General features: G+C 39.6%; 2 protein-coding genes across 4 annotated transcripts; both read right to left on the reverse strand.

Moving 5' to 3' along the window:
- Positions 1 to 52,269: 52,269 nt before the first annotated feature.
- On the reverse strand, positions 52,270 to 474,445 carry LOC149200392 (uncharacterized). The gene is made up of 5 exons (XM_089402712.1): positions 474,237 to 474,445; positions 414,241 to 414,554; positions 170,669 to 170,882; positions 53,108 to 53,337; positions 52,270 to 52,763 (listed from the first exon to the last, which is right to left on the reverse strand). The coding sequence occupies exons 2-5, from the start codon at positions 414,517 to 414,519 to the stop codon at positions 52,515 to 52,517; spliced, it is 972 nt and encodes a 323-aa protein (XP_089258838.1). The 5' UTR covers positions 414,520 to 414,554; positions 474,237 to 474,445; the 3' UTR covers positions 52,270 to 52,514.
- Positions 246,370 to 247,367, reverse strand: LOC149200393 (kinesin-like protein KIN-14U). Of its 3 annotated transcripts, none has more exons than XR_016253354.1 (2): positions 247,235 to 247,367; positions 246,370 to 246,991 (listed from the first exon to the last, which is right to left on the reverse strand). XR_016253354.1 is itself a non-coding variant. In XM_089399567.1 (2 exons), the coding sequence occupies exons 1-2, from the start codon at positions 247,363 to 247,365 to the stop codon at positions 246,683 to 246,685; spliced, it is 390 nt and encodes a 129-aa protein (XP_089255693.1). In that variant the 5' UTR covers positions 247,366 to 247,367; the 3' UTR covers positions 246,370 to 246,682. The 3 variants fall into 3 exon arrangements, 1 of the variants encoding a protein (XP_089255693.1); XR_016253353.1 differs by having other exon boundaries at positions 246,370 to 246,941; positions 247,079 to 247,367; XM_089399567.1 differs by having other exon boundaries at positions 246,370 to 246,941.
- Positions 474,446 to 576,716: the final 102,271 nt, after the last annotated feature.

The following is a 576,716-nucleotide window of genomic DNA, read 5'->3' on the forward strand; positions in this document are numbered from 1 at the left end:
ATTTTGCTTTCCATTTTTCTTGCTAACCTGAATGCCTTCTCTAATGAATCAGGTTCCCAAAGACGCACATCATGTTGGATATTATCCTTTAAAGACCCTATGAACACATCAATCCTATGCTCCTCTGGAATACCTTTTACCCTTATGTTCAATTTTTGGAACTCCTTAATGTGCTCCATTATTGAACCCTTTTGTTTGAGACTTCTCAATTGGCTAAAAAAAGTGTTGCTTTTTGTATCCTCATAATGTGCTATCAATTCTTCCGTAAAAATTGCCCAAGTGATAAATTGTTTACGAGAACAAAGCCATTGATACCATACAAACTGATTTGGTTCCAAATATAAAGTTGCCATATGTACCTTTTGTGTGTTTTGCACATTATTGAGATCGAAGAATTGCTCCATCTGTAATATCCATGTGGCGGGATCCTTGCCATCAAACTTCCTCATATCGATTTTTGGAATGTGGTGATTCTTCGATCCAACATTAGCGTCTACGGAATCATGATTAACATTTTTTTTGTTCTCATCATGAGTTTCCTTTACTACCTTTTCACCATTAGTAAGTATTTCTTGTAGAAAATTAGTCAAATCTGTCTTCAAATCTGCCATGCCTGTCTTCAAATTTGTGTTCAAATCTATCTTCAAATTGTCCATCTTAGCTTCCATGCCATTCATTTTAGCTTCCACGCCATTTATCTTAGCATCTGTTAACTTTTGTGAGCGTGACATTTGTTGCACTTGTTCTTGTAATTTTGATATATCATGTAGCATTTCTTCCTCTTCTTCATGAGTCATGCTAGAGCTTTCAGGTTCCTTACTAGGTGTTTGCATTTTCTTTCCTCGGAGCATCAGTTACCGATAATAATGCTCTACTATGCCCTTTGAATTCCTTCAAAATAAATTTTCAAACCAAGCTTAAGCAAAAATTTAAAAAAATCTACACACCTTTTTTCACTTTGTAGGAGCTCGATATTGCCTCTGATGTATCTCTGTACTTTCCAGTCATCTAGTTCTAAACTTGTGACCTGTAGTAGCTCTCTGTGTCCTCTTTCCAATGCCACAAGTCTGACCCAAATTGGATTCTCCAAGGAAGAGTTATTCGAAATATCCCACAGTGACTTGATTATAGACTAGTTTAGTAGAGCTAACTTGTACGATGTGCCGCGAGTCACTGTTTCGACCTTTGGATCTAAAAAACACCCACAAGAAACTACATTCCGTCCTCTTTCTATACCTTTTTACGAAATTTCAATCCGATCCTCAGAGAGAAAGTTATGACGATTTTCCCCAGGTCACCTGTTTTGAATGTAATTCAAGAGTCTGCAAAAAGACCAACTTCCTCAGATCATATCTCCGAAAATATCACGCGAAAAGCTCTGAAATTCAGACCCAAGGTTCAGCGTCAATTCTTATCAAATGGATTTTTTTTGCGACTTCTGAAATGTCACAGAAAAAACGTTATAGCGAAAATGCCACGATGACCTGTTTGGAGCAGCGAAACCCTAGAATCCAAAGCTCTGATACCAAATGTTATGAAACCAGCTCAAGAAAAGATAGAAAAGATAGATCAATGCCTTAGAATTCAGCCTCTTCGAGGGGGCAACCTCCTTTACATTACATAAATGAACAATTCTTGGATGATACAAATGAAAGGACCTCCTTTCTATATATAGGAGTCTAAGGGGTTATAACATAATCAGAGCCGACATAACAATAATAATGTAAGGGCACAATAATAACAATAGTGGGCTTCTATGGGGCAGAATAGTAACAATATGGGCACTACATGGGTACATCAATATAATAAGTGGGTTATACTAATAACAATAAGGGGTTACACTAGTAGTATAGGGGCCTAACATGCCCCTCTCCTTCAAAAAGCGTTGTCCTCAACGCTTGAGTAGTTCTTGATGCTTCTGTATAAAATTCTTGTCCTCCCATGTGGAATATTCAGCGGGTAAGTTCTTCCACTTGATGAGATACTCTGAAATTGATCGATTTCGTAGCTGTCGGCTTCTTTTTTCTGTGATTGCTCCAGGTTCCAATATGATTTTTCCTTCCTCTTCAATTTCTGGCAATATTGTTTGAATTGGGATCTTTTGTAACTTTTGAATAAGTGACCATACTTCTTCGTCCTTCTTCCATTCATCCCTTGCTTCTTTTATCCAATCTGGTTGGATAATATAAATAGTACAAAACAACGCTTCCACATCCTCATCCTTGAAGAGTCTTCCCATTCGGTAAGGTCGCCATTTTTTAAGTGCATGTAGTATTGCGAACATTTCCTTCTCATAAATAGCTTGCTTGAGATGTAGCAGTAAAAATACCCAATCACCTACATCAAAACATTTTTCACTATGATGTTGATCTACCTGTTGTTTCATTTGATTTTGCACCGAAGTGGCATTATCCTTTAAAAGTTGGAGAACTTGTTGTTGATGCTCGATGTGATCTTTCACTGCTTGAACCTTTTTCTTCTTGATATGTCCTTCTATCTCTAGAGTTTGAGGAGTGGTAATTTCTTCCAATCCTTTACAAGATATGGTCGGATTCATTTCTTGATGCTCGATGTGATCTTTCACTTCTTGAACATTTTTCTTCTTGATACGTCCATCTATCTTGATAGTTTGAGGAGTGGTAATTTCGAACAATGAATTACAAGATATGGTTGGATTCATTTCTTCTTTCCCGATGTGATCTTTCACTTCTTGCACCTTTTTCTTCTTGATATGTCCTTCTATCTTGAGAGTTTGAGGAGTGGTAATTCTTGCCAATGCTTTACAAGATATGGTCTGATTCATTTCTTCTTTCTCTGGGGTGGTGTCCTGGCGTATATCCTCTTCTTTTAATGTTTCTTGATCCTTTTCTTCCTCCTCTTCATATTCTATGTAAAATAATTTCTTCTCAGCACACCTATGACCTTTTGTGTATTTGCTATCACAATTGTAACAAAGCCCTTTTGCTCTTTTTTCTTCCAATTGTTGTGATGTCAACCTTGTAGGTTGTGGAAGACTATGGGCAACAACACTTCCGTATTTATAGTTGTGAATGGTATGCTTCCTAGTTGCCGTAATTTTGCTTTCCATTTTTCTTGCTAACCTGAATGCCTTCTCTAATGAATCAGGTTCCCAAAGGCGCACATCATGTTGGATATTATCCTTTAAAGACCCTATGAAAACATCAATCCTATGCTCCTCTGGAATATCTTTTACCCTTATGTTCAATTTTTGGAACTCCTCAATGTGCTCCATTATTGAACCCTTTTGTTTGAGACTTATCAATTGGCTAAAAAAAGTGTTGCTTTTTGTATCCTCATAATGTTCTATCAATTCTCCCGTAAAAATTGCCCAAGTGATAAATTGTTTACGAGAACAAAGCCATTGATACCATACAAATTGATTTGGTTCCAAATATAAAGTTGCCATATGTACCTTTTGTGTGTTTTGCACATTATTGAGATCGAAGAATTGCTCCATCTGTAATATCCATGTGTCGGGATCCTTGCCATCAAACTTCTTCATATCGATTTTTGAAATGTGGTGATTCTTCGATCCAACATTAGCGTCTATGGAATCATGATTAACATTTCTTTTGTTCTCATCATGAGTTTCCTTTACTACCTTTTCACCATTAGTAAGTATTTCTTGTAGAAAATTAGTCAAATCTGTCTTCAAATCTGCCATGCCTGTCTTCAAATTTGTGTTCAAATCTATCTTCAAATTTTCCATCTTAGCTTCCATGCCATTCATCTTAGCTTCCATGCCATTTATCTTAGCATCTGTTAACTTTTGTGAGCGTGACATTTGTTGCACTTGTTCTTGTAATTTTGATATATCATGTAGCATTTCTTCCTCTTCTTCATGAGTCATGCTAGAGCTTTCAGGTTCCTTACTAGGTGTTTGCATTTTCTTTCCTCGGGGCATCAGTTACCGATAATAATGCTCTACTATTCCCTTTGAATTCCTTCAAAATAAATTTTCAAACCAAGCTTAAACAAAAATTTAAAAAAATCTACACACCTTGTTTCACTTTGTAGGAGCTCGATATTGCCTCTGATGTATCTCTGTACTTTCCAGTCATCTAGTTCTGAACTTGTGACCTGTAGTAGCTCTCTGTGTCCTCTTTCCAATGCCACAAGTCTGACCCAAATTGGATTCTCCAAGGAAGAGTTATACGAAATATCCCACAGTGACTTGATTATAGACTAGTTCAGTAGAGCTAACTTGTACGACGTGCCGTGAGTCATTGTTTCGACCTTTGAATCTAAAAAACACCCACAAGAAACTACAGTCCGTCCTATTTCTGTACCTTTTTACAAAATTTCAATCCGATCCTCAGAGAGAAAGTTATGATGATTTTCCCCAGGTCACCTGTTTTGAATGTAATTCAGGAGTCTGCCAAAAGACCAACTTCCACAGATCATATCTCCGAAAATATCGCGCGAAAAGCTCTGAAATTCGAACCCAAGGTTTAGCATCAATTCTTCTCAAATGGGTTTTTTTTGTGACTTCTGAAACGTCACAGAAAAAAAGTTATAGCGAAAATGCCACGATGACCTGTTTGGAGCAGCGAAACCCTAGAATCCAAAGCTCTGATACCAAATGTTATGAAACCAGCTCAAGAAAAGATAGAAAAGATAGATCAATGCCTTAGAATTCAGCCTCTTCGAGGGGGAAACCTCCTTTACATTACATAAATGAAAAATTCTTGGATGATACAAATGAAAAGACCTCCTTTCTATATATAGGAGTCTAAGGGGTTATAACATAATCAGAGCCGACATAACAATAATAATGTAAGGGCACAATAATAACAATAGTGGGCTTCTATGGGGCACAATAGTAACAATATGGGCACTGCATGGGTACATCAATATAATAAGTGGGTTATACTAATAACAATAATGGGTTACACTAGTAGTATAGGGGCCTAACAGTTTCCTTTACTACCCTTTCACCATTAGTGACCATTTCTTGTGGCAACTTATTCAAATTTATCTTCAATTCTTCCATCTTATCGTCCATGCCATTCATCTTAGTTTTCATCTTAGTGTCCATGCCATCCATCTTAGCTTCCATCCCATTGATCTTAGTTTCCACACCATTCATCTTAGCTTCCACGCCTTTTATTTTAGATTCCATGCCATTTATCTTAGCTTTTGTTAGCTTTTGTGAGAGTGACATTTGTTGCACTTGGTCTCGTAATTTTGATATATTGTGTAGCATTTCTTTCTCTTCTTCATGAGTCATGCTAGAGCTTTCAAGTTGTTTACTAGGTGTTTCCATTTTCTTTCTTCGGCGCATCAATTACTAATAATAATGCTTCACTATTCCCTTTGAATTCCTTCAAACTATTTTTCAAACCAATCTTATGCAAATATTTTAAAAAATACACACATTTTTTCACTTTGTAGGCACTCGATATTGAATCTGATGTATCTCTATAATTTCGGATCTTCTAGTTCTGAAATTATGCCCTACAGTAGCCCTCTGTGTCCTCTTTCCAATGCCACCAATCTGATTGAATTTAGATTCTCCAAGAAAGAGTTATGCACAATCTCTCAAGATAACCTGATTATATACCTTTTCAAAAGAGCGAACGTCTATGAAGTGCCATGTGTCACTGTTTTGACCTTCGAGTCTTAAAAATATACACAGGAAACTACAGTCCATCCTCTTTCCGTAACTTCTTACGAAATTACAATCTGATGCTCAAAACAAAATTTATGACGATTTTCCCAAGGTCACCTGTTTGGAATGTAATTCAGGAGTATGGAAAAAGACCAACTTCCTCAAATCATATCTCCTCAAATATAGCGCAAAAATCTTTGAAATTTGGACCTGAGGTTCGGCACAATTTTCTCTCAAATGGGTTTTTTGTTTGCTTCTGAAACATCGCAAAAAAAATGGTTATAGAGAAAATACCACGATGACCTATTTGGAGCAGCGAAACCCTAGAATCCAAAGCTTTGATACAAATGTTATGAAACCAACTCACAAAAGATAGAAAAGATAGATCAACACCTTAGAATTCAACCTCTTCGAGGGGGCAACCTCCTTTACATTATATAAATGAACAATTCTTGAATGATTCAAATGACAAAACCTCCTTTCTATATATAGGAGTCTAAGGGGTCACAATATAACCAAATGACTTAACAATAATAATATAAAGGCACAAAAATAACAATAGAGGGATTCTATGGGGCATAGTAATGACAATATGGGGACAATAGGGGCACAACAATATTAATAAGGGATACAAATACAATAGTAATGAGGGAATCATTAGTATTATAGGCACCTAACAGATATGAGAAGGAATCATGGAGAAAGTACTAGTGGTAAGGGAGGAGATTATAATAACATAAAACCCTTCAAACCTTTCTACTAGAAGAAAATAGAAGGTGGTCATGGTCAGCTTGCATTTCCTGCTCCACCTAATGAAGGGGCTTTAAACACAGAAGAATTAGTTCTGATTGGATTGCGACTCAACAAAGAAGAACCTATACTAGAGCTCGAACCAGAATAAGAAGATAAGGAGGAATACCAAGTAGAAGAACCCTTAGATGAGGAAACCCAAATTAATGTGCTATGGGATTTCCATAGTGATGAGAATGACGACGAGGGAGATAACACTACAAAAATCAACGCTAATGAAATCCACATGCATATTAAAGGGCTGCTTCCAGGTGCGACAAAGCCCTTAGACCGAACAAAGCAAGATGTTCGCCTTGTGAAAGCATCCACTCCCAGAGTTCCTATCGAGAGGAGTAGGCCTGGTGGTCAATCCAAGAATACCCCTGTTGCAAGTCACCCAGAGAAAGAAAATGCATCTCCCACTGCAACAAAAGACACTCAACATGGTAAACTCCCACTTAAAAATGACAAAACAGGTATGTTTACTCTGCCCTATCCTATTTATAACATTGATTATAATATTGTGGATGATATCAAGAAGTCTAGGGCCAATATCACAGATTTTGACTTGTTAAAATTAACGCAACAAAGAGATTTGCTGCTAAAATATATGAATGAGTGGAACTGCAAAACCCCACCACTTCAAGCACTCAAACCAAGAAGCCAATGTCCAAACCTATTAGTACCACTAGCGCAGCCCAAATACCATTAGCTGTGGAGGCCACGTTATCTAAAATGAATCGAAAACCCCAAGATGTCAGCGCAACCATGATAGGGAGGAAATCGAAATATATGACTCCACTGTTCCTCATTACATTTGAAATTTTCAACATGAATGTCCACAATTGCTTGGTAGATTCCAGTGCCTCATCCACTGTCATGCCTTATGATATTGCTAAAAGACTTAAGGCCATACCTGAAAAAATTGGAACTCGAATCATGCAATTAGATAGGACAAATGTGACAGTAATTGGAGAATTAAAATATATGTTGATTCGGATGGCTACTAAACCACAGTACACACAGGTCATTGATATAGTGGTAGTCGATATACTTGAGGCCTATGGAGTGCTGCTTAGTAGGGACTGGTTAGCAAAATTGAACGGATACTTCTCGACTGATTGGTCCCATCTCTTGTCGCCCAAGAAGGGAAAGGGTGATATGATGAGAGTCGATAGGGAAAGATACATGAAGTATGTGGTAACGGAAATAAATGGTCCCAATGAACCTGTAATGTTTACCAACTCCATCCTTGGGAATTATAGTTTCAATGTTTATACTAGTGAACCCTGTTTTGGAGAGTTTCATGCAGAAAACGTTGAAGAAACTTCGATACACACACAGTTGGAAATTCCCTCCCATAATCCAACTGATGAGCCACCCTGTATTATAGTAGATGATAGGACCAATTTCTTAGGTATTAGTTCAATTGATGTAACATTAGATGTAATATTATGGACCCTCTATTTTGATGGTTCTAACAGCCTTGAAGGTGCAGGTGCTAGAAGTGTTCTCATTGACCCGCAAGGGAACCAACATCTAATGGCCAGCCAGTTGGAGTTCGCATGCACCAACAACACAAAGGAATATGAAGGCCTGCTGCAAGGGCTGAAGAAACCCATTGGTATGAATGTGAAAAATCTTAAAGTTTTGGTGACTCACAGATAATCCTAGATCAGGTAAGGAAAAGGATACATTGTAATTCTCCACACCCAGTGAGGTACCAGCATGAGGTATGGGATTTAATTGACAGTTTTGATTCCTTTAATATTACATACATACCTCAAGGCCAAAACCAAGATGCTGATATGATGGCTAATATGGTTGCTAAACTTTTGCCTGATTTTAGATTGAAGAAAAATAAATGTTCTGTGGAATTGATTTTTAGACCATCCGTGCTTGATAACATCTCGAATTGGCAGGTTTTCGAAGATGATGAGCAAATCCTTGAGTTCCTACACTGCGAGAAGACATTCAAGAATGCAATCATTGATGAAAAGGAGCATGACAAGCTTACGAGCGAAAGGGAACATGAGGAAAAGGATCAGCCCAATGTGATTCCAAAATCAATGGTTAGGATGGAGCACTTGTATGACTTGCATGATAAATTCAAGAAACCTACTAACTGCAAAACACACAGCTCATCCATGAAGTATGAAACGGTCAACCTTGGGACTGAAAAAGACCCAAAAAATGTCAATCTGGGCCTGGGGTGCTCTCCGCAAGAAAAGGCTGCATTTGTCAAACTATTTAAAGAATACAAGGATGTCTTTGCTTGGACATATGAAGACCTAAAGACCTTTGATACCAGTATTATGTAGCATGTGATCCCTTTGGAAAAGGAGGCCAAGCCCTATCAAAAAAAGCCACGTAAGATGCATCCGAGTGTAGAACCATTGATGAAGAAAGAACTAAACAAGATGCTAGATGCTAAAATCATATTCCCGATCAGACACACCCACTGGGTAGCCAATCTCGTGCCAGTGAGAAAGAAAAATGGAGTCATCAGGCTGTGTATTGATTTCAGAAACCTGAAGAGAGCATCTCAAAAGGATAACTATCCTGCCCCTTCTATGGGACACATCCTTTAGTGTGTTTCTGGGTCTGAAATGTTGTCCCTATTAGATGGGTTTTTAGGATATAATCAGGTACTGGTATCTCATGGGGATTAGCTCAACACGGCCTTCAACACCAAATGGGGAACTACGCATATTGTAAAATTCCTTTTAGGTTCATTAACGTGAGTGCCACATTCCAGAGAGCTATGGACATAGCCTTCCGAGGGATGATGAACATATCAGTAGTGGTGTACATGGATGACATCACTGTGTATTCATATCGTAGGAGGGATCACATTTATCACTTGAGGCAGATTTTCGAAAGATGCCAAAGGTATGGAATTTCTTTGAGTCCCAAGAAGAGCATCTTTGCAGCCACAGAGGGGAAACTCCTAGGTCATATCCTTTCTAAATACGGGATTGTGATTGATCCTGAAAGAATACAAGCCATCATGAGAATACAGCCCCCTGCCAATAAAAGGGCCATGTAATCTTTCTTCGAGAGGATTAATTTCGTTAGAAAATTCGTCTCAGGCTTCACAAAAATAGTGCGCCCCTTGCAGCTGATGATGAAGAAAGATGTTGTGTATAAATGGAACGATGAAGCCAAGGAAGCATTCCGGTGAATTAAGGAAGCCATTGCTGAATCTCCTGTGCTGGTCAACCCTAATTTCAGCAAAGGATTCTTCTTATACACCTTTGCTTTTGACCTTTCATATGCTGCAATTCTCACTCAAAAAAATGATGATGGCAATGAAGTCCCCATTTCCTGCATGAGTTCAAATCTCCAAGGATCGGAACTAGATTACCCAGACGTGGAGAAACAGGGTTATGCAGTTTTCAAGGCTGTTAAACATTTCTACCCTTACTTACTAAAGGCCAAGACCAAAGTCATCATGCCCCAACCTATTGTAAGATCCCTCTTCATGCAAAAAGAAATGGGCGAATGAAGAGGGAACTGGATAGCCGCCCTTCAAGAGTTCAACCTGGAGATAAATCCGGCACAGATAGTTCGAGGGAAGGGACTTTGTAGGCTAGCGGCAGAAGCCTTAGCGGATCAAAAGGAGGCATCCGAAGAATCAGGAATGTTGAGTGTGAAATATGCACAATGGGAACTTAGGAAGGAGCTCTTATGGAGTAACAAAGCACTAATGTATGAGTGAGAAGCATCAGAAACCTTTTTGGACCCTGAGTCATGGTACCACGACATACACTTCTATCTAGTGTGGGGTTCGTGTCCTGAACACATGGATGCATCACAGAGGAGAGCACTCAGATTGAAATCCAATCGGTATCATTTGGCCGACAACACCTTATACAGAAAAAATCATGATGGAATATGGCTGAGGTGTTTAGAGAAAGATGATGCCAACCATGTATTGAAAGAAATGCATGACGACCCAGCAGGTGGTCACTATGGCGGAGAGACCACTACTCACAAAATATTGAGAGCCGAATATTATTGGCCCACAATGTTCAGAGACTCGAATTCCTATGCTCGTAAATGCAAGGGGTTCCAAACTGCCGCAGGACGAGAAAAAAAGCCTGCTATTCCCCTCAGGCCCGTCATGATTTACTGACCGTTCTAGCAATGGGGCCTAGATGTCATAGGCAAGATCACTCCAAACTCCTCACAACAGCACAAGTATATACTCACAGTGACTGATTACTTCACCAGATGGAATGAATCCATCCCGCTCCGGAAGGTGAATGAAGATGAGGTAATATCATTCATTTAGAAATTCATTATCAACAGGTATGGCATCCTTGACACTCTCATCTTTGATAACGCTTCTTACTTTTCATCTCTAAGATTGACTGAGTTTGCCATTAATAAGTCAATCCACATAAAATATGCAAAAAACTATTATCCCCAGGGAAACGGAGTTGCAGAGTCTTCCAATAAGAACCTTATCTGCATAATCCGCAAGACAGTCGCTGATAACCAGAGGAATTGGCACAACGCCTTGACAAATTCCCTTTGGGCCGATAGGGTCACCCCTAAAGTGGCCTTGGGAAACTCTCCATACTTCCTATTCTATGGACAGGAAGCCATCTTGCCCCCAAACATTTCCCTTCCATCCTTACATCTCTCCCAAGCTTCAAGAGGAACCCCTTCAGCCTCGCTTCAAGAAAGGATCGACCAACTGATGAAGCTGGAGGAATTAAGGGATAGAGCCAGAATTAAATTCAAAAATCACCAAATGATTGTAAAAAGATGGTTTGATCATCATCTGGCAGGAGATAAAGATTTCCAAGTGGGGGAACTAGTTCTGAAATGGGACAAGCTAAGTGAGCCAAAGGGTAAACACACAAAATTCCAACACCTATGGTTGGGCCCATTCCAAGTTGTTGAAAAGATTGGTCAAGGGACTTACAGGTTGAAAACATTACAGGGGGAGACTGAAATGCTCCCTGTTAATGGCCAGCATTTGAAGAGATACTTCCAGTAGCCACCGCATTTGTGGTTGCCTCCTGAGGGTTAGAGTTCATTTCATTTTTTCTATTAGTTTAGTTGTATTTCTATCCTTTCCTTTGTTTTCTGCCAAGTCCGTTCTCTTGCTGTTTAGAATTACATTCCTTTTCAACCAGCTAACTTTAGTCCTCCGGTCTCGTTCTACCTTTCATATTTGCCCTCATTCGCTACTCTCGTCCTTTCCCTGCTGTTAGCACTTGAAATTTCACCTCAGGCTGAGAAAGGTAAACCTCAAGGCTACATCAAACCATTTAGCCTCGTAGCTAGCCCTACGGGGCAGGAGAAGGCTCTCTTCGGTCAATCTCGGTAGATCTTCAATGGGATGAGATGACCAACAAGATAACACTAATATTAGGCTAGTAAACTGATTTAGAAAGGTTGATTTGGGGTTTTTTGGGTTTTTTGGTGGCAAATTGAGGAATTGCAATTTTGGGTGCGGGGATTTGACACAGTTTCTGCAGGGGGTTCTTTGGGGCGAGGTAAGAGACCGTATTGATGCCTTTGATTGAGATGGATGATCAGGAATGAAAGATGAGGAGCTAAAGAGAGCAAACAATGACTTTGAATTCCCTTTAGACAGTAGAAAACATTGAAATTAAACAAATTTAAAAGCAGAGCATGGCTAGGATGAATTCATACTTTAACACTTCATTTGTTTAATGTGCAGCAGTAAAGAAAGGAAATGAATCACATAACAAAGCTTACAAGAACATTGAGAAAACACACCATCAACACATGAGTCCACAAGAATCCCAAAGATGACTGCAAAACCCTGGTCTTCCTTGCCAAAAATTGCAGAGATACAGTGAAATATACAATGATAGCTGCTCCCTCAAGAGTCCAACCCTCCAACCCCTGAAAATGATTAAGAAAATACATAATATAAGCAAGCCAACCTCTTCCCTTGCCTCTAGGGGTCGAGATCATCCTTCTAGGAGCTGTTTCAACTAATTCTAAACTGAGCACTAAAATCTAGGCAGTCAAAACAACTTGCCTCTATAATCTAGGAAACCAATCCATTCATTAAATATTTACCCTTGACATGAATGAATCTTCTAGAAGTGTTAAACAAGAGTAAAAGTGTCTTAGAGTTACAATAATTACATCAAAGATAATCATCTTCAACCCCAAAAAGTCAAACTAAGTCAAATCTGCGTTTTATGGGCTGTACAATGCAATCTGGCAAAGTCTGCTCAACGGGTCGCGCCCCTTTTCTCAACGGGTCGCGCACTTTGGAGCTCTGTTTGGGGCACTTCCAGGTGTCAGAATTGGGTGCAGGATAGCTCGTTGGAAAGGTCTGCGAGTCTACTTTCCAACCCAACTAGAATTTTTGAATTTGGAGTTCATTTGACCTGTCAAAAATCAATTCTCCCAAGACAGCTTTCTGTAGTTCAAAAAAGTGGCAGAAAGTCAAATTTTTCATGTATTTTGACCTTCTGGAGGCCCAAAACCCCATAAAAACTCAAGTCCATCCATAGGCATATGTAACTTTGCATAAAAAATCTATAAATGCTGAGTTTTTGCAAAAAGGAGCTGTCATGACAAAGGGTCTCACCGGGGGTGAGACCCGTTGAGGAGCCAAAACCTGTAAATTTCCAAAAATCGCCAAAATTACCCAAAATTCTCAAAAAATTTTGGGATTTGATCTGTGGCTAGGCTATTGAGTGCCATGATATTTAAGTGAAGCCTCATCCAAGATATGGAGGGGATTGGGCCTCTTTCTCCTTTTTTGTGCCTTGGCCAACCGCCTTGGATCCGACAATTGTAATTTTGACATTTCTCTAAAACGATGACACCTGTGCAAAAAGTGAATGAGGTTTTTCTTCTTTGGCATATTGTGGACAAAAACCTCTCTCAGTTTTCCAAAATGCATCTTTTATTGCTCTGGAACATCATTTGAGTGCGACTTGTCCCGATGTGTGAAACAAGGAATTTTGTCGAAATGGAGCGAAATGAAGGGGATAGGGGGCTTCTAAATTCTTGGGGAAATTTTTGGAAGTAGGGAGGGATGTTAGGAAGCAGGGGAAAGTGGAATCTCAGAGATTGAGTGAGGGGAAGGGGTCCAAAAGGGCAAAACACAGGCCCAACCTAGAAAATTGCCAGGTTGTAACTAGAAACTAGGGTTTGTGCAAAAATGAGGAATTTGGCGGATCTAAGGGATGGGAAGTGTTTGATAAGGTACTTTAAGGATAGGGGAAGGTGTATGAACATCAGGAAACAAGTTTTTCCGATGATTTGACCGTCCAAGAGAAATTGGCTTTCAAAACCCTAGGAGAGGGAAATGACCTTGCCAAGGCACAACTGAAGCATGAACAAGATGTAAAATGACTCATTAGACATTGACATGACAATGAAAGCCCTATGAATGATGATAGACTCAGCTGAATGGTGACATGGACCAACATTTTGACAACTTTAGAAGGAGTTAAGGCAAACCCTAGACCTAATGCCTAGTGACCAAATTTTGCTTGAAAACTCTTTGGAATGACAAAATTTGACTTGGAAACTCTGAGACCACTTTGTAAGAGCATATTTGATCACTGGAGGAAGGCTGGGAAGACTGACACTAACACCTGCCTCATTAGCTTGTTGATGATTCTGCTATTCCCGAATCCATCATTTCCCCACAAATCAAACAAACCTTCTACCAGCCGATGAGAACTTGAGAATCAGTAGTGGAATGAAAACCGAAACCCCTCATTAGCATCTGTTGGGAAATGTGTGAGATATGTTGATAACTTGAACATCTGGAGCATGTAGGGGCACCTTTATAAAACAAAAAATGTGTAACTACAGCTGGACTAGCATGGAGGAACGCTGCATTTAAATAAATCCCACTCAAACCTAGCCTATACTTGCTTGTAAGGTTTACAGTCATTCTCCATTGGTCCCATCCACCACATTAAATGGTACAATACTTGTTACTCACAAGTAAACCTCCTTTCATGGGCTAAGCTCACTGTCTCATATCCTGTGGCAAATCTAATTGTGCTTTAGTCCTTGTGCCTGAAACTGGAAGGACTTATCTAAAAAGAAATGAAATGTCAAGTCCTTGTGCCAATCTGGAAGGACAGGTTGTTTGGGAAGCCGGTTAGAGTAAGGATTGTTGCTGGGCTCAGAGTACCGGTTGACATAGCAAGCCCAACCTTGCTTAAGCGGTTTAAAAATATGGCATGATCCATGACTGTGCCCCATTCAATCAATAAATATAGCACTGGAATTCTCATATAAAGTGCAAGAAAATCATGCATACATCAAGCTTGATGAGTAATAAAGAGCTGAGGTACACACCTAAATAGGTATGGACAGACCACTAACGACCCCAAAGGGATCTTTGAAAGTGGGAAACTGGTAGAGGAAGGTCAATAAACCTCATAATACTGCCATTGGAGAATGCCTGTCAAAATCATATCAGCAAGTAGAAGCTTTTTGTCTCTATCCCCTCTGAAGCAGTAATGTTTAAGTGGAACCCATGCTTGTCCATCTATATAGTTTTCATTTTAAGTTTATTTTAACACCCTGATGTTCTATTGATCTGAAGGTTATTTGGAAACAGAGATAATTGGTTCGCCCAACGGTTCACCATTTGTTGTAGCCACAACTACCACCCTATTGAAACATGCTCTTACAACGGGTTTTCAATGGGTCCCCTAGAAGTTTGATTTTTCATCTTTCAGAATGATTTGTTTTATCTCATGAATGTTAACTCCTTTCCGAGTCAAATTTTCAAAGTCCGATGGTCCTCTGCTACATGAATCATTCATGACATAGCCTGTCCATTTATTCTTTCCCTTCATCGAGATCTCTCAATCTTCACAAACATGCATGCTACATTGGTGCCCACACAAACCATCACCCATACCCTTATTATAATCATTTGTTGGTTTAACTCGCAAAACCCTATCACGTCATTATTCCCATTACAACGCCTTATAGCGGAAATCCTTCACAAAGCATGCCTAAATCCTGTTCGGGCCTATCGCAATAACACTAGGCATTCATGGCTTCCGAACCTAATGGGTTTTACTAACTCAAATGTATACATTTTGGGTCTGGAGCCCCATCATAGATCGTTATTGGCCCAACCCCAAAGCTATATAGAAAGGGCGCATAAATATCTTGGACCCGCCGATGATTATAAAACCGGGCATATTAATTTTCAAATCCACCCCAACGGCCATACGCGGGTTTTTCCATATATCCATGTGTTTGTGATGAAACATTAAAGTGGGGGTTTTCCAAAGGGAATGGTAACATTGTGGACCCGAAGGGATTTATGAACCTTAACATATATGTGTTTTTGGGTCTACCTCCCGTATCGCATACTGCAATCGGTGGGGTCCCGGGGCTTATATATATGTGGCGCTCCCCTATACTCCAGACCCGATGGTTTACTAACCGCGGTATATACATGTTTCGGGTCCGGGATCTATCGCTTATTGTTATCAACAGGATTCGGTATATACATATATAGAGCACCATAACCTCCTAGACCTGCTGATGATTACAAAGCCGAGCATATAAATTTTCAAGTCCGCAATTTGGATTCGGCTGTGTGTTTTGCGACAGTTTTCAGTGTAAACTGAGTTTGGCTTGCTAGGCTTAATCTATGCATAAAGCTAAAAACCAGGGGCCGATTCTTTCGTGTTTGATGTGATAAATGTTCAATAGAGGCAATACTCATGTTTTAAAGCATTTTTGTTGTATTTTTATAAGCGTGACTAGTGTCTCTTATTTCTGCAGGCCAAGAGTAATGAATGCACAAGCGGATCCAGAAAACCCTTATATGCAGAGGTGTTCTGTCGAAAGAGCCGACCTTTGACATTTTCAGTTGGTTTCCAAGCATTTCTTGCGTGTTCCGAAAACAAAACCGCACCAGATTGCATCATGAACAGGACACACAGTCATCCTCTCTAAACAATAACCATTTGGTGCCCAAGAAATGAAGCGCCCTAATGACAAGAAACGCCCTTTAAGTGTCAATAGTGACACTGACTATTTTTACCTGTTTCTTCTGATCCGCATAATGAAGGAAGGAGAGGAAAGGTGAAGAGGCAAGAAAGATTGAGAGTGAGAGGCTTTTAGCATAAATATTACCTCTAAAGAGGAGAGGGGGCTTTTGATTTTTGAGAAGAGCAGTGTCATTTATTGTGAATGAGGAGGACTATTTTTTAGGGAATAAGGAGACTTTAGTTTCAGACTCATTGTATTGTTTTGGATCAGAGTGTTGTTAATGGCATGAATGTAAATGTGATTTATATTTATGCATATTGATGACTTACAGTTCACTATTAGTCTTGTTAAATTGAATGTGATTCAGTTTCATGGTTAACTTGTGAATGGAATTTGATTTGAAACTAAATTAAACATCAGTTGCAATTTTAATTCCATAGAAGAATGTGGATTCCTATATGAGTGATTGGATTGCAATTTAGCTGTAATACAATCTTTGTCCAGTAATTCAGTGATTGATTCATTTGGACTTGAATCTATGCATGGTGTTTAACCTTATTTATCATGCTCCTGTTGAACATATATATGATGTTTAAACCTCTGTATCATGCTCTTGCAGGATAGATTAGAGCAGTTAGAAGTAGTATAGATAGGATTTTAATACATAGAGGTTAGCTGTTTCATTTTGTTGATTTAATTGAAGTCTTCCTCCCGGAAGCAATCTTTTGACATGTTCAATGAGTTTACGGGGTCCCTTAAAACCCGTCGGAGCTAGCCAATCCAAACGAAAGAAGTTCTAATTGGGGCTTGCAATCAGGTTAGTTCTCCTTGTTGGCATAGTGCACATTAGCCATGTCAACACTTCCCAAAAAAAATCAAGAAAAGTTCTTGAAAATTAAAGGTTATCATCCCCAAATATTATAACCATTAGACACCTAGTACAACATCAACACCACCCATTGGAATGGAAATCAATGGACTATTTAATACATATTCGCCCATGGTTAGCTTGATATTATGGCACTTTCTAGGGAAACTTATAGTTCCTCCATTTGCAACCATCACTTGACACTCTGGTGTTGGATATAGGAAGCAATTCAATTCCTTGGCTATCTTACAATGAATAAAATTATGGGTACTACCCGAATCAATCATCACTATTACCCTTTTATTCCTGATATATCTTTCTATCTTGAGAGTTTGAGGAGTGTTAATTCCTTCCAATTCATTACAAGATATGGTCAGATTCATTTCTTCTTTCTCTGGGGCTGGTTCTTGGTGTATATCCTCCTCCTTTTATGTTTCTTGTTCATTTCTTCCTCCTCTTCACAATCTATGTAAAATAATTTATTCTCAGCACACTTATGACCTTTAGTGTATTTTCTATCACAACTATAACAAAGCCCTTTTTCTCTTTTTTCCTCCAATTTTTCTAGTATCAACCTTGTAGGTTATGGAAGGTTAGTAGCAACAACACTTCCAACATTATAGTTGTGAGTGGTAGACTTCCTTGTTGCCATAATTTTTCTTTCAACATTTCATGCCACCTTGAATCCCTCATCCAATGAATCAGGTTCCCAAAAGTGAACCTCATGTTGGATGCTATCTTTTAAAGTCCATATGAAGACATAAATCATATGCTCCTCTAGAATATCATTTACCTTGATATTCAATCTTTGAAAGTCGTTAAGGTTCTCTGCCATTGAACCCTTTTGTTTGAGATTTATCAATTGGCTAAAGAAGGTATTGCGCTTTTTATCCTCATAATGTGCTACCAATTATTCCGCAGAAATTGTCCAAGTGAAAATTGATTTATGAGAATAAATTCATCGATCACACAAACTGATTTTGCTCTAAATATAAATATTCAATGCATACCTTTTGTGTGTTTGGCACATCATGTAGATCAAAGAATTGTTCCATCTGTAGTATCCATGTTACATGATCCTTTCCATCAAACTTCATCATATCGGTCTTTGGAATGTGGTTAGTCTTCACTACGAGAGTCTCTAAAATCATAGTTCATATTCCTTTTATCTTCATCATGATTTTCGTGGAGTACCTTGTCAACACTATGAAGCATTTCTTGTACCAATTTTGTCAAACCTTTGAGGTCCTTTTTCATTTATGTTTTCAAACCATCCTTCAAAACTTCCATATTGACATTCATCATTACTTCCATGTCAAATTTCAAACCATCCATCTTAGCTTCCAATACATTTTTTGTTACTCGTTGTGAGAGTCAAATTTGTTGCACTTGCTCTCATAATTTTGATATATCATCTTGCATTTCTTCCCCTTCTTCACGCGTCATAGTAGAGTTTTTGGTTGCTTAATAGGTGTGTCTATTTTTTCGTTTCGAGGGATTTTGGAATCAAACAAAAATATATATGCTACACTAAGCCCTTTGAATCACTGCAAACAGATTTTTCAATCAAATGTTATGCAAAATTTAAAAAGTACGCACCTTTTAATTGCTTTGTCAGAAGCTCGATATTGGAACTATTATATCTCTATAATTTAGGCTCTACAATGTCTGAAATTTCATCTTGTGGTAGTACTCTTAGTCTTCTTTTGAACCCCACAAGTCAAACCAATATTGGATTCTTCAAGAAAGCGTTATTCCCAATCTCCCATGATGACATGATTATATACTGGTTCAGTAGAGAAAACTTGTACACAATTCCATGTCACTATTTCGACTTTCAACCTTGTTGTGGTACTCAACAACCCCCACATTATCTTTAGACTTAGGAGAAAGAATAATGGGGACCCTTTCAAATTTTTACGATAGAATCCTTCTTTGTTTAAATAAAATACGATAAGTTTTATATTTACTCTTTGATTTTTGAATAAAAAAGAAAGTTTATGAAAAGGGCATAAAACCTTTTAGGAATCCTTTCTAATTTTGTAGAATTCTAATGAATCTAGATATCATAACAAATAAATGAAAAAACCATAAAAGAATTGGTCTTAATAAAACCTACATGTGGTATTGGCATTTCAAAGAATAGAAAAATGTGAAAAGGCGAAATGTGAAATGGCAAAATGCCGATTGCAAAAAGTTGATAATCGAAATAGCAAAAAGCTAAAAAGAGAAATGTCGAAAAGCCGAAATGTGAAATAATAAAGACCAATATCACAATCTGTCAAGCACCGATATCGCATTCTGGTAAATTTCTAGTATTTCACCTATATACTTTTCGGAAATCGTAGATCATTAAGTTATACTAATATCACCCAATATCAAACGCAGATAAAATATTTTTCAATATAATGACAAGTGACACTATCCCATTGTTGATGGTGATGGACCCGCCAACATGTCACAAGATCTCCCCAGTAAGAAGTCCCAATTTGACCTCAGACCATTTGGTGTAGGAGTCCCAGCAGTGGGTCATATGGTGATGCCTTGACCACTATTTCTCACGAGGAAAGTAAGATAACTCTGTTCATAGCAAGGGTGTGACAGCTACAACAAGCCAAGGAAGGTGCATGAGAGGCTCTAACACACGGGGGTTGAGATGAGTGCGTCCCTTTGGAAACCTGTGATAGCACGCAGTTAAGAAGGGAACACACAAGCAAAGATACATGACAACATGGAAGGCAAGTTAGCAAGCAATCCAAAGTGATGGTTAAACCAACAACACATTTAAGAAAGATTCATACATACATGCACATATAGTTATACATGCACGCATAAGTAAACATATACATATATCATTTAGAGTAAACCAGATAGCATAGAATACAATACAACATATGCATGAAACATGCTGGCTCTTTTTATATTAAGAAGTGTAAGTTCCAGTCATATAATACATCCATGTCCAACCACTAGTTCTGATAGCGGAATGTTACAGCCACAACCCCCTTCTCCTCCAAAGAGATGTACTAGCTCTACCGAATGGAGAAGCCAAGGCTCGTTACAATATTGTCCAAGCTCTCTCCAAGATAGTCTTAACGGAAGCTTGGCTGACCAAAATCCCTTACAATGAGTTATGAGGGACTATTTATAGCAAAGGGTGGGGTGACCCTTGACATTCCCCTTTGTGATAGTTCAACTACCCTTGTGACTCTTCACCTACTCTATGTCTGTTACATCCAACTATCGACACTTGACTTACACTTGACAAGACATTACATTACGATGCACATGTACCCATGTGAGAGAAATGGCTTGAGAAAGCCATGCTAGACATCACTATGACTTAGACAACCATGAATGTCCAATTCCTCAACATCCTCACGTTGATCAATAGTAACATACTGATGCCAAGATCGATAGTCTACGATGGTGTCTGTGTGCTCCAAGGTGACATATTTCTAGAACCTAACTCTTGCCTCCATAGCATCCGGGTACGCTACTTGGGCTCCTCTATCCAACTCGTCTGTGAGCATGCACATCATTGTCTTCAATATGGCTGGACCAACAACATACTTGTGCATGATGTCTGCACTAATGGGCAAGTCTGGGTTAATAGCGATGTGCATTAACTCGTCAAAGTATGAATCAAGCTCTAGTCGGACCTGTGCCTTCGTCTTCACCTGGGTGAGAGTCCCAATAGATGGGATTGCATGTGCGTGCACCACAACATCCATACTCTTGAACACACGTGCATGGGAAGCCTGTATACTAGTAATGAGCTGCGAGAGATCTTCATAGTTCCGGATCTGACTCCGGATACGTACCTTCAGCTCGACCGCACTAGCCTTCATCATCTTAGACAAGTGAAGTGGGGCTCCCTTGTATCTCATCATCCATATTTGCATTTAATCAACAACAACATGCAAGTTTGTCAAGGTACGCGCTCTTCTAACACATCATTGCTGCCATCCATTGAGATGGACAACTGCCTTATGCATGGTGCCAAATTGGAGTACAATGCTTGCATAACTGTGTCAAGGGACAATATTTCAACTAGTATTGCCTTCTTCAGTTCAACTCAGGTGGACGTTGTCACCAACTCTCCTCCTTGCTTGGCCGTCTGTAGTTCCTTATCCATTCGCTTATTCTCAGCTATCAGAAAGAGAACACTTGAGCTAGTGGCTTCGACATACACTCTAGTTGCATCGGCCAAGGCTGCTGGATGTTTGCGCACGTCAGACATGATCACTCGTTCCTCAACTTGCGCAAGATACGTATGGTGATCTGGAGTTGACACTCTATGACACTGTACAACTCTATGTTGAGACTCGTTAAATGAGATGTTGTGCATCTCTCCTTCCAGCTGACCTCTGAGGATCTCAGTGCCTCCTCAGTCGCTTGAGACTTGCTCATCATCTAGATATGATGAAGCAAGTAAGCCGACCTCTTGGTGGTGAGGCATAAGATCAATGTCATATTCCAATTCCTGTTGCTCCATATCTGTATCCAGCTGTTGAAGTGCTTGCTCTATCTCACGAGAGAAGTCCTACTCTTGCAATGATTCACTCTGTCTACTTGATGCCAATTGTTCTGATGAGTCCACTACCAATACAGGCATTGTTTCATCTATTCTCACATGTTGCACCCCCTGTTGTACCTATTGATGTTGATCTTCCTTCTCCTATTTGTGTAGCTCTTGTTCCTTCCGGAATTGATCCTTCAACTCATATAACTCCTTCTCTGTTTCTTCCATTCTTCTCTTCTTCCTTCTCCTTTACACGATTCGCTTGTCGTGCTGTTGCCTCTCTGCCTCTATTTCCAAAGCTGCTTTCTCTACAAGTGGATTTGCTTGGAACTTGCAGCTTTTCTCTTCCTCCATGTGATCAATAATCTTCCTCTTTCCCTTGTTGTGCACTGGTATGCTTGCCTCTATTGCTACTACTACTGGTGCTGGTGCTCTCTGGGATGCTTCTTCATGTTGCTTCGCTAACCACTCCACGACAAAGCCAACTTGTTAATTGGGTCTGGATAAACTGTAGCAATATCTTCATGGGTCCTCCTCGACCCAATGAAATGCCCCATGGATCCAGTTAAACTGTACTGTCATGTAGTGATATTTCACAATATAACGTGGGTCATATGAATTGTAACTTCGGAGGTCGAATGGATACTTCCTCATATGTTCTTCTTTGACATCCGCTTGCTTGATACTCCAGATATCATATAACCCAATCTGAAACGGAAGAGCGGGCCAAGATGCCTTCTCCTTCCGGTGCAGTCTAAATGTCAATCCTACCGAGATGTGATATGCTACTTCCTGCATGATGAGTATGTCCAAGGAAAACTTCAGTAGAACATGTGGAGGCTTCTTGGCTCTGAAAATTTGTATGAAGGTGTCAGATGGTGAGGCATACCAATCAACAATGTCTATCAGTGCATCCATTGCTGCCCTCGACATGTAGGATGGATCCTATTTGAATATCATCTTGTAAACAGGGGTGACAGAATGATCAAACAGTCATGTGATAACTCCTCTGAAGCTGCATTCAGAAAACAACTTACAATAAGCATTCACAGTAGTCTCCACCAATGACCATGCCCACTCGAAGCTCGGGAACTCCTGTCGGGCACAGATTGCATCAAAGATGTAGGCAGACATGTAGATCTCTGCTTCCATACCTCCGGGTGACTTTCGAGCTTTCGTTACCTATTCCTTCAGCTGATGAGCCAACATGCCAGACCAGCTATATGGATTTCCCTCTCTGGCTAGTTGGTCCAGCGCAATCACCCAACTCTGTTGGAAGGTTTCCGTTCTTTCTTGACCATACAATTGACATGAAAATATGACCAAGTATTGATATGCCTTCCACAATATATTCGTCTCGTAGATCTAGTTGGGTGTCATTCTGAATCTATTCGACTCCTTTACCCAATTCTTAAGAATGTCTCTGGAGTTGGAACTATTGTTGGGTAAGCTGAAGGGAGTTTCCATGATAGTCACGGGCTCCCACATTTGATACATCTCATCATAATCATGTGCCCAAAAGATTGCAATATTCATCCTGCTAACACTGCTCAAAGTCATCGTCTCGGGATTAGTGTGCGAGATGATCTAGTGTATCATATCTGCGCATGGGAATGCGGGGTATCTACATGCAATCCGGTACAATCTAGACTTGTGAATGTTCACATGCACCCGGAGGTCTTCGAGGTCTTCCATGAAAGTGCCTGCAAATGCTTCATTGACCTCTTGCCATTTTAGATTGATGTCCTTGTCCAGAAACAACTTGGTATCTTCATATATTGGTAGACATGCGGACACTAATATGATACACAATTCGTCCATAAATTCATAAGAAGAGTCCATAAATCGTCCATAAATTCATTAGAGAGAGTCTGAACCCTGTGGACCTCATTAGAGAATGGAGAAGGTACCCGAATAAACACAAGCAAGAGGACAAGGGTATGTATTCATTATCCTCTATTGTTGGCCCTTTCTCTCATATTGCTGCTATGTTATGTCGCCTCTATGGCATCCAAATACGCAAAATTTCTCTAAATAATGGGTGTCATTGATAGAAGCCTTTGTTGATGGCTATATCATGGATTGGGAACCTATATTATCCAACAATTTGACCACCCAAATCTGAAAATACAGACAAAAGCACAATGTTCTTGAAAGAACGACTCATTTCTTTATGAGTGCCTATGTCATGGCCGCAATTTGTTTTCCTTATGATTTTCCATCTCTAGGATGGAAATGAACAGACCAAATTCCAAGTCCTATATATGTTTATCTCTATATCCTTTGGGAAACCAAATACCATGCTCACTTCTACAAAAAATTTCATGAGGTCATGTTCCCTATCCACCAAGAGGTCTTTGGTAGAAAATCCCCTAGACTTACTACAGAAGCCAATAAATACCTAAAGCTATAGGAAAGTGGTTTGGGGAAGATTCATTTACTTACATTCGAGTTTTTGGTAGCCTTTCCCATCCTCATGTTTTTCCCTTTTTTGTCCCAGATAAATTATTGAACAAGGAAGTCGCCTGTCAAACAGTTGGTAAGGGCTTAACTAAAGTCCTTAAAGATGCCAAGAAATTCGCCCAACCATGTTTTCCCATCTCTTGTGGTACTTGTGCCTTAAAGAATTTCAAGCATTCCTTAATTGAAATTGAACAATTAAAAGCCTTTGGTTTTCCAAACATACTAAATAGACCATATGACCCTCATGGCATAACAAAATATGTTACAACACAGGCTAAGCTCAAACCATTTTCAATATAGCCTCACAAGTTCGATGATTTCTTTGAAATGGTTCTGAAGTATTATATGGTAGATAAATTAGCAACAAACCGTCTAAGTCATAATGAATTGATTGAATTCAATCAATATTGTAAGCGAAGAATAGCCCATTTTCCAGAATCCCCGTTAAAACAATTTCGATGGAACTTAGAAGTTTCAAATGCATCAACTTCTTCTTCAAAAGCTCCAATTATTTCCCAAGTCTCTGTAACAGCCATTATAACTGTTGAGAAAGCGAGTGAAATTAAAGAGAACAAATTGGATGAAGTATGGGAGGAGTTCAACCATGTTTTGACAATAGAAGAAACTCAGGTTATAAGTATCTCGACTGATATATAAGTAGAGTAGGTTACAATCGGCAAAGAGATATAATAGGTTCCAGGAACTACAAGGACAACCTTGTTTACTATTGAGGTTTCCCAAGGGAATACTATTCCTAAAACTCCCTAGAATAACATTAATGTTAAGATTGTCAATCAATCAATTGTTTTCGATGATATGGAAATAATTCCTGCATTTCCTACTGCCGAGATAATCCTCAAGATTGAATAAATCCCACCTTTGGGCATATGTTATAGTCCAAAGCATAAACAAGTAATAAGCAAGTCAAGGAAGAGAAGAAAGTTAGAGAAATCTCAAGCACTAGTTACAAATGAGACTCCTTTTCAAGTTCTTTGGAAAGGAACTCAAATAGCCCTTGACGAGGAATTGAATAGATTATCTTAGTTCGCAGGAGCTTACGCTAGTGCTACCATTGATAAAGTTGTAGAAATACAACTGCTAATGAAAGAAAAGGATCAAAGGATTGTTCAATTAGAACAAACTTTCTAGATTGAAAAGCAAGCGATTGAGCAACAATGGCAAGAAAATCTTACCGAGTTGTAGAAAATATTTAATGATTTAAAGCTACAATTTGAATTTGAAGTGAAGGACAAAGATGAACAAATACTACAATTACAACAAAGGATAAACTAGCTGAGGGAAAATACAGATATAAATGAAGTCCACAAGGAAGCATCAGAACTGGACATACTCCTAACAAAGCAACAGGCTATCTTCTATCACAAATTGGATTTAATTCATGACTTGTCAAAGACCAACGATTCTTTAGTAAACCAATTGTCCTATTTGAGGACATTTTATGAAGATATCGATGAGAAATTTTTTGTGTATATAGATTAGAAAGACAGTGCTCAGGGAAAATCATTTGATCTTCCTCAGATTTAAGAATCACAAAAGGATATTGTTTTTGGTGACTGGGACATCAAAATGAAACCACCAGAAATGGCTACTATCAGAGCCAGAAATCTTGACTCAAATTTCATCGAATACAGTACAGATACCTTATTACAAGGCAATCTAATTTAGGAATGCCCGAAAGACACCTTGCCAGATGTCAAATATTTGAAACAATCTTGGCAGGAAACATCTAAAAAGAAGGTTCAATACATTCAGAGTTTATCACAAGTGAACCTTGAAAGTTATTGGCATTTTCCAGTGAAGCCTCATAGTCAATGGCTCATGCTGAGGTGTGTCTAGAATGCAACAATATAGTTTCTCCTAGTTCTTAGTGATGTAATTTTTACGGGAAAAATGTGCATGCAACCGGTACATCCCCCCCAAATGAAGTTGCTCATGGACATATACAATCTCAGAGAGCAGATGAAGAATCAATCTAGAGCACAGTCATGAGTTCTTGTTACAACAGATCACTAATTTAGCTATCCTTTATCTTAGCTTAGTTTGTTGAAGATTTTTTGAAGACTTTTATTTTAAGTTTACTATTTTTGTAATATTAATAGGTTATTTAAACCCCTTTCATGCATTTAGAAAGGGGTCTAGAATTTTGAGAAGACAACTTTGAACTTGCACTATTGTTTGATCCAAAGTTATCTAATTGAGAAGCTGAGCCTGAAAGCTATATTTTTCATAAGAAGAGTGCTAATGCATCGGGTACTATTATCTTTGTGATATCTTTATGTATTATTGAATTATATAGTAAATCTTTTATGCGTTATTTCATTATATAAATGCTTTGAAAACAATCATTCATTATCACTATTGATGTGTAGGATTGAATGATTTGTGATTATGTATGAGATAGTGAGATATTTTACGTGATTGATATTTAACTAACTAAATTCATTAACTATTTAATTAATTTATTTCATCATATATGATATCTTTTCATCAAAGTATTGAATGATCTATGTTGTTATGTAATTTGTGAAATCTTTTTTTGAATCACATACAAAGATGTACTATCCCGGGAAATAAGTAGAATAAGTTTATTTAGTAACTTTATCATTAGGTATAAAATCATTTCATCCATTTTCATTCTGTTACTCTAGTAAATCTCTTTAAAATGAGAAAATGGTCCCTTTATACCCAGTGAGACCCGCCAATTCAACGGAAATTGAGTTGCTTTAAGCTCCTGACCGGATGGTGTTCCTTGATGTTCAGGCAGTCAAGTTCTAGCCCTCAAGATTTTTGGCACTAGAAGGAGGACCCCCAACTATGAATGGAAATAAAGTCTAATACCAAATGAAAAGTTCATCTGAAGAGTCATTCGCCCTCAAAATCTCCCCCGACTTCCAGATCTCATTCGAAATCTCTAACCCCTAGACCAGAAGTTGTAACAAAATATCCTAGTACACGCCCTAAGACAACCAATCAACCTCCTTTACAGGAGTTACCTAAAGTTCATACTTTAATTTAGAAATTAGAAGGAATCTCTATTTACCAAGAAAATACTCAACATTTTGAGTTATCTAAAGGTAGCGTACCCACATCTTTTCCCATTTCACATAATTTTGACTCATTTTCAAAGGGAGAAATTTGGGATAACTCCCTTCGAGTTTCCCTTACCTTCCCATCAAAGAAATTGGACCCAAAAGTCTGAAGTTCAATCATCCACTAGTGATATTTTGTCTTCATCTCCACCAAAAACACCTTTATTTCATTTTGCCTCATTAGCTTCTTCTCATCCAACTGATCCATTCATCCCTATCATCCAATCCTAATCAACAGGTGCTAGTTCAAGTAGTAATAGCGCAGGGGCTACTTATTCCACACAGTCAGCCTCTTCTACCACTACAACTTCTTCTATTAAAATTTCCATAATGATAGGTAGGAAACAAAACCCATCAGCAGCCAAACCATGGACTAGTCCTAGAGCTTTTCAGATGACAACACTTGTCCATCCTTTACTTAAGCATCCTGAAATATGGTTACCAGATTTTAATCCTGACGATGGAATTCCTACTGAAGAACATCTCCATAATTTCATCTCGCCATTAATCTTAATGGAGTAGTGGAAGAAGACTGTGTAGTGAGATTATTCCCATATACCCTTGAAGGATCTACATGTTCGTGGTACTTCTCATTACCACCAACATCTATCACTAGTTGGGATATATTTGAAGAACATTTTTTTACTAAGTTTGGTGATGATCGCACAACTGCTACTCTAATCGATGATCTATCCAATCTTAAAGGCAACCCCAATGAGGAAATCAAAGATTTCAATTCTAGGTTTAATAAATTGTTAAATAAAATTCCATATACCTCTAAACCTAGTGTTGATGTTCAAATTGAATGGTATATTTCTTCTCTTCCTTCTAATATCGCAATTTTTGTAGACATGGCTAATAAATCCACTTTAGTTAATAATACGAAAGAGTCAATAGCTATAGAAAAAATGATTATTGCTTTAGAAAAGAAAACCACTCAAGAAAAAAGAAAATATAAGAAAGTGACTTTCAAAGAGGAACCAAAGAAGAAAACTCCTAAAGATCCTTTTTGATCTTGAAGAATTACAAAAAGTTCTTGAATCTATGTCAAATGACATGGTAGATATCAAAAAACAGGTAGCTGAGTCTTCTAAAAAACCTTTCCAATCTTTTAGGAGATCCAAAACAGCAAACCCTCAACCTCCTAATGTCATATCAAATGTTGAATATGATCAAGAGAATGAAGAGGAAGAAATAATGTTATCTACCGATGAATTCCAAGAAGAAGAAGAGCTAGTCGAAGCACATGGATTATGGGATTTCATCCTCACTACATCAAAAAATGAGGAAGAAGAAGAAGCCTTACCTGTATTGACTAGAAGTAAATAATCCATTGATTCACCTTCTAGAAATGAAAAACAAAGACCAGTTACTCCCGTCAATAAGGATAAAAGCACAACGAATAAATATCCTCTCAAATCTATTGAATCCATCCCATCCTTTTCTAATTCTCCTTCTACATCAAAAACTATTATTGTTTTTGATAAAGATATAGAGTATAATATTGTGGAAGATATGAAGAAAGTAAAAGCTAATATTTCCATGTATGAGGTAAGTAAACTTAAGCAACAACAAAATTTTTTTCTTAAAGAATTAAATGTTGTCCTTACATCTCCTTTTCCAACCGCAAAAGCCTCATTAAGAAAAGGAAAGCCTCCAGATGATACTCCTAACAAGATTGATGCCTCAAATGAAATTCTAATTGGAGATCGGTCCAATTCTCATACCCCTCCTTCCTTATCGGCCTTTTAGATTTTCAACAAAAATGTTCACAATTGCCCTATAGAATAAGGTGCTTCTTCAAATATAATGCCATATTCAGTTTGTCTCAAACTGAACATAACACTTGAAAAATCTGTTGTGCAAATTGTGCAATTAGATAGAACCAAAGTCAAGGTCTTAGGAGAATTAAATTCTGTTTTAATAAGATTATCCTCAAATTCAAGGGTTTGTCAAATTATTGATATATTGATTGCTGATATTCTTGAATTCTACAGTCTTATCTTAAGTAGGGATTGGTCTAAAAAATTACATGGTTATTTTTCCATAGATTGGTCGCATATCTAGCTTCCTTACAATGACAAACCAAATCAGATTTGGGTAGACAGAGAAAATAATATGAAACACTCGGTTACTGATTTGGATGAAGAGAATGAGCCTATAGTTTTTACAAATAACATCCTTGGCAATTATTCTTCAGAATCTTTCTTTGGAAGTTTTACAGCTCAAGAATCTCCTTTTTTAGAAAACTTTGTTTCTTCTCAAATTAAAAATTATTCGCAAACAAATTTGACTCAATGTATTAATGTTGTAGATATTGTTGTAAATAAACATGAATCTTTATTTTGGATGCTTTATTTTGATGGTTCTAAATCTAGTGAAGGTGCAAGAGCTGGATGTATATTAATAATCCCTACTAGTGAAAAAACTATGCTAGCATGTAGGCTAGAATTTGAATGTACTAATAATATTGCAGAATATGAAGCATTAGTACAAGGATTGTATAAAGTGATAAATCTTGGTGTTGAATATCTTCAAATCTTTGGTGATTCTAAAATCGTTATAAAACAAGTCAGAAACAATATCCATTGTGTTTCAAATCACCTTAGGCATTATCAATCCTTAATTCAAAATCTTACTTCACATTTTGTAGCATTCAATATTTCTCCAATACCAAGAATATAGAACGCCAATCCTAATATTTTGGCCAACGTTGCATCTAAATTAATCCCATCTGAAGATTTTAGTCCATAAAGTTTTTTTATAGAGTTGGTTTTTCACCCATCCATTCCTGATAATATTACCAATTGGCGAGTATTCAATGATGATAGAGATATCCTAGACTTTTTAACATCAAAAGAATCCTATCTTGACCAAGTAATTGATGAGGATGAACATGATTCTCAATTGAATAAATCAAAAGAAAAAAATGTTTTGCCAAAACCTGTAGTCAATCTTGAGGATCTTTAGGATCTTAAAGACAAATTTAAAAAGGTCAACAACTGCAAAATTCAAACTTCAACTTTGAGATTTGAATTAGTTAACCTAGGATCTGATATAAAAACCCAAAATATTAACCTAGGTCTTGGTCTCTCATGTAAAGAAAGAAATGCATTTATTCATCTGTTAAAGAAATATAAAGATATCTTTGCTTGGAATTATCATAATTTGAAAACTTATGATTGCTCCATCATTCAACACATTATCCCAATGGTACCAAAGGTTAAACCCATTCAACGAAAACTTAAGAAGGTACACCTGAATTTGGAAACTCAGATTAAAAGCGAATTGAATAAACTTTTAAAAGTGAGAATCATATTTCTAGTGATACATTCCAAATGGGTTTTCAATCTTGTACTGGTTAGAAAGAAGAATGGTGATATTCACATTTGTATTGATTTCAGGAATTTAAATAAGGCATGTCAAAAAGACAATTTATTCCTCCCATCAATGGAACAAGTTCTGCAATCAATTGTTGGTTTTGAATTAATATTTTTTTAGATGGATTTTCAGCATACAATTAGATCCTGGTTCATCCAGAAGACCGATTGAAAACCACATTCAGAACAAAGTGGGGAATGTATGCATATCAGAAAATGTCTCTTGGATTAATGGATGCAGGAGTTACGTTCCAGAGAGCGATGGACATTGCTTTTAAAGGGTTGTTTAATAAAACTCTTGTGGTGTATCTTGATGATATTACCATATATTCAAAGAAGATAAATATTCATTTGCATGATTTAAAGAAGACCTTTGAAAACTGCAGAAGGTATGGAATTTCTCTAAACCCCAAGAAATCATTTTTTGCTCTTAGTGATGGTAAACTTGGGTTTATTGTATCCAAACATGGAATTTTTATTAATCCAGAAAGAATTAAAACAATTTTAGAAATTCCATTACCACATACCAAAAAATCAATGCAATCATTTCTTGGCCAAATCAATTTTGTTAAGAGATTTGTCCCCGAGTTTTCTCAAATTGTCCCACCATTACAAACAATGATAAAAAAGATTCACTTTTTAAATGGGGTGACCATGAAAGAGACACATTTAAAGAAATCAAACAAGCTATAATTGATGCCCCTTCTCTATCAACCCCCATTTTTTTGATCAATTTATTTTATATACTTTTTCCTCTAAGTTATCATATGCAACGGTCTTAACACAACCAAATGAACAGAAAGTCAAAGCTCCTATTTCTTTTTTCAGCTCAAATTTTCAAGGAGCTGAATTAAATTATTCAGGAGTAGAAAAGCAAGCCTTTGCAGTTTACAAAGCTATCAAATATTTTAGACCTTTTCTTCTAAAACTCATGTTAAATTTATTGTTCCTTTCTCAGAAGTTAGGCAATTTATTATTCAAAATGAGTTAGGAGAAAAAAGAGCTAACTGGGTTACTGCATTACAAGAATATGATCTAGAAATCAAACCCGCTAAAATTGTAAAAGGTCAAGGTTTTTGCAGGTTAGTTACATGAATGAATGATACATCAATAGATGAAGTAACATGTAATATTGAACAAATTGTATAGGTAATCCTGTTAGTACTCAGTCTCAATATGCTAACTTAATATTTTATTTGAAAAATGTTTATGCTCCACTTGAACTAGATGTTAAGAAAAACAGAGCCTTGAGATTGAAAGTAAATCAATATCAACTCATCAATGATGTGTTATTTAGGAAAAATTGTGATTCTGTTTTATTAAGATGTTTGGAAAAATTGAAGTAGAAAAGGTCTTATAGGAACTGCATGATGGAACATTAGGTGGGCATTATAGTGGAGATATTATAGCTCACAAAATTTTGGATGCTGGATATTACTAGCCAACTTTATTCAAAGATACCCACATGTATGTAAGAAGATGCAAAATTTGTCAAACCGCTTCAAGAAGATAGAGGAAACCTTCCATGCCCTTGCAACCAATCAACATCGAACAACCTTTTGAGCAATGGGGACTAGACATAATAGGTGAGATCGTTCCTCATTCTTCCAAACAACATAGGTACATTTTGACTGCAACATATTATTTTACGAAATGGGTAGAGGCAATACCTCTGAAGCTAGCCAATTCTAAGAGCATCATTGAATTCATTGATCAATTTATTATTACCAGGTTTGGTATCCCTCATGCTCTTATTTTTGACAATGCTTCTTATTTTTCTAGAAATGCAATGACTGAATTTGCTTTAAAGAGAGGATTTAAACTTAAGTATTCTGCAAATTATTACCCTTAGGGAAATGGCTTAGTGGAATCTAGTAATAAAATTTTTATAAGGATCATCAAACGAACTATCGACCAAAATCAAAAGAACTGGCACAAAGATTTAATATTTGATTTATATGTTGATAGAATAATTGAGAAAACCTCAGTAGGTACTTATCCTTTTCATTTGGTATACGAGAAAGAAGCTATCCTACCTCCAAATATAGCTCTCCCCTCGTCAGCCCTAGTTCAATTTATTGAAGAACAACCTTCTTCTTCTTTACAATTACGGATGTCTCAAATCCTTAAGCGACAAGAAGAAATAAATAAAGCTAAGTTAGTCCATGCTCACCATCAACAATTGGTCAAAGCTTCATTTGATGTCAATTCAATCAAAGATAAAAAAAAATTGAAATCAGAGATTTAGTTTTGAAATGGGATAAAGTGCATGAAGACAGAGGAAAACATACAAAATTTTAAAAAAAACTGGCTTGGTCCCTTTCATATTTTTTAAAAGATAGGTCCATCAACTTTCATATTGCATGATTTACAAGGGAAGAAGGAAATTCTTCTTGTTAATGGACTTATACTAAAAAAAAACAATTTCTTGAAAGAACAAGAGTTCTTTTGTACAAATATGTAAATATTTTTTATATATCATTTCCTTTTGTTACTAAAAGTACTATGCTTTTGAAAAACACATTGGAAGTTTCTCTTTATTTTTTGAATTGTTAAACTTATTTAGGTAATAATTTAGGAAGAAAAACTTTAAATTGGAATCTAAGTATTGAATCTATTTTAAAGCTTTGAAATAAGATAATCATTTAGTTTTGAAATCTTTTGGTTTGAAACTCTTTAAAAAATCTATTTGTTGCAAATTAGTTTTGAAAAAAAATATTTATAAAAGCAGAAATTACTATGAAGTCTTTAATATATTTTACTTAAAGAGGTCATCCAAGACTCATAAAGAGTAAATGAAACCTCCCCATCCATTTATTTAAAAAAAAATCAGAGTGTAATTCAAAAAAATAAAAGACTTAAAAGTTAAGAGATCTCATCTGCTTACCATGATCATAGGAAACTAATAAAATTGACATTATCATTATTGGCAACCAAACCAAGATAGTGGCTCTTAGTCACCAGACTTTGAGACAAGAAATCTCATCAGGAGTCAGCTTGTTCAATTTTATTACAACTTGTGAATGACGTTATAATTTTCTGGCTACCAAACTAGGATAATGACTTTAAAGTAAAAAAAATAAATAATATAAAAAAGAAAAAGAAAAAATAAAATTCATTACCTCTAAATAAAGTTATTATAATATGGATGGGACACTGATTCATTTGGTTAAATGGTAACCCTGTCGAGGTTATGAATGCTTGCTAGCAACAGTGGCTCTACCAATGACTAATAAGTTTATTCAATACACTAGGCTTCTAATAGTTTTTACTTTATCCTTTCAACCTATTAGCGACTGATTTACACAAAAAAAGATTTTCATATATCACAAACCTTGAGAAACTTTACGATAAAACGAATTATTTCATTTCAAGGTTATCTATATCAATCTATATTTCAATCATTTTTTAACTTTCTAAAGAAATTTCTTGATAAAGATTGACATCTTATAGAGATTAATTGTTTCGTCCAGTGTGTTGCCAATTGTTGCAATACTCAACAACCCCCCAATTATCTTTAGACTTAGGAGAAACAATAATGGGGACCCTTTAAAATTTTTAGGATAGAATACTTCTTTGTTTAAATAAAATAGGATAAGTTTTATATTTACTCTTTGGTTTTTGAATAAAATAAGAAATTTTATGAAAATGGCATAAATCCTTTTAGGAATCCTTTTGTAATTTTTTACCTGTCTAACAAATCCCAAAATCATAACAAATAAAAGAAAAAAACCATAAAATAATTGGTCTTATTAAAACCTACATGTGGTATTGGAGGTTTGAAATAATAGTGAAATGCGAAATGAGAAACAACAAAAAGCCGAAAAGAGAAATGTCGAAAAGCCAAAATGTGAAATGCCGAAAACCAATATTGCAATCTGTCAAGGGCCGATATCACATTCCGTCAATTGATAGATGCCAACTACATTCTGTCAAATTTCCAGTATTTCGCTAATATAGAACCCGCGCCTATATACTTTTCAAAAATCACAAATCACTAAGTTAAGTTAATATCACCCAATACCAAATGCCAATAAAAGATTTTCCGATATAATGACAAGAGTCACTATCACGTGAACAAACTGTTGGAAATTAAATTACCACTATGTGTAGTTCTAATTTCGAGGTTTTTTTTATGATTTGTAAAAATTTCGAGTTAATGTGAAAAGATTTTACATAAAAATCGCATTGAATTAATATGACTCTTTGCATTCTTCGAAGGTCTTGCTGCTTATCTTGGTTTATTTCTTTACAGGTAACTTCTAATAAAGAGAAGATTAAGGACATGTCAAGAATAATCAAGGCGAGGAGGAAGTTTGTAATACATCAAGAACCAACCTTGCCCCTTGAAGAAGTGTCTAAGATGTATCCATTGTTTACAGATACTACATGCACTCTGGATGCAGGTTCCGCCTCTTGGGAGGTGATATACAAAGTATTCGAGAATGAAAATCCAATAATAATTGTGAAACGGACTGTTATTGCTGATGATTCTCCTCCAAGTAACAGCGTTGCATGGAATGATGTGGCCAATTCATTTCTTCAGAGAATTGCTGCCCACCCCAAAATTCTACCATATACAGATATGGTGATATGGGTTTTCGACCATCTAGAAATTATAGAAAGAATGTTTATAACTCTGAAGAAGACAGTTATTGGGTCTTTTAAAGCCGAGGATTTAAGGAAAATGTATCATCTTCCTCAACCTCAGAAGAAATGTGATACACAATTCGTCCATAAATTCATGCAAGAGAATCCAAACCCTGCGGACTTGATCAGAGAATGGAGAAGGGACCTGAATAAACACAAGAGAGAGGACAAGGGTATGTATTCATTAGCCTCTATTGTTGGCCCTTTATCTCATATTGCTGCTACGTTATGTCGCCTCTATGGTTATCCAAATACGTAGAAATTCTCTGAAGAATGGGTGTCATTGATAGAAGCCTCTACCGATGGTTATATTATGGATTGGGTGACTATATTATCCAAAAAATTTAACCACCCAAATCCGCAATTACAGACAAAATTGCAATGGTATTGAAAGAACGACTCCTCCTTTTTTTATGAGTGCCTATGTCATCGACACAATTTGTTTTTCTTATGATTTTCCATCTCTAGGATGGAAATGGACAAACCATTTTCCTAGTCTTATATTTGTTTATCTCGATATCCTTTGGGAAACCAAATACCATGCTCACTTCTACAAAAAATTTCATGAGGTCATGCTCGCTATCTACCAAGAGGTCTTTGGCAGAAAAGCCCCTAGACTTACTGTAGAAGCCAATAAAGACCTAAATCCTATAGGAAAATGGTTTAGGGAAGAGTCATTTACTTACACTCGGCTTTTTGGTAGCCTTTCCCATCCTCACGTTTTCCCCCTTTTTGTCCCAGATAAATTGCTGGCTAAGGAAGTTGCTTATCAAACAGTTGGTAAGGGCTTAACTAAAGTACTTAAAGATGCCAAGAAATTCGCCTGGCCATGTTTTCCCATCTCCTATGGTACCTATGCCTTAGAGAATTTCAAGCATTCCTTAATTGAAATTGAACAATTAAAAGCCTTTAGTTTTCCAACCATACTAAACAGGCCATATGACCCTCATGGTGTAGCAAAAGATGTTACAACACAGGCTAAGCTCAAACTGTTTTCAAACGAGCCTGAAAAGTTCGATGATTTGTTTGAAATGGTTCCAAAGTATTATATGGTAGAGAAATGAGTAGAAAACCATCTAAGTCTTGACGAATTGATTAGATTCAATCAATATCATTTGCGAAGAACAACTAATTTGCCAAAATCCTTGTTAAAAAAATTTCGACAATACTTAGAAGTTTTAGATGCATCAACTTCCTCTTCAAAAGCTCCAATTATTTCCCAAGTCTCCAAAACAACTACTATAGTTGTTGAGCAAATAAGCAAAATTAAAGAGGAGAACAAATTGGATGAAGTATGGGAGGAGTTCAACCGTGTTTTGACAACAGACGAAACTCGGGTTACAGGTATCTCGGCCAATATACAGGCAGAGCAGGTTAAAGTAAGCAGAGAGACAAAACAAGTTCGAGAAACTACAAGGGCAACCTCGTTTACTCTTGAGGCTTCCCAAGGGAATACTATTCCTAAAAATCCCTAGAATAACATTAATGTTGAGATTTTCAATCAATCCACTGTTGCTGATGATATGGAAATAATTCATGCATTTCCTACTGTCGAGATAGTCCTCAAGATTGAAGAAATACCACCTTTGGACATATTTTACAGTCCAAAGCATAAAACAGTAATGAGTAGGTCAAGGAAGAAAAGAAAGTTAGAGAAATCGCAAGCACTAGTTACAAATGAGACTCCTTTTCAAGTTCTTTGGAAAGGAACTCAAACAACCCCTGACGAGGAATTGAACAGATTATCTCAGTTCGCAGGAGCTTACGCTAGTGCTACCATTGATAATGCTACAAAACTACAACTACAAATGAAAGAAAAGGATCAAAGGATTGTTCAATTAGAACAAACTTTCCAGATTGAAAGGTAAGCGATTGAGAAACAATGGAAAACAAATCTTACTGATTGAGAAACAATGGAAAACAAGGTAAAGCTACAATTTGAGTCTGAAGTGAAGGACAAAGATGAACAGATACTGCAATTACAACAAAGGATAAACCAATTGAGGGAAAATATAGATATAAATGAAGTCCGCAAGGAAGCATCCGAACTGGACATACTTCTAACAAAGCAGCAGGCTATCTTCTGTCACAAATTGGATTTAATTCATGACTTGTTGAAGATCAACGATTCTTTAGTAAATCAGTTGTCCAATTTGAAGACATTTTATGAAGATATCGACGAGAACAATTTTGAGTATATAGATTGGCAAGACAGTGCTCAGGGAAGATCATCTGATCTTCCTCAGATTGAAGAATCACAGAAGGATATCGTTCTTCATGATTGGGACATCAAAATGAAACAGGCAGAAATGGCTATTATCAAAGCCAAAAATCTTGCCTCAAATTTCACCGAATACTTTACAAATACCTTATTACAAGCCAATCTAATTCAAGAATTCCCAAAGGACATATTTCTAGATGTCAAAGCTTTGAAACAATCTTAGCACGAAACATCTAAAAAGAAGGTTCAAGACATTTAGAGTTTATCACAAGTGAACCTTGAAAGTTATTGGAATTTTCTAGTGAAGCCTCATAGTCAGTGGCTAGTGTTGAGGTGTCTTGAGAATGCAACAATACAATTTATCTCAGCGCTTAGTGATGCAGTTTTTACGAGACAAATGTTCATGCAACTAGTACATCCCCCCCAACTGAAGCTGCTCACTGACATATACAATCTCAGAGAGCAGATGAAGAATCAATCTGGAGCACAGTCATGAGTTCTTGTTACAACAGATCACTAATTTAGTTGTCCTTTATCTTAGCTTAGTTTTTTGAAGCTTTTTTGAAGAATTTTATTTTAAGTTCACAATTTTTATAATATTAGAGAGTTATTTAAACCCATTTCATGCATTTAGAAAGGGGTCCAGAATTTTGAGAAGACGACTTTGAACTTGCACTATTGTTTGATCCAAAGTTATCTAATTGAGAAGTTGAGCCTAAAAGCTATATTTTTCATAAGCATAGTGCTAATGCATTGGGTACTATTATCTGTGTGACATCGTTATGTATTATTGAATTAGATAGTGAATCTCTTATGCTTCATTTTGTTATATAAATGCTTTGAAAACAACCAGTCATTATCACTATTGATGTGTAGGATTGAATGATTTGTGATTATGTATTAGACAATGAGATCTTTTATGTGATTGAGATTTAGCTAACTAAATTAATTAGTTATTTAATTAATTTAGTTTATCATATATGCTTTCTTTTCATCAAAGTATTGAATGATCTATATTGTTATATACTTTGTGAAATCTTTCTTTGAATCACATACAAAGATGTACTATCTCGGGAAATAAGTAGAATAATTTTATTTAGTAACTTTATCATTAGCTATAAAATAATTTCATCAGTTTTCATTATGTTACTATATTAAATCTCTTTAAAACGGGAAATTGGTCCCTTTATACCCAGTCAGACCCGCCAATTTCAATGGAAACAAAGTTGTTTTAAGCTCCTAACCGGGTGGTGTTCCCTGACGTTAAGGTAGTCAAGTTTCAGCTATCAACAGGCCCTGAAAATGATACAAAAAAAACTACAGTCTGTTTTATTACAACCATGTTTTATGAGGGTCAAATCCGATTCTCGGAGAGAAAGTTATGGTGATTTTCCCTAGGTCACTTCTTTGAGATTGAATTCTAGAGCCTTCACAAACCCTAACTTATTAGGACCATATCTCAGAAAATATAGCGAACCAAGATTTGAAATCTCTATATGAATTTATCCATGATTGCGACTCCATGTGGTCAAAATTTCAGCTTCTAAAGCCTCGTAGAAAAAACGTTATAGATAAAATTCCAAGATGAATTGTTTGAAGCAGTGAAACCCTAGAATCCAAAGCTCTGATACCAAATGTTATGCAACCGGCTCACAAAACAAAAGAAAAGATAGATCAATGACTTAAAAATTATCCTCTTTGAGGGGAAAATTTTAGGGGCTAATATTCGCAAATGGGCTAATTTAATTAATCGCCAATTTTCATTTTTTCTAAAAATGATTTGCCCAAATTTTACAATATAAAATTATTAGATATTAAAAATTGCCAACATTAGATATAGGCTATATATAAAATCATTATAAATTTGAATAATTCTACAAATATATCAAAAAACATTTTATAGTTTGCATATTAGGGACTAGTGAGATTCGCTAATGTTTCCAAACTTCAAGATAGTTTTCCATCCTTAAAATTTTCCTTGATAAGACCTCCTTGGTATATATAGGAGTTTAAGGGATCACAATATAATCAAAGCCTACATAACACTAATAATGTAAAGGCACAACAATAACAATATTGGACTTCTATGGGGCCCAACAATAACAATATGGGGGATATATGGGCATAACAATAAAAATAGGGGCTACACTAACAATAACAATAAGGGAGATACACTAGTATTATAGAGACCTAACGAAGTGTTATAAAAGTTACTATATAATGAGGCATAACCTCGAGTATAAATATATGTCTAATGGGCCACTTTGTGAATAGTCATGACATTTAAATCACACATTTATTATTGCATTTATTATTTTTTATTAATCTTTATATATATATATATATATATATATATATATATATATATATATAATGGTCACCCTCTTTTGAAGCATTGTCATTTGTCCTAACCATCACACTTATTGTTTCAAGAGGCATAGACCAAGTGAAGACTTTTCTACCGTACATAATATGAACTAGTAGAACCTCACTTCCATAAATTTATTCTCGTAACACACTTTCTTATTATCATCCATTTTTAAAAAGGGAATCATATCTATTCAATTTGTTGGTGAAAGTAGGGTTGAATTCAAAAAGGTTAGTGATAGCTATAGCTTTAATATAATGTCCCTTATACATATAAGTGAATATATCGTTATTGCAATATCTTCATTTGACCATTTAAATTGAGATTTAATGTCTTTACAACTAAACATTTTTCAAACATTGAAAAACAACAAGATGGTTCATAGTTAGTTAATAATCTACTAACTTCAAGCTTGTCAATGATATTATAGTTTTCGAATTAGTCACCGGAGATTCCACAGTAAGAACATTTTCCTGCCAACGTTTCGAATCCCAACCGGGATCCATCATCAGGACAACAAGAATGCTTTGACAACCGGGATATTATAGTTACCTTCAAATACACGATCTTGTGGTATGTGAATTCCATCCATTTTATGTGCATTATTGGAAACTAATTTTAATCCTTTAGTGGGTTATACACTCTTCAAAAATATTTACAATTAATTCCAAGCCCTTTGGTGTTTTACAAAATAATCAATGCATTCACAAAAGGTCCTCTTTCATGTTTTCCCTCAGATATGGCACCTTGAATTCTCATTTTCCACAAAATTTCTATAATGTGTCTCCTCGACCTCCTATAGAAATAACAATTCCACAAACACCACAAACAAACTCGTGTTATGTTGTCACTTTATCATATGCACCATTCCATTAAACATCTTAGCATTATAATCCATACAAAGACCTAGTCTCTCTTATTGCACAAGAACTTATTGAATGCTGTCATGTCCACTTTCCATGGTTTCAAACATATTATCATGTACAATCCATCCTAAGAAATCTCAAAATCACTAAAACACTAATCTACATTTGTGATCAAGCGATAATTGGAAGATTCACTAATTGATTGAATATCTATTTCAATCTTGCCTTAACATAGGACGAGTCATGATTCCTTTTTGGGACTTAATATAACATAAACTAAATCCAAGGAAAAGAGTGGATTACATAACTACATGCTCTTTTTTGTGTTTCTTCTTTTTATGTTTGTGGTACTTGAGGCACTCCCCAGTTGGCTTTCCAAGTGAGGACATCCTACCCTTGCTTCACACCCCTAAGTTTGTAGCAACACCATGTCATAAGTATAAGGTAGTCATTATCACAAGTACTTGCTAATGTTATCACAATCAATGGTAATGGGAAGTTGGGTCTGGATTCTAGGCCCTTGCATCACCTACCTTTCATTTACGTACAAGCATGTTAATCAAATGCTCAAATACTTCTCTATACCCAATACATAGGGATCCTTAGAAGAATCACTAGCCAATTGTGAAATGTTATCATTTTCATCCACATCTATTTCATTATCTCCTTCCTTGTTATCCACATAATAACTTTAATCATCTACATCTTCTTCGTCATCTTAGTGATGGTAATCATCATTGTTATCTTATTTTTCTTCAAGAGGGATTATTTATCATCAACACTTTTAGGAGCATGTTCTAACACTTCTTTAAGCTCCTTTTGTTCAATGTGTTGTTTATCCTCGACAAATTCATGTTTTCCCAACATTTGTATCATTGACTCGTGGTTATTATCAATTTGATCAATGAGTTCAATTAAAGCTTTGTTCACACATTTATTTATTTTTCCAGAAAATGGTGGTTGTATCCATGTGAAATGTACCCATGATACTGTTAATTTGGCAGCTCAGGGACAAATTCCCTCCTTTGGAAAACCTTCCTTATTAAGAAATATCCCTACTAGCCCTTCAAAGAATTTAATTTGGTCAAGGGAAAATGTAATTTTTAAAGTGAAACCCACAAGTACACACAAGTACAAGTTGGCCTAAACAAGCTAATTCAACCACCTAAGATGCATATAAATAAACGATTTGTCACATCACTTTGGATCATCTCATCAACACATCTCTTCTTCTCTTGGAGGTTCGACTACTTCTAAAATTGCAGTTTCTTTTCACATGTGCGAAGATGAGAGGGAGATGTTTTTTATTGGCCGAATTCCTTTTCTGTTTTGGGACTTTGACTAGCCTTTGACCAATGTTGACTTGGCTCATTTTGACTTCTTTTGAATGAATTTGGATCTATTTTGGAAGGTTGAGGTCAAATGTAGTTTGACAAAACTTTTCAGGATTGTTTGGCCAGCATTGATTGCAGACCTACAACTAGGATTTCCGTAGATCAAAGTTTAACTTTGACCAAGTTTGTGAGGGCAAAATTTTGTTTATTTTGACTTGGGTTAACCGATTTTTAAATGTCAAATTTGATGCTGCTTTGACCGAATATTTTGGAGGCTCTTTGACCACTAATCGTTGACTAATCAGGCTTGTTTATGTTATTATTGAATTTGATCAGATTTTCAAATTTGACTTGTTAACCAGATTTGACATTGAGGCTCATCTTTTGGATATTGGCTAGTTGGTTGTTGGATAAGTCAAAGATTTGGTTTGACTCTTTATTGTTGAATTGGAACATTGTATCTCATTGCTAAACATTTTATGACAATCTAATAGAAGAATTTGAAAGGGTTTTCCTGCTTATGGGGTTTTTCCCTGGTCTTTGACCAAATCTTATGTCTTTTGTTATTGCTCTTGGTTGTCTTCTATTATGCATTGAATTCACTGTTTTATCTACAATTGCTTATTGTCACTGGAAGATTGAATTATTGGATAAATGGATTGCTAATTGAAGAAGAATTGGAATAAGTGATCGTGTTAAGCATAGAACACTAGAAAATTAACATGGTATTAGAGCTGGGGTGAAGAAAATCCCAAGCAGACAAGAGATTAAAGCAATCACCTTTGAAGGAATCTATTTGGGAGAAGCTACTTGGTCAAGATGTCTACCTCATACTTCAAATATGTAGAGAAGTTGGGTGACTCATCAAATTTTGTTGCTTGGAAGATCAAGTTAGAATTGACATTGGATGAAAATGATGTTTTGAAATATTTAAGCCACCAAAAAATGCTCTTGTTGCTGCCAAGGCCAAGTATAAGAAAGGTGAGATCAAAGCCAAGAAAATTCTTATTGATTCTTTGAAAGATCATTTGATTACTTACATTGATATCTATGACAAGTTGGTTGGGATGTATGAGGTCAACAATTTGAATCATGTTCTCTCTTTGAAAAATCAACTCAAGGATATTAAGATGAACAAGGGGGGGAATTTTGCAATCATATTTCATGAGGATATCCCAACTAAGGGATCAATTGTAGAATGTTGGAGAATTTATGTTTGATAGAGAGTTAGTGCTCATTGCTCTTCAAGGCCTTCCTCCTATTTGGGAAATCTTCATTACGACTACAACCATGACAAGTTCTCATCATTTGATGAGCTCGTTGGCAAGTGCACTCAAGAAGAAACCACGATGATATCTAGAGGAAGGATTCTAAAGCATGAAGAAGGAGATCCCTTTGCATTTTCAGCTCAAGACAAGAAGAAGAAAGGAAGAGGAAGACCCTATAATGCTAGAAAGTCTTCTCTCGAATCCAAGGAATCCAAGAGAAGGTATAGAAAAGACAGAACTCAGGTTGAATGCTTCAATTGTCACAAGAATGTTCATTATGCCTAATACTTTCTTGAAAAGAGAGATGCTCCAAGGTCCAACTACAACAACAATCGTGCCTTCAACAACAAGAAGTTTAATGATAGAAGAAGAAGAGATGCTCCTAATGATTGTGAAGAAGGCCATCATCCTCAAAAGAAACCAAGAAACACAAGGTATGGAAATAATGTTGCTACTACTCAATCTGAATATGTTTTTATTTATGCTCTTTCTAGTTCTTCCCCCCAAATTCGTATGATGGTCGGTAGATAGTGGGGCCTCTTAACATTTCTCAAGGTATCATGAAGTCCTCTCAAACCTGGTTGAGAGGGAGACTAATCTAAAATTCATTCTTGGGGACAACTCTACTTATCTTGTAAAGGGTTTTGGTTTTGTTAAATTTCATTTGGATTATGGGGAAATCATACTTTTTCATGATGGGATTGAAGAAGAACCTTGTATCTATATATGCCTTGGAAGACAAAGGGATGAGAGTTGCCTTTATAAGAGGAAACGTCCTCACCTGGCCCATGGAATATCTCATGAGAGATGCATTCACCTTGGGATCAAGAATTGAAGGAATTTATAGAGTCAATGGAAGAACGTTGCAAGTAATGGTACATGATAGCAATCATCAAAGTGAGTTATGACACCAAAAATTTTCTCATCTTCATTATGGAGCCCTACCCAAAGTAAGGAGAATGGTTTTTGGAATGCCTGAATTTCAAACTAAGCATGATGGGGTATGTCCAAGATGTGCCAGTGGAAATAAGTCAAGAGGACCATTCCGTTCTAGCAAAAAAAGAACCAGTGATATTCTACATCTCATTCATTCTAATCTACGTGGACAGATGTCGGTAAAATCTCTGGGTGGCTATCTATCTCATATAATCTTTGTGGATGACTTCTCTTGTAAGACATGGATATTCTACTTGAAGCAAAAGGAGCAAACATTTGATATGTTCCAGGATTTCAAGGCTCTGATAGAGAATCAAACAAGGAAGAGGATCAAATTCTTCAAGTTTGATAATGGTGGAGAATATACTTCTAATGAGTTTGTTGACTTTTGTAAGAAGTTTGGAATAAAAATGGACACCATTGTACCTTATAATCACGAATAGAATGTTTTCGTTGAAAGAAAGAACAGGACCATCATGGAAGCTTCCCAAGCCATGTAGCATGATCAAAATTTGTCAAAGTTTCTTTGGGGAGACGCCACTAATACAACGGTCTATGTTCAAAACAGGGCTCCTCATCAAGCCCTGGGTGACAAAACACCCAAAGAAGTGTTCACAGGTGCGAAGCTCGATTTTGGTCATCTAAGAATATTTGGTTGCCCCATGTACTTTCATGTGCTAAAGGACAATAGGAACAAGCTAAGGGGCACTGGAAATAAAGGTATGTTTGTTGGATATTGTAATAATTCTAAAGCTTTTAGAATATATGTGCCTAGTTGGAGGAATATCAAGTTTAGTAGGGATGTGACTTTTGATGAAGATGCTACCCTTAGACAAGCAAGGGATATTCCTCCTATTGAGAAGGATGATAACTGGACATACTAGAAGGTCATTTTGTGCTCGAGCCAGAAAAGGATATTGTTGATGATACTATGGAGCCTATGGACCCCTTGGATCCTCCTCCATGTGATCCCCTTGCCAGGAAGAGATAGCTTTGGCTTTGTCATACTTTACAGGATGTTGAAAGACATGTCGTTGCTAGAGGAACCTTGAGAGAAATTAAGAAGCCATGTCGTTACCAGAGTTATGTTGTGGCTATGAGTAACATCATACAAGTTGAACCACACACCTTTGAAGAAGCAATGAAAGAGCAAGTTTGGAAGGATGTTATGGCTGAAGAGTATGGGTCTATTATGAAGAATGATGTGTGGGAAATGGTTCTGAGACCTAAAGGAAAGTTTATCGTGACTTCAAAATGGCCATACAATATCAAACATGGAGTTGATGGTAGTATTAAGAAATACAAAGCGATGTTCGTGGCTAGAGGTTTCTCCTAGAAATTTCACATGTCGCCCACTACACTACTATTCGATCGATTGTTTCCCTTGTTGATAGTCAAGGATGGACCGTTCATCAGATGGGTGTGAAGACCACATTTCTTCATGGCATACTACAAGAAGAAGTATATGTTGAGCAACTATAGGGTTTTGAAGTACATGACAAGGAGACTTATATTTGCAAATTGAAAAAGGAACTATATGGATTGAAGCAGGCCCCTAGAGTCTGGTATGCATGTATTGATAGTTCCCTAATGAAGCTTGGATTCACGAGAAGCAATGTCGACCCCAACCTCTACTTCAAAGTGGTCCAAGATATGCCTTTGATTTTGGTTTTATATGTTGATGATCTATTCTTCACAGGGAGTGAGTCTCTGATGCTCGAGTGCAAGAGGGAGCTGGCATCTAAGTTTGAGATGAAGGACCTTGGACTGATGCACTACTTCCTGGGCTTAGAGGTGTGGCAAAGGCCTGACAAGATTTTCCTTTCACAAGGAAAATATGTGGTGAAACTATTGGAAAGATTTGAAATGGTAGAATGCAAGTCTATGGCCTCATCGATAAAGATGAACTTCAAGAAGTTGTGTGGAGATGACGTAGGACCTGACTTGGTGAATCCATTTAAGTATCAACAGTCGATTAGGGCATTGATGTCCCTTGTGAACACTTGTCCAGACATATGTTTTGCAGCTAACACTTTGAGGCAATTCATTGCTGAACCGCTTCATGCACATTGGGTTGTTGCTAAGCATGTGCTGAGATATTTGCATGGGATGATTAATATTGTTCTGAGATATACTGTCGGAGATGTGAGACTTCATGGGTACACTGATGCTGACAAGAAGAGCACATCAGGGTGCTTATTTAGTTTGGGTTTTGCCATGATATCTTGGATGAGCTGAAAGAAAAAGTATGTGTCCCTTAGTACTGTCAAGGCTGAGTATATTGCTCCCATCATGGCGAGTTGTGAGGTTGTATGGTTGAGGAAGCTCTTTGGAGAGTTGTTTGAGCAGGTACTAGATACAAAATTTATATATTGCGACAACAAGAGTGGGATTCGTTTGGAAGAGAATCTTGTATTTCACGACAAGTCCAAGCACATTGAGATCAGGTGTCACTTCATTCGAGACATGGTGCAGAGAGGAGCAGTGAGACTTCATAACATTTCGACAGATGAGTAGATAGCAAACATTCTTACCAAGGATTTGACAAAAGGGAAGTTCTTGGTCTTCAGAAAGAAACTTGCACTAATGGATGTGACACTCCCAGGCAAGGGTCCCGATTGATTGAGGACACTGAGATATGTTCTTCCCCCTTGTTTGAGCTCCCAGGGAGAGGAATTGAGCTGTAGAGCTCCTATAGTTGAGGGAACTTGTGGGAAGTTGGTGTGTCTGATCCTTACCTCATGGTAAGAGTGTATCTCCCTTATTGTCATTGTAGGGTTGTGTTTGATCCTTACCTCATGGTAAGTGTATATCTCCCCCTACCAAGTATACCCTAGTATGCATCCCAACCAAAAGTTGGGCTTGTCAGGATTGCCACCCATCTAGCCTATAGCTGTGGAGACTTGGGCGTGTCTGATCCTTATCTCTCATGGTAAGTATGTATCTCTCCCAAGTGTCTTGCTTGTGCCTAATCCTTACCTTGCATGGTAAGTGTGTATCTCCCCTAAGGTAGCAGATTCAAGTGTTCTACCACTTGACTCTTGAGGGTCAAGGTGGGAAGATCATCGAACAATAGGATAACTTTATCTCACGATAAATAGTATCCTACCTATTTTCCTCGGATATATGGTGTTAGCTTGAACTCCCCAATGATGATGACGATTCTTCTTTAGATTCGAGAATGTTCAATAGACGAGCATAGATGAATATAGATGAGATATGACTTGGTTCAGTGATGAAGATGATGATATTTTTGAAATGAGATTCATGTTGCAGTACAAAATTTCTCCCTAGCTTAAAGGGAGTGTTAATTTGGCAGCTCAGGTCCCTCCTTTGGACATCCTTCCTCATTAAGAAAGACCCCTACTAGCCCTTGGAATAATATAATTTGGTCAAGGGAAAATGTAATTTTTAAAGTGAAACCCACAAGAACACAAAAATACAAGTCGAATCGGACAAGCTAATTTGACCACCTAAGATGCATATAAATAGACCATTTGTCACATCACTTTGGATCATCACATCAACACATCTCTACTTCTCTTGGAGGTCCGACTACTTATGAAATTGCAGGTTCTTTTCACATGTGCGAAGAGGAGAGGGAGTCTTTTTTGATTGGCCGAACTATTTTTCTATTTTAGGACTTTGACTATCCTTTAACTAGTGTTGGCTCATTTTGACTTGGTTTGATTGAATTTGAATATGTTTTGGAAGGCCGACGTCAAAGGCAATTTGACTAAACCTTTCTAAGTTGTTTGACTAATGTTGACCGCAAACCTGCAACAAGGGTTTTTGAAAGTCAAAGTTTGAATTTGACCAAATTCGTGAGGGAATAAATTTCACTGAGATTTTCATTGTTTTGACTAAGGTTGACCAATTTTTGAAGGTCAAATTTGAAGCTACTTTGATCGAATCTTATGGAGGAACTTTGACCATTGACTGTTGACTAATCAAGGTTGTTGCTACTTCTGTTGACTTTGACCAAATTTGCATATTTGAGTTGTTGACCAAATTTGACTTTGAGTCTCATCTTTTGGATATTGGTTGGTTGTTGGATAAGTCAAAGATTTGGCTTTGACTCTTTATCATTGAATTGGAACATTGTATCTATCTACTGAACATTTGATGACAATGTAATAGAGGAAGAATTTGAAAGGGTTTTCCACCTTGTGGGGTTTTTCTCTAGTCTTTGACCAAATATTGTGTCTTTTGTTATTGCTCTTGGTTGTCATCTATTGTGCATTGAATTTACTGTTTATCTACAATTGATTATTGTCAATGGAAGATTGAATTGTTAGATAAATTGATTGCTAATTGAAGAATTGGAGAAAGTGATTATGTTAAGCATAGAACACTAGAAAATTAACAAATACATCCACAAAATGGTTGTTTGATTCTTAATCTAACCCCATTGTTTTTTTCTTTTTTTCCCTATGTGGTTCACAGATATCGGAGATCGACAACCGTGACATCCAATGAATATTTGTGCCAAACAGATCCACCCGAAGGGATCACTTCCAACTAGCTCAACCACAGAGCTTGACCCCAAAAGTGTCGAGAGAATTGGACTTGTGATCTCTCAATAGCAAATGTGCTTTAACGATGGGGACTCAACCAATTGAGATAACCCTTGGGGCTAATCTAACCCCATTGTTATAAATGTTAAGTTTATAATTAAATATTCCAATTGGTTATATATATATATATATATATATATATATATGGCCGTATCAAGTATAAATATAACTCTAAGGGATGCTTTATGAATTGTCATATGCATTTATTATTGCATTTATATTCTTTAATATTTAGTGATTTATTGTGTTTCACCCTCAAATGTTTCAATGCAAAGACAATTTATGTCAGGAAGAATCTTACAAATAATGTATTTTCTTAGTTCAAGATTTCTTTTAAAAATATATGGAAAGCCCAACCTTTATAAACCCCAAAAGTTTTTCGAATCAATTGAACATATTGGCAGTAGCTCTAAAAAAATTTTTCCAAAGGAAAAATCGTAATTTTATTAATGAAAACAAAAGTACATTTTGCAGATGCTGAAGCACATTACATCATACAATCGAAAGACTGTTGATCAGAGGTTCATGTATAACAAACTAATGTACAAATATGAAGACTAATGTACATGAAGGGGAGAGTCATGTTTTTCTCCCCTTCTTTTCAACCTTGAGTCGACATCGAAGATACAAGTGCAAGTGAGTTGAATGCATTAGGTTGGGGATTGTCCTTATCCGAATCTGAATGTCTAGTGTATGCAGTCGTTTTGCTCCACTAGAGTCCTTTGCTTCAGGCATCTTTTTCAGCTGTGATTCCATAGGATCTTGTGGATTTTTCTTGTGTGCTTCTGGTTCTTTGTCTGCTTGGTTATTCTGATTGGGTATGGGGTCTTCCACAGCGACTTCCTCATCCTCATCAGAGTCATGGGGGGGAAATTTCCAACCCTTGGGTTGTTTCCATGTTTTCTTTTTTCATGTCTCTTTTTTGGCTTCCGGGCATGTGTTTTGTAGATGTCATGTTTGCCTACAAATTCTGCATCTAAACATTGTGTTTTCATAGTTCAGTATCTGTGTCCAGCTCCGTTGTTGGTGTTTTAGTAGCATGTGATCCGGTAGTCCTTTGCTGAGATCTACTTCCACACAAATACGAGCGAAAGTGTATACTCTTTCCTCCAGTGTTTGCTTGTCCATTTTGATATATCTCCCAATGCAGTTGCCAATACCAGCTAAGACCTGTTGGTCCGAAAAATGTAATGGTAGATTATGCAGCTAAACCCAAACTAGCATACTTGAAACAACCATAGTATTAGCATCAAAATCCGGAAACCAAGGTGTGATGAAGAGGCTCGTGGATCCCCAGAACCATGGTCCTTCCTATAGTATAATGTCCCCTGCCTCAGCTGAATGGAAGTTGACAATGAAAAACCCTTTTGAGCATAGGTGTATTTCACAGTGTACAGTCCAATTTGTGAAAATCCAATGGAAAAGCTCAGTAGGTTTTGGCCAAAAACAGTTGAATCGACAGATTATGGCTTGTGATTCAAAAGTATTACAATGGATATTTGTTTCTAGTATATCTATGTTTAATTCTGTAATGTCATTTAGTTGTTCGAAAATATAGGAACTGGGTTCAGTTCCAACTTGATATGCTTTGCTATAGGTGTGTTTTTTCCTTGTAGGATATTCTTGAAAGAAAGTCCTCCATTTTTGTGCTTCTGTTGTGTTTCGTTGATTTTTGTTGTACTACTTCCAATTCCTCCTCCTGAATGTTTTGTTTTACTAGAGGCAATAACTCCACCTCGCAGCGTCAGATTGAGTATTATGGTGGACACTGACATAATGTTGTAGTCCTTTAGGAGTCGAGAGTCCTATAGTGCTCTGCCCCCAAATATCAAAAGTTGATATCCGGTAGGATATCCAATATGTTTGGAGATGAGACACTTCAGATGCAATACATTATCAGTTGGGAGTACCCAAAGCAGAGAAGACGACGTTGGAGGGGTTTTAATAATAACTTGAAATCGATGAATATTTACCAAATGTGGGGAAACAATGTTCGCCTCAGATTTGCATTGTTGTGTTGCTCCAAGTATTCTATTTTGCAGAACTTTGTGTGGATGCAAGACAGGAGAAAACCCCATGATCGCTAGATTTGTCGGTGCTCTGTATTAGTCAATGGAGATCGTGTGTATGTGTCATGATCCAGAGGCAGTAGTAGTTTGACTATTACCTCAGTATCCAGCAGGCCCAGTGCCGTAGAAAGTAAACTCCCATTTGTAGCAGTAGGTAGGCTTGCTTGCATAGAAACCCTTTCCACCATTCCACAGTCGGCAGGCCGATGATACAGAGGGTCTGGGCAGATAGGAGGGTATCTGATCGCATCCATTCCAACCATTGTAGATCCACTGTGGCCGAGCAGTAGCAAACAGTAAAGGAGTGATAGATCCGCAGATGCCCACTTTGTCGCTGCCATCCCACATTGCTCAGGACCATTCTTCCGGAACCACAACTCATTTGCCTTGTTGGCTCTTATCAGAGTGTCCACCTCGGATTCCTATACAACTGCCTCAGGTTGTATCCGGTATTCTGCTGTCCAGAGTATTTGCTGTTGACCCATCGTGGACAGTAGTGCGTATGCCCATCCGGTGGGAAAATACTTCCGGGGTTTAGTCTCGGCATACCTGTGACCCTCACTCCTTTTGGCCTTGTGCTTGTTCCTTTCCTCCACTCCCGCACTGGAGCCTGCGTGTGAAACCCTAGCACTCTTGCTCGCCATCACACCCTTGGCCTCTTGATGTGTGAAGTTGATGCAGCGTTGTTCGTGCGGTAGCTCTAAAATTTATTTTAGTGATGCCTGCTATTTTCTTTTTCTTTTTTTCTGAAAGAGAAAAGATGTTTATGGCATGATATAGTGCAAAATTCTTACTGCAATATTTAATTTGTTCAAGTGTGCGTGAAACTGTTTTGATAGAACTCAAGAGACTAAATTTAATCTTTAAGAACAAAAGGATGTGAAACTATATAACTAGTAAATGTACGATAATTTGATAGCAGGAACTTCTTAGAAATAAATTTATTAATGGTGCAACTTATGTCTCTAAATTCTTGAGAGGCTGTGAGAATTGTTTCCTCGTGTATGTTGCCAAAAGAGGGAAATATTCATAGACATCCAGAAAATGATTTTGCCATTTGCTGATGAATGATTTTAATTAATGAACTCTGGCAGTGATAGTTTGCATACAAATTGCATGTAAACTTATAAGGAAATTGAAACATTGATAAACAATTTAAACGCAGCATTTCCTCATCTTCCTTTTCCATCTGAATTCATTCAACACTTGCCATTGTGCCTAAGATATTTGCACGAGAAACATAATGTAATCCGTTGGTTTGAAACGTCAAATCATTTACAACATAATTTATGCAAAGAAAATGATGTGTACCCTTTATGATGTTCAGGCTTATGAAAAATAGCATCAATTTGTTGATGTGCTTCAATTACAGAGTGAAGGATTCACCACTTTGCTTGAATGTTATTTTGCAAACAAATAAATGACACTTTAGAGTAATTGCCGACTGTTTTTACCAGATCTGAAAATCAAATTATTCTGGATAAACCATTTTCTTTGTCACCCCACCATCTACTACAAACTCTTGCCCCGTGATGAAACCAGAACGTTTCTCATCAGCCAAGAAAAGACACATTTCAGCAATGTCTTGGGGTGTGCCTACTCTACCAACTGGATGCCACTTATGATCTTCATCCCTCAACGCTGCTTCACCTGCAGGGTCAGTGTTTATCCAACCGGGCAACACAGCATTCACACGCACCCTTCCTGCCAATGTTATTGCCTGCAACACATTTTGAAGCAATGTGACTTGATCCCTGACAATAACTAAAAATGTTTTGCTACCTCTTCCTTAAAAACAAGAATAATTTCCGTTTTTTGTATGGAATTGCAGATGATTCCTCCGCTAATGTACTGACTGAATTGATCTCTCTACCATGGTGCAGCAAAAGTTAAATATTATTCGAAGAGTTGTGTCAGAGTACTTTCTGCTTCCTCTTTATTAAACCAAAATATAATTACTATAGAGAGAAACCCACTATTTTCAATTGAGTTTGATGTTCAGCACATTTAATGACAGATTTGGAAATTGAACTAAGCTTTTAAAGGACAACCAAGAACCCTAACCTGTGAATGTGTAAGTCCACACAAGCCTGCTTTGGAAGCACTATAAGCTGCAGTGTTCGGTTCACTTTGCAATGCACGTGTGCTTGAGATGTTAATTATACTAGAGAGCCCTGGTGGCATGCATGGTAATACAGCTTCTGACAGGTAATAAGCTCCATTCAAATTGGCAGCAATGGTTTCCGCAAATGCCTTAATTGGATCTTCGTCATCCATAATGGTCTTTGTTCTTCCTGGCAAATAACAACATTTGAAAATTAGGAGAATATAATTAGTAAAAGCAACTAGCAAACATATAGTTTTTATTGTCACTTACTCTAAAATTTACAATTTTACAATGAACATAGATCATGAATTCTAAGCAAATACGTAGATTTGCCTGCCTTTCCATTTTATATGCTTGTTGATGTTGGAAAAGTAACTAGGTTTGGTTTTCATAATTATTTTTGTACTTGTATCAATTTGTATTTTATGTAAAAGAAGAAAAATAATTTTATTTAAGCATCGGTTTCATGCTCAAGTCTAGGTCAAGCATGTTTTTCATGCTTCTAGGTTTTGTTGAAGTCAAAGAAATGAATTTCAGTCAAAGTCCATTTGGACTCTTTGTAAGATTTTTTGTTTTTTTTGTTTAAAAGGCTCAAAAAGTCCTCCATAAGACCAAGTCGGCCCACTAGATGGTCAGGTCGGCTTGCTGAATAGACGTGACCCTTCATAGTGATGAACAACTATATATTGGCCCCTGTTCTCATTCATTTCAGCAAGAAAAAATCATGGATCTTCTTTGATAGTCTCTGTGGCAGAACAAACGACTTGTTTGTGGTATAAGATGTGAGTTTCCCAAGGCTGAAGACCCAAAGAGAATACAAAGTTTTCTGAGATTAGAAGTCTTGAAAAGATGTGAATCCTTAAAGAGATATGTGAGCTACTAGAACTGTTTTCTGTGATGACATGCAACCTGATGAAGGGCTGTAATACGAGCTGATAAAGAACCTTAATAGTTGTGATTGGCAGGTTGAAGGACTATGGAGTGAACAAAGTTCATTCTTCAGTTTAAATACTCCAGAAGACTTGGAATATAAAAATATCCATGAGGATACAAATATTATATATTAAAATGTATGAAGAATGATGATACAATGAGAGTGAGAGGTCTGCTTATATACTATGCAGGTGCCTCTTCATGGAGAGTCACGTCTCATTTAGACATGGCTCTTCAGCATAATTACTAATTAACTAATCATTATTAATTACTTTCATTTACAATATTTCCTATATATTTATTCATAACATTGTCTTCCTCCTCAAAAAGCTTTGTCCTCAAAGCTTGTCGATGAAAAAGGCTTGATCTCCTTTTCGGTTTCAAATGTCTTCTCGTCTCGGAACAATCATCTTCGTCGATACAAGTTGATATGATCTTCTAAGTGACAAACAAAACTATCACATTGTGAAGGGATCAAACCATCCTAGATTAATCTTCTGTAGAATATTCTGATCACTGGAATTTTGTAACGAATTGACATCATATGGCTGGATTGAGGTTACATCAATATTCTTTGGAACATCGGTGAGTTGTTTCTGTTTTGGATAGTCTTGATACGTAGCTTGTTTGAGTTGTCTACTCTCATGATTCGGATGTCGATACATAACTTTTTTTGTTTGAATTTCCCTTATTAAGTGTGGAATTTTTCTGATTACTGCCTGTGACGATGTTGTCGAGTTGGTTACAGAACCTTCACTTGGGATGTTTATCATCTGAACTGCAACATCTAAGTGTGTCGTTTCTTCAACTGACTTGTCTTCTTGAGTTGTCATTTTCACTGGATCGATGTTCGTTTTTTCTTCAACTTGAATTTCTACATTTTGAAAATTTCGACGCTTCCTTTTCAACAAGTTGTTGCCCCTTGTTTTCCAGCAACTTCTTATCCTTCTTAAGCTTCTTAATTTGCGTTAGTAATTTTTCACTATGGTCTCTAAGTCGAGAGACTTCCTCATTCTTGTCAGCGGTGATTTTGTCAACACCTTTTGCATATTTTGTATCGTCTTCTTACTTTCTTGAAAAATTATTTTTGAGATTTCTGATATGTTTTTTGGCGTCACTGAATTTGGTTTCAAAGTAACATCTTGTAGCATTTTTTTTTTGTGGGAAAATGTCAAAAACATTTTTTTTTATTTAGAATAAAGGACCATAGAGTTTCCATCCAAGGTGAGCCCAAAACAATGTCATCTAGATCATTCCATAGAGATTGAACAGAGAATTGTGATATAAAAGTATAATCGTCAATGTTTAATTCTAATTCGATTATGTCATATTGGTTAGCAAGTTTAGAGTTTATATAATTTTTCCCTTCAGTGCAAGAGATAGAAATAATAACATCTTTCCCTGCAAGAGTCCCTTTAATTCCGAATAGCACTGGAGCAAAGCAATGTGAGGTTCTTAGAAATCTTCCTTCCTTTATTTTCGAACTAGATTCCATTTTGCGTTTTTCGAGGTGGGATTAGGGTTTTCAAAGTAACTTTTTTTTTTGGTTAATAAACTCGTAAAACTTTATTAATCTTTTCACCTTTTGTAATAAATTTTTAACACTTTCTCTTAATGATATAAAGATATTCTCTCTTCTTTTTTTAAATACCTTCCACTTTTTAGTTATGAACCTTTTTGACTTAAACTTATTTTATTTGACTTTATAAATATTTAGTTTCCCTTTTTCATGCTGCTGGCTTTGAATACCCTTTCGCACTATATATATATATATATATATATATATATGAGGCTTGATTTTATTTTTAATTTATCTAAACTAACGGATATCACCACTCAGAAAAGTCACAACCTATTTTTCTTTTTCCTTGGTATTAACAATAACAACGAATAAAAAGCATGCGGTGGACTACCAATTCAATGAGGCCAATACAATTTTGTATGGCAATGAATCTCTGGATTTGTAACCCGTGGGAACATTAGTGACCGTGGATCTCTAGACTTGTGGTTGATATCAGAACAATTGACTTGTGTAAGGGATGGGCGACAACTGTGGCTGTTGCAGACAACGTGGTGGCTGCTACAAACTCCACAGTGGTCGGCGGTGGGAAGAATCGACTTGGGTGTGAATGGATGGTGGCTGTGTCCACTCAAGCGATGGCGAAACGGGTTATGTCTGGCAGGGGAAGTGCAAAAGATAATGTTGGGGGAGCAGATAATTAACTGTAGTTAGCAAAAGGCACAGGCAGAACTATGGCGAAGACTGGTGGATGGAACGATAAACAACACAGTGGTAAGGCCGGTTGTTGTGTGTTGGTCAACGACGGCGGTCAGCGGTCGCGGAACGTGGTCTGTTGACCGGCATATAGCCTTCAGTTTTTGAAGCTGAGGCCACAGAATTTGGGAAGCGACAATAGTGAGTGCCTGTTTGTGGGCGTCGATAATGTGGCTACCTATGGAAAGAATGAAAGGGTTGCGTCTTTGAATGGGTAGCTGGTGGAAAGTGGCAAGGAATTTGTGGCAACAGAGGTGGATCAATAGTTGATGAGGGTATTTGGCCAACAATGTGGATGAGTGTTAAGTCGAGAGAGAGACTATGGCAGCGACAATCGTTGGCGTCGAATGTTGGTAGTAGTAGAAATGTAGGCGGGTTGCAGTGATACGTCAGGGGACCGGTCAAACAGGGCGATCGGAGGCTATCGGACGTCAGGGAACCGATTAGGTTGCTATTTTGATTTTTTTTTAATATGGTTTTGATTTTGAATATATATATATATATATATATATATATATATATATATATATATATACTCTAGGTTTCTTTTAATGAATTTTTTGATAAACTTTTTTTGTTTTTTGAATTTAATATTTTTCTTTTATGGCCAAGGGCCTATTGGCAACGATGGAGAAACTCCAATTTGTGTAGCGAATGCTCAGTCACGATGACAACAAGGTTGACGAATTTGATAGTCAAAGACCTGGATCGGAGAACGAGTCCCAACTCAGCCTCAAAATATCAACAAAAAATATAATAATGTATCTCATACCATGAGTCATAATGCCATATACAATGAAATAAACCAAATAACTAAAGTCTAATACTATTGATTTCCTCTGCCCCTCTTGCGAGAAAATGCAATAGATTTCCCTTTCCCTCTAGATGTAGATGCCAGTGGAGTTGGTAGTGAACTCTGTTGTGCTCTAGAAGCTGAAGAACTAGGAGCTACAAGAGGTAGACCACATCCTCTACTAGTGACAGGGGTAACCTGGGTAGGTTGTGTCACCTCCTCCTCCTTATCAAAAAATCGGAAACAAGAACAAAATAAAAAAATCTTGAATTTTTTGTTCAAGATTTTTTCCCAAAAAATCGTGATTTTCTGATAGTATCGCGATTTTCCCAACACTAGTTTAAATACTATAGAAAAATTTGGAATATAAAGATATCCATGAAAATACAAGTATTATATGAAGAATGATTATACAATGAGAGTGAGAGGTCTGCTTATATACTATGCAGGTGACTCTTCATGGAGAGTCATATCTCATTTAGACATGACTCTTCAACCTAATTACTAATTAACTAATTGTTGACCACTACGTGTCAACTATCCATAGCAACACACCCCCTTTTTTTGCAAAAGGAATAGTGTTTAATCGACATGTCCATGCCATTCGACAGTCATCGTCGACCTAATCATGTTATGTTGTAAACCCAGTCTGCATCTGTAAATTGTAAATAATCTTAGCAGATCTGAGTCATGTATGTAAATTGCCTAGGTAGACCTAAATTTCTAGTGATAATCTACGTTCCGGAATGTTTTTTGTCTCACCGATCCATGATCGGCAAAGTTTTCCTTCAGCCTAACCCCAAAGTCGAAATGAATTTTGTCATTAGAATCTTAGGGGAATCCTAGTGTATTGATCTGCTAGATTATAGTTGTGTCGCAGAACTGGGTGGTCTATGAGGGTCTATGTCAAATGGGTTTTCCCCTTTGAGATGTAAAATTGTAAAAGTCATGATGTAAAGTGTCTTGAGGGTTAGAAAATGTTTTAATCCCCTCATAAGTCCTAAGTCCTAGGTCCTAGGTAATTTTTCCAAAGGCTAAGTTCGAAGATCCAAAAAATAAAAATTAAAGAAATTAAAAAATAAATAATAATAATAATAAAATAATAATAAAATTTAAAAAAAATTAAAAATAAATTGAAAATAAATAAATAAAATAATAATAAATAATAAAATAATAATAAGTCAAATTTTTGAATAAATAAATGTAGAATTTTAATTTTTGAATATATTAAAATGAATTTAAAAATTCGACGAATGAGATTAAAAGAAATCTTGATCCTCATCGACGGTCAAGATCATTTTGACATGGATCACTCGAACTAGCCTTTGGAAATTTTTCCTTTAAATAGGGTGTTAGGGGTCATTTGAGATCAGATTGGATTTTAGAGTCTGGTGCTAAAGAAAGCTCTCTTGTAGTCATTTTTTGTGCAATAAAGAAAGACTTTGGAGTTAAAAATCTTGCTGGTGTTACTCTTCTGGAAATGTTGTAAGATCTTTTATTTTTATGCATAATTTTATTTTCAATCATCAATAATAGCTTGATGAAGATTGATTCAGGCGCAGGTATCTTGTCTGATGTCTGGGGTTTGAATGATAGTTTAGATTCTGAAATATAATGGCAGGTATCTCCATTTGATCTGGATTTCACTATTGTTTTCTCCCTCTATGTTAATGGTTGATTTTAAGCTGTGCAGGAAATATTAGTTTTGAGTTTACTGGGCGTTAGGGGAAGTTCTCGGCTGAACCAGCCAACTCCCGGATTGTGTTTTTTGAAAGAGCTCAGCCAGTTCTTGATCCCGGGCTTATCATTCGAAATTTTTTATGAATGCATGAAGGGTTTTTTGAAGTATCTCACATTAAAATTAAGTCCTGATAATACTATTGTGATTATTGACAAATCTGGCTACTTAAGAGTCAAAAATCTGTAAATACTGTGATTATTTAGTTGATTTAGGGTTTTCAGTTTTGTTTCCTGCACATATTATTTTTGGGTGTTCTGTTTTTTGCCATTGCAGGTTGTAGGTACAGGCTTTGAGAATTTTTCAGGGTTTCCATCAAGCAATCTGGAGCAAGAAAGATTTAAAATTTTGATCAAGTTTCTGGATTACAGAACCTGCAAACAAGCTGCTGACATCCATCTCCTCCACGCAGTCACTGCCATTCACTTTTGCTGCCATTGTGAATCCATCTCTCCATCGCTGCTTCTTCTCAACCCGCAATTCCTTCTGGCATTCTCAACCACCACACATTCCATTGCCTGTGCAGTCCCTTGCTTTCTCAACATATTTCTCACGCTGGTTTTAAAACACCTCCTCGCTTCTCCATTTCATTCCTCCTACCTCACGCTGTCTCCGTCAAAGTTTTCCGTTCTCTCCTTGCTGCATACCCATACTGCACGCATCTCTCACGCAGTCATATTCTGCTCCTCACGCAAACGCAGCGATCTCCCATCACAGCTTTCCCCTGCCACGTGCGTCCATTGCTGCCATCTAGCCGCGTGTTTTGCTACCCTTCACGCGTTTTTCCCTTCATCCATCTGCTTTCTGTTTTGAGCCTTTCCTTCTCCTTCTCCCCGCGTTTCTTCTCCAGTGTGCAGGCCAGCAAAATCCTTCATGCCATTCCACCAACCTGCAACGAAAATCGTTTTTTTTTTCTTTTTGCTGTCGCAGCTTCATTCCAGTGTGGCCCTAGCTCCATCCACCTCCACGCAGTAAATTAACTAGCATTCCTGCGTTCATTACATCGATGTTGCTCAACCTGCAACCTTCTCCGCGTCCTCAATGTTGCCTTCACTCTCGTCTCCTTCCTTGCCATCCAACCTTCCCTTGCCGCCGTCGAAATCCTTTCTGTGTACCTGCTAACAAATGAAACGCATTTCGATTTTTGTGTTGCGTATATACGGGCTAGGGTTATGCGTAGTTTTCATTTCTTTTAGTTAAGACTTAGTGTTAGCATAGTAGTTTAGATTTTATTTAAAATTTGCTTTAGATTAATTTAATTTCAGGTTAGCCTTTTTTTTGTGTTAAAAATTTGAGATAAAAAAAAAATCGATTACAGGTAGTGTTTTAGATTTTAGTTTTATTTTAAATTTTGATCTTTATATATATATAACAAAAAGAAAATTCAATTTTCATAAATTAGATTAGACTTTGATTTTAGTTTTAGATTTAGTTTTAAATTTTTGTTTTAGTTTGATACGTTTCACTTTTAGTCATGTTTCAAAAAATAAAAACTTTAAATTTTTGTTTCATATAAAGGTTTGAGTTTTACATTTTAATTTAAGTTTGACTTTATTTTTTCCTATAGTTTAGAATTAAAAAAAAAAAAAAAAGGAAAGAAAGAAAGAAGGAAATCATAATAAGTTTTTAATGGGTTGATATTTTGATTTTAGGATTTAATTTTAGAAATTTTAAAGTTTCATTTAGTTTATTTAGAATTTAGTTTTGTTTTATTTTTTTTAATAAATAAAAAATCATAAAATATAAAAATTAAAAAAGCCATAAAAAGTTTTATTTTTTAGAATTTAGATTTTCCCCTCTTTATGTATATATAATAAAGTGTTAGTTTTAAATTTAGATTTAGATTTTATTTAGATTTCAATCTTGTTTTATTTTAAACTTAATATATATATATATATATATATATATATATATATATTTTGAAAAGCTTAAATAAAAAATTCGAAAATTCATTTTTTGGAGTTTCTTGTGGTATTTATGTTCCATTTCTCTATAGCTAAATGCATTTAAATGTTTATTTACAAGTTGGCTATATGAAAGTGGTAGCTGATCAGCATTTAAATTTTGTGGTTGCTTAAAGCGTTTAATCTTTTAAAATTTAATTGTTGGATCATTATTAAAGCGTGGAGTTTATTGAATAGCTTGTATCGCTTGGGATATTCGATGATGAATGATTGTTTTACAAGGTTCATATTTATGCAATATTTAAGAAATAATCATTTAATCATTAACTCCATAAGGCACTGGTACATTAACTCCTAAAATCAATCGAGTACTGGTATTGCCTTGCTGTGTCTCCCGACCCAACGGATCCACGGTTGGTCATCTTTTATCCCATAGGGTTTACCCCCTTTAGCCTCGGGAGACGGCTTAAACGGAGAGATCGGGGATCAAAGTGACAGCCCCTGGTCTGAGCGTTGTCATGACAATCTGTGCAACAACATTTTTGGCGCCGTTGCCGGGGACATTTTATTCTCCGCGTTTCAGCGACATTTATCTTCTCATTTCTCATCATTCTTTCATCTTTCTCATCTCTCATTTGAGTTGGCAGATTCAACATTTTTTGGCATCATTTGGATCTTTTCATCACCTTATCTTTCGTCATATCAGTACCTACTCTTTAGTTCGTTTCTTGTTTGGGTGGTGACTCCATTTCTTTTCATTTATTTTTCCCAAACAAGAAGCCTCTTTCATATCAGCTTGTTTGTTGCTTTTTGGATCCTAGAATTAGATTCATTGTTCAAGTGGCGACTCCACTTATTTCATCTCTTGATTTTCTTGAGCAGAGATCTCTTTCTATCATCCATTTGGTCCCTCGTTATTCATCATGGATTATTCGTTTAAACCATGTCATTTTACTGTTGATCTCCATGATACTCTGGAAATGGCCATTTCTAAATTACCTTTGTTCTCAAGTGGTGATTCAGTCGCTGTTAAAAGACATCTAGGCTTGTTTACTCGTATAATGATCATATATTGTAGACCCCCTCAGTATAATCATGAAGATGTCAAAATGCGTCTTTTTGTCCTTTCTTTAGAGGGTGATGCTTTGAATTGGTTTAATAATTGTCCTACGAATTCTTTCACTTCTTTACAAGACATTGTCAATGCTTTTAAAGATAGATATGGTAATCTAGATAGCTCGCCTTGTGCCCCTAAAATTGTGCAACAGAATGAAAGTAATCTTATGAAAGGTTCAGCTGTTGGTGAAAGATTCCAAGACAATTCTTCATATCAGAATGTGCCATCCACCTGTACCATTGCAGATCAAATCCATGATAGTGGAAAAGCAGGGACAAATGACAACGAAAAGGAAGATCAAAAGCAAATTATACAAGAACTAACGCTAACGGTAAAAAATATGGAGATTAATCAAACTAATTATGCCAATGATGTGAGAACTTTATGCACCCACCTGGAAAAACGTAATAGGGAGATGGAGATCATGCAAAATCAGCATGCTAAGGAAATTGAGGCCATGAAGACACAAAAATTAGTTTTATGCAAAGCAAGTTATTAGGCTTAGAGGAAAATATGATGACCATGAAAGCTAATCACGATAGGCAAATTAATTCTATGCAAGACAAGTTGTTAACTATGGATGAAGAAATGACTATCATGACATTCGATCATAATTATCAGTTCGCTACCATGCAAGCAAATCATAAGGAAGAGATAAACTCTATGCAACATTTCTTGATGACCATAAAGGAAAAAGACGATAAAGTAATAAAAGATATGGAAGCTAATCAGATATGTCTTCAGAAAAAGTTATTGACCATGGAAGAAGACCATGCCAGGGAAATCAATGCTATAAAGGTTGAACACTCTAATCAGATAGATGCCATTAAAATATAGGTTCAAAAATTTCAACAATGGTCAGAGGATGAAGGAAACCAGGGAACGTCACTAGATCAGGAGCCTCCTTATCTGTTGCAACAAGCTCCATCTTATTATGAGGTCCTTTGTTCCATTGAAAAGTGGATAATTGAAGGTGACCTGGATAAAAAGGAAATTAATAATAAGGTTAATGCTCACACAGTTAATCCACCAGTCATAGAAGATCAAGTTATAAATCATGGCACCTGTGAGATTGGTCCATCATCCTTGACAGGGCAGATGCAGGATGAAGAAAGACATGTCACACACATCTTACATACTTCATCTGAGAGCTTTGAAGCAGAAAGTTCCACGTCATCAGTGATACAACCTGCCACAAAGAAAAAACGCAAAAGAAAGAGAACGAGAAGAAGATTTGATGCATCAGACGGCTGCGAGCAGCTTGATTTTTGGATAGGGAAAAGTCCTACCGTATGCAGAATTGGACATGGCACATCCGACAAGCAGTGGACAGATTTTCCTGAAAGCAGGGGAATGCTTAGTATACACTATATTGAACACATCTGATGCCATGGAGCATCCTCTGTATTTCTAACCCTACTCCTTGTTTTTTCAGCATTTTCATTTTTGTTTTAGGATTAGATTTACTTTTCTAGATAGTTAATAAATGAAGAGCTTATATCTTTCCTGTGCTTAATGTTATATGATGATTTTTGGATGGACGCTACTTATGTTTTGTTGTGTGTTGCATGGACGCAGATTCTGCATTCTCACATTCCTACAATGCAGCAGCGTGTTCCCAAGTAGAGACAGATGTTGACCACTACGTGTCAACTACCCATAGCAGTATACCCCCTTTTTTCGCAAAAGGGATAGCGCTTAATTGACATGTTTGTGCCATTCGACAGTCATCGTCGACCTGATCATGTTATGTTGTAAACCCAGTCTGCATGTGTAAATTGTAAATAATATTAGCAGATCTGAGTCATGTATGTAAATTGCCTAAGTGGACCTAATTTTTTAGTGATAATCTACATTCCGAAAGGTTTTTTGTCTCACCGATCCATGATCGGCAGAGTTTTCCTTCAACCTAACCCCAAAGTCGGAATGAATTTTGTCATTAGAATCTTAGGGGAATCCTAGTGTGTTGATCTGCTAGATTATAGTTGTGTCGCAGAACTGAGTGGTCTGTGAGGGTTTATGTCAAATGGGTTTTCCCCCTTGAGATGTAAAATTGTAAAAGTCATGATGTAAAGTGTCTTGAGGGTTCGAAAATGTTTTAATCCCCTCATAAGTCCTAATTCCTAGATCCTAGGTAATTTTTGCAAAGGCTAAGTTTGAGGATCCAAAAAATAGAAATTAAAGAAATAAAAAAAATTAAAAAATAAATAAAAATAATAATAAAATAAATAAAAATAATTAAAAATAAATAAAAATAATAATAAAATTAAAAAAAAATAATTAAAAAAAATAAATAATAAGTCAATTTTTTGAGTAAATAAATGCAGAATTTTAATTTTTTAATATATTAAAATGAATTTAAAAATTCGACGGATGAGATTAAAAGAAATCTTGATCCTCACTGACGGTCGAAATCATTTTGACATGGATCACTCAAACTATCCGTTGGGAATTTTTTCTTTAAATAGGGTGTTAGGGGTCATTTGAGATCAAATTGGAGTTTAGAGTCTAGTGCTAAAAAAAGCTTTCTAGTAGTCATTTTTTGTGCAATAAAGAAAGACTTTGGAGTTAAAAATCTTGCTGGTGTTACTCTTCTGAAAATGCTATAAGATCTTTTATTTTTCTGCTTAATTTTATTTTCAGTAATCAATAATAGCTTGATGAAGATTGATTCAAGCACAGGTATCTTGTTTGATCTCTGGGGTTTGAATGATAGCTTAGATTCTGAAATATAATGGTAGATACTCCATTTGATCTGGGTTTCACTATTGTTTTCTCCCTCTATGTTAATGGTTGATTTTACTCTGTGCAGGAAATCTTAGTTTTGAGTTTACCGGGCGTTAGGGGAAGTTCTCGGCTGAAGCAGCCAACTCCCGGATTGTGTTTTCTGAAAGAGCCCACTCAGTTCTTGATCCCAGGCTTATCATTCGAAAATTTTTATGAACGCGTGAAGGGTTTTCTTAAGTATCTCACATTAAAATTAAATCCTGATAATATTACTGTGATTATTGACAAATATGGTTGCTTAAGAGTTGAAAATCTATAAATATTGTGATTATTTAACTGATTTAGGGTTTTCAGTTTTGTTTCCTACACATTATTTTTGGGTGTTTTGTTTTTTGCCATTGCAGGTTGCATGTACAGGGTTTGAGAATTTTTCAGGGTTTCCATCAAGCAATCTGGAGCAGGAAAGATTTAAAATTTTGATCAAGTTTCTGGATTACAGAACCTGCAAACAAGCTGCTGCTGTCCATCTCCTCCACGCAGTCACTGCCATTCACTTCTGCTGCCATTGTGAATCCATCCCTCTCCATCGCTGCGTCTTCTCAACCCGCAATTCCTTCTGGCATTTTCAGCCACCACACATTCCATCGCCTGTGTCGTCCTTTGCTTTCTCAGCATATTTCTCACGCTGGTTTTAAAACCCCTCATCGCTTCTCCATTTCATTCCTCCTGGCTCATGCTATCTCCGTCAAAGTTTTCCGCTCTCTCCTTGCTGCATACCCATACTGCACGCATCTCTCACGCAGTGATATTCTGCTCCTCACGCAAACGCAACAATCTCCCATCGCAGCTTTCCCCTGCCACGTGCGTCCATTGCTGCCATCCAGCCACGTGTTTTGCTACCCTTCACGCATTTTTCCCTTCATCCATCTGCTTTCTGTTCTGAGCCTTTCCTTCTCCTTCTCCACGCATTTCTTCTCCAGCGTCCAGCCCTACAAAATCCTTCATGCCATTCCACCAACCTGCAGCGAAAATCGATTTTTTTATTTTTATTTTTGCAGCCGCAACTTCATTCCAGTGCGGCCCTAGCTCCATCCACCTCCAAGCAGTGAGTTAACCAACATTCCTGCGTTCATTTCATCGATGCTGCTCAACCTGCAACCTTCTCCGTGTCCTCAACGCTGCCTTCACTCTCGTCTCCTTCCTCGCCATCCAGCCTTCCCTTGTCGTCGTCGAAATCCTTTCCGTCTACCTACTAACAAATGAAACACATTTCGATTTTTGTGTTGTGTATATACTGGCTAGGGTTATGCGTAGTTTTCATTTTTTTAGTTAGGACTTAGTGTTAGCATAGTAGTTTAAATTTTATGTATAATTCGCTTTAGATTAATTTAGTTTCAGGTTAGCCTTTTTTTGTGTTAAAAATTGAGATAAAAAAAAAAAAAAAATGAATAAATAAATCGATTGCAGGTAGTGTTTTAGATTTTAGTTTTATTTTAAATTTTGATCTTTATATTTAAAAAAAAAATCAATTTTCATAAATTAGATTAGACTTTTATTTTAGTTTTAGATTTAGTTTTAAATTTTTGTTTTAGTTTAGATACGTTTTACTTTTAGTCATGTTTCAAAAAATAAAAATATTAAATTTTTGTTTCATATAAAGGTTGGAGTTTTATATTTTAATTTAAGTTTGATTTTATTTTTTCCTATAGTTTAGAAATTAAAAGAAAAGAAAGAAAGAAGGAAATCATAAAAAGTTTTTAATGGGTTGATATTTTGATTTTAGGATTTAATTTTAGAAATTTTAAAGTTTCATTTAGTTTATTTAGAATTTAGTTTTGTTTTATTTATTTTTAATAAATCAAAAATCATAAAATATAAAAATTTAAAAATAAAAAAGCCATAAAAAGTTTTATTTTTTAGAATTTAGATTTCCGCTCTTTATGTATATATAATAAAGTGTTAGTTTTAGATTTAGATTTAGATTTTATTTAGATTTCAATCTTGTTTTTATTTTAAGCTTAAAATTTTATAAATATATATATATATATATATATATATACATATAAAATTTGAAAAGTTTAACTAAAAAATTCGAAAATTCATTTTTTGGAGTTTCTTGTGGAATTTATGTTCCATTTTTCTATAGCTAAATGCATTTAAATGTCTATTTACAAGTTGGCTATATGAAAGTGGTTGTTGGTCAGCGTTTAAATTTTGTGGTCGCTTAAAGCATGTAATCTTTTAAATTTAATTGCTGGATCATTATTAAAGCGTGAAGTTTATTGAATAGCTTGTATCGCTTGGGCTTTTTGATGATGAATGATTGTTTTACAAGGTTCATATTTCTGCAATATTTAATAAATAATCATTTAATCATTAACTCCATAAGGCACTAGTACATTAACTCCTAAAATCAATCGAGCGCTGGTATTGCTTTGTTGTGTTTTCCAACCCAACTGGTTCACAGTTGGTCATCTTTTATCCCATAGGGTCTACCGCCCTTAGCCTCAGGAGACGGCTTAAACGGAGAGATCGGGGATCAGAGTGACAACCCCCGGTCTGAGCGTTGTCGTGACAATCTGTGTGACAACATTAATTATTATTAATTATTATCATTTACATTATTTCCTATATATTTATGCATAACAAACTACAAGGTCTATAAAATACAAGCTACAGTAAAAACAAAGACAAGGCATCTAGTCACATATTAACTATCCTATTGAAGATGAATCATGGCAGAGCGTGGAGCGCTGACTTGGGGATTTTATGGAGGTTGTTGTCTTGGTCTTGATATTTCATTTGATCTGATTCTGTAAGAAAAAGATTGTTCGTGTTTTCCCCAAGGTGTGGGGTTTTGCCATGGCGAGGAGCCTATATCTTGTGTTCTTTGTGATTTGTGATCTTCATGTTTTGATAATTTCTTGATGAAGAAGTCAAACAAATAATAAATTGCCGACAAATATCACAAGTAATTATCAAGCAAGGAAAATCATATTTACTTTGATTTTCCAACAGTTGAGATATGTTTAGGTTTCCATAGTTTTCAAAAAGAGGACATATCAAGTGTATTATGTATATTCTAGAAAATTCTAACATGAGATTCATAGAAGACTAAACAAAAATCCAACCTAACATTTTCACACCATTTCCCTTGCACATAATGAAAGATTGTGAAAAGATATACATTATGGTAAAAAGTATGCTTTATAGGCATTTGCAGGTTTTGACTTTTAGGCAAACTTACAAGTCCTAACGAATGCCTCAAGTTCCATCATCACAAGTTTTAAGGGGAAAAATTATTACAATTAAATGAAGAGATGTTAGCAACACGTTTCTAAAAATTCTCTAGATTCACAACCAAGTTTGCTAACAACAAATATTAATTCAAAATATTTTTCACTTTTCAGATTTAACAAAACTGAACACAAAAAGACTAGAAGTTGCAATTAAAAATTCAATTATGCAATAGTCACATGCAGTCCAAGTGGAAATCCATAAAACGTTAAAACATTATTCAGAAACTTACGAAAAGAGGAATATGGAATGCAGTTACAAAAACAGTCACTCAACTCAAAATTTTATTTACAAGCTTTACTAGATTTGCAGAGAACAAAATTGGCCAACAACAGTCTTAGAGGTGACCCCTGCTGCCATTATTTTCATCAAGTATTTTTATTATTAAACTTCCCTAGGAGTTTTTTCAAAAAAATGTATAGTAAAAACACATAGATAACCTAAATAATTACGACAAGTGAAAAATCATAAATCATGATATGCTGAGGTGAAGTGCTTAAAGCATTCACAATCTAAGTTCATTACTAACACTTTCCTCTGTTTACACCACTTCAGTGATTTATACAAAAGATGTCACAAATTAGCATTAACCACCATTTAAAAGCTCAACAGTATGGAGAAGACACTAAATTAATCATGGAGGACCAAAGTCAACCTTTAGATTGACCATAATGGAGAAAAACATGCTACATAGGAATGTGAAATTTCCATGATTGCAATAAACGAGAGTTTAATCTTCTATCTACTGGAGATTATTTGTCCTCTGTAATTTACTTTACAGCAAATAACAATTAATCAATCTTCACAAATAAAATACGATGTGGAAGATAAAATATGGAACTCAGAAAATATGGACGCACACATAAAAGTATGACACCGTTATTTTTGAACAAATGTTCCTGTTACCCACCATTTTGTGGGTGATATCCCTAGAAGAAAAAAATTCTCCAAGATGGTCCTTAACCAGCAGCTAGCGACCCTTTGCAGCCACCAACTAGCTCGTCGTGACACTTCTTCGGAACTTGATCCAGCGATGTGGTCCTTCACCCATCTGCCATGATTGTATGTTTGAAGGTGGGGCTCCCAAACCTAAAGGTATGCCTTCTCATTTGGTAATTGAGTATTGTAGTTTGCTTATCATGGACACTTCTAGGCATGGATCAATGGGAGGATTCGGTGGAAAGAGAGGGCTAGGTCTGTGCTCTTGTCCCCTAGACCTTTTTTTGGATGTTAACCTCGGACCCTAGTCTCATGGGATCTCTTTTACTGACCCTTGGGCTTTAGAGATGGTACTACATGAAAAACCCTAATTTTGGTTGCATGGTCGCACTCCCTCATACATATATATTACTCCTCTTCCACTCATTATAACCCCATTCATCATTCTCCCACTTGGTCCACAATCCTTCACTGGGTCCACATAGGGTTATCCTTCACCTTCCCCTTGCCCACACCTTGGGTCAGGCCTGGAATGATGCCCAAAGGTAGATGCAGCTGAAAAGAAAAGTAAAAGGATAATTGTCCACATCAAATAGGAAAATGTACCACTAAATGCAAAAGATGGCCGAGACAAACACATTTAACACATGGGCAAAAGCCAATACATGATCTCTACCCCATCATCGTGGCTATCGCCCTGGTTCCTACAAGCCTTAGATGAACCTCCTTTATCATTTAGGGACCCATAATTATTCCAACCCCTGGTGGGCAATGAACAATCTTACCTTAAAGGGGGCATCCATTGCTATATCTCACACATTATGCTCTTACCCCTTGAGCCCCGAAGCAGTTAATTAAAGAAAAATCATAAAAGGAAAAAGGCATATAAAGAAAGGTGGAAAAATCAAGGTCGGGGCACCTCATGTACCATGATTACTCCCTCTTATACATTATATACCAAAGTGTGGGTTTCCCTTCTATTAGTTACCCTTGTACCCCAGCATGTGACCCAGGGCTGCCCCTTTCAGTACCTACTCCATTCATCTCTCCATCACATGCCACCACCCTTTTAAAGAATGTACCTTGGACATACTATCAACTTTAGAAGTAGAAACCACCTATAATAGGATACCAGTATTCCAGGGGTCTCGTCCCCCCACCTGGGGGTCGAGTTTCCTAGCTCCCTCGTGCTCTAGGGACTTGGGGACGAGACAGGGTCATTTCCCCACGCTCCCAAAAAACAGGGTACGTGAGGAAACTTGAAAGGGGTCGTTTCCTAGGCGAAAGGGGTCTTAAGGGGTCTTGAGGGGTCGTTTCCCTAGAAAAAAATTGCAAATTCTTTTTATGAAAAAAAAAAAAATGTAATTTTTAATATTTGTTGATCGACCAAGAAGGGTTACGTTATGTTCATTTCACATTTCATTTTTTGTTTGCTCCTTTGTTGAACTAAACACTGCTGCCATCGCCAAGCAGCCTTTTGTCTGCTCCTTTGTTACACAGAACGCTGCCACCATCGCCAAGCAACCTTCTGTATACTCCTTCATTGAATGGATTACCTTGATCAATTATGCTCATTTATCTTTTTATATGTTCTTAGGTTATTTTGACTCTATCAAATTAAAATTTTTGACTTTTGATGTATCAGACTTTTATAATTTTATTTCAATATTCTATATTCAATGTTCATAGTTGGAAGTGGAACATCAATATGGTTTAAAATTTAAATATTTATAATTTTATAATTTATTTTCATTGTGCATTGTTAGTATGTTAGTAGACTAGTAGTTACACTGTACAGTTACAAACTTACATGTATGATGTATGATTATAATATATATGATAATGATATCAATGATCATGCTTTTCGTTTTAAATTTGTTTCAATTATATGATTTATCGATTTATATTTTATATTTATAAGTTTTTAAGACCCCCAATGTCCCCCCACATTTCCTAAAAATTGGTGGGGAGTTTTTGCATAGGCTGCTCCTGCGTATCCCTGCTCCCTCGCCTCCTCGTCCTAGAAACTTGGTGGAACATTGTAGGATACTTGGTTAACCCCACTTGGAGCTTGGAAACATTAGCACATGCCAAAGCCCATTATGGAAGGGCATGCCATTATGAAGTCCCCACTTGTTGTCCATGGTTTGTAAGCTCCTTTAGTCAATTTCCTTGATGACTAGTTGTACTGGAAGGCTAGGGGACGCATTGGATCTTATGCAAGATTGCAGTGTTGATTTGTGGTAGCATCGGATGTGCTCTAGCCATGAAAATTGGTGGAGAGGCCAAAGCACATGAGATTTCCAAAACCCAGAAATCGTTTGGAGAAATTCTACCCGGATGACGAGATATTAAAATAATTAATATTTTCAATGGGGTCCTAAGTATAAACTTAAGAAAATTAAAATATTAACGTGTATTAGTATAATTTTGGTTTAGAAGGTTCCAAGAGACGATGATCAAGCCAAATCTAATCTTAGTCGTTGATTAGGGACTTAATCTTGGTTGTTGAAGACTCAACAGGAAAAGTATAAGAGGAGGCTTGAGGGTCAGTTGGAGATACACCAAGTTGATCAGTCAGTTCGATTTTCGAGAGAGGTGTTTGCTAAGAGAATCAAACCAATGATCTATTGCAGCGAGAGGCATTTCGCCATGAGGGTGAGAATACATAGCAGAGAGGTAGAGATAGTGCCAGAGAGACAACGCATATACAACCAGAGTTGACTTAAGAGCTTGGAGGGCCAGCGTTGAGGACGCAGTGCTGACGCATAGCCTAGCAGAGCTAATGCAAAGGCTAGCAGAGTTGACACAGAGGGCTGAGGAGCTACACTGGGTGATTTTTGTGGGGCAGATTAAGTGCTGGTGAGCTGACGCAAAGCCGTAGAAGGGTGACACAGTCTCTACTGGGTGATGCAGTTCCAGAGGGAAGCTTGGAGCAGCGTTCATTGTCCGGCTAAGGAATAGTCACTATGGGGCTCATCATCCGGTTGTTGATTAGTTGGAATATCTGTCTCCGAAGAGAGGTACTACTGTCGAGGGAATTCTTTGTTGGGTGAGCCATTTTTGGCACCCTAGTTGTATTTAGAAATTGCATAATAATAAAACCCTCATATATGTTGCACCAATTTTTCTGCATTGGGTTTTTCTGGGGACGATTGTCCAAAAATAACGGTATCCCTTGTCTGATTGTCTCGATTATTTTAGTTGTTGATCTGTATATGTGTTGAGGCTGCATTTTTGTTTATTCCAGTATTTATATTTATAAATAACTTGTTAATGGAAAGAACAAGTAGGAGATAATAAACCAGATAATGCAGTAGGTCTCCATCTTGGGTTTGGTCTACCTATACAGGGTCTAACCCTCCAGAGGGCTACATTGGCACATGTAGGGTGTGTCTTGAGAGCCATGGGCCTCTACAGCAGTAGGCAACACTCCATGAATCCTTAGATATGTTCAGAGATTTCTCAAGATTCACTTATTCGACGAGCAAGATACACCTAGTTCACCTTTGCCCAAACAACCCCACAGTTGTACCATGCACTTGGCGGATGACCCAGGACTTGTATGTTGACGTGGCATCACTTACACCATCATCTGAGCTCTTACAGATGATCTACAGGCATCTTCGACTTACTATAAAACCCATGAGGTCACTTGTGTGCCCTCACACCCATTGGAAACACCACAGGTTTATTATGTGGAGAACAAGGGGCCAACCCCTTTTCCATTACTTTTGGAAGTCCTATTCATCATTACGGCACTTATGGACTTTATCAGGGTTCTTAGAGAACCCAACTGTTGAAATTTCTAAGTTTGACACATTAGAAATCCCTACTGCATTATCTGGTTTATTATCTCCTACTTGTTCTTTCCATTAACAAGTTATTTATAAATATAAATACTGAAATAAACACAAATGTAGCCTTAACACATATACAAATCAACAACTGAAATAACTGAGACAATCACACAAGGGACATCGTTAGTTTTGGACAAACGTCCCCAGAAAAACCCAATGCGGGAAAACTGGTGCAGCAGATATGAGGGTTTTATTATTATGCAGGTTCTGAATACTACTAGGGTGCCAGAAATGGCTCATCCTTCAGCGAATTTCCTTGGAAGAAGTATCTCTCCTCGAAGATAGATATTCCGGCTGATCAGCAACCGGATGATTGATCCCACAACAACTTCGACAATTCCTTAGTTGGATAGCGAAAGCTGCTCCAAGCTTCTTTCTAGAACTGCGTCACCCTCCAGGGGCTGCGTCACCCTCCTCTGCTCTGTGTCTGCCTCTCAGCTCCTAGTCTGCCCCATGAAAGTTCCTCAACGCTACCTCTTCAACCCAACGTCAACCCTGTGCTACCTCTGCGTCAGCCTCTTCGCCCTCTACGTCACCTGCGTTGGCCTCCTCAGCCTCTGCGTCAGTCTTGGCTTCCTCTGTGTCAGCCTCTCAAGGCTCTACGTTGTCTCTCCGACACTTTCTCTGCCTCTCTAATATGTATTCTCGGCCTTCCGTCGAACTGCCCCTCACTGCAACATATCACTAATTCGATTTCTCAGCAAACCCTACCCCAGAAAATTGAATTCTTAATCAACTTGGTGTGTCTCCAACTGACCCTCAAGCCTCCTCTTATACTTTTCGTGTTGACGATTCAATGGCCAAGATTAAGTCCTTAATCAACGACTAAGATTAGATTTGACTTGATCCTCATCATCTAGAACTTTCTCACCAATTTTGTATTAATACACATTAATATTTTAATTTTCCTAAGTTTATGCTTAGGAACCCCATTAAAAATATTAATTATTTTAATATCTCTCCATCCGGGTGGAATTTCTCCAAACGATTTCTGGGTCTTGGAGGTCTCATGTGCCTTGGCCTCTCCACCAATTTTCATGGCTAGAGCACATCCGATGCTACCACAAATCAACACCAACGATATGTATTGTTGATCACTCTACCTCTTGATAGGCTTGTTATTTTGTTTATGAGCCAGTTTGGTGGACTTGTCACCAAAAGTTAGTTATTTGCACATTATTTCTATTTTAGGAGCTAATGTAGGCTCAAGTAGCTAAATTGAACTTCTTAGAGGTGTATAAATACAAATGATGAGAGTTCATTTCTCATCATCACTTGGTTTGGAATTGGATCTCTCTTGAGATTTTCAATATTCCTTCTTGCTGGACGAAATTTTGGAGCATGGATGAATTTTGATGTATGGATTGTCTTTTCTTATCTTGGAGCTTCTTGATTGGAAAGTTTATTGGTGGTTGGATATATTCTCTTACATGTAAGTACAAATTTAATGCTATTTATTCTTTTACTTTGTCACATACATTGATAATGATATTTTTGCTATACTAGGTCTAGTTGTTGCATGCATTTTACTGTGAATTTGTGGAATTATGTTTCTATATAGCATATCTCTATGTCCATGTATGTTGAACAAATTTTCCTAGGGATAATTCTATGGTTTAATTTATCTTGATAAGCCACTTCATCTTGCAAAATGAAGTATAAAATATTTAAGGTCACTCTCCTTTGCCCTAATGACAATCGAAGTTGATCTTAGAGCCTCCTTGACCTAGAAATTAAGTCTATCTTCATATTCTTCCTGACTCCAATCTCCCCAAAGGATTAGGCATTGGTCTACCATAAGGTGATCACTTAGAGAAACATTTTTCTTCACCTCTCCTTCTTTATTCTAGGTCTAGCCACATTAGGGTTCTTAGGGCATCATTTTCCCAACAAACCATCCATAGAAAAACTTTGATCTCTTAGTCTCAACTACGCTAGTGTCTCTCCTAGGCCTCCTCCAAATTTGAGGAAATTCTTACAGTGGGGTTGTGAGATATCCCAAGCCCTAGCCTCGAGGTTTATTTTTGCCCTAAGTTTCCCTAGGCTATTTCCTCATAGGGATCATTTTGCACCTTCAACAGAAAATCAATTCTTTGATCACATTCTCTTCCTTGTTTAGGTCAAGTTTATCATTCGTTGCTAAACTCCTTCCTCTTGACCTAACCTGGGTCCACTTGGCCACGTGTGGTCCCATACCTTTGAAAAGTCAACTCTTCAAACACCACTTGGGAAACCAAGTCCAACAAGGATTTTGGGGTTTTGGAAGCTCCTTTACAATTCACACTCCCCAAACCTAGCCCTTAAATCCTCATTCCATTCTCCTAGAAAGGCTTGTACCTTGCTTAAGAAGCAAGAAAGTCCCATAATTCAGCCTCCCCTAGGAAAGGGTCCTCAAGATCACTTCACATCCATCTTAGTTGATCTTGTTGATTTTGGGTAGCATCGGATGTGCTCTAGCCTTGAAATTTGGTGGAGAGGCTAAGGCACATGAGATCTCCAAGACCCAGAAATCGTTTAGAGAAATTCCACCCAGATGAAGAGATATTAAAATAATTAATATTTTTAATGAGTTCCTAAGTCTAAACTTAGGAAAATAAAAATATTGATGTGTATTAATATAATATAGGTGAGAAAGTTCTGAGTGACGAGGATCAAGTTAGTTCTAATCTTAGTCGTTGATTAGGGAATTAATCTCGGTTGTTGAATCGTCAACAGGAAAAGTATAAGAGGAGGCTTGAGGGTCAGTTAGAGAGACACGAAGAGAGATCAAGAATTCGATTTTCTAGGGCAAGGTTTGCTGAGGAAATCAAGTTAGTGATTAGTTGCAGTGAGGGGCAGTTTAGAAAGGGATTTCCATCCAAGGCTAAAGAATACATAGCAGGGAGGTAGTGAAGTGCGGGAGAGACAACACAGGCCCCAGAAGGGCTGACGCAGAGGCTGTAGGAGCTGACACAGAGGATGTAGAGGGTCATAGAAGCTAACGCAGAAGCCGTAGAGGTTGACACAAAAGTTGTAGAGGGCTTTAGAAGCAGCGCTAGGAGATTCTGTGGGTAGACTGGGAGCAAATCAGCAAATTCTGAGCCGGGATAGGGTGACGTAGCTCCTAGAGGAGTGATGCAGTTCCTGAGCAATGCTTGGGGCAGCTTTTGTTGTCCAGCGTAGGGAACAACCAGAGTCGTTGTGGGGTTTAATCATCCAGTTGATGATTTGCCGGAATATCTGTCTTCGGATAGAGGTACTTCTGCTAAGTAAATTCTCTGTTGGGTGAGCCATTTTTGGCACCCTCGTTGTATTCACGAAACTATAATAATACATACCCTCAATATGCTACACCGGTTTTCCCGAATTGGGTTTTTCCAGGGACAATTGTCCAAAAATAACGATGTTCCTTGTGTTATTGTTTCTATTTACTTCAGTGCATGATCTGTATATATGTGAAGACTGCAATAGTGTTTACTTCAATGTTTATGCAATTAAATAACTTGTTAATGTAAATAACAAGTAGGAGATTGTAAACCAGTAATTGCAGTAGGGGTTTCTGATGTGTTAGATTCAAGAATTTTCACATGGTATTAGAGCGATTGTAGATCAGAGGCAACTGAACACACCAGCCGAGAAAATCTGAGATATTGTCGCAGAGAAGCAGTTGTCCCAAGAGACAACGTTGTTCCAAAGTTGAAGAGGCGAGAGGAGTGACATAGTGAAAAGTGTGACGCAGAGGCTCACGTAGTGCTTGCATTAGCATTCTGAGTCGAGAGAGGAAGACGCAGTAGCTACGTCAGCCATCAAGGCTAGCACAGAGGCAGAGGAGGGCAGATCAGGCTCACAAAGAGCCACATCATCTTTCTGAGCCAAGAAGGATTGACGCAGTTGGCTGGGAGGAGCAGATTGAGACCATGCAGAGATTGCGCAGAGCCTGAAGGGCTCAAATTCTTCGAGTTGCCGGGGCTAAGGGAACTGTGCAGATTTTGATTTGTGGAGCTGGTGGGATGTTGTATCTCTCAGTGCAGAATAGTGTATAACGAGACTGAACCAAGGTAGAGGGAAGCACTACCTCGACAGATTTCTAGCTAAGAAATCTAGATCTAGGTTGCAGCTGCAAAGGAGGATTGGAGAGGAGTGATTCTACAATGGTCGGAGGATTTCCGAGAGGGAAATCAGGACTCAGAGGGAGTCTAGAGAAGAGGAGCAAAGATGGTAGTGAACGGATTGAGGGATCAAGACAGATTGGACGAGGCTTCCAATTTTGTCATCTAGAAGGCCAGAATCCTGGCAATCCTGGATAAACATCGCATCAAAGACTATGCCTTCAAAACAATAGTTGTCCCAATTGACCCTAATGCAAATGAAAAGTATGAGGGAGCCGAGGTGAAGGCGAAATGCATGATCCTAGACGAGGTCAAGGATCATGTCATACCACATATTGCTGAGAAGAACACAACAAGGGAGATGCGGCAGACGTTTACCACCTTATACCAGGGCTCTTCCATGCAGCAGAAGATGTTATTGGAGAATCAACTAAGGTCATATCAAATGCAGAAAGGAGAGGAGATAGATCTGTTCCTTCTCAGGTTGCAAGGAATTTGCGACTAGCTTACTTCCATGGGGTGTGCACTGGATCCAGAGTTCATGGTCAGAACTGCCCTGAATGCAGTCTTCGAGGAGTGGGAGACATTTGTCCAAAGCATTTTGGGCAGATCGATTCTCCCCAGTTAGGAGGAGATGTGGGCAACTCTTCGACAGGAAGAGCTCAGGAGATTGACCAAGACGGGGAGTAGCGGTAAGGGAGTTCGAATCAAGAAAGAGGAGGAGGAGGATCCAGCTCTCGCATCAATGGGGCAACAGGAAGAACAGAAGAGGAAGAAGAAAGACATCTCCAAGGTCAAGTGCTTCAACTGTGGGGTGCTGGGACATTATGCCTCTCAATGCCCCAGGAAGAAAGGCAAGAGAGAAGCTTATGACTCAAAGGATGCTCTAGCAAAGGCGGAGAAGGATGTTGAGATTGATGACGATTGTGCAATGAGCGCTCATGCGCCTCTAGAGAAGAGGTGGGGAGACATAGAGATGTGGTCGAGAGGACTACAGAAGGGGGGCAGGATCCTTGAGGTGCCCAAAATCTTTGGATCACATCCGGCTACTGGAGCCCTTAAAGACAGTAGCATGATGAAAGGTGTCGGGTGGAGCAAGGTGTGATGAAGCAACAAGGCAATGCTAGAGTGCAGAAGTCTGTAGCAACGCAGTGGAGGTTGCAGCAATGTGAGAGGCACAAAAGAGGTTGTAGCAGCGCAGTGGCAACAAAGAGAGCACAGGATAGTAGCAGAGGTAGCTTCAGCATCACGAGGCTTCCAGACTGACCAAGATGTCAGTGTTTGGGTGAAGTCAGTTACTTCTCGGAAATTGAGTTGCAGTGCAACAATTAGCAGTGGCAATGCTATGGGCAACATTTTGAGAGGGAGCTGCAGTACAGATGTAGCAGTGGCAGTGGCATTGTCATGGGCAACAGTACAGGAAGTAACAATGTAGTGGATGTGGGGCAGCAGGCCAAGCATCAACACAGAGGACCGATGCAAAGGATCAATGTGATGCTTCTATAGTGAAGCATTACTAGAGCATATTCCTCGCTAAGAGGGAGTGTTGATTTTGGGTAGCATTGGATGTTCTCTAGCCTTGAAATTTGGTGGAGAGGCTAAGGCACATGAGATCTCAGAGACCCAGAAAATCGCTTGGAGAAATTCCACCCGGATGAAGAGATATTAAAATAATTAATATTTTTAATGAGTTTCTAAGCCTAAATTTAGGAAAATAAAAATATTAATGTGTATTAATATAATATGGGTGAGAAAGTTCTAAGTGACGAGGATTAAGCTAGTTCTAATCTTAGTCGTTGATTAGGGACTTAATCTTGGTTGTTGAATCGTCAACAAGAAAAGTATAAGAGGAGGCTTGAGGGTCAGTTGGAGATACATGAAGAGAGATCAAGAATTCGAATTTTTGGGGCGAGGTTTGCTGAGGAAATCGAGTTAGTGATCAGTTGCAGTGAGGGGCAGTTCAGCAAGGTATTTCCATCCAAGGCTAAAGAATACGTAGCAGATAGGCAGTGAAGTGTCGGGAGAGACAACGCAAGCCCTAGAAGGGCTGATGCAGAGGTCATAGGAGCTGACGCAGAGGATGCAAAGGGTCGTAGAAGCTGACATAGAAGCCGTAGAGGGCTTAAGAGATAATGCTGAGAGATTTTTTGGGGCAGACTAGGAGCAAATCAACAGATTCTAAGTCGGGATAGGGTGACGCAACTCCTGGAGGAGTGACACAGTTCCTAAGCAGTGCTTGGAGCACCTTTCGTTGTCCAGCATAGGGAACAGTCGGAGTCACTGTGGGGTTTGATCATTCAGTTGCTGATTTGTCAGAATATCTGTCCCTAGATAGAGGTACTACTGCCAAGGAAATTATCTGTTGGGTGAGCCATTTCTGGCACCCTAGTTGTATTCACGAAATCTGCTTAATAATACAAACCCTCTATATGCTGCAATGGTTTTCCCGAATTAGGTTTTTATGGGAACGATTGTCCAAAAATAACGGTGTCCCTTGTGTTATTGTTCTGTTTACTTCAGTGCGTGATTTGTCTATCTGTGAAGGCTGCATAGTGTTTAATTCAATGTTTATGCAATTAAATAACTTGTTAATGTAAAGAACAAGTAGGATATTGTAAACCAGTAATTGCAGTAGGGGTTTCTGATGTGTTAGATTCAAGAATTTTCACAGCTCAATCCTTCATAAGTGATTCTCTATATATCAAGTCTCCTCCCATCGATGAAAGTCTGTAAAGAGTAGTAACCTTTAGTTGTGGTGACAGTGGGCTTTAGCTTCATTGTTGCTCTTGACCTAGCAAGTGCCCCTCTATTCCCCTTGCTAATTTGAGCAATAACATTTTGGCGTCGTTGTCAGGGACACGAAATGTGTGTTTTGTTCCTTGTACGACATGTTGACATAACATTATTGACGACTCCATTGGAAGAACGAAGCCCTAGTTCTTCATTGAACTTTAAGGTCAATGCTTGTAGGGTGAAGCAAGCATTTTTCTAGGCATCTTTAAATTCACCCTAGTGACTCCTACATATTTTTCATGTATATCTCAAATAGGATGTCTTTCTTTCATAAATTTCCTGCTTTGGACATTGCTACCATCCCTGGGCACCCTAATCATGTCATGGGAAGGATGGTACGTGGGGTGCCCATGTTTGATGGTGATCCACTCTCCGCAATTGATCATGTAGAAGATTTAATGCACATGCTTCAAGAGAGGGGGTTGTTCACCAAGATGTCCTCATGTTATTGTTCATGGGATCTCTCGATGGTCATAACTCATGGTCGCATGATCATGAACCTAGGAGCATCTCATCTATTGAAGAATTCATTGATGGCTTTCTGAGACACTTTCAAGTACACCCTCCATTAAGCATCCTAGAGGAAGCCTTCATCGAGCATCATCAAGACATTGAGAATCTAAGTAATGAGCAAGAAGACGAGTCCTCCTTGGGTCCACATGATGAAAAGGATGATTTTGAGGACACGTGTTGGGAAGAATGAGTCTATGGAAAGTGAAGTTGAGACTAACCTTACCTTTCTCAAGGATAGTACTCTCGATGATTCTCCTTTTGAGAACCTTGAGGAAGGTGATCCCATTAGCCCCTTAGAAGATGACATTGGAGATTATTTCCATATTGAAAAAGAGAAATGGGAAGTTGTTGGCCCTCAATTTGACTGTGCTCCCATTTATGACACTGACAAGGAGGATGAGGTTGAGAGTGGTCCTCCCTTTCTCCCGAGCATTATTTATGAGGACATATCCATCGATACCCTTGGGAAGGAGAATTATCACTTTCCCTTGCATGAAAAGGAGCAATTGGAGATGATTGATTCTCCTTTTTGGGAAGACCCTATCTTTGATACCAACAATGATAGGATTGATAAGGCCCTTGCTCATACCTACCTTCCTTATGATTCCGAGAGTATATTCAAATCACTTGAGTCTTTAGAGTTGGATTTTCAGGAAAAGGGTACCATTGACACTTCACCTTCCCCTTTTCCCTTTTCTATTGTTCATCATCTTGAGTCTTCATCAAGTGATTCCCTCACCCCTTGTCATATGATCTCAAGTGACCGTGAGCCCTTTCCCCCTTCCGAGTATAGTGTTGAGGAAGAGCCCCTCATTGATTATACTTTAGCTCCTTGGAAACACCCTCAGGGTTTTGATCACTACATGACCTCCCCTCAACAATGTAACCATCACCTTGAGCAACCTATTTATTGCACCCCTTCCTTCCCTCGCCCTTCGTTCCCCTCTCATCACGACCTTGTGGCATCTACAAAGCATGATATTATAAACAATGATTGTGATAAGGAGTTGTTGAGAGTGATCTTTCATTCCACCATTGTGTACTTAGAGGGAAAGCCCTGCACTTCTAGATTGGCTTATTCTCCTCCTAGGGCTTCCTTTTACCTCGAATGGAGATCATATTTTCCCACCTCCCACCCGCTTCATCCTCCATACAAATGTATCCGCATCCGCTTCGGGATTTGCTACATGAGTAGTCATACTGGCAGGCATATGTATATTGATATGATGATATGTTGGTTGCACTGGCTTTATGATTACACTTAGCATTAGCATTATTATATGCATGTTAGGGTAGGATGCATTGCATGCTGATTTTTGCATTAGAACTAATGACATATGATATTTCTCATGATAGATTAGCTGCATTTAGATTTTAAAAAACTACATTTTACTTCTATGAGTCGATTTTTATGGGCCTAATCCAAGCATGTGCGATCATGAGACACCGTGAAAGCATGCTGCCTTGTGTTTTTCATATATTATATGTGCAGGTAACAAATCTGCGGTAACCAAGAGATTGTTGGAGTTCTCGTTAACTCTTGTTTCAGTAGCTTCGTCCACTTCCAGAGATCACGTCCCAGATGGAGTTAGATGTTACTGACTATTTTGTGGGTGATATCCCTAGGAGAAAAAATTTCTCCAAGATGGTCCTCAACCGACAACCAACAACCACCAATTAAATTGTTGTGCCACTTCTCTACTACATGAGCCAGCCATGTGGTCCCTCACCCATTTGCCACGATTGTATGTTTGAAGGTGGGCCTCCCGAACCTAAAGGTATGCCTTGTCATTTGGTAATTGAGTATTGTAGTTTGCTTATCATGGACACTTTTGGGCATGGATTAATGGGGGGATTCGGTGGAAAGAGTGGGCTAGGTTTGTGCTCTTGTCCCCTAGACCTCTTTTGGATGTTAACCTTGGACCCTAGTCCCGTGGGATCTCTTTTACTGACCCTTGGGCTTTAGGGATGGTACTACATGGGAAACCCTGATTTTGGTTGCGTGGTCCTGCTCCCTCATACATATATATTACTCCCCTTCCACTCATTATAACCCCATTCATCATTTCTCCCACTTGGGTCCACATTCCTCCACTGGGTCCACATAGGGTTAACCTTCCCCTTCCCCTTGCCCACAGAGGTAGATGTTGCTGAAAAGAAAAGTAAAAGTATAATTGGCCACATCCAATAGGAAAATGTACCACAAAATGCAAAAGATGGTCGGGAAAAACACATTTAGCACATGAGAAAAATCCAATACATGGGCTCTACCCCATCATCATGGCCATCACTCTGGTTCCTATAGGCCCTAGATGAGTCTCCTTTAGCATTTAGGAACCCATGATTATCCCAACCCCTGGTGGGCAATGAACCATCCTACCTTAAAGGGGGTATCCACTGCTATATCCCACACATCATGCTCTTACCCCTTAAGCTCCGAACAATTAATTAAAGAAAAATCATAAAAGGCAAAAGGCATATAAATAAGGGTGGAAAAATCAAGGTCGGGCAACCTCATATTTGATATTTGTCATAGCACATAAATTGTTAAATAAATTAACAATTAGGAAAATAATTTCCAGTTGTTGTGATAGTTGAAATTTTCACACCTTTGGTCGAGCCTGGAACGATGCCCCGAAGGTTGATGCAGCTAAAAAGAAAGATAAAAGCATAATTTGGCCACTTACAATGGGAAATGTACCACAAAATGCCAAAGATGGTCGGGACATAAAAATTTAGCACGTGGGCAAAAGCCATGCATAAGCTTTACGCCTATCACTATGGCCATCACCCTGGTTCTTAGGGTCCCTATGAGTGACCCCTACATCATTAAGGAACCCATGATTGTCCCAAACCCTAGAGGGTGATGAACTGCCCAACTTTAAGGGGGTAATCTTTGCTTCATCATACACATCATGCTCTCATCTCCTGGAGCCTCGAGCAGTAAATTGAAGAAAAACCAATAAAAGGCAAAAGGTATATGAAGAAGGGTGGAAAAAAAAGGTCAAGGTAACTCATGTACCACGATTTCTCCTTCCTACATTCATATACCCATGGTGTGGGCTTCCCACATTATAGATTGCTCTGTAACATGGCATGTGGCTTGGAGCCTCCATTATTGCCCCACTATGTTCCATCATCACTTCACATGACACTTGCCATTTGATGGATGTACCATGGACCTGTCGCTCCCTTAGAGGTTAAAACCACCTAATAGTGTTCTTTATTAACCTTTCTTGTTGAGCAAGGTAACTCTTGTACTTTCTAAAACCCATTTGGAAGGTCATGCCAATATGAAGTGTCCACTTTTTCCCCTAATTAGCAAGATTATTTACTCAATTGCACTAATGATTAATTGTACTAGAAGGTGAGGGGACGCATTGGATTTTATACAGGATTGCAAGTGGGTCTTCATCTTCGACTTGGTCTCCCTATATGGAATCCAAGCCCTCCAAAGGCTCATAATGGCACTTGTAGGGACAACATTAAGAGCCATTGGCTTCCACCATAGCAGAGCATTGATTGCCACACCATGGGCTTCTTAAGCACCACTAGTTGCTCGTTCATGCCCTAGCTATCCAGAGATGATGATGCACTTGGACCATGCTACCCCAGACCTTTGGCAGGTGATCCAGGACCCAGACGAGGATATGTCTTGTCCAGGAAGACATGAGAGGGCATGTGTCATAATTCTAGCCCTTATTGTGAAAATTCCTACACTCTGAAGGAACCCCTACTGCAACAAATCAGAATCTACTTCACCTACTTGATTTTTAAATTACATTCATCAAGTCATTCTTCTGAATCCTAAAGCAAAATACTTCTGCAGCCTACACTAATTAAATATTTGATCTCACGAAAGAGAAAACAGAGCAAAGAACAAGACACACAAGACAAACTTATTTTTGGACACAATAGTCCCTGGAAAAACCCAATACGAGAAAACCGGTGCAACAATTTTGAGGGTTTATTACTATGCATGATAAATATCGGAATACATATCTAGGATGCTCATCTAGCAACCCTTTACAAAGAAAATACGGGCTGAAAATCTAAGTGAGTTTTACCTCACTTGACCTGGCAGAATTCTGGCTGATCCAGCACAAGACTGGCTAACCCCGACTATTTATGTGTTGGCTCTGCGTAAACCCTGCGTCACCTTCTCTACCCTCTACGTTAGCTCTCCCAGATGTTCCGAAAGTTTTGGATTCTGCATGACAGGCAACTTTTTTGCATCAGCTCTCCCAATTACTGTGCTGCCTCTGTGTCAACTCTCCTGGCTGTTCCGGCAGTTCTGGACTCTGCATGACAGGTAGCTTTTCTACGTCAACTCTCCCAGCTACTGCATTGCCTCTCTGCAAGCTCTCTCTACCTCTCTACAGTATTCTATGGAAAGTCCTCCTGAATTCTCATTGCGCCTCTGCTGCAAGATCTCCCCAATCGATTTTCCTCCTGAGAATTTCTCACCTCAGAAAATTGATTTCCTCAATCTCTCTGTGTGTTTCCAAATGAGCCCCAAGCCTCCATTTTATACTTTTCTTGTTGAATTTTCAATGACCAAGATTAAGTCTCTAATCAACGGCTAAGATTAAAACATGAATTGATCCACCTTCTAGATCATTCTCACCCATATTTTGATTAATACCCATTAATATTTTAATTTCCTTAAGTTTAGACTTACGAACTCCATTAAAAATATTAATTATTTTAATAAAATACAATCCGGGTGGAATTTCACCAAACGGTTTCTGGGTTCTTTAAAACTCGTGTACCTTAGCCTCTCCACCAATTTTCAAGGCTAGAGCACTTCCGATGCTACCAAAAACTAACACTTATTGATGGAGCATCAACATGTTTGATCTAGTTGGAGACCCATGAGACCATTATTGGTGCCCAACAGCCACCTTCAAGCACCATTTCATGTTTTGCTTGAAGATCAAGGGGCCACCCTCTTGACCATTGTTTATGGAGCCTCATCACTCATCATGACGCTTGAAGAGTCTATTAGGCTTTCCATGGCCATATCTCAACATTATTGTACAATTTTGGCGTAATTTGGATGGCTTGGTTAGCACATTTGAGCTATTTGGTGGGCTTGTCACCAAAAGTAATGTTATTAAGCACATTAAACTAATCTTACGAGTGTTTTAGTCCATTTTATTAATTCAAATGACATGTATAAATAGATGAGACCTTGTCTCATCCAAACCATCATCATTTGGATTTCAACTTCTCTTCTTGAGTATTTGGACCTGAAATTTTGGACGAGCTTTTGGAGTTTAGATGCACTTTGACATTTGAATTATTTTGCATTATTTTCTTGGAGCTTCTATTGGCATGTTGTGGATGGATGGATATATTCTCATTGCCTTGTAAGTACATTGATGTTATATTTTTCTTTTGATAAGTGTCTAATGTATGGAATGTCATTTCTTAATCTTCAATGTGCTCTAATTCAATGTTGCACGAAGCGCCCCCCCCCCCCCCCGGGCTCCAAGCCTAGAAGCGCGTCCCGTGCTAAAGCGCCTAGGAAGCTTCGCCGGAAGCGCGCTTCCGATTTTTTTTTGCCGCTTCTTGGACTTTTCGGAAGCGTGGCTCGGAAGCGCGCTTCCAAACCTCTGAAGTGCGCTTCGTATGGCGCTTCGGGCGTACGAAGCATGGCGCTTCGGAGGAGGAAGCATATGCTTCCCATACGCTTTCGTAAAAGGCCGCGCGCAAGGTAAAATTCATTTTTTATTTTTTTTTATTTTTGTTGACTTGGCATAAAGGGGGTGGGTTAGGGTGAGGTTAAGGTGAGGAATGAAGAGAATAAAGCCCCCATTCATTCCTCATTTTCTCACTTTGAGTTTATGAGAGTTGGAGAAGAGAAGAGAGGAGAGGAGATGAGAAGAGAGGAAAGTAGAGGAGAAGAGAAGAGAGCTTGGAGGAGTGAAGGAGGAGGAGCTAGGAGAAGGAGGAGCAACTTGGAGAAGGAGGAGCAACTTGGAGAAAAAGCTTGGAGGACTTCATCTACAAGAGCTAAAGAGGTAAGTTCAAACCCCAAACTCCCTTATTTTTTTGACATTTTTTTTATATTTTTCTCCTCCCTCTCCTACTCTTTTCCATTGTTTCTACTTGCTCCTTTACTTGCAGGTTGTCCACCACCTGTATCCATATTCCAAGATGGTGTTCTTTTGGCTTCTATGTATCATTCCTCTCTTGGTTTTAATGATGGCAAGGAGGAATACGAATAGAAGGAAAGAAACACAAGAGGACAGTGGTCCCAATGTGAGTGACCCAATGTATGATGAGGAGGAAGGGTTTGAAGAGGAAGGGGATGAACTTGAAGGGGAAACTGAAACACTAGATGGGAAAGCTGCATTAACACCCTTGTGGAAATATGTGACCAAACTTGATGGGGGAAAGGGTGGTGGAACTTACATATTTGTGCCCTCATGGTTGTCATGGAGGAAAACCATATTGTGGTTCATATACCTGTGTGAGGAGGCATCTTTGTGGGTTGCTGGATAGTGATGAAAAAAAGGGTCCTATGTGGGTACAAATTTGCCCAAACATTTCAACTGAAGAAAGAAGAAAATACATCCAAATAGAGGAGGCTGCACAACAAAAAAACAAGAAACAAAAAACTCATTCTGAATCAAGTGCAACCTCTAAATTTGGTAGCTGCTCATCTCCTCATGGTACTTCTGCAAGCTCTGGAGGTGGAAGAACAATAGGGTATTTCCTTAATGTTGCTGGGAGGGATGATGTGGATGGAAAGATAGTCTGTTTTCTTTGTGCTTGCGGTGTACCATTCAATGTGCTTCGCTCTCTCTATTGGCATGAAATGGTAAAGGCCATCAATGAAGCCCCAAAAGGATACAAGGCCCCCAACTATGAGAAAGCTAGAACAATGTTATTAGAAAGAGAAAAAGCTAAGGTTCAAAGAGCTTTGACACGTTTTACAAATGAGTGGGTAGATTCTGGGGTATCCATTGTATCAGATAGGTGGACAAATATTAGAAACCAACATTTGATAAATGTTCTTTGTGTTTCTTCTAGTGGTGCAGTATTTATTACATGTCATGACTCCTCCATCACTGCATCTGCACAAAACATTGCAAATCTCCTATTGAAATCAATCAAAGATGTTGGTCCGAATAATGTGGTTCAAGTGATCACAGATAATGCAGCGAATTGTAAGGTAGCAAGAAAAATTATTGAGCTTACTTATCCACACATCTTTTGGTCTGGGTGCCTGGTTCACACATTGAACGTTTTGATGCATGATATTGTGAAGCACAAAGAATGTGGGTGGATTACTGAGCTTTACAAGAGAGGGAAGCAACTCACTAAATTCATCACAGGGCATACAAGGGTAAACTACTTCTATGGCACTTACTCCAAGTTGCAATTGCTTAAAATTGCAAAGACAAGATTTGCTAGTTATTACCTCACCTTTAGGCGGCTAGTGAAGGTGAGACAAGCTTTAATTAATCTGGTGTGTGCTGAATCATGGGATGAAATTAACACTGACATAGATGGTGCTAATGCAGTCAAGGACACTGTTCTTGATAGTTACTGTTGGGCACATGTTAAATATGTTTTGCAACTCACCAAACCAATTTATTACATGATCAAGTTTGCAGATTCAGATCGACCAGTAATTGGGGAGGTGTATGAGCAAATGGATAGCATGTTGGGGCAGATTAAAGACATTGTTGAGCCTAGAGATACCACCTTGTACAATTATATTCGTGCAGAGGTGGAAAATCGATGGAAAATGCTAAATGTTCCATTGCGTGCATTAGCATATGTTTTGACACCTAAATACTATCATCCATCATGGCTTTCAACACCAGCGCCTGGGGGGGGGGGAAGCAGGAGAAAACCACACCAAGATCAAGAGGTTCATAGAAAATATATGGCTGCATTGAGTAAATTAATCCCTGATGAGGAGGAGGCTGCATTGGTACGGAGACAGGTGAGCAACTATACGCTTAACACTGGTCCATTTGGGAGCATGCATGCAATTAAAGATCGAGAAACTTTTTCTTCTCTTGAGTGGTGGAACATGCATGGAGAGGGTACTCCACTTCTACAGACTTTGGCATTGCGGGTGCTATCACAGGTGGTAAACACTTCTTCTGCAGAGAGGTGTTGGAGCTCTTATTCTTTCATCCACAGTGTTAAAAGGAATAGGTTGAGTTTAGATCGGGTAGAGAGCTTGGTTTATGTTCATTACAACTTGCGATTGTTGTCCCATTACTGTGAAGATGCAAAGTCTAATAAAGACATGTTGATTTGGGACAAGAATCCAGAGGAGCCCAATTTGGAGGATGGAGTGTTGCGATTAGAGCAATTAGAGGATACTCTTATCCAGGTATGTCCATTGTGGTATGAATTTCCAATTTTTCCTTACAAAGCATTTCTCTAATTCAAGGTTTTAATTTTTTTGTCAACTAGTGTTTTTTTTTTTGCATGAATTTTTTGAGCGATTCCAGGATGATGATGATCGTGTTGATATGCCACCCCCACCCCCATCTGGTCCCTTGGTTCCTAGGTTCCATGGTTCAACACCAACAGCAAGGGGTTCTTCTTCATCAGTTTCAGTGCCACTGCCACAACTTCCACAGGCACTATCTTCTTCATTGCCACCACATGGAGGCCCACCCTCCACATTATCTTTGTGGTGGAAGGAGGAGAGATTAGTAGATACATTCACAATCTACTACTTTTGTCATAGATTACTCATTAGACTTGTAGGCTTGTGAATTTGAATTTTGAACCTTTTTTGTCTTGGCGGTGACCAAGTGACATATTTTGTAAACATTATTATTTGAATTTTGGACATGACAAATGTTGACAGTTGCTCACTTGCTAGATAAATCATAATATGCTCTATGTTTTATGTTTTATAATATTCTTAAATGTTTTATGTTTTATAATATGCTTAAAAATTTGATGTATGTTTGTAATAGCTAGAATATAGATGGTTGTTGTACATACTAGTAACTACAATGGAATCATGGATGCCATATCTATCTTGATTTATGCAAAAATATGCATGCTTTCATGTCTTCTACAATTAATTTGGTATTTGGGATGTTTGTTTTGAGTATAAATGCAAAAAAATATAGTGTATATATATATATATATAGCAGACGCTTCCGCGGACTCTTCGCTTCCTAGATTTTTGGAAAATGACACTTCTGCGTTCCTGCTTCCAAAAAACGTCCCCGCTTCGTGCAACATTGCTCTAATTTGATGTGAATTTGTGAAGAACACTAATATTATGGAAGTATTGCATGCATTATTCGTGGATGATGTTGAAAGACTGTTCTGAGAGGGTTATTATGCATATTTCATCCTTGAAGCCCATGTGAAATTTTGCTTGAAATGCAGCAACTGGGATTAATTCTTCTAATTGATTAAATTATGCAGTTTATTTTGTTATGGAAAAATAATGAATTAATCACACTACAATTTCTTCACAATAGAAACGTTGCGGAAATAAACTAGAAACTGAGAAAATGCTAGCACACAGAGAATAAAAATTTGATACAGTTATTTTTGGACAATTGTCCCTGGAAAAACCCAATGCAGGAAAACCAGTGCCACAGATGAGGGTTTTATTATTATGCAACAGAGAAATTCTGAGTACAATCTATGGACGCCCAAACTGGCAATCCAATTTGAGAGAAACACTGGAAAAATCAACTGAGTGAAATTTACCCTCCTCCTCAAGCAATCCTGGCTTAGTCTGCCCACTCGAACTAGCTAACTTGGACCCCTCTGCGCAACTTCTGCTCAAGCCTTGTGCAGTCACTCACACATTCTGCCCAGATCTGCCTCGAATTAGCTTTTCACTGATTGTTATTGCTCTGAGATGAATTTTCCAGCCCTCTAGAAAATTATTCCAACTTCTGACAACTGAATTCTCCTCTTTCTCAGCCAAATCGACAATCCCTGCAAAGCCTCCTAGAGAAATAAGTCAACCTCTTCTCCTGACCCTCTAGAACTAGAATCCTCCTCCGGAATCACTGTCTTTGCCCCTTTGTGTCCCTATTGCTCGAACTCTCTTCCTCTACTTGACCTCTAAAGTTGGATAGCTCGATCTACTAAGGAACTCGCACTACTAAGTCCTCTCTTGTGTTTTTAGCTCCAACCCCATCGACCACCTCTTAGAATCTCTCATTGGCTCACCAACAACCATGATTAAGTCCTCATAAACGGCTAAGATCATCTCTGAGTCGATCCATTTGAGTTTCTAAAGAATTATCACCTTTCTCAATTAATTCCCATTAATTAATCGATTTCCCTATGTTAGACTTAGACATTTTTAATTATCGATCAATTAATTTAATTGAGTTGTCTCTAGGTGGAATTTCCAAAAACGATATCTGAGTTTTGGTGCTCACATGTGTTTTAGCCTCTCCACAAAGTTTGAGACTAGAACACTTGTACGATGCTACAAAAATCAACAACTCCATCAAACCATTGTCAATCAAGTATAAAAATATATAGTGGCCTTCAAGCTTTCTCTTTAGGGTTAGTGAAGTTGCTATAAGGTTCCTTGGAAGAGCGAGATTCTTGAAACAAAGCAAATCTTGACTCCAATTCTCCCAAAAGGACTAGGCACTAGTCTTAATCCTAGGTGATCAACCTTAACCATTTTCTTTTATTCTTTGCAAAATCATGCCCTAACCCTAGACAGCTAGCTAGGGCCTAGTGCGAATTACATTAGAGAGGTCAGTTTGAGGAGCAAGTTAGTAGGCTACTATACTATAGTTTCCTGTAGCTACCCTCAAAACTTGAAGCAATTCCCGTGGCTAGTTTGAGAGAAATCTCAAGCCCTAGCTCTCATCCTAAAATTAATCTTGAACTTCTTAGTTTAGCGGCATTCCAAAGGTCATTTGCTCTTCAAAACTCAAAGGAAGTTGATCAAATTTTGAATTTTCATGTCCCTAATCGACCTAGGGCTCTCCTTGGGAGTCTCCCTTTCATGATAAATTCTAAAACCCTAGGTCTTGTGTGGATCCAACCTAGGTCTCTCAATTATAGCAACACATTTCCTACAGGCAATTGCTTATCTAAAAAATCTTATTGAGAGATCTTATATCTTTCGGAGACCCTGACTCTTGGTATACCAAGCTTTATTGTAAGTTGTAACATCATCAATCCCTAGATCTTCACTCCTAATCCTTAAGTCTTTCTTGGAGAGCTATTAAGCTTCATAGAATCAAGTGAGCCTCATACTGTGTCTCTCCTTTGAATGGGCCTTGGAAATCATTTAAACCTCATCATTGATTGTTAATTTTGAGTTAACACATTATTTTCTTAGGTTAGTTACTTCATTAGCCCACTATCAATTCCATTTGACCATAAGCAATCACTTTAACCATCTCCATATGACAATAACTTAATGAAAGAACATTAAATGAAAATGCAAAAGATAGGCCAGGACAAGAGAACACATTGATATGACTCAAGCCAGGGAAAAATCCCAAGATGGGAAAAACCCTTGATCAATTCTTCTTATTATTATAATCAAATGTTCAGCAAAGATAGAGAAAGAGTACAATGGAGATCTAGAACATTGTGCATCAACAAGACTGGTTAGGGCATACCAACAACCCTAATCAAACATGCTAAACATGGTGTATCCTCCTTTCACTGAGCAGCTCCCTTGAAGTTCACTTCAAGACATCTATACGCAGAACTAGGGTTCAATGCACCCTACAGCAACCTGTACCAACAGTTGTCCAATACTAAGGAAGAAGCCCTTAAACAACAGAAAACTAAATCTTCATGTGACTGTGGCCTGAAGGGAAGAGCCTTCTAAGGCCTTACGATCCCTCAAACAGGTGTCTTAACATGCAGTTGTAGCTGATACTTTCTAGCGGCTAGAATAGAGATATGAAATGCACAAACCAAGCATAGAAACCCTTATTATCACACTTCTGAATTGCGGCTTGTGACAGTAAGAAATCCGCAGCCCTAAAACCACATTAAAATAGTTTTCCGAACCTTCTTTCTGGCTACAATAACCATAGAGAACTTCGGCCTTTCGCCCAAAAGGAAACGGTACACAAACAGAGAAAATCTCTTCACAAATCTGGCTCCTGCTTTTGGACGTCCTAGTCTCAACTTCGCACCCTATTTCAGAAGAAATTCCACCTTTATCATGTCTCTAATGAGGTTGGAAGCACCTCAATATATACTAGTTGATGGGGTTGAGGAGACGTGACTTTTGGGCTTATTGAGCCAGCATATAAATGAGGCCGACCTTGTTAATTTTACATGAGAGAAGCATAAATTCAAAATCACATTTCTCCTTAACCAAATTCGACGATCGTTAGCTCGATTTTGGTCCTCTCGAAAAGAGGAATTTAATGCCATAATTATCTTCCCCAAAGGAGCTGTCCAAAGTCGAAATTGACACTAGTTGCCAATTTTTAACATTGATCCTACATCCAATATGATTTCCTCCATACTGGGACTCCTTTCGTCAATGAAAATTCGAGAAGCGAAGGGAACATGGGCCGTGGTGGCAGTGGTCCCAAATTGTTGTTGTTCCCTCTAGCTCTAGCCTATATACGAGACCTGCTAGTTTGTACAACAATAGGGCCAATTAACAACATCTATAATAGATTCATTTTAGTCATTGTTACCCACCAAAAGTGGGTAACCATAGGAGAATTTTTCTCCTCATTTGACAGCCATTCAACCAATGTCCCTATGATGGTCTTCAGATAGCTTCATGTCAGAGCTCTCCACTTATTGCTATGGTCAGTGCTCTTACCCATCTAGGATCCTTCTTGAAGGATGTTGGGTTATCTATCAATAAGTATTTTAACCATTTCAGCAATCGTGTTCTTCAATCTAATGTTAAGAGCGTATTAATATGAATCACGAAGCATACTAGATCGATTTCCCCTGATTTTATCATTGTTCCCACACTTCAAATAGGAAGTTAGCTTTTGACTCTAGTCCAGTGAGACCTCTTCTAAGGCCTTATGGTTTAGGAAGGGCACTAATAGGGGGCATTGACTGATATAGTATGTCCATGGTAATCCATGCTTACCACTTTCCATCCTTCCCTGTTATTCATCTCCACTCTTTGGGTTGATTGTCATTGGTCACTGGGATTGGCACCCTATATCCACATCCTTGAGTCAGGGCCCAAACCCTTGGCCTCAGAGGTTGATGCAGCTGAAAGAATGATAAAAGCATATAAAGATGCAATAGAAAATGTAAAATGCAAATATCGTTGGAACGTGTTTAGCATATGGGCAAAGGCCTAGCATGAGCTACACATCCCTCATTAGTCATCACCTAAGTAACCTGACACGGGGATTCAGAATTTGTAGGATACGGGGATTCGAGTGTCAGATTCGGACACGTTGACCCCCTGGAACAGGACACGTAGGATTCGTTATATATATATATATATATATATATATATATTTCTTACACAAATTCTCATTAATTATACAAATTCATTGATTTCAAACATAGATCTTCATCTAGATGTTAGTTTTATTGTTTACAAAGTAAGTTAGTAACATTATAGCATGCATAGTACATACAAAATTCAAATACATGTCACTGTCACATAAATCATAATACATATTCAATTCATCAATGATCTAATAGGAGAAAGACAAGATGGTAAGATAAAGACACTGACAGTTGTAGTTTTCTCATTAAGTCATCATATCAAAATGTGTTACATAGGTAGTGCAATGCCAATGGCAAATAGAAATAGAAATAGAAAATAAAAAACAACTACAGATATACAAGCCTCAAGGTAGTAGGTAGCCCATGACTCATGAGACATCAATCCTCATAGTCATCACCGAAATCAACATCAATGTGCTTGTTGTCGCACAGTGTCTAGGGACCGCGACAACGCTCAGACCGGGGGTTATCACCTTGATCCCTGATCTCTCTGTTTAAGTCGTCCCCCTATAGCAGGCTAAGGGGGGTAGACCCTATGGGATAAAAGAGAACCAGCTGTGAATCAGCCGGTTCGGGAGACACAGCGAAGCAATCGAATACTTGATTAAGGCTTAGCGAGACTTAGAATTTGATTAAATTTTAAATGATTACAACCAGTGCCTTATGGAGACAATGAACCAAGGTAATCAATTAGCAAATGCTGCTTATGAAATAATTAATGATTGCTTGAAAAATTTGCAAAATATCTGATATGTAACGAGCATTATATAATTCAAGCAATAACAAAAGATTTTCTATAGAAGCACAATGTCTTAGCAATTAAATTTCAAGAGATGCAAATGCTTTAAATAACCACAAAATTTAAATGCTAACCATTTCAAATCCCAAAACTAAAAGATGTATGCTTAAAGAACCAAATCCAAGAAAATTTCACCACCTTCAAAAAGTTAATCTTTAGATATAAAAATTTAAGCACATTTAACTATAGTAAAATGACAAACATCACAAGCATTTGTTATTAGATCTTTCCTCAGCACCAAAAGGACACCAAAATGAAATTTTAAATTGACACTTAACTTTTCCTTAGGTGAATTATTTGATATTTTAAGCAAGACTAAATGTGACAAAATAAATCGACAAATAATTTTTTCGATTTTTTTTTAATGATAAAAATCAAAGTCAAAAATAAAAATTGAATTAAAAAAAAAAAAAAAAAAAATTGAGTTTTTTATTTTTTATGATTTATTAATTTCAAATGTAACGACTATCATAAAATTGAAATATATAAAAACTAATCTACCTACATCCTAACTATACAAAGCTTAAATAAAATTCTAAATTACACTAAATAAAAGAGATATCTAACCTAAGCTAAAAATTTAATGAAACCTAAAAAGAAATGCATACATAAGCTAAACTAAATAATAATAAAAAAAAGAAACTAACCCTAAACCTAAACTAACACGTACATATATCGATTGTTTTTTGTTTGTTTTCTTTTTTTTTTTTTAACCCAAAAAATCAAAGTCAAAATAAGGTAATGAAAGATAAAATCTGAATAAAACAAAAATCAAACTATTTGCAAACTTGGGCCTAATCAAATATAGTTAAAAGGAACTAACCTAAGCTAACACCATGAAATCATACAATGAAATAACAATAACCCTAACCCAAGCATAAAATCGAAACATAAAATATCGAAGTGTATGCTTTTATTTATTGTGAAGGTATACTTGACAGCGGAAATGGAAACTGAAGACAAACTTTGCGATGAATGGTAGCAATGGAGGGTTTAGTTTTTTTTGCATGTTTGAAGAAGGATCGTCGGCAGTGTGGAGAACGAGTCAGATAACAACGTAAGGCAGTGATAAACTGCGTGAGGATGCTGAAGGAGCTTGCTGCGTGGAGGAAAAACAACTTGATGGAGATTGGATAAAGCCATAAGGATGCGAAGATCAGGGTTTGTTGCAAGTCTCGGAGGTGAGCAAATGGATAGGCAGCGAAATGGAGTCTTGGCTAAGAAAAGAGCTGCGCTGAAGAGAGGATAGCGAATATGGATGCAGTGAGGGAGAGTAGAAGGAATCCGCTGGTTAGGAGAAAGGATGCAAAACGAGGTTGTGTGTGTTTTGAAGGTGAATGGTGTGTGGGGAGGGTAGAAGTGGAAAAAAAAAGCGATGTAGTTGTGGGAGAGATGAGCGAGTGAGGGTTCTAGCTTAAAAAAAAATTCGAAATTTTTTTTCAAAAAAATTGAAACCCCAAGCAACAGACAGATAGCCAAAAACTTAAAAAAATGGAACGAAACCCTTACACAAAATACTTCAGATAAATATTTAATCCACCTGGTTCAGATTTGACCTTAAAACCTTCACGGAATTTCCAGATTTAAAAAATTTTCAAACCGTCGAACTGTAGAAAGAATGCTCCTATAAAAGATAGTTCTGAGGCCAAATCTTACCCTCCAGGGCCTAGATCTGGCTTCAAAATAAAACTTCACCTTCAGATCTGCAATCTGCTCCTGAAAACAAACACCCAGAATTCTGATATACCCAAAAAATGAAACCCTAGAAACCCTAAGTCAGAAAAATAAAATAAAAATTACAAATCTATGTACATAAATGATAGATCTATTAGATCTAGGGAGTGTGAGTTCGACTCCGCTCCCAGATCTGATGATCTGCGACTCCCAACAGCCAGATTTGACAATTTAGCACATAAAAATTAAAATTTTTTGAATTTTGGAGAAGGTACTAAGCTTGAAACCCTTCATGCATCACCATAGAAATATTATCTTATGATAAGCCCGAGATCAAAATCAAGCTGGGCTCTTCAGAAAACGCGGATCGGGAGTTGGCTGGTTCAGCCGAGAACTTCCCCGACCGCACGATGATCTAATAATCAAGGATTTTCCTGCAAAACTCGATTCAACCGTCAACATAGAGCGAGAAAACAATAATAAAATTCAGATCTAATAGAGATACCTGCTATTATATCCAAAACTTAAATTACCATTCAAACCCCAATGACTGAGCAAGATACCTGTACTCAAATCGCTCTTCAGAAAGCTATATCAATGGCCAAAAAAAAATATATGCATGAAAATAATACATCTTACAGCATGTTCATGAAGAGTAACACCAGCAAAAGTTAACCCCAAAGTCTTTCTTTATTGCTCATAAAAAAAAATTACAAGAAAGAGCTTTTCGCCCAGTACACGATCAAAAGATTGGATCATTCTCAACTGAAAACTAACCCCCTATTTAAAGATAAATTTCCCAATGGTTAGTTCGAGTGATCTTTGTCAAATCGATCTCGACTGTGTATGAGAATCAAAATTTCTTTTAATCTCATCCGTTGAAATTTTAAATATTGAAGAAATTTAAATTTTTTCAATTAAATGCATTTTAATATATTCAAAAATTAAAATTTTGCATTTATTTCCTCAAAACTTTGACTTTGACTTAACCCCAGGGACCTAAGATATAAAATTTAGCAAAATAATCAATTAACCTTAGTCCCTGGACTAGTTAAGATTTAATTTTTTAAAGGATCCACGAATTTTACCACTGGAATATTTAAATTTACCTAGGACCTAGGACCTATGAGGGGATATATTATTTTTCTAATACTCAAGACATTTTACATCATGATTTTTACATTTTTACATCTCAAGGAGGAAAACCTATTTGATATAGACCCTCACAGACTACCCATTTTTGTGACACATATAATTTAGCAGATCAAGCAATTTGTAATAAAACAACCTAACCAAATAGTTACGATTATTCCCAAATCACTTTTCCATAGACTCGATTTAACACACTAGGACTCTTCTAACATTCTGGTGACAAAATCCATTCTGGCTTTGGGGTAAGGCTAAAGGAAAACTCTGCCGATCATGGATCAGTGAGACAAAAAACCTTTTGGAATGTAGATCGTCATCAAAAAATTAGGTTTACCTAGGCAATTACATACACGACACGAATCTGCTGAGATTATTTACAATTTACACATGCAAAAAGAGTTTACAATATAACATGATCAGGCTGATGATGATAGTCGAACGACATAGACACATTGATCAAGCGCTATCCCTTTTGTGAAAAAAGGGGGTGTACTGCTATGGGTCGTTGACACATAGTGGTCAACATCTGGCTCTACTTGGGGACACGTTGCTGCACTGTAGGAATGTGAGAATCCAAAATCTGCATCCACACAACACACAACAAAAGATAAGTAGCATCCATCCTGTAAGTGTCAGTCTTTCTAGCCTTCCTCCAGTGATCAAATATGCTCTTACAAAGTGGTCTCAAAGTGTCAAGGTCAAATTTTGTCATTTCAAAGAGTTTTCAAGCAAAACTTGGTCACTAGGCATTAGGTCTAGGGTTTGCTCTCACTCTTTTCAAAGTTGCCCAAATGCCAATCTATGTCACTATTCAGCTGAGTCTATCATCGTTCATAGGGTTGTCATTATCATGTCAGTGTCTAATGAGTCATTTTACATCTTGTTCATGCTTCAGTTGCGCCTAGGTAAGGTCATTTCCCTCTCCTAGGGTTTTGAAAGCTAATTTCTCTTGGATGGTCAAATCATTGGCAAAACTTGTATCCAGATGTTCATACACCTTCCCCTATCCTTAAAGTACCTTATCAAACACTTTCCATCACTGAGATCCCCCAAATTCCTCATTTTTGCACAAACCCTAGTTTCTAGCTACAACCTGGCAATTTTCTAGGTTGGGCCTGTGTTTTGCCCTTTTGGACCCCTTCCCCTCGCTCAATCTCTGAGATTCCACTTTCCCCTGCTTCCTAACATCCCCCCCCACTCTCAAAAATTTCTCCAAGAATTTAGAAGCCCCCTATCCCCTTCATTTCGCTCCATTTCGACAAAATTCCTTGTTTCACACATCAGGACAAGTCGTACTCAAATGATGTTCCAGAGCAATAAAAGATGAATTTTGGAAAACTGAGAGAGGTTTTTGTCCATAACATGCCAAAGAAGAAAAACCTCCTTCACTTTTTGCACAGGTGTCATGGTTTTAGAGAAATGTCAAAATTGCAATCGCCAGATCCAAGGAGGTTGGCCAAGGCACTAAAACGACGGAAAAGGCCCGATCCACTCCAAATTTTGGCCAAAGCCTCTTTGACTGAGCATGATACTTGATTGGGGACTCCCAGCCCAAATTTCAAGAAATTTGGAGAAAATTTTGTCAATTGTGAATTTTTTGTGCCAAACACAGGTTTTCTCCACCAATGGCGCGCGACCCTTTCGTTGGGCAACTCCATTTTGGGAAAACTCAGCATTTCTGGATTTGTCATGGAAAGTTACACTTGCTCAGCCATTACCAAGAAATTTCACCAAGTTTTGGGCCTCCAGAAAGTCAAAAAACAAGAAAAAAATGATTTTCTGCCACATTTTTGACACACAGGAAGCAGTCTTGGGAGATTGCAATTTTGGAGGGGCAAATGACAACCAAATTCAGAAATTCCACTTGGGTTGGAAAGTAGACATCCAGACATTTCCAACAAGCCCACTTTTGCCTCATTTGGACACCTAGAAGTGCCTCCAAAGGCGCGCGACCCATTCAGGAATTGCGCGCGACCCATCAGGCAGTTTGCACAGGAATTCAACCTACAGCTCAGGGATTCGCCCAACTTTGACCAGTTTTGACTTGTGATGGGATTTTTCACCCTCTTTGATGTAATTAATGTATTTTCATGTTGACATGACACTTATTTACCTATTCTAGAAGATTCATTCATGAAATAACAAACATTTAATGAGTGAATTGGCTTCCTAGCTTATAGAAGCAAGTTGTTTTGACTGCCTAGATTTTAGTGCTCAATTTAGAATTGGTTGAAACAGCTCCTAGAAGGATGAGCTCGACCCCTAGAGGCAAGGAAAGGTGTTAGCTTGCCTATATTATGTATTTTCTTAGTCATTTTCAGAGGTTGGAAGGTTGGACTCTTGAGGGAGAAGCTCTTATTGTATTACTCATTGTATCTCTGCAATTTTTGGCAAAGGAAGACCAGGGTTTTGCAGTCCTTTTTGGGATTCTTGTGGTCACATGTATTGATGGTGTGTTTCTCTTTGTACTTGTAAGTGTGTTATGTGAATCATTTCCTTACTTTTCCTTCTGCAAATTAGGCAAATGAAGTGTTAAAGTAGAATTCATGACTGTCATGCTCTGCTTTTAAGTTTGCTTAATATCAATGTTTTCAACTGTTTAAGGGGAATTCAAGGTTATTGCTTGCTCTCCTTAACTCCTCACCGGTCATTCTCATCCATCCACCTCTATCAAAGGCATCAATACTGTCTCCTACCTTGCCCCAAAGAACCCCCTGCAAAAACTGTGTCCAATCCCCGCACCCAAAATTGCCTTTCCCCAACTTTCCACCAAAATCTTAAAACTTCCAATTCAAACCTTTTTTATCAGTTTACTAGCCTAAAATCAGTGTTTCCTTATTGGTTATCTCGCCCGTTGAAGGTCTTTACCGAGATATACGGAGAGAGCCCTCTCCTGCCCCGTAGGGCTAGCTACGAGGCTAAGTGGTTTGATGTTGCCTTGGAGTTTGCCTTTCTCAGCCTAAGGTGAAATTTCAAGCGCTAACACATCCAAAAATCATCATATAACATTAAACACAAGAAAGATATAAGCTCTTCATTTATTAACTATCTAGTAACATGAAAGGTAAATCTAATCCTAAAGCAAAAATGAAACACTAAAAAGACAAGGAGTAGGGTTAGAAATACAGAGGATGCCCCATGGCATCAAATGGGTTCAATATAGTGTATACTGAGCATTTGCCTGCTTTCAGGAAAATCTGTCCGCTGTTTCTTGGATGTGCCATGTCCAATTCTGCATACGGTAGGACTTTTTCCTATCCGAAAATCAAACTGTTTACAGCTATCTGATGCATCAAATCGCTTTCTTGTTCTCTTTCTATTGCGTTTTTCTTTGTGGAAGGGTGTATCACTGATGACATGGAACCTTCTGCTTCAAAACTCTCAGATGATGTATGTAGGATATGCGTGACATGTCTTTCTTCATCTTGCATCTGATTTTTATTGTTTTTAATTTTATCTTGATCACCTTCAATTAACCACTTTTCAATGGAACAAATGACCTCCTCATAATAAGATGGAGCTTTATGCAGTAGATAAGGAGGCTTCTAATCTATCGACATCTCCCTGTTTCTTTCATCCTCTCACTAATGTTGAAGCTTCTATACCTACATTGTAATGGCATCCATCTGGCTAAAATGTTCAACCTTCATAGCACTGATTTCCCTGGCATGGTCTTCCTCCATGCTCAATAACTTATTCTGAAGACATATCTGACTAGCTTCCATATCTTTTATTACTTTGTCATTCTTTGCCTTTATGGTCATCAAGCAATGTTGCATAGAGTTTATCTCTTTCTTATGATTTGCTTGCATGGTAGCCAACTGATTATTATAATCAAATGTCATGAGTGTCATTTCTTCGTCCATAGTTAATAACTTGTTTTGCATAGAATTAATTTCCCTATCATGATTAGCTTTCATGGTTTCCATCTCCTTATATCGTTTTTCCAGGTGGATCTATAAAGTTCTCATATCATTGACGTAATCAGTTACAATTTTTTCTTGATTTGCTTCCTCTAGTCGCATTAGTTCCTCTATAATTTGCTTATGATTTTCCCTTTCATTGTTGACACTGATTTGACAATTTGTCCCTGCTTTTCCACTATCATGGATTTGATCTGCAATGGTACAGGTGGATGGCACATTCTGATATGGAGAATTGTCTTGAAATCTTTCATCGACAATTGAATCCTTCACAAAATCACTTTCATTCTGTTGTATAATTTCAAGGGCACAAGGCTAGGTGTCTTGATAACCATATCTATCTTTAAAAGCATGAAAGATGTCTTGTAAAGAAGTGAAAGAATCTTCAGGACAATTATTAAACCAATTCAAAGCATCACCCTCTAAAGAACAGGCAAATAGACGCATTTTGACATCTTCATGATCATACTGGGGAGAACTACAATATATGAGCATTATACGAGAAAACCTGCAGAGATGCTTTCCATGGAAAATTTTAGGGGCTAATTTCGCCCAGTGGGCTAATTTTCCATGATTTTTGCACAAAAAAGATTCGCCAATTTCCAATTTTTTAAAATATGATTCGCCCAAATTTTAGAATATAAAATTATTTTACCTTAAAAATCGCCAACATTATATAGAAACTATACATAAAATCATTAAAAATTTGAATAATTTTACAAATATATCAATAAACATTTTATAGTTTGCATATTAGGGATTGGTGAGATTTGCCAATGTTTTTAAACTTCAAGAAAAATTTCCATCCTTAAAATTTTCCACTGAATCACCACCCGAGAACAAAGACAATTTATGAATGGAGATTTCCAGAATTTCATGGAGAACATTAGTAAAATGACACAGGGTAAACGAATAATCCATGACGAATAATGAGGGACCAAATGGATGATAGAGAGAGACCTATGCTCAAGAAAGTCAAGAGATCCACAAGAAGTGAGCTTCTAGTAGAAATTCTTGTAAGAAATGAAAGAAGTGGAGTCGCCACTTGAACATGAATCTAACTCTAGGATCCAAAAGGCAACAAACAACCGGATATAAGGGAGGGCTTCTTATCTGAGAAAAAATAAATGAAAAGAAATGGAGTCGCCACCCAAAAAAAAAACGAACCGAGAAGTCTAGGTGCTAAAGGTGCAGAGGAAACGATTAACGAGATGATGAAAAGATCAAATGATGCCAGGAAATGCTGGCCGCTTGACAAGGTAATGAATGGCAAAAAAGATGAGATGATTGAAATGATGACAGATGAATGTCGTGAGGACCAAGGACAAAAAAACTCTGTCCCTGGCAGCGGCGCCAAAAAATGTTATCGTTGCTAGCTCAAATGAATGATAGAAAGATGGAAGATGGATGATGAATGTTGTAAAGCCTAGGCCCAATAAATCGGTCCCCGACAATGGCGCCAAAAAATGTTGTCGCATAGGGTGTCTAAGGACCGTGACAACACTTAGACCAGGGGTTGCCACCCTGATCCCCGATCTCTCCGTTTAAGCCATCTCCCTATAACAAGGTAAGGGGGCTAGACCTTATGGCATAAAAGAGAACTAGCTATGAATCAGCCGGTTCGGGAGACACAGTGAACCAATCGAGTACTTGATTAAGGCTTAGCGAGACTTAGAATTTGATTAAATTTTAAATGATTACAACCAGTGCCTTATGGAGTCAATGATCCAAGGTAATCAATTAGTTGCTGCTGCTTATGAAATAATTAATGATTGCTTGAAAAATTTGCAAAATATCTGATATGTAACGAGCATTATATAATTCAAGCAATAACGAAAGATTTTCTATAGAAGCACAATGTCTTAGCAGTTAAATTTCAAGAGATGCAAATGCTTTAAATAGCCACAAAATTTAAATGCTGACCATTTCAAATCCCAAAACTAAAAGATGTATGCTTAAAGAACCAAATCCAGGAAAATTTCACCACCTTCAAATAGTTAATCTCTAGATATAAAAATTTAAGCACATTTAACTATAGTAAAATGAAAAACACCACAAAAATTTGTTGTTAGATCTTTCCTCAGCACCAAAAGGACACCAAAATGAAATTTTAAATTGACACTTAACTTTTCCTTAGGTGAATTTTTTGATATTTTAAGCAAGACTAAATGTGACAAAATAAATCGACAAATAACTTTTTCGATTTTTTTTTTAAATGATAAATATCAGAGTCAAAAATAAAAATAAAATTGAATTTAAAAAAAAAAATAGATTTTTTTTATGATTTATTAATTTCAAATGTAACGACTATCATCAAATTGAAATATATAAAAACTAATCTACCTACACCCTAACTATACAAAGCTTAAATAAAATTCTAAATTAAACTAAATAAAAGAGATATCTAACCCAAGTTAGAAATTTAATGAAACCTAAAAAAAAATGCATACATAAGCTAAACTAAATAATAATAAAAAAAGAAACTAACCCTAAACCTAAAGTAATGCATACATACATCGATTGTTTTTTTGTTTTTTTTCAACCCCAAAAAATCAAAGTCAAAATAAGGTAATGAAAGATAAAATCTAAATAAAACAAAATAAAACAAAAATCAAACTATTTGCAAACTTAAGCCTAATCGAATATATAATTAAAAGGAACTAACATAAGCTAACACCATGAAATCATACGATGAAATAGCAATAACCCTAACCCAAGCATAAAATCGAAACATAAAAAATCGAAGTGTATGCGTTTGTTTATTGCGTAGGTATACTTGACGGCGGAAATGGAAATCGAACACAGGCTTTGCAATGAATGTTAGAAATGGAGGGTTTAGTTTTTTTGTAGGTTTGAAGAAGGATTGTCGACAGCATGGAGAACGAGTTGGATAGCAGTGTAAGGCAGCGATAAACTGCGTGAGGATGCTGGAGGAGCTTGCTGCGTAGAGGAAAAGCAACTCGATGGAGATCGGATAGAATCGTAAGGACGTGAGGATCAGGGTTTGTTGCAGGTTTCGCAGGTGAGAAAATGGATAGGTAGCGAAATGGAGTCTTGGCTAAGAAAAGAGCTGCGATGAAGAGAGGATAGCGGATATGGTTGCAGTGAGGGAGAGCAGAAGGAATCTGCTAGTTAGGAGAAAGGACACAAAACGAGGGTGTGTGTGTTTTGAAGGTGAATGCGGTGTGGGGAGGGTAGAAGTGGAAAAAAAAGCGATGTAGCTGTGGGAGAGATGAGCGAGTGAGGGTTCTATCTTAAAAAAAAAATTCGAATTTTTTTCAGAAAAATTGAAACCCCAGGCAGTAGACAGATAGCCAAAAACTAAAAAAATGGAATGAAACCCTTACAGAAAATTCTTCAGATAAATATCTAATCCACCTCGTTCAGATTTGACCTTAAAACCTTCACGGAATTTTCAGATTTAAAAAATTTTCAAACCATCGAATTGTAGAAAGAATGCTCCTGCAAAAGCTAGTTCTGAGGCCAGATCTTACCCTCCAGGGCCTAGATTTGGCTTCAAAATAAAACTTCACCTTCATATCTGCAACCTGCTCCCGAAAACAAACAGCCAGAATTTCGGTATACCAAAAAAAAAATGAAACCCCAAAAACCCTAAGTCAGAAAAATTAAAAAAAAATTACAAATCTATGTACATAAGTGGCATATCTATCAGATCTAGGGAGTGTGAGTCTGACTCCTCTCCTAGATCTGATGATTTGTGGCTCCCGATAGCCATATCTGACAATTTTGCACATAAAAATTAAAATTTTTTGAATTTTGGAGGTACTAAGCTTGAAACCCTTCATGCATCACCCATAAAAATATTATCTTATGATAAGCCCGGGATCAAAATCAAGTTGGGCTCTTCAGAAAACACAAATCGAGAGTTGGCTGGTTCAGCCAAGAACTTCCCCGAGTGCACGATGATCTAATAATCAAGGATTGTCCTACAAAACTCGATTCAGTCGTGAACATAGAACGAAAAAATGATAACAAAATTTAGATCTAATAGAGATACCTGCGATTATATTCAAAACTTAAATTACCATTCAAACCTCGGCCACTAAGCAAGATACTTGTATTCAAATCGCTCTTTAGAAAGCTATATCAATGCCCAAAAAGAAATATATGCATGAAAATAATACATCTTACAGCATGTTCATGAAGAGTAACACCAGCAGAAGTTAACCCTAAAGTTTTTCTTTATTGCTCATAAAAAAAATTACAAGAGAGAGCTTTTCGCCTAGTACACGATCAAAAGATCGGATCATTCTCAACTGACAACTGACCCCCTATTTAAAGATAAATTTCCCAACGGCTAGTTCGAGTGATCCTTGTCAAAGTGATCTCGACTGTTGATGAGGATCAAAATTTCTTTTAATCTCATCCATCGAAATTTTAAATATTGAGGAAATTTAAAAATTTTCAATTAAATGCATTTAAATATATTTAAAAATTAAAATTTTGCATTTATTTTCTCAAAACTTTGACTTTGACTTAACCAAAGGGACCTAAGATATAAAATTTAGCAAAATAATAAATTAACCTTAGTCCCTGGACCAGTTAAGATTTAATTTTTTAAAGGATCCACGAATTTTACCACTGGAAAATTTAAATTTACCTAGGACCTAGGACCTATGAGGGGATAAATTATTTTTCTAACACTCAAGACATTTTACATCATGATTTTTACATTTTTACATCTCAAGGGGGAAAACCCATTTGATATAGACCCTCACAGACTACCCATTTCTGCAACACAAATATAATCTAGCAGATCAAGCAATTTGTAATAAAATAACCTAACCAAATAGTTAGGATTATTCCCAAATCACTTTTACATTGACTCGATATAACACACTATGACTCCCCTAACATTCTGGTGACAAAATCCATTCCGGCTTTGGGGTAAGGCTGAAGGAAAAATCTGCCGATCATGGATCGGTGAGACAAAAAACCTTCTGAATGTAAATCGTCATCAAAAAATTAGGTTTACCTAGGAAAATACATACACGACACGGATCTGCTGAGATTATTTACAATTTACACATGCAGAAAGGGTTTACAATATAATATGATCAGGCTGATGATGATAGTCAAACAACATGGACACATTGATCAAACGCTATTCCTTTTGTGAAAAAAAGAGGTGTACTGCTATGGGTCGTTGACACGTAGTGGTCAATAGTCCTCATCATCATGGTCACCACTGCTCTCCTCTGCATCCTCCTCCTCCCCTGTATCCATAGTCGCCTCTACATCCACTGGTGTGGAGGATGACCCCTCTACAATATCACCATCATCTAATCTAACGGGCTCTAGCACTGGATCATTGAGATCGATGTTGGTTAATGCCAACTTGTTAAAATTGGCAACCAGGGAAAAACTTCATGTGGGTCATCTTATTCATGGCTAATAATATTTTTATTAGATTCCTCTCGTCGAGAGGTGTAGGATTGATATAAAGATCATCCAATTCCGATAAGTATTCATGGAGATATGAATTTATTTTGATTATGGAATTATTATCAAGCCAACCTACAACTCATGCAGGTTCAGAAGCCCAACAGTCGCATCTATTCACCCACCAACGTTGTGTATAAATATAAGAGGAATTTTCCTCATTTGGACTCACTCATCTCATCACATCTCTCTCTCTCTCTAGTCTCTACTGCGCAGATATGAGTCTCTTCTCTACTGCGCTGAAATGGGTCTCTCTCTCTCTCACACATGTGAAGCCGGACGCTGTTGAATTTGAAGCTGCAACTGCAGAAGTAAAGATTGACTTGCGTGGCCTAGAATATCTCCTCTTTGGAACTGCGTTGTAGGTTCATCTGAACCTCCTTTGAAAGCTGCAACTTTTGGTGGTGGAATGAAGTCAATCCGACGAACGGTTTGCAAGATATCGACTGCCCTAGTTTGAAGCTGGAAACTGCTGAAACTGAAGCTGCAACTGCAGAAGTAAAGATTGACTTGCATGGCCTAGAAGATCTCCTCTTTGGAACTGCATTGTAGGTTCATCTAAACCTCCTTTGAAAGCCGCAATTTTTGGTGGTGGAATGAAGTCAATCGGACGAACGGTTTGCAAGATATCGACTGCCCTAGTTTGAAGCCGAAAACTGTTGAAACTGAAGCTGCAACTGCAGAAGTAAAGATTGACTTGCGTGGCCTAGAAGATCTCCTCATCTGAACCTCCTCTGGAAGCCGAAACTTTTGGTGTTGGAATGAAGTCAATCCGACTGTCGGTTTGTGAGATATGGTCTGCCCTAGTTTGATAATGACGCCGCTAATGCTGATGCTACTGATCTAGGGTTTGCTACTGCTGATATGAATCAGATTTATTGTACTATTTCTCTCTGTTGAATTATTGAAGATAAAAGAAGATTTGATCAAAGGGTTTCCCCACACATTGTGGGGTTTGTCCCTGGCTAGCCGCCACATCTTGTGTCTCTTGTCTTGGCTTGTTTTCTGTCGATCGTTTAATGTTCTATCTGCACTTTACTTTATGTACATGTGATTGCTAATCGGTGGAATATAATAAGAAAAAGAAGTAAACTATTATAAGCATAGAACATACCATAACTTAACATGGTATCAGAGCTGAGGTGAAGACAAAGCCCGAGCAAGAGCAAGAGCAATCATTGAAGAGAAGATTGGCAAGGCTATCCTAAAATAACTATGGGGTCCTCAACACTCTTTCCTGCCAAAGACAAGCTCCGTGAGAAAGCTGACTATCACAGATGGAAGATGTCTATCGATCTAACCCTTGAAGATCAAGGAGTGTTGGACCATGTAAGAGGCAATATTGTTGAGCCTTCATCAAATGCATCTGCTGCTGCCTGGAACAAATGGAAAAATGGAAAAGTCAAAACAAAGAAGATCATTCGGGACTCTATCGACAAGCGCTTGGTGGCCTACATCTCTGATCTAGACACCTCCAAGGAAATCTACGACAGACTGGTGAGTTTATTTAAAGTTAATGATGCAAATCAAGTTTTGTTTCTTAGAAATAAGTTGAGGGAAATCAAGAAGGGTAAAGATGAAAGTATGCAAGCATACTTCTTAAGAATCACCGAGATCAAGAACGATCTCCTATCTATTAGGGAAACCATTACTGATAGAGAAATGGCACTCACAACTCTCGGAGGATTACCATCTGAATGGTATGTGTTCAGGACTACTCTTCTGAACAATAATGTAATTCCTAGTTTCAAGGAATTAATGGCTAGATGCATTCAAGAAGAAACAAGGGAAGAAGTGCAAGAAATGCCCATGCCTAAAGGTCCTCCTACTGTCTTTTCTTCTCATGCAAAGAGAAGAAAGGACTCACACCAGGACGATGATCAAAATCCCTCTTATGGCAAATCAAAGGAATGACAAATTCAACAGCAAAGGTAAGAGGAGAGCTGGAGATCGAGGAAGAGGACAACCATTCAAGAAGGCTAGAAAGTCCAGGATGTATTAAATGCACCTGACCTCAAAAGGAACCTAGTGTCCATCTCGGCAACAGAAGACAAAGGCTACAAGGTAACCTTCAACGATGGCGAGGTATGTATATGGAAAAATAATGTTAAAGATGCCTTTACTCTTGGGTTTAGTGTTGATTCATTATATCAGGTCGATGGAAGTCTGCTAGGTGTCATGTCTTATGACACATCTCTTCAGTCCAAACTTTGGCATTGGAGGTTTGCCCCCCTTCATTATAAAGCTATACTTGATGTAAGACAAATGGTGACAAGGATGCCCGAATTCTGAGTAGAGAAAGAAGGTGTATGTCCAGGATGTGTTGAAGGAAAGCTCAAAAGGGGACCATTCCCCTCAAGCCAAAGCAAGACCTCTGATATATTACAATTGGTTCACTCAAGCATACCTGAGGTTGGCATTAAGAGGGAGACTACTACACCACATACTCCTGAGCAGAATGGTATGGTGGGAAGGAAGAACCGCACAATGATGGAAATTGTCCATGCCATGCTACATAATCAAAGACTTCCAAAGTTTCTATGGGCTAAAACTACAAACACTGTCGTATATGTACAAAATTCGATGCCCTCATCAAGCATTGGGTTCCAAGACTCCTGAAGAAAAGTTCACTGGTAAGAAAACTGATGTTTCTCATTTCAAAATTTTTGGAAGCCCTGTATATTTTCATGTGCCGAAAGAGAAAAGAAATAAATTGGGTGCATCTGGAAAGAAGGGAATTTTTGTGGGCTATGGTGAAAATACTAAAGGCTATAGAATCTATGTAGTCGGTCAAAGGGAAGTCGTAATTACTCATGATGTCACCTTTGACGAAGATATGGCTCTCAGCAAGGTGAACAATCTTCTGACTTTGAGGAGCTCTCAAGAAGCCGACAGCAGGGAACCGAAAGAAAAGGATGATGAATCAATGCTTGATGTAGAAGAACCCATGGATCCGATTGATCCTCATCCACATGAGCCTTCCTCTTCTAAGAAGAGGCCTTCATGGCTTAGGGGGATACTTGATGATGCTGAAGGACATGCTACACCCTGAGGAACCTTCCATCAAAGTAAGAAACTTAACAGGTATCAGGGATACCTGACCATCATGAGCACGATCATACAAAATGAACCTTCATCATTCTCAGATGTCATCAAGCATTAACTATGGAAGGATGCTATGACCATAGAATATGAGTCTATTATGGAGAATGATGTCTGGGAAGTAGTTCCCAGACCCTGGACAAGACAATTGTTACTTCAAAATGGGTTTACAAGATATAGCATGCAGCAGATGGAAGTATGGAAAAGTATAAGGCTCGTTTTGTTGCTCATGGTTTCTCCCAGAAGGAAGGTATAGACTATGATGTGATATTTGCACCTGTTGCTAGATATACGACCATCCGCTCGATCATAGCCCTTGCCACTTCACAAGGATGGAACCTACATCAGATGGATGTCAAGACTGCGTTCTTGCACGGTTTGATCAAAGAAGAGGTCTACGTGGAGCAACCCGAAGGATTTGAGATTTATGATTGAAAATCTCATGTATGCAGGTTGAAGAAGGCTCTCTATGGGCTGAAGCAAGCACCCCGAGCTTGGTATGAGAGGATCGATAGCTACTTGATGAAGTTGGGATTCACTAGGAGTGAAGCTGATCCTAACCTTTACTTTAAGGTTGAAGATGACAAGCCTATCATACTGGTGTTGCATGTGGATGACCTCTTTCTACAGGTGCAAACCCTCTCATTCACAAATGTAAGAGGGAGATGGCTTCTGAATTTGAAATGAAGGACCAAGGACTTGAAGTGTGGCAAAAGCAAAGGGAAATTTTCCTATCTCAAGGAAAATATGTGGTAAAGATATTGGAAAGATTCGGTATGATGGATTGCAAGCCTGTGACTACCTCGAGAATCTTAACTTTTAGAAGTTATATGGTAGTGATGTCGGACCAGACTTGGGAAATGCCTCTGAGTTTCAAAAACTCATTCGCATTGATGTTCTTGGTGAACCTTCGTCCGAACATATGTTTTGCAGTTAGCATTGTGAGCTCATATTTGGTTGAGCCTCACTAGATTGATGCCAGGAATCTTCTGAGATGTCTTCAAAACACAATCTCTCATGGATTAAGATACACTGCCGGAGATGTGAGACTACTTGGATATACTGATGTTAATTGGGCAGGCAGTGTGGTGGACCGTAAGAGCACTTCTGGGTGTTGTTTCACCTTGGGATCTGCTTCGATATCCTGGATGAGCAGGAAGCAGAAGTCGGTGGCTTTGAGCACCACCAAAGTAGGATATATTGTTGCTAGCATGACCTCGTGTGAGGCAGTCTGGTTGCGAAAGCTCTTCAGTGAGCTGTTTGGATTTACATTGGATATCACTGTGATTCTCTGTAACAACCAGAGGTGGGATTCGATTATTGAGGAATCCCGTATTCGTCAATTGCTCCAGCAGATAGATATCATCTGGGATATGGTAAGTCCATGAGCAAGGAAGCTCCATCACATTAAGATGATGTACAGGTTGATACACCTTGTCAAAGCCCCGAGGAAAGATCTAATCTGTGATTTTCCCAAACTTGGAGTCGGCTAGAAACTCTTGTACAAGGGTCCTGCATGTTGCATACATTGAGCTCTGGGAGCTCTGAGGGCTTGCGGTTCCTACTGGAGCAACATATGACCACAGGGTGACTCACCCTCCCCTGGTGGTGCACACTGGAACAAGATGATTCGCTCTCTTGTGGGACAAGATGATTCGCTCTCTTGTGGAACAGGATGATTCGCTCTCCTGTGTAGCAGGATGATTAGTTCTCCTGTGAGGCCTGGATTGATGTGTTCTCCATGGCAGCCTGGATTGATGTGTTCTCCATGGCAATTGTAGCAGGATTGATGTGTTCTCCTGTGAGGCCTGGATTGATGTGTTCTCCATGGCAATTGTAGCGGGATTGATGTGTTCTCCTGTGAGGACAGGATTGATTAGTTCTCTTGTCGAGGCATCCTACCCATGCAGTCTGGGACTCATGGGAAGTACCTCTCATCTGATCAATGAGCAGGGAAATGAAGTTAGGGACCATAGTAGTACCGATGGACGCATCGTTGTAACTACTGTACTCCCTACGCTAGGATGACCTCCATTGATTTGGGATCAATGATACTGGTCTGGGACCCGTGGTAGGAGTTGTACCATACTATGACGCTGACTTCAGGTCGGTTGAGACTGGTCTGGGATCAGTGGTACATACTCTGAGACTGACTTTGAGTCAGTGGAGGATGATATTGGTCTGGGACCATTGGAGTTGTACTCACTATGACGCTGACTTTGGGTTGGTTGAGACTGGTCTGGGACTAGTGGTACATACTCTGAGACTGACTTTGAGTCAGTATGATACATCCTCGATCATTTCTTCTTCTTCATAATTCGGACAAAAGCAGAGTAGAACAGAACAATGCAAGAGCAGAGCAGAACAGAACAAAACAGTACAGATCAGTGGCAGAACAAGACAAAGCAGAACAGGCAAAATAGAGTAGAGCAGGGCAAGGGTCAGGCTGTACAAGGCAGTGCATTTGATGAATGAATAGTAACAACCGATAGACAGATTGCAGATGAAGTTCTCCATGGTTGAGAGGGAGTGTTAAAATTGGAAACCAGGGCAAAACTTCAAGTGGATCATCTTATTCATGGCTAATAATATTTTTATTAGATTCCTCTCGTCGAGAGGTGTAGGATTGATATAAAGATCATCCAATTCCGATAAGTATTCATGGAGATATGAATTTATTTTGATTATGGAATTATTATCAAGCTGACCTACAACTCATGTAGGCTCAGAAGCCCAACAGTCACATCTATTCACCCACCAACGTTGTGTATAAATATAAGAGGACTTTTCCTCATTTGGACTCACTCATCTCATCACATCTCTCTCTCTCTACTGCGCAGATATGAGTCTCTTCTCTATTGCGCTGAAATGGGTCTCTCTCTCTCACACATGTGAAGCCGGAAGCTGTTGAATTTGAAGCTGCAACTGCAGAAGTAAATATTGACTTGCGTGGCCTAGAAGATCTCCTCTTTGGAACTGCACTGTAGGTTCATCTTAACCTCCTTTGAAAGCCGCAACTTTTGGTGGTGTAATGAAGTCAACCCAACGAACGGTTTGCAAGATATCGACTGCCCTAGTTTGAAGCCGGAAACTACTGAAACTGAAGCTGCAACTGCAGAAGTAAAGATTGACTTGCGTGGCCTAGAAGATCTCCTCTTTGGAACTGCGCTGTAGGTTCATCTGAATCTCCTTTGAAAGCCGCAACTTTTGGTGGTAGAATGAAGTCAATCCGACGAACGGTTTGCAAGATATCGACTGCCCTAGTTTGAAGCCGAAAACTGCTGAAACTGAAGCTGCAACTGCAGAAGTAAAGATTGACTTGCGTGGCCTAGAAGATCTCCTCATCTGAACTGCACTGTAGGTTCATCTGAACCTCCTCTGGAAGCCGAAACTTTTGGTGGTGGAATGAAGTCAATCCGACTGTCGGTTTGTGAGATATGGTCTGCCCTAGTTTGATAATGAAGCCGCTAATGCTGATGCTACTGATCTAGGGTTTGCTACTGCTGATATGAATCAAATTTATTGTACTATTTCTCTCTGCTGAATTATTGAAGATAAAAGAAGATTTGATCAAAGGGTTTCCCCACACATTGTGGGGTTTGTCCCTGGCTAGCTGCCACATCTTGTGTCTCTTGTCTTGGCTTGTTTTCTGTTGATCGTTTAATGTTCTATCTGCACTTTACTTTATGTACATGTGATTGCTAATCAGTGGAATATAATAAGAAAAAGAAGTAAACTGTTATAAGCATAGAACATACCATAACTTAACACAACTCAACACTGTTGTCCAGACCCATATCATCAGGAAAGACATCCCACATCTTTGTCTTTCCCGTCAACCACTCTTCCCTCTGCTTGTAAATAAGACGAAGGTTGGTGTGCACATACACCATTGTCTTTGCCTTGGACTACTCAAGCCTGCTCTTCTTCATACTATACAAATTCCCATATGTGCTCCAATTCCTCTCGCAACAAGAGAATGAAGTCACCTGAGAGAGGAGCCTCATGGCTAACTGCTGAAGAGGAGGGCTTCTTAGCCCCCCTGTCTCTAATCACATCATATCCTACAAATCGAGCAGTGCCAATGGAAAACTCTGCAAAGGCATCCTCCACCTCTTCAAGCAATGATCTATCCTAAAAAACCCACTTGAATGCATCTTTCCTCCCCTGTGAGATTTCACCATCCATGTGAGGAGGGAATCTGCGAGAAGGTCCACCATTCAGCCACTCATGGCTGTAGTATTTTGGGTTCAATGAGTGAGCCAAACAATGTAAAGGTGTGCAATTCTTGTCCCATCTGCTGACAAGAATATCTTATATAGTACCACAGAAGGCCTCTGGTGATGTCTCATACTCGAGGCATTCACTCTGTAGAATAATGCTCCTCAAAGACTCAATCATGGAATCCCATCCCTCAGAAACTTCTCCTAGGATGGGTTTGCTTGTATCTGCAAATCGAAGCAAAGAAATGATAGGGTCCATGATCTGAATAATTAGATCTACTCTCTCCCACCAAGCATCATCTAGCACTGTGTCCTTCACTCTTTTAGAGGCTACTTTATCTTTCTTTCTCCAAAAAGACCAAAACTCATAAATAACCATGGCCCCAAGAGCGGTCTTGACCTCACTCAACCTCTCCAACATGATGAATGAAGAGGCAAACTATGTATCAACAATCTTCAACAATGATAGATTGTTGTACTCCTTGTAGATAGTGAGGGCATTTGTATGATTTTGCACAAAGTTACGGATATGTCGTGCATCCTCAATAATGTTACCAACCCAAAGCACATCAGAAGCAATGGATTTCAGTGCTAAGTTCAATGAATGGACAATGCGAGGTGTCCAAAACACTTGTGGATATTTAGCTTCCACAATCATGCCAGCAGCCTTGCAAACAGGTGCATTATCTGTAATGATTTGCACACAAGAGTCAACACCTACATCTTCAATAACTTTAATAAATAACTCACCCATAAATTGTGCATCCTTGTATTCTCCAAGTGTATCCACTTCTTTCAAGAAAACTGGACGATTCAAGGAAGACACCATGAAGTTGATGAGTGGGTGTCGTGCTGGATCTATCCATCCATCAGAAACAATGCTAACCCCAGATGTTGGCCATGATGCTTTAATAGGCTCAAGCATTTTTTGCACCTCTTTTTTTGCCTTTGTCAACAATGTGGTTCTAAGCTTCTCTGAATCAGGAGGCACATACCATGATGGAAACCCGTGAGTTAGAGTTCAGCACATATCAATAAATAGAGGTGAGCGTGAAACATTAAAGGATATGAAGTTTTGATAGAAAAAGAAGGAAATGGTGAGATAAACCTCTTCTCGTTTCTCTTTTTGAAAAATCTTGTCCATTGGACCAAGTGAAATTGTCTTTCCTTTTGCTGCTTGTCCCCTAATAGAACTCTGAAATGGAAATTTGGTGGTGCCTTTCCTCAAAAATGGAAGGGGATCATCATTCTTGGTTTTTCTTGATTTTGCAGCCACATTTGCCATACCAACAATGAACTCTTTTTCCATTTCTTTCCACTTTTGTAAAGGAACACGTTTACAAGCTCCAACTCCACAACCTGGTAACGCCAACAAATGGCCTTTCACACGGTAATATGTGCTTATGAGAGTATTGTGGCAAAAGTTACATCTCCAATGCACATTGCCTCCTCCCTTCCCCTTGGTGCTTGGCCCATCCTCTCTTGTGACATATTTCCACAAGGGATATTTCTCAATGTTTTCTTTAGGAGGAAGTCTTCCCTCAACATTACTTGCAACAAACTCTGATGATATTGGGGGAGGAGGGGCATCTCGAATGGGGACATTCTTCCCCTTCCTTTGCCCCCTATGTGCTGCCCTTGATTGAGCCATAAATACTGTTAAAAAAAAACAAAACATGCAAAAATTTGTAAAAGAAATGCATATACAAACTGCTGTAATACAAATGCAAAAAACTAGATATGAAATTCACTTACTTGGTGCTTGAATCTCCTTGCTGAGCGCTCCAAACCCTTGGCTCCTTGCTCCAAACTTCTAACAGCAAACCCACAACTCACTGTTTGCAAAAGGAATGAGAGAAAATTGTAAATAAAAAAAGGAATGTGTTGTTTTTAGAGCCCACAGGTTTCATTTTCGCCTGATCTGAATCCGGTTTTCGAGACACGTTGTGTCCTAACGGGACACGACCCGGATTTGAGCATGTCCAATTAGGACACGATGTGTCCCGAATTTGGGATTCGAATTCCCTCGAATCGTGTCCGATTCGTAGGATTTGGACACTTTAGGAAAAAAATGACAAATCCGGTTTCATAGGTCATCACACAATTCCTCAAACATTTATTGCTTCATCCAAATAAAGGAACTCTTGAATGTCCCAAACCCGATGACCAAGAAATTGCTACATCTTTAAGGGGTATTGGAAAAGAAAAGCAAGCATGGTCTCCTAAGCTATGCACCAAAGAAATAGAAATAATTAAAGTAAATGGTGAACGAGAGAGATGGAAAAAGCAAGCCGAGTAAAGGGGTAACTCATGCCTCCACGATTTCTCCCTTTTTACATCATTATACTAGCGATATTGGACCTCCACTAGTTGGTCTCATGGTTGTGGCATCTTCCTCGAAGCCTTTCCTACTCCATAAAGTCATTATCTCATGCACTTGTGGATTGATGGGTCTTCCAAGGACATGTCCTCTTGGGGGCTGGAAACACCTAATAGGATTGTTGACCTAATCATCCATAACAAAAGCAAGGTAACATGTTCACAAATCTTAAGCTAGTTAGACATGTGAAGGTGTTAATTTTAGGTATGTTCTATGCTTAGAGCAATTTATTTCAATTTTCATAGTTAGCTCAATATCTTTTCCAGATGAGCAATCACATCAGCATTAAAGTAAACTGCAGAGAGAACATAAACATAAATCGCAGAAGACAAGCCAAGACAAGAGGACACAAGATGTAGCGTTAGCCAGGGACAAACCCCAATGTATGGAAACCCTTGATCAATTCTTCTTATATGTTCTTCAATAGTTTAGCAAAGAGAGAGAGATAGTACGTTTACAACAAAAGTCAACACTTTGACTTATCTAAATAAGAGCATAGTTCATCTCTAAGAAAATGATACATGAGATCAGTTGAAGACATACTGCTTCAACTGATTCTCCAAGGTGACTCTTTCACCTATCGTTGTTTGCATTTCGTCATCATGCTGCACCTCACCGCGCTGCACCATGCTGCACCCATCATCACTATGCTGCATCTCATCACGCTTCATTAATCATCACTGTATCCATCACTGTATTGCATTATGTGCCATTGCTGCACCATGTTGCCATATTGACCTATGTGTTGGCTACATCTTGCTTGCTTGTTGTCCCTAGCATGCTTGTTGTCCTTAGCATGCTTGTTGTTGCATGCTAGCTGTCCCTTGCATGCTAGCTGTAACATTGCATGCTTGGTGTATTTGCCGCTAAGTACCATACAATTGTCCCAATGTTAGTTAGTTGTCCCTTGCATGCTGCTCTCCTTCGGAGACAGATGCTCTGGCTGCTCCGGCTACTCCCTGCAGTTCTGGCAGTTTTGGCTATTCCCGGCAGTTCCGGCAGTTCTGGCTATTCCTGGTAGTTCCGACAGTTCTGGCTATTCCCGGCAGTTCCGGAAGTCCTGGCATTTCTAGCAGTTTCGACAATTCCAACTGATCCCGACAGTTTCGGCAGTTCCGACAATTCTGGTTGTTCCCAATAGTTTCGACTTCCACCCTTTGCCTCAGCGTTCCCGCCTGTTCTGGCAGTTCTAACAATTCCGATAGTTCTAGCTTTTCCCTGCAGTTCCAACAGTTCCAGCGATTTCGACCATTCCCGACAGTTCCGACTTTTCGCGGCAGTTCCAGCAATTCCAGCTATTCCCAGCAGTTTCGACAGTTCCGGATTCTGCCCTTTCGATTAGGGCAACATTATCCCTTAGGAACTCTCCTCCTACTAAAACCCAAAGACAAGTAGAGAGGAAGAGATCCCAAGTGTGTTGAAATGAATTGAAGGCCACCTCTTTATACTAAAACGTTGAGCACAAGTGGGGTTTATTTGGTTGTTGGCCGACCTTGACAAATTGTCCCATAACACAAATAAATTCATATCTCCATGAATACTTATCGGAATCGAATGATCTTAGATCAATCCTACACCTCTCGATAAGAGGGATCCAAGAAAAATATCAGCGTCCAATAATAAGATGACCCACATGGATTTTGGCCCTAGTTGCCAATTTTAACACCCCCTCTCAACTAGGGAGAACTCCATCTGCTGATCCATATGTCCGACTGTACTATCTCTGCCATCAGTGCCTTGCACTGCTCTTCTCTGCTAAACCATGAAGAAGAAGAATTGATCGAGAATGTCTCATACCATTCTCTACTGACCTGAAGTCAGTTTCATCTGAAGAGAGTGTCACATCACTCTTACTGGCCCGAAGTCAGCTTTATTGATCCCAGATCAATATCACAAGAAAGTGTCTCAAACCACTCATATTGATCCCAGATCAATGGAGGTCATCCTAGCATAGGGAGTACGGTAGATACAACGATGCGTACATCGATAGTACTACTATGGTCCCTAACGCCATTTCCCTGCTCATTGATCAGATGAGAGGTACTTCCCATGAGTCCCAGACTGCATGGGTAGGATGCCTCGACAGGAGAAATAATCATCCTGTCCACAGGAGAACGAATCATCCTGCCCCACAATCGCCACATGAGAACTAATCATCCTGGCCCATAGGAGAACTAATCATCCAGTTTCACAGTTGCCACGGGAGAACTAATCATCCCGACCCACAAGAGAACTAATCATCCTGTTCCACAGTTGCCACAGGAGAACTAATCATCCCAACCCACAGGAGAACTAATCATCTTGTTTCACAGTTACCACGGGAGAAATAATCATCCCGGCCCACAGGAGAACTAATCATCCCGGCCCACAGGAGAACTAATCATCCTTTTCCACAATCACTATGGGGTATCACAGGGGAAGGTTGAACCTATCATCCTGTACATAGCACACCACTAGGGGAGGGTGAGTCACCCTGTGGTCATATGTTGCTTCAGTAAGTACCCAAGCCCCCCAGAGCTCCTAGAGCTCAATGCATGCAACATGCAGGACCCTTATAAGAAGGTCTCTCAATGACTCCAAGTCGTTCGGGAAAGTCACAAATTTGACCTTTCTTGAGGCTTTGACAAAATGTCTACGACTTGTATATGTTGGGTCCCTATAATACTAGTGATTACCCCATTACTATTGTAGTTATACCCCTTATTAATATTGTTGTGCCCCTATTGCCCCCATATTGTTATTACTGTGCCCCATAGAATCCTCTATTGTTATTTTTGTGGCTTTATATTATTATTGTTAGGTCAGCTGGATTATATTGTGACTCCTTAGACTCCTATATATAGAAAGGAGGTTTTGTCATTTGAATCATCCAAGAATTGTTCATTTATGTAATGTAAAGGAGGTTGCCCCCTTGAAGATGCTGAATTCTAAGGCGTTGATCTATCTTTTCTATCTTTTCTTAAGCTGGTTTCATAACATTTGGTATTAGAGCTTTGGATTCTAGGGTTTCGCTGCTCCAAACAGGTCATCATGGCATTTTCGCTATAACTTTGTTTCTGCGATGTTTCAGAAGTTGCAAAAAAAACCCATTTGGGAAGAAATCGCACTGAACCTAGGGTCCGAATTTCAGAGTTTTTCGCGCCATATTTGCGGAGATATGATCTGAGGAAGTTGGTCTTTTTGCAGACTCCTGAATTACATTCCAAACAGGTGACCTGGGGAAAATCGTCATAACTTTCTCTCTGGGGATCGGATTAAAATTTCGTAAGAAGGTACAGAAAGAGGACGGACTGTAGTTTCTTGTAAGCATTTTTTAGATCGAAAGGTCGAAACAGTGACTCGTGGCACGTCGTACAAGTTTGCTCTACTGAACTAGTATATAATCAAGTCACTGTGGGAGATTTCGCATAACTCTTCCTTGGAGAATCCAATTTGGGTTAGACTTGTGGCATTGGAAAGAGGACACAAAGGGCTACTGTAGGTCACAAATTCAGAACTAGATGATCGGAAAGCACAGAGATACATCAGGGGCAATATCGAGCTCCTACAAAGTGAAAAAAGATGTGTAGATTTTCTTAAATTTTTGCTTAAGCTTGGTTTGAAAATTTATTTTGAAGGAATTCAAAGGGCATAATAGAGCATTATTATCGGTAACTGATGCTCCGAGGAAAGAAAATGCAAACACCTAGTAAGGAACCTGAAAGCTCTAGCATGACTCATGAAGAAGAAGAAGAAATGCTATATGATATATCAAAATTACAAGAACAAGTGCAACAAGTGTCACTTCCACAAAAAGCAACAGAATCTAAGATGGATGGTTTAAGGAAAGATGTAGAAGCTAAGATGGATGGTTTAAAGAAAGGTGTAGAAGCTAAGATGGATTGTTTAAAGAAAGGTGTAGAAGCTAAAATTGATGGCATGGATGATAAGATGGAAAAATTGAAGATAAATATGAATAAGTTGCTACAAGAAATGGTCACTAAGGGTGAAAGGGTATTAAAGGAAACTCATGATGAGAACAAAAGAAATGTTAATCATGATTCCATAGACTCTAATGTTGGATCGAAGACTCACCATATTCCAAAAATCGATATGAGGAAGTTTGATGGCAAGGATCCCGCCACATGGATATTACAGATGGAGCAATTCTTCGATCTCAATAATGTGCAAAACACACAAAAGGTACATATGGCAACTTTATATTTGGAACCAAATCAGTTTGTATGGTATCAATGGCTTTGCTCTCGTAAACAATTTATCACTTGAGCAATTTTTATGGAAGAATTGATAGCACATTATGAGGATACAAAAAGCAACACTTTTTTTAGCCAATTGATAAGTCTCAAACAAAAGGGTTCAATAATGGAGCACATTGAGGAGTTCCAAAAATTGAACATAAGGGTAAAAGATATTCCAGAGGAGCATAGGATTGATGTGTTCATAGGGTCTTTAAAGGATAATATCCAACATGATGTTCGCCTTTGAGAACCTGATTCATTAGAGAAGGCATTGAGGTTAACAAGAAAAATGGAAAGCAAAATTATGGCAACCAGGAAGCATACCACTCACAACTATAAAGACGGAAGTGTTGTTGCCCCTAGTCTTCCACAACCTATAAGGTTGACACCACAACAATTGGAAGAAAAAAGAGCAAAAGGGCTTTGTTACAGTTGTGATAGCAAATACACTAAAGGTCATAAGTGTGTTGAGAAGAAAGTATTCTACATAGATTGTGAAGAGGAAGAAGAAAAGGAGCAAGAAAGGTCAAAAGAAGAGGATATACTCCAGGAACAAAGCCTAGATGAAGAACAAATAAATCCAACCATATCTTGTAATGCATTGGCGGGAATTACCACTCCTCAAACCATCAAGATAGAAGGACAAATCAAGAAGAAAAAGGTAATAGTGTTGATTGATTCAGGAAGCACCCACAATTTTATTCATTGTAAGGTAGCAAAAGAATTGAATTGCTTCCTATATCCAGCACCAGAGTGTCAAGTGATGATTGCAAATGGAGAAACAATAAATTGCTCTGGAAAGTGCCATAATATCAAGCTATCCATGGGAGAATATGTATTGACTAGCCCAATGCTTTCCATTCCAATGGGAGGTGCTAATGTTGTACTAGGAGTCCAATGGCCACAATCCTTGGGTACAATAGCTTTTAATTTTCAAGAACTTTTCATCAAATTTTCTACGGAAGGAAAGGAAGTTGAATTAAGGGGTATTGCAGGGAAACCAGGAAAGATAATCAGCTCTAATGGTATGACAAAGCTTCTAAAAAAGGAGCAAAGAGGTGTAATTGCACAATTATGTTCGCTAGATGTTTCCACATTGGAATCATCTATTTCTCCAGATCTCCCAAAAGTCCTGGACAATCATTCCAAGGTATTTGAGACTCCCAAAGGTCTCCCACCTATGCGTGATCATGATCATGCTATTCATCTGATTCCAGGAAGTGTTCCTCCAAACATCAGGCCGTACAGATATCCCTATGTCTGCTCTAGTAGTATTGGTGCACAAGAAGGATGGATCATGGTGTATGTGTCTGGATTATAAAGAGCTCAACAAGCTCACTATTAAAGATAAGTTCCCATTCCTGTCATTGATGAATTACTGGATAAATTGCATGGATCAATTTACTTCACCAAGTTGGATCTTCGTTCAGGATATCATCAAATCAGAATGAAGACTGAAGACATTCCGAAAACAGCATTTAGAACTCATGAGGATCATTATGAATTTTTGGTTATGCCTTTTGTCCTTACCAATGCACCTTCAACATTTCAAGGTTTGATGAATTCAATTTTCAAACCATTCCTTAGAAAATTTGTGTTTAGTATTTTTTGATGATATACTAATCTACAGCAAGTCTTGGAAGGATCATGTTGAACATGTTGACAGGGTGCTACAACTATTGGAGGAGAAACAATTATATGCAAAAAGATCCAAATGTTTCTTTGGAGTCCAGGAGGTGGAATACCTGGGTCATATTGTATCTCATGAAGGAGTTAAGGTAGACCCTAGCAAAATTAAAGCCATTAAGGAATGGAAAATCCCCACATCCATAAAGCATCTGCGAGGATTTCTCGGGTTGACAGGGTATTATCGCAAGTTTGTTAAGAATTATGGGAGAATAGCATCGCCTCTAACAACATTATTGAAGAAAGATGCATTTTCATGGACTCCGGAAGCAACAAAGGCCTTTGAACATCTTAAAGAGGCAATGTGCCAAGCATCGGTCTTAGCTACACCGGACTTCACAAAAACCTTTATTGTGGAATGTGATGCTTCAGGAAATGGAATTGGTGTTGTTCTAATGCAAGATGAAAGACCCATTGCTTTTGAAAGTCGTCCAATCAAGGGAAAGCTTTTAAGCAAAGCTATTTATGAGAAGAAAATGTTGGCAATACTCCATGCACTTAAGAAATGGCGACCCTACCTAATGGGAAGACACTTCAAGGTAAAAACTGATCATGATAGCCTTAAATACTTTTTAGAACAAAGATTATCCTCTGAAGAACAACAAAAGTGGGTCACAAAGATGTTGGGTTATGACTTTGAAATCATCTACAAAAAAGGGAAGCAAAATGTGGTGGCAGATGCACTCTCAAGAAAGGATGAGGATGTGGAAGCATTGTTGTGCGCCATTTCTATTATCCAACCAGATTGGATAAACGAAGCAAGGGAGGAATGGAAGAATGACGAAGAAGTGTGGGCACTTATTCGAAAGTTACAACAAGATTCCAGTACGTTTGATACATTTAGCTGCAAAATGATTCGTTATGGTACAAAGATCGCTTATACCTCTGTAAGAATTCCCAGCTAAAACAAAACATTCTTATGGAATTGTACACTTCTCCCTTAGGAGGGCACTCAGGATTTTTAAAAGCTTACCACAAGGTTAAAAAGGATTTTTTTTGGGATGGCCTTAAATCAGATATTCAAAAGTTTGTGGCGGAATGTTTGGTTTGCCAACAAAATAAAGTTGAAACAATTAAGACACAGGGTCTATTACAACCTTTATCCATTCCAAGCCAACGTTGGGAGGAGGTTTCAATGGATTTTATCACAGGTTTACCCAAGTCTGAGGGAAAGAGTGTCATCATGGTGGTAGTTGACAGACTTACCAAGTATGCACACTTTTGTGCATTATCACATCCATTTAAAGCCAGTACAGTTTCTACTGCATTTATGGAAACAATTCAAAAGCTACATGGAAACCCAAAGATTATTGTAAGTGACAGAGATCCCATTTTCACTGGAAATTTTTGGGCAGAATTATTTTTTTGTCTTGGTACTCAGTTAGCTCATAGCTCATCTTATCATCCTCAATCTGATAGGCAAACTGAGATAGTAAACAAATGTTTGGAAGGATATCTTCGTTGCTTTGTATCTGATAAACATACACAATGGGTCAAATGGTTGCCTCTGGCTGCATGGTGGTATAACACTTCCTTCCATACAACAACAAAAATGACCCCATTTATGGCACTTTATGGGTATCAACCACCATCCATCACACAATATTTAAGAGAAAATTCTATGGTTCAGGGAGTGGAACATCACATCGAACATCAACAACAAGTCCTCCAACTCTTAAAGGATAACCTCGTGTTGGCACATAATAGAATGAAACAACCGACAGATCAACATCGCAGCGAAAGAAGTTTTGATGTAGGTGATTGGGTATTCCTACGGCTACAACCATATAAGCAAATGTCCCTCAAGCAAGCTAAGAAGGATAATAAATTGTCACCAAAATATTATGGTTCGTAGAAGGTGTTGCAAAAGATTGGTACTATGGCATACAAATTGGAGCTTCCTGCAGCTTCTCGATTGCACCCACTTTTCCATGTTTCATGTTTAAAGAAGGTTATAGGCGACAAGCTCCCAGTTCAAACAATATTGCCAAAACTTGACGAGGAAGGAAAAATTATATTGGAACCAGAAGCAGTCACAGAAACAAGAACTCGACAGCTACGAAATCGATCAATTTCAGAGTATCTTATCAAGTGGAAGAACTTATCCGCTGAAGATTCCACATGGGAGGATGAGAATTTTATGCAGAAGTATCCAAAACTACTCAAGCGTTGAGGACAATACTTTTTTGAAGGAGAGGGGCATGTTGGGTCCCTATAATACTAGTGATTACCCCATTACTATTGTAGTTATACCCCTTATTAATATTGTTGTGCCCCTATTGCCCCCATATTGTTATTACTGTGCCCCATAGAATCCCTCTATTGTTATTTTTGTGGCTTTATATTATTATTGTTAGGTCGGTTGGATTATACTGTGACTCCTTAAACTCCTATATATAGAAAGGAGGTTTTGTCATTTGAATCATCCAAGAATTGTTCATTTATGTAATATAAAGGAGGTTGCCCCCTCGAAGAGGCTGAATTCTAAGGCGTTGATCTATCTTTTCTATCTTTTCTTGAGCTAGTTTCATAACAGTATATCAGTTTGAATGCAATGGAGCCTCCTCGCTCATCGACTTACCATATCCCAGATAAGGCAGTGTCTGATATTTGTCTGCTGGAACAATCATCGAATATGGGATTCCTCAATAATCGAATCCCCCCTCTGGTTGTCACAGAGAATCATAGTGGTATTCATCATGTGTACAAACAGCGCACTGAAGAGCTTCCACAACTAGGCAGCTTCATACGAGATCATACTCGTAGCTATGTAATCAGTCACGGCGGTGCTTATAGAAACCGACTTCTGCTTCTTGCTCATCCATGATATCGAAGCAAAACCCAAAGAGAACCAACGCTAAGAAGTGCTCTAATGATCCTCCACACTGCCTGCCCAGTCAGCATTCAAATAATCATGCAGCTTCATATTTCTAGCAGTGTATCTCAATCCATGAGAGATTGTGCCCCGAAGATATCTCAGAAGATTCTTGGCACCAATCCAGTGAGGCTCAACCAAATGTGAGCTCACCATGCTAACTGCAAAACATATGTCCGGACGGAAGTTCACCAAGAACATCAATGCAAATGAGTTTACAAAACTTAGAGGCATTTCCCAAATCTGGTCCAGCATCATCACCATATAACTTCTGAAAGTTAAGATCCTTGAGGTAGTCACGGCCTTGCAGTTTACCATTCCACATTCGGAATCCAGCTCCCTCTTACTTCTGCAAGTGAGAGGGTTTGCACCTGTTTGAAATAGGTCGTCCTCAGAAGGTGCTGGTATGAGAAGTCTATCATCCACAACCTTCAAACAATGGTTTGGATCGGCTTCACTCTTAGCGAATCTTAGCTTCATCTGACAGCAATCAATCCTCTCATACTACGCCCAGGGAATTTTGCTTCAAGCCATAGAGGGCTTTCTTCCACCTGCATACGTGAGATTCCTGATCATGAATCTCAAACCCCTCAGGTTGTTCCAAACCTGTGGACCTGCTACATGAGGGGAATGGTCCCCTTGTAAGATTTTCCTTCGGTACATCTTAGACATGTACTTTCATGCTCTTTTTGAATTCAGGCATCCCTGTCACCATCTGACTCATAGACCTCCGATGCTATGTGTCAATGGACATGGTCCCTAGTGGACTTCCTGCCAATGTGGAAAAAGTCGAAGTCGGGATTAATTCGGCAAGGGTCCAAAAGTTGAAAAACTCGTCAAAGTCGGGAGTTTTTTGAAAAAGTCGCCAAAAAGTCGGCAAAATTAAAAAAGCACAAAATTATTCATTTTTATTTTATTTTTTTTAACATCTAGAGTATCCACAACATCAAATAAATGCATTTCCACATAAACATGTAAAGAAAGCTAATATATAATATGTATATGAAGTCTAATGCTACATCACATATCAAAATAGTGAATCAACTCCTGAATTTTGGGTCCTGTCTGAATCTCAACTCTCAAGAGTCAAAATATCAACAAAAAATATAATAAATGTATATCATGAGTCATCTAAAAGTCATCAAGTAATCAGTCACTGAGATCCTCTTCCCCTTTTAATTTTTGTTTCCGCTAATTGTATTAAGAAATAAGTCATGCATTTATTCAGTAGATTGTAATCTACTTGGGTAATAAGGTGTCAGGTGGTAGGTCCACTGAAAATTAACAATGAGTATCACAATAGATGTGAAAATTAACGTTTGGTGACTCCAAGCTGCTTATTTTCTGAGAAAACAGTAGATGTCAGATTACTAACCTAGCCTTGGCATCTATTATTCAAAAACTCTTGGAGGTAAAATCCACTTCTGATACATAACCTTTGCCCACATTTATAGGGAGTTCACCACTAAAGAAGATTCCCTTTCAAAACGTGCTCTCATTGCAGGAAGTATCTTTGTTGTCACAAGATTTCACAGGTACTTTGTTCCTGTCTGAAAAATGGGTTCTTTTTTGAGGCACTGGTTTTGTTTTTTTTGGACAGGTTGTTGCTATTTGATCTTCATGACCTCCTCTTTGTTGTTTCTTCTAGAAGCATTCAACAACTATAACAATGTTTTTGATGGTGTGGGGTTCTTTCTACAGAAGACTGTTGTATGCTTGTTCTTTTGGTACTTTTGTAATCTTTTGAAGGGGCAGTGGCTGTTAGAGTCTGGATCACTAAAAGCCTGGAGGCTTAGCCAATGTATACTTTGCTTTCTAACTAGAAATATGAAGTATAAAGATTTGTTTTTCCTTGGAAAGCAAAAACATATCTTAACCTCAAAACTAACAGATTACAAATGAGACTGCTATGCTCGCAAGAAGTATGACAAACAATACAATGCAATAACTTGAAAATGCATGGATGGAAGCTTCAATTCAGTTTTTTCACCTTTGTGACCTCTTTATCCACGGTCTGGGAAGGGAGGCAGACTTTTTGGGTCAACTCCCGATTAAATCGGGAGTATAAGGAAAAAATCGGGATTTTTTCCTTTGTGAAAAAGTCGCCAAAAAGTCGGGGGATTAAATCGTTTAGTTCAAAAAATCGCGTTTTTAGGATTAAATCGGGATTTTTTCCAGACTTTTTCCACACTGCTTCCTGCAACTTGATACAACCCTGAACTCAAAAACATCTTTGAAAATTCTATTTTCAAACACGTACCTTTCCATCAATGAGTGCTACCCTGTAACCTTTGACTTCCATTGCCAAAATGGACACCAGGTTCTTCTTGCGATCAGGTACATAAAAGAGATTTTGTAAATGAATCGAGTTACCCTCATTCAATTGAGGGGTAACATTCCCTACACCCTTTCCGGGATAGGTGGAATTGGCTCCAAGTATAATCCCACGATTGTTTCCATCTCTACCAAATTAGAGAGTGCACCCTACTATCCGATGAAGTGCCTTGAAGCACTATAATCAATAAGCCAGATTCCCAAAGAATCTGAAGAAGAGGGTCAATACAAGATAACGCTTCTTCATCTTATCAAAAACAACATTTGATTCTTCATACCTGGGGTTCCTTGCTTTTTTTGAAGAGTCGGCCATTTCCTTCATGACCTGCATTACCTGTCATTCCTTTGATCATTGAAGATGTCCCTGGAATGATTGTTATCTTCATCAAGAGATGTGTCTCTTCCATTTGGACACTCCTTCGCATAATGGCCGAAATTATTGCAACCAAGGCATCTGCCTTTCCTTTGACCCTTAGATCCGGACTTCCCAATGAAGTTATCTTTAGGTAGGCCATCAGAAACTTCCACTGTGCCATTCTAATAATATTCTCTACTTTGACATCACCCTCGGTGAATTTGAAGAGGGATGAGTAATCCACTGATCCTTTTGTCCTTTCCCAACTGTCTTTAGTGATTGCTCTTTCACTCCTGCTTGGGCATTGTCTTCATCTTAGCTCTGATACCATGTTAATTTTAGGTATGTTGTATGCTTAGAGCAATTTATTTCAATTTTCACAGTTAGCTCAACATCTTTCCCAGATTAGCAATCACATCAACATTAAAGTAAACTGCAGATAGAACATAAACATAAATCGCAGAAGACAAGCCAAGACAAGAGGACATAAGATGTGGCGCTAGCCAGGGACAAACCCCAATGTGGGGAAACCCTTGATCAATTCCTCTTATATGTTCTTCAATAGTTCAACAGGGAGAGAAAAATAGTATGTTTACAACAGAAGTCAACACTTTGACTTATCTCAATAAGAGCATAGATCGTATCTAAGAAGATGATACATGAGATCAGTTGAAGACATGTTGCTTCAACTGATTCTCCAAGGTGACTCCTTCACCTATCGTTGTGCTGCATTTCGTCATCATGCTGCACCTCGCTGCACTACAACATGCTGCACCCATCATCACTATGCTACATCTCATCACACTTCATTAATCATGACTGTACCCATCACTGTATTGCATTATGTGCCATTGTTGCACCATGTTTCCACACTGACCTATGTGTTGGCTGCATCTTGCTTGCTTGTTGTCCTTAGCATGCTTGCTGTTGCATGCTCGCTGCCCCTTGCATGCTAGCTGTAACATTGCATGCTTGGGGTATGTGGTGCACAGTACCATACAATTGTGGCAATGTTAGTTAGTTGACCCTCGCATGCTACTCTCCTTCGAAGATAGATGCTCTGGCTGTTCCAGCAGTTCCCTGCAGTTCTGGCAGTTCTGACAGTTCCAGACAGTTCCGGTAGTTCTAGCTGTTCCCAGAGTTCCGGCAGTTCCGACAATTCTAGTTGTTCCCGACGGTTTCGGCTTCTGCCCTCTGCCTCAGCTTTCCCGCCTGTTCCGGTAGTTCCTAGCAGTTCCAGTAGTTCTGGCAATTCCGGCTATTCTCGGAAGTTTCGGTAGTTCCGGCAATCCCGGCAATTCTGGCTTTTCCTGGCAATTCTGGCAGTTCCCGGCAGTCCTGGCAATTCCGGCTATTCGTGGCAGTTCCGGCTTCTGCCCTCTGGATTAGGGCAACGTTATCCCTTAGGATCTCTCCTCCTACTAAAACCCAAAGACAAGTAGAGAGGAAGAGATCCCAAGTGTGTTGAAATGACTTGAAGGCCACCTCTATTTATACTAAAACGTTGAGCACAAGTGGGGTTTATTTGGTTGTTGGCCGACTTTGACGAATTGTCCCATGCCACAAATAAATTCATATCTCCATGAATACTTATCGGAATCAGATGATCTTTAGAAAAATCCTACACCTCTTGATGAGAGGGATCCAAGAAAAACATCAACTTTCATTAATAAAATAACCCACATGGAGTTCGGCCGTAGTTGCCAATTTTAACAGAAGGCAAGTTTCATGTGAAGTATTCATATGCCCCTAGAATTAGATATGGTCCACGATGATGCTTTAATGGTTTGTTGTTAAATTGGCAACTAGAGCCAAACTCCATGTGAGTCAGCTTATTTATGGCAGCTGATACTTTTATTGGATCCCTCTCATCGAGAGGTGTAGGATTGATCTAAAGATCATTCGATTCCGATAAGTATTTATGGAGATATGAATTTATTTTGATTATGGATTTATTATCTAGCCGACCAGCAACTTATGTAGGCTCAAGAAGCCCAAACGTCATGTCTATTCAACCTATACGTTTTGGTATAAATAGAAGAGGATTTGAAGTCATTTTGACACTCTTCATGTGATCTCCTCTCCACTTCTAGGTTTTTGGAGAAGGAGAAAACGCTAAGAGTATTTGCTATGATGCCCTAGCCACAGTAGCATAATGATCTAGATCTAAACACTGCTATGGAAGAAACCCTAGAAGCTGTCACTAAATACGTAGCAACAGGAAGGCTCAAGATCTCATAACACAATCCAAGAAGAAACCTATGTTGCCTTACAGATCTGGCAGCGTAGAACACCAGGCAGCGTGTAATCTGGGCAGCCATGGCATTATGGTGAAACGTAGTTATGGTGAACGCAATAGCATTATGGTGAAACACAGTCTTGGTAATGTCAAGATTGAAGCAGCAGTCAACGTGATGAAAATGCCGCAGATAGCGTAGGCCTGTTCATGCAAAGACAACCTACATGGATGAGATACGTGGATCTGGCAGCGTAGAAGATACACGTTGTTCTCAGAGGTTAATAGAACCCGCAGCAACATACAACGCATTCATGGCACGTGATATATGTGGATCTGGCAGCGTAGAAGATACACGTTGAGGTTAACATAGATATAGAACCCACAGTAATACAACGCATTCATGGCACGTGATATATGTGCATATGGCATCGTAGAAGATACACGCTGAGGTTAACTCAGATATAGAACCCGCAACAATGCAATGCATTCATAACACGTGATATATGTGGATCTGGCAGTCAACACACAGATCATTCAACGTAATTCTTGGAGCAGACGCAGTCACAAACCTATATACGCACAAACACTCATACGTTGTAACACAGCGTGGATGGTATATACGCTATCATGCACAACATTGCCAAGCAGTGATATACACATATGGCAATGAAGTTATAGTGGCCACACAGTCATCGCAGTCATATATATACATTGTGTATGGAATGGTGACGCCATCATATATATACGCTTGATATGGAATGCAGCACTGGTCATATCCATACACAGTCATGGACATATGCAGCCCTGATACACAGCCAACCCTATACGAAAATAATATAGCCTAGCTGCTTTGCTAGGCTGCAAGCCATAGCAAGCAGCGAAGGCTAATGTGTATGAACTCCATAATGAAGCAATAGAAGGATAAACGTGGGCAGCCTTATGAGCAGCATGATTATGATAAATGGGCAGTATGATGAAATCATGAAGTAGCACGACACATGGGCAGCATGAAGTATGCAGTCATGGACAACTTGATGTATGGGCAACACAGTGATCATGAGCAGCATGATGATGCATGATGCAGCATGATGGTGCTACACAGTAAGGTGCAGCAGATGAATGAAATGGATAGGTGAAGCCGTCACCTAGGAGAATCAGTTGAAGCAGAATGTCTTCAACTGATCTCATGTATCATCGTTATAGGAGATGATCTATGCTCAGATCTAGATAAGTCAAAGTATTGACTTCTGATGTAAATGTACTATCTCTCTCACTTTCTCTGCTAAACTTTGAAGAACATAAAAGAAGAATTGATCAAGGGTTTCCCCACACATTGTGGGGTTTGTCCCTAGCTAGCGCCACATCTTGTGTCCTCTTGTCTTGGCATGTCTTTTGCGATTTATATTTATGTTCTATCTACAGTTTATCTTAATGCTGATATGATTGCTAACTGTGAAAATTTAAATAAATTGCTCTAGCATAGAACATGCCTAAAATAAACATGGTATCAGAGCTGAGGCGAAGACAATGCCCAAACAAGAGTGAAAGAGAAATCACCAAAAACAGTGGGGACAAGGATGAAAGGATCGAAGAGGAGAATGTTATCAAAATGGTGCTACAGAACCTCTGATGGCCTACCTAAAGATCACTTCATTGGGAAGTTCGGATCTAAGGGTGGAAGGAAAGGCAAATGTCTTAGTTATAAGTTCGGCCCTTATGCGAAGGAGTGTCTGAATCGCAGAGATGCAGGTCATCAAGGACACGGCTGACTCTTCAAGTGAGCAAGGAACCCCAGGAATGGAAGTCGAAGATTTTAAGGTAGCATTCATCAATGAAAAGGTACGTGTTTGAAAATAGAATTTTCTAAGATGCTTTTGAGTTAAGGGTTGTATTAAGTTACCGAAAGTCCACTGGGGACCATGTCCATTCAACATTGACACATAACACCAGAGGTTTGTGAGTCAGATGGTGACAGGGAAGCCTGAATTCAAAAAGAGCATGAAAGTACATGTCTGAAATGTACCGAAGGAAAATCTTACAAGGCGACCATTCCCCTCACGTAGCAGGTCCATAGGTTTGAAACAACCCGTGGAGTTTGAGATTCATGAACGGGAATCTCATGTATATAGGTGGAAGAAAGCCCTCTATGGCTTGAAGCAAAACACCCTGGGCGTAGTATGAGAGGATTGATAGTTGTTTGATGAAGCTAAGATTCACTAAGGAGTGAAACCGATCCAAACCATTATCCAAAGGTTGCGGACGAACTATCGCTGACAGTTGCAGACCCTCTCATTTGCAGAAGTAAGAGGGAGTTGGATTCCGGACATATGTTTTGCAGTTAACACAGGGAGCTCATATTTGGTTGAGCCTCACTAGATTGGTGCCAAGAATCTTCTGAGATGTCTTAAGGGCACAACCTCTCATGGATTGAGATACACTGCCGAAAATATGAAACTGCATGTTTATTCGAATGCTAATTGGGCAAGCAGTATGGAGGATCACTGGAGCACTTCTTAGTGTTGTTCCTCTTTGGATTCTGCTTCTAAGTAGGAAGCAGAAGTTGGTTGTTGTAAGCACCGCCGAGACCGGATATATATCTACGAGTATGATCTCATATGAAGTTGCTTGGTTGGGGAAGCTCATCAGTGAGCTGTTTGTACACATGATGAATACCACTGTGATTCTCTGTAACAACCAGAGGTGGGATTCGATTATTGAGGAATCCCATATTCGACGATTGCTCCAGCAGATAGACATCAGATACTACCTTATCTAGGATATGCTAAGTCGATAAGCAAGGAGGCTCCATCACACTGAGATGATGTATAGGGCGCTAAAGCCCCAGGGGAAAGGTCAAATCTGTGATTTTCCCGAACGACTTGGACTCGTCAAGAAACCTTTGTACAAGGGTCCTGCATGTTTCATACATTGAGCTCTGGGAGCTCTGAGGGCTTGCGGTTCTTACTGGAGCAACCTACGACCACAGGGTGACTCACCCTCCCCTGGTGTTGCACACTAGGACAGGATGATTCGCTCTTCTGTGAAAGAGATGATTCGCTCTCTTGTGGGACAAGATGATTCGCTCTCTTGTGGGACAGGATGATTCGCTCTCCTATGGACAAGATGATTCGCTCTCCTGTGAACAAGATGATTCGCTCTCTTGTGGGATAGGATGATTCACTTTCCTGTGTAGCAGGATGATTAGTTCTCTTGTGAGGTCTGGATGATGTGTTCTCCATTACAAATGTAGCAAGATGATTAGTTCTCCTGTGAGGCTTGGATGATGTGTTCTCCATGGCAATTGTAGCAGGATGATTAGTTCTCCTGTGAGGACGGGATTGATTAAGTTCTCCTGTCGAGGCATCCTACCCATGCAGTCTGGGACTCATGGGAAGTACCTCTCATCTGATTAATGAGCAGGGAAATGAAGATAGGGATCATAGTAGTACCGATGGACGCATTACTATATCTACCGTACTCCCTATGCTAGGATGACCTTCATTAATCTGGGATCAATGACACTGGTCTGGGACCAGTGGTAGGAGTTGTACCTCCTATGACGTTGACTTCGAGTCAGTTAAGACTGGTCTAGGACCAATGGTACATACTTTGAGACCGACTTCGTGTCAGTGCAGGACTGGTCTAGGACCAGTGAGAGTGGTACATACTATGACGCTGACTTCGGGTTGGTTGAGACTGGTCTGGGACCAGTAGTACACTCTCTGAGCCTGCGATACTGGTCTGGGACTAGTGGTAGGAGTTGTACCTACTATGACGCTGACTTCGGGTCAGTTGAGACTGGTCTGGGACCAGTGGTACATACTCTGAGACTGACTTCGTGTCAGTACAGGACTGGTCTAGGATCAGTGAGAGTGGTACATACTATGACGCTGACTTCGGGTCGGTTGACACTGGTTTGGGACCAGTGGTACACTCTCTGAGCCTACGATACTGGTCTGGGACCAGTGGTAGGAGTGGTACCCAGTATGACGCTGACTTTGGGTCGGTTGAGACTGGTCTGGGACCAATGGTACGCACTCTGAGACTGACTTCGGGTCAGTGGAGAATGGTATGAGACATTCTCGATCAATTCTTCTTCATAATTCAGCAGAACTAAGCTAGAGCAGAGCAAACCCAGCAGAGCTGAGCCAAGCAAAGCTAAGCTAGAGCAGAGCAGAGCTAACAGAGCTGAGCAGAGCAGAGCAGAGCTAGCAGAGCCAGCAGAGCAGAGTAGAGCCAGCAAAGCTAGCAGAGCCAGTAGAGCCAACAGAGCTGAGCAGAGCAAAGCAGAGCCAGCAGAGTTGGGCAGAGCAATGCAGGGCACTGATGGCAGAGATAGTACAGTCGGGCTCATGGATCAGCGGATGGAGTTCTCCCTAGTTGAGAGGGAGTGTTAAATTGGCAACTAGAGCCAAACTCCATGTGATTCAACTTATTTATGGCAGCTGATATTTTTATTGGATCCCTCTCGTCGAGAGGTGTAGGATTGATCTAAAGATCATCCGATTCCGATAAGTATTTATGGAGATATGAATTTATTTTGATTATGGATTTATTATCTAGCTGACCAGCAACTTATGTACGCTCAAGAAGCCCAAAGGTCATGTCTATTCAACCTATACATTTTGGTATAAATAGAAGAGGATTTGAAGTCATTTTGACACTCTTCATGTGATCTCCTCTCCACATCTAGGTTTTTGGAGAAGGAGAAAACGCTAAGAGTATTTGCTATGATGCCCTAGCCGCAGTAGCATAATGATCTAGATCTAAACACTGCTATGGAAGAAACCCTAGAAGCTGTCACTAAATACGCAGCAACAGGAAGGCTCAAGATCTCATAACACAGTCCAAGAAGAAACCTACGTTGCCTTACAGATCTGGCAGCGTAGAACAACAAGCAGCGTGTAATCTGGGCAGCCATGGCATTATGGTGAAACGCAGTTATGGTGAACGCAGTAGCATTATGGTGAAACACAGTCCTGGTAATGTCAAGATTGAAGTAGCAGTCAACGTGATGAAAATGCCACAGATAGCGTAGGCCTGTTCATGCAAAGACAACCTACGTGGATGAGATATGTGGGGGCATAGAAGATACACGCTATTCTCAGAGGTTAATAGAACCCGCAGCAACATACAATGCATTCATGGCACGTGATATATGTGGATCTGGCACCATAGAAGATACACGCTGAGGTTAACGCAGATATAGAACCCACAGTGATACAACACATTCATGGCACATGATATATGTGGATTTGGCAGCGTAGAAGATACACGCTGAGGTTAACGCAAATATAGAACCCGCAGCAATGCAACACATTCATGGCACGTGATATATGTGGATCTGGCAGTCAACACGCAGATCATTCAACGTAATGCCTGGAGCAGCCGCAGTCATAAAGCTATATACGCACAAACACTCATACATTGTAACACAGCATGGATGGTATATATGTTGTCATGCACAACATTACCACGCAGTCATATACGCATATGGGAATGAAGTTATAGTGGCCACACAGTCATCGCAGTCATATATATACATTGTGTATGGAATGGTGACGCCATCATATATATACGCTTGATATGGAACGCAGCACCGGTCATATCCATACACAGTCATGGACATATGCAACCCTGATACATAGCCAACCCTATACGAAAATAATATAGCCTAGCTGCTTTGCTAGGCTGTAAGCCATAGCAAGCAGCGAAGGCTGATATGTGTATGAACTCCATAATGAAGCAATAGAAGGATAAACATGGGCAGCCTTCTGAGCAGCATGATCATGATAAATGGGCAGTGTGATGAAATCATGAAGTAGCACGACACATGGGCAGCATGAAGTATGCGGTCATGGAGAACTTGATGTATGGGCAGCACAGTGATCATGAGCAGCATGATGATGCATGATGCAGCATGATGGTGCTACACAGTAAGGTGCAACAGATGAAGAAAATGGATAGGTGAAGTCATGATATATGTGGATTTGGCAGTCAAACACGCAAATCATTCAACGTAATGCCTGGAGCAGCCGCAGTCATAAAGCTATATACGCACAAACACTCATACGTTGTAACACAGCATGGATGGCATATACGTTGTCATGCACAACATTACCAAGCAGTGATATACGCATATGGGAATGAAGTTATAGTGGCCACACAGTCATCGCAATCATATATATACATTGTGTATGGAATGGGGACGCCATCATATATATATGCTTGATGATGTATGGAACGCAACACTGGTCATATCCATACACAGTCATGGACATATGAAGCCTTGATACACAGTGAACCCTATATAGAAATAATATAGCCTAGCTGCTTTGCTAGGCTGCAAGCCATAGCAAGCAGCGAAGGTTAATATGTGTATGAACTCCATAATGAAGCAACAGAAGGATAAACATGGGCAGCCTTATGAGCAGCATGATCATGATAAATGGGCAGTATGATGAAATCATGAAGCAGCACGACACATGGGCAGCATGAAGTATGCGGTCATGGACAACTTGATGTATGGGCAGCACAGTGATCATGAGCAGCATGATGATGCATGATGCAGCATGATGGTGCTACATAGTAAGGTGCAGCAGATGAACGAAATGGATAGGTGAAGTCGTCACCTAGGAGAATCAGTTGAAGCAGAATGTCTTCAACTAATCTCATGTATCATCGTTATAGGAGATGATATATGCTCAGATCTAGATAAGTCAAAGTATTGACTTCTGATTTAAATGTCCTATCTCTTTCACTTTCTCTGTTGAACTTTGAAGAACATAAAAGAAGAATTGATCAAGGGTTTCGCCACACATTGTGGGGTTTGTCCCTAGCTAGCGCCACATCTTGTGTCCTCTTGTCTTAGCATGTCTTCTGCGATTTATATTTATGTTCTATCTGTAGTTTATCTTAATGCTGATGTGATTGCTAATTGTGAAAATTTAAATAAATTGCTCTAGCATAGAACATACCTAAAATAAACATTTGTCCATAATGATGTTGGTCTCACTTGATCTTGAGAGGTCTGTTCAAGTGGTAACAACAAAATTTGCTTGAGGGATGGCTTGACTCCTTTCCAACACATTCCAAAGGATGTTTTCCCAAGTTCTGAGATGAGATGTGACCTTGTCACTCCAACACTACCCCTCCAAGGATGAGGATTGGGCTTGTTACTCACTATTTTGTGGGTGATATCCCTAGAAGAAAAATTTTGTCCATGATGGTCCTCAGTCGGCAGCCAACAACCCCTTGCAACCACCAACTAGCTCATTGTGTCATTTCTCCGCCACCTGAGCCAGCCATGTGGTCCCTCACCCATCTATCGTGATCGTATGTTTGAAGTTGGACCTCCCAAACCTAAAGGTATGCCTTGTTATTTGGTAATTGAGTATTTTAGTTCACTTATCATGGAAACTCTTAGGCATGTATTAATGGGGGGATTTCACAGAAAGAGTGGACTAGGTCTGTGCTCTTGTCCCCTAGGTCTCTTTGGATGTTAAACTTGGACCCTAGTCCTATGGGATCTCTTTTACTGACCCTTGGGCTTTAGGGATAGAACTACATGGGAAACCCAAATTTTAGTTGCGTGGTCCCACTCCTCGATCCACATATATCACCCCCCTTTCGCTCATTATAATCCCATTCATCGCTCATCCCACTTGGGTCCACAAAGGGTTAGCCACCCCCTCCCCTTTGCCCACACCTTGGGTCGGGCCTAGAATGATCCACAAAGGTTAATGCAAAAGAAAACAAAAAAAAACATAATTGGCCACATTCAATAGGAAATTGTATCACAAAATGCAAAAGATGGTCGGGACAAACACATTTAGCATGTGGGCAAAAGCCAATACATGAGCTCTACACCCTTCCATGGCCATCACCCTGGTTCCGATAGACCCTAGATGAGCCTCCTCTATCATTCAAGAACCCATGATTGTCCCAACCCCTGGTGGGCAATGAACTGCCCCACCTTAAAGGGGGTATCCACAGCTATAGTATTAATTTTAGATAACAATGGTATGTTTTATGCTTAAGCACAATTACTTCAATGTTCCTTTAGCAGCGCAATGACAATTTCCAAATATATCCAATAGCAATCAAATTAACTTATAAACATTGATAGTAAATGCAGATAGAACATACAATCATATGTAAAAGACAAGCCAAGACAAGAGGACACAAGATGTGGCAGATGCCAAGGACAAACCCCAATGTGGAGAAACCCTTTGATCAAATCTTCTTATTATTATTCAACAGTTCAGCACAGAGAGAGAGTACAAATATCATAAATACAAGCCCAAAACAAATCTTCCAAATCAACTGTCAATGCAGCCCTAACCAGAAAGTCAACGGTGGTCAAAGTTGCCCCAAATCATCCTCTAATTAGCTCGGTCAATAGCAGAAGAATGCGGCCTCCAAAGAGGGTCAAAGTCAACCCTAAACAAGCTTGGTCAACCCAGTCAAAGTATGTTGTAATTCGGCGGTCAAACCAAAAAGTCAACACAGTAGTCACCTCAGTCAAACAGTCCCCATTCACCTTGAAATCCGTGCCAAATAATGCGGCCTGTAGAAATTGAAATTTCCCCCCCTAAACAGATGTCAACGTTGGTCAAACAATGTTGCTCAATGCATGCCCTAGTCCTAAAATTTCTGGGCTTCAAAACCAGCCTAAAAATTTTCCTTCCTTCCACACGTGCGAAGAAGAGAGCCTCCAAGTTATATGAACTAATCAACAGAGGAGAGAGAAGATGATGTGATGATATGAGTGATGTCCAAATGAGAGAAGGGTCACAACTATTTATACAATTCGTTGAGGGTGAGGACACACATCGATTGGGCTTCATGAGCTTACGTTTGACTGAGGCCAACCTTGACAATTTTTCCATAAGAAATAATAAATTCAAAATTCCATTTCTGCTTGTCAAAATGAGATGATCTTTATATCAAAATTGTAGCTCTCGAAAAGAGGAATCCAACGCAATAATCATCTCTATCATATGAGTTGTCCTATGGTGGAATTTGGCCCTATTTGCCAATTTTAACACTCCCTCTCAACTAGGGAGAATTCCACTTGCCAATCTATCATCCTGTACCATCCATTCCATCATTGCCCTGTACTGCTCTACTCTGCTAAACTATGAAGAAATAATGAAGAAGAAGTGATCGAGAATGAGTCATAAGATCATACCACTCTTCAATGACTAAAGTCAGTCCTTGATCCTAGATCAAGTTGTTGAACACCATGCATCCTAGTCATAGGGAGTACAGCAGTACATGATGTGTCCATCAGTAGTGCTACGGTCCCTAACCATCCTTTCCCAACTCATTGGCCAGATGAGAGGTACATCCCATGAGTCCCGGACTCTATGGGTAGGATGTGTGTTGGGGCATTAGCAGGAGAAGGTGAACCACTCATTCTGCTCATATGACAATCGTAGGTGAAGGTGAACCAATCACCCTACACACATGTCAAACATAATGGGGTATCACAGGGGAAGGTGAACCACTCACCCTGTGTCCAACACACCAATAGGGGAAGGTGAACCACTCACCCTATGGTTGCTTATAGCTAGCTCCAAGAAGTACACCACGCCCTCAGGGGCCCCCAGATCTCTGTGTCCAACTCATACGGGACCCTTATAGGAGGTTCATTCCACGACTCCAAGTGTCTCTCGGAAGGTTAAGAATTTGACCTTCCCCAAAGGCTTCATGAGAATGCCTGCAACCTACTCATTTGTCCTGATGTGTTGGAACCTAACTGCTCCTCGTTGTGCCATATCCCGAATAAAGTGGTACCTAATATCAATGTGCTTGGAGCAGTCGTGGAACACGAGATTCTCTGATAGACAAATCCCACTCTGGTTGTCGCAGAAGATCACAGTGGTATCTAGCACGTGCTCAAATAGCTCACTGAAGAATTTCCTCAACCAAACTGCTTCACAATAGGCCATACTCGTAGCAATGTATTCAACCTCGGCGGTGCTTAGTGCAACCAATTTCTACTTCCTGCTCATCCAAGATACAGAAGCAGACCCCAAAGAAAAGCAACATCCAGACGTGCTCTTACGGTCCACCACACTGCCAACCCTGTCAGCATCTGAATATCCATGTAGCCTCAAATTCCCAGTAGTGTATCTCAATCCGTAGTGGATTGTACCCCGGAGTTATCTCAAGGGATTCCTGGTAGCAATCCAATGAATGTGATGAGGCTCGACCATATATTGACTCAACATGTTCACTGAGAAGCATATGTCAAGACAGGAGTTGACCAAAAACATCAAGGCCCCCACAAGTTGACAATACTCGGTAGGGTTCACCAATCTGGGCCCAGCAACACTTCCACATAGCTTCTTAAAGTTGAGTTCCATTGGAGTAGTCACGGATTTGCAGTCCACCATCCCACATCTCTCAAGTAGCTTCACAATATATTTTCCTTGAGAAAGGAAAATCTCACCTGGCTTTTGCCAAACCTCCAACCCTAGGAAATAATGCATCAGTCCTAGGTCCTTCATCTCGAACTCGGAAGCCAACTCCCTCTTCAATTGATGAATGAAAGCGTCATCACCTATCAGAAAGAGATCATCCACATAAAGGACCTGAATGAGAGGTCTGACCTTTCAACCTTGAAGTATAGGTTTGGGTCAGCATCGCTTCTTGTAAATCCCAACTTCATAAGATAGCTATCGATCCTCTCATACTAAGCCCTAGGTGCTTGCTTCAACCCATAGAGGGCTTTCTTCAATTTGCATACATGTGTCTCACAATATTGAACCTTGAATCCCTTGTGTTGTTCCACATATACTTCCTCCTTAAGCGAACCATGCAAGAAGGCAGTTTTGACATCCATCTAATGTAGGTTCCATCCTTGCGAGGTAGCAAGGGCTATGATCGAATGGATGGTGGTATATCGGGCAACTGGTGCAAACATCTCATCATAGTCTACTCCTTCCTTTTGATGTGAAAATTCTGGCAACTGGTGCAAACATCTCATCATAGTCTACTCCTTCCTTTTGATGTGAAAATTCTATCTCTGCAACAACTGATTTATTTTACCTACTTATTTCTCAATAAGTTATTTACGAAAACCCTTCAATAAACATTAAAATAAATTATGTTGCAGATATCACACCATAATACAGAAACAAACACATGCACAAGAATCAACACATCATCACAGATATTTTGGACAATTGTCCCCAGAAAAACCCAATGTGGGAAAACCAGTACAGCAGAGGAGGATTTTATTATTCAGCAATTCTTCAGTACAACTGGGTGCCAAACCGGCTTACCCAAAAGAGAAAATTCTCCAACACTTCTCCCAGTGTTAGCGTCAGGCTTGTTGGCCTCTGCGTCAGCTCCTGCCTCTCTGCATCACCCACGCAGGCCCTCCAGTGACTGCGCAGTCTGATACCTCTGCATCTGCCTCTCCAACCTCTACGCTAGTCTTCTGGTGTTCCCGACTCTCTATTCCGTACCCATTGCCTCTTGCTACTCTCCAAACCACTAGTTCGAATTTCTCAGCTAACCCCGCTCCAGAAATCAAACTGACTGGTCTCCCTCAGTGTGTTCTCCAACTGACCCTCAAGCCTCTTCTTATACTTTTCCTGTTGGTCCTTCAACGGCCGAGATTAAATCTCTAATCAATGGCTAAGATTAGATTTGGCTTGATCCATGACTTTTGGAACCTTCTAACCCAGTTTTATATTAATACCCATTAATATTTTATTTTTCCTAAGTTTAGACTTAGGAACTCCATTAAAAATATTAATTATTTTAATATCTCCCAAACCGGGTATAATCTGTCCAAACCATTTATGGGTCTTGGAGATCTCATGTGCTTTAGCCTCTCCACCAATTTTCATGGCTAGAGCACATCTGATGCTACCCCAAATCAATACTCCCTCTTAGCAACGACTGTGCTCTAGTAATACTCCATACTGAGCATCACTCTGACTATACGACACTTGTACCTGTGTTGATGCTAGGCCTTCTCGACCAACATTCTCTACACTGTTGCACCCTGTACTGCTGCCCATGGTTTTGCCTCTACCACTGCTGCATCTGCACGACAACTCCCTCTGCATTCGTGTTGTTGCTGGTCCTTTCTCCCAACATTGCAACTCCCTCTGCATCTGTGCTGTTGTTGGTCCTTCTTTACAACATTGCGTCTGCACTTCAATCTCTTCTTGTCATGTTGCATCGTGCTACTACTGGTTGCTACTGCACTGCAACATCACCCCCATTTCTGTTACTGAAATGGATTCTTTATCATCCCCATCTTTTCCCTGAAATAATCAAACTTTGTTCTTCCAAGGGCCTTGATGAAGATGTCTGTCACCTGTTCTCTTGTAGGAGTGTAGCTCAATTGTACAGCTCCTCGTTGGACATGGTCTCTGACAAACTGACACCGGATATCAATATGCTTTGACCGATCATGAAACACTAGATTCTCAGAGAGCTTGATGCAACTCTGATTATCACACATGATCTTGGTCGCCTCCATATTTCTTCTAAATATATTCACAAGCAATTTTCTAAGCCATATGGCCTCGCACACAATTGTGCTTGCAGCCATATATTCTGCCTCAGCTGAGCTCAGATCTACGGACTTTTGTTTCCTACTGCACCAGGAGGTCATTCCTAATCCAATTTTGAAACAACACCCAGAGGTACCTTTCCGATCTACTGAACTTCTAGCCCAATCTACATCAGTGAATCCACTCAATATGATATCCTTACTCCTGGTGTATAAGAGTCCATAATCGAATGCTCCCTGTATATATCTGAGAACATGTTTGGCTGCTGACCAGTGTGCCCTCTTCGACCCTACCATGCACTGACTGAGGGTGTTGACAGCGTAACAAATGTCTGGCCTGGTATTGACTAGATACATTAGGGACCCTATGCGCTGCCTATATAAGGTGGGATCAACATCCTTGTCTTTTGATGCATCAATTTTCTTCCAGTTGGTGATCATTGGAGTAGCCATGGGTCTACAATCCTCCATCCTAAATCTCTTCAGAATTTTTGTAGCATATCTCCCTTGTCCAAGGAAGATCTCCCCCTTTCGCTGCCAAACTTGCAACCCCAGGAAATAATGCATCTGTCCCAAATCCTTCATGTCAAATTCTATGGTTAGATTCTTCTTGCAGTCCCCGATGAGCCTGGATGATCTTGTCAGGAAGAGATCATCCACAAATAATGCTAAGATTAGAGGTTCATTCTCTACAACTAGATAGTAGAGATTTGGCTCTGCGTCACTCTTGACAAATCCCATCTTCTGCAAGTAGCCATCAATTCGACCATACCATGCTCTAAGTGCCTGTTTCAGCCCATACAAGGCTTTCTTCAATCTACATACATGAGTCTTCTTTTCATGTGTCTCAAAGCCTTCTGGTTGTTCAATGTATACCTCTTCTTCTATCAACCCGTTCAGACATGTCATTTTGACATCCATCTAATGAATCTCCCATCCCATCTGTGTTGCAAGAGATATCACAGTTCTAATAGATGTATAACTGACTACTGGGGTGAAGGTCTCTTCGTAGTCAATTCCTTCCTTCTGAGCATACCCCTTAGCCACAAACCTGGCTTTGTATTTTTCCACACTGTCGTCTGCAGCGTATTTAATCTTGTAGATCTATCTCGAACCTACCACCGATCTGTCTTGAGGCCTTTACACTACCTCCCAGACATCGTTCACCATTATGGAGTTGTACTCCTTTACCATCACATCCAACCATACCTGATGTTGAGAAGCCTCCTAAAAACTGGCAGGCTCCCCATTCTAAGCTACTAATGCCTGATATCTATCTCGCTGTTTTCGCTCCCTCTTATTGTTCCTTGGTGAGCGGATGAAATCCTCTGCATCACGCAGAATCTGACGAAGTTCTGTTAATTTATGGTATGTTCTATGCTTAGAGCAATTTACTTTTCTTTCTTATTATTATTCACAGATTAGCAATCACATGTGCATAAGTAAAGTGCAGATATAACATTAAACGATCAACAGAAAACAAGCCAAGACAAGAGACACAAGATGTGGCAGCAAACCAGGGACAAAGCCCACAATGTGGGGAAACGCTTTGATCAAATCTTCTTTTATCTTCAATAATTTAGCAGAGAGAAATAGTACAATAAATTTGGTTCATATCAGTAGTAGCAAACCCTAGATCAGCAGCATCAACACTAGCAGCTTCATCATCAAAACTAAGGCAGTCGATATCTCGCAAACCGACCGTCGGATCAGCTTGATTCCACCACCAAAAAAATGCAGCCTTCAAAGGAGGTACAGATGGACCTACAACGCAGTTAAGAGGAGGAGATGAGAGATCTAATGGTCAATGTTGGTCAAACTTTGAATCTGCAATTGCAGCTTCAGGGTTAGCAGCTTCCTTCCACACGTGTGAGAGAAGAGTCACCAACTGCGCAGGAGAGAAGAGACTCTTCTCTGTGTTGGAGAGAGAGAGAGAGATGTGATGAGTTGAGTGAGTCCAAATGAGGAAAAGTCTTCCTGTATTTATACACATCTAATGATAATTGAATAGGTGCGAATGTTGGGCCTCTGAGCCTACATGAATTGTTGGTAGGCTTGATAATAATTCCATAATCAAAATAAATTCATATCTCCATAAATACTTATCGGAATCGGATGATCTTTAGATCAATCCTACATCTCTCGACGAGAGGAGTCTAATAAAAATATTATCAGCCATGAATAAGGTGACCCACATGGAGCTTGGCCCTAGTTGCCAATTTTAACACTCCATCTCAACTAGGAAGAACTCCATTTGCAATCTGTCTGTCGATCCCTACTATTCATCCATCAAATGCACTACCCTGTACAGCTTGACCCTTGCCTTGCTCTGCTCTATTCTGCCTATTCTGCTTTGTCTTGTTCTACCTTGTACTAATCTGTATTGTTCTGCTATGTTCTGCTCTGCTCTGCATTGTTTTGTTCTGCTCTGCTTTTGTCCGAATTATGAAGAAGAAGAAATGATCGAGGATGCATCATACTGACTCAAAGTCAGTCTCAAAGTATGTACCACTGGTCCCAAACCAGTCTCAACCAACCCGAAGTCAGCGTCATAGTGAGTACAACTCTTACCACTGGTCCTAGACCAGTATCATCTTCCACTGACTTGAAGTCAGTCTCAGAGTGCGTACCACTGGTCCCAGACCAGTGTCAACCGACCCGAAGTCGGCATCATAGTAGGTACCACTGGTCCCAGACCAGTCCTTCACTGACCCGAAGTCAATCTCAGAGTATGTACCACTAGTCCCAGACCAGTCTCAACCGACCCGAAGTCAGCGTCATAGTGGGTACAACTCCTACCACTGGTCCCAGACTAGTGTCATTGATCCCAAATCAATGAAGGTCATCCTAGCATAGGGAGTACGGTAGATACAACGATGCGTCCATCGGTACTACTATGGTCCCTAACTTCATTTCCCTGCTCATTGATCAGATGAGAGGTACTTCCCATGAGTCCCAGACTACATGGGTACGATGCCTTGACAGGAGAACTTAATCAATCTCATCCTCACAGGAGAACTAATCATCCTGCTACATAGTCGCTACAGGGTGCACATGTACACCACCAGGGGATACTGAATCACCATGTGGTCTTATGTCGCTCCAAGAAGTACCCCGCACCGCCCCGGAGCTCCCTAAGCTCAATGCATCATACAGGACCCTCATCAGAGGGTCTTTGAACAACACCAAGTTGTTCTCGGAAAGTCAGGAATTTGACTTTCCCTGGAGGCTTTGTCAGAATGTCGACGACCTGTTCATCTGTACCGATATGTTGGAGTCTTATAGCTCCCCGCTGCATAATATCTCAAATATTGTGGTACCTAATATCGATATGCTTGGAGCGATCATGAAATACGAGATTCTCTGACAAACGAATCCCACTCTGGTTGTCACATAGGATCACAGTGGTATCCAGTGTAAATCCAAACAGCTCACTGAAGAGCTTCCGCAACTAGACTGCCTCACAGGAGGCCATGCTAGAAGCAATATACTCTGCCTCGGCAGTGCTCAAAGCCACCGATTTCTCCTTCCTGCTCATCCAGGATATCGAAGCAGATCCCAAGGTGAAACAACACCTGAAAGTGCTCTTACGGTCCACCACACGGCCTGCCCAATCAGCATCAGTATATCCAAGTAGTCTCACATCTCCGGCAATGTATCTTAACCCATAAGTGATTGTGCCACGAAGATATCTCAACAGATTCTTGGCACCAATTCAATGTATGTGGTGAGGTTCAAATATATGTTGACTCAATGTGTTGACTGCAAAACATATGTCTGGACGGGAGTTCACCAAGAACATTAATGCTCCAACGAGTTGACGATACTCGATGGCATTTCGTAAAACAGGTCCAACAACACTACTGCTTAACTTTTTGAAGTCAAGCTCCATCGGGGTAGTTATGGGCTTGCAATCCACCATATCGAATCTTTCCATAATCTTCACCACATATTTTACTTGAGATAGGAAAATTTCCCCTAGCTTCTGCCAAACTTCAAGTCCTAGGAAATAGTGCATCAATCCTAGGTCCTTCATTTCAAATTCGGAAGCGAACACCCTCTTACATTTGTGAATGAGAGGGTCTGCACCTGTTAGGAAGAGGTCATCCACATACAACACCAGTATGAGAGGTTTGTCATCTTCAACCTTAAAGTAAAGGTTAGGATCGGCTTCACTCCTAGGGAATCCCAGCTTCATCAAGTAGCTATTGATCCTCTCATACCATGCTCGGGGTGCTTGCTTCAGCCCATAAAGGGCTTTCTTCAACTTGCATACATGAGATTCTCGAATCACAAATCTCAAATCCTTCGGGTTGCTCCACGTAGACCTCTTCTTTGATCGAACCATGCAAGAACGCGGTCTTGACATCCATCTGATGTAGGTTCCATCCTTATGAAGCCGCAAGGGCTATGATCAAGCGGATGGTGGTATATCTGGGAATAGGTGTAAATATCTCGTCATAGTCTATACCTTCCTTCTGGGAGAAGCCACAAGCGACAAAACGAGCCTTATAATTTTTCATACTTCCATTTGTTGCATGCTTTATCTTGTAAAGCCATTTAGAAGTGACAACTGTCTTGTCCTAGGGTCTGGGAACTACTTCCCAGACATCATTCTTCATAATAGACTCATATTCTTTGGGCATAGCATCCTTCCATACTTGATGCTTGACGGCCTTTGGGAATGATGAAGGCTCATTTTGTATGATCATGCTCATGATGGTCAGGTATCCCTGATACTTGTTGGGTTTCTTACTTTCACGGAAGGTTCCTCGGGGTGCAGTGTGTCCTTCAGCATCATGGAGTAGCCCCCTAAGCCAAGAGGGCCTCTTCCTAGAAGAGGAAGGCTCAGGTGGATCAATAGGATCCATGGGTTCTTCCACATCAAGCATTAATTCATCATCCTTTTCTTTCGGTTCCCTGGTGCCAGCTTCTTGAGAGCTCCTCAAAGTTGGAAGATTGTCCACCTTGCTGAGAGCCATATCTTCGTCAAAGGTGACATCATGACTAATCATGACTTCCCTTTGACCGGCAACATAGATTCTATAACCCTTAGTATTTTCACCATAGCCCACGAAGATTCCTTTCTTTCCAGAAGCACCCAATTTATTCCTTTTCTCTTTCAGCACATGAAAATATACAGGGCTTCCAAAGATTCTAAAATGAGATACATCAGGTTTCTTACCGGTGAACATTTCTTCACGAGTCTTGGAACCCAATGCTTGATGAGGTCATCGGTTTTGTACATATACGGCGGTGTTTGCAGCGTCGGCCCATAGAAACTTCGAAAGTCTTTGATCATGGAGCATGGCACGGACAGCTTCCACAATCGTACGGTTCTTCCTTTCAGCCACACCATTCTGTTCAGGAGTATATGGTGTAGTGGTCTCCCTCTTGATGCCAACCTCTTTAAAAAAGTCATGAAACTCGTTAGATTCATATTCAGTCCCGTTATCAGTCCTTAAGATCTTGATCTTCTTTTCGGTTTGATTCTCGATCAAGGATTTGAAGTGTCGAAACCAAGAGAACACTTCATCCTTCTTCTTCAAGAGGTATATCCAAGTATTTCGAGAATAGTCATCTGTAAAAGTAAGGTAATATAAATATCCTCCCAAGGAGTTTACAGGCATCATACCAGATATGTCTGAGTGAACCAGTTGTAATATGTCGGAGGTCTTGCTTTGGCTTGAGGGGAATGGTCCCCTTTTGAGCTTTCCTTCGGCACATCCCAGACATACACCCTCTTTCTCTACTCGGAATTCGGGCATCCCTGTTACCATTTGTCTTACATCGGGTAGAGCTTTATAATGAAGGTGGGCAAACCTCTGATGCCAAAGTTCAGACTAAAGAGATGTGTCACAGGACATGACACCTAGCAGACTTCCACCGACCTGATATAATGAATCAACTCGAAACCCAAGAGTGAAAGCATCTTTAACATTGTTTTTCCATATACGTACCTTGCCATCGTTGAAGTTCACCTTGTAGCCTTTGTCTTCCATTGTCGAGATGGACACCAGGTTCTTTTTGAGGTCAGGTACATATAATCAGTGTTGATAATATCGCTGAAATATTGACGATATTCGGAAATATCGCGATATTTTTGGCGACCCGAAATATCGTGCGACGATCGAAAATATCGCCTGGTGATTGTAAAAAATTTCTGCATGGCCTATAAAAATCTTATTTTGGTTTTTTTCATATCATTTTCATTTCTGATTGCTGGAGAAGGAAGGGGAGAGCTATGTGGTTGCTACCAAGGAGGGTTTGAGTGTTCTAGGCCCTAGTATTGATATGCTATTCATGGTAATGTTAAATTCTTAAAGTAAAAGTGACATTCTCCTTAATCTTCATTTTCATCATTTTACTTAAATTTTTAACATTACCATGAAATGACTCAGGATGTTTGAGAGTGGTTCCGGGCTCATTGGATTTCATATGGAGAAAGTAGAATTTTAGATTTCATTCAAAATGCAGCAGACTTATCAGTTTTTTGGGATTTCAGGATTGGGAGATTGTAATGTTTCCAGGTGACACCACCTGCCCGGGCTACCCCTGCCACCAGTAGAGGACGTGGTCTACCTCCTATAGCTCCTACTTCTAGTTCTTCAGCTTCTAGAGCATAGCAAACTCCACTGCCAACTCCACCAGCACCAGCATCTACATCTAGAGGAAAAGGGAAAGCTATGGCATTTTCTCGCAAGAGGGGCAGAGGAAATTAATAGGATTAGACTTTAGTTATTTTCTTATGTGCTTGTAAGTTGTACATGAACAATGAACATTGAATATTCAAGAATCAAGACCAAGCTTATCACATTCTAATTTCTAATTTCTTGTTTCCAGGTCATTGCGTTTCGTATTGAATACTCGTATTTACGTGTCCTCCGTGTCTTGTGTCCTCGTGTCATGTGACTTAGCTTAGACAATATTGATGTATTGTCTCTGTGGAGGGTGGAGTCTGAGGAGCCCCTCTTGGAGGAGTCACCTTCATGGTTAGAGCCAGTGGCAGATGATCCATTAGAGCAGGGGCAGCAAGAGGAGGACTCGGAGTCAGAGGAGTAGCAACACTCAGAGGAGGAGCAAGAGGAGGAGGAGGAGGACACTACGGGAGCATCAACATCAACACCATCTGCTATAGATATAGGAGAGCATAGCCCCATACCTAGCACTCATTATTTGACATTGGGTGCAGAGGCAGGGTCAGGGCCTCCTGCTACTAGGGGCAGGCCTCGCAAACAACCCATCATGTTTTCCTGTAAAAGGGGGAGAGGGCAGTGATTTCAGATAGATAGCTGCTAGTTTTATTTGTTATGCTACATATAACTCATGATTATGAGATACTTTTATATGTGATGTTATTTTGTATTGGTTCTCTACATTTGAGTCCTTGAATGGACAATTATCAGGGATCAGCAGGATTTGATATCGCCTTCGATGTATCATTTCTATTTGACATCATATATATCAGTGTTTTCTTCATATTTATGTGCCAATGTGTTTATTTCATGTTGTTATTGATTTATATGTTTAGAAATCTTTAAAAAATTAATATATTATGCATTTTTTATGCTTGTCAATATTTGCCGATAAGATATTTTCTGGACCCTCGCCGATATTTGCCCGATACCAATATTATCAACACTACATATAATACATCCTGTAAGTGGGTCGTGTTACCTTGATTCAATTTAAGAGAGACATTGCCTACACCTTTCACGAGATATTTCACATTATCTCCAAGGACAATTTCTAGGTTATTTTCTTTCTCTATCAGATTATGGAGAACTTCTTTGTAACCAGTGAAGTGCCTTGAGGCACCACTATCAATGAGCCAAATTCCCATTGAGTCCGAAGGAGCGGAGGTAGATAGAGTAGCTGGTAGATAATATTCATCCTGCTTATTTTCAACAATGTTGGATTCATACCTGGAATTTCTGGCCTTCTTGAATGGTTGTCCTCTTCCTTGATTACCAGCACTCCTTTTACCTATGTTATTGAATTTGCCATTCCTTTGATTGCCATGAGATGGATTTTGATCATCGTTCCAGTGTGAGTCCTTCCTATCAGGGCACTCCCTTGCATAGTGACCTGGTTTATCACAAATGTAACATCGTTCTTTTCTTCCACCCTTAGGTCCAGCCTTTCTTTTTGATTTAGTCCCAGAATTTTTCTTTTTCTTAGCATGAGAAGAAAAAGTAGCAGGAGGACCTTTAGGCATGGGCATTTCTTGCTCTTCAACCCTTGTTTCTTTTTGAATGGATCTAGCCATTAATTCCTCGAAACCAGGAATTACATTATTGTTCAAAAGAGTAGTACTGAACACGTACCATTCAGATGGTAATCCTCCAAGAGTCGTGAGTCCATTTCCCTATCAGTAATAGTCTCCCCAATAGATAGGAGATCGTTCCTGATCTCGGTGATTCTTAAGAAGTATGCTTGCATATTCTCATCTTTGCCCTTCTTAATTTCCTTCAACTTATTTCTAAGAAACAAAACTTGATTTGCATCATTAAATTAAAATAAACTCATCAGTCTATCGTAGATTTCCTTGAAGGTGTTCAGGTCGGAGATGTAGGCCACCAAGTGCTTGTCAATAGAGTCCCAAATGATCTTCTTTGTTTTGACTTCACCGGTTTTCCATTTGTTCTTGGCAGCAGTGGTTGCATTTGATGGAGGCTCAACAATATTGCCTCTCACATGGTCCAATACTCCTTGATCTTCTAAGGTTAGATCAATAGACATCTTCCATCCGTGATAGTCAGCTTTCTCACGAAGCTTGTCTTTGGCAAGAAAGAGTGATGAGGACCCCATAGTTCTTTTAGGATAGCCTTTCCAATCTTCTCTTCGGTGATTGTTCTTGCTCGGGCTTTGTCTTCACCTTAGCTCTGATCCCATGTTAATTTATGGTATGTTCTATGCTTAGAGCAATTTACTTTTCTTTCTTATTATTATTCATAGATTAGCAATCACATGTGCATAAGTAAAGTACAGATATAAAATTAAACGATCAACAAAAAACAAGCCAAAACAAGAGACACAAGATGTGGCAGCTAGCCAGGGACAAACCCCACAATGTGGGGAAACCCTTTCATCAAATCTTCTTTTATCTTCAATAATTTAGCAGAGAGAAATAGTACATTAAATTTGATTTATATCAGCAGTAGCAAACCCTCATCAGCATTAGCGGCTTCATCATCAAAACTAGGGCAGTTGATATCTCGCAGACCAACCGTCGAATCGGCTTGATTCCACCACCAAAAAATGAGGCCTTCAGAGGAGGTCCAGATGGACCTACAGCGCAATTCAGAGGAGGAGATCTGATGGTCAACGCTGGTCAAACTTTGGATCTGCAGTTGCATCTTCAGGTTTAGCAGCGTCCTTCCACACATTTAAGAGAACAGTCACCAACTGTGCAGGAGAGAAGAGACTCTTTTCTGCACTGGAGAGGAGATTCTTTTCTGCGCTGGAGAGAGAGAGAGATGTGATGAGTTGAGTGAGTCCAAATGAGGAAAAGTCCTCTGGCATTTATACACATCTAATGATAATTGAATAGGAGCAACTGTTGGGCTTTTGAGCCTACATGAGTTGTTGGTAGGCTTGACAATAATTCCATAATCAAAATAAATTCATATCTACATAAATACTTATCGGAATTGGATGATCTTTAGATCAATCCTACACCTCTCGACGAGAGGAGTCTAATAAATATATTATCAGCCATGAATAAGATGGCCCACATGGAGTTTGGCCCTAGTTGCCAATTTTAACAATTGCCCTGTTCATTCTTCCTCTACTAGCAGGTGCTTCTGTTAGCTCTTCCTCCTCCTAGGATTCTTTGTGATCCGAGGAAGAATTCTTTACTTCCGTTGGTTGAAGAGGTTTGACCAATGGCTCCTCTTTTGACTGCTCCTCGGAAGGCATTTCTCGAGATTTTCTGAAAGCCCTGTCCTCCATGAACTTCACATCTCGTCGAACTACTACCTTCCTGCTCCCTGGAAGATAGATTCTGTATGCCTTAGCATTCTCTCTATATCCCACTAGATATCCTTTCTCTGCAGTTTGATCCAGCTTCTTCCTCTTTTCCTCGGGTATGCGGCAATATGCTAAGCTCCCAAATATCCTAAAATGACTGACTTCAGGTGTCTTCTCTATGAAGACTTTCTCTGGAGCTAAGTAGCAGGAAACGCTGGGCAGGGGTCCGTTTCCGTACGGAAACGAAATGGAAACGGGTTTCCCCGTACCGTACGGCGTGGAAACGAGTTTCCGTCCGTACGGGCGCGTTTCCCGAGATGGAAACACGTCCGTACGGACGGAAACTCGTTTCCACGCCGTACGGGCCCCGTTTCCTGTAAAAAAGCACTTGTTTTTAAAAAAAAAAAAATTCCTAATTAGTTTAGGGTTTAGCTTAGGGTTTCTAATCACTTCTAGAAAGCGTTTCTAAAGTTATAAAAGAGCTTAGGGTTTCTAAAGTTATGATGAGGATTAGTCTTTTGTGACTTGTCTCTATAGTTCTTGCAGCCTTATAGTCTTTATTGTACTTGCAGCCTCATATACTAATATAAATAAAGGCTGATTTTGGATTTTCCAGTTCCTATATTTTTATTTTCATTATGTGATGACTCATGAGTAAATGTGATCATTGTGATGTAAATTTAATCTTAATGTTAAAATGTTTAAGTAAATGTATCATTAATGCTTTATGATTGCAGTCTTGCACATATATATATTAATAATTTTTAAATGTTTTTAATATATATATATATATATATTATATATATTCGCGTTTCCCCGTTTCCAAAATTCGGGGAGGTCGCGTTTCGTTTCGCTTCCGCGTTTCGTGTCGCTTCCCCGTTTCGTTTCGTGCAACTTAGCTCTGGAGTAATCTTGCCCAATGCCCAATGAGGAGTTCTATTCTAAACATAGACTATCGTGTTGCATGCTTCTGCCCACAAGAATTTTGGCATATCCTGATCATACATCATGGCCCTAACTACTTCTACAATAGTCATGTTCTTCATTTCTACTACCCCATTCTACTCCGGATTGTAAGCAGTTGTCCACTCTCTTCTGATTCCCTCCAAGTCTTTATCGACATACTCTCCACCATTATCTGAGCGCAAAACATTTATTTTCTTCCCAGTTAGATTCTCCACCAGAGCCTTGAACTCTTTGAATCGACAAAACCCTCATCCTTGGTTTTCAGAAAATAAATCCAAGTTTTCCTTGAGTGGTCGTCAATGAAGATGAGGAAGTACTCGGCACCACTAAGAGCTTTAGTGGACATAGGTCCACAGATATCTGAGTGTATCAAGCCTAGTACACTCTTGGCCCTGTTTTTACTTCTAGGAAATGTTGCTTTAGCATACTTTCCAGAGCACATCCTCTGCATACATAATCTCGTTCCGTACTAAGATCTGAAACTCCTGTTACAGTGTTCCGGAGAATTCTCAAAGCCCCATGGTGCAAATGTCCCATTCTTATGTGCCATAGTTTGTTCAAATCCTTATCTCCATGACTGCCTATTAGTGCCATTGGTGATTCTAGTTGTAGTCTGTACAACCTGTTACTTTTGATCCCGATCTGCACTTTCTTTTTCCAGCTCGGGTGTTTGACGTATACTTTCTCCTTGATGAAGAAAATGTCATAGCCTTTGCCTTGAAGTTGTGACATGGAAAGTAAGTTCATCCCCAATCCTGGTACATGCAACACATTGGTAGCACATAACCGCTTTCCTGTTTCTGTTTGAAAAACTACGGTACCACTCCCTACTGGAGTACACTTTGCCTTGTTCCCCATGGCGATCTGAAAGTTCATCCTCTCCTCTTGATAATCTAAGAAGCATTCTTGGATTCTCGTCATATGCGAAGAGGCTCCACTGTCTATATACCATACCTCTGATGATGCAGAGCTAGTCACACAAGCCACTTCTTCTTCCATCCTGGAAGTCAACATAGAGAAGTCGAAATTACTGTCTCTTGTGCAATTGTCTGAAAATCTATGCGAGCCTCCTGACGTAGATGCCTCTGCATCATGGTCTCAACCCATAATTGATTTTCCCTTCTTGTCTCTGATTACTTGCTCTAATACTATGTGAAAATCCTATCTCTATAACAATTGATTTATTTTACCTACTTATTTCTCAATAAGTTATTTATGAAAAACCCTTCAATGAACATTAAAATAAATTTTGCTGCATATATCACACCATAGTACAGAAACAAACACATGCACAAGAATCAACACTTCAACACAGATATTTTGGACAGTTGTCCCCAGAAAAAACCCAATGTGGGAAAACCAATGTAGCATAGGAGAATTTTATTATTCAGCAATTCTTTAGTACAATTGGGTGCCAAACTGGCTTACCCAACAGAGAAAAAATTCTCCAACACTTCTCCCAGTCTCAACATCAGGCTTGTTGGCCTCTGCGCAGCTCCCAGACCCTCTGTGTCAGCTCCTGCCACTCTGCGTCACCACTGGGCCTCTCTGCGTCGCCCACACAGGCCCTCCAGTCACTGTGCAGTTTGTTGCCTCTGTGTCTACCTCTCCAACGTCTGCGCTGGTCTTCTAGTGCTGTTCCCAACTCTCTATTCCATACCCGTTGCCTTTTGCTGCTCTCCAAACCACTAGTTTGAATTTCTCAGCTAACCCCGTCCCAGAAATTGAACTCACTGGTCTCCCTCAGTGTGTTCTCCAACTACCCTCAAGCCTCTTCTTATACTTTTCCTGTTGGTCCTTCAACGACCGAGATTAAATCTCTAATGAACAGCTAAGATTAGATTTGGCTTGATCCATGACTTTTGTAACCTTCTAACCCAGTTTTAAATTAATACCAATTAATATTTTATTTTTCCTAACTTTAGACTTAGGAACTCCATTAAAAATACTAATTATTTTAATATCTCCCAAACCGGGTACAATCTGTCCAAACCATTTTTGGGTCTTGGAGATCTCATGTGCTTTAGCCTCTCCACCAATTTTCCTGGCTAGAGCACATTCGATGCTACCCCAACTCAACATTTGAGAGAAGCCTCGAGCTACAAATCATGCCTTGAATTTCTCAACACTCCGATCAGCTCCATGTTTGATCATGTAGAGCCATTTTGAAGTGACTACTAACTTGTCCTTTGGTCTAGGAACCACATCCCAAATATCATTCTTCATTATCGACTCATATTCCTCATTCATCACATCCTTCCAAACCCATTGCTTCACAGCTTCTTCGAATGTACAAGGCTCAGATTATACAATGGTACTCATGACAACTAAGTACCCTTGGTACCTATTTGACTTATTGCTTTCACAAAATGTCCCCCTCGATGTAATATGTTTCTTAGCATCTTCAAAAGTATCTTTGAGCTACAAAGGCCTTTTCCTTGAAGTAGAGGACTCACTAGGAGGTGGATCAATGGGATCCATCGGACCTTCAACATCAGGCATTGGTTCATCAGACGGGGGTTCATGCTGCTTTCTATATCAACATCATCATTATCCTTCCTTGGAATAGAAAGATCACTGATCTTTCTAAGAGAAGAATCTTCATCTTTATAAGAGAAGAATCTTCATCGAAAGTGACATCATGACTTAATTCCACTTCCCTTTGACCATGCACATAGATTCTATATGCCTTCGAAGTTTCATTGTAGCCCACAAACGTTCATTTCTTTCCAAATGCATCTAGTTTGTTTCTTTTCTCTTTCTGCACATGAAAGTATACGAGACAACCAAAAATTCTAAAATGAGAAACATCAGGTTTCTTACTGTTGAATACTTCTTCGGGTGTCTTGAAGTCCAAAGCTTCATATGGGCATCGGTTTGGACATACATAGCGGTGTTGGCAGCTTCTCCCCAGAAGAACTTCGGAAGACCTTGATCATGAAGCATAGCATGGGTGGCTTCTATGATAATATGATTCTTCCTTTCGGCAACACCATTTTGTTTAGTACTATATGCGGTAGTAGTATCCCTCTTAATGCCAACTTCTCTACAATAGTCGTTGAATTCATTTGACTCATATTCGGTCCCATTATCAGTCCTCAATATTTTGAACTTCTTCCCTGTTTAATTCTCGACCAAGGCTTTGAAGGAGCGGAACCATTTCAATACTTCATCCTTCTTCTTTAAGAAATAGATTCATGTTTTGCGAGAAAAGTCATCCACAAAAATAGCATAATACAATCCACCCAAAGATGTCACAGGCAACATATCTAATAGATTAGAATGGACCAATTGAAGAATATCAGTGGTTCGAGTCTCACTTGAGGGGAATGGTCCCCTTGCATGTTTTTCAGCTTCACATCCCTGACAAACACCTTCATGATTTAAGTTGAATTTGGGCATCCCTGTGACCATATTCCTTACATCGGGTAAGGCTTTAAAATGAAGGTGAGAAAATATTCGGTGCCATAATTCGGACTGAAGAGAAGTATCAGAAGTCATAGCTCCCAAAGGACTTCCTCCAACCTGATAGAGACCTTCAACCCCGAATCCAAGAGTGAATGCATCTTTTGGGTTCCTTTGCCAAAGACAAACATTCCCATCAATGAATGTCACCTTGAAACCTTTATCCTCCATCACAGAAATAAAGACCAAGTTCTTTTTCAGATCAGGTACATATAACACTTCTTGTAAGTGGAGGGTTTGACCTTGATTTAAATCAGAGTAACAGTCCAGTGCCATTATCCCCAAGTATAATCTCCATATTCATCTTCTTTTCAACCAAGTTTGAGAGGGATTCCTTGTACACAGTGAAGTGCCTTGAGGCACCACTATCAATCAACCAATAGTCCAATGTATCCTAGAATGAACGGAGAAGGCTTACTGGATTGTTTCCATTTGAGGGCTTGTCCCTTTCCATCATCCTTATTTCTTCTTGAGTGCATCTGGCCAATAGTTCATCAAATCCCAAAATCCTGTCATTGTTGAGAATGGTAGTATTGAACACATCCCAATCTCTTGTAAGGCCCCCAAGTGCAATAAGAGAGAGCTCTCGGTCACCAGTGACTTGTCTAATAGATAGGAGATCATTCTTGATCTCGGTAATCTTCATGAAGTAAGATTGGATGGATTCTCCTCTATCCATCTTTATATCTTTCAACTTGTTCTTGAGAAAGAGAATTTGATTTGCATTGTTTACTTTGAACATCCCAACCAACTTTTCATACATCTCCTTAGATGTTTCCAAATCAGAAATATTGGCAACCAAAGGTTTGTGAATAGAATCAACAATAATCTTCTTAACTTTAACCTCACCTTTCTTGTACTTTGTTTGTGCAGCAGCGGATGCATTTGAAAGAAACTCTGATATTCTTCCACATAGTCCATGGCATCATTTTATTCTAATGGCAAATCCAAAGTCATCTTCCATGCATGATAGTCGGATTTGTCCTTAAGCTTGTCCTCATATTTGAAGAAAGATGCAGTCATCATTGGGACTAGCTCCAAGTCCTTGTCCGACAACTTCCCTTAGTGATTGCTTTGCTTCATTCTTGCTTGGGCTTTGTCTTCACCTGAGCTTTAATACCATATTAATTTTAGATAACCATGCTATGTGATATGCTTAAGCACAATTACTTCAATGTTCCTTTAGCAACCCAATGACAATTTCCAAATATATCAAGTAGCAATCAAATTAACTTATAAACATTAACAGTAAATGCAGATAGAACATAAAATCATATGTAGAAGACAAGCCAAGACAAGAGGACACAAGATGTGGCAGATGCCAGAGACAAACCCCAATGTGGGAAAACCCTTCGATCAAATCTTCTTATTATTCTTCAATAGTTCAGCACACAGAGAGTACAAATATCATAAATACAAGGCCAAAACAAATCTACCAAATCAACGATCAATGCAGTGCTAACCAGAAAGTCAACGGTGGTCAAAGTTTCCCCAAATCATCCTCTAATCAGCTCGGTCAATAGCAGAAGAATGCGGCCTCCAAAGAGGGTCAAAGTCAACCCAAAACAAGCTCGGTCAACCCAGTCAAAGTCTGTTGTAATTCGGCGGTCAAACCAAAAAGTCAACGTAGTAGTCAACTCCGTCAAACAGTCCCCAATCACCTTGAAATCCATGCCAAAGAATGTGGCCTGTAGAAATCGAAATTTTGCCCCCAAAACAGAAGTCAACGATGGTCAATGCATGCCCTAGTCTTGAAATTTTTGGCCTTCAAAACCAATCCAGAAATCTGCCTTCCTTCCAGACATGCAAAGAAGAGAGCCTCCAAGTTATACGAACCAATCAAGAGAGGAGAGAGAATATGATGTGATGAGATGAGTGATGTCCAAATGAGAGAAGGGTCACTCTTATTTATACAGTTCATTGAGGGTGAGGAGACACATCCATTGGGATTCATGAGCCTACATTTGACTGAGGCCGACCTTGACAATTTGTCCATGAGAAAGAATAAATTCAAAATTCCATTTCTGCTTGTCAGAATGAGATGATCTTTATATCAAAATTGTACCTCTCAAAAAGAGGAATCCAATGCAATAATCATCTCCATCATATGAGTTGTCCTAAGGTGGAATTTGGCCATAGTTGCCAATTTTAACATATACTTTACACATCATGCTCTCATTCCCTTGACCTCCGAGCAGTTAACCGAAGAAAAATCATAAAGGCAAAAGGCATATGAAGAAGGGTGGAAAAATCAAGGTCGAGGCAACTCATGTACCACGATTTCTCCCTCCTACATATCATTTACAAAAGTATGGGATTTCCTTTCATTAGCTACCCTTGTACCATGGCATGTGACCCAGGTTTTCCCCTTCATCCCCTACTATGTTCCATCACATTATCACATGCCACCACCATTTGAAGGATGTACCATGGACATACCACCCCCTTTAGAAGCGGAAACCACTTAATAGGGTGCTTGGTTAACCCTCCTTTGAGCTTGGAGACATTTGCACATACCAAAGCCCACTATGGAAGGGCATGCGACATTATGAAGTGCCTAGTTGTTTTCCATGGTTTCTAAACTCTTTTAGTTGATTTTTTTAATGATTTGGTGTACTGGAGGGCAAGGGAACACATTGGATCTTATGCAGGATTACAAATGGTCTCCATTTTGGGTTTGATCTCTCTATACGGGGTCCTAACCCTCCAGAGGGCTACATTGGCACATGTAGGGTGTGTGTAGAGAGCCATGGGCGTTCACAGTAGCACATAGCATTCCATGGATCCCCAGAGTCATTTAGAGATCACTCGTGGTTCACCTCTTGGACAAGGAAGATGCACCTCGTTCACCATGCCCAGTCAGCTCCACAGTTGCACCATACACTTGGTAGATGGTCCAAGATATATAGGGTGATGTGGCACCACTTATATCATCATCCTAGCCGTTGTAGATGGTCTATAGGCATCTTCGATCTGTTTTGGGGACTCATGAGAACATTTGTGTGCCCCCACATCCATTTGGGAGCACCACGGGTTTATTACTTGGAGAATAAGTGGCCAACCCCTTGTCCACTATTTTTGGAGTCCCATTTCACATTATGACACCCATGGACATCACTAAGCCTCCTCTAAAGCCCAACGACACACGTTATTGATCCTTCGACCCTCTTAAGAGGCTTACCCCTTTATTATTGAGCTAGTTTGATGGGCTTGTCACCAAAAGGTTGTTGTTTCACAAATTATTTTATTCTAGGGGCTAAATTATGCCAAAATAAGCTAAAACAAATTCATTAGAAAGTGTATACATAGAAGTGAAATGAATCATTTGGATCATCATCACATGGATTGATCATGTCCTCTTGTGTGATTTTCGCTATTCTCTTTGGAGGACGAAATTGGATGCATGGATGAATTTTGATGTTTGGATATCTTCATTTTTGTCATGGAGTTTCTATATTGGTATATGATGATGATTGGATATACTTGTTCTCACATGTAAGTGCTTTTTGAATGCTATTTTGTCATTCTTTTCTACGTCACATAAATGATGATAGGATTTTCGCAAAATTATGTTGGAATTTCTAAGTCTAACTATTAGAAATCCTTCCTGTACTTTCTGATTTATTTCTTCCTACTTGTTTTTTTAATTAACAAGTTATTTACCATGTAAATACTGAAAATAAATACAATTGCAGTCTCAACATGTACTGATCATCAACTGAAGGAAAAACAAGCACACAGGTGACATCATTATTTTTGGAGTAATGTCCCCAAAAAAACCTAATGCGGGAAAACTGGTGCAGCTATCTAAGGGTTTTATTATTAAGCAGTTTCAGAATACAATATGGATGCTAGAAATGGCTCACCCAACAGAGAATGCCCTCGGCAGTAGTACCCCTCAGTCGGAGACAGATATCAACCCCAATCTGCCCCACAAAATCTCCTAGCGTCAGCCTCTAGGGTCTGCGTCAACCTCTCTGGCCCAGCGTTAGCCTCTCTGGCCTAGTGTCAGCCTCTCGGGGCTCTGCGTCAGCCTCTAGAGCCTCTAAGTCTCCCACAATGGCCCTCCTCGGGCTCTGTGCAGCTCCTGGCTGCCCCTGCGTGGCCTCTAGTGGCCTCTAGTTGGCTCTGCATCAACCCTCTCCCGGCTTTTGCATCGATGCTCTCGGTACTATCTCTGCCTCTCTGCTACTTCATTCACTGCTCCTCAACTGCAACTCAGATCACTCCTTCGATTTCTTTAGCAAGCCCTTCCCCAGAAAATCAAACTCTTGATCAACTCGGTGTGTTCTCCAAGTGACCCTCAAGCCTCCTCTTATACTTTTCTCGTTGACATTTCAACAGTCGAGATTAAGTCCCTAATTAACAGCTAAGATTAGATCTGGCTTGATCCATGACTTTTGGATCATTCTAACTCAGTTTTATATTGATTCACATTAATATTTTAATTTCCCTAAGTTTAGATTTAGGGACTCCATTAAAAATATTAATTATTTTAATATCTCCCAAACTGGTTAGATTCTGCCCAAACCATTTCTAGGTATTGGAGATCTCATGTGCTTTAGCCTCTCCACTAATTTTCGTGGCTAGAGCACATTCGATGCTACCCCAAATCAACACTCCCTATTAGCGAGGATTGTGCTCCAGTAATACTCCTCACTGAGCATCACCCTGATCATCCAGCATTGGTCCTTGTGCTAATGCTAGGCCTGTTGCCCATCATCCTCTGCACTGCTGCATCATGTACTGCTACCCATGGCCCTACCACTGCCACTGCCACTGTTGCATCTGTACGACAACTCCCTCTACATCCGTGTTGTTGCCCATGACCCTGCCACTGCCACTGTTGCATCTGCATTGCAACCCCTCTCATCATGCTGCATTGTGTTTCCTATAGCATTGCCACTGCTAATTGTTGCACTGCAACTCAGTTACTGAGAAGTAAGTAATTGATCTCCCAACTACTGACATCCTTGTAAGGCTAGAATCATTCCCGATGCTGAAGCTCCCTCTATCACTCCATCCGCATCCGTCTCTACCGACATCTGCTAGTCCTGCTACTCCTCTTCTGAGCTCCCATAGCAAGGTATAATCTAAGAGGTTGGGTACCCCGAGGATACTGCTCCTCATCGCCTGTAGTCTGTCTGACTACAACTCGATGTCTCCCCACCTCTTCTCTCGAGGTGCATGAGCACTCATGGCACAATCATCATCTGTCTCCCCTTCTTTCTCCGCCCTTGCTGGCATAGCCTTGGTCTCAGAAGCCTCTCCCCTGCTCTTCTTCCTCGGACACTGGCTCACATAGTGACCCAGTTCCCCACAGTGGAAGCATTTGATCTTGGAGAGGTCCTTCTTCTTCCGTTTCTCCTACTTTCACTCAGATGCTAGGGTAGCATCATTTTCTTCCTCCTTCTTGATTCTGACCCCCTTGCCACTGCTTCTTACCTTGATTACCTTCTGATCCCTTCTTGACGAAGAGCTGCCCACAATTCCTCCCAATCTAGAAGGGTCGACCTGCCCAGTATGCTCTAGACAAATACCTCCCATTCCTCTAAGACTGCGTTCAATGCGGTCCTCACCATCATCTCTTCATCCGGCATGGCCCCTATGGAAGTCAGTTGATCCCGGATCTCCTTCAATCGACCGTGGAAGGTGTCTATTTGTTCTCCCTTTTGCATCTGGTATGACCGTAGCTGATTCTCCAGTAGCATCTTCCTCTACACAGAGGTATGCTGATACAATTTCGTCAGGGCCTCCCACATCGCATTTGCCGTGTCCTTTTCGGCAATATGTGGTACTACATGGTCCTTGACCCCATCAAGGATGATGTTCTTGGCCCTCGCCATTGCCTCTTCGTACTTTTCGTTCTCATTCGAGTCAACTTGGACCGCTATCGTGTTCAAGGCGAAGTGCTTGAGAAGATTCCTATCTAGAATGGACAAGGTCCTGGCCTTCCAGGCTACGAAGTTTGAGGCTCCATCCAGTCTGTCCTAATCTCTTACCTTCTTCACTGCCATTTTGCTGCTCCTCTTTTGACTCTTCCGAGTCTCTCTACTTCCCTCCTGGAAGTTCTCGATGTGACTCCCTTTGAGCCTTGATTTCCCTCTTGGAAACCCCTCTGCCAATGTCGAGAAGCCCCCACTCCGATCATTAGTGCAGCTGCACCACTGATTCGGATTTCTTGGCTAAAATCCTCGGCAACAACTCCCTCCTCCTTGGTCTTGCCCTGTTAGGTACTGTTCTAACCACAGTACCCCACCAGCTTCACTCCGCAGCTTACCCATAGCCTCCTATGCCCCAACAAACTGAAGATTAGAGCCTCTAGGCTCTGTGCAATCCCGGCACCAGCAAAATCCACACCTCCTGGCCACTGACATCAATCCTTCCTCACTGAGAAAGATGATCGAGCACTGCGTAGGTCAAGTTTGCTTCTCTCTGCCACTGCGCTGATCCTTTTCCTGGCTCGAACTAATGACGCAGGTACTGCATCACCCTTCCTTGCTACTTTTCCGCTGAGAACAAATTCTGTCACTCAGGACAACTATTTCTGCTGCGCGGATGCCCTTAGTTATCCTGTGATCTGCAACCATGCTCAAATACCATGTTGGAATTTCTAAGTCTAATTGTTAGAAATCCTTCCTGTACTTTCTCATTTATTTCTTCCTACTTTTATAGTTAAGTAACAAGTTATTTACCATGTAAATATTGAAAATAAATACAAATACAGTCTCAACACATACAGATCATCAACTGAAGGAAAAACAAGCACACAAGTGACACAGTTATTTTTGGACTAATGTCCCTAGAAAAACCCAATGCGGGAAAACTAGTGCAACTATCTAACGGTTTTATTATTAAGCAGTTTCATAATACAATCTAGGTGCCAAAAATGGCTCACCCAACAGAGAATGTCCTCAGTAGTAGTACCTCTCAATCGGAGACAGATATCAGCCCCAATCTACCCCACGAAATCTCCCAGCGTCAGCCTCTAGGGTCTGCGTCAGCCTCTCTGGCCCAGCGTCAGCCTCTCTGGGCTCTGTGTCAACCTCTGGAGCCTCAGCGTCTCCCACACTGGCCCTCCTCAGGTTCTGCATAGCTCCTGCCGACCTCTGTGTGGTCTCTGGCTGCTTCTGCATGGTCTTTGGTGGCCTATAGTTGGCTCTGTGTCGACCCTCTCCCGGCTTCTGCGCTGACGCTCCCAGTATTATCTCTGCCTCTCTGCTACTGAATTCACTGCCCCTCAACTGCAACTCTAATCACTCCTTCGATTTCCCCAGTAAGCAATGCCCTAGAAAATCGAATTCTTGATCAACTCGGTGTGTTCTCCAAGTGACCCTCAAGCCTCCTCTTATACTTTTCTCGTTGACATTTCAACGACCGAGATTTGTTGATTTGGGGTAGCATCGGATGTGCTCCAGCCACGAAATTTGGTGGAGAGATTGGGGCACATGAGATCTCCAATACCTAGAAAGGGTTTGGGCAGATTCTAAACAGATCAGGAGATATTAAAATAAGTAATATTTTTAATGGAGTCCCCAAGTCTAAACTTAGGGAAAATAAAATATTAATGTGTACTAATATGAATCTGTGTTAGAATGGTCCAAAAGACATGGATCAAGCCAGATCTAATCTTAGTTGTTGATTAGGGACTTAATCTCGGCCGTTGAGATGTCAACAGAAAAGGTATAAGAGAGGCTTGAAGGTCACTTGGAGAACACACCAGATGATCAGTCACTCTATTCTCTAGAGTGGGGTTTGCTAAGAGAGAGAGAATCAGTGATCGGGAGAGCAGCTGAGGGGCATTGAGTACAGAGAAATAGAGAAGGCAAAGATTGTGCTGGGAGAGCAGCGCAACAGCCAAGGAGGGTGACGCAGAGCCAACAAGGGCTCACGCAAAGGCAGCCAAGTGATGTGCAGAGCACCAGAGGGGCCAGCGTGTCTGACGCAAAGGCTCCCAGAGCTAACGTAGGGCCTCCTAGGGCTGACACAGGCCAAGGAAGGCTGACGCAGGGCTAGCGCTGGGCTAGGGTGGCTGACACAGTCCAGATTGGGTAGGCGCTGGGGTTGCAGAACAGTTTTGTGCAGAGGAACTGTTGGAAGGGTTTTCTGGGGTTTCAGCGAGGAGATTTCTCTCAAACTGTGAGGTATAGCTGCTAAGGAAATTCTCTGTTGGGTAGGCCAATTTTGGCACCCAGATTGTAATCTGATATTGCTTAATAAGAAAACCCTCAGATAGTTGCACCGGTTTTCCCGCATTGGGCTTTTCCGGGGACATTGGTCCAAAAATAATGGTGTCATGTGGTGTGTTTGTTCTTGTTTCTTTTAGTTGTTGATCTGTAATATGTTGAGCATGCACTGGTGCTTATTTTCAGTGTTTAATTTGTAAATAACTTGTTAAAGAAAAATAGCATGTAGGTAGGAATAAATCAAAAAAAGTGCATGAAGGGTTTCTAAACTAAGTAAACTTAGAAACTTCAACATGGTATCAGAGCGTGATTGCAGATCACAGAAGGATTAAGAGACATCAGCCAAGTAGAGCAATAACAGCAGAAAATAACTGTCCCAAGGTGACAAAAGTTGTTTCTAGCAGCGCAAAGGCCAAGAAGTGTGACGCAAAGCCAGTGAGAGCCACGCAAAAGAAGCCGGGAGCTGTGCAAAGCCTCATAGAGGCCAACATTGCTAACGCAGAGGGCCAGAGGGCTGACGCAGGGCATCCCAGGGCTGACGCAAACCCATCTGGGGTGACACAGAGCCAGCGTGAGGCAGAGAGGGGCTAACGCAGTTCACAGAGACGCAGTTGCTGGAGTCTAGAAGGCTGCAGAAATATTGCAAAGTGGAGCTAGTGAGGTACTGTAGTCATAACATTACCTGACAGAGCAAGGCCAAAGGAGCTATAACTGAGGGTTTCTAGCCGAGGAACCTAGATCAACAGTGCAGTTGCACAAGACGATCAAAGTAAGGGGCATCTCAACAAGCGACAGAAGGCTTTCCAGGAGGGAAATCAGGACTCAGAGGGAGTCCAAAAGAGAACTTCCAAATGGGAAGTAGAGACTCAAAGGAGTCAAACAGAGAACTTCCAGGAAGTAAAGGAGCGTCATGGCACTTCATGGGGTAAGGGACCAAGATAGACTGGATAGAGCATCGAACTTCGCAATCTGGAAGGCCAAAATCTTCTTAGTGCTTGACAGGAATTGTGTCAAGAATTTTGCCTTAAAGGTTATAGCTATCCCAATCAACCCCAATGATAATGACAAGTACGAAGAGGCAATGGCGAGGGCCAAGTGCATTATCCTTGACGGGGTCAAGGATCATGTGTTACCACATATAGCCGAGAAGGAAACGACAGTTGAGATGTGGGAGGCTCTCAAGAAGCTATACTAGCATACTTCTATGCAGAGAAGAATGTTGCTCGAGAACTAGATGAGGTCGTATCAAATGAAGAAGGGTCAATCGATTGACACCTTCCTCGGAGGACTGATTGAGATTCGAGACCAGTTGACTGCCATAGGAGCGACACCAGATCAAGAGCTTATGGTGAGGACAACCCTGAATGTTGTCTCAAAAGATTGGGAAGTGTTTGTCCAGATTATCCTGGGCAGAGGGACTCTCCTACCTTGGGACGAGATGCGGGCAACTCTTCGCTAGGAAGAGATCAGACGACATTCGAAGACAAGTAGCAGTAGCAAAGGTATCAAGGTCAAATAGGAGGAGGAGGATGTGGCCCTAGCATCTGAAGGAAAGCAATAGAAGCGGAAGAAGAAAGATCTCTCCAAGATCAAGTTCTTCCACTGTGAGGAGATGGGTCATTATGCGACCCAGTGCCCAGGGAAGAAGAGTAAGGGAGAGTCTTATGAGACTAAAGAAGTGCCAACACGGGCTGAGAAGGAAGTTTTGACAGACGATGACTGTGCCATGAGTGCACACGCACCACTTGAGCGGAAGTGGGGAGACATCGAGCTATAGTCAGGCAGACTATAGGCAACGAGGGGCAGGATCCTTGAGATACTCAGTTTCTTGGATTAGACCTTGCTACGGGAGCCCCGACGAGGAGTAGCAGGATTGGCTGGGTGGGTAGAGACGGATGCGGATGGAGCGGCAGAGAGAGCTATAGTGTAGGAGTCCGGGGACAACGCAGAGGCTAGCAGGCTGTAGCAGTGCAAGAGGCACAAGAGTGTTGCACCAATGTAGGAAGGCACAGAGAGGTATGCAACGGTGCGAGATGTAGGGAGGTGTCGCAGCAGCACAGAGGTTAGAGAGAGGGAGCTTCAGCATCAGTGGGTATTTCTAGCCCAACAGGGAGGTTAGTTGGGAGATCAGTTACTTACATCTCAGTAACTGAGTTGCAGTGCAATAGTGGGCAGCACGATGCAACATGATGAGAGAAGGTGCAGTGCAGATGCAGTGATGGGAGAAAGGACCAGCAGCAGCAAGGATGCAGAGGGAGCTGTCGTACAGATGCAATAGTGGCAGTGGCAGAACCATGGGCAATAGTACAGGAGGCAGCGGTATAGGAGGCAGCAGTGCAGAGGATGGTGGGCAGGAAGGCCTAGCATCAGCGCAGGTACCGATGCCAGATGATCAGAGTAATACTTAGTGAGGAGTATTGCTAGAGCACAGTCCTCGCTAAGAGGGAGTGTTGATTTGGGGTAGCATCGGATGTGATCTAGCCACGAAATTTGGTGGAGAAGTTGGGGCACATGAGATCTCTAATACCTAGAAAGCGTTTGGGCAGATTCTAAACAAATCAGGAGATTAAAATAATTAATATTTTTAATGGAGTCCCAAGTCTAAACTTAGGGAAAATTAAATTATTAATGTGTATTAATATGAATCTGTGTTAGAATGGTCCAAAAGACATGGATCAAGCCATATCTAATCTTAGTCGTTGATTAGGGACTTAATCTCGGCTGTTGAGATGTCAACAGGAAAAGTATAAGAGAGGCTTGAGAGTCACTTGGAGAACACACCAGATGATCAGTCATTCTATTCTCTAGAGCGGGGTTTGCTGAGAGAGAGAGAATTAGTGATTAGGAGAGCAGCTGAGGGGCATTGAGTACAGAGAAACAGAGAAGGCAGAGATTGTGCCGGGAGGGCAACGCAGCAGCCAAGGAGAGTGACGCAAAGCCAACAAGGGCTCAGACAGGGCCACGCAGAGGCAGCCAAGTGTTGCATAGAGCACCAGAGGGAGCAGCGTGTCTGACGCAGAGGCTCCTAGAGCTGCCGCAGGGCCTCCTGGGGCTGACGCAAGTCCAACACTGGGTTAGGAGTGGCTAACGCAGTCCAGATGTTAGGGTTGCAAAACAGTTTTGTGTCGAGGAACTGCCGGAAGGGTTTTCCGGGGTTTCAGCGAGGAGATTTCTCTCAAATTGTGAGGTATAGCTGCTAAGGAAATTCTTTGTTGGGTAGGCAAGTTTCGGCACCCAGATTGTACTCTGATATTGCTTAATAAGAAAACCCTCAGATAGCTGCACCAGTTTTCCTGCATTGGATTTTTCCGGGGACATTGGTCCAAAAATAATGGTGTCATGTGGTGTGTTTGTTCTTGTTTCTTTTAGTTGCTGATCTGTAATATGTTGAGCATGCACTGGTGTTTATTTTCATTATTTACTTTGTAAATAACTTGTTAAAGAAAAATAACAAGTAGGTAGGAATAAATCAGAAAAAGTGCATGAAGGGTTTCTAAACTAAGTAAATATAGAAACTTCAACAAGATTAAGTCCCTAATCAACGACTAAGATTAGATCTGGCTTGATCCATGACTTTTGGATCATTCTAACTCAGTTTTATATTAATTCACATTAATATTTTATTTTCCCCAAGCTTAGACTTAGGGACTCCATTAAAAATATTAATTATTTTAATATCTCCCAAACTGGTTAGATTCTACCCCAACCATTTATGGGCATTGGAGATCTCATGTTCTTTAGCCTCTCCACCAATTTTCGTGGCTAGAGCACATTTGATGCTACCCTAAATCAACATACTAGGCCAAAATTTTGCTACTTTTCTTGGATGAAAGGGTATAAATTTGTCTTTTATTAGCATTGCATCATGTTAAGGGCCATGTTTGAATAAGTGAATGTTCCTAGAGATATTTCATTGAAATTTATCTTAACAAGTCATCACATATTTCACATCGAAGTATAAAGACGTTGAAGCAATTGTCCCATGCCCTAATTGCCATCAGAAATTGTTCTAAAGGCCTCCTTGATGAAGCCATGCATTAATTGACATGAGAAATTGTTCTAAAGGTCTCCTTGATGAAGTGAAACCATTCCAAACCTTGGAATCATCTTGACTCCATTTATCCCAAAGGATTAGGCACTGGCCCTCAATATGTGATTACCCTAAAACATATTTTTCTCACCTTTCTCTCTTTCTTTCTAGGTCTAGCCTACATAGGTCACCTAGAGCATCAATTATCTCACAATCTAGCCATCCAAACACTTCGATTTTTGGTCCACAACTGCGCTGGTGTCTTCTCTAGAGGCCCTCCAAATTTGAAGCAAATCTGACGATGGGAGATCGAGATATTGCAATCCCTAGCTTGAGGACCGTTTTCTGCCCTAGGTTTCCCTTGGCTAGTAACCTCATTTGGATCATTGCATTCTATTCCAAGAATATTTGTTCATTGATCCTCTTCTCTTCCAGAATTAGGTCAAGACCCTCCTTGAGTAATCAATCCCTCTTACTTGACCTAATTTTGGGTCCTCTTGGTCCCATAACTTTTCGAAGATAATCTCACAAATACCATTTGGAAACCAAGTCTTCACAAGGGTTTTTAGGACTAGGTCCCTCCTTAAGAGGTCTCATTCCCAAAACCTATCCCCTAAGACCCTCTTGGCCCTTCTTAGAAAGCCTTTCATCTTGCCTCTTGGGCAAGCAAGCTACATATTGAGCCTCTCTTGTGAATAGGCCTCTTCAGAAATCACTCTTTTCCCTTTATTGACCCATTTATCTAGTTGATTCCCTTCATATCTAGTCTCCTCCCATCAGTGAAAGTCCGTAAAGAGCAAGGAGCCTTAGCTGTGGTGACAATGGGCCATCGCTCCATTGTTGCCCTTGACCTAGTAGTTGCCCTATAGGACCCTTGCTAGTTTGAGCAGTAACAGGGCCTTGAGCAGATTCCACATGGTTCCACACCTTTTGAATGTTTGGAAAATACCTGCTTGCTTCTAAAAATTAGTCTATCCATATCATATTGGCAATCAAATAGTAACCATTTGTTTTGGGAAACAAGAAAGATGATAGATAACATTAATTTCCATCTAGTAGGCTGTTCCACTAATAATATATGCCTATGTCATGAATCCTGCCTTGTTTGGCAGTTCTGTTCTTGTAATAACATAATACCCTACCCTGTAATTCTGGTTGATGCCAGGTAAAATCACCTATTGTCTGTAAGCAATAATCTATCCATGTCATGTTTGCAGTTTGGGAGTAAACATTTGTTTGGAACTTGGAAAACAAGAAAGAATGCAACTTTACACTCCATCCACATAGGCTGTTCCATTAATAATAAATAACATTTTTTGAAGCATTGCAAGAAAGTTGTCCTGAAAGTACATTATGTTTCACTATTTTCTTCACAAGTTTCTAACATGGTATGCATATTATCCTAATACCTTAATTTTTATAAAATCATCCCTATCAAGGAAGTTCAGTCAATGAAAAAAAAGAGTCAAAAAGGCAATTTGAGTAGTGCAGAACAAACCAGCATTATTGATCAGGACATGGATACAGCCACCAAGCCATTCTAAAGCTTCTTTGACAGCAAGCTTGATTTTTCCCGGATCACTAATATCAGCATGCACAAAGTGGAAGCGATCCAGTGGTAACTTAGAAGCAGATGTGATTTGCAAATCACTTTGACCCTCCATAGTTTCATTTTCAAGACTTTTAATATCTAACCCTGCAACTTTATATCCCTGCTCCAACGTTGAAATTTGTAAATTTCAGTAAAAATGGATGAATGAAAGCCTGAAAATGATATCACAACATAACATAAAAGGCATGCATTTATTCCTTTGAGCCTATAATATTTTTGTGTGCAACTACCGAAACTAGTAGTAATTATACAATATTACACATGAATGAGAAGATATGAGATATGGAATATATTGTTTTTGAAGGTTATTTCCAAACAAATATATTGAAGCAACAATGTCAAGGGTGATAAATAAAACAGCTAATTTCCAAACAAGTGTTCCAGTAAGAGTTCAAGGAGATCCCCTTTGCCTCCCAATTCAGCAAGCACCATGCGTTACAGTTTGGAAACTGGAATATTGTTGGTGGTGTTTCCAATGTTCAGTCTTGGTAGGCAGATTTCAACGTAGATAACCATGGACAAGCCCATTATCTTATTTGGTTGGAATTCCCAGCCTTGTCCACCAACACGCATCCTTTTATCGATCTGTTTTCCCACAGGTTTGCAAGGGGACTTTATTCTAGCTGGCCACCAAATTTGTTTTAGGGAATACAGGGGTATCTATGGAGTTGGATCTAAAGCGGAAGTTTAGCCCCTCTATTTTTGTTTCCACTAGTGATAGAGTTAGATAGAAAACGGTTCAGTAAATTAATCCTTTGAATGCCTTCTTTGCATATCAAGCTCAAGGGTGTTGATCCCTCTATGGTTGCAACTTGCTAGTACCAGAGTAAGGGACTCTTCATCTAGTGATACAGGTACAGATTTGGCAAAGGGCCCTAGTGGCTGAATGGTGTAGCCTCGGGTTATAGTACTTCCTTCAAGGTGGTGCAACCTCAAGTCAGTGATTCTTCCTCAGTGGTGGATCAGCCCCAACTCAGGGGTTCTTCCTTAGTGGTGGTGTAGCCTCAAGTCAGTAGGTCTTCCTTGGTGGTGGGTGGTGGAGCATGTTAGAGTAATATCAGATTAATAATGGTCAATTAGAAATTAAAGATAAACATTATAAAAGTCATTTTGACTTTAGGTAATATTATGCTTTTATTTTTAGTTCACTTTATTGTGATTCTCAATCTAGCCCACATTCCCAAAGTGGATCGACTCGACGAGTATGTAACCCTTTATAAGAAAGGCTTTCGCTTCTCATTTATGCAATGCAATACAGAGAACTCTCTCAAGTTTATCTTGGTTTTCTTTGTGTTCAATTTCCACTTATCATGATATGGTATTGAAGCTCAGTTAGAGCCACCAAGTCTAGAGAGCACGAAGACCTAGGGACTACTATTAGCAAAAATGGATCAAAGGAACACTAATATAGCTCATCAAAAAGCCAGAAGGGTTTTGTCAAAATTAGATCAAGTAATGGACCCCTACAAACAACGGGTCTTGTTACACAATATGATACTTTAGCATTTTTACAGTGAAATCTAACACCCAAGTGAAAGGCCTCACTAGGTGACTTAGACAATGGGACTATCACCATTGTCACCTTACCAACTATTTCCTTCATTTTAGAGAAAGGAAAAACATCCAACGCAAGGGAGGCTTCACTAGAAGATCTTAGGGATCAAATGGTCTATTTAAACCAAGTCAAGAGCCCCCCAAGAGTTCTACTTCTATCACCAACATTTTAATTGATTACACAACTAGGGTTTATCGTGATTTGAGAGATAACTTCCACATTTGAATTCAAAGGGTCTTATGGCTCTTCTAGAGACTTAGGTCAACCAATAAAACTTCAAGAACTTACACTTTGTTGAAGTAAACTAGCATGCAAAATCAAAAATTGCAGCAGTAAACTAGTTTATAACAGCAGCAAATTTATCTCCGGAAACTATGATAACAAAGTGGAAAATGAGGACTAAAAATAAGACTAAATAATAGGATTAATTACAACAATTTTCTGTGGTTGAAATAGCATATAACAGCTCTTATAACCCTAGAGGTCAGCCCAAATGTATGACTGGAAAATACCATAAAACGAGAATTTTTCTTTTCCAATATATTGCAAACAAATTCTAACCAGAGGACAACAAAATTGAAGACAATAAATGTTGAAAATATATGATTTTTTTATAATTAAACATTAATTTACCCTAAAACAAGTAAAAAATGATTTTAAGATAATTAAAGGATTGAAACAAGAGATAAGACTAGTGTCTTTCTCAATATAGGGCTAATGGAGTCTACGAGTAACAAAACCTTGGAAGAAAGAGAGATGGACATGGGTTCAAAGAAACAAAGAGAGACTAACTTGTGTCCCCTACTTACATGGACAAAAAAGGGAAGGAGCTAACCTAGGTCATTGTTGATAGGTGGTTGTCATTGATGTCAACCCAAGCAGCACTAGGAGTTGTTGAAAACTTTAACTAGGTTCGGTCTTCATAATGTCTATTGTAATCATGATTTTATGTATTTGATGAAAAGAGAAAAAGAAATTTAATATTGTCATTCTTGATGCATGGGTTTCATGCTCAAGATAAATTTATTTGTAGGTAAAGCACCCATTGAGTGCTTCTAGGTTTGTCATAGAATTATGAAGTCAAAAGAGTCATTGTCATACATATAAAACCCTTTTGGGCCCACTGTATCTTGTAAAGAAAATTTATGTAGAGTCAAAAATGTTATAAAGACCCTCCAAGAACTTATCAAGCAAGTCGTCCTACATGAAGGATCAAGTCGGCCTCATGGAAGCAATTTGTACCCCTAGAAAGCCTATATATAAGAAAGAACTCGACCTCATTTGGACACAACAAGAAGCAAGTTCGATCTCCAAAAGAAAGAAGTAGCAAGACCAGAAGAAAAGGATGAAAATCAAGGATAAGAAGAAAAGAAGCAAGATCGAAGTTTTGGACCTCTCTCTCTCTTGTGTTAAGGTTCATAAAATTGTTGGGCAAGTCGAAGTTGTTGGAATTTGTTGGGCAAGTCGAAGTTGCTGGTAAAGTTGTTGGGGTCGAAGTTGTTGGGAAAGTTGTTGGGGTTGAAGTTGTTGTTGGAAGGTCAAAGTTTGTTGTTGCAAGCTATGTAAGGAAAGCTCGTCAAGAAGGAAGGTTGACATGGTCTTGGAGCGGTCTTTGTCAAGGCTCTTAGGTCTTGGAATTCATCATTTGAAGATTCTATAAGAAAAGAAAAATTCTTGTGGGTTTTCCTCTCAAGAGGAGACGTTTGGCCCTGGCTAGCAACCTACATTTTGTGTCCTCTTATCTCTTTGATCTTCATTTTTTGGTAGTTGTTTGATGATAGAAAACACAATAATAATCAAGTTAAAGAAGAAGTTAATCAAGTAAACAGACATCACAAGCAGTTATCAAAGTAAGAGAAATCACCTAATCTCGCTGCCCTAGATTTCTCAACATGGTACCAGAGCTAAGGTGACAAGTCAAGAAGAGGCAGCTTGAAGATCACGTCACTGAAGAAGGATACATAAGGGTCGAGCACAAGGAAATCATTAAAGAGGACTAAGAAGCACTAAAGAGGAGTACTCATCTCAAAAGATCACATCATCACAAGGAGAAGAAGACCTCAATGTTAAAATTAGCAACTAGGGCCAAACTTCATGTGGGTCATCTTATTCATGCATGATAATATGTTCATTAGATTCCTCTCGTCGAGAGGTGTAGGATTGATCTAAAGATCATCTTTTCCGATAAGTATTCATGGAGATATGAATTTATTTTGATTATGGAATTATTATCAAGCCGACCTACAACTCATGTAGGCTCAGAAGCCCAATAGTCACATCTATTCAAACATCAACAGTTGTGTATAAATACAGGAGGACTTTTCCTCATTTGCACTCACTCATCTCATCACATCTCTCTCTCTCCTGCGCAAAAAAGAGGCTCTTCTCTACTGCGCAGAAAAGAGTCTCTCTCTCACACATGTGGAAGGAAGCTGCTGAAACTGAAGCTGCAACTGCAAATCCAAACTTTGACCAACATGGACCATCAAACCTCCCCTTTTGAACTGTGTTGTAGGTTCATCCTGACCTCCTCTGAAGGACGCAACTTTTGGTGGTGGAATCAAGCCGATCCGACGGTCGGTTTGTGAGATATCAACTGCCCTAGTTTGAAGGAAGCTGTTGAAACTGAAGCTGCAACTACAGATCCAAACTTTGACCAGCTGGGACCATCAAACCTCCTCTTGTGAACTGCGCTATACGTTTATCTGGACCTCCTCTAAAGAGCGCAACTTTTGGTGGTGGAATCAAATCGATCCATAGGTCGTTTTGCGAGATATCAACAGCCATAGTTTTGATGATGAAGCTGCTAATGCTATGTTGTTGATCTAGGGTTTGCTACTACTGATATAAATCAGATTTATTGTACTATTTCTCTCTGCTGAATTATTGAAGATAAAAGAAGATTTGATCAAAGGGTTTCCCCACACATTGTGGGGTTTGTCCCTGGCTAGCCGCCACATCTTGTGTCTCTTGTCTTGGCTTGTTTTCTGTTGATCGTTTAATGTTCTATCTGCACTTTACTTATGCACATGTGATTGCTAATCTATGAATAATAATAAGAAAGAAAAGTAAATTTCTCTAAGCATAGAACATACCATAACTTAACATGGTATCAGAGCTGAGGTGAAGACAAAGCCCAAGCAAGAGCAAGAGCAATCACTGAAGAGAAGATTGGCCAGGGTATCCTAAAAGAACTATGGGGTCTTCAACACACTTTCCTGCCAAAGACAAGCTCCGTGAGAAAGCTGACTATCATGGATGGAAGATGTCTATCAATCTAACCCTAGAAGATCAAGGAGTGTTGGACCATGTGAGAGGCAATATTGTTGAGCCTCCATCAAATGCATCCGCTACTACAGGAACAAAAGGAAAACCAGAGAAGTCAAAACAAAGAAGATAATTCTGGGACTAAATAAAAAAGAAAGGCTGGATCTAAGGGTGGAAGAAAAGGATGATGTTACATCTGCAATAAAGCAGGTCAATATGCAAGGGAGTGCCCTGATAGAAAGGACTCACACCAGGACGATGATCAAAATCCCTCTGATGGCAATCAAAGAAATGACAAATTCAATAGCAAAGGTAAGAGGAGTGCTGGGAATCAAGGAAGAGGACTACCATTCAAGAAGGCTAGAAACTCCAGGATGTATTAAATGCACCTGACCTCAAAAAAAAGAACCTGGTGTCCATCTCGGCAATGGAAGACAAAGATAACCTTCAGTGATGGCAAGGTACGTATATGGAAAATTAATGTTAAAGATGCCTTTACTCTTGGGTTTCGTGTTGATTTATATCAAGTCGTGGAAGTCCGCTAGGTGTCATGTCTTATGACACATCTCTTCAGTCCGAACTTTGGCAACGGAGGTTTGCCCACCTTCATTATAAAGCTCTACCCGATGTAAGACAAATGGTGACAGGGATGCCCGAATTCCGAGTAGAGAAAGAAGGTGTATGTGCCAAAGGAAATCTCAAAAGGGGACCATTCCCCTCAAGCCAAAGCAAGACCTCTGATATATTACATTTGGTTCACTCAGGCATACCTGAGGCTAGCATTAAGAGGGAGACTACTACTCCACATACTCCTGAGCGGAATGGTGTGGCGGAAAGGAAGAACTGTACAATTGTGGAAGCTGTCCAGAGACTTCCGAAGTTTCTATGGGTAGATAATGTAACAATGCCTGATGTGGACGAACTCATGGATCCTATTTATCCACCTGAGCCTTCCTCTTCTAGGAAGAGGCCTTCATGGCTTAGGGGGGTACTTGATGATGCTGAAGGACATGTTGCACCCTGAGTAACCTTCCGTGAAAGTAAGAAACCTAACAGGTATCAGGGATACCTGACTATCATGAGCACGATCATACAAAATGAGCCTTCATCATTCTCAGATGTCGTCAAGCATCAAATAGGGAAGGATGCTATGACCGAGGAACATGAGTGTACTATGAAGAATGATGTCTGGGAAGTAGTTCCCAGACCCCCGGACGAGAAAGTTGTCACTTCTAAATGGCTTTACAAGATAAAGCATGCAGCAGATGAAAGTACAGAAAAGTATAAGGCTCGTTTTGTTGCTCATGGCTTCTCCCAGAAGGAAGGTATAAACTATGATGAGATATTTGCACCTGTTCCCAGATATATGACCACCCGCTCGATCATAGCCCTTGCAGCTTCACAAGGATGGAACCTACATCAGATGGATGTCAAGACCACGTTCTTGCATGGTTCGATCAAAGAAGAGGTCTACGTGGAGCAACCCAAAGGATTTGAGATTTATGACCGAAAAGCTCATGTATGTAGGTTGAAGAAGGCTCTCTATGGGCTGAAGCAAGCACCCCGAGCATGGTATGAGAGGATCGATAGCTACTTGATGAAGCTGGGATTCACAAGGAGTGAAGACGATCCTAACCTTCACTTTAAGGTTGAAGATGATAAACCTCTCATACTGGTGCTGTATGTGGATGACCTCTTTCTAACAGGTGCAGACTCTCTCATTCACAAATGTAAGAGGGAGTTGGCCTCTGAATTTGAAATGAAGGACCTAGGACTGATGCACTATTTCCTAGGACTTGAAGTTTGGCAGAAGCTAAGGGAAATTTTCCTATCTCAAGGAAAATATGTGGTGAAGATATTGGGAAGATTTGGTATGGTAGACTGCAAGCCTGTAACTACCCCGATGGAGCTTGACTTCAAGAAGTTAAGCGGTAGTGCTGCTGGACCTGTTTTACGAAATGCTACCGAGTATCGGCAACTCGTCGGAGCATTAATGTTCTTAGTGAACTCTCGTCCAGACATATGCTTTGCGGTCAACACATTGAGTCAACGTATGGTTGAACCTCACCACATACATTGGATTGAGATATCTTTGTGGCACAATTACTTATGGGTTAAGACACACTGTCGAAGATGTGAGACTACTTGGATATACCAATGTTTTAAAACTCCGACTCCGACTCCGACTCGGCCGAGGGTCGACTCCGACTCCGACTCCGACTCGGTATCAACTCGGCCGGCTCGATTTCAATGACTCGGTCATTGTAAAAAATACATTAAATATTTATTTTTTATAAAAACACATAATTTTAAAGATTTTCATTCATGTTTCCAAACACACGGCATTAGAATATAAATAGAAGACAACATATGATCAAAGTAGGCTCATGAATATATCCATTATATCAAAATGGCACCCAATGCATTGTCCAATACATACACGATGATATAGAGATCAAAACAAAAGCACATAACCAAGGAGGCTATAAATGGCCTCTACAACAAAAGTCTGTGATCAGTACTACTGGCTACTGCTAGAGTTGCCAACATCATCTGGCTCAGTGTTACTTGGAAGTTGGGAGCAGGAGCGAAAGTGGGGAGTGAGAGCGAAAAAGGGAGCGGGAGCGACATTTTCAGAAGCTCCTGGTTTGGGAGCGAATCCCAGAGGAGTTCGACAACCAATGTCACTAACATCAAGGTACATAGAGGGATTGGTGCTCTTGATTAAATACGAGTTCCATACCCTAATACATGACAAAATTCAATGGAAACATTGCAATCCTCCAATCCTGAAATCCTGAAAAACTGATAAGTCTGCTGGATTTTGAATGAAATCTAAAATTCTACTTTCTCCATATGAAATCCAATGAGGCCGAAACCACTCTCAAACATCCTGAGTCATTTCATGCTAATGTTAAAAATTTAAGTAAAAGGATGAAAATGAAGATTAAGGAGAATGTCACTTTTACTTTAAGAATTTAACATTACCATGAAATTTGAATAGCATATCAATAGTAGAGAGCATTTGAGTGTGTTAAATAGGGTTTGGGAGGGGGAAATGGACCCCAAATAACATTTAACTAATTCATAAAACACATTGGACTTCAAACCAATCAGCAAACACTTCAAAATTTCATTAAAAAAATGTCAAATCGCTGTTTTGATGGGGTTACAGGCCACTGGTTATGACTCGGCCGAGTCAATACAGAAACGGTCGAGTTGGCCGAGTCAGCCATGACTCGGCCGAGTCATTGAATGACTCGGCCGAGTCATGGCTGACTCGGCCAGTCGAACCGTTCCAAGGGCCGGGTCACAGCAGAGGGTAATGGCTCGGATCAACCCGGCCGTTTCGGTATCGAAACGGCCGTTTCTTAAAACAATGGGATATACTGATGTTGATTGGGCAAGCAATGTGGAGGACCGCAAGAGTACTTCCGTGTGCTGATTCTCCTTGGGATCTGCTTCGATATCTTGGATTAGCAGGAAGCAGAAGTCGGTGGCTTTGAGCACCGTCGAAGCAGAACATATTGCTGCTAGCATGGCCTCCTGTGAGGCAGTCTGGTTGCGAAAGCTCTTCAGTGAGCTGTTTGGATTTACATTGGATACCACCGTGATCCTATGTGACAACCAGAATGGGATTTGTTTGTTAGAGAATCCCGTATTTCATGATCGCTCAAAGCATATCGATATCAGGTATCACTATATTCGAGATATGGCGCAGCGGGGAGCTATAAGGCTCCAACATATCGGTATAAATGAACAGGTCACCAACATTCTGACAAAGGCCCTAGGAAAAGTCAAATTCCTGACTTTGCGAGAACAACTTGGTGTTGTTCAAAGACCCTCCGATGAGGGTCCTGTATGATGCATTGAGCTCTGGGAGCTCGAGGGGGGGTGCGGGGTACTTCTTGGAGCGACGTATGACCACAGGGTGATTCACCATCCCCTAGTGGTGTACATGTACACCCTGTGGCGACCATGTAGCAGGATGATTGGTTCTCCTGTGAGGTCTGGATGATGTGTTCTCCATGACGACTACGTAGCAGGATGATTGGTTCTCCTGTGAGGTCTGGATGATGTGTTCTCCATGACGACTATGTAGCAGGATGATTGGTTCTCCTGTGAGGTCTAGATGATGTGTTCTCCATGACGATTATGTAGCAGGATGATTAGTTCTTCTGTGAGGCCTGGATGATGTGTTCTCCATGGCGTTTGTGTAGCAGGATGATTAGTTCTCTTGTGAGGACGGGATTGATTAAGTTCTCCTGTCGAGGCATCCTACCCATGCAGTCTGGGACTCATGGGAAGTACCTCTCATCTGATCAATGAGCAAGGTAATGAAGTTAGGGACCATAGTAGTACCGATGGATGCATCGTTGTACTCCCTACACTAAGATGACCTTCATTGATCTGGGATCAATGATACTGGTCTGGGACTAGTGGTAGGAGTTGTACCTACTATGACATTGACTTTGGGTCGGTTGAGACTGGTCTGGGACCAGTGGTACATACTCCGAGACTGACTTCGTGTTAGTGCAGGACTGGTCTGGGACCAGTGACAGTGGTACATACTATGACGCTGACTTCGGGTTGGTTGAGACTAGTTTGGGACCAGTGGTACACTCTTTGAGCCTGCGATACTGGTCTGGGACCAGTGGTACGAGTGGTACCTACTATGACGCTGACTTCGGGTCGGTTGAGACTGGTCTGGGACCAATGGTACGCACTCTAAGACTAACTTTGAGTCAGTGGAGGATGATACTGGTCTGGGACCAGTGGTAGGAGTTGTACCTACTATGATGCTGACTTTGGGTCGGTTGAGACTGGTCTGGGACCAGTGGTACGCACTCTGAGACTGACTTTGAGTCAGTGGAGGATGACACTGGTCTGGGACCAGTGGTAGGAGTTGTACCTACTATGACGCTAACTTCAGGTCGGTTGAGACTGGTCTGGGACCAGTGGTACATACTCCGAGACTGACTTCGTGTCAGTGCGGGACTGGTCTGGGACCAGTGAGAGTGGTACATACTATGACGCTGACTTCGGGTCAATTGAGACTGATCTAGGACCAGTGGTACACTCTCTGAGCCTGCGATACTGGTCTGGGACCAGTGGTAGGAGTGGTACCTACTATGACGCTGACTTCGGGTCGGTTGAGACTAGTTTGGGACTAATGGTAGGAGTTGTACTCACTATGACGCTGACTTCGGGTTGGTTGAGACTAGTCTAGGACCAGTGGTACATACTCTGAGACTGACTTTGAGTCAGTATGATACATCCTCGATCATTTCTTCTTCTTCATAATTTGGACAAAAGCAGAGAAGAACATAACAACGCAGAACAGAGCAGAGCCGTACAGATTAGTACAGGGTAGAACAAGACAAAGCAGAACAGGTAGAATAGAGCAGAGCAGGGCAAGGGTCAGGCTGTACAGGGCAGTGCATTTGATGGATGAATGGTAGTGACTGACAGACAGATTGCAAATGAAGTTCTCCCTAGTTGAGAGGGAGTGTTAAAATTGGCAACTAGGGCCAAACTTCATGTGGGTCATCTTATTCATGCATGATAATATGTTCATTAGATTCCTCTCATCGAGAGGTGTATGATTGATCTAAAGATCATCCGATTTCGTTAAGTATTCATGGAGATATGAATTTATTTTGATTATGGAATTATTATCAAGCCGACCTACAACTCATGTAGACTCAGAAGCCCAACAGTCGCATCTATTCAAACATCAACAGTTGTGTATAAATACAAGAGGACTTTTCCTCATTTGCACTCACTCATCTCATCACATCTCTCTCTCTCCTGCGCAGAAAAGAGGCTTGTCTCTATTGCACAGAAAAGAGTCTCTCTCTCACACATGTGGAAGGAAGCTACTGAAACTGAAGCTGCAACTGCAGATCCAAACTTTGACCAGCATGGACCATCAAACCTCCTCTTTTGAGCTGCGTCGTAGGTTCATCTAGACCTCCTCTGAAGGCCGCAACTTTTGGTGGTGGAATCAAGCTGATTCGACGGTCGATTTGTGAGATATCAACTGCCCTAGTTTGAAGGAAGCTACTGAACCTGAAGCTTCAACTGCAAATCCAAACTTTGACCAATGTGGACCATCAAACCTCCTCTTGTGAATTGCGTTGTCGGTTCATTTGGACCTCCTCTGAAGGCCGCAACTTTTGGTAGTCGAATCAAGCCGATCCGACGGTCGGTTTCCGAGATATTGACTGCCCTAGTTTTGATGATGACACTGCGAACGCTGATGCTGCTGATCTAGGGTTTCCTACTGCTAACATAAATCAGATTTATTGTACTATTTCTCTTTGCTGAATTATTGAAGATAAAAGAAGATTTGATCAAAGAGTTTCCCCACACATTGTGGGGTTTGTCCCTGGCTAGCCGCCACATCTTGTGTCTCTTGTCTTGGCTTGTTTTCTGTTGATCGTTTAATGTTCTATCTGCACTTTACTTATGCACATGTGATTGCTAATCTATGAATAATAATAAGAAAGAAAAGTAAATTGCTCTAAGCATAGAACATACCATAACTTAACACTCAAGGACCCTACCTCCAGTCAAAGAAAGAAGGAATGCACATTTGAAGCATCTTGATGTTTCCATATTCTACATCCCAAGGAAGCAAGAAGAAGCATTGCCATCATCATCAAAGAAATCAAGGTGATATTCCTCTCTTTGAAGAAATGATCACATCTCAAACATATTTGAAGAAAGACATCTCTAGAAGAAGAAGTATTGTCATCTTCAAGGAAGCAAAACACCGTCAATCATCATCAAAATCAAGAAGGCATCAAGTTAAAGATATCATCATCAAAGGAGCATCTTCACTTGACAAGTAAGTATTTTTATATTTATGTTTGAATCTTACTATCAATATGACTTCATTCTACAAGGAAAGCAACAAACTGGTTGGGTCGTCAAATTTCCTTGCATGGAAGAAGAGGATAGATCGGATCCTCATAGAGAATGAAGTTATTGGACATGTTAAGGGTTCAATCTCCAAACCATCACATGAGGAAGCTCGAGCACTATCGAAGTATATGAAAGGGGAAACAAGGGCTCAAAGAATCCTCATAGAACCAATCAAGAATTCCCTCATCCCTTATGTAGCAAAGTTGGAGAAATCGAAAGAAATCTATGATAAGTTGGTAGAATTGTTTTCTGTAAGCACTGTAGGAGAAGTTATATCTTTGAGAACCGAGCTATACAAGATGAAGGTATCAAAGGAAGAAGGGATAGCCTCATACCTTATGAGGGTATCACAAATAAAAGATAACCTACAAGAATTGGGAGAAATAATGTCTGATAAAGAAATGACCATCGTTGTGCTCAATGCACTACCTGATGAATGGGGCAACTTCGTATCAAGTATCTATGGAAAGAAGAAAGCCACTCCATTCAATGAACTTTGGTCATTGTGTAAAATTGAAGAAACTAGGTCGAAGGAGAAGAGCGATGTTGGATCAAAAGAACAAGTTCAAGCATATGCTGCCATGGCCAGGAGAAAAGGAAAGTTTGGAAAGTTTAATTGTTAAAATTGGCAACTAGGGCCAAACTCCATGTGGGTCATCTTATTTATGGCAGCTGATATTTTTCTTGGATCCCTTTTATCGAGAGGTGTAGGATTGATCTAAATATCATCCGATTCCGATAGATATTCATGGAGTTATGAATTTATTTGCGTTAATTCGTCAAGGTTGGCCAGCAACCAAATAAACCCCACATGTGCTCAACGTTTTAGTATAAATAGAGGTGGCCTTCAAGTCATTTCAACACACTTGGGATCTCTTCCTCTCTCTACTTGTCTTTGGGTTTTAGTAGGAGGAGAGATCCTAAGGAATAACGTTTCCCTAATCCAGAGGGCAGAAAGCCAAAACTGCCGAAAAAGCTGGAACTGCCAGAAAAGTCGGAAAGCCGGAACTACTGGAAAAGTCGGAACTGTTGGAACTGCCGGAAAAGCCGGAACTGTCGAAACTGCCAGAAAAGTCGGAACTATCGGAAAAGCCAGAACTGCCAGAAAAGCTGGAAAAGCCGAGAAAAGCCGGAAATGTCGGAACTGCCAGAACTGTCGGGAAAAGACGAAACTGCCGGAAAAGCCGGAAAATTCGGAACTGCTAGAAACGCCGGAACTATCGAAAAAGTCGAAACTGCTAGAAAAGTTGGAACTGCCAGAAAAGCCAGAAAATCCAGAAAAAGCCGGAACTGCCAGAAAAGCCAGAAAATCTAGAAAAAGCCGAAACTGTCAGAAAAGCTAAAATTGCCGGAAAAGTCGAAACTGTCGGGACTGCCGGGAACAATCGGAACTGCTAGAACTGTCGGCAACTGCCGAAACAGCCAGAGCATCTGTCTTCGAAGGAGAGCGGCATGCAAGGGACATCTAACTAACATTGGGATAGTTGTATGGTACTTAGCAACAAATACACCAAGCATGCAATGTTACAGCTAGCATGCAAGGGACAACAAGCAAGCAAGGTGCAGCCAACACATAGGTGAGGATGGCAACATGGTGCAGCAATGGCACATAATGCAATACAGTGATGGGTACAGTCATGATTAATGAAGGGTGATGAGATGCAACATAGTGATGATGGGTGCAGCATGGGGCAACGGGGTGAGGTGCAGCATGGTGACAAAATGCAGCACAACGATAGGTGGAGTCACCTTGGAGAATTAGTTGAAGCAGCATGTCTTCAACTGATCTCATGTATCATCTTCTTAGAGATAATCTATGCTCTTATCTAGATAACTCAAAGTGTTGACTTCTATTGTAAACGTACTATCGATCTCTCTCTCTCTGTTGAACTATTGAAGAACATATAAGAAGAATTGATCAAGGGTTTCCCCACATTGGGGTTTGTCCCTAGCTAGCGCCACATCTTGTGTCCTCTTGTCTTGGCTTGTCTTCTGTGATTTATGATTATGTTCTAGATGCAGTTTACTTTAATGCTAATGTGATTGCTAATCTAGAAAAGATATGGAGCTAACTGTGAAAATTGAAATAAATTACTCTAAGCATAGAACATACTAAAATTAACATGGTATTAGAGCTGGGGTGAAGACAATGCCCAAGCAAGAGTGAAAGAGCAATCACCGAAAACAGTTGGGAAAGGACAAAAGGATCAGTGGATTCCTCATCCCTCTTCAAATTCACCAAGGATGAAGTCGAAGCAGAGAATATTATTAGAATGGTGCAGCGGAATATGGCCTACCTAAAGATCACTTCATTGGAAGACCAGATCTCAGGGTGGAAGGAAAGGCAGATAACTAGTTCGGCCATTATGCGAAGGAGTGTCCGAATGGCAGGGACACATCACTTGTTGATGATAACAATCATTCCAGGGACATCTTCAATGATCAAAGGAATGACAGGTAATGCAGATCATCAAGGAAATGGCTGACTCTTCATATAAAGCAAGGAACCCTAAGTATGAAGAATCAAATGTTGTTTCTGATAAGATAAAGAAGCGTTATCTTGTATTGGCCCTCTCCTTCAGATTCTTTGGGAATCTGGCTTATAGATTGTAGTGCTTCAAGGCACTTCATCGAATAGATGGGTGCACTCTCTAATTTGGTAGAGATGGAAACAATCATGGGATTATACTTGGAGACAATGCCACCTATCCCGGAAAGGGTGTAGGGAATGTTAACTCTCAATTGAATAAGGATAACTCAATTCATTTACAGAATCTCTTTTATGTACCTGATCGCAAGAAGAACTTGGTGTCCATCTCGGAAATGGAAGTCAAAGGTTTCAAGGTGGCATTCATCAATGGAAAGGTACGTGTTAAAAAATATAATTTTCAAAGATGCTTTTTCTCATGGGTTCAGGGTTGGCAATTTGTTGGCATTATGACACGGGTTTGTGCTATGACACAGGAGTTTTCCTTGATGGCAACTCACTCAGATGACAGATCACAGTTCAGGCTCTCAGAATGAAGGAAAAAGAGATATATGTAGGTTCCCCTTGACCAAGTTGCGTATACACGCAGGTTCGCCGACCAAAAGGCGCGTATGCGTATACATGCACTTTCATGCAAGGAAAGGCGCATACATGTTGAAAACTTGGTTTTGGTCCGTGGTATTTGGTCCCTGGTATTTTGACCCATGGTATTGATCCAAGGTATTTTGACCGAAGTATTGACCCCAGGTATTTGGTCCAAGCCTCCAAGGTATTGCTTCTAAGTGGTTTTGGACCATGGTATTGAGTAAGGCTTAAGACTATAAAAGTAGGAGGAGATCATTAGGCAAAAGCACTCAAGTATTGAATATCTTATGAAGAGCGAGATCTAGAATACTGGTCATTGGGTTATGGAGCGTAGCTAGATCTGAATCAAGGAGGAACCTGAGCACTTGAAGAAGGATAAGTTCTATTGATGGGTCAAGATCTTAAGGCTTGAAGAGAAGTATCTTTGTGTGGTTTTGATCTCTTATAATTGGCGCATGTCTTGATCTGTAAATCTGATGATCTGGGTATAACTAATGTCTGAATAGTTAAAAAGGGTAAAGCATCCTTTACAGATCTGTACGCAGGTTCAATATAGCAAAGGCACGTATACACGCTGGATCGGCAAGTCAAAACAGCGTATACGCAGGTTTGCCTTCATATAGCAGCGTATGCACGCAGGTTTGACACATCGAAGTAGCGTATGTCTCATAAAATATGTTTTAGCTACTTCTGTTTATTGATTACAGTGTTCTGGGTTCTGGTTTGGGTTCTAGTACTGTTACTGTATTCTGGTTACAACATTCAGAGAAGTGAATGTTTGATTCAGTTTTAGTTAGTGCAAGGGAGATTTATTGATGCAAATATATTTTGATGTTTGATTGATGCTATTGACAGATCCAGTCTGAAAATTTATGAAACGTGGTAGTATAAGAGCTAAGGGGGTTGTAGTTCCCTTCCAGGAGAAGCTGGAGAACGAGAGAAGGTTGTAGCCTTCTACAGGTAGAAACCTGCATACTGGTATAAGACTGCACCAGTACAGAAATATTGTAAAAAGAAGTTTCTTATTAAAAGAAGATAGAGACGAATTGCAACAGGTGGTTTTCACCCACATTGGGTTTCCACCTTATATCTTGTGTTCTTGTGTGTGATTGTCTGCTCTGTTTTTATTGTACCTGTTACTGCTTATATGGTTCTGATACACAGATGAAAGATCAACTGACTAAATAATAAGTTTACAAGGCATACATTGGTTTCTCTAATCACAATTGCATATATACGCAAGTTGCATTAACAGAAGTAGCGTATATAAATCTGTTATGGAAATGAAATATTGTTAAGTTGCTAATACTGATTCACCCCCCCTCCTCTCAGAGTTATTTCCAACACAAATTGTATCAAGTTGCAGAATGGTCCAATGGGAATCATGTCAATTGACATATCGCATCTATAACACCGGAGGTCTACCTATGGGGCCCTACCTGATGTGAGTCAAAAGGTGATAGGGATGTCTGAATTCAAGTAGAGCATGAAGGTACATGTCTGAGATGTACCGTAGGAAAATATTATAAGGGGACCATTCCCCTCATGCAGCAAGTCCACAGGTTTGGAACAACCCGAGGAGTTTGAGATTTATGATCGGGAATCTCATGTATACAGGTGGAAGAAAGCCCTCTATGGCTAGAAGTAAAACACCTCAGGCATAGTATGAGAGGATTGATAGTTGTCTGATGAAGCTTAGATTCACTAGGAGTGAAACCGATCCAAACCATTAGCCGAAGGTTGTGGATGATAGACCTCTCATACCAGCACCTTATGAGGCTGACCTATTTCTAACAGGTGCAAACCCTCTCATTTGCAAAAGTAAGAGGGAGTTGGATTCTGGATGTGGAATGATAAAATGCAAGCCTGTGACTACCTCGAGGATCTTAACTTTCAGAAGTTATATGGTACTAATGTTGGACCAAATTTGGGAAATGCCTCTGAGTTTCATAAACTCATTCGCGTTGATGTTCTTGGTGAACTTCCGTTCGGACATATGTTTTGCAGTTAGCATGGTGAGCTCATATTTGGTTGAGCCTCACTAGATTGGTTACAAGAATCTTCTAAGATATCTTCGGGACACAATCTCTCATTGATTGAGATACACTGCCGGAAATATGAAACTGCATGATTATTCGAATGCTAACTGGGCAGGCAGTGTGGAGGATCATTAGAGCACTTCTCAGTGCTGGTTCTCTTTGGATTCTGATTCGATATCATGGATGAGCAAGAAGCAGAAGTTGGTTGCTATAAGCACCACCGAGACCGAATACATAGCTACGAGTATGATCTCGTGTGAAGCTGCATGGTTGCAGAAGCTCTTAAGTGAGTTGTTTGTATACATGATGAATACCACTGTGATTCTCTATGACAACCAGAGGGGGGATTCGATTATTGAGGAATCCCATATTCGATGATTGCTACAGCAGATAGACATCAGATACTGCCTTATCTGCGGTATGGTAAGTCGATGAGCGAGGAGGCTCCATAGCATTGAGAATGATGTACAGGTCACAAACATTTTGTCAAAGCCCTGGGGAAAGGTCAAATTTGTGACTTTCCCGAACGACTTGGAGTCGTTGAGAGGTCTTCTTATAAGGGTCCTGCATGTTGCATGCATTGAGCTCTGGGGGGCTTAGGGTACTTACTGGAGCAACATACGACCATAGGACAACTCACCCTCCCTTGGTGGTGCGTTATGAACAGGATGATTAGTTCTTCTGTAGGTCGGGATGATTAGTTCTCCCATGATAACTGTGGAACAAGATGTTTAGTTCTCCTATGGGCCGGGATGATTAGTTCTTCTGTGGCAACTGTGGAACAGGATGATTAGTTCTCCTATGGGCCAGGATGATTTGTTCTCCGCGGCGACTATGGAACAGGATGATTAGTTCTCCTGTGGGCTAGGATGATTTGTTCTCCGTGGCGACTGTGGAACAGGATGATTAGTTCTCCTGTGAGCTAGGATGATTAGTTCTCCGTGGCATCCACTGACAAGATGATTCATTCTCCTGTGGACAAGATGATTAGTTCTCTTGTCGAGGCATCCTACCAATGCAGTCTAGGACTCATGGGAAGTACCTCTCATCTGATCAATGAGCAGGGAAATGAGGATAGGGACCATAGTAGTACTATCGATGGACACATCGTTGTATCTACCATACTCCCTATGCTAGGATGACCTCTATTGATCTGAGATCAATAAAACTGATCTGGGATCAGTATGAGTGGTTTGAGACACTCTCTTGTGACATTGATCTAGGATCAGTATGAGTGGTTTGAGACACTCTCTTGTGACATTGATCTGGGATCAATGAAACTGATCTGGAATCATTATGAGTGGTTTGAGACACTCTCTTGTGACATTGATCTGGGATCAATGAAACTGATCTGGGATCAGTATGAGTGGTTTGAGACACTCTCTTGTGATATTGATTTGGGATCAATAAACTAACGTCGGGTCAGTAAGAGTGATGTGCCACACTCTCTTCAGATGAAACTAACTTCGGGTCAATAGAGAATGGTATGAGACATTCTCGATCAATTCTTCTTCTTCATGGTTCAGCAGAGCATAGCAGTGCAGGGCACTAATAGCAGAGATAGTACAGTTGGACATATGGATCAATGGATGGAGTTCTCCCTAGTTGAGAGGGAGTGTTAAAATTGGCAACTAGGGCCAAACTCCATGTGGGTCCTCTTATTTAAGGCAGCTGATATTTTTCTTGGATCCCTCTCATCGAGAGGTGTAGGATTGATCTAAAGATCATCCGATTCTGATAAGTATTCATGGAGTTATGAATTTATTTGCGTTATAAGACAATTCGTCAAGGTCAGCCAACAACCAAATAAACCCCACATGTGCTCAACGTTTTAGTATAAATACAGGTGGCCTTCAAGTCATTTCAACACACTTTGGATCTCTTCCTCTCTCTACTTCTCTTTGGGTTTTGGTAGGTGGAGAGATCCTAAGGAATAACGTTGCCCTGATCCAGAGGGCAGAAAGCCGAAACTGTCGGAAAAGCCAGAAATGCCGGAAACGCCGGAACTGCCGGAAAAGATGGAATTGTCGGAACTACCAGAAAAGCCTGAAATGCTGGAAATGCTGGAACTGCCAGAAAAGCCGAAAAAGTTGGAAAAGCTGAAAAAGCCAGAAAGAGCCAAAAAAAAGCCAGAAAAAGCTGAAAATGTCGAAACTGCTAGAAATGTCGGAACTGCTGGAATTGCCGAAAAAGTTGGAACTGCCAGAAAAGCCAAAAAGCCAAAAAAAGCCGGAATTGCCAGAAAAGTCAAAACTGCCGAAAAAGTCGGAACTGTCGGGACTGCTAGGAGTCTAGGACTGTCAGAACTGCTAGGAACAACCGGAACTACCGGAACTGCCGAGAACAACCGGAACTATCGGGAACTGTCGAAACAGCCGGAGCATCTGTCTCCAAAGGAGCGCAGCATGCAAGGGACAGCTAACTAACATTGGGACAGTTGTATGGTACTTAGCAACAAATACACCAAGCATGCAATGTTACAACAAGCATGCTAGGGACAACAAGCAAGCAAAGTGCTGCCAACACATAGGTCAGGATGGCAACATGGTGAAGCAATGGCACATAATGCAGTACAGTGATGGGTACAATCATGATTAATGAAGCGTGATGAGATGCAGCATAGTGATGGTGGGTGTAGCATGGTGCAACGCGGTGAGGTGCAGCATAATGACGAAACGCAACACAACGATAGGTGGAGTCACCTTGGAGAATTAGTTGAAGCAACATGTCTTCAATTGATCTCATGTATCATCTTCTTAGAGATGATCTATGCTCTTATTTAAATAAGTCAAAGTGTTGACTTCTGTTGTAAACGTACTCTCTCTCTCTCTCTCTCTCTCTCTCTCTATTGAACTATTGAAGAACATATAAGAAAAATTGATCAAAGGTTTCCCCACATTGGGGTTAGTCCCTGGCTAGCGCCACATCTTGTGTCCTCTTGTCTTGGCTTGTCTTCTGCGAGTTATGTTTATGTTCTATCTGCAGTTTACTTTAATGCTGATGTGATTGCTAATCTGGAAAAGATATGGAGCTAACTGTGAAAATTGAAATAAATTGCTCTAAGCATAGAACATACCTAAGGTCGAAGGAGAAGAGCGATGTTGGATCAAAAGAACAAGTTCAAGCATATGCTGCCATGGCCAGGAGAAAAGGAAAGTTTGGAAAGTTTAATCCTCGGAAAAAGAAGATAGATATGTCAAAGGTACAAAGCTATGAGTGTAATGAATATGGGCGCTTTAAGAGGAATTGTCCTAAACTTAAGAAGGACAACAAGAACAGAAAAGAAAGAAATGATGCCCATGTCACCAAAGAAGTGGAAGAACCTGAAAAGAAGAAAACAAAAAAGGAGGAGGTTAGAGACCTCTACTATGACTAAAATATACTTGAGTTCTTTCCAGTTTTGTAGAAGATAGCAATCATGATGGAAAGCATCACAATCATCAAGATGCTTTAGAGTTGAAACATAGATGACACTATCATAGAAGCTTGGAAGGATAGTTGAAGTAGAAGTATACCTGGTTGTAGCAGTCATCATGATAGAAAGAAAGTAGCTCATGGCATCTCCATTGGAAGCATATCAAGACAACCGAAGTTGTAGTATATATGGTTGGAAGAAAGTCATCTAGCATGATAGAAGATAAAGAAATCATCATACATCATCATAATCATCATTAGAAAGAAGCATTCGCAGAATATGGATCTTCAAGATCATCTGCTAGAATCTTTGTAAGAAGATTCACCTCTACTTGGAAGAAGAAAGTGTCCCATTGATAGTCTACAGTCCACCTTGTGTGGGATCCACTGGGAAAGTATGATGACAAAGATGTGCAACATGTTGAGTTGTTTGAAGTACTTTCATCTTCAAACAAGAAAAGGAAGCTGTTAGAAGGAAGTCTAGATGACCAAAAGAAAAAAAAGGTATGTATAAATTTGATAGAGTCATGTCATCATATAATTGCAGATAGTTTGGTTGAATTGCTCTATCTCATAAGCATGATCGAAGAAGATGAATCTCTTCCATTAGAATGATGCATAAAGACATGTAGACAATGTGCCTTGAACTCTTCTACATATTGATAAGATGAAACCAACATAATATGACCTCATATGGAATATGAGGTGGTTGACAATCATGGTTCCTTTGTTGAAAGAACCATGTAAGGAAGGTCCCAAGGAAAGCAATATTGAAGAAAGGAAGAAGAGTTCGTGAAAGATAGTCATGTAAGTTAAGTGATCAACATTTGATAACTAGAAGAATTAGCTATGACATCTCCATGGAGAACGTATGAAGACCCTGATAAAGTCTGAAAAAGGAGACCCTTGATAATGAAAGTCTTGTAGATGGAGCCATACATGTGCAAGATGTTGATGTTGCAAAAAGTTGATGTCATGATGAAAGGCCATCATAAAAAGGTAATTTTTATTTGATGATCATTTCTATTTTTGAAAACATTTGGTTGGGTTGAAACAGGGCTACCGAAAGAGAGTTGTAGATGTCACCTACAACTAGCACTCATGTGATTGGATGGAAGATCATGAAAGAAACATGACTTGGAAGAGGTAGTTGTATGAAGAAAAGTCAGATGTGGACTAGAAGATCACTTTCCGATGAAAAGAAGGATGACATGACTATTGGTTCAACACTATGGTTCGTTGAAGGGAAAGTGATGGAGAAGATGGTCGATGCCCTACGATAAAGTGATGATAAAGGTTCCTTTGATGAAGAAGATGAAGTTCATGACATGATGTGGAAAGAGGAGCCCTACAAGTAATTGATAGTACCATGATCTCCACCATAGAGCAGATAGTTGTTGTTGGAAACAAGTCCCTAATTGAAAGGGAGCTTGGGCAAGTCCCTCGTTAAGAAGGAGCTTAGGTATATTCCTTGTATAGGAATGATTAGATCCTCCCTATTTAAGAGGGAGTGACAGATATGGTTCTCTACTTCATGTGTCATGCACTAGACCAAGACTAACAACCATAAGTCTTAGTAAGACTGAAGGCCATGAGGTAAGGACACATCATTCTAGTCTTCATGTTATGAAGAAAGAATGGAGGATTGGGTAAGCATCTAGCTTCCGATACTCTTTGAGGATGTGGTAGGGCATCCAATAGGTAAGAGTAGTCAAAGAGGAAATTCCTAGAGGATGTGTTATTCCAAGATAGGAATAGTCCTAAAAGGACAGACCTTGTGAACATCCAAATGGGATATGTGCCTTGAGAGACAATGATGATGGTGTCTACCAATCATTGTCTCGCCAGCATTGTGCTCTAATCTTGTGTAGAGATAGAGCTAGTAGTCAAGGTCGTGCTATATGACAATGATGGTTGGTATGATGAGATGCACTAGCATAAGCTGAGTAAATAGCTTACGAGATGGTTCACCATTCCAACTCTTCTTATGAGAATTCTTCAGCTTGAGAATGTCCAAGTACCATGTATGGATTACGAATACCTCCCTAGTTAAGAGGGAGTGTTGAAAAGAGTAACTAGGTTTAGTCTTCATAATGTCTATTCTAATCATGATTTTATGTATTTGATGAAAAGAGAAAAAGAAATTTATTATTGTCATTCTTGATGCATGGGTTTCATGCTCAAGGTAAATTTATTTGTAGGTCAAGCACCCATTGAGTGCTTCTAGGTTTGTCATAGAATTATGAAATCAAAGGAGTCATCGTCGTACATATAAGACCCTTTTGGGCATGTTGAATCTGTAAAAAAAAAAATTGTAGAGTCAAAAATGTCATAAAGACCCTCCAAGACATTGTCAAGCAAGTCGACCTACATGAAAGATCAAGTCGGCCTCATGGAAGCAATTCATACCCCTAGAAAGCCTATATATAAGAAAGAACTTGATCTCATTTAGACACAACAAGAAGCAAGTTCAATCTCCAAAGGAAAGAAGCAACAAGACCAGAAGAAAAGGACGAAAATCAAGGATAAGAAGAAAAGAAGCAAGATCGAATCAAGGATAAGAAGAAAAGAAGCAAGATCGAGACCGGAAGCGGAACCAAAATTTAGAACCAAACTGAAGTCAATAGAAAAAGTTGAGCTGGCACTGACTTTGCCGCCAACCAGGCACCCGAACCATAGATCTACACCGTTGAACCAACATACCCAATCCAATGGTGAAGGACTAATTCGCGATGACTAGAAGCGCGACTGTTACCCAGCTCGTCCACCAACTAGCACGTTCTTTCCCAGCCGTCGATCCACTGCGGGAGATCCAACGGCCGACAATCATATCGCACCGACCAAAGTGGCCGAACAATAGCTCCCGATCAGGGTGGTTTTTAAACTGACCCCCCTGCCACGTGTTGCGCTCTGGATGTGCTCGCTTTGAAAAGAGAAAAACCATATTCCGCCCGCGAGGCTCGCGATCACCGGAAAACCATTCCCCACCCGGTATTCCGAACCCCGACGGAAAACTTATGGTGATGCGGCCGCCGTGGTTGTCCACCTTTGAGATTGTTCTTCCAAAACTATGGGAAGAAGAGTATCCACCCAAACTGCCCCACCCCTCATAATCAGATCCAGCCGATTGTCTGCAAGATGGAAAGTTCGACTCACCTGGGATCCGAATCCTGGGCTCTTCTTTGAAACGTGACTCTGTCTTCTTCTGCTTGCTCATGGCAGATCGTTTTTATCCTACTCGGAGGCAACTCTTGCCAGTTCAGCACAGTCCTGTTTTGTGTGTTGGTAACCCCTTGATTGGCTAGAAGATTGGCCATTTTATTCGCTGATCTTCGAACATGTTTAAAACTGACTGTATGAAGACTCTGGAGGTGAATCTGAATCCATTGCAGGCCCTGTATCAATCTCCAATTCTTAGAAACCTTTTCTGGTTTGGAACCCCAACTGATCCTTTTGACCGAGTTGATTATAAGCTCAGAATCCGCCTCAACTATCACATTTTGTCGGTTTTCCTGCTTCAGGAGATCAAGACATTGTTCCATGGCCATCAATTCCGCCATGTTATTGGTTGCTCTCCCTAAATGACTGTGGAAGATGCAGAGGACGTTTCCTTGCTCGTCCCTTAACACCCCTCCATAACCAGTGGTGCCCGGGTTGCCTTTTGAAGCCCCATCAATGTTGAATTTCAAAAAACCCTTGGGGGGAGGATGCCAAAAATCTTGCTCAAACACTGAGGGGAAGTTTTTCCTTACCAATCCCTGGGGAGTAAGATCCTTCAAACCTAAATCACATAGCATTCTCAGATCAGCTGCAGAGGGAGGGTTCTAAGGAAGATTTCTCACAATGGTGCCAACTATTTCTTTGAGTTGTTTTAAGATCAGCTTAAAAATGTGTTGGGGTGGCCTTTTTTCATTCTTGAAGACTCTGTTATTCCTTTCTTTCCAGACATTCCAAATGATGAAACTTGGAAAGATGGCCCAAACTGAGCCAAGAACTTCGTTCTCTGAAAAGTTTTTTCTCCAGTTGTTTAGGGTATTGATGATATTTCCTTTGTCTCTGTCAGTCTAGCGGAAAATGGTGGCAAAAGAGTCCCACAAACTGGAGGTGAAAATGTAGTTATTGAGAAGGTGTTCCATCGTTTCCTCTTGAGCCTCACAGAGCTGACATCTGGAAGGCCCCTGCATACCCCTCTTCCGAATGTTATCCCAGGTTAGAATTTTCCTGTGCTGAACCAGCCACATGAAAAGTTTGATTTTCATCCAGCCTTGGTGTCTCCATAGTTCCAGCCAAATCTTGTCTGGGTCTTGCGTGTTCAGGTTAAGGAGAATGAGTTTTGCTTCCTTGAGATTAAAGACCCCCTCATTCTTGTAGCCCCATCTCAGCTGATCTTGCCCCTCTGACTTAAGGATCTTTCTTTGATCTAGCCTTTTTAGAAGAGTCTCTGCTTTAGCTTTTAGGGGGTTGTCCTCCCTAAAATCCAGGTTTCCCCAGGTTCTCCATTTGCCATTATTGTTGGTTTGATCCCAAAAGTCTTTTACTTTAGTTAACCCTCTGGTTTTTGTTTCCACCTTGAGATCCCTCCAGTCATCTCTGAACAAGACTGGTTCTTGTTGCCATCTATCCTCCCAGAAAAGGGCAAGATTACCATCTCTGATCTCCCAGAAGCTGTTTCCTTGGACTAAGTCCCTATTATCCCATGCCTTATTCCAAAGGTAAGAGCCCTTTCTATGTCCTGACATTCTTATGAGATCTTTGTTTAGCCAAGTGCTGGCATATTTTTCTTTCCAGATCTGTGCCCATTGAGCCTCTGGGTCTTTAACCCATCGCCACCATAATTTAGCTCCTAAAACCTTGCTGAGAATCTCAGGATCATCCAATCCAAGTCCACCGTAGATTTTAGGTTTGCAATTTTTTTCCCAAGCGACCAAGGCCCATTTCTTACGATTTTCCCCCTTTCCCCAAATAAAATCTCTTTGAATGGTTCTGAGTTGCTGCAGGACTCCTTTTGGAGCTGGGAGAGTAGATAGCATGAAGACTGGGATTGATTGAAGGATCGCCTTGGTTAACACTAGCCTACCAGCCAAATTTAATGATCTGATAGTCCATTTCCTGATTTTGTCTTGCATTTTATTAATCAGTGGCTCCCATATGCTCTTATGTAAAGGCTTGGCGGTGAGAGGAACACCCAAATATTTTGAAGGGAGGGACTCCCTTTGAAAGCCCAAAATTCTGGAAATATTTCTTTGAATAGCAATGTGAGTATTAAAGAAAAAAATCTTAGATTTGGAGAGATTGACTTCCATACCTGAAGCCATAGCAAAGTCTCTCAGGATTTGCCTATAAGCTAGAGCTTCTTTGACCGTGGGGATGCCCTGCAGCATAGTATCATCAACAAACTGTTGATGAGTTAAGGCTTGGCCATCTTCAGAAAGTTGGATACCTTTGACCTCTCCAACTAATTTAGCATGCTTGATTGCTCGACCCAATCCTTCCATCATAAGTATGAAGAGAAAGGGAGAGAGTGGATCTCCCTGTCGGAGGCCTCTGGAAGGAATAAAAGTCTCCGAGGGGGAACCATTGACAAGGATAGAAAAACTGGTGGAAGTAACTAGGGCCATTACCCATCTGATCCAGTTATGATCAAACCCAAAAGCTGTTAGAACTTTTCTGATATAGTACCAATTCAGCTTATCATAAGCTTTTGCTATGTCTAATTGCATGATCATTCCTGCTTTCCTGTTGACTGTCAAAGAGTGAACCACCTCATGAGCTTGAATGATGTTATCAAGGATTTGTCTTCCTTCCACATATCCAGACTGTTCCACCGATACCAGGGTGGGAAGGAGGGGTTTGAGTCTATTGGCCACCACTTTAGAGATAATCTTGTAGACCACATTACATAAAGCAATGGGTCTAAATCTGTCAGGAGTTTGAGCCACATCCTATTTAGGGATGAGGGATATGAAAGTGGTATTAAGAGCCTTCAAAATAGTTTTGTCCCTCCTGGAGTCTTCCACTACGTCCAGAATGTCCTGCTTTACTGTGTCCCAACAAGCTTTGAAGAAATCCACATTAAATCCATCCGGGCCTGGTGCTTTACCATTTTGCATTTCTTTAAGGACCTCACTGACCTCCTCTTCCGATACTGGTCTATTGAGGTTGAAGTTGTCCTCTCTGGAAACCAGCTTTGGTATATGTTTTGAAATAATCCTGATGTATTGATCTCTATCTGAGCTGGTTTCTTGAGCAATACCCCGGAAGTGTTGGACCAATACTTCTTCTATTTCTTCATGAGAGTTGACCAGGTTGCCTTCCTTGTCCTTAATCGAAGAAATTTTGTTGTGGGCTCTGTTTGCCATAGTGGATCTGTGGAAGAATTTAGTATTACGTTCTCCTTCTTTTAGCCATTGAACTCTAGATTTTTGCCGCCAGAATATTTCCTCTTTTTTACATAAGCTTTCCCATTCTCGATGATATAGAGTTGCCTGATCATTTTTATCTTTATCAAAACCCTCCAAGATGAGGTTTTGGTTGAGCTCCTACATTTTCCCTTCCACCGTTTTTTTAGCTTCAAAAATATTACCAAATTCCAGCTTGTTCCACTCCTTGAGCCAGAGTTTGATATGTTTGAGTCTTTTTTGAAGAAGGTACATTCTTGTGCCCTAAATATTCAGATCTTCAGCCCACCATTTGGCGATGTTGCAAAAATCTGGGTGTGAGAGCCAGATGTTTTCAAATCTGAAAGGTCGATTCTTGGGTGTACCAATGCCCTGAATTTCCAGAAGCACTGGCCAATGATCAGATCCTCCAAAGGGGAGAACTCTTGCAACTATATCCTTATTCTGGATCATTAGCTCTTCTGAGATTATGAATCTGTCTAATTTGGATGCCACCTGAGAAGCTCCTCCTCTTTTATTGTTCCAAGTATAGGTACCATTGTTCATTACAGTATCCACTAGCTTCATGTTGTCTATGAAGGATTGAAAAGCACAAGAGTCCTTGTTCAAAGTTCTGGTACCCCCTTTTTTCTCCGACAGCGATTTAATCATGTTGAAATCGCCCCCTAAGATCCAAGGGATTCTTGCATGTCTTTCTCTAAGCTCCTGCAGGGAGTCTAGAAGCTTGAGTTTGCCATCCAATCTTTGGGGGCCGTACACATTTGTGACAAGATATACTTCTTTGTCTCCCACAGGTTGAAAGACCACGGAAAGATAGTTTCTAGATGCCTCCGCATCTATGACATCAATTTTGTGGGGGTTCCACAGAGTGAGAATTCCTCCTGCTATATTCTCTGCTTTGACCTCCAGAAACTCAAATTTATTGAGCCATTTATTGTGAATCTCTCTTATTTTTTGCATGGAACATTTTGTTTCCTGGATGAATATCACATCCGGAGCTGCTTGTTTCATCCTATTGCTAAGTAATCGTTGTTTTCTTCTACTGCCTAGACCTCTTATATTCCAAGAAGTGAACTTCATTATTAAAGATTTGTAAAGGAGTAACTGGATAGGTCTTTCATCTTACCTAAGTCTATCATTAGCTTTCCACATTCCATCAACAATTCGTTTTGCTTTTTCCGGCCTCGTTTCTTTCCTGGGATTCTTGGTGCTAATCCTGGTGTGGTCTTCATGGCTTTCACCCCTTCGCTACCCTGTCTAACATTTTGTCCCTGCTTTTCCAGCCCTTTGGTCTGCGTTTTCCATAAAAACAGTTGTTGAACTCTGTGGAACTCTTCTGGAGGCAACGAATCCACTCCCTCCCTGGTTCCTTGTTGCAGGAATCCTTCTAGATCTAGGTTTTCTTTTTCAAGAATCTCCTGTAGTTCATTGTCCTCCGTTTCCATCTCACTCTGGGTCATTTCTTGGTCCAGCTCCAGTTCTGTGTCACTTATTATTTCCCCTTTCTGCTTACTGCTATTTTGGATTTGCTCATCCTGTACTGCATTCCCCTCCTCCATTGGTCTGTCTCCCTTGCCCTGATCTGCTTCCGGTATACCATCCTCCTCTTCTAGGGCTTGAAACCTGTTTTGACTGGCTCGTTGCTTTTCTGATTGAAGTTGCTTCGATCCCTTTTTGCTTCCCTTTCCTTTCTGGACTACCTTTTGAAAGCTTTCAGAATCTTTCATGGTGTTTGCTTTGCCCTTGTTTTCCGTTTTGCTGAGAGGGCATTCTCTGAATAGGTGCCCATGCTCATGGCATTTACGACATCTGAATGGGATATGCTCATAATCCACTGTTTGCACCCATTCTTCATCATACACTTCCAAGATTACCTCATCCGGCAAAGCTCCAGAAAGATCCATTTCCACACATATTCTAGCAAAGGATGTGTATTTGCCTCTTCTTGTTGCCTCAGAGGCTTTAACAAAGCGTCCTAGCTTGTTTCCTATGGAAGCTAGGGATTCCAGCTGCCAGTAATCCAGGGGTAGAGAGTAGAGTCTGACCCACACTGGTACCGAGGTAAAAGTCTCTCGTTCTGGAACGAAATTCATAACCCATGGTCTCATGTACAGGCCTGCTGCTGCATAGAAGTAGGGCCCTCCTTCAAACACTCTGTCCTTATCCTCAATATTTGCAAAAACAACTGTAAAGAATCCCTTTGACCCCAGATGTAGTTCTATGCTTCCTTTTGGTTTCCAGTGGTATTTAATCCACATTTGTAAAGCTTTTTCAGTGGGCCATAGGCCCATGAATTTACAAATGATTGCATAAGTCTGCATGTGTTCCCTATGCGCCTGCAGAGCTGGATTAGACAAAACCACTCTGGGCGTGATTGTAGTTTTGGGCTTACATGGTCCCTTGTTTGCTTTGTCTTTTGTCCCTTGTTCCTTGTCCTCTTCCTTGTTTTCTGTAGTGTTATTGTTCTCCCTCGTTTTGGAGCCCTTCTGCTCCTCTTCTCTGTTTCTTTGCCTTGCATCTAAAGGACCTCTAATTTCTTCTATCGGTTTTTTACCTCTGTTGGTTACTGCTTGTTTGTAGGAGGGAGTGGAGCTCCCTCCTGTCCGTCCTTCCATGGAGAACAAATCTGCGAACCTGTAACCCTAGCTCGAACTTCGTCTCTCCTTCCAACTTGTGACAATTATCAATCTCGAGCATTTTTCTTTTATCATTGCAGGTACAGATTTTGAAAATTCTACAGGGTTTCCATCAGGGAAATCTAAAGCAGGAAGGATTTGAAAATTTGATTAAGTTTCTGGACTACCGGTCTGTTACCTCCGGTTTCAGTTTCTCTGTTGCCCAAGGTCGATTTTTCTGACAGAAAATCTCAGATTTTTTAATGCTGTCCGGATCTACATACCCTACTGCTACTCCTGCCTACGTCTAATCCTCTACCTGCGTTTCCTTTCTTCCACGCAGCTCTCACCATCGCTCCTGCACACACATCAAACTTCGAAATTTTGGTTGTTTGTATCACCTTGCCACTCCAGTATCTTTCATCTCCATTACTGGTCCTTCAAATTCATGTGAATCCACATATTCGTAGCACCCTACACGCAGTCACTTCCTCGTTTCCTGATCATCCTTACTCGCTTCCTTAGACCCCCGAGCAGAGCTAAGCACATTCTGAAACAATCATGCTGCAACGCACAGTTCAATATCCTCCATACATGGTCTAGCCCTCGTTCATCCCTTAACCCTGTGGGTTTCTTCCTCATCGACCCAAATTACATCCTTTCTTTGCTGTAACACACTCCTTTTCCTCGGACGGTTATTCCTTTTCTTCTTGCAGTCACATTCATGCTCTTCCAACCGCTATTGCTGCATTCTCCGCCATCGTCCCGCGACCCCATCTCCTCTTGAACTGCCCACGTTGTCTCCTCTTCCTCTCAGACTCTCCCACAGCCATCACCGATCCTCACAGTCGCTCATCCACGCTGCCTCAAAACCCTCAGACACATTTTCTCGCCATCTCTCACGCAATCCCCGCACCTGCAAACAACATTTAAAGCCCTCGACGTCTCCTTAGTTGCTCATGTCGACTCTCCTCCACGCGATCTCCTCCTGCCGTCGAACGCCTAGGCCTGCATAAATCAAACTCAAAGCATTTCATATATCTGATACAATTGGGTTTTAGGTTTAGAGTTAGATTTAGTTCATTTGTTTTGTTTGATTTTTTAAGTTAGGCTTTAGTTTTAGCACTAGATATATTTAAGTTTAATTTTGTTTTTTTTTTGGTCTTATTATGAAAAAAAAAAGAGGAAAAAAGAAATTTTTGATTTTGTGTTTTCTTTTCAGTTTATTCGATATATACGTATTCATGTGTTAGGCTAAATTTTTTTTATAATTTCTTAAGTTCTAAGAAAAAAAATTTCCTAGTTTTGTTTTGATTTTAAAATAAATAAAAAATCATAAATAAATAAAATAAAAAATAAAAATAAATAATTTCGATTTAAATTTTTTAGTCTTGCTTAATCAAGGAAAAGATTCAAATTTAAATTTTCTTGGTGTCCCTTTTTTGGTTAAGGCTAAAATTTTTTAAAGTGGAATTAGTATTTGTCATTTTTATATAGTTAAATGTGCTTAAACCTTTATACCTAAAGATTAGCTATCTGAAAGTGGAGAATCATTTTATGAATTGGTTAGCATTTAAAATTTCGTGGTTTCTTGAAGTATTTGATCTTTTGAAATTTATTTGCTAGAATATTGTGCATTTATTGAATATCTTGCATCTGGTGAAATTAATCATTGCTTGGATTACTTGATGATAAATGATTGTTAGTCATGGGATTACAAATTTCATATTTCTGCAGCAGTTGATAAACAATTATTTGATCATTAACTCCATAAGGCACTGATCTTAAGCATTTAAAATCCAAATAAATTTTAAGTGTCGCTAAGCTTCAATCAAGCGCTTAACTGCCTTGCTGTGTCTCCCAACCCAGCTGGTTCCCAGTTGGTCTTCCTTTATCTCATAGGGTCTACCCCCCTTAGCCTAGGGAGACGGCTTAAACGGAGAGATCGGGGATCAGGGTGACAGCCCCCGGTCTGAGCGTTGTCGCGGTGCTTAGACATTCTGTGCGACAACATTTTTTGGCGTCGTTGCCGGGGATAGAGTTTTTTCTGTCCTTGGCCTTCTCGACATTCGTCTCGTTTCTTTCCTCTCGTCCTTTCTTGTCCTTAGCTCCTTCCTTTCGAGTTTTTTTGTGTTATACTTTTTGTCCAGCTGGCGACTCCACTTCATCTATCTTCTGCAAGAGTGTATACTAGAAGACATCCAAGTAGTTTGGTTAATCCTGCTCCTGATCCTGAAAGGGCTCTCAAAGTGCGATTACACAAACTCTCTTCTCGTACACTTCTTGTTAATCTCAGACAAGAAGCCCTATCTAATATCCATTTCCTTTTCACTAGCCAAGTCAAGCAGGACATCATGGATATATTTTCCCCTTGTGATTTTTCTAACATTCAAGGTTATCCCAATGATATTCCAAAGCATGAAATGGATAAATTGCCTACCTTTCAGGGAGATAATGCAATTAGTGCTAATTCACATCTGAAAGCTTTTAGTTTATGGATGGGTAAGTATGCAAGGGCTGCTGATTTTAATCATGAAGATGTTAGAATGACCCTTTTTGTTCTGACCTTGGAGGGCGATGCTTTAGAATGGTTTACAGAAAAGCCTCGGGATTCATTTGATTCCTTGCAATCGATCATTAATGCCTTTAAGGAAAAATATGGAGATAAGAGAGAAGGAAGGCACCTCGTGAAAGCTATTAACATAATCAAAAAGAGAGAGAATGAAACCACTGAAGAATTTAACAAAAGATTTAATGATATTATTAAAGAATTACCTCAAGATTATAAACCTACTGACAAATCTCTTCGAGATTTTTATATGGACGCCTTTAGCCCTAAACCATCCTATGAGTTAAGACGCGCTAAACTTCTTGATTATAGGGGTTGCCAAGCCTTAGCAGTAGAACTTGAAAAGGACAAGGCAGCATCTAGGAAGTCTGAAATCCCAGGTTTTGATAGGGCTGCTACGAAACCAAAAGAACCTAAAGGAAAAGCGATTCAAGAACCTAACAGCGAACTTGTTCAGAAATTGCTCCAAAAGATCAAAAGCATGGAAATTAATCAAGCAAAATTAACATCTAACCACGCTAAGGAGATAGCCACTTTGCAGAATAGGTTGGTCCAAATGGAAAGAGTACAAACCCAAAATTTCCAGCCCAGCAATAATAATAATAATAGAAATAATAATTGGCAAAAGAAGGGTCAATCAACAGAGACCTCCTAATCCGCTTGATAATTTGGTCGATGATGCTCCGCTTTACTGTCGGGTTTGTGATTCTCTTCATGAGGAGGCTACTTGTCCCATCGTTAGAAGAATTTTGGATAATGGAATGTTTGGGGCAGGTGATCAAATAAATGTAGTGGGTAAAGAGTTTCCTTTGTCTATGAACGATTGGATGGAGGTTAAGGAAAATAGACGAGATGTTCCCTCGTTAGCTTTTCGTATAAATAACCTTGAAAATGAAGATGACAATTTGGCTAAGTTCTATGGCGAAAAACCCTCTCCAGAGCAAATCATGGAAATTGCTAGGGATAAAGGTTTAACTCATCAGAGAAGGGATAAAGATCAGAGCGGGAATCAAATTCCCTCTCGAACTTTTAACCCTAGTTTAAACTCTGGATTAGATGTCGATTTGGGAAGTTGGTTTAATAATGCGAAGATCTGGGTTCCTGTCTTCGAGATTATCAAAATCCCTTCCCTGAGAGATAAGTTACTAAAAGCTATTCAAGGTCCTCAAGCAAATGTTTCTCAACAGAAAGCCCTGGAGGTTGATTATCATAATGATCCCATATATTTGCAAAGTTTAGAATCGGATAACAAAGATCATCAACCTTTCTTTATCACCTTGATGGTTAATGGATATAAATTGAATAATTGCATGCTGGATTCTGGTGCATCAGCTTGTGTCATGACTAAGAGGGTCATGGAACAGCTTAATTTAAGAGTTTCTAGACCCTACTACAATATATGTGCCATGGATTCTAAGAAGATTGAAGTTCATGGTTTGATCAAAGATTTACAAGTTCATTTATCAGTTTACCCGGACATTATGATTGTTATGGACATTGTTGTTGTTGATGTGCCTGATGCTTGGGGTATGCTTCTATCTAGAAAATGGGCATCTGATCTAGGTGGGAGTATTCAAATGAATTGGTCATATGCTATGATTCCTTCTCCTAGAGGTGATGGTTTTGTGAGACTTAATAGAGAGCCCGAGAGAAAATTCCATGTTGAATATCCTAAGAGACCTCATAACAAGATAATTAAAGAACAATCTGACATTGGGAATTATGCTTTCATGTCTAATTTTATAGTTTCTCCTGATTATAAGGTTGATAAAAATATTATCGATCTCAATGATAAAGTTTGGTACATGTATTTTGATGGTGCATCGTCTAGGCATGGTAAAGGTGCGGGTATAGTTTTGAAATCGCCCCTTGGTCATATTTTCAAGTTTGCCTATTGATTGGAATTCGAAGCAACCAACAACGTTGTTGAATATGAAGCTTTGTTATTGGGCCTTGAGTTGGCAAAGTCTTTAAGAATTAAGTTGCTTCGCATTAAGGGGGATTCTGACTTAATTATCATGCAGCTTAAAAATAAATTTACATGTAAAAATCAAAGACTAAGGAATTATCGAAATGTTGTATGGGATACTATGGAACACTTTGATACCCTTGACCTTGAAGCTATCCCAAGAGAACATAATAGTTTGGCGGATGAACTTGTCGTAGCTGCTACTACCTTGCAGTTATCTGGTGAGCTAATTAAGGATAAGATTAAAATGGAAGTCATATTTAGACTATTTGTTCCAGATAACTCAGAGCACTGGCAAGTCTTTAATGATGAAAAGCAAGTGATTCGTTTTCTTGATAATTTGGATGAGTTTGAAAATTTTTGGACAAATTCTGAGGAGGATGGATCTGATAATCATGAGCATATCATAAATCCTACTCCTAGGAATGTGGTTGCTTTAGAACAGCACTTTGATCGGCATGATGCCAAAAAGTTGAAAGAGGAAAATAAAATGGATCCAGGCAAATACATCGAGGTAAAATTGGTAAGGGTACTAATGTTGAGGAAAGAAAAAAGTTAACCAATTTACTTCGTGACTATCGGGATGTTTTAGCGTTTTCTTATGATGAGTTGAAAGGTTATAGGGAGGATTTCATGGAACACACTATCCCTTTGAAAGATGAAAACACTAAACCCTTTCGTCAAAAGCTTAGGCAGATTAATCTTAAGTTAGCCCCTTTGGTTCAAAAAGAGCTTTCGAAGATGCTTGCAGCAGGAATTATTGCTCAAACAAGGCCTTCAACATGGTGTTCCAACTTGGTGATTGTTAGGAAGAAGAATGGTACGATAAGACTTTGTGTCGATTTTCAAAACCTTAATCTAGCATGTAAAAAAGATAATTACCCTTTGCCAAACATGGAGACTCTGTTGCAAACAGTAACTGGTTCTGGAATGATGTCATTGCTAGATGGTTTTTCTGGGTATAATCAAGTATGGGTTAAGAAGGAAGATCGTCACAAAGCCACATTCACCACACCATGGGGTACTTTCGAATATATTAGGATGTCGTTTGGATTAACCAACATTGGGGCTACGTTTCAAAGGGCTATGGATTATGCCTTCAAGGGGTTAATTGGGAAATTTATTGAAATTTACCATGATGATCTTACTATTTTTTCTAAGGATGGTATCAGTCATATAAATCATCTTAGGCAAGTTTTCGATAAATGTACAGAGTACGGGATTTCTTTAAATCCGGCTAAGTCTATTTTTGGAGCAACCGAAGGGAAATTACTTGGTCATATCATTTATAAAGATGGAATTAAGATTGATCTTGAAAGAATTGAGGCTATCCAAAAGATTCCTCTTCCCCATAATCTTAAATCCCTTCAGTCTTTCCTTGGAAAAAAAAAAATTCTTAGAAGGTTTATTCCAAATTATGCAGAAGTGTCTAAAAGCCTATTCAGAGTCTTCTGAAGAAAGATGTAAGATTTGTTTGGCAAGAAGATGGCAAGAGGGCTTTTCAGGAAATCAAAAGCGCTATTGCGAAAGCCCCCGTTTTAATTAGTCCCGATTACTCTAAGGATTTCATGATTTTCTCTTTCGCTTCTGAAGATACCATTGTTGGCGTCTTATTGCAGAAAAATAAAGATGGTCATGAGCAGCCTATTGCTTTCATGAGTAGAGCGCTTCAAAATTCTGAATTAAAATACAAAACCATGGAAAAGCAAGCCTATGCCTTAGTCAAATCTCTTAAGCATTTCAAGAATGTGGGTTATTCCAAAATCGTTGCTTTTGTCCCACATTCTGTTGTTAAAGATATATTAACTCAAACTGATTGCTTAGGGTACTCGCACTAGGTGGGTTACTAAAATACAAGAATATGATTTAGAGATTAGACCCACCAAGTTAGTCAAAGGCCAAGGCGTGGCTCAATTGTTGACCGAAGGTAATGAAAAGGCTCTTGGTTTGATTTGTCTTAATGATCTATCTTCGCCTGAGTTACAAAGATTAGCAGAGCATGAGTGGTACAAGGATAATGTCTATTACTTGATAAATCTTACATGTCCTGACTCCTAACCATTTAGTCGCTCATAAGAGAAGGGCTCTTAGATTAAAAGCCACTAAGTATTGCCTCATGAAGGATGGTCTTGGATGGAGAAATCCTGAAGGCATAGTACTTAGATGTGTTGATGAAATTGAGTCCAAGAAATTAGTTTCTGAGTTTCATTCAAGATTTTGTGGTGGTCCTTATGCTACTAGAACTACTGCCCACAAAATTCTAAGCGCTGGTTATTATTGGCCTTCAATTTTTTCTGATGTGCATAACTTTGTTAGAAGTTGTCAAACTTGTCAACTGTTCACTGGGAAACAAAAGCTTGCTGCCCTGCCCTTACAACCTGTCGTTGTGGAGGCACCTTTTCAGCATTGGGGTCTGGACTTCATCGGGAAGTTTCATGAAAATTCTAGCAATGGCTATTCATGGATTTTGATTGCTACTGATTATTTCACTAAATGGGTCGAAGCCATCCCTGCTAAGAATGCCACTGAAAAGGTCATTATGGATTTCATTGAAAATAATATCATTACTAGATTTGGTGTCCCTGCTAAGATTACTACTGATAATGCCAAGCCTTTTAGTTCATTAGAATTTTCATCTTTTTGTTTCAAGTATGGCATTGTCTTATCTCATTCATCAAATTACTATCCTCAGGGTAATGGTCTTGCTGAATCAAGTAATAATAATCTCATAACCATTATCAAGAAGATAGTAGGAGAAAATAAAAGATCTGGGGATAGCAAAATCAAGTATGCTTTATGGGCAGATAGGATTACTAAAAAGAAAGCTACTAGTAAAAGTCCCTTTGAATTAGTTTATGGCTTGGATGTAACTTTACCTGTGCACCTGAAATTGCTAGCTTATTAGCTCCTTCAGCATTTTTCTACTAATAAAGATGTTGCTCAAAATAGAATAGATCAGATTGTGGTGTTAGATGAAGCTCGTACGACAGCTTTTGATACTATATGTAAAAGTCAATCTAACATTAAGAAAAGCTTTGATAAATCCTCTCGATCTAGATCTTTGCAGGTTGGAGATATGGTACTTCTTTGGGATCGCAAAAATGAAAAACCAGGAAAACATAAGAAGTTCAACAGTTTGTGGTTGCGACCATACATTATTCGAGATATTGCTCGACCAAACTCATTCCACTTGAGCAAATTGGATAGCGAACCACTTGATTTCCCTGCAAATGGCCAAATGCTCAAGCTGTTCATCAAAGATGATATCTGATGCCATGGGGCATCCTCTGTATTGTATTTTTAACCCTACTCCTTGTCTTTTCAGCATTTTCAGTTCTGTTTTAGGATTAGATTTACTTTTCATGTTACTAGATAGTTAATAAATGAAGAGCTTATATCTTTCATGTCCTTAATGTTATATGATGATTTTTGGATGGACGCTACTTATGTTTTGTTGTGTGTTGCATGGATGCAGATTCTGGATTCTCACATTCCTACAGTGCAGCAGCGTGTCCCCAAGTAGAGCCAGATGTTGACCACTACATGTCAACTACCCATAGCAGTACACCCCCTTTTTTTTGCAAAAGGAATAGCGCTTGATCGATGTGTCCGTGCCATTCAACTATCATCATCAGCGTGATCATGTTATGTTGTAAACCCAGTCTGCATGTGTAAATTGTAAATAATCTTAGCAGATCTGTATCATGTATGTAGTTGCCTAGGTAAACCTAATTTTCTAGTGATGATCTACATTCTAGAAGCTTTTTTGTTTCACCGATCCATGATTAGCAGAGTTTTCCTTCAGCCTGACCCCAAAGCCAGAATGGATTTTGTCATTAGAATCTTAGGGGAGTCCTAGTGTGCTAAGTCGAGTCCATGTAAAAGTGATTTGGGAATAATCCTAACTATTTGGTTAGATTATTTTATTACAAATTGCTTGATCTGCTAAGATTATGATTATGTCGTAGAACTGGGTAGTCTATGAGGGTCAATGTCAAATGGGTTTTTCCGCTCGAGATGTAAAAATGTAAAAATCGTGATGTAAAATGTCTTGAGAGTTAGAAAATAATTAATCCCCTCATAGGTCCTAGTTCCTAGGTAAAATTCCCAAAGGCTAAGTTCGAGGGTCTAATAAAATAAAAAAAATAATAATAATAAATATAAATATAAATATAAAAAAAAATAATAATAATAAATATAAATTTAAAAAATAAAAAATTAATAAAAATAAAGTAAAATAATAATAAGTCAAATTTTTGAGGAATAAATGCAAAATTTTAATTTTTTAATGCATTTAATTTTAAAAATGTGAAATTTCCTCAACATTTAAAATTTCGACGGATGAGATTAAAAGAGATTTTGATCCTCATCAACGGTCGATATCACTTTGACATGGATCACTCGAACTACCCGTTGGGAAATTTATCTTTAAATAGGGTGTCAAGGGTCATTTTAGATAATTCGATCTGTGAGTCTAGTGCTAAAGAAAGCTCTCTTGTAATCGTTTTTCATGTGCAATAAAAAAAGACTTTGGGGTTGAAATCTTGCTGGTGTTACTCTTCTGGAAATGCTGTAAGATGTTTTATTTTTCTACATAAATTTAATTTCAGCCATTGATGATAGCTTGATGAAGAGTGATTTTAAACACAAGTATCTTGTTTAGTCATTAGGGTTTGAATGGTAGTTAAAATTTTGAATATGATGGCAGGTATCTCCATTAGATTTGGATTTTATTGTCGTTTTCTCCCTCTTTGTTAATGGTTGAATTAAGCTGTGCAAGCAAATCTTGATTTTCAAGATTAACGGGCGTTTGGGGAAGTTCTTGGATGAACCAGCGAACTCCCGAGAAGCATTTTCTGAAGAGCCCAGCTAGCGTTGATCCCGGGCTTGTGAATGCATAGTAGGTTTTCTGAAGCATCTCATATTAAATCTAAAATTCTGATAGTATTTATGTGGCATACTAACAAATCTAGCTATTTAAGAGCCTGCAGCGTGTGAATATTGTAATTATTTAGCTAGGGTTTTTTAAGGTTTCATTATTATTTTGTTTCTGGGCATTTTGCTTTTATCATTGCAGGTACAGATTTTGAATATTCTGTAGGGTTTCCATCAGGGAAATTTGAAGCAGGAAGGATTTAAAATTTTGATTAAATTTCTGGACTACCGGTTTGTTATCTCCGGTCTCAGTTTCTCTGTTGCCCAAGGTCGATTTTTCTGACATAAAATCTTTGATTTTTTTATGTTGTCCGGATCTGCATACCCTTCCGTTGTTCCTGCCTACGTCTAATCCTCTGCCTGCGTTTCCTGTCTTCCACACAACTCTCACCATCGCTCCTACACGCACAGCGAACTTCGAAATTTTGGTTGTTTGTATCACCTTGTCGCTCCAGTATCTTTCATCTCCATTACTGGTCCTTCAAATTCATGTGAATCTGCATCTTCGTAGCACCCTACACGCAGTCACTTCCTCATTACTTGATCATCCTTACTCACTGCCTTAGACCCCGAGCAGATGTACGCACATTCTGAAACAATCATGCTGCAACGCACAGTTCAATATCCTCCACACATGGTCTAGCCCTCGTTCATCCCTTAACCCTGTGGGTTTCTTCCTCATCAACCCTCATTACATCCTTTCTTTGTTGTAACGCACTCCTTTTCCTCGGATGGTTATTCCTTTTCTTCTTACAGTCACATTCATGCTCTTCCCACAGTTGTTGCTGCGTTCTTCACCATCGTTGTGCGACCTCATATCCTCTTGAACTGCCCATGTTGTCTCCTCTTCCTCTCAGACTCTCCAGCAGCCATCACCGATCCTCACAGTCGCTCATCCACGCTGCCTCAAAACCCTCAAACGCATTTTCTCGCCATCTCTCACACAATCCCCACACCTGCAAACAACATTTAAAGCCCTCGACGTCTCCTTAGTTGCTCACGTCGACTCTCCTCCATGCGATCTTCTCCTTCTATCATCGAACGCCTAGGCCTGCATAAATCAAACTCAAAGCATTTCATATATCTGATACGATTGGGTTTTAGGCTTAGAGTTAGATTTAATTTATTTGTCTTGTTTGATTTTTTAAGTTAGGTTTTAGTTTTAGCACTAGATATATTTAAGTTTAATTTTGTTTTATTTTTTTGGTCTTATTATTAAAAAAAAAAAAAGAGGAAAAGGAATTTTCGATTTTTTGTTTTCTTTTTAGTTTATTCGATATATACATATTCATGTGTTAGGCTAATTTTTTTTATAATTTCTTAAGTTTTAAGAAACTTTTTTTTTTTATTTTGTTTTGATTTTAAAATAAATCATAAATCATAAATAAATAAAATAAAAAATAAAAATAAATAATTTCGATTTAAATTTTTTATTCTTGCTTAATCAAGGAAAAGATTCAAGTTTAAATCTTCTTGGTGTCCCTTTTTTTGTGAAGGCTAAAAATTTTTAAAGTGGAATTAGTATTTGTCATTTTTATATAGTCAAATGTGCTTAAACCTTTATACCTAAAGATTAGCTATCTGAAAGTGGTGAATCATTTTATGAACTAGTTAGCATTTAAAATTTCGTGGTTTCTTGCCCACGGGGCTTTGGATTGATGGTGAATGGGTGCACTGTTAAGGCACTCCTTGCGATAGGTCACTGGTTCAATTCCCCGTGGGTACTTAGTTTAGTCTTAACCTAGAAAAAAAAAAAAAAAAATCGTGGTTTCTTTAAGTATTTGATCTTTTGAAATTTATTTGCTAGAATATTGTGAATTTATTAAATATCTTGCATCTGGTGAAATTAATCATTGCTTGGATTACTTGATGATAAATGATTGTTAGTCGTGGGATTACAAATTTCATATTCCTATAGCAGTTGATAAACAATTATTTCATCATTAACTCCATAAGGCATTGATCTTAAGCATTTAAAATCCAAATAAATTTTAAGTGTCGCTAAGCTTCAATCAAGCGCTTAACTGCCTTGCTGTGTCTCCCAACCCAGTGGGTTCCCAGTTGGTCTTCCTTTATCTCATAGGTTCTACCCCCTTTAGCCTAAGGAGACGGCTTAAACGGAGAGATCAGGGATCAGGGTGATAGCCCCCGGTCTGAGCGTTGTCACGGTTCTTAGACATTTTGTGTCACAACAGAGCAAATGGAAGAGGGTAGATGGCCTAAGGTTGTCTTTAATGATAGATTGTGCAACATAAAATAAACTTGGATGCAGCAAAATAACAAATGGTTTAGTAAATGGGGTATTTGCTTGAACACGTGTCCCATAAACAACAAAGAGATAAAAACTTTTGTTACGGATAAGTTCCAAGAGTGTACTTGGGATAAGGAGCCAGGAAGAAAGAAAAATTACCATATTGAAATGTTTAACCCCACTCATAGCCATCAACCAAAAGCATACATACAGGCCAATATCTCTTGGAGAGCCAAAATTCCAATTGCTTAGTTAAGGACTAATTCCCATCAACTCCGTTGTGAAACAAGGCGTTGGAAAAGGCCAAAAGAGTGTGGGAAGAAAGAGTATGCATTTTCTGTTGTTCCGGAAAAGTGGAAACAAAAAAGCATTTCATTTTAGAATCAGAGGCCTTCAAAGAAAACAAGGAAAGTTATGCAAATATGTTGGCAGCTAGCTCTTGGGATAATCTATTTAGCGAGGGGTTTGTCGAGGAGTTGGGAGCATTTATTGTGAAGCTTCACAGAAAAAGGCCGAATACATCAAACAGATGAAGAAGCAATATGTCCCATAGGCTATCTTTAGCCGCATGGACGTTAAAATAATTTCTTTCTTTCTTTCTTTTTCTTCTATATATAAATATCTCATCCTTAAACTGAAACATACTAATTATCCAACCTTGTAGATTTGATTTTCCGCGATACCGTTTTGTTCTTTTCATTCCTACATCGTTAATTGAAGATTCCGCTATTCAATTAAATGATCTATGAATTTTTAAGAAATTGGATATATTTAAAAATTTATCAATTCATTACAAATAAGACTAGTATTAATTATAAAAAAAAAAAAAAAAAAAAAAAAAAAAAAAATCACTGTACTCTGAAAGAAAAAAAAAACAAACATATACTGCACCGCTTCATTTTGTTAAACAATAAGAACTAGGGTTCTATCAACCTCTTCTATTTTCAATTGAAATTGACATCAACTCATGAGCAAAGATTCCAATTTGCTATGTGCATGTCCCGCTTAATTTGTCAAACGATAAGGATAAGGTGTATGTTCTGAATGTCACCTACCAAAAGAAAAATGGTGAATGGATGAATGACCTTGATCACTTCTGTTGAATTTTCTAAGTCTATCCGTTAGAAAATTAATCTGTATTCTGCTAGTTTATTTCTTCTACTTGTCTAAATTCGAACAAGTTATTTAATACATTTAAATACCGAAATAAACACAATACAGCCACAACATCTACAGATCATCAACTGAAATAAAACAAGCACACAAGTCACACCGTTATTTTTGGACAAATGTCCCTGGAAAAACCCAACGCGGGAAAATCGGTGCAACTATTCAGAGGGTTATATTGCGACATAGTGCTCCCACTGTGGGGAGATGGGTCATTATGCGACCTAGTGCCCAAGGAAGAAGGGTAAGGGAGAGTCTTCCGAGACTAAGGCAATGCCAACATGGGCAGAGAAGGAAGTTTTGACATACGATGATTGTGCCATGAGTGCACATGCACCACTTGAGCGGAAGTGGGGAGACATCGAGCTGTAGTCAGATGGATTACAAGTGATGAGGGGCAGGATCCTTGAGGTACCCAGCCTCTTGGATTAGACCCTACTATGGGAGCCCCGACGAGGAGTAGCAGGACTCGCTGGGTAGGTAGAGACGGATGTAGATGGAGCGGCAGAGAGAGCTACAGTGCAGGAGTCCTGAGACAGCGCAGAGCTAGCAGATTGCAGTAGTGCGAGAGGCACAGGAGTGTTGCACCAGTGCAAGAACGCACAGAGAGGTGTGCAATAGTGCGAGATGCAGGGAGTTGTTGCAACAATGCAGAGGTCAGAGAGGGAGAACTTGTCAGCGACAGAGTGAGCTTCAGCATCAGTGGGTGTCTCTAGCCCAACAGGGCGGTTAGTTGGGAGATCAGTTACTTACTTCTCAGTGACTGAGTTGCAGTGCAACAGTGTGCAGCACGATGCAACATGATGAGAGGAGGTGCAGTGCAGATGCAGTGCTAGGAGGAAGGACCAGCAGCAGCACAGATGCAGAGGGAGTTGCAGTGCAAATGCAGTGCTAGGAGGAAGGACCAACAACAAAGCGGATGCAGAGGGAGCTGTCATACAAATGCAGCCTTGGCAGTGGTAGAACCATGGGTAGCAGTACAGGAGGCAACAGTGCAAAGGATGTTGGGCAAGAAGGCCTAGCGTCAACACATGTACCGATGCTAGATGATCAGAGTAATACTCAGTGAGGAATATTGCTAGAGCACAGTGCTCGCTAAGAGGGAGTGTTGATTTGGGGTAGCATTGGATGTGCTCCAGCCACGAAACTTAGTGGAGAAGTTGGGGCACATGAGATCTCCAATACGGAGAAAGGGTTTGGGCAAATTCTAAACAGATCAGGAGATATTAAAATAATTAATATTTTTAATGGAGTCCCTAAGTCTAAACTTAGCGAAAATAAAATATTAATGTGTATTAATATGAATCTATGTTAGAATGGTCCAAAAGACATGGATCAAGCCAGATCTAATCTTAGCTGTTGATTAGGGACTTAATCTCGGCCATTGAGATGTCAACAAGAAAAGTATAAGAGGAGGCTTGAGGGTCACTTGGAGAGCACACCGGATGATCAGTCATTTTATTCTCTAGAGCGAGGTTTGCTAAGAGAGATAGAATCTATGTTGCCAGGAAACGTGGGTGCGGGGACGGGGACGACATTTTTGGAAACAGGGTATGTGGGTTCGTCGGGTAATATAATAATATTAAATTTAATAATTATATTTTATAAATTATAAATTTATAATTAATAATAAATGCTAGACTCAGCTATTTGGGTGAGAGTTGAAACTTGGGACAGATTTTGTCACACACAGGCTTTAAAGTTTAAAATAACTATGCAGCTTAGGTTCATTTGCAAGGATGCCTATCAAATTTCAATGAATCAGGCTGTGGTCGTACAGACCCTTCCTCCTACACAGCCAAGGAGTGTTAGCATTTCTGCCTCCTGCTCTAATTTCAAGACAGCGTCTCTCCTTACTGAAATTGCTCATTCTGGCTGGAGCTTGAGCTTGTAACTTTGCTTTGAATGTTATAGCATAATGATAAGACTAATGGAGAGAGTCGAGACTGATCATAAGAGTCTCCTGCGGTAGGAAGGGACTCATGAATGTGCAAACAGCTACCCTTTTTTTTCCAACTATGGTCATCACCTTATTAATTTAAATAGTAATCACTCCAACGGCAACTAATCACTCCCACAGTCTTGTGGGTGAATTACTTCACTGTGGGATGGTAATATATGGCAGAAACAGAACTAAGAGATGGTTGTATAAGGCATACCCTTTTCTCTACAAAGAAGATACAATACAACTAGCTGTTCTAACCATAACCCAATTCCTTCAGCAAGTTTTTTATTTGGTGCTATTGGTAGATATCAAAGCCCATGGGTTTGTACTAGTCAAAGGGGCTGACGACACCACTATGCAGTGCTCTCACATACATGATTAAGCCAGGAAGCATTACACGCTTAGTTGAAAACACAGATGAGTCTATGCCCAGGCATAAAACGTTGTAGTCTATGGTCTACATAGTAAAAATCACCAGTAAACAGATGAAAGTTTTAAATATTTCCACAAAGCTACAGGCAATATGATATGATATTCTGCTTGTGGGATTGTACACCCATAATGTTCCTTTTATAATATTTAGATATCATAATCATATATGATTTCAGAATACTGTGTCGCTCATAAGTTTTGAAAAACTTATCACTGTTGATAAATTTTTACAATGATTCAACGAATCAACACCCTTGAGCAGCACGTCATGCCCACAGAGCAATGCTAAGGCATGTGAACAAAGACAGTCTTTGGAAACAATAATCTTTGGAAATGATGGCAGAAAATTTCCTTGAGAAACATTCGATGGAAAACATTGCAATTAAAAATTCGATGAAAAATTTCCAGCTGAATGTTACGTGTCTACAGGCCTAGGTTTTTCGTAGGCCTGGGTATTCGTGATCACTTAAAACTTAAAACTTAAAACTTAAAACAGAGAACACGGGTCTACAGAGAACTTGTAAATACCACGATCCACTGCCGTTGAAGCTGCTCTGTCCACTGCCGCTGAAGCTGCCCACTTCCCACTGCTGCTGAAGTTGCCCACTGCTGCCGGAAATGGTAAACGGGGACGGCTCAAGCCTCAAATCAGTGATCACGGTGTTTGTTCTTCATACTTCTAGTATGTCGCGATGCTCTACCGCCAAGAATAATCAGTATCACGTATCACGGTATCAGACTTCAGTGTATCAGATATTTCATATTTGCCTTTAAGATTTAGGGTTTTTTAAGTTTAGTTTACCTTTGTTATAAGTTATTTAACTTATTTTTAAATTTCAATAAAAAAAAAATTATTTGAAAATTAAATTTTTAATAAAGATTTTTTATGAAGAACCCAAAGAACCCAACCTGAAGAACCCGAAGAACCCAAGAACCCGTCAAAGGAAAAGAACCCAATTTTTTTTTTTGAAGAACCCGGTTCTTCATGGAAGAACTCGGTTCTTCTGGGTTCGTCGGAGAAGAACCCGTACCCAAATCCGGTACTTGGGTGCGGGAACCCAGGACGGGTTCGAGAACCCCACCCCCGGGTGTGGGTACTCGTGCAACACAGGATAGAATCAATGATCGGGAGAGCAACTGAGGGGCACTGAGTACAGAGAAACAGAGAAGGCAAAGATTGTGCTGGGAAAGCAGCGCAGCGGCCAAGGAGGGTGACACAGAGCTAGCAAGGGCTCATGCAGGGCCACGCAGAGGCAGCCAAGAGTTGCGCAAAGAACCAGAGGGACCAGCGCAGCTGACGCAGGGCCTCCTGGGGCTGACGCAGGGCCAACGTGAGACAGAGAGGGGCTGGCGCAGTCTAGTTTGGGCAGACACTAAGGTTGCAGAGCATTTTTGTGCTAAGGAGCTACCGGAAGGGTTTTCCATGTTTTCAGCCAGGAGATTTCTCTCAAACTGTGAGGTATAGCTGCCTAGGAAATTCTCTGTTGGGTAGGCCAGTTTCGGCACCCAGATTGTACTTTGATATTGCTTAATAAGAAAACCCTTAGATAGCTGCATCGGTTTTCCTGCATTGGGTTTTTCCAGTGACATTGGTCCAAAAATAATGGTGTCATGTGGTGTTTTTGTTCTTGTTTCTTTTAGTTGTTGATCTATAATATGTTGAGTATGCACTGGGGTTTATTTTCAGTATTTACTTTGTAAATAACTTGTTAAAGAAAAATAACAAGTAGGTAGGAATAAATCAGAAAAAGTGCATGAAGGGTTTATAAACTAAGTAAACTTAGAAACTTCAACATAACAATCATAATTTCAGGGTAAACCGATAAATGAACCTGTAAAGCCTCGATTAGACCGTAACTTCAATCCTCTTAGAATCCATGGCACATATATTGTAGTAAGGCCAAGACACTCTTAAATTAAGCTGTTCCACGACCCTCTTGGTCATGACACAAGCTGATGCACTAGAATCCACCATGCAATTATTCAATTTATATCCATTAACCATCAAAGTAATAAGAATGGCTAATGATCCTTGTTATCTAAATCCAAACTTTGCAAATATATACGAGCATCCTGATAATCAACCTCAGGTGCCTTCTGTTGAGAAACATTCATTTGAGAAGCTTCAATAGATTTTAGTAACTTAGCCCTTTGGGAAGGAATCTTCGCAATCTCAGCGACAAGAACCTAGATTATTGCATTGTTAAACCAACTTCCCAAATCAATATCTAATCTAGAATTTGAACCCGGGTTAAAAAAATCAACGGGGAAATTGATTCCCACTTTGATCTTTATCCCTTCTTTAATAAGTTAAACCCTTATCTTTAGCAATCTCCATGATTCACTCTGGAGAATGCTTTTCACCATATAATTTAACCATCATATCATCTTCATGCTCAAAACTATTTATACTAAAAGTTGATGTGGGAGGCATAACATCCCCATTGTTTTCCTTAACTTCCATCCAGTCTTCCATACACAAAGAAATCTCTTTACCCACTACATTTATTTGATTACCTGCCCCAAACATTCCATTATCCAAAATCCTTCTAACCGTGGGTGTAAGGACCCATCTTAAATTAATGGGGACATCGAGATATTAGCATGCACACGAAACATGCATATAATAGCTACATATGCATGTATCGCCTGCACTGCACTAGTATATATATTAGTTAATACTGAAAAAACGTCTGTATTTAGGGTAACGAATTAACTATTGAAATGAATACCTAACTTACAAGAATATAGAAGGGTATATGATATATGTACCAGCACCATAATACATATATATAATTCTACTATATAAAATTTAAGATAATGCAATATAGTGAACTCACAACAAAGGAAGTATGTACCCTACTACATACAAAGGAACTATACATAAAAGTATTATGTACAAAAGAGTTATAATATACATATTATTCTACAAAAGAAACAACATATTCTATAAAACCAAAGGAAAGTATATATATATTAAATAGTGAATATAATAAAGAGAAGAATATATAAAACCATAATACAATGAAAATAATTCGATTTAAACAAAAATGAAACATAACATTATGATAAAGGAGATACTATATAAATAAGAGTGCATTGTGAACAAATTGGGAAGGGAGAAGGCGATGACCACCTCTGTAACTTATGAACTTATCAAATCAAAACAATAAAGAAGGGGGAAGCGTTGGAGGAGTCGTTGGGGGCATAAAAGGAGGAAAGGTACTGTAGAAAGGGGGACATTCTTATATACAGAGAGAGGCAGAGGAAGACATAGAGAATAATGGAGCTTGAGCAGTTGTTCTTGAGGTTTTGGGCACGGGGGCCAAAATTCTTCGAATTTGAAGTATTTTGGAGCTAGGTGCTGAGACTGTACCCATAGTTTTAAAATTCGGCCGATTCGAAACGAAAACGGCCGAGTTGATCCGTTTCATTGCCCAAAAATGTGACTCGGTGGAGGAAACAGTTCAGTAGGCCGAGTCATGGCTGACTCGGCCAACTCGGCTGTTTCTGTATTGACTCGGCCGAGTCATAACCAGTGGCCTGTAACCCCATCAAAACAGCGATTTGACATTTTTTTAATGACATTTTGAAGTGTTTGTTGATTGGTTTGAACTCCAATGTGTTTTATGAATTAGTTAAATGTTATTTGGGGTCCATTTCCCCCTCCCAAACCCTATTTAACACACTCAAATGCTCTCTACTATTGATATGCTATTCAAATTTCATGGTAATTTTAAATTCTTAAAGTAAAAGTGACATTCTCCTTAATCTTCATTTTCATCCTTTTACTTAAATTTTTAAAATTACCATGAAATGACTCAGGATGTTTTAGAGTGGATTCGGCCTCATTGGATTTCATATGGAGAAAGTAGAATTTTAGATTTCATTCAAAATCCAGCAAACTTATCAGTTTTTCAGGATTTCAGGATTGGAGGATTGCAATGTTTCCATTGAATTTTGTCATGTATTAGGGTATGGAACTCGTATTTAATCAAGAGCACCAATCCCTCTATGTACCTTGATGTTAGTGACATTGGTTGTCGAACTCCTCTGGGATTCGCTCCCAAACCAAGAGCTTCTGAAAATGTCGCTCCCGCTCCCGTTTTCGCTCCTTCTCCCAAGTAACACAAAGAAGAGAAACCGTTTGGATCAAAAACGGTTAAATGATCTAGTTTATGTCCAATACAACCTCCAGCTCAGACGAAACCATTTGCTGAACAAAAGAGCTGATTCAGATCCCATTGTGTTGGAAGACATTGATCCAACATCAGATTGGGTAGTGGAGAGTCGTCCAACAGAGTTTGATCCTAATGAGGATCTTGATTTAGATTTAAATATTGAGACATCAGTTGAACTTGAACATGCTGTTCAGTTGAATGCAGATCCCAATCCACCAGCCTCAGTCTCATAGCCAGCAAGGACTCCAGTTGTAGGTGCTTCCTCTGCTCAGCCACGACAGAAGCGGAGCCGCATATCTACTCTATCTCAACTTGCATCTGCTGCAGTTGCACAGCCTGCTAGTGGTACCACTTCTACAGCTGCAGTTGGAGATGATGATGATGAGGAGGAGCCATGGGGCCCCCTATCTGACTCTGATGATGATCCAGACATTGATCGACATGATCTTGGCTCCTCTGGCAGTAGCTACTAGCCAGTAGCTGTAGTACTAGTACTGGAGTCTGGTCACAGTTTACTTTTGTTGTAGAGGCCATTTCTAGCCTCCTTGGTTATGTGTTTTTTGTTTTGAGTCTTTGATCATGTATGCCAGTTGACTATGTATTGCCATCAGGTACCATTTTGATATAATGGATTGGTTCATGAGCCTACTTTGATCATATGTTGTCTTCCATCTATATTATAATGCTGTGTGTTTGGAAACATGAATGAAAATCTTTAAAATTATGTTTAAAATCTTTAAAATTATGTTTCTTTATAAAAAAAAAAAAAATTTAATGTATTTTTTACAATGACCAAGTCATTGAAATCAAGCCGGCCGAGTCATTACCGTTTCGGAGTCGGAGTCGGAGTCGATCCTCGGCCGAGTCGGAGTCGGAGTCGGAGTTTTAAAACTATGACTGTACCTAGTTTGGCTAGGAGGTTTTGGTCTTTTGATAACGGGAACGGGAACTGGAGCAAATCAAAAGCATCTTCAGTCAGGTAGGTACTCAACATCAAATTGATAAATTCTTATATTTTGAATAGTTATATCCTATTAAAAATTTCCGATTTGGGGCTTTACAGTGGGGCAAGTAGCCTCCTCATGAAAAGCATCACAAGCTCGACAATAAGGCGGAGCATCATTGACCAAATTAGTATATTCAAGCAGATTAGGTGGTCTCTGCTCACTAGATTGACCTTTCTTCTGCCAATTATTATTTCGATTATTATTATTATTTCTCGGCAAGAAATTCTGCGTTTGACCTCTTTCCATTTGAACCAACCTATTTTGCAAAGTGGTTATTTCCTTAGCATGGTTAGAGGTTAATTTTGCTTGGTCAAGCTCCATGCTTTCAATTTTTTGCAATCATTTATGAATAAAGTCGTTATCAGATTCTTGAACCTCTTTCCCTTTAAGTTCTCTCAATTTTGTTGAAGCCCTATCAAAACCTGGGATTTCAGACTTCCCAGATGTTGCCTTATCTTTTTCAAGGTTTACCGCTAAAGCTTGACAATCCCTATAATCAGGAAGTTTAGCACGTCTTAACTCATAAAAGGGCTCAGGGCTAAAGGTATCAATATAGAAGTCGCGAAAAGATTTATTTGTAGGTTTATAATCTTGAGGTAATTCCTTAATAATATCATTGAACCTCTTGTTAAATTCTTTTGCGGTCTCATTTTCTCTCTGTTTAATGATACTGATAGCTTTTACGAGATGCCTTCCTTCTCTCTTATCTCCATACTTTTCATTAAAGGCATTAACAACTGATTGCAAAGAATCAAATGAATTATGAAGCTTTTTCGTAAACCAATCTAAAGAATCCCCCTCCAAGGTAAGAACAAAAAGGGTCATTTTTACATCTTCATGATTAAAATCAGTAGCCCTCGCATACTTACCCAGCCATGAAATAAAATATTTTAGATGAGAGTTAGCACTAACTACATTTATTGCCCTGAAAGAGAGGCAATTTATCCATCCCATGTTTTGGAATATCATTGAGATAAACTTGAATGTTAGAAAAGTTAGAAGGGGTGAATATGTCCATGATGTCGTGCTCGACCGGGTTAATAAAAAGCAAACAGATATCAAAGAGGTCTTCTTGTCCGAGATTAACAAGAAGGCTACGAGAAGAGAGTTTGTGTAATTGTACTCTAAGATCCCTTTCAGGATCAAGAGCAGGATTAACCAAACCGCTTAGATGTCTTCTAGTATACACTCTTGTAGAAGATAGAAGAAGTGGAGTCCCACTCGGACAAAAGTCTAACTCGAAAATAACCCGAAAGCAAGGAACCAAGGACAAGGAACTTATCCTGACAAGAGACAAAAGGATGAGAAGAAAGAAATGAGATGAATGTCGAAGAAACCAAGGACAAAAAAAAACACTATCCCCGGCAACGGCGCCAAAAAATGTTGTTGTTTCCGGCTTAAAGGAAAAGATGAGAGATGAAAGATGAATGATGAATGTCGTAAACCTAAGGCCCAATAAATCGCTCCTCGGCAACAGCGCCAAAAAATGTTGCTACACAGAATGTATAGGCACCGCGACAACGCTCAAATCGAGGGTTGTCACCCTGATCCCCAATCTCTCCGTTTAAGTTGTCTCCCTATAGTAGGCTAAGGGGGGTAGACCGTATGGAAAAATGGAATGAAGAAGAACTAGTTGGGAACCTACCAGTTCGAGAGACACAGTGAGGCGATCAAGTACTTGATTAAGATTTAGCAAGACTAAGGATTCGATTAGATTTTAAACGATTGACACCAGTGCCTTATGGAGTCAACGATCTTGCTAGGGAAATTAAGACCAAGTAATCAATTAGTGACTGTTGCTTAGATGAATGACTATCTTATATGAAATGCACTAGATGATGGGATGATTTTAGACTCGAGGAAGGGAAAACACTTGCGTCGCAAAAGCCTTCAATCACCAAAATGAAATGTTCCCTTTACGGATGAAGACTTAAAAATAAACTTTTGAAGATACTACAATTAAACCACAGGCTTATTTCAAATCTTTTCTAATACAATTATACCTCAAAGAGAACAAAAACTTCTTTGCAATTTAATATAGATGTTCACAAATATTTAGCTTAGGAAACACAGATATGAAATCTATTATAATTCCACGACAGAATTCTTTAACAATCACTTGAAAATATTTGCAAAATGTCTAACATGTAATGAGCATTGAATAGTTCAAGCAATGACGAGAGATGCAAGATATTCAACAGATGCACAATGTTCTAGCAATTAAATTTCTAGAGATCCGAATACTTTAAACAACCATGAACTTTAAATGCTAACCAATTTAGATCCTATAATTTAAATGATTATGCTCAGTGACCCAAATCTACGAAATTTACCACTTTTCAATAGTTAATCTTTAGGTGCAAAAACAAAAAACAAAAAATTAAGCACGTTTAACTATAGAGAAAAAGAAATGTTGATACCACAAAAATTCTCCTTTAGATTTTACCTTTGACAAATTTGAGTACTCCTTAGGAAAACTTGTTTCAATATGCTAAGTAAGATTTAATGTGGCAAAATAAAATAAAAAATGTGACCAAAAGAAATTTAAAAAAAAAAAAGATATAGTAATAATTTAAAAAAAAAAAATTAATGGGCCAGAGGCCACATAAAAAAATTTAAAACCTTTAAATGTGAAAATTTATTTCGATTTCTAGTCACACAAAGTATAAAAATGAAGCACCTTCCTTATTTCCTAATTTTTTTAGTTTTTATTTTTTTATTTATTTTTAGGGTTTTTAGATATTTATATTTTTTTAAGAATTTTTTTTAATAAATTAAAGAAAAAAAATCAGAGTCAGAGTAAAACAATGAAAAGAAAAAATCAAAATCAAACAAAATAAATCAAAATCGAATTTTCTTTTAAAATTTTAATTAAAATGAATCAAAGCAAATAAAAAAAATATCAAATTTAAAACGCACTAAACTAAATCAAAAAATCAAATTTAACAAAAGTGGATGCACATACGCTAACCCTACAAAATAAACTTAAAACAAAAAAAAAAAAACTAATGGAAAAATAAAATGAAATTGAACTAACAAAAGCTAACCCTAAATATCATAAACGTAAAATGAAACTCGACAGTGCAATTTCTGTGCAGGTTTGACAGCTTGGGGAGAAGATGGAAGCTCGATAGGCAGATCGAGGAGAAATGCAGATGGATGGAAACGTGGATTGAAGAAGGGTTGCAAAAAGAGACAAAAAAAAATGGAGATGCATACAGGTTAGCAGAGAACTGGAGCAGACAGTGTGAATGGCCAATGCTTGAATGAGATGGTTGTAAGGAGAAAGGTTGGGATCACTGATCTGAAATGATCATAAACTAAATACTACTATAGAATTGATTAGCCATTAATGGGTTGAATGTTAAATGAAAGCACGGAAATCGAGGTAAATTGCTTGAACAAAACACTTTACGACAGCTGATAAACCATAATTAAGAGGCAAAACAAAAGTGAAAACATCAAAAACATAGATATACTAGACAGCAATATTGATTACGGAGTTCGTCCCTGATGGACTACATCTCCAGGTCCACTTTCAAGATGGACGACCGTTTTATTAGGAAATAGAGGAAAGAGTCGATTACACAGTGATTTAGTCAGAGTGAACTTGCACACATGCAATTCTGAACTCTGTCATTAGATAGCCCTCTGAACCAGCTTTCCAACGCCGCTTACGATTTCCAATTCCGACTCCAGATGCTCCCGAAACACTGAAAACAAAATCGCCTCTATCGCTACAGAACTTGCACATGAAAACTCAAAACCACTCTCTTGTTCTTCATCGACAAAATCTGCCTTTTAAAGGCCTCCAGATTCATCGAAACCTCCCTGGCTGGTTTTGGGGATGCATCAACTGGAATTACAGTTGGTTGATACTCGGTCTCGTAACATAGGGACACACAAGGCTAGGGTTTCATGGACATCGCATTAATTCTTTACAAACTGTAATGCAAAACCCAAAATAGACTTTTGCTATAATGAAACCATTAGTCGTCATGTCATCGGGCGGAGGAAGCGCTAACATCGCATGTGACTGTTGTTACAAACCACGGTTAGGGCTCCCACAGTTCCGACAACTGTCCGTCAACTTCGAGGTCTACCATCATGTGTTCACACACCTGCGGTTAGGATGCTGCAGTTAGAAAGACCGATTGATTACTCTGATGGCCAATCTCTATCTGTTAACATGACACGTAGTTCTGACACGGTGAACGTTACGGTTCCCAAGCCCGACGGTCTCAGCTGCCCGCTCACATGGCGCAGTCCTCCGTTGTAGTTATAGTCAACGGCATAGAAATGGTGGCTTAGTCTGCGGTTCTGAACCCTTGTTTTTGGTCTCATTTACCTTGGTTCCGCTACGGTCTAAGCACGCAGTTAGGAACTGTTATGAACAGTTTTGTATTGTTTGTAATGTTTTACATAGTAGAATAGGCCGAGAGTTATTGGAGCTACGATTTTAGGCTTAGGCATTGTATTAACACATAGTTTTTGAATGCAATGTTGGTGTTTTTAGGATTAGGCTTTAGCATTAGGTTTTGTTCATTTGATACATGCTTTAGTGCATTAGGGAATGGTGTTTAGCATAGGATTAGGGTTTATAGAACTTAGGCATAGGTTTAGGATTTAATACATGGATTAGGGTTTATATGTAAATTTTTAAAAACCCATATGTACAATATTGTCACAATGCAACGTTTGCAACATTCATCTCATGATGACAATAAACCCATGCTTATCATCGACAAACGACGATATTGATCCTCTGCCACGAGGACACCCATGTTGACACCAATCCTGTTTGTCAAACGACAAAACACATGTCGTCAACCAAACCCTGGGGTACTGTCGATGAACTCAAGTCGAAAACCAGGCGCTAAACCATCTCCGTTGAATGCCATGAAAACCTATGAACATTACCTGAACAACCTAATCATAACCAACACTATCGAAACTAAACGACACCCATAAACTGAGGCAACCACGACACTGAACAACACTTGAACACCTGTACAATTGAATCAACAGATCCTCCTGGATCATTCCTCTCCACTTGAAAGCTTCTGGACCACAAACGATTGACTAAACAAATAGTTGATGAGGGTAGAACTCCCTCTCTTTCCACCTTGACCTGACGATGTACCAATACATTCGATCAATCACCTGCAAGTGATGACCCTGATGATGCTGACCATGATACCTTTCGATTCGGTGACCTGTTTCTTCCATCCGCAATATGAACAACTTGCAACGATGGGCAAACAACCTATTATCAAGATGGCAATTGAATTCTTTCCAGGAAGAATCGTGAGTTAGTGATTCAAAAACATCTTTGAAAACAGTATTTGTAGAACTTTGTTCAATACATCTGATGGGTATTAACAATCTACTTTCCGAAATAACTAAAATATTCAAAGACTCCTTTGATTTTGAATTCATATCAATTACTTGACTTGGTTTACTTTTCTGTTGACTGATTACTACGTGAACTTGCTGCACAGAACTCATATAGTTGTGATGTAAAGACTGTTGCAACTAGTTTGACTTTGAAAGTATCTAAGTAATTGTTCATTTACTTGAATCACTATTTCTTCGTTGATTAACCGATATTTCCATTGACTAACACTTTCACTTAATGCATTAGTTTTCAAATCATGATAAGGAAACTTTAGATCTGCTTTTGAAAATGCTTTGTCATGATAACTTCTAGACTTCCTCTCCACTTGAAAAGAGGATTCATTACTTTTTGAAGCATGAAATGATGATGTAATACTAAAGAAATGCAATACTGACTTTCTCCAATACTGACCTGTAGCCCTGAAACTGAAAATAACATACCATCTGAAACAAGTCTCTGATTAGACTCATATGTACCATTCCCTGCAATACACTGCTGATGATGATAGTTTCTAGAATTCAGTTGAATGAATGAATTGAGATTCATTCTGTCTTTAAAAAGATGTTCATAGGACATTAAATGTATCTCATGTTGCTTAACCTATTTATGAATAAGATTTCTTGGAAAAGAATTAACCACCTTGACCAATTGATCTATAAACTGAATCTTGCATCTTGAACAATCAACCTTATGTTGTTCCTTAATAAACATGAGTACATATTTACTTGAACTTATTAGCTGCTTAACTTGATTTGTAACAATTAAATCCATGTTTGATTTGACTTTATGTGCCCTAACAATAAATTCAACCCCTTCTTTTTTTAGGTGATATTTATGTTCTCTTCTGTAAAACATTGCATCTCTATCATAAAGATAAGGACTTCCTAAGACAACTCCACATATGTCTACTGGGACCACATCTAACTCCACTTCATCAATGTATTTAGATGTAATTGCAAATTTTAACCGACACTGCTTTGTGACATGTATCTGAGTTGATTTATTAATCCAACCTAATGGGTATGGTCTTGGATGATTCTGTGTCTCCAATCCCAATTGATTAACTATATGTTCAGATATTAGATTTTCTTGCGATCCACTGTCAAACATTGTGTCAATCTTTGTATGCTTAGAAGTTATCCTTATGTGGAAGTGTTCAACTCTTTTATCCTCATGTCGAGGATTGATGTTTGAAGAAGATACATTAGTTTTCGAAATTGAACCAGCATCAGAAGTTTTACCTGTCATAACCATGGCAGTTATCCTCCTTTCATCACCTGAATCTGAACCTAGATCTTGCTGGACTATTGCAATGGCCTTCTTTTCATCCTTTGCCTTAAGGAACTTTTTGGGCTTAAGTTCTGGATCAAGTTTCCAACACTTCGATTCATCATGACCGATTCTCTGGCAATGAGAACAAGTAGGTCTTTCCCTCTGAACGATCGCTGATTTCTTTGTCTTCGAAATGTTCTTCCCCTTACTGTCACTAGAATCACTAGTTTCCAACTCTTTGGATGACTGAAGAAAACTTGAATGGTCTGCCACCTGATTCAATATGTATGGCCTGAACACACACCTCATCAAAATCATCAAGATTAAATATCAATAAAGTATGCTACAAATATGAATGTAGACTGCCGATGTATTTTAACTAAGTTTCACGTGTATCCAATGAAATATCAAGCGCCAATGCTTTCTTTCTGAACTCCTGAGTAAACTCCTGAACACTCTGCCCTTTACCTTGCCTCAGATGCTGCCAATCAATAACAGCTTGCTGCATGTATCCTAAAGGATAGAACTGTTTCCTAAGAGCTTTTAAAAACTTAGACCATGAAAGATGACTTTTTCTTTACGCTTTACATCTAGATGAGTTTTAATTTCCCACCAGATTAAGCTTGTTCCCCCCATTCTAACTGTAGCTAACTGAATTTTAGTTTTATCTCTAGAAATGTTCTGAATGCGACAATACACTTCTAACTGCTTTATCCATTTATCTAGCTTTTCAGGATTCATTTCGCCATCATAAACAGATAACTCAAATTTAACATCAAGTTTCAAAAGAGATGTTTTCTTAGGTTTCTTTTCCATTTCAGATTCTATACTCGAAGAAGAAGAAGAAGAAGAAGATGATAGAGATGATGGAGGTGAAGGTGGTTTCAATCTTCCCTATAACTTTGTCCTTCTTTGATGGCTTTGAAGAAGAAGCATCTCTCGCCTTCTTGTCTTCGTACAATTCTCCCAACATCTGTTGCATAGTTAAGAATGCCTGCTGAAACTACTCTTCACTCATCTTAGTCTCAGTGTTTTCACCTACATCAGGTCCTGACATGGTCGATTTCTGAACGACTCGTCGCTTTCCAATCTCTGGATCGATTTGCTCAAGGATTCCCTCTCCTTGTTGCGACTTAGACCTCGTTAACATTCAATGGCACATTCTACAAACGCAACCTGCTCTGATACCAAATTATATGATCTGAAATGATCATAAACTAAATACTGTTGTAGAATTGATTAGCCATTAATGAGTTGAATGTTAACTGAAAGCACGGAAATCGAGGTAAATTGCTTGAACAGAACACTTTACGACAGCTGATAAACAATAATTAAGATGCAAAACAAAAGTGAAAACAGCGAAAACACAGATATACCAGACAGCAAGATTGATTACGGAGTTCGTCCCTGATCGACTACGCCTCTGAGTCCGCTTTCAAGATGGGCGACCGTTTTATTAGGAATGAGAAGAAAGAGTCGATTACATAGTGATTTAGTTAGACTGAACTTGCACACAGACAATTCTGACCTCTGTCTTCAAATAGCCCTCTGAACCAGCTTTGCAACGCCGCTTACGGTTTCCAATTCCGACTCCGAATGCTCCCGAAACACTGAAAACAAAATCGCCTCTATACCTCCACACACTACACATGAAAACTCAAAACCACTCTCCTGTTCTTCATGGACAAAATCCGCCTTTCAAATGCCTCCAGGTTCATCAAAACCTCCCTGGCTGGTTTTGGGGATGCATCAGCTGAAATTAGGGTTGGGTGGTACTCGATCTTGTAACATAGGGGCACCTAGGGCTAGGGTTTCATGGTCATCGCATTAATTCTTTACAAACTGTAATGCAAAACCCAAAATAGACTTTGGCTATAATGAAACCATTAGCCATCATGTCACGGCAAAGGAAGCGCTAACAGCGCATGTGACTATTGTTACAAACCACGGTTAGGGCTCTGGCGGTTCCAGCAATTGTCTGTCAACTGCGCAGTCTACCGTCATGTGTTCACACACTTGCGGTTAGGATGTTGCGGTTAAAAAGACTGATTGCTAACTCTGATGGCCAAACTCTATCTATTCTCATGACACGTGGTTCCAACGCGATGAACGTTACAGTTTCCAAGCCCGATAGTCTCAACTGCCCGCTCACATGGCACAGTCCTCCGTTGTAGTTACAGTCAGAGGCATAGGAATGGCAGCTTAGTCTGCGGTTTCGAACCCTTGTTTTTGGTCACATTTACCATGGTTCCGCTGTGGTCTAAGCACGGGGTTAGGAACTGTTATGAACAGTTTTGTATTGTTTGTAATGTTTTACATGGTAGAATAGGCCGAGAGTTATTGGAGCTAGGGCTTTAGGCTTAGGCATTGTATTAACACATAGTTTTTGAATGCAATGGTTGGTGTTTTTAGGATTAGGCTTTAGCATTAGGTTTTGTGCATTTGATACATGCTTTATTGCATTAGGGAATGGTGTTTAGCATAGGATTAGAGTTTATAGAACTTAGGCATAGGTTTAGGATCTAATACAAGAATTAGAGTTTATATGTAATTCTTTAAAAATCCATATGTACAATATTGTCACAATGCGACGTTCACGACATTCATCTCATGATGACAATAAATCCATACCTATTATCGACAAATGACAATATCGATCCTCTGCCACGACGACACCCATGTCGACACCAATCCTGTTTGTCAAATGACAAAACACATGTCGTTGACCAAACATTGGGGTACTGTCGATGAACTCAAGTCGAAAACCAAGCTCTAAACCATCTTCGCTGAATGCCATGAAAACCTATGAACATTACCTGAACAACCTAATCATAACCAACACTGTCGAAACTGAACGACACCCATAAACTGAGGCAACGACGACACTGTACAATTGAATCAACGGATCCTCCTGGATCATTCCTCTCCACTTGAAAGCTTTTGGACCACAAAAGTTTGACTAAACAAATTGTCGATGAGGGTAGAACCCCCTCTCTTTCCACCTTTACCTGACGATGTACCAATACATTTGATCAATCACCTACAAGTGATGACCCTGATGATGCTGACCATGATACCTTTTGATTCAGTGACCTGTTGCTTCCATCCACGGTATGAACAACTTGCGACGATGGGCAAATAACTTGTTATCAACATGGCAATTGAATTCTTTCCACGAAGAATCATGAGTTAGTGATTCAAAAACATCTTTCAAAACAATATTTGTAGAACTTTGTTCAATACATCTGATGGGTATTAACAATCTACTTTCCAGAATAACTGAAATATTCAAAGACTCCTTTGATGACTTCATATCGATTACTTGACTTCATTTACTTTTCTGTTGACTGATTGCTAAGTGAACTTGTTGCACGGAACTCATCCAGCTATGATGTAAAGACTGTTGTAACTTAGTTTGACTTTGAAAGTATCTAAGTAATTGTTGATTTTCTTGAATCACTATTTCTTCGTTGATTAACTAATATTTCCATTGACTAACACTTTCACTTAATGCATTAGTTTTCAAGTCATGATAAGGAAACTTTAGATTTGCTTTCGAAAATGCTTTGTCATGAAAACTTATAGACTTCCTCTCCACTTGAAAAGAGGCGTCATTACATTTTAAAGAATGAAATGATGATGTAATACCAAAGAAATGAAATACTGACTTTCCCCAATATTGACCTGCACCCCTGAAACTGAAAATAAACATACCATCGGAAACAAGTCTCTGATTAGACTCATATGTACCATTCCTTGCAATACACTATTGATGATGATAGCTTCTAGAATTTAGTTGAATGAATGAATTGAGATTCATATTGTCTTTAAGAAGATGTTCATAGGACATTAAATGTATCTCATGTTGCTTATCCTGCTTTTGAATAAGATTTCTTGGAAAAGAATTAACCACCTTGACCAATTGATCTATAAACTGAATCTCGCATCTCGAACAATCAACCTTATGTTGTTCCTTAATAAAAATGAGTACATATTTACTTGAACTTATTAACTGCTTACCTTGATTTGTAACAATTAAATCCAAGTTTGATTTGACTTTATGTGCCCCAGCAATAAATTCAACCCCTTCTTTCTTTAGGTGATATTTATGTTCTCTTCTGTAAAACACTGCATCTCTATCATAAAGATAAGGACTTCCTAAGACAACTCCACATATGTCTACTGGGACCACATCTAACTCCACTTCATCAATGTATTTAGATGTAATTGCAAATTTTAACCGACACTGCTTTGTGACATTTATCTAAATTGATTTATTAATCCAACCTAATGGGTATGGTCTTGGATGATTCTGTGTCTCTAATCCCAATTGATTAACTATATGTTTAGATATTAAATTTTCTTGCGATCCACTGTCAAACATTGTGTCAATCTTTGTATACTTAGAAGTTATCCTTATGTGTATAAGTTCAACTCTTTTATCCTCATGTCAAGGATTTATGTTTGAGGAAGATACATTATTTTCGAACTTGAACCAGTATCAGAAGTTTTACCTATCGTAACCATGGTGGTTATCCTCCTTTCATCACCTAAAACTGAACCTAGATCTTGCTGGACTGCTGCAATGGCCTTGTTTTCATCCTTCGCCTTCAGGAACTTTTTGGGCTTAAGTTCTGGATGAAGTTTCCAGCACTTCGATTCATCATGACCGATTCTCTGGCAATGAGAACAAGTAGGTCTTTCCTTCTGAACGATCGCTGATTTCTTTCTCTTTGAAATGTTCTTCACCTTATTGTCACTAGAATCTCTGGTTTGCAACTCTTTGGATGACTGCGATGAAAACTTGAGTGGTCTGCCACCTGATTCAATATGTATGGCCTGAACACACACCTCATCAAAATCATCAGGATTAAACATCAATAAAATATGTTGCAAATATGAATGTAAACTGTCGATGTATTTTAACAAAGTTTCACGTGTATCCAATGAAATACCAAGCGCCAATGCTTTCTTTCTGAACTCCTGAGTAGACTCTTGAACACTCTGCCCTTTACCTTGCCTCAAATACTTCCAATCAATAACAGCTTGCTACATGTATCCTAAAGGATAGAACTATTTCCTAAGAGCTTTTAAAAACTTAGACCATGAAGAGATGACTTTTCCCTTACGCTTTACATCTAGCTGAGTTTTACTTTCCCACCTGATTAAAGTTGTCCCCCCCATTCTAGGTGTACCTAACTGAATTTTAGTTTTATCTCTAGAAATGTTCTGAATGCGATAATACACTTCTAACTGCTTTATCCAGTTATCTAGCCTTTCAGGATTCATTTCACCATCATAAACAGGTAACTCAAATTTAACATCAAGTTCCAAAAGAGATGTTTTCTTAGGTTTCTTTTCCGTTTCAGATTCTGCACTCGAAAAAGAAGAAGAAGAAGAGGATGATGGAGATGATGGAGGTGAAGGTGGTTTATCAGTCTTCCTTTTACCTTTGTCCTTCTTCAATGGCTTTGAAGAAGAAGCGTCTCTCGCCTTCTTGTCTTTATACAATTCTCCCAACATTTGCTGCATAGTTAAGAATGCCTGCTGAAACTGCTCTTCACTCATCTTAGTCTTAGTGTTTTCACCTACATCAGGTCTTGACATGGTCGATTTCTGAACGACTCGTAGCTTTCCAATCTCTGGATTGATCTGCTTAAGGATTCCTTCTCCTCGTTGCGACTTAGACCTAGTTAACATTTAATGGCACATTCTACAAACGCACCCTGCTCTGATACCAAATTATATGATTTGAAATGATCATAAACTAAATACTGTTGTAGAATTGATTAGCCATTAATGAGTTGAATGTTAACTGAAAGCACGGAATTCGAGGTAAACCGCTTGAACAGAACACTTTACGACAGCTAATAAACCACAATTAAGATGCAAAATAGAAGTGAAAACAGCAAAAACATAGATATCCCAGACAGCGAGATTGATTACGGGGTTCGTCCCTGATGGACTACGTCTCCGGGTCCGCTTTCAGGATGGGCGACTGTTTTATTAGGAATGAGAAGAAAGAGTCGATTACACAGTGATTTAGTGAGACTAAACTTGCACACAAGCAATTCTGACTTTTGTCATCAGATAGCCCTCTGACCCAGCTTTCCAACACCGCTTACAGTTTCCAATTGCTACTCTGAATGCTCCCAAAACACTGAAAAACAAAATCGCCTCTATCCCTCCAGAACCTGCACATGAAAATTCAAAACCACTCTCTTGTTCTTCATGGAAAAAATGCGCCTTCTAAAGGCCTCCAGGTTCATCAAAATATCCTTGGCTGGTTTTGAGGATGCATCAGCTAAAATTAGGGTTGGTTGATACTCGGTCTTGTAACATAGGGACACCTAGGACTAGGGTTTCATGGTCATCGCATTAATTCTTTACAAACTGTAATGCAAAACCCAACATAGACTTTGGCTATAATAAAACCATTAGCCATCATGTCACCGGGCGAGAGCGCTAACAGCACATGTGACTGTTGTTACAAACCACGGTTATGGCTCCGGCGGTTCCGGCAACTGTCCGTCGACTGCGCGGTCTACCGTCATCTGTTCACACCTGCGGTTAGGATGTTGCGGTTAGAAAGATTGATTGCTAACTCTGACGACCAACCTCTATTTGTTCACATGACACGCAGTTCCAACGTGGTGAACGTTACGGTTCCCAAGCCCGACGGTCTCAACTGCCTGCTCACATGGCACAGTCCTCTGTTGTAGTTACAGTCAGTGGCTTAGGAATGGCGGCTTACTCTACGGTTCCGAACCCTTGTTTCTGGTCACATTTACCATGGTTCCGCTACGGTCTAAGCACGCAGTTAGGAACTGTTATGAACAATTTTGTATTGTTTGTAATGTTTTACATGGTAGACTAGGCCGAGAGTTATTTGAGCTAGGGTTTTAGGCTTAGGCATTGTACTAACACATAGTTTTTGAATGCAATGGTTGGTGTTTTTAGGATTAGGCTTTAGCATTAGGTTTTGTGCATTTGATACATGGTTTAGTGCATTAGGGAATGGTGTTTAGCATGGGATTAGGGTTTATATGTAATTTTTTAAAACCACATATGTACAATATTTGTCACAATGCGACGTTCGCGACATTCATCTCGTGATGACAATAACCCATGCCTATCATCGACACATGATGATATCAATCCTCTGCCATGACGACACCCATGTCGACACCAATCCTATTTGTCGAACGACAAAACACATGTCGTCGACCAAACCCTGTGGTATTGTCGATGAACTCAAGTCGACAACCAGGCGCTAAACCATCTCCGTTGAATGCCATGAAACCTATGAACATTACCTGAACAACCTGATCATAACCAACACTGTCGAAACTGAACGACACCCATAAACTGAGGCGACCATGACACTGAACAACACTTGAACACCTGTACAATTGAATCAACGAATCCTCCTAGATCATTCCTCTCCACTTGAAAGCTTTTGTACCACAAAAGTTTGACAAAACAAATAGTCGATGAGGGTAGAAATCCCTCTCTTTCCACCTTGACCTGATGATGTACCAATACATTCGATCAATCACCTGCAAATGATGACCCTGATGATGCTGACCATGATACCTTTCGATTCGGTGACCTATTTCTTCCATCCGCAATATGAAAAACTTGCGACAATGGGCAAACAACCTTTTATCAACATGGCAATTGAATTCTTTCCACGAAGAATCATGAGTTAGTGATTCAAAAACATCTTTGAAAACAATGTTTATAGAACTTTGTTCAATACATCTGATGGGTATTAACAATCTACTTTCCGAAATAACTGAAATATTCAAAGAATCCTTGGATTTTGACTTCATATCAATTACTTGACTTGATTTACTTTTCTGTTGACTGATTACTACGTGAATTTGTTGCACAGAACTCATCCAGCTGTGATGTAAAGACTGTTGCAACTTAGTTTGACTTTGAAAGTATCTAAGTAATTGTTGATTTACTTGAATCACTATTTCTTTGTTGATTAACTGATATTTCCATTGACTAACACATTCACTTTATGCATTAGTTTTCAAATCATGATAAGGAAACTTTAGATCTACTTTCGAAAATGCTTTGTCATGAAAACTTATAGACTTCCTCTCCACTTGAAAAAAGGCTTCATTACTTTTTAAAGCATAAAATGATGATGTAATACCAAAGAAATGCAATACTGACTTCCACCCCCAAAACTGAAAATAAACATACCATTTGAAACAAGTCTCTGATTAGACTCATATGTACCATTCCCTGCAATACACTGCTGATGATGATAGTTTCTAGAATTCAGTTGAATGAATGAATTGAGATTCATTATGTCTTTAAGAAGATGTTCATAGGACATTAAATGTATCTCATGTTGCTTATCCTGTTTATGAATAAGATTTCTTGGAAAAGAATTAACCACCTTGACCAATTGATCTATAAATTGAATCTCGCATCTCGAACAATCAACCTTATGTTGTTCCTTAATAAACATGAGTACATATTTACTTGAACTTATTAACTGCTTAACTTGATTTGTAACAGTTAAATCCAAGTTTGATTTGACTTTATGTGCCCTAACAATAAATTCAACCCCTTCTTTCTTTAGGTGATATTTATGTTCTCTTCTGTAAAACACTACATCTCTATCATAAAGATAAGGACTTCCTAAGACAACTCCACATATGTCTACTGGGACCACATCTAACTCCACTTCATCAATGTACTTAGATGTAATTGCAAATTTTAGCTGACACCGCTTTGTGACATGTATCTAAGTTGATTTATTAATCCAACCTAATGGGTATGGTCTTGGATGATTCTGTGTCTCTAATCCCAATTGATTAACTATATGTTCAGATATTAAATTTGCTTGCGATCCACTGTCAAACATTGTGTCAATCTTTGTATGCTTAGAAGTTATCCTTATGTGGAAGAGTTCAACTCTTTTATCCTCATGTCGAGGATTTATGTTTGAAGAAGATACATTAGTTTTTGAACTTGAACCAGTATCAAAAGTTTTACCTGTCGTAACCATGGCGGTTATCCTCCTTTGATCACCTGACTCTGAACCTAGATCTTGCTGGACTACTGCAATGGCCTTCTTTTCATCCTTCACGTTAAGGAACTTTTTGGGCTTAAGTTCTGGATGTATTTTCCAGCACTTCGATTCATCATGACCGATTCTCTGGCAATGAGAACAAGTAGGTCTTTCCTTTTGAACAATCGTTGATTTCTTTCTCTTCGAAACATTCTTCCCCTTGCCTCAGATGCTGCCAATCAATAACAGCTTGCTGCATGTATCCTAAAGGATAGAAATGTTTCCTAAGAGCTTTTAAAAACTTAGACCATGAAGAGATGACTTTTCCTTTACGCTTTACATCTAGCTGAGTTTTAATTTCCCACCAGATTAAAGTGTTCCCCCCATTCTAATTGTAGCTAACTGAATTTTAGTTTTATCTCTAGAAATGTTCTGAATGCGACTATACCAGTGTGGAAAAAGTCTGCAAAAAATCGGAATTAAATCCTAAAATTGCAATTTCTCCAACAAAACGATTTAATCCTCCGATTTTTTGCAGACTTTTTCAGAAAGGAAAAAATCACGATTTATTCCTTATATGCCCGATTTTATCAATAGTCGACCGAAAAAGTCTACCAACTCTGCGGAATGTGGGATATGACAGTGGTGTTTAAGTGTGGGATATGACAGTGGTGTTTAAGGGCTATCATATAGTGATTTGATAAGCAAAATTACTATGAGTTTCCACTACTGTTAGAGCTGTTATACAATGAATTTGACGAGGCAAATTTGTTGTGAGGAGGCTGAACAATAAGGGTTTTGGACAACTAGTATTCAGTGTCTTGGAAGGGCCAAACCATTGTGAGTTGATGATATACTTTGATGCTGATTGTACAGTCATTTGGTGGTCAAATCCACTTGAGAAGTAGATCTGGTTAGGGCTGAGTATATTGGGTATTTTGGAGCAGCAAATACTCAATGAGCAATTGATGGCAAATGAGGCAAAGGACCTGCCAGGCGTCAAGGACAAAAAATGCAAAAAGGGTTGATCTAGATGGGCTACTTCAACAAGTAAGCTATATGTTTGTTCTTGTCTATTTCTCATTGGTTAGATCGCAGATCTGATGTTGCAAACTACAAGCCCTAATGGACTGTGGATACTCTAGATGTTAAAAAAAATAAAAATAAACGAATATTTTTGTGTTTTTTTAATTTTGCCGGCTTTTTCAAAAAACTCCCGACTTTAACGAGTTTTTCAACTTTTTGACCGTTGCCGATTTAATCCAGACTTCGAGTTTTTCCACATTGGACAATACACTTCTAACTGCTTTATCCAGTTATCTAGCTTTTCAGGATTCATTTCGCCATCATATACAGGTAACTCAAATTTAACATCAAGTTTCAAAAGAGATGTTTTCTTAGGTTTCTTTTCTGTTTCAGATTTTGCACTCGAAGAAGAAGAAGAAGAGGAGGATGATGGAGATGATGGAGGTGAAGGTGGTTTATCAGTCTTCCCTTTACCTTTGTCCTTCTTCGACGGCTTTGAAGAAGAAGCATCTCTCGCCTTCTTGTCTTCATACAATTTTCCCAACATCTACTGCATAGTTAAGAATGCCTGCTAAAACTTCACTCATCTTAGTCTCAGTTTTTTCACCTGCATCAGGTCCTGACATGGTTGATTTCTGAACGACTCATCGCTTTTCAATCTCTGGATCGATCTGCTCAAGGATTCCTTCTCCTCGTTGCGACTTAGGCCTGGTTAACATTAAATGGCACATTCTACAAACGCAACCTGCTACGATACCAAATTATATGATCTGAAATGATCATAAACTAAATACTATTGTAGAATTGCTTAGCCATTAATGAGTTGAATTTTAACTGAAAGCATGAAAATCGAGGTAAACTGCTTGAACAAAACCGTTTATGACAGCTGATAAACCATAATTAAGATGCAAAACAGAAGTGAAAACAATGAAAACATAGATATACCAGACAACAAGATTGATTACGGAGTTCGTCCCTAATGGACTACGTCTCCGGGTCCGCTTTCAAGATGGGCAACCATCTTATTAGGATTGAGAAGAAAGAGTCGATTACACAGTGATTTAGTCAGACTTCACTTGCACACAGGCAATTCTGACCTCTGTCATCAGATAGCCCTCTGAACCAGCGTTCCAACTCCGCTTACGGTCTCCAATTCTGATTTCAAATGCTCCTGAAACACTGAAAACAAAATCGCCTCTATCCCTCCAGAACCTGCACATGAAACTCAAAACCATTCTCCTGTTCTTAATGGACAAAATCCGCCTTTTAAAGGCCTCCAAGTTCATCAAAACCTCCCTGGCTGGTTTTGCGGATGCATCAGCTAAAATTAGGGTTGGTTGATACTCGGTCTTGTAACATAGGGACACCTAGCGCTGGGGTTTCATGGTCATCGCATTAATTCTTTACAAACTGTAATGCATAACCCAAAATAGACTTTGGCTATAATGAAACCGTTAGCCATCATGTCACCAGGCGGAGGAAGCGCTAATAGTGCATGTGACTATTGTTACAAACCTCGGTTAGGGTTCCGGCGGTTTCGGCAACTGTCTGTCGACTGCGCGGTCTACCGTAATGTGTTCACATGCCTGTGGTTAGGATGTTGAGGTTAGAAAGACTGATTGCTAACTCTGACGGCCAACCTCTATCTATTCACATGACACGCGCTTTCGACGTGGTGAACGTTACAGTTCCCAAGCCCGAAGGTCTCAACTGCCCGCTCACATGGCGCAGTCCTCCGTTGTAATTACAGTCAGCGGCATAGGAATGGCGGCTTAGTCTGTGGTTCCAAACCCTTGTTTCTAGTCACATTTACCATGGTTCCGCTACGGTCTAAGCACGCGGTTAGGAATTGTTATGAACAGTTTTGTATTGTTTGTAATATTTTACATGGTAGAATAGGCCGAGAGTTATTGGAGCTGAGGTTTTAGGCTTAGGCATTGTATTAACACAGAGTTTTTGAATGCAATGGTTGGTGTTTTTAGAATTAGGTGTTAGCATTAGGTTTTGTGCATTTGATACATGGTTTAGTGCATTAGGGAATGGTGTTTAGCATAGGATTAGGGTTTATAGAACTTAGTCATAGGTTTAGGATTTAATACATGGATTAGGGTTTATATGTAATTTTTTAAAAACCCATATGTACAATATTGTCACAATGCGACTTTCGTGACATTCGTCTCATGATGACAATAAACCCATGCATATTGTCGACAAATGACAATATCGATCCTCTACCATGACGACACTCATGTCGACACCAACTGTTTGTCGAACAACAAAACACATGTCGTTGACCAAACCCTGGGGTATTGTCGATGAACTCAAGTCGACAACCAGATGCTAAACCATCTCCGTTGAATGCCATGAAAACCTATGAACACATTACCTGATCAACCTGATCATAACCAACACTATCGAAACTAAATGACACCCATAAACTGAGGCGACAACTACACTGAACAACACTTGAACACCTGTACAATTGAATCAACGGATTCTCCTGGATCAACCATGCAGAAAGGAAGCTACTTGTTGCAGCTGCGGGTTAATGGGTGATCGAAGGAAGTTACGGATCTAGGAGGAAAAGGACCATCGGACGCAGCAAGGAGAGGGATATACAAAGGGCGGATGGAAAATCAGATCTACTGATCAAAGGGCAGCAAGATGAAGCAACGCAGGTTATATGACTGCGAATTTATGCAACGATGGCATGAGAGATAGCAGTGAAAAGCAAGAGGGTGAAGGATGGACGCAGTTGCAGATATAGTTGTAACAATGGGTTTGGTTGTGGATTGGCAGGTTAGGAAACTTGAATAAACTTGCTGGTGATTGAATGACAGTAAAAAAAATTCGAAAATCTCGTAGAGAAAAGGAAAAACCTAGCAAGAATAGTACCAAGACACTAAAACAAATCCGAAAATCTTCTATTGAAAACCCCAGGCAACAGAAACAACTTCAGAACAATTTCGCAAGCCTCGAGCAGACAGCCTAAACTCTAGACAACCCAGCAAAAACGAATTTCACACTTGTGCTTCGGATTTATCAACGAAACCCTCATAAAATTGTTTCCAGATTTAAAATATTTTAAAACCCTTGGACTGCAAAAATAATGCACCTGCAAAAGTTGGTTTTGAGGTCAGATCTTACCCTCCAAGGCCTAGATCTGGCTTCAAAATCAAACTTCACCTTCAGATCTACAACCTGTACCTGAAAACACAAACACGCAGAACACGAATATACAAAAATAAATGAAACCCGAGAAACACAAGTCAAAAAAATTTAAAAAAAAAATTATAGATCTATGCATAGGAACAACAGATCTACCAGATCTGGCGAGTGTGAGGCCAACTCCGCTCCCAGATCTGATAATCTAAAGCTCTTAAAAGCCAGATTTATCAATTTAGCACAGAAAAATTTGAAATTTTTAATTTAAATAGAGATGCTTCGCCCAAAACCCTTCATGTATCACCAATAAAAATCTTATGATAAGCCCAGGATCAAATCATATTGGGCTCTTCAGAAAATATGAATTGGGAGTTGGTTGGTCCAACTAAAAACTTCCCAAACGCCTGATGATCTAAAAACAATTAAGAAATTCCTGCAAAACACAATTCAACCATCAACATAGAACGAGAAAACGATAATAAAATTCATATTTAATAGACGTACCTGCAATTATATTCAAAACTTAAATTATCATTCAAACCCCAGTGACTGAGCAAGATACCTGTACTCAAATCACTCTTCAGAGAGGTATCACAATGCCTAAAAAGAAATCTATGCATGAAAATGACACATCTTACAGTATTTCCACGAAGAGTAACACCAACGAAACCAACCCCAAAGTCTTTCTCTATTTCTCATAAAGAGATTACAAGAGAGATTTTCACTTAGCACACGACTCATAGATCGGATGATCACAACTGACAACTGACCTCCTCTTTAAAGATAAATCTTCCAACGGCTAGTTCGATTGATTCTTGTCAAAGAAATCTCGACCGTCGATGAGAATTAAAAAAAAATTAATCTCATCCGTTAAAATATTAAATTCTTGAGGAAATTCGAATTTTTCAATTAAATGCATTTTAATTAACTCAAAAATAAAAAAATTGAGTTAATTTCCTAAAAATTTTGACTTTGACTTAAACCCCAGTGATCAAAGGCTTAAAATTTAGCAAAATAATTAATTCACCTTAGTCCTGGGACCTTTTAAAATTTGAATTTTAAGGACCCACGAATTTTTCCTTTGGAAAATTTAAATTTACCTAGGACCTATAAATATTTAAATTTCTGGCTTAGGATTTTAATTAATTTTTGGCCAGAAAATTTAATTAATTAACCTATGAGGAGATAAATTATTTTTCCAACCCTCAAGATACTTTACATCATTATTTTCATATCTTTTACATCGTAAGGGGGAAAAGCCATTTGAAATAGGCCCTCACAGACTACCTATTTGTGTGACACAAACATAATCTAGCAGACTAAGCAATTTGTAATAAAATAACCTAACCAAATAGTTAGGATTATTCCCAAATCACTTTTACATAGACTCGATCTATAACAGTAGGACTCGCCTAAGATCCCAGTGACAATTTATTCTTGCTTTGCGGTAAAAATGAAGGAAAACTCTGTCGACCATCCGAAAATGGATTGGTGAGACAAAAAACCTCCCGGAATGTAGATCGTCACCAGAAAAATAGGTTTACTTATGCAATTACATACACGACGCAAATCTGTTGTGATTATTTACATTATATACATGCAGAATGGGTTTACATTATAACATGACAATCAGGTTGATGATGAAAGTTGGACAGCACGGACACAGTGATCAAGCGCAATCCCTTTTGCGAAAAAAGGAGCTGTACTGCTATGGGTCGTTGACACGTAGTGGTCAACAGTGGGTAACTACTAACAGTAACTATTTGTGTACTCTCCTCCGTTATCTAACAAAGTACCTTGATCTTTGTCCCTGTCGCGTTCTCCTCCAGAGCCTTAAACTCTTGGAAGCAAATGAAGACGTCATCCTTGGTCTTCAAGAAATATATCCAGGTCTTCCTGGAATAGTCATTAAGGAAGGTGGCGAAGTACTAGTACCCTTGGAGAGATCTAGTGTACATAGGGCCACAAATCTCTGAGTGTATAAGCTGCAACACGCCGTCGGAGCTACTGTAACTTCTTCGGAATGTCGCCTTAGCATATTTCCCAAGTATGCATCCTCTCCACACATCATTGTGTTCCATGCTCAATTCTAGAGCACATGTTACTCTCTCCCTAAGCATCTTAAGTGCTCCATGGTGCAAATGTTCCAATCTCCTATGCCATAGCTCATTTAGGTCTCTACCACTGCTACTGCTATCACTGTTGTTACTACTAACTAGTGCCTTTGGAGAGTCAAGTTGCAACTTATACAATTTGTTGCTATGAACTCCAATTTGCCTCAACTTCTTTCAGTTCTGATGTCTAATAAACACCTTCTTCTCTACAAAATATACATCGTATCCCTTATCTTGTAGCTCTAACACTGAAATGAGGTTCATACCAAGACCCAACATATGCAGTTCATCTGTAACACTAGTAGTTGCCCTAGACTCCCTCCAAATCTCGATGGTGCCTATTCCAACTAGAGTGCATTTACTATTATTACCCATCTGTATCTGGAAGTCCATTTTCTCATCCTTATAGCTAGAGAAATATTCTCTAACTCCTGTCATATGCGCTGACGCTCCACTATCTATATACCAAATACTATGTGAAGTTGAGCTAAAGAGACAATCTATCGAAGCGAATTCATTCTCCAGTCTCGATGATAAATCAAAGGCATCAAATTTGTGTTGTGAATTATTGGCTCTGCTCTCTAGAGTCTTTTCCTGGCAATCGTATTGACTACTGCTACAAATCTGAGGTAATATGCATTTTTCCATGAAAATCAAATTCCTTGTCTCGCTACAATTCGCACCCTAGGTTGCCTTGCACAAATTTGGAAGTTGGTTCTTCAGATCTCCCTCTAAATCTGCACGAACTTCTTCCTTTCGCCTATAGCCTTGAATTTGATCTTCACTACTCTGATACCATGTGAAAAATCCACGATTGCAATTAACTAGAAATTTATCTCCTATTGATTGCAGTTTATTTGTTATTACAACAAATATTGATAAACTCACAATTGCAATCTTCACCAAAATTTGATGCTGCTGAAAATAATAGAAACTGAGAAATAAATACATACACAATAAAATTCTGACACAGCCATTTTGGACTAAATCTTTCCAGGAAAACCCTGAAGGGAAAACCAGTGCAGCAAATGAGGGTTTATTTTATTATTATGCAGCAAATTCCAGAGTACATTAATGGATGCCCAACTGGAAATCCTCTAACAATTATCTTGCCAAAAATAATCTAGAGATAACTATCTCTGTCTGCAAATAATTTGACCTCCATTGGCTTGCTCAAAGCCCACACTGGCAACCTCACACTGTTGGAACTGGAAAAATTTGCATTGCCTACTAACTGGCTCCAAATGAGTCATTATACCTCCCTCTGTCACTGGAAACCACTCACTGTTTTCCAAAACTAGATCTAGCCTCTTGCAGTTGATCTGTGGCTCTTCCAACAACTCACACAGGGATTTCTGGCTGCTCGCACTGGCCTTTGCAACCTTCTTGTAGATAATATGGCCTCCTCTCTGCTGCCTCTCCGGCACTGGAGAAATGCTAGAAAATTCTTAGGAATCCTCCTCCTAAATTTTCTTGTGCTGCTCCTCTCTCTTATGCTCTCCCTCTGGCTCGAATTCTTCCCTCGCTAAACCACTATGCACTATGAAATTAGCACTGCCTTGGTCTCTCAACTGTCTCTCTCCAACCCAGATTAAATCTCTATCAACGGCTAAGATCAATTAGACTTCATCAATAGAAGTCTCTAGAGCCATCTCAAATATCCTTAATTAATTAACCAATTTCCTAAGTTAAACTTAGGAATTTTTTAATTTATTGGCTAATTGATTTAATTAAGGTGTTTCAGAGCCATATCTCATGAAACCATTTCTAGGTATTGGATATCTCGTGTTCCTTAGCCTTTCTAACACCTTAGAGAGTAGAATACCTATCTAAGCCACCACATTATACAAAAACTAACACATATCCCTACCACTCAAACGACCAATACAATCCCTAGTTGTTGGACTAACCCCACTCTAGGTAGTCAACTTATGGCTTCGCATGTTGTGATTATTTTTCTTTTGGGATTCTGTCAGTCATATTTCCAACTGTTTCATCGACTTCTTCAACCGTCTTTATGAGCTCTATTTCTAACATTGGGAGTTATTCAACTCCCATCAAGCTTTCCAATTTGGGAGAGGAAATGTTCCTCCTTCAAATCACTCAATAGGGAATGGGGCCTTCCCATTTTGGAGTTCTTCAGTATGGGCAAATCCTTTTGAAGAATTTGGGGGTCAAATGGGTGGAACCTTTCCACCCTCCAGTTGACTAAATGGCAAAATCCCTTTCTCATTATTTGGTCAATAATGAAGTAATGTTTTCCCCTCTTCTGAGATGTCAATTGGATCCATGCCCTTTTAAAATTCTTAGAATCCATGCAAGTGAACTTCCCTCAATATGCAATGTTAGCAAGTGGCAACCCCTCCCAAGCTTCTGGAAATCCAATGGGCGGAGGTTTCCCTCCTCACGGCTAGTGTACTCAAGGTTCTAACATGAACACGGGCTTCTTTACAAACAATACCTGGCAACCTAGTTCCAGTAACAATCCAAGCTTTTCTTTTTTGTGTTCTAGTCAGCTGGGGGATCCTCCCTCTTGAAGTTGGAAATTAATGTCTCATTTGGATCTACGTTTTCTGGCAACTCTTAATTTGTTAGATCTTTTAAAGCTTATCCAAACTAGCCTTTGGTACCCACCAAGATTCCCTCGGACATTCCCATGTTTGAAGGGAAATCTAGTGAAGACTCGTTGATCACATCACAACTTGTCACCTTTAGTATTCCTCAAATTCCCTAATAGATGATTGCATCAAGTTCAACTCATTATTACTGAGGTTGCCATGAAGTGGTATATTGAGTTGAAGGGAGGCTCGTTCATGAATTTTAATGATTTGGCAACCATCTTTCTGAACTAATTTTAATTACCCATTCATGATGATAGTGGCATTGAAATCTTGCCAAACCTCAAGTAGGATAATACTACCCAGATATCCAACCACATCCAAGAATGGTAAAGAGTAAAGCAGATGATCAAGGCTGAAATTCTTGATTGATTTCTCCCTAATTGGTTCCTAAAGTCTTTATTGCATTACATTTCAAAGAATGTATTTCTTTCAGGAGCATATACTGAAGAGCAAGCTATATTTAGGGAACAAAAACTAGATTTGATTTATTCACAATCTAGGGTTCTCTATGAGATCTTTCCAAAGGTATCACGATCAAATATTTCTCCTACAAAACCAAAGCTAGGACCACACACTTCTAGTGTTGTTGCTTCAATCAATAACGCTACCACGAATCTCATTACAAGTTAACAACAGCAAATACCTTTACATCACCCAACCTCCAGTCAGAATCAGATGACGATTGTTGCCCCCACACAAACTTTTGTTGTACATGTATGATTTTCTAATTCCAGCATAAATCAACAATCCAACAGAAAGAAGAAGAATGAGGGAAATAAGAAAGAGGTGGGGGGGGAGGGGGGAAATAACGCAAACAAGGTCAATATTGATATTGGCAAGGCTAACAAGGGAAGGGAGAAGGTCAAACTTCCTTGCAAGCTTTGTAAGGAAGATCACTTGGTGCACTTTTCCTTAAACTACAAGAAGTGCAATGCTTATTGGTGAAGCAAGGCTCCACGAGTCAACAAGTTGCGCATAATAAACCTTTTTTCCAAGGGCCACAGTTAGTTGTTGGCAGTTCAGATCATTGTTTTACAACCAGGCCGAGTTGACTCGGAAACGGCCTGGCCAAACCGAGCCGATAAAAAAAATTACGACCAGGCCAAGTAACCGGCTAGGTTGGCCGAGTCAACTATGACTCGACCTAGTCATCCAATGACCAGGACGAGTCATAGTTGACTCGGTCAACCAGGCCGAGTACGTATTGACCAGGCCTAGTCATTGGAAAACGGCTGGGCAGCGTAAAAAATAAATTTTATTCACTTTTTTTTGGATTTGTGGTGTGAAATTAATCTGTTTGGATGTCTGTAATTTTATTATGAAGTACACAATGCATAAAGTATGCCATGAACCATTGCAAAACTATTTGTAATCAAGTTAATAAGAAGGCGCCTTGCTTATAAAAGGTAACCTCTCCCTCGTAATAGAATGGTGATATTCTTTTCAGAATCTTGCTGTTTATCTCTCTGATGTTTTCATTATGTCAGGTATGACTAATTTTTTTCAGATCTGCAAGTAGATCAAAGATCCTCTTCATACTTTCGAATCCAAAAGTCCAAGTACCTGTAAGATATGTGAGGCTGTTTTCCCTGTAATATACTGATAACATCTCCAAAGGCAGAAAGTGACAAGTTTATAGCTTTTGCTTCTTCCATAGTTTGGCCACTAGCCTGTGTCTTAAGAATTTGTTCGCTTCCACCTAAATTAACCATCCACAACTTACCTGTTATGGCGTATGTCTCATCAACTCTCAAACCCCTAGTGACAATCCTGATCAAGCTGAAAAGAGGAACAGCTTTCTTCAGGAAAAGCTTTCTAATATGCATTTTCTGAAAAACCAAATTTCCCAGTAAGCAAAATTATGCTGAAAGGTGTATTAACACATCTAACCTTTAGTGTTGTATCTAGATGTCTACCTGTAATACATATCTTCTTGCTTACAGAGACAAAAGGATGTCATGAATCCACTGGACTTGAGGTTTTTCATTCTTTAAGATTTTGCTGAGGACCTCAATCAGGAAAAAACAGAGCACAAAATTTAGTAAACCCCACTGCCACAGTGCAACTCTCACCTATGTGACCTGCTTGAAGCCTCATTGACATTGGTCCACACAGTAGATCTTGTCCATCTGCCAATAAGGTACCATAGAAATGCTTGTTTGAAATCCATCGCTACAGCTTCAATCAGATTTTTAATCTCCATACCACTTGGTACATCCATTTGAATTAAAAGGCTATACCAATATTAGAAAGTTCTTCAATCTATTCAAATCTTTAAATCAAGCTCTGTGAGAGAATAGAAGCACATTTCAAAATCTTGATTTGAGAGGCAAATCAATCCCAACACTTAAATAACCAAAATTTTCCTTATGCAGAATATAAAATGGCATTATGTAATTACTACCACAATCCAGAATTACTATTGCAGCACCGCAAACATATTAATAAATCCATTTAGAAACATGGAAGACCTGGTAAAAACAAGCAAAATTTGTAAATATGAAGAGCATTTTAACACAGAAGAATTAAATAGAAACACATATCTATATATGTTTAGTTTTCAAGGTTAAAATGTGTATACTATAATCTAGAACCTGAATTAAAAGTGTTCGAACCAAAGTGTAAATACATAAGACCCTCCGGTATAAACCCCCCTAGTCAAGTTAAAAAGTTTGATCATATGTTGTCTTCCATCTATATTATAATGCTATGTATTTGGAAACAAGAATGAAAATCTTTAAAATTATGTTTAAAATATTTAAAATTATGTTTTTTTATAAAAAAAAATAAATATTTAATGTATTTTTTACAACGACCGAGTCATTGAAATCGACTAGGCCGAGTCATTACCGAATCCTGGTCGGAGTCGGAGTCGATCCTCGGCCTGGTCGGAGTCCTGGTCCTGGTTGTAAAACACTGGTTCAGATAACACTAGATCTTAGCAAGGGGACAGCTAAGGGATTTGTTAGAATATATACAACTGTTGATTTGGGGTAGCATCGGATGTGCTCTAGCCATGAAAATTGGTGGAGAAGCTAAAGCACGTGAGATCTCCAAGACCCAAAAATGGTTTGGGGAAATTCTGCACGGTGAAGGAGATATTAAAATAATTAATATTTTTAATGGATTCATAAGTCTAAACTTAGGAAAATAAAAATATTAATGGCTATTAATATAAAACTGGGTTAGAAGGTTCCAAATTACATGGATCAAGTCAAATCTAATCTTAGTCGTTGATTAGAGATGTAATCTCGGCCGTTGAAGACTCAACAAAAAAAGTATAAGAGGAGGCTTGAGGGTCAGTTGGAGATACACTACAGTGATCAGTCATTCATTTTGCTAGAGCAAGGTCGCTAAGCAAAAGTGAATCAGTGATCAACAGCAAGGGGTAGTGAGTACTGGACAGAGAGGCAGACACAGTACTAAGAGACCAGCACAGAAGCAAATAGAGCGAGAGCAGCAGCTAGTTCAGGCCACGTAGAGCCCAGCAGAGACAGCACAGAGGCCAGAGGGACTGCGTCATCCACCCAGAGGCTGCTGGAGTAATGCAGAGGGTCCCAGAGGCTGCGCAGTGCCTCAGAGGGCTGACGCAGAGGATCTTGGAGCTGACGCAAGTCAATAGGAGGCTGGCACAGAGGCCATAAGAGCCAGCGCTGAGCTTCAAAGTCGTTGGAGAGGGTTTCGTGAGATAGGTTTTCTAAATACCTGTTTCTGAATTGTTGATTTAGGGTAGCATCGAATGTGCTCTAGCCATGAAAATTGGTGGAGAGGCTAAAGCACATGAGATCTACAAGACCCATAAATGGTTTGGACGAATTGTACTCGGTTTGGGAGATATTAAAATAATCAATATTTTTAATGGAGTTCCTAAGTCTAAACTTAGGAAAAATAAAATATGAATGGGTATTAATATAAAACTGGGTTAAAAGGTTCGGAAAGTCATGGATCAAGCCAAATCTAATCTTAGCCGTTGCTTAGAGATTTAGTCTTAGCCGTTGAAGGACCAACGAGAAAAGTATAAGAAGAGGCTTAAGGGTAAGTTGCAGAACACACCAGAGTGATTAGTCATTCATTTTGCTAGAACGGGGTCGCTAAGCAAAAGTGAGTCAGTGATCAGCAGCGAGGGGCAGTGAGTACCAGACAGAGAGGCAGAGACAGTATTGAGAGACCAGTGCAGAAGCAGGGATAGTGAGAGCAGTATCCAATTCAGTCCATGCAAAGCCCAACAAAGACAACGCAGAGGCCAAAGGGACTGCGTCATCCATGCAGAGGTTGTTGGAGTGACGCAGAGGGTCCTAGAGGCTGCGCAGTGCCTCAAAGGGCTAACGCAGAGGGTCCTAGAGGCTGCGCAATGCCTCAGAGGGCTGACACAGAGAGCCTTGGGGCTAACGCAAAGGCTAGAAGGGCCAGCGCTAAGCTTCAGTTGTGCCGGATAGGGTTTCGTGGAACAGGTTTTCTGAATACCTGTTTCCAAATATAGAGGTATTGTTGCCATGTATTTTCTCTGTCAGGTGAGCCGGTTAGGCACCTAGTTGTACTCATGGAAATACTGCATAATAATAAACCCTCAGAATAGCTACATTGATTTTCCGGCATTTGGTTTTTCCAGGGACATTTGTCCAAAAATAACGGTGTCACTTGTGTGTTTGTTTTCTTTCAGCTGATGATTTGCAGATGTTGTGACTGTATTGTGTTTATTTCGGTATTTAAATGTTTTAAATAAATTGTTCAGAATTTACAAGTACAAGAAATAAACCAACAGAATACAGATTAATTTTCTAACGGATAGAATTAGAAAATTCAACATGGTATCAGAGCATGGTCACAGATCGCAGGAAAGCTTAAGGCATCAGCTAAGCAAAGCATTTGCAGCAAAATCAACTGTCCCGAGTGACAAAAAGTTGATCCTTGCAGAAGCGACAGAGGAAGGGTTGACGCAGAAGGATTGCATCATCAATAAGGACTTGAGAGAGGCCAGAGCAGAGGTTGAGGGTAGAAACAGCCTCACGTAGAGCCACAAAAAGGCCAGGAGGGCTAACACAGTTGGCTGAGGGAGTTGTTTTGCCAGTGTCGGGATTGTGCAAAGCCAAGAGGCTCAATCCTTCAATTACTGGGGCGAAGGAAGTTGTGGGCAGTTTGTGGGAGCAAAGCTGGTGGGGTACTGTGGCCAGAACAGTACCTAATAGGGAAAAACCAAGGTAGAGGGAGTTGTTGCCGAGGTGGATTTCTAGCCAAGGAATCTGGATCAATGTTGCAGTTGCACAGATGATCGGTGAGGGGCAACTTGACGGTTGGCAAAAGGATTTCCAAGAGCGAAATCGGGACTCATAGGCAGTCTAGAAGAGAACTTCTAGACGAGAAGAAGAGAGACTCGAAGGAGACGAACCGAGAATTTCCAAACGGGAAGTAGAGAGACTCGGAGGAGTTGAACCAAGAACTTCTAGACGGGAAGTAGAGAGACTTGAAGGAATCAAACCGAGAACTTCCAGACAGGAAGTAGAGAGACTCAGCAGGATTCGAACCGAGAACTTCTAGGCAGGAAGTAGAGAGACTCAGAGGAGTCGACAGAAGATTAGCTAATGAAAGGTACAAGGAGGCAATGGCTAAGGCAAAGTGTATCATCCTTGATGGGGTCAAGGATCATGTGGTCCCACATCTTGCCGAGAAGGAAACGGCAAAGGAGATGTCGAACACTTTGAACACATTGTATCAGCATACTTCCATGCAAAGGAAAATGCTCATGGAGAATCAACTAAGGTCATAACAGATGCAAAAGGGAGAGCAGATAGATGTCTTCCTCGGTCGATTGAAGGAGATTCATGACCGACTTCCATAGGGGCCACGCCGGATCAAGAGTTGATGGTAAGCACCACACTTAACGCGGTCTCCAAGGATTGGGAGACATTTGTCCAGAGCATACTCGGCAGGGCGAGTCTTCTGAATTGGTAAGAACTGTGGGCGTCTCTTCGTTAAGAAGAGACCAGACAGCTGACCAAGATGGGGAGTAGCAGCAAAGGGGTCAGGATCAAGAAGGAAGAGGAAAAGGATGCGGTTCTGGCTAGTGCTTCCATTGTGGGGCATTGGGTCACTATGCAAAGCAGTGTCCGACGAAGAAGAGTAACGGAGAGGCTTCCGACTCTAAGGCAGCGCCAGTGAAGGCGGAGAAAGAAGTTGAGGAGGATGACAATTATCCAATGAGTGCTCATGTGCCACTTGAGAAGAAGTGGGGAGACATCAAGTTGTAGTCAGGAGGACTACAGGCGATGAGGGGCAGGATCCTTGAGGTACCCAACCTCTTGGATTATACCTTGCTACGAGAGCCCCGAAGAGAAGTAGCAGGACTAGCGAATGTTAGTAGAAACGGATGCGGATGAAGCAGTAGAGAGTGCTACAGTGTAGGAGTCCCCGGGCAACGCAAGGCGAGCAGGCTGCAATAGTATGAGAGGCAAGGGAGTGTTGCAACAGTGTAGGATGGCACAGAGAGGTTTGCAATGGTGCAAGATGCAGGGAGTTGTTGCAGCAGCATAGAGGCGAGTAGAGGGAGCACTTGTTAGTGGCAAAGGGAACTTCAGCATCGGGAGTGTTTCTAGCTCGACAACGATGTCAGATGTTGGGTGGATCAGTTACTTTCTTCTCAGTAACTGAGTTGCAGTGCAGTAGCGGTTAGCAATAGCACGATATAGCATGATGAGAGGGGGTTGCAGTGCAGATGCAGTGTTGGGAGTATGGACCAGCAATAGCACGGATGCAAAGGGAGTTGTCGTACGGATGTTGCAGTGGCAGTAGTACAGGATGCAGCAGTGCGGAGGATGTTGGGCGAGCAAGCCTAGCATCAACACGGTTACCGGTGCCGAATGATCAGAGTGATGCTCATTAAGGAGCAGTACTAGAGCACAGTCCTCACTAAGAGGGAGTATTGATTTGGGGTAGCATCGAATGTGCTCCAGCAATGAAAATTGGTGGAGAGGCTAAAGCACATGAGATCTCCAAGACCCAGAAATGGTTTGGACATATTCAACTCGGTTTGGGAGATATTAAAATAATTAATATTTTTAATGGAGTTCCTAAGTCTAAATTTAGGAAAAATAAAATATTAATGGGTATTAACATAAAATTGGGTTAGAAGGTTCCAAAAGTTATGGATCAAGCCAAATATAATCTTAGCCGTTGATTAGAGATTTAATCTCGGTCGTTGAAGTACCAACGAGAAAAGTATAAGAGGAGGCTGGAGGGTCAGTTGGAGAACACACCAGAGTGATCAGTGATTCATTTTTCTAGAACGGGGTTGCTAAGCAAAAGTGAATCAATGATCAACAGCGAGTATTGGACAGAGAGGCAGAGACAGTACTGAGAGACCAATGCAGAAGCAGGGAGAGCGAAAGCAGCAGCCAGTTCAGGCCACGCAGAACCCAGCAGAGACAACGCAGAGGCCAGAGGGACTGTGTCATCCATGCAGAGGCTGCTTGAGTAATGCAAAGGGTCCCAGAGGCTACGCAGTGCCTCAGAGGGCTGACGCAGAGGATCCCGAGGTTGACGCAGGTCAGTAGGAGGCTGACGCAGAGGCCATAATGGCCAGTGCTGAGCTTCAGGTGTGCCAGAGAGGGTTCCGTGGAAACAGGTTTTCTGAATACCTTTTTCCGAATATAGAGGTATTGATGCTGTGTATTTTTCTCTGTCATGTGAGCAAGTTAGGCACCCAGTTGTACTCAAAGAAATATTGCATAATAATAAACCCTCAAAATAATTGCATCGGTTTTCCTGCATTGGTTTTCTCCGGGGACATTGTCCAAAAATAACGGTGTCACTTGTGTGTTTTTTCCTTTCAGCTGATGATCTATAGATGTTGTGACTATATTGTGTTTATTTCGGTATTTAAATGTGTTAAATAACTTGTTCAAAATTTACAAGTACAAGAAATAAACCAGCAAAACACAGATTAATTTTCTAACGAATAGACTTAGAAAATTCAACACGAATATAGAGGTATCGTTGCTGTGTATTTTTCTCTGTCAAGCGAGCCAGTTAGGCACCCAATTGTACTCAAGGAAATATTGCATAATAATAAACCCTCAGAATAGTTGGACCGGTTTTCTCGCATTGGGTTTTTCCGAGGGCATTTGTCCAAAAATAATGGTGTCACTTGTGTGTTTGTTTTCTTTCAGCTGATGATCTGTAAACATTGAGACTATATTGTGTTTATTTCGTTATTTATATGTTTTAAATAACTTGTTTGGATTTAACAAGTAGAAGAAATAAACCAGAAGAATACAGATTAAATTTCTAACAAATAGACTTAGAAACTTCAATATTGTATCAGAGCATGGTTGCAGATCACAGGAGTGTTGAAAGCATTAGATGAGCAGAGCATTTGCAGTAGATTCAGTTGTCCCGAGTGACAAAGTTGATCCTTGCAGAAAGCGACAGAGGAAGGGTTGACGCAGAGGGACTGTGTCATTAGTCCGGGCTTGAAAGAGGCCAGCGCAGAGGTTGAGGAGGGCAAAAAAAACTCACGCAGAGGCCAGGAGGGCTGACACAGTTGGCTGAGGGAGTTGTTTTGCTAGTGTTGGGATTGCACAAAGCCAAGGGGCTCAATCCTTCAATTGTTGGGGCAAAGGAAGCTGAGGCCAGTTTGCGAGAGCGAAGCTGGTGGGGTATTGTGGTCAGAACAATACCTAACAGGGCAAAACCAAGGTAGAGGTAGTTGTTGTCGAGGCGGATTTCTAGCCAAGTGATCCAGATCAATGTTGCAGGTGCACAGACGATCGGAGAGGGGTAACTTGACGGTTGGTAAAAGGATTTCCAAGAGGGAAATCGGGACTCAGAGGGAGTCTAGAAGAGAACTTCCAAACAGGAAGTAGAGAGACTCAAAGGAGTCGAACCGAGAACTTCCAGACGGGAAGTAGAGAGACTCAGCAGGAGTCGAACCGAGAACTTCCAGGCAGGAAGTAGAGAGACTCAAAGGAGTCGACAGAGAAGAGCAGAGAGATGGCCGTGAATGGGCTGAGAGATCAGGACAGGCTGGACAGAGCATCCAACTTTGTGGTCTGGAAGGCCAGGATCTTGTCCATTCTAGACAGACATCGTATCAAGGGCTTCACCTTGAGAGTAATGGCTATCCCAGGTGACCCGGTAGCTAATGAACAGTACGAGGAGGCAATGGCTAAGGCAAAGTGCATCATCGTTGCTGGGGTCAAGGATCATGTGGTCCAACATATTACTGAGAAGGAAAAGACAAAGGAGATGTGGGACACTTTGAAGACATTATACCAGCTTACTTTCGTGCATAGGAAAATGCTCATGGAGAATCAGCTAAGGTCATACCAGATGCAGAAGGGAGAGCAGATAGATGTCTTCCTCGGTCGATTGAAGGAGATCTGTGACCAACTGACTTCCATAGGGGCCACCTCGGAGCAGGAGTTAATGGTGAGGACCGCACTTAACGCAGTCTCTGAGGAGTGGGAGACATTTGTCCAAAGCATACTGGGCAAGGCGAGTCTTCCAGATTGGGAAGAACTATGGGCAGCTCTTCTTCAAGAAGAGATCAGACGACTGACCAAGACAGGAAGTAGCAACAAAAGAGTTAGGATCAAGAAGGAAGAGGAAGAGGATGCAGTTCTGGAATTTGCAAGAAAGCAGGAGAAGAGGAAGAAGAAGGACCTCTCCAAGGTCAAGTGCTTCCATTGTGGGGAACTAGGTCACTATGCGAACCAGTGTCCGAGGAAGAAGAGCAAGGGAGAGGCTTTTGACTCGAAGGCAGCGCCAGCGAGGGCGGAGAAAGAAGTCGAGGAGGATGACGATTGTGCCATGAGTGTTCATGTGCCACTTGAGAAGAAGTGGGAGACACCGCACTGTAGTCAGGAGGACTAGAGGCGATGAGGGGTAGGATCCTTGAGGTACCCAACCTCTTGGATTATACCTTGCTATGGGAGACCTGAAGAGGAGTAGCAAGACTGGCCGATGTAGGTAGAGACGGATGCAGATGAAGCGGTAGAAGAGTGCTACAGTGCAGGAGTCCCTGGGGAGCTCGAGGTTAGCAGGCTGCAACAGTGCGAGAGGCACGGGAGTGTTGCACCAGTGCAGGATGGCACAAAGAGGTGTGCAACAGTGCGAGATGCAGGGAGTTGTTGCAGCAGCGCAAAGGTCAATAGAGGGAACACTTGTTAGACACCGCACTGTAGTCAGGAGGACTAGAGGCGATGAGGGGTAGGATCCTTGAGGTACCCAACCTCTTGGATTATACCTTGCTATGGGAGACCTGAAGAGGAGTAGCAAGACTGGCCGATGTAGGTAGAGACGGATGCAGATGAAGCTGTAGAAGAGTGCTACAGTGCAGGAGTCCCTGGGGAGCTCGAGGTTAGCAGGCTGCAACAGTGCGAGAGGCACGGGAGTGTTGCACCAGTGCAGGATGGCACAAAGAGGTGTGCAACAGTGCGAGATGCAGGGAGTTGTTGCAGCAGCGCAAAGGTCAATAGAGGGAACACTTGTTAGAGGCAGAGGGAGCTTTAGCATCGAGTGTTTCTAGCTTGACAGGGATGTCAGAAGTTGGGTGTATTAGTTACTTACTTCTTAGTAACTGAGTTGTAGTGTAGTAGCACGATGCAGCATGATGAGAGAGAACTGCAGTGCAGACGCAGTGTTGGGAGAAAGGACCAACAGCAGCACGGATCCAGAGGGAGTTGTCGTACAGATGTAGCAGTGGCAGTGGCAGAACCATGGGCAGCAGTACAAGATGCAGCAGTGTAGAGGATGTTGGATGGGGAGCTCTAGCATCAACACGGGCACTAGTGTCATATAATCAGGGTGATGCTCAGTGTGGAGTATTACTAGAGCACAGTCCTCGCTAAGAGGGAGTGTCGATTTGGGGTAGTATCGGATGTGCTCTAGCCATGAAAAAAGGTGGAGAGGCTAAAGCACATGAGATCTCCAAGACCCAGAAATGGTTTGGGGAAATTCTGCCCAGTGAAGGAGATATTAAAATAATTAATATTTTTAATGGGTTCCGAAGTCTAAACTTAGGAAAATAAAAATATTAATGGGTATTAATATAAAACTAGATTAGAAGGTTCTAAATGACATGATTCAAGCCAAATCTAATCTTAGCCATTGATTAGAGATGTAATCTCGGCCGTTGAAGACTCAACAGAAAAGGTATAAGAGGAGGCTTGAGGGTCAATTGGAGATACACCAGAGTGATCAGTCATTCATTTTGCTAGAGCGGGGTTGCTAAGCAAAAGTGAATCAGTGATCAGCAGTGAGGGGCAGTGAGTATTGGACAGAGAGAAGGAGACAGTACTAAGAGACCAGCACAGAAGTAGAGAGAGCGAGAGCAACAACCAGTTCAGGCCACGCAGAGCCCAGCAGAGATAGCGTAGAGCCCAGAGTAACTGTGTCATCCACGCAGAGGTTGTTGGAGTGACGCAGAGGGTCCCAGAGGTTACGCAGTGCCTCAGAGGGCTGACGCAAAGGGTCCTGGGGATGACGCAGATCAGCAAGAGGCTGACGCAGAGGCCAGAAGAACCAGCGCTGAGCTTCAAAGTTGCCGGAGAGGGTTTCGTGGGATAGGTTTTCTGAATATTTGTTTCCGAATATAAAGGTATTGCTGGCATGTATTTTTCTCTATCGGGTGCGCTAGTTAGGCACCCATTTGTACTCAAGGAAATACTACATAATAATAAACCGTCAGAATAGCTGCACGGATTTTCCCGCATTGGGTTTTTCAGGGGACATTTGTCCAAAATAACGGTGTCACTTGTGTGTTTGTTTTCTTTCAGCTGATAATCTGTAGATGTTGAGACTATATTGTGTTTATTTCGTTATTTATATGTTTTAAATAACTTGTTCGAATTTAACAAGTAGAAGAAATAAACCAGAAGAATACAAATTAAATTTCTAACGGATAGACTTAGACATTTCAACAACAACCTATTGATCGATAGATACATACTAGAGCTTCACTGCTCCCAAGAAATTCTACACTAATCCAATTTTGTCCTTGAATGCTTCAAACTTCTGTTTTGCTAATGGCTTGGCATGAATATCAGCAACTTGTTGATCAATAGGTACATTCCATAACTTCATTGCTCAATTCTTAATCTTGTATCGTATGAAGTGATATATGATATCTATGTGCTTGGACTGATCTTGAAACATTGGATTCTCAGAGAGTTTGATACAACTCTGATTATCACAATAAATCATTATGGAATACAACTCCTAATCAAATAAACCTGCAAGCAAACTATGAAGCCAAATGGCGACACAACTCATTGTACTAGTTACCATATACTCTGCCTTTGTTGAGCTAAATGCCACAAAATTTTGCTTCCTACTAAACTAGGATATCATCGTTGATCCCAAACTAAAGCAACATGCTAAGGTGCTCTTCCTGTCTATTACTTAGCCTACCCAGTTTGGGTCTGTATATCCCTACAACTTTACCTCATCATCTCCAATATATCTCAGACCATACTCTATTGTACCCCTCAAATACCTAGGCACATGTTTTGTTGCTACCCAATGATCTTGCCTCAACATCACCATGAACAAACTCAAGGTGTTCACTACAAAACATGCATTTGAGCTGGTATTGACCAAATACATCAATGAAGCTATTACTTTCTTGTACAACATGGGATCCACCAACTTTGAAGTTGAAGCTACCACCTTATTCAAATTGGTGATCATGGTTGTGGCCATAGATTTGTAGTCCTCTTTCTAAGAGAACCATCTTGCTACAAATTTTTCTTTGAACTTTTCAATGTTTCCATCTCTATCATGCTTGATCTTGCATAGCCACTTGGAACTCAAAATTGGTTTCCCCTCCTGTGTTGGCACTATATCCCAAACATCATTCTTCATGATGGAGGTGTATTCCACCATAGCATCCTACCATACCTAATTGTCTATTGCCTCCTTAAAACTCGTAGGCTTGGAATCATTGATGGTGCTCATCAATGCCAGGTAAGTAGAAAACTTCTTCAAATACCTGTACTCCCTAAATGTGCTCCCAGGAGCCCAACATACTCTTGAGCATCCTTCAATGTCTACGTGAACCATCAAGGTCTCCTGACAAAACTAGAAAAGGCTAATGTCTCCTCCTCCTCACATGAAGGTTGTCATCCTAAACTAGAAACTATTGATGGCTTTGGTGCCCCTAACTCAACCTTTAGAGGTTCCTACTCTTCATCCTATGTCACTAGAATAGGCTCATGTGACTTCCTAGATGCAAATTCTTCCTGAAGTTTACATTCCTTCTTACTATTATTGTCCTCTACTCTAGAATATAGACACTATAGGCTTTTGAGTCTCATTGTAACCCACCCCAAATCTAGTAGGATTTTGAAATCTCACTTTAACCCACAAATAAACCCTTCCTGCTAGAGAGCTCTAACTTGGTCCTCTTTTCTATTGATACATTGCTATAAATTGGACAACCAAATATTTGAAAATGACTTACCTATGCTCATACACCAATGAATACCTCTAGTGTCTTATCCCCCAAGATCGTGTGAGGACACCTATTTTGGATGAAGTCTTTTGTGTTGCACACCTCTGCCAAAAGAAACATTGGCAAGTCCTAGTCACAGATCATGGCCTTAGCAGCCCCTATGATGGATTGAGTCTTTTGCTCAACCACACCACTTTGTTGCGAGTTGCATGGAAGTATTAGCTCACCCTTGATTCATGCGTCCTTGTGGATATCCTTGAACTCATTGGAGGTATACTCACCCCCGTTTTCTGATCTCAAAACCGTGATCTTCTTTCTTGTCTAGTTCTCAACAAGAGCTTTGAACTCTTGACTAGTTATGAGATAAAGCAAGGAAGCACCTTAGTCATCATAATACTCACATGTTATGAGATAAAGCAAGGAAGCACCTTAGTCATCATAATACTCACATGTTATGAGATAAAGCAAGGAAGCACCATAGTCATCATAATAATCACATGTTGGATGACAAGGGTGGAAGGTGAGAAAATACATGAAACATGGATCAGCATGGCTACCACAAGAAGGGACAGAGGATGAAGAGGGAGAGTCCAAATTTTCCATACACTTGCTAAGTCTTTCTTGTAGCTTAAGCCTTAAATATGGAGAAATCAACGATCAATTTCAAGAATTCTTGCCCAATAGCTCTCTTAGGCATACAACTCCCATTGATGTCCGTAGGGACATGCTACAAGTGGCATGGGGAAAAGGTGGTGGGAGGGAAAGATCTCAAAAACCCGGCTTCTTGTCAGCAAAATCAAGTTCAAAAGGGTCAATCAATGTTGGCTCATCATGCTCAAAATTTATGTGACCTGAACATGACTAAGGGATGACAACAGGAAGATCTAAGGATGGCTCAAATATATCAACAATCATATCTTTCCGATCATTATATAAGGTGCAAGGTAGGATAGATTCATATTTCGAGAATAACCACAGTCCTTTGTCTTCAAATGGGGTAATAGGTTTTTCCTTCAAATCAAGCCAATGGTTATCTTCATCATAAGGAACAACAACACATGCCTCCTTTTCTTCATCACTATCCTCAATGTTACATCTAGGGTTGTCTTGGTCAAACATGAAGAAAAACCCATTTTCAAGGAAATTAAGGGGTTGAGGATACTCTCCAACTCTTGCTATGTCACAGCTTCCAACAGACTCATCTAGATGGGCATCAAGCTCCTCTTGGGCATCAGTGACATCTTCTTTGGTAGGCTGAAAATCATCATTATGAAACATGTAGGAGAGGTCCTTTCATTCATTAGGATAGCATCCATGATTTGATGCAAGTAGGGATGCCTCATGTTGATTTTCAATGGCATGCTTTTCATCATTTCCAGATTATGTGACTCTCTCTTCTCACTTGCCACCATAGGGGGGCTTCGTAGTCAATTCTCCAATCTGCATCCCAAAATTCATTCATAGATTCATCATTTGTTTCATAAATCAGCTCTTTGACAAAATTACAGCCACTTATATCCCACTTTTCCTCTTCTATATAGATTAAATCACTGATATCATTCTTTAGCGAACTTATGGGATCATCCTTTTCAAGGGATTCACAAGATATATCACAAAGCCCAATATCCATGAAAAGGAGGGAACATGTCTCAATTTTATGTAGCATTGCATCAGAGTCCTTTATCTGAGCATTATCTTCCCTCTGTTTATGGTAATCTTCATTGTCTGACCCCTTTTAAGAACCTACGAAAGGCCTTATGAGATCTTCTTGCACAAGGATGTCGATTACATCTCGATGGTTGTCTTCATAGATTTCAGATATTGATCCCTGAAACTTGAGAAATTGTTCATGCAATATTCCAAGCAAAATTTACACAGAATTTTTCATAAATGTTTAACTATCTCTTTAACACATTTCATCAAACAGTTGTCATGCAAAGTCTGGAAAACACCTTCAGCAAATAACGCAGGCTTTTTGTCAAACATTTCATAAACAACATAAGTGAAATAACACCATCTAGAAGTCTGAGACAAATCTGAACTTTTTACAATTCAGATTTATTGCAGAACCTGATACATGATCCAGTAGATAAGAAGCTCAGTAATTGTTTGATCTATTAATGGCACAATGCTTGGAGATTTACTTCAGCACCTATGAAATGACTCGACCTTCTTGGCAATCTATAACTGATTTCCATACAAGGTTGCTACAGCCTTTCGAACTACTACAAGGATGGACTGATATATTAAGAGAATTGCTCCAGCCAATGTAATGGATTACATGCAATTATTATGAGTCTGTTACAGGTTCAGCCTATTGATTTTGGAGGAGAATTAATGGCGGATCGATCACCCAATCAAAAGTGGTTGTCCCTTGTTGACCACTAAGTGTCAACTATCCTATAGCAGCATACATTTTTTCAAAGCATTCCATCATGCTCGAACAGTGACATCCAGAAATTATCATGTTTATTCAGCAGTTTGTCAAACTTGTAAATCCAAATTTTGCAGCCCTGTGGGCCATATATAAAAATGATTCAAGTACATCTATGAAGCCATGTAATACTCCTAGGTAAACTTACGAATTTTCAGCAAAGAGTTTCAGTCTAGCGAGTTTTTTAACCTCAACTAATTATTTGTGTTTTTCCTAAACATCAAATAATTAGCGGAGCTTTCCTACCAAGCATACCCCAAAGCTAGGGTGGGGCTTGATGGTCATGTCCTAGGTGCATCCTAGTGTATAGAGTCGATATAAATTATCATGCTAGAACATGTCTAAAAATCTTGCAAAATTTGGTTAAGTCTAAGTGTCTAATTTTAATTATTAAAATTTCCCACTAGTCGAGATTTTAATAACTATTTTGATGTAAAAAGTAGAATGTAATGTCTATAGAAGTTGAGAGGGATATAAGTACTCATAATTGGAACCTCTACAGCTCAACTCTCTATTTAGACAAATTTTTGAGAGTTGAAATCATGTCTATCCCCTCAAATTATTTTTATTTTCATTTTTCCGGCAAAAAATGGCTAAATAATTAGCTGGAAATTAGTCAAAAAATTAAAATGAGAGAAAATAAAATCTCTCCAAGTGGAAAAATGAATTTTTGGAGAAGATTGACTTTTCCCAAAAAGATTAAATTAGGACTCATTTCCAAGAAAGAAAAACCCCTCAAACATTTGTTGGGCCAAAACAAATAATTTCTCAAGGCAAATTGATTTTTTGGTCTGTTGACCACACTTTGTCAACAATCCAAGGAAGCAGGATGCAAAAGACGAGGAGAAATTTTTTCAAAGTTCAAAGTCATCGACCAGCACAATTTTATCATTGTAAACCCAATTTCTACAAATTCTATTGTACATGAAGCTAGTATGACCATTTAATTATGTAACAACAGCTAGGTAAGCCTTTGATTTTGTCAAAGATTTCATCCTAAGAAGTTTTTTAACCTCAGCGAAATATGTGTGTTTCTAAACACGAATAATCAACAGAATTTTTCTTCCAGCTTAAACCCCAAAGCTAGGGTGGAATCTCTTGACAAGGTCTTAGGTGAGTCCTAGTCTTATATCGAGTCTTTGTAAAAGTGTGTTTGGGAATAATTTAAGCACATTTGGCTAAATGTTACAAACCACTTGGTCTATACTAGATCATATTGTCTCGCAAAATTGGGTAATGTCATGAGGGTCTGAGTCTAAACATGTGTCCCCCCTTTGAGGGTTGAATTATTTCTAATATCTAATGTAAAAAATATTTTAGTGCATGGTCCCTCGTACTTAGACACCATGGCTAAAATATTTGAGGGTGAAAAAAATATTAATCCCATCTATTGTCAATTAATTAATTTTTTTGGCTAAAATAAATAAAAATTCTAAGCCAGAAAATTAATTAATTTTGAGTCAAAAAATAATTATAGAGATATTTTTGAAAATTCCAAACTGGAATCCTATCGCAGCGACTAGAAAATTATTCTCCTAATTGTTAATTTAATTTAACAATTTATTTGTTGTAAGCGGAAAATACTGAATAAATCACACTGCAATCTACACAAATAAAACTGCGGAAAAATAAACACTGAAAAAATGCTAGCACACACATAAAATAACTTATTTTTGGACAAAAGTCCTCAAAAAAACCCAACTTGGGAAAACTAGTGCAGCAGTTGAGGGTTTTATTATTATGCAGTAGTGAGAAAATTTGAGTACAACTAGATGTTGAAAACTGGCAATCATGCAAAGAAAAACACTGGCAAAAATCTAGTGAGGAATTTTCCTCACAACACAGGCAAACTCCCGGCACGACTTGCCTTCAGAACTACGGCCCTCTCACCCTCTGCGTTGGTCTGTGCAACTTGCTGGATGTCTACCCTCAGACTGGTCTCTGATGAAGTCGTTCTGCCTTCAGCTGACTGGAAAGTGTGAAAATTCCTAGACTCTAGGAACCGCTCCTACAACAATTTTGAATCTACTTCACCCACTTGATTTTTAACATACATTAACCAAGTTATTCTTCTAAATATTGAAGCAAATTACTTCTGCAGCCTACACTTAATTAAATATTTGATCTCATGAAACAGAAAACAGAGCAAAGAACAAGATACATAGGACACTTATTTTTGGACACGATAATCCCTAGAAAAACCCAATGCAGGAAAACCAGTGCAGCAGTTCTAAGGGTTTATTATTATGCAAGACAAACATTTGAATACAAATCTAAGATGCTCATCTAGAAATCCTTTACAGAGAAAATATTAGAGGAAAATTTGAGTGAGTTTTACCTCACTTCACCCGGCAGAATTCTGGCTGATTCAACACAAGACTAGCTAACCCCGGTTATTTCTGCGTCAGCCCTGTGTCACCTCGTCTGCCCTCTATGTCAGCTATCCCAACTGTTCTGGCTGATCCCAATAGTTCCAGTTGTTCCCGGCAATTCTGGCAGTTCCCGGCAGTTTCGACTGTTCCGGTAGTTCTGGATTCTACGTGATAGGCAGCGTTTCTGCGTCAACTCTCCCGGCTACTGTGTTGCCTCTGCATCAGCTCTCACAGCAGTTCTAGCAGTTCCGACAGTTCCCAGCAGTTTCAGTTGTTCTGGTGGTTCTCGATTCTACGTGACAGATAGCTTTTTTGCATCAGCTCTCCTGGCAACTGCGTTGCCTCCCTGCAAGCTCTCTCTGCCTCTCTGTCAGTATTCTCCGGAAATTCCTTCCGAATTCTCACTACCCCTCAGCTGCAAGATCTCCCCAATTGATTTTCCTCCTGAGAACTTCTCACCTCAGAAAATCGATTTTCTCAATCTCTATGTGTGTGTTTCCAAATGAACCCCAAGCCTTCATTTTATATTTTTCCGGTTGAGTCTTCAACGGCCGAGATTAAGTCTCTAATCAACGGGTAAGATTAAAACATGACATGATCTGCCTTCTAGATCATTCTCACCCATATTTTGATTAATACCCATTAATATTTTAATTTCCCTAAGTTTAGACTTAGGAACTCCATTAAAGATATTAATTATTTTAGTAAAATACAATCCGGGTGGAATTTCACCAAACGATTCCTGGGTACTTTAGAACTCATGTGCCTTAGCCTCTCCACAAATTTTCAAAGCTAGAGCACTTTTGATGCTACCAAAAACTAACACTCCCTCTTAGTGAGGAAACTGCTCTAGCAACAATGTCCACCTGCATGCTGCTCTGTTTCTGAAGCACCTCCTTTCTGCATTGTCGCTGCTACCAACACTGTATTGTTGTTGCTACTGTACTGCTGCCCATGACACTATCACTACTGCATTTGTACTACAACTCCCTCTCAAACGCTCATCTGCTATGTTGCTAGCACTACCATTGCTAACACTGCACCTGTACTGCAACTCAGTTGTTGACAGAAGCAACTGAAAAACATCCAAAATTAGTTGAACTTAACTGTGTTCAACATAATACAATGAATGTTGGAATCTGACTATTGCTGATTCTGACCATCTGAATCTTTTGCGCTGTTGCTGACTCCTGTATTGTGCCAACTGCACTGCTGCCAACCTTGCTCTATGTTGATCAGTCTTTGGTCTCCAGCTACTGCATTTGTTCTCCAAACACTCCACTGCAACATCTAACACTAAGTCCATCTCGCTACTGCTGAATCTTGGGCTCCCATAGCAAGGAATTGATCCAAGAGGTGGACTCCTCAAGGATCCTACCCACATGTAGTCCTCCCAACTACAGCTCAATATTGCCCCATCTCCCTCCTGGAGATGCGTGGGCACTCATGGCAAACTCATCCTCGTAAATCTTTGTTGAAGCAGCCTTAGGATCATGTTTCTCAACCTTGTCATTTTTCTTCAAAGGACACTGGGATGCATAGTGGCCCATCTTGCCACAACTGAAACATTTCACCTTCGAAATGTCCTTCTTTCGCTTCGGCTTCTACTGTCCCTTTGATGCTATAGTTGTAATGCTCCTCCTCCTCCTTTGTCTTTCGGCCAATCCCACTGCTGCCACTGAGTTTGACCTTCACTAGGTCCCTCCTTAACTCCTCCTGTTGAAGAGTCGCCCAGATCTCCTCCCATGAAGGTAGTTTTTCTCTGCCAAGATGCTTTGGATGAAAACTTGCCATTCATCCGAGACTCCATTCAGGGCTATCCTCACCATCGCAGTTGGTTGAGGAGTGGACCCCACAACAACAAGTTGGTCTCTAGTGTCCTGAAGTCGTTAAAGATAGAGGTTCACCCCTTCTCCTTTCTGCATCAAAATCCACTGCAACTTCTACTCCAAATACATCTTCTGCTGTTCGGAAGAGCCTTCATACAGAAAAGACAAGGCTTCCACATCTCTCTGGTTGTATCCTTGCCCTACAAGTGTGAGACCACATGATCTCGAACTCCATCGAGAATGAGCCTCTTTGCCATCCCCTGCTCGGCCTTGTATTTCTTCTTTTGATCTTTGTTAGCAGGAACAGCTACAACACTATTGACGTAAGCCTCAAGATCATATTCCTCTAGAACAGCTAAGATTCTAGTCTTCCATATGACATAGTTGGAAGCACCTTCCAACCTGTCCTGATCTTTGGGCCCATGCGATGCCATATCACCCAATTGTTGAACTGACTCCTCTAGCCACTGCTTACCATTGCTCAGTTGCTCAGCAGGTGAGAAATTCGAACTTTCTGGCAGAAAGTTCGATGAGGAGAAAATTCCCCTTTTATGTGTCTTCGTTCTTTTCCAACGGATTTCTGCGTCATTAAAAACTGCGCCCTTCAAGCACTGCGTTAAGGCTCTACGTTACTCCCTCTGCCTCTGCAAACTCACGAACTGGAAATCGTACCTCTCTAACGTCTCACTCAGAGAGATTTCTTCAACTCTTCTTCCCGGCAAGGACTACACAATCCCCTCAAGGGGATTCGAATTGCTGCCAAGTGCAGCTTTCGGCCTCACAACTTAGCACTGGATCTGCTCTTCATGTTTCAAAATCAATGCTCTGGTACAATGTGAAAATTCCTAGACTTTAGGAATCCCTACTGCAGCAATTATGAATCTACTTCACCTACTTGATTTTTAACATACATTAACCAAGTTATTCTTCTAAATGCTGAAGCAAATTACTTCTGCAACCTACATTTAATTAAATATTTGATCTCATGAAACAGAAAACAGAGCAAAGAACAAGATACATAGGACACACTTATTTTTGGACACAACAGTCCCCGGAAAACCCAATGCGGGAAAGCTAATGTAGTAGTTCTGAGGGTTTATTATTATGCAGGAGAACTATCTGAATACAAATCTAGGATGCTCATCTAGCAATCATTTACGAAAAAAAAACTGACGGAAAATCTGAGTGAGTTTTACCTCACTTCACCCACCAGAATTCCCGCTGATCCAATGCAAGACTGGATAACCCCGGCTATTTCTACGTTGGCTCTGCGTCACCTCTTCTGCCCTCTACGTCAGCTATACCGGTTGTTCTAACAGATCTCGACAGTTCCAGCTGTTCCCAAAAGTTCCGGTAGTTTCAGCTGTTCGGACAGTTATGGATTCTACGTGACAGGAAGCTTTTCTGTGTCAACTCTCCTGGCTAGTGCATTGCCTCTTCGTCATCTCTCCCAACTGTTCTGGCAGTTTCAGCTGTTTCGACAGTTCTGGATTCTGTGTGATAGGTAGCTTTTCTGTGTCAACTCTCCTGGCTATTGCGCTGCCTCTCTGCAAGCTCTCTCTGCCTCTCTGTCAGTATTCTCTGGAAAGCCCTTCCGGATTCTCACTGCCCCTCAGCTGCAAGATCTCCCCAATAAATTTTCCTCATGAGAACTTCTCACCTCAGAAAATCGATTTCTTCAATCTCTCTATGTGTGTTTCCAAATGAACCCCAAGCTCCATTTTATACATTTCCTGTTGAGTCTTCAATAGCTGAGATTAAGTCTCTAATCAACGGGTAAGATTAAAACATGACTTGATCTGCCTTCTAGATCATTCTCACCCATATTTTGATTAATACCCATTAATATTTTAATTTCACTAAGTTTAGACTTAGGAACTCCATTAAAAATAATAATTATTTTAATAAAATACAATCAGGGTGGAATTTCAGCAAATGGTTTCTGGGTTCTTTAGAACTCATGCGCCTTAGCCTCTCCACCAATTTTCAAGGCTAGAGCACTTCCGATGCTACCAAAAATTAACAGAAAGATGCCTCTCCAGCACTATGGTACTCATTCCCAACCTCTGGAACTGAAAACGTCAATCCCTCTCATCAATTTGGCTTTGCCTCTAGAAGTTGTTGACCTTCCCCAACGCCAACCTCTCTATGGCTCTCATGCCTCTCTGCAAATGCACTCGCTGAATCTGGAATGCCTCCTCCAGCCTCACTGTCTCTGCGCCTCTCACACTGCTTCGGTCTCTAGCTCTCTTTCCGACAACTGACTCTCGCTACTCTGGAAATCGATCTGCTCAAAAATCGAACCTCTCAAGTGTATTCTCCATCACTACATTGACCTACTCTTATAATCCTTTGTTGGAGCACCAAGAGCCAAGATTAAAACTTAATCAATGGCTAGGATCATCTCTGGATCGATCTGTGTGATTTTCTAGATGATTCTCGCCTTAATTAATATTGATTAATTAACCATATTCCCTAAGTTTAGACATAGGAAATATTTAAAAAACTTGTTAATAATCTAATTAATGTGAGATTTTGGGTAGCATCAGATGTGCTCTAGCCTTGAAAATTGGTGGAGAGGCTAAGGCACATGAGATCTCTAAGACCCAAAAATCGTTTGGAGAAATTCCACCTATATGAGGAGTTATTAAAATAATTAATATTTTTAATGGTTTCCTAAGTCTAAACTTAGGAAAATAAAAATATTAATGTATTAATAAAATATGGGTGAGAAAGTTCTAAGTGACGAGAATCAAGCTAGTTCTAATCTTAGTCATTGATTAGGGACATAATCTCGGTCGTTGATTCGTCAACAGGAAAAGTATAATAGGAAGCTTGAGGGTTAGTGGGAGATACATCAAGTAATCAAAGAATTCGATTTTCTAGGGCGACGTTTGTTGAGGAAATCAAGTTAGTGATCAGAGTCGTAGTGAGGGGCAATTCAACAAGGGATTTTCATCCGAGGCTAAAGAATACATAGCATAGCGGCAGCGCAGTGCCAGGAGAGACAACGCAGGCCCTAGAAGGGCTAATGCAGAGGTCGAAGAGCTGACGCAAAGGACGCAAAAGGCTGACGCATGTGACACAGAAGCCATAGAGGCTGACGCTGGGCCTCAGAGGCAGTGCTGGGGAGATTCTGTGGGGCGGACTGGGAGCAAATCAACAGATTCTGATCCAGGAGAACATGACACAGCTCCTGGAGGAGTGACGCAGTTCCAGAGCAGTGCTTGGAGCAGCTTTCGCTATCCGGAATAGGAACAACCGGAGTCGCTGTGGGGTTTGATCATTCGATTATTGATTTGCCAAAATATTTGTCTCCGGATAGAGTTACTACTGTCAAGGATATTCTCTATTCGGTGAGCCATTTCTGGCACCCTAGTTGTATTCACAAAATCTGCTTAATAATACAAACCCTCTATATGTTGCACCGCTTTTCCCGAACTGGGTTTTTCCGGGAACGATTGTCCAAAAATAACAGTGTCCCTTATGTTACTGTTTCAGTGCATGATCTGTATATTTGTGAAGGCTGCAATAGTGTTTACTTCGATTTTTATGCAATTAAATTACTTGTTAATGTAAAGAACAAGTAGGAGATTGTAAACCAGTAATTACAGTAGGGGTTTTTGATGTGTAGATTTAGAAATTCTCACAATTAAGTCATTTCTAGGCAGAATTTCCTGAAACGATTTCTGGGTTTTGGATATCTCATGTATTCTAGCCTCTCCACAAAATATCAAGATAGAACACATCCGATGCTACAAAAAATAACACTCCCTCTTAGCGAGGAATGTCTTAGCAGTGTTGATAATATCGCCGAAATATCGACGATTTTCGTAAATATCGCGATATTTTCGGCGAGTCGAAATATCACCGAGAAAATATCGCGATATTCCAAAATATCGCCAATATTTCGGCAAAATATCACATGATGATTGAAAAAATTGCCCAGAGACAATCAAAAAATTCCGCGTGGCTTATAAAAGTCCGATTTTGGTTTTTTTTCAATCATTTTCATTTCTGATTGCTGGAGAAGGAAGGGGAGAGCTTTGTGCTTGCTGCCAAGGAGGTTTGAGCGTTGCATAGCTATTATCGCCACCAACAATGAAGATTTCGTTGATCTAAGCTTGAAGAACAGTGAGACAATTTCATTTCTTCCATTAACAGGTATGTTCAAATAAACCCCTATGTTAATGAATTTTTTGTTAGTTTTAGGATTGTTCTTGCTTGCCTATTTGCCTACAATCATTTTGCTTGTTTTTTTTCCATTTGAAAAGATTTTCATGCCCATGAGCAAATGCAAGGGTTTTAACTTTTCTCCATATTTGGAGAGCAAACTCCATTTTTTTTTTAACTTTCAAATACACCCTCTTATTGTCATTTATGGTTTTTCATTGAATTCACATTGCAAAATTGCAAATAATGTAGCAAAAAAACTATTTTGTAAAATGATGTGGTTATTACTTATTAAGTTATTAATTCCAATTATTTTTTTGGTGCCCTAGGTTTGAGTTAGCCCACTACAAAATACAAATATGCCAAAAGCCTTGGACCCATTTTGGGAGTATGGGAACCCTGATCGTGGGACAAATCATGCATATCTTACATGCAAATTGTGTGGGACCAAGATGACAGGTGGGGTTACACGACCAAAATACCATCTGGCTAGACTCAGTGGACATGATGTTGGGATTTGTACAGTTTCTAGTCCGGAGCTTATACAAAAAGCTCTTGAGGCAATTGATGAAAAAGACAGAAAGAAGGAAGAGACAGAAAGAAACAAGGCTGGACGTGCAGGTAGATCTTTCTAGATATCTTCTCCTGATTTTGATTTTGAGCGTAGTGGGAGGGGCTCCACAGCTGGCACATCATCACCTGCTACTGCTAGTGCGAGGTCATCATTTTCTGTTCCACGAACAGGGCATGGAGCACAACCTGGCATAAAATCGCTTGTTAAAAAAAAGGATAAGCAAGAAGCAGATAGAGTCATAGGGAGGTGTATTTTCTGGAGCGACTTACCTCTCAGCATCACCAAAACCAATCCATTTTGGCCGCCAATGTGTGATGCTATTGTTGTTGTGGGCCCAGGGTAACAAAAGTGCTACATATGAGGAGTTGCGGGGGCCAATTCTTTAGGCAGAAAAGCAGAACATCAAATCTAGATTGGTGGAGTTGAAAAAGACATGGAAAGTTACTGGATGCACAGTGATGTCTGATGGTTGGACAGATAGGAAGGGTAGGACCCTTCTAAATTTCTTGGTACATTGTCCTAAAGGTAACATGTTTATTAAATCGTTGGATGCATCAACGATATGTGAGTTGTTAGATGGGTTCATTCGGGAGATTGGTGTGCAAAATGTGGTGCAAGTCATAACAGACAATGCAACTAACTATGTGTTTGTCGGCAAGATGCTTATGGAAAGGCATCCCACATTGTTCTGGACTCCGTGTGCAGCACATTGTCTCGATTTGTTGCTTGAGCATATGGGGAAACTCTCCTTCATCAAGGAGGCGGCTGATATGGCTAGGAGCGTCCCCAAGTTTAATTATAACCATGCTTTTATTCTTAGCCTCATGAGGAGGTTCACTAGAAACAAGGAGTTGCAACGTCCTGCGATCACACGTTTTGCCAAAAACTTTATTACTCTTCAGTCTTTGCTTCGATGTCAGTTCAAGTTCAAGCAAATGTTTGTGTCTGATGACTGGTGTAATTGTAGATACAGCAGGAGACGGGACGGGAAAGCCATTGCAAAAATGATGTACTCTAAGATGTTTTGGCGTGGAGTAAAAGAAGCATGCTCAGTTAGTGAACCTATAGTAAAGGTTCTCAGATTGGTAGATGGGGAGAAGCCTGCAATGGCTTATTTGTATGAGGGTATGGATAGGGCCAAGGAGGCCATTCGTTCTTATTATGTAGACAAGGGTTTTGTTGACTTTGATAGGCAGATGATGTTACGGGATGCGATTGATAGTCGGTGGACAGGGATGCTTCGTCGACCCATTCATACAGCAGCACTCTTCCTCAACCCCACATTTTCATACAAATGTGGCTTTGATTTTGATGGCGAGGTGATGGAAGGGCTCCATTCCTGTATTCAGAGGATGGTACCTGATCCTGAGCTTCGTAGCAAAATCAATCGCGAGATACAGTATTATCGAGATTGTGTTGGCCTATTTGGCTTTGATGATGCTATTAGGGAAAGGACCCTCTTCATGCCATGTAAGTGACAAGTCATCACTCATTAGAAATTAGAATTTTCAATTTAGAATTCCTTACTTGTAATTCTTTTTTTTTAAATTCAATTATGTAACTTTTATTTGAAAGTTTAATTATGTTTTAAGTTTTTGAATTTTTTATTTCATTATTTTGCTATAGATATTTGGTGGCGAAAGCTATGGTGCAAGGGCACCAAATTTGCAAAAATTGGCCATACGAATCTTGAGTCAAACATGTAGCTCTTCAGGGTGTGAGCGCAATTGGAGTGTATTTGAGAAAATACATGAAAAAAAACGCAACAGATATAACTTTGAGCTCCAGCCTTCAGTTGAGCAATTACACTTATTGTAATTTTTAATTTTTAATTATGACCTTCAAGTGTCAAGAGTCAAGAGTCAAGACTCATTACTTTTTTTGACACTCTTACAGGTTGGAGTTTGCACGCCTCAATGATTTAGTGTATGTGCATTACAACATCCGACTTTGAGTGAGGCAAATAGAATCACCAATGGATCCAGATGCCATTTCCTTAGACAATATTGATGTATTGTCTCAGTGGAGGGTGGAGTCTGAGGAGCCCATCTTGGAGGAGTCACCTTCATGGTTAAAGCCAGTGGCAAATGATCCATTAGAACAGGGGCAGCAAGAGGAGGAGGACTCGGAGGAGGAGCAGGAGGAGGAGGACACTGTGAGAGCATCAGCATCAACACCATCTATTATAGATATAGGAGAGCATAGCCCCAGACCTAGCACTCATTATTTGACATTAGGTGCAGAGGTAGGGTCAGGGCCTTCTACTACTAGGGGCAGGCCTGGAAAACAGCCCATCATGTTTTCCCATAAAAGGGGGAGAGGGCAGTGATTTCAAATAGATAGCTGCTAGTTTTATTTGTTATGCTACATATAACTCATGATGATGAGATACTTTTATATATGTGATGTTATTTTGTATTGGTTCTCCACATTTGAGTCCTTGAATGGACAGTTAGCAAGGATTAGCAGGATTTGGTATCACCTTTGATGTATCATTTCTATTTGACATATATATATCAGTGCTTTCTTCATATTTATGTGCCAATGTGTTTATTTCATGTTTTTATTGCTTTATATGTTTAAAAATCTAAAAAAATGAATATATTATGCATTTTTTATGTTTGCCAATATTTGTCGATATTTTCGCCGATATTGTTGATAAGATATTTTCTAGACCCTCGCCAATATTTTGCCGATACCGATATTTTCAACATTGTGTCTTAGTCCTACTGCACACCCTGTAGCAACACCCTATCTCTACATCATCTCTTGTCATGCTGTTGCTGCCCACCAACCACTGCGCAACTTTGATATATGTTGCATCCGTATTGTTGCTGATACTACCATACTGTTGCCAACACTGCAACTCCCTCTCATATGTCGTTGTTGCAATTGCAACATCTGCAACTGAAAAGCATCCAAAATACTGAATCAATTGTGATCAGTATAATGCATCTATCACCCGAGTCTCAGACTGCTGCTAGTATCTGCACTACCACTGAGGAATCTGTGTTGTGACAACTACACTACTGCCAACTCTGCACTGCACTTTCCAACATCTGGCTGCTACTAGTCTCTACAACTGCCATTTTGGCATCCAATTGCATCAACGACCACTGATCCATCCTACTACTGAATATTGTGGGCCCCCGTAGCCAGGTATTAATCCATGAGGTGGACTCCTCAAGGATCCTTCCCATTTGTAGCGCTCTGGGGCTATAGCACAAAATCTCCCCACCTCACTCCTAGAAGTATATCAGCAAACATGGCGAAGTCTTCCTCCAGCCTAGAGGAAAGCCTATCGATCTTTGTTGAAGCTACTTGTTGGTCCTGCTTCTCCTCCTTATCCTTCTTTCTAAGAGGACACTGGGTACTGTAGTGACCAAGCTCACTACATTTGAAGCACTTGACCTTTGACAAGTCTTTCTTCTTCTTTCTCTACTCCCCCTATCCCTAACTGAGACCCTTTGATGCGAGGGCTACATTATCCTCCTCCTTCATGTTGATTTTGGGTAGCATTGGATGTGCTCTAGCCTTGAAAATTGGTGGAGATACTAAGGCACATGAGATCTCCAAGACCCAGAAATCGTTTATAGAAATTCCACCCAGATGAGGAGTTATTAAAATAATTAATATTTTAATGGGTTCCTAAGTCTAAACTTAAGAAAATAAAAAATCTAATGTGTATTAATAAACTATGGGTGAGAAAGCTCTAAGTGACGAGGAACAAGCTAGTTCTAATCTTAGCCATTGATTAGGGACTTAATCTCGGTCGTTGATTCGTCAACAGGAAAAGTATAAGAGGAGGCTTGACGGTTAGTTGGAGATACACCAAGTGAAAAAAGAATTTGATTTTTTTGGGGTGAGGTTTACTGAGGAAATCGAGTTATTGATCAGAGTTGCAGCGAGGGGTAGTTTAGTAAGGGATTTTCATCCGAGGCAGAAGAATACATAGTAGAGAGGCAACGCAGTGCCGAGAGATACAACGCAAGCCCTAGAAGGGCTGACGCAGTGAGACGCAGAAGCCGCAGAGGCTGACGCTAGGCCTCAGAGGCAGCGTTGGGGAGATTCTTTGGGGCACACTGGGAGCAGATTAGCATATTCTGAGCTGGAAGAGGGTGACACAGCTACTAGAGGAGTGATGCAGTTCCAGAGCAATGCTTGGAGAAGCTTTCATTGTCCAGCATAGGGAATAGTCAGAGTCGTTGTGGGGTTTGATCATCCGATTACTGATTTGCCGGAATATCTATCTCTGGACAGAGGTACTACTCCCAAGGATATTCTCTGTTGCGTGAGCCATTTCTAGCACCCTAGTTGTATTCAGGAAATCTGCATAATAATACAAACCCTCTATATGCTACACCAGTTTACTCGAGTTAGGTTTTTTTGGGGACAACTGTCCAAAAATAACGATGTCCCTTGTGTTATTGTCTCTATTTATTTCAGTGCATGATCTGTATATTTGTGAAGACTGCAATAGTGTTTAGTTCGACATCTATGCAATTAAATAACTTGTTAATGTAAAGAACAAGTAGGAGATTGTAAACCAGTAATTGCAGTAGGGGTTTCTGATGTGTTAGATTTAGGAATTTTCACATGGTATCAGAGGGATCGCAGATCATAAACAACTGAAGACACCAACAGAGAAATCTGAGAATTTGTAGCAGAGAAGCAGTTGTCTTGAGAGACAGCATTGTTCCATAGTCGGAGAGACAGAACGGGTGATGCATTGCAGAAGAGGTGATGCAGAGGCTCACGCAGTGCCTGCATCAGCGTTCTGAGCCGACAAAGGAAGACGCAGTAGCTGGGAGGAGCCCACGCAATAGCTACATCAACCATCAGGGTCAATGCAAAGGTAGAGGAGGGCAGATCAGGCTCACACAGAGACACGTCATCTTTTTGATCCATGAAGAATTGACGCAATTGGTCAGGAGGAGTAGATTCAGCACTTGCAGAGATTGCGCGGAGCCTGAAGGGCTTAGATTCCTCGAGTTGTCGGGGCTAAGGGAGTTGTGCAGATTTTGATTTGTGGAGCTAGTGGGACGTTGTTTCTGTTGGTACAGAATAGTGTCTAAGGAGCTAAACCAAGGTAGAGGGAAGCACTACCTCGACAGATTTCTAGCCAAGAAATCTAGATCTGGCTTGCAGCAGAAAAGGAGGATTGGAGAGGAGTGATTCGACGATTGGCCAGAGGATTTCTGAGAGGGAAATCAGGACTCAGAGGGAGTCTAAAGAAGAGGAGCAGAGATGGCAGTGAACGGATTGAGGGATCATGACAGATTGGACGGGGCTTCCAATTTTGTCATTTGGAAGGCCTGGATAATGGCAATCCTAGATAAACATCATATCAAGGACTATGCCTTGAGAGTAGTAGTTGTCCCGATTGAAGTTGATGCAACCAAGAAGTATGAGGAGGCCCAGGCAATGGCAAAATGCGCGATCCAAGATGGGGTCAAGGATCATGTAATACCACATATTGCTGAGAAGAACACAGCAAGGGATATGTGGCATACACTGACCACCTTATACTAGGGCTCTTCCATGCAGAGGAAGATGTTATTGGAGAATTAGCTAAGGCAATATCAAATGCAGAAAGGAGAGGAGATAGATCCATTCCTTCTCAGGTTGCAAGGGGTTTACGACTAGCTTATTTCCGTCGCGTCTACACCGGATCCAGAGTTCATGGTCAGGACTGCCCTGAATGCAGTCACCGAGGACTGGGAGACGTTTGTCCAAAGCATTTTGGGCAGAGAGACTCTCCCTATTTGGGAGGAAAGGGTTTGTTAAAGGTACGTGGTGGATATTTCATATTATATGCTGCCCACTAAAAACTCCACTCAACCAGCAGTTAGGAATGTACGCAGAGTTTAGTGGACATCACTAACACATATGGCAGACTTTGTCCCCAAATAAATAGTGCTAGCCAAATAAAATAAATCAGACTTATCAGCATCTATTGCAGTCAATACAAAGGTATATACGCAGATTTGGATGAGCAGTTGAGTTCAGTTGAAGTGGAGTGTGTTTTTACTTTAAAGCCCTCTTATTTACGTGAGTATCCAGCCAAGTACACCCAGATCTACTTGAGATCAGAACCAGCTACACTCAGCCTTCACACTAGCAGTCTTCTAGAACACACGCAGGGACAGATTTGCACACGGTTTTTTAGGACTATGGGTTCATGGGATAGTGTTGATTTAACGGCAGTTCACAGTATTCATTACATTTGTTTGGTGGCAGTTTTCAAGAGTAAATTGTGGGATATGTTTCCCTTCATTTCCACACAAATATATGCTTGTGTCACTCATACTCATACGCTGGGCTGAACAGGAGTATACACCGCCACATTTTAGATTTAACCTCACATATGTTTTGGTCTCTCATACACTTGGAGTTCAATTTGGCTTTGTGATCTCCACAATTCTCCACTTATCACTTGGTTTCTCCATTGGGATTGGCTCCCATTTGCTTATTTAAATGAGCTTTGGCTCTCATTTTTGCATCATAGAACAAGCTATTGGGCTTACGGAGACTCTGTTGGATTTGTATTCATCTTTCATATAATAAAAGAGACTTTGGGGTACTATTGTGTTAGTGTTTTCCTTCCATTTCTTGAGGTGATGTTATTTCAATTGTTGCGCTTTACATTCTACATGTATGTTGGATTATGCTAGTTATCATTTTGCCACTTGTTTAGATTAACATATGCAAGCTATCTTGTATGATTTTTGGGTTAGAGAAATACTCTAGGAAGAGGAGCACTAGAAGATTTTTTGTGAAATCTCTAGCTTTCTCCTCCATTGTATAATCTAATCCCATATGATTGCTGACATCTTTTTCCAAGTGTGTAGAGATCTTTAGATTTGGTTGAAAGATTTACTTGCGTGTGGGGTAGCTCTCCAATAGACGAACTAACTCCCAAGATCAAGAATAGAAGGACCCAATTGGTTTGCCTCAAGGATCTCATCAAATGATTTCGAAAGGAGTTTCCTTTCCTCTAGCCTACTAATATTTTTCTTGACCAATATATTGTGCTTTCAAGGATTTTATTTGCTACTTAGTGCATTGTTTTAACTAGACGAGTATGGAGTTCTACTTGCATGTCTTGATCTAGTTCTTGTACACTAATTGTAGATTATCATTTTGACTCTTTCATGTCATCTTTGTCTCCATTTCAGGATTGCTTTGCTTTCAATTTTTGAAGCATTCTACTTTTGTTTTAAGCAAAATACAATTTCATTTCTTAAAGAGCAAATACTTGGAAGGCACTGGTTGTTTATGTATTTCATGCTTATCTTATGATGGTTATTGCTCATATCAGTTTTTGCTTATAAATCTTAAAGAAATAATCTATTTAACTCTAACAATTCTCCTAGAAACTCACATCTCTTTTTAACTGAACTTTTCAATAGGGACCACCACCCTTAGCTAACCTAAGAGATAGCTTAAACGGAGAGAGAAGAGATTTAGTGTGACAGCCCCTTCTCTGAGTTCCCTGCCACCAACCACACCTTGTGGGGTTGAAAGCTTTTCTCACTGGCTTGTAGGTAGGTGTAGGCGGCAAGGTCAACAAGGCCCATTAATAACTCTGTTTTTTGAAAGTTGTCAGAATGCAATGGAACGAAAGCCAAACTACGCGGATGATGGAATATATCATGTGAATGCAATCATACCTCATAAAAATCCCTCAAAAACCCCATGAAACTTCTCCAAAAACCCCTGGGCCCGCTGATGAAGTAAACCTGCACCTGTGACCTGTTTGCCTCCAACCCTGAAAGTCCATCCATAAGTAACACCAGAAAAAGGAACATCACATATGCCTTCCCCCTTCGGCGTCTGGATGAGCCTCAACTTCTCCTCGAGGTACATCTTTCGCTGGTTGGAAGAACCCTAACACAACATGGCGAGAGCATCCCACATCTGCTTGGCAGTATCTCTGCCAGCTATATGTGAAACAACATGATCCCGGACTTCGTCTAGGATCAACCGTTTCGCCTGTGCCATCTCCTTTCTATACTCCTTCAGCTGATCTACATCTGTGGGAATTGCTACCACTGTATCGATATATGTTTTCAAGCCAAATTCATCTAGAAGGAAGGACATCCTTGCCTTCCAGATCACGTAGTTGGAAGCTCTGTTCAACCTATCCTGATCACGAAGCCCAGCAGTGGCCATCTCGACAATTTGTCAAAAATTTCCTCTTTCCTTCTGCTCAGTTGTTGCTTTGCTATTCGCACTCCCTTTTGGAGTGAGAAGATCTGCTCACAACAACTGTTGATCTGCAAGGAAAAATCGAACTTCTTGAGACTAGAAGTTCCTTGAGGAAAATTTTCCCTCTGTGTGCGCTCTTATTACTTCCACCCGACGCTAGCTCTGCTCTAGCAAATTGCTGCAAAAACCACCGTGTCCAACTATAGATCTGCTCAGCGAAAAAAATCTGAGTTGCTCCCTCTACCTTTGGAATCACTCGATTTAGAAAGATCGAATTTTTCTGCCCCACTCAGAAAAATTGAGCCTCCACAAGTAATTCGGCCTCCTGGCAGAATGACTGTGCTGCCCTTGGGAATTTTGGCCTGTTGCCCACAATGAGCAGCGAAATTCCTTCTCTCTTCGCCTCTGAGCTCTCCTGTTGATCAACTGCACTCTGACACCATGTGAAAATTCCAAATTGGAATCCTATTGCAGCAACTGGAAATTATTCTCCTAATTGTGAATTTAATTTAACAATTCATTTGTTGTTTGCTAAGGCAAATATTGAATAAATCACACAACCAGTGTTGCGGGGGAGCGCCCCCCCCCCCTTCGAACCCGCTCCCGAAGCGCGCTCCGGGCGGGAGCGGCTCGGGAGCGGGTCGGGAGCGCGCTCCCAAAATCGCTCCCGGACGGGAGCGATTTTCGGGAGCGCGCTCCCTTAAAAAAATTTACGCTCCCTGCTCTGATAGGGAGCGTTTCAGGGAGCGATCGCTCCCCGATCGCTCCCTAATCGCTCCCGGGCATTAAAAAACGCTCCGGGAGCGATTTTTAATCGGCCGGGAGCGGTTCGGCGGAAAAAAATTCCGCCGGACCCGAAAAATTAAAAAAATTTAGCTAATTTTTTTTGTTTTATAAGCCCAATGGGCCAAAAACTTGTCATTACAACTTTGTTGAGCAAGTGATTGAGAGCTTGAGCAAGAGATTGAGAGCTGGAGCAAGAGCTGAGGAGCAAGGAGCCAGAGCTGAGGAGCGAGGAGCAAGTGCCAAGGAGCGAGGAGCAAGCTTGCAGAGGTATGTAACTTAATCATTTAGTTAGTTTAGCTGGTTAGGTAGTTAATTTGGTTAGTTTCATTTACCTGTTTGAGTTTAAAGATCATTAATTTAAATTAAATTAATAAATTAAATGAATTAATCCCAATAAACTAAATTAATTTGCAGATTCAAGACTCAAACCCTACAAACATCAAACACGATGGACCTGAGCATTTTTATTGGCATTTTCCTCTTCCTGGTCCCCTTTCTGGTTATTATGGTGGTGGAGAGTAGGAAACGGAGGGGGCCTGACCCTGAAGAGGTGGATGAAGAAGCCGGAGGAAGTCAAATAGATGAAAACCCCAGTGAGGAGGATGTGGAGGGTGAACATGAGGGTGAAAAAACTAAACAAGACCAAACTCCATTGTGGAAATATGTTCAGAGGCCTGAAACAGGGAGAGGGGGTGGAACCACTAAATTTCATTGCCCCCATTGCAACACTGATTTCACAGGCTCATACACCCGTTTGAGAAGACACCTTTGCGGGAAAAGGGCATGGGATGGAGAGAAACAAATAGGAATCAGAACTTGCAACGGGGTGTCAACAGTTGATAGAGCCAAATACATAAAGGAAGAGGAGGACGCCCAATACAAAACAAAAAGATCAAGGGGTTTCTTTGAACCAAGCTCACAAAGAACTCCTTCAGCATCCTCCCAAGGCAGTGGATATGGACATGGAGGCTCAGGGTCATCATCTTTACGCCGTAGAAGCATATCAGATTTCCTTGATGAGGGGTGTAGGAATGATGTGGATTCAAAAATTTACAGGTTCCTCTATGCAAATGGGATACCATTCAATGTTCTACGCTCACCTTATTGGCACGAAATGGTTTCTGCCATAAATGATGCCCCTAAAGGATACAAGAGCCCTGGGTATGACAAGGCAAGAACAGTTGGCCTTGATCATGAAAAAGCAAAAATATCACATTCTTTGAATAAAATGACAAGTTCTTGGACTGACAATGGGGTGTCCATTGTATCTGATGGATGGACAAATGTAAAAGGCAAGCCATTGATAAGTGTTCTTGCTGTGTCCCGAAGTGGTCCCATTTTTCTAGCTGCACATGATTACTCAGACAAGTTCAAGACCGCTATCAACATTGCAGAAGCATTGCTTGAAACAATTGAGCGTATTGGCCCATACAATGTCATCCAAGTCATCACTGATAATGCTCCTAATTGTAAGGCAGCGGGAGCAATTATTGAGGATAGATACCCGAACATATTTTGGTCTGGATGTTTGGTTCACACATTGAACCTTCTGTTGCATGATATTGTCAAAAACAAAAATGAACAATACCAATGGATTGGGGATTTGTACAAGAGAGGAAAAAAAATGATAAAATTTATTACAAATCATAGCAATACCCATGGCCTTTTCCGCAGTCACTCGAGATTGGAGTTGCTGAAGATTGCGAGGACTAGATTTGGTAGCTATTACCTCACCTTCAGGCGCCTTTTGAAGGTAAGAGAGGGTTTAGCTAGCATGGTATCAAGTCCAAATTGGCAGGTGTTAAAGGAAAGGGCTACAAATGTAGCTGACATTGCAGGTTTTGATACGGTGGAGGAGGCCGCTCTTGATGGGCAGTTTTGGACAGCTGTGAGACAGGTATTGGATTTCACCAAGCCAATTTATAACATGATTCGGTTTGCAGATACAGACAAACCGGTGATTGGCGAGGTGTATGAGCAAATGGATACCATGTTGGGGGAAATAAAAGACATTGTTAATAACAGAGATCCCGACTTGTACAATCTGATTCACGATTGTGTGTGTGAACGGTGGAAAAAGCTTAACCTTCCACTACATTGCTTAGCGTATATCCTTACGCCAAAATACTACTCAGATTCTTGGTTGGGCAAACCTGCAGCAGGGGGTGGTGTTAGGACCAAACCCCATTTAGATCGAGAGGTAACTAAAGGATATCTGGATGCATTAGAAAAGTTGGTGCCTGACAGGGAGGAATGTGCAGCTGTGCGCCTTGAAATAGGCAGATACTTCACTGGCAGTGGTTTGTATGGTAACTTCCATGCAATGGACGACAAAGATAAATTTGATTCTCTCACATGGTGGGAAACATATGGCGGCGACGGACTTTTGCGAAAATTGGCATTGAAAGTTCTTGCACAGGTTGTAAATTCTTCTTCTGCAGAGAGGTGTTGGAGCACCTACAGTTATATACATAATGTGAAAAGAAACAGGCTCAACGAAAACCGAGCAGAAAGCTTGGTTTATGTGCACTACAATTTGAGGTTGTTGAGCCATTACTGTGATCGGGCCAATGAAGATCCCACATATAAAATTTGGGACAGTCACCCTGAGGACGACAATTTAGAGGATGGCATTGTACATATGGAAGAACTAGAAGATGAGCTTGTACGGGATGAAGCTGAAGCAGCTGCAGCAGCCATGCCACCTCCACCATCCAGTAGCAGTTCTCGGGGCCCGAGTCTTGTTCCATTGCTGTCGCCACCTCCATCGACACCCTCGCGTGGAGGCTCGAGTTCTGGTCGTCGGTCTGGGAGGGAGACTCCTAGAAGACCGCCAAGACCTACTTATACTCCTGGAGACTCTCGTGGCAAGGGCCACTTGTAGATTTACAGTTTACTTGTCTTTTTTAGTTTCTATTAGACTTGTCACTTTAGTTTTCATAACTGTTCAGTGTTGAGTTTTGAGTCCTTGACTCTTGACTCTTGACTCTTTCATATCATTATGACATTATGATATTTTTTGTAAACATTATATCACTGTGACAATGAAAATTTGAAGTTTGAAGTTGGGCCTTGGCAATTATAACTCATTGGTAATGATTGTGAATTATGAATATGATGCTTTGTGAAAGACTAAAGTTGTTTCATTTCATCTCATTATTCATGTTTCATTTTATAAATTTTTAACATTTCATATCATGTTAACAGTTAGAAGTTAGGACTTAGAAATATCTTCGATATTACTTCTTGTAATGGTTAAACTTGGCTTACAAGTACAACTTGTTACTTTGGTGATCAATGATGATAAATGTTATTGAATTGAATGTTATTTTAATTTATTATTTTACTAAGGTTGATGACGATTATAATTTCTAGATGATTGATGTGATATGGTTCAATGATCAATTTATGTTTTTTTATGTTTTTTATGTCTATTTCATCATTCTACATGTTTTTGTTGACATATATGTATCAAAAATTAAAAAATATAAAAAATATATATATTTTTAAAAAATCGCTCCGGGATTCGCTCCCAAACCGGGAGCTTCTGAAAATGGTCGCTCCCGCTCCCGCTTCCGCTCCCGCTCCCCGCTCCCGCTCCCGCTCCCGCTCCCAAGTAACACTGCACACAACAATCTACACAAATAAAATTGTGGAAGAATAAATGCTAGAAGAAATGCTAGCACACACACATAAAAATAACACAGTTATTTTTGGACAAAAGTCCCCGGAAAAACCCCAAGTTAGGAAAACCGATGCAATAGCTAAGGGTTTTATTATTATGCAGCAATGAGAAAATCTGAGGACAACTGGATGCTGAAATCTGGCAATCCTATAAGGAAAAATATTGGCCAAAATCTAGTGAGGAATTTTCCTCACCCCACAGGCAAACTCCTAGCATGACTTGCCTTCAGAAATTTGGCCCTCTAACCCTTTGCATTAGCCTCTGCACTGCTCTACGCAGCCTGCTGAACGTCTAGCCTCAAACTAGTCTCTAATGAAGTCGTTTTGCCTTCTGTTGACTGGAAAGACACTTCTCCGGCACTTTGGGACTCCTTCCCAACCTGTAGAATTGAAAACGTCAATCCCTCTCAGCAATTCGACTTTGCCTCTAGAAGTTGCTGAGTTGCCCCAGCGTCAGCCTCTCTGTGGCTATCCTGCCTCTCTGCAAATGCACTCGCTCGATCTAGAATGCCTCCTCCAAAGTCATTGTCTCTACCCTTCTCCCACTTCTTAATTCTTTAGATCTTTTTCCAGCAACTAACTACTACTACTCTGGAAATCGATCTGCTCAAAAATCAAAGCTCTCAAGTGTATTCTCCATCACCACATCGACCTCCTCTTATAATCCTTTGTTGGAGCACCAAAGGCCAAGATTAAAACTTAATCAATAGCTAGGATCATGTCTGGATCGATCCATGTGAGTTTCTAGATGATTCTTGCCTTGACTTAATTAACACTGATTAATTAACCATATTCCTTAAGTTTAGAGTTAGGAAATATTTAACAAGCTAGTTAATAAACTAATTAAGTCATTTCTAGGCAGAATTTCAAAAAACGATTTCTGGGTTTTGGAGATCTCATGTATTCTAGCCTCTCCACAAAATTTCAAAGCTAGAACACATCCGATGCTACAAAACTAACAAGATTAATTTCTATCCAAGTTAGGGTTGCGGGGGAGCGCCCCCCCTCACATCCCTACTCTAAATTTGTGCTTCGGTCGGGAACTATTCAGGAGTGCGCTCTCAGCAAAAAAGAAGGGCTCCCTAGTTTTTCGGGAGCATTTAAGGGAGTTGTCGAGAGCGTTCGCTCCTTGACCGCTCCCGTATGCTCTGGGAGCGCTTTTTAAGAGGAGGGAGCGATCGAGAAGCAATTGCTCCCGACCGCTCTCCCCTATTAAAAAACGCTCCCATCTGTCGGCACTGGAAAAAAAGGTCGCGCGGCCGAGAGGGAGGGAGGATGGCCAACGACGAAGAGGAGAGAGGAAAGGAAGGGAAAGGGGAGGGAGGGAAAGATAAATCGACCCTCTCCCCTCCCATTATTCACTTCATCCATTGAGAGCAAGAGGACCAAGAGAGTTTGGAGCTTAGAGAGAGGAGCTTAGAGGAGCTTGAGGAGCTTGCAAGGGGAGATTGGAGCTTGGGATTTTAGGCCAAAGAGGTAGGATCTACACTCCAATCTAGCATTTTTTTTATGTTCATTGCTAAATAAATAAATAGATAATTTCTCTATTTCCCATTCCCATTCCTCCATTTTTTTGTAGACTCAAAACTTCAAAGTTCAAACATCATGGTTATATGGCTTGGCATTTTCTTCTTCTTGGTTCCTTTTTTAGTTATTATGGTGTTGGAGAGAAGAAGGAGGAGGGTTCATCATGATGAAGTAGAGGATGAAGAAGTGGGTTATAGTGGATTTGATGAAAACCTTGGAGAGGAGTACCTTGGTGAGGAGGAAGAGAGAGAACATGATTCAACCCAAAAAACTATACAAGACCAAACCCCATTGTGGAAATATGTTTCTAGGCTTGAAGGAGGGAAAGGGAGTGGAACCACTAAATTTGAAAGCCCCCATTGCAACAAAATTTACACAGGTTCATACACTGGTGCTAGAAGACACCTCTGTGGGAAAAGGCCATGGGATGAAGATAAACCAATAGGAATCAAAACTTGTGCAAGTGTGTCAGCAACAAATAGAGCCAAATACATAAGGGAAGAGGAGGAAGCCCAATACAAATCTAAAAAATCAAAGGGTTTCTTTGAACATAGCTCACAATCACATCAACATGCACAAAGAACTCCTTCAGCATCCTCCCATGGCATTGGATATGGAGGCACAAGACCAAACATCTCTCTAAGGCATAGAACCATATCCGATTTCCTTGATAAAGGGTGTAGGAATGATGTGGATTCAAAAATTTAACAGTATCTCTATGCATGTGAGATACCATTCAATGTTTTTCGCTCACCTTATTGGCATGAAATGGTTTCTGCCATAAATGATGCCCGTAAAGGATAAAAGAGGCTTGGGTATGACAAAGCTAGAATCGTTGGACTTGATCATGAAAAAGAAAAAATATCACATTCTTCGAGTAGAATGACAAATTCTTGGACTGAGCATGGGGTATCCATTATATCTGATGGATGGACAAATGTAAAAGGCAAGCCATTGATAAGTGTTCTTGTTGTGTCTGTTAGTGGTGCCATCTTTCTTTCAACATATGATTACTCAGAGAAGTTCAAGATTGGCATCAACATTACAGAAACATTACTTGAAACAATTGAAAGTATTGGGCCATACAATGTCATCCAAGTCATCATTGATAATGCCCCTAATTGTAAGGCGGCGGGAGTAATTATTGAGGATCAATACACCAACATATTTTGGTCTAGGTGTTTGATTCAAACAATGAACCTTTTGATGCATGATATTGTTAAGAACAAAAACCAACAATACAAATGGATTGGTGATTTGTAAAAGAGAGGCAAACAAATGATAAAATTTATTACAAATCATAGTAATACCCATGGGCTTTTGTGCAGTCACTCAAGATTGGAGTTTTTGAAGATTGCGAAGACTAGCTTTGCTAGCAATTACCTCACCTTTAGGCACCTTTTGAAGGTAAGAGAGTCATTGGCTAGCATGGTATCAAGTCCACACTAGTAGGTATTAAAGGAAAGGGCTACAAATGCAGCTGACAAGCAAGGTTTTGAACAAGTGGAGGAGACTGCTCTTGATGGTCAATTTTCGGCACGTGTGAGGCAAGTATTGGAATTCACGAAGCCCATCTATAACATGATTCGTTTTGTAGATACAGATAAACCAGTGATTAGCTAGGTGTATGAGTAGATGGATACCATGTTGGGGCAAATAAAAGATATTGTTCAAAAAGATGATACCAATTTGTATATACTGATTCACAATTGTGTGTACACGGTGGAATAAACTTAATGTTCCACTACATTCCTTGGAATATATCCTTATGCCAAAATACTATTCTCCATCTTGGTTGGGCCAATCTACGCCTAGGGGTGGGATTAGGGTCATACACCATACAGATTCGGAGGTATCTATAGGATATATGCAAGCATTAGACAAGTTGGTACCTGATAGGGAGGACTGTGCTAATCTGCATCTTGAATTACGCAGATACTGCACTAATTTGTTTGGTTCTTTACATGCAATGGAAGATAGAGACAGATTTGATGCTCTCACATGGTGGGAAGCATATGGCGGCATGAGACTTTTGCCAACATTGGCAAAAAAGGTTCTCTTATAGGTTGTAAATACTTCTTCTGCAGAGAGATGTGGAGCACCTACAGCTTCATACATAATGTGAGAAGAAACATACTCAATGAAAACTAGGCAGAAAGCTTGGTTTATGTCCACTACAACTTGAGGTTGTTGAATCATTATTATGATCGGGCTTATGAGGATCCAACATATCAAATTTGGGACAACCACCCCGAGGACGATAATTTGGAGGATGACACCATACATCTTGAAGAATTGGAAGCAAAACTTATGAGAGATGAAGATTGAGCAACAACAACCATGCCACCCCCATCATCCAGTAGGAGTCCCGGTGCTCGAGTTCCAAGTCTTGTTCCTTTGTTGTCGCCGCCTCCATGTACATCCTCACATGGAGGGCATGTGCCTTCTGGTTCTGGTCGTGGGACTGTGCAGGAGGAGACTCCTAGAAGACCACCACGACCTGCTCAGAAATTAGACATTTCTTGTCGCAAGAGGAAGCTGTAGATAACAGATTTACTTGTCTTTTCTAGTTTCTAGTAGTTTTAATCACTGTTGACTCTTTCATATTTATTATGATATTTTTTGTAAACAATATATGATAATTTAAGTTTGAAGTTTGAAGTTGGCAATTAGAACTCATTGGTAATGAATTATGAATATGACGCTTTGTGAAATATAAAGTTGTTTCATTTCATTTCATTTCAAGTTAGATATTCTTTGTTGTAATGGTTACACTTAGCTTACAAGTACAACTTTGGTGATCAATTATGATAAATGTTCTATATTGAATTTTGAATGCTTGAAACTTTAAGATTGATGAATCATGAGACTCAATATGTTGTATGTTACTAACTTGTGGACGTGGTTGATGAAGATTATAACTTCTAGATGATTGTTGTTATTGTGAAAATTCGAGAATCCCCGAATCACTACTGCAACGAACTGATATTACTTCTCCTACTTGTTACACATGCAAGTTATTTACTATGTTCTACTGTAAATATCGAAGTAAATACAACTGCATTCTTCACAACTTTAAATAATATGCAGAAACAAGAATCTGAGCAAGAAAGAAATAACACACAAGTGACACCGTTATTTTTGGACAAATGTCCCCGAAAAAAACCAATGCAAGGAGACCGGTGCAGCAGCTGAGGGTTTTATTATTATGCAATAGTAATTCTAAGTACAATTCGTTGGATACCCAACTAGCTATCCGATACAGAGAGAAACTGGACAAAACAAAGTAACAAGATGATCTCACCCTGTAACTGGAAGATCCAGCTCTGATCTGCTGGAAGTGAGCCTCTGCGTCAGCCTCTGCGCAGAACTGCGTCAACACCACGTAGTCTCTGTGTCTCGTCTGTTCGGGACTGCGTTGCTCTTCCTTCTGACCCTCTGCTGGCTAGAAACTTCAACTCTTAACCTCCTTGTCTCACACCACGGCTTCCGGCTTCTGAAACTCGATTTCCTCAGTAGGAATTCGATATCCTTTCAAGCTTTGTGCTGCCACTCCGTCAGCTCTGCGTGGCCCAGTGTCAGCCTGTCTAGACATCGTTTTGCCCTCTCTGCCTTGTACTCTTCGGCCTAGGAAAAACTTCCCTTCAGATACTATCTCTGCCCCTCACTGCGAAAGATCACTTCGAATTCCTCTTCCGGCAACTGTTGTGCTTTAGAAATTCGATATTCTGATATCTACTCAATGTGTCTTCCAAATGCCCATCAAGCCTCCTCTTGTAATCCTTTTGTTGAGAACCAACGACATAAATTAGATCCTAATCAATAGCTCAGATAATTTTGGCTTGATCCTCGTCTTCTTCTAGAAGTTTCACCCACAGTTAGATTAATACCCTTTAATTATTTTAATTTCCTAAGTTTAGACTTAGGCACCCATTAAAAATACTTAATTATTTTAATAAAACTGTCTCCAAGTGGAATTTCCCAAAACGATATCTGGGTATTGGAGAATGCACGTGTCCGAGCCTCCCTGCAAATTTTGAGGCTTAGAGCACATCCAATGCTACCAGAAATCAACATTCCTTCTTAGCGAGGAATGTGCTCTAGTAATGCAACCTATTGAAGCATCACCCTTCTGTGTAACATCTCCCTCTGCGTCGCTGATGTCTAACATTTCTTCCCATTAACTACTGCGCAAATGTTGCATATGTACTGTTGCTGACACTGCCACTGCCAACACTACATTTCTACCGCAACTCCCTCTCCAACTGTCATTGCTACTGCATCAACAACGAAAAAGTATCCAAGATTACTGAACAAGTGTTTAGTATGATGCATTCTTGTTGGAGTTCTGAATGCTGCTAGTATCTAAGCTGACCCTCTAAAGCCTCTGCTCTGTCCCAACTATATTGTTGCCACTCTAGCTCTGCGTTGCTCAGTCTCTACCGCTCCTAGCCACTGCAACTGTCACTTTGACACTTCTGCATCAACTGACCCGGTCTATCCTACTACTTCTTATCTGAGCTCCCGTAGCAAGGTATTGATCCAAGAGATGGACTCCTCAAGGATCCTGCCCATCTACAGTTCTTTTGAACTACAATTCTATAACACCACACCTCTGGGAAATCATGGCAAACTCCTCGATCTGTGCGGATGTAGCCTTCGGATCATGCATCTCGTCCTTGTCCTTCTTCTTAAGAGGACACTGTGTAGTGTAGTGACCAAGTTAGCCACACCGGAAGCACTTGATCTTCGAAATATCTTTCTGCTTATTTCGTTGCTCCTGTTGCCCCTTAGATGCGAGGGTTGTATTCTCATCCTCCTCCTTGGGCTTCGTCCCACTACTCTTGTTGTTACTATCAAGTTTACACTTGACTAAGTCTCTCCTCATCTCTTCCTGCTGAAGAGCGACCCACATCCCTTCCCAATCTGGCAATCTTTCTCTGCCCAGGATGCTCTAGACAAACACTTGCCATTCTTCTGAAACTGAATTTAGAGCCAGCCTCACCATCTCAGTAGGCTGAGGTGTTGACCCCACAGCTGCCAACTCGTCACGAGTCTCCTGAAGCTTTGCAAGGAACGGATCAATGTGTTCCCCCTTCTGCATCTGCGTGGATCTCATCTTCTGCTCCAAGTACATCTTTCGTTGCTCGGAAGATCCCTGATATAGCGTGGACAAGGCATCCCACATCTCCTTGGCAGTCCCTTTGCCTGAGATGTGACATACTACATGATCCTTCACTTCGTCGAGGATCATCTGCTTGGCCTTCGCAATCTCTCCCTTGTACTTTTTGAGTGGATCTGGATCCACGGGCTCAACTACCACACTGTCGATGTAGATCTTGAGAAAATGTTCATCCAAAAGGCATGACATCCTCACCTTCCAGATCACATAGTTGGATGCACCATACAACCGATCCTGATCTCTCAACCCACTAGCTACCATCTCTACCAATCGAAAAAGTCGAATGACCTCCTCTCTCCTCTGCATTGCTGCTAGGCTAGCCTATGTCGTCCTTGCTGGAGTTAGTAGATCTGTTGCCCCTTGCTACTTCTTAGCAAATGAGAATTCGAATTGCCTCGCTAGGAATTTTCTAAGGAAGAAATTCCCTCAGTGTGTCTCCTTCTCTCCCACTAACCTTATTCTACCAGCAACTACTACAAAATATCTATGTCCCAGCTGAAGATCTACTCTGCAAGGAAAAATACGTTGCTCCCTTCTACCTCTGGAAAGCTTTGATTTGGAGATCGAATTTCTCTCTCAACTCACTAAGAAAAATCAATTTCTCCTCAAAACTTCACCCTTCAAGCCTTCGAACTGCGCTGCCTCTAGGGTTTAGGAATTATCTGAGGAAGAAATTCCCTCAGTGTGTCTCCTTCTCTCCCACTGATATTATTCTGCCAACAACTGCTGCAAAATATCTACGTCCCAGCTTAAGATCTGCTCTACAATGAAAAATACGCTTCTCCCTTCTGCCTCTGGAAAGCTTTGATCCGGAGATCGAATTTCTCTGTTGACTCACTTAGAGAAATCGCTTTCTCCTCAAAACTCCACCCTTCGGGCCTTCAAACTGTGTTGCCTCTAGGGTTTCGAATTGCTGCCTCTACAGTAATTTCGAAATCCTCTTCCTTTCTGCGTCCAATCTCTTCTACTCACAATCTATCTTCTAATACCATGTGAAAGTTCGAGAATCCCAAAATCACTACTACAGCAAACTAATATTAGTTATCCTACTTGTTAATCCATGCAGGTTATTTATTGTGTTCTACTGTAAATATCGAAGTAAATACAATTGCAGCCTTCACAACTTTAAATAATATGTGGAAACAAGAATATGAGCAAGAAAGAATTAACACACAAGTGACACCATTATTTTTGGACAAATGTCCTCGAAAAAACCTCATGCGGGAAAATCAGTGCAGCAACTGAGGGTTTTATTATTATGCAGTAGTACTTCTGAGTACAATTTGTTTAATGCCTAACTGGCTATCTGATATAGATAGAAACTAGACAAAACGAAATAGTGAGATGATCTCACCCTGTCACTGGAAGATCCGGCTCTGATCTGCTGGAAGCACTGTTGATAAATATCGTGATATTTTCGGCAAAACGATATATCGCCGAGAAAATATCGCGATATTTTCAAAATATCGGAAAATATCGGCAAAATATCGCGATATTTTGAAAATATCGGCTATATTTAAAAATTTGAAAAAATTATTTTTTATGCTTGCCGATATTTGCCGATATTTTGCCAATATTTTTGCTGATATTGCCGATAAGATATTTTCTGGACCCTTGCCGATATTTTGCCGATACCGATATTTTCAACACTGGCTGGAAGTGAGCCTCTGCATCCCTTCTACATTAGCCTCTGCAGAGAACTGCGTCAACCCCACACAGTCTTTGCGTCACCTCTGCTGGGAACTATGTTGCTCTTCCTTCTGACCTTCTTTTGGCTAGAAACTTCAGCTCTCAGCCTCCCGGTCTCACAACCCGACTCCCGGCTTCTGAAACTCGATTTCCTCAACAGGAATTCGATTTCCCTTCAGGCTTTGCACTGCCACTGCTTCAGCTCTGCATGGCCCAGCGTCAATCTCTCTAGACGTCGTTCTTCCCTCTCTGCCTTGTACTCTTCGACCCAGGAAAAACTTCCCTCCAGATACTAACTTTGCCCCTCACTACAAAAGATCACTTCAAATTCCTCTTCCAGCAACCGATGTGCTTTAGAAATTCAATCTTCTAATCTCTACTCGATGTGTCTTTCAAATTCCCATCAAGCCTCCTCTTATAATACTTTTGTTGAGAATCAATGACCTAAATTAGATCCTAATCAATGGCTCAAATCATTTTGGCTTGATCCTCGACTTATTCTAGAAGTTTCACCCACAGTTAGATTAATATCCTCTAATTATTTTAATTTCCTAAGTTTAGACTTAGGCACCTATTAAAAATAATTAATTATTTTAATAAAACTATCTCCGGGTGGAATTTCCCAAAACGATTTTTGGGTATTCGAGAATGCATGTCCAAGCCTCCCTGCAAATTTTGAGGCTTAGAGCATATCTAATGCTACTAGAAATCAACAATTATATCATTTAATCTATGTTTTTTATGCTTTTTATATCTAATTCATCATTATACGTGCTTTTGTTGACATATATGCATCAAAATATAAAAAAATAAAAAAATAAAAAAAAATATATATATATATATTATATAAAAAAAACGATCTTGGAATCGCTCCCAAACTGGGATCTTCTGAAAATATCGCTCTTGCTCCTGCTTCTGCTCCCACTCCCCATTTTCACTCCGCTCCCAAGTAACCTTGGGAAAATAAACAAAAAATTGTGGTTCAAAGGAAAGTCAAATTTTGGAGGTCCTCCACTAAGGGAAAATGGATATTTTAAGAAAATTTGAGCTCTTGGACCCTTTGTGGTTAAGTCAAAGTCAATTTTTTGGGGAAATTTATCCAAAATATTAATTTTCAAATTAATTAAAAGTGAGTTTTAAGAAAAAAATCAATTTTTCCTCAAAATTAAAAATTCGACAGTGGAGATTAAAAGATCATCAAGCTATTTTAATGGTCGAAATTATTTTGACGAGGATCAAACCAACTAGCCGTTATTTTCCACTTGGAGGTTTTCTCTATATAAAGAAGTCATTGAGCTTCTATTTGATATCTTTAGATGATTTAAATTCTTGAACGTTGGTATTGAGTTGTTGCTCTGCTGGGAACATTTTGTATCATAATAGAAAGACTTTGGGGTTCAATTCATGGTGTTTTTCTTTCGTTGATCTGTGTTATGTGTTAGCTATGTGTGATCCTATTTTGAGTTGATTATTGATTAATAATTGTTATTTCATTTGTCGTTGATAAGAACATTCTATTGATATATTCTATCTTATGTGATCTTATTCACTATATGATATAACAATTTTCTTGAGAATATAATAGAGATTTACAAGTACGCTAGCCCTTGGGCTCCAAGTTCACAAACTGTGGGGAAGAGTTGACTATGTTGGGGCTCTGAGATTTCTGTATGGTATTTAATTTTGCAAGACAGTTTGACCTACATCTATTTTTTCAAAAATATGCTCATCCGTTGTTATTTATCAAAAACTTTATTTCTCCAAAAATTGTAAATCTTGGAAATATTGTATATTGCTAAATTATTTCTAACCCATTTGCTTTGCAACACTTGGGGTTTTATTATTTTTTGGGGTTTTATATTTTCTGTATATATTTGGGGTTTTAGCATTTTTTTATTCATTTGTGTAGTTGACCTTCAAGTTGATCAAAAGATATTTTGCTGAGGTTTTGAGGTAGCTCTAGGCCTAGGAAGGCAAGATCTAGCCTCCATTCACCCTCCAGGCCCAACGTCCAGCAATTTGGCAGTGATTTTCTAGCGTTTTGATATTTTGCAGGTTTCTAGAAAAAAATTTGAAGCCCTGGCCTAGTCGTCTAGACTTTCTAGCTTAGCCGTGAGGCCTAGGAGCCTCCTAAGGCCCTTGGCCCCCCTCTCTAGCCTAGCCACAGCCCATTAATTTTGTCGTCACCCTTTAGGGCCTTCGGTCCTCTGCCATGGCCTAGCCACAGGCCTCCAAGGGCCTTGGCCTCCCTCTAGGGCAGTTGTCCAAGCTTCTAGAGGCCTTGGCCCCCCCTTTTCAGTTTGGCCACCGCCTTGGGCTGCCTTTAGGAGCCCTCGGCCCCCTTGAAGCCCTAGTCGCAGGCCCTCTTAAACCTTTTCTTGCCCAACGTCAACCCTTCTAGGCTTGACATCAGCACTAAGGGGTTTCTCTCCCCTTACCGTGACCTTTTATGGGCCTTTTCCTTTGCCCTTATTGGGCCTCTAGCCTTGCCTTGTGCTTTTTCTAGCCCTAGTCTTGTAGTTTTCTAGCCTTCTAGCCCTTGCCCTAGTCTTGCATTCAGTCATCTCTGAATTTTGTACAATTTTAGTGGGCTAACATTTGGTTTTGCAGCATTTATTTGAGCTAATTTGGTGTTTGCAGGTAGCCAAGCTCATTGGAGGTCAATCTAGCCTTCAACTAGGCCTCTTGGTTTGCTCTCTAACCCTCTTGTTTCACCACTGTCCTAAAATTGAATTCTGAAGTAATTTATGACAGCAGTATAATTAAGGCCTAAACACATTTTTTATAAGCCTAAGTTCATCAATAAATCACCTAATGCATTAAGAAGTAAGCCTAAGTTAATTTGAGTACATATAAGTGGTTTTCTTGTGGGTTGATTGGTTAGTTTCAGATCTGATATGTTTGCTACAGCCACATAAAAACACTTACAGAAGTGATAAATTTTCATAACAGTGGCATAATAACTCATTGGTAATCATATTTCATCATTATATTGTCACTTGCACTCATTGGGCTTTCTTCTCTATGCATATTTGATCATTTTCTGAAGGCTGTAATATTATTTCAAGGTCTGAAATTTACTGCATAAAGTCTGATATAAAACTTACAGCGGTGATACAAAGTGGTTGAAAGTCATCTAATCTCATTTAGCTATTGTTGCTTATGTTTTGTAGATCTTAGATAAATGTTAAATTGAGTAATTGGCTGATTTTCTTACTGCTGCAATCATATGTTATTGGCTAATCCATATTTCTTTCTGCACCATTGCCATCTAGTTGCACTCTTGCATCAACACACATAAGTGCTCTAATCAAATTGATAAGTGTTTAATGTGATTGGCTAATTGCTCTAATTAACATTGTTGGATAATTGGATGCATTAATCATTGTTGAATTGGTTATCTCTTCTGGATCAAGTTTATCGGTGATTCATTATTATTTAGCATTGATCTTGTCCTAATTCACCTGACACGGGGATTCGGGATTTGTAGGATTCCGGGATTCGAGTGTCGGATTCGGACACGTTGACCCCCCGGAACAAGACATGTAGGATTCGTTATATATTATTTTATTAAATATATATATATATATATATATTAAAAATTAGATATTTCTTACACAAATTCTAATTAATGATACAAATTCATTGATTTCAAACATAGATCTTCATCTATAGCATGCATAGTACATACAAAATTCAAATACATGTCAGTGGTCACATAAATCATGATTCATAATTCATAAATGAAAGACAACTTACAACTACAAGATAGTAAGATAAACACACTGACAACTATAGTTTTCTCATTAAGAGGAGCATATGCAAACATATCTTTGAAAGCAAAAAATTGTTATTATATTATGGTGAAGAATTTTCTTTCCTCGAATTCAGTTATCTTGAACCAAAAGCAAAGGTATTTGATGATCATGAAGACGTCGTTCTTGACCTATCTCAAGATCCTGTAGCAGCTTATTTGGAGATCTTCTTCAATTCAAATTCTCCACTATAATCTCGCTGCGAGTGTGATGACCCCATTGGAATTTGGATGGAGTCTTCTGTTTCAAGGGTCCCAAAAGTCACAATTTCTAGCTTGCTATTAGTTTGTAGCAATAAGTACCAATTGTCCATGGAATTTTTCTGCATAGACTATGTTCTTTTAGTTTCTCAGAAGGCTACATGCAACCAGGTTTGTCAAGCTATCACATGCTTACTTGGTATCATTGGAAATTTGCTTACACATGAGCAAATCAATTGAATTTGCATCAACGTAGTGAATAAGGACCCCATAGCCCAATGGAGAAGTATGATATAGAGCAGTTTGTCTTCAGAAGTCTTGAAGTGTGTGTTTACTTTCTACATGGTTGCTTTCAGTTCAGCAGAATAGGGTTACAACCTCAAACTATGCAAAATGAAACGAGAAATAAGGTGAATGAGAAAAAGAACAGCGTGTTTTTAACCCGCGGAAGTCATATTTTTGGGATTCAAATCCTAGAATCGGGATTCGATGTGCCTGTACGGGATTCGTATGAATCCTGTACGGACACGTCGAATCCTGTTTTGAGATTCAAATTCCTGTCGAATCATATCCAATTCGCAAGATTCAGATTCGACAGGGGGTTTGGACGAATCCAGCGACATAGATCTTGTCTTATTTATCATTTGAGCATATTTTCTATTGGTTTTACCGTCAACATTCTTGGACACCTTTAAGCTTAAGCACTTTCTCTTGTGATTGAGATTGTCTATTGTTCAAGTACTTTATTGTTCATAATTGAAGATCATTGTAATTGAGTACTTAAGTAATTAAGCAATCTCCCCTTAAGAGCACTCACCCATCTCTTGCACTTGCATACTAGGTAGGACTAGACTCTTGCATTAATTAATTTACTTCCAAGCATAAGCTTGGTCGATAGAGATATAGGCCCACCTTCTTCATCTAGCTTGAGGAGTCTAACACCTCTTTAGTAGTTAACACAGCGACCTTGTAGTCATCAGAGCCACAGTTTCTGTAGCATCGGAGGTATCGGGTGGTTAGAACCCCGAGGCAAGTATCGTTAACCAAGCCTCAGCTTGCTTCCCCGCGGTTTCTCTCTCACAACTTACTCTAGAGACTAGTTTCAAAACAGTTAGGAGGAAGGGCACATTTAGAATAGGCATATAATCTAAAATTAACCAAGATTTTGCATCTCACCTAGAGTATAAGATTTTCATTTCATATAGGGTAGTGGATCATCCTCAAGCAACAATTGTTCATCTACTAACTTGGTAAATAATCTATCCAAGTAACTGACTCCATTTAGGGCATTGATCTTCATAATAAATCTAATCAAATCATTTAGCTTGCTAATTCAACCAAGTTGCTAGGCCATTCAGTTGTGTCTCCCAGACTTGTTGGTTGCCAACAAGTCTCCCATCTTCACATTTCATAGGGACTACCCCCCATAGCTTGTTGTAGGGAGACAGCTAGAACAGAGAGGGTGGATATTAGAGTGACAACCCCTGCCCTGAGCGTTGTCGCATCTTCCCAGTACAGTTTGGGCGACAACATGGTCCAACTGGTTAAAATGAATGAGGGAATTTCGAGAAGGAAAAAAGAAAGAAAATATTTTGTGACCCTACTTATAGTAAAAAATCGATTTTTTGAAAAAAATCGAATTCATGAACCAAGTTGGTTAATTGAAGGGAGATTTTTCAAGGAGAAAAATTCGAAAAAATATATTTTCTGGACCGAGATCAAACGCTTCATAAAGGAATTTGAAATTTTCTTCTAGATCAAGGGTCGGGATTAAATTTTGGCATGGATCAAGCTTCAACTAATTTTTATTCTTTGGGATCAAGTCAAATTTGTGCACTTCGTTGGACCTAGCTGTTTTCCTCTTGAAGGGGGATCTAGATCTTTCATTTTGCTTGAAAATTGAGCCTAAGGCTCCTCATTGTAACATCTTTGGATGGTGTAATTACCTTTGGAAGCTCTGTAATATTTTCTCTGATTAATAAAAGCCAAAGTCTTTGGGGGCAAAGATGTGATGTAGGTCGTCAGCTTGTTATGGTAATATTATTCTAATGATTTGTGCTTCAATTTCTACAAAGTTTAAACTTGTTATCTTCATTAGACTATTAGATTTATTGGTTGCTTGTTTGCCACCTCTATTTGGATTGGGGAAACATTGTTCGTTGGGTAGATCTAGTGGATTCTTGTTTGAACCACTGGAGCTCCTTCTCTTTGTGTCATCTAATCCCTATTGAAACTAACAAAACCTTTCGAAGTTCTGTAGAAAATCTTTATGTGATCAAATATCGAGCATTTGGAGTAATTCTTGTTTGAATCTTCATCTCCTTGAGTCAAGCATTTGGAGTAACATAACAACTAAGAACCGATAGTGGGACTCTCAAGGGCTTATCATAAGATGCTTCGAAGGGAGCTTCTTGCCTTTTGCTCTACCAAGGTCATGTAAATTAATTGTAAATATTTTTTTGTATATATCTTGTGTGTGGATCTAACTTTTGTATATAATTTATAACCCTTGTGTATACTAGTATATTTTGTATATATCAATTTGGGTTTTCTCTTGCAAATCTAAGGAGACGTCTAGGGTTTCTCTTTGATTTTGTTTGCAGGTGGATCTATCTCAAGGATCAAGGAGAAATCAATTTGTGAAGGCTTTAACCCTCACCTAACCTAGACGGCTAGGGTTTTCAGCTCAACACTTCATTCTTTTCTAGGGTCGTCTAGCCAATTACCCTCTCTCTTCAGGGCCACAAGTATCTAGGCCTCTTTTACGCCTCTTAAAGGGATGGATTCAAATATTTGTGGCCCGATCTCATCATAGAAAAAAAAATTAGGGAGTCGCAAGGGTTTGAGACCCTTTCTCACATTGAAGTTAAATTTTTTGCAAGGGTTTCTATTTTTTTTTAAATTGTAAATTATTTTTCAATATTCTTTCCATTGAAAATCTGACTTGGTTTTTTATTTAGTAGAGTAAATAGACATTTTTGTGACTCGAGCTCTAATCATAAATTTTCTTTTAGCTAGCCGATAGCCTTTTGGCTCATTCATAGCCTAGCCACGGGACTTTGGAGCTTGATTCTTCGAACTGCAAGCCCTCTAGGGCTTCTCATCTTTGTTTAAGGCTTAAGGACTAACCCTTGGATATTTGCAGAAGCTTGAGTATATTTTGGAGGGTTTTCATCATTCATTCTTGGGATAGAGGTTCCCTTTGGGCGGGTTTTCAATCTGATAATAAATTTCTTGAGGAAGTCACAAGCCCAGAGGCCTCTTTCCTCCTAACCGTGAGGTTAAGGAGGGTTGCATACCCTTCTGATCTGAAACGAATTTATGTGGAGGGTTATCATATTAAATTCTAAGTTTAAGGCTTTAAAATTGTTGCAAATTATCAGATAAATATTTATTAAATTTTTCTAGCCCTTTCTCTCTAGGTGGTGGGTAGGAGGTTGTTTTTCTTCTACATTTTCCAAATCTCTTTTTGGGACAGCAGTGGTTGGATTGATACATTTGGTTTGAGGAAAATTTAATTGTATTTCATTGAATAGCCTTGTAAAATTTCCTCATTCGTTCTGTAAATTGAGGAGGTCTTGTTGTTGTAAATCTCATTATTGTAAACCTTCCTCAAGCAATTTTCAGTCCTCTCTCTATCTGTCTAAGAGGGATTGCCCTATCTTTGTAAATCTGATAATAAAGCATCATATTTTGTCAAAGGGAGCTTGGGAATTTTCCCATGGTATCCTAGCCTCCTTCCTAGGAGGAATTTTTTGGTGGTTTGCTAACCTTGCATCTAACCTACTAACTGTTGATTTTTGTAGCTTGGGAGGTACTCCAAGCCTTGTGGATCGAGGGTTTGGAGGAAGAAGCTCCAAAAGTGGCCTTGTGGGCTTGAAACCCAAGCTTGGGGTTTTGCACCCATCGTGATTTGGGACAAAACCATGGACACATTTCGACATGTGATGGATGAGGATGATACCTCTCATCGAGACGAATCCGACGCAACAAAGATTATCCGATTCCGAGTTGTAGAAATGGAGTTATGAATTTTTAAAGTTACTATATGTGGTTGAGGATTAATTTGGGAGAAAAGAGCAGGTTTTCTTGTATCCAAATTAGAGTTGTTGACACCACATGTAGCCCTCATGTTTGTGTAAAAATATGAGGTGAGTGAGGATCATTTTAACACATCCATTTTGTGCAACACAAGAGCTCGTTGGAGGAGTGGACAAACTCGGCATACCTATCTCTGTTTGGGCCGCAGGTGGGAGAGCATCTCAGCGAGGAGAAGAGGTTGCATAGGAGGCTTCTTGTGACTGTTGAGGGACTGTTTTATGCTTACAGGAGAGCCGAGTATGAGGAGGAGAGACGCAAGTCTGTATTGAAGGCATTTGTGGGTGGAGAACCCTTGGAAGAGGCAGATGCAGCCTAGAAAAGGCTATTGTGGGTCGGTCGTAACCCTTACAAGCCTGTAGCAGAGGTGCGTAAGGCAATGTTCCACGGGGACTCGCCCCCCCCTAGGGGTCTAGTTTCCTCGCTCCCCCGCGCTCCGGGGACTTGGGGACGAGTAGGGGACGTTTCCCCACACTCCCAAAATGGAGGAAACTCGGGGGGACGTGCCAGGGAAACGTTTCCCTTCCATGAGGGGACGTTTCCCCATGCTCCCAAAAAAATGGCCTTGCTTATAGTTTATGATTTAATAGACCTAAAGTGGTACAAAGCTACTAATGTTCTGTATGGGGATAACGTCTTGTGCTGTCTTTTGGTTTCAACAAGCGTTATTTTAGAGCGTCAGTATCATGGAAATTTGCTGGACCATATAGCACGTACATGAATTTTCCCTTTTAAAACTTCTCCTTTTTTTCTCAAGTGATGGCTTGATTACAGTGGGGAGATAACTGGAGTGACAGGCAAAGAATATGAGACATTCAGTCTGTGTTTTTAATTTGCATGACATTTGACATACAAACTATGGAAGCAGCACCTATGTCATGTGGGAAATAATTGGGTGGACTATAGACTAACATGCGTTTACTGCAAGCATGACAAAATACTATGGGCAACAAGAAATCTCAGGAACTGTCGTTATATATGAATTTATACAGTTACAAAATTTACACAGAGCACAGTGGCTCAGCTTGAATTCTCAAGTTTGAAAATTATTTTCACCCCTGAAATACACTGCTAGTTTGAAGTTTGAACTGCATGGCATTGCTCTAATAAAGTAGACAAATTATCCATGCCATCGTTGGTCACCCAAGTTGGTTCGCAGATGGTCATCCTGCAGTCAATGTCATTTGATAGTAAACTGTCAGAAACTCTTTCATGTGATCTTCTCATCTCTCCTGGAACTAAAACTCTTCTTTCAGCATATGGTGTACTATCTATATTATATATAATATAACAAACTTTCTAGCTGTTGGATCCAATATAGCTGGACAACCCATTGTAGTTGCCCCTTCTACTGCCAATGCAGTGTTCCCGATTTGTTCAGTTACCTTTTCACAGAATTCAGTGGCTACCTTATCAAGCTGAAGCTCTCCCTCTGTCTGACCAAAATCTAAATTAGAATTTGACCAAGCTGAATTAGAATTTTAAATTTATTGTTTTATATGATATTATAAATTTGGATAATGTCAAATGATATTCATATCAATGATCATGCTTTGCAGCTTTTCAATTCAAACCAAATTGCCATAGTGGACTCAATTAATAAATTATATTTTATATTTATAAATTTTTAAGACCCTGACGCTCCCCCACGTTTCCTAAAAAATGGTAGGGAGCTTTTGCATAGGCCGCTCCCGCGCCCCCTCGCTCCCTCGCCCCCTCATCCCGGAACCTTGGTGGAACATTGGCGTAAGGTAGGTTGAGGGTTGGTCTATGCCCAAAAGATGAGCAAAAGAGGTGAGGTATCCTCCAAGGGATGGTCGCAACAAATGAAGGGAAGTCGCAATTGTTTTAGGGTTTTTGTAATAGTGTGGAATAACCTGTTGAAGAGTTTTATATAACCCAACGTTTCAGAGTTTTTATATAACCCAACGGTTTAGGGTTGTTTGGATGGTGTTATAAGGGTTGTTGTAGCATGCAAGTGCCTTAACCAAGAACAGTAAATGACAGCAACGCGATAACAGACTTGGAGTGAAATATTCCTTGTGTTGGATCTGTTTGATGGGATTTGTTTGCAGCCTATAGTAGCCAAAGTGGAGGGGCAGACTTGGTGGTTAGATGACCTAACCAGTGGCAGTATCTACAATGATTGTTCATCGATGTATTAGACATATGGAGAAGTTTGTTGGCAGCCAAGAGGAGGGCTTCCTAAGTGTGAGGATGCCCTAGCCAGAGGCAGACGCTACAACAAGGATTGGCCACTCGTGATCTGTTGGAGAGCAGCGTGAGAGGGGGCCAAGTGTGAACGTGGATTGGGCATTTATGGTCTACTGGAGGACAGCGTGATAGTGCCCAAGTTGGAGCCTGGTGTGCACCATCTTCATAGACTTAGGTGGCTGCTAGAGTGGCAGTTGTTGAGCTCAAGGGGATGATCAACCAGGAGCAGCTTGTGGAGCCCTAGACTTGTGTGTGGAGAAGGACTTCTACAGTAGATGATGGGCTGTACTCCTAGTCCGTCTTCATTGTGGGAGATGGACATCTTGCAGTGATAGGTGACAGCCCTTCGTGCCCTATGTTAGTCTTCATTGGAGCAGTGCAGGAAGACTATAGTGGACTGAAGTCCTTGAGTAGCTAAGGAGCAGCAATGGGAAAATTGAGAGTTGTTCACAAATGGAGTTGTGAACAACTTGACAGAAATCTCGATATGTGGTGCCCTTGATAGACTACGGCACAACTAGTGAGCAGATTGATAGCCGAGGTTCAGATGGACTTGGAGCATTGATAGAGATAGCAGCTGCAAATCAGGAGTCGAAGGACCGAGCAGGTACAGGGTATGATCGAGAGGAGCTGAGAGAGCATGCGACAGCCAAATGATCAAAGTATCTTGTTGAGGGTATATTGGTTGTCAATGGACCGAGACCAAACCCCAATTTTGTATCTTGTATCAATGGATGTATGAGGGTCATTATCCCTGGTACGAGAGCCCTAGATTGTTGCATTATATGTTGTTTAATATAACGAAGTTGGGTTGAAAATTGTAAAAAGTTGTCCATATTTTGTGCATATGTAATTTACTGCTTTATATTCTCCCCTATGCAAATTAGTTCTTGTTGAGATTCTTGGTTTGGTAGCGTCAGAGATTTTAAGATACTAACCTAGACCCAAGATCGTGGAAAATCAACACTAACCTAATCATAAATCTTGTCTAATTGCATTAATTAAACTAGTCTAGTAATCACTACATTTAAAATCTAGTTTTCTAATCTAGATCTAATTGCTTTTTATCTTAACTACAAATTGATAATAATTGTTTAAAATATGTCTTGTATTTTAGATCAAATTGATAATCCTTGTTAGCAATCTCATTTGCGATCCTAAAACAACCACGTGTGCTAATCTCTAATTAACATTTGCTCTACTGATTTCATAAGAAAATCTTAAGTAAAGTGAAATAAAATTTCTAATCTAATCTAGGAGCAATGTTCCTTCAAGCACTTGTGTCATTGATAGATTGATCTAACTTTTGTCCCATTGAAGTAATCTTTATTGGCTTCATTCATCACCATTGTGAGCTTAAGTGTTTAGTATCTTTTTCAATTGAAGCATTTGTCCAAATTGTATCTCATTGGAACATCTCATTGCATCTTAGAGTTAGTTGTGCACCTAAAATCTACCTCCAAGAATAAGCTTGGTTGAATAGAAGGTTAGGACCACCTTCACTATTCAATCTAAGAGCTAGACCCTTACTCAACAGTTAAAACAGGGGGCCATGTAGTTCTCTTGTGGGCAATCCCTTGTAGGAATGGAGGCACTTGGGTCGTTAGAGGTCTTAGGTAGGTATTGGTAATGAGGGCTTAGCCTCATTCCCCAGCACTTCTTTCTACTACCTTGTTTAAGACTAGTCTCTAACAATTGAGGAGAAGGCCTTCACCATAGACTAGGCATTTAATTAAAATTAACCAAGATCCTTGCACTTCACCTAGTTTAATTTTGCATTCATCTATCTTTCTCTCATCTAGCATATTGTTAATTGTGAGCATTTTATTCTCACTTGCAATATTACATTTCTGCTCTTGTACTCGTCAATTAATTTCCTTGCTCTTTATCCTTTGATATTGTCATATTTTATTTGAGCATCTTTTGAAGTGAAGTACAAGTTTCTTTTGTTTTGCAAGTTATATCCTGCTCATATTTTCAATACTATCCCATCTTTGTGCTAACCTTGTCTTGCAGCATTGTTGTTATTTTAACTTGAAAGATCTGTTCACTTGCAAGTATCTTGATTTACAGTAAGCATTGTTTTAAGGCACTGGTCTATCATCTTTTACATCTTGTGTTTGCCATATTGATCTTAATCAAATCTATCCCATACATTGCTCATAAATACTTACACTTGCTCTAATTAATAGTCAAGTTACATTAATAATAATTGTCTTGCCCTTAGTCTCCTAGAGCTTGTTATTTCAACAAGTTTTCCTTCTATCACCATCCTTAGGGACTAACCCCCTTAGCTTGTCTAGGAGAGAGCTTAAACGAAGTGAGTAGGGAATAGGTGACAGCTCCTGAGTAGAGCGTTGCGCCTTAAAGATTATACCTAGTGGGGTTGGAAACTTTGCCCACATTTAGGTGTACATTTTAGGTGACAACATCCCTCAGAGAATTCGCCCATCTTAGTAGATGAATTTGGCCCTCTAATTGGCAAGAAAACTCAGCTTGACTAAGGTTTATCTGAATGCCAAACTCTCTGAAAATCATGAAGTGAAACTTCAGATTTATTTGAGGTTGGTATGCAGAAAAGATGACTGTAATTCTGCCCCTTTAATTAATAATATCTCAGCTCCAATTGATGATAACCCTCTTCAGAATTCAGCCCTTCTCCTTGTGCAAGGAATCTGGAACAAGTGTCTTCCAGGCTGAGCGAATGGCTCTAGTAACCCTCTCAACTTGTTGTACCACTGATCTAGAAAATATTACTATCAAAACATGTGAAATGGGCACCCAGAAAGCTGATTCGACCTCTGAAATTTGAGTATAATTCTTGGCACAATTTGTCCACTTGCAAGCATAAATTTGACTTCAGATTTCAACCTTGTATTGGTGGAGTGAACTTGGCCTTAGGGAAGTCAACTCGTCCACTACAAAAAGGAGAGGTAATTCAGCTCTCTATATATTTCTGAGTGAGATGCAATTCGGCCTCCCTTCTCACTGAAGAAAATGGAACTCAGCCCCTTTAGAATAATAGGAATTTTGCCTCCTGCAAATAACCAAAGTGTCGATGAATGCCTACCAACAAATTCAATTAGATCTTCAAAATAAGCTCCTAAAAAATAATCCAACTAGGGTGGCAAATAATGTTCACCGAAGAAGGAGAAAAACCTTCAAAATAAGCTCCTAAAAAATAATCCAAGTAGGGTGGCAAATAATGTCCACCGAAGAAGGAGAAAGACTAGCTAGGGTAACAATGAGATCCACTGAAACTAGAGTGAGGAATTTCATTTGAAACGCTCAATTTGAAACTCACTTGAGTTTCTCTTCAATAACAATGAGAAATGATTAAATAGAATGCTTAGCAAATGAGTCCACCCTCCTTTTATAATTTTTCATTGAGTCTTCTTCCAAGCTTCTAGATTCCCCTTTTAATATTATTTTATTAGTGGGGGCCACTTTCTTCCACCTTTTTCTAATAAAATAGAATTTGTCATCATTTTTTCATAAATAATTTGTCTCCAAAATAATATTTGCCTCCCTTTTTCTAATAAAATACTAGTTGCCCCCTTTTTTATTAATATCATCAAAATTGGGCAAACTCCTTAGTAACTCCTGCACTCACAAAATCAATGATATTACAGCTCAATAAAGCTCCTTACAAAATATATCATTTTTGGAAGACAAGAATATTTAAGCCATTCTCTTTGATTTTGTTCAAAAGAATCCACAAACAATCTTATCAATGCATCTTCATCAAGCACATTATTTGTTATTGCATATTTCATTACTCTTACCATGTGATCAATAGTTTAAGATGCACTGCCATTAAATTTGGTACAATTTTCATAACAATATGAGAGGAGGTGCTTTGGATATACTAGGACATCCCGAGTATCTAGGTACCCATACTTCTTAAGCAGCTCCCAATGAGACATTTCTTGTCCCACAATTTTTATAATATTCAAATATGGAGTCGCCATGGTTAACTTAAAATGCCTTGAAATATGTTATTAGCTTCACCCTACAAGCATGGAAATGTTTAAACCTCAATGAAGAACTACGTCTTCATTCTTCTAATGGAGTCGCCAAATGAGCAGATTTATCCTTGTCCATGGGATAAGCTCAAACAAGAAAATGAAGATCAAACTTTGGATTACAAGAAGGTTGACTCAAATCCTCCCCAACAATGACACCATAAATGTTGCCTCAAGCTCTAGCAGGTCCCATGAGAAGCTAGTGGGAGTCCACATCCTGTGTATAAATGTAATGGAGGAAGCAATTGTGGATGCAGGAGTTAGCCTTCTCGCCCTACTTTTTCCACCCCTTCGGTGTGCCTTTTACTCATTTTTCATAATGCTTATTATTATTATTATTATCCAATTTTAAGGTCACGGCCAACCCAGACACCAAATTGGTGTATGAGGCCCCCTTGTTTGTGGGACAACAGACCCACCTCCGCACAAGGATTTGACTGCTAAGTCTACGAAGGCATAGATTCTCTACCCGCCTCTGGTTTTGAACTGGTGGCCTCTTAGGAGGAAACACATGCTCTTAACCACTAGGCCCACTCAAGCTGTATTTTGGTGCATAGCTCAAGGATTAAAACTTTCTCTTTATGATATAGCATTTAATTTACCCCTTAAGATGAGGTGTTTTATCACTCATCAATGCTAGGACATGTAAGGGTTTCTTTTGATGAGATGGAGCATCAATTGCTCTGGAACCAAGAGATGGCTAATGAGGAGGGTAGGGCTCATGCTAGGCTTTTCCCACATGCTAACTTATGTCCCAACCATCTTTTGCATTTTAACCTTTCTTTCTATTTCATTATGGCCATCTTGTGTTTTTCATTCTTTTAGGTGCATCAACCTCCTTGGCAAACTTTTTCGAACCCACTCAAGGATGTGGATAAGAGAGTGCCAAATCCCAATGAACCAATGACAGTTAACCCAAACAATGGAGATGGTATCAAGGGATAATAATGTGATATCAAAAGTGTTAAGTATGGTAACAGGAGAATGAACACGCTATTTCAATCTAGGTCTCCCATAGAGTGCCCCTCCTATAACCCTAAGTCCTTAGGGGAGGTCCCATTGAACCAGGGCCAAATATTAACCCCCCTGGTAAGGTGAGAGAAATAGTTTACAATCCAAATTAGTAAATCATCCAAATCACCATTGTATCCATACTAAATGCCCAAAACATTAAGTAAAAGCACTCGTTTGCAAAATGATCGAAGTACCTATTGGGTGGTATTCCCCTTTAATCCAAGAGGAATCTTGAATGGTGAGAGGTGTATGACTAGTGCAGATGGTGGAGAAACTGGCATGTCATCATCATCAAGCAAGCTATATAAAATAGGAGAAAATGTTCTCTCTTACGGGCTTACCAAGTGTTGATTTTTGGTAGCATCGGATATGCTCTAGCCTTGAAATTTGGAGAAGAGGCTAAGGCACATAAGATCTCCAAGACCCAGAAATCGTTTTGAGAAATTCCATCCGGATGAGGAGTTATTAAAATAATTAATATTTTTAATGGGTTCCTAAATCTAAACTTAGGAAAATAAAAATATTAATGGGTATTAATAAAGATAAGGATGAGAAGCTTCTAAGAGACGAGGATCAAGTCTATTTTAATCTTAGTCGTTGATTAGGGACTTAATCTTGATCGTTGATTCATCAACAGGAAAAGTATAAGATAAGACTTGGAGACACACTGGCAGATACTCAATATCTCAAGGAAATTCGATTCTCAAGGAAGAGGAGATCAATTTCAGAGGGAGTTACAGGTGGAGGAAGAGGAGGGCTTCAATAGCATGCAGTGATAGAGGAGGAGGTGACGCAGGGTCAATGGAAGACAACACAGAAAGAGACGCATTCTGGAGGAGAGATGCAGAGCCTACGCAAGCTGACGCAGAGGGACCCAGAGCCACTCAGAGCCACGTTGGGTCAATCATAGTGATGCAGGGGTGACGCAGAAGTGGGAACAAGGTCTCCAAAGTGTCAAATGGTCTCAAAGGGAAAGCCTCAGGTGTTTTCTATCAATTTCTATGTAAAATCATTCCTTGTAAAAGCAATTGCTGCTGAAGATTATTAAAGCCCTCATCTGCTGCTCCAGTTTTCCCGCATTGGGTTTTTCCGGGGACAATTGTCCAAAAATAACTATGTCGATGTGATTGATTCTTGTGCATGTATTTTTTTCTCTGGGTAATTGTGTGATAACTGCAGTAGAATTTATTTTAATGTTTGCTGAAGGAATTTCGTAAATAACTTGTTGAGAATAATAAGTAGGTGAAATAAATCAGTTGCTGCAGTGATAGAATTTCAGTTTAGAAATTTTCACACCAATTTTGGTGGGTAATAGTTACTATTTCCCACTTTTACTAAATGGTCACTTGAAGTTGTCTCAAACTACTACTCGTACGTTCATACCTAATGTATGCAAAATGTTGTTGCTCAAGCTATATTTCTCAATAGAAAGCCTAATTTCTATGTCATTTTACAACCTTGACTTGCAGATGGGCAAGTAGGATCACCATGGTAGGGAAGAAAATTGTTGTAATGTGCCAAAATTAAATAAACAACGATATGCAAAACAAAATCGATTTGTGACACAAGAAATTAAAATAATCAGCAAATGCTCATTAAAACTCCAGAAGTGAGAACTAGCTGAGCCGTTTTATTAATGAAATGGAGCAAGTACAGTAATATGGAGAAATGCACCTGGGCTTGCCTCAAGGGCAAGCTTGACAGAACCCAACTGATAAAACAATAATCTCGAAGATGGAAATGATGCTCCTCTAATGCTCTGCGTTGTCCCTAGAAACTACACTACCGACTATAGAGGAACTGTAAGAAACCCCATCTCTGAATCAAATACTAAAAATTCATATTTGGGATCCTTGTCAAAAACCCAGAAAAACCCAGAAAGGGTTTGGCTTATCTCCAAGCCAAATCCGAACCCATAAATTGATGCAAATTCCCCAGTTAATAGCGATTCGCCCTATTATAAGAATGAGGATTTCACACCCGAATATCACTTGGAAAATTCTAAAATTTTAACCACAAACTCGTTTCACAAAACCCAGAAAAACCCAGAAATGCTTTGGCCGGATTTTGACCTTCCAAAATCAACCTCCAATATGTTCCATGCCGAGACGCCCTCCAAACTGCTCAAGAATACGGCTTGCAAGGGACACCAACAGAATCCTCCTCCTAAGTTTTGAAAATGAAGCAATCTCCTCCACAAATACTTCCCTTAACTTCCCTGACAAAGTTCAGCCTCAAAGACTGAAACTCCACCATCCACGTGTGCACCAAGTGTTGCCTCTGTAATGGCCCAGGAAGTGTGAAAATCACATTACAAAGAAGCACTCTCCTCTAACTCCCAAACTCTCCAAGATGACAGCAAATCTCTTAGGCCTCCTCTCTGAAAAATCTCCCAACCAAACTCCATGGCAAGCCACCACAAACAAACTTGGCCTCCTCTTCACTGCGTCCTCCAATAATACGCACCACCAGAAGATGAATGCAACTGCTGGAAATCACAACGAAATCCCTCCTCTGGAAGAATGAAGAAAAACCTTCCTAGGGTGGCACTCGAAGTCCCCCGAAGAAAGGGTGAGCTCTTCACTTGAAGAACTCGTGCTGAACAACAAGTGACTCGGTTAAGCAGCTCAAGCAACCAAAGGGAAATTGATATGCCAAAAGATGAATGAAACGAGGAGACCTGCCTTCCTTAGATAAATTTCGTGGAATACTTTTCCCTCTAATTTTACCTCCATCGTGGGCCTTCACTTAACCACCTCCATGCAAACCGAACTAAGGAGTGTGTATTTCCCTAGTGTGAGTGGCCCCCTTGTGTAATTTAACCACAACAAAATATCTTCTCCTAAGTCTAATCTACTAATAAAAATCGAATGGGCCCTACTATCTCCAAAATTGGACCCAAATGCAATAATTAGTCTTGTTCCAAATTAATTTAGGAAGGGACATGACAATTGTTCCCTTGCAGCCATTATGTGTTCCTCGAACAGTCTCCAGAGAAATGTTATTGCTCTACGCCTAATGCTTTGTTTAAACTTGATTGTGATAATATCAACTATGAGATCAAAATACCTGCAAATTTATAAGATACGAATGTGAATTTATCTAATTCTACTACAAGTATGTTTCTTGCGTAAGATAAGATAATTTCATTAATGTCCTTGGGTGACCACACAAGTAGGTCAATGGGACTAAAGGATACATCCAATTTAAATATGTGGGAGTGCAAATGCAACTCCATTGTAACTCCAAAGCTAATAAGACTAAGATATGACTAAAATAAGGCTAACATGAAATAAAAGTACACATAGAGAATGTATAAAGCTAAGTTGCACTGGAACGGATACGGATACAGGGTTTGAAACGAACACGACAAATTTTCAAAAAATCTGGATACAATACAGAGGGAAAAGGCATATATATATATATATATATATATATATATATATATATATCTATATATTAGAATCTAGATTATATCTAAAAATACATAATCAATTATCATCTATCATCATCATCAATTCAGCATGGACATTGTCATCATCATTAATGATTATTATAGCATTCATGATTCAAGTTTCAACATATCATCAAGTTTCTGTTTCAAATTTCAATCTCAACATGACAAGTTACAACATCATTACCAATATTAATAATGCATACTACATAGTACAAAGTACAAAATGAACTATAATTGATAGTCTACTATCATTATTCATAATGCATATGGTTGTTCAAAAGTTCAAAAGTTAAAACACTATTATAAATTACATTTACATATCATCAAATATGTCTTCATTCCTGTCACTAAGAAGTTCCACATCCTCTCCAAAAGTGGGAACATTACTGCCATGTCCACTTGAAGATCCACCTGTTGGTGACTCTACATCAAACAAAGTCATATGAGACCTAACATTCAACGTATATCCAAGTCAGGCAACTCTGGTTCCACATCCCATAATTTGGCGTCGTCTCTCTTGTGTGACAGAAGGCGAAGGTTTGAATGAACATACACTAATTCCTCGGCTTTCCTAGAGCCCAATCTGTTTCACTTCACCGAATGGATGAAACCATATGTACTCCAAGGCATTTCTGCTGAAGAGGAACTAGCAACCTGTGACAAGATCCTGATGGCCAATTTTTCGATACGTGGAAATTCCCCACCATAGTAGTTCGACCATTCAATTGGACTCATTGCCCTCTTGTCCCACATACAATCAATATCAGAACCCCAACCCTTTGATCCCACAAAATGCGCAAACTTTGCACGGATCCGAAGCCCAATTTCAAGATCTACAAAAAGCTTTCTAAAAGCCTTTTTAAATCCTTTTGAGATTTATGGGTCTTTGCTTGGTAAGGTTCTTTCTGGATCACTTAGCAACTCTGCAACATAATATTTTGGATTCACTGCAAAGGCAAAAAGGTGAATGGGGTTGTCATCTTGTTCCACCTTTTGGTCAATATATCTTTTACTTCTCTGTAAAGAATTTATCTGAGTCATTCTCCTTGGCATTTATAACCACCCTTATCTTCTCTATCATGGAATCAATGCCCTCATACACCTCTCCCAAATCAGGCATATATGTGTCAAACATACAGAGCAAATCCACAATTGGATTAGTAAATGCCAAGAGGTACTCCACCTTATCCCACCATTCATTATCAACAACCAACTTTTTCAGTGTTTATGCTCTATCAAATTGGGATTGCCTCCATTGATTCCAAAGAGAACTGCATACCATTGATTGTAATGCATCTTTCACCTGCATAAGCCTTTGTGAAGACTATGATGTGAGAAGCAAATCGAGTCTTGGCAACCTACAGGTACCAAAGTGCCAATGTTTCAATAAATTAAAAATCATATTTTGATTAAATAACTATTATGATTCATGAATCATGACATTTGAGAATCCAATTTACATATTTGAATTTAGAGTCATAGAAATTAGAATTTATGAAATAAACTTTAAATTTTAGATATCTTAAGGAGCTCCAACTTCGCAAATTCCCAGTAGATGCCTTGGGACATGTGGTGGTTTGTGATGAAGACTTGAATTTCTTTTGCCTCTTCAAAAATAGCATGAATCCACTCAATTTGCTTCCCCATTTTGCTCAACATGAGGTTCAATGAATGTACAGCACAAGGGGTCCAAAAGATGTGCTCATATTTGCCTTAAATAATTAGGCTTGCTGCTCTAGACACCGTTGCATTGTTAGTTATTAACTGGACAATATTTTATGGCCCCACCAATTCAATTGCTTCAATCAAGATGTCAACAATGAATTGAGAAATCTTTCATCTGCCCCTCACAATCCACTGCCTTCAAAAACATTGCCCCCTTTGGGCTCTGAGCAATCACATTGATCAAAGGCCTATTCCTTTGATCTTTCCATCCATCGGAAATGATGGACACCCCTGAAATGCGCCATGAATCACTAATGGGGCTTAATTTAGCTTTCAAATCTAACTTTTCAGCACTCAACATTATGGTGCGGACCTTCTCATATCCATGGCTCTTGAACCCTTTTGGGGTTTCATTCACTGTTTTTATCATCTTTGCCCCATAAGGAAATCGCACAAGGTTAAAAGGAAGGCCATTTGCATAAATGCATTGACCTATAGTTGCATTTGCCATCTCTCGAGCATCATTATTAAAACTCCTTTCAAGTAGTCCCAAATGAGACTGCTTTGAACCAACAATTCCATCAGAATGAAGTGGACGCTTTGATGAAGATGCTCCCAACCTTATTGGTTGTTTTAATTGAGAGGTAGGATTTGCCTCATTTTCTTTAACATCCGCCTCATCTTGTTCTTTCTGATATTTTGCAAGTTTTGCCTTGCTTAAACCATTTCCATCTATCTCATTCTCTTTAGGTGGGCCATTTCATATTTGAACCCATTGCCTTTTAACCCAAGTAAATGTGCTTTGACCCGTGTATATGATCCCTTATACTCCTTTTTACACTCACTGCAAACCCATGCCAATGACCCCCTTCCTTGGATCTTCCCAACAATAGTTAAATATTTCCAAAGTGGTGACTTTGGATCAACTTTAGGGGCAGATTCAATTTCATGTTCCACTTTCTCTGCCTCACGAATGGCTGAACTTGAAGTCGCCATGAATGATGATGATGATGTAAATAAAACTGAAAAATAAAATAAGAAATAATGAAAATACAAACTCTGCTCTAACTATTTTAATATGTGTAATGTGTGAATGCAGATGCAATAAAAATGAACAAAAAGATTCAAGAACCTAGCCATGCCAAATTTAAAAATTACAGTTTGTTCTTGGAAGTAAAAATTTAATATGGTAACTGAATGGAGACACTTTGCTCGAGTAGTCTCAAAGACATTTGCATCGGGGGTATGATATATGGTTTCTGTACATATCTCATATTGTAGAACTCAGTTTTCACCTCTACTATTAAGTATGACACGGAGAGAACTTCATTTTTTATTGTTATCAAGGTTTGGTTCATAATAGTAAAAAATAACTTATACGTTTCTTTATTTTTTCCTTTGGAAGCACTCTCAAGTCTATACACATTGTCTATGCTGTAATGGTTCGGAGACAAAATTATTGACAAAGTTTTCATTTAGTAGATTTTTGTTAAATTTGGACAACTAGGTCCAAACTCCATGTTCTGATGCTCAGATTAAGAGGCTAATATTTTTGTTGGATTCCTCTTTTTGAGAGGTGTAAAATCCATATAAAAATAGTCTTAATCCGATGAGCAGAACTTATATTTTGAATTTATTATTCTTAATAAATTATATGTGCAAGGTCAGCCAGTTTTGTAATGTAGGCTCACATGCCCAACAGATGTGTCACACACCCTCATTGATGGATATATATACAGGAAAAATTGGAGAGAATTTGAACACAACAAAAAAAAACTCACATCTTCCTCTCTCATCCTAAAAGTACGAGCTACCTGGAGGACGAATTTCAGCCACACGTAGGAAGGACGAAGAGGATCTTTCTGCTGCTAGGGTTTCTGCTGCTAGGGTTTCGCAGAAGTTTGACTTGGGTTGACTCATCTACTGGTTGGAGGGTTGTTGTGACACATGCTGGGCTGGCTGACCAAAGGAGACTTTGCTGGTTGAAGCATCCTGTTGACCGCCGAAACGAACACATACATTTTTCTTGTTTCTGATTTGTCTTCTGTAAGATCTGCTTATATGTTCTATCTGCATTTTGCTTATCTACTTGTATGATTGCTGTGAGAAAAGTGAAATTGCTCTTAGCATAGAACATCTACAAAAATTTACATGGTATCAGAGCTGAGGTGAAGACAAACTCTATCTATAGCAATCATCATCGAAGGAAATGGATTCATTCGGTCTTGAATCTCAAGGGAGGAATGGCGCAGTTCTAATGCGCTGAATCTATGCGGTGGTCGCATAGAGTTTCCCGTTGAGATTGGTAGGACAGTGAGCAGGTGATTATATGGCTGCGCGGATTGGGTAAAAGCGCAGGTGTGAATATAAGAACAGGCGAACTGTCAAGCTTCTTGGAGGGCGGTTCATGAGTGCGGTCATACGGTAAAGCGCAGGGGTTGTGCACTCATACCGTGATGTAATCTTGTGAACCGAGGTGGTCTCGTGATATTCCGAACAGTCAATTATATGCGCGCTGTAGGAGGGAAGCATATAGATTGAGTCCGGAATACAATCGGATAAAGGCAGGTTTGAAAGGCAGTTTATCTCAGAACCCGAGCAGTAATTCAAACATATAGACACACGGTACCTGAGTGTCCTCTCTTGGACCGGTGCGCAAAGGCTTATGTGAGGGAAGGTTGTTCGATTCTGGTTGAAATTAATAATACGATTGTCATACAATCGAGATTCGGGAAGGTCACGCGGCTGACGGAAGTATCTCCAGGACTGTTTAAAGCCTGTTTATGAGTATAGGCTTGCGGTATAACGCAAAGGGTTGCGCAGTCATACCGCGAAGCAATCTTGTGAACAGTCGAGTTCTGGTCACGACGCGTGGGCAAGAATCTGTGACATTCGCAGATTGCTGACGGGACGACGCGTGGACGAGAATATACCGAAGCGTTAAAGAAGAAGCGCAGGTATATCTGGATACTGATACGTGGGCGGCTGGTTTATGAGAACGCAGAGCGTCTGGGTAAAACAGCACGACGTTACACAGCAGACTTGGGGAACTGCCACGCGGACGGAGACCTGTGTTACAACACAGAAGACTGTCACGTGGTCGGTTCTACAAACAGCGCAGACATATTAAAGGTTGATTCAGATCGGCGGCTTAACTTATATGATAAGCGGGTTGCAGAAGGACGCGTGGATAACAGCAAATGAACTATGCAGGACTGTTGATACAATGACGCGTGGACAGCAGCGGATAGAAGCATATCTATGTGTTAAGGAAGTTCCGGTTCTGAAAGTGACACGTGGTCAGATTGTCGATGAACTGATGCGTGGATAGAAATATATATTGACGCAGGGTTAAGTATATGTGTATGCCGGGGACGTGGGAGCCTGTAGCAACGCGTGGCCAGTTTATATATGCAGGATTTTAGGTGTATATGCGCTGGTACTTCGGAGCGGACAGCGACGCGTGGACTAATACACATGTACGTAGATTTACATACGCTGGTATGTTAAGTAAACAGTGAAGGGTTGTGCTGGTTCGAGCAGCGAATCTATGCATGGTGGCGCAGCATTATTCGGGCATTAAAGCTCTCGGATAAAGGCGCAGGTATATCTGTTGATTGACATGTGGAAGGCAACTGCACCGTGATCGTGCAGGACTGTATTAAAAGGGCAGCACGTGACTGTGTAGGCGCGGCCTTGCTGTAACAATATAAGTGTGGCTGGGTATTGACAGCACACTTGGTTGTATAAACATTGTATTGTTTGGGATAATAAAATATTATTGGGGAGAATGAGGCTTTCATGTGGTTCCGTACCTTCAAAGCCTTGATGGAAAATATGACCGGAAAGAAGATCAAGATTTTGAGGACTGACAATGGCACTGAATATGAGTCAAATGAGTTCAAAGACTTTTGCAGAGAAGCTGGCATTAAGAGGGAGACTACCACTGCATATACTCCTGAGCAGAATGGTGTTGCTGAACGCAAGAATAGGACTATTGTGGAAGCTGCCCATGCCATGCTATGTGACCAGGGTCTTCCAAAGTTTCTGTGGGGAGAAGCTGCAATACTGTTGTGTACATTCAAAACCGATGCCCTCATTCCGCTTTGGACTCCAAAACTCCCGAAGAGGTTTTCTCTGGTAAGAAACCTGATGTCTCACATTTTAGAATTTTTGGATGTCCTGTCTATTTTCATGTGCCGAAAGAAAAGAGAAGTAAGCTGGATGCTACTGGGAAGAAAGGAATGTTTGTGGGCTACAGTGAGACTTCTTAGGCATATAGAGTCTATGTACCTGGTCAAAGGGAAGTAGAGATAAGCCATGATGTCACTTTTGACGAAGATGCTTCCCTGAAGAAAGTAGTAGATCTTCCTAGATCTGAAGAAAACCATGAAGAAAGACCTGGAAATCTGGAAGAACCCCAGGATGAGACTATGCCTGATGCTGAAGGGCCAATGGACCCTATTGATCCTTCCCCTTCTCTAAGAAAGAGGCCATCATGGCTCAGGGACACCCTCGAAGATGCTGAGGGTCATGCTGCCCCAAGGGGAACATTCCGAGAAAGCGAGAAGCCGTGTAGATACCAAGGGTATCTAGCTGCCATGAGTACTATTATACAATCTGAACCTGGATCTTTTGAGGAAGCCATCAAGCATCAAGTCTGGAAGGATGCTATGCATGAAGAATATGAGGCTATTATGAAGGATGATGTCTGGGATGTGTTCCCGAGACCGAAGGACAAATCTGTTGTCACCGCTAAATGGCTCTACAAGATTAAACATGGATCTGATGGGAGTGCTGAAAAGTTTAAGGCAAGATTTGTTGCCCGTGGCTTCTCTCAAAAGGAAGGAATTGACTATGACAATATATTTGCACCTGTGGCTCGATATACCACCATCCGATCCATCATAGCCCTTGCTGCTACGCAAGGATGGAATCTTCATCAGATGGATGTCAAGACCCCTTTTCTGCATGGTGCAATAAAGGAAGAGGTGTATGTAGAACAACCTCTGGGATTTGAAGTTCAAGATCGAGACACTTATGTCTGCAGGTTGAAAAAAAGCCCTCTATGGGTTAAAGCAAGCACCCAGAACTTGGTATGAGAGGATGGATAGTTACTTGATGAAGCTGGGCTTCACTCGAAGCAATGCTGATCCAAACCTTTACTTTAAGGTTGTGGAAGGAAAGCCTCTCATTCTAGTGCTGTATGTGGACGACCTCTTCCTGACAGGTGATGACCCTCTCATTCATCAATGTAAGAGGGAGCTTGTTGCTGAGTTCGAGATGAAAGACCTAGGACTGATGCACTATTTCCTAGGCCTGGAGGTCTGGCAGAGACCTGGAGAGATTTTCCTTTCTCAAGGAAAGTATATTGTGAAGCTTCTGGAAAGATTTGGGATGGTGGACTGTAAGTCCGTGTCGACACCAATGAAACTCAACTTTAAGAAGTTGAGTGGCAGCGCTGCAGGGCCTATCTTGGCCAATCCTACTGAGTATCGTCAACTCATAGGAGCTTTGATGTTCTTAGTGAACACCCGTCCGGACATATGTTTTGCAGTGAATACTTTGAGTCAACAGATGGTTGAGCCTCATCATTTTCACTGGGTTGGTGCCAAGAATCTTTTGAGATATCTTCGGGGCACGATAAACCATGGGCTGAGATACACTGCCGGGAGTGTGATACTCCGGGGATATACTGATGCCGATTGGGCTGGCAGTGTGGTGGATCGTAAGAGCACATCTGGATGCTGTTTCAATCCTGGTTCTGCTTCGATCTCATGGATGAGCAGGAAGCAGAAGTCGGTGGCTTTGAGCACCGCGGAGGCCGAATACATTGCTGCTAGTATGGCCTGTTGTGAAGCAGTTTGGTTGACGAAGCTCTTTAGTGAGCTGTTCCAACATGTGCTAGATTCCACTGTAATACTCTGTGATAATCAGAGTAGGATTCGTATGACTGAGAATCCTGTGTTCCACGACCGATCCAAGCATATTGATATCAGGTACCACTTTATCCGGGATATGGTACAGCGAGGCGCCGTAAGGCTCGATCATATAGGAACTGATGAGCAGGTCGCGGATATTCTCACTAAGCCCCTGGGGAAGGTCAAGTTCCTAACCTTCCGTGAGAGTCTTGGTGTCGTGGAAAGACCCTATGATGTGGGTCCTGTTGGACGATGAGCTCTGGGAGCTCTGGGGGGCTTTGGGGATAGCTTCTCGGAGCTATAAGCACTCATAATGCTTCTGCCCCACCCTTGTGATTATTGAGCTAGTTCGCCACTCATTTAATCTGTGCCCCGTATGCATCCTACCCATTGAGTTCAGGGCTCATGGGAAGTACCTCTCATTTGGCCAATGAGGTGTGGAAAAGCTAGAGACTATTAGCAAAGACTGATGGACGCATCAGAGATTGCCGTACTCTCTATCTAGGATGGCATGGTCCAACCACTTGATCTGGGATCAAGATTTGTGAGGTCTGGGACCTCTGGACTGATTATGTCAGTCGAGGAATGATGTCTTTATGACTGACCCACTTCTGTTCTGAAATAAAGAGCCAGCAAAGCAAGTTTCGGCGGGATGACTCACGATGTTAATTGCACTAATAGATGGAGTTCTCCCTAGTTGAGAGGGAGTGTTAAATTTGGACAACTAGGTCCAAACTCCATGTTCTGATGCTCAGATTAAGAGGCTAATATTTTTGTTGGATTCCTCTTTTTGAGAGGTGTAAAATCCATATAAAAATAGTCTTAATCCGATGAGCAGAACTTATATTTTGAATTTATTATTCTTAATAAATTATATGTGCAAGGTCAGCCAGTTTTGTAATGTAGGCTCACATGCCCAACAGATGTGTCACACACCCTCATTGATGGATATATATACAGGAAAAGTTGGAGAGAATTTGAACACAACAAAAAAAAACTCACATCTTCCTCTCTCATCCTAAAAGTACGAGCTACCTGGAGGACGAATTTCAGCCACACGTGGGAAGGACGAAGAGGATGTTTCTGCTGCTAGGGTTTCTGCTGCTAGGGTTTCGCAGAAGTTTGACCAGCGTTGATTTGGGTTGACTCATCTACTGGTTGGAGGGTTGTTGTGACACATGCTGGGCTGGCTGACCAAAGGAGACTTTGCTGGTTGAAGCATCCTGTTGACCGCCGAAACGAACACATACATTTTTCTTGTTTCTGATTTGTCTTCTTTAAGATCTGCTTATATGTTCTATCTGCATTTTGCTTATTTACTTGTATGATTGCTGTGAGAAAAGTGAAATTGCTCTTAGCATAGAACATCTACAAAAATTTACAATTTTGATTGTTGGTTAATCGATGACTAAACCTATATTAGGGGCAAGGGATATATTCAATATACAATATATTTCGACAGGCATGAACATTGGGCAATTTGAAAGTATATCCCTAAAATAAAATCCAAAAACAATGCCTGGATTGCAGGGTGGCCAAAAGTAGAGACTATATAATTGGGGCAGTTTATTTTAGAGGGTGCATCCTTTCATGGCATCCCGCACATGAAATGATTTAGAGAATGCATATTTATGGTGGTTTAAATCCACATTTAAGAAGATTGGACAAGCAATTGAACATGGGTTTTAAGTTTTGCAAAGGGAAGTTGATTAGAATTGGACAAACATGAGGGCATCCTAAAGAAATATGAGAATGGATTATCCAGGGTCAAAATTGTCTCTGAGATAAGTTGCCGCATATGAAAGTGAGGGTCTTGTTGGAAAATCTAAATGTGCAAATATTCTTACTAGAGCACTACAGTCTACACTGTACAACCCACAGGAGAGTCGAGACTTACAATCTACAACACACAAGCACAGTAGGGACTCGTCGGCGACGGCGAAGGCTCACTCCAGTCTTTGCACAATCGGTGGCTCACTCCAGTCGGCGGCAATCACTCAAGCAAAAACTCTAGTAGAAGACTCCAGTGAAAACTCCATTCGGCGATAATCACTCTAGTTTGGTGGCTCACCCAAATGATAACACACCTTAGGTTCACAATATGAAAAAAAGAAACAAAAATACCGCTCCTGAAGGGAAAATATCGGGATAGCTCAGGATACGTATTTCTTTATGGTAATATGGATCACCAAAAACATGAAACGTATTACCCTAAACCGGATCTGGGAGGTTTTTCTCAAAAAATGCTTCAAAATTGGTGTAAACCCAAACTCGCCGTTTCCAAATATGCAAAACGGATGAAATATGTTTTTGGCCCGTTTTTTACCTGTTTCGTATAAGCATGTGGATCCGAAACGGGATTCAGTGTTTCAGGGGTTGAAGATAGCCATTTACGGCAACTTAGGTATAAAGTCATATGAGATGACCAAAAATGAGATCAGAGAAATATATTTTTTGTTGGACTGTGCAACTCCAAAGGGGGGGAGCTAAAGATGAAGCCAATGGGATCAACATCTCCTGAATCTTATGGTCAATGGTGAGGGAGGCCAGCGAGGCAATCTCTCCTTGTCCAGGTCCTCCAGAACCGTTAGGGAATCCGATTGTGTGATCCTAGGGGGAGTAGATGAGCAAGTGTTATTCCTAACATCTGAAGCTGAAATGAAGAAATTGTTGATCATTCTCTATCTATTGTGTTGATTTTGGGTAGCATCGGATGTACTCTAACCTTGAAATTTGGTGGAGAGTCTAAGGCACAGGAGACCTCCAAGACCCAAAAATCCTTTGGAGAAATTCCACCAGGATAAGGAGTTATTAAAATAATTAATAATTTCAATGGGTTCCTATGTCTAAACTTAGGAAAATAAAAATATTAATGGGCATTAATAAAAATAAGGGTGAGAAGCTTCTAAGAGACAAGGATCAAGTCTGTTTTAATCTTAGTCGTTCATTAGAGACTTAATCTCGATCGTTGATTCATCAACAGGAAAAGTACCAAGAGAAGAATTGAGGATCATTCAGAGACACACCTACAGATACTCAGTATCCCAAGGAAAATCGATTCTCAAAGAGAACGAGATAGATTTCAGAGGGAGAGTTGCAGGGTGGAGGAAGAGGAGGACATCAGCAGCAGTCAATGACTGAGGAGGAGGTGACACAGGGGCATTGAGAGACAACGCAGAGGGAGACACAGTCCAAGGGAGACGCAGCCCTCACGCAAGCTGATGCAGAGGGACGCAGAACCACGCAGAGTGACACAAAAGTGGGAGAAGGGTGCCCAGGGTGTCAGAAAGTTTCCAGGGGAAAGTCTCAGGTCTTTTCTCTCAGTTTCTCTGTAAAATCATTCCTTGTAAAGCGATTGTTGCTGAAGATTAATAAAACCCTCATCTGTTGCACTGGTTTTCCCGAATTGGGTTTTTCTGGGGACAATTGTCCAAAAACAACTGTGTTGATGTGATTGGTTCTTGTGCATGTATATCGCTATTATTTTCTCTGTGTAATTACGTGATAACTACAGTAGAATTTACTTTAATGTTTACCGAAGGAATTTCATAAGTAACTTATTGTGAAGAAAATGTAGGTAAAATAAATTAGTTGCTGCAGTAGAATTTCGAGTTAGACACATGGTATCAGAGCAGAGATCCGGCAACAGGAAAGAAGAATCAGCTATGGGTCAGGAGCATGATGCAGAGGCATCAACTCAAAGGGACTCACCCAAATCTCTAGAAGAAAGCACGAGGGACATCGATCACGATTATTCTATGTTAGCTTCCACACTGGAAGAAGAAGTTGCTTGCCTAGCAAGCTCTTCCTCCTCTAAGCTTTGGTATATAGATAGTGGAACTTCTTGGCATATGACAGGAATTCGAGAATGTTTTTCAAATCATCAGGAAAAAATGATGAATTTTCAGATCACCATGGAAAATAAGGCAAAGTGTACCCTTGTAGGAAGAGGTACTGTAGTCTTTCAAACCGAAGTAGGAGAGCGGCTTCGAGCAACCAATGTGCTGCATGTGCCAGGATTGGGGATGAACTTATTCTTCGTATCTCAACTTCAAGACAAGGGCTATGATGTTTTCTTCATTAAGGAGAAAGTATGTGTCAAACACTCGAGTTGGAAAAGGAAGGCCTAGGTTATAATCAAAAGTAATAGATTGTATAGATTACAACGAGAATCTCCAATGGCACTGATAAGCAACAATGGAAATAAAGATTTGAATGAACTATGGCACAGGAGGATGGGACACTTACACCATGGAGCTCTGAGAATTCTCAGGAAAATAGTATCAAGAGTTCCATAATTAAGTACCGAATGAGATGATGTATGCAGAGGGTGCACTCTAGGCAAGTATGTCAAAGCAAAGTTTTCCAGAAGTAACAATAGAGCTCAAAATGTTCTAGGATTGATACACTTAGACATTTGTGGGCCTATGTCCATAAAAGCTCTGTAGTGCTAAATACTTTGTCACATTCATCGATGAGAATTCCAGGAAGACTTAGATCTACTTCAAAGAGTTCAAGGCTCTAGTAGAGAATCTGACAGGAAAGAAGATAAAAGTGTTTCACTCAGACAATAGTGGAGAGTACATTAACAAGGACTTCAGAAGGGTGAGACCTTTGGGTTGGAAGTTTGGCAGCAGAAGGGTGAGACCTTTCTTAAACAAAGAAGATATACTACAGAGACCTTGAAGAGATTCAAGATGTAGAACTGTAGACCTATGGCTACTCCAATGATCACCAACTGGAAGAAGATTGATGCATTGGAAGATAAAGACGTTCATCCTACCTTGTATAGGCAGCTTATAGGGTCCCTGATGTATCTAGTCAATACCAAGCTAGACATTTGTCACACTGTCAACACTCACAGTCAATTCATGGTGGAACCCAAGAGGGTGCACTGGGCAACAGCCAAACATGTTCTCAGATATATACAAGGAACAATCTCGAGCATGGACTATTGTACACCCAAGGTAATGACATCACGCTAAGTGGGTTCACTTACTCAAATTGGGTTGGAAGTTCAGTAGATCAGAAAAATACAACTAGGTATTGTTTCAACATTGGATCAGGAATGACCTCCTGGTGTAGTAGAAAACATAAATCCGTGGCTCTGAGCTCAGCTGACGCAGAATATAGGGCAGCTACCACAGCTTCTTGCGAAGCCATATGGCTTAGAAAATTGCTTGTGAATCTATTCAGGAGAAGGATGGAAGCAATCAAGATTTTGTGTGATAATCAGAGTTGCATAAAGCTCTCTAAGAATCCAGTATTTCATGATCGATCAAAGCAAATTGATATCAGGTGTCACTTTGTCAAAGACTGTGTCCAACGAGGGGTAGTACAGTTGAGGTACACTCCTACATGAGAACAAGTCGCAGACATCCTCCCCACGGCTCTAGGAAGAACAAAGTTTGTTTATTTCAGGGAGAAGATGGGGATGGTGAAGAATCCATTTCAGTAGCAGAAATGGATAAGTATCGGGAGTTGTAGTGCAGCGGTTAGCAGTGGGAGTGCTATGGATAGCATGATGAGAGGGAACTACAGTACAAATGTAGCAGTGGCAGTGGTAGTGGCAGTGTCATGGGCAGCAGTACAGGAAGCAGCAGTGCAGTGGATGTGGGGCAACAGGCCAAGCATCAGCACAGACAACCGTGTGGAGGATCAATGTGACGCTTCTATGGTGAAACTTATCTAAAGCACATTCCTCGCTAAGAGGGAGTGTTGATTTTGGGTAGCATCGGATGTGCTCTAGCCCTTAAATTTGGTGGAGAGCATAAGGCACATGAGATCTCCAAGACCCAAAAATCGTTTGGATAAATTCCACCCGCATAAAGAGTTATTAAAATAATTAATATTTTTAATGGGTTCCTAAGTCTAAACTTAGGAAAATAAAAATATTAATGGGTATTAATAATGATAAGGGTGAAAAGCTTCTAAGAGACGAGGATCAAGTTTGTTTTAATCTTAGTCGTTGATTAGAAACTTAATTTCAGTCATTGATTCATCAATAGGAAAAGTATAAGAGAAGACTTGAAGATCATTTGAAGACACACCGGTAGATACTCAATATCCCAAGGAAAATCGATTCTCAAAGAGAAGGGCATCGATTTCAAAGGGAGAGTTGCAGGGTGGAGGAAGAGGAGGGCTTCAGCAGCAGTTAATGACTGAGGAGGTGATGTAGGGGCATTGAGAGACAGCGCTGAGGAAGACGCATTCCAGGGGAGACGCAACCCTCACGCGGGCTAACGCAGAGGGACGCAGAACTATGCAGAGTGATGCAGAAGTGACACAGAAGTGGGAGAAGGGTCTCCAAGCTGTCAGAAAGTTTCCAGGGGAAAGTCTCAGGCGTTTTCTCTCAGTTTCTCTGTAAAATCATTCCTTGTAAAGCGATTGTTGTTGAAGATTAATGAAACCCTCATCTGTTGCACTAGTTTTCCCAAATTGAGTTTTTTCGGGGACAATTGTCCAAAAACAACTGTGTTGATGTGATTGGTTCTTGTACATGTATATCGTTATTATTTCCTCTGTGTAATTATGTGATAACTACAGTACAATTTATTTTAATGTTTACTGAAGGAATTTCGTAAATAACTTATTGTGAAGAATAAGTAGGTAAAATAAATCAGTTGCAGCAGTGGAATTTCGGGTTAGAAATCTTCACATATTGTGCTATGCTTGGGCATAGGTCTAGCAGGCAGGAGGCACCTTGCACTATCTCTGCCTCAAGCCATTCCCTTTGACTCTCTGAGGGTAGGTCCACTGAAGCATGGTACTGCATCTATAGGGCAGTGTCAAATGTACCTGTCTATCTCGGACCGAGTCGGGTTGCGAAAAATCCCAAGGTCTCACCATTCCCTCATCTGTTGCAAATAAGATTCTGTCTGTCGCTTATTATCGCGAATATTACGAAAAATCGCGATTTTTTCATGATAGTGATTAAATTGGCGATTTTTTCTTTTTGAAAAAATCATGATCCGATTGCTAGACATCGTCGGCTCGCATGATAACAAATTTTTGACAACTTCTTATGTGTTTTTTAGTTCATTTTTCAAACAGAAGGCAACAATGAGAGCTAAGAAGGAGGAGAACTCGTCTACAAGGGCAAGAGAGGAGAAAATGAAGGAATTTAGCATCCCAAGCAAAAAAAAATCGAGTTTGGAACAAGTTTCTTCAGCAGGGTGTGGTTTTCAGGTATGAGCATCAAATTTGGCCCTAATTTTTTTGTTTTTTCCTTGTTATTCCTTGGGTTATCACCCATATTTTTTCCATGAATTTTGTTTGGATTTGAGTGTGTTTTTTTGAGTTTTTGTTGCATTTAGTGGAGAGGGTTTTTTTGTCAAAAATGCATAATCTTGATTGTCAGTTTTATTTGTTTAAATTCTTCTTGTGCCATAGTGTTTTTAAATGATTTTCGCTTGGGTTTGAATGTGTTTTTTTGCCATTATTGTTGCAATGAGTTGACAATTTTTTTTTTGTCAAAATTTCAAAATGTTATATGTAAATTTTAATTTCATTTGTTTAACTTGCAATTCTTCTAGTGCCATAGGTTCAAACTTCAATCTTACATTAAAACTCAAGAGTTCAACAAAGTTACAAACATGCCAACGAAATTGCACCCTCTGTGGGAATTTGGTGAACCTGATGGAGGGTTTGACAGATAAAATTTGAGTTGCAAGTTATGTGGGCATCATATGACAAGGGGGTATACAAATTGAATTTCTACCTTGTACAAATTCCTTGACATGAAGTAGGGCCTTGCACAAATACAAATCCAAAAATCATCCGCAGAGCCCTCAAAACATTGGAAGAAATAGAGACAACCAAAGTGACCAAGGTAGCTCTGAAGATTCAAATGGCAAGGGGTGGTGTGGTGGGATTGGGAGGTGACCGTGAGAATGGTTTTGGTTCTTCTTCAGTGTCAGCATCTGCAGTCAACCCCACAGTTGCCTCATCATTCTTTGTTCGTAAAACCACACCTGGTGCACAACCATCTATCACATCAGATCTTAAAAAAAGGGAGAAGAAAGAAATTGACAAGTTGTTGGGAAGGTGTCTTCTTTGGAGTGATGTTCCTTTCAGCATTGACAGGAACAATCCATTTTCCAGCCCGTGATTGATGTTATTGTTATTGTTGGCTCGGGGTACAAAGCCCCTGCTTATGATGACTTTAGAGCGCGTATTCTTCAGAATGAAAAGGCTGAATGAACTAAGAGATTGGCGGAATTTAGAGGCTCATGGCACACACAGGATGCACTATGATGTCAGATGGTTGGACCCATCAAAAGGGTAGAAGCATTATTAACTTATTGGTTAATTGTCCCAAGGGGACAATGTTTATGAAATATGTTGATGCATTTGCACATATCAAAGATGCACAATTATTATGTGATTAGTTGGGCGTGTTCATTCAGGAGGTGGGTCCACCACATGTTGTCCAAGTCATAATGGACAATGCTGCAAATTATGTTGTTGCCAGCATGATGCTTATGTAGAGGCATTTTAACTTATTTTGGACACCTTGCGTTGCACACTGCATTGACTTGATGTTGAAGGACATAGTAAAAATTCATTTTTGTCAAGGATATTGTTGAATCGTCAAAAAGCATTACAAAATTTATATATAATCATGCATTTGTGCTTCATTTGATCAGAACATTCACCAACAACAAAGAGTTGGTGCACCCTACCATTACACGGTTTGCCACTAGCTTCATATCTCTTCAATCTCTCTTGAATTCTATGTGGGATATGAAAGAATGTTTCTTTCAGAGGAGTGTTGTACTTTGTCATATAGCTGTAAACCAGAGGGAGAGGCCATATGCAAGCTAGTTTCATACTAGGAAAACTTTTGGTGGGAATGCAGAAGGTGTAGCATTATTGAACCTTTGGTAAAGGTTCTTTGATTAGTCGATGGAGACAAGCCCACAATGGGCTACTTGTATGAGGCCATGGATAGGGCCAAAGAATCCATTCGCAACTATTACGATGATAAGGGGGATGAGGGGTTTGAGAAACAACAATTGATATGGGAAGTGATTGATGAACGATGGAACAATACACTCCATCCATCCCATTCATGTTGTAAGGATCTACTTGAACCCCGCATTTTGTTACTGTGGTTTCTTATTTGATGCTAAGATCATGGATGGATTTTTCACTTGCGTACAGAAGAAGGTGCCATCTCCAACAGAACGTGCAGAAATCTCCAAAGAAATGCCCGGAAAAACCAAATGCGGGAAAACTGGTGCAGCAGATGAGGGCTTTAATAATCTTCAGCAACAATTGCTTTTAGAAGGAATGATTTTACATAGAAATTGAAAGAAAACACCTGAGGCTTTCCCTTTGAGACCATTTGACACTTTGGAGACCTTGCTCCCACTTCTGCGTCACCCCTGCATCACTATGATTGACCCAACGTGGCTCTGAGTGGCTTTGGGTCCCTCTGCGTCAGCTTGCGTAGGCTCTGCATCTCTCCTCCAGACTGCGTCTCTCTTTCTGTGTTGTCTTCCATTGACCTTGCGTCACCTCCTCCTATATCACTGCATGCTATTGAAGCCCTCCTCTTCCTCCACCCTGTAACTCCCTTTGAAATTGATCTCCTCTTCTTGAGAATCGAATTTCCTTGAGATACTGAGGATCTGCCAGTGTGTCTCCAAGTCTTCTCTTATACTTTTCCTGTTGATGAATCAATGATCAAGATTAAGTCCCTAATCAACGACTAAGATTAAAATAGACTTGATCCTCGTCTCTTAGAAGCTTCTCATCCTTATCTTTATTAATACCCATTAATATTTTTATTTTCCTAAGTTTAGACTTAGGAACCCATTAAAAATATTAATTATTTTAATAACTCCTCATCCGGATGGAATTTCTCAAAACGATTTCCGAGTCTTGGAGATCTCATGTGTTTTAGCCTCTCCACCAATTTTCATGGCTAGAGCATATCGATGCTACAACAAATCAAGACTCCCTCTTAGCAAGGAATGTGCTCTAGTAATGTTCCACCATTGAATATCACATTGATCCTTCTGCACTGATACCTATGCTGATGCTTGGCCTGCTGCCCAACATCCACTGCACTGTCGTTTCCTGTACTGTTGCCCATTGCTCTACCACTGCCACTACTACATCTGTGATTCTGTACTGCAGCTCCCTCTCAACATGCTACCCATGCTGCCCATAGCACCACCATTGCTCACTGTTGCACTGCAACTTCTAATACTCATCCATTTTTGTTACTGAAATGGATTCTTTACCATCCACATCTTCTCCCCGAAATAAACAAACTTTGTTCTTCCTAGGGCCTCGGTGAGAATATTCGCCACTTGTTCTTTTGTAGGAGTGTAGCTCAATTGTACTGCTCCTTTTTGGACAATTCTTTGACACAGTGACACTTGATATCAATATGCTTTGACCGATCATGAAACATTGGATTCTCAGAGAGCTTGATGCAACTCTAATTATCACACATGATCCTGGTCGCATCCATCCTTCAATTGAATATTTTCACAAGCAACTTTCTGAGCCATATGGCTTCGCATGAAGCTGTGCTCGCGGCCATTTATCTGCTTCAACTGAGCTCAGAGCTACAATTTTTTGTTTCCTACTGCACCAGGAAGTCATCCCTGATCCAATGTTGAAACAATACCCAGTGGTACTTTTCCGATCTACCAAACTTCCAGCCCAATCTGCGTCAGTGAACCCACTCAACCTGATGTCATTTCCTTTGGTGTATGATAGTCAATGCTTGACTGTATCTTGTATATAATTGAGGACATGTTTGGTTGATGCCCAATGCGCCCTCTTAGGTCCTACCATGAACTGACTGAGGGTATTGACAGTGTAACAAATGTCTGGCCTGGTATTGACCAAATACATCACGGATCCTATGAGCTGCCTATACAAGGTGGGATCAACATCTGTTGGGTCCCTATAATACTAGTGATTACCCCATTACTATTGTAGTTATATCCCTTATTAATATTGTTGTGCCTCTATTGTCCCCATATTGTTATTACTGTGCACAATAGAATCCCTCTATTGTTATTTTTGTGACTTTATATTATTATTGTTAGGTCGGCTGGGTTATATTGTGACTCCTTAGACTCCTATATATAGAAAGGAGGTTTTGTCATTTGAATTATCCAAGAATTTCTCATTTGTGTAATGTAAAAGAAGTTGCCCCCTCGAAGAGGCTGAATTCTAAGGTGTTGATTTCTCTTTTCTATCTTTTTGTGAGCTGGTTTCATAACATTTGGTATCAGAGCTTTGGATTCCAGGGTTTCACTGCTCCAAATAGGTCATCGTGAAATTTTCGCTATAACTTTTTTTCTGCGACGTTTCAGAAGCTAAAAAAAACCCATTTGAGAAGAAATCGCACTAAACCTCAGGTCCGAATTTCAAAGCTTTTCGCGCTATATTTGCGGAGATATGATCTGAGGAAGTTGGTCTTTTTGCAGACTCCTGAATTACATTCCAAACAGGTGACCTGGGGAAAATCATCATAACATTCTCTCTGAGCATCGGATTGAAATTTCATAAGAAGGTACAGAAAGAGGACAGACTGTAGTTTCTTCTATATCTTTTCAGTTCCAAAAGTCGAAACAGTGACTCGTGGCACGTCGTACAAGTTCGCTCTACTGAACTAGTCTATAATCAGGTCATCTTGGGAGATTGTGCATAACTCTTCCTTGGAGAATCCAATTTGGATCAGACCGATGGCATTCAAAAGAGGACACAGAGGGCTACTACAGGTCGCAATTTCAGAACTGGATGATCCGAAATTGCAAAGATATATCATATTCAATATCAAGCTTCTACAAAGTGAAAAAAGGTTTGTAGTTTGTTTTTAATTTTTGCATAAGCTTGGTTTCAAAAATTAGTTTGAATTGGTAATTGATGCCCCGAGGAAAGAAAATGCAAACACCTAGTAAGCAACCTGAAAGCTCTAGCATGACTCATGAAGAAGAGGAAAAATGCAACATGATATATCAAAATTACGAGACTAAATGCAACAAGTGTCACTTGCACAAAAAGCAACAGAATCTAAGATGGATGGTTTAAATGACCCCACACTATACATCAACAAAAATATAAGCAAATATCCCTCAAGCAAGCTAAGAAGGATAAGACCCCATTTATAAGCAACACTTCCTTCTATACATCAACAAAAATGACCCCATTTATGGCACTTTATGGGTATCAGCCACCATCCATCACATCATATTTAAGAGAAAATTCTAAGGTTCACATCACATTGAACATCAACAACAAGTCCTCCAACTCTTAAAGGATAACCTCATGTTGGCACAGAATAGAATGAAACAACAGGCAGATCAACATCGCAGCGAAAGAAGTTTTGATGTAGGTGATTGGATATTCCTACGGCTACAATCATATAAGCAAATATCCCTCAAGCAAGCTAAGAAGGATAAGAAATTATCAGCAAAATATTATGGTTCGTACAAGGTGTTGCAAAAGATTGGTACTATGGCATACAAATTGGAGCTTCCTGCAGCTTCTCTATTACACCCAGTTTTCCATGTTTCATGTTTAAAGAAGGTTATAGGGGACAAGCTCCCAGTTCAAACAATATTGCCAGAACTTGACGAGGAAGGAAAAATTATATTGGAACCAGAAGCAGTCATAGAAACAAGAACTCGACAGTTACGAAATCAATCAATTTCGGAGTATCTTATCAAGTGGAAGAACTTATCCACTGAAGATTCCACATGGGAGGATGAGAATTTTATACAAAAGCATCCAGAACTACTGAAGCGTTGAGGACGACACTTTTTTGAAGGAGAGGGGCATGTTGGGTCTCTATAATACTAGTGATTACCCCATTACTATTGTAGTTGTATCCCTTATTAATATTGTTGTGCCCCTATTGTCCCCATATTGTTATTACTGTGCCCCATAAAATCCCTCTATTGTTATTTTTGTGGCTTTATATTATTATTGTTAGGTCGGCTGGGTTATATTGTGACTCCTTAGACTCCTCTATATAGAAAGGAGGTTTTGTCATTTGAATCATCCAAGAATTGCTCATTTGTGCAATGTAAAGGAGGTTGCCCCCTCGAAGAGGCTGAATTCTAAGGCATTGATCTCTCTTTTCTATCTTTTTGTGAGTTGGTTTCATAACAACATCTTTGTCTTTTGATGCATCAATCTTCTTCCAGTTGGTGATCATTGAAGTAACCATAGGCCTACAGTCCTGCATCCTGAATCTCTTCAAGATTTCTATAGCATATCTCCCTTGTCTAAGAAAGATCTCACCCTTCTGTTGCCAAACTTCCAACCCTAGGAAATAGTGCACCTGTCCCAAATCCTTCATGTCGAATTTTGTGGCTAGATTCTTCTTGCAGTCCTTGATGAGCCTAGATGATCCTATCAAAAGAGATCATTCACATATAATACTAAGACTAGAGGCTCATTCTCTACAACCAAATAGTAGAGATTGGGATCTGCATCACTCTTGACGAATCTCATCTTCTACAAGTAGCCATCAATTCGACCATACCAAGCTCTAAGTGCTTGTTTAAGCCCATACAAGGCTTTCTTCAATCTACATAAATGAGATTTCTTCTCATGTGTCTCAAAGCCTTCAGGCTGTTCAATGTATACTTCCTCTTCTATTACCCCGTTCAAGAATGTCGTCTTGACATCGATCTGATGAATCTCCCACCCCATTTGTGCTGCAAGAGATATCACGGTTCTAATAGATGTATACCTAACTATTGGGGCAAAGGTCTCTTCGTAGTTTATTCCTTCCTTCTGAGCATACCGCTTAGCCACAAATCTAGCTCTGTATTTCTCCACACTATCATCTGCAGCCTATTTGATCTTGTAGATCCATCTCGAACCTACCACTGATCTGTCCTGAGGCCTAGGCACCACTTCCCAGACATCATTCACCATTACAGAGCTATATTCCTCCACCATCTCATCCACCCATACTTGATGCTGAACGGCCTCCTTAAAACTGTTGGGTTCCCCAACCTGAGCTACTAAGGCCTGGGATCTGTCTAGCTGCTTTCGCTCCCTCTTACTGTTCCTAGGTGCACCAATGAATTCCCCTGCATCTCGTAGAATTTATTGGAGTTCCCAATTCATTCTTCCCCTGGTAGTAGGCTCATTTGTCAGCTCTTCCTCTTCGTGTGATTCCTCCTGTTCTGAAGGAGAATTTCTGGTACTAGTTGTTGTTGGTTGAAGTGGTTTGACCAACACCTCATCTTTTGACTGCTCTTCCGGAGGCATTTCTCGATATTTTCTTAGAGCTCTATCCTCCATGAACTTTACATCTCGTCGAACTACTACCTTCCTGCTCCCGAGTAGATAGACTCTATATGCCTTAGCATTCTCGCTATATCCCACAAGATATCCTTTCTCTGCAGTTTGATCTAACTTCTTCCTCTTCTCCTCGGGTATACAGCAATATGCTAAACTCCCAAATATCCTTAAATGACTGACTTCAGGTGTCTTCACAGTGAAGACCTTCTCTGGAGTAATCTTGCATAATGCCCTATGAAGAGTTCTATTCTGGACATAGTCTGTCGTGTTGCATGCTTCTGCCCACAGGGATTTTCGCATATCTTGATCATACATCATTTCCCTAGCTGCTTCCACAATAGTATTGTTCTTCCTTTCTGCTACTCCATTCTTCTCCAGATTGTAGGGAGTTGTCCACTCTCTTCTAATGCCTTCCCTAGCACAAAAAACGGTGAAGTCCTTGTCGACATACTCTCCACCATTGTCTAAGCGCAATACTTTTATCTTCTTTCCTATCAGATTCTCCACTAGATCCTTGAACTCTTTGAATCGACCAAAAACCTCATCTTTGGTTTTCAGAAAGTAGATCCACGTCTTCCTGGAATGGTCATCGATGAAGGTGACGAAGTATTCGGCACCACTAAGAGCCTTTGTGGACATCGATCCGTAGATGTCTGAGTGTATCAATCCTAGTACACTCTTGGCCCTATTTTTACTTCTTGGAAACGTTTCTCTGGCATACTTGCCCAGAGCACACCCTCTACATACATCATCTCATTCAGTACTAAGATATGGAACTCCTGTTACAGTTTTTCTAAGAATTCTCAGAGCCCCATGGTGCAAGTCTCCCATCCTTTTGTGCCATAGTTCATTCAAATCCTTGTCTCCATTACTGCCTATCAGTGCCATTGGTGATTCTAGCTGCAACCTGTACAACCTGTTACTTATGATTCTGATCTGGACCTTCTTTTTCCAACTCGAGTGTTTGATGTAAATTTTCTTCTTGATAAAGAAAATGTCATAGCCCTTGCTTTGAAGTTGAGATATGGAAAGTAAGTTCATCCCTAGTCCTGGCACATGCAGCACATTGGTAGCTTGGAACTACTCTCCTGTTTCTGTTTGAAAAACTATAGTACCTTTCCCTACTGGAGTACACTTTGCCTTATTCCCCATGGTGATCTGAAAATTCATTCTTTCTTCTTGATATTATGGAAAACATTCTCGGATTCCGGTCATATGCCAGGAAGCTCCACTATCTATATACCAAACCCCCAAGGAGGCAGAGCTTGCTACGCAAGCAACTTCTTCTTCCAATCTGGAAGCCAACATAGAATAATCGTAATTTCTTGTGCATTCTTCTGAAAATCTACACGAGTCTTGTGCATCATGCTCCCGACCCATAATTGATTTTCCCTTCCTGTCGTCGAATCTTTGCTATGATACCATGTGAAAATTTCTAAACAGAAATTCTATTACTGCAGCAACTGATTTATTTCACCTACTTATTATTCCCGAATCCCAATAATTTATTTACGAAATCTCTTCAGTAAATATTAAAATAAATTCGACTGTAGATATCACATCATTATACAAAAATAAACATATGCACAAGAATCAATCACATTAACACAGTTATTTTTGGACAACTGTCCTCGGAAAAACACAATGCAGGAAATTGGTGCAGCAAAGGAGGGATTTTATTCATTTTCAGCAGCAATCGCTCTTATAGAAAAAATTTAGACACTGGGAGAAAACACCTTGGACTTTTCTCTGAGACTTTCTGACACCCTAGAGAGTTTCCTTTCTCTACTGCGTTAGCCCTGCGTGGCTCTACGCAGCTCTGGTCCCTCTCTGCGTCATCCCTGCATCTCACTGATCTGCATCTCACTCTGCGTTGTCTCTCAGAGTCCCTGCATCACTCTTCTTAGCTTCCCAGACTGCTGGTAATTCCCCTCTTCTTCCACCCTGCAACTCTCCCTCTGAAATCGATCTCCTTCTCTTTGAGAATCGATTTTCCTTGAGATACTAAGTATCTGCTGGTGTGTCTCCAAATGACCCTCAAGTCTTCTTTTATACTTTTCCTGTTGATGAATCAATGACCGAGATTAAGTCCCTAATCAACGGCTAAGATTAAAATAGACTTGATCCTCGTCTCTTAAAAGCTTCTCATCCTTATCTTTATTAATACCCATTAATATTTTAATTTTCCTAAGTTTAGACTTAGGAACCCATTAAAAATATTAATTATTTTAATAACTCCTCATCCAGATAGAATTTCTCAAAACGATTTCTGGGTCTTGGAGATCGCATGTGCTTTAGTCTCTCCACCAATTTTCATGGCTAGAGCACATCCAATGCTACCACAAATCAACATGGACAAGTTGGAGAAATTAAACCAGATAATGCAGTCGAGATTTCTAACATGTCAGACTTAGAAATTTCAACATTATGTTTATCTTATTTGTTGTAGATGTATGGTGGAGAAGCTATGGTGAAAAAGTACCCAATCTCCAAAGGCTTGCGATTCGAGCAACTTTGCAGAAGGCAGGGATGAAGCGAGAATGTTTTTTGGAAGAGGGGACGCAGAAGCATCATTTCCCAAAAATATAGGAAGCGAAGCGTCTCTGAAGCGTCTACTATATATATATATATATATATATATATATATATCTTATATTTTTTTGCATTTATTTTAAAAAAATTATCCAAAATACCAAATTAGTTGTAGAAGACATGAAAATATGCATATTTTTACATAAATGAAGATAGATATGGCATCCATTGTACATCAACGATTAATTATTCCAGCATCAACCATCTAGAATCTAGATTCCTCTTCTCTTGTCTAACCTTTGCCTCTACCTCAATTCTATAGGGATATTAGTCAACATTGCCTAATTTTGATCAAACAGCTTAATCCAAGCCTTATAATATGGTAGAGAAAGCTTAACATGCCTGATCAATGATTTTGACTTGAGTAAAAGGTACATAATTACTAAGGCCATGACAAAGGAGTTCAACAATCAACAACACCAACAATGGGGTACATATAGGGCTTGGTGCTCTTGATTATATGCCAATCACATGCCCTCATACATGATATAATCCAATGAAACGCCACAATCCCATTGATCCTGAAAACTATTAAGTCTGCTGAATTTTGAATGGGATATGAAATTCTATTTTCTCCATATGAAGTTTGATGAGGTTGAACCGCTCTCAAACATCCTGAGTCATTTCATGGTAATGTTAAAAATTTAAGTAAAAGGATGGAAATGAAACATTCTCCTTTATCTTTCATTTCCATCCTTTTACTTTAGGAATTTAACATTACCATTAAGGAGCATCTAGGAAGCGTCTAGGGAGCATCAAGGGGCACCTTGGGAGTATTTGGAACTATATAGTTCCTCACATAACAGTTCAAAATTTCGAAAAAAAACAAAAAATCCCTACGGAACCATGTGAACCATCCACATTCTCTCGGATCCACTCATGATCAGCGGTGGATACACGCCCGAACCTCCACGGATCCGCACTTGATCCTTTCCGAATCCGCGGATCGAGCAGCAAGAAACACGAATCAGGCCCCCATAGATCCAAATTTCCAGGAATTGCCAAAAATTTCGTCGAAGGATCGATGGCGAATCCATACAGGACGCGGTTCTGCCTCCAGACCCTTGGGGGGGACAGTTCCTACAACACTGGATTCGAGTGCTCAGCCAAACATGTAGTTCCTCCAGATGCGAGTGCATTTGGAGTTTCTTTGAAAAAATACACACCAAGAAGCACAACAGGTTAAATAATAAAAAAATCCAATTAATTTTTTGAATTCATTAAATAAAAACAATATAATTTTAAATTTTAAATCTTTTATAATTATTAATTCATTATTTATAATTTATTAATTTATGACCCTTGTACAAGTTGGAGTCCCAACACCTTAATCACATGGTGCACATCTACTACAATCTTCGATTGTGGTTGAGGCAACTTGAAAGGACACCTGACGTGGAGGCCATCTCATTGAATGGGATTGACACCACTGCTACATAGATGGTTGAGGTCGAGAGGCCTATCATCAAGTCGGCCCCTAATTGGTTAGAGCAGGAGTTAGTGGAGGGGGTAGTAGTTGTAAAGGAGGAGGAGGAGGAGGTGACACCACCTACACCAGAAGATGACGTGATCAACCTCCTATAGCTCCTAGTTCTTCAGCTTCTAGAGCACAGTAGAGTCCAATGCTAGCCCAAGAGCCTTCTTTATCTAGAATGAAAGTTGTTATATTTTCTTGCAAGAGGGGCAGAGGAAATCAATAGTACTAGTTACTTGATTCATTTCATTGTATATGATATTATGACTTATAATATGAAATACATTATTATATTTTTTGTTGATACTTTGAGGCTAAGTCAGGACTCATGACTCAGTATTCAGAACATGATTCATTGTTATGTGTGATCTAGCACTAGATATCTTACACATCTTATATGTTAATTCTCTTTTCATATTTATGTGTTAATGCATTTATTTTATGTTGTGGAGGCTTTATGTAATGTCCCCTAATAATAATAAAAATAATAATAATAAATAAAATAATATAATAAATCATAAACATAAACAAAAGATAATAATGGTAAATAAATAGTAAAAATTAAAGAAAAGATAATAATAGTAAATAAATAATAAATAATGAAGAGAATATAATAATAATAAATAAATAAAATAGTAAATAATAACACAGAAGTTTTAAATAAATATATATATATATAATTAAATTATAAATAGTAAAAATAAGTAAACTTAATAAAAAGTCAAATAAAATAAGAAAGAGTTAAATTACGATAACTATAAAAATAGTAAAAATAAGTAAAGCTATCAAAAAGTAAAAAGGAATCAAATAAGAAAAAGTTAAATTAAGAGAAATATTAAAGTAAGTAAAACTTAAAATAAAGAAATAAAAGTTGCATGTTGACACATGGAATGTGTGCATGCGGACCCTTTCTATTGTTTGGTCTATTTAATGGACGAAGAGGAAAATGAAATTCATCATTCCTTCATCCATTCTCTAGGGAAAAAAGTGTTGTGAGACAAAACATTCTCTGGCAGTGATACGTTGATTAAGGGCTCGAGGGTGTCCAGCTGTAGAAAGATTATGTGCAGCTGAGCCTACGGTTGGGTAAAGAGTCATCCCCAAAACTTTGTTGCGGTTAGTGAAATTCAAATAGCGTTCAACTCCAAAATCACAAGTAAGGAATATCATCGCTACAGGCAAATTGTATTTGCTCATATTTTAGAAATTTTATGCTAATTAATTGAAGAGATGTGTGTTGATTATATATCACATAATTGATCTAATTAGTTGAATATTTAATTTTGGGTCATTACATACCCGATTTAAAATATACAACTAATTAGATCAATTATGTAATTTATAGTCAACACACAACTATTCAACTAATTAACATAGAATTTCCAAAAACCACAAACAAAGACAACTTAACTGTAGCAATGATATTCCTTACTTGTGATTCCGAAGTTCAACGTTATTTGAATTCCACTAACCGCAACAAAGTTTTGGGGACGACTCTCCACCCAACCGTAGGCTCAGCTTCACATAATCTTTCTACAGTTGGCCACCCCTGAGCCATCAATCAACGTACTACTGCCAGGGAATCCTTTGTCTCACAACACTTTTGTTCCAAGAGAATGGATGAAGAAATGATGGCTCTCATCTTCCTCGTCATCAATTAAATAAATCAAACAATGGAAAGGGTATGCATGCACACATTCCATGTGTCAACATGCAACTTTTATTTCTTTATTTTGAGTTTTACTTAATCTAATTTTTCTCTTAATTTAACTCTTTCTTATTTTATTCATTTTTACTTTTTGATAACTTTACTTATTTTTACTATTTTTATAGTTCTTTATTTGACTCTTTCTTATTTTATTTTAATTTTTGTTAATTTTACTTATTTTTACTATTTTTTACAGTTTAATTTATATATATTTATATAGAACTTCACGATTATTATTTACTATTTTATTTATTTATTTATTATTAATATATTTTGAGTTCTCTTCATTATTTATTATTTATTTACTATTATTATCTTTTCTTTAATTTTTACTATTTATTTACCATTATTCTCTTTTCTTTATTGTTTATCATTTATTATATTATTTTATTTATTATTATTAGGGGACATTACATACTCCCCTCAATAAGGAACTTGGTCTCGAAGTTAAGTTGAATCATTGAACATTTTATTTATTTAGTTATTTATTACTTCACATTTCCCCTACACCCTCTATTGAACTAGTATAACCAGCAAGCATTGAAAGTTTCCACAACAACCGGGAAATCCCAAGGAATCTTTGTCATTTTTCCCACTTTCGGAATCCAGCATAACCCTCATCGATCTATACAATAGCCCAAGGCTCGCACCCGACTCAGACCTCATCTACCCCAAGGCAGGCATCTGGTCCCAATACTCAATGACTTCGGGCATCTTGCAAGGCTGGCCCACTCCCTCCACACTCACTTGTGAAAAATCGGTTACCTGATTCCTACTGCAGCAAACTGATAATATTTCACCTACTTGTTAAATTATTTGAACAAGTTATTTGCAGTTTTCTATGGAAAATACTAAAATACATACACTACAGCTTACACAAAATAAAATACTACGGAAACTAAATATTGCACTAGAGAGAAATAAACACACACATCAACACATTTGTTTTTGGACAATGTCCCCGGAAAAAGCCAACTTGGGAAAACTAGTGCAATGGCTGAGGGTTTTAGTTATTATGCAATAGTAAATCTAAGTACAAATCATTGGATGCCCAAACTAGCTATCTGATACAAAGAAATACTGGGAAAAAGTTAGTGAGAAAAATCTCACACTGATTCGAGAGATCCGACATTGATAAGGCGCTCACTGGCTGGCCCCATGTTGCCTTTGCGCAGCTTCTGCGTCAAAGTTATGCAGATCTGCGTCACACCAGCTGGGATCTGCGTCACCTCCTCTGTTGACCTCCTGCTGTCTGGAAATTCGACCTCTTGGCCCTCCAATCTACACCTCGGCTTCTAGCGCTAAATCTCGTCTCTCCCCGCTAGAATTCAAACTCTCTCTGAAGCTCTACGCTACCTCATTGAACTGCTCTCTGCCTTCTCTGCCTTGCACTCTCTGAATCTGGAAAAACTCTCCTTCAGACTGCTATCCCTGCCCCTCACTGCAAGAAGATCGCTCTATCTTACTTCGATAACACAACCCTACTACTCTTGATAAATTTGATCTTTGATCTCTCTCACTCGATGTGTTCTCCAAGTGCCTATCGAACTCCTTATAATCTCTCGTTGGAGCTCCAACGACCAAGATTAAAACATAATCATGGGCTAAGATTAACAGGGAGTTGATCCTCGTCCACTTCTAGAAGATTCACACTTGATTTAATTAATACCCTTTAATTAACCATATTTCCTATGTTTAGACTTAGAGAACCATTTTAAAAAGTTAATTATTTTAATTAAATCGTCTCTAGGTGGAATTTTCCCAAATGATTTGTGGGTGTTGGAGAATGCATGTGTCTTAGCCTCTCTACAAAGTTTCAAGGATAGAGCACATCCAATGCTACAAAAATCAACACTCCCTCTTAGCGAGGAATGTGCTTTAGTTCTGCAACCCACTAAAACATCACTCTATCTCTACACCATCTCCTGTTGCGTTGTTGATGCCTGGCTCCACTGCCCACCAACTACTCCTCCTCCAACCTGGAGGACAGCTTGTCAATATCAGCGGATGCAGCTTGTTGATCCTACTTTTCCTCCTTGTCTCTCTTTCTCAGAGGACACTAAGTGTTGTAGTGGCCCATCTCACCACACCTGAAGCACTTGATCTTTGAAACGTCCTTCTTCCTCCTGCACTGCTCGTGTTGCCCCTTTGATGCAAGGGCCACGTCCTCCTCTTCCGTCTCGCCCTTCGTCCCACTGCCACTGATTCTGGCCTTCACCAGATCACGCCTCATCTCCTCCTACTGCAGATCAGCCCATACACGTTCCCAATTTGGCAAGTGTTCTCTGCCCAAGATGTTCTAGACAAAGACTTGCCAATCTTCAAAAACGCTATTCAGTGCTAATCGAACAAACTCTGTAGGTTGGGGCCCTGACCTTACTGAAGCTAACTAATCCCGAACTTCCTTAAGCCTCTTAAGGAAGGGGTCTATTCGCTCCCCTTTCTGCATCCTCGTGCATCTCAACTTCTCTTCTAAGTACATCTTTCGTTGCTCGGAAGACCCTTCGTATAGCATAGCTAAAGCTTCCCACATCTGTCAAGCAGTATCTTTGCTGACTATATGGGATACTACATGATCTTGAACCCTATCTAGAATGATCCTCTTAGTCTTCGCCATCTCAGCCTTGTACTTCTTGAGCGGATCTGCATCGGCGGGCACAACTACCACACTATTGACATGGGCTTTGAGAACATGCTCATCTCAATGTTATCAGAACCAAACTAGTGATCGAACCGAAAAACCTTGTGGACCGTGAACCAGTCGAAACCAGTAAAAAAACCAGAAAAAAAACTGGTTTACCAAAAACACATATATTCATATTTTAAAGAAAAACATATATATTCATGTGCATCCATATCAATCCAAACCATTTATATACAAACATGCAAAAGTTTTCATTTACATAGGCATGTAAGGGTGCACATAACCAAAATAGCATCGAGTGCAATCCATCTCTGAACCGGAAATACATCAACAAATAGGCTCTCGATGGCCTCTAGCATCCAAAAAAAAATCGTGCTACAACAAATGCCTTTATATCATCAAAACCATTGCCTATATTGGGTCTTTGCCATCAATATAACCATTTAGGCATTAAAATAAGATAGAAAAAATATAGCATGTGATGTCAAGATTTGTTTGAGTGATCGGTACATTTTTAGTAGAGTCATGGTAGAGGAGTTCAACAACCAATGCCACTATCATAAAAGTACATAGAGGACTTGGTGTTCTTTATTAAATACTAGCTCCAAACTCTTGTACATGACAAAATCCAATGGAAACGTTGCAATCCCCCCAATCCTGAAATTCTGAAAAATTGTTAAGTCTACTGGATTTTGAGTGAAATCTAAAATTCTACTTTCTCCGTATGAAATCCAATGGGGTTGGAACCACTCTCAAACATCCTGAGTCATTTCATGGTAATGTTAAAATTTTAAGTAAATTTTGAGTGAAATCTAAAATTCTACTTTCTCCGTATGAAATCCAATGGGGTTGGAACTACTCTCAAACATCCTGAGTCACTTTTACTTTAAGAATTTAACATTACCATGAATTGCATAGCAATACTAGGGCCATAGGCTTGATTATTAGATTGAGGGCCATAGGCATGAATATTAGGCTAGCCTAGGGGAGTGCAAGAAGTGTGCCAACTAACTAAAACATTAAAATATAAAAAATAAACGGCAAATTTTTTTGCACAAAACAAGTCCTGAACCGGTCGGTTCAGTGAAATAGGCTGATTCGATACCGACCCGACCGGTTTCGTACAGAACTGGTCATTTCCGGTTCAGAGGGCCGGTTTTACCTCCAAACCGGTTAGACCGGTTGATTTTTCCGGAACCGGTTCGATCCCGATAACACTGGCTCATCTAGAAGGCAGGAGATCCTAGCCTTCCAGATCACATAGTTGGAGGTTCCGTCCAACTGATCTTGATCTCGCAACCCAGCTGATGCCATCTCTCTAGAAAAAAAGTCGAACTGCTCCCTTTTCTTCTCTGTGCAACTGCTGCCTGCCTAGCTATTTGCACTCCCTTCTGGAGTGAGAAATCTCGCACACAATACTGTTGCTCTGCCAAGAAAATTCAGACTTCTTGGCTAGAAGTTCTCTGAGGAAGAAATTCCCTCAATATGTGCTCTCCTCTCCCACTGACGTTGTTCCGCCAGCAACTACTGCAAAATATCTACGTCCCAGCTAAAGATCTGCATTGCAAGGAAATTGCTCTGCTCCCTTTTCCTCTGGAAAGCTTCAATCTGGAGAGTCGAATTTCTCTGTTGACTCACTCATAAAAATCGATCTCACTCAAAAACTTCGACTTCTTTGACCCAAGGACTGCACTGCCTTCTGGGGTTTCGAATTGTTGCCTCTGCAGTAATTGCGAACTCTCTTTTCTTTTCTGCTCTGAGCTCTCCTGCCCACGATCTGTGCTCTGATACCATGTGAAAATCGGTTACCCGATTCCTACTGCAACAAACTAATAATATTTCACCTACTAGTTAAATTATTTGAACAAGTTATTTGCAGTTTTCTACGGAACACACTGAAATACATACATTGCAGCCTACACAAAATAAAACACTGCGGAAACTACATATTGCACTGGAGAGAAATAAACAAACACATAAACACAATTGTTTTTGGACAATGTCCCCAAAAATACCCAACTTGGGAAAACCAGTGCAGCAACTAAGGGTTTTAAATATTATCCAGTAGTAAATCGGAGTAGAAATCGTTGGATGCCCAAATTGGCTGTCTGATATGAGAAATACTGGCAAAAAGTTAGTGAGAAAAATCTCACACTGATTCGGGCGATCCGACACTGATCAGGGGCTGGCTAGCTGGCCCCACACTACCTCTGTGCAGCTTCTGCGTCAATCCTACGCAAATCTGTGTCACACTGGTTGGGCTCTGTGTCACCTCCTCTGTTAACCTCCTACTGTCTGGAAATTCGACCTCCTAGCCCTCCAGTCTCACACCCCGGCCTCTGGCACTGAATCTCGTCTCTCCCAACTGGAATTCGAACTCCCTCTGAAGCTCTGTGTTATCTCTATGTGGCATTGCGCTGCCTCACTAAATTGCTCTTTACCTTGCACTTTTCGGATCTGGAAAAACTCTCCTTCAGACTACTATACCTACCCTCACTGCAAGAAGATCACTCGATCTTACTCCGACAACACAAGGTTGCTACTCTTGAGAAATTCGATCTTTGATCTCTCTCACTCGATGTGTTCTCCAAGTGCCCATCGAACTCCTTCTTATAATCTCTCGTTGTAGCTCCAACGGCCAAAATTAAAACATAATCAAGGGCTAAGATTAACTGGGAGTTGATCCTTGTCTTCTTCTAAAAGATTCACACATGATTTAATTAATACCCTTTTATTTACCAAATTTCCTAGGTTTAGACATAGGGGACCATTTTAAAAAGTTCATTATTTTAATTAAACCATCTTTAGGTGGAATTTTCCCAAACGATTTCTGGGTATTGGAGAATGCATGTGTCTTAGCCTCTCGACAAAGTTTGGAAGCTAGAGCACATTCGATGCTATAGAAAACAACATCACTAAGGTGCACAGCCCCAGGCATCAAAGTCCTTACACCCCCACCAGAGTTCGACATCTCAATCCAATATTAGGCACTTGGCCTCCTCATGATGTTCCCATAGCCCCTCAAGAGTTATCCATCAAGAGCTATACAAGACAAAGGAACCACTGACATATGTAGGGTTGATTGAGTTTGTCCCCAACCCATATGGTGTTACATGTTCTCCCTTGCAGGTATCGGCTCCCACGAGATCATCAAATAATCCAGCACTCTCGGCCCATTTGTGGAGTTCTTATTAGTCACCACACCTCAACATGCAACCAATGTATTAGTTGTAATCATTGTATCGAAGAAAATAATCCATAGAAGAGAAAATTTTGAAGTTTCTTATTGAAAGAAGAGGAAATGACTATTGAAAGCAATTGGCATCTTGTTGAGAACATGACACTAATAGTGTTGATGAGATAACCTAGATCCTAGATGGATGTTGAATAATATTATTTTATAGTTGGTATCATTGTTTATACAAACAAATGAAAATGATTTTTCTAATGAACCATGATAAGAGTGATTATAGTGTGTTAATGCTCTATATTTGATAAGTATTGAGATGATTGAAGATTCTCATATTAATGATGTTTCATGATTTGATGTTATGTGGTAAATGGATATAATTCTGATGAGAGGTTAATGATGCATATGTGGTGCTTATTTATTTATTTGTTATGATAATGATGTTGTATGATTATGATGGATATGATATACATAGGGATCAGGATGTTATGATATGATGTATATCGTGGTTCATTTATTATGTGATGTCATGATATATCTTTGATGCTAATATCTTGATGTTATAACTTATGAGGATATTTTATGATGTGAAACATGTGGTAATTGCATTCAGATTTTATGACATGCATGAGCATGCAGTGTTTACTATTCAAAACTTTGTGATAACAATGATGTTATGCTCTCATGACGGCATGCAAGTGTGGGCATGCGAATTATTTTTATGATGTGATGATTATAACTAATTGTTAAAATTGGCAACTAGGGCCAAACTCCATGTGGGTCATCTTATTAATGGCAGTTGATATTTTTATTAAATCCCTCTCATCAAGAGGTGTAGGATTGATCTAAAGATCATCCGATTCCGATAAGTATTCATGGAGTTATGAATTTATTTGTGTTATAAGACTAATTGTCAAGTCGGCCAGCAACTTATGTAGGCTCAATAAGCCCAAAGGTCATGTCTATTCAACCTCTACATTTTAGTATAAATATAGAGGACTTGAAGTCATTTTGGAATACACATACACTCTTAATGTGATCTCCTCTCCACGTCTTGGGTTTTTGGAGAAGGAGAGACACTAAAGAAAACATTGGATGCCCTAGCTGCAGATGATATCCAACGCAGTCATGAAGACTTATTCCAACGCAGATATGAAGACCTATTTACACACTGATCATGGAGACAGTTATACGTTGTTCATGCAGAGATATATACGCTGCTCATGGAGACATATATATGCAGGACATGGAGACAGTTACACACAATACAACGCAGTCATGGTAACATCTTAACGCTATTCATGAGGCACTTATACGCTGTCATAAAAGGTAGCGCAGGGTATTGGGTCAAGGCATGAAGCCACAGCCAAGGTATGAAGCCGCAAAGAGCCGCAGTCACTCTAAACGTTGTTATAAAGACTCTAATATGCACAACAAGGAGACCTAATATGCTGGTCTTTGAGACACAAATACACACAGCATGAAGACCTAATACGTTGGTCATTGAAGACATCTAAACGCAGTCTATACGCAGTTAATGGAGACACTCCCTCACTGTCATGAAAACTCTTATATGCACCACAGTGAATTACAAGCAGGCTATGTGGTAGGCCATAGGCCATACCACCACAGCAAACACATGCGTGGGGCAGCGTGGGACAACAGATTTGGAGGCAAGGTTGTGGTGTATTGAGTCAATGTGTTGACCAGATTTGAATCAGAGTATTGAGCAGCCTGTGGAAGCCATGATTTGAAGCTGTCTTGTGATGAATGGGCATCTCAACACAATGAGAATGATAAGGATGATTAGTCTCAGATCACAATGGGCATGGGCAGCAAAATGAAGGTCAGCATGATGATGAATAGCGTTGCATGATGATGGAAGATGCAGCATAATGGGCAGCATGATGATGAGAGCAACTCAGTCATCAAGGCTCAACACTGGGACAGTACAACATGATATGACACAGTTATGTGCAGCAAATGGACGAGAGGTAGCACTAAGATAGGTGAAGGAGTCACCTTAGAGAATCAGTTGAAGCAATATGTCTTCAACTGATCTCTGCAAATATCAAAAGTCAAAATGTTGACTTCTATTGTAAATGTACTATCTCTCTCACTTTCTCTACTGAACTTTGAAGAACATGAAAGAAGAATTGATCAAGGGTTTCCCCACATTGGGTTTGTCCCTGGCTGGTGCCACATCTTGTGTCCTCTTGTCTTGGCTTGTCTTCTACAAATTATATTTATGTTCTATCTGCAATTTACTTTAATGCTGATGTGATTGCTAAATCTGGAAAAGATCTTGGAAAATTAAAATAAATTGCTCTAGCATAGAACATACCTAAAAACAACACTAATGCATTGATTGCATGTTGAGATGTGATGATTGACCAAAAATCCATGAATCGACCGAGAGGGCCGATTTATTTGTGTTTCTTTTTATAGCATCGGATGTGTTCTAGCCACGAAATTTGGTGGAGATGATAAAATACATGTATTCTCCAAAACTCTGAAATCGTTTCTGGAAATTCCACCTAGAGACAATTTAATTAAAATAATTAATCTTTTTTAATGATGTCTAAGTCTAAACTTAGGAAAATTGATTAATTAAAGGGTATTAAAGTCATGGTGAGAATCTTCTAAAAGAAAACATGGGTCGAGTTCTAGTTCATCTTAGCCATCGATTATGTTTTAATCTTGGTCGTTGATTTCTCAACAAGAGCTTATAAGAAAAAATTCAATGGGGGGTGGAGAACACACTTGGAGCTACCAGAAATTCGATTTTGCTAGGAAATCGATTTCCAGAGTAACAGTTGTGTAGTAAGGTCGGACGGGAGTTTTTCCAGTCCGGTGAGTGCATAGCAGAGAGACAGAGAATTCCACAAAGAGGTTGACGCAGTGCAGAGAGGCAGCACAGAGCTTCAGAGGAAGATCCGTATTTCGCTGAGATGTCGAAATTCAGTGCCAGAAGTCGGAGATGGAGCCTGGAGGGCAGGAAGATCGAGTTTCCAGAGTAGCAGCTAATCAGTCAGCAAGAGAGACGTTGGTCTGATCTAGGTGACGCAAAGGCGACAAGGAGCACCTCATCTTGAGCCAAGGTCAGTGTTGCATCACCGGTGGAAGTGAGATTTTTCTCACTAGACTTTTGTCAGTCATTTTCTCTGTATGGAAAGCTAGATTTGAGCTTCCACAGATTTGTACTCAGATTTACTATTGCATAATAATAAAACCCTCAGTTGTTGCATTGCTTTTCCCAAGTTGGGTTTTTCCGGGGACAATGGTCCAAAAATATCTGTGTACTTGTGTGTGTGCATCTATTCTTCCAGCATTTTTTTCTTCCGCAGTATTGTATTTGTGAACGCTGCAGTGTATTACTTTCAATATTTATTGTAGGATAAAGTAAATAATTTGTTCAGTTTATTTAACAAATAGAAGAAACGTAATCAATTGCTGCAATAAGATTCAAGGTTCTCGAATTTTCACAATTTGATGATCTTGTGGGAGCCCATTCCTACCAAAGAGAATACGTAACGCCTTATGGGCTGGGGAAAAACTCAATCAACACTACATATGCCAGTGGTTCCTTTGCCTTGTATAGCTCTTGATGGATAGCTCTTGAGGGGCTATGGGACCATCTTTAGGAGGCCCAGTGCCTGATATTGGATTTGGATGCAGAAGTTTGGTGGGGGTGTAAGGACTTCGATGCCTGGGGTTGTGCACCTTAGTGAGTGTGGAGGAAGCGGGTAAGCTTTGCGAGATGCCTAGAGTCATTGGGTACTAGGACCGGATGTCTGCCTTGGGGCAGATGAAGTCTGAGCCATGAGCGAGCCTTGGGGCTAGCCTTGGGCTATGGTAAAGACCAATGACGCTTATGCCTAGTTCCGAAAGTGGAAAAAAAGACAAAGATTCCTTGGGATTGCCTGGGTGTTGTGGAAACTTTCAATGCCTGCTGGTTATACTAGTTCAGCGAAGGGTGTAGGGCAAACTTTGGGACGACACTCCTTAAAAACGGAGAGTATATAATGTCCCCTAATAATAATAAAAATTATAATAATAAATAAAATAATATAACAAATGATAAACAATAAATAAAAGATAATAATTGTAAATAAATAGTAAAAATTAAAGAAAAGATAATAATAGTAAATAAATAATAAATATTGAAGAAAATATAATAATAATAAATAAATAATAATACTGAAGTTCTAAATAAATATATATAAAATGAAATTATAAAAAGAGTAAAAATAAGTAATCTTAACAAAAAGTGAAATAAAATAAGAAAGTTAAATTAAGAGTAAAATAAAAAATAGTAAAAAAAAGTAACTTTATCAAAAAGTAAAAAAGAATAATCTAAGAAAAAGTTAAATTAAGAAAAATATTAAATTAAGTAAAACTTAAAATAAAGAAATAAAAGTTGCATTTTGATACATGGAATGTGTGCATGCGGACTATTTCCAATTTTTGTTCTATTTAATGGACGAAGAGGAAGATGAAATTCATCATTCCTTCATCCATTCTCTTGGGAGAAAAGTGTTGTGATACAATGGATTCCCTGGCAGTAGTACGTTGATTGAGGGCTCGCGAGTAGTCAGTTGTAGAAAGATTATGTGTAGTTGAGTGTTGAGTGTACAATCATCTGCAAAACTTTGTTGCCATTAGCGAGATTCAAATAACGTTCAACTCCGAAATCACAAGTAACGAATATTATCGCCACAGGTAAAATGTCTCTGCTCATATTTTAGAAATTTTATGCTAATTAGTTTGAATAGATGTCTATTGATTATAAATCGCATAATTGATCTCATTAGTTGAATATTTAATTTTGGGTCATTACATACCCGATTTAAAATATAAACCTAATTAGATTAATTATGTGATCTATAGTCAACACACAACTATTCAACTAATTAGCATAGAATTTCCAAAAACACAAACGGCGACAACTTATATGTAGTGATGATATTCCTTACTTTTGATTCCGTTGTTGAATGTTATTTGAATCCCACTCAATGCAACAAAATTTTGAGGATGACTCTCCACCCAACCATAAGCTCAGCTCCCCAATCTTTCTACAGCTAGCCACCCCTGAGCCCTCAATCAACGTACTATTGCCAGGGAATCCTTTGTCTCACAACACTTTTCTCCCAAGAAAATGGATGAAGGAATGGTGTCTCTCATCTTCCTCATCGTCCATTAAATAGATCAAACAATGGAAAGGGTCCGCATGCACACATTCCATGTGTCAACATTAAACTTTTATTTATTTATTTTAAGTTTTACTTAATTTAATATTTCTCTTAATATAACTCTTTCTTATTTTATTCCTTTTTATCTTTTGATAACTTTACTTATTTTTACTATTTTTATAGTTCTCTTAATTTAATTCTTTCTTATTTTATTTTAGTTTTTGTTAACTTTACTTATTTTTACTATTTTTTAAGTTTAATTTATATATATTTATTTAGAACTTCAGTATTATTATTTACTATTTTATTTATTTATTATTATTATATTCTCTTCATTATTTATTATTTATTTACTATTATTATATTTCCTTTAATTTTTACTATTTATGTACCATTATTATCTTTTGTTTATTGCTTATTATTTATTTTATTATTATTAGAGGACATTACATACTCCCCTCTTTAAGGAACTTCGTCCCAAAGTTAAGTTGAATCATTTAACATTTATTTATATAGTTATTTGTTACTTCACATTTGCCCTACACCCTCTGTTGAACTGGTATAACCAGCAAGCATCGAAATTTTCCACAACACCAAGGAAATCCCAAGGAATCTCTGTCCTTTTTCCCACTTTCAGAACAAGGCATAAGCCTCATCAATCTGTACCATAGCCCAAAGCTCGGACCCAGCTTAGACCTCATCTGCCCTAAGGCAGGCATCTGATCCTAATACTCAATGACTTCTGGCATCTTGCAACATCGGTCCAGTCCCTCCACACTCACTAAGGTGCATAAACCCAGGGATCAAAGTCCTTACACCCCCACCAAACTTCGACATCTCAATCCAATATCAGGCGCTTGGCCTCTTTAAGATGGTCCCACAGCCCCTCAAGAGCTATACAAGACAAAGGAACCATTGGCATATGTAGTGTTGATTGAGTTTGTCCCCATCCCATATGGTGTTACATATTATCCCTCGCAGGTATGGGCTCTCACAAGATCATCAAATAATCCGGCCCTCTTGGCCCATTTGTGGAATTATTGTCAATCACCACACCTCAACATGCAACCAATGCATTAGTTATAATCATAGTATCAAATAAAATAATCCATAGAAGAGGAAATTTTGAACTTTCTTATTAAAAGAAAAGGAAATCACCATTGAAAGCAATTGGCATCTTGTTGAGAACACGACACTAATAGTGTTGATGAGATAACCTAGATCCTAGATGGATGTTGAATAATATTATTTTATAGTTGGTATCATTGTTTATACAAACAAATGAAAATGATTTTTCTGATGAACCATGATAAGAGTGATTATAGTGTGCTAATGTTCTATACCTGATAAGTATTGAGATGATTCTCATATTAATAATGTTTCCTGATGTGATGTTATGTGGTAAATGGATATAGTTTTGATGAGAGGTTAATGATGCATATGTGGTGCTTATTTATTTATTTGTTGTGATCATGATGTATATTAACACATGGTTCATTTATTATGTGATGTCATGATATATCTTTGAAGCTAATATCTTGATGTTATAACTTATGAGAAATGTATATAATATCGCCGAAATATCAACGATTTTCCTAAATATCGCGATATTTTCGAGGAGCCGAAAATATCGCAATATTTTTGGCTCCTGAAAATATCGCGATATTTCCGAGATATCAGCGATATATCGGCAAAATATCGCGCGACGATGCAAAAATCGCCCAGCGACAGTCAAAAATTCCGCGCGGCTATAAAAGTCTGAATTTGCTTTTTTTTCCAATCATTTTCATTTCTGATTGCTGGAGAAAGAAGGAGAGAGCTATGTGCTTGCTGCCAAGGAGGGTTTGAGCGTTGAATAGCTATTATCGCCACCAACAACAATGATTTTGTTGATCTAAGCTTGAAGAACAGTGAGACAACTTCATTTCTTCCATTAGCTGGTATGTTCAAATAAACCCCTATGTTAATGAATTTTTTGTTAGTTTTAGGTTTGTTCTTGCTTGCCTATTTGCCTACAATCATTTTGCTTGTTTTTTTTCCATTTGAAAAGATTTTCATGCCCATCAGCAAATGCAAGGGTTTTAACTTTTCTCCATATTTGGAGAGCAAACTCCATTTTTTTTTTAAACTTTCAAATACACCCTCTTATTGTCATTTATGGTTTTTCATTGAATTCACATAGCAAAATTGCAAATAATGTAGCAAAAAAATTATTTTGTAAAATGATGTGATTATTACTTATTAAGTTATTAATTCCAATTTTTTTTTGGTGCCCTAGGTTTGAGTTAGCCCACTACAAAATTCAAATATGCCAAAAGCCTTGGACCCATTTTGGGAGTATGGGAACCCTGATGGTGGGACAAATCGGGCATATCTTACATGCAAATTGTGTGGGACCAGGATGACAGGAGGGGTTACACGACTGAAATACCATCTGGCTAGACTCACTGGACATGATGTTGGGATTTGTACAGTTTCTAGTCCGGAGCTTATACAAAAAGCTCTTGAGGCAATTGATGAAAAAGACAGAAAGAAGGAAGAGACAGAAAGAAACAAGGTTGAACGTGCAGGTAGATCTTTCGAGATATCTTCTCCTGATTTTGATGTTGAGGGTAGTGGGAGGGGCTCCACAGCTGGCACATCATCACCTGCTATTGCTAGTGCGAGGTCATCATTTTTTGTTCCACGAACAGGACATGGATCACAACCTGGCATAAAATCGCTTGTTAAAAAAAAGGAGAAGCAAGACGCAGATAGAGTCATGGAGAGGTGTATTTTCTGGAGCAACTTACCTCTCAGCATCACCAAAACCAATCCATTTTGGCATCCAACGTGTGATGCTATTGCTGTTGTGGGCCCAGGGTACAAAAGTGCTACATATGAGGAGTTACGGGGACCAATTCTTCAAGCAGAAAAGCAGGACATCAACTCTAGATTAGTGGACCTGAAAAAAACATCGGAAGTTACTGGATGCACAGTGATGTCTAATGGTTGGACAGACAGGAAGGGTAGGACCCTTCTAAATTTCTTGGTACATTGTCCTAAAGGTACCATGTTTATTAAATCGTTGGATGCATCAGAACATATCAAAGATGCAGCAACGATATGTGAGTTGTTAGATGGGTTCATTTGGGAGATTGGTGTGCAGAATGTGGTGCAAGTCATAACAGACAATGCAGCTAATTATGTGTCTGTCGGCAAGATGCTTATGGAGAGGCATCGCACATTGTTCTGGACTTCGTGTGCAGCACATTGTCTGGATTTGTTGCTTGAGGATATGGGGAAACTCTCCTTCATCAAGGAGGTGGTTGATATGGCTAGGAGCATCCCCAAGTTTATTTATAACTATGCTTTTGTTCTTAGCCTCATGAGGAGGTTCACTAGAAACAAGGAGTTGCGGCATCCTGCGATCACATGTTTTTCCACAAACTTTATAGCTCTTCAGTCTTTGCTTCGATGTCAGTTCGAGTTGAAGCAAATGTTTGTGTCTGATGATTGGCGTAATTGTAGATACAGCAAGAGATAGGACGGGAAAGCCATTGCAAAAATGGTGTACTCTGAGACATTTTGGCGTGGAGCAGAAGAAGCATGCTCAGTTAGTGAACCTATAGTAGAGGTTCTTAGATTGGTAGATGGGGAGAAGCCTGCAATGGCTTATTTGTATGAGGGCATGGATAGGGCCAAGGAGGCCATTCGTTCTTATTATGCAGACAAGGGTTCTGTTGGCCTTGATAGGCAGATGATGTTATGGGATGTGATTGATAGTTGGTGGACAGTGATGTTTCATCGACCCATTTATGCAGCAGCACTCTTCCTCAGCCCCGCATTTTCATACAAATGCGGCTTTGATTTTGATGGCGAGGTGATGGAAGGGCTCCATTCCTGTATTCATAGGATGGTACCTGATCCTGAGCTTCGTAGCAAAATCAATCGCGAGATACAGTATTATCGGGATTGTGTTGGCCTATTTGGCTTTGATGATGCTATTAGGAAAAAGACCCTCTTCATGCCACGTAAGTGACAAGTCATCACTCATTAAAAATTAGAATTTTCAATTTAGAATTTCCTTACTTATAATTCTATTTTTTTTAAATTCAATTATGTAACTTTTATTTGAAAGCTTCATTATGTTTTAACTTTTTGAATTTTTTATTTCTTTATTTTGTTGTAGACATTTGGTGGCGAAGCTATGGTGCAAGGGCACCAAATTTGCAGAAATTGGCCATACGAATCTTGAGTCAAACATGTAGCTCTTCAGGGTGTGAGCGCAATTGGAGTGTATTTGAGAAAATACACGCAAAAAAGAGCAACAAGTATAACTTTGAGCTCCAGCCTTCAGTTGAGCAATTACACTTATTGTAATTTTTAATTTTTAATTTATGACCTTCAAGTGTCGAGAGTCAAGAGTCAAGACTCATTAGTTTTTTTAAAACTCTTACAGGTTGGAGTTCGAATGCCTCGATGATTTAGTGTATGTGCATTACAACATCCGACTTTGAGTGAGGCAAATAGAATCACCAAAGGATCCAGATGCCATTTCCTTAGACAATATTGATGTATTGTCTCAGTGGAGGGTGGAGTCTGAGGAGCCCATCTTGGAGGAGTCACCTTCATGGTTAGAGCCAGTTGATCCATTAGAACAAGGGCAGCAAGAGGAGGAGGACTCGAAGGAGCAGCAGCACTCGGACGAGGAGCAGGAGGAGGAGGAGGACACTGTGGGAGCATCAACATCAACACCATCTGCTATAGATATAGGAGAGCAAAACCCCATACCTAGCACTCATTATTTGACATTAGGTGCAAAGGCAGGATCATGGCCTTCTACTACTAGGGGCAGGCCTGGCAAACAGCCCATCATGTTTTCTCGTAAAAGGGGGAGAGGGCAGTGATTTCAGATAGATAGCTGCTAGTTTTATCTGTTATGCTACATATAACTCATGATAATGAGATACTTTTATATATGTGATGTTATTTGTATTGGTTCTCCACATTTGAGTCCTTGAATGGACAATTATCAGGGATCAGCAGGATTTGGTATCACCTTTCATGTATCATTTCTATTTGACATCATATATGTCAGTGCTTTCTTCATATTTATGTGCCAATGTGTTTATTTCATGTTGTTATTGCTTTATATGTTTAAAAATCTGAAAAGTAAAATATATATATATATATATATATATATATATATTATGCATTTTTTATGCTTGCCGATATTTGCCGATATTTTCGCCGATATTGCCAATAAGATATTTTCTGGACCCTCGTCGATATTTTGCTGATGCCGATATTTTCAACACTGCTTATGAGAGTATTTTATGATGTGAAGCATATGGTAATTGTATGCAAATTTTATGACATGCATGAGCATGCAATTTTTAGTATTCAAAATGTTGTGATAACAATGATGTTACATTCTCATGATGGCATGCAAGAGTTGGCATGTGAATTATTCTTATGATGTGATGATTATAACTAATGCATTGGTTGCATGTTGAGATGTCATGATTGACAAAAAATCCATGAATGGACTTAGAGGGCCGGTTTATTTTGATGATCTCGTGGGAACCCATAACTGCGAGAGAATATGTAACACCATATTGGTTGGGGACACACACAATCAACACTACATATGCCAGTGGTTCCTTTGTCTTGTATAGCTCTTGATGGATACCTCTTGAGGGGCTATGGGACCATCTTGAGGAGGCCAAGTGCCTAATATTGTAGGCCAAGTGCCTGGTATTGGATTGGGATGTTGAAGTCTGATGGGTGTGTAAGGACTTTGATGCTTGAGGTTGTGCACCTTAGTGGGTGTGGAGGGAGTGAGCCAGCCTTGCAAGATGCTCGGAGTCATTGAATACTGGGACCAGATGCCTGTCTTAGGGCAGATGAGGTCTGAGCCGGGTGCGAGCCTTGGACCCAGCCTTGGGCTATGGTACAGACCGATGAGGGTTATGTCTGGTTCCAAACATGGGAAAAAGGACCAAGATTCCTTAGGATTTCCCAGGTGTTGTGGAAACTTTCGATGCATGCTAGTTATACTAGTTTAGCAGAAGGTGTAGGGCAAACGTGAAGTAATAATAAATAAATAAATAAAATGTTAAATTATTCAACTTAACTTCAGGATGAAACTACTTAAAGAGAGGGAGTATGTAATGTGCCCTAATAATAATAAAAATAATAATTATAAATAAAATAATATAATAAATGATAAACAATAAAAAATAATAATAATGGTAAATAAATTGTAAAAATTAAAGAAAATATAATAATAAATAATGAAGAGAATATAATAATAATAAAACAATAAATAATAATATTGAAGTTCTAAATAAATATATATATAATTAAATTATAAAAATATTAAAAATAAGTAAAGTTAACAAAGTAAAATAAAATAAGGAAGAGTTAAATTAAGAGAACTAAAAAAATAGTAAAAATAAGTAAAGTTATCAAAAAATAAAAAGGAATCAAATAAGCAAAAGTTAAATTAAGAGAAATATTAAATTAAGTAATACTTAAAATAAATAAATAAAAGTTGCATGTTTACACATAGAATGTAAGCATGCGGACCCTTTCCATTGTTTGGTCTATTTAATGGACGATGAAGAAGATGAGATTCATCATTCCTTCACCCATTCTCCTGGAAGAAAAGTTTTTTGAGACAAAGGATTCCCTGACAGTGGTACATTGATTGAGGGCTCGAGGGTCGCCAATTGTAAAAAGATTATGTGCAGCTTAACCTACGGTTGGGTGGAGAGTCGTCCCCAAAACTTTGTTGCAGTTAGCGAGATAGTGTTCAACTCTGAAATCACAAGTAAGGAATATCATCGCTACAGGTAAATTGTCTTTGCTCATATTTTAGAAATTTTATGCTAATTAGTTGAATATATGTGTGTTGATTATAAATCAGATAATTGATCGAATTAGTTGAATATTTAATTCAGGGTCATTACACTTTAGATAATAAAAAATTTGCTTGCCAATTTTTTTTCCAATTTTTATCGAATTTTTACAATCGTATTCAGACCCTCACTGATTTAATCCTGATCGCGATAATCGCAACACTAGTAATAGTTCTAGAAAACCTTAGGGTGAGTCAAAGTGTGCAAGAGTTGAGATCTATGTGTAGAGATCTCCCTGATTAAAAGGGTTAGGCATCTCGAGTCCTGGTATCGGAAAAAAGTAGATAGGGAGCCCCTAGAATCCAAGTAGAGACAATGGAAACATGCTCTAATCTCATAGTAAATAGGAAACTTTTAATTTGTCAGCTCAGTGACAAATTCAACCATGGGACGAGATTACTCTTTTTGAGAGGACCAATTTTGACTATTAAGGCGCTCAATTTGGACAAGGGAAAGTTTAGTTTTGAATTAAAGCCCACATGTGCATATTTGATCAAATCAGCCCAAAAGATAAATTGGACACCCATGGATGGCTATAGATACAAGTCAAGTGACTTTCATTTGGATATCATCATGATGCATTTCTTCTATTCTTATTTCTTTAGTTTTGGCTCGCACGGGTCTGAAATGGTTCATGGAAGTTCACTCGCACAAGTCCGAGATTGCAGGGTCTGAAGCTCACACGTGTCTAGGGTTTTGGGTCACAATCGTTGGCTTGTAATAGGAACTTTTCGGCTGCAACCGCACGCAAGCTGACTCATCTATGCAGTTGAAGCCATTTAGTCGCACGTACATCACGTCATCTATGCAGTTGTGAACTAGGGTTTGGTTTTGTCAGTTGACAGTAGATTTTGCTCATTCACTACAGGGTTCGGCAGTTGACCACAAACAATGACAGTTGATCGCGGACTTCTGAAGTAGGGTTTTGAGTATTAGCATTGTTGGGTTCATCTCATGGATATTGTTTAGTTGATTTTGCTTCATAGGTTTACGGTTGTTGATATGGATCATTATACTCTCTCTTGTTGAATCATTCAATGACAATCTAATAAGAAGAAGAATTTGAAAGGGTTTTCCCAATAGTGGGTTTTGCCCTAGTCTCTGATCAATCCTAGTGTCTCTATGAGTGAATGTTTTTCTTCTATTGTCCCTTTATGTTATGTTGCATTGATGATGATGTTGTTCTTTCTATATACTTGCATATGTTGTTGAATAATGTTATAAATATGAATAATGTTATGATGTTATAGGGTGAATTCTATATGTAAATGATGAAATGCAATTATCAAAGCAAAGAACAATATAGCCCTAAGGAATGCTTAACATGGTATCAAAGATGGGTTGAAGAAAAGTCAATAAGATCACCCCTAAGACGACACCATTGATGGAAGCAAGAGAAGATGGTGGAGACTTAAAAGAATACTAGGGTTTGAAGGAAACCTTAGGCAATTTGGTTATTAGGGTTTGATGGATATCATGAGGTTAGGGTTTGGAAGAAACCCTAGATTATGACAAAGATTGGAGATATTCACTTTTGAAACCCTTGCATGATCTGTGAATATGTTCTAGCACTAATGACATATTTGATGTAGCCCCTAGATGGGATAGTCTCAATTTCGCCTTGGTTATTGATGAAGATGATGAATGTATTGAATGCAACAATGTTATATGGACAATGGATAGTCACGACTCTTGAAGGCTGGTTCAAGAGGGAGATGATCACCTCTCATTGAAGATAAGTACTTTTAGATTTATGTTACCTCTTTGTGATTCTATTCTTGTTTGAGTTTATTGCTTTGATTATTACTTATACTTCCTGCATGTATATTTGAGTATTTGGATACTTCTAACCTCCTGATGAGTTGTGATAAGTGGATCCTTCTTGAGGATCATGGCTAGTGCAGGAAGAGAAGAATTAGCATTGGAAAAGGAAAAGAGACACTTGATGAAAAGTTGACAAAGTGCTACAGCTGCCTATGTCAAATAAGAAGGTGCACAGGTATTTGAATACTACAAGGTATGTATGCAGTTTTGTTTCAATGTTATGTTTTGGCTGCAATATTGGATGGCAAGGTATGATGGGAATGTCACCTTCACAAATGGCTTATGCATATGAAAGTTTGATTCATGGTACTTATGATGAGATGGTGCAGTTAGTAATGGACAAGTAATGATACTTTTCAGCAATGGAAAAACATCCCAAATTACTGAACTAACTGTGTTCAGTATGATACCATGTGAATGTTGGAACCTGACTACTGCTAGTCTTTGTGTTGACCCTCTGAATCTTCTACCCTACTGATAACCTCTGCTTTGTGTCATCTCCACTATTGCCAACTTTGCTCTGGGTTGTTCAGTCTTTGGCGCTCCTAGCCACTGCAACTATCTCTCTGACACTCCTCAACACCATCTGACACTAGTCCATCCTACTACTTATGATCTGGGCTCTCATAGCAAGGAATTGATCTGAGAGGTGGGTTCCTTAAGGATCTTGCCCATCTGTAGCTCCTTTGAACTACAGGCTCATTTAGTGAATAAATTGAAGAGTCATAAGGGTAGTTGAAAGGTCACAAAAGAGGAGTTGAAGAGTCACCCCTCTATTGTTATAAATAGAACCTCATAACTCATGTAACAGGGTTTTGGGAGCCAAGCGTTTGGCTAGGCTTAGGCTTAGAAAAGGCTTGAAAGTATTGTGAAGAGCCTTGGCTTCTCCATAGCGTAGAGCGAGTATACTTCTTTGGAGGGGCAGGTGTTCTTGACTATAATGTTCCACTATTGGGGCTAGTGGTTGTCAATGGTGTATGTATGGATGGAACTTTCACTTATAATAATAAAATCAAAGTCGGCACGCTTTCATGCATATGTTGTTAATATAGTAGGACTATTCATGGTGTATTGGCAATGTATGTTATTTAACTTACGCATATGCTTATGAACTACTTCGTATGCATTTTACGAATCTTGTTGAATGCGTGTTGTTGGATTAACTCATCACTTTAATTTGTAGACTATTCTGCATCTTAGCTTGTAATGTCATTTCACTCGTGCGTTCCTTTCAAGCTGCGTACTATTACAGGCTTGCAAGGGGCGCACTTCCTTTTCCCTTCGTGTGTTGGAACCTCCATGCATTGCACTCGTCTCTCCGTAGGGTCGCACACTTGCTCTCACCCGAAGTTATCATACTTTTCTCTGCGCGTTTCCGTGGTCAAGGCATTACACTATCACCCAATGTTGGGACTCCTATACCAAATGGTGTGAGGTCTAGTGTGGACTTCATATCGAGATACACTGAATGTTGGCGGGTCCAACACCATCAACAACTTCCTGCATGTATATTTGAGTATTTGGATACTTCTAACCTCCTGATGAGTTGTGATAACTGGATCCTTCTTGAGGATCATGATTAGTGCAGGAAGAGAAGAATTAGCACTGGAAAACGAAAAGAGACACTTGATGAAAAGTCGACAAAGTACTACAGCTGCCTATGTCAAATAAGAAGGTGCACAGGTATTTGAATACTACAAGGTATGTATGATGTTTTGTTTCAATGTTATGTTTTGGCCGCAATATTGGACGGCAAGGTGTGATGGGAATGTCACCTTCACAAATGGCTCATGCATACGAAAGTTTGATTCATGGTACTTATGATGAGATGGTGCACTTAGTAATGGACAAGTATTTTACATTCTATTAAGTCAAGGTAAAGCTACATAGAAACATTAATTTTTGATATATTGGTTCTCTTGATATTTGGCTAGCATATTTCACTTTAGACATTATGGATTTCCTGATCCCATAAAGAATGCTAGCACCTTGATTCTTCTATATGGTAGCTTGGTACTATTGATAGTGTTTGTGATAAACATGATAGCCATGATGATGGAAGAGTAACAATAAGATTATTGTTCCAGATATCTTTGTTGACCTTGGCTTAGTATTATGACATATGGTAAAATTGGATGCCCTGATTTGATGATTGAATAAATGTAAAAGATGTGATGAAGTGATTATGATCCTTAAAGTACAATGAAGTGCTTGACAACTTCCCTAATCATATGACTCTAACCATTCATGAAAATATGATGTCATATGTGATGATGAAGTAATTGATGCTCACATGTTATGTCCATGATAAATATATGTATTAAAACCTGATAAAGTTTGATTTCATGATCTAACAGTTTTGTTGATACATGATAGTATTATGATAGACGGGTTGATGTTTTGAATAATGATAACTGAAGTAGCTTCCCATTCAGAGGGAGAAACTCTCCATAAAATCCCTACACCTATTATCATGTGCATTGTCGCCTGGATTGTATAGGCACTGCAACAACCGCTCAGGGCACAGGTTGTCACTCTAAACTCCACCCACTCCATTCTAGTTGTCTCCTAACAAAAAGCTATGGGGGTAGTGCCTATGGAATGAGATGAAGGAAAACAAGTTGAGAACCAACTTGCTTGGGAGACACGGATGAGTGACCTAGCTACTTGGTAGAATTTTAGCAAGATTAATGATTAGATTAGATTTTTTTAAGTATGAGACTAGTGCCTTGCGGAGTCACAATTCTTGCTTAATATGAATTAATGCCAAATAACTAGATGGACAATCGTTGCTTGAATGATTGACTAACTTATATGATATGCAAATCCTAGAATCTATGTGTGCTACAATGATCTTGGTTATTTTTAAATTATATGCCTGATCTAAATAGAATCTCTCCCTTAACTGTTTTGAGAAACAATCCTCAAAGTAGGTTGTGAAATGAAAGCCAAAGGGAATCAGGAACCCTCTGATTGACGATACCTCCCCCTGTGTTCCACCCACACAGTGCCTTCGGCGCTGCAGAAACTGTGGCTCTGACAACTGCAAGGTCACTGTGTTAACCACTAAGAAGAATTGAATCCCTCGAGCTAATTGGAAAAGGGTTGCCCTAGACTTTTATCAGCCTAGCTTATGCTAGGAGGTAAATTTTAATGCAAGCTACAACTAGGATGTTTGTGCAAAATATTATGAGTAAGACTTTTAGGTGAGATTACTCAAGCGTTCTTTCAAGTACTTAGTTGTATTTTACCCCAGTTATGATGTTAAGTACTACACAACATTTAACAAAAAATAATCTCAACCAAAAGACAAGTGTTAGATTTCAACAGTGTTAACAAAAGATAAAGATATCCACAAGATGTGATTGCTCAAAAATATGGATCCACAATAGATAAACAATAGAGCAACAATTAACCAATGGTTTAGCATGATAAGCCAATGAACACTACCCATAAAAGACAATAAATGTCCTTAGCCAATATTCAACACAATGTGATTTAACAATTTTCGAGTTAAGAACACTTAAATGCAATCTAGATTACCACCAATTGGATTAGAGAGCCTCAAGGACAATTTATGTTACTCAAACCAAAGATTTGAAATATACTTAGAGAGTGAGCTTATTAGATGTGAATTTCAAACTTTATAGCATATAAACTCACAATGAAGACACAATTGTTAGCTACTTCCACAATGTCAATGTTAAGAACAAGATATAGAATTATGAAAACACTTATACACTTTATGTTCCAATGACCCTTTTATGAGCAAATAGTGACTTATATGACAGCAGTAAGTAAATATGAATACCACAGTGCATATGCTTGCCCAGTGTCACAAAGAATAGTCCAACTACCAAACAAACTTAGCTAACTCAAAAATAGATGTGCTATCCCTTTTAAGATGTATTTTTCAGAAAGATTTCAGATCTGATCTATTTATTACAGCAGTAAATAAACCACAGGTCACCAAGCTAATGATTTTAGAAATAGTGCCCAATATGCCCAAAAATAGGAAAAATTTACTAGAAACTAAAAAATCAAATTTTAAACCCTCTTTAAATGTGTGAGTCAGGAATTGCAGACCTGATATATTCAGTTATGCAGTGAATTCCAGAAAGCATAAAATTAGATCTAGACTAGATCTAAAATGCCCAAGTGGCCAAAATTTAGGATCCCAACTTGTTTTCCTTCATCTCATTCCATAGGGACTAACCCCCATAGCCTATTGTTGGAAGACAGCTAGAATGGGTGGACGGGGATCAGAGTGACAACCCCCACCTTGAGCGATTGTTGCAGTGCCTATACAATCTAGACAACAACAATGTGCATTAAATGTATAGAATATTCCTTATTGTTGAAGGTTTCTGACATAAATAGACAAATTTTCTGATGTTGTTGGTTTGCAGCAAGTGCTATCCTTAGAAGAGAGGGTTTCACTCAGTTTAAGCCCCAACTATGGAAGAAGGCTTAAGAGTGTGGTTATAGCTTCCCAACCGCACAAAAGAAAGCCTATGAGTGCAGTTATGCCTGTAGGTCACAAAATCGTAAGCCTCATGCACAAAATCAGAAGTACACCTGGAGTATGATAGTGCTACAGATATAGAGCAAACATTAGAAAGTTCTATGAGCAAGGAGGTTTGAATGTTTGACTTACTATAGAGAACGTAAACGTGTTGACTAAACTCGTGTTTGTAGGGGACCAGAATATGCATATTAGTATGTTATTTTGATTTGATCATTGAAGTTAGTATATGATAGTATTTGATAACAATTGCAAAGGTTTAATGAGATTTGGCTTGTTGGCTTGATTTAGTGAGCATATTGGCTTGGATGATTGATGATGCTTTAGAACTTTGACATGATGCTTTGTTTGAGTTCATGATGATAAGTTTTGATCTGAGTTGGTACTTGATGACTGATGCTCTGCCTTGATGATAGTGCTATGTGGGCGTATTAACTTTCAATGATTGATTTTGTATTGGCTTCATTGGCTTTGGCACATTGGTTGAAGTATAAACAGTTGTGACTTATCCTTGGTATATGCATATGCATCTAGTGACAATTCATGTTATGATGGCATGATGGAATTTGATATTTATTAATAACAATTTGTTGACATGACAATAGATGAAATCATGACTTGGTATTTGATGTAAGCTCAACATGACATTTGGTCCGAAGAAGTTTGTCACAGTGATATTGGCATACGCTTTTATGATTTTGATATTAGTTTTTATTTGACATCTAAGGCTTGATAAGATGACTTAGTTGATTTGATTGATAGTATTGATTTGTGTAAGGATGAGCATATTGGTTTAGTCAAATGTTATGTTTGCAGAAAACATTATATAAAACAAGTTTCAATAGCTTGGTTTGTTCGCATTGACAGTTATCGGTGAAGCCAAGAAGATGTCCCATCCAAACCTCTACTTCAAAAGTGATCGAAGGTATGGCTTTCATTTTGGTTTTATATACTGATAGTCTATTCTTGACAGGCAATGAGCCTCTGATGATCAAAGCAACAGGTAGTTGGCCTCTGAAGTTCGAAATGACGAATCATGGCATGGCGAATTATCTATATCATGAAGCTATTGAAGATTTTTTGGAAAGTGGAAATGCAAATCCTTGGACACTCCGATTGAATTTCAATAAGTTATAAAGAGATATTATTGAACCTGACTTGGCAACTAGTAGTTGATAGAAGCATTGATGTTCCGAGTGAACACTCGTCTGTGTATATATATATCTATATATATATATATATATATATGAAAACTCGGTAACCCAAATTCCCTACTGCAGCAACTGATTAAATTTCTCCTACTTCTTAATTTCTAGATCAAGTTATTTACAGTGTTACACAATAAACATCGAAATAAAATCTACTGCGGCCTTCACAATATAAAATATTGCGGAAACAAAATACTGTACACGAGAGAAATAAACACACACAATTACACTGTTGTTTTTGGACCAATGCCCCCGGAAAAACCCAACTTGGGAAATTCGGTGCAGCAGCTACAGTTTTATGATTATGCAGTAGTAATCTCAGTACAAATCATTAGATGCCCAAACTGGCAATCTGATACAGAGAACAAACTAGCAAAGAGGTAGTGAGAAATATTCTCACATTGTCATTGGCGAACTAAATCTAATCTAGGCTTTGAATCGCTAGCCCCATGCTACCTCTGCACAGTCTCTGCATCAGCCTACACAGATTTGCGTCATAGCTTCTAGGAACTGTGTCACCCTTCCAACTGATCTTCTGTTGACTGGAACTTCGACCCTCTGGCCCTCTGATCTCACACCTCGGCTTCCGGCTCTAAATCTCGACTACTCCTAGCGAAAATACTGACTCCCTCTAAAGCTTTGCGTTGCCTCTTTAAACCTCTTGTTTCCTTCGTTGCCTTGCACTCTCCGGTCTACTATCCCTGCCCCTCACAACAAGAAGATCACTCGATCTCTCTCGGGCAACTCAGCTGTGCTACTCTTGAGAAATCTAATCTCTAGACCTTACTATCTCGGTGTGTTCTCCAAGTGCCCATCAAGCTCCTTCTTATAATTTCTCGTTGGAGCACCAACGGCCAAGATTAAAACATAATCAAGGGCTAAGATTAACTAGGAGTTGATCATCGTCTTCTTCTAGAATATTCGCACCAGATTTAATTAATACCCTTTAATTAATCACATTTCCTAAGTTTAGACTTAGGAATATATTAAAAATGATTAATTATTTTAATTAAATCATCTCTAGCTGAAATTTTCCCAAACAATTTTTGGGTCATGGAGAATGCATGTGTCTTAGCCTCTCTTCAAAACTTCGAGGCTAGAGCACATTAGGTGCTACTTAAATCAACAATATATATATATATATATATATATATATATATATAGTGTGTGTGTGTATTGCATAGAACCTGAGTGAATTCATGATTTATTTGCTTCATACACATTGATTTGTCGTCGAGCACCCTTCGAAATATTTGCATGGGACGATCAATTTTTGTTCTGAAATACTTCCTATGATATGTGACTGCATGGATGTACTGATGTTGTTTGGGATCGTTATTGATAAGATGAGCACATTTGGGTGTTGCCTTAGTATGAGATCTGCCATGATATTTTGATGAAAAATTTGTAGCATTAAGCATGGCCGAGGTTGAGTATGATGATGTTGGCATGGCTAGTTGTGAGTCAGGTTGAAGAAGCTCTTTGGAGAGTTGTTTGAGCAGGTTCTGGATATGACAGTGATACATTGCGATAATAATGAGTGGGATCCAATTGTTAGAGAATCCCATATATAGTTGGGACTGAGATATCTTCAGTTGGTACTATTCTATGAGATAAGCATAGGCTTGTGGTTGCCACATCCGCGAGAGGGAGGATGAATAAGGTATCCTTTTTGTGATATATATTTTTTTCTAATATAATATTTGATTTGATGTCCTACATGAACAGGAGACCATTGCTATTATGACATGATGATTAAGTCGATACCAAATATGAGCACGATGATATGTTTTTGATCTACAAAGAGCAGGACTGATCGAGAACACTGAGCCAACTCTTCCCCCCTGTCTGAGCTCCCAGGGTGAGGAATTGAGATAGAGGGCTCCTGGGGTTGAGGGATCTTTGGACAATAGGGTCGTAGATGTTGCTCCCTTATCTATCACCCATAAGGTCGGAGATGTTAGCTCCCCTATCTTGATCTATGCAGAGTATACCCCAGTTGGCATCATACCCACAAGTTGGGCTTGTTGGGAATACTGCTCCCCATCTAGCTAACGGGTTGAGAGTGTACTTGGGGGTGTACAACCCAAGCTGATTATGATGCAGGTGTTCTACCACATGACTCTTGAGGGTCATTGTTGGGAAGATCAGTGGGCAATAGGATGGGTTGAGATGTGCTCCCCTATATCACCTATTGCACGATATGGGGTTGAAGATGCTTGGTTCCCCTATGATATTTTGGTTGAGATATGCTCCCCAATTCAGTACCCGGTTGAGACTAAGCTCCCCAATGTGGTTTCAGGTTGAGTTGTGCTTCCAGATATTGGTTCAAATTGAGATGTGCTCTCTGACGTGATAGAGGGTGGTAGCTTAGGCTCCCCTTCGATGTCAAACTCTTCTTCTTTTAAATTAAAAAATGTTCAGCATATGAGCAAGAACAATCAAGAGATGAGCAGGAATAAGCAAAGATGAACTAAGATGAGCAGTGAGGACATTTGATGTCAAGATATTTGAGACAGGATATGATTTGATGACAGGATATTTGTGATGATTACGTGATGCATTTGAAATTTCTCCCTAGCTGAGAGGGAGTCTTAATTTGGCAACTCAATGACAAATTCCAACCATGGGACGAGATTCCTCTTTTCGAGAGGACTAATTTTGAATATTGAAGCACTCAATTTGGACAAGGTAAAGTGTATTTGGACGTGCATATTTGATCAGGTTGACCCAAAAGATAAATTGGACACCCATGGATGGCGATAAATACAAGTCCACTGACCCTCATTTGGATATCATCATGAAGCATTTCTTCTATTCTTCTTTCCTTGGTTTTGGCTCGCACAGGTCTAAGATGCTTCGTGGAAGTTCACTTGCACAAGTCTAAGATTGCAGGGTCTAAAGCTCGCACGTGTCTAGGGTTTTGGCTCACAACCGCGGGCTTGTAACGGGCAATTTTCGACTGCAACCACACGCAGGTCGGATCATCTGTGTGGCTGAAGCCTTTCAGTCGCACGCACATCACATCATCTATGTGGTTGCGACCTAGGGTTTGGTTTTATCAGTTGACCGCAGGGTTCAACAGTTGACCACAAACAGTGAGTTGATTGCAGGCTTCTGAAGCAAGGTTTTGAGTATTAGCATTGTTGGGTTCATCTCATGGATATTGTTTAGTTGATTTTGCTGGATAGGTTTATGGTTGTTGATATGGATCATTGTACTCTCTCTTGTTGAATCATTCAATGACAATCTAATAAGAAGAAGAATTTGAAAGGGTTTTCCCTATAGTGGGTTTTGCCCTGGTGTCTCTATGTATGAATGCTTTTCTTTTATTGTTCTTTTATGTCCCGTTGCATTGATGATGATGTTGTTCTTTCTATATAATTGCATATGTTGTTGAATAAGGTTATAAATTTGAATAATGTTATGATCCTATGGGGTGAATTCTATATGTAAACGATGAAATGCAATTATCAAAGCAAAGAACAACATAGCCCTACGGAAAATTTAACAAGCACCCAGAGATGAGGTGCCACTTACTCTCCAGCTCTAGAAGATGGCACACCTGGCAAATTTTGTCCAACCGAGGAATATGATGGTTAGTCTCAACTCTAAGACAATGTGAGCCAATATGAAGCTCCCCCAGGGGTATCCTGATAGAGTGCATCTAATGTCGGCGCAAGGGGGGGCATATGATGAGGCCATCCTGCAGCTCTAAGAAATGATCAAAATAGAAAGATATCTTTGGACCAAGGCCGGTAGGAGGTGAAATCCATGTGACCTGATATCCTCTCTAATGGATTGGTTCAGCACATGTTTAGTCAGCAGAAGATGACTTGTCACATCAAGAGAGAATCTAAATGGGGGGAGGCACTATAGGGAAATGGCCACAGATTAGAGGAGTCAGGATGCCTCCAAGAACCACCCACGTGCATAGCCTATAAACTGGTTTGAAGCAAGGGCCTCTGAGGAGCAAAGTGCTAGGTAGGGATAACACTCTTTCCCCGCCCCTATGTCCTAGAGAGATCTAACTCTGTGGAGGAAACATACTAGGAAAAAGACGTGAAAATTCTTGAATCTAACACATCAGAAACCCCTACTGCAATTACTGGTTTACAATCTCCTACTTGTTCTTTACATTAACAAGTTATTTAATTGCATAAACATCGAAGTAAACACTATTGCAGCCTTCAAAGATATACAGATCATGCACTGAAATAAACTGAGACAATAACACAAGGGACATCATTATTTTTGGACAATCGTCCCCAGAAAAACCCAATTCGGGAAAACCGGTGCAGCATATAGAGGGTTTGTATTATTAAACAAATTCGTGAATACAATTAGGGTGCCAAAAATGGCTCACCCAATAGAGAATGTCCTTGGCAGTAGTACCTTTATCTGAAAACAAATATTCCAGAAAATCAGCAACCGGATGATCAAAACCCCACAGTGACTTTGGTTGTTCCCTATGCTAGACAGCGAAAGTTGCTCCAAGCACTACTATGGAACTGCGTCACTCCTCCAAGAGTTACGTCACACTCTCCCGGCTCAGAATCTGTTGATCTGCTCCCAGTTTGCCCCACAGAATCTCCCTAGTGCTGCCTCTGAGCCCCTGCGTCATCCTCTGCGTCACCTACGTCAGCCTTCTGCGTCCTCTGCGTCAGCGCTTCAGCGTCTGCATCAGCCCTTCTAAGACCTCCGCTGTCTCTCCCGGCACTGCGCTGCCTCTCTGCTATGTATTCTTCAGCCTCGGATGAAAATCCCTTGGTGAACTGCCCCTCACTACAACTCTGATCACTAACTCGATTTCCCCAACAAACCTCGCCCCAAAAAATCGAATTCTTTGATCACTTGGTGTGTCTCCAACTGACCCTCAAGCCTCCTCTTATACTTTTCTTGTTGACAATTCAACAACCGAGATTAATTCCCTAATCAACAGCTAAGATTAGAACTAGCTTGATCCTCTTCACTTAGAACTTTCTCACCCATATTATATTAATACACATTAATATTTTTATTTTCCTAAGTTTAGACTTAGGAACTCATTAAACATATTAGTTATTTTAATATCTCTTCATCCGGGTGGAATTTCTCTAAACGATTTATGGGTCTTGGAGATCTCATGTGCCTTAGCCTCTCCACCAAATTTCATGGCTAGAGCACATCTGATGCTACCAAAAATTAACAAAAGATGACCTCGAGGCAGAATGGATGGGCACTGAACTCTACCTAGATAAGAGGTTGTGGAATTGTACATTTGCATCTTATGATGCGTCAGAGAAGCAAGGTCTCGACTCTCTCCATCTGAGCCCAATCTATTTGTATCAAGCTTGGCACCTAGACCTCCGAGCCATAAACACCCATAGGTCGAATAATCGTGTCCATGAGGTGGAGTTTGGATGAGACGTCCCGAAATTGACTCTAGAAGCACTGTCTCCTGATAAGGGCAACAAATCCATACCCTTTGTTAAGCCAGGTCTGGAGAGCTCGTCTCATGCCACAATGAGACATTGTGAATTGCAGTACCAGGTAAATATAAGATGTGATGATCTAAATCTCTTCTCCCCAAAAATCAAAATGCAATTCTTTAAAGGATCTCTTTGATGCATTGACGATCATAACCTTTGTTTTACGTAGGTTGAACTTCAATTGTCGAAGGTCACAAAAATCGGCCAGGGCATTCAGTTGTCTCTACAATCCCTCCAGGATAGAGGCCAATAAAACCAAGTTATCAGCAAAAAGGAGTAGAGAAATCAACACCTAATGGAGAAGGCAGTTGTCCCTCTCCTAAATGTGCTCCTGAAGGAAAGACACCAACTCATCAATATAAATCTCGCAAAGGGTAGGCGAGAGAGGGCAACCCTGCTTAACACCAATGGTATTCTGAATGAAATATGAAAGGCTATGAGCCAACTTTAGGCATCCAATAACAGACTCATACAATCTCATGATGGCTTCCAAGAGAGTCTTGATGTTAATTTATGGTATGTTTTATGCTTAAGAGCAATTTACTTCAAATTTTCTTATTAACCCAATATCAATTTCCAGATAGCAATCACATAGCATGATAGTAAAATGCAGATAGAACATAAATGTAAACAGTAGAAGACAAGCCAAGACAAGAGGACACAAGATGTGGCACCACCGAGGGACAAACCCTAATGCGGGGAAACCCTTGATCAATTCTTCTTATATTCTTCAATAATTCAGCAGAGAGAGAGAGATAGTACAATTATACAAATCTGTAATTTTATGACAACTGCAACAAAACCCTAACCAGCAAAGTCAAAGCTGGTCAAACAGGTCAGATTTGACCTCCAACCAATCCCGATCAACACTCAGTCAACTCGGCCTTCAACAGCAAGAATAGGCAGCCCAAAACAGTCTAAAATACCCAGTCAAACTGCAATCAATGCTGGGACAGATCTACGGTCAAAACAGGTCAACAGAAATGTGGCCTGCCTAGGAGAAGCTGCCCAACCCAAACCGCAATCAAAGAAGACTCCACGCTGGTCAACAATGTCAAATCAGCCCATCTGTACCTTGGTCAACCCAAGTCAATGCTGCCCTAATCTGCATCCTCCTCCTTCCAGCCACACGTGTGAGAGATCTGCTCCTCTAATGCATAGGAGAGAGAAGAATGAGTGATGAGATGAGTGGAATAATGCCACAAGGTCTCCTCCTTTTATATGACACGTTGAGGATAAGCTGGGGATGTAAATCATTGTTTTGCTTGCTGGCTGACCTTGACAAATTGTCAAGAATACAAATAAATTCATATCTCCGTGAATACATGTCGAAATCAGATGATCGTTAGATCAATCCTACACCTCTCGAAGATAGGAATCCAAGAAAAATATCAGCTGCAATAAATGAGGTGACCCACATGGAGTTTGGCCCTAGCTACCAATTTTAACACTTAAGAATCCCAATATCACAGAGTCTCTGAAAAAGTGCCTCCCTCAACACTATGTCGAATGCTTTCCAGAAGTCGACAAAGAAGCTACAGACTCACGAAGAACGATGGAAAACCTCCTCAATGATGGCTTGGAGTGTAAATATATGGTGAACTGTCTAATGGCATGGACGGAAACCCACTAGCCCCCTGGCTCTAAGATTTCGTCACTCCAGTTTTCCAAAAAGCCATTGGTGTAGAATTGTGGCATAAAATTTGGAGAATGTATGACCCACCATAATAGTTCATGTTACGAATATAAATTATATAAAATAAAATAAATACAAACAAGTGTAAATAATAAATAATCAAAGTAATGATTATTTTAATAATCACTAGTTAAATGAAAAGGCATGTCTAAAAGACATGCCCAATCATGAACGGACACCTCATTGTAACATTTCTCATCCTTGTATATTCATAATATCAATAAAACATTATTTTAAATACATTTGTGTATTTTAACAGTTTAAGCACCATTACTCTGAGTTTTGTTTGTTACAATGGTATCAGAGCGTAATTGAACTTTGTTCATCACAGTTCGACAGTTATTTGGATCAGAAATACTCCCCGACTGTGGATAGGATGGATGATGTGTCTGTTCTAAGCAGGCAGAAAGTGTGATATCCCCACAAAAAAATTTTGCTAAGTAAATTCCCATTTTTGCAACTCTGGCATTAGGAAAATATTTCGGTGTGTAAAACTTAGGAAAAGTGGGTTGAGAAAACCCCCACTTAACTTTTGGAGTAAAGGAGGCTATAAAAATTAGAGGAAAAGGAATAATTATTTTCTTAGTGGAATGTGGGGACCACAAAAAAGGGGAAATTTCACCCCCTTGAGGAATTTGCAGTAGAGGAAAGAGGGAAGAAGAAAAGGAGGTTTGAATTAGTGGATGAGGGACCCACCAAGGGAAAAGGGACCAGTACCTATAAATATCCGAAGGGAGCTCCATTTTTGCATGTTTTGTCCATCTATTTCTTGAGATTGAACTCTCTCTTGGACGTTGTTGAGCACAAGAGGAGCATTGTTGGTTAGCACAAGAGTTTCAAGCGAAACTCATCTCCCTAGTGAGGAAGTTTGAGAGTCTACTCCAGGGCTTCCACAGATTTTATTGCAGAGATTTCCACCCAGTTCTGCGTGTTGCTAGGGCGCAGAAGGCAATTCGTACCTCTCATTTGGAGCAGCTACATGTGGTTTCTGGTTCTGGGCTTTTGCAGAGGCATTTGTCCTATTTGAGACCAGTTTTGTGGTGATTTCCAGGGCTAAGATTGAGGCTATTGCTGGGGCTGAATTTCCTCTATTTCTGCAGTGCAAAGCTCCCTAGCAGAGGCATGTGCAGGAGTTAGGGGCAGTTATCTTGGCAAGAGGTTGGGCTAAAGAGAAAAGTTAAGTTTTAGACAAGAATTTCAGTGTAGTTTGGGTGACCTTCCGATAATGATTTGGAGCAGATTTGAGCAAAGTATTTCCAACAATGCACAAAACAAGCCAGACTGAGCAATTCGCACTTTTTGGGGCTCTCTAGGTCCACTGGAATTAGCCCGAGAACTTACTAGGTTTTCGTGGATTTGGTGTGAGCAGCTTCAGATTAATTTTGCAGAGATTTTGGAGCAGTTTTGAGGGCAGAAACACCGATTCATTTTCAGCAGCATTTCTAGGCAGTGTGAGTTATCTGTTTGGGCCATTTTCCAACACTTGGGTCTACATCATTTCACTCGGGTTTTGCATGCTTGCAATGGCAAGCCCGGGTTTTATTGTTCTCACTCTATTGTACCCATATTCTAGCAATATTAATAAAACAACTCAAATTTCTTGCCCAGATTTTGTGGTTTACTGATTGTACTTACATGTTTGAATATTTGGTTGTTGTAACTTAGTGCATGTCTCTGTTATTTACTGAATATTTCCATTAGGAAATTATAGTGGTATCGTAGTATCATAGCATGTTCTTGGCCAGTTGTGGACAAAAATAGCAGGTGATGGCACCCAGATACCAAGGAGTAGTGTTCCACAGAGGCACAGGCAGAGGCAGAGGTAGAAGAAGAGGACATGGTAGAGAAGAAGACCTCGACCCCTTTTCATACACAAAGCTTGACGCTATAGAGCGCATGGAGAACTAAGGGGGCAAAATTGTTGGAGAAGTTAGTGAGGACAAACCAACAAATGATGAGGAAAAATCAACAGCTTCTAGATATGATGCGGCAGATGATGGACCTGCAATTGAAGAACATACAGGGGCTAACCAACAATGGAGAAGATGGGTCCCAGACGGGAGAAGGGAGCCACGTGCATGCACGCACAAACCAGCAGTCAAGCACCCACAATTATGGCCAGACTAATAGACCCACAATGCCTCATTTCCTGGAGGTACCAGAGAGGGAGAGGGAGCCAAATGCATTTGTTGATTTGATGAGATCCTTCACGGATTAGGTTGATGAGTATGAATCATTGGATCCCAAGGTCAGGAGGGTCTTATCCTTTGGGAATTTTTGCCATCAAAAGGGGAAGTATAGACCAGAAGCATGGAGGCCTTTTAGAGGAGGCCAGCAGCATCAGAATCAGGATACTCATTGATTGGCAGGGAAGGTTACACTGCCCAGTTTCGATGGGTCAGCCAGGAGTTCGGCTAGGGTGTGGATTCATAATTTAGACACATATCTTCATTTGAATCACATGCAAGGGACAGATGTGATTAAATTTGCCACTCTGCACTTGGACGAAGATGCGTAGGAGTGGTGGTACCACGGGTTGGTCAGATTGAGACATGCCTCTATTACATAGTATACTGAATTCACGAGGAGATTGGTGGAGATATTTGACTAGCAGGACCCTGAATTACACTTCCGAGAGTTGGCTAATGTGTGTTCCCTATACGACATATTGACATATCATTATTGGTGACTCCGTTGGAAGAACGAAGCCCTAGTTCTTCATTAAGCTTTAAAGTTAATGCTTGTAGGGTGAAGCAAGCATCTATCAAGGCACTTTAATTCACCCTGGTGACTCCATTTCAATCCTAATATGCAAGATCATAGAAAATGGACTATAGTAAAAGAAAGATTGATCTTGGTTCTACATTTGCAAAACTCACTGACCAAGACATTCAAGAACTGCAAAAGAATGGGAATAAATATGCAGAATCTTATCAAAATGTATTGGAAGGTATGGATATGGAACTCATGCTCGGGTTTTATAGATCACAACAAGTGCAACTCGACATAATGAGGGATTTCTATAAGGGGGATCCTAGTCACCTCTTTGACCTTGCTTGCCTAACCTATGCTTTGAATATTCTGACTCACCTAATCAACGATAAATGTCATAGTCAGCCGCAAAGTCCCACAATGGGCAATCAATTGGATGACATTGAAGAAAGCTCAAGTGTGGGTGAGGACGATGAGCAGATCTCAAAATTGGAAGACTATGGTGATGAGAAGAGGAACATCTCCTCTGATGATGAAGAGTTGGATCCTCTAAGCCTCCAAATTATGCAAGAAAGAATGGATGAATATAGTAGGGCATGCAGGGGGTTAGTAAGGGAATGTAATTCTAATGAAGTATTCTTTTGTTTGCAAAAAGAAGAGGTGAAGCTTCATAAGATGAAATGTGAATATAAAGAAAACCCCACTAATGCTCTCCTCCTAGAAGCATATTACCAAAATCATGTAACAAATACTTTAGCAGTTGTTCTTCAAGAGAAGAGGGAAGAAGAGACACCCCGCTTGTCAACCAACCAAGATGAAGACACCCTTGAGGATCTGTCTGATAAGCAAGAAGATGAGTCCTTGTTGGGTCCACATGATAAACGGGATTATTTCGAGAACAAATGTATTGGGGATGATGATGCTATAGAAAGTAAAGTTGAGGCTAACCTTACCTTTGTTAAGGATATCACTCCTGATGACTCTCCTTTTGAGAACCTTGAGGAAGATGATCCCATGGGCTCCTTGAAAAATGACATTGGAGACTATTTCCGCATTGAAAAGGAGAAATGGGAAATTGTTGGGCCTCAATTTGATTATGCTCCCATTTATGATACTGATAAAGAGGATGAGGGTAAGAGTAGTTATCCTTTTCTCCCAAGCATTACTTGCGATGACATATCCATTGATACCCCTGGGAAGGACAATTATTATTTTCCCTTACATAAAGACAGACAGTTGGAAATTATTGATTCTCCTTTTAAGGAAAACCCGACCTTTGATGCTTATAATGAGGACAGGAATAAGGCTCCTACCTACCTTCCTTATGATTCTGGGAATATATTCAAATCACTTGAGCCTCTAGACTTGGATTTTCAGGATCCTGTTAAAATTTCACCTTCCCCTTTTTCCATTTCTATTGTTCATCATCTTGAGTCTTCATCAAGTGATTCCTTCACCCCTTATCATATGATCTCAAGTGACCATGAGCCCTTTCCCCATTCAGAGTATAGTGTCGAGGAAAATCTCCTCATTGATTATACTTTACCTTCTTGGACACACCCTCAGGGTTTTTATCACTCCATGACCTCCTCTCTCTGATATGACCATCACATTGAGCAACCTGTTTGTTGCACTGCTTCTTTCCCTCACCCTTCGTTCCCCGCTCATCACAACCTTGTGTGACATCTTCAAAGCATGATATTACAAGCAATGATTGTGATAAGGAGTTCATGAGTGTGATCTTTCATTCTATCATTGTGTGCTTAGAATGAAAGCCCCGCACTTCTAGATTGACCTATCTCCCTGCTCTTAGGGCTTCCTTTTACATCAAATGGAGATCATAGTTTCCCACCTCCCACCCACTTCATCCTCCATGTAATTGTATCTGCATTCAGTTTGGGATTCGCTACATGAGTAATCATACTAGCAAACATATATATATTGATATGGTGATATGTTGGCTGCACTGGCTTTATGATTACACTTAGTATTAACATTACTATGTGCATGTTAGGGTAGGATGCATTGCATGTTGATTATTTCATTAGAACTAACATCATATGATATTCCTCACTATGTTGCAAGAAACACCACTTTTAGTGGCATATCAGTACGTGGGAGGGCATGAAACACCGAAATAGGCTTGAAACGCCACCGAAATGTCGTTGGACGTACTGTACGGCGTTTCGCGATTTCGAAACACCGAACGGTACGATCGGCAACATTTTGGCCGCAACAAGCCGAGTTTCGGTGGCCAAAAAGAAAGATAAACTTATTTTTAGACCCTTTTCGGCCATCTCAACTTGTGGAAAGAGGGCGTGGGCCCCATCTAACACCAAAACACACTAATAAAGTAATTTTTATGTGGTTGTTAGCTAAATTTAATAAAAAAAATTACAAATTGAATTTTTTAAAAGATGAGAAGAATAGAACTCTCTAGAAACCCTATGAGCCTCTTCTTTTCTTTAAAAAGGCACTTCATTCACTCATTTCTCACACATTGTTTTGCAAGAAGAGCTTCCTATAACAGCAGCAAGGAGTTTATTTGTGTTTTGGAGTGTTGACAGCAAGAGGAAGGGCGTGGGCAGCAAGAGGAAGGGAGTGGACAATAGCTAGTTGGGTGAGTTTTCATTTCCTAATGTTGCATCATTCATGGCTTCTCAAAGTAGTGTTTCAAGTGCCCCTAAATTGGGTGAGTTTTTCATTTTGTATTATTATAATTTTACAACAATCATGGCTTCTCAAAGTTGTGTTTCAAGTGTCCCTAAATCCACACAAGCAAGCAAGGAGCAAGAATATTATCCTCTATGGAAGTATGTTACCAAAGTGAAGCAGATGGGTTCCGGTGGTACATGGGAAGGAAGTACAATTTGTGCAAAAATGAAAAGACCTTCAAGGGTCCCTACACAAGAGTGAAGGCTCACATTTTGCATGAAGAGATAAAGGGTATTCATGTGTGTGCACATACCAAAAATGCAGAGGTGAGGGCTAAATTCAAGAAAGAGAGCGATGATGCTCAAAGGTTGAAGGATCAAAGAAGCAAAATTGGCATGGGCACTACCAATCCTCACATGTCTGATAGCGTTGAGCCAAGGATTCTTTAGGAAGCAAAAAAGAGGAGGGCACTGGAAGTAGAAGCAGAGTTATCAAAGCCATCAATTCCAATTCAAGACAACGGATTGGTGAAAACGTTTGATAGTCAAGGGAGAGAAGAAGCTAAATCAAGAGTGGCAAGGGTCATCTTTGCTTATGGCATCCCCTTTAATGTGGTTCGATCCCTGTATTGGCAAGATTTGGTGAGAGCGATTAACAAGGCTCCTCAAGGTTACAAGGGCCCAAACCATGAAAAAGTCAGAACAGTTTTGCTAAAGAAAGAAAGGCAACTTCTTGATGATGTTCTCAAACCAATTCGTAGCTCATGGGGTAGTATACAGGTTTCTATTATCTGAGATGGTTGGATTGATACAAGACGCGGGCCTTTGACTAATGTCATTGCTGATATTTTAATTTCTGTTATTGAACAAGTAGGGTCAGAAAATGCGTTTCAAGTTATCACAGATAATGCACTTGTTTGCAAATTTGCAGGCTTGATTGTTCAAAGTACATACAATCACATATTTTGGACTCCTTGCATTGTCCACAATTTGAATCTGATTTTAGAAGAGATTGAGGCAAAAACAAAATGGATTAAGGAGGTCACAGGGCAGGTTAGGGAGATTATAAAATTCCTCACCAACCACCACCAATCTCAAGCAAATATATCGACAATACTCCAAATTGGAGTTGTTGAGACATGGTATACCTCAAACTTCATGATGTTGCGTCACCTTGTTGATGTTAAAAATGCATTAACGAGTATGGTGATGGGTCCAACTCAAGCTGAGTGGAGACAGGTAGATCCAAAGAAGGGAAGTATGGTGAGGAAGGTGTTGGTTGATGACTATTGGTGGAGCAAGATTGATTTCTTGCTCAAGTTCACATCACTTGCATTTTATCTTCTTCGGGTTGCAAACACAGAGAACCCTTTCTTAGGAGAGGTTTATGATGGCATGGATACCATGGTTGAAAAAACTGTGGAAATTATTACACAGGAGGCTCCCACTCTTCTTTTTGTGGATTTTGATTTTGTTGAACAAGTGAGGTCCATTATTGTTACCAGGTGGAATGGCTTCAACACTCCATTGCACACTTTGGCACATGCTCTGAATCCAAAATTTTATGATGAAGAATTCATTGTTGAAAGCAATGGGAAGAGGAAGGCTCCACATAAGGACAAGGAGGTGGCCAATGGAGTGAAGAAAGCCTTTTAGAGGATATTTCCAGCTTCTTTACAAACTGATGTAAGGCAAGAATTTGTCTGTTTTGCTGCTGGATTAGAGGATTTTGCAGACATATCAGCTTTGGATGAGAGGAGGACCATGGACCCAATTAAGTGGTGGACTTGTCATGGGGCAAGTGGTGTTCATTTGCAAAGTCTTGCCACATGTATTCTATCACAAGTGAAAAGCTCGTCATCAGCAGAATAAAATTCGAGCACCTACAGTTTTATTCATAGTGTCAAGGCAACAAGTTGGGATCGTAGAAGGCAGAGGACCTTATATATGTGCATTCAAACATACACCTTGTGTCTTGTAAGGATGAAGAATATACAAGTGGACCTCATAAAGAATGGGATGTGGATGCAGAATGCACAGATTTAGAGCTCTCTCTTTTTGCTCTTGATATTTGTGCCAATGGTAATGCAAGTGCATCTGGAAGCACTAGTAGAGTTGCTTCTTATTCTGAACAAGCATTTTGTTCTATCTTTGTTCATGAGGATGAGGAGGTTTATTAGTAATGATATGTTAATGTAGCCATGATTGTCTTTAGCTCATGTTTTATTTCAGTTTTAACACATATAGCCTCACATATAAAGGCTGATTTTGGAGTTTTGGATGTAAAGTCTCATCTATAAAGGCTAATTTTGGATATTTGCATCATGTAATCATATGTTGGAGTTAATATAAATTTGGAATTCCTTCTAAAATGTCATTTATATGTCTCATTCTTTCTTTTCTTGCAAAATAATGTGTTATAATTTATTTAATATTGACTATTTATAATATATGTATGATGTTTCGGCCGCGTTTCCATTTTCTGGGAGTCGCATTTCAGGTCGTCCCCATTTCGGAAACTTCTAGATGCTTCCACATTTCGTGCAACTTAGATTCCTCATAATAGATTAGCTACATTTAGATTGACAAACTGCATTTGAAAGTTTACTTCTATGAATAGATTTTATGGGTCTAATCCAAACATGTGTGATCATGAGACGTCGTGAAAACATGTTGCCCTGTGTTTTTCATCCATCATATGTGCAGGTAATAGGTCTACGGTAACCAAGAGATTGTTGGAGTTCTCGTGACCTCCCATTCGAGTAGCTTCGTCCACTTGTCCGAGAGATCACGTCCCAGTTGGAGCCAGATGTTACCCACCATTGTGTGGGAGATATCCCTAGGAGAAAAAAAAATCTCCAAGATGGTCCTCAGCCCCTTGCAGCCACCAACTAGCTCGTTGTGCCATTTCTCCACCAACTAAACTAGCTATGTGGTATCTCACCCATCTGTTATAATCGTATGTTTGAAGGTGGGCCTCTCGAACCTAAAGGTATGCCTTGTCATTTGGTAATCGAGTATTGCAGTTTGCTTATCATGGACACTTCTAGGCATGGATTAATGGGGGTATTTGGCGAAAAGATTGGGCTAGGTCTGTGCTCTTGTCCCCTAGACCTCTTTTGGATGTTAACCTCGCACCCTAGTCCCGTGGGATCTCTTTTACTAACCCTTGGGCTTTAGGGATGGTACTACATGGGAAACCGTGGTCCTGCTCCCTCATCCACATATATCATTCCCCTTCCGCTCATTATAACCCCATTCATCATTTCTCCCACCTGGGTCCACATAGGGTTAGCCTTCCCCTTACCCTTTCCCACACCTTGGGTCGGACCTCGAATGATGACCCGAAGGTTGATGCAGCTGAAGAGAAAAGTAAAAGCATAATTGGCCACATTCAATAGGAAAATGTACCACAAAATGCAAAAGATGGACAGGAAAAACACATTTAGCATGTGGGCAAAAGCTAATACATCAGATCTACCCCATCACCCTAGTTCCTACAGGTGATGAGCCTCCTTTATCATTTGGGAACCCATGATTGTCCCAACCCTTGGTGGGCAACAAACTGCCCTACCTTAAAGGGGGTATCCACTGCTATATCTCACACATCATGCTCTTACCCCTTGAGCCCTAAGCAGTTAATTAAAGAAAAATCATGAAAGGCAAAAGGCATATAAAGAAGGGTGGAAAAATCAAGGTCGGGTTACCTGATGTACCACAATTACTCTCTCCTATATATTATATACCCAACTGTGGGCTTTGCTTGTATTAGCTACCCTTGTAACCCAGCATATGACCCAGGGTTGCCCCTTTCATTCCCTACTCGATTCATCTCTTTATCACATGCCACCACCCTTTAAAGGATGTACCTTGGACATATTATCCCCTTTAGAAGTAGAAACCACCCAATAGGATACTTGGTTAACCCCATTTGGAGCTTGGAGACATTAGAACATGCTAAAGCCCATTATGGAAGGGCATGTCGTTATGAAGTCCCCACCTGTTGTCCATCGTTTGTAAGTTCTTTTACTCGATTTCTTTGATGACTTGTTGTACTGGAAAGCTAGGGGACGCATTGGATCTTATGCAGGATTGCTAGTGGTCTCCATATTGGGTTTGGTCTCCCTATATGGAGTCCTAAACCTCCAAAGGGCTACATTGGCTCATGTAGGGTGAGCGTTGAGAGCCATGGACCTCCACAGTTGTTGACAACACTCCATGGATCCCTAGAGATGTTCGGATATTGCTCAAGATTCACCTATTCGACGAGGAAGATACACCTGGTTCACCTTTTCCCAGCCAGCCCCACAGTTCTCCCATGCACTTGCAGATGACCCAGGACTTGTATCTTGATGTGGCATCACTTACACCATCATTTGAGCCCTTGCGGGTGGTCTACAAGCATCTTCGACTTACTTGGAAACCCATGAGGTCACTTGTGTGCCCTCACAGCTATTGGGAGCACCACAGGTTTATTATGTGGAGAACATGGGGCCAACCCCTTGTCCATTACTTTTAGAAGTCTTATTCATCATTATGGCACTTATGGGCTTCATCAGGCTTATTAGAGAGCCCAACGATATGCATTATTGATCATTCAACCTCGTGAGAGGCTTGTTATTTTGTTTATGAGCCAATTTGGTGGGCTTGTCACCAAAAGTTAGTTATTTGCACATTATTTTTATTTTATGGGCTAATGTAGGCTCAAATAGTTAAATTGAACTCCTTAGAGGTGTATAAATACAAATGATAAGAGTTCATTTCTCATCATCGCTCGGTTTGGACTTGTATCTCTCATGAGATTTTCGCTATTCCTTGGTGGATGAAATTTTGGAGCATGGATGAATTTTGATGTATGGATTGTCTTTTCTTGTCTTGGAGCTTCACGATTAGCAAGTTTATTGGTGGTTGGATGTATTCTCTTACATGTAAATACAAATTTAATGCTATTATACTTTTACTTTGTCACATGCATTTATAATGACATTTTCACTATACTAGGGCTAGTTGATGCATGCATTTCCTGCAAAATTGTGGAATTATGTTTCTATATAGCATATCTCTATGTATGGGTCCTTGTCTTCCCGTCGAACGTCCCAGCGGAGAACTAAATCTCCTAGTTGAAGCGATCAATCCTTGGCCTTCTTTTGTTGGTAATTTGACAATTTGGCCCCCACCTGTTCTCTGTTCTCATGAAGCTTGACCAGCTGATTTATCCTTCACGTTAAGGCACTTGGCTCTTCCTCTACTTCTTGTAGTAACGTCACCACTGGCATCACTAATTGGATTGGGAAGACTGCAGCCTTACCATACACTAGCTCAAAGGGCAATTTCCCCGTGGATCATTTAGGAGTTACTCGATTGGCCCATAAAGCAAACTTCAGTTGGGAGTCCCAGTTCCTCTGATTTTTGGCGAATGGTCTTTTTTAGCACCCTCACCACAGTTTTGTTTGAGGACTCAGCCAAGCCATTACCTTGAGGATAGTATGTAGTGGAGTGCCCAATGATGATATTGTATTTATGGCAGAAGCTGGTGAACTTGGCATACTTGAAGACCTAAGCATTATCAGTGATAATTTTGAAGGGACAACCAAAACGGGATAATATGTTCTCCTCCATCAATTTGATTAACACAGAGTCTGTAGCATTTCTAGCTGGGATGGCCTCTACCCATTTGGTGAAATAATCTATGGTCCTTAATATCCACTTGTGTTGGCCACTGGACGGTGGGTTTATTTCTCCTATGAAATCTAGTCCCCACTGTCTGAAAGGTTCTTCCACATGTACTGGAATCAGGGGGAGAGGAGAAAGCTTTTGCCTCTCAGCAAACACTTGGCACTTCTGACATGACCTGACTTGGGAATGAACATTCCCAAACAGTGTAGGCTAGTAGAATCTTGCCTTGAGGATTTTATGTGTTGTGGTCTTCCAGCGAGAGCGTCCTCCACAAACTCCTCCGTGAAAAACCTCAATCACCTTATGGGTTTCACCCTCCACCAAACATAACAGCAATACCCCCATCAAGTCTTTCCAGTAGAGTAGGCCATTGGATATGATATATTTCTGCGCTTCCAATCTCAGAGTCCAGTATTTGGATTTATCCTACCCCAACGGGCACCTCAGGAATAAGAGATAGTGAACGATGTTCTTATACCAGGGTGATCCGTCATATTTGGCATAGATTTTATGCTCAAATGTTTTAATCTCGCTCTCCTCTGGTTTGCCTTCCTCTTTGATCAGGTTTATCCCTAAAGCTTGGCAATTAGATTCAGATAAGACCATGGCCAACCCCTGGGCTTTTATGAGCTTGGTAGGCTTTATTTCTAGCTCATAGTCTTGTATCTTAGCTATCCACCTACCCCTTTTTCCTTTGTTGTCTCCTTGTATCAGGATGTCCTTGACTGTTGTCGTTGGGACAAACACTGTGATTTCTAATTGCAGCAAATACATACGAAATGCCTTCAAAGCCTTGACTAGTGCATAGGCTTGTTTCTCCAATATGTTATATTTCAGCTCAGCATCCCTTAAGACTTGGCTGAAGAAGGCGATGGGCTGTTCATAACCCTCTTTATTTTTCTGTAGCAGCATTGCAGCAATAGTATGTGGAGAGGCGAAAGAAAAGATGTAGAAAGGCACTGAATAGTTGGGGCTGACTAGTACCGGGGCTTCAGCCAAAGCTTCTTTAATTCTAATGAAAGAATCTCTAGGGACAAGGCTCCACTTGACTTCATTTTCCTTCTTAAGCATGTCCATAATACCCTTGACAATTTATGCGTAGTTGGGTATGAACCTCCTCAAGAAATTTATTCTCCCCAAAAAGGCTTGAACCTCTTTCTTATTCCTGGGTAGAGGAATATGGTTGATGGCTTCGCCTTGTTTAGGATCAATCTTCACACCCTCTTGCGCTACAATGTGTCCTAGTAGCTTCCCCTCACTCAGGGCGAACAGGGATTTCTTAGCATTCAAAGAAAGATTGTACCTCCTGCATTTCTCAAAGGTGAGCTTTAAGTGGAGGATGTGTTCTTCATCAGTCTTAGAAAATACTGTGATATCATCTAAATAAACCACCACAAATTTGTCTTGCTCCCCTAAGAAAGCTATGTCCATGGCTCTCTAGAATGTGGCCCCTAGATTAATAAGACTAAAGGGCATGCGAGCGTACATGAATGTTCCCCACAGGGTGGTGAAAGCAGTTTTCTTTTGATCATCAGGATGGAATGCCACCTGGTTGTAACCAGAGAACCCATCCATCATGGACATTCTAGCTAAGCCAACCACCTTCTGCAATATATAATCCATCTTAGGCAGCAGGTAGTTGTCTTTCAACGACGCCCTGTTTAGATTCTAAAATTCTACACATGGCCTTATTTCTCTGTTCTTTTTCCGGACAGGGACTAGGTTGGCCACCCACTCAAAGTACCTTAAAGGCACTATGATCTTTGCATGTAGCAGCTTTCTCACCTCTTTTTCAATGGAAGGGAGTAAGAGTGGATTTATCTGCCTGAGTTTCTGTTTGCATGGCTTCATTCCACTCTTCAAAGGAATCTTATGCTGAATGATGTTAGTATCAAATGTTGTCAAATCCTCATAAGACCAAGCACATCCTTGTAGATTTTGAATAGACTTAAATACCTTTGTCTGTATTGCAAGGGGATTCCTTTTGATAGCTTGATCATCTGGGGTTCCTCCTTTGAGCCGATGTTGCAGTCTTCTACTTGATCGTCTATCTCCGGGGCCATTGGTTTGGAGACTATGTCGTCCTTATTAAAAATCCTTTCCGGTGGGACCAACCTGGAGGGATGGTATTCCCTTTCAGTTGCAAAATTTTGCACCCAGCCACTATGTCTTTCCACGAAGTGGCTTCTTGACCTGTTTCTTCTTCTTCTTAATCGATGGTAGAGTGCGCAAACTCCCCAACGACTTTTATGAATCTTTTCACCTGCTCGTCATCCTCGAATACCTGTCAGTGCTTGACATTATCCGATATTGAGGGTCTGTATTTGACTTCTACCTCATACCTGAGAAGCAGATTTTGAGGGGGCCTGACATTGCTTGAAGCTATAGCAAGGGAGTCAGCCATTCTGTTTCCTTCCCTAGGAAGAAATTGGATATTAAAGGCCAGGAAGAAATTATCAATTAGATCCCACACTTCATTCCGGTACGTCCTCAGTCTGAGGTGTTTGGCTTGGCATTGATTTCTGATCTGCCTTACGACTAGCTCAGAGTCTCCATAGACCATTAGGCATTCAATATTCATATTTTTTGTCGTTTGTAACCTAAGGAGCAATGCTTCGTACTCCGCCACGTTGTTGGTCGCCTCAAATTCCAACTTGAATGAGAGGGGTATCAGGCTGCCCTCCAGAGATACCAACAATATTCTAGCTCCATTTCCCTCTTTTGAGTTTGCTCCGTCGAAGTACAATTTCCATACTTCATTTTCCTTTGCGGGGAGGTGCTCTAACTGCCTTGTTAGGTGTACTGATGTTTCCTCTAGGAAGGTCTCATCTTCTTCTAGGAATAGGCAAGAGAGGTCACTTTATTTCCCATGCACTGGGGAGTTTTCTGAGCCTTTAGCTAGGGTCACAGTTTTTACAAACCTGGATTCTCTGTACAACCTCCTTTGCTCGCCTCCAAAAGTGGGAATAGTGGCATAAGTCAGATCTAACTTGATAGAGCCCCCCACCTTGGAACCCCAAGATCTAGATAAGAGCATGTCGAACCGAGGGGGAATGTCTGCCACTACTATGTCCATTACCACACTCTTCACAGGGATCTGAGCCAGGTTTACCACCAGATCCTTTATCATTCCCAAGCATTTGACCCTCTTAGAGTCAAAGGAGTACAGGTCCTTGTAGGGCCTGGTGATCTGCAAGCCCAGTTGTTCCATTACATGGCATGAGGTTGTGTGAGGCTCTGGAATCCAACATGCAATTATGCAGTAAGAGGTCATGGATTACTAGGGTCACGTAGAAGGGTGCAGTAGAAGGATCAAGCTCTTCCACATGTGGCCCAAAAACAACCATTGGCCTCTCCTCTTGGAGGTTTAAACTGTCATGGGTTGGTGCTGAGGTGGATGGATGCATGAATTGAGAGACTTGAGCTTTATAAGTAGGTTGCTTTAGAAGCTCAGTCAGAGGAACAAGAATTTTCACCTTTTCCAGCTCCTTCTGAAGATTGAATGCAGGTTGGACTTTTTCTATACCTCTTGGCTCTGTTTCTCCTTCCTTACCACTGGCAGTTTTTTGCAAAGTCGATGCCTCCTTTTCTATGTGTCCTTTGAAACTATTGCTTCCCTTATTTGCAGAGGCCTTTATCTTCGAAGGGTCGGGATTTAGTTTACCTTTCCCTTTGTCTGGTACTGGAGGAATAACTTGGGGAGCAGTTCCCTCTTGTTGTTCTGGTTCTCTTGACCTCTTCTTTGAAGATCTTAGATCATACTTACGTTGTGGTTGTGCTTGCATGAAATCTGCAAACTATTTACAATAATAATCTATATCTTCCTCATCCATTGCTGCTTCTCTATCATGGTTGGTCTCCTAGTGAGCCATATGTTCATGTTCTTCTTCGGAGAAAGTCAAATACAAGTTTCCCTGCATCTGGTATGTATCCGACGATTGCTCATCGGGATCATCTTCTAGATATAGAGGATGAGGGATCTGGTCGCGCTGTTCCTTTCTCTCCCTTGAAGTATTTGCAATGGGGGTCTTCTATACTACGGGTCATAACCCCGGTTGTTGACTTGAGCATTCTGTTTGGAGAGATTCTTGTTCTCAAATTCAAGCTTTCCAACCTTATGTGATAAACTCTTGATGAGTTTGTCCAGTTCATCCCACATCAGGTCTGTTGATTCTCTATCTCAACCAGAGGAGGATACTTATTCTTTCCCTCTTTTATTCTCAGTAGGTTCTTGCTTTCCTCTTGACTTTCCCGCTGAGGTGAAATTTGCTTCCACCTCAAGCGCATCGATTTAGAGTGAGAGACTTCCTTTCCCTCAGAGTAAAACCAAAGTCAGATTCAAAAGCTCCCAAAAAGGCTACTTGAGCAACATCTAGAGGAGGCTTTATCTCAGCTGACAGGTTAATGAACTGCTTATTGACCCTTTTTTATAAATTCTGAGATATCCTCTTTTGGCTTCTTCTTTATAGCATTAAACTCTGTGAGGAGGTACTCATGATTTCTCTTTTCACCCCATTTCTGTGTGAAAGAGTTTTCAAGCTCCTCCCGGTAATGATGGAGGCATTGGTTAGGACCTTAAACCATTTTCTGGCCTCTCCATTGAGGGATTGTACAAAAATCCTCATGACCACATCCAGTTGTTCCACGTTCAAGTTCTCAACAAAGGCACAGAAGGTTACGATGTCTCTGTGCAGTGTTATCATCCTCCCCATTGAACCTAGGCAGAACCTTTAGGTAGTCTTGGGGCATAGCACTTAGAGGCTGAGGCAAATTAAGAGGGGCATATTTATTTAACAAAAAACCCAGAAGAGCCATCTGGATTAATGGAGGGGGATTGAGGTTTGCCTAAGGAGCTTGGGCCAAAAACAAAGTGGTAGGAGTGGCTCGACTGAAAGCAGGGTATGTAAGGATTTTAGGAGTAATTCTTGAGTAGTGATTAACAGCAGGTTGAGAACTGGATGAGGAGGCTTCAAAGACTAATGGGACGATAGTGCAGGGAATAGAAGTTTTCTCCTTCTAGACTCTTCTGAAAATTATTTTCTCTAGGTCAAATACAAATGGGGCTTTCTACTGAGAGGTATCTCAACGAATGTGGGGCTTCTTAAAAGCCAAGATGAGAAATGATAATCGGGGTTGTGGAATTGCCAAGTTGATGTGGATGCAATCATATCGTCTTTGCTCACCTATACAAAGAGTGTTCAATTTGTCGTATCCCAGGGTAAAAATCCTTCAATACGTTCCCCGGCAACGACGCCAGAATATGTTGTAGCTCCCAGAGACAGCCTTGGATTGCTTACAAGACTAGTGCCTGGGCACATCTAGATTGTGGTGTCTCAAATGATTCTCAGTAAAATGGAGACCTCACATATATTCTATAGGTATACATAAGATAGAATGGGTTGGTTCATTCATCTAAAGGGGTAAGACATGAATTTCTGGTATTTCTTCACATGTACAAATCGTAGAAATATATGCATGAAACAGCGGAGGTCAAGTATTTCAAGGAATTACAGTTTAATAAGCTTTTGTAGAGCAAATGGGAGAGGATAAGGAGAAAGAGCAACTCATCACATAGAGCATAAAGCTTCAAGAATTTTACACTTAACACATAGAGCTTGAGGCATTAAGAATTTCTATACTTATTTGAGTTACAAGTAGATATAATGGATGAAAGAGGGACTGAATGCTATGATTCATGTAGCGCAGATTTAAAGATATAATTTCAATAATCCATATAGGCACATGCATTAACAATGTCGATACAAATGAATCTGTGAGGAAGTTACAGGCATATGCATTAACATATCGATACAAATGAATCTGTAAGGGAGTTTGAAATATTTCTAGCAGCTATGATTGCATGAATTCAGAGAAGAAACATGAACATAATGGGTTTTAATAGAGGAATAACATACTGTAATACTTGAAGGGGGAATCACCACCATTTCCTTCATATTCTGAAAGCTCTATATTACAAAGCCATACAGTCTGAAAATAACGTGTAGTATTTTCTTTAGAATTTTTGAACCTTTGATAAGTGTTGCTTCCCCCTATTTATCTAGAGACGGGGAGCGTTGAACATTCATTACATCCAAAAAACTTCAGGTGAGTCTCAGCTGTCAGGTTGACTAGCTGTCTCGGCCAAGGATGGCTTTGTGGCCCAAAAGCATTACAAAACATTAATTGCCTCATTAAAGGGAGGTACCTTACAGGATAACAAATCACTCAAACACAAGAATGTCAACAAAATATCTCTGTGCTCATCCTGTGCTCACTTCTGCTTCAAGCTGTAATTTGCTCGCAATATGGCCTCCTGTGCTGCTTAGCCGACTCCCGTCACTTCTGTCTATACTGCTTGAACCATTTATTTTTTAAATCTGGGAGTGGGCACTATTAGTGTCACGTTGTTGTACTAGAGCAGAGGACCCCTAGGCGGTACCTCGTTTCCCCTCTGTATGGGAGACCATGCCGGATAATTAAATCCTCCCAAGCTACTAAGTCCTTTTTTACTCCTATCAGCGTCAACCCTGGTTCCGTGTCACAATGGGCCTTTCTGGATCAGCCCATGCTGGGTTTGAATGCACCACCTGTTTTCTTAAAAGCCACAGCTGTCGACCCATCACGCCTTTAAAGTCCTGCACTGCACTATTGGCGCCCTGATATGCCTAGTGATGCTCTTATGTTGTAATACACAGGACTTTCCGGTGCTGGCCCCTATCACTAAAATGCTACGAAACATGCGAGTCCCAATCCCCTTTAGGCCCTTTCCTTTGGCCCCTTTCTATAATATTCTTCATATGACCGGGGTCTTGAACCACGTGCTTACCCAAAGGCGTTAGAGCCTTTAAAAGCCTATCCGAGGGCCTTTTTCCTTTAATACATGAAATCTTGCACTTCGGCAATTTCTAATGTTTGCTATTGATATTTCTTTCAAACCCTTGCGATCGAAGATCTGCGGGGTTGGGCCCACCAAAGGTATCGCAATCGCCATACAGGGGAGAGAGAGACCTTTACCTCCTTTCATAGCACTGGCCGACAGTCCGGACGTGAAATCCTTATGAGATATAACATAAAATATCGTGCCCGGGAGAATCTTCGCATATCGCAATCGTAAACCGAAGGGGACTTTGGTGGAGGGACCTTGCCTTGCGCAATCATCGATCGTCGATTTGTGATAGGTGACGTCATCACTGCCATGTGTCACCCTATGAGTGGTGACACGTGTCACCCAGAATGCCCCCTTAGGACCCCTAAAAATGCCAAATATGCATGCCACGTATCCTTCGTATTGCCACATCACTTCTATACTACCACGTCATCTCCGTACTGACATGTCATGATGACATCAGCTGTCATGTCATTTATAAGGACCAATGGTATTCCACCAGGTGGCCCCCTGGAGGAGAGAGAAAAAAGCTCGCCCATCTCCTGTTTTTGCGTCGATTTTCTTTGTTAAATGTTTTCGGCCTTCCCCGGCTATTTATCACTATTATAGCAACATAGCGATATCACAAGGTTTTTAGAGTTGTATCCCCATTGTCACGCCAAACCACTGAAAGCGATGCCCTGGACCCTGAACCTCCGATATGCCCGATATGCCAATAGACCAAACCCACCGATATGCAATTTGCGATATCGGGGATCGGTCGATCGCAAGTTTGGGTGTCTTCCTCTTTGTAGCTACTTCGGTAAGCCCCGATCTGCGATTTGCGATGAGCCCGACCCTTAGCTTTTTTCCTTTGTTTAGTGGCCTTGAAAGGGTATCTTCAATTTGCTCTAACTTTTGATCCAGGAGTCTGTTTTTTGATTTCCACCCACCGTTGGAAAGCTTGTTCCGAGCACTATGCAATGGAGAGGGCCTGATTTGGCTTTGAGTGCTTCTGTGGCCTGGAAGATGACTCCAAACTTCACTGCTCTTTAGCAAGCTTTGATCAACTGAAAACTCATAATGCAATGAGTGAGAACACCATCTTCGGAGGACTTCGAATGCCTCCCTAGTTCGGAATTCAGACAATCAATTGTTGGGCTTTCACAGAGCTTCATTGATAGCAATATTCCCAGCTCTGCTTATTTCCTAGGCGTAGAGGCAATTCGAGTTATTCATTGTGGTCCAGCATACAAGTTGGAGTCTAGGTTATTTGCAGAAGCATTTTCCTAGTTGGAGTCAGGAATTTTGTGGTGATTTTTCAAGGATAGAGAGCAACAAATTTGTGGGACGAAATTCTCTTCATTTGGATGTGGATAGGGATTTATAGTTTAGCCTGCGCAAGGGAAGAAGGAAGAAGAATTGTGGAGAGATAAGGACCAGAGATTGGAGGTAAACCTCAAGGGAGAATTTAGCCAGTGGTAGATTTCGGCATAATTCCGTAATATCAAACTGTGGGGCATTTTTTGGGCAGATTGGGCAATTTGCACTTGTTGGGGGTCACCAAGGCCCTGTGGATTCAGTCCAAACCCCTTCTGGGTTTTAGTGGGTTTATTGAGAGGAGTCTCTGGCTAATTTTACAGAATTTTCCAGCAATATTCGGGTCTAAAATCCTCTTTCTTATAGCAGGGCGTGTTACTGATTAGCTGGTAAATTTGCATCACTTTGTGGGTTCAGTTTTGGCTTGGAGTTGGGCCAAACCTTTTCTTGGTATTTTTGGGCATGAGTAGCGAAGCCTGTGGCTACAATTTCAGGGTGATCCAGGCATTCTTCAGAGCAAAATCTTCAGTCCCATTCTAGCAGCAGTGATTTCCTGGGTAGTGCGCAGTACAAGTTTGGGTCAATATTTCCTCCAGTTCAGAGTTGTCTCAACTAGGTTTTGCATAGCTTGCAGTCATAGTTTTAAAAACCAGAACCGGTGACAGGACCGGTCCACCTATTAAACTGGGTTTCAAACCGGAACCGGTCAAACCAATAGTCGCTATGAAAATTCCTACATCTAACAATCTTTGGAATCCTACTGTAACCAGTTGAATCTACTTCACCTAGATCGTAAATTGCATTACAAACTTATTTCAAATTTCTTCATGAAACATTGAAGTAAATTACTGAAGCAGCCTACACCAAATTAAATATGATTCTGAAACATAGAAACTGAGCAAGGAAAATAGAAACACATAGGACACCGTTATTTTTGGACAATAGTCCCCAGAAAAACCCAATGCGGGAAAACCGGTGCAGCAGCTCTAAGGGTTTTATTATTATGCAGGAGAAAATCTTAGTACAATTCTAGGATGCTCAACTAGCAATCCAATGCAAAGAGAATACTGAACAAAAGACTGGTGAAATGATCTCACCATGTCACTGGGAGAATCAGTGACTAATCCTGCTCAACTAGAGGCTCTGCGTCACCCTCTACGTGGCCACTGCGCAGAACTACATCATTCTCGGCAATTTCTGCATCACCCCTGCTAGGTATTACGTTGCCCCTCTTCTGGATCATCTGTCGACTGAGAAAATCGAACTTCTACCTACCAGACCCACACCCCGGCTTCCAGCAACTGAAACTTGACTTCCATTAGCAAGAAACTCGACTTCCCCTCAAGAACTGTGTTGCCTCTGCGTCATCACTGCATGGACCAACGTCAGCCTTCCTCTGGACGTCTTTTTGTTCTCCCTCTGCCTCGTACTCTCCAGAAATTCCTTCTTCCGGATTCTCACTACCCCTCTACTGTAAGAAATCTCCTCAATCGATTTTTCCTCCTGAGAACTTCTCACTTCAGAGAATTGATTTCCTTGATCTCTTAGTGTATCTTCCAAATGACCCTCAAGCCCCTTCTTATATCTTTTTGTTGGACAACAAACGGCCTAATTTAAATCCTAATCAAAGGTTCAGATCGTTTTGACTTGATCCGTGTCTTTTTCTAGAAGTTTCACCAATGATTAGATTAATACCCATTAATATTTTAATTTTCCTAAGTTTAGACTTAGGAACCCCATTAAAATAATAATTATTTTAATAAAATCACTTTTGGGTGGAATTTCCCATAACGTTTTCTGAGTTGTTTGGAATACATGTGCCCAAGCCTCCCTGCAAAATTTGAGGCTTAGAGCACATCCGATGCTACCCCAAATCAACACTAGTCAAATCTCAATGAACCAGTCTTTAAAAAATTACATGAAATACTTAGTTTTTAATGAAAAAAACTATTTCTAGGATTTAAAACCATGATTCCAAACCAATAGAGATAAAATATGCAAAGTTTGCTCATTTATATACCAAGTAAAGGTGAATATATCAAATTGGCACAGAGTGCAATACATATCAACAACATAATACATAATTAATGAGGCTTTACATGGCCTCTAGAGTCCAAAAATTGTTGATTTGGGATAGCATCGGATGTGTTCTACGCCTCAAATTTTGCAGGGAGGCAGGGATGCTTGGGCACATGTATTCCAAAGAACCCAGAAATCGTTTTGGGAAATTCCACCCAGAGACAATTTTATTAAAATAATTAATATTTTTTAATGGGACCCTAAGTCTAAACTTCGGAAATTAAAAATATTAATGGATATTAATCTAATTGTGGGTGTAACTTCTAGAAGAAGAAGAGGATCAAGCTAAAATGATCTTAGCCATTGATTAGCTTTTAATCTAGGTTGTTGAATGTCAACGAGAAGATTATTTAAGGGAGCTTGAGGGTCATTTGGAAAATACACTGAGAGATCAAGAGATCGAATTTCTGAAGTGAGAAGTTCTCAAGAGGAAATTTTGATCGAGGAGATTTCTTGCAGAGAGGGGCAGTGAGTATCCGGAAGAAGGAAGTTTTCTTGGGCCAGAGAGTACGAGGCAGAGAGAGGGCAGAACACGCTGGCCCATGCAGTGGCAGCACAAGCCTTAGAGGGAAATCGAATTCCTCCTGAGGAAATCGAGTTTCAGTAGCCGAGAGTCGGGGTGTGAGACCGAGAGGCAGAGGTTTGAATTTTCCAACCAACAGAGGGTCCAGAGAAGGCGCGGAGTGATACCCGGCAAGGGTGACGCAGGAACTGTATGGGAGTGATGAAGTTCTGCGCAGAGGGTATGCAGAGGCTCCAGTTCAGCGTGATCAGACTCAGATTCTCCTAGTGACAGGGTGAGATCATTTCGCCATTCATTTTGTCTAGTTTCTCTCTGTATCGGATTGCTAATTGAGCATCCAAGAATTGTACTCAGATTTTCTCCTACATAATAATAAAACCCTCAGATCTACTACACTGGTTTTCCCGGATTGGGTTTTTTCGGGGACATTTGTCCAAAAATAACGGTGTCATTTGTGTTGTATTTTCCTTCTTGCTCAGTCTCTTGTTTCCGCATATAATTTAATTTAGTGAAGGTTGCAATGTATGTATTAAGATATTTGCTGTAGGAAACTGCAAATAACTTGTTCATGTAAATCTAACAAGTAGGAGAAATATCATTAGTTGTTGCAGTAGGGATTCCGGTTGAGGAATTTTCACAAAAACAATGTTATAAGGTATGGGATCACTGGCCTACTACAAGTCTACATATCAGTGATCAGCATGATCACTCCTCATCATGATCAAACTTATCACCACTACTAGAAAGGGATCATCAACACAAGCTACATAAATAATTTGGTTGAGTGTTTGAGAACTCCTAAAACTCCTCTGCAGCCTTAGCAGTAGTGGTAGTAGTAGCAACAAAAATAGACATCAAAACTACAAATCACTAATCAACATGATCACTCATGAAACTCATCATTGATTCAGCGCTACTAAAAATGGGACCATCAACAAGAGATACATAAACATCATCTCGATCAAAGTCATCTTGCTCAAAGTCTCGCGAAATAGGCCCATAAACTAGCTTTTTTGTCCGGTTTGACCCGGTTGCGCAATGAATTGACAGGTTTGACCAGTGTCTGTTTCAAGCCGACCGGTTTTTAAAACTATGCTTGCAGTAGCAAGCCCAAGTTCCATTTTCCTTACTCATTGTACTCATCATTCTCGATATTAATAAAATGGCTCAGCTATTCTGCTTTATTTTCCTGGTGTTTTGATATGCATGTGCAATATCTGTTTATGGATGTTGTTCCTTGTACATGTTTTTGTTATTTGCTACAAATTTTCAATTTGGAATATTAGAGTGGTATCAGAGCATGATCTTGGCCAAGTTGTGGGCCTTAAGCCAAGTGATGACAAGACCAAAATAAAATGCTAAGAAATCATGGGATCCAAAGAAAGGTTAAAATCAAACAACATGGTGGTAACCTTGAATGAGGTGATTAGGATGCAACAAATGATGATTTATGTGGGGAAGAAGTCGATTCATACCACAATTGGGAATCAAGACCATTCTCAATTATACAACAAATCCACTACGCCCAAAATTATGGATAATGCATCAAGATAGCAAATGATGATTTATGTGGGGAAGCAATTGATTCATACCACAATTAGGAATCAAGACCATTCTCAATTATACAACAAATCCACTATGCCCAAAATTATGGATAATGCATCAAGATAGCAAGACATGATTGCAGCTCATATAGGATATGACATTCAGGCGTCCCTCTCCTTTTGGGAGTTCTGTGAACTAAGAGACATGCACAAACCAGTGGGAATTCAGTGGAATTATGCAGGGATGATGAGGAGCATCAAGACAAAAAATGAAAAAGTAGTTGAAGGGGCCATGGTTGGCAAGGAGATAGTTGAGCATATACTCGTTGATGACATGCCGACAGTTGATGAGGTACCCGTTGTTGTGACCGAGTTTTTGGGTGATAGCAGTACACCACGGTCCATGGGCTGATGAGGTGTCAAGAGACATCTCCACCGTTGATGAGGAGTCGATAGGTACAGAGGCATTCAAATCTATGATAGAGTTTCCAGACGACAGTCACCTACAATTGACCGGTGAGGATGTTTTATATGATGGGTTGTCGGTGGAGGAGCAGTTGGAGGCTAAAGTTGAGGTCATGATGGAGGAGGATGTGGAACCATCCTTGGGGCTAGACATTTGATGAGGGGCAGCACAGAGAGCACATGTTGAAATTCTAGCACAGTTCGCTTCAAAGGCACGCTGATAGGGTCCACAACATTATTATCACACCCTTATGCATTGGATGGAGAGAGGCGGAGTTGTCTAGACAGATCATAGGGGATGACCAAGTCAGCAAGGGCCAATGGTTTGAGTTGAATATGGCACAGCATCAGCATGGAGGGCTTGTTCCTTACACAAGAGATTGTACATTTGATCCCCCCTTTGGGATTAGATGGCAAGAGGTATTGAGCTGGTACCCAATAGGGCAGGTTAGGCGGTTGGGTACATCCATGGTTGTATTTTTGCAGAAGTCGTGGATTACTAGGGGAGTATGAGGGCCAGATTGTTGTTGGGATCTAGGTGGGATTCCCCATCACAACATGGGCTTGGTTGGTGATGGTATTAGCAGTGTGATGGATCTGGTGACCGAGCACTCACACACTTTTAGCTCTCCATTAGCACTAGTGTCTGGTTGGATTGACAAGGGGGCAGGCAGACTCCGTGGGTTGTTTGGGGATGTTAGGCCTCTAGGGGACTGTAGGATGTTCAACATACTCTGGCAGGGGCTGGTCAAAGGAGGTGGCATCAGCAGGCTATCAAACAGGGTATTGTATGGAGGCAATCCTCTCTTATTAGCAGATTGGACGTAGGAGCTACTGAGGCTAGGAAAAGTAGTATCATTCCCATTAGCATATGAGAAGTTAGGCACTCAAGTATACTAGGGCAGATGAGGTGTAACCCACATCATAGTGGATTCACTAGTACAGTAGTGGATGCATTGACACATGTGGGACGGTCGCGGATGCAAGGTGGTGCGGCAATTTGCGTAGGTGTTCAGTGGTGCATAGAGTCATGCCACAGAGTTCAGTGTTCTACAAAGGAACACAAAGGTGCGTGGAGGAGTGTCATGTAGTACGGGCTTACACTGTGCAGTAGGAAGAGCGATTCACACCACCTTGAGGTTTCACATGGAGTGACAGCTACTTCATCACAAGAGGGATACTGAATGATTCAGGATGATATGGAGGCTGGTAGTGGTGTCCAGTGGTGCACAAAGGTGTGCAATTAGGTGCAGTCATGTGCCAAGGGGCACAAAGATACATGTTCTTATGCAGCGAAGCACAGGGATGCTTAGTCGTATGCAGTGGTGTGTGATGCTTCCCATTGGGATTTTGGAGCATTACCACTAGGGAGACTGCTTAATAGAGACGGCAAGCATGCCATTGCATATAGTTCACCTAGGATCGATGAGGACACAGATGAGCATCATTTGATCATATCCATTGGGACTCGCACGCCTCTCTCACTTCTACATTATTTGTAAGCACAGAGGAGTTGGATGTTGTCCCTTGATAGCTTCATCACGAACAACAGGACATGAGAGGCTCACTCAAGTTAGTTAGTTGGGACACCGAGTATCCAAGGAGAGACTTCTCAATGGTGGCATTTTGTCAGGGCATGAGCTAACGAGTGCAGGCTTAGGGAAGTGACCGTGAGTGAGTTGCAGGGTGCACTATCAGCAGGGCACCCCAAGGGTGTTATGTGAGCACAAGGAAGAGGGGATGGTATTCCTCATTGGCAGGAGGATGCCTAGGCTTCAGACATTATCCAGGTACATCATCAGGAGCCGGGATAGCAGATTTCGTTGTGTGGTCTGGCAAGAGTAGAGCAATTTGTCATACTCGGGACAAATTATGGATGCTTGGTGCCCATCTATTGGATACATACAGGGGGCAGATACTAGGCACGGAGGAGTCCCAATAGCTAGTTGCATGTCATTGCAGCAGGCAGCACGGATTGGGAGTTGTGGACCTCTAGTATGGCTATGGGATCCAGGAATCCAGTTGATTGGTGGGACACTCCATTTCCTAGTGAGCAAGGTCAAAATAGCAGATGATCTGGTTCATTCTCAGGCTGACACATGGAGGATCACCAAGGTCTTCATCATATGGCGAGGCAGGTTCTTGCTTAGGATTGGGGCCAGCCAGGGAGTGATAGGCTCTGGTGTTGAATTTCCACGACCTTGGGTCTAGGATAGAATCTTAAAATCTTTGACGCTACCAAACCAAGAATCTCAATAGAACTACTTTGCACAGCGAAATATAAATAGTAGTAAATCACACATGCACAAAATATAGACAACTTATTACTTTTTTCAACCCAACCTCATTATATTAAACAACATATAGTACAAGAGTCTAGGGCTCCTATACCAAGGATAATGGCCCTCATACATCCACTAGTACAAGATACAAAACTGGGGCTTGGTGTCAGTCCATCGACAACCAATCTACCCTCAACAAGATACTCTGACCGTCTAGCTGTTGATTTTGGGTAGCATCAGATGTGCTCTAGCTCCGAAATTTTGTGGAGGGGCTAGAATGCATGAGATCTCCAAGACCCAAAAATGATTTGGAGAAATTCCACCCAAATGAGGAGTTATTAAAATAATTAATATTTTTAATGGGTTCCTAAGTCTAAACTTAGGGAAATAAAAATATTAATGGCTATTAATAAGAATATGGGTGAGAAACTTCTAAGTGACGAGGATCAAGTCTATTTTAATCTTAGTCGTTGATTAGGGACTTAATGTCGGTCATTGATTCATCAACAAGAAAAATGTAAGAGGAAGCTTGAGGGTCAGTTGGAGACACACTTGAGAGATCAATCAGTTCGATTTTTCTAGGGCGAGGTTTGCTGAGAAAATCGAACAAGTGATATGTTGCAGCAGAGGAGCAGGGATAGTTGAGGTTGGAGGATCTTCTCTAGGACCTCAAATACACAATAGAGAGAGGCAGAGAGACACCAGAGGAGGCAGCGCAGACCTAGGGAGATTGATGTTGGGCCAGGAAGGGCCCACGCATTTCCAACGCTAGAGTAGAGCCACCCTCCAGCAAAAATTTGAATTCAGTCGGGGAGCAGCACGATCAACTGAGAAGGATGATGTCAAAATACCAGTAGGCAGAAGGAGGCAGCGCACCGCTGACGCAGTATCCCAGTTTGCTCCACGCAGGCCCACGCAGCTACTATGAAGGGGCAGCGCAGTTGTAGTCGGGGACAGTCAGTTTAGTTGCAAAAACAAAGAGATTTTTCCGAGTGAAGTGAGGTAATCTCACTTAGGTTTCTACCAGTATATTTTTATCTCTGTAACTAGATTGTCAAGAGGGCATCCAGAGTTGTATTCAGAACTACTGCTTAATAATAGAAAGCCCTCAGAGCTGCTGCACCGGTTTTCCCGCATTAGGTTTTTCTGGGGACGTTTGTCCAAAAATAACGGGTCCCTTGTGTATTTGTCTCATTCTATTTTAAGTTCATGATCTATATGTATGTGTAGTCTGTAATAGTGTTTTCGTCGCTATTTAATAATTAAATAACTTGTTGAATGAAAACAAGTAGGAGATGATAAACCAGTGATTGCAGTAGGAATTCTAATGTGTAGATTTAGAAATTTTCACATGGTATCAGAGGATTGCAAATCATAGGAAACTGAAGACATCAGTCGCCTAGTGAATTTGTTGCAGAGAAGCAACAGTCCCGAGTCACAGCATTGTTCTAAAGGCAGAGGAGCAGTTGAAGGAGTGATACAGAGCTAGAGAAGTTATGCAGAGGCTCACGCAGTGCCTGCGTCAGCAATTTGAGCCTATAGAGCGGCACACAATACCCGAGAGGAGCTCCCGCAGTGACTACGTCAGCTCTCTGGGCCAGCGCAGAGCTTGAGAGGCTTAATTCAGTCAGTTTCCAAGGCAGGAGGAGCAGAGCACATTCGATCAGTGGAGCTAGTGGGACATTGTTGCTATTGGTGCATAACAGTGTCTGTGGAGACAAAGCTAAGGTAGAGGGATTCACTGCCTTAACAGATTTCTAACCAAAGAAATCTAGATCTGGGTTGCAGCAGCAAAGGAGGATTGGAGAGGAGTGATTCAACATTTGGCCGAAGAATTTCCGTAAAGGAAATCAGGACTCAGAGGGAGTCTAGAGGAGCTTGTTCCTTAGAGGATTTCTAGCGCCGAAGAAATCCAGATCCGAGTCTTGCTGGATTAACAACAGGAGAGGGAGAAGAGAACCAGTCCTATATTTGTTGAGTAGAGATGGCAGTCAATGGACTGAGGGATCAAGACAGATTGGATGGAGCATCCAATTTTGTCATCTGGAAGGCCAAGATCCTGGCAGTCCTAGACAAGAATCGCATCAAGGACTATGCCTTGAAGGTAGTTGTTGTTCCGATCGACGTTGATCCGCTGAAGAAGTACGAGGAGGCCCAAGCGAAGGCTAAATGCATGATTCTAGACGGGGTCAAAGATCATGTGGTCCCACACATTGCTGAGAAGGAAACAACAAGGGAGATGTGGGAGACGTTGACCACCTTGTACCAGGGGACTTCCGTTCAACAGAAGATGCTATTGGAGAATCAGTTGAGATAGTACCAAATGCATAAGGGAGAAGAGATTGATCCCCTCCTCCTCAGGTTGCAAGGGATTCGAGACCAGCTGACTTCCGTAAGGTCTACACCAGATCCTGAGTTCATGGTTAGGACTGCCCTGAATGCAGTCACCGAAGACTAGGAGACATTTGTCCAGAGTATCTTGGGCAGAGCCTCTCTCCCTAGTTGGGAGGAAATGTGGGCAGCTCTTCGACAGAAAGAGATCAGGAGGCTGACCAAGGCAGTGAGTAGCGACAGAGGAGCCCAGGTCAAGGAGGAGGAGGAGGAGGAGGAGGATGCAGCTCTCGCATCATCAAAACAGCATGGGCAGCAGAAAAGGAAGAAAAAGGATATATCCAAGGTCAAATGCTTCAGGTGTGGTGAAGTAGGTCATTTCACCACTCAGTTCCCCCGGAAGAAGGGCAAGGAGGAGGCTTATGACTCAAAGGTTGCTCCAGCAAAAGCTGACAAGGAAGGCGAGGATGATGATTGTGCCATGAGTGCTCATGCGCCTCTAGAGAAGAGGTGGGGCGACATGGAGTTGTAGTCGAGAGGACTACATGAGGGGCAAGATCCTTGAGGTGCCCAAACTCTTGGATCACATACGGCTACAGGAGCCCTTAACGACAATAGCAAAATGATGAGTGTTTGCAGCAATGCAATAGTAGCAGAGGGTCAACACAAATTAGCAGCAGAGGTAGCTTCAGCATCACGAGGCATCCAGAGTAACCAGCATGTCATTTTTTGGGTGAAGTTTCAATTGCTTACTTCTCAATAACTGAGTTTAGTGCAGCAGTTAGCAGTCGCAGCGCTATGGACAACATGATGCAGCATTTTGAGAGTGAACTGCAGTACAGATGTAGCAGTGGCAGTGGCAGAGTCATGGGCAGCAGTACAGGAAGCAGCAGTGCAATGGATGAAGGGCATCGGGCGAAGCATCATTAGCACAGAGGACCGATGCAGTGGATCAGTGTAGTACTTATGTTGAGAAGTGTTACTATAGCACATTCCTCGCTAAGGAGTGTTGATTTTGGGTAGCATCGGATGTGCTCTAGCTCCGAAATTTTGTGGAGGGGCCATAGAACACATGAGATCTCCAAGACCCGGAAATCGTTTGGAGAAATTCCACACGGATGAGGAGTTATTAAAATAATTAATATTTTTAATGGGTTCCTAAGTCTAAACTTAGGGAAATAAAAATATTATTGGGTATTAGTAAGAATATGAGTGAGAAACTTCTAAGTGACGAGGATCAAGTCTGTTTTAATTTTAGTCGTTGATTAGGGACTTAATCTCGGTCGTTGATTCATCGGTAGGAAAAGTATAGGCGGAGGCTTGAGGGTCAGTTGGAGACGCACTTGAGAGATCAGTCAGTTCGATTTTTCTGGGGTGAGGTTTGCTGAGAAAATCGAACAAATGATTTGGTGCAGCAGAGGAGCTGGGATAGTTGAGGTTGGAGAATCTTCTCCAGGACCTCGAATACACAACAAAGAGAGGTAGAGAGATGCCAAAGGAGGCAGCGTACATAGTTGCAGGAAGCGCCCCCCCCCCCCCCCCGGATCCTAGGCCGGAATCGCGTCCCGTACGGAAGCGTTCCGGAAGCGTCAAAGGAAGCGCGATTCCGCAATTTTGGAGCGATTCCTGGTTTTTGGGAATTCAATTGAATTGCAAAACCATCAAATAAATCCTCCGAACTGTAATTGAAATGCAAAAGCATCAAATAAATCCTCTGTTTAATTGAATTGCAAAACCGTCAAAGCATGTGCCAAATCGACCATCAAAACCATCCACGCATTTTCTCCACTCCAAAAGGATTGAAACATCTGAAGAGGATTGAATTTCAAATCCTTCACGTCAGAGGCAGCGCAATGCCCAACTCTACGGTGACCTTTGGCGTCCTTCTCTGCCTCTCAGGGCTTTACATTTAACAAATAACTGCAATTTGAAAAGACGATATATAGATTACAGCAAAAGCAACAAAGAAAAAGAGCGTCCACAGCATAATGAAGCATAGAGAGTGGGGTAAATAATGCAGAGCAGTCGAGTTATTTAGTTTATTTCAATTGAAAAAAAAAACAAAACAAAAGCTGTGAAAAAACTTTCATAAAAACAAAATCTCTGAAAAAGCTGTGATAGCTACGTCATCTAGCCTAGCGAGCTGTTTGAGACCAAAATGGTAAATCAAGTTTCATTGCTATAGCCAAGTCATCTATGGAGCCGTGTGGGACCAAAACGGTAACTCAAATTTCATTCGAATGAAAAAAACAAACGCTGTGAAAAAACTAAATAAACACGCAATCTCTGGTGCCGTTGGGGGCCAAAACTTTAAATCAAATTTTAAATGTAATGTCATATAACTATGTTGAGATTAATATGTAAATGATCTAAATCTTAATTTTAGATTAACAATAAAACCGTAGTATTTTACTTCAAATTAAATTAAATAGGAAGTCTTCCCAAAAACAATTCTTATTATGGATTAAATTATTTTTAAGACTACTGATAGTAAACATTATTATTTGAATTTTGGACATGACAAATGTTGACAGTTGCTCACTTGCTAGATAAATCATAATATGCTCTATGTTTTATGTTTTATAATATGCTTAAATGTTTTATGTTTTATAATATGCTTAAAAATTTGATGTATGTTTGTAATAGCTAGAATATAGATGATTGTTGTACATACTAGTAACTACAATGGAATCATGGATGCCATATCTATCTTGATTTATGCAAAAATATGCATGTTTTCATGTCTTCTACAATTAATTTGGTATTTGGGATGTTTGTTTTGAGTATAAATGCAAAAAAATATAAAAAATATATATATATATAGCAGACGCTTCCGCGGACGCTTCGCTTCCTAGATTTTTGGAAAATGACGCTTCCGCGCTTCCGCTTCGCTCCCGCTTCGTGCAACATTGGCAGCGTAGACCCAGGGAGACTGATGTTGGGCCAGCAAGGACCCACGCAATTCCAGCGCTGGGGTAGAGCCACGCCCAGCAGAAATCCAAATTCAACCATGGAGCAGCAAGATCAGCCGAGAAGGTTGACGTCAGAGCTTCAGGAGGCAGAGGAGGCAACGCAGTGTCCCAATGTACTCCACGCAGGCCCATGCAGCTACTGCGAAGGGGCAGTGCAGTTGTAGCCAGGGACAGCCAGTCTAGGTAATCTCACTTAGGTTTCTGCCAGCATATTTTTATCTCTATAACTGGATTGTTGAGAGGGCATCCAGAGTTGTATTCAGAACTACTACTAAATATAGAAAACCCTCAGAGCTGCTACACTGGTTTTCCAGCATTAGGTTTTTCCGGGGACATTTGTCCAAAAGTAACGGTGTCCCTTGTGTATTTGTCTCATTCTATTTTCAGTTCATGATCTGTATGTATGTGTAGTCTGCAACAGTGTTTTCATCGTTGTTTAATAATTAAATAATTTTTTGAATGTGAAAACAAGTAGGAGATGATAAACCAGTGATTGTAGTAGGATTTCTAATGTGTAGATTCAGAAATTTTCACACTAGCTAATGTAGATCTCCTTGTAGCCTCGAGTCTCTGAGAATCTAGTTCTTCATGAAAGATCGAAACACATCGATATTCGGTGTCACTTCATCAGAGATTGTGTACAACGAGGAGCAGTCCGGCGACAGTATGTTCCCACAAAAGAGCAAGTTGTAGATATACTCACGAAAGCCCTAGGGAGAGCTAAGTTCATCTATTTCAGAGAACAAATGGGTATGGTGGAGAACCCATTTCAATAGCAGGGACAGGCTATTTTGGATGTTGCAATTGCAGCAGCAACAAATGAGAGGGAGTTGCAGTGCAGATACAGTGTTGGCAGTAGTATGGCAGGGTCAGTAGCAACACAGATGCAGCGTATATCAAAGTTGCGCAGTAGTCGGTGGGCAGCAGCAGCCAAAGATCAGCAGCGTAACATGAGATGGATGATGCAGAGACAGAGTGTTGCTACAGGAGGCATCATCGCTAGAACACATTCCTCGCTAAGAGGGAGTGTTATTTTTTGTAGCATCGGATGTGTTCTAGCCACGAAATTTTGTGGAGAGGTTAGAATACATGAGATCTCCAAAACCCAGAAATTGTTTCTGGAAATTCTGCCTAGAAATGTCTCAATTAGATTATTAACCAATTTTTAAATATTTCCTAAGTCTAAACTTAGGGAATATAGTTAATAAATCAATATTAAATGAGATAAGGCATGAATCATCAAGAAACTCACACAGATTGACCCAGAAATGATCCCAACCATTGATTAAGTTTTAATTTTGGTCATTGGTGCTCCAAAATTGGATTATAAAAGAAAGTCGATGTGGTGATGGAGGATCATCTAATGCAGATACTCAATTGCCCAGGCAATTCAATTTTCTCAGTAGCAGCAGCTCAGTAGAGAAGATAGAGCCAAAGGGTGAGTAGTAGGTGGAAGAGGAGAGAAGCAACATTTCGAAAGAAAGTTTTCAGTTGCCGGAAGAGTCGAAGGAAGGAAGGCTGAAATCTTCAGCGAGCCAGAGTAGGGACTGCACAAAGGCTAACGCAAGCATCTCAATGCAGAGGTTGCGGAAGCTATTACGGAGGCAGAAAATAGTTGTGGGGTGAGAGAAAATTCTCACAATATTTTTGCCAGTATTTTCTTCAGGTTCGATTGCCATCTAGGCATCTAAACAATTGTACTAAGAATTGTTGTTTAACATTAATAAAAAATCCTCATTTGTTCTACCGGTTTTCCCAAGTTGGATTTTTCCGAGGACAATTGTCCAAAAATAACTGTGACAATTTATTGTGTGTGCTAGAATTTCTCGGTTTTCAATATTTTATTTTCCGCAACCTAAGTTGCAAGAAACGTTGGAGAAGGGTCCGTTTTTGACCGAAAACGAAACGGAAATGAGGAAACTCGTACTGTACGGCCTGGAAACGTGTTTCTGGCCGTACTGGCCCGTTTCTCGAGGAGGAAACATGGCCAGTACGGCCGGAAACACGTTTCCAGGTCGTACGACGGAGTTTCGTCTTCTAAATTGACTTTTTCTTGTATTTTTTATTTATTTTTTCGCTTATAATTTTTTATTGGGGGACTAAAATATCTTCTGGATGCCTTTCAAGTTATAAAAAAGAGGATTTTTTTGGGTGGGGCAACCTAATGTTCAAGCCTATGGCCCTAGTGTTGATATGAAGTTCATGGTAATGTCAAATTCTTAAAGTAAAAGAGACATTCTCCTTTATTTTTCATTTTCATCCTTTTACTTGAATTTTTAACATTACCATGAAATGACTCAGGATGTTTGAGAGTGGTTTCGCCCTCACTGGATTTCATATGGAGAATAGAATTTTAGATCTCACTCAAAATCCAGCAGACTTATCTGTTTTTCAAGATTTCAGGATTGGAGGGATTGCAACATTTCCATTGGATTTTGTCATGTACTAGGGTATGGAACTTGTATTTAATCAAGAGAACCAAGCCCTCTATGCAGGGGAGACTCCCAATAATCAAGAGCACGTAGGATACTAGGGTATGGAACTTGTATTTAATCAAGAGCACTAAGGTCGTTCGACTATGTAGGAGGAGACTCCCAATCAAGCATGAGACAAGAAATTAGAAATTTCTCGTGGCTGATTTTGGATATTGCTATTTTCATTATGTGATCATTCATGAGTAAATGTGATGTAAATTTAGAGACTTATAGTTTATGCATTGACAATTTAATCATAATGTAATAAATTAGAATGTATCATATATGCTTTATGATTGCACATATTTCTTAAATGTCCTAATATATATATATATATATATATATATATGCATTTCCCGTTTCCAAAATTTAGGGGGGTCATGTTTTGTACCAGTGCCCGTTTCGGAAACTCGTACCCGTTTCCTGTTTCGTGCAACTTAGTCCGCAACATTTTTATGGTGAAAATTGCAGCTGTGATTTTATTCGTTATTTGTCATAGTAAATAAACTGTAGAATTAATTTCTGAGTTAAAAGAATAATCTCCAGTAGCTACAACAGATAAAATTTCACAAGTTTTGGAGATCTCATGTATTCTACCCTCTCCACCAAATTTTGTGGCTAGAACACATCCGATGCTACAAAAACTAACACTCCCTCTTAGTGAGGAATGTGCTCTACTGCACACCCTATAGCAGTACCCTGCCTCTGCATCATCTCCTGTCGCGTCGCTGATGGCGGGCCATACTGCCAACCAACCACTACGCAACTCTGATATATGTTGCATCTGTGTTGTTGTTGACCCTATTGTACTGTTGCCTACACTGCATCTGCACTACAACTCCCTCTCATTTGTTGTTGTTGCAACTACAACATCTGCAACTGAGAATCACCCAAGGTAATCTGCCTCTCCTTTGTTGATGCACCCGCCTTTAGCCTCACCTTTACCTTTTTCCACCAGCGGGTACAACAGCAGGAAGGAAACGGGCTCTCCACCATACCCATTTGTTCTCTAAAATAAACGAACTTAGCTCTTCCTAGAGCTTCCGTAAGTATATCTGCAACCTACACTTCTCTGGGAACATACTGTAGTTGGACTGCTCCACGTTGTACACAATCTCTGATGAAATGACATCAAATATTTGTGTTTCAACCTGTCATGAAACACTGGATTTTCAGAGAGCTTTATGCAACTATGATTATCACAATAGACATTCGTCGCCTCCAGCTTCTGCGTGAACAAGCTCACTAGCAGCTTCTGAAGCCATATAGCCTCACATGTAGTTGTGCTTGCTGCCATATACTCTTCTTCTACAGTGCTTAGTGCTACTGACTTCTGCTTCCTGCTACACCAAGAAAGCATTCCTGATCCAAAACTAAAGCAGTACCCAGGGCTACTTTTCCTATCCACTGAACTGCCTACCCAATCTGCATCCGTAAATCCACAATCTGATATCATTTCCTCGGGTATATCTTAACCCATACTCAACTATGCCCCGCACATGCCTCAGAATGTGCCTCGTTGCTGCCAATGTACCCTCTTCAATTCTACCATGCACTGACTAAAGGTGTTGACTATGAAGCAAATATCTGGCCTCGTATTGACTAGATACATGAGAGATCCAATAAGTTGTCTATACAAGGTGGAGCCGACATCCTTGTCATTTGATGCATCTATCTTCTTCCAGTTGGTGATCATGGGCGTAGACATGAGTCTGCAATTATGCATTCTGAACCTCTTTAGAATATCTGTAGCGTATCTTCCTTGTCCAAAGGAATATCTCCCCATTCTTCTGCCATACTTCCAATCCTAGGAAATAGTGCATCAACCCCAAATCCTTCATGTCAAACTCTGTTGCCAAGTTCCTCTTGCAATCCTCTATGAGCCCTGATGATCCTGTCAAAAAGAGATCATCCACATACAAAACTAGAATGAGTGGCTCACCCTCTACCATCAAATAGTAAAGGTTGGGATTTGCGTCACTCTTGACGAATCCCATCTGCTGCAAGTAGCTTTCAATCCTACCATACCATGCCCTGGGAGCCTACTTGAGTCTATATAGAGCTTTCTTCAGTCTGCACACATGAGTGCGCCTCTCATGTGTCTCGAAGCCCTCTAGTTGTTCTATGTACACTTCTTCCTCTATCACCCCGTTCAAGAAGGTTGTCTTGACGTCCATCTGGTGAATCTGCCATCCCATCTGAGCTGCTAGGGATATAACTGACCAGATAGAAGTGTATCTGGCAACTGGGACGAAGGTCTTACCTTTAAATCACATGGTTGTGATCTTTGTTTCATCCCAAGAATCGGATCCTAAATCATGTTGTGTAGTTGCAGCAGTTTTTTGTTTCCCTTTGTTGTTAATCATAATCTATCCCTTCTTTCTGTGCATACCCCTTTGCCACAAACCTAGCCTTATATTTCACCAAACTACCGTCTGCAGCATATTTGATCTTGTAGATCCATCTAGAACCTACAATTGATCTGTCTTTGGGCCTTGGAACTACCTCCCAAACATCATTCGTCATGATAGAACTATACTCTTCTACCATGGCATCTACCCATCCCTGATGTTGTGCGGCCTCCTGAACGCTGAAAGGTTCTGCAACCTGAGCTACCAATGCTTGGTACTTGTCAGGTTGTCTGTGTTGTCTTTTGAAAATTTCAACCTGCTACCCACACTGAGCAGCGAAATTCCTTCTTTTCGCTTCTGAGCTCTTTGGCTGCTCAATTGTGCTCTAATACCATGTGAAATTTTTATCTACCACAGCTACTGGAAATTATTCTTCTAACTGAAAAATTAATTATGCAATTTATTTGCTACAACAAACAACGAATAAAATCACAACTGCAAATTTCACCATAAAAATACTGCGGCAAATAAAATACTAGAACTGAGAAATTCTAGCACACACACAAGAATTTTGACAGTTATTTTTGGACAATTGTCCCCGGAAAAACCCAATGCGAAAAAATCGGTGCAGCAGATGAGGGTCTTATTATTATTCTTCAGCAGCAAGTCTGAGTACAATTATTTATATGCCCAACTGGCAATCTAATCTGAGGAAAATACTGACAAAAATCTAGTGAGAAATTTTCTCTCACCACACAATGATTTTCTACCCCGAAAATTACCTCATCGGCCTCTGCGTTGAGCCTCCTGTGTCATCCTCTATGCTGAGCTTATACTGGCCCTTGAGAATTTCAATCTTCCTTCAATGTTCCACCTAATTTCCAGGACGAGGAGGCAAGGGAGCGGGGATACGCAGGAGCGACCTATGCAAAAGCTCCCCACCAATTTTTAAGAAACGTGGGGGGACGTCGGGGTCTTAAAAACTTATAAATATAAAATATAAATCGATGAATCATATAACTGAAACAAATTTAAAACGAAAAGCATGATCATTGATATCATTATCATATAAATTATAACCATACATCATATGTGTAAGTTTGTAACTATACAGTGTAACTACTAGTCTACTAACTTACTAACAATGCACAATGAAAATAAATTATAAAACTATAATGTTTAAAGTTTTAAACTTTAAACCATATTGATGTTCCACTTGTTGGAAATAATAATGAGAGGGGGGGTGAATCAGTATTACCAAGTCAACAATATTTCATTTCCATATTCTGATTCATATACGCTACTTCAATTAATGAAACTTGCGTGTATACGCAACTGTATATAAGGCAACTAGTGTATACCCTGTAAACTTATAATTTAGTTAATTCTTCATATGTTGATCTTTAATCTGTGCATCAGAACCATATAAACAATAACCAGGAGCAGTAAAAACAAAACAGACAGTCACACACATTAACACAAGATATAAGGTGGAAACCCAATGTGGGTGAAAACCACCTGTTGCAATCGTCTCTATATTTCTTTTAATAACAAACTTCTTTTTAAAATATTTTGTACTGGTGCAGTGTTATACTAGTACGCAGGCTTCTACCTGCAGAAGGCTGTAACCTTCTCTCTTTCTCCAGCTTCTCCTGGAAGGGAGCTACAACCCCCTAGCTCTTGTACTAGTTGATGTACTAATATGTAGGTGCTGACCTACAGAAGGCTACAACCTTCTCTTTTCTTCCAGGGACAACGTTTCGTAGATTTTCAGACTGGATCCATCAATAACATCAATCAAACATCAAATATATCTACATCAACCAATCTCCTTTGCACCAACCAAAACTAAATCAAACAATCACTTCTCTGAATGTTGTAACCAGAATACAGTAACAGAAACCAAAACCCAGAACACTGCAACAGCAATCAGAAGTAGCTAAAGCATATTTTATGAGGTGTACGCTACTTCAATGTGACGAACCTGCGTGCATACGCACTTGTATCAAGGAAAACCTGCGTATACACACTTTTGAATTGCGAACCAGCGTGTATACACGCCTTTGCTATAATGAACCTGCGTATAGATCTGTAAATGATGATTTAACCTTTACAATTATTCAAACATCAGTTATACCCAGATCATCATATTTACAGATTACAACATGCGCCAATTATTAAGATAAAAGATCAAAAACCACACAAAGATACTTCTCTTCAAGCCTTAAGATCTTGACCCATAAATAGAACTTATCCTTCATCAAGCGCTCAGGTTCATCCTTGATTCAGATCCAACTGTGCACCATAACCCAATAACTTGTAATCTAGATCTTGCTCTTCATTAGATATTCAATTCATGAGTGCCTTTGCCTAATGATCTTCTCCTCCTTTTATAGTCTTAGGCCTTACTCAATACCATGGTCCAAAACCACTTAGAATCAATACCTTGGACCAATACCATGGACCAAAACCAAGTTTTCCAACATGTATGCGCCTTTCCTTTCGTGAAAGTGCGTGTACGCCATACGCGCCTTTTGGTCTGCTAACCCGCGTGTACACGCGGGTTGGTCAATGGGAACCTGCGTATAACTTTCTTTCTTCATTCTGTGAACCTGAACTGTGATCTGTCATCTGTGAGAGTTGCCATCAAGGACAACATCTATGTCATAGTGCCAAATCTGTGTCATAATGCCAACAATCTCCCCCTTTGGACTTGATGGCAACCCCAAGTCACTCTCCCCCTTTGTCATCAAGGGCAAAGGATTATGCTCCCCCTGAGTACATGATGAATTCTCTGATATGTTGAAGTATGTTGTCCATGCTCCCCCTGACTGCAAGGTCGGTCTGCAAAAAGATGTTCTACAAGAAGAACATGACTCTATACATCATAAATGACCTTCCTATCATCAAAGACTCATAATACATCCATCTCCCAACCAAGTGGGGATATACCAAATGTTTATACATGACAAAACAAGAAGATTACATCATCCATCCCATGCATAGTGGGGAAACAAAATAGGTCATTTCATGACCTTGATAATAAAAGATATACATGACATAGAGACAAAATACCTAAAACAATACTATGATAGTTATCAGCAACTGTCATCAGCAGCATCTGTCAATCACCATCCAGATTAGCAACCATGACACGCACTTTCACGAAAGGAAAGGTGCGTACATGTTGGAAAACTTGGTTTTGGTCCATGGTATTTGGTCCATGGTATTGGTCCAAGGTATCTTGTCCGACGTGTTGACCCCAGGTATTTGGTCCAAGGTATTGATTCTAAGTGGTTTTGGACCATGGTATTGAGTAAGGCCTAAGACTATAAAAGGAGGAGAAGATCATTAGGCAAAGGCACTCATGAATTGAATATCTAATGAAGAGCAAGATCTAGATTACAGGTTATTGGGTTATGGTGCACAGCTGGATCTGAATCAAGGATGAACCTGAGCGCTTGATGAAGGATAAGTTCTATTTATGGGTCAAGATCTTAAGGCTTGAAGAGAAGTATCTTTGTGTGGTTTTTGATCTTTTATCTTAATAATTGGCGCATGTCGTAATCTGTAAATATGATGATCTGGGTATAACTGATGTCTGAATAATTGTAAAGGTTAAATCATCATTTACAGATCTATATGCAGGTTCATTATAGCAAAGGCGCGTATACACGTTGGTTCGGCAATTCAAAAGTGCGTATACGCAGGTTTTCCTTGATACAAGTGCGTATGCACGCAGGTTCATCACATTGAAGTAGTGTACACCTCATAAAATATGCTTTAGCTACTTCTGATTGTTGTTGCAGTGTTCTGGGTTCTGGCTTGGGTTCTGGTTACTGTTACTGTATTCTGGTTACAGCATTCAGAGAAGTGATTGTTTGATTCAGTTTTGGTTGGTGCAAAGGAGATTGGTTGATGCAGATATATTTGACGTTTGATTGATGTTATTGATGGATCCAGTCTAAAAATTTATGAAACGTGGTCCCTAGAAGAAAAGAGAAGGTTGTAGCCTTCTGTAGGTCAACACCTACGTACTATTACATCAGCTAGTACAAGAGCTAGGGGGTTGTAGCTCCCTTCCAGGAGAAGCTGGAGAACAAGAGAAGGTTGTAGCCTTCTGCAGGTAGAAGCCTACGTACTGGTATAAGACTGCACCAATACAAAATATTGTAAAAAAAAGTTTCTTATTAAAAGAAAGATAGAGACGATTGCAGCAGGTGGTTTTCACCCACATTGGGTTTCCACCTTATATCTTGTGTTCATGTGTGTGACTGTCTGTTTTGTTTTTACTGCTCCTGGTTACTGTTTATATGGTTCTGATGCACAGATTAAAGATCAACATATGAAGAATTAACTAAATTATAAGTTTACAGGGTATACGTTGGTTGCCTTATATACAGTTGCGTATACACGCAAGTTTCATTAACTTAAGTAGCGTATATGAATCAGAATATGGAAATGAAATATTATTGACTTGCTAATACTGATTCACCCCCACTCTCAGTATTATTTCCAATACCACTTCCAACTATGAATATTGAATACTGAATAATATAAAAGTCAAGTCTGATACATCAACGGCAACGTTCCATTCAACGAAAGAGCAGACAGAACGCTGCTTAGCGATGGCAGCAGTGTTCAGTTCAACGAAGGAGCAAACATAAAATGAAATGTGAAATGCACATAATGTAAACCCTTCCCAATCAGTCAACAAATATTAAAAAAAAATTGATTTTTTTTGTTTCATAAAAAAAATTGTGAATTTTCTCTAGGAAATCGACCCCTCAAGACCCCTTAAGACCCCTTTTGCCTAAGAAACGACCCCTTTCAAGTTTCCTCATGTACCCTGTTTTTTGGGAGCGTGGGGAAACGTCCCCCTCTCGTACTCAAGTCCCCGGAGCGCGAGGGAGCTAGGAAACTCGACACCCAGGTGGGGGGACATGACCCCGTGGAACACTGTCTTCCTTCCTTTGCCTCTTCCGTAGATTGAAAACCCTTCCTTCCGGAATACTGCTACCCTCCTCTTCCACCTACTACTCACCCTCTGGCTCTATCTTCTCTGTTGAGCTACTGCTACTGAGAAAATCAAATTGCCTGGGCAACTAGCTATCTGCACTGGTGTATTCTCCATCACCACATCGATCTCTTCTTATAATCCACTTTTGAGCATCAATGACCAAGATTAAAACTTAATCAATGGCTAGGATCATCTCTGGATCGATCCGTGTGAGTTTCTAGATGATTCTCACCTTATCTCAATTAATATTGATTAATTAACCATATTCCCTAAGTTTAGACTTAGGAGATATTTAAAAATCGGTTAATAATCTAATTGAGACACTTCTAGGCGGAATTTCCAGAAATGGTTTTGGGTTTTGGAGATCTCGTGTATTTTAACCTCTCCACCAAATTTCATGGCTAGAACACATCGATGCTACAAAACTAACACTTGGAGGACGAATTTTTGGAGCATGGAATGAATTTTGATGTTTGGATTATTTTCATAAGTCTTGGAGCTTCTTGAATGGCAAGATTTTGGATGGTTGGATATGTTCTTATACATGTAAGTACATTTTAATGCTATTCTTTCATTCTAATTTTGTCACAGACATTGTTGCTAGGATTTCGCTATACTAGGGCTTATTTGTTGCATCTCTTTATGTGAAGTTGTGGAAATTTTGTTTCTGGATAGTGATTGCTTCATTTATGGGCCATGTAAGTGAATGAATGTTCCTATGAATGTTTCATCACTGAAATTCATCTTGATAAGCCATCTATCTTGCTAAACGAAATATAAATTCTTTGAAGTTGTTTTTGTTGTTGCCCTAGTGCTAAGTGAGGTTGTCTTTGAGGCCTCCTTGACCTAGAAAATTCAAAGGTCCATAGTCATAATTCTACCTTAATACAATCTCCCCAAAGGATTACGCACTAGTCCACCAAAAGGTGATCACATTAAACCTTTTTCATCCTACTCCCTCTCCTTTTCTAGGTCTATTCCATTAGGTCCCCTAGGGCATCATTTATCTAACAAACCACCCATCAAAGAAATTTGATCTCTTGGCCCCTACTAGGATGGTGTGTCTCCTAGGTGCCCTCCAAATTTGAAGAAATTCTGACGGTGGGATTTTGAGATATCCCAAGCCCTAGCCTCGAGATCGAATCTTGCCCTAGGTTTCCCTAGACTAGAAGCCTCATTGGGACCCTCACATTATCTTGCATTAAAAATCCTTTCTTTGGTCCCTTTCTCCCTCCGGAATAGGTCAATCATAACATTGGTTGCTAAACCCTACCCCCTTGACCTGCCCCCCCACCCCGGATCCACTTGGCCCAATGTGGTCCCATACACTATCAAGGATAATTCTTCAAGGATCACTGGGAATACAATCTTTCATAAGGATTTCAAGGCCTAGGAACCTCCATTATAAGATATATACCCTAAACCTAAACCTTGAAGTTCCCCTTAAGCCCTTCCTTGAGAGCTTTAAACGTTGCCTCCAAAGCAAGTAATCCACATTCTTGAGCCTCTCTTGTGAATAGGCTTCTATGATCACCCCTCACCCTATCATTGGTCTATTCATTTTGTGATCCTCATAACGGGTATCCTCCCATCGGTGAAAGTCCATAAAGAGCAAGGAGCCTTAGCCGAGGTGACAATGGGCTATTGCTCCATTGTTGCCCTTAGCCTAGTAGTATCCCTTCAAAGATCACCTTACCCCTGCTAGTTTGAGCGGTAATATTACCAACAGGGTAGGATGTATAAGCTGACAAACTCTCATGCTCACTCATAAAAACTTTGTCATGCACTGTATTTTCTCTGAAATACATATAAAGTACTTTATCAATTAAAATAGTATAAAATAAACACTTTATGTCAGCTAAATTGCTAATTTATTTCAAAGCTACATGATCCTGATGATCTTACATTTATGTACAACAGACAAACACATTAATAAGGCTATGAAGCAAGATAAGATCAGAAGAAATATTTGTATTGATGTCCAAAGAATGAGCATAAGAGTAGATCAATGTAACTCAAAGGTACATACAACGTGAGTACAAAAGAGTGGGAATGCACATCTCCTATTGCTAATCTGTCAAAAGCAGAAAAGTAGGAAAAAGGGCAATCAACAATATTGCATGACCTGCCTGGGCCCTGGAAAAAACAAAATGATGGAAATACAATGAACACCAGGCAGGCAATAGCTAAAAGACAATACCAAGATAGCAAAATTATGCAATTTAATATCAATCTTGGAAAGCATCACGTGTATTCTTTTGCCATAGATTTGCAAGTGTGAACATCCATTCCAGTACTCAAAAGGTTTATGCTTTTTATTATTTCTTTATTGACCTTTTCTATTATCCATACATTTTGATGATTATCTTTATTAATCACAAATCATGCATTTGAATGCAAATTCCCACATACCAAAACCAAAAACAAAAAAATTTCAGAATAAATGGATATGACAGATTTAGAGTACTTTAACATATGCATTCTAAGAAATCGTTTAGATATACAACTCACAAAGAAAATGCACATAGGAAAGATAATATGGACTAGAACTGTGCCTTTGAAGAGGCATTATATTTACTCATTTAAAGTAAAATCATTCTATATGCGAAACATACCAACGTAGCAGTTCTACACTGGCAAATCCAAAACTTTACAGCTATTGTACTATGGAGATTTAAAAAATACTGACAAATGACATGAACCAAGAACCAGATATTAGAAGTCTGTATTTGAGTACCATGTAGTAATTCTCATAAGCAAAATCTAGGAATATACCTGTTCAAGAAAATTGTGGACAAGGCACCTGCCTATTCCATATGGTTTAGAAACTCCTGTAATTATAGCACAGCGTAAATCACCACTGTTATCTGGTACCTCTGGACTTTTTTGTGGTAGTTTTTCCATTTTAGCCACTCTTATGTAATTCTGTTCTTTTCCCCAATGATATCTTTGCTTACAGCTAAATGACTTTATAAGCACCAAGCTCTCCTTCTGAAGCAATGGCCAAATACTTGAATATTTGGATGACCAACTGGAAACCCCTAGTTTTAACATTGGCTTTTAAAAGTAAAAATGAGAAACAGCATACCCTGCAAGATGGAAAACTTCCAATGTCTCAAAACTGTGTTTCAAGCGTTAGAACTACATTGGAATTCTTAAAGAATCTCTATGAGGGACGAAACTATCTATTATGCATAGAGCTCAGTACTATCAATGGGCATAGGATAACCATCCATATGTTGTTAATGTTCTAAAACAGAGAAAATTTATTTTATTAGAGGCTTCAAAACCCCTGACATATGCCAAAAGAATTTAAATATGCATCAGCAAGAGCACTACACTCAAATAGAACTAATTCAACTTCAATATGTCTATGTTCTCCATATAAGTTATATTTTACAGACCAAACAAACAAAATTGTCAATTATTCAGCTACCCATTGAATAGTTTGAAGGTACATGCTCATATTTCCAGTCATCACTATATATGATAACGATAGATCCATATATTATTTCACAATTGCACTCTTTTCCCTCTGATTTCAAATAAATCAAACTCATAGATTTAATAAAATTTTGGAATAAAATAAACAGCTCAGTTTCCTTCTAATTTTCCACTGGTCTTGTACCTATCAACCTAACAAGCAAAGCAAAACCTAGGAAGTTGTAGAAAATAGAATATTAGCAATGTATAAAGAGTGTTGATTTGGGGTAGCATCGGATGTGCTCTAGCCATGACAATTGGTGGAGAGGCTAAAGCACATGAGATCTCCAAGACCCAGAAATGGTTTGAGCAGATTCTAACCAGTTTGGGAGATATTAAAATAATTAATATTTTTAATGGAGTTACAAAGTCTAAACTTAGGTAAAATAATATATTAATGGGTATTATTATAAAACTGGGTTATAAGGTTCCAAAAGTCATGGATCAAACCAAATCTAATTCTAGCCGTTGATTAGAGATTTAATCTCGGCTGTTGAAGGACCAAAGGGCAAAAGAATAAGAGGAGGCTTGAGGGTCAGTTGGAAGACACACCAAAGTGATCAGTCATTCATTTTGCTTGAGCATGGTTGCTAAGCAACATTGAATCAGTGATTAGCAGTGAGGGGAAGTGAGTATGAGGCATAGAGGCAGAGACAATACTGAGAGACCAGTGCAGAAGCAGAGAGAGCGAGAGCAGCAGCCAGTCCAGGTTATGCAAAGCCCAGCCAAGTCAGCGCAGAGGCCAGAGGAACTGCGTCATCCATGCAGAGGCTGCTAGAGTGATGCAGAGGGTCCCAGAGGCTGCACAATGCCTTAGAGGGCTAACGCAAGTCAGCAGGAGTCTGACGCAGAGGACAAAAGGCCTAGCACTAAGCTTCAATTGTGTCGGAGTGGGTTTCGTGGGACAAGTTTTCTGAATACCTGTTTTCGGATATAGAGGTATTGTTGCCGTGTATTTTTCTCTGTCGGGTGAGCCAGTTAGGCACCCAAATGTACTCAGAAAGACTACATAATAATATAACCCTCCAAATAGTTGCACCGGTTTCCCTGCATTGGGTTTTTCCGGGGACATTTGTCCAAAAATAACGGTGTCACTTGTGTGCTTGTTTTCTTTTAGTTGATGATCTGTAGATGTTGTGACTGTATTTTGTTTATTTCGATGTTTAAAAGTATTAAATAACTTGTTCGAATTTAAACAAGTGGAAGAAATAAACCAGCAGAATACAGATTAATTTTCTAACAGATAGACTTAGAAGTTCAACATGGTATTTGAGCATGGTTGCAGATAACAAGAGTGCTAAAGGCGTCAACAGAGCAGAGCATTTGCAACAGAATCAGTTGTCCCGAGTCACAATAGTTGATCCTTGCAGAAGCGACAGAGGAAGCGTTGACCCTGAGGAACTGCGTCATTAGTCTGGGCCAGAAAGAGGCAAGCGCAGAGGCTGAGGAGGGCAAAGAGAGGCTCACGAAGAGCCACGTAGAGGCCAAGAGGGCTGACGTAGTTGGTTGAGGGAACTGTTTTGCCGGTTCCGAGATTGCGCAAAGCCAAGAGGCTCAATCCTTTAGTTGCTGGGGCGAAGGAAGTTGTGGGCAGTTAGAACAGTACCTAACAAGGCAAGACCAAGGTAGAGGGAGTTGCTGCCGAGGTGGATTTCTAGCCAAGGAATCTGGATCAGTGTTGTCGTTGCACAGACGATTGGAGAGGAGCAACTTGACAGTTGGCAGAAGGATTTCCAGAAAGGAAATCGAGACTCAAGGGGAGTCCAAAAGAGAACTTCCCGAAGGGAAGTAGAGAGACTCGGAGGAGTCAAACCGAGAACTTCCAAACGGGAAAGATAGAGACGCAGCAAGACTCGAACCGAGAACTTCCAAGCAGGAAGTAGAGAGACTCGGAGGAGTCGACAGAAGAGCAACAAGATGGTCGTGAATGGGCTGAGATCAGGACAAGCTGGACGGAGCGTCCAACTTTGTGGTCTGGAAGGCCATGATCTTGTCCATTCTAGACAAACATCGTATCAAGGGCTTCGCAGAGTGATGGCTATCCCAGTTGACCCAGTAGCTAATGAAAGGTACAAGGAGGCAATGGCTAAGGTAAAGTGTACAATCCTTGATGGGATATCTCCCCATTCTTCTGCCAAACTTCCAACCCTAGAAAATAATGCATCAACCCCATATCCTTCATGTTGAATTCTGCTTCAAGATTCTTCTTGCAGTCCTTTATGAGCCTAGATGGCCCTGTTAGAAACAAGGCATCCACATATAACACCAGAATAAGTGGCTCATTCTCCACCATTAGATAGTAGAGATTGGGATCAACATCACTCTTGACAAATCCCAACTGCTGCAAGTAACTATCAATCCGACCATACCATGCTCTGGGTGCTTGCTTGAGCCCATACAAGACTTTCTTTAATCCACATACATGAGTTCTCTTTTCATGAGATTTGAAGCCTTCAGGTTGTTCTATATACACCTCTTCTTATCACCCTATTCAAGAATGTTGTTTTGACATCCATCTGGTGAATCTCCCATCCCATTTGAGCTGCTAGGGATATAACGGATTTGATAGAAGTATATCTGGCCACTAGGACGAAGGTCTCCTCATAGTCTATTCCTTTCTTTTGTGCATACCCCTTTGCCACAAACCTAGCCTTGTACTTCTCTATACTGCCATCTGCAACATAATTGATCTTGTAGATCCACCTTGATCCTACAATTCATCTATACTTTGGTCTAGGTACCACTTCCCAGACATCATTCGTCATGATAGAACTATACTCTTCTACCATGGCATCCACCCAAACTTGGTGTTGCACGACTTCCTGAAAGTTGGGGGGTTTTTCAAACTGTGCTACCAAGGCTTCGTACCTATCAGGCTGTCTACATTGCTTCTTCTCGGTTCTAGGAGCTTCGACAAAGTCCTATGTGTCCCTCAGCGTCTGTCGTACTTCCCTGCTGGTTCGACTATTGGTGGTGGGAGGCTCAATCAAATCCTCCTATTCCCGTTGTTCCATTTGCTGAGAACTATCTGGATTTCCTACTTCTGAGGAAATATTGGTGCTGGTCACTGTGCTCAATCTAGGTGTCTATCCTCCTGCTTGTCCTCCTTGCTGCCCCTGCTGCTGTTGGACTAATGGAACATCTATTGACTGACCTTCTGTTGGCATCTCTCGAGATTTCCTGAAAGCTCTATCCTCCATGAACTTTGCATCCCGTCTTACTACAATCTTCCTGCTGCTAGGAATGTAGATTCTGTATGCCTTCGAGGTCTCGCTATATCCTACGAGGTACCCCTTTTCTACAGTTTGATCCAGTTTACTACGCTTCTTGTCTGGAATGTGACAATATGCCACACTTCCGAATATCCTGAGATGACTCACCTCCGGCTTCTTCCCTGTGAAGACACCTTCAGGCGTTTTCTTCCCCAATGCTCTGTGAGGAGTTCTATTCTGGATATACACCATTGTGTTGCAAGCCTCTGCCCATAAGAATCTAGGCAAGTCCTGGTCATACAACATAGCCTTTGTCGCCCCAACAATAGTTCTATTCTTTCACTCTGCTACTCCATTCTGCTCTGGATTATATGGAGTTGTCCATTCTCTTTTGATGCCCTCCTTTGCGCAGAAATCTGTGAAGTCTTTGTCCGTATACTCTCCACCATTATCTGAATGCAATACCTTTATCTTTTTCCCTATCATGTTCTCTACGAGAGCCTTAAACTCTCTGAACCGATCAAAGACCTCATCCTTGGTCTTTAAGAAATAGATCCAGGTTTTTCTAGAGTGATCATCAATAAAGGTGATGAAGTATTCGCCACCACTAAGAGCTCTTGTGGACATTGGGCCACAAGTATTTAAGTGTATTAATCCCAATATGCCTTTTTCTATGTTGTTACTTCTGGAAAAACTGCTTTAGTGTACTTCCCTAATACGCATCCTCTGTATAAATCATCATGCTCAATACTAAGGACTGGAACTCCTGTTATAGTCTCTCTAAGCATCCTCAGTGCTCCATGGTGTAAGTGTCCCATTCGCTTGTGCCACAGTTCATTCAATTCCTTTTCACCATTATAATTACTACCTATAAGTGCCATTGGAGACTCGAGTTGCAATCTATACAGTTTGTTGCTTCGAACTCCAATTTGTCTCTTCTTCTTCCACCCTAGATGTTTGACATATACTTACCTTCCAATGAAGTATACATCGTATCCTATGTCCTATAACTAGGACACTGAAATTAGATTCATTCCTAACCCGGGCACATGCAGAGCATTAGTGGCTCGAATGTTGGTTCCTGCTTCTGTCTGAAATGCTATGGTGCCTCTCCCTACTAGAGTACACTTCGTTTTGTTTCCCATAGTAATATGGAATTTCATTTGCTCTTCTTGATATCTCAAGAAATATTCTCGTACTCCAATCATATGGGCTGAAGCCTCGCTATCAATATACCAAACGTTTGCTAACGCTGAACTTGACAAGCATGTGAACTCTTCTTCCAATCTGGAAGATAATTCAGAGGCATCTTGATTTTCCATTCTTCTTTGTGCTATTTTTCTTATCGATTTCTGACGCTTTTCTACCCAGCAACTGTTGTAGAAAAAATGCGTCTTCACCTAAAGACTGCTTTGCGTTGAAGCTTCTACATTGCTCCCTCTGTCATTGGCAAATTTTGATCTAGAAATCTTCCTCTGTCGACTCTCTCAGAGAGAGATTTTCCTATGAAAAATTTGCCCTCCTAGACTGGACTGCGCAATTCCTCTGGGGATTCGATTTTCTGCCTATGCAGCAATTTCAAACTCCCTCCTTCTCTTCAACATTGGCTCTTTCAGTCTACACTCCTGCTTAACTCAGCGTTGATACCATGTGAAAATTTTTGAATAGAAATCCAACTGCAGTGACTAATATTATCTCTTCTACTTATTAATTCGGAAATAAGTTATTCACAGTGTTTCTACAGCAAATATCGAAATAAATTCTACTGCAGCCTTCATAATTAAAATACTGCAGAAAGTAAATGCAAGGAAAAATACTAGCATAAGTATAATCACAATGACACAGTTATTTTTGGACAATTGTCCCTGAAAAAACCCAATAGGAAAATCGGTGTAGCAAATGAGGGTTTCTTTATTGATCTTCAGCAAAAATCTCATGCATAAGATACAACCAACAAAATAGAAGAGGACTTTCTGTGAGAAATTTTACAGACAATATTCTCACGCTTCTCAGCAAGATTCTAACTCTAGAAAGGACCTGCTACTCTCTCTACGTCTCACTGCATCAGCTTTTGTGAAGGGACTGTGCAGTCCCAGCATCACAGCCTTTGCGTTGTCCCGCCTCTGCTCTACGTCTTCTTTCTGCTCCTGCACTCCCGACTGATGTTGATGTCCTCTCTCCTCACTTGCAACTCTCCCTATGATTCGTTTTCCTCTTGCCGAACTTCAACCAATGAGAAAATCGATCTTACTTGGGTAACTAAGTACTGCCTAGTGTATTTTCCAAATGCCTATCGAAGTCCTTTTTATAATCCTCTGGTTGAGTAATCAACGACCCATATTAGATTCTAATCAATAGCTCAGATCATATTGACTTGATCCTCATCTTCTTCTGGAAGTTTCACCCTCAATTTAATTAATACCCTTTAATTATTTTAATTTCCTATGCTTGGACTTAGGCACCCATTAAAAATAGTTAATTATTTTAATAAAATTGTCTCCGGGTGGAATTTCCCAAAACGATTTCTGGGTATTGTGGAATATATGTGTCCTAGCCTCCCTGCAAATTTTGAGGCTGAAGCCTTAGACCACATCCGATGATACCATAAATCAACAATCCACATGTTGTATTTGAATTGAGTTATGGGTATGGGGGAACAGGCTTCCGAGATTGCTGGAGAGCCACCAGCTTCGAGGGCATAGCACCATGTGAAGACAAAACTAAGAAATAGCATAACTCTATTCACAAAACCTAAAAGATATAATTAAACAACTACCAATGTAGACATTATTGTACACTTCAAGGACATAGCACCATGTGAAGACACAAAACTAAGAAATAGTAAAACTCCATTCATAAAACCTAAAAGATATAATTAAACAACTACCAATGTAGACATTGTTGTATCCAATAAGATAATTGTTGAAGCTTGTGACAGGATGTGAATCAGTGGTTTTCTCATTAGTAAACAAAAAAAAAATAGAATGTTACATTAACACATCATCATGATTCGTGATATTGTCGCAGTGCTATAGTTTAATTTATATATAGATAGTATGATACAAAAAAATAAGGACATCCTATGCCAGGATCAACAATTTTATGCTTGATATTTGCAGCCATGCAATCCAATAATGCTTGGGCATCACTAGTACCACCCTCACTATTATTATCACTATCCTTTTGGCTCATCATCGATGTCTAGTGGCACCCTAACCAACCCTACAATTTTGCACCTCCATCCTCATTAATCTGTATGGTATCCTCCAGATTCACACTCTATTCTGTTGTTGAACCCGACAAACAATCAAAAATCATGTAATACTGCAAGGTGAAGGTTGTGCACAAAACCTTGTTTCTTTGATCTCTTGGACAAAATTATATCCCTCTTAATAGGGAAGTTGAAGCAATCGATTTACCAACTCCTCTAAGCCACAAAGGAACAACTAATCTGGGACAATAAACAAATGCTAAACTATATTAAAGTAAATATTAGTTTGTCAAATGGGTTCTATGTCAACTTTCAAGTGGTTGGGAAGAATGATTGTTATCCTCCTGATTCAAGCTCAATTCCTACAAGTGACATGATGAGCTTTGGCGAAATGGTTTTAAACCTTGTTTTTGAGTCTGAGCAGTCTCTCAATGACCTAAACATGTATATTCCTCATATGAATATACAGATATTTCTCATGGAAAACGTAAATATTATTTTAATAATGGTCAATTAGATACTAGACTTAGGTATTAATAAATTCAATTGGACTTTGGTTTACTTTATGTTTTTTATCTCTTATCTCACTTTTGTATGTATTTTGGTCTATCCCACATTCATAAAATGGATTAACTCGACTCCATAAACTATATGAGAAAACTTTTGCTTTCTCACTAGTCACTCAAAACAAAGAACTTTTTCGAGTTTTCTTGGTTTCATTAAATGCTTGGTTTCCACAATATGGTATCAGAGCTAATTTAATCCACTTAAGTATGCTCTTCTCTTGCATCATATGACGATCTGGAGAATTAAAAAAGTATGATTAGATAGATCAGTGTGTGACAGCATTAAGACCTAGGGATTGTTGTCAGTAGAGACGGATCAATGGATCACTAGCATAGCACATTAAAGAGCCAAAAAGGCTTCACTGAAACCACGTATTGTTTCTTCCTTTTTTTCGAAACAAGGTCATTGTTACTACCCAAACTAGCAAGGGACCTAAGGGGGATCCTTGAAGGGAAAATGCTAAGCCAAAGGCAACAAATGGAGTCTTAGCCCATTGTCACCTCAACTAAGGCTCCCTTCTATTTACGGATTTTCACCGATGGGAGGAGACCCAATATGTATGGAGTCACTAATGAATGGTAAGTCAATGGATATGAGTAACCCAGACCCTTTCTCAGAAAGTTTTGAAATATGGAGCTTGCTTGCTTTCTAAGCAAGGTACTATGTGCTTCTAGGGAAAGGAAGAGGATTTTGGGGGTTAGGTGTATGGGAATAGGCTTTGAAAGGAGTTCCCCACACCCTAAAATCCTTGTTAGAATTGGTATCCCGGATGGTTCTTGAAGAATGGTCCTTTGAAGGAGTGGGACCACACGGGGCCAAGTGGACCCAGTCTAGGGTATGAGGAAGGTATGAAACAATCAATGATATTCTTACCCTAGACAAGGTGGGAAGGATCAAAGAAAGTATTTCACTCAATGATGTTGCTTTGACCCTGGGAAGTGCTAGCCTTGGGGATGGCAGGGCAAGTTTTGGTCCTGGAGCTAGGGCTTGGCTTTTCTCCCAACTCCATCATTGGAATGTCTTCAAATTTGGACGAGGGCTAGAGAAAAGGTGTGCGGAGGAAACCCTAGGAGATCAAACTTTTTCAATGGCTAACTTGATGGGGAATTAATGCCCTAGGCACCCCAGTGTGGCTAGGCTTGGGAGAAGGTGAAAGAATAATTGTTTTGGTGACCACCCTTGGTAGATCAGTGCCTTAATCCTTGGGAGAATGGAACCTATGTTGATTATGTGTAAGGTTTCTTGGTTCTCAGTCAAAGAGGCTTCAAAATTACTTCACCAATCCCTCTAGGTCAAGTGAAAGTAATCTTGCAGGTTTTATACTTCAAATGCACAGGAGGAATGGCTTATCAAGGTCAGTTTTACCCCTAGGAGATTTCGCTCATACTACATGGTCCATACATGGAGAGAATGTTATAATAGAGACAATCCCACAATCTTAAGCAATAATTTGCATGCAACAATTAGCCCTAAACAACGAAAATCCCATTCAGCATATATGACAAAAGTAACAAGAATAACATCAAAATTTTGTATTTACATGCAGTAGAGTATATCAAACCATTCACAAATGACAATAGAGAAGCTACAAGAGAAGGTGGACCAATAACCATACATCTAAATTCATCCATAAATGCTCCAATTCATCCTCTAGAAAAAAGTGTGAAATTCTCTAAAGAAGAGAGAGATCCAATCCAAAGTCATGATGAGATATTATCTCACCTCACTTGTATTTATGCACATCTAAGGAGTTCGAATTAGCCTCCTTGACCTATATAAGCCCCAAAAATAAAATAATGTGCTAATAATACAACTTTGGTGACAAGCCCCCCAAACTAGCTCGTGAATGAAAAGATAAGCCTCTCAAGAGGTCAAATAATAATCTATGCGTGTCGTAGGGCCCTCTAAGAGGCCTAATGAGGTCCATGGGTGCCATAATGAAGAGAAGGACCCTCAAAACTAGTGGACAAGGGTGGCCCCTTGTAATAACCTGTTGTGAACCAAATGACATCTAGGGGCACACAAGTGTCCTCATGGGTCTCCAAACAAATCGAAGATGCCTGTAGGTCGCCCTCAGGGGCTAGGATGATGGTGTAGGTGATGCCACATCATCGTGGAAGTCATGGATCATCTGCCAAGTGTGTGGTGTAGATCTGGGTCGGCTGGGCATGATGGATCAAGTGCATCCTCCGAGTCCAATAAGTGAACCACGAACAATCTCTAAATAGTTGTGGGGATCCATGGAGTGTAATATGTTGTTGTGGAGGCCCATGGCTCTCAACACTCACCGTACATGTGCCAATGTAGCCCTCTCGAGGATCAAGACCTTGTATAAAGAGACCAAACCCCAAATGGAAACCATTTGCAATCTTGCATAAGATCCAATGCGTCCCCTAGCCTTCCAATACAACAAGTCATTAGAGAAATCGAGCAAATGAGCTTAATTAATCATGGACCACAAGTGGGGACTAAATAATGGCTTGCCCTTCCATAATGGGCTTCGGGATCTGCCCACTACATCAGCTTTCCCAGTTGTTCCAGCAGTGTCTGGCAGCTCCCAGGCTTTCTGCGTGGAAGGCAACTTTTCCTCTGCACTGGCCCTTTTGGCTCTACGTCAAGGCTTGTGTGGGCCCACACTGGCCCAACGTCAACTCTCCCAGCTACTACTCTGCCTCCACAAGATTCTCTACGCTTCTCTGTCAGTATTCCCGAACTATCACTGCCCATCAGCTGCAAGATCTCCCTAATCAATTTTCCTCCTGAGAACTTCTCACCTCAGAAAATCGATTTCCTCAATCTCTCTCTGTGTGTTCTCCAACTTACCCCAAGCCTTCCTTTATACTTTCCTGTTGAGAAATCAACGGCCATGATCTAATCTCTAATCAACGGCCATGATCTAATCTCTAATCAACGGCTAAGATTAAATTAGACTTGATCCTCGTCTCTTAGAAGCTTCTCACCCATATTTTCATTAATACCCACTAATATTTTAATTTCCTAAGTTTAGACTTAGGAACCCCATTAAAAATATTAATTATTTTAATAAAATACAATCCGGGTGGAATTTCACCAAATGGTCTCTGGGTCTTGGAGATCTCATGTGTTCTAGCCCCTCCACAAAATTTCAAAGCTAGAGCACATTCGATGCTACCCAAAAATCAACACTCCCTCTTAGCGAGGAATGTGCTCTAACAATACTTCCCAGCAGAAGTATCACGCTGATCCACGGCATCAATCCTCTATGTTGATGATGCTCGGCCTGTTGCCCCTCATCCACTGCACTGCTACAATATGTACTGCTGCCCATGACACTGCCACTGTTACTGCTACATCTGTACTGTAGCTCCCTCTCAATATGCGGCATCATGTTGCCCATAGCATTGCCACTGTTAACTGCTGCACTGCAACTCAGGTGCTGAGAAGTAAGCAACTGAAAAAACCATCCAAAAAGCTGACATGTTGGTCAGTTTGGATGCCTCTTGACGCTGAAGCTACCTCTGCTGCTAATCTATGTTGACCCTCTGATGCTACTGCACTATCGTTGTATCTGCTTTGTGCCTCCTGCACTACCACAACACTCCATTGCATTGCTTTAGACTTTGAGCACTCTAGCACTGCCACTGTTGCTCCATCATCACTCGCACCAACTGACTCCCATCATTCTGCTACTATTATTAAGGGCTCCCATAGCCATATGTGATCCAAGAGTTTGGTCACCTCAAGGATCTTGCCCCTGTTCTGTAGTCCTCTCGACTACAGCTCAATATCGCCCCCACCTCTTTTCTACAGGTGCATGAGAACTCGTGGCGCAATCCTCATCATCATCCTCTTTGTCAGCTTTCGCTAGAGCAATCTTTGAATCAGAGTTCTCTTCCTTGCCCTTCTTCCGAGGGCACTGAGTGGCGAAATGACCCAATTCTCCACATTTGAAGCACCTGACTTTGGATATATCTTTCTTTTTCCTCTTCTGCTGCCCTTGTTGTCCCGCTGATGCGACAGTTGCATATTCCTCTTCCTCCTTCTTCACTCTGATCCCTTCGTTGTTGTTTCCTGCCTTGGTCAACCGTCTGATCTCTTCCTGTCGAAGAGCTACCCACATCTCCTCCCAACTGGGGAGAGAAGCCCTGCCCAAGATGCTTTGGACAAAGGTTTCCCAGTCTTCAGTGACTGCATTCAGGGCAGTCTTGACCATGAATTCAGGATCTGGTGTAGACCCTACGGAAGTTAGCTGGTCTCAGATCCCTTGCAACCTGAGAAGGAAGGGATCGATTTCTTCTCCCTTCTGCATCTGATACTGTCTCAGCTGACTCTCAAGCAACATCTTCCATTGAACGGAAGTTCCCTCGTACAAAGTGGTCAAGGCCTCCCACATTTCCCTTGTTGTGTCCTTCTCAACAATATGTGGGATCACATGATCCTTGACCCCGTCCAAGATCATGCACTTTGCTTTTGCCTGAGCCTCCTCGTACTTCTTGAGAGGATCAGCATCAACCGGAACAGCAACCGTCTTCAAGGCATAATCCTTGATGCGATTTTTGTCCAAAACTGCCAGGATCCTGGCCTTCCAGATGACAAAGTTGGATGCTCCATCCAACCTGTCCTGATCCCTCAGTCCATTAACTGCCATCTCTGGTCAAATGAGTGTCGAATAGGTTCTCTTCTCCCTCTTTCGCTGTTGCCCCAGCAAAACTCGGATCTGGATCTCTTTGCTGCTAGAAATCCTCTAAGGAACAAGCTCCCTCTGAAATTCGATTTCCTTCACGGAAATACTATTGCCAACAACTGTTGAACCACCCCTCTATGATCTCTCTTTGCTATTGCTCAGCACTAGATCTAGATTTCTTCGCAAGAAATCTTTTGAGGAACTGATTCCCTCTACTTTTCTTCTGCCCCACTAGGTATTGTTCTGTACCAACAGAATCAGCACCCCACCAGCAACTCTAGATGAAATCTGCGCTGCACCTCTAGCCCCGGCAACTAGAAAACCGAGACTCAACATTCTCTACGCTAGCCGAGCAATCATTGCACTACCCTCTGCAGCAACAACGTTACACAAATAGGCTGATGCGGGCTCTACGTGAACCTCCCTTGGTGACTGTGTCACCCCTCTGTTGATTTGGGGTAGCATCGGATGTTCTCTAGCCACGAAATTTGGTGGCGAGGTTAGGGCACATGAGATCTCCGAGGGTTTGGGCAGATTCTAAATAGATCAAGAGATATTAAAATAATTAATATTTTTAATGGAGTCCCTAAGTCTAAACTTAGGGAAAATAAAATATTAATGTCTATTAATATGAATCTGTGTTAGCATGTTCCAAAAGACATGGACCAAGCCAGATCTAATCTTAGTCGTTGATTAGGGACTTAATCTCGGCGGTTGAGATGTCAACAGAAAAAGTATAAGAGGAGGCTTGAGGGGCACTTGGAGAATATACTGAGGGTGACCAGTCAGTTCAATTTCTGGAGCGGGGTTTGCTGAGAAATTGAACCAGTGGTCTATAGAGTAGTCAAGAGGCAGCAAGTACGGAAAAGAGAGACGGGAGAACAACGCAGAAGAGGCAGACGCAGAGCCAGAGGAAGCCACAGACAGGCAGCAGAGACTGCGCAGAGCCAGAAGGGCCTGCGCAGAGCCTTAGTAGGCCAACGCAAAAGGTTGCAGGCTGACGCAAAGGGTTTCAGGCTGTAGCAGAGGTCAGCAGGGCCTACGCTCGGTTTAGGAAAGTGCTAGAAGTTTGTCTATCTGTGGGTAAGCCAGTTTGGCACCCTTTTGTACAAGAAAATTGTTGAATAATAAAATCCTCCCTTGCTGCACCAATTTTCCCACATTGGGTTTTTCTGGAGACATTAGTCCAAAATAACTGTGTCAACGTGTGCATATTTTTTTGTTTCTGTATTATGATGTGACAACAGTATTTATTTTAATGTTTGTTGAAGTAATTTCATGAATAAGTTATGATGAAATAAGTAGGAAAAGTAAATCAGTTGTTGCAGTGATAGAATTTTCACACTTCATTTAACAAGTTATTTTCATAAATGTTCAAAAAATATTAATGTAAATACATTGCAGCCTACACCACTATACAGATCAAGAACTGAAAAATAAATGAGACAATCATGCAAAGGACACACTTATTTTTGGATTAAATGTCCCGAGAAAAACCCAATGTAGGGAAACCAGTGCAACAACTCTGAGGGTTTTCTATTATTAACATTCAACATTCACTGAGTATTACCTTCTAGGACTATTCTTATCTTGGGTTCCCAACCCTCAAAGAATATCGGTCTTCTTGCCTACTCTTATCTTGATGCCCTACACATCCTCAAAGAGTATCAGATGCTAGATGATTACCCAATCCTCCATTCTTTCTTCCAATGTGAAGACAAGAATGTTGTGTCTATCTCTCCCTCTCAACTAGGGAGGATATCATGTGTCTTCATTTCTCTTCATGGCCTTCACCTAGACTTACAGTTGTTAGTCCTAGTCTAGTGCATGACACATGAAATAGAAAAACACAATTGTCACTCCTTTTTAATCAGGGGTGATCCAATCCAATCTCCCTCTTGATCAGGGACCTGTCAGAGCTCCCCCTTATCTAGGGACTCTTCTATACATCAGCAACTTCTTTCTTCGTGGGTCCTTTAGCTGCTTGATCAACTTCTCTCCTTGATGTCATGAAATTTAGTTGAGCTTCTTCCTTGTAGGGCAACAACCATCGATCACTTTCCTCCTTAGTTCATCATGTCATTCCTTTCTTCATGGAAAGTGGCCTTCTTCATATCTGGAACCTTCGTTATATGACTACTTCTTTCTCATCATGCTTCTTCCATCCACCACATGAATGCTAGTTGTACTTGTATTTACAACTCTTGTTTAAGTAGTCCTGCATTATCCAGATATTATTCAATAAATCAAAACATCATATTAAATTAAATCATACCTTACGAGATGGCTCTTCATCATGACATCTTCTTGTAGGTATCAGCATCCTGCACACATATTGACACATCTCCCAAAGATATCCATTGTCAAGGGTCTTCATCTTTTTCAGACTTTCATCAGAGTCTTCATATCTTTCCGGGAGATTTCCTAGTCAAATCTTCTTGGTATTTTGGATGTTGATTTCCTTCATCATGGTTGCATATCTCACGATCTCTTCCTTCCTCACACATTCCATTCCCAGTAGCTTTCAATCAGAGTTTCTTCATTGTAGTCAATCACCTCATACTTCATATGAGGACATATTATGTTGATTTCATCTAGTGTGACTTATGCCTTCCTGCATCCTTTCAGAGGAGGAGATCATTTTTTCTCTTGATCATGCTTCTTAAGATAGAAGCAATGATCCATGTTACCTGCAACCATATGACATGACATTATAATATTAAACACAAGCATACATACCTTATTTTACCTTCAGGTCATCGAGGCTTCTTCCAGCAGCTTCCTTGATTGAAAAGTTCTTCAATCCCTTGATCTGCTTCATGTCATCACATCATCATCTCATGGATTTCATAAGTTGGAGTTCTTGTTGAAACACTTGCTTCCTCTCTAGATTAGTGAACCCTACGATGAGGTTTCCATCAGAGAATTTTGAGGATCTTGTATATCCCCAACTGGCAAATGTTTCCTTTTTGATGTATGATGAGCCTTGTCCTAGATGACTTCTTCCTTTCCTTCAATGTCTACTGAGGTTCCCAAGAGCTATATCCTACATGTTTGTCTGCCATGGATTTTGTCTTTCATGATTCCCATGGTGGTGTCACGAGCTCTTGTTTCTAATGCTTCCATGACACCATGATGTATCTTATTATCATCATCATATCTTATAGCACAAGATTCAGGAGCTTATGATAAGACCCTTTTTGAGAGGGATACTATCTTACTCATAGGAGAGATTTGTTACTCCCTCTTTCCTTGGCCCTTTTCTTCAGCTTCCAAAATCTTTTTATAGCACTGAGTCTTAACTATATTTATTATGTCTTGCTTTGCTTGAGGACCAAGCTTTTGTGTAGGTCTAAGGGATGCGACCTTCTTTACTATAATTTCAAAGAATATATCTTCTAGAATTTCATATATCTCTCTTTATGTCTCATCTCTTAGCATGTGAGGACCTTTGAGTGATTTCATATGATTCCTATGAGTCTCTTGATACATTCAAGTATTGTTTGACCTTCAAAGACCTTTCCATAGACATCAATGATTTCTCTTTTCTATGAGGATTATGACAATCCTCCTTATTTTATGCAAGGACCTTTTTCATGAGGACTATGGCTATCCTCCAATATTTCTATTTCCTTGCAAAACAAAGTTATTAAACCAAAAACATGAAAGATACTTACTTGGCATGTGAAGAGGAGATCTTCACCTTGATGCTTCTTTTGCTTGAGCTTCCCATCATGAACCACTAGTATCCTTTAGCAAAACTTCTTTGGAGACCTTCTAGCATCATGACATTTGTGATCTTGACATCACCAAGACTGCTTTATGATCTTGGGATCATCTTGACTTCCATTTCATCTTTAAGGTATTTGAGCACATTGCTGACATGATAGTGACACTGCTATCCCACGAGTGGACTTTATCACACTCAGTATTCCTTGGAGTGCATCAACAAACACCTACATCAAGCATTATCCAAACCATGATAGTGATATAGAGAGGCTTACGTTTTGATCAGAGCATCATGTTGTTTAAGATCCAAGACAATGACAAGTACTTTTGTTATGACACTATGTCAAGACAGTGATGTCTTTGTGTAGAGAGGCACTATATAGAGAGACTATCTTATCACTAAAATTTCCTTCTTGCAGTGACTATATTGAGACAGTGGTATAATATGGATTGTGAGAGGCACTCCTTGGATCAATTCTGCCATATATTCCAAGACTGTAATTTATTTCATAGAGAAGGTTCAGTGATCAAGAAGTGAGGATCCTAGGAATGGTACTGATATATTCCATCAAACTGAACATGAGTTGAGTGCATGATTGTAATCACTGAAGTTGATATTCCATGTACTGTTGTAGACTTGCTCCTTCAAACCTTCCAACTTGCTTTGATGTCCTCGAAGACAAATCTTTGTATGTCTCTTTTCTGCCCTTCCTTAGACTGCAACCATAGCTCCGACACCATGTTGAAGAATCTAGGGCACGTGAAGTTAATGAGATTCTTCTTGACTTGATAAATATTTGTGAGGCATTTTTAATTTTCTTATTAGCACAATCTTCTCTTTAAAATTATTAGAGTGTGTGTTTCTTATTTCATCAAATAGATACCAAAAACAAAGAGACAAGAACACAGGATGTTGGCATTCTTCTAGGGCCAAAACCTCTCCCTCTTAGAGACGAAATCCTGCACATAATTCTTCTTATAGAGATTCCAATTGACGAACACCAAGACCATGACCCTTGAAACCAATCCTCTTCTTCGTCGTTGCTGAGTTCATCATCACTGCATTACTGAAATATTCCTTGCTGTTGTCATCACTGAGAACATTATTGTGCTTCTACTGAGATACTCATTATGACAATGAGATCATTGCTTCTGCACCATTACTCCATCTTCACATCGTCTCAACTGCACCATCATTACTGTATCATCTTGTTGCACTACTACAAAGATCTAAGATCATAGTTGTGACTATACTTAGATCATGATTGTGTCTTGATGTTATGCCGAGACTGTATGATCCTCTCCATTGTAGATACATCAAGACTGTGACTGCGTATATATATAAGCTGAGATAGAGTATGATTGAGGTTCTTTATATGCATGTCGAGACTGTAACTTGTTGGAATTTCTAAGTCTGACACGTCAGAAACCCTTCATGCACTTTACTGATTTATTCCTACCTACTTGTTATGTTAATTAACAAGTTATTTACCATGTAAATACTGGAAATAAATACAAATGCATGCTCAACACATTACAGATCATCAACTGAAGGAAATAGAGATAAGCACACAAGTGACACCGTTGTTTTTGGACTAATGTCCGCGAAGAAACCCAATGCAGGAAAATCGGTGCAGTGATCTGAGGGTTTGATTTATTAAACAGTTTCAGAATACAATCTGGGTGCCAAATCAGGCTCACCCAACAGAGAAAAATCTCGGCAGTAGTACCTCTCTACTCGGAAGCAGATATTCTGACTGAAACCCCGGATAAACACTCCAGCAGCTCCATAGCTCCAATCTGCCCCATGAAACCCCAGCGTCAGCCTCTAGGGACTGCGTCAGCCTCTCTCTGGCCCAGCATCACTCTGGCTTGGCCTGTGTTAGCCTTTGGAGGCACTGCATCAGCCCTCTAGCCCTTTGCGTCACCCACGCTAGCCCTCTAAGGCACTGCGCAGCTCCTGCCTACCTCTGCGTGAGCCCTGGGTGGCTCTGCGTGAACCCTTGGTTGCTTCTATGTCCCTCTTCGACTATTGCGTTGATCCTCCTGGTGCTATCTTTGCCCCTCTCCTTCTGTATTCACTGCCCCTCAGCTACAACTCCGATCACTCTCTCAACTTTCTCAGCAAACCCAGCCCCAGAAAGTCGAAATCTTGATCTCTTGGTGTGTTCTCCAAGTGACCCTCAAGCCTCCTCTTATACTTTTCTCGTCGACAAATCAACGGCTAAGATTAAATCTGGCTTGATCCATGACTTTTGGACCATTCTAACACAGTTTTATATTAATTCACATTAATATTTTATTTTCCCTAAGTTTAGACTTAGGGACTCCATTAAAAATATTAATTATTTTAATATCTCCTAAACTATTTAGAATCTGCCCAAACCCTTTCTGAGTATTGGAGATCTCATGCGCCTTAGCCTATCCACCAATTTTCGTAGCTAGAGCACATCCGATGCTACCCTAAATCAACAGTCCCTCTTAGCAAGGATTGTGCTCTAGTAATACTCCTTACTGAGCATCACTCTAATCATCTGGCATCGGTCCCTGTGCTGATGCTAGGCCTGCTGCCCAACATCCTCTGCACTGCTGCATCTTGTACTCCTACCCATGGCCCTGCCACTGCCACTGCTGCATCCGTACTGCAACTCCCTCTGCATCCGTGCTGCTGCCCATGGCCCTACCACTACCACTGTTGCATCTGCACTGCAGCCCCTCTCATCATGCTACATCGTGCTGCCTATAGCACTACCACTGCTAACTGTTGCACTGCGACTTAGTTACTGAGAAGTAAGTAACTGATCACCCAACTCTGACATCTTCGTCAAGCTCGAAACACTCTTGATGTTGAAGCTCCCTCTCTAACCTCTACATTGTTGCAACAACTCTATGCATCTCACACTGTTGCACACCTCTCTGTGCCATCCTGCACTGGTGCTACAGTCCCGTGTCTCTCGCACTGTTGCAGCCTGCTAGCCTCGCATTGTCCTAGGAATCCTGCACTGTAGCTCCCTTTGTCGCTCCATCTGCATCCATCTCTACTAACATCGCCAATACTGCTACTCCTCTTCGAGGCTGCCGTAGCAAGGTCTAATCCAAGAGGCTGGGTACCTCCAAGATCCTACCCCTCATCGCCTGTAGTCTGCCTGACTACAACTCGATGTCTCCCCACTTTTTCTGAAGTGGCACATGAGCACTCATGGCACAATCATCGTCTGTCTCCACTTCCATCTCTGCCCTTGCTGGCACTGCCTTCGTCTCGGAGGCCTCTCCCTTACTTTTCTTCCTTGGACACTGGGTCGCATAATGACCCAGCTCCCCACAGTGGAAGCATTTGACCTTGGAGAGGTCCTTCTTCTTTTGTTTCTCCTGCTTTCCCTCAGATGCTAGGGCTCGTGTACTAAGCTCTCAAGCTCTCAAGTATACGTTTTTGAATTAATGCAAAAGTCTTTGGGGTTTCAACGTGTTGTAGTGTTCCTCTTCATGAATTTATGGTAACATTGTCTTAATTTCCGCTTAATATTATGTGAAAATTATCAATCAATAACTCTCTTAGAATAATCTAAATACGGGTATCTTATTCAGTTTGTTGGATCTAGGGTAACATTTTTAATTTTGATTGAAGCAGCGGATATCTCTATTTCTTAAGAATTTTATTGTTGTTCTATTTCTCTACTTGCTTTGATGGTTGATCTAGTATTTGCAGAAGATCTCTCAGGTTCTCATCAAACATTTAGGGATAGTTCTCGGTTGAACCAACCAACTCTCAACACATATTTTCTGAAGAGCCTACTTCATATAAGCCTCAGGATTTATCTAACGATAATCTTATTTTTTTGCAGGGTGTTTTTGGGCTAGTACCTCTCTAAAATTTCAAAATCTTTTAAATATTTTGTGGAAATTTTGATAGATCTGCCTATTAAGAGCCCTAGATTGTCAACTCTGAGAGCGGAGTTGGACTCATACCCCTCAAATCTGATAGATCTGTAAATTATTTGTATATATTTGTTATTTACTTGTGTAGATCTGAAATTTTGTAACATAATTTTGAATTTTAACACTTGGGTTTTTTGGGATTTTCTTTATTTTTGTACATATTAGGTATTGGATTTTTCTCTTTTCACCAATGTGGAAAAAGTCGAAGTCAGGATTAAATCGGCAAGGGTCCAAAAGTTGAAAAAGTCGCTAATGTCGGGAGTTTTTCGAAAAAGTCGACAAAATTAAAAAAAAAATACAAAAATATTCATTTTTTAAAAAATCCGGACTTTTTCAATAAAATCCCGATTTTTTCAATAAAATCTCGATTTTTTCAAACAAAAAATCAATCATTAAAAAAATACCACGATTTTTTGGAAAAAGTCCCGATTTAATCCCGACTTTTTCGATTTAATCCCGACTTTTTCAACTGGGAAAATAAAAAAATCGGGATTTAATCCCGCTTTTTTCCCGACTTTTTCCACACTGCTTTTCACTTGTGCAAAAATAGATCTGAGAAATCAGCCAAGAAAATCTTTAGATCTAAGCTATAGATCTAGACCCTGGAGGGCAAGATCTGGGCTCTAAGATTGTTTGCAGGAATAAATCTGAAAAATCAGCCAAATAAATTTTCATATCTGAGCTAGATCTAGACCCTGGAGGGAAAGATCCGGGCTCAAAGATTGTTTGTAGGAATAGATCTGAGAAATCAGCCAAGTAAATCTTCAGATTTGAGATTTTTCAAGCAAATCTGGGGGTTTTGAGACAGATCTAGGCCCTAGAGGGCAATATCTTATCCCAAATCTTTTACAAGGCCAGCCATTAAAGATTTTGCAATAAATCTGAAGATATGAAACAAAATAATTTTTTTTAGAACAAGGGTTTCAAGTTTTGGGGCTCCTAAGCCCAAATCTGCCTTCTCCTAGCCAACGCTAGTTCTATTGGGCCTAGTGCTAACTCTCATTGGCCCTATATTCCCTTGATCCATTTTTTATTTGAATATTTGATTTTCTGAAGCTAATCATTGGTGGGTTTTTTGCAGAAAATTTGGTAAAAATTTGTGTTTCAGATATTGAAATTTTTTTGAAACTTGGGCAAGTGATCTTCAAGGCCTAGGGCCTAAGGGTTTGATCTCTAAATCATATTTTTCCTCACCGTTTGCTACAGCAGTCATATACCTTTCTAATAGTGGTGAAAAACACATCTAAGTGGTCTGAAATTAACTAAAAAATTGCTAAATACATTAATAAGTCATTATGTTTGATGTGTATCAAGAATTTGGCCTAGATCTACACTTTGGGTCACTGTTGTCTCTGAATAATTCTATTTCTGAAGTCTTAAATATAACAGTGGAAAAATTTCATGTGGGTTAGCCTAAAATCAGTTCCTAAGTTGTCTAATACATTAAGGAATTAATTTCTTGAGTTGGGCATCCATCATTAGGCTTATTTCATGTTTTAATCGTTGGTTGTAATAAGTATACCAGATCTGATATAATTCCAGAAATCACATCATAACAGGCTGAAATTTTTTTATAATTCATGTGGGTAAGTTTGGAAAAATTCCGATAGCTTTTTGGCATAAAGATATCATTGATAGCTTACTATTTTCATTCTCATATTGCTGCTGTCATAAAGTTTTTCTTACTACTATCCTAAAAATTAATTTCTAAAAAATAAGTACTCTGTCATGGAATTGTGATAAAATGCATATCCTTTGTTTCATAAACTGAGTATTTTTTGAGCATTTGTTGATATTAATTTGTGAAGACGCTTTTGTTCTCTTAGAGCTATAATTGCATTTGAAAGAATCTAAAAGATTTGAAATAAGCTTGTGGTCTAATTGTGATATTGCTAAGAAATTTATCTTTCAATCTTTGTCTAGTGAAGTGAACATTCATTTTGACAATTAAGGCTTTGATATATAACTCTGAAATTAGATCATAGCATAAGCACTTTTCATCCTTGAATCTAACTTCATCTCATCTTCTAATCATCTAGTGCATTCGCATATAAGTTAGCTTTGCATGATAAAATTTACTTCCAAGCATAAGCTTGGTCAATAGAGAGATAGGTATCCATCAATCTTTGCTTGAGAAGCCTGTTTTAATATTACTTAAAATGGTGACTTTGCAGTCGTCAGATCCACAGCTCTCTACAGCGTCGGAGGCATCGGGTATGTTAGAACTTCAGGAGAGGTATCGTTAATCACACCTTAGTGTGCTTCTCCTTATCTTCTCTCTGCCAATTATTACGAAATCAGGCTCAACATAGAAAGGATCGAAGGATTCACATTCACATAGGCATTTAACTAAAATCAACCAAGATTCTTGCATCTCACATTAGTTTTAGGATCTGCATTTCATATAAGATAGTCATTCATCTAAGCAGCAATTGCTAATCGATTACTTAATCTTTATTCCCCTAGCAAGATCGTTGACTCCATAAGGCGCTGCTATCAATCATTCAAAATCTAATCAAGTCCTATAAGTCTTGCTAAATCTTAATCAAGTATTCGGTATCTTCACTATCTCCCGAACTAGTTAGTTCCCAACTAGTTCTTCTTCATTCCATTTTTCCATTGGGTCTACCCCTCGTAGCCTGCTATAGGGAGACAGCTTAAACGGAGAGTTTGGGGATCAAGATGATAGCCCCCGATCCAAGCCGTTGTCGTGGTGCCTAGACATTCTATGCGACAACATTTTTTGGCGTCGTTGTCGGGGACCAATTTATTGGGCCTTAGCTCTACGACATTCATCTTTCATCTTTCTATAGTTTATTTTAGCCGGCAACGCCAACATTTTTTGACGTCGTTGCCGGGGATATTTTATTCTTGGCGCTACAATGACATTTTATCTTCATTCTCTTCATATAATCTTTATCATTTTTTCCAGCAACGATAACATTTTTTGGCGTTGTTGCCGGGGATATTTTATTCTCGGCATTTCAACGACTTTTCATTTCTCATCTTTTCATTTGGGCCAGCAACGACAACATTTTTTGGCATCATTGTCGGGGACCGATTTATTGGGCCTTGGCTCTTCAACATTTATATTTCGTCATCTCATTAATCGTTTCATCTGCACCTTTAGCACCTGGACATTTCGGTTCGTTTCTTGTTTGGGTGGCGACTCCACTTCTTCCATTTATTATTTCTCAGACAAGAAGCCCTCCCTTATATCCGGTTGTTTGTTGCCTTTTGGATCTTATAGTTAGATTCATGTTCAAGTGGCGACTCCACTTCTTTCATTTCTTACAAGAATTTCTATTAGAAGCTCGCTTCTAGTGGATCTCTTGATTTTCTTAAGCAGAGGTCTCTCTCTAGCATCCATTTGGTCCCTCATTATTCCTTCAGGCAAGTCATCATGGATGATTCATTTACCCCGTGTCATTTTATTGATGTTCTCCATGATATTCCGAAAGTGGTCATTCATAAATTGTCTTTGTTCTCGGGTGGTGATTCAGTCACTATTAGAAAGCATCTATGCAGGTTTACTCATACAATACTCAAATATTGTAGTTCTCCCCAGTATGATCATGAAGATGTCAAAATGTGTCTATTTGCCTTTTCTTTAGAGGGTGATGCTTTGAATTGGTTTAATAATTGTCCTAAAGATTCTTTCGCTTCTTTACAAGACATTGTCAATGCTTTTACAGATAGATATGGTTATCAAGGTAGCTCGCCTTGTGCCCCTAAAATTATGCAACAGAATGAAAGTGATCTTGTGAAGGATCCAGCTGTCAATGAAAGATTTCAAGACAATTCTCCATATCAGAATGTGCCATCCACTTGTACTGTTGCAAGTCAAATCCATGACAATGGAAAAACAGGGACAAGTTGTCAAATCAGTGTCGACAATGAAAGGCAAAATGATAAGCAAATTATAGAAGAACTAAAGCAGTTGGTTAAAGACATGCAGTTCAGTCAAACGCAGCTGGTAAAAAATATGGAGCTTAATCAAGAGAAATTTGTGACTGATTACGTCAAGGATATGAGAACTTTATACACTCAACTGGAAAAACGTGATGAGGAGATGGAAATCATGAAAATTAAACACTCTGATCACGTAACCACCATAATAGAAAAGTGTGCTCAGAATATGAAGGATATGAGGACCAACATGCAAAAGGAAATGGAAACCATGAAAGCTAATTATGGCAAAGAAATTAATTCTATGCAAAGCAAATTATTAACTATGGATGAAGAAATGACCATCATGAGATTCAATTATAATAATCAGTTAGCTACCATGCAAGCAAATCATAAGAAAGAGATAAACTATATGCAAAATTGTTTCATGGGCATGAAAGCAAAGAATGAAAAAGTAATAAAAGATGTGGAAGCTGGTTAGATATGTCTTCAGAATAAGTTATTGACCATGGAGGAAAACCATGCCAAGGAAGTCAGTGCTATGAAGGTTGAACACTCTAGCCAGATGGATGCCATAACAATATAGGTACAGAAATTTCAACATCGGTCAGAGGATGAAAGAAACAAGGAGATGTCAACAGATCAGAAGCCTCCTTATCTTAGATATCATTTTGGGATTCAACTGCGTTAAGTAAGTCATTCACGTATGACCATTTCCATGAGAGGTAGTCGTAACTGACTAATTTCTCATGATTTTTGAATAGTTCACTTAGCACTCATTGCATCGGGTGATGCTCACAGGGGTGAAGAAGTGGGATTGAAACTAGTGAAATGTGGAGAACGAATCACATAGCATCAATCATCACTTCCGGGGCTTGCACCCGGTAACCAGGACTTCCCAGGAGGTCACCCATCCCAGAACTCCAGAACTGCTCCATCTTATTATGAGGAGGTCGTTTTTTCCATTGAAAAGTGGTTAATTGAAGGTGACCCGGATAAAATTGAAATTGATAAGAATCAGGTTGACACTCACATGGTTAATCCACCAATCATAGAAGATCAAGTTATAACTCAGGACACCTGTGAGACAGATCCATCATTCTTGATAGAGCAGATGCAGAATGAAGAGAGACATGTCATCCATATCTTACATACTTCATCTGAGATTCTTGAAGCAGAATGTTCCACATCATCAGTGATACAGCCTGCCACAAAGAAAAAGCGCAAGAGAAAGAGAATGAGAAAGCAATTTGACTTATCTGATGGCCGCGAGCAACTTGATTTTCGGATAAGAAAAAGTCCTACCGTATGCAGGATTGGACATGGCACATCTGAGAAACAGTCGATAGATTTGCCTGAAAACAAGCAAATGCTTAGTATGCACTATATTGAACGCATCTGATGCCATGGGGCATCTTTGTATTGTATTTCTAGCCTTATGCCCTGTTATTTCAGTGTTTCATTTTGTAGTTAGATTTGTGTTTTTCATGTTATTAGACTAGTTAATAAATGAAGAGCTTATATATTTCCTGTGCTTAACATTACATGATGATTTTTGGATGGACGCTACCTATGTTATGTTGTGTGTTGCGTGGATGCAGATTCTGGATCCTCACATTCCTCTAGTGCGGCAACGTGTCCCCAAGTAGAGCCAGATGTTGACCACTACGTGTCAACAACCCATAGCAGTACACCCCTTTTTTTTTGCAAAATGGATAGTGCCTAATCGATGTGTTCGTGCCATCCAGCTCCCATCACCAACTTGATCATCTTATAATGTAAACCCAATCTGCATGTGTGTAATGTAAATAATCTCAGCAGATCCGTGTCATGTATGTAATTATCTAGGTAAACCTCTTTTCTGGTGACGACCTACATTCTGGGAGGTTTTTTGTCTCATCGATCCATTTCTGGATGGTCGACAGAGTTTTCCTTCAGCCTTACCCCAAAGCTGGAATGCATTTTATCACTGGGAATTTAGGGGAGTCCTAGTGTTTTCGATCGAATCTATGTAAAAGTGATTTGGGAATAATCCTAACTATTAGGTTATTTTATTACAAATTGCTTGATCTACTATAGATTATATTTGTGTCGCAGAAATGGATAGTCTGTGAGGGTCTTTTGCAAATGGGTTTTCCCACTTGAGATGTAAAAAATGTAAAAATCATGATGTAAAGTGTCGAGGGTTGGAAAAATAATTTATCCCCTCATAGGTTAATTAATTAAATTTTTTGGCCAAAACTAATTAAAATCCTAAACCAGAAATTTAATTAATTCTAGGTCCTAGGTAAATTTAAATTCTCCGAAGGCAAAATTCGTCAGTCCTAAAAAATAAATTTTAAAAGGTCCAGGGACTAAGGTAAATTAATTATTTTGCTGAATTTTAAGCCTTTGGTCCCTAGGGTTAAGTCAAAGTCAAAATTTTGAGGAAATTAATTCAAAATTTTAGTTTTTGAATTAATTAAAATGCATTTAATTCAACAATTCGAATTTCCTCAATAATTTAAAATTTCGACGGATGAGATTAAAAGAAATTTTGATCCTCATCAATTGTCGAAATTGTTTTGACGAGGATCACTTGAACTAGCCGTTGGAGGATTTATCTTTAAATAGGAGGTCATTTGTCAATCAGTTCATCCGATCTCTGGATCGTGTACTAAGCTCTCAAGCTCTCTTGTATACTTTTTTGACTTAATGCAAAAGTCATTAAGGTTTCAACCTGCTGTAGTGTTCCTCTTCATGAATTTATGGTAACATTGTTTTAGTTTCTACTTAATATTATGTGAAAACTATCAATCAATAGCTCTCTTAGAATAATCTGAATATAGGTATCTTATTCAATTTGTTGGATCTAGGGTAACATTTTTAATTTTGATTGAAGTAACAAGTATCTCTATTTCTTCAGAATCTTATTGTTGTTCTATTTCTCTACTTGATTTGATGGTAGATCTAGTGTTTGCATAAGATCTCTCAGGTTCTCATTGAGCATTTGGGGATAGTTCTCGGTTGGACCAGCCAACTCTCAATACATATTTTCTCAAGAGCTTACTTCATATAAGCCTCAGGATTTATCTAATGATAATATTGTTCCTGCAGGGTATTTTTGGGCTAGTACCTCTCTAAAATTTCAAAATCTTTTAAATATTTTATGGAAATTTTGATAGATCTGGCTATTAAGAGCCTTAAATTATCAGATTTAGGAGCGGAGTTGGACTCATACTCCTCAAATCTGTTGGACACCTAATCCTCAATGGGTTAGTGTGGAAGCCGAATGGACAAAAGGAGTCCAAGAGACCTTGCGATGTAAAACCCAACGGTCACAACAATGTACTATAAATGTATATCAGTTGTTAATAAAAATTTATTGTCATGTTTTATCCTTTCATATTTCTCTTGCTGACCATGTGTGTTTAACATCATATCAGAGCAGGCGTATTCCTACCCTGCATAGTTATTTTGAGCCATTTGTTTTATGGCCATTATGTGCAGATCATTTCAGGAATATTTTCTCAGCTAAATTTTCGCTGCAACCTGTCATTTCTCCAGCGCCATTTTTGGCCTCTCTCTGCCATTCTAAATCTGCTTAGTCATAATAATCTACAACTTAAATTCTCTATTCTGAAATCCTATCAGCCATATTTTAGCTGCGTTCTCTGCGCCCACTAACCAATAGATAATCATGGCAGCTCTGACTCATTATTCCACTGCCACTCATTATTGTTCCACTGACCTGCACTACTAAATTTCGTTGAAGCTAAATTAAATTTGCCTATCCGCCAAAGGTAATTTTTGCTCAGTTGTAACTCCTTTGCTTCCATTATGCTATTGTTGCAGCTATACCGGCCCTACAGAATCATTCCTCCTTATTTTCTCTCACAGCACTACGTGTCTATTACTCTGCCTCCACGCCATCTGAAACTTTATTTTATACCATGTTTCTCGACTGCTACCAAAAACGTTGTCCCTGGGTTTGAAATTTGAAGGGTTCAAGTTAGTGTTCCACCAACCTGATTGTAGAATATTTATGCCTTTGTCAGTAGTACGATGTAAATGCACATGCATCATGTCGTTAGCGAAGTAAACACAAGGGTGAATTTGATGTAACTTGCGGTGACCCTGGACCATTTTTGGTACTTCCCTCCACTGTGCACGCTCCCTCATACTGAGGTCCACATGTCCAAATTTGACATCCTTTTGCCACTCTCACTCCTGCCAATTTTTCCCTATTTTCTCTATGCCCCTGACCTAACGCTGAAATCTGTCCATTGCCTCTATCAAAAATCTGTCGAAATTTCAATATAGTCCAATGAACTCACGATAGAGATGCATGGTAGCCTTTATTGATTCATCATAAATCTGAATCATCGCCACAGAGAGGAGTCTGCAATCTGGTTGAATGTTGCGTGTGATGGTTTGATGCTTGAATGCGTGGTAGTTTTCCTTGGAAGATCTTGTTGCGTGTATAAGACTCATGTCAGAAATTAAAACGATGGATTGATGTTGGATTTTGTGGATGGTGGCCATACATGGCTTAGTATTAAATGCGATTGAGAAGCTCCATCGAGACCCATGAGCCATTATCATTATTTTTGCACTCCATCTCTAATATCTATTGTTTGAAATTGGTCGTTGTAAAAGAGCAGTGGTGTACATATGTATTGGGCTGTAGGTATACATATTATATTATAGTCATTGAAGTTTTGAACTGTGGCATATGGCAGCGTATGGTGTGGCATATGACAATGTATTCCTCCGGGAAACATGTTGTTCGGTGCGTTGATAAACCATGAAAGTTGAAAGTCATGGTATATGTTTTTTTGGTGCGTTGAAAAGCCTTTGAAAGGTTGTAAATGAAGTGATGGCACATATGAGCGTTGGAATTAAGCATATGGTCTTCGTTGTGAAGCTGCAAAAGAAATCTTGAGAATTGTTCATCAATGAATCTCATATTGCAGCCATTTTACTGTGCTCCAAGATAATTCATCACCAGCAAAGAGGTATACACAATCCAGGCACTTAGAAGCTGAGTTATTCTTCCAACGACTTCAATAACTCGTTGTCATATTCTGTTTGAGGTTGTCATATTCTATTTGAGGTTGTTAGGGGCCTCATTTCCGCACCTCGACTAAGGGCAGTGAGTGTGTTAACTTTTAGTGGCTTTGCTCATCTTACTCTGAAGGCATGCTCAGGGCAGATCAGGTGTCAAAGTCAATAGCAATGTCCGTGCCCTCCATCATCTTCAGAGCCTCATTCAATTGATTCTCGTTGCAAAGTGTTTTCACTTGCGCTCGTAAAGCAGCTGTGTTGGCATCTTCATTTCTTCTACTTCTCATCTGTTTATGAGACGCGTGACCACCATGAACAAGTCTAACAAATAAAAGTAAGGTATCTTCCTTGTAATGGTGCCGACGGCATTTCAGTAGCACCAGCAACATGTTTTAACATTCTACCGCAGTTTGCGCATGTTTTTATCATCTCAATTTATGGACTAGCAATTGTTTCGAGCATCAAAAACATGCCCAAAGAGAGACAATTTCGATAAGTTGGTACCGAATAAATGTTGCAGATTGATACCATTCTTGAGGTCTCAGCCCTGTTTTAGCATCTAGGCACTTGTATATATCTCCATTCTTGTTAAAACAAGACCAGCAATGGCGCGTCTCTGGCTCGATCGGAGGACTGTTGATTGAATTGAAGGGAGGCTCGAACCACTAGTCTATTGACTCCTAATAAGCTTCAACCTTTTCATAGTCGAATGTGCTCAACATATGCTACAAAATCAGTGAACCTTCAGTGACCTGTGCAGTATCTGGAATGTTGGAAAGCTCTGGAAATCTACAAGTATTGGTGTCATGGCCTTCCTTATGTTTGTCGCTATTATTTACAGGTTTTGCTAGACGAAACGAAGTTTCTACGCCGTTGTATTAAAGAAAGAGGTTTTGCATGTCTTAAATTTCCGGGGTTTTAATTTGTAATTTTCCAAAGATCTGGACGCCTAGAAGAATTGTGAAATATTTTGTAATTTTGTAATTTTCCAAAGATCTGGACACCGGGAAGAATTGTTTGCAAAAAAAAAAAAGGCCAAGTTGTTTTAGTACTCTTTTGTTGTAAGTGAAAATGACTTTAATTAGTGATGTATTAGATTTATTAAATACCTTGATATATTCCACTGCTGATGGGAAGATAAACATCATCAAAGACACTCTCTGTGACATTCAGACCTGCCTATATAATGCACAGGAAAAGATTGATTTTTTGCAGCTTGAATCACAGCAACAGCAAGAAGAGCTACATCAAAATAGACATCATTCTGAACCTGTTTCTGTTCAGAACATTGAGACTGCAACCCATCAGCAGCAAGTCAATAATGTTACAGTTCATTCAGATAAAGCAGCAAGGTTACATGCAGATGCAGAAGTTCAGCTTGCACTTCCCAAGCCCATCATCAAACCTTGGGAACAGCTTGTCCACAACAAGCACAGAACTGGTCTTGGATATGAGAAGGACTTGTCCTTTCATATTGCAGACTACTCAAAGCCCATTCAGTTTCAGAGTGCTGGATTCATTCATGAGAGTTTAGCTTCAGTTGTTCCAGACTCTGCCCCTCTTCCACAGCAACAACAACAACAACAACAGATTGTAAAATGCCAACACTGTGACCGAGTTGGCCATTTGAAAGATCACTGTTTTGATCTTCATCCATGTAAGCACTGTCATAAAACCACTCATTCTTCAAACAGATGCTTCAGAAACAAACGTCCTACAAGAACAAAGATTCATCTTGGATGGATCGCCTCTTGGCAATGGGCATCAACAGCCAAGAAGATATTCCAATCACATGTCAGAACTTGTTCCAGAGTATTGAACAGTCTTGCAGTTGATTTTCTCCGTCATCTCACCTTGTATCTGACAGGGGGGAAATGATGGTCATCTACAAGTTTCAAAGTCACATCAAGCGAGCCTGAGCCACAACCTGCCACACCAGTTTCAGAGTTGTAGCCAGAAACAAAGATGCCCGTGAACATGCCTTCAATTGGCAATTTGGGACACTTCCTCTAGCAGAAGACTTCAGCTTCTTGCAAGCTTCGGAAGAATTCCAGGAACAAAATTGAGGACACTTCCTCTAGCAGAAGACTCCAGCTTCTTGCCAGTTTTGGAAGAGTTCTAGGAATTGCATTAAGCATTCCAGAGTTGTTGGTCATCCTTAAACCATCACAGGTTGAGACTTCCCTTTTCAGGTTGAAGTTCTCCCTTTTATGCAGGGTGAGACCTTCCTTTCATGGTTGAAGGTTTCCCTCTTCAAAACAATAGGAGCACTTCCTCTAGCAGAAGACTTCAACTTCTTGCCAGTTTTGGAAGAGTTCCGGGAACTGCACTAAGTGTTCTAGTGTTGGTGGTCATCCTTAAACCACCGCCCTTTATACCAACATTTCATAGAGCACATTCAGCCTAAGTGTTGCCATGCATTTTTTGCACATTTTGTATTACAGCTCTCTTCTTGGACTCATACATAACCCTTCGGATTAAGGGGGGGAATGTTGGACACCTAATCCTCAATGGGTTAGTGTGGAAGCCGAATGGACAAAAGGAGTCCAAGAGACCTTGGGATGTGAAACCCAACGGTCACAACAATGTGCTATAAATGTATATCAGTTGTTAATAAAAATGTATTGTCATGTTTTATCCTTTCATATTTCTCTTGCTGACCATGTGTGTTTAACAAGATCTGATAGATTTGTAAATTATTTGTATAGATATGTAAATTATTTGTATATATCTGTTATTTGCTTGTGTAGATCTGAAATTTTGTAACTTAATTTTGAATTTTAACACTTGGGTTTTTGGGATTTTCTCTATTTTGTACATATTGGGTATTGGGTTTTTCTCTTTTCACTTGTGCAGAAATAGATCTGAGAAATCAGCCAAGAAAATCTTCATATCTGAGCTAAATCTAGACCCTAAAGGGCAAGATCTGGGCTCAAAGATTGTTTGCAGAAATAGATCTAAGAAATCAGCCAAATAAATTTTCAGATCGGAGCTAAATCTAGACCCTGGAGGGAAAGATTTGGGCTCAAAGATTGTTTGCAGGAATAGATATGAGAAAAATCAACCAAGTAAATCTTCAAATCTAAGATTTTTCAAGTAGATCTAGGGATTTTGAGACAGATCTAGGCCCTGGAGGGCAATATCTTATTCCAAATCTTTTTACAAGGCCAACCATTAAAGATTTTGCAATAAATCTGAAAAATCTAAAGCAAAATAATTTTTTTTAGAACAAGGATTTCAAGTTTTGGGGCTCCTAAGCCCAGATCTGCCTTCTCCTAGCCCAACACTAGTTCTATTAGGCCTAGTGCTAGCTCTCATTGGCCCTAGATTCCCTTGCTCCATTTTTTATTTGAATATTTGATTTTCTGAAGCTAATCATTGGTGGGTTTTTGCAGAAAATTTGGTAAAAATTTGTGTTTCAGATATTGAAAAAAATTTTGGCAACTTGGGCAAGTGATCTTCAAGGCCTAGGGCCTAAGGGTTTGATCTCTAAACCATATTTTTCCTCACTGTTTGCTACAGCAGTCATATACCTTTCTAATAGTGGTGAAAAACACATCTAAGTGGTTTAAAATTAACTAAAAAATTGCTAAATACATTAATAAGTCATTTATGTTTGATGCGTATCAAGAATTTGGCCTAGATCTACATTTTGGGTCACTGTTATTGATCCATTAATGAAAAAGGTATTATAGACTGTGTGTGAATTCGCTTATGTTACTTAGTGCAACGGATTGAAAAGATTGTGAATAACATAAACACATAAACAATTTGAAAACACATTTAAACACATTAACACAGCGAAATTTAATAAAGGAGTTCACCAGACTTTCTGGCTACATCTCCTGGTCCTTTCGCTTCCAGTGCTGACCTCTTTATTTTGTCTTCAAAATGTTGTTATAGGCATGAGCTCAAAAACAAAGTCTCAAATAAGAAAATGGACCTCACCACTGAACTCAGCTCGAAATTTCGAGTCAAATGAGTATAAACTTGCCCATATTTGGCCACTGTGACCTCCAGACCCCCTGGAATGAGCAAAACCGCCTTTGTCCCTACAAAAACCACCTTCTGTTGTGCAAAACCACCTCTGTAATACAAAATACTGCCTCTGCAAAAACCACGCGCTCCTGGGGTGGACGTACCTGCAATGGTTTATAAAAAAAGGTGGTTCGGCTTTCTCTCAAGCCTGAACATTGACACACTGTTTAGCAGATTGGTGTGAAGTCGTTTGTATATATGTGTTTTGGAAGGTCGACAGTTCGAAACCTAACCACAACAAATACAAATGTATCACTTCCGATAACAAGATCCAAAGGAGTCCGATCGGTGCATTGTTCCAACGAAGTCTTAGCCTTTCCGTGAGGTCAGGGGTTCGATCCTCCCTGACCCCCAAAATTTTGGGATTCATGCCAACATTGGGCAAATCTGGGCTGCCACGTGTCAACACCGGATTGGCCCATGTGAACCAATCAAAAACTGCCACGTCACTTTCTCTGCTGACATCATCCAAAACATGTGGTGCATTCCTGGGACGACACGTGTCCTACTGATGTAAGCGTTGACTGTTGACCTATTTGACTTTGACTTTTTGACTTTTTGCCCTAGTTTGCCTTGAAACTTTGACTGGCTTTAACTTCTTCATTCGAACTCGGATTTTCACGCCGTTCGCATCGTTGGAATCGTCTCGTCGAGTACTTCGATTTGATTCAACTTTCAATTGAATTTGAAGACTTTGATCCGGAGGTAAAACTAAATCCATTTTGGATCAATTATCTCTGAATAATTCTATTTCTAAAGTCTGAAATATAACAGTGGAAAAATTTCATGTGGGTTAGCCTAAAATCAGTTCCTAAGTTGTCTAATACATTAAGGAATTAATTTCTTGAGTTGGGAATTTATCATTAGGCTTATTCATGTTTGAATTGCTAGCAGTAATAAGTATATCGGATCTGATATAATTCCGGAAATCACATCATAATAGGCTAAAAAAATTTGATAATTCATGTGGGCAAGTTTGGAAAATTTTCGGTAAATTTTTGGTATAAAGATATCATTGATAGCTTATTGTTCTCATTATCATATTGTTACTGTCATCAAGTTTTTCTTACTACTGTCCTAAAAATTAATTTCTGAAAATTAAGTACTCTGTCATGGAATTGTGATAAAATGCATATCCTTTGTTTCATAAACTAGGTATTTTTTGAGCATCTGTTGATATTAATTTGTGAAGATGTTTTTGTTCTCTTTGAGCTATAATTGCATTTGAAAGAATCTAAAAGATTTGAAATAAGCTTTTGGTATAATTGTGATATTGCTAAGAAGTTTATCTTTCAATCTTTGTCTAGTGAAGTGAACATTCATTTTGACAATTAAGGGCTTTGATATATAGCTCTGAAATCATATCATAGCATAAGCATTTTTCATCCTTGAATCTAACTTCATCTCATCCTCTAATCATCTAATGCATTCGCATATAAGTTAGCTTTGCATGATAAAATTTACTTCCAAGAATAAGCTTGGTCGATAGAGAGATAGGTATCCATCAATCTTTGCTTGAGAAGCCTGTTTTAATATTACTTAAAATGATGACCTTGTAGTGGTCAAAGCCACAACTCTTTGCAACACCGGGTATGTTAGAATTTCAGGAGAGGTATCGTTAATCACACCTTAGTGTGCTACTCCTTATCTTCTCTCAGCCAATTATTACGAAATCAGACTCAACATAGAAAGGATCAAAGGATTCACATTCACATAGGCATTTAACTAAAATCAACCAAGATTCTTGCATCTCACATTAGTTTTAGGATCTACATTCCATATAAGATAGTCATTCATCTAAGCAGCAGTTGCTAATCAATTACTTGGTCTTAATTCCCCTCGCAAGATCGTTGACTCCATAAGGCACTGGTATCAATCATTCAAAATCTAATCAAATCCTATAAGTCTTGCTAAATCTTAATCAAATACTCAGTCGCTTCACTGTGTCTCCCGAACTAGTTAGTTCCCAGCTAGTTCTTCTTCATTCCATTTTTCTATAGGGTCTACCCCCCTTAGCCTGTTGTAGGGAGATAGCTTAAATGGAGAGATTGGGGATCAAGGTGATAGCCCCCGATCTGAGTCGTTATCGTGGTGCCTATACATTCTGTGCGAAAACACAGCCTCCTCAGCCAACTATGTTAGCCCTCCTGGCCTCTGCGTGAGCCTGCCTTTGCCTCCCTCAGCCTCTACGCTCCCTCTTCCTGGCTCAATCTTGATGACGCAGGCACTACGTCACCCCTTCCTTGCTGCTACTCTGCTAGGAACAACTTTTGTCACTCGGGACAGTTGTTTTTCTATTGCTGCTGCTCTGTTCGGCTGATGTCCTCAATTCTTCTGTGATCTACAACCACCCTCTGATACCATGTTGGAATTTCTAAGTCTGACACGTTAGAAACCCTTCATGCACTTTATTGATTTATTCCTACCTGCTTGCTATGTTAATTAACAAGTTATTTACCATGTAAATACTGGAAATAAATACAAATGCATGCTCAACACATTACAGATCATCAACTGAAGGAAATAGAGACAAGCACACAAGTGACACTGTTGTTTTTGGACTAATGTCCCTGGAAAAACCCAATGCGGGAAAATCGGTGCAGCTATCTGAGGGTTTGATTTATTAAGCAGTTTCAGAATACAATCTGGGTACCAAATCCAGCTCACCCAATAGAGAAAAATCTCAGTAGTAATACCTCTCTACTCAGAAGCATATATTCCGGCTGAAACCCTGAATAAACACTCCAACAGCTCCACAGCTGCAATCTACCCCACGAAACCCCAGCGTCAGCCTCTAGGGACTGTGTCAGCCTCTCTCTGGCCCAGCATTAGCCCGACTTCACTCTGGCTTGGCCTGCGTCAGCCTCTAGAGGCACTGCGTCAACCCTCTGGCCCTCTGTGTCACCCACGCTGGCCCTCTGAGCCACTGTGCAGTTCCTAGCTGCCTCTGCGTGAACCCTTGGCTGCTTCTGCATCCCTCTCTCTGGCTACTGCGTTGTTCCTCCCGGTGCCATCTCTACCTCTCTCCTTCTGTATTCACTGCCCCTCAGTTGCAACTCCGATCACTTTCTCAACTTTCTCAACAAACCCAACCCCAAAAAGTCGAAATCTTGATCTCTTGGTGTGTTCTCCAAGTGACCCTCAAGCCTCCTCTTATACTTTTCTCGTCGACAAATCAACAGTCGAGATTAAGTACCTAATCAAGCGCTAAGATTAGATCTGGCTTGATCCATGACTTTTGGACCATTCTAACACAGTTTTATATTAATTCACATTAATATTTTATTTTCCCTAAGTTTAAACTTTAGACTTAGGGACTCCATTAAAAATATTAATTATTTTAATATCTCCCAAACTGTTTAGAATCTGCCCAAACCCTTTCTGGGTATTGGAGATCTCATGTGCCTTAGCCTCTCCACCAACTTTCGTGGCTAGAGCACATCCGATGCTACCCTAAATCAACATAAATTTAGAGATTGTAGTCATTGAAAACTAGAAGAGATCATAGTCATGAGACTAATATACTTTACTGTGATAATCACCGAGGATAACAGAGGTATCCGAAGTCCTTTTTCCCACAAAACATCACAGAGAGACCCGAGATTATGTATCAATGTGCTTGCCACCGAGATCCTGTCACTGTGCTTGCCCGAGATTATGTGTCACCGAAATTTCAGAGTGATCCGAAGTTCTGTGATGACTCTAGCTGCCTATTTATAGGTGTTGTGCCTCCATAATATGCCGACATTACCAAGTGAATCGGCATGACTTTAAATTCATTTTTGTTGGCCGACATGACTGTGTTTTTCATCATTTTGCTTACTTGTCTTCAAGAGGATTGTGCTGGTCTTGGACGCATGTTCTTATACATTCGGTTGACCCATATATACTACATGAAGGCTCAAGAGCTCCTTACATATGACTTTGACTCTTTGACTTTTCTAGACCTATGAAATGAGCAAGAAACTCATTCATTTAATTTACAAAAATAATATCATAAAGAAGTAGGTATTGAAAAATAATTTACAAAAATAATATTACTTCCAAGGAATTGATTGCATATTGTAAAAAAGTAGGTATTAAGAGGGAGCTCATTGTTCCCTATTATGTCGAACAAAATGGGAAGGCCAAAAGGAAGAATAGGTCAATTGAAGAAGGCATTCGAACTATGCTCCTTGATCAAGATCTACCGAAGTTCTTATGGGGAGAAGCAGCAATGACTGTCGTATACATTCAAAATAGAAGCCCTCATAAGAGTCTTCATAATACAACACCCGAAGAAGTATTCACAGGAAAGAAGCCAAGTGTGGATCACCTCTGAATCTCTGGAAGTCCAGCATACATATATGTTCCGAAAGACAAGCGAAAGAAGTTGGACTCTACTAGTATCAAGGGAATATTTGTTGGTTATATTCTTTCCTTAAAGGCATATAGAATCTACATAAAGGAAGGAAGAAACATTGAAGTAAGCAGGGAAGTCATATTCGATGAAAATCAAGCATACAAGAAATCAAAGGATATTCCTATTGATTCTGATGACGAAAAAGTTCATCATGAGAAATCTACTACAAATCTTGAAGAAGAAGGACCAAGTGAGCCTTGAAGTAAGCAGGGATGTCATATTCGATGAAAATCAAGCATACAAGAAATCAAGGGATATTCCTATTGATTCTGATGATGAAGAAGTTCATCATGAAAAATCTACTACAAATCTTGAAGAAGAAGGGCCAAGTGAGCCTATTAAATCGGTGGCTATCCCAACCACAAGGAAGAGGCAAAATTGGTTGAAAGCTACATTAGAAGATGTTGAAGGACATGAAGTTGTGAAAGGTTCCTTTAGGGTAAGTAAGAAACCAAAAAGATATTATTGCTATGTTGCATATATGACAAAGTTAATTGAAGCCGAACCATCTACATTCAAGGAAGCTGCACATGAAGAGGTTTGGAAGAAAGCAATGCACGAAGAAAATCTATGCATCATGAAGAATGGGGTTTGGGAGATTGTTCCTAGACCTAGTGACAAATCGGTTGTCACATCTAAGTGGATCTATAAGATCAAACATGTTGTTGATGGAAGCATAGACAAGTACAAAGCAAGATTTGTTGCAAGCGGTTTCTCTCACAAGGAAGGCATTGATTATGAAGAAACCTTTGCACCTACAGCAAGATACACTACCATTAGATCGTTGGTTTCATTGGTTGTTACAATCGGGTGGAATATCCATCAAATGGATGTTAAAACCGCATTTTTGAATGGGACCATTGATGAGGAAGTGTACATCGAACAACCCGAGGGCTTTGAAGTGAATAGCAAGGACTCTCATGTTTGCAGACTCAAGAAGATTGTATATGGTTTGAAGCAAGCACCTAGGGAATGGTATGCAAGGAAATATGCATATCTACTTAGAATTGGGTTCATGAAGAGTTTTATTGATCTGAATGTTTACATCAAGGTCATGAATAATGAGCCCGTCATTATTCTACTATATGTGGATGATCTATTCATCACAGGTGTAGAGCGAAGAATTCAAGAATATAAGAAGATGTTGGCAGTTGAATTTGAAATGAAGGATCTAAGACTGATGCACTATTACCTAGGTCTAGAAGTATGGCAGAGACCTAGGGAGATATATTTGCAAAAAGGAAAGTACATCATCAAGTTATTGCAGAAATTTGGGATCATGGATTCCAAGCCGATGACTGCTCCTATGATCACCAACCTCAAGAAGTTGAGGGGCTCTGACTCTAGTCTCGTGGATCTTACCTCATATTGACAATTGGTGGGTTCCCTAATGTATCTCGTAAATACTAGGCCAACTATATGTTTTTAAGAGAACATTCTTAGTCAGTTTCAATTAGAGCCTCGTCATGATCACTCGATAGTTGCCAAACAAATATTGAGGTATCTTCGTGGCACTATATATCACTACCTAAAGTATGATAGTAAGGAAGTCAAGCTAATTGGCTTCACAGACTCTGATTGGGGTGGCAATGAGACCGATGGAAGGAGCACTACTGGAAGATGCTTTAGTCTGGGAGTTGCTATGATCTCATGGATGAGTAGGAAGCAAGATCCCATTGCATTGAGTAGTGCCGAGGCAGAATATGTGGTTGCATGTGAAGTAGGAAAAGAGGTTGTTTGGTTAAGGAAGCTTCTGACAGATTTGTTTGAAAAGACTCTGGGTCTTACTGTGATTAATTGTGACAATCAAAGTTGTATCAAGATGTTTGGAGATCCCGTGTTTCATTCAAGGACAAAACATATCAATAATAAGTTCCACTTTATTAGGAACTTGGTGCAGGATGGGATCGTGAAGTTGGAGTATGTCTCGATAGATGAATAGGTAGCAGTGGTCTGAAAATGGGGCTCTTAGGATTCTTGTCTAACTTACAAGAACCTCTCCCACTTCCAAAGCTTTAAATTTTCCCAAGTCTTAATGATTAACCAATGCGAAATTAAGAAATGCTTGAAAATAAGGTGTATGCTTGTATTTGTTTTCAGCTGATTATTTACTTTAAAATTTGTTGTTTGTGCTGATATGGGAATGTGCTTAAACTAATATATAAATGCATATAACAGTAGTTAAAGCAGCAGTAAAAACAAACACATAAGACAACAATATAATATGGAGTTCACCCTGATATCTTGGGCTACGTCTCCTTGAGCTCTAGTCAACTCGACTAGGCTCCCTGGGATTATGGCAACAATTCTTTTACAAGTTCCACACTCAACTCCAATGTTTTACACAGGAACATTGGGCTCAGAACACCATCTTATCCCTTGGCTCTTGGAGCTCTTTGACTTTCTAGCTTTGGCTCTTGGCTCTGGCTCTGGCTCTTGCTCTGGCTCTTGGCTCTGACTCTAGCTCTAGCTCTTTGGCGCGGGCTCTGGTTCTGGCTCTTAGCTCTCGCTTTTGGCGTTTGCTCTGGCTCTTGGCTCTGGTTGTGACTCGAGGCTCTCTGCTCTGGTTTCTCTAAGCTCTTTCTCTCGGCCTTTACATGCCTCTGTGAGTCGCTCAACCTCCAAGCAACTTCAACAACAATATGCTGTTGTCAATTAAGCTCTCTGGCTTTTTACTCGACCTCCAAGTGACTCCAAAGACTCCTTTTTCTCGTTGTTCGCTCTCCTCTCTTCTTCTGTCCCCCCCTCTCTATCTCTGTCAATCTATGGCTTTAAAACATCTGCTTCCTGACTGTTCGTTTCCGCTTTCAGCTCTCTCATTCCCTGCCTCTGTCCGTTTGAATCCCTTCTTTCGGCTGTTAAGTTATGGTATGTTCTATGCTTATAACAGTTTACTTCTTTTTCTTATTATATTCCACCGATTAGAAATCACATATACATAAAGTAAAGTGCAGATAGAACATTAAACGATCGACAGAAAACAAGCCAAGACAAGAGACACAAGATGTAGCGGCTAGCCAGGGACAAACCCCACAATGTGTGGGGAAACCCTTTGATCAAATCTTCTTTTATCTTCAATAATTCAGCAGAGAGAAATAGTACAATAAATCTGATTCATATCAGCAGTAGCAAACCCTAGATCAGCAGCATCAGCATTAGCGGCTTCATTATCAAACTAGGGCAGACCATATCTCACAAACCGACAGTCGGATTGACTTCATTCCACCACCAAAAGTTTCGGCTTCCAGAGGAGGTTCAGATGAACCTACAGCGTAGTTCAGATGAGGAGATCTTCTAGGCCACGCAAGTCAATTTTTACTTCTGCAGTTGCAGCTTCAGTTTCAGCAGTTTCCGGCTTCAAACTAGGGCAGTCGATATCTTGCAAATCGTTCGTCGGATTGACTTCATTCCACCACCAAAAGTTGCGGCTTTCAAAGGAAGTTCAGATGAACCTACAGCACAGTTCCAAAGAGGAGATCTTCTAGGCCACGCAAGTCAATCTTTACTTCTGCAATTGCAGCTTCAAATTCAACAGCTTTCGACTTCACATGTGTGAGAGAGAGAGACCCATTTCAGCGCAGTAGATAAGAGACTCATATCTACGCAGTAGAGAGAGAGAGAGATGTGATGAGATGAGTGAGTCCAAATGAGGAAAAGTCCTCTTATATTTATACACAACGTTGGTGGGTGAATAGATGCGACTGTTGGGCTTCTGAGCCTACATGAGTTGTAGGTCGGCTTGATAATAATTCCATAATCAAAATAAATTCATATCTCCATGAATACTTATCGGAATTGGATGATCTTTATATCAATCCTACACCTCTCGACGAGAGGAATCTAATAAAAATATTATTAGACATGAATAAGACGACCCACATGAAGTTTTGCCCTGGTTGCCAATTTTAACACAGTCACTGCATCACACCTCACAGGGAAGTGGCCACCTATTCCGTAACGGATAAGTGTCAAGTTCACCGGAAACACTCGATCGTTTGAAACGGCCGTTATTTCCATTTACTCCAAGAATGCCTGCAAAACACAAATCTCTGCCAACTCATCATCCCCGTCGGACTTCAAATCTTTATGCGTCGTAGCTTATTTCTCCCTCGGGTCCGATCATCCATCGGGTGGAACCTCCACCGTTGATCTGGGACCCCCAAATCCTATGGTCTTCGCTTATATCGCACGGTTGAGTTGCTCGACCGTTAGTCCGCGATGTAAGCGGTTTTTCTCTCTCCCCGTCGGACACGCGTCACTCAGTGTATGGAACCATTGGGTCCTCGACCAAACCCGCTTACCGCCCGAAATCCCTCCGATATTTCGCTGGTTTTGAGCGCGGGACCTGCCTATCGGTTTTAGCGCTTTCCCACGGTTTTTCTGGTTTCCTTTATGACCGAGCGCTCGGGGCTTTTCCTTCTCGAGGGGTTTTGCCTAGCGATACCGCTAATCGCGTATTAGAAACAGCCTCCGTTTCTGGATTTGAGCTTCCCAACTACCATTTTTGAGCCATGCACAGTGTCCATGGGCCAACGGTCAAGCTCTTTGACCGAAGGTCCTCCTTGCTCCGTGCTGACTTCAAATTACCATTATTCAGAGGTTATTTCTAATAAGCTCAATATCCACAAGACTTTGAACTTCGGCATGAGTTTCTTTATATAGTTTGGGTAACCTTAAGAGAGTTTAAGGATCCAATTTGGATCACGCCTTCCCACTAAAAGAACCTTTAGTCCACCAAAAAACTGATATATTGATCTAAGCAGTAATGAGAGTAACAACACCCTCTTCTTTCAGCCTCCCTACACTTGCCTTTGCATAGTTCCTCTGAACCACAATCTCTAACCACTTCCCTTCTTGGATGGGTTGGTCGTCTTGGGAAGAATTGTTTTCCTCCTTGACTTAATGCAGAACTTCTGCTGTGAAGTTTACAAAAGGTAGTTTGAACTTCTTTGCCTTTATCCTTGATCCAAGGTGGCTCAAACGAATGTGAAGTACATTTGCTCCACAAAACTTTCATTTGTACCTGTTTGAAAAGCTGCCAACAACAACTGTTAACAACAGCAGGTATACAAACAACAACTGGATGGACTAACTCCTACTTCAACAAAGAAACATATTTCACATCTTGTGAACCCTTCCTTGTCTTATATCTGCATACAAATGATTGACTAGATAACAAGCCAATAAAACATGCCTTTAAAACAAATGACCCTTCAGGTCAAGCATGTAGAAAAAGACCTTTAGGACTCTTTTCCAAAAGATGAAACACTTCATCATTATCTCCATTTTGGAGACCAAGTTAACTTCTCCCAAGCCAACATTACATGCATCTCATGCTCATGCATGCATTCCATCTATCAACTTTCGCTTAAGTACATTGTACTTTCGAAGCTGAAATGAACATATTGTTGCAATAATAAAGTGAGTTTCCTACTCAACCTCTTTCCATTTACTATTTTGGTAAGATCCTGCAACTTGCATTTATTCCACAAAGAAATGCAAACAAATGCATCAAAGGGCATGCAGTGTTAATTGGATAAGAATTCTAAGCATTTCTTACCAATCCATTTCAAAGGTCCCTCCTTGGTTTGCACATCAGCATCAATATGTGAATCATTCTGAAACACATCAATCATGGAATCTTTATTTCCATCCCTGCCATTTTCTTTTTCCACCTTCTCTTTTAGCTTTGGTGGAAGCAGTGCTAGATTCAAAGTCCAACACCCTTCAACAAGATGCCCTTGCTTATGGCAGTAAGTGCAACACATGTGCATCCTTTTGACAGCATGATTTGCCTTGTCCTGTGGACCTTTGGCTGCTTGCTTCTTTTCCTTCAAAAGCTTCCTGTGTGTGGCCATCCTCTTCCAACATCTAGAAACATAATGGTTATCCAAACCACAAAAGGAACATTCAATTCTTTTTCCATGCTTTACAAAATCAAAAGGAATGTGTTTAGAACCAGATTTATACTTGCCTTTTTCACCTTTATTGCCTTCATGAGTAGGTGAAGCAAATGAAGAAGTGGCTCCCTTTGGAACACCGTCACTTTCTTCAAGGCTGTCAAAGTTTCCACAACTCTCTAGTTCAAGTGTGTGCTTCTGAACACCTGCATCCTGCGAATGATGTTTCGAGCTATTGCATTCCTCCTTAATACAATCTTCACACTTCTGAGGTAGAGGACCTGCAATGAAACTCCTTTTTGGAACTATTTCAATGGCCTTCATGGAAGCTTTGGAACTCTCTCCATAAGTCTGTCCATAGCCAAGACCCAAATACTTAGGCCTTTCCTCAACCATTATTGGTTCAACAATACCTTGTGCATGCTTTCCCAAACCCTTTCCTTCATAGCCCATCTGGGACATTAGCTTGGAACCTATGCCTCTAGTATGTTTTTCAAAAGAACCAATATAAGCATTCTTAGAAGAATTTGAAGACAAACAGGAATGGTTTACCTCTTCTTCAAGCTGATACTTGGCCAAGGCTTCTTTTGCAACAAAGAGTTGTGACTCCAACTCATGCATCCTTTTCAGGTTCATACTTGCAATATGAAGTTGCCTCTCCATTTCCTGCGATTTGCCAGAAAGCATCTGCTTCTCTTCCTCCACGAAACTCAACTTCTCTCTAAGTAGGTTGCTCATGATGACACAAAGTAGGTTGCGATTTGCCAGAAAGCATCTGCTTCTCTTCCTCCACGAAACTCAACTTCTCTCTAAGTAGGTTGCTCAACTTTTTTACGATGATTTATGTGTCAAAACTAGACACAAATCATAAAAAAACATGAAGCATGCACCATCATCAACTCACTCTTCGTGTACCTAAGATCCCCTTATTCAATTTTGGGCGGATCTAGGACACATCAACACCAAAAAAATGATATCTTTATTAATCATGGAGTACATCTGAAGCAATGATAATTGCAAACTGACAAATGCTTGAAACAACTCACCTTCAAAATCTGAATGGATAATGACACGACAATACTTTGAATTACAATTTCCCTTATCACTCCAAATACAAAATCACTTATATCTCCACAAAATATTTTCCAAATTTCCAAAATGTAATGCACCTTATCCACTCATCTTCTTTCTTATGTCACTCCTTATATCTCCGCAAAGCACTCCAAAAAAAAACATTTTTACACATTAAACAGGATACCTCATTACAAAAATTTGAAAAATATCATCCACTCCTTATCTCTCCAAAAAGCACTTTAACTAAGTCATGCCCACTTAAAACTCAAACATAATAAAATCTCCACTAACTCTAAACCCATTAAAGTTCATGAAACATTAAGGGTTAAACATCATTCTCACCCCACTCATTCTCTCACATTCCACTTACTATCTCTCATCATATATTAAAAATTACCACGCTTCATTACAAAATATACTCCTTTTTAAAGGTCCATAAAACACTTTAATGGTTTTAAAGTCACTTTATCAAAAGTGAATTACGGTTGTATTTGTTTAAACTTTACATTCATCCATGTAATTCCAAGCTTCGCACGTACCTTTTCAACAGCATGCACATGATCGCAGTCTTATGCACGATATTTGAAGTGAGCCTTTTAACTCCAACGCTTCGATGATTTATGACCTTTCCAGCGTTCCAAGTTTTGAGTTTCTTTAAAGATTTTTCCGATATGTTCTGAAATTTCCTTTACAAAGTCTCTTTGATATCACATTGATAAGAACAGATCCAACGTTCGCTAGATTTGAGACGGATGTAGGGACGGGCTATGCACTGTCGCAACTGAACTTCTCCTCCCAATTCAACAGTCGCCCACTGACAGGAAAAACGTGACAGCGATAAAAATGAAATTAACGCAGAAAAATATATAAATAACTTCCTGCTTTCGATCTCGGACCGGAGCTTCAAGAGCCCCTCGGTAAGCGAGTGGTGGAAGACCCTGTGCTATACAGTGACCAGATGGGGGCCAACGTGAGCAAGAACGTGGCCGTGGGAACTTGGGCAAATCCCTCGACCGTCTCTCAATTCAATCGATTATTAGCAGCGCCCTGACGCGCCCTCGTCACCCCTTGCGCCTCGATATATAAATAACAGATAAATATCAGACAAATATATAAATAACAGATAAATATCAGACATTTTATCGGCCTTCAAATCTCTGATAAGAAATAATGGCTCCCGTCAAGAGGATCGAACCAGAGAAAACGAAGGCAAGCCGAAGCGCCGGAAAGTAGCGTGCGCCATAGACACAAGAATTGAAGCAAATGACTGCATATCACTTCATCTTGTGAGCACCCCAGAGGAAATGCGAGATTCAGAGGGAGTGGAGGATCAAAGCTTATCATTCGTGACAATCGATTTTATCTGAAGCCAAACTTCTCTGATATTATATGACTTGGTGAACGAAAAAACATTGCCACAGGGGGGTTGGGTCCATGTGCAACTCACAAATCAAAAATTAAATTTGCAAAGATTATTGATATATTTTTCAAAGATGAACAGCAGATATGGATACGCAATACAAGAATAGTGCACCTCGTTTCCACAATGCACTGTTGAAAAAATACATGCACAAAGGTATGTCTGGATGAGCTTTTGTTTGATTCTGCCTCCCCTCGTAAGTATGGCACCCAATACAGCTGCACGCTTCCGCTTTTTTCATTTCTACTGTGCTTTCTCGGTTGAAGCAATTCTCAGCAATGAACAAGATTTTAAAAAATGGCTCTTCATGTTATAGCTGACAGTCTCTCAGAGGATGAAATCGCTGGTCTTAACGAGATCATAAACACAAATCATAAACTCTTCGAAATGCGCAGACTAAAGAAATATCTTCATACCTTAAATTGATGAAACCACATTATCTCTCTGCAAGGAAATTCACGGTCTTTTTGTGCACAGATCGGATTGCAAAGACGAGTCTTGGGCATCCCAACACAGGTCTGTTTCAGCCTCTAAAAGTCAACAAACTCTCGGCCCTCACACTGATGATACTTGGCCTCCTCCTGAATTGCTCTTGCAAAAGCAGCTCTTCGACGCTGCTCTCTGATCTCGGACATTGAATATCAGTTCCCACGCTCAGGTACAGAACAATATCATGGTCGCTTCAATCAAGCCATCAATTCCTCGCCAGGTTCTCCTTCGTTGCACGCAGAATTTTTAACACTCAAGCTTTGTCACATGATCCCAAAAATCATGAACTTTGCTCCGATACCACATAATAAAGAATAGATTAACTCAGACACATTACAGAAAAACACATATAAAAATCAGAGACACAATATTGACGGAAAAAAGCTGAAGCCTCATGTATTCTCTCTCATTATTACCTCAAAATAATTGAAATAGTGTTACAAATAAATAGATGAGAGATATTGGTCTCAAGATAGTGCGTGCTATCTTGGACATCTTTGGTTGAGATAATTTCTCCTTTGGTTGAGATAATTTCTCACCAGACACACCAATATAGGAGTTACCTAAACTAACTCCTATCTTAGAGGAACAACCCAAGAGTTAGGCACAAATTCTTAACTTGGAATATTTAATTAATTTATTTATTTTTGGATTTATTATTGTTTTATGAGAGAGTCTAACATTCCATACCCTACTACATGACAAAATTCAATGGAAACAATGCAATCCTGAAATCCTAAAAAACTGATGAGTCTGCTGGATTTTGAATGAAATCTAAAATTCTACTTTTTGCATATGAAATCCATTGAGGTCGGAACCACTCTCAAACATCCTAAGTCATTTCATGGTAATGTTAAAAATTTAATTAAAATGATGAAAATGAAGATTAAAGAGAATGTCACTTTTACTTTAAGAATTTAATATTACCATGAATCGCATATCAATACTAGGGCCATAGACTTAATCATTAAGCTGCCCCACTAAAAACTTATTTGTTTCTTTGAAAAACAATTGCATTTGGAACATCAGTGCAAAAAAGTCAAAACACTCCCAAAAAGGCAGGGAGCGATTTTTTTTTTAGGGAGCGCGCTCCCGAAATCGCTCCCTTTGCTCCCGAGTCGCTCCCGCCCAGAGCGCGGATTGGGAGCAGGATCAGGGGGGAGGCGCTCCCCCGCAACTATGCCAAAGACTCTCTGCGCATTCAACTTTTTCTCGCTGTTCGCTCTCCTCTCTTCTTCTGCCCCCCCCCCCCTCTCTATCTCTGTCAATATGTGGCTTTAAGCCATCTGCTTCCTGACTGTTCGTTTCCACTTTCAGCTCTCTCGTTCCCTACCTTTGTCCGTTTGAATCCCTTCTTTCGGCTGTTACAGTCACTGCATCACACCTCACAGGGAAGTGGCCACCTATTCCGTAACGGATAAGTGTCAGGTTCACCAGAAACACTCGATTGTTTGAAACGGCCGTTATTTCCGTTTACTCCAAGAATGCCCGTGAAACACGAATCTCTGCCAACTCATCGTCCCCGTCGGACTTCAAATCTTTATGCACCATAGCTTATTTCTCCCTCGGGTCCGGTCATCCATCGGGTGGAACCTCCGCCATTGATCTGGGACCCCCAGATCCTACGGTCTTCACTTATATCGCGCGGTTGAGTTGCTCGACCATTAGTCCGCGATGTAAGCAGTTTTTCTCTCTCCCCGCCGGACACGCATCACTCAGTGTATGGAATTATTGGGTCCTCAGCCAAACCCGCTTACCGCCCGAAATGCCTCCGATATTCCGCCGGTTTTGAGAGTGGGACCCACTTGTCGATTTTAGCGCTTTCCCACGGTTTTTCTGGTTTCCCTTGTGACCGAGCGCTCGAGGCTTTTCCTTCTCGAGTGGTTTTGCCTAGCAATACACGTATCAGAAAGAGCATCTGTTTCTAGGTTCGAGCTTCCCAAATGCCATTTTTGCGCCATGCACAGTCTCCATGGGCCAACGGTCAAGCGCTTTGACCGAAGGTTCTCATTGCTCCGTGCTGGCTGCAAAATACCATTATTCAGAGGTTATTTCTGATAAGCTCAATATCCACAAGACTTTGAACTTCGGCATGAGTTTCTTTATAGAGTTTGGGTAACTTTAAGAGAGTTTAAGGATCCAATTCGGATCAAGTAGACATACTGACAAAGGTTGTTCCTAATAAGAGGTTTGAATATCTAAGGAACCTGCTTGGTTTGGTAGATATAGCTAATTGTATTGATGATACGAGTGTGGAAGAGATTTGTTGAAGCTTTGCGAGCGAAGCATTGCCTAGGAAGACATTTGGCCGACACTTTGTGTTGATGTCTGGGTCCCGAAGTTGGAAAGGTGGTGTTGGTTATTAAGCTCTGTTTTGGATACACACCTGGATTTTTGGGTTGGTGGTTAGCAAGTAAGCCTGATGGTTACCTAGAGGGGCTGAAAGTTTGAGTCCACCTTATTCCCACTTGGGTAGATTGCCCCGGTCAGGAATCTAGTCCGTGCCATTACAGTGCCTAAATTGTTGAGTGACAAATGGATAGATTGCCCTGGTCAAGACCAGTTGTAGGAGTTGTACCTACTATGACGCTGACTTCAGGTCTGTTAAGACTGGTCTGGGACCAGTGGTACATACTCTGAGACTAACTTCGGGTCAGTGGAATACTAGTCTGGGACCAGTGGTAGGAGTGGTACCCACTATGACGCTGACTTTGGGTGGGTTGAGACTGGTCTGGGACCAGTGGTACACACCTTGAGACTGATGATACTGGTCTGGGACCAGTGGTAGGAGTGGTACCCACTGTGACACTGACTTTAGGTCCGTTGAGACTAGTCTAAGACCAGTGGTACACACTCTAAGACTGACTTCAAGTCAGTGGAGAATGGTATGAGACATTCTCGATCAATTCTTCTTCTTCATGGTTCAACAGAGCTGAGCCAGCAGAGCTAGCAGAGTTGAGCAAGAGCTGAGCAGAGCTAAGCAGAGCCAGCAGAGCTGAGCTGAGCTGAGCAGAGTAGCACAAAGCTGAGCAGAGCAGAGCCAGCAAAGCTAGCAGAGCTGAGCAGAGCCAACAGAGTTGAGCAGAGCTAAGCAGAGCTGAGCAAAGCAGTGCAGGGCACTGATGGCAGAGACAGTACAATCGGACATATGGATCAGCGGATGGAGTTCTCCCTAGTTGAGAGGGAGTGTTAAAATTGGCAACTAGGGCCAAACTCCATGTGGGTCGATTTATTTATGGCAGCTGATATTTTTATTGGATCCCTCTCATCGAGAGGTGTAGGATTGATCTAAAGATCATCCGATTCCGATAAGTATTTATGGAGATACGAATTTATTTTGATTATGGAAGTATTATCAAGCCAACCAGCAACTTGTGTAGGCTCAGAAGCCCAATAGTCGTGCCTATTCATCATCTACGTTTTGTATAAATATAGAGGATTTGAAATCATTTGGAACATACATTCTTCATGTGATCTCCTCTCCACGTCTTGGGTTTTTGGAGAAGGAGAGACACTAATGAAGGATGCCCTAAGATAATGCCCTAATTCAACGCTGGAAATAGAGACACTTAGCCGCAAATCAAGGAAGACATTATTACGTTGTTCATGGAGATTTATACACCGTTAATAATGAGGAACTGCACGCTGTTCATGCTGGAAACTATTACGCTGTTAATAGAGACACATATACGCTGGCAAACGATGAGACTATTACGCTGGCAAACAATGAGGATATGTATATATCCGCAGTCAATAGAGATATATACGCACAGCATTCATGATATAGTCACGCAGGCAATTGCAATATGTATATATACATAGTCAATAGAGATATATACGCACAGCATTCATGATACAGACACATAGGCAATGCAATATATATACACGCAGACAATATGCAGGCCATGATACATGATACGTAGGCCATACGCAGACGCTGGCAATGGCTATACTATATTCATGGGCAGAAGGAGTAATCTGGCCGCAGTCAAGTTTGAATTAAGGCAGCAGCAAGGTCACGTTGGTTAACCATCTCGGATGTCTATGAGATACTATCATAACCTAACCTAGGAGGTGTGATGAGGACGATGTGTTAATACTTGTAGCAGCCCAATAGTGATAGATCTAGCATATAGATCTCGATGGCATCCCTGTGGCAGACTAGACACCATGAACAACAGGAATGAGGATTACGTTGGGTGTCATCACAATGAAGTAGGTTTCAGTATATTCAGATCTAGTACTCTTGAGATGAATAAGTATCTCAAAGGCAATCAAGATAACCAGGATCAAAAGTAGTATGAGATCATGATGCATGGGCAGCATGATGTATGAGATCATGGACAACATGATGTATGGGCAGCATGATGTATAAAATCATGGACAGCATGATGAATGGGCAGCATAGTGAACATGAGCAGCATGATGATGAATGATGTAGCATGATGGTGCTACACAGTAAGGTGCAACAAATGGATGAGATGCAGCACTATGATAGGTGAAGAAGTCACCTTAGAGAATCAATTGAAGCAATATGTCTTCAACTAATCTCTGTAGATATCAAAAGTCAAAGCGTTGACTTCTATTGCAAATTTACTATCTCTCTCACTTTCTCTACTGAACTTTGGAGAACATAAAAGAAGAATTGATCAAGGGTTTCCCCACATTGTGGGGTTTGTCCCTGGCTAGCGCCACATCTTGTGTCCTCTTGTCTTGGCTTCTCTTCTGCTGAAAGCATCTAAGCGGGAAATCCTTCTCTAGACAAGTTCTCGTACGAGGTGAAAAAACATCACTTCGATAGGCGATAGGTGTAAGCACCGCGAGGTGTTCAGCGATATCGTACTAAACCGAAAAGTGAGAAAGAAGAGCGGCGATTTATATTTATGTTCTATCTGCAGTTTACTTTAATGCTGATGTGATTGCTAATCTGGAAAAGATATTGAGCTAACTATGAAAATTGAAATAAATTGCTCTAGCATAGAACATACCTAAAATTATCAATCAGAGAAAGGAAGCTTCGATCTCGTGCAATCAAGGAATACTTGATCAAGTGGTGTAAAATTTCTGTTTTCCCACCCCGGTTTTCAGTTTCTCCTTATTTCTCCCATGTAGTTAAATGCCCATTCCCATAACCATACATTTAACAGACTGAAAAAAATAAATATTGCTGAAAACACAAATTCTGGAAATTTTTCAGAATGCTGGAAATTGCAGAATTAAAAATCAGCAATCAAAAACAGCCATTAAAACACTGATATTTTTGGTCAGCTTGACCCTGGAAAAACCCCCTACAACTCTTGGGGAAAACCAGTTTGAGAGCTCTTCTTTATTTCTGAAAATTGTCTTTTTACAGTGAGAATTATTCAGCAAAAAATCAGCAAGCAAATTTACAACTTATCTCCTTTCCCGTGCCTCACAGCAACTTGGAAATTACAGCAAACAGGACAGCAATAAATGCTGTAAGGCCTCCGTTTTGTGTGCAGAAAAATCAGCAAACTGCTCCTTGATTTTTGTGCAAAAATCTGCCTTTCATTATGTGCTGAATCAGCTGTACAAATCTGCTCAACTGCTGCCTTGGAATGTGTGCCACGCTGTTGTCTCCTTCTCCTCCCTGCTCAGAAATCTCTCTTGCTCTCTTTCTCCCAATCTGCTCATGAAAGAATGAATGACCTTTTCCTCCTTTTCCTCCTTTATTATAACTCCAAGTGACTTTTGGGTGATCCAAGTGACTTTTGGGTGATCTCTAAATCCAATAGCTGAAATAGATTTAGATCAATGGCTGAGATTAAATGCTCATTTAAATCTCACTTTCTATTTTTTAATTCACCCCACTTTAATAAAGACCCACTTAGTCATTTATTTCCAAAGTCACTTTTCCTTTCTAATTTTTCATTTACTTTATAAAAGTTACTTTAAAATTAGACTTAGTAACTTTATCACTTAAAGTCACTTTTAAATTAGATTTAACTTTATAAAATTATAAAGTCACTTTAGGAGAATAATTAAATTCTTTTGGACACTTTTCCCTAGGCCAAAGATCAAAGCCTAAGGGAACCACCTGTCCTCCGGTACCAAATTTCAACACTCCCTCTTACCGAGGAAGGTGCTCCTCACCACACCCATCTTGTCTCTAAAGTAGACATGCTTGCCCCGTGGTAAGGCTTTGGTAAGGATATCTGCAACCTGCTCATCAGTGGAAATATACTCAAGCTTCACAGCTCCCTTCTGAACATAGTCTCTGATGAAATGATATCTGATCCCGATATGCTTTGACCTGTCATGAAATACTGGATTCTCCGTGAGTTTAATGCAACTCTGATTATCACAGTAAATCACTGAAGGTCTCAACGGCTGACCAAATAAGCCAAACAACATCTTGCGAAGCCAGATGGCCTCACAACTAGCTAGACTGGCTGCCATATACTCTGCTTCCGCTGAACTCAGTGCTACTGACTGCTACTTCCGACTGAACCATGACACTACTGCTGAACCCAACCCAAAACAACACCCTGAAGTGCTCTTCCTATCAGAAGCACAACCTGCCCAATCAGAATCAGTGTATCCTGCCAATCTCACTCCATCTCCCTGCCTGTAGTCCAGACCATAATCCACTGTCCCCTGCAAGTACCGCAAAATGTGTTTTGCAGCCAGCCAGTGAACCTTCCTAGGCTCACACATAAACTGACTCATCGTGTTGACTGCAAAACAGATATCTGGTCTAGTGTTGACCAAATACATCAAGGAACCAATCAACTGCCTATACAATGTGGGATCCACCAACTCGGAATTCGAAGCATGAAGCTTCTTCCAGTTGGTGATCATCGGTGTCGACATGGGTCTACAATCCTCCATGTGGAATCTGCTAAGGATGTCCACAATATACTTCCCCTGCCCCAGGCAGAAATGCCCCTCCTCCTGCCACACCTCCAAACCCAAAAAGTAATGCATCAGGCCGATGTCCTTCATCTCAAACTCCGCCGCAAGATCTCTCTTGCAGTGCTCTATGAGTCTCTCTGCACCTGTAATGATCAAGTCATCCACATACAGCACCAGAATGAGAGGCTCCTCACCAATCACAATAAAGTAAAGGTTCGGATCTGCCTCGCTCTTTGTGAAACCCATCCCCCGCAAGTATGCATCTATCCTGGAGTACCAAGCTCTGGGAGCTTGCTTCAGGCCATAAAGGGCCTTCTTCAATCTGCACACATGGGACTCCTTCCCATGCACCTCAAAGCCCTGTGGCTGCTCAATGTACACCTCCTCCTGTATGAAGCCATTGAGAAATGCGGTCTTCACATCCATCTGGTGGATCTTCCAACCCATCTCTGCTGCTATCGATATAATGGAGCGGATCGAAGTATATCGAGCCACGGGAGTGAAGGTCTCCTCATAATCAACTCCCTCTACCTAGGAGAACCCTCTAGCCACAAACCTCGCTTTGAATTTCTCAATGCTGCCATCTGCAGCATGCTTTACCTTGTAAAGCCATCTGGAAGTAACCACGGATTTGCCCTTAGGCCTCGGCACCACCTCCCAAACATCATTCTTCATGATAGAAGAATACTCCTCCTGCATGGCCTCTCTCCAGACCTGCTGGCTAGCTGCCTCCTCATAGCTAGAAGGCTCAGAGTCAAGGATGCTGGTAACCATCGCCATATAGCTACAAAACCTCTCAGGTGGTCTACTCTCTCTGACCGGCCTCTTCGACCAGCAACAGATGTGGGATCTCTCAAGGTGTCCTGAAGCCACTTGGGCTTCCTCTTCCCTGAGCGCACTTCTCCCACCGGAGAATGAAACTCCTCCTCCTCATCATCATCAGTAGCCTGAACTCCTGACTGTCTGTCTGCTGTCCTCCTGCCTGCACCTGAACCTGTAGAAGCTGAGGTACCGTGTGAACTGTCCATCAATGGACTCCCTAGTGAACTGCTCTGTGAACTGCTCTGCATGCTGCCCGGAGCACCACCCCTCTGGCTCGATGAGCCACTGCTCACTAACGGACCTGACATCCTCATAGATGTACCTCCTGATCCTTCTGATCCCTGCCCACTGGATCCCTGCGACTGACTCAACTGCTGCTGAGGGTCTAGCTGATCCAGATACTCTAACTCCCGTGACCTCCTAAAGGCCCTGTCCTCCTCGAACTTCACATCCCGTCTGACAACAACTCTCTTATGTGCAGGAATGTAAATCCGAAAGGCCTTTGAGGTCTCACTGTAGCCCACAAAGATACCCTTCTCTGCGGTGGGCTCTAGTTTGGTCCTCTTCTCCTTGGGTATATAGGAGTATGTTATGCATCCAAAGATATGAAGATGACCAATATCAGGCTTCTTCCCAGAGAAAGCCTCCTCCGGAGTCATGTGCCCCAAGGCACGATGCGCATTGCGGACTCCTGTTCTGCAAGTAAACAGCTGTGTTGCAGGCCTCTGCCCACAAGAACAATGGCAACCCCTGATCATGTAACATGGCTTTGGCAGCCCCTATGATGGATCTGTTCTTCCTCTCTGCAACCCCGTTCTGCTGAGGGTTGTAAGGAACAGTGAACTCCCTCCTAATGCCTGCCTCCGTACAATAGTCAACAAACTCTCCAAGGGTGTACTCTCCTCCATTGTCCGACCTCAAGGACTTGATCTTTCGACCTGTCTGAGTCTCCACAAGAGCTCTGAAATCCTGAAACCGCTTGAAGACCTCACTCTTGGTCTTCAAAAAATAAATCCAGGTCCTCCTGGAGTGATCATCAATGAATAAAACATAGTACTCATATCCACTCAAGGAAACATGAGACATCCGACCGCTCACATCGGAATGAATCAAATCAAGTATCCCCGTCGCTCTGTTGTCACTGCTGGGAAAAGGGGATTTGGCAAACTTGCCCATCGCACAACCTCTGCAAGTATCAAAGTGATCAGTGCTGAAATCTGGCACACCTGTAGTGATCTCCCGCAATGTCCTCAAGGCTCCATGATACATATGTCCCATCCTGCGGTGCCAAATCTCACACAGCTCAGAACTGCTAGCTCTGTTGTCGGTACTACTGCTCAATGCCAAAAGGGGCTGAAATGCAAACTTGTACACCTTTGCATGGCGTACACCTATCACTCTAGCTGAATAAGCTGGAGTGCCCCTGGGATACATCAACACCTGTCCTCCCCTGAACAGTACCTCATATCCTCTGTCCTCCAAAGCTGAGACGGATATGAGGTTCTTCCTCATCCCTGGCACATAAAGAACCTCTGACACCTTCAAGGGAGGTTTGGACTCCCTCTGAAATGTCACTATCCCCACCCCGACTGCTCTAACAACTCTGTCATCACCGAGTACTACCTCAATATCAGTGCCACTCTCTGAAAGCTCTGAGAAGTACTCACGGACTCCTGTCATGTGACGTGAAGCCCCACTGTCCACATACCAGATACCTGTAGATGCTCCGCTAATCGAGGGAAAAGCATGCTCCCTCTGAACCTGTGGCAGGTGATCCTGCACTAGAGGACTCACACGTAGTGAACGCAAACTCCCGGTCAAAACGACCTGCAAAGTCCTCAATCTCTGCTGAAGCTGCCACGTCCTGGTTCTTCCCCTTCTTCTTCTTCTTCTCCGGACACACAACTGCATAGTGTCCCATCTTTTGACAATTCCAACACTTCACCTTGGAATAGTCCTTCTGTGTGTTCCCCAAACTGCCCTTCAGCACTCAAGCTCTGATACCATGTAGAAATTTCTGTTTTCCCACCCCGGTTTTCAATTTCTCCTTATTTCTCCCATGTAGTTAAATGCCCATTCTTATAACCATACATTTAACAGACTGAAAAAAATAAATATTGCTGAAAACACAAATTCTGGAAATTTTTCAGAATGCTGGAAATTGCAGAATTAAAAATCAGCAATCAAAAACAGCCATTAAAACACATTAAAACAATGATATTTTTGGTCAACTTGACCCTGGAAAAACCCCCTACAACTCTTGGGGAAAACCAGTTTGAGAGCTCTTCTTTATTTCTGAAAATTGTCTTTTTACAGTGAGAATTATTCAGCAAAAAATCAGCAAGCAAATTTACAACTTATCTCCTTTCCCGTGCCTCACAGCAATCTGGAAATTACAGCAAACAGGACAGCAATAAATGCTGTACGGCCTCCGTTTTGTGTGCAGAAAAATCAGCAAACTGCTCCTCGATTTTTGTGCAAAAATCTGCCTTTCACTATGTGTTGAATCAACTGTACAAATCTGCTCAATTGCTGCCTTGGAATGTGTGCCAAGCTGCTGTCTCCTTCTCCTCCCTGCTCAGAAATTTCTCTTGCTCTCCTTCTCCCAATCTGCTCATGAAAGAATGAATGACCTTTTCCTCCTTTTCCTCCTTTAATATAACTCCAAGTGACTTTTGGGTGATCCAAGTGACTTTTGGGTGATCTCTAAATCCAATGGCTGAAATAGATTTAGATCAATGGCTGAGATTAAATGCTCATTTAAATCTCACTTTCTATTTTTTAATTCACCCCACTTTAATAAAGACCCACTTAGTCATTTATTTCCAAAGTCACTTTTCCTTTCTAATTTTTCATTTACTTTATAAAAGTTATTTTAAAATTAGACTTAGTAACTTTATCACTTAAAATCACTTTTAAATTAGATTTAACTTTATAAAATTATAAAGTCACTTTAGGAGAAAAATTAAATTTTTTTGGACACTTTTCCCTAGGCCAAAGATCAAAGCCTAAGGGAACCACCTGTCCTCCGGTACCAAATTTCAACAAGTGGAAGGACTTACCAGAAGAAGAAGCCTCTTGGGAGACTGAAGCATTTCGTCAGCAACATCCATCGTTACGTATGCTTTGAGGACAAAGCATTCTTTTGAGAGGAAGGCAATGTTATATAAAAAATTAGTTAGTTATAGTTTATTAGGCAAAGGGCATGATCAAAGATCATGCCTGTTCACCAAGAGCACCCAAGGCAGTATATAGCTAGGGCCTCTCACAAAATGTAAACATCATCTATTCAATTATTAATCAAATATTTATCAATGGCTTTCAATTATTAAGTCCGTGTGTTTCAAATTATTATTGTTATTTTTGTAGCATGTGTTTCATGCTCAAGGTAATTTTATTTAGAAGTCAAGCACCCATTGAGTGCTTCTAGGGTTTATCCTAGTGTCAAGAAGTCAATAGAGTCATTGTCATATGAAGAAGACCCCATAGGGCACATTGTAACATCTCAAAAGAATTATTTTTGCATTTAAAAGTGTCAAAATACCTTGCATTTAAAAGTGTCAAAATACCCTCCAAGACCAAGTTGGCCTCATTAGGGCATGTCGTCCTCCTTGGAAGCCTATATATAGGAGGAAACTCGAACTCCTATGGACACTCACTCACTCCTCATCATCCAAGCGAAGAAGAGGCAAAAGAAAGGCAAACAAAGAAGGATAGAAGAACGAAGGACGAAGTGTTTGGGCTATTTCTCTCTCTCTCTCTCATGTGCAAAGATAAGGCTAGGGTTTTGTAGCTGCAAAGTCGAAGTTGTGAAAGTTGCAGGAAGAAGGTCGAAGAAAGGACTCATAGGTCACCTACAAGCCCTAGAAGGAGAAGCAACTCAAGTGAAGGTCAAAGGAAGCCTTGGAAGCCCTAAAATTGCTCACACGTGTGGAAGCAGCGACTATTGCATGTGCCCAAATTCCAGACCTGCAATGGAGGCCGAAATTCTGTAGTTGGGGGTCGAAATTGTGCAACTCGAAGAGATTTGACTGGGTTTGACTTGGATAGAAGAAGAACATCATCAAGAGGGTCGCTTGGTTTTGGAAGGGTATTGGTCTTGGTCTAGAGGTCTTGGAATTCGTCATTTGAAGAATCTATAAGAAGAGAAGAGATTTTGTGGGTTTTCCTTTGAAGTGGAGAGATTTTGGCCCTGGTTTGCAACCTACATATGTGTTCTTGTGTATTGTTGATCTTCTTGTTTTAGTAGTTGTTTGATGATAAGAACAACATAATAATAAGAGAAGAAGCTAATAATCAAGGAAAAAGTAAAAATACATCACAAACAGTTATCCAGTTTAAAAGAAATCATCTTAATTGCAGCCCTATAGATTTCTCAACAAATGCCAGAAAGCAGAGGAAACAATTAACAGCAAAATGGGTGCACAGAGATAGGAGAGGGGCTCAGTAGACAGAATTCAACAGGATCACAAAGAAACACCCAAAATGGCAGACCAGACAGTTCTCAGTGGGAAGGGGCATTTCTACTGGCTTTGATACCACTGTTGGACTGCAGACCAAAATTGGAGGATAAACGTGAATTGCATTCTATTAAATTGATACCTTTGGATTTAGCTTCCAAGGTCTCTTGGACTTCCGATGACTGTTCCTATTCCTTCGCCATAATCTTAATGGACTAGGTGTCCAACAATCAGAAACTTGAGCACCACATGCTGCTATCTCTTCCATGAGGGACTGAAACTGGGTTATATATGCCCCATGCTTTCAGATTCTTGCATCCTCATTCCAAGCAACTTCTTTCTCAGATGAACCTCACTGTTCAGATCCTTCTTTTCATAACCTAAACCGACATGTCTCATGCATGCTTTGAATTTTTTTGCCCTGACTAGTAGTTGAAACAATATTGTCACTTGTGGTGAATAACGCAGACCCATGCCTTCCCATCCTTTATCTCCGATTTCTTGAGTTCATTCATCTGTGTAGCAATTGGCTTTAGCTCTTTCCCATTCACAATGTCAAGCACTTCGCTTTCCAACAATAACAACTCCATCTTAAGTTTACAGAGGCTAAACTTTTGGCCATCAAATTGCCTTGCCAGCAAAGCCCACAGCCATTTTTTAAACCCTAATTCCGAAGATATTTATTGTCAAGGGTAACGCTGGGCAAAAATACGAATTTAAAGTTAAAACGCTGTGAAACAACCTCCAACTCAGATACCATGTACAAGTACAGAGCATTTACAGCTACATGCAACAAAAAAATGCACAAACACAGTAACAAAATCAGATGCAATAGGCACAAATATTGCAGCAAGAACAAAACCTCTGTTCTCGGTATTTCCGAGATCAACAATAAAATTTCTGCATACACAGAAAGCAGGAAAATTTGATTGTTTTTCAATGCTATACATTAACATATAAATATACCAAAAATACATAGGCGGGATATAACCCAAACGTTTAGAATGACTGCAGTTAGATTTATTGACTTTTACATTCTATGACTGCTTTGGAGGTATCAATATTTATGTGTCTGTCAAACTTGCATTTCAGCTATCTAGCCACTCATTTTCTTTAAATTCTAGGCTCCTATCATTTATTCTATAACATTTTCTTGAATTTGGACGCTGCTCGCACAATTAGTTGTACCCAGACAAAACGCCAAATAAGACTGATTTTCAAACCATATTCTAATTTCTTGACACTGCTAAAACTCTGGTTGTCGTCAATTTTATCAAATCACCCTTTCGCATTGCACAAGCACCCTGTTAGCCTATGTGTGTACCCGACAAGATTCGAAAAAATCTGACTAAGCTGGAGCGAAAATAGATGGTTCAACAGCTATTATGTGAACAAATTAAATAAACAGATGGAAACGCCTTGTAATTTCACAAAACGAGAGCAAATGACAGAAATGCATATACAGACTGATTCCAACGGATAATTTACAGAGAATAATAAAGATTTAGTTGTTCAAGTCACATGAAATTCTTACAATTCAGGGCTGTAAACCCCACTGAAAATCTAGGAAATGGACGCATTTCGCCCATTCGCAGTTCGGGCCTAAAGAATATGTTAAAAAATCAATGCCGTGGACGAGAACAAGGAAAGATCAGCGCCAATATGGATATTTATGCTTGGAAATCTACAAACTGAACCTGCAAAGCTCGGCTGCTGGTTTCACCCATTATTTAAAAACAATTAAGGGCAGAATTATTTTGAATTATGATTTTATCTTAAATGTATTGTAAAAGTAAATTTTCAAAAATTGTGAAGTTATTGAGGGTAGAGGCTCATTCTAAGGTTTATATATTTAATTTGTCAGTTTGTTATCAAAGTTGAAATTTTAATCATGTCGAGCTAAATAAAAATTTAAAAAATTAAAAATTAAAAAATAATAAACTATATAAAATATTTAAATAATGTTTGTTATAAAAAAAATTTCACGTGGAGAAATTGGATCCCTCTCGGCTCATGTTAGATCCGTATCTAAAATGGATCTATGCTCGTTTCAAATAGCAATGTTAGATATGTTATCATTAAGGTTGGGAGAAAGTACTCACCGGATGGGGCGATGTGTGTGGAAGAATAGGGGGTGGGATCCTACCACCTCATTTCGCCAATGGGCTCGGAATGTGGCATCCCCCTCTTAGCAAGGTTTAATTTCACACAAATTGGTAGTCATCATCATGGAAAAGATAGTATAGAAGAAATGTCTTCAGGAGGAGACGAGCTGGCTAGCCAAGGAGTCTAGGATGCGATGAAAGTTATGGCAAGCATGGTGTTGTGTGTAGGGAATGTTGTAGAGATTGATTTTGGGGGAATGAGGATTGGACTCCATTGACAGGAAACCAGCTTGGGGAGGAAAACATTTGCGCTTGGTGGTGTGGAGCAAAGAATCTGGCAACCAAGAATACTGCAATAGCCCAGCTGCAAGTGTCTCTAGTGGAAAGGAGGTGGAAACTACAAGCCTCACGAGTTGGCGATAATTGGAGCAGGACAAGCCTATGTCAATTAACAATCATTGGTGAAGCCAAAGCTAGTGCCACACTTTGGTGGATTCTGAAATTGTCTGAGACAAAAGGAAGGTCCTCTCGCTTACTCCACCATGTTGGGAAACTTTTAGGTTTCTAAAGGTTGTCACTAAGTGGGACAATCTCTCATGGCCTCGTTATCAGCATCTGGTAGTTCCTTACCCTCCTCACTGGATTTTATGTTGGATTTGGTCTTGTTCTATGATGCATGTGCTATGGTGTCGTCCTTTATTTCTAATTTATGTTAATCTTGGTAATAGATGTGTCCTTTTTTTATCCTCGTGAATTTGTTATGCTAGTAGTGCTTTTTTTGGGGGGGTAGTATATTGGCTATGGATTCTATTTTTCTATGGTCTCACCCGACGTTGTGATATCTATTGAGCTTAGAAGGTTTAATTAGATTCCTGAAAGGGTTACCTTAGCCCCAGCTTCTCTCAACGTCCCTACACATTTCGTGTTTATGTGGTGAAGTGGTGTTTCTTGGTGTTATATAGGCAATCCCTTCTACATATAGAAGTGATCCCTCTAGCCCAATGTGTGGATCTAGTAACAACTGTGACAAAACAAGCAAACTTCCCTAACCTAGATCAGAATGACAAATGAGAAAGGGATATGGTCTACCTCTCTCCTATGTGCTCGACCTTTGATGATGATCCTGATCCCTTAGCTCCCAGGCTCGCTCCTTGCTATTTGTTCCGTCTAAATACCTGCAAGAGAGATCAAAAACAACAACAAGAGAGATCATAGCATATGCATTCCAATGTAAGTTATACAACATGTCAAGGAGTATTGTACTAAGCAAACCATCATAGAAAAACTTATGGGAAGTAAACATGTGCTTTGTATTAATGATTAAATCAAAGAGGGAAGTATATAATCGGTGCCTTGATGTTGAAGGCCTCCTTCAGGATGGTTCCAAGTCCAAGCCAAACTTAACAATCTCTCCTTTCCTCTCTCACCAAAATGGCAACATCTAAGCACAATTGAGTAGAAGAATGGCAACCAGCAATGACCAACCCATTGAGGAAAGTGAAGAATGGATTTATAGTGATGGAGAGGAGGTTAGAGATCCACCAAAGGGGGAAGAAGGTCCTTATCCCAAAGGTAAGATCCCTAAAGGTAGGATCAAAGGCTCTAAATGGGAGTACTCGACCATATCTTCATCCAACAACTACCAGCTCATCGTTCTCGAGGCTTCTAGTAAGAGAATCTTTTGCTCCATTTTTGGAGAAACTTCCTAAAGAGGATCAACGCAGATTTTCTTATCAAAAGTCGCGCTAGTCACTAGTTAGACAAAAGGTTACTAGCGCAGATTTGCCTACTAAAAGTAGCATTGGTCTTGCAAATTAGGGTTTTTCACAAGTTTTTCCAGAATTACTTCAAGACATTAGTTCTTCATCTCTTCATGAATGTGTTAAGCATATAATTCATGGTGAATGAGTTTACACCACTTTTGTCGCTTTACAACATTTGTGACGGTAGTGGCACAAAGGACGACACTTCAGGTACACTCTTAATCTTCCTTTTCTTCTTCTTTTTATCCACCTAGGACTAACTTGCATGTTTTCATGAGACGAAGAAGAAGAAGAGGAAGAAGACCGAACAGGCGAAGAAGGCAAAGGGTCAACTTTAAGATCAACTGGAGGATGATATGATTCGGGTGGAGTAAAGCCCGGTTGAGGAGCAGTTTGGACATTCAGAACCATAGGGGTCGAAAATAACCAAACCGGCAAACCAATGGTAAATCCACGAAGGAACAACGTTGTCATATAGGGAGCACCAACATTTCTAAAAGAAGGAAAAGGACTAGGATTCCCATCAAAGGGGTTTCCTTGGTTAGTAGACTCAAGAACTGTTGCCATTAGTCTCAACCTAAGATCTACTAAGGAGTATTTCCACTTGAAGGATATTATTTTGCAGTCACTTAAATTTAGAAATTAAGAACAAATAAATCAAAAAGGGGTAATTAGGCGTAAAGGTTTACCAAGCAACCGTGAACTGCAATATACACCTTAGTAAACCAAGTGTTAGTTTTTGGTAGCATTGAATGTGCTCTAGACATGAAAATTGATGGAAAGGCTAAGGTGCATGAGTTCTAAAGAACCCAGAAACTGTTTGGTGAAATTCCACCCGGATTGTATTTTATTAAAATAATTAATATTTTTAATGTTGTTCCTAAGTCTAAACTTAGGAAAATTAAAATATTAATGGGTATTAATCGAAATATGGGTGAGAATGATCTAGAAGGCGGATCAAGTCATGTTTTAATCTTAGCCGTTGATTAGAGACTTAATCTCAACCGTTGAAATCTCAATGCGAAAAGTATAAGAAGGAGGCTTGGGGTTCATTTAGAAACACACGCGGAGAGAACAAATTGATATGGAGTTTGATTTCTAGGGCTAGGAAGCTGAGAATTCGAATTAAGTGATCAGTTGCAGCAGAGGGGTAGGGATAGTTCGGGAGTACAGAGAGAGAGGCAAAGAGAAGCTTGTGGAGGCAGCACAGTAGCCAAGAGGGCTAACGCTAGGCCAATCTAGGCCACACAGCCCTAATGTAGAGCCAGAAGGACCAATGCAAAAGTTGAAGTTGCAATCCACGCAAAAAGTCAGAACTGCCAGGGAACTGTTGGAATAGTCGGGAAAGCTAACGCAGTAGGCAGAAAAGACAACGCAAAGCTGATGCAGAGCATGTAGGGCTGACGTAGGGCCTACATAGAGGCAATGCAAAAGTAGCCGGGGTTAGCTAGTTTTGCTACCGGATCAACCAGAATCTGTCGAGTGAAGCGAGGTAAACTCACTCAATTTTTCCGCCATTTTATTTTCTCTATCACTAGTTTGTCTAGAGGGAAACCAACATTGTATTTAGAATCATTGCTTAATAATAGAAAACCCTCAGAGCTGCTGCACCGGTTTTCCCGCAATGGGTTTTTCCGGGGACTATTTTTTCCAAAAATAAATGTTTCCTATGTATCTTGTTCTTTGCTTAGTTTTATGTTTCATGTAATCAAATTTTAAGTAGTGTAGGCTGCAAAAGTAATTTGCTTAAGTACTCACAGAATAACTTGATAATGTATATTAAAATCAAGTAGGTGAAGTGTTGATTTGTGGTAGCATCGGATGTGCTCTAGCCATGAAAATTGGTGGAGAGGCTAAGGCACATAAGATCTCCAAGACCCATAAATGGTTTGGGGAAATTCCACCCGGTTGGAGAGATATTAAAATAATTAATATTTTTAATGGGGTTCCTAAGTTTAAACTTAGGAAAATTAAAATATTAATGGGTATTAATATAAAATTGGGTGAGAATGTTCTAAATGACATGGATCGAGGCAAATCTAATCTTATCCGTTGATTAGAGACTTAATCTCGGCCGTTGAAGACTCAACATGAAAAGTATAAGAGGAGGCTTGAGGGTCAGTTGGAGATACACCAAGTTGATCAATCAGTTCGATTTTCTCGAGCGGGGATTGTTGAGAAAATTTGAACTAGTGGGTTGTTACAGCAAGGGGAAGTGAGTACATAGCAAAGAGGCAGGGATAATGTTAGAGGGTCAGAGCAGAGACCGAAGACGCTTACACAGAGGCAACTAGAGCTACGTAGAGGTAGTAGGAGCTACACAAAGGCAGCTGGGGATTGCGCAGAGGCTTGCGAGGGTGACATAGAGGAGCCAAGAGCTGATGTAGAGAGTTAGGAGGCTGACACAGAGGCTTCAAGAGCTACGTTGAAGCTAGTAGGGCTGACGCAGGGCCAAGAGGAAGCACGAGAAGGATTTTCTTGGGGAAGACTAAAGTTGAGAAGTTGAATATCTGTTTCTAAGAAGAGGTATTACTGCAGTGTAACAATCTTTGTTGGGTGAGCCATTTCGGCACCCTAATTGTACTCAAAAATCTGCATAATAATAAAACCCTCAGAACTGTTGCACCGATTTTCCCGCATTGGGTTTTTCCAGGGACGATTGTCCAAAAATAACGGTGTCCCTTATGTGTTTTTCTCAGTATTTCAGTTGTTGATCTATATATGAGTTAAGGTTGCATTTGTGTTTATTTCAGTATTTATATTTATAAATAACTTGTTAATGGAATGAATAAGTAGGAGAAATTAAACTAGATAATGCAGTAGGGATTTCTAACGTGTTAGACTTAGAAATTTCAACATGGTATCAGAGTGTTGCAGATCACAGGAGAACTGAAGGCATCAACAATATCAGAAATTTGTAGCAGTAGAAGTTGTCCCGAGAGACAGAGCTACTCCTAAGTAGAAGGCAACAGAGAAGAAGTGACGCAAAGGGCCTGCGTCATCATTTCAAGCCAAGGAGACGGCCAGCATAGAGGCAGAAAGAGGTAGAAGAGGCTCACGAAAAGCCACGTCATCCTACTCAGCCAGGTAGGATTGACGCAGTTGGCTAGAGGAGTGATTCAGTCTTTGTCGGGATTGTGCAGCGCTAGAAGGCTTGGTTTCTTCAGTTGTCAGGGCCTAGGGAGTTGTGGGCAGATTGTGGTTGGGAAGCTCGTGGGGTGTTGTTTCTGTCGAAGCGGAACAATACCTAACGAGACAGAACCAAGGTAGAGGGAGTCACTACCTTGATAGATTTCTAGCCAAGAAATCCATATCTGAGTTGCATTTGCGAGGAGGATTGGAGAGGAGCAGTTCGAAATTTGGGGGGAGGATTTCTAGCCGGGAAATCAAGGCTTAGAGGGAGATTTCCAGGAGGGAAGTCGAAACTCAGAGGGAGTCCAAAAGAGGAGCGGAAATGGCAGTGAACGGGCTAAGGGATCAGGACAGGTTGGACGGGGCTTCCAACTTTGTCATTTGAAAGGCCAGGATCCTAGCAGTCCTGGATCGACATCGCATCAAGGACTTTGTCTTGAGACCCATGTCTATCCCGGTCGACCCAGCTGAGAATGAGAAGTATGAGGATGTAATGGTGAGGGCGAAGTGCATGATACTTGACGGGGTCAAAGATCATGTCATACCACATATTGCTGAAAAGAACACATTAAAGGAGATGTGGGATACTTTGAATACATTGTATCAAGGCTCTTCCATGCAACGGAAGATGCTATTGGAAAATTAGTTGTGTTTGTATCAGATGCAGAAGGGAGAACAGATAGATTCGTTCCTCCTCAGATTGCAGGAGATTTGTGACCAACTTACTTCCGTAGGATCTACACCAAATCTAGAATTCATGGTGAGGACAATCCTGAATGCATTCTCAGAGGAGTGGAAGACATTTGTCCAAAGTATTATGGTCAGAGCTACTCTTCGAGGTTAGGAGGAGATGTGGGCATCTCTTCACCAAGAAGAGATCATACGGTTGACCAAGGCGGGGAATAGTGGTAAGGGAGGTTGAATCGAGAAAGAGGAGGAGGAGGATGCGGCTCTAGCATCTACGAGACAACCGGGGAAGAGGAAGAAGAAGGATATCTCCAAGGTGAAGTGCTTCCCTCCAAGGTGAAGTGCTTCCATTGTGGGAAGCTGGGACATTATGCATCCTAGTGTCCTAGGAAGCAAAACAAGGGAGAGGCTTTTGACTCCAAGGCAGCTCTAGCTAAGGCGGAGAAAGAATTCAATACTGATGACGACTGTGCCATGAGTGCTCATGCACCTCTAGAGAAGAGGTGGGGAGACATCGAGTTGTAGTCAGGAGGACTACAAACTAGGGGCAGGATCCTTGAGGTGCCCAAACTCTTGGATCATATCCGAATACAGGAACCCTTAACAACAGTAGCAGGATGATAGAGGTTAGGTGAAGTAAAGTGTAGTGGAGCAGCAAGGTAGTGCTTTGGTGTAGAAATATGAGGCAACGTAGTGGAGGTTGCAACAATGCGAGAGGCACAAAGATGTATGCAGTAGTGTAGTGTCAACAAAGGGAGCACAAGATAACAGCAGAGGCAAATTCAGTTTCATGAGGCTTCTAGATTGACTGGGATGTCAGTGTTTGGGTAGATCAGTTACTTACTTCTCGGTAACTGAGTTGCAGTGCAACAGTTAGCAATGGCAGTGCTAGGGGCAGCATGGGCAGCATATTGAGAGGGAGTTGCAGTACAAATGTACCAGTGGCAGTGGTAGTGTCGTGGGCAGCAGTATAGGAAGCAACAATGCAGATGATGTGAGGCAACAAGCCAAGCATCAACACAGATACCGGTGCGGAAGGATGAGTGTGATGTTTCAATGGTGGAGCATTACTAGAGCACATTCCTCGCTAAGAGGGAGTGTTGATTTGTGGTAGCATCAGATCTGTTCTAGCCATGAAAATTGGTGGAGAAGATAAGGCACATAAGATCTCCAAGACCCATAAATGGTTTGGGGAAATTCCACCCTATTGAAGAGCTATTAAAATAATTAATATTTTTAATTTAGACTTAGGAAAAATAAAATATTAATGGGTATTAATATAAAATTGGGTGAGAATGTTCTAAATGACATGCATCAAGCCAAATCTAATCTTAGTCGTTTATTAGAGACTTATCTCAGTCATTGAATACTCAATAGGAAAAGTATACGAGGAGGCTTGAGGGTTAGTTGGAGATACACCAAGTTGATCAGTTAGTTCGATTTTCTGGAGCGGGGCTTGTTGAGAAAATTCGAACTAGTGGTATGTTGCAGCAAGGGGTAATGAGTACATAGCACATAGGCAGGGATAGTGCTAGAGGGTTAGCGTAGAGACCGAAGAGGTTGATGCAGAGGCAGCTATAGCTACGCAAAGGTAGCAGGAGCTATGTAGAGGCAGTTGGGGACTGCGTAGAGGTAGAGAGGCCTACATGGGTGATGCAAAGGGGCCAAGAGTTGATGCAGAGAGCTAGGAGGCTGACGCAGAGGCTTCAGGAGCTACGTTGAAGCTAGCAGGGCTAACGCAGGGCCAAGAGGAAGCGACGAAAGGATTTTCGTGGGGCAGACTAGAGCTGAGAGGTTGAATATCTGTCTTCGAGAAGAGGTATTACTGTCGTGTAACAATCTCTGTTGGGTGAACCATTTTGGCACCCTAGTTATACTTAAGAATCTGCATAATAATAAAACCCTCATAACTGCTGCACCAGTTTTCCCGCATTGGGTTTTTCGAGGGACGATTATCTAAAAATAACAGTGTCCCTTGTGTGTTTGTCTTAGTATTTCAATTGTTGATCTGTATATGAGTTAAGGCCGCATTTGTGTTTATTTCAGTATTTATATTTATAAAAAACTTGTTAATGGAATGAACAAGTAGGAGAAAATAAACCAGATAATGCAGTAGGGATTTCTAACGTGTCAGACTTATAAATTTCAACATGAAGTAGATTCAAATTTGTTGCAATAGGGGTTCCTTGAGGATTAGGAATTTTCACATGGTATCAGAGCATTGGTTTTGAAACAGAAAGAGCAGATGCAGCACTGAGAAGAGAGGCCAATAGCTGCATTTGGCAGAACTTCAAATCCCCTTGAAGGGATTGTGTAGTCCTTGCCGGGAAGCAAAGATTACGAGGAAATCTCTCTTTGAGAAAGTCGAGAGAGGGGTACGATTTCTAGTTCATAAGCTTGCAGAGGCAGAGGGAGACAAAGCCTTAGTGCAGTTTCTGTTGGGGCAGAAATCCGTCGGAAAATAACGAATACAAATAGAAGGGGAATTTTCTCCTCAAAGAACTTTTCTCGCCAAAAGTTCAAATTTCTCACTTGTCGGGCAGCAGTGCTGAGCAGTGACTAGAGGAGTCAATTCGATAGTTTGGGTGAGATGGCATCTCTTGGGCTCAAAGATCAGGACAAGTTGGAAGGAGCTTCCAACCATGTCATACGGAAGACTAGAATCTTAGCTATTCTGGAGGAGTACGATCTTGAAGCCTACATCAAGAGTGTTATGGTTGTTCCCGCTGACAATGACCAAAAAAGAAGTACAAGGCCGAGCAGGGGAAGACAAAGAGGTTTATTCTCTATGGAGTTTGAGATCATGTGGTCTCACACTTGCAGGGAAAAGATATATCCCGAGAGATGTGGGAAGCTTTTGTCTTCACTGTATGAAGGCTCTTCCGAACAATGGAAGATGTACCTAGAACAAAAGTTGCAGTGGACATTGATGCAGAAGGGAGAAGGAGTTAACTCCTATCTTCAATGTCTTTAGGACACCAGAGACCAGCTTGCTACAGTGGGGTCTACTCCTCAGTCTACTGCGATGGTAAGGACGGCCCTGAATGGAGTCTCGGATGAATGGAAAGTATTCATCCAAAGTATATTGGGCAGGGAAAGACTACCTTCATGGGAGGAGATGTGGGCAACGCTTCAACAAGAAGAATTAAGCAGGGACCTAGTCAAGGTGAACCTCAATGGTAGCCCCCCTCTACGAGGTCCGTGGCAGCGCCCCAGGGAAATTTTTTTGGACCCTATATTAGGTTGGGTGAACCTACCTATGGTTTTATGCATGGTTTTCGCACATGGTTTTGGACGCGATGGTTTTCAGTCCATGGTATTGGATGCTTTGATATGTTTAAACATGTATTGTAATATTGAAAGGAACATAATGAAAAAATAAGCTGGTAGTCCCGGTTTTGGGATCCAGGGGAAAATCTCTGTGTTTATGTGTTTTATGTGTTATGCTCTCGCATTATTTATTTTCTATGTTTTAGAATTCATATGCAGGTAATTTTTGTATGGGGTTAAAACCTACAAGTGGCACGAAGACCAAGGAGGAGGAGGAGGAGAACACAACTCTCGCATCAAAGGGACAACATAATCATAACCGAAAGAAGGACATTTCGAAGGTGAAATGTTTTAGATGTGGCGAGATGGGCCACTTTGCATCTTAGTGTCCTTTGAAGAAAAAGGATAAGGATGAGAAACATGATCCTAAGGCTGCTCCAGCAAAGATTGATGAAGAAGAGTTTGCCATGAGTGCCCACGCATCTGAGGGAAATGAGGCGATATTGAGTTGTTTCATGAGCATTACATGCGGGCAGGATCCTTGAGGAGTCCACCTCTTGGATCAATTCCTTGCTACGGGAGCCTGAGATTTAGCAATAGCGAGATGGACTTAGTGTCAAATGATGCAGTGGATTGTTTGGAGAGACAGATGCAGTAGCCTGAGACCAGAGATTGGTCAGCGCAGAGCAAGGTTGGCAGCAATGCAGAAGTCAGTAGCATTGCGGAAGATTCAGAAGGTCAGAGACTAGCAGCAGTCAGTTTCCAACAACATTCATAGTATTATGATGAACATAGTTAAGTTTAGTAATTTTAGATGTTTTTCCAGTTGCTTCTCTGAGTTGCAATACGAATGCAGTGTTAGTAGCATAGCAGATGCAACATTTGAGAGGGAGTTGTAGTACAAATGTAGCAGTGGTAGTGGCAGTGTCATGGGTAGCTGTACAGTTGTAGCAGTAGCACAGTGTTGGTGGCAGCAACAGTGTGGAGGGGAGGTGCTTCAAAGACAGAGCAGCATGTAGTTGGACATTGTTGCTATAACACTTTCCTTGCTAAGAGGGAGTTTTAGTTTTTGGTAGCATTAGATGTGCTCTAGCCATGAAAATTGGTGGAGAGTCTAAGGTGCATGATTTCTAAAGAACCCATAAACCGTTTGGTGAAATTCCACACAGATTGTATTTTATTAAAACAATTAATATTTTTTAATGGGGTTCCTAAGTTTAAAATAGGAAAATTAAAATATTAATGGGTATTAATCAAAATATGGGTGAGAATGATCTAAAAGGCGGATCAAGTCATTATTTAATCTTAGTTGTTGATTAGAGACTTAATCTCAGTCGTTGAAGTCTCAATAAGAAAAGTATAAGAAGGAGGCTTGGGGTTCATTTAGAAACACACGCGAAGAGAACAAATTGATCTGGAGTTCGATTTTTAAGGCTAGGAAGCTGAGAATTCAAACTGAGTGACTAGTTGCAACAAAGGGACAGGGATAGTTCGAGAGTACTGATAGAGAGGTAGAGAGAAGCTTGTGGAGGCAGCACAGTAGCCAGGAGGACTAACATTGGGCCAATCTAGGCCCACACAGCCCTGACACAGAGCCAACGCAGAAGTTGAAGCTGCCCTCCATGTAGAAAGTCGGAACTACTGGGGAACTGTCGGAACTACCGAGAAAGATGACACAGTAGGTAGAAGAGACAGCGCAGAGCTGATGCAAGGCTAGCGCAGAAGTAGCGAGGGTTAGCTAGTTTTGCATCTGGATCAGCTGGAATCTCCTAGGTGAAGTGAGGTAAAACTCACTCAGTTTTTCCGCCATTGTATTTTCTCTGTCATTGGTTTGCCGGGAGGGCAACCAACATTATATTCAGAATTAATGCTTAATAATAGAAAACCCTCATAGCTGCTGCGTCGATTTTCCCGCATTGGGTTTTTCCGGGGACTATTTTGTCCAAAAATGATTGTGTCCTCTGTATCTTGTTCTTTGCTCGGTTTTATGTTTCATGTAATCAAATTTTAAGTAGTGTAGGTTGCAGAAGTAATTCGCTTCAGTGTTTAGAGAATAACTTGATAATGTATATTAAAATCAGGTAGGTGAAGTAGATTCAGATTTTCTGTAGTAGGGGTTCCTTGAGGATTAGGAATTTTCACACCAAGGACTTAACGTACAACAGCCAATCTCCCCAAATGTTGTGTTTGGTGTATCACGATATACAAGGTGACAGACTCGATTACCTATGGATGGATAACAACATATAGGGGACTCCCAAAATATACGCGATGGTACGTGGGAGTGTAGTCCGTAGTAGTGGTATCTAATGTGTAACCGTTCGATGAGAGCGTTCCCATATACTTACCATGCATGGAGCGCCTCTGATATACCCAAAGGTATTGCAGAACGGTCCCATACACTTCCGTACGTGGAACAAGATTTCATCCCTGAGATACAACGATGGAGAATAATGACAACTTCTACGTTCAACGACGTCGGAACACGTCTCTAGCCTAGACCTCTAAATGTTTTTTGTTAAGTTCCAAACGCTCCTTAGGTTAATTAAGGTAAATTTTAAGTTTATCTTCAATTAAGTTTTGATTTTAAGGCTCAAAACGATGTCACTTGAACACCTATGATACAACTATCATGATAAAAGGATTCTTTCAATTTCGATGAAAGCTAATCTAGTAAGGGAAGAGATTCAAACAATGATGCAACAATGAAGAATGCAACAAACAAAATGTTCCTAACTAGATCTTTCACTTTAACTTTCCAAATGCAATGCCAAAAAGTAAAAATAATTTTCACTTTTTCTAAGATGCACTTATATGAATCATGCTTTTCTTTTTGTCGTAGATGATTTAATGCAACTAATGCACCATTTAGTTTTCAATTATTCAAAAATGTGATGTATTTCCAATAATTAATTCCACAAATTAACTTTTCATGCAAATGATCTAATGCAATTTTAACGAAAAGTAAAATTTTCGAAATGAAAACTAATTCAATGCAAAGTTGATTCCTTTAATCAATGCAAAAGAGCAATTGTTGTTTAATTAACAGAACAATCAATAACTCTCAAGCACATAAGTAGTAAACAATGATCTCAATCGACTCAAAACTTGAAAAAACTCAATCAAAATATGCTTTTTTACCACTTCAAGCAAGAGACAATATTTGCATTCCACAAAGAAATCAGAAGCATACAGACAGAGACTCATGCAGATAAAGCAAAGAATGTTGAAGGAAATGTAACTAGGTTCGGTCTTCATAAATGTGCTTTTGATATTTGTATTTATTCAAGAAAATAAATATTATTTTTATATTATTTGTCAATGAGTTTCTTGCTCATTGAAGCAGGTCAAGGACATGGTTAAGTGCTTCTAGGAAGTCAAAAGGTCAATGTATTTATGTAAGACCCTTAGAGGGCATGTTACACTATGTATAAGGTCAAAGGAATACCTCCAAGACAAGTGCAAATCCTCTCCATGCAACAACATCCTCCAAAAGAAGTAAAACGATGAAGAAAGTTCATGTCGGCCTAAAGATAGCAAGTCAGCCTCAAGTCGGCCTAAAGGAGGGGTAGTCCTCTATATATAGAGGTTGTCCACTCCCTCTCAACGTCCTCCAAGAATCTCTGAACTTAGCGAAGGATAGAATCCAAGAAGAGAGAGGAAAATAGAAGTCTAAAGGGTCTCCTAAGTGCAGCGAAGAAAGGAGAAGATAAAGCGAAGGTGTAGGACTGTTTCTAGGGCTAGAAACAGTCACACGTACAAAGAAAGGGATGGTAAATTTGCAGGTATAACAACACCTAGAGAACAATCCAAGAATCATTATTGATTGGACTAGAAATTAGGCCTATAAGGTCTCCCAAGTCAATTGAAGAAGTCTCTCTCTCAAACGAAGGTGAAAGGACCCTGAACTATAAGGATCCCCACCACACATGCGAAGAATTTAGGGTTGTTGTATAGTCATATCGAGTCTGCTCCTACATCTCAAGAAACATCTAGTTTGGTGAAAGAAGGAAGAAGTCTACTTGAGAAAAGTACATCACTAATTATAGAATAGGAACATCTCATATAAAGCTCTCTCAAGAAAGCTCTATCTCTAGACAAGCAACAAAGAAGGAGTATGAAGTGTTGGGGAGCAAAGTGCCGGAAGAAGGAAGTCTATGCATCGAGAACAAAGTGCAGAAAAGAGGAGAGGACTTGAATTGTGCTTGGAGGACATCATAGTCAAGGGTATAGGGTTTGCCCTTGATTAATAAGAAGCTCTAATAAGAGAAACTCACCGAAGGGTTTTCCTCTCTAAGAGAGAGAGGTTTTTGCCCTAACAGAGAGCCAACATTTGTGTTCTTGTCTTTATGTTTTTGGTCGCAGTTTGATGAAATACACACACTAATAATAAGAAGAAGATCAAGCTAAGATAATTGTAAAAGCGCTTCACAATTTTTTATCAATTGGAGAAGAATCCTAATACACACTAGTGCCCTTGATTCTTCAACAAAGAAGAGACATCAGAGACCAGGACACAATAGAGTTTTTAGTAGAGACCCTAAAAATTCTCACATTCAAGGACCAACGCTACTTTATATAGAAAAACTCGTGCTGACAGGGTCATCAATGCTACTTTTCATAGCAAAACCCGTGTCGACAACGCTACTTTTCATAGCAAAATTCGTGTTGGTCTTCAGCGCGGGTAAGCAGTGGAAGACAAGGTTTTCAGTGTGGTTGTATAGGGAAAAACAAGCCCTGTCTGCACGACTGTCACTAATAAAACACGCATTGAGCGAGGAAATTTTAGGAAAAACAAGAAAGACTTAGGAAGAAACTCTAGACCTAATACCCTAAGACACCAGCAATTCAGAGTATAGACTGAAAATCAATCCAAAGACAGGGTCTTTCGACGGTTGGCCAAACTTAACGAGAAGGAAAAAAATGAAAGGAGGATGAAAAGGGTGTAGGCTTCCCCAATGAAGTCACCAATTTGTTATCTAGGCAATCCCTTCTACGGATAGAAGCGATCCCTCTAGCCTAATGTGTGGGTCTAGTAACAACCGTGACAAAACAAGCAAACTTCCCTGACCTAGATTAGAATGACATATGAGAAAGGGAGATGACCTACATCTCTCCTATGCGCTTGACCTTTGATGATGATCCCGATCTCTTAGCTATCAGGCTCACTCCTCGCTATTCCTTGCATCTGAATACCTGCAAGAGAGATTAAGAGACAACAACAAGAGAGATCATAACATATGCATTCCAATGTAAGTTATACAACAGGTCAAGGAGTATTGTACTATGAAAACCATCATAGACAAGCTCATGGGAAGTAAAACATGCTTTGTATTAATGATTAAATCAAAGAGGGAAGCATACAATCAGTGCCTTGATGTTGAAGGCCTCCTTCAAGATGGTTCCAAGTCCAAGCCAAACTTAACAAGCTCTTGTTTCCTCTCTCACCAAAATGGCAACATCTAAGCAAAATTGAGTGTTAGTTTTTGGTAGCATCGGAAGTGATCAAGCCTTGAAAATTGGCGGAGAGGCTAAGGCACATTAGTTCTAAAGAACCTAGAAACCATTTGGTGAAATTCCACCCGGATTGTATTTTATTAAAATAATTAGTATTTTTAATGGGGTTCTTAAGTCTAAACTTAGGGAAATTACAATATTAATGGGTATTAATGAAAATATGGGTGAGAATTATCTAGAAGGTAGATCAAGTCATGTTTTAATCTTAGTCGTTGATTAGAGACTTATTCTCGGCCATTGAAGACTCAACAAGAAAAGAATAAAATGGAGGCTTGGGGTTCATTTGGAAACACACACACACATAGAGAGAGAGAGAGAGAGAGAGAGAGAGAGAGAGAGAGAGAGAGAGAGATTGATCTAGAATTTGATTTATGGGGCTAGGAAGCTGAGAAATTTAAGCTAAGTGATCATTCAGCAGCAGAGGGACAGTGAGAATTCGAGAGTACTTTCCAGAGAATACAACTAGAGAGGTGGAGAGAGCTTGCAGAGAGGCAACGTAGTAGCCAGGAGAGCTGACGTTGGGCTAGGATGGGCCCATGCAGCTCTGACGCAGAGCCAGAAGGGCCAATGCATAGCATAAAATTTGCCTGTCACGCAGAATCCATAACTGTCAGGAATAGTCAGAAATGTCGGAACAACTGGGATAGCTGACGTAGAGGGTAGAAGAGGTGACGCAGGGCCTGTTAGCCTTGTTAGCAAATGGCCCAAAGATGGATCCAAAAATGCCCCAAAGTCTCCAAATTTGCTTAAAATCATGCCAATGGATCCAATATATGCTCTTGAAGACTTCAAATATCTCTTAAGATCATCCAAAGATCGAAATAAGCGCAAGGGAATAGCCCTTGGAAGGGTGAAAATACACTATCGGGAGGCAAAAACACTCTGAAACCATGAAAAACCATGAAAAATAGTCCAACGCACAACAACCGTTAGATCTGGTCGATAAATGGCCTAGATCTAAGCAGCAAATCAATTGGAACAAGCAAGCAGTGGCAATCGGCGCAAGACACCGCCGATCAGCGATCGCCGATGATGAGATCGGCGGGACATTATTGGCAGGTCGCATCGGCGGAGGTATCGGCAATTACAGTATGGAAGTCGAGACTGCGATCAATGATGCAATGTGGATCGTCGATCAAGCACGCAGATCAACGACCCACATCGCGTCGCCGGATTGCTATCGGAGAAACATTAAGGAGTGCTAACCATGGCTTGGTGCGACCCGATGATCGGACCCGATGACATTATATATGATATTTCATAAATTTTGAAGTCCGCAGGAAGGCCAGTTTTAATGTATTTGCGTGTATTTTCGTTATGTAACAAAATATAAAGGGAAGCTTGGCAGCACCGATAGTGATGAGTCCCAGACCCGAAAGGGTTCGGGAGTGAAATCTATAATATTTGAAGTCCGGAGGGAGGCCAATTTTCATGTATTTTTAGTGTTTTCAAGCGTAATTCAAAATACAAAGGAAGCAAGGGACCAGGCCACTTGTGATAGGTGACAGCGACTCGAAGGGCGAACCTGATAGAGGAATAAACCATTTTTCATAAATTTTGAAGTCCGAAAAGGACAAAGATGGGCAAGATTTCTCATTGTTGCAACATTTTCTATTTAAAACAGAAACAATCATTATTTTTGGCAGAAGTCCACAATATGGCAGTGTTGCTCTATGTTAACAGAAAGCATGCATTGTTAAACATTTGAAAGGGCCACAACACGCGTAGCTCATCCCAAACCGACAAAGCGGTCATGGAGCAACATAGCGCAACACAGCACACATAGCACATCCAAACAAACATAATGGTCATGGAGAAGACAACGCAACTTGCCCAAAACAAATAGAAACATCATGGGGCATCTCTGGCACGAGAGAGCTCCCTGCCAACACAACAAACCACCTGAATGCGGTTACTCTTCTGTCAAAAGAAGGAACCTTCGAAGCCCATGCTTGCCTAGTCAGGGCACTAGTCAGTTAACAAGACAGATAAGACAGATTAAGACTCCGAGCCTTAGAGAGATCAGGAGCATTGTAAAAGGCCTATAAAAGGTTGGAAACTAAATGTAATAGGGGTTCAACTTCTGGAGACTATTGAGACTTTGCTACTCAAGCTTCTCATCTTCATTCTAGCAAACATAAGCTTCTTTTTCTGTTATATGTTCAATGTCCATTTTCTCTTCTGTTCTAAGCTTGCACTTGAACAGGTTGTCCATGTTTCTTTTGTGTCTAAGGCCAGATAACTGTCATCTTATCTCTACTTTGATAAAATAGATTTGCAAGATTCTTTTACTGCCTGTAGCTAGCCATTCATATGTGTTTTATATATGCATCTGCTGGTATGGTCAGTATTCTTCTTTTACTGCCTATAGCTAGCCATTCATATGTGTTTTATACATGCATCTGCCGGTATGGTGAGTATTCTTCATTTACTGCCTATAGCTAGCCATTCATATGTGTTTATATATATGCATATGCCGGTATGGTCAATATTCTCCATCTATCCATTGAATCTACAAACTATTGAACATTAGCGGTCTACAGCCTTAGAAAGCTGAGGATGTTCATGCATGTCTTGAGTAAAAACAGAGTTGAAATGGTTATTTGGCTTGATCCAAACCATCATTCATTCCAATAGTTCAGAGAACAATATTGAAGATTATATGTTACCAGGCATCTCTGAGCTGCAACCTAGGAGAGTTTCCTGGAGTGATAACATAATTGGCGTCGTTGTCGAGGAGAGGAAACTGAAGCTCAGCTTCCCTGGGAAATGACACAGATCCAACTTTGATGATAGACAAAGTCTGGGTACTTTTTTGGTTGTAATCATCTATCTGGCAACTCTACTGGAGGCCGAACCTCTTGGCAACTCCACTTCATAGTTCTGGCTCAGTTTGTGAGGCATACTCAGAGAAATCCTCAGAAATCACAAGCTGATCCAGTATCTGACCCTGAAAAAATCATCAAAGAAAGAAAGGCTTTGCAGAAAGGAGCATCAGGTTCAAGTAAACCTAAACAATATTCTATATCTCTTCAAGAAAATCCTACAATAGAACAAATACATGTTGAGAGTATAGCATCTAATACTAGCAGTGAAGAAAAACTCTCAGAGATTCATAAAGCTCCTTATTCTTTAGGTTCTCCTTTTGTTGTAAACCCAAAGGAAACCTCACCTCCTATCCATCATACTCCTTTAGTCCTATCAATCACTCCTCAGACCTCTATCATTCAGACTTCCAGTACCCTTATAGCCACCACAGCTATGGCAGGCCCACAAGCACCTACCAAAATGGAAAGAATCATAGCTGCTATGTATGGACCTCTAGTACCGCCCACTCCTTTGAATGCCATGCCTACTGGAGAATATCAGAAGTATAGGTCTAAGTTCACTGGGACTGAAGGTGTTACAACTGAAGAACATCTTGAGTCATTCTATAGCTATGCTGATAATCTGGACATTAGTGAAGATGATGTCTAGATGAGAGTCTTTGTCCAAAGCCTAGATGGAGAGGCTAGAAAATGGTTCAGAGAACTGACCCCAAGATCTATAGCAGATATTGAGGCTTTAGATGATGCATTTCTAAAGCATTGGGGGGATAAGAAGGATCTCCTCTACTACCACACTGAGTTTGGGAACTTAAAGAGGGAAAATGGTGAGCTGCTGTTTGATTTTAATAAGAGATTTAACCGCATGTACAACAAGATACCAGCTGAAGTAAAACCCACCACTACCTCTACTAGACTCATCTATGCCAGTGCCTTTGATTCTGACTTCTGTTTACTGTTGAGGGAGAGGCAATGTGCTTCTTTGGCTGATATGCAGGATGTAGCCTTGGAAGTAGAATCAAACATCATGGCTGCAGAGAAGCTCAAGGGAAATGCTGATAGAAGGAGACAAAGGGGCGAGTCTTCATCATCCTCTGATCCCAAGATAGATAAAATGACCAAGATGATAGAATCATTAGCCTCTGAGATCTCCAAATTAAAGGTTGAGCAGCACTCTGAGAAAAGAAGGGTTCCTAATACCTTTGCTCCTCCAAATCCAAATCCATATAGAAGAGCAAATGACCAGTTGCAGACTTTGCAAAGAAAAAAAGATGCCAATGAAGACCAAAGGGTGAAGACCCCTTTCCAAAATGTAGTCATGGAAGAAGAGCAGTTTGAAGAAGATGATGAGATCATTTGTATGGAAGACAAAGGCAGTGCCCCCTTTTTGACCTTAGCTACCTATGAAAATTCATTATTCAATGACTAGATCAGCTGAGAGTGGGACGATGAAGCTGTTCTACAAATTAAAGATCAGCAAAGATATAATTTGAGGTTGAAAATGAATAATGTCAAGGGAACTCCTGTTTATAAAGTTGTTGTCCCTGCAGAACATCAAACTAATAAGCAGAAGCAACCAGCAGTTGATCCTATCATCCTCAAAGCTCCAGCCATAGAGGTAAGAGGCCTTGACAAGTCCCCTTATTTCAGTTTTCAATCAGAAATTCAGAAGCTAAGAATACCTATGCCTCTGATTGAACTAGTAAAGAATGAGTCCTTCAAGAAATCTATCCTTGAGGCTCTTGAGCCTAAAGCCATCCAAGCCTCCATTGACTATGTAAATCTGCAAGATGACCAACCAACTATTATTCTTAACCCAATGATTGAAAATTGTGAAGAAAACTCCCCATCATTCTATGTTTCTTTGTCTATTCATGATAAAATCCTTCACAGTTGCCTTCTGGACACTGGAGCCAGCCATAATCTAATGCCCAAGGCTGTCATGGATAAACTGGGTCTTGACATTACCAAGCCTTACCATGACCTGTTTTCTTTTGACTCTAGCAAAGTGGAATGCTTGGGACTAATCAAGGATCTAGCCTTCACTTTGTCTCAGTTGCCCATGAAAAGCATGATGATGGATATTGTGGTAGCAGATGTACCCCCCAAGTTTGGCATGTTGCTTTCTAGAGGTTGGATCAAGAGATTAGGTGGAACATTGCAAAATGATCTATCCTATGCTACTATCCTAGTTTTTGGAGGTGAAAGCAGGAGGTTATACAAAGAAACTCAGTTGGCATATATAATCAGTGATGAAAGGAATCCCACCAATCATCCCATATATGTTGTTGACACTGATTTTGGAGCTTGTTTTCTTCAGATTGAAGAATCTCAGTTGGCCTCCACTCAGCTTAAGAAACTAGTTTGCCAGATCACAGAGGAAGAAGGCCCACAGATTTGGGACATGTTCTTTGAAGGAGCTTGCTCTAAGGAAGCTGCAGGAGCAGGTGTAGTCCTTGTGTCCCCCACAAAGGAATACATTGATTCATCTTTTATATTAACTTTTCAGGTCACAAATGACACAACAAAGTATGAAGCAGACCTTATCATTCAACAGGTGTACAAAACCTTCCAAGCAAAACATCCAAGGCTGAAAGCATACAGAGATGAGGTGAAATATAGACCATCTCTGCCTGATAATGTCAAATGCTGGAAATTTTTTGAAGCAGATGATCAAATTAATAGAACTTTGCAAGTCTTTGATGAATTTGCTGATATGCACATTGACCAAGAAAAAGAAACCTTTAACAGAAAGGCAAAAAGGGTCAATTTTCAGTTTGGTGACTGTTTTCTCAAAAGGGATGCATTAAAGGAAGGAGGAGATGTTTTTGATGGCCCAGTTAATGGGTTGTTCTTCAAACTTTATTTCAGTTAAGGCTTTTAAGCCTTGGTATTATAAATATGTTTTTTCAAGTTTTTGTTTCATGCTAAATAGACTCCATGCCCAATGCAACACTAGGAGGAAGATTTGATCTTGTTTTTTTACAGGAAAGGCATTGTTCTGTAATTTTTGAAACCTTGCAGGGAGGATTTCATCCCGAGAAGGAACCAGTGTTAGCCTTGTTGGAAAATGGCCCAAAGATGGATCCAAAAATGCCCCAAAGTCTCCAAATTTGCTTAAATCATGCCAATGGATCCATATATGTTCTTGAAGTCTTCAAATATCGCTTAAGATCATCCAAAGATTGAAATAAGCGCAAGAGGAGAGCCCTTGGAAGGGTGGAAATACGCTATCAGGAGGCAAAAACACTCCAAAACCATGAAAAACCATGAAAAGTAGTCCAACGCACAACAACCGTTAGATCTGGCCAATCAACGGCCCAAATCTAATCAACAAATCGCAATTGGAACAAGCAGGTAGTGGCAATCGATGCAAGACACCACCGATCAGTGATCATCGATGATTGGATCGGTAGAGATATCGACAATTATAGTATGGAAGTTGCGACTACGATTAGCTATGCAATGTGGACCGTCGATCAAGCGTGCGAATCGACGGCCCACATCGCGTCACCGAATCGCTATCATAGAAACATTAAGGAGTGCTAATCGTGGCCCGGTGCGACCCGATGATCGGACCCGACGGCATTATATATGATATTTCATAAATTTTGAAGTCTGCGGGAAGGCTGGTTTTAATGTATTTGCATGTACTTTCATTATATAACGAAATACAAAGGAAAGCTTGGCAACGCCAATAGCGATGAGTCCCGGACCCGAAAGGGTTCGGGAGTGAAATCTATAATATTTGAAGTCCGGAGGGAGGCCAATTTTCATGTATTTTCAGTGTTTTCAAGCGTAATTCAAAATACAAAGGAAGCAAGGGACCATGCCACTTGCGATAGGCAACAATGACCCGAAGGGCGGACCCGATAGAGGAATAAATAATTCTTCATAAATTTTGAAGTCCGAAGAGGACAAAGATGTGCTGGATTTCTCATTGTTGCAGCATTTTCTGTTTGAAACAGAAACAATCATTATTTTTGGCAGAAGTCCACAGTATGGCAGCGTTGCTATGTGTTAACAGAAAGCATGCATTGTTAAACATTTGAAAGGGCCATAGCATGCGCAGCTCATCCCAAACCGACAAAGTGGTCATGGAGCAACACAACGCAACACAACATGCATAACACATCTAAACAAACAGAATGGTCATGGAGCAGACAACGCAGCTTGCCCAAAACAAACAGAAACATCATGGGGCATCTTTGGCACGAGAGAGCTCCCTGCCAGCACAACAAACCACCTGAATGTAATTACTCTTCTGTCAGAAGAAGGAACCTTCGAAGCCCATGCTTGCCTAGTAAGGGCATCAGTCAGTTAACAAGACAGATTAAGTCTCCGAGCCTTAGAGAGCTCAGGAGCATTGTAAAAGGCCTATAAAAGGCTAGAAACTAAATGTAATAGTAGTTCAACTTCTGGAGACTATTGAGACTTTTCTACTCAAGCTTCTCATCTTCATTCTAGCAAATATAAGCTTCTTTTGATGTTATATGTTCTGTTAGTGTCAGTCTTTCCAGCCTTCCTTCGGTGATCAAATATGCTCTTAAAAAGTGATTTTGAAGTGTCAAGGTCAAATTTTGTCATTTCAGTGAGTCTTCAAGCAAAATTTGGTCACTAGGCATTAGGTCTAGGCTTTGCCCAAATGTCAGTCCATGTCATCATTCAGCTAAGCCTATCATCATTCATAGGGTTTTCATTTTCATGTCAGTGTCTAATGAGTCATTTTATACCTTATTCATGCTTCAGTTGTGCCTAGGCAAGCTCATTTCCCTCTCCTAGGGTTTTGAAGGTAATTTCTCTTGGGCGGCCAAATCATCAGCAAAACTCATATCCTGATGTTCATACACCTTCCCCTATCCTTAAAGTACCTTATAAAACACTTCCCATCCCTTAGATCCGCCAAATTCCTCATTTTTCCACAAATCCTAGTTTCTAGCTACAACCTGGCAATTTTCTAGGTTGGGCCTGTGTTTTTCCCTTTTGGACCCCTTCCCCTCACTCAATCTCTGAGATTCCACTTTCCCCTGCTTCCTAACATCCCTCCCTACTCCCAAAAATTTCCCCAAGAATTTAGAAGCCCCCTATCCCCTTCATTTCGCTCCATTTCGACAAAATTCCTTGTTTCACACATCGGGGCAAGTTTCACTCAAATGATGTTTCAGATCAGTCAAAGATGAATTTTGGGAAACTGAGAGAGGTTTTTGTCCATAACATGCCAAAGAAGAAAAACCTCCTTCACTTTTTACACAGGTGTCATGGTTTGAGAGAAATGTCAAGAATACCGTTGCCTCAGGAGAATCAAAGACACCTCTGAAGTGACCTTGGGAAAATCAAGTTTTCTCCTAGATTGGTTGGCAAAATGACTTGATTGATGGGTAAAATGATAACTAGACAAAGAGAGCTTTCCAATGAGCTATCATGAGCTCAATTTGGGGTTGAGGAAGGCATTCAAAAGTTGACTGCAACAGCACTCTTCCTTGAAGCAGCCTCATTTGGCACTTTTTGACCAGTCTTGGGAGATTTGATTTTTGACAGGTCAAATCAACTCCAAATTGAAAAATTCCACTTTGATTGGAAAGTAGACTCAAAGACCTTTCCAACGAGCCATCCTGCGCCCGATTCCGACACCAGGAAGGCCCTCAAACAAGGCTGTGAAAGGGTGCGACCACTCAGGCGGGGTGCGACCACTCAGTGACCCCTCTGCAGTGTATTTTTCTCAAGGGTGCGACCACTCAGGCAGGGTGCGACCACTCAAGCTGTCTTCTACAGAATCACTCCAAATTTACTAAATTGCCCTCTTGCTTGCTAAATTGATCAAGGTAGGCACTCAATTCATGAATGATGATATGGATGGTGAAAATAATGAGGTGTGTCATGGTTTTATCATTTAAAGTTGCAAGTGAATGGATTAATATGGCCGTTGCTAATGTTTGTAAAATGCTAGGGTTTTGTGACTGTTTCAAGTGTTTATTGTCCCATTGATCCCTTCCTTTTTCCACTCTTTCATTAATAATCATGTTTGCATCTCTGTCCTATTTCATTTGCACATAAATGTTGCCCTACTCCCATCCCTAAGTTATAAACCCTACCCCTCTCACAAGCACTCAAACCCTAATTTCCTCTACCATACACATGCAAAAAACTAAAACAAAAAGAAAAGATACATTGTAAAGACTGAAGAGAGTCATGTAAATTTAATGTGCTGTATATTTAAAAGCATGTACAAACCCCTATATATCCTTGACATCCCCTTATACATGAAACACTTTCCCTTCATGTGAAAATGATGAGTATGTACTCCTTAATGTGCATGTAACTCTTAAAGAACAAAAAGAGCAGAATCTGCCTTATAACACACATGAACTCCTCAGTGAATTTGGTGTATGGTGTCCCTATGTCCCTCTTGATTCATGTATGCCCCTTCCATGTTCATTATCATACATGTTTTGTCCCATATGAGATGTTCTTGGCAAGTGATTTCCCAATGTTAAAACGGTTCCTATATGCATGACAATGTGTAAAGTTTCCCTTGAAGATTCCCTGTTATTATCATATACTCCCATTCCTTGTTAAGAAGTTCCCTCCCCTAACATTCCCCTCATGTTTTTTTTTTCCCCTTGAAACAGCATAGAGTTCAGTACTTTTGCAGGCAGAGGCAGCAGTCCAATTTGTCCTTCAGTTTGCCCATCTTGCTCCAAAACCATGCCAGATACTGAGACTTATGAGCAAGGTGATGACCATTCATCATCTACAGAGGTTGAGGTACAGAGGAGGCCTCATAAGGGTGGAAGGGGCGGTCATCACAGGATATTGGGCTAGGATGCATGTTTGCAAGGCGAAGATGAAAATGTTTCAAAGGAGGTTGACCGAGGCTCGCAAGAGGAAGAAGAAGACCAACCCGCTCAGTATCTTGGCCGAGGCTTCTCTCACTCACCATGATACTCACTAGCCTTCTTCTAGCAGCAAAACCAAAAAATTTGAGAAGTTTTGGAGCATTTTTGACATTTTTGAGAAATTTACAGGTTTTGGCCGTTGGAGTGGTCTCACCCCGCGCGCGACCACTCGGGGGGACAGCTCAGAATGAGAAAAACTTTGCATTTTTGGAATTTTCATGCAAAAATACACTTGCCGATGCATGGGGTCAAGTTTTTATGGAGATTTGGGCCTCCAAAAGCTCAAAATACATGCAAATTTTGACTTTCTGCCCCTTTTTTGAGTTGCAGAAAGCAGTCTTGGGAGATTTGATTTTTGAGGGGTCAAATCAACTCCAAATTCAGAAATTCCGGTTGGGTTGGAAAGTAGACTTCCAGACCTTTCCGACGAGCTATCCTGCACCTGATTTGGACTCCGGGAAGGCCCTCAAACAGAGCTGCAAAAAGGTGCGACCACTCGAGCAGGAGGTGCGACCACTCAGGCAAAATTTGCCAGTTTTTGACCAGTTCGGCCAGCAAAGCACTGTTTTCACTTTGGTTGACTATTTGGGCATGTAAATGATGGATTCTTGTGTAAATGTCATGGCATTAGATACTTTTACTCTTCTTTACCACTTCTAGAAGCTTCTTTGATGTAAATAGTGAATATTTAATGCATAGATAGGCTTCCTAAGTTTTAGAGGTAAGTTGTTGAGCTGGCCTATTATCTAGTGACTGATTTAGAATTAGTTGCAACAGCTCCTAGGAAGCTGAGCTCGACCCCTAGAGGTGGGGAAAGGAGTTGGATCTCCTATATTATGCCTTCTCTTTCTCATTTTGATGGTTGGACTCTTGTGGGAGAAGCATTATTGTATATTGTACATCTATTACTGCAATTTAAGGAAAAGGAAGGCCAGGGTTTTGCAGACATCATTGTGGATTCTTGTGGATTGTTGTGTTGATGGTGTGTTCTCTACATGTTATTGTAAGTGTGTTTATGTGTTCCATCTCTTTCTTTGCTGCTAATTGAACAGATGAAGTGATAAAGTTTGAATTCATGCATGCCATGCTCAGCTTTTAATTTTGTTCAATATCTATGTTTTCCACTGTCTAAAGAGGATTCAAAGTTGTTGTTTGCCCTCTTTAGCTCCTCCTCTGTCATTCCTGATCATCCATCTCAGATTAAGGCATCAGCACTCACTCCTACCTTGCCCCAAAGATCCCCCTGCAAAAACTGAGCCCAATCCCCGCACCCTGAATTGCACTCCCTCCAATTGCCACCAAAAACCCCAAAAATCTTTAAATCAACCCCCCTTATCAATTTACTAGCCTAAAATCTTTATTCCTACTTGGTCAGCTTATCATATTGAAAGATCTTTCGAATCTGACCCGAGAGAGCCTTCTCATACCTCGTAGGGCTAGCTACGAGGTGAAATGGTTTGATGTAGCCTTGAGAGTTTGTCTATCTCAGCCTAGGTGAATTCCAAGCGCTAACATGTTCAATGTCCATTTTCTCTTCTGTTTTAAGCTTGCACTTGAACAGGTTGTTCATGTTTCTTTTGTGTCTAAGGCAAAATAACTGTCATCTTATCTTTGCTTTGATAAATTAGATTTGCAAGATTCTTTTACTGCCTGTAGCTAGCCATTCATATGTGTTTTATATATGCATCTGCTGGTATGGTTAGTATTCTTCTTTTACTGCCTGTAGCTAGCCATTCATATGTGTTTTATATATGCATCTACTGGTATGGTCAGTATTCTTCTTTTACTGCCTATAGCTAGCCATTCATATATGTTTTATATATGCATCTGCCGGTATGGTCAGTATTCTTCATTTACTGCCTGTAGCTAGCCATTCATATGTGTTTATATATATGCATATGCTAGTATGGTCAGCATTCTCCATCTATCCATTGAATCTACAAACTATTGAACATTAGTGGTCTAAAGCCTTAGAAAGCTAAGGGTGTTCATGCATGTCTTGATTAAAAACAGAGTTGAAATGGTTATCTGGCTTGATCCAAACAATCATTCATTCCAATAGTTTAGAGAACAATATTGAAGATTATATGTTACCAGGCATCTCCTATCTGCAACCTAGGAGAGTTTCCTGGAGTGATAACAGGGCCAACGAAGAAATAGCCGGGGTTAGCCGGTCTTATGTCGGATCAGCCAGAATTCTGTCGGGTGAAGTGAGGTAAAACTCACTCAGATTTTCCCCTAGTATTTTCTCTGTAAAGTATTGCTATACAAGCATCCTATATTTGTATTCAGATATTTCTCCTGGATAATAATAAACCCTCAAAACTGTTGCACCGATTTTCCCGCATTGGGCTTTTCTCGGGACTATTGTGTCTAAAAATAAGTGTGTCCTGTGTATCTTGTTCTTTGCTTTTTTTTGTTTCATGAGATCAAATATTTAATTAGTGTAGGCTGTAGATGTAACTTGCTTTAGTATTCAAAAGAATAACTTGATGAATGTAATTAAAAAATAAAAATAAAGTAGGTGAAGTAGATTTAAATTTGTTGCAGTAGGGGTTCCTTCAGTGTAGGAATTTTCACATGGTATGAGAACACTCATTTTGAAACAGAAAGAGCAGATCAAGTGTTGCGCAGTGAGGCCAAAAGTTGCACTTGGCAGCAATTCAAATCCCTTTGAAGGGATTGCGCCGTCCTTGCTGGGAAGCAGATCCGAGGAAATCTCTCTCTGAGATGACAGAGAGGTACAATTTCCAGTTCATAAGTTTGCAGAGGTAGAGGGAGTGACACATTGCTTGAAGGGCACAGTTTCTGTCGAGGCAGAAATCCACTGGAAAATAATGAAGACACGTAGAAGGGGAATTTTCTCCTCATAGAACTTTTCGCTAGAAAGTTCGAATTTCTCACTTGTTGAGAAGCTGAGCAGTGACTAGAGGAGTCAGTTCGACAATTGGGTGAGATGGCATTGCACGGGCTCAGAGATCAGGACAGGTTGGAAGGTGCTTCCAACTATGTCATATGGAAGACCAAAATATTAGTTGTTATGGAGGAATATAATCTCGCGGCCTACGTCAATAGTGTTGTAGATGTTCCTGCTGACAACGATCAAAAGAAGAAGTACAAAGTCGGGCAGGGGAAGGCAAATAGGCTCATTCTCGATGGAGTTCAAGATCATATGGTCTCACACTTACAGGGAAAGGATACAACCCGAGAGATGTGGGAAGTCTTGTCTTCTTTGTATGAAGGCTCTTCCGAACAAGAAAAGATGTATTTGGAGCAGAAGTTGCAGCAGACTTTGATGCAGAAAGGAGAAGGGGTGAACCTCTATCTTCAGCATCTTCAAGACACTAGCGATTAGTTTGTTGCAGTGGGGTCCACTCCTCAGCCAACCACGATGGTGAGGATAGCCCTGAATGGAGTCTCGGATGAATGGAAAGTTTTCGTCCAAAGCATATTGGGTAGAGAAAAACTACCTTCATGGGAGGAGATGTGGGTGACTCTTCAACACAAGGAGTTAAGGAGTGACCTAGTGAAGGTAAACCTCAATGGAAACATTGGGAGTAGCACAAAGATGAAGGAGGAGGAGGAGAACACAACTCTAGCATTGAAGGGACAACAAAAGCCAGAGTGAAAGAAGGAAATTTCAAAGGTGAAATGTTTCAGTTGTGGCGAGTTGGGCAACTATGCATCCCAGTGTCCTTTGAAGAAAATGGACAAGGATGAGAAACATGCTCCTAAGGCTGCTTTAGCAAAGATTAACGAGGATAATTTTTCCATGAGTGCCCACGCATCTCCAGGAGGGAGATGGGGTGATATTGAGTTGTAGTCGGGAAGACTACATGTGGGAAGGATCCTTGAGGAGTCCACCTCTTCGATCAATTCCTTGCTACGGGAGCCCAATATTCAGCAATAGCAAGATGGAATTAGTGTCAGATGATGCAGTGGAGTGTTTTGAGGATAGATGCAATAGCTGGGGACCAGAAACTAATCAACGCAGAGCAAGGTTGGCAGTAGTGCAGTTGGCACAGTGCAGGAGTCAGCAACAGTGCAAAAGAATCAGAGGGTTAGAATCAACAACAGTTAGATTCCAACATTGATTGTATTATGTTGAACACAATTAAGTTCAACTAATTTTGGATGTTTTTCAGTTGCTTCTCTCAGCAACTGAGTTGCAGCATGGATGCAGTGTTAGCAGTGGCAGTGCTAGCAGCATAGCAAATGCAGCGTTTAAGAGGATTTGTAGTATAGATGCAACAGTGGCAATGAAAGTGTCATGGGAAACAATAGAGTATTAGTAGCAACAGTGCAGAAAGGAGGTGCTTCAGAAACAAAGCAACATGCACGTGGACATTGTTGCTAGACCACTTCCCTCGCTAAGAGGGAGTGTTGTTTTTTGGTAGCATTAGAAGTGCTCTAGCCTTGAAAATTGGTGGAGAGGTTAAGGAACATGAGTTCTAAAGAACCCATAAACCGTTTGGTGAAATTCCTCCCGGATTGTATTTTATTAAAATAATTAATATTTTTAATGGGGTTCCTAACTCTAAACTTAGGGAAATTAAAATATTAATGGGTATTAATCAAAATATGGGTGAGAATGATCTAGAAGGTGGATGAAGGCATGTTTTAATCTTAGCTGTTGATTAGAGACTTAATCTCGGTCGTTGAAGACTCAACAAGAAACGTATAAAATGGAGGCTTGGGGTTCATTTGGAAACATAGAGAGAGAGAGAGAGAGAGAGAGAGAGAGAGAGAGAGAGAGAGAGAGAGAGAGATTCAAGCTAAGCGATCATTCAGCGACAAAGGGGCAATGAGAATTCGGGAGAAGGAATTTCTGGAGAATACTAACAAAGAGAGCTTGCAGAGATGCAGCGCAGTAGCGAGGAGAGCTGACGCTAGGCCAATCTAGGCCCACGCAGCCCTGATGCAGACCCAGAAGGGCCATCACAGAGCATAAAAGTTGCTTGTCACGTAGAATCCAAAACTGTCGGGAATAGCCATAACTGTCGGGAACTATCGAAACTGCTGGGATAGCTGACACAGAGGGCAGAAGAGGTGACGCAGAGCTTGAAAGGCTGATGTAGGGCCTATGCAGGGCCAATGCAGAAATAACTGAGGTTAGTCAGTCTTGTGCCGAATCAGCTGGAATTTTGTCGGGTGAAGTGAGGTAAAAATCACTCAGATTTTCCGCCAGTATTTTATCTGTAAAGGATTGCAAGATGAGCATCCTAGATTTGTATTCAAATATTTCTCCTGCATAATAATAAAGCCTCAGAACTGCTGCACCGGTGGGTTTTTCCAGGGACTATTGTGTCAAAAAATAAGTGTGTCCTATGTATCTTGATCTTTGCTCTGTTTTCTATTTCATGAGATCAAATATTTAATTAGTGTAGGCTGCATAAGTAATTTGCTTCAGTATTCAGAAGAATAACTTGATGAATGTAATTTAAAAAAAAATCAAGTAGGTAAAATAAATTCAGATTTGTTGTAGTAGAGGTTCCTTCAGTTTAGTAATTTTCACATTGAGCAGAAGAATGGCAACCAACAATGACCAACCCATTGAGGAAAGTTCAGAACAAATTTATAGTGATGGAGAGGAAGTTAGGAATCCACCAAAGGGGGAAGAAGGTCCTTATCCCAAAGGTAATATCCCTAAAGGTAGGATCAAAGGCTCTAAATGGGAGTACTCAACCATATCTTCATCCAAAAACTACCATCTCGTCGTTCTCGAGGCTTCTAGTAAGAGAAGCTTCTGCTCCATTTTTGGAGAAACCACCTGAAGAGGATCAACGTAGATTTTCCTATCAAAATTCACGCTGCCAGTGCTAGTCACTAGTTAGACAAAAGGTTGCCAGCACGGATTTGCCTACTAAAAGTAGCATTGGTCTTGCAAATCATGGTTTTTCACAATTTTTCCAGAATTACTTCAAGACATTAGTTCTCCATCTCTTCAGGGATGTGTTGAGCATATAATTCACGGTGAATGAGTTTACATAGCTTTTGTCACTTTACGGCATTTGTGTGGCAGTGGCACAAATGACGATACTTTGGGTACAAAGTTGGGAATGTGACAAAATGTTGTGTAACACTTGGGTAGCCTTCTAGTGGGTTGAATGCACATAAGGTTGACGAGCGTTTGTGGTGGTGGCGACAGATAGGCCACACTGGCTTTGAGGTCATACCATTTCAAGAGGGGTGATTGTATGGTTCGGCAGACCGACACGGGTTGTTGTGGATAGTTGTTTGGAGTTAGGTCATACTAGTACACAGATGCAAAGGGATCATGGGTAGCAAGACTGAATTCATGGGGCCATATCCCCTTTATCTAATAGTTTTCATTATCTTCTAAGGCTATATGCATTGGGGACTGGTTCTTCGTAGTGAAGGATGTGGTCGACAGTTGAGCATCGATCTTCATTCAGAAGAACTGTTATTCATGGTTATTGATATCTCAATGAAGCCCAAAGCCAAATACAGACCCAAGACATCACCATCATCAAACCCAATACGAAGTGAGAAAAATGCCCTGGCCTCCTTTGCAACGCGAGCACAGAGTGCCTAGGAACTTCTTTTGCCCCATCAGCGGCACATTTATGAAAGAACCTATCATCATTCCCTCGACGTAGGAAACATGCGATCTCGAGGCCCTCTGCACTTGCAAGATGAATACAAACCCCTTTCCCCTCGAAGACCAGGAGGAGATGTTCATGCTCGATCATGATATCAGATTGCAGATGTCTGCATGGCTTCAAAAATATGAATGCAGACCAACCTTCACCCTTGTCTCAACACTCGGGGATCTCGATACCGTAGTCACTTCCTTATTAACTCAATACCCAAATGACATATTAGAAGATTCAGACTTGCTAGATAATCTCTGTGAATTGAAATCAACCATTCGTGACAAAATGTGGCTCATAAATTCGGATCAGAGCTCTTTATCACTGATCAGGCTCGTAGAAGCTTGCCCTATCTCTCCAGATAATGCGGCGGAATGGGTTATGTTAGTGCCTAGATTTACCTTAGGCTGAAGAAGGTAGGATCCAGGGCCAACATCAAACCATGCTCAGCCTGGTAGCTAGCCCTACCAGGTCAGGAGAGGGCTCTCTCCAGGTCAATCTCAGCAAATTATGATCTATGGGGGCTTGAGATGACTGAAATATCTTCTGATTTTAGGCTAGGTATGAGTGCAAGAGAGTTTGATTTGATAAAATGATGATTTGTTGGCTTAAAGAGAAAGACACATTTTGGGCTGCAGGGATTGAGGCTCAGTTCTGCAGAGATCTCGATGGGGCAAGGTAGGCAATCATTTTGGCACTTAAATTTTAGTGAGATGGAAGGAAAAGACGGGTGAGGTGTTGAAGAGGGCAAGAGCAATCATGAATCCTCCCCAAACAACTAAAGCAAACTTCAAGTAGAGCATTGCACTTTCAATGAATTCTACTTACACTCTTGTTTGTTTAGTTTAGAAGAAATAATATAGATAATGCAATCACATAAACAAATTCACAATCACAAAGAGAAACATTGTACCAAGACAAATTGCCACATGAATCCCAAAGAGTGCTGCAAATCCTGATCTCAATTCCTTAGCCAAAATACTGAAAATGAATGTACAATGAAGCTTAAGGATTTTTCAAGAGTCCAAACTTATGCAAAAATCCAACCCCTACACTATGAAATTCATAAAATATATACATTTTCTCATCCTTGTACTAAGGGATTGAGCTCAACCATTTTCTTCAAAATAGAATTAGTTACATTAAACTTGGGCCGAATTTCTGAAAATAGGTGTTGAATATGAACTAATATCTCCTAAACCATAGCACCTGTTACAAAAATGAAAGAGGTTTTTGTAGATAAGGTCATGTTCGAGAAAAACCTCTCTCAAATTTGGGAAATTCGTTTCCAGTAGCTCTCAATCTGTTCCACAAAATCATCTATAAAACAGGAATCATTAAAAATTTAAATCTGTGAAAATGAGATGTAAATATCTAGTCACATATCCCAATCCATGACACCCGTGAATAAAATGAAAGAGGTTTTTGTTATATTGCTTGTTATTAACAAAACCCTCCTTGGTTTTTGCAAAATTACTTTCCATCTATTGTAAAATGGCCCCGTACTAAAATGACTAAAACAGTAAAAAATATGAAAAATTTGCTTTGTTTTAATGTAGGCTCCAAATATCACTATATATCTCCCACATAGTAGCACCTGTGCATAAAATGAAGGAGGTTTTTGTTATTTAGTATGTGATTAATAAAAACCTCTTTCAATTTTGAAAAATTCCTTACCATTATTTCAGAAACTGATTTTGTACTAAACTTGTCATTGTGTGCAACAACTGACCTCAAAACATGCTTAACCAAGAATCACTCATTCATTTCTTCTAATCCAGGAATCAGTTACGGGAGTGTGATATACCGTTCGAAATATTTTTCCGAGCTTCTTCTGATGGACACACTTGTGACATGTTTTGTGCTAAACATCATGTGCAAAACATCTAACAAAACCAGACATAGTAAGAGCTCATGTTGATCCTTGGTGACAAGCTGTGAAGACTGGAACTAACAGGTTAAAATCTCTATGGGCATCTTGGCTAATGGCCGTTACATAGAGGAAAACCCCTCTCTCGTTGAAAATCACCAGTGCCTAGTTCTTGAGGTCATTGACAGAGTATGAGCTGATATTGAGGATTCCGACTTTGTGCGTGGTTTAGTCAACTTAGTCTACTACTTCATGGATTTGAAACTTGAGGACACTGAGCATATAATTACCAGTCATGGTGGAGTCATAGAAGTTTTATCTTCTTACATACTCAAACCCACTAATTTCTACGGACACTTTGTCAAGAGCGAAGACAATTTCAAGAAATTGTTCTACGTGATCATGAAACTCTATAACGGACAAGAAGGATGGAAGCAGCCCAAACTGTCACAGACAGTGGCTAGCCTAGTGTGGCCAATCCACAGCCAACTTAGTAAAAGAAAATACCATGGTTTATTGAGATCGATTTCCTCTTTACTCCGTTATCATAACGAAAGGGAAGGTTCGCTGGAAGTGATGACCTGCGCAGGGGTTGTGAGCCGAGTGTTTTAGTTATTGGTCAACACAACATTGTCTGCTTCCCTGTTTTCCACTGACCTGGACCTCTTCTTTCATCTGCATCTACCATCCATTTGCACTTGTATTCCCCGCTGAAGTTCGGCCACCGTCTGCTACCCTTTTCGCCATCGCTCCCCCACATCACCCATCTGTCACTACCGTCTGCTGCTGCCTATTTGCTCTGCATTGTTGTCTTCTTGCTAGCGTTAAAAACCTCGCCCAACGCTGCCTCAACTTTCCCATTTTCATTCTATCTGTCGACCGACAAAAAAATCGTTTATGCTCTACTGCCAAGAGGCATAACCCTTCGATCGTGTCAAAACCAAACAGTTGCGTTGGTGTTATATATATATATATATATATATATATATATATATATATATATATATATATATATATATATATATATATATATATACACACGTTATAGTTGATTATATATAACATAATTATATGATTATATTTATATATATATTTATTTATATATCATATAATTATATAACATATATATGATTTAATTATAATTTAATTAATTAATATATTTTAATTAAAGATAAAAAATAAAAAAATTGAAGTTATAAAAATAAAAAATATAGAGTTAAATAAAATAAAAAAAATCGAAAGGAATATCACTGATTAGCTATAAGACGAGAAGATGGTCACGTTACATACATCGAGAAGACATACACTAAGTGAAGAAAAACCCCAACATTAAAACTTTGAGGACAAAGCTTCCGAAGAAAGAGGCTATGTTATGAATTATATTCATAACAAATAAATAAAATAAATAAATGTAAATATTAAGTAATCAAAAATTGATTAGGTTAAATAGCCATTAAGTTAAGTGAAAAGGCATGTCTAAAAGACATACCTAATCACGAAAGGTCACTTGCCGAGGTATAAAAGCAGGGTCCTCATTGTAATCATATATCATCTTATACATTTTATATATATTAATAAATTATTATTATTAAATACTTGTGTATATTTTTACATTCAAGCCTACAAACTATCAGTTTTCTTGCTTCAACCATATTTTATATGTTACAACCTTACAAAACCAAGGGTTAAGAGAAAGTGTTGCAATCATTATTATATATTATGTGATATGTTTAAAAAATTAATCACATGATTTTAATTTAACATTTTAACCATTAAATATAGTGAAAATCTTATGTTATTCTCACATTTCCCATTAAATACTAATGATGTCTTGTAGAGCAAGACCATGATCATCCCATTTCCCCACATATAAAGGATAATCATGCATCTATTGATTCATGATTGCTTTATATTTTGTATTGTCAATTCATTATACTAGTTGATAATTAATTATCTGTAAACTACCATGGATATTCCACTGGACAGTTCGTCACAGCATATCTGATAATACTATATTAAAAATATGAGATTATACACTATTACAATTTTATTTAATTTCTAGATTTGTAGATTTTCCTGTAATTAGTGCGTGCATGTGAATGAAAATTACATAGAAAAGTAGAGAACGACAAAATAAGCGCGCACACACAATACACAAGATATGCTCTCTAGGAAACCCTTTCGGGAGAAAACTCAGTTAGAAGGTGAGGTCGCTTCGCTCTCTTTCTCCGTCCAGAAACATGGCTGCAGGTACAAAGAAGTAATGCATGTGGCCCGTGGGATGCTACAATGCACAAATCCTCTCTATGTTCTCTACCTCCTATCTCTCTTGGCTATATTTGCTCAGCTAGGGAACAAAATTCTCTTGAAAGAATCGAATGCCTCTTCCTCCTAGTGGCCCAGTTATAACATAACTCGATAGCTTACTAGTGGTTAATTTTGACTTCATCAACTCTTAACTAGAGTTACAAAATAGAATCTTCTAGATTATTTTACATCATAAACACGTGGCTAGCCCCTTTTCCATGAATAATGGGGGCTGACGCGGCATCCTCCCGAACTATAGGTGTGAAAACAAGAAGGTCAACTTCTGAGTGGCATAACTTTTGCATATGGACTCTGATTGATGCGCTTCTTGCACCGTTGGAAAGCTCTTTGTGTGTAGAATAGCTTGAGAAGGTATGGTGCTATAGCGCCAAAGTTTTACCCCCAAAAAACATCGTTTGATGCCTCAAAATGCTCTCGGAAAGTTTCAGACCTTGTTTCGCGAAACTGGGTCCCATTGGTAAAAATGGTCTCGTGAGTTGATTCCTCCACTTTTTCCACTCCAAATGCATCGAGATGGATGACAAATAATATAATGATCCAATTTAGATCAATTAGGTTGTTGTTTATATTTTATAATTTTTGGAGTTTTTTTTGCCATATTTGTGTGTTTAGAATCTGATAGGGACTTGTTGGAATCACAAGATTGAGTTGTGAACTCTCCACAATCCAAGTGCTCCAAGGTTTTTTTAAGGGTTTGAATCTATATACGCGGCCAAAAAACATTTTAAACAACAAAAGATCACTATTTGACCAAAAAATTGTTTTGCTAAGTTCCAACCAGAAACTCCAAAGGTATAATAGCTAGACAACGATGATAGTTAGCGTTACCCTACTTATTTATAAATGTACCACTCTCCTTTGTAACGGAGCTATTTGAAAATGGGGTTTAAACACTTGAAATTTATGTACACTGGATAATACATGGCATTTTTATTAGCTTTGATTATTATCAAAGGAACTTGCATTAATTTATTTTGTATGTATGTGTATTTCATTGAACCTATTATTTATGGGGACTAAATTTTTTATTGCATGCTAAATTGTTTCAAATTTGTTGGTTTCTTTATTTTCAATAATCTCAACTCTTTGCAAGAAATTTTTTGGTTTTAATAATAATGAAATGATATGTTTGAATTTCCAAATACATATAAAGAACATGTTGGGGGATGGCCCACTAGATGACATGACAACTAACCTCATTTGGACTCTTTGAAATCCTAAAAGGTCATGAGATCAAACCCAACTACTTGCTTTATCTATTACTTAAATGGTCCTGTATATGGTGGACAATGAATATTTATAATTTCACTTTGCAATTTCCCAACCCCCTAAGTACTTGTCAGAGGGTGATTGATGATATGCCAAATGAATTATACCAAATAAATTGTAGAAGTTGAACTCCCTGCTCTAGGTAAAAAAGTTGTATATAGGACATGTTTTTATCCTTGTGTTCTTTGTAGCATTTAACCCCCTCACCTAGTTGCTTGATCATTCATGCAATTTCACCTCTGCATTTTACATCTCATCATATTATGAACCAAAATTGCAAGGTTCAAATATAGAAAGAGAATATGAAAAAGCAAATGCTTTGCAAAAACATAAAAATAATATAATAACAAAGTTTTTCTAATAAACTATTTTTCTAAGATTCACCCTCCACCTTCAGCTTTGGTCTAAGTCCCCTATTTTTTCATAGATAACCCATATACAACCACTTGGTGGGGTGGGAACCCTAGAGTGATGCCAACTTCCTTACCAATCACCAACACAAGTATTAAAGCATGAGGTTCAACAATCCACAAATGAACTTGTGACCTCCAGAGCCTTGAGGACCAAAGGAGGTCAGTTAACCAATTCACCTAGGAGTCCATTTTGATAGAGAGACATGTATGGAAAATTATAACACTAATGAGGAATGAAGTGCTACAAGATGTTATGGATTTGATTAGTTATGTTATGACAAGTGAGGACAATATTGTTCAAATTTACCCCCGTGTTGTGTGTGATCTACTAGTTAGTTGTGCATTATACATGGATAGGTGGCATTAAATCATGTGTCATAACTTTGACAATATGTGTAGATTCCAATCATACCACTTGTTTGTGATATTGTGTACATTGCCACGTGTCATGCAATACCTATTGACGTTATCTATATCGCAATGTTTAAATCACGTGCACCTTTAAGGCATTTTAATGATCATTCTCTCTTTTCAACTATAATGTAGTGGTAAATTAAAGGAGTTTACCACAATTATCTAGGTTAAATGTGTGTTTGTATACATTATTTAGGAATCTCTAAAGCAAAATCACGGGAAATTTTTCTCTCTTAGGCCCAAAAATAGATAAGAGTAATTTTTTAGGTAAAAAAGGTATTATGAATTTGGATAAAGAATGAGATTTATAGTCCTAAAATTTATTCCAAGACACTATAAGATGGACATGTATTTTGTTAATATTCATATTAGTGTTTGCACACACGCATAGGTAAACTATATAAAGGAGTAATGAGACATTCAATAAGCCAACCACAATCATTATGTAAGAGAGTCAATACCTTGGCAAACACCCCAATTGACATAAATATCATGGAATGCTTGGGTTTAAGCAGTGTTGTGGACCAATTATCACAATCAGTGTGGGATCAAAGGGAAGAATAATTTATAGTAAGATATTAAGGCCTTGTATTTTATCAACACATGTGTTGTTATATGTCTTTTTGTCAATTAAAATGACAGAAAGTCAACTACTAAGGGGAGGAAGATGTGCTAATTGACTAGCTAAATTATAAGAGTGCAATATTTAGATTAATCCATTGAATTTTATCTGAGGCCAAGGTCTTTGCAAGTTAATTAGTGGCATCGAGGCTAAGACTATCATTACCAAAAAGGTAACAGAGGCAAAGCCTAGTTATGGTACCTTAAATACTCTAATTGAATGGTGTAAGGATATAACCTTTTGCTGAGATTAGGACAAATTATTAATTGAAATGTCTTATAAAATACAAAGGCCTTTGAAGAAGAAGGTTGTTTGATACATGTTGGTTTTTGGTGTACCTTTCAAAAGAAATTTTGGCATAGTGCTATTAAGATGTCTAGGGATGTTGAAGATTGATAAGATCCCAAAGGAGATGCACAAGGGCATAGGTGGGCTCATTTTACCCCATTGATTACAAATTATAAAGTATTGAGTGTGGGGTTTTATTGGCCCACACGTTTTGCAAATACACACAAAAATTTTAGGAGTTATTTGACATTCCAAAAGTCATTGAGGAAAATGAAGAGAGTTTTCATGCCTTTAAAACTAATATAATAGGTATGCCATTTTCTCAATGGGTATTGGATGTCATTTTCCAAATAAACTTGATGTCAAGTAGAGGCCATTCATTAATTCCTAATGGCAACTTATTACTGTAAAAAGTGGCTCAAAACCATCCCTCTGAAAGTGGTTGATTCATCTCAATTCATACAATTTTGGAAAAGCATATTATGGACATATTTGGTGTCCTAGAGAATTTCATCATGTATAATAGATCAATATTTGTTAGATCACATTTCACCTCTTTCCGTGAACAATGTAAAATTGTTATGGGACACATTTTTGAACTATTAACCATAAGGCAATGGGCTTGTCGAATCAACAAATAACACTCATCCAAATTTTAAAGAAGAATATATCTACCAATCAAAGGAATTTGTACGCCAAATTGAATGGAGCACTATGGGCAAGCATGATCATGCACAAAGAAAGTATTATACATTCACCTTAAGTCTCCAGTAAGGATGTAGTGCCCCATGTGCGTCTTGAATTAAATGCAATATCAATAGTCACTAGATTGGATTTTGAAGAGGGAGTTACCCTCTGTGTAGTCAAGATATTACGAGCTAGTAGAACTTGAGGAGAAATGAAAGCAAGTAAGACTATCCATGGAAAAGGGACATGATGCAACTTCAAGATAGGTTGACCAAAGTACAACATTGAAAGATTTTCAAAAGGGACAATTGGTTTTACTTTGGGAAAAGACCAAAGAGATTGTCCATGCATGCTAAGTTCAATGCTTTGTGAATTGTACCATATTAGATTGAGAAACAACATGGCTTCAACCCTTGTCTAGTTAAAATTATGAATATAACTATATAGAATTTACCTATGAATGGGTAGTACCTCAAGCCCTTTTTTCACATAAAATTCCAACCCTTCTGGCACTATACCATAGCCTCATGGCCATTGTATATATAATTTTTTTAGTTTTGTTTATGCACTTTGATATTTATTTTGACTCTAGTTTTCTCTTGGAAAGTCATTTTAAATTCTCAAAGATATACTAGAGGTCACTATCCCATAATTGGAACTAAATGTTGATAATTTTCCCGACACTTCTTGAATTTCCTCACTCCATTTTTATTTTGTACCAAAAGCCTTTGTTTTTTTCCAAACTATTATTTATAAGAGAAATATTGAAATTTACTAAGTGTTAAAAATCAAAATTTGAGGTTTGCCATGCAATGCAAATTAACTCCTTAGTCACCATCTTCTATGCATTTTTGCATGTTTTGTTCCAACTCGCCATGTAAAATGTGGTAGTTTATTCCTTTTTCCCATGATGTTCATAAATATTTTCACATTGTCGCAATCTCCATGAAATGCATAAGGTGACAATTATATGTTGTTTCTTCCCCTTCTACATTAACGAGTCATTGTATTTTGCATACAATGTATAATGTGAGAGTCTTGTGGATACGACCCACCACACACCTTCACACCTCATATCACCATATCACCATATCACCTTTCAAATGTTGGATGTGATAACTTCATATTCCCCTACTATAATCCACCATGTTCCACATTTTTCCTTTCCACATCATGATGACCTCTGCCTCTATCCTTCTAAGCTCACCATTTCTTCACTCCATCACATGCATTTAAGGTTTATTCATGCCATATAAATTTTATTGATATGTGGCACCTCATATTCAATGTGATATTATTTCAATAGGATTTCACTTTATGGTCATTATAATTGTAGTTTAGAATTAATCAAAGTTCATTGAAAATGTAATCACAAATTGGTAGTATAGTATTTGAGATTGTTTCTTTAAAAAGGTAAAGGTTGCAAAGTTTCCTAGAAGATATTTGAATTTTATTATGGGGATATTATGAATAATTTAGCCCAATGGGACAAAGATTATCACTGGTCTACAAATTACAAAGATAATGTAGATATGGTGGAGATTAAACAAAGAGATAACAAGATTTGAATGTTTAGTTTGTCTAAGGAAGGTGGTGACGTTGAAGTATTCAATTTTGGGTGAAATTTTTAAGTGACAACCAAATCATTTTTATTCAAATCATCAATTGGTAAATTTGGAAGAGGTTGGAAAAGCCCAAGTTCCATTTCTAGGAATTTATTAAGGATCCTACATTTGACTAAAGTTTTTAGGTCTCTTAATCGTAATTCCTTCTCGAGTTATTATAGTGTTGGCATTTCTATTGTAAAGGAATGTCTCCCACAATCAAATAATGAGAGCACTATAATGTGTTAGATTTAAATCTTGGAAGTAGCAAAGACTTATTGTGAGTTTACATTGTTAATTGCTTGAGTCCTCAGACATGAAACTATCTTGCAAGAACCTAAGTATGTTTTCCATGTTATATATTATAATCTATATAAAACAATGGTCTTTAGCAAGGGAGAACTTGTGTCCAATGAGATTTTTGTCATTTGTCCAAAAAATCCATAAGTTTTTCATGTCTTCATACCATGTTTATTCTGATTGGTTTTCCACAATTTGTTTAAGGAACTGGCTTTGAAAGGGGATGGTGATATTAAGACCAAGACAATTACAATTTGGTATTTGAAATTATGGGAGACACATGGCCCCATTCTAGTTTTCCAAGATTCAAGACGCATTTGTTGGAAAGTTTAGATAGAAATTGGTTAAACAAATGTTGAATTGGTTGACATTGGAAGCTCAAATTCTCCTCCCGGGAAGGGCTAAGTATTTCTATGAAAATAAGTTTAGTTACATTAGCCTTCATGGATTTAAGGGCAAACCTTATCTTTTACCCATGTTAGTATGGGAAAAGTTCATCATTGTTGGGTTTTGCTAACAATATCAAAAGTGGCTAGTAGTGTTTTATGGAAAGAAGAGGAAACAAAATTGTTTTAGATCTGCTTAAAAGTGCAAGGTTTACCATAAGAAGTATAGCTCACTTGGTAGAGGTATTGTAAGGTTTTCGGGGATTTGAATTAGAGGAAGCCAAGGTCATTTGAGGTTATGAACTTGAAGGGATTCTTATGACAAATATGATAACATCCAATTATGGTACATGTTTTTCCTTGCCAAATCATCCAGTTGAAGGTAGTGGCAACAACAAAAATGTTAATGTGGAAATCAAGGGAACAAAGTCACCAAAAGGTGTAATAATATCCCAAGATGATTTTTTTACTTTGGTCAGCTCAAATACAAGAGTTGAGACGAAGGATCTTCATGGAAAATAAATCCATAACACTATTATTGAGGTGGCCCCACTAGTTAAGTAGAAAAGGAGGTTGGGAGTAATTGAAAAGAAATGTTTCCATATAAAGGATGATGACATAAACTACAACTTGCTCTAATAGAGCTAGCTCATCCACTTCTCCAATTGAAAAAGATAAGAGCATAACTTAGGCCTATTAAATGCTATGATAGAAAAATAACATGTTGTTCCTTCCCTAAAATAAAAAGGTCTCCTAAAACTAATTAGACTAATATTTTTGAAGTATATATAAATGACATGGAAACATATGACCAAGTAGATGTATTCCCTACTTGAGCCTAAATACAATCAAGAAATAATAGTTTTATAGAGAAATATGGTATTTACCTTTATTTCCCAACCTTTAAGGATGACACAATCACTCTACCTCAAATGGATTTTCATCCCCTAACTAGGAAGCTCCAAATCGAGAGGATTAGTGTAAAAGGAAAAAATACATTGGAGAAAAGCATTATAATGTTGGATGTCAAAAGTTTAGTGACTAATGGGGCAATGAAAACGCATATGGCCATTGGAGATATATTGTTATATTTTGTGAATGAGAAAAATGGGAGAATATTGACTTGAAGAGGAGAATAACATGACTTGAAGCAACTTTAATCCCAAATCCCTTGTTTACGCAACCACTTACCATTAAATGACTCAAGGAACATTTAGAGGATACTCCTAGGAAAATTCCCAAGACAACAAAGGCTCGAGAATTTTTGCATGGTGTTATGAGGACATTTGCAAGTAATATTGACGATGGAATGGATTTCTGATTTGAGCTATGGAAATTGGTGAAATATCTTATCTTGCTACTAGTATTATGTCATTTAGTGAATCCTTCTCATGAATTACAAAAATACCAAGTTATATATAAGAAAAATGTTGATACTTGTATTCGAATGCCAAATGAACACAAGTATAAGGAATATATCCCTTCAGACAAAATATTAAAATAAGCAAGGGGTGGTTGGGATAGTTGTATGAACATCATATAGTAATTAATTGCCACTTGTGATGTGATTGTAGGAAGAAGAAGTTAGGTTTTCTTTAGAGTTGTCAATATTATCAAATACTTGGAGGAGAACATCGATTGTGTAGGAAGACAAATTCCTTATTAGGGAAGAATTTGTGTATAAATTGTGACTTTGATGGACTAACTATTTTTTTTGAGAAAGAATAGAAAAATGGTTTAATGGCCTCATTGTAGAAAATGTGGCAATTGATTAGTTGATTTGAGTGTTTCATATGGAGTTAAAAGAAATGATTACATAAATGGTGAAGGAAGAAATTACTATGGATCCCTTCAAGGACTATATCAAACTCTAGGTTGACAAAGTGTTTGAGAAAATCCCTAAAGCTATTTGAAAATGATTGAAGCAATTAGAGCTATTGAATGCTTTCAGGTGGATATTATTTAAGTAATGGTTAACAAACAAATGGAGGCTCAATCAAATCTTGCCTTCAATTTTTTGAGTTCAAGACCTCAACCCTTCCCCTTCCTTTCATTCCTCTTAGGTTCATAGGTTCATTTAGTCTTCAACCACTTATTCTATCAAGGTTGACCTGTGATTTTCGCCCTTTCTCTCTTCTTTCAAGATCCATGTTTCTAATGTCCATGGGAGCCACATCAACACCTTCGATGGAAAACACATTTATTTCTTTGTTTTAGGTCATTAGATTTTTTTGAAAGGACTTCATGGAAAACATTGTTCTTACCTAGCAAACAAATCTCTTGGGATCCATTATTTTTGAATGCTCCATGGAAAGCTACTAATGGTTATATCGTCTTTTGTCATTCCTCGACACTTTGTTGCTAGACTGAAATGTTGACTATATGACTCTCTACATTTTTATGATATCAGTGTCAAACTATTTAAATCTTTCCATGTGACCTTTGTTATCTCCTTCCTTTTCAATTCGAACACATTTTCTTGACTAAATACATATTTTCACACTCTATGGTGTCGTAATTGTCTAGGTTGAGCTAATATTTTATTACAGTTTCATTTTTCATGTTTATTTTGTGTTGTTTTGAACTACTTGGTATCATCTTAGGTAAACATATGATTTAAAAGGAAAACCTAGTTGCAATAATGCTACAACCTCTTATTGAATTTATGGTGTTTATATTTCTAGCATTACCCTTACTACTTCGACAGGGTGTTAAATAAAACATCAATTATTAACCTAGAGGAGTATTGCCTCTTTAAAAATGAAGGAGGGCACTCTTTGAGTTTCTCAAAAACTCGATTCAAAATTTAACCTTTCCCCTAAAGGAAAATATATCAATAGTTGTTGATCAGTGATTGTCATTGATGTCAACCCGAGCAACACCAGGGGATACCCAATCTTGCAAGGGCATTTTGACTTGACAACTTACTCTATTTTGATTCAAGGATCTTATATATGGATTCTAATCGTCGAGATGTTTCCGTTGTTATATGGAATTCCAAGTAATTCTTCATGGTTTGAGAGATATTCATGTTTGAAGTTAGTAACCCTAGTTAGTGGGCTAAAACCCTATGGGGTTGTGGCATGGAACTCATAATTGGTTGTAGTCATTGAATAGTCAATAATTAATAAATATTTTTTTCTCCTAAAATCTCTCCAATGTTTACTTGTTGAGGACCCTCTCAACTCAAGATATTCATATAAATAATGACCCTCATATCCTCCTCTAGTAGGGATTTTGTGGCTTCAAACAGGTCATCGTGGAATTTTCGCTATAATTTTTTTTTTTTTATTTTTTTGTGAAGATTCAAAAGCTAAAATTAAAACCCATTTGAACCGAAATATTTATGAACCTCTTGACCTAATTTCATATCTTGGTTCGCTATATTTTCAGAGATATGATATGAGGAATTTGGCGTTTTTGTAGGCTCCCGAATTCCATGTTAAACAGGTGACATTGGGAAAATCATCATAACTTTCTCTCTGAGCATTGGATTCAAATTTCATAAATATTCATAGAAATAGGACCAAATTTAGTTTGTTGAGTAGCGTTTTCAGGGCCAAATGTCCTAAGAGTGACATGTGGCACTTTGTACAAGTTCACTCTACTAAACTAGTCTATAATAAGGTCATCGTGGGAGATTTGGCAGAACTCTTTCTTGAAGAATCCATTCTTGATCAGACTTGTGGTGTTGGAAATAGGACTCATAGGGATACCACATGACGAAATTTCAGACCTGGAGATATGAAATTACATAGATACAAAAAATTCAATATCAAGATCCTTGAAGGCAAGAAAAAACATGCATTCAAGGATCACTGCAGTAAGGACCACACACCAATAGTCAAGGGTAAGTCTCCTACAGAAAGGTATGTATGATTAGTGTTTACATTTGAAATATGAGTATCATCTCTGACATATGTTTTTGCAGGACAACATAAGTACATATGGGGTCTCGGTTATATCTCTATGTCTCTATATGTCACAGTTAGTTTTGATACCACATTTCGGATGCCCTATTCTTGATACTACACATTTGATGCTACACCAAATCTGCTAAATATATATGATGTTGTAAGTTCATGTTACTTGTCTTGTCATATGTTATGAAACCAGCTCAAGAAAAAGATAGAAAAGATAGATCAACACCTTAGAATTCAACCTCTTCGAGGGGGCAACCTCCTTTACATTACATAAATGAACAATTCTTGGATGATCCAAATGAAAAGACCTCCTTTCTATATATAGGAGTATAAGGGGTCATAACATAATCAGAGCCGACATAACAATAATAATGTAAGGGCACAACAATAACAATAGTGGGCTTCTATGGGGCACAATAGTAACAATATGGGCACTACATGGGTACATCAATATAATAAGTGGGTTGTACTAATAACAATAAGGGGTTACACTAGTAGTATAGGGGCCTAACATCATAGCTGATAAAATGGTCTCTATTATTGTACTTAGAACTTGGTCCATCGCAAGTCTAGGGTCTATCATTAGCTTTTATTGTATATATCTTTAGGTCAGTTTTGGATATAGTCTTGCATAGTGTCTAGGCCTATATCAAGGGTGGGATTCTTTGTCTACTACTGCAACAAGTCAACAACAAAAGTGACAAGCACACTTCAGGTATGCATTGTAATTTTAATTTGTATTTATTCATTATTATGCACTTACATGTGTTTTGCAAGAAGAGGTAAGTTGAAGGGTATTTTGTTTTGTTTTTGGATTAGTTTCACCGAGAAAATTTTGCATGCAGGTAGAAGAAGATTCAAGTACAACTTCAAGCAAGAATTCAAGAGCAGAAGTATCAAATCGAAGGAATCATTATAGCGGGACATCCTTTGAAGACATGACAACCATCCGTATATTGTGAAGAAGTGTTAAGGCCAATAGTCATCATTGTAAAGTTGTAAAAGAGTCATCATTGGAAGAGTCATTATTGTAAAAGAGTCAATCTGCCTAGAGTCAAAAAGGCATTATTGGGAGGTATAGGAGTCTCTGTTGGGATTATGTCATGGTTGGGTTGCAGGTCATAGTGTGATTGGATGTTTGGTCAAAATTATTGTAAATCATATTGTATCGTGGATCGTTGTCCCTAGTACGGGAATCCACACACTTGCCTCAGTTCAGTCATTATAGGGTGGCAGGGAGGTGCTAGGCTGGTGCATGAAGTCGTTTACAGGTTGGAGCCTGTGAACATTTCAGGGTGGTAGGTTGGTTGAGGATGTTGGGGCATCCATTTAGTTGACTACTGAAGAAACCATGGCGTTGGGGCATCCTTACAGTGGAAGCTGGAGAATAATGCTTTTCTATAATTCTAGGAATTTGTTGCTTTCATTTCAGTTGGGGCTGAAGATTAAAGAATTTATTAGAAAAGCGTTCGGTGGTTTTTGATCCAGAGGGGGTTTTCCACCTAAAATTCTTTTGTCTACTGTGTTCTTTTATTTACTGTTATTACTGCATAAACATTAATAATAATTGAAGATTAACTAATTCCCTAAAAGTATTTAAAAGTGCTAATTGCTAAGGAATATTGGTTCACACCCCCCCCCCCCCCAAGTATTTCCAACAATAGTATGTAGGCTTTCAAGATGATATCCACCATTGATGGCATTTCCCATGCTTAAAACTCTATTGAAATAACTATTATCTTAAATCTAATTGTGGAGCTATAATGCATCTAATTAATGAAACTAATTTATCTTATTAAAAAAGTAGGTAGTCTACACATCAAGTTATTCGAGGCATCAATTTCCCCTTGGTTCTCTAGGCTCAACTTCTTAGGATAACCTTCCATTTTAAAAATGTAACTTTAATGCTTAAAAATAAATATACCAATAAAGTCAATTATAGAACATAGAAAGTTACATAATGTATATGTAATAAAACCCACACATGAAAAATAAAAAAAAAGTGCCTTCACCATTAAAATATTCCAAAGTGAGCCATGCCATGAAGAGGGATGATGAACCATTGTGGCATATGTTAATTCAACTTTGCAATAACATTTATTCATTGAACAAAAGCGTTCTCGAAATTACAAGATTACACTGCAACTTATGACTCTTATTCTAGTTAAGTAGGATCTATTAAGCCATGTTCCATTGTTAAATTGTTATGTAGGATAGAACCTTTCAATGTACCATTTCAATATAATTGTACCCTTTGTCTCTTATATATACACTAAGGAGACCTTATCTTAGGATCATCAAATCTTGTCTTATACATTGTATTCCTTACAAAAGGAGGTTTCCCCCTGGAAGTGGAATGTAATTATTGGTTTATTATGATTTTTATGGTGAAAGATTCATAACATTTGGTATCAGAGCATAGGAACCTAGGGTTTTGCTGCTTCAAATAGGTCATCATGGCATTTTCGCTATAAACTCTTTTTTTTCTAGTATGTTTTTAGATAGGTAAATTTTGAGCATATTGAGGAGGGATCATGATGAACATTTGGTTATTCAGATTTTGGTTCTCTATACTTTCTAGGATATATGATGTGGAAATTAGGGTTTGTGATTGGTCCTAAAATCTATTTCAAATGAGTCATCTAGACTTTTTTGCTATGATTCTTTTTTTGGGATGTTTCTGATTGTAAAATTTTGAGCATATATAGAAGGCATCATAAGGTATTATTGTAGCTACTACAGGCGAGTCACTTAAAAGTCACTTATCTGCCTCTCTAAAAAATTCCCGCACTTTGATTTTGGAGCCTACTTTTGATCATACTAATTGTCATTTTAACTAGCATCAAGTGTTCTTCTTGTTTATTTAATGTCGTAATGACTTATTATTTCATGTAAATCTTGATATGTATTAACTGTGTTGTCATGATGACGACTGGGTCTTGTTGACAACATTTGCACAACTTCTGAAGACAAGCAAACACTCTTTGAAACACAAGCTAAGTCTTGTCATGATCAAGCACTGGTTGCATGACTTGTCTTGAGGAACTGCGCAATCCTCTACCACAAGGAAATGTGCAACTAGTTGTGTAACTGAAGTAAGCAATCTTGTGAGACATGCAACCACTAAGAAATCATACTGCACAATCACCATTGTGAGATGAAACTACGCAACTCATTGTGCCATTGAACTATGCAATTCCTTGTCTTTGGGAAATATGTAGTCCCCTGGGTTAGCCAATTGCAAACTCCTAGAAAATAGGAAGTGTGCATTCTTACCCGATAGTGTGGCACAAGTATCCAAGTTTGATATGGAGACAAGTGTCAGTCTCTCCTTGATTTAGGCATGCATGGTAGAAACCCTAACCCTAATCCATTGAGTGTTATTCTATATAAGAGTATCCCATAGAGCTCATTCTCACTTCCAACATTAGAGCTCTATTCATCCTCATGAGTTCAAGGAGCTTTGGATTTGATTTGCACTGCTTTTCTGGGTAAGTTTCTCAAGTGTCACTTTTTGTTGTTTTTTCCGTCGCTTTTGTGTTTGAAAGGGTCATTTTACCTAATCCTTCTTGTAACAAGTGGCATTTTTGTTATATGTAACTTATACAAGTGCCATTATAGTCTTTTGAGTTTCTTTACAAGTGTTTCATTGCAGTTCTTTGTCTTTTCACCTACAAAAAGTTACTGCTGTTGGGTGTATTTATGCATGCTTGTTCTTCTCTTTGCACAATATTGTTTGATCAATGTTAGTGACTAATCTGACTGATTCTAATACCGATCTACACCCTTCAATTCCTCAGTCACAGATCTAGAGTCTGCCTCTCTCTTGGAGGAAACTGTGCAATCTTCGAGTGTTGGGTCCTTTGTTTTGGGGGACAGAATTTTGACACATTTTGACTAAGTCTAACCAAAAGGAAGTTGTGTAGGAAACTGCCGAGGAAAAGAGAGAAAATCCTCCAAGATTGATCAAACGTTGAAGTTGGCAAGCAAAAAGTATGGGAAAATGCTAGTGCAATGGTGATTGTAGAGGTTGTCAAGGAGAGATGGAGCAGTCACATTTGAGTCACAAAAGCCACCAAAGAGGAAAGCGCGTATCATCTGAGGGAAAAACTGGTTGTTCAGGCGAGTGAAGCTTATAAAAGCCAAAGGAGAACACAACAAACAAAAAAGACGCAAAGCTCATATGCTGAGATGTTGTCATCGAGTATATTGGAATTGGTTCTATTCTTTGTTCATCTCCTTCTAAGCCAAATTGTATGATGATTCTTCTGATTCTACCTGAAGGGTTGCAGTGGCAGGATGTAATGATATTTTATGTTTAACGAAAATAAGTTGTAGGATTGTTTTATGCTTCTGAATGTGTTGGTTTGTATGGCCCTTTTAAAATTTTCTTATGCATGAATGTGAATATTATCTGTCTCTTTGGATGTGTTGCAAGTCATACTTTGCGCTGATTGCATGTCTAATAATGTGATTTCATAGAATAGATGTGGATGATAATCATTGTGTAACCCTCTTTGATGTTTGGTTCTTGTCCCTATCTTAGTAAGGTCTTGGCATGCCGCAAGTGAGATGCCTTACTTCTTCTGAGTCAGGTGAAAATGTCAGAGTTGCGTTAGACTACAAAAAATCCTTTTTTGGACCCTACATTTGAACCCAGGGTCTCTATCTCTTACAAACTTTCGCCAACAAATGGTTCCATTGTCGGGACCTAAAATTACTCAAAGGGGCCTGGAACATGGTGTTTATTATTTTTAAGAAGCATCTTCAGTATTGGTGGCATGAGTAAGTATAGTTATTTATTTCTCATTAAGCACATCTCTATCAAAAGAGTGTGAAGCAAGTGAAGGAAAAAGTTTTGTATGCTGAGCTTGCGAGTGACCAGTACGAGATATTTTGGTGTAAGTTCCCATAAGATATTTACAATTGGTGGCAAAGGTTGTAGACAAAAGAAGGGGCTGGAAGTCGGTGTAGATCTTCCCATTCTGGACTCCTGCTAACTTATTCGAGTTACACCGGCTTGATGCAGACCTAAATTTAGCTGTCAATTTTTGGGTACAAGCTACTTTAGAAGGTTACATCATCGAGTTTGTCACAAAATTCCATTTGTCCTTTTCTAAGGGTATATTTTTATTGTAGATTCAACAACTTATGTGATATGCTAAAACACAAGACAACAATCTAGTCTACTCTTTAGCAGAAACCAAAATTGATCGATGAAAATAATAAGTAGAAAAGCAATCGCACATAACAAAATATTTCTATAGGGAAAGCAACTGCTTAAAACCCCGACTATCTATATTGCATTAACTAGAAGATATGAGAACAAAATACAATGCTTGTTCAACCCGAACAATTCCTGCACAAGTACAATCTATCTCTCTACTTCACAAACCAGCTCAAGCCAACACTTAGCCAATTCTGTTGCCTTCCAAGCCCCTACTTCCTTGTGCAATTACTGAGAAAATTAGCCCATATTTAATTGGGAAATCCACTCTTCATAACTGCGGAATCCATCCATAAGCCCTCAACTGATTGCATGCACCATATGTACAACTTGGAAAATTATATAACTGATAGTATACTCTCCTTGAACTCTAATATCAACTAGGTCTTCCTTTGAATTGACATGCATGAGTTATTTATGAGTGAATATTCAGTTAACTAGTGTGGTACTGAGGATGCACTGGTGCCCGTCCCCACTACTAGACCTCCTACTAGTTCTTCCAACAGTTAGAACTAGTTTAACTGACTATAACTCAGTTAGACTAAGTTATCTAATTACAACTCAAAAGAAGTAAACCTGGGCCCCTAAAATTTAGGGATCAATCTACATGACTCTAGATAGACTTCCAACTTGAATTTCCTAATTCAATTAAGTCAATTTAACTTAATTAACTATTACAAGTTGCTATGAGAATAGAATTTTGATTTAATTCACAATTTAATTCAAGGACAAATTAAATAGGAATTTCTTGTTGCTATTTTTAACACTCCCTCTCAACAAGAAAGGGATTATATTAACAACACCTTTGTCAAAATATTTTCTTCCTGCTCCTCTGTGGGAATGTACTCCAACAACATAATTCTCCTCTGCATACAATCTTGAAGATGATGATACTGAATATCGATGTGCTTGGACCGAGCATGAAAAAATGGATTTTCAGAGAGTTTGGTACAACTTTGATTGTTGCAGTGAATCATAGTTGGATCCATCCGCTAACCAAATAAACCCACAAGAATCTTCCCCATCCAGATAGCCTCACAAGTTGCTTGACTAGCAACCATCTACTTTGCTTCTGCTGAATTGAGTGCAACTGATCTCTGTTTCCTGTTGTACCAAGAAACAATTGTTGACCCAATATTAAAGATCCCACCTAATGTGCTCTTCCTATCAGATGGAATCCTTTCCAAATATGCATTGGTGAAGCCTTGAAGCTTCACTCCCTTTATTCGTCTGTACCATAAACCATACTGAGTAGTGCCTCTGAGGTATCTCAACACATGTCTGGCTACCTTCCAATACAACTTGGTAGGCTTAACCATCGCTTGACTAAGCCGGTTAACTAAATAACACATGTTCGGTCGTGTGTTCACCAAATACATGAGTGAAACCACAAGCTTCCTGTAAATAGTAGCCTCCACTACTTCACCAGAAGTAGCATCCTCCTTCCTCTAGTTACCTGCTAGAGGAGTCTCCATGGGTTTACTGCTCTACATGTGGAATCTTTTGAGTATCTTGTTGGCATACTTGCCCTGAGAGACAAAAAAATTCCTCACCAACTTTCCATACTTCCATGCCCAGAAGGTAATGCATGAGCCCCAAGTCCTTCATTTTGAACTCTCTTCCAAGATCCTCTTTGCAAGACTTGATCATCTTATCATCACCTGTCAGAATCTAATCCTCGACATATAAAACAATAATCAACAATTTAGCTTCAACCAAAATATGGTAAAGGTTTGCATCTTCTTCACTTTTGGTGAAGCCCAACCTGGTGAAGTAGCTATCGATCATGGTGTACCAAGCACGAGGTGCTTGTTTCAGTCCATACAATGCTCGCTTGAGTCGACACACATGCGACTCTCTGTTGAAGGTCTCAAATCCTTCAGGCTGCTCAATATACACCTCTTCCTCAATCATGTCATTGAGGAATGTTGTCTTTACATCCATTTGATGTATCTTCCATCCCATCTGTGCTAACAATGCTAGAATGGATCTGATTTATGAGTACCTTGCAACATGAGCAAAAGTCTCATTGTAATCAATCCCCCCCACCTGAGAAAACCCTTTGGCCATAAACTTGGCCTTGTGTTTCTCTACACTACCATAAGCTACTTTCTTTACCTTGTAAAGCCATTGGGAACTGACCACGGACTTGTCCGCCGGTCTCAGGATCACATCCTAGACATTGTTCCTGACAATGGAGTCATACTCCTCAACCATGGCATCAAACCAAACTGGTTGCTGCACTACTTCCTCTAAAGAGGATGGCTCAGTATCTACACGTCCGCTCATCAGAGCCATGTAGCTAGTGTACCTCTTTGGTGACCTCATTTGTTTGCGTTGTGATGTGGGTTCTCCCACATTCTTTTTAGCATCATGCAATAACCTGTCAAACTCTTTGATGCGCTTTCTCCCATCTTTGGAAGACTCTGCATGAGTGGGTGTCTCCACTCCCTGATCCTATGCATGTGGATTCTCCACATCAATCTGGGGTTCCTCCTTAGGAGTTAGAAGCTCCTCAACCACATGTAGTTGAAGCTCCCTCTCAAGGGAACATCTCATGGTATTCTCTTCATCGAATTCTACATCTCTGTGAATGACTATCTTGTTGGTCGGTAGGTACACCCGATAGTTGTGAGGTGTATCAATGTACCCCACAAATATCCCTAACTTTGGTGTTGGCTCAAGCTTCTTTCGTGCATCTTTGTTTACATGGTAGTAGATTGATGAACCAAAAATCCTGAAGTGACCCACATCTGGGTTCTTCCCTGAAAAAGCCTCTTCTGGTGTACTCATCCCAAGAGTTCGATGAGGCCTTTTGTTCTGCAAATAAACGACTGTGTTGCATGCTTTAACCCACAAGTGTAGTGGTGGGCCCTGATCACACAACATCGCTCGTGCCACTCCTACTATGCTTCTATTTTCCCTTTCATCCACCCCATTTTGTTGTGGGTTATGAGGTGTTATTAACTCTCATCAAATGCCTTCTACTGCACAAAAGTTTTTAAACTCATTCGACACATACTATCCACCATTTTCTCTCCTGAGAGCTTTAACCTTCCTGCCAATATATTTCTCGACCATTTCTTTAAATTCACAAACTTTGGAAAAGTTTGATCTTTCTTTTGCATGAAGAATATCCAACACTTACGAGAAAAATCATCAACAAATACTTGTGCTTGGCCGTGTATGCTGTCGAGAATGGTCCATGCACATCTGAGTGATCTCAATCAAGGATCTCCTGTGCTCGACTTTCTTTATCATGAAAGGAAGATTTGGTGTATTTTCCTAAGGTACACCCTTTTCATATGTCTACCTGCTCTAGTGTACCCTTGGGAAGACTGATAGAAATTTGCTACATGATCTTCAAAGCGCCATGGTGCAAGTGACCCAACCGCCTATGCCACAACTCACTGATGTCTCAGATCTGCACCTTCTCTGCTTTCATGCTCAAGGCAACATAATATTCTACCTACAACTTGTAGATATTCTTCACTCGAAACCCTATCCTCTTCACTTGTCTTGTGGCTATTTGACGAAGGAACGCCTTTCCCTTATTAAATATCACACCATAGCCTTTATCCTCTAACATGGCAACAAATACCAAGTTCTTCTTCAAACCAAGAACATACATTAAATCTTACAAAGTGAGGGGAGAACCTAACTCCCTCTGAAAGGTAACTGTACTGAGCTTGGTAGTGCTATACCTCCCGTCATCACCCATCTCAATATGCATATGGAGATCCTTCTCATCCAAGTTACTGAAGAGCTCTTTGTTACCGGTCATGTGGAAAGAAGCTCCACTGTCCAGGGACCACACATTAACCATCATCAATGACACCATATAAGAGATGAGGGTAAAGTCCAGTTCAAATTGTGAGGTAAGAGCCTCACCTGCTGCTCCTCCTGAGGGCTTCTTACTGGCCTTCTTGAGAAGACACTTTGTGGCAAAATGTCCCAACTCATGACAGTGAAAGCACTTGAATTTCAACATGTCCTTCTTCTTGCTTCCATGACAAGAATATGATTTGGAATGGGATGAATTCCCCTTCCATTTCTTTGCCTTACTCGCTAAGGCACAATTCTCCTTATCATCAACCTTTGATGAGGATCCGTCTCGGGTGTTCCGTCAAATCTCTTCCTGTACCAAATCTGACCACAACTTCTCCTAATCCGGTAGCTTCTCCCTCCCATTAACTGAGTCCTAGTAACTGTGCTAGCTCTTGGGAAGTCCTAGAAGAGCTAGGCTCACCATATCATCTTCAACAATAGTAATCCCGACACTTCCAAGCTCATCCTGACAATGGGTGAACTTGGTCAAGTACTTCAGAATTGAGTCACCCTTCTCCATCTTAATCTTTCTGAGTTTGTCCTTCAGTGCCAACTTCCTATGGTCACTGCTATTTTGAAACAAGTCCATCAATGCCTTCCACATTGCGTATGGAGTGTCCTTACCATGGAGACTCGAGACAATGTGGTCTCGAACTCCTTCCAGGATAATCCTTCTCGCTTTTGCCACACACTTTCTCCATTCAGCCATGTCCGTAGCATTAGATGTTGGAGGCTTATGAATGTCATAATCTATGAATTCCTTGAGGCCATTGTCTTCCAACACTGCCTCCATCCTATCCTTCCAAGCTATGTAATTCGAGCTTCCCTCTAGTGGATACTCAAGTCTCAAACCGTAGAATGACATATTGCTGACTCTGAAGTATGAACTTGCAAATTTGATTTTCCCTGCACAACAAACTCAAATTCTCCTCTTCTATAATTTCTTCATCTCCGATACCATGTAGATTTTTATTGTATATATTCAACAACTTATGTGATATGCTAAAACACAAGACAAGAATCTACTCTACTCTTCAACGAAAACCAAAATTGATCGATGAAAATAATAAGCAGAAAAAGGGAGAATATCAGTCGCACATAACACAATATTTCTCTGGGGAAAGCAACTACTTAAAACCCTGACTATCTATATTGCATTAACCAGAGGATCTGAGAAGAAAATACAATGATTCTTCAACCCGAACAATTCCAGCACAAGTACAATCTAGCTCTCTACTTCACAAACCAACTCAAGCCAACAGATTATCCAATTCTGTTGCCTACCAAGCCCCTACTTCCTTGCACAATTCATGTAGAGAATTAGCCCGTATTTAATTGGGAAATCCACTCTTCATAAATGCACAATCCATCCATAGGCCCTCAACTCTTTGCATGCACCATCTGTACAACTTGGAAAATCATACAATTGATAGTACATTGTCCTTGAACTCTAACCTCAACTGGGTCTTCCTCTGAACTTACATGCATGAGTTATTTATGAGTGAATATTCAGTTAACTGGTGTGGTACTGAGGATGCACTGGCGCCCCTCCCCACTACAAGACATCCTACTAGTTCTTCCAACAATTAGAACTAGTTTAACTGACTATAACTCAGTTAGACTAAGTTATCTAATTACAACTCAAAAGAAGTCAACTGGGGCCCCTAATATTTAGGGATCACTCTACATGAATCTAGATAGACTTCCAACTCGAATTTCCTAATTCAATTAAGTCAATTTAACTTAATTAACTATTACAAGTTGCTATTAGAATACAATTTCGATTTAATTCACAAAATAATTCAAGGACAAATTAAATTGGAATTTCTTGTTACTATTTTTAACAGAAGTTGTGTTCAGGTTAGGGTTGCAGGGAAGGTTGTTAAAGGAGATTCCATTTTTGGTTAAAGTCTTAATGTTGGAAGAAAACATACTTTCAACTCAGGGCCAATTCATGTCTACTTAAAGCCCCAGTACTGGGGGAGGGGTATAGGGGAGAAATGTCACTTGGTTGCGAGCAATGAAAATGTTGAAGAGATGGACGCAAATGAATCTTAGAAGGCTAAAGACCTAAGAGTACAAAGGAGGGTGAGGATAGCTAAGGAATGGTGGGATAAGGTTTTGCAGGAAATCCATTGACGACAAAGGGAGTTGCATCAAGTAGGAGTGGTGTTGAGTAGTCTGCAAGCGCGGGAAGGAAGAGTAAATCAACTTTTATTGCAGAATGAACATAATAGTGATAGGGTGAGTCCTGACCTAGTGGGAGATACTAGGACTATTATTGGGACATAGATAGAAAGAAGCAATAGAGATTTCCCCCTGCCAAGAGAGATGGAGATGTCTGATGGATCGTGCCCTACGGAACAAGGGGCAGGCTTAGATGAAGACATGCATTTCGTGATAGGGAGGTTTTTTTTCTGAAGATGATGCGCCTCTTAAGAGTAGTAACTAATTGCCCAACAGTTCAGGTAGCACTTCCCCTGACCTCCCTCTGGTACTTTATCAAAACTCTGACCTTGTTCAATTTCTCTCTAATCTAGTTAAAGTCATAAAGGTTCACAAAGTATACAATACCTACAAGTTTGGTATCTCTAGTGGTAGAAATAATAGTTTCTATTCAGGTCTCTAAAGGTCTTTGGAGCATGGCTCACAAGGGTTCATACTTGTCTCACTGATTCAACCATGTCTGGCTAGCAACATGATGGGATATTTGACTTGGTACCCTAAGTTCTACGGAAGGGGGAAAGAGGATGTTGAGGAACAATAGCCAATAGGGGTTATTTGAACTCTCATCAAGCAACAAGAGGGGGAAGACGTGTGAGAGATGATGCAAAGGTTTAAGGATGCCATTGACAAGTTGAGTTATCCCATTGATCTGAATCACCAGGGGGATTAGTTCATCGAAGAATTATTTCCACTCACCTAGACATTGTTGACTCGATAGAAGATTGAAACCCTACAATATGTGCTTGAACAAGCAACCATGATCAAGGCTATGGAAGGTATCTTCATAACACCGAGGGGATCGATTTCCAATGATCCTACTCTCATAGGGTTACAACACCAATCACCGATCTTACCGAGAAGTTGAGAGACATGCATAAAACAAACAGATTGGTGGTTTTCTCCCTTTGGGTTTCCACGTAAAAATACATGCGTCAATATCTGCAGTTTTCTCTACCGATGGATTGTGTATTCATGTGATGGTTTAAATTGCTGCTTAAATATTGTTTTGATAATGCTCACATAAGTGAATTCCAAGAGTGAAAGGAACTTGATAATTGAATTAAGAATTGAAAAATCCCACTGATAACCGATTCACCCCCCTCTCAGTAATTCCTTATTCCAACAATTGGTATCAGAGCCAAGTTAGGAATAGTTTAACCACTCGAAGGTAGATCTATAAGGAATCATGTTTAGACAAGAGAGTTAGGATGCTTACTCAAATAAGATATCAGTCTTTGATGGGACAAACTATACCTTTTGGAAAGTTAGAATGGAAGCCTATCTCATGTCCTTAGGGGTGGATGTTTTGAGTTATGTGTTGGTATATTAAGTTGTTCGTCCAATAGATGTAGATGCTAAAAAGGTTAATGGAAATAATGCTAAAGGAAATAATTCCATTCTATTTAGCCTCAGTCAGTCTGAACTTGTAAATGTTATGCACTGTAAGTCTGCTAAGGAAATATGAGCAAGCTCAATAAGAGTCATGAAGGAGATGAGAAAGTCAAGCAAGCCAAACTTCAAGCCTTCAAAATGAGGTTTGAGAGCTTAAGAATGAGTGAAGAGGAAAACAGAGAAAATTATTTCCTCAGATTTGATGAACCAATATGATTAGAGGAATTGGTGAAGCTATCAAAGAAGATGTAATTGTTAAAAAGGTCTTAATATATCTTCCTATGAGATTTAATGCCAAAATATTAGCCATTGAAGAAATGACTGATTTAAAAAGTCTCACAATGGATAATATACTTGGTACTTTCAGAACTTATGAGATGAGAGTAGTAAAAGAGAAGATTGAACGAAAGGAGGCATCTTTCAAGGTGTTCAAGAAGAATAAGGAGCACATAGATCATTAAGAGTATTTCGGCTGTGAATTGGATCAAGAGTCGGCTCACTTTTCCAAGAAACTAAAACGTGGTTTAGGGAAGTATAAAGGGAAGCTACCCTTCAAATGCTTCGATTGTGGAAGAGTTGGACATTTTGCATCCAATTTTCCTTACAAAGAAAAGGAAAAAGATAAAAAGTCCAAAGACAAAGCCCATAAACACCAAAAGAAGAAATTCTTTAAGAAGAAAGGGCTCTACTCCAGAGAGGATAGCTTGAAACCAAAATATGATAGCTAAGTTTCTTCAGAGGGTGAGTCAAATGAATGTATACTTATGGAACTTGAAGCTAACTCCAAGAAATAAAATGTAATAGATTTTGAAGAAGAATAAGGAGTAGTGGAACTTGAAGGGAAGCTCATCTGTGCTCTTGATGAGTTAAAGAAGGATAGAAGAAATAATGCGAAACTAAAAGAACAATTGTTGTGAGCTGAAATAGGTGTGTATAACTCAAAAAATGAGGAATCTATTTATACAAAATAAAAAATTGAAGAAGCCATTAGAAGTAAAGACAACTTATCTCTTCGATTAGAAGAAAAACAAAAAACATGTGAGAAGCTAGAAGAAGAGAATAAACTCTTAAAGAAAGGAAAAAGAGGATATGATCTCATAAACATGTAAATAATATATTTTATCCATGAAAGTAAAGTTAGAAGAAACAAAATGAAAGGAAGAAGTTCTTAATGATTTGATTCATGAAAGGGAAGAAAATTGTTAGAGTTTGGAGGCATAATTGTCTCTTTAAGAACATATCTTGAGAGATTAGAGACTGAGAAGGGTCTAGATAAAAAGTTTGTGGAAGGGAAAAGAAAGTTAGATAAGATTTTGAATAGTCAAACATCTCCAAAAAAAATACTGACCTTGGATATTCCAGATCATAGGAGCTTGTTATGAGAAAGATGAATTTCAGGTCCGTAGGATTTAAAGAACCTCAGAGCTATGTGAAGGTGCTTCAAAGAAGAATAAATGGATATAAACAGAAAACAAGAAAGAGAGGCACCCAACATTGGAACAAAAATGCTAATGTCTCAAAGGAATCACACCCGAGGGAAATGAACTAAACAACAAGATGATAAAGGTACATGCAACAACCCAATCAAGTAAGATCTTCAATTTCAGGTACCCAAATTTGTTTTATGGTCATTGTTATAAATGCCATATATTTGGACATAAATCTATTATTTGTAGAAGAGTCAAAGTTGAAAGAGATTTAAACTTCAAACACAAGAAGTATGATCATTTTAGATCCCAAAACTCTACTCTCAGGAATAGAAATCCTTTCTCTCCCTTGATGGATGATGTTGAATGCTTCAAATGCAACAATTTTGGGCATAAGGTTAGTGAGTGAAAAAAGTCCTTTTGAGTCCACCTCTAAATCCTATAATGCATGGCAACCAACCTTTCCAAAAGAAAAGAAGATTTGGAAGCACAAGACTGGAATATCCATGGAGTGTGTAGACTGGCTTTATTTGCGCATGACCAAGAAAATAGATGGTATGTAGATAGTGGGTGTTCTAAGCACATGACTAGGGATAAGTCTAAATTCATATCTATAAAAGAAAAGGATAGAGGGAACAATGTCACTTTTGGTAATAATGCTCCAATAAGAATTAAAGGTAAGGGCATAGTCAATCTTGATAAAAATACTAAAGCTCAAACTGTGTTGTATGTAGAAGGTCTCAAACACAATTTTCTTAGTGTGATTCAGATGTGTTATAATAGCTATAATGTGACCTTTCGATCAAAATATTGTGAGATCTGAAAGGAAGAAAATGGAAAGCTAGTGGTAAATCCAGTAAGGACTCACAACAATTTCTATGTGTTTGATGACTCCAGAGTAAGCTATTACTTGAGTAAGAAAAACAAACCTGGTTGTGGCATAGTAGACTTGGTGATATGAATTTTAACAGTCTGGTAGAAATCAACAAGATGGAAGTAGTAGGAGGACTTGCAGGGTTTTCGAGGCTCGATGACTCAACCTACAAGTCTCTCCAATTTGGTAAGCAAACAAGTACTAGGGTTGGTGGCTAGATTTCAAGCCTGTCCCTGAGAAATTGATGTCAATGTTGTAAAAAGTATTCTCAAGTACTTAGAAGGCACAATAGACTATGGGTTGTGGTATGTCAAGAGTAAGGATTTTAAGTTAAAATCTTACACTGATGTTGACTGGGAAGGGAATATTGAAGATTGAAAGAGGACCTTTGGTGAAACATTTTTTTGGGAGATTGTCTAGTATCATGGGCCACCAAGAAACAGGACTCCATCTCATTATCAATAGCGGAAGTAGATTATATTGCAGTTTCCACTTACTGCTCACAAATCCTCTTAATGAAGCAGACCTTAAAGGACATCAAGGTAGAGTTGATTGATCCAATCCCAATAATGTGTGATAATACTAGTGCTATCAACATCTCTAAAAATCATGTCATGTATTCAAATGTCAAGCATATTCCAATTAAGTTCCATTTCCTAAGGGAACATGTTGCTGCCAATGTTGTTCAACTTGAGTACATGCCCATTAGTGAGCAACTTGCAGATATTTTCATCAAGCCACTGGCATGAAAACCCTTTGAATATCATACACAACAAATACAAGTTGTCCATCCTCTAGCCAACTGATTCCATTACAATGAGCATTGGTAGCTATTGAACTTGTCAGATCAATTGAAGAGTAGGATACAGAGTTTCAGGGGGAGTTTTTGGGTGCATCCTTTGCCATTGATGTCAAAGGGGGAGAATTTTATTGATGCCAGGGGAAGTACAAAGATTGAAAAACCCATGCTTGGTTTCATACAGAGTTTGGTATGTTGCCATCAATGACAAAGGCGGAGATTGTTGGGAAGTTGGCATTACTTGAATGATTGGTGGCATATTGCATGTTGGCGTTGATGTCAACCAAGCTAGCATTGGTCTTAGGGGGAGTCCCATGGTTGTTGTAGTCTTAGGTAGAGAACCATCATAGTAGTAGGATATGAAAAGAAGCTATAAAGTTTTATAGCTATGATGGTTGGGAGTCATAGACTTTATGGGAGCTTCTACCTCAGGAGATCAGCTTAAAGGCTCATGGAAATGACATAGTTGGTTAGTGCTTAGAAAGAGCTTTCCAACAGTATGTTAAAGTCTATAAATGGTCTTGTGGATCAAGATTTATTGTCAATTAAATCTTAAGTGCCCCAAATCAAAGTTAGCAAAGCTAAGGAGGTAACAGACCCTTTTGGAGTGTAGCCAAGTTTGGCAGAGTAGCAAATCACAATGGAATCTTAGCGGATCCACTAAATGAGGATCGAGTTTAAGGGGGTAGACAGAGTAATAGCGGGAGCATTCTGATTAGTCATTGGCGAAGCCCACATAACACGTAAGCTCGTAGTAATGGCCCCGACGGGTGCATCCTGACGAAATTACAAAGGGTTGCAGGAGGAAGGTCTGGGATGGAAGCAACAAGCTCGCGTGGACACTCCACAAAACAGTGGAGCAGGAATCAAGTCCTTTTTTATTGGCAGAGGCTTTAAAGTCGAGATGTCCCACTTGATAGCTAGTCCCGACGTGAATACCCTGAAGGATTTATTGAGTGCACAAAGAGAATCGTCGGGATGATAGTGCTAGGTAGCATGGAAACAACGCAACAATAGAGAGTGGGAAGTATTAAAGAAATGGTCGAAACCGCTTTGAAAAATTAGCAAAGGAATTCACTGCAAAACTTTGGGTTAGATACTCTTTTTTTCCTCCTCGAAGTAGGCACGTGGCAACATTGGATTGGACAAGGTGATGACCAAATGACATCAGTACAAAGGGACACGTGGCAAGGAGATTCTTCATTTTTGGGTGGCCTAATGGGCCAAATACAGATGAAACGTGTCAGCACTCAAGAGGCACCACATGGCATGAGTGACTTCATCATGACATCATCCCGTAAAGTTGGCCCTGAAAGGTTTGACCGATGTGCATTGAGGAACCACCGGGCTGACTGGGCGTCAGGAAGACATGGCCATGTCAGAGCACAGGCCAATGGAAAATGTGTTGGGCAGACCCCATGGGATGCATAAGCCCGAAATTCTCACCCTAGTGGAAATAAATGGGTGCAAAAAGTGTTAGGCCAGGGCAACAGAGTTGGGTGAGTCCTTCCTTTTTATTATCCAGCAAAATGAAGAGACACAACCTACAACAAATCCGTTGTAATATCCTCTGTTTTCTCTCACAGTCTCACCTCTCTGTTTCTCACTCACAGAATACACATCTATCACACAGCCTCAAATACAATACCCTCATACAAAGAGAGGGGTTGCCTTCTAGGGCAGAAAACCCTAAACTAAACATAAGTTCTACCGTCAGATCATCCGCCTAATGAACGACCCAGATTGACTAGAAATTACTATACTTTTACAAGGAAATTTTACAGCTGTTTTTAGCTTCGGGGGCGCTGCCCCCGAAACCCCCCGCCAGGGGGGGCCCTAGACCCCCCCTGCAGCGAACATTTTACGGGTGGCGTTGCCGCCCCCATTTCGAGCTGGGGTCCTATGTGGCGATACCTTTGAAGAAATGTTACCAAGGTATTGGTCCTCTAGTGGCTTTCACATGTAATTGTGAGCAACAACCTTATGGAAAAATGTAATTAAAAAGGAGTTGGCATCTTTGTATATGAGTCCATTATATTTGGCAGTTATGCTAAATTGGCTAATTTCCGTAGTTCGCTTATGCAAGCACTAAGTGAGTCGACAACAATTTGAATGCAAGGTTTGCTAATAAATTCAATGGCAAGTACCGAGAGGTTTGGATCAAGGTAGTAAGAACCATGATTGTGCAAAATGAATTAATGAAGTCTCTCTCGAACATAAAAAAATCCACTTGTGATCTACCTTGCACGCGATAAAGAATTAAATGAAATATGGTTAAGTGCAGAAGCTCTAATTACGTATAATGAGAGCCTTGCCTTTAGTACACTCTGATCTCTGTGGGTAAATAAGAAGGATGGAGAGCCATGCTGCAACACAGTTTGAACTAAGAATTAATTCACAACATGGAAAAATTATCAGGTGACCATTCTGTGATTTAATGCAACTGCAGTGGTTGAGTGAACGAAGCCCATTCTCAGAGATTAATTAAGTTGCAGTGTCCAAGCAATTCAATGGAATGACATAATGGAGAGACTTGTTGCAGTTATGAGATTAAATAGGCAAACCTATCCTATGTAGCATGGCCAACCATGATGGTGCACACCCTTCAGCTGTGTGGATGTCAAGAGAGACCACATCATTCATTATGTTGCAATGAAACAAAACCCATGATTGTTGTTATGATGAATAGGGATGCAAAGTTGTTGTGTGTAGCAGTATTGTGAGTGAGGAGTTGAATATTAGTGCATGATCTGAAGGGTGATAGGTGTTGAGATTTAAATATTATATAGAGCAACTGAGGTTCGAGACCAAATTTGGTTCAGCGGTAAAGAGCGCAGTGCAAAGAAGAATTGCATAGTAGAAGGGAAAGTGTTATGTGGAGTAGCCGATCAGTTTCATATTTTTGAGCATTTCTATAGGCCTTTGTTTTTCGTTTGAAAATTGCATGAAAAGTAGAACAAATGGCGAGAGCAGGTGGTGGTCTACATTCATAAGAGGTTGGTGCCTCTTGGCAAGTTGTAGCTTGCTATATGAAGGGGGTTGAGGGTCACCCGTGAGTTGGTTCTCACAAAAAAAATGGTGTAATCAAGTAGGAGCTTAAAATTACATCATAAAACAAACAAATTGGTGGTTTTATCTCTTTGGGTTTCCATGTAAAAATAATTGTGTCAATATGTGGATGTTGCTCTACTGATAGATTGTGTATTCATGTGATGGTTTAAATTGCTGCTTAATTTTTTTTTGATAATGCTCACATAAGTAACTTCCAAGAGTGAAAGGAAATTGATAATTGAGTTAATAATTAAAAAACCCCACTGATTATTGATTCACACCCCCCCCCCCCCACTTCATAATTCATTATTCCAACAAATGGTATCAGAGCCAAGTTCCTTTAGGAATTGTTTAACCGCTAGAAGGTAGATCAATAAGGAATCATGTTTAGACAAGAGAGTCAAGATGCTTACTCAAGTAAGGCACTATTCTTTGATGGGAGAAAATATGCTTTTTGGAAAGTTAGAATGGAACCCTATCTCATGTCCCTTAGGGTAGATGTTTGGAGTTCCATGTTTGTAGATTATGTTGTCCCTGATGTCCCTCCCACAAATGCAGATGGTAAAAAGGTGTTTGGAAATAATGCTAAAGCCGAGAATTCGATGATCATTTTTCCTTATTCAATCTAAAATTGTAAAGGTTATGCACAATAAGTCTACTAAGGAAGTATGGGTCAAGCTCAATCAGAGTAATGAAGGAGATGAGAAATTCAAGCAAGGCAAACTTCAAACCATCATAATGAGGTTTGAGAGCTTAAGAATGAGTGAAGATGAAAGCATAACATAGTATTTCTTCAGAGTTGATGAAGTAACCAATATTATTAGAGGACTAAGTGAAATTGTCAATGAAGATGTAATTGTTTAGAAGGTCTGAAGATCTCTTCCTATGAGATTTAATGCCAAAATATCATCCATTTAAGAAATGACTGATTTGAAAAGTCTCACAATGGATTGACTACTTGGTACTCTCACAAACTATGATATTAGAGTAGGAAAATAGAACACTGAACCAAAGGAGGCGGATTTCAAGGTGTCCAAGAAAGCTAAGGAGCACGAAGATCATCAAAAGTGTTTCGGCTGTGAATCTGATCAGGAGCTGGCTCACTTTTCTAGGAAATTGAAACACGGTTCAGGAAAGTATAAAGGGAAGCTTCCCTTCAAATGATTTGATTGTGGAAGAGTTAGAAATTTTGCGTCCAAGTGTCCTTACAAAGAAAAGGACAAACATCAAAAGTCCAAAGACAAAGCTCAGAAACACTAAAAGAAGAAATTCTTCAAGAAGAAGGGGATCTACTCCAAAGAGGATAGCTCGACACCAAAATATGTTAATGAGGTTTCTTCAGGGGATGAGTCAAACGAATGTCTACTTATGGCACTTGAAGCTAACTCCAAGATTTTTTTTTTATAGATTATGAAGAAGAAGAAGGAGTTGTGGACCTTGAAGCGAGCTCATTAGTGCTATTAATGAGTTAAAGAAGGCGAGAAGAAAGAACAAGAAACTAAAATAATAGTTGTTGTGAGTTGAAGAAGGCATGTATAACTCAAAAAAATGAGGAATCAATCTATCAAAAAGAAAAATTTGAAGAAGCCATTAGAAGTAAATACAGGTTAGCTTTTCGCTTAAAAGAAAAACAAAAAACATGTGAGAAGCTAGAAGAAGAGATTCTGTCCCTGAAAGTAAAGTTAGATGAAGCAAAATTAAAGGAGGAAGTTCTTAATGATTTTATTCATGAACAGGAAGAAAATTGTCAATGTGCGGAGACAAAAATTGTCTCTTTCAGAACATACCTTGAGATATTAGAGACCAAGAAGGGTATGGATAATTTTTTTGCAGAAGGGACAAGAAAGTTAGATAAGATTCTAAGCAGTGAAATATCTCCAGAAAACAAGACTAGCCTTGAATATTCCAGATCGTATGATTTTTCTATGAGAAAGATGAATTTCAGGCTCGCGTGATTTGAAGAACCTCAAAGTTATGTGGAGGTGCTTCAAGGAATAATCAATGAATATAAACAGAAAGAAAGCAAGAGAGGCACTTGACATTGGAATGAGAATTGTAATGTCTCAAAGGACTTGCACCAGACGGAAATGAACCAAACAACAAGACAACAAAGGTACCTACAACTGACCCAATCAAGTAAGCTCTTCAATTTCACGAACCCAAATTTGTTTTATTTTCATTGCTATAAATGCCATATCTTTGGACATAAAGATATTATTTGTAGAAGTGTCAAAGTTGAAAGAGATGAAAATTTTAGACACAAAAAGTATTAGAATTTTAGATCTCAAAACTCTCCTCTCAGGAAGAGAAATCCTTTCTCTCCCTTGATGGATGATGTTGAATGCTTCAAATGTAACAATTTTGGGCATAAGGCCAGTGAGTGCAAAAGTCCTTTTGAGTCTGCCTCTAAATCTGAGAATGCTTGGAAACCAACCTTTCCAAAAGACAGAAGAGTTGGAAACACAAGAATGGAAGAACCATGGAGTGTAGACAAGCTTTGTCTTTGCATTACCAAGAAAATAGATGGTATGTAGATAGTGGATGTTCTAAGCACATGCCTGAGGATAAGAGTAAATTAATGTCTCTAAAATAAAAGGATGAAGGGAACAATGACACTTTCGGTAATAATGCTCGAGTAAGATTAAAGGTAAGGGCATAGTTAGCCTTGATGAAAAAACTAAATCTCAAAATGTGTTCTATGTAGAAGGTATCAAACACAATTTTCTTAGTGTGAGTAAGATGTGTGATAATGGCTATAATGTGACATTTCAATCCAAAGACTGTGAGATACGAAAGGAAGAAAATGGAAAGCTGGTGGGAAAGTAGTCATGACTCACAACAGTGTATATGTGTTTGATAAATCTAATGTAAGCTACTACTTGGGTACGACAAATCAAACCTGGCTGTGGCATAAGAGACTTGGTCATATGAATTTTGACAGTCTGGTAAAAATCAGCAAGACATGAGTAGTAAGAGGACTACCAAGATTATCAAGGCCTGATGACTCAACCTGCAAGTCCTGCTAATTTGGTAAGTAGACAAGGACTCAATTCAAGACAAAGGAGTTATCATCATCTAAGCATTTGGAGCTGATTCACACTAATATCTATGGCCCAAGCACAATAGGAGAAAAATACTTCATTTATTTATTGATGATTGTACTAGATCCATGTGGATAATGCTCTTAAAAGAGAAATCAGAAGCTCTAAAGAATTTCAGTATATTCAAAGATCAGGTCGAGAATGAGAAATATCTAAAGATCAAATTCCTAAGATCAGACAAAGGTGGAGAATTCACGTCAAAAGAGTTTGAAGAGTATTGGCAAGAGCATGGCATAAGGAAGCAATACTTTGTAGCCAAAACTCCACAACAAATGAAGTAGTAGAGTGGAAGAACCAAACAATTCAAGAGATGGTCAAAGCTATGATGGATGAGGTAGATGTACCTCACACCTTTTGGTGAGAATCAACACAAGCAACAATGTATCTAGTGAACAAAACACATCTCAGGCCTAATAGTGATAAGACCCCTTATGAGCTACAAAAGGGGAGACCCACATAAGTGAAACACCAAAAGGTGTTTGGGATCAAATTCTTTATTAAAACAAGCGTTAAAAATCTTGGATTGTTTGATCCTCAATCTGATGAAGGTATATTCCTTGGATACTCAGTTAAAAGTAAAAGTTATAAATGCTTCAACAAGAGAATAAAAAGAGTAGAAGACTACATTGACATTGTAGTGGATGAAGTACTTTCATGATATGAGTCGTCCAAAGAAAACATAAACTTAGATTAAGAAGGAAATTCAACCACTAGAGTCTCAAACCAAGAAGAAACTGAGGTAGAAGATGAAGAGAGGAATACAGTGCAACGGCCCAAAACTCCTTTAAGGTATGTGCAAAAACAACACCTTGAGATTCAAATCATTGGTGATCAAAGACTTGGTGTTCAAACTAGGAGGAGATTCCTTGGTAGTTCGAGCTGTGCGAACCTTGCTTTGTTGTCTCAAATTGAGCCTAAGAATCTCAGTCAAGAAAGTGATGATAAGTCCTGGGTGAAGGCAATGAATGAAGAATTGGATCAAATTGATAAGAATGACACTTGGGAGCTTGTTCTAAGACCCAAAGAGAAAAAGTTCATAGGCGCCAAATGGGTCTTCAAAAATAAGCTAAATGAGCAAGGTCAAGTAATTAGGAACAAGGCTCAATTATTCTGCAAAGGGTATGTCCAAATAGATGGGATAGATTTTGAGGAAACCTTTGCACCAATAGCGAGATTCGAAGCTATCCGAATGTTTCTTGCTTTTTCCAGTCACAAAACCATCAAGGTATATCAGATATATGTGAATTCAACTTTTCTCAATGGAGATATGGAAGAAGAAGTATACATTGAGCAACCAGAAGGGTTCATTCTATCAGAAAATGAAGATTTTGTATGCAAACTTAAAAAGGCCTTGTATGGACTCAAATTGGCACCTAGAGCCTGGTATGCTAGATTGGATAAATACCTTCAACAACAAGGTTTTAAGAGAGGCACTGCAGATAAAAATATATATATAAGGTCTGAATATGTTCAATTATTGATTTTGGTGGTTTATGTAGATAACATAATCTTTGGCAGTGACTTGGAGCAGTTGGGACATCAATTTCAAAATGAAGAAAGAATTCAAGATGTCCATGATAGGATAACTATCCTTCTTCTGTAGGCAACAAATTTCTCAATCAAAGTATGGTATATTCATCTCTCAATCGAAGTACATGAGAGAAACACTAAAGAAGTTTGGATTGGAAGAATGCAAACCAGTTAGCACTCCCATGGTCATTGGTTGTAAGCTATGTAAAGAAGATTTGACATCTCTTGTAAACTAGACATCCTATAGATCAATGATTGGAAATTTGCTTTACCTCACAACCTCCATACAAGATATCATGAAAGCAATAGGGTACGTGGCCAGATTTCAAGCATGTCCCCAATAAATCCATGTCAATGTTGTAAAATGGATTTTCAAGTACTTATAAGGCACACCAAACTATGGGTTGTGGTATGCCAAGAGTAAGGATTTTAAGTTAAAATCTTATACTGATGCTAATTGGGCTGGAAATATTGATGATAGAAAGAGAACCTCTGATGCAACATTCTTTTTGGGAGATTGTCTGAGTATCATGGGTTAGCAAGAAACAAGACTCCATCTCATTATCAATAGATGAAGTAGAGTATATTGCAACGGCCACTTGCTACTCACAAACCCTTTGGATGAAGCAAGACCTTAAAGGGCATCAAGGTATAGTTTACTGATCCAATCCCAATCACGTGTGACAATACTAGTGCTATCAACATCTCTAAAAATCATGTCATGCATTCAAAGACCAAGCATATTCCAATTAAGTTCCATTTCCTAAGGGAACATGTTGCTGCCAATGTTGTTCGACTTGAGTATGTGCCCACTAATGAGAAACTTGCAGATATTTTCACTAAGCCACTAGCACAAGAACCCTTTGAATATCTTAGACAACAAATACGAGTTGTCTCTCCTCCAGCTAAATGACTCCATTACAATGAGCATTGGAAGCTACTTAACTTGTCGGATCAACTGAAGAGTAGGCTGCAAAGTTTCAAGGGGAGTTTTTGGGTGCATCCTTTTCCATTGATGTCAAAGGGGGAGAAGTTTATTGATGCCAGGGGAAGTACAAAGATTGAAAAACACATGCTTGGTTTTATGGGGAGTTTGGTCTATTGCCATCAATTCCAAAGGGGGAGATTGTTAGGCAGTTGGCATTGCCTGAATGACTGGTGGCATCTTGTGTGTTGGAATTGATGTCAACAAATCTAGCATTGGTCTTAGGGGGAGTCCCATGGTTGTTGCAGTCTTAGGTAGAGAACCATCATAGTAGCAAGATATGAAAAGAAGATATAAAGTCTTATAGATATGATGGTTGGGAGTCCCATGATTTTGGGCAAATTCTACCTCAAGAGATCAACTTCAACAATCATGGAAGTGGCATAGTTAGTTAGTAATTGGAAAGAGACTTCCAATTATTTCCAGTCAAAGATTAAGTGCCCCAAGTCAGCGTTAGCAGAGCTAAGGAGGTAACAAACCCTTTTGGAGTGTAGCCAAGTTTGGCAGAGAAGAAAAGCATAGAAAAAGCTTAGCGGAGCCACTAAATGAAAACCGGGCTTACAAGGAAAGATAGAGCAACAACTGGAGCATTGTGGTTGGTCATTGGCTGAGCCCACATAACACATAAGCCTGCAGTAGTGACCTCGGTGGGTGGATATTGGTGAAATTATAAAGGTTTGTAGGAGGAAGGCCCGAGATGGAAGCAACAGGCTCGCATGGATAGCCCACAAAATAGTGGAGCAAGGCCTTTTTTATTTGCGGAGGCTTTAAATCTAGGAGGTCCCATTTGATAGTCAAGCCCGACAGGAAACTCCGGAGGCTTTATTGAGCACACAAAGAGAACCACTGGGAGGATAGCACTAGGGAACTTGGTAGCAACACAACAATAGAGAGTGGGAAGTATTAAAGAAATGGACAGAACCCCTTTGAATTCGCTGCAAAATTCTAGGCCCAAGACATTTTTTTCTCTCCTCGAAGTAGGGTGGTGGCAACATTGGATTTCCCAAGGTGATGATAACATGACATCGGTACAAAATGACACATGGCAAGTAGATTCGTATACTTGGGTGTCCTAATGAGAGAAATACAAATGACACATGTCACCACTCTTGAGGCGTCACATGGCATGAGTGACATTAACATGACATCATCCCACAGGTTTGGGCTTGAAAGGTTTGAGAAATGTGCGTAGAGGAACTAGCAGGCTGACTGGGCGTCAGGAATACATGCTCGTGTCAGAGAATGGGCCAATGGAAAATGCGTTGGGAAGGCCCCATTGGATGTCTAATCCCACAAGGCTCACCTCGGTGGAAATAAACGAGCACACAATTTTTTTGGTAAGGGTAATAGAGTTGGGTGATGTAAGATTTCACTGACATTTGACAAATCCGTAAATGACGGAATGGTTTCCCAAGTCTTGGTCTTGTGGTGGCTTTTATGGGTCATTGTGACAAAGGGCCTTCTAGCCAAATGCAATTTATAAGGGGGAGCTATAGGATAAGGGTTTAACACTTGTGGATATGAACGAGTTGGCAACTTTGGAGATGAGTCCATCATTATTTGGCGGTTATGCCAACCTGACTATTTTTCATAGCTAGCTTATGCAGGCACTGAGCGAGTGGGTAGCTATTTGAATGAAATCTTTGCTAATAAAGTCAATGGCAAGTGCCGAGAGCTCTGGATCAAGGTAGTAAGGACCATGATTGCACAGAATGAATTAATGAAGCCTGTCTCGAATTGAAAAAGCCACCTTTGATCTACCTTGCACGTGATAAAGAATTAAATGAAATATGGCTAAGTGCAGAAGCTCTAATTACAGAGCACGAGAGCCATGCCTTCAATACACTTTGATCTCTGTGGGAAATTAAGAAGGATGGAGAGCCTTGCTGCAACACTCAGTTTGAACTAAGAATTAATTCCCAACATGGAGAAATGATCAAGTGTCCATTCTGTGATTTAATGCAGTTGCAGTGGTTGAGTGAATGAAGCCCATTCTCAAAGATTAATTAAGTTGCAGTGGCCAAGAAATTTGATGGAATGAAAAAATGGAGAGCCTTGTTGTAGTTATGAGATTAAACAGGTATACCTGTCTTGCAAAACATGGGTAGTCATGACAGTGGACACCCTTGAGTAGTGTGGATATCAACAGAGACCACATCGTTCACTGTGTTGCAATGAAACAAAACCTAGGATTGTTGTTGTGCTGAATGGGGATGTAGAGTTGTTGTGTGTAGCAGTATTGTGAGTGAGGTGCTGAATGTGAGTGCGTGAGTTGAAGGGTGATAGGTGCCAAGGGTTAATTATTATACAAAGCAGTTGAGGGTTGAGACCAGAGGTGGTTGAGCAATATAGAGTGCAGTGCAAAGAAGAATGTTGGGTCCCTATAATACTAGTGATTACCCCATTACTATTGTAGTTGTACCCCTTATTAATATTTTTGTACCCCTATTGTCCCCATATTGTTATTACTGTGCCCCATAGAATCCCTGTATTGTTATTTTTGTGGCTTTATATTATTATTGTTAGGTCGGCTGGGTTATATTGTGACTCCTTAGACTCCTATATATAGAAAGGAGGTTTTGTCATTTGAATCATCCAAGAATTGTTCATTTATGTAATTTAAAGGAGGTTTCCCCCTCGAAGAGGCTGAATTTTAAGGCGTTGATCTATCTTTTCTATCTTTTTCTTGAGTTGGGTTCATAACATTTGGTATCAGAGCTTTGGATTCTAGGGTTTCGCTGCTCCAAACAGGTCATCGTGGCATTGTCGCTATAACTTTTTTTTCTGCGATGTTTAAGAAGCTAAAAAAAAACCCGTTTGAAAAGACATCGCACTGAAGCTCGGGTCCGAATTTCCGAGTTTTTCGCGCTATATTTGTGGAGATATGATCTGAGGAAGTTGGTCTTTTTGCAGACTCCTGAATTACATTCCAAACAGGTGACCTCGAGAAAATCATCATAACTTTCTCTCTGAGCATCAGATTGAAATTTTGTAAGAAGGTATAGAAAGAGGACGGACTGTAGTTTCTTGTATATATTTTTCAGAGCCAAAGGTCAAAACAGGGACACGTGGCACGTCATACAAGTTCGCTCTACTGAATTAGTCTATAATCAGGTCACTGTGGGAGATTTGGCATAACTCTTCATTGGAGAATCAAATTGGGGTCAGACTAGTGGCATTGGAAAGAGAACACAAAGGGCTACCACAGGTCACAATTCCAGAATTGGATGATCCGAAATTACAGAGATACATCAGAGGCAATATCGAGCTACTACAAAGTGAAAAAAAGGTGTGTAGATTTTTTAAATTTTTGCTTAAACTTGGTTTGAAAAATTATTTTGAAGGAATTCAAAGGGCATAGTAGAGAATTAGTATCGGTAACTGATGCCCCGAGGAAAGAAAATGCAAACACCTACTAAGCAATTTGAAAGCTCTAGCATGACTGATGAAGAAGAGGAAGAAATGCTACATGATATATCAAAATTACAAGACCAAGTGCAACAAATTTCACTCTCACAAAAGCTAACAGAAGCTAAGATAAATGGAGTGGAATCTAAGATAAAGGGCGTGGAAGCCAAGATTGACGATTTGAAGATAGATTTGAAGGCAGATTTGACAAATTTTCTACAAGAAATACTTACTAATGTGAAAGGGGAGGAAAGGAAACTCCTGATGCAAACAAAGGAAATGTAAATCATGATTTCATAGACTCTAATGTTGGATCGAAGATGCACCATATTCCAAAAATCGATATGAGGAAGTTTGATGGTAAGGATCCCGCAACATGGATATTACGGATGGAGCAATTTTTCGATCTCAATAATGTGCAAAACACACAAAAGGTACGTATTGAAACTTTATATTTGGAACCAAATCAGTTTGTATGGTATCAATGGCTTTGCTCTCGTAAACAATTTATCACTTGGGCAATTTTTACAGAAGAATTGATAGCACATTATGAGGATACAAAAAGCAACACTTTTTTTAGCCAATTGATAAGTCTCAAACAAAAGGGTTCAATAATGGAGCACATTGAGGAGTTCCAAAAATTGAACATAAGGGTAAAAAATATTCCAGAGGAGAATAGGATTGATGTGTTCATAGGGTCTTTAAAGGATAATATCCAACATGATGTTCGCCTTTGGGAACCTGATTCATTAGAGAAGGCATTCAGCTTAGCAAGAAAAATGGAAAGCAAAATTATGGCAACCAGGAAGCATTCCACTCACAACTATAAAGACGGAAGTGTTGTTGCCGCTAGTCTTCCACAACCTATAAGGTTGACACCACAACAATTGGAAGAAAAAATAGCAAAAGGGTTTTGTTAAAGTTGTGATAGCAAATACACTAAAGGTCATAAGTGTGCTGAGAAGAAATTATTCTACATAGATTGTGAAGAGGAAGAAGAAAAGGAGCAAGAAAGGTCAAAATAAGAGGATATACTCCAGGAACAAAACCTAGATGAAAAACAAATGAATCCGACCATATCTTGTAATGCATTGGCGGGAATTACCACTCCTCAAACCATCAGGATAGAAGGACAAATCAAGAAGAAAAAGGTAATAGTGTTGATTGATTCAGGAAGTACCCACAATTTTATTCATTGTAAGGTAGCAAAAGAATTGAATTGCTTCTTATATCCAGCACCAGAGTGTCAAGTGATGGTTGTAAATGGAGGAACAATAAATTTCTCTGGAAAGTGCCATAATATCAAGCTATCCATGGGAGAATATGTATTGACTAGCCCAATGCTTTCCATTCCAATGGGAGGTGCTGATGTTGTATTAGGAGTCCAATGGCTACAATCCTTGGGTACAATAGCTTTTAATTTTCAAGAACTTTTCATGAAATTTTCTGTGGAAGGAAAGGAATTTGAATTAAGGGGTATTGCAGGGAAACCGGGAAAGATAATCAGCTCTAACGGTATGACAAAGCTTCTAAAAAAGGAACGAAAAGGTGTAATTGCACAATTATGTTCGCTAGATGTTTCCACATTGGAATCATCTATTTCTCCAGATCTCCAAAAAGTCTTGGACAATCATTCCAAGGTATTTGAGACTCCCAAAGGTCTCCCACCTATTCGTGATCATGATCATGTTAATCATCTGATTCCAGGAAGCGTTCCTCCAAACATCAGGCCGTATAGATATCCCTATGCCCAAAAGAGTGAAATTGAACGTATGGTTGTAGAAATGCTAGAGGCTGGTATAATTCAACTGAGTCAAAGTTCTTTCTATGCTCCAGTAGTATGGGTGCACAAGAAGGATGGATCATGGCGCATGTGTTCGGATTATAGGGAGATCAACAAGCTCACTATTAAAGATAAGTTTCCCATTCTTGTCATTGATGAATTACTGGATGAATTGCATGGATCAATTTACTTCACCAAGTTGGATCTTTGTTCAGGATATCATCAAATCAGAATGAAGACTGAAGACATTCCGAAAACAACATTTATAACTCATGAGGGTCATTATGAATTTTTGGTCATGCCTTTTGGCCTTACCAATGCACGCTCAACATTTCAAGGTTTGATGAATTCAATTTTCAAACCATTCCTTAGAAAATTTGTGTTAGTATTTTTGATGATATACTAATCTACAACAAGTCTTGGAAGGATCATGTTGAACATGTTGACAAGGTGCTACAACTATTAGACGAGAAACAATTATATGCAAAAAGATCCAAATGTTTCTTTGGAGTACAAGAGGTGGAATATTTGGGTCATATTGTATCTCATGAAGGAGTTAAGGTAGACCCTAGAAAAATTAAAGCCATTAAGGAATGGAAAATCCCCACATCCATAAAGCATCTGCGAGGATTTCTCGAGTTGACAGGGTATTATCGCAAGTTTGTTAAGAATTATGGGAGAATAGCAGCACCTCTAACAACACTATTGAAGAAAGATGCATTTTCCTGGACTCTAGAAGCAACAAAGGCCTTTGAACATCTTAAAGAGGCAATGTGCCAAGCACCTGTCTTAGCTACATCGGACTTCACAAAAACCTTTATTGTGGAATGTGATGCTTCAGGAAATGGAATTGGTGCTGTTTTAATGCAAGATGAAAGACCCATTGCTTTTGAAAGTCGTCCAATCAAGGGAAAGTTTTTACACAAAGATATTTATGAGAAGGAAATGTTGGCAATACTCCATGCACTTAAGAAATGGCGACCCTACCTAATGGGAAGACACTTCAAGGTAAAAACGGATCATGATAGCCTTAAATACTTTTTAGAACAAAGATTATCCTTTGAAGAGCAACAAAAGTGGGTCAAAAAGATGTTGGGCTATGACTTTGAAATCATCTACAAAAAAGGGAATCAACATGTGGTGGCAGATGCACTCTCAAGAAAGGATGAGGATGTGGAAGCATTGTTGTGCGCCATTTCTATTATCCAACCAGATTGGATAAACGAAGCAAGGGAGGAATGGAAGAATGAAGAAAAAGTGTGGGCACTTATTCAAAAGTTACAACAAGATTCCAGTACGTCGGATGCAACTAGCTGGAAAAATGATTCGTTATGATACAAAGATTGCTTATACCTCTGTAAGAATTCTCAGCTAAAACAAAAGATTCTTATGGAAGTGCACACTTCTCCCTTAGGAGGGCACTTGGAATTTTTAAAAACTTACCACAAGGTTAAGAAGGAATTTTTTTGGGATGGCCTTAAATTAGATATTCAAAAGTTTGTAGCGGAATGTTTGGTTTTCAAACAAAATAAAGTTGAAACAATTAAGACATTAGAACCTTTATCCATTCCAAGCCAACGTTGGGAGGAGGTTTCAATGGATTTTATCATAGGTTTACCCAAGTCTGAGGGAAAGAATGTCGTCATGGTGGTAGTTGACAGACTTACCAAGTATGCACACTTTTGTGCATTATCACATCCATTTAAAGCCAGTACAGTTTCTACCGCATTTATGGAAACAATATAAAAGCTACATGGAAACCCAAAGATTATTGTAAGTGACAGAGATCCGTGGGTATTCCTACGGCTACAACCATATAAGCAAATGTCCCTCAAGCAAGCTAAGAAGGATAATAAATTATCACCAAAGTATTATGGTCCGTACAAGGTGTTGCAAAAGATTGGTACTATGGCATACAAATTGGAGCTTCCTGCAGCTTCTCGATTGCACCCAGTTTTCCATGTTTCATGTTTAAAGAAGGTTATAGGCGATAAGCTCCCAGTTCAAACAATATTGCCAGAACTTGACGAGGAAAGAAAAATTATATTGGAACCAGAAGCAGTCACAGAAACAAGAACTCGACAGCTGCGAAAACGATCAATTTCAGAGCATCTTATCAAGTGGAAGAACTTATCTGCTGAAGATTCCACATGGGAGGGTGAGAATTTTATACAGAAGCAACCAGAACTACTCAAGCGTTGAGGACAACACTTTTTTGAAGGAGAGGGGCATGTTGGGTCCCTATAATACTAGTGATTACCCCATTACTATTGTAGTTGTACCCCATATTAATATTGTTGTGCCCCTATTGTCCCCATATTGTTATTACTGTGCCCAATAGAATCCCTCTATTGTTATTTTTGTGGCTTTATATTATTATTGTTAGGTCGGTTGGGTTATATTTTGACTCCTTAGACTCCTATATATAGAAATTAGGTTTTGTCATTTGAATCATCCAAGAATTGTTCATTTATGTAATTTAAAGGAGGTTGCCCCCTCGAAGAGGCTGAATTTTAAGGCGTTGATCTATCTTTTCTATATTTTTCTTGAGCTGGTTTCATAACAAAGAACTACAGAGTAGAAGGGAAAATGTTGTGTGGAGCAACTGATTAGGTTTATATTTACAAGCATTTGTATAGGCCTCTATTTTCAGTTTGAAAATTGCATGAAAAGTAGAATAGTTGGCGAGAGCAGGTGATGGTCTACATTCATAAGAGATTCATGCCTCTTGGAAAGTTGTGGCTTGCTATCTTGAAGGGGGTTGGGGGCCTCCTGTGAGTTGGTGCTCACAAACAAACTGTGTAATTAAGTAGGATCTTAAAATTACATCATAAAACAAACAGATTGGTGGTTTTCTCCCTTTGGGTTTCCATGTAAAAATACTTGTGTCAATATGTGCATGCTGCTCTACTGATGGATTGTGTATTCATGTGACCATTTAAATTGCTGCTTAAATATTGCTTTGATAATTCTCACATAAGTAACTGACAATTGTGAAAGGAACTTGATAATTGAGTTAAGAATTGAAAATTCCCATTGATTATTGATTCACCCCCCGCTCAGTAATTCCTTATTCCAATAGTGGTAGAAACACAAATAGAATAACATAGTGGTGGCAACATATACATATTGCTTCAATAACACTCTCTAATAGTAAAACCCACACTGAAACTCTAAGTGGATCACAACAAGCAACAACATTGGTGAGTGTTAAGAAATGCATCAAATAAGAAATAATAGAGAACCCTGATTTGTACAATAAAAGCAACAACATAAAAACCCTACAATATAGTATTGTTAGCAGCTCAACAACTTATCATCATAAATTTTGGCCTCATGCTATCAAACTCAACTCACTCCCTGCTTGTATATTGAGATCGAAATCCCAATAATAATAACATAACAATCACTATGACCAGTACACCATAAGCACATACTCTCACACATTCAGATGTACATGCTGTGAATAAAAATACATGGCATAGATGTGACCTCTCAAATTCATCCAAACATATCATCATGCTACAATACAAAACTTCACTCAAGATAATACGAGGCAACTACATGTCGAATCATACAAGACTAAGAGACAATACATTAGCCATGCAAATCCTAGTTGTACAGAATCCAACTCATACACTTTATGGACTCATTCAGCTAAAGCAAAATCATATATCTCTATCATCACCAGAAGACCTACTCATATAAACTCTTTGACCATCTCTTGCAATGTGAGATACAATAATAGGAACATAACAAGCTCCTCCAAGAGGATATTAATTCCAACAATCTCCTAGTCCACCAAAATCATTTTAGATGCTCCCCCTGGACATGTGCCATCACTTCATGATTTCAAGAACATGATCTACAACTCATCAGTCGTAAATTTGATCACCATAGTTCTCATCAGATTCAACATAAGTAACATAAATCTTTGCAACATATAACCAACATCAAAAGGATAATCATCAACAAAACAAATTGATATAGACTTTGGCAATGCATATTCTTTGACATCCTAGTCACAAACCCTAGCTGCATATATCAAACAAGAACAAAATGAAAGAGCACACTAACTTGCACCAAATTAGATCCTTGAGCATACACATGGGTTATATGATTGGCTACCATGTCTTGTGAAAACCCCTTGAGCTCATGCACCTTTTCCCAAAAATGCAGATCTACACACACATAATGCTTCTACAATGGTTGTACCTTCAATGATACTTCATGCAATCTCATGATGTTGTCATATGCTCCCCTTGAGACCATGCAAGCCTCATTTTCTCCTTGTAGCTTCTTTATTTTCTCTCTTCTTCCAAACTTTGATGGGTTGATATTTGACATGCACACCTCTTTCTGGCTTGTTATCTGGTCAACTTTGAATTATTTTTTCCTTTTTAGTGGATGGCCTAAAGAACCTAGGAAACTTGCAATCTTTGGCCATATGTCCATGATTATCACACACATAACACCTTATGTGACTAAGGAACAGGGGAGAGGACTCTTATCTCCTGTTGATTTGCCTTCTATTCCTTTTATAAATCCCACAATCAACAACCTTATGGCCAAAATAATTGCATGAATAACAATAGCCATAAATGTTGGATTGTGTTATATTCTTTCCACGGTTAGCCCACGTAGTTAACCGGGGGGTTAGAAGGGGGGCGGAACCCCCCCTTCGTTGTGCCGATTGCGTAGCAGGGGGAGTCATAGGGGGTTTTAGGGGTGCAGGTAACCCCACTCTATGGGGTCCGGGGCATCGCCCCAGAAAATTTAGGTTTTGGACCCTATATTACGTTGGGCGGACCTACCTATGGTTTTGTGCATGTTTTTCGCACATGGTTTTGGACGCGATGGTTTTCGGTCCATGGTTTTGGATGTGATGGTTTTCGGTCCATCGTATTGGATGATTCAACATGTATAAATATGTATTGTAACATTGAAAGGAAAATAATGAAAAATCAAGCTGGTAGTCCTGGTTTTGGGATCCAGGGGAAAATCTCTGTATAAATGTGTTTTATGTGTTATGATCTCGCATTGTTTATTTTTTGTGTTTTAGAATTCGTATGTAGGTAATTTATGTACGAGGTTAAAACCTACAATAAAAAGAACTGTTATACCTGAATTTAGATGATTTTCATGATGACAGAAATCTTCCTTGATTTTTTGCTTGATAGGGCTTTCTATTCAGCTACATCTTCTACTACATATTTTGTTGGGATGGTCTGATCATTTTGCTATTGCAATATGCTGCAATATGTCCAAATTCATGGTAATTGAAGCACTCGACATCTCTCATAGGAGAAACATATCTTCTTGATGAATGTACTTTTATTTTCTCACTCTTTCGTTATTGGTGTTGTTGTTGGATTCCTTTATTGATGCTTATATTGTTGGTACCATCTTTTTCTATGGGATTTTTGAGTGTTGCTTCTGAATTTATTTCTCCCTTGTGAAGGCTAAGATATGATTTTATAGAGAGACTTTTGGATGTTCTTTTCCAAATTCAAATGAGTGGTTTTCTTCTCTAGATCACTTCTTAATGAAACCACTTCAACTTCCAATCTTTCACATTGATCTTCCTTTTATTTATATTGCTTCCTCATTCCCTATTCAACTCTCCTTCCTTCTTCCAACTAAGTTTTTAATCTAATGATTTCTTCTTTGAAGGCACATTCATTCTCATAAAAAAATGCAATAAATTCTACTGGTTTTTATTCTCAGTCGTGAGCTTTTCATTCTCAGCTTCAAGTGTCGCTATTATTCTTTCCTCTTCATCTTCATAATTTTATGGTCTTTATTTCTCCATCTGACAATCAACTTCCTTTGCACTTGGAGAATCAATTTCAAATGACTGATTATCATCCTCTAGCTCTATATTCTCAAGGACATCATCATCACTGTTGTACTAGGAAATAGGCATCTAGTTGTACAATGACCATCATGTCTACAATTGAAGCAAAATGCACTACTTGATATACCTTCACAATTCTCATCAACATCCTCGATCAACAAAAAGAGGGGTTCTATGGGATCTAAAGTATTTCTCTCATGATTGCGGCCCTTTCTTTTCTGAGACAACTTATTCTTGTTTTTTACCATAGGCCCTTGATCTACCCTCGAGTGGTCAAGCTGCAATAGAGGGAACTTACTCCGATGCCAATTGTTGGAAACGTATCACTACTGAGAGGGGGGAGTAAATCAGTAGTGAAATTAATTAAACATTTTTTCAACATTTTTCCCAATTCATTACACAACCATTATACAACATATAATAAATGGATCTAAGCAAGTAAACAACACTGAGAATCAACACATAAGAAACATAAAAATCATCAAGACAATCAGGCACAAGGACACAAGTGTTTTTGGTGGAAATCCTCAAGGGGAAAAACCACCCTATTGCTGCTTCTATTTTTTCTATTATTAATCATCAAATTATTTACATAGTTTAGCTGTCTGTTAAAGCTATGAGCCACCACCCCTACAATAATTTGTTGTCCACTACCAGCTAAGAACCCCTAACTCCATATCTACTGTTAGCTGACTACTACTAGCAAGGAGCAACTACTCTAATCTTGGCAAGCAACCGCTTGCTAGAGGCCCCAAACTCCTCAAACTCTCTAAGCCAACCTTTCATTGTTTTTCAAACTAGACCCCAATATATAAAACTCAAACACTCTATGCACTGCATCAACAACTCAAGTAGAAACTCTGTCATTAACCACAAAAAAAACTTCCACACTAAGCCATACAACATATTAGCATAAACCTCTCTTGCTCAACATACACATCTCTCACATATTAGCAATAACAAGACTCATGGCCACACATCTCTCACTGCCCAACATAGTCAACCATAACACTTACTCATCAACACAACTCATCAAACATGCCCTCACACACTCTGACTCAACCATTTGTTTATCAATACATTTATACATACTAACAACAACATATAAGACACCTGGCATGACAACACATTACCGTGACCCCTCACTCACTTTTACAAGGCTATAACCTAAGAAATAAGCTACTAACACCCAACACTTATAAGGAGACCAACCATACAAACATTAGTGTAATTGCCAAACATAAACATGGAATTAACAAATTCTGTCACATGATTTGTCACACTAATAGACACTAATCACAAGCATGTTAGCATCCTCCGTCTTTGAGCTCAAACATAGCAGGCACTCCAAAGATTTGTCTATCTGTCCATTCGCTCTGCTACAGGGGATGCATTCATTGTCCCATGCACATAGGTATCTCAATCTTTGTCCAATCACACCTCAGATCCACCTCCTATACTGACTCTCTAATAGACCAACAATCTACTAAGCAAGCCACTTGCTCTGCCTCATTGTTATGCGCACTCTACCTGTGTCTATTTTATAATTTCTGTGCACCATACTCGCTCTACCCTTCCTTCATGCTCTAATGGATATGTTCACTGGCATTCACGTGATCTAACATTGGATTAAACTTACATCATCTCCTTTGGTCTAAGAATTAACTCAACAACCATTCCAATCTACTATTGTGTGCTCAATTAACTCTAATGCATTACTGTCATTTGCACTAATGTACAAGTTTCTCTTTGTTCCCACATTTCATACCCACTGGTCACCTTTTATTCATTCACAATCTAACTGTCTAACCTCTTCTTTGCACTCCTCTGACTCAAAACATTAGCATACTTAACACCTGATTGATCTAAACATATTAAACACATAAGTGTGTACAAGCTCTGCTAAGAGCTTCACTTCATTCGCTTACTATCCAACTTGAGCTCAATCCATTTGAATGAGATTTAAACACAATTCCCAACACCTCGTTGGACCAGATCCACGCGGTTATGGTAAAATCAATCAAGCAATTAACTCCATGACCCAATCAATTTCCACTTCAATGTGTTCATTAACTTGGACCAAATCAGACCACTTTGTAGAGGACCATGAGTGCATTCACACTTCTTGTTGAACAAGTCCACGTAAACACTGAAGGATCAAATCAAACAATCGTTGCAGTGCTTTACCTTGGGAAATTCCTAGGTTTTTTCATGTCGTAAATTGCTTGTGCACCTACAAGAAGTGTCGCGGGCACAACACTGACAGAGTGCAAGCAAGTGCTATGGGTTTGGAATGTGTAGACTGAAGCACTGCTCACTATTGCTTTATAAAAATGGGATGATAGTGTCACTCTCTGTACATAGGGAAAACATAAATCTTCTTGCCCATAACATTTTCCACCTTCATCATCTCATCCTCAAGCACCTCTACAACAAGTACACTTCAGCGAAACTCTGCAACACTTCATTTTGACCACAATTCATTGGGATGACAAGGACCACCACCACTAGGTTGAAATCATTGCCAACATGCCACTCATCCATAATGCCAACATTGAGATCATTAATGGATGAATCTCCTTGGTGGTCATTTCACTTTCTAATTGCCCAACCCTAGAAACCCTTCCCATATGTTCTTCATATATACATGTATAATGATCCGGATTTAAACAAGAACGCAACAAAATACAGAGATAACCATATACACAAAGATGCAACGGAAATAATGCTTCATTTCATTAATAGAAAATACTGAAATATGCTTACAAACAGGAATGGAAATAAACCAGCTAGGGCAATGGTAGCTTATCTCCGAGAAGAGATGTGGTGGCTACATGCCTCTGAACTGTTTTGAACTGTGTTACAATGAGGCTCAAAGGCCTATTTATTGTTGGGAAACAATGGAAAACCCTCCACATTCCAAAACCTAACCCTAGAAGATGAAACGCCAAATTGTGGGCCCCGTTTTTGGGTAAGTTGGTACATCAACTTCCCAGGGTCGCGAATTGATCGTATTATCTCCGTTTGACGCGCATGATAGCCCGTTGGAAAGATCTCTCCGAGGACTACGACGAAAAAGATGATTTTTTGGTAAAACAATCGCTGGTGGTAGATTTCCCAAAAAACGTCGTTTAGGGCCTCAAAACGGCTCCAGAAGTTTAGGACCTGAAAAACTGCTAAAAATAGTAAACTGCGCTATAATTAAGGAAACTAAAAAACTAAAAGGGACAGTTGTGGGGGTCCAGATGGGATAGGTGGGTGGCCACCAACATCCACCTGGATCATATAACCTCGTAACTCATGACCACATTTCGTTTCTTATATATTATACATCTTTGGATGCCTTATTCTTATAAGCATACAAACTTGATCATTGGTCATGTGATAGGTTTTTGGTTTCCATATCAATTAACTTAATCATTGGTCATGTGTTAGGTTTTGGGTTTCCATATTAGAATTGATAGAGCATGCAAGGGATTTTTCAAACTTACCTGGAGATTGGAGAGGCTCTGCACTAGATGGCTCCACCACCGTTATGAATTGATATAGTTTAAAATTTCTTATGCACATATCCTTTGTTGAGTTGAGCTTACAAATGTTCAATGATACCACTTCATCTCCTTAATTCAAATTCTCCATTGAACCTTCATCTTTTGAGTCTTCAACTATTGGTGGATTGACCTTTTTTGCATTTTCCCCAAAGTCCATTGTACTAGACACTATAATTCCCCTTGTGTAGTTTGAATTCACCATCTCATTATTTCTACATACTCTCTTGGGGAATTTAAGAACATATTCAATTGCCAAATGGCCATATATCTAGTTCCTTGAGCATTGGAAATGAATTTATACATAATCTATATTTAGAGTATACTATTTATTCCTAATCTCCATCTCATTGTCTTCTGCTAAACCCTTGTTCAAGTTTACATTATCTAGCATACATGTATTATATATGTATTCATTCTCCAGTTTCTTTCATCCACCTCCACAAATCATCCATTGTTATTTCCTTTGGCTCTATAAATAATAAATAAGCAAAACTCTAAAGGGAGGTTTAACAATTTGGTCCACACAATCTAGATCATGGATTTATATATTTGAGGGTTAAATTAGGGAGCTCGTCTTTACAAAATTAACATAGAAAATCCCTCATCCACCTTGTCCCTAACATATTCATAGCATATTCTTCAAGTTTTAAAAATTAAAGCGATCTAACCCTTTACCATAAAGTGGCATTATATAATATATCCCAAGCAAGGTTTCCATCCAAGTTTGGTTATTCTCCTAGATGCTACATCTCGAGGCCTGGTTAACCAATTCAACGACTTAGCTCATCTTGATTTTTTCACTTACCATTGGTCTAACTTTAATTTTTTACTACTTCACACATTTACGTACCTTGTTCCATGGATTTACCTTAGGAGGTATACTATCCTTTGTTGCTTCTCCTACATAGATGATCCCTAATGTTTCTTAAATCTTGTTTGCACAACCAATACTACCCTCTAATCTCCTAATGAGGTGAATTTTTCTGAAGGTACTCTTTTTCCTTAGAACTTTGGTATATAAGTATAGAAAACTAAATCTTCCTGGCATAACATTATACAACATAAAAAATGGTTGAATGTGTTTCAAATCAAGTTAATGAAAAAAATGAAAATAATAGTCACCTTTGCAATACAGTGAGAAACAAACTCATAAAATTGGTCTAAATATGCAGTGTAATGGGTTCTCTATCTTTCTAGTACATATCTGTAAAGATATTTTTTGTCTCGATCTCCACTGTGAATCTACAAGTTTTCAAAATATTTGTTAATGGTAGATGGGTCACTACCAATACCTAAATATTGGAAAATAAAGTTCATTGTCATAACAACTACTCTTCTGGTTGGAGATGTAAATCCTTCCTTTCTGTTGCTTAGGATCCTTATGTTTCCCTATTAAAGATTACATTGCACTTTCAATCATAATGAAAATTTTAATTATAACAATGCTGAATTTTTTACATCGCTTGAAATTTTCAAATTGACATGGCTATAACTTGTTAAGGCCGAGTGGAAATATTTGTTCATGGTCTAAAAGACCTATTCTCTTAAGGGCATTGCATTGATTTGTCACTAAATCAACTCGTGATGGAGATTACCTTTTCTTTCCTCATGTTTGACACAACACACTCTCACCTTTTGACATCTTGTATGTGGTTGACAACATTTCATTAAAGGTTTTATTAACAAGTCACACATCTATCTTCCAATTGATCTAAACTTAGAATTGGTTTAAACATGAAGTTTAATATTTGGAATCATGTTGCTTCACATTTTCCTTGTCAAAAATTGGCTTGCATGGATAAGTCAACCCAATGTTGCTTAAGAATTCCTTGAATCAATCAATATTGGTCACTTAATTGAGATGAATATGTTTCCCTTTCTTACTCAGTATGGAAAGTTGTAATGGTAGTTTCTTCTATAGAGCATCTCTCTTATGCACCTTAGAGGTTATTAGCACTTTTATGTTAATTGGAAATTCCATGCATCAAATGAGTATGGAGTAAAGTTAATTAACTTTATTCCATACTTGTTGGATGTAGGAATTTGAATTCAACATAAATTTAGGGGACAATGACATGTGAGGCAAAAAAATAACATACATTTTTATGTTGACGGTAGGTTATATACAACCAACAAACAAAATCGACCATGCCCATTAAATACCAAAATCTATAATTAACATCAACTTAAATAAAAATGACACTTGTTCTTTTATACGTAATATGTTTCATCTTCTCGAACACAATAGCTACTACAATTTAATTTTAATTAACAAATTTTACATTCTCTAATCTAGCAAAGCTAATACATATAAAATCCTCAGATAATCTTCGGTGAAGGTTTGAGAAATTCAATTGGATATGGATCTTGGTTGTATGATGTTAAGATAAGAAGGTATCACTCATGAAATTTATTTCCTTTGTTATTTTAGGGTGCCTATCATCTAGTAGACTAATATCGATGGGGGCACTTTATTAGCTTCTTTGATATGAGCTTTAGAGATTTTATTGATATTGGAGGTGTCCCTAATTTAAAATTCTACATTTGCTTTAGGACAAAATTAGGCCACCATGTTAGAATTTCAATAAACACCTCTACTTCTGTGGAGTGGCCAATATAGGCAAAAGTCTTCCCTTAGAATAACACTAAAATTCAGTGGCCATTAATTTAAGGACCATTTTACATTTGTCCCATTAGATGCAGAGTATGTGAAGTCAAACATTGGCTTTACTAAATGTGTGCTTGATGGACAAAAGGCCCATCAAGCACACATTGTGGTTTGAAAAGGATCACATCAAATTGAATTAAATCAAAGTGCACGGATAATCATTCGTCACATTACTTGTGTTAGACTTACCATTTACATAGGATGGAGATAGATGATAGCTAGATCAAACCCAAAAAACTGAAAAATTGCCTCATTAGAATATGCTTATCTCTACCATGGCTTTACAAGTTTTAGTTTTTTGAGAGGTGTGTCAATGTTAGACTGGTTATCATGAACAAATATCTCTTCAAACTTAAAGATTATGTTCGTGGAAACTACTTTAATTTGGAGCAAAATCTTGTAGAGGTCATGTGTTCTTAATTGATGTGTAGAGGCGCGTCACTTGTCCTACAAACAAGGGAGTCTCATACACTAATTCAATGTCTAGCTTGGCTGAGACCTTAAAAATAGATTATTATTATTATCATTATTAATGTGTTAATATGACTACAAATTATGAATAAGATAAGAACACATGTTGTCCTTTGTTTAAAAACAAATAAACAAACTATATTTTCTTTAATTTAAGGTTCCATTAAAGTATTAATCAACAATATATTTGCTGAGAGGGCACCTTTGTACACACCTGGGAAAGTCAATTTTGAGAATCTAGCAACTCCTTAAATTGATGTATGAATTTCCATGTCTCTCACCTAAATTTTCACAAGCTTGTACTTATATTGATATTAAAAGAAAACCCTAAAAAAAGTAACGAGTAATATGAAACAAGGGATATGTAGTCTATGTTTGATAAATAATTGGAAACAAAGAAATGGAAAAAAGTGTAGTTTAATTGTTCTAATTTTTGTCCTTTTCTTAAGAATATTCTCAAATTAATGTTGATCAAAATATGACAAGGATTTATTGTAATTACAGGTTTTAGTTGTGTTGTCTGCACAATCCAAGTCCCCTAGTGGTTTTTAAAGGTGCTAAACTCATTCATGCATTCAAAATTACAAATTAAATGACCAAGGATTACAATTTTGAGAAGGATTATATTGTTGAATTCCAGTGAAAAAGGCCCAAATGTAAAATAGTTACATTGTACTAGGGAAACATAGCTTATGACATGCATGTATTAAATGGGTAGATAGCATACTAAGTATCCACTTGTCCATGTAGGATCATTCATGTTTTTGTGTGTCTTTCATCGTTGATTTGAAATTTCAAATAACTCTATTTATTTTCCCATATTTATAAATATTTTTGTTAATTCTAGACATAATCATGAACAAGGGAGAATTTCATAATGACAAAAGGGTGTAGTGTGACCTAGAAAATTATTGGATGGAAATGTGTGTGTGCAAACATTTCATACATTTTTCGAGAAGAAAGAAGAAAATACAAATAAGACCATAAAGTATATGCACTTTCGGTAGCTCCTTTAATATAGTTGATAAGTTTGGTAATTAGTATTTATGTTTTCCTTAATAACAAGTGCATAAAGAAGAATCCACTCCTTCAAAACAATCTACCAAAGAAGAATCAAATTACACCTTACCCTCAAGAACAAAGAAGAATTTATAGAAGGGAATGCAAGTATAAGAGTTTGGGTGGAAGTTTTTGAGAAACAACTAATTGATGTATGCCCATGAAGCAAAGGATTGAAATAAATTGGTTCTACCATCTTATTGAGGAGCCACTTTACATTTATTTTTCATTTCTAACTTGATAGCCATCAATATGGTCAATGCCTTGTTTGTAGTATCCAACCATGCGACATTCCACTTGGCCTTATTCCTCACTACAAATGGCTCTTAACTCATATTCCTATAATCCTCATTTGCAATTAAAGAGGTTGAAAAGAGAGTTGTAGCACCATACCAAGTGAAATTGAGTATATAAAAAGGTTAGAGTCATGATCGGGATACATTAGTTATGCGGCATGGCTCTACTAGAAGATAATTCTGTAAAGATAGCAAGCACATCCATGATGTTCAAAAGGTATTATACTCCAAGAAATAAGGCAAGGACTTCTAGAATCCCAAGACTAATTATTATTAATGATGCATGGAAACTATAGGTAATTGCAAGTTGTAATTATTTCTATTGCAAATGCGAGTACACCTTTTAGAGAAACATTGATTATATGAAGAAGACAATTTCTTTATTGATGACATTCTTTGTGTTTACATTCCATCATTCCTCTAAAAATTATAATTCAAGAGGTAATTAACTTCTAAAATCTTATCATCAATGGATACATATCACGAATTTCCATTCCATGACATCTTTTTGGTGATTTCTTGTATATTTTTAACAATTCATTGATAGCATAAGGAACAACATTATATAACAAGAATGGTATTTTAAGGCCAAACCCATGGTTCGATTAGTTAATCAATTATTTGAGCCAAATTCCGAGGACATTGACTTTAAAAATATCATATACAATTCAAAATAGCAAGAGTAGTTAAAATTGGTACATGTTGACAGGAAAAAATATCATATCCCGCAACGAGGAGTTACCAGCTGATTAGGGCCACATTATACCCTTACTTCTTTGGTGTGGTGGCACTCACCAGTATATGGCCTGGTTTTCGTAACCTAAACCAACCTAAACTAACCTAAAGTAAACATATAACCTACTACTACTACTATTTTAACTTAATTATCCTAAATATCTATTCATGTGACCTACCTAAGTTTAACTCCTACGTTCGTGTTTGTAAGACTTGTTGTTACCAACAAGAAGGAGTGAAAGAACTACCCAAATGCAAGTTTCTTAAGGAACTACAAATGTTTAAAGCATAAGTCTTTCTTGGATAATGTCTAAGCTCAGTTAGGCCACCTAAAGAAATATACTCTAATGAAAGAGCATCAAAGAAATATGAGTTTTTTGTGTTTTATTTTCAAATACCAATTATAAATCCTAAATTCTATTCTAAAATAGATAAAACTAATCTATATCACCAGTGATGATATAACTCGATTTGAAACGTAAACATTGTTGAAATTATGGTGTAGATTTGCAACTGCTGATGAAGTTTTAATATATATATATATATATATATATATATATTTTATATATTTTATTTTTTTTTCAGGGAAAGCAATCTGCTAAAAACCCCAATGCCTGCATGCATTAATATGATGAATAGAGATGTATTATAATTGCTTTGCTCAACTGAGCACAACCTACAAGTAAATAACCTATCTCTATGCTCATTAAGAAGCTCTGATCCCCTATTATTTAGGAAATTTTGCCTCTGCTTAATCCCCTATTTCCTTGCACAATTCCTTGATAAATTAGGCCCCTATTATTTAGGAATTTCTCCAAAATGGATTGCGCAATTCCCAGGGTTGATCATCTGACTGCATGCAACACATATACACTCAAGGCTAGTCTACAACTGATGTTACACTGCCTTGAAATCTCCACCACAATTGGGGAACTTGAATTTTCTGCATGCACTAGCTATTTTGGGCTGATTGATCAATTAACTGGATGGTCACTGAGTTAGATTGAAGTCTCACTGCACAACTGCCCTTCCACTAGTTCCTGCAATAGTTGGAACTAGTTTGACTTAAAACAACTTGAAATAATTGATCTTGATTGCTACAAATTAGCAATCACGTAGGCCTACCTAAACTCCAACTCCTCCAACTCTAATTTACTGAGTAAAATGGGTGACAGAAGCCATGTCACAAAGTTAATTGCATCCAAGTTGTCTGCTAATGTGGAAATTCAATTTTCCTCAATTTAATGAAGGCAAAATCAAATTGAGATTTTTTTGCTGCATTTTTCAACACTCCCTCTCAGCAAGAAAGGGATTAAGAGATTTGAGATTTCCATAGTGGTTCATATTGTTAGAAATTTTAGGAGGAGAAATGTGTAATGGATATATAACTCGTTCAACGTTTCGAATGGTCACTCCATCCATTATCAGGGACTAGAGAGCTTCATGAGTGAACGAGGGTTGGAAGGTCTTTATACAGGAGAAAGGAATAATTAACCATTAGGGAATGGTTCAAAGTTAAATAAAATTTCTGCTTATTGATGCCATTCATTGAATTTCAGTTGGTTGACCGTGTAGTATTTTTTTTTTTCTCGCTAAAAAACTATTCTATTATATACAGTAACAGTAGTAACATTACAATCATGGAGTTTCATCCCCAGAGGCCAGACTTTGGCACTCTGGACTATAAGATATCAAAAGAGCCACCTTCGCAGAGGTGCCATAACTAGCCAAAACATCCCACGCAGGGGTTCCATGTTCTTCAAAAAAGGGCAACCATTTCAAACTAGCCAAAACATCCCACGCAGGGGTTCCATGAACTTCAAAAAAGGGCACCCAATTCAAACTATGAAGCCCGCCCAGGGGCAGCAGATAGCCAGCGACATTTTCCCACGCAGGGGTTTCAAAAAACAAGACACAAACATGCACTAAGACCATATGACATAAGCCGAGAGCCGAAACAGAACCTGAATGATACTGGAGAGGGTAATGCTGCACAGTGAACCAGCTACTCCTCCGGTTCCTCTTCAACGATCGGGTACCACCCGAATTCTCCCAATGCCTCCGCTGAAGGGAGGGGGTCCTCCTTGATGTCATCTTTCTTGGACGTGGACGCCTCCCAAGGCTGGGAAAGGCCGGGGGTTTGTTCTGCTTCCTTTCCAGGCAAGGTCTGGTCAAATTCTGGCCTTTCATCCTGTTGCGTCCTCTTGCCGCGGAGATCTTCGCTATCGGAAGGAGCTTCCTCCAGAAATAATACCGAGACATGGGCATTGATACGGGGCCTGTCCATCGAGCTGTTGAAGGTAAAGATGGCTGAACCGAAGGCTGGCGAAGGCACTGAGTCAGGGTCAGGGCTGCTAGAGTCCAAGAATTTTCTAGGTAGAATAGGATTGGCTGCAGAAGGACGATGACAATGGCAGCAACAACGTTGGGGGTGAGGATCTTCCACAGTAGGCCGAGAGGACCCTCCGCGTGCAGAGCCTCGACGGCTGAGTAACCGCTGTCGAGGCCTGACCATTTTTGCCTGAGCGTCGAGGGAGATGAGCAGAGCGGGGTGGGGAGGCGGAAATGGCAAAGAGGCGAGCGGGCAACAGGTGAGGACCCAGAGGCGAAATTGACACAGAGGCCCCTCAAACTTGAGATGATATACCTTAAGCAGAGAGCCGAAGACCAGACGAGGGACTTCCGGTATTGATTCCCGGAGAGCCGAAGACCAGGCGACGTCCAGACCGAAGAATGCCAAACGTTGAGCGTGGAGCAGCATTTGCTGAGCTCCTTCATCCCCTTTTCTAACCATTGCACCGAAACCTCGATCCTCGGACACCATAACTGCTTGTTGCAGTCGAGCCCGCGACTTGAATGCGGCAATGAATGCCAACCTGCGATATACCTTGCCATATATTCCATGGCGGCGAACAGGCATTGAATGCCCTCCTTACACCTGAGGCGGCACATGGATGTCATGTGGCTCGTCATGGCTAGCCGTCGTGTCACCCGCATCCGGGAGGTTGACCGTGTAGTATTGAGCATTCATTGAATTTCAATTAGTTGCAAGCATATGAAAGTACACAATTATGTTTACAAATATTATAGTTGTGTCATTTTACTGTTGTTATTGGATTTTAAGTATAAAAAATTACATAATTATGTTTAAAAATAGTATGGCGTTGTATTCATTTAATTGAATTTTGACCAATTCTATTGAGGAATTAAATAATATAATATATAAAATGAATAATTGGTGGAAATTTGATATATAAAATTAATAAATAATTACTTAAGAATTGAAATATTGAGAATGAGTGAAAAATAAGAGTAAAAATTAAGAATTAGGGATAATTAATAATGTAGTCAAACAAAGAATATTAGTTAAAGATTAGAAAAATTCAAATTCAAATTAAATTTTTCAAAATTAAAAATTAAAAATTAGGAATTATTTGAAAAACCAATAATTAGTAAAAAAAATATAATAATGTAGTCAAATAAAAAGATTAGCTAAAATTTTTAAATTAATAATTTTGAATTAATTTATGATTATAGAATTTGAAAAATTAATTTAAAAATGAAAAAGTTATGAGATATATGAATTAGAAATGAAATAAATTTTTAATTAAACTAAAAACTAAAATAGCGATAAAATAAGATTGGAAAATTTTAAAATTTTAAATTAAAATAAAGATTTCTAGTCAAGTTGATCAAATGAGAGAAAAATGAAAAGTAGTATATATATATATATATATATATATATATATAAAAGTTAAATAAATAGATTAGGAATTGATGAAATAAATATGACTGATTCAACAACCAACTGGGGACTAATAGAATATTGATAATAGGAGGTTGGAGTTCAAATTATTAGTGGGCAAGATGGTGGATAACATGTTTCCATCATTGGCTAAGTCTATAACCATCCTCTCTATTAAAATTATTCAGGTTCTTCTCGATTTCTAGGACCTCTCGGATAACCCTGGAGTTATAATAAGGAACCAAAGCTATGATTTTTGAATGATCAAACTGAATCAGATGTTTGGACTTAAAAGAGTGCTCATCGATGGTTGATTTTGATAGACGGTTGTGTTTTGTATCAACAATGTGCTCTTTTAGCCTGGATTTGAAAGGGCTTCTAGTTTGTCTGATATAGGACTTCCCAAATGAACAGGGAATTTCATAAACCCCTGATCCTTACCTCAAGTCTGATTTGTCCTTGGCCGATCGGAATGATTGATTGAGGGTTTTATGGGGTTTGAAAACGGTTTTAATGGTATTTTTGGCCAAGATCTTCACTATAAAATTTGTGGTTCCTTTAATGTAAGGGTGCGTGAATTGGCCACAAGATGGAGAGGGGTCAATATTGGTGGATCTAGGGTGAGAAAAAAGCCTTCTCTATAAGATATTTGTTCTTTTAATGTAAGGGAGTGTGAGGGAAGTTTGAATTCCATAGATGCGGGATAGGGGTGGTTGATAATCCCTTTCTTGTTAGAAATTTCAGGAGGATAACGTGTAATGAATTTTGAATCTGTCCAACATTTCGGATGGTTACTCCATCCATCATCAGGGACCAAAGAGCTTCATGAGTGAATGAGCGCTGGAAGGCCTTTATATAGGAGAAAGGAAATATTAGTTGTTAGGGAATGGGTCAAAGTTAAATAAAATGAATCATAAATAATAATTGATTTTTTGTAACACCCTCCTCCCACATCTACCCAAGAAATCGGCCAGCCGGGGTAAACATGTGATGAGAGGCCACTATGATATGATTCAACCTCTTAAGTCATGTTAAGGAAGTGGAACCAATGGAAACACACCATAAAAACATTCAACATCAACATTATGTTGGGTGTGGAGCCTGATTATCTTCTGTATTCAGAGGTTTCAGCCAGATGTATACCCTAGGAAGACTGTACATCCCTCCACGCAGGGGGGACTTGTGCCCCCCGAAGCTAAAAATATATGTAAAATTGCCTTGTAAAAGTCTAGTAATTTCTAGTCAATCTGGGCCGTTCATTAGGCAGATGATCTAACGGTAGAAGTTATGTTTAATTTAGGGTTTTTTGCCCTAGAAGGCAACCCCTAACTATATATGAGGGAATTGTATTGCGTCTATGAATATCTGTATTGTGAGTGAGGAAGAGAGAGGAGATTGAGAGCAAAGAGGGTGTTACAGCGGATCTGTTGTAGGTTGTATCTCTTCAGTTTGCTAGATAATATAAAAGGAAGGACTGGTTGTTTCTCCGTGGATGTAGCCCAAACTGGGTGAACCACGTATATCTGTGTCTCTCTTGTTTTATGCGTTTTCTGTGTTTATATTTCTGCAATATTTTATGTGTTCCATTGCTCCGTAATATATAATTTTCTAACAACTGGTATCAGAGCCGAAGGTCTATTTGGCTGATAAACTCGCAGGAGAGAAGGGTTCCTGGTTCGAGTGGGAGTAATGGTGGAAGATGGTAGGTTTAGGGTCGAAAAATTCAACGACCAAAACTACCAGCCGTGGAAGATGCAGATGGAAGATTATTTGTATCAGAGAGATCTGTACCTACCATTGAGCGGAAAGACAAAGAAGCCGATGAGTATGACAAACACAGAATGGGATATTCTGGACAGAAAGGCACTTGGAACAATACAGCTGTGCCTAGTGGTGTCGGTAGCGTTTAATATTTCAAAGGAAACGACAACACAAGGTTTAATGTCGGCATTGGCCAAACTGTATGAAAAACCCTCGGCCTCAAATAAGGTATTTCTTATGAAGCGTTTATTTAATATGAAGATGTTAGAAGGTGGATTTGTTGCAGATCATTTAAATGATTTTAATACAGTTACAAGTCAGTTAAGTTTTGTAGGGGTAAATTTTGATGATGAAGTTAGGGATCTGTTATTTCTGTGCTCATTGCCAGAAAGTTGGAATGGTTTAGTTATGGCCATTAGTAACTCTGTCTCTGGATCTAGTACTTTAAAGTTTGATGATGTTGTTGGTGCAATCCTTAGCGAGGAAATGCGATGGAAAAGCTCCGGTGAGACATTAGGTAATGCTTTGACTGCAGAGATTAGGGGAAGAAAAATGGAAAGAGGAAAGAGCCCAGGATATCGTAGTAAGTCAAGAAAAGGTAGATCCAAGTTCAGATTGGGGATAGTGTGCTAGAAATGCGGGAAGAAAGGACACCTGAAGAAAGACTGCAAGTCTTGGAAGGGAAAAGAAGGAGATGCGCAGCAAGAAACTAATCATGAAGCGAATGTAATAGGTGATGTGTTGCAAGATGCTTTGATTCTTTCATTAGAAAATATTATTGATGCCTGGGTGGTAGATTCAGGGGTCTGATTCCATGCCACACGTGATAAGAAACATTTTCATGATTATGTTCAAGGAGATTTTGGACAAGTTCGATTGGGTGATGATAAACCCTATAAAATAGTTGGAATGGGTACAGTTTTCATAAAACAGCAAAATGGAAATCAGTGGCTATTGAAGAAGGTAAGGCATGTTCCAGATCTGAAGAAAAATCCGACTTCAACATGGCAGTTGGGAGGTGAAGGTTGCGTAACTACTTTCACAGATAAAACCTGGAAGGTCACTGAAGGATCCCTGGTAATAACGAAAGGAGAAAAGGTTGGTACATTGTATTTATCCAATGGTATTTCTAATTCTGTTAATGCTTTAACCTATACAGGAGAAGATACGACATTGTGGCATCATAGGCTCGGGCACATGAGTGAGAAGGGGATGCAGATTCTTCACTCAAGAAATTTGTTACTAGGTTTGAAGCATGTTGATTTAAAATTCTGTGAGAATTGTGTTTATGGAAAACAGAAGAGAGTCAGATTCCTTAGAGTTGGGAAAGAAAAGAAGAGCAAAAAATTAGAGCTTGTGCATACAGATGTATGGGGACCTGCTTAGGCATCATCTCTTGGTGGCTCTCGTTATTATGTTACTTTTATTGATGATGAAACCAAAAAAACCTGGATTTATTGTATTCGAAAGAAATATGATGTATTTGATACTTTCAAGAAATGGAAATCTTTGGTTGAAAATGAGACAGGGAAAGGGTTGAAGTGTCTCAGATCAGATAATGGAGGTGAATATTGCAACAAAGAGTTCGATAGGTACTGTTCAGAGAATGGAATTCACAGAGAGAAGACAGTTCTAGGAACACCACAAGAAAATGGTGAGTCAGAAAGGATGAACAGGATAATCATGGAGCGTGCAAGGTGCATGAGATTGCATGCAGGATTGCCTTTACAATTTTGGGCAGATGTTGTAGATACTGCTGTTTATATAATAAACAGAGGGCCTTCAAGTTCCTTGGATGGTGGTATTCCAGAGGAGGCATGGACAGGTAAAAAGGTAAACTACTTATTTTTAAAGACTTCTGGTTGTGAAGCCTTTGTCCACATTAACAAAGAAAACAGAACAAAGCTTGAGGCAAAATCAAAGAAATGTACCTTTACTGGATATGGTGTTAATGATTTTGGTTATTGCTTATATGATTATGAAAATCACAAAATCATTAGGAGCAGAGATGTAATATTCAATGAAAAGGTATTGTACATGAATCAGTTGCAGGAAAAGAAACAAGAAAAAGAAAACAGAGAATACACAGTGCTTGACAATATCACAGGAAAAGTGATGGTGCCTGAAAATCATAATGATCAACAACCACAACAACAACAAGCACTTCAAACACCTGAAAGTGGTGTTAGAATATCTACTAGGATAAGTAGACCAACTGAACAATACTCGCCTTCATTATATTATGTATTGTTGACTGATTCTAGTGAACCAGAATGTTATGAAGAAGCAGTGCAGGTAGAAACCAGGAAGAAGTGGGAGCAAGCCATGAAAGAAGAGATGGACTTCTTAGCACATAACCAGACTTGGGACTTAGTCAGGTTGCTTGCAGGTAAAACAACATTGCAGAATAAATGGGTTTACAGGCTTAAGGAAGAAGATGGAGGAAAACAGAGGTACAAAGCTAGACTTGTGGTGAAGGGGTTTGCACAGAAGAAAGGTATTGATTTTGATGAAATATTTTCTCCCGTTGTTAAAATGACTTCAATTAGAACTATTTTAAGTCTAGTAGCAGCTGAAGATTTGCATCTTGAGCAGTTAGATGTAAAGACAACCTTTCTCCATGGGGATTTGGAGGAAGAGATATATATGCAGCAGCCACAAGGATATGAGGTAAAATGGAAGGAGAAACTAGTGTGCAGGTTGAAGAAGAGCTTGTATGGCTTAAAACAAGCTCCAAGGCAGTGGTATCTAAAATTTGATAGGTTTATGTCTGAACAAGGTTATACTAGATGTCACTATGATCATTCTGTTTATCTCAAAAGGCAAAATGATGGTAGCGATATTATATTGATATTGTATGTAGATGACATGCTTGTTGCAGGTTCTAACATGCAGGAAATAAATTTTCTCAAAAAGAAATTGGCAAACTCATTTGCAATGAAGGATTTGGGTGCTGCAAAACAAATCCTTGGTATGAGAATAACTAGAGACAGGAAGAATTGCAAATTAACATTGTCTCAAAGTGAGTACATAGAAAAGGTGTTGAAAAGGTTTATATGCAGAATGCAAAATCAGTTAGTATACCTTTGGCTAGTCATTTCAAATTAAGTAAGGAGGTGTGTCCCAAGAATCAGGAAGAAATGGCTCATATGTCTAAAGTTCCATATGCATCAGTAGTTGGAAACTTAATGTATGCAATGGTTTGCACAAGGCCTGATATTGCACATGCAGTGGGAGGTGTAAGTAGGTACATGAACAATCTAGGAAAAGAACATTGGATGGTAGTGAAGTGGATTCTCAGGTATTCGAGAGGTACCACAAATCAAGCATTATGCTTTGGTGGTTCAAACATTGCTCTATAGGGATATGTTGATGCAGATATGGCAGGTGATAGAAATAACAGGAGGAGCACAACAGGGTATGTGTTTACTGTAGGTGGAACAATGGTCAGTTGGGTTTCAAAAATCCAAAGTGTTTTTGTGCTTTCAAGAACAGAAGCAGAGTATGTTGCTACTACAGAGGCTAGCAAAAGAAATTATTTGGTTACAAAGGTTTCTGGATGAATTGGGTAAGAAACAGGAGTTGGGCAGGTTATACAGTGAAACCAGAGTACCATACATCTTGCAAAGAACTCTGCATTTCATTCCAAGACTAAACATATACAACTCAAGTACATTTCATACGGTCAACATTGGAAGATGGACAGTTGAAGCTGGAAAAGATACACACTAGCCAGAATCCTGCAGATATGCTAACAAAAGTTGTAACCAGGGAGAAACTGAGAATCTGCTCAGTTTCAATTGGTCTTCAAGTATGATGAAGAAGATGAGAATAACCAGGTCCAAAGTGGAGTCATTGTCTAGCAAATGAAGCAGCGGTGGAGTTGCTATAATCAGTCTCCAAGTGGGAGATTGTTGGGTGTGGAGCTTGATTATCTTCTGTATTCAAAGGTTTCAGCCGGATGTATACCCCAGGAAGACTGTACACCCCTCCACGCGGGGGGTGCGGGGGGGACTTTTCCCCCCCGCAGGGGTTCGGGGGCTAGCGGTCCCCCGGCGGGGGTTGCTCCCGAAGCTGAAAATAGATGTAAAATTGCCTTGTAAAAGTCTAGTAATTCTAGTCAATCTGGGCCGTTCATTAGGCGGATGATCTGATGTTAGAAGTTATGTTTAATTTAGGGTTTTTTGCCCTAGAAGGAAACCCCTCATATATATATGAGGGAATTGTATTGTGTCTATGAATATTTGTATTCTGAGTGAGGAAGAGAGAGGAGATTGAGAGCAAAGAGGGTGTTACAACAGATCTGTTGTAGGTTGTATCTCTTCAGTTTGCTAGATAATATAAAAGGAAGGATTGATTGTTTCTTCGTGGACGTAGCCCAAACTGGGTGAACCACGTATATCTGTGTCTCTCTTGTTTTATGCGTTTTCTGTAGCAATATTTTATGTGTTCCATTGCTCCGTAATATATAATTTTCTAACACATTAGGACCCTTAGGAACCAATCCAACCTTTCTGCCAACCAGCCCCTGGGTCCCACTGAGCTTTTGGACCACTTGACCTCTGGACACTCTCATGCTACGGTCATGGCAGCATCGAGGGGAAACTGAACACTATCACAGGCCTGCAAGTAAGCATTTAGGGACTATTTTGCTCAGTTCTGTGCCAACGTCCCCAAGATTTAAGCCACATTTTCAGTCCCAGAACCCATGTCACTACCTAGAATTGAATGACACCTTCAGAACAGTAAGATAACATGGAAATAAAAATACTAATGCAATTACTTGAGTAAGACCTTGACTGGACCCCTACTATCCATGACAGACATTTTGTCAAACATATCATGAATATGTAATCTACGGGAGTAAACAATAGATCTGAGCATAGGGGTCTCGTACTTATCTGAGATTCGCTATGAGGCATTGTTTCCTTGTCACCTTAGCTGCAGTTTCATTCATTAGGCCATAGATACATTGTTCATTAATTTACAAGTAGAAACATGATGCGAGCCATACATAGCCACTGTGATAATACACATTCATAACCAACATAATAACAACATAAATACCAAGGATCCAATAACCATAGAATCCACATATAAACCAGTATATTACTCATAGAAGTACAAGGATAAATAACCTCATATTAATGATGCAAAGGCCAACCCGGTATGGGACTACCATGTTCCACCCAATCATAGAATGGATGAGCCAAATCTCTTTTCAGCCATTCACCCCGTGCCATATTCCAAGCATGAATGTGGGATTTCATAGAACACATCAATCCAAAACCATTCAGGGCTTCTAGAGGCCATACACCTCAACCCATCAATAGTGGTTCCATCTCATGGTCGGACATCACAAAAAAATCATCAGATTGGTTTCTATCCAAGCCTTCCAGGGCTTCCAAAGCATTCATTCCAACCAAGGCTTCCAAGACTAGTAACTCAACCCACAACGGATGCCAGGCTTCTAGAGAGTTTGTCCAACCAAGGTTTCCAGGACTAGCAACTCAACCCACCAAGGGATCCCAGAGCATTTGTCCAACCAAGGCTTCCAGGAGTAGTAACTCAACCCAAGTTGTTACAAGGCTTCCAGAGTGTTTTTCCAACCAGGGCTTCTAGGAACCGATAAATAGAACAAAGCTAAAGAAACATGAGAACCAAAAAAAAAGAAGGAAATAAACCCACAATCTCCATGGCTATCCAAGAAATGGAAAGGCTAGGCAATCCACTGTCAATCCAGACAATTCTCCATGCCAATGACAGATCATAACCAAGAAACCACATGCATGCCAAAACTAGTGAGAAAACATACATGCAACTTGGTACCTACAAGCAAAACCCGTTGTATGTTGAAATTTGGTACCGGAGGAGAGGTGGTTCCCTTAGGCTTTGATCTTTGGCCTAGGGAAAAGTGTCCAAAAGAATTTAATTTTTCTCCTAAAGTGACTTTATAATTTTATAAAGTTAAATCTAATTTAAAAGTGACTTTAAGTGATAAAGTTACTAAGTCTAATTTTAAAGTGACTTTTATAAAGTCAATGAAAAATTAGAAAGGAAAGTGACTATGGAAATAAATGACTAAGTGGGTCCTTATTAAAGTGGGGTGAATTAAAAAATAAAAAGTGAGATTTAAATGAGCATTTAATCTCAGCCATTGATCTAAATCTATTTCAGCCATTGGATTTAGAGATCACCCAAAAGTCACTTGGATCACCCAAAAGTCACTTGGAGTTATATTAAGGGAGGAAAAGGAGGAAAAGATCACATTCGATTCAATTCTTTCATGAGCAGATTGGGAGAAGGAGAGCAAGAGAGCAAGAGAGATTTCTGAGTAGGGAGGAGAAGGAGACAGCAGCTTGGCACACATTCCAAGGCAGCAGTTGAGCAGATTTGTACAGCTGATTCAGCACACAGTGAAAGGCATATTTTGGCATGATTTTCGAGGAGAGGTTTGCACAAAAATCGAGGAGCAGTTTGCTGGTTTTTCTGCACGCAAAATGAGGGCCATACAACAGCATTTAATGCTGAAAGTGGGCACGAAAATCGAGGAGACCGTACAACATTTATTGCTGTCCTGTTTGCTGTAATTTCCAGTTTGCTGTGAAGCATGGGAAAAGAGATAAGTTGTAAATTTGCTTGCTGATTTTTTGCTGAAAATTTCTCACTGTAAAAGGCAATTTTTCAGAAATTAAGAAGATCTCTCAAACTGGTTTTCCCCAAGAGTTGTAGGGGGTTTTTCCAGGGTCACATTGACCAAAAATCTCAGTGTTTAAATGTGTTTTAATGGCTGTTTATTACTGCTGATTTTTATTTCTGCAATTTCCAGCATTCTGTAAAATTTCCAGAATTTGTGTTTTCAGCAAATTTATTTTTTCCAGCTTGTTAAATGTATGGTTATGGGAAAGGGCATTTAACTATATGGGAGAAATAAAGAGAAACTGAAAACCGGGGTGGGAAAATAGAAATTTCTACATTGTAGTTACTGATCTCGATGTCCTCTTGCGCTTTCTTTCTCTTCCTTTGCCTTCTTGCTCCAAAACTCCAAGTATGCCACACTCTCCAAGAGTGCTCCAAGAAAACTCTAAGTATCCAAGAGTATGAGAGAGAGAGAATAGAAGAGAGCTCCACCAAGACTAAACTGACCAAGTTTTCCTGACCGAGCCTACCCACTGAGCCTTTTTATCAATGTGGCCTCTATTTTCTTCATTTCCATTATTTTCCTTCATTTTCCTCCTCACATGCAACCTATGACCTTTCATCTTCCTTTTATCCCGATTTCCATAATTTTCATAAATAAATGTGCCAAAATGCCATATTGCCTTTC

The sequence above is a fragment of the Pinus tabuliformis genome, chromosome 2_1 (assembly GCF_031772625.1).
Source record: "Pinus tabuliformis cultivar Carrire ecotype Pingquan chromosome 2_1, CPIR1, whole genome shotgun sequence".
Taxonomy (NCBI): domain Eukaryota; kingdom Viridiplantae; phylum Streptophyta; class Pinopsida; order Pinales; family Pinaceae; genus Pinus; species Pinus tabuliformis.

Excerpts from the sequence above, each read along its gene's own strand:
- LOC149200393 (XM_089399567.1), bottom strand. The coding sequence starts at position 247,365 with ATGGAGATTAAAAATCTGATTGAAGCTGTAGCGATGGATTTCAAACAA. Across the intron at positions 246,942-247,234 it reads GCTTCAAGCAGGTCACATAG|CTTGATCAGGATTGTCACTA; the intron begins GTGAGAGTTGCA and ends TCCTCTTTTCAG.
- LOC149200392 (XM_089402712.1), bottom strand. The coding sequence starts at position 414,519 with ATGTTAAAACTAGGGGTTTCCAGTTGGTCATCCAAATATTCAAGTATT. Across the intron at positions 170,883-414,240 it reads TCCACAATTTTCTTGAACAG|GGATATAAAGTTGCAGGGTT; the intron begins GTATATTCCTAG and ends ACGTTGGAGCAG. Across the intron at positions 53,338-170,668 it reads TGTCCTGATCAATAATGCTG|GAAGAACAAAGACCATTATG; the intron begins GTTTGTTCTGCA and ends GTTATTTGCCAG.